This window comes from Giraffa tippelskirchi, chromosome 13 (genome assembly GCF_054371585.1).
Source record: "Giraffa tippelskirchi isolate mGirTip1 chromosome 13, T2T-mGirTip1v1.2.pri, whole genome shotgun sequence".
Taxonomy (NCBI): Eukaryota; Metazoa; Chordata; class Mammalia; order Artiodactyla; family Giraffidae; genus Giraffa; species Giraffa tippelskirchi.
In genome coordinates this window covers 67,224,135-67,676,233 of record NC_137287.1, presented here as the reverse complement: position 1 = coordinate 67,676,233, position 452,099 = coordinate 67,224,135, and the positions used below count along the sequence as shown (strand labels likewise).

The 452,099-nt window shown below is 40.9% G+C and overlaps 4 protein-coding genes, 2 long non-coding RNA genes and 1 other non-coding gene across 39 annotated transcripts; 3 read left to right on the top strand and 4 right to left on the bottom strand.

Moving 5' to 3' along the window:
- Window positions 1-33,927: 33,927 nt before the first annotated feature.
- PIP4K2A (phosphatidylinositol-5-phosphate 4-kinase type 2 alpha) lies at window positions 33,928-212,019 on the top strand. 4 transcript variants are annotated; one of them, XM_081556774.1, is made up of 10 exons: window positions 33,928-34,356; window positions 141,485-141,559; window positions 143,302-143,367; window positions 159,507-159,659; window positions 173,780-173,926; window positions 178,218-178,256; window positions 198,341-198,454; window positions 205,649-205,889; window positions 207,301-207,404; window positions 209,814-212,019. In XM_081556774.1, the coding sequence occupies exons 1-10, from the start codon at window positions 34,213-34,215 to the stop codon at window positions 209,892-209,894; spliced, it is 1,164 nt and encodes a 387-aa protein (XP_081412900.1). In that variant the 5' UTR covers window positions 33,928-34,212; the 3' UTR covers window positions 209,895-212,019. The 4 variants fall into 4 exon arrangements, with proteins under 4 accessions (XP_081412900.1, XP_081412899.1, XP_081412901.1 ...); XM_081556773.1 differs by having other exon boundaries at window positions 141,485-141,582; window positions 143,271-143,367; XM_081556776.1 differs by lacking the exon at window positions 33,928-34,356 and adding an exon at window positions 35,163-35,540 and having other exon boundaries at window positions 141,485-141,582; window positions 143,271-143,367.
- Window positions 212,020-217,842: 5,823 nt separating this feature from the next.
- On the bottom strand, window positions 217,843-369,922 carry SPAG6 (sperm associated antigen 6). 21 transcript variants are annotated; one of them, XM_081556770.1, is made up of 13 exons: window positions 364,090-364,151; window positions 363,293-363,390; window positions 362,695-362,818; window positions 361,019-361,052; window positions 354,008-354,174; window positions 350,598-350,781; window positions 331,378-331,583; window positions 330,318-330,491; window positions 328,583-328,735; window positions 325,885-326,076; window positions 318,943-319,059; window positions 315,796-315,941; window positions 308,391-308,713 (listed from the first exon to the last, which is right to left on the bottom strand). In XM_081556770.1, exons 5-13 carry the CDS (start codon window positions 354,167-354,169, stop codon window positions 308,644-308,646), a joined length of 1,404 nt encoding a protein of 467 aa, XP_081412896.1. In that variant the 5' UTR covers window positions 354,170-354,174; window positions 361,019-361,052; window positions 362,695-362,818; window positions 363,293-363,390; window positions 364,090-364,151; the 3' UTR covers window positions 308,391-308,643. The 21 variants fall into 21 exon arrangements, 20 of the variants coding, with proteins under 20 accessions (XP_081412896.1, XP_081412882.1, XP_081412895.1 ...); XM_081556756.1 differs by having other exon boundaries at window positions 362,577-362,806; XM_081556769.1 differs by having other exon boundaries at window positions 362,695-362,806.
- On the top strand, window positions 255,681-258,926 carry LOC145531671 (uncharacterized). Its single transcript, XR_014072649.1, has 2 exons — window positions 255,681-255,817; window positions 256,918-258,926. It is a non-coding gene; the product is annotated as an uncharacterized LOC145531671 (long non-coding RNA).
- On the top strand, window positions 294,623-321,490 carry LOC145532197 (uncharacterized). The gene is made up of 3 exons (XR_014073081.1): window positions 294,623-295,108; window positions 303,766-303,821; window positions 318,923-321,490. It is a non-coding gene; the product is annotated as an uncharacterized LOC145532197 (long non-coding RNA).
- An 11,846-nt stretch (window positions 369,923-381,768) lies between the features above and the next one.
- Window positions 381,769-394,046, bottom strand: BMI1 (BMI1 proto-oncogene, polycomb ring finger). Of its 10 annotated transcripts, none has more exons than XM_081556722.1 (11): window positions 393,806-394,046; window positions 388,902-389,032; window positions 388,477-388,573; window positions 387,813-387,868; window positions 387,674-387,724; window positions 387,406-387,514; window positions 387,280-387,325; window positions 386,776-386,874; window positions 386,311-386,391; window positions 386,080-386,218; window positions 381,769-381,992 (listed from the first exon to the last, which is right to left on the bottom strand). In XM_081556722.1, exons 2-11 carry the CDS (start codon window positions 389,011-389,013, stop codon window positions 381,952-381,954), a joined length of 831 nt encoding a protein of 276 aa, XP_081412848.1. In that variant the 5' UTR covers window positions 389,014-389,032; window positions 393,806-394,046; the 3' UTR covers window positions 381,769-381,951. The 10 variants fall into 10 exon arrangements, with proteins under 10 accessions (XP_081412848.1, XP_081412849.1, XP_081412850.1 ...); XM_081556723.1 differs by lacking the exon at window positions 381,769-381,992 and adding an exon at window positions 383,955-385,997; XM_081556724.1 differs by lacking the exons at window positions 381,769-381,992; window positions 393,806-394,046 and adding exons at window positions 383,955-385,997; window positions 393,319-393,560.
- Window positions 394,047-395,280: 1,234 nt separating this feature from the next.
- Window positions 395,281-399,122, bottom strand: COMMD3 (COMM domain containing 3). Its single transcript, XM_081556728.1, has 8 exons — window positions 398,975-399,122; window positions 397,571-397,682; window positions 397,404-397,467; window positions 397,279-397,313; window positions 396,855-396,915; window positions 396,711-396,767; window positions 396,559-396,618; window positions 395,281-395,648 (listed from the first exon to the last, which is right to left on the bottom strand). The coding sequence occupies exons 1-8, from the start codon at window positions 399,111-399,113 to the stop codon at window positions 395,589-395,591; spliced, it is 588 nt and encodes a 195-aa protein (XP_081412854.1). The 5' UTR covers window positions 399,114-399,122; the 3' UTR covers window positions 395,281-395,588.
- Window positions 399,123-412,421: 13,299 nt separating this feature from the next.
- On the bottom strand, window positions 412,422-412,494 carry TRNAG-GCC (transfer RNA glycine (anticodon GCC)). Its single transcript has one exon. It is a non-coding gene; the product is annotated as a tRNA-Gly (tRNA).
- Between the last annotated feature and the right edge of the window lie 39,605 nt (window positions 412,495-452,099).

Here is a 452,099-nt window from a genome sequence, read left to right as displayed (position 1 = left end):
CAGTTGCTCAGTCGTGTCTGACTCTTTGCGACCCCATGGACTGCAGCATGCCAGGCCTCCCTGTCCATCACCAACTCCCTGAGTTTACTCAAACTCTTCTCCTTTGAGTCGGTGATGACATCCAATCATCTCATCCTCTGTCATCCCCTTCTCCTCCTGCCTGCAATCTTTCCCAGCATCAGGGTCTTTTCAAATGAGTCAGCTTAAGCATAAGTAAACAGAAAAGATTAAAATTTTTGTAATCTCAAGTACATGATTAACCACTGTTAGCATTTTGCCATACATCTTTTTAGTCTTTATAAATATTTATATTTACATTTATATTCCAGTGTGTATATTGCAAATTTTTACTTCTTTGGTGTATTTATTTTTCTTGTGAATTCATAAAAGTCCTCTTATGAAATACAAGTTACAATTTTTTTCCTGTTTTTTTAATCCTCTAAATTTTGTTCATGGTATATCTTGATGTACATTGAGTTTTTATTTTCATTATCCATGTGTATCCTTTAACCTTTTGTGTTATGCTTGAAAGGCCTTCTATATCTGATAAAAGTTTCTTTTTTGCTATTTCTTTTTTTTTAAGTTAGCTTCTTAATCCACCTGGAATCAATTTGACATCTAGTGTGAGGCTGAGAAACATTAACTGGCAACCCACTCCAGTATTCTGGCCTGGAGAATCCCAAGGACAAAGGAGCCTCTTGGGCTACAGTCCATGGAGTCTCACACAGTCAGACGCAACAGAAGCGACTTAGCACAGTGAGGCTGAAAATCAATTTTTTTTCTTAAATAGCTAGCCAATTGCTGTAATGCATTGCTTTTTTTAATTCAATCATCCTTTTGTGATCAGTGGAAAGGTCTTCCTCTTCCTTGCACTTTTATGCTGTGTTACTCTGTTTAACTGAGCTTTCTGGCTAGTACTGTGCCAGTACCACTGGTTTCATTATTTCAGCTTCATCATAAAATTGTCTACAGGAACATAGCAAATTCTGCCTTATTTCTCCTTGGGAATTTTTCTTAGCTTTGCTAGAATGCTAGTATTACCAATATAATAATTGCCTTTAAAAAATATTTTGACAGCTTGTTTAGAGCCTTATGATGTCACGCTGATAGAGAAAACCTTTTTTTCTAATTAGAAATAAGTCTGTAATGTATGTTCTGTCCTCTGTCCTCCACTGTGCCCTGTGTATGATGCCGAGGGACACCTAGGTCTTTTGTTGTGCAGTTTCTTCATGTCATTGTCTCCCCTCCAGGATGACTCTCTTGTGGGAAAGAGATTTGGCTTTGTTTCTGGTCATAAGTTCCCCACCACCTGGCACTTCTCACACTGTAGGCAATCAAAAAATTTTTAAGCTTGCTGAATAAATAAATATCTAAGTAGAATACACCACTTGAAAATATTTCATTACTCTCTAAGAGAGCTAACTTTGTATCATAAACTCCACTTCTATTTCCTTCCTTTAAAAAAATAGATGCAAACACACACACACACACACACACACACACACACATACATACATACTCCAAGGATTATACAGAAACAGAATTGAGGGTCTCAGGGAGTCACTGCAACTTCCCAAATGGAAAAAAAAAAAAAAAAGGCAGAGGGAAACAGAACTTCCAAAATATGTGGGAAACCAATTACATGTGGAAAACAGCCATTTTTGTATTTTCCCTGATAATGTGCGTCATTTATTTTTATGAAGATAGAAAACAAAGCAAGGAAAATCTGATCTCTTTGTTGTAACTCAACTGCTGATGATGATTCAGTTGCATCAGCTCTGTCCAGACGGCGTTCTGCCAACCCCAAGACACTTATTGACTCACGTTGGTACATGCAGTGTTGGCACTAACTGGTTCATAGCTTCCTTACTCTTCTTCACTGGTTCTTACTGTTTTTTTATCAGTAACTCTAATTTTTGAAAATTGTTTTTAAAGAAATGATTCTACCCATTTTCCACCAAAAAATTCTAAGCATTTCTTCTCAATCTCACCCTCCATCCATCAAGTGGAATTCTAAATAGTAGGAGCATAGAATAATTTAGCATTTCATTTTCTTCAATAACTAATCATTACACAAGATTGCCGGGAGAAATATCAATAATCTCAGATATGCAGATGACACCACCCTTATGGCAGAAACTGAAGAAGAACTAAAGAGCCTCTTGATGAAAGTGAAAGAGGAGAGTGAAAAAGTTGGCTTAAAGCTCAACGTTCAAAAAACTAAGATCATGGCATCTGGTCCCATCACTTCATGGGAAATAGATGGGGAAACAGTGGAAACAGTGTCAGACTTTATTTTTGGGGGCTCCAAAATCACTGCTGATGGTGATTGCAGCCATGAAATTAAAAGACGCTTACTCCTTGGAAGGAAGGTTATGGCCAACCTAGATAGCATATTTAAAAGCAGAGACATTACTTTGCCAACAAAAGTCCATCTAGTCAAGGCTATGGTTTTTCCAGTGGTCATGTATGGATGTGAGAGTTGGACGGTGAAGAAAGCTGAGCGCCGAAGAATTGATGCTTTTGAACTGTGGTATTGTAGAAGACTCTTGAGAGTCCCTTGGACTGCAAGGAGATCCAACCAGTCCATCCTAAAGGAGATCAGTCCTGGGTGTTCATTGGAAGGACTGATGTTGAAGCTGAAACTCCAATACTTTGGCCACCTGATGGAAACAGTTGACTCACTGGAAAAGACCCTAATGCTGGGAAAGATTGGGGGCAGGAGGAGAAGGGGACGACAGAGGATGAGATGGTTGGATGGCATCACCTACTCGATGGACATGGGTTTGGGTAAACTCTGGGAGTTGGTGATAGACAGGGAGGCCTGGCATGCTGCAATTCATGGGGTTGCAAAGAGTCAGACACGACTGAGCGACTGAACTGAACTGAACTGAACACATCTGTGATTAATACATATTAGAGAATTATGCAATTTAAAGCCACGATCCTGTCCATAGTTTGAAATTCACCAAAATAAATGATGGATAATATCAAACAAAATTTACCTACAAAGTACAAAAGGTTTTTTGCAACTCAGAAACTTTTTAAAGCTTTGATACTTAGATTTTTTTTGTTTGAAATACAATATTATACATAAAACCAGCACTTAGATAGTGTTTACCATGTGCCAAAAATTGTTCTAAGTGCTTTTATCATCCTAGTGACTAATGCTAAAAATGAATCCTAAGATGCCTGTACTGTCATTATCCCAATTTTTCAGATGAGAAAATTGAAGTACAGAGAGATTAAATAACCTGCCCAAGGGCACACAACTCATAAGCAGAGGCATGGAGTTCAAATCTAGGTAGCCAGGTTGAGCTTAACCACTACACTGTTTATCAGTTCTGGCTTTAAAATACAGAAATATTCAGAGACCATGAAAGCAGGGACTTTTATGTGAAATTACTGCATTGTTTGCCTGAAGGTGGTAATGAAACATGATCGATAAATTTGGAAATTAGAGTACCTGAAACTCAGAGCTAAAACTTTTTCTATCTTAATCTAATGTTTTACTGAGAATAAAAGTAATAGGTTGGAAAATTGGGAATAATCGAGAAAGTAAAAATAGATACATATTGAAATGTATGAATTTTTGAGGTAAAATATTTGGAATAATAAAGACAGAAATGCCGCAGGGCATCGTCAGTGAACTCAATGTTCTTGAGTTTATTCAAAGAAATGTGATTGGAGATGGATGGCAGAATGCAAGAACAGCTGTCAATGTGTGTAACACACACCCAGAAAATATCCTGGGCCACATTCAATAAAGCTCAGACTTTAAATGCAACATGATGTGACTGCTCTACAAGGCTTGACCTCATCGACAGCAAATCAGACTTGATCTGAATTACGACAGATGGCCAGCCTAATGAAGGCAGTGCCAACAGGAGGGAACATTTTAGAATTAAGTGAGGCGAAGAAGAGCCAAGAATGTTAAATGAACATAGTCAATCGATGGGTCTAATGATCACAAGGATTTGTGAGACTATTTTAAAACTTAAAAATATTTTCAATGTTACTAATTCTATATACAATAGAATTTGCCCATCTGTAAAGAAATTACCAAAATTTTAAAGTACTTATATGTGGAATATAGGTATAAAAATGTTGTATACTTTATAAAAAAATACATTGGACTTGGCACTATATTTTATTAGCTGTGGCTGAGAAGTTTCTGGAGATTATTAGAACACTGGGAATTGTGTCAAAGACTTTTTCACACAGGTGTGTAGTGAATCCAGTGGTTGACTGATAATTGCCTTTCAGATTTGGGTTTATCCTTTGCTTCCAAATTTTTATTATGTGCTAACATTATAGAAATTCTTTCTGAAGAACTTCAAAATGAAACCAAAGATATTTTTCTTTGCCTTCTAAACCTGAAGCAATATTCTGTTGTTTATCATCTGAATGAAATGATGAATATTTTTTAAATCATTTAGAAGAGAACTGATGAATAATGCCAAAATAACCTCAAAGAGTTTCAAAGTGAAATAAACCCTTTCAAAGGAAAAGAAAAATTCTAAGAAAAATAGATAATGGCTATTTGTATCAAATATTTTTTTACTTCCTAAGAAGAATAGAAAAAATTATTAGTCATAACTAAGAACTGAGTTCTCTATTATGGAATTTAAATATTTTTAGAAAGCAATTATAGTGACATGAAATAAATTCTAGTTTCACTACTTAAATGGAGTGAGCCATGAAATATAGCAATAACCAAACATGTGTAACTATTTTACAAGCATGAGGCAAATATGATCCTAGAACTTCAACTTGAATACAGCTACCAAAAGCTCAATTTCAGCTGCCATAGTATCAGCCTAAATGACCCTGGCTGGTTATTTAACATAATCTTTGTTATAGTGCTTTTGTGTCTGCTAGAGTTATTATTTATTGCTTTGATTTGGCCAGTCACCAAAGCAGATGCAGCCCATTTTTAAAGCTTTTCTTTCTTAAGACTTATTTTGAGTATTTACAGTACAGTCGAGGAAATGAAAGTATTTCCATAAGGGCAGGGTGTGGGGATGTCAATGGCAAGACTTAAGATTGGGGAAGTCCATGGCTATGGGCAGAAAGCTTTTGAAAGTTGTCACTAGGAGCTGGTGCTTTATCCTTAGAGTACTTTGGGATAGTGATATTGTCAGATAGGCATTTAAACAAAAGCACTCTGACAGCTGTCTAAAAAATGTATTGGGGGGAAAATAAAACTAGAGGCAAAGAGGTAAATGAGGAGACCAGAAATAGACCAAGAAAGACATGATGAGGGAATGGAAGACATTCAAGAGAAGTGCAAATGTTAGGCAGCTCCTAACAGTTGGAGACATAAGCTGAAGAGGAAATAACTTCTGAGTATTTAAGTGCATCTTTGTAAGGAAGAGTACAAAAGCCATTATTTCCGTGTACCCCCAAATGATTTCAAAATCATTGGTTGCCAGGAGTTGGGAGGGGAGAGAGGATGAAGAGGTAGAGAACAGAGGGTTTGTATGGCAGTGAAAATGCTTCAGATGATACTATGATGGATACACGTCAGTACATATTTGTCTAAGCCCACAGAATGTACAGCACCAAGAATGAACCCTAACGTAAATTATAGACTTTGGGTGATTATGTTGTGTCAGTGTAGTCTTATCAATTGTGGAAAACATGCTACACTGGTTAGGGGAGTGTTGATAATGGGGGAAGCTACGCGTGTGTGGGGGTAGAGGGCATAAAGAATCTTGCTGTAAGCCTAAAATGACTTTTTAAAACATAGATTCTAAGGACTTCCCTGGCAGTCCAGTGGTTAAGACTCTGCGCTTCCAATTGAGGGGGGCACAGTTGGATCCCTGATTGGGGAACTAGGATCCCACATGCCATGTGGCACATTCTAAAACCAAAAATAAATAAGTAAATAAATAATAGATCCTAAAGCAAATTTAAAAAAATTTTTTTAATTAATAATGATGCTCTTTAGACTTTATAGGTATGAAAATACATAATTTGCAAAAAAAAAAAAACAAACCAAAAACCTAGCCATCACCTTTGATAAGCCCTTAGAAACCTCCAATTTGCAATATCATATCAATTAGCAACAGGGACTTCCCTTGTGGTCCAGTGGTTAAGAATCTACCTGGGGCAACACTGAGGTCCAGTTACCATCCACCATCCTGGCACGAACTGGTATGATCGATCTCTGGCCTGATTGCTGCAACACTTTCCCTGTTCTATTCTGGCCCCCTTGAATCTGTTCTCCGTACTTCAGACGAATTCCAAAACCCACATCTAGCTATGCATCCTTCCTGTTTAAAATCCTCGTGTGTCCTCCCGTTGCTTGTAGAATCGAGACTCAAGTCCTTAACACAGTCTCCCAGGCTGTGCACAGCCCCACCCCAACCGACTTAGCCCCAAGCTGTTTCTGATCCATTCCCACCATCTCCTTTCAGTCCCAGGATCTACCATGCCTCCTGCTCACTCAGCTCATCACAGGACTGGTCAATAAATCCTAGAGACGAGGAGTTGAGGCAAGGGATATGGCTTTATTCCAAAAGTCTACTGACCAAGAAGATGGCAGGCTAACTTCCCAAAATAACTATCTTGTTGGAGTCTAGATGCAAGGTTCTTTTATAGAACATAGAGAGAGGGGTTGAGGAACTAAAGTCAAAAGACAGAAAGAATAGAGGGAGAGGCAGTGAACTTTGCAAAACATCTCCGGAAATAGCCAGCCTTTGGAAGAGATGTGTTCATCTCTTCTTTTCACAGGTGGGCAAAGTCCTGTGAGGCAGGCCATTATGTATATTTACAATAACAACAGCAGCAAAAAGCAAGTCAAATATACAGCTCCAACATGGAGTCAAAATTAGTTCATCTCTGCAACACTCCCTCTGCTCCCTGAGATTTGCACATATGGTCCTCCATCTATAATATAAAGCTCTTTGCCTGGTTAATTCCTATCCATCTGTATCAGCCAGCCATTATGGCTGATAAATACTTCAAAACTCAGTCTCTTAAAACCACAAATATTTGATCGTGGCTCAGATCGTTGGGTCAGCTGATGGTTCAGCTGCTCTGGGCCAGGCTGGACTGATCTCAGCTGGCTCACATCTGTGTGTCTGTGCTTGCTTAACAGGTCAGCCAGGGCCTGGCTGGTCTTGGGTGGCCTCATTCACATGTCTGGCAGTTAGCTGGTTGTTAGTTAAAAGGTCAGGGTTGACTGGGCCAGGTGTCTCTTAATATCCAGGAGCCTAGCTCAGCTTGTCAGAGTTTTCAGAGGGTGAACCATGAACCCCCTTAAGGCCTAAGTTCAGAACTGACTCACCATCATTTCTTCCTCTTTTTATCAGCTAAGAAGCATCATAGACTCAGCTCAGATAAAGACAGTTATGGAAAAAATTCTCCTGATGGCAGGAGTTGCAAGTCACCTTGCAAAAGGACAGAAATAATTGGGACAATTTTGCAATCATCTACCACATTATCTTTTAGATATTGGCTCTGGATAAGCTTCCTTGGGGGGAAAGCCCAGATTAAATCACACCATTACAAGCTCGCTCCAGGAACCACTGCTTCATTGCACTTGTCACAGTTGGAATTTCACATGTATTTGTGTGATTTCTTTTTTTTTTTTTTGCTTAAGATCTGTCTCTCCCTGTCTCTACCCTGCTTCTGCCTAGACTTAGAGACCAATGTCCATTTGTGCTCACCATGATGTCCCAGCACCTAGCACACAGAAGGTACTCAATAAATATTTGATTAATGAATTATTTTGTTTCTCATTGTGCTCTTTTTAGAATAGATTCCCTGTCTCCTAATAAAACGCTTTAAAAATGTGACTTTTTGCTTATTTGGGGGAGAAAGCCAGAGGGTATTGAGTCCTGTCCACAGCAGACCCCCCCAAGTGATAATGTGAGAATTATCACCTTTGGGGGGCATGTAGTCCAAAAAGAAAGAACTGCATGGGAAGCCACTGGGGACTAGGAAGTAGTTTTAGAACTTAATATGTTAAGACTCTCAGGTCTTCTCGTTTAGGCAGCACACAGGCATGGACAGGTGTCCGTGCACACACACTGGAAAAGCAGCAGGTTATTGAGAAAAGAAAATGACTTTAACATGCCCAGAGAACATCCAGGAATCTAACACTTGGGAGAGAGCTCAAGATTGAGGAGGAAGTTGGTGGGTTTACAGTGTAGACACTGGTGGTAATTGCAGACGGCAAAATAGATGAACTTAAACAGGGAAAGAGAAGAAGGCTAAGGATGGACCCCAAAAGATGATAATATTTAAGAGGCAAGAGGAACAAGCAAGGAGCATGAGGGACACTCAGAGAAATGAAAGCAGAACTAAGAAACAGCCAGTCTCAGAAGTTAAAGGAGGAAAGAGCCTCAAGAAGGAAGTGGCCTCTAGCTCCAAATGCATTTGAGAGGTCGTGAAGATAAGACGCAAGAAAGACTGGTTTCCAAATAACAAATGCTTTAAGGTTATGAATTCTTCCCCCTCAAAGGATTATTTCCACTGATATTTATATTCTAAAAATCTTAAATGTTGTGTAAGTTGCAAGAAGACAATTTACAATCACTGCAATTCATGTACTGTCATTTTGTGGACAGATTTCTACTTTTGATGATGAGGTAAGCCCTGTTCAAATTCCTTTCTCCTTCCCCCCATGCTGTTTGGCCTCTCATTTATATACATAGGTGAAATAAGTTATTTTGGAAATCTTCACGGCCCCCATGGCGGCAAAAAATACCGGTATAGCTTAAGGATAATTTATTCCCATATTCCACTTCGGTTAAATATCACTGTGGCAAAATATCTCTAAGAACACATTTTTTTTTAAGAAAAGCAAGACTATTTAATAAAACAAATAGGACATGTCCCATTTCTACCACCAAGTGAGAAGTCTCCTGCCAAACCTGATACAAATTCATTCATTTGTTTAATAAATGTTGGCTGTTGCCCTGTCAACTGAAAAATGTATAGACTTTTCCCCTAAGTTCTGTCTTTTCAGAGAATTGCAGTACAATCCATGAAAAGAGAGGAAATAGTAAGCAAGAAATACTGAACATTCCAAGCATTAAGGAAGTCCATGTCTTCCTTTGTGGAAAGGTTTCTAAAGTTGAGCTAATCGGAAGCACAATTGTTCAGCAACTTTTTTTTAAAAAAGGCTTTTTAGAAGTTTTATCAAAAGGTTTTCATATGGGACTTCCCTGGTGGTCCAGTCAGTGGTTAAGACTCTGTGCTCCCAGGGCAGGGGGCCCAGGGTCGATCCCTAGTCAGGGAACTAGATCCCACATGCCACAACTAAGACCCAGCACAGCCAAATAAATACATAAATAAAAAGATTTTCAGATCTATTATTTCACTTTATTATATTTTTAAGTAGTATTGAGCTGTAACAAAATGAGACATGTAGTAAAAGGGAAAGAGCCGGACTTCCATCTATAATCAGGTAGCTACACGAAAATTTTTCCAATAATTGAGCCTCTAACTACAGACTTTGATATTTCTACTCTTAGAGAGACCTGGGTTTTGGTTTTGGCATAAATTGATTCCTGAAAAAACATTTTAATTTCACTGTTGAATTAAACAGTGCTTTTGTTCCCCAGAACATCTATTCTATAAAAAAAACTGAGCCTTCAAAAGATTAAATGATTTGTCTAAAATTGCAAAGAGTAGAGACAAAACCAAGAGTAGCCCCAAGTCTTCTACCTCCTGGTTTCCCCACTCACCATTTATGCATGCATGTGTGCCCAGTCATGTCCGACTCTTTGCAACCCCATGGACTATAGTCTGCCCGGCTCCTCTGTCCATGGGATTTTCCAGGCAAGAAACTGGAGTGGGCTGCCATTTCTTCCTCCAGGGGATCTTCCCGACCCAGGGATCCAATTCAGATCTTCTGCATCTCCTGCATGGCAGGCAGGTTCTTTACTGCTGAGCTGCTCGGGGAGCCCCATAAGTATTTATAGTAATATGTAAATAAATTTAATAAACCAAATGTTATTTTAATCTAGTAGGATAACATTACCTAAGACGAATAACTTTTTAAACAAAGAAGACTTTTACAGTGTTGCTATCTTGTTCTTGAGGTTGTTGTTATTTGTTTTTAACAATGTATATCAGTAAGAGATTACACAATATTTGCATTTCAAAGAATTCATTAGAAAACATTTCAGTATTTACACTCAACCAGAGATTCTGATAATATTATTTCACAATGAAAATGTTAATGAGAACTTAATACTACACTATGGTAAATAATACTTCCTATCAATGTAATGTGAATCTTTAGAGAATGGATAGATTGTGAAAATAGCCATGGATTCTTCCCTCCCTCCATGCATGCCCTTGTGAAGTGACTATAGATTCTCCAGCTGGGACAATGGAGTCTGTTTCTCCACTCTTTGACTCTGGGCTTGGCCATGTGACTTGCTCCGGGCAATGTAACATCAACAAATCTGACGCAAGTGGAGACTTGAAAAGCACTTGCGCCTTAGATTCAGCTCTCTTTCAGTTCCTGGGGGTTCCACAACCATGTGGAAAAGCCTGGAATATTCTACTGGTGACTGAGATACTAGATGGTGTGACTCCCAGCTAAGAGATGAGCCTCCAAGACTACCGAGCTCCCAGCATACCAGGATACTGACCACAGATCCATGAGTGAGTCCAGCCAAGACCAGTAGAACTGAGCTCAGTGCAAACTACTGATCAACAGACCTGTGAGCTAATTGAAGCCACTAAGTTGTGGGGTGGTTTGTTACCCAGCAAAACCTAACTCATACAGGGAAAGAGAACAGAAATCATCAGAGATAAATTAATGCTTGGTAAACAAAGCTAAATTGGAAAGAAAAGCATTTTATCCTTTTTGTCTGAAACAGGAAACTAAAGCACAATGAAGTCCCACAACTTTCTCAAAGGTTTTAGTTATTTATTTTGTCACCCTGCACAGCATGTGGAATCTTAGTTCTCCAACCAGGGATCACACCTGTGACCCCTTTATTGGAAGCATAGAGTACTGACCACTGGACCACCAGAGAAGTCCCCGCATTTTTAATATAAGATTCAGTTCAGTTCAGTTCAATCACTCAGTCCTCTCCGACTCTTTGCAACCCCATGGACTGCAGCAAGCCAGGCTTCCCTGTCCATCACCAACTCCCGGAGCTTGCTCATACTCATGTCCATCAAGTCGGTGATGCCATCCAACCATTTCATCCTCTGTCATCCCCTTCTCCTCCCACCTTCAATCTTTCCCAGCATTAGGGTCTTCTCAAATGAGTCAATTCTTCGCATCAGGTGGCCAAAGTATTGGCGTTTCAGCTTCAGCATCAGTCGTTCCAGTGAATATTCAGGATTCATTTCCTTTAGGATGGACTGGTTGGATCTCCTTGCAGTCCAAGGGACTCTCAAGAGTCTTCTCCAACACTACAGTTCAAAAGTATCAATTCTTTGGTGCTCATCTTTCTTTATAGTCCAACTCTCACATCCATACATGATTATTGGAAAAAATCATAGCTTTGACTAGATGGACCTTTGTTGGCAAAGTAATGTCTCTGCTTTTTAATATGCTATCTAGTTTGGTCATAACTTTTCTTCCAAGGAGCAAGGGTCTTTTACTTCCATGGCTGCAGTCACCATCTGCAGTGATTTTGGAGCCCCCCAAAATAAAGTCTCTCACTGTTTCCATTGTTTCCCCATCTATTTGCTATGAAGTGATGGGACAAGATGCCATGATCTTAGTTTTTTGAATATTGAGTTTTAAGCCAACTTTTTCACTCTCCTCTTTCACTTTCATCAAGAGGCTCTTTAGTTCCTCTTTGCTTTCTGTCATAAGGGTGGTGTCATCTGCATATTTGAGATTATTGATATTTCTCCTGTCAATCTTGATTCCAGCTTGTGCTTCATCCAGCCCGGCGTTTCACATGATGTACTCTGCATATAAGTTAAATAAGCAAGGTGACAATATACAGCCTTGACATACTCCTTTCCCAATTTGGAACCAGTCCATTGTTCCGTGTCCAGTTCTAACTGTTTCTTCTTGACCTGCATACAGATTTCTCAGGAGGCAGGTAAGGTGGTCTGGTATTCCCATCTCTTTAAGAATTTTCCACAGTTTGTTGTGATCCACACAGTCAAAGGCTTTGGCATAGTCAATAAAGCAGAAATAGATGTTTTTCTGGAACTCTCTTGCTGTTTCAATGATCCAACGGATGTTAGAAATTTGATCTCTGGTTCCTCTGCCTTTTCTAAATCCAGCTTGAACATCTGGAAGTTCACAGTTTACATACTGTTGAAGCCTGGCTTGATAAAGTTTATAATAAAGATTATGGAACAAAAAAATCAAAATAGCTTATATACTAGCTGTGTTCCCATTACTATTCTGTAATTGTTTCAGATCACCTCCAGTATCTCTTCTATTAAGTGTATTGATTATGTAAATTTAATTCCCTACATTTTAGCTTATTTTCTAATTTATTTACTTCTAAGATGTTTTGTCAAGTTTCCTTTTATATTAAAGCAGTTCTTACTTATGTTTTTGAGAAATAAAATGCTACAAGTACAGCAACTTTTTCTTATCCTATTTATCTCTGTTCCTGTATGATTCAGGGAACCCAAACAGGGGCTTGGTAACAACCTTTTATCTTAACAATTGTCCTTACTACAATGGTGAATATCCCTCTTTTTATATTTTTATTTACCTATATATATCTCCATAAATAATATATAGGATTATTTTATATATTTTTTTAATATACACACTATAGGAAAGAAAAAAAAAAACTTTTCCTCTGTCTTCCTAGGTTTTGACTGGATCCTAGCAAATTAAACTGACAAAAATAGGTCAAAAAGGGAAAAAACAATTTACTAACACTCATGGTAGAAACTTAGTGATGAGAAATTCAAAGTGCTATTAGAACATGGGGTTTATATAGCATCTTAACAAATAATAATACATTTGTGGAGAAAATTGATAAGACAGAGGAAAAGGAGTTTAGGCTTTTAGGCCTGGAAAACTTTGTGAATGTAAATATAGGGGGAAATAATGGAAGACAGGGCTTCCCTGGTAGCTCAGTTGGTAAAGAATCTGCCTGCAATTCAGGAGACCCTGGTTCGATCCCTGGGTTGAAAAGATCAACTGGAGAAGGGATAGGCTACCCACTCCAGCATTCTGGCCTGGAGAACACCATGGACAGAGGAGCCTGGCCTGGTGGGCTACAGTCCATAGGGTCACAAAGAGTCTGACATGACTGAGGCAACTGAGTACAGCATAGCACAGTGTTTATTTGAAAGTTGCTAAGAGAGTACATCTTAAAAGTTTTTATACCAGAAAAAAATTTTATCTGTGTGGAATGACAGATACTAGTTAAACTTTAGTCATTTCACTATATATACATATCAAATATATATATATCAAATCATTATGTTGTACACTCCTTAAACTAATACAGTGTTATCTGTCAATTGTATCTCAATGAAATAAGAAGTTGCTCAGAATAATAGAAAGTGAAAGTGAAGTCGCTCAGTCGTGTCTGACTATTTGCAATGCCATGGACTGTAGCCTCCTCTGTCCATGGGATTTTCCAGGCAAGAGTACTGGAGTGGGTTGCCATTTCCTAGCAACAAAAGAGTTTTCCTCTTCCTGGTACTGGAAAGAGAGAAAGAGAGACTCGTCTACAAACAGAAGTGTACGTCCTGCTTTTAGCAGACACGGGGAGGGCAGGGAACCTTTTTCTCCCCGTGTATGTTTGCTGTTTCTTTCTTCCTTTTTTTTTTTTTTTTAAGATTTATTGACTTATTTTATTTTTTGGCTGTGCTGAGTCTTCATTGCTGTGAAGGCTTTCTTTAGTTGTGGTGAATGCTGGCTACTCTTGATTGCAATACACGGGCTTTTTGTTGCGGTGGCTTCTCTTGGTGCAGAGCACCGGCTCTAGACACGTGGGCCTCAGTAGCTGCAGTTCGACGGGCTCTAGAGTTCAGGCTCCTAGTTGTGGTGCCCAGGTTTGCTTGCTCTGCGGCATGTGGGATCTTCTCCAACCAGGAATTGAACCCATGTTCCCTGCATTGACAGGCTGATTCTAAACCACTGGACCACCAGGAAAGCCCAACTGTTTCTTAATTTATTTAAATGTGTATCTTTCTGTGATATTTTTCAATTTCAAAAAGCAGTGAAGCTATATCCCTTTATTTTTTTTCCAGCTTTACTGAGCTATATTTGACAAGGGATCTATCCATTTAAATACATAAGACCAAGTTCATTCAGTTTAGCTACTGTGAAGTCTTCAGTTCAGTGATCCATTCTCCTACTGATAAAATTTAGATTGCTTCTAGTTTCTTGCCATTACAGTAATTCTTCAGTGTATACCTTTGTGTGCGCTTCTATGAAAGTGAAAGTTGCTCAGTCGTGTCCATCTGTTTTCGACCCCATGGACTATACAGCCCATGGATTTCTCCAGGCCAGAATACTGGAGTGGGTAGCCTTTCCTTTCTCCGGGGGATCTTCCCAACCCAGGGATCGAACCCAGGTCTCCTGCATTGCAGGTGGATTCTTTACCAGCTGAGCAACCAGGGAAGGAATACGTAATAGCATTTACCAGAGAAGTTCAATAGCTGAGGCACAGGAAATTTAGGTCATCAGCTTCCCTAGATATTGTCAGATTGTGCTAAGAAGTTACCCTAATTTACATTCTACCAATTTACATTGACAGGAATGCAGTGGATAAGATTTCTGATTTCCTCACATTGTGACTAATTCTTTGCATAATTAGATTTTTAAAAATCGGTGCCAATCTGATGGTTGAGATATAGAACAATTTAGTTCAGAATAGATTTCTAGGTTGATAGTTAACTTTTACTCAGTAACCTGTGGTCATATGGCAGCTGATGCTGCAACTGAGAGACAGATATCAGCTTAACTGTCCTCCTTTTTAGGTGACATTTCTCTATCTTTAATCTTTGTCTTTGTCTTTGACATTAGGCAGTTCACTATAACATGCTTAGGTACTAATGTTTTAATTCATTCTAGTCTGGACTAGGTGTCCTTACATTAGAGCCTTTATAACTTATCATGATTGAAAATTCTCAATCATTATCTTTTAAAAGATAGTCTTCTGGTTTCTGTTTCCAGAAATTTGGTAAAATTTGGTGGAATCATCCAGGTACAGAACCCTTTTTAAAAAATAATTAATTAATTTCTTTATTTATTTGCTTGCTTTGGGTCTTAGTTGTAGCACTCAGGATCTTTGTTAAGCAGGTGGGATCTAGTTCCCTGACTAGGAATCGAACCTGGGCCCCCTGCATTGGGAGTGCAGAGTCTTAGCCCCTGGACCGCCATGGAAGTGCCAGAATCCTTTTAAAATGATGGATAAAATATAGGAGAAAACTTATTTCAAAAAGATATATCTCTGCTGTGGACAAAGTAAGGGAAAACAATCAGGCTGTAAAGCACTTGAAAGCACTATTTCAAATCACTCAAACCAGCATTTAACCTGAGGGCATCTGCAGATCCCTGATGGCCCAGAATCTGAAGGCCAAGCAGAGTAAAGGCCAAGCAGGCGGAGTCGAGGATGCCCATAAAAGTCAGAACCTTCACCTAAAAATGATTTTGTAAGTGGATGAACTAGAAAAGATATACCTTGAAAAAAAAGAGTATTTGCTTGTGTTGGTCTTGACTCCAGGTGAGGTAATAAGAGAGGACTGACAAGTCTGTAGCATTTTAGCCACAGTGTGTACTCACCCAGCTTGGGAAGCCAGAGTCCCGTTATTTGTATGGCAAAAATAGGTCCAAGTTGCATCCTCTCTAGAGGAACATACTTTAAATGTAGGTCCGAAGGAATGCCAAAATATTAATACCAAGTTTCAAACACACAGTTCTGTTAACACCTTGAGTTTAGCTCAGTGAAATCCATTTCAGACTTCTGACCGCCATAATCATAAGATAATAAATTTTGTTGTTTTAAGCCACATTTGTTATACACCTTACATGCTAATCCAGGCTCTCTTAGAGGGTTCCCTGGTTTGGGGGTGGGATGAAGTAGCCCCCTGACATGTCACAGTATTCTGTCCAATTTTCTGTAATTTGCACAGCATCAACAGGAAACTAAAAGCCTGGCAAAAAGCCTTAAGTTTTCCCGTGGACACAGTATTGTAGGTGTGCAGAAAATAGCCTGCCCAGTACTTATTGAGATGCATGGATTTTAGTTCCCCAACCAGGGATTGAGCCCACACCCTTGGCAGTGAGAGCGTAGAGTCCCAACCACTGACCCACCAGGGAACTTCCGAAAAAAATTTATGGTCATATAGGTATATATTAGAAAAGAAGAAAGATTATAAATCAATAAGACATATCAATCATTCAGTTTAAGAATCTAGAAAAAAGAAAAGAATCCACAGAAAGTAAGAAATTTAAAAACTAAAAACTATAAGATTAGCTTAATCAATAAAACCAATAATACTTTTTTTGAAAGGAAGAATAAAAGCACCTGGAATTTTGTCAAATAAGGTAAAAAAAAGAAAGCAAAAATATAGCTTGAAATTGTCATAACAGGATATTACTATGTAGAAATTTATAGCAATAAAATATAAAACCTAAGTGGTTAATTTTCTAGAAACATGTATATTATCAAAATTGAGCCCAGAAGATAGAAACCTGAACAGGAAAATAAATAACTACCCCAAAACCCTGAAATAGACACTAGGACAAAAAGGTTTGAGTGGCTTCTGCTATACCATAAATGAACAAATGGCTCATATTTTATTTTTGTTTATATAAATATGATAGGAAAAACAAGTAAAGTTTCAAACATGTCTGTTACCAAAACTATGTAAGATTTATTAATAGAATATTATCATAAACAATTTCACTTATGAACATAGGTATAATAAATTGTTAGTAACTAAACAAGCAGATTGTTACATGCATGCTGCTGCTGCTGCTGCTAAGTCGCTTCAGTTGTGTCCGACTCTGTGCGACCCCATAGATGGAAGCCCACCAGGCTCCCCCGTCCCTGGGATTCTCCAGGCAAGAATACTGGAGTGGGTTGCCATTTCCTTCTCCAATGCATGAAAGTGAAAAGTGAAAGTGAAGTTGCTCAGTCGTGTCTGACTCCTAGCGACCCCATGGACTGCATAGTGTCACTGAAAGAAAAAAAAAATGGATTCCATTGACAAAAGGGAGGGAAATGAGCAAAACACTTAGAAGTAAACCTAACAAGAAATGTATAAGTCCTATATGAAAGAAATTATAAAATTTTACTAAAGGTAATTTTTAAAAATGTTTATTTGGTTGTGCCAGATCTTAGTTGTAGAATGTGGTATCTAGTTCTCTGATCAGGGATCAAACTCGGGCCCCCTGCCTTGGGAGCATGAAGTCTTAGTCACTGGATGACCAGGGAAGTCCCTAAACATAATTGTTTTTAAATCTTAAAAAGAAAGAGAGAGAGAGGTGTTCTTCAGTGTGAAGTCTCAATATTTTAAAGTTGTAATATTTCAGTTTAGTCTATACATTTAATGTAATCAATAAGACAAGTTTATTCTCAAGTTCATGAGAAAGAGAAAATGCTTAAGTACAAATAACAGATTACTGGAATTGCAGAATCAAAAAATATTCCCATTTAAGTGAAAATTTTAATCCTAGGATGTATGTCCATTTACATCAGTCTATAGAGAAGAGTCTACTAAATATTATATATGATGTTGGACATCACCTCTGACCATGAACACAAATCCAGAGGAATTAAAAAGCTGTGGACATTTCTTTAAAAAACATAGAACTATTCAAAGAAAATATAAATATTTCTATAGTCATGTATGGATGTGAAAGTTGGACCATAAAGGAGGCTGAGTGTCAAAGAATTGATGCTTTTAAACTGTGGTGCTGGAGAAGACTCTTGAGAGTCCCTTGGACAACAAGACGATCAAACCAGTCAATCATAAAGAAAATCAATTCTGAATATTCATTGGAAGGACTGATGCTGAAGCTGAAGCTCCAATACTTTGGCCACCTGATAGGAAAACTGACTCACTGGAAAAGACTCTGATGCTGGGAAAGATTGAGGGCAAGTGGAGAAGAAGGCAACTGAGGATAAGATGGCATCCTGACTCAATGGACAGGAGTTTGAGCAAGTTCAGGGAGATAGTGAAGGACAGAGAAGCCTAGAATGCTGCAGTCCATGGGGTCACGAGGAGTCAGGCACGACTTATTAACTGAACAATTCAAAGAAAATATAAATATTTCTATAATCTTGGAGAAGAGAAACGGACAAATTTGATTATCTAAAAATGTAATAGGTCTTCAAAATAAATGACCCCTTAATGTTAAAAACCAGCAGGGGACTGAGATAAAATATTTTTTTTTTTTTTTTTTTTTTTTTTTTTGCAGCTCAATAAATTTTTATTATGTATACATCCCTGTAACCACTCAGTGCACAGTAAGGAGCAGCCCTCCTGCATGTGTTTTTAATTTAATGAACAGGACTAGACATTTGGTCAGAGAAGGCAATGGCACCCCACTCCAGTACTCTTGCCTGGAAAATCCCATGGACGGAGGAGCCTGGTAGGCTACAGTCCATGGGGTCGCTAAGAGTCGGACACGACTGAGCGACTTCACTTCCACTTTTTTTTTTTTTATAAATTTATTTATTTTACTTGGGGGCTAATTACTTTACAATATTGTAATAGTTTTTGCCATACATTGACAAGAATCAGCCATGGGTTTACATGTGTTCCCCTTCCCGAACCCCCCACCCACCTCCCTCCCCCTCCCATCCCTCTGGATCATCCCACTGCCCCGGCCCCGAGCCCTTGTCACATGCATCGAACATGGAATGGTGCTCTGTTTCACATATGACAATACACATGAAAATATTTACAACACGTGTACTGTTTAAAGGATTAACGTCCAGAATAAAGCACCACTACAAATCAATAAAAAAAACCCAGAAAGACTATGAACAGGCAATTCAAAAATTAATAAATATAGTCAGTGTAATAATGTGTGCCGTGCTATGTTCTAGTCCCAAAGGATTTATTTCCCCAGCTTCTGGGAGGGCTGCTGGCTGACTGCCCTCAGCTGTCAGTCTCTCTGGGAAGGAGCCTCAGCGGAAAAGAGTAGTCTCATGAAAGGGCATGTGCCTTCCCAGGGTAGCCTCCATTCAAGGACTGGGGGCACAGGGCTGGCCACCGTGCTCTAACTCAGGACAACTCCAAAGGGCCATCTTGGCGTCAGAGATCACCAAGAGGTCAGTTGAGGTTGTGCAGCCCAACTTGTCCCTCTGCCTCATCCCGCCCTCCTCCCTTCCCCCACATACCAGTGCCAAGTCAGTTGTGTCCAACTCTTTGTGACCCCACGGACTGTAGCCCACCAGGCTCCTCTGTCCATAGCATTCTCCAGGCAAGAATACTGAAGTGGATATTCCCCCAAGGAGAGTAATCAAAAGAGCACTCCCTAATAACTTCCTGCTCCCTGATCTCCATCTCAGCATTGGTTTCCTAGGACTCAACCTGCAACAGTCAATGAACATGGAAAGATGTCTTGCTCCAGTTCTAATTCATTCAAAACATGAAAAAAAAATTAAAAATCCTATTTTCTCATTAGATCAGCAACATTTTTAAAAACACAGTATCCAGGGTCAATGAGGGTGTGGGAGAAAGAGCGTTTCATACACTATCAGAAAGTAAATTATTTTTGTAAAGCAATTTGCTATAACCTGTTAATTCTACCTTGTAGGTACCTATCTTAGAGAAATTCTAGTACATTCATATAAAAAGATATATATGTAAATGTTTCTTTGAAACATTGATAGTTTGAGATGAACACATGCCTTTTAGAAAGAGATGGGAAAAAACCCTTTTGGTGCTGCTGGGAGATTTTCTCAGAGTAGGAGAGCAGCAGAATCAGTCCTGCTGTGGGCCAGAAGTCCCAGATGGTAGAAGATCTAGGCCTTGGTGACTGGGTGTGTCCTGGGAGGCTGAGAGCCTCATGGAGAACAACCATTAAGGGCCCTTGGCATGGAGCAGTGCTGACTGATTGAGGCTCCAGGTGGAAGGACCAGGAAGCCCAAACCCCGGGGATTCTCTTAGGGAGGTTGGGTGGCTTAGGGGAGAAGGGCAGATGCGAAGGGAACTGGAGTACAGCTGGGAAGTTTCCTGAACCCAAAGGCCTGAGTAGAACTGTGGTGTTGTAGAGGTCATCCTGGTGGATCCTAGGAGAAGGGGCCCCCCACAATCCATCAGTGGTCTCTATTGCCAGGCCACAACACATAAGCCCCCTGTCTCCATCCCGGGTCACTCCTAGGCAGAGGGCCATCAACTTTCACTGAGGATTTATCTAACAGAGACTGAGAATAACTCAGAGTTGACCAAGTTTATCTAGGAGGGATTTGACCAAGTTCTCTGCTGTTCAGCTAAGAACTGAGCTAAAAGCTCAATGAAGTACACAATGGACTAAAAAAACAAAAGACAGTTTTGTATCCATGAGATTTGTGATAATGAGACGAACCTGTTACTAAAATAAGGAAAGATCTCCAAGGCATTGTGTCAAGTAGAAAGGAAGCAAGTCATAAAACAGTATGTAAGGAATAGTCTCCTTTACTTACTATCCCCCACCCTTATCCTCAGTTTTGCTTCTTGCTCTTTTAGTTACTTATGGTCAACCTGGGTCCAAAAACGTTAAATGGAAAATTCCAGAAATAAACAATTCATATGTTTGAAATTGTGCACTGTTCTGAGTATCATGATGAAATCTTGTGCCATCCCACTCTGTCCAGCCCAGGACGTGTATCATCCCTTTGTCCAGCATATCTAGCCATCCCGATTATCAGATGGACTGTTGCACATGGCAGTGCTTGGGTTCAAGGACCCATATTTCCCTTAATCATGGCCCAAAGAGCAGGAGAGTGATGCTGACAATTCGGATTATGCCAAGGAGAAGCTGCTAAGTGCTTCCTGTAAGTGAGAAGGTGATCGTTCTCAACTTAATAAGAAAAGAAAAAATATCATATGACCAGGTTGCTACAATCTACAGTAAGAACAAATCTATCCGTGAAATTGTGAAGAAGAAAAAAGAAGTTCAAGCTAGTTTTGCTGTTGCACCTCAGACTTTAAATAAGGACTCAGTGGGTGATAAGTGCTTAGTTAAGGTGATAAAGGCATTATATTTGTACAATAATATTTTTTGAGAGAAAGCACTGCCATATAACTTTTATTACAGTATATGGTTATAATTGTTCTATTTCATTTTTATTTATTTATTTCAAGTTCATATTGCTCCACATCCTCACCAGCATTGGGTCTGTCAGTGGTCCCAAATTTTGACCATTCTAATAGGTGTGCAGTGGTATCTTCTTATTGTTTTAATGTGCATTTCCCTGATGACATTTGTTCTGAGGCATCTTTTTATATGCTTAATTGCCATCTGTATATCTTCTTTGGTAAGGTGTCTGTTAAGGCCTTTGGCCCATTTTTAACTTGGGTGTCTATTTTCCTATTATTGAGTTTTAAGAGTTCTTTATATAATTGGGTAGCAGTCTTTTATCAAATGTGCCATTTGCAAATATTTTATCTCTTAAACTGCTTTTCTCTCCAGGTTTGTTGAGATATAATTAACATACAGCACTGTAAAAGTTTAAGATGTACAGCATTATGATTTGGCTTATATACATCATGAACTGATGACCACAGTAAGTTTAGTGAACATCTATCATCTCATATAGACACGAAATTAAAGAAATAGAAAAAGTTTTTTTCTTTGCGATGAGAACTCTTAGGATTTACTCTCTTAATGGTCCTACAAAATGTTGTTGTTGAGTTGCTAATCATGTCTGACTCTTTGCAACCCCATGGACTGCAGCACACCAGGCTTCCTTGTCCCTTACTATCTCCCAGAGTTTGCCCAAGTTCATACAGCAGCATTAATTATATTTATCATGTTGTACCTTACATCTCCAGTACTTATAACTGGAAGTTTGTACCTTTTAGCCACTTTCATCCAATTCTCCCTCCTCCCACTCCCACACCTCTGGTAACCACAAATCTGATCTTCTTTCTCCATGAGTTTGTTTGTTGAAGTATAGTTGACTTATGAAATTATGTTAGTTCCTGGTACACAATTTGATAATTGTGTTCCAGTGATTTGATAACTTGATAATTATCTATTTGATTTGATAATTCTGTATATTCCAAATTGATCACCATAATAAGTCTAGATTCAATCTGTCACTATACAAAGAAATTACATAGTTACCGCATGCCCTACACTGTACATTCCAAATCTGTGACACATTTATTTTGCAACTGAAATTTCTATTGTACTATTAGTTATTGTTCCTAATCCCTTACTGTGCCTGATTTATAAATCAAACTTCTTCATTGGGATGTATGTGTTTGGAAAAAGCACAGCATGTACAGGGTTCAGTACTCTCTGAGAATTTGAGCATCCTCTGGGGGTTTTGGAACACCCCCCAGCATAAGGGCACATCACTGTGAACAGATGAGAGCAGAAGGAAGTGGGAGGGGGAAGGGCATAAGGGAAGGATGGAGAAGGAGAGAGAAGGGGAGAAGGGGTAGAGGGGTGGGAGGGGGACTTTCTCCTTTTAGTTCATGACTTTCTGTATATCTTAAACTTTTTACAGGGCTGAACTTAACTACTTTTTGTGTAACTACAACAATGAAATGAAAAGATGCAGTGATTATGTTGCATTTTTTTCTCTTTTTTACTCAAGTACCATAATTTCAGGACCACCCTCTCTGGCTCTGACCATCCAGTTTCCTCTCCTTCCTCTACCTGCACAGTCTGATCCAATGCTCTTCCTCTGTGTACCCCTTGGTCTTACTATAGTGCATGTATAGTGTTGGAACGGAGAAGGCAATGGCACCCCACTCCAGTACTCTTGCCTGGAAAATCCCATGGACGGAGGAGCCTGGTAGGCTACAGTCCATGGGGTCGCTAAGAGTCGGACACGACTGAGCGACGTCACTTTCACTTTTCCCTTTCATGCACCGGAGAAGGAAATGGCAACCCACTCCAGTATTCTTGCCTGGAGAATACTAGGGACGGCAGAGCCTGGTGAGCTGCCGTCTATGGGGTCGCACAGAGTCGGACACCACTGAAGCGACTTAGCATAGCATAGTGTTGGAAATGACTGGTTCATGGAATTATCTTCTCTACTAAGCTCTGAGCTCCTCGAGGCAAGGATGCATCTTAGATCTGTTTGTGCCCAGACCTCAACACATATGTGATATATGAATGGGGAAAAAAATTATCATAGACCTATTTCTGACTTCAGATTAAGTCCTTGAGTTTTATTTTATCAAGTTTTAAAATACTACTATTATGATCTACTTAAAATTTGAATGTGAAAGCTAAAGCAGAAAAAGCCTAAATGAAGACTGGAAAAGCAGGATTCTTTATTGAAAGTTAGTTCTCTGCCAGCTCTCTAAGTACAAGCCATGTCATATTTAAGATGAAAGCATGAATAAAGGGCATAGATATTATGGTTGATCAGCACTCTCCTATCTTTAAAATTCAGGTCTAGAGTTTTATGTAATAATGATTTCATCTATAGCCTTATTTTAGTACAATGTTTAAATGTTAACTGGCACAAAAATATTTAGGGGAATTAAAAGGTACTACTCTTCTGCATCTAAGCAACCCAGGAAGTCCAACCCCACCTCTCTCAAATTTAGGAGACATTACTAAGGCCCGCCGGTGGTAACAGAATGGACACTAGATTATGATGACAGAAGTTAACCAGCATTATATAGGCACCCAAAACCGAAACAGTGAGAAAACTCAGGCATAGAATTCTGAATCTTTATACAGGTGACAGAGAAGGTGCAACAGATTTGCAGACTTCTCTATAACTCTCAGGGGCACAATCAGGTGTGAAAATGGAGGCTCCCAGGTTTGGGAGAAGAGGTATGAGAACACAGATGTGTCTAAGGGGTGCCCATACAGTGCACCTCCCATCTCAGTGCTCTGGGCCTGCTTCTGCTTATGCAGGAAGCAGGAACAGCTAAGTTCAGGAACTGAGAGTGGCAAGGAGGAAGTGGAAACAGCCTGGGCAGGACTTGGGAATCTCTTAGGAACCCCTTGTTCCTCTTCCCCACTTCAGTTCTTCCCCACAGGAACTGGAGGACTAGATCTGCCTGGGGTTAACCAGCTCAGACCCAGGGTAGGAAGGCTTTTGTCCTTTGTTGAATCTCAAGGCTACTGTTTTCTATCTTCCGTTCCATCCTCAAGAGCAGCAAAGACCATGGGAAGCATCCCATCTCCAACTATTGGACGCAGCAGCACGAAGGCAGCTGTGATCATTTCCCTTATGCTGATTTCAGGTTGCATTTCTTTGGATGAGTTTCAGACATACACATCAACTCTTTCTCTAGGTTTTCTTTAGTGTAGTATCAATACAGCAAAAACTAGATGTGAGAATTAAAAATACGTTCATTAAAGCAGACTTTAGGGGAGATTTCTCTTTAGGTGCCTTTTCATGAAGAGCAGCAATCACTCAAACCAGGGTGCCCTATGGTTGTAGGAATGTTAAAAAAAAAACAAAACAAAAAGAACAAATAAGACAGTGACTGAGATCTTCCACTAAATTTCCCTTTAAGCAGCGAGGCCAAGTCAGCACTTTCTCCATACTTACCGACACTAAAACACGACTGCCCCTCTTTGATGATTAGCCCAGTTTTCCCTTATCTTTATTGTCAAGACATTAGTCCAGGGACCTCCCTGGTGGTCCAGTGGTTGAGACTCCACACTTCCAATGCAGGGGCATGGGTTCAATCCCTGGTTGGGGAAATGAGATCCCACAGGCCACATGGTACGGCCAAAAATATACATATATATATGAGTAGATTGAAGTATAAAATAAACATTCAATAGAGAGGATCAGCAAGCCAAAAGTTAACTAAATCCAAATCCTAATAAAAGTAGAAACATCAGGGCTGGAAAATGGAACATGCCTAAAGATGCTGCCAACATTAAAAAGATTGTGAAACTCATCAAGTCAGATATATTAAAGTGTACAACAAATCAATCATACCTCAATAAAGTGTTTTGTTTTCTTTTTTGAAAGATGTTAGTCCAAGCCCCCATCATCTGTTCCCTAAGTTTTCCTATAATAGTTATCTCACTTGTCTCTCTACTTAGACATTTATGATCCTTCAATCTATTGGAGCCACGGAAATCTTTTTTATAAACATATCCTCAGCTTCCCAAGGGCTCTCGTTACGCTGGGAATAGAATTCAAATCCTTGCCAGGGTCTCAGTGTTGGGGAGCCCTGCCAGCCTCGCCAGGCCTCCTTTGCATCCTAGAACAGGGGTTCTCAGGCTGATGGCCCCTCTGTCCAGGTTGCTCTTCACCCCACTGTTTCCTCATCTTTCAGGCTTAAGTATCTTTTCCTTGGAGAGGATTCCCCTGACACTCTGCCTATGTTCCATGAAGGTGCTGGATTTATTACCTTCAGACCCCTCACCACAATCTGTAATTGTCAGGTTTTCTGTTTACTTGCTTCTACTCTATGCTCTTGGACTGTAAACTCTGTGAGGGAAGAAGTCATATGTAGTTCCTACAATGGTACCTGGCACTAAGTAGGTACAATCGATAGATAGTAGTTTCATGAATGCATTTTTTCTGAAGTGTCTGTGAAAAAATAAATGAGAATACCAACTGTCTTTAACAACGGTCAGACTTAACTCGTGCTCCAGCCATAAGGGACTGGGGCAAACTCACAGGCAGCCTGCAGGGTTTGCTACCTTCGTAGTAGGGTCCTTGCCGGCCTCCCCACAGCTAGGGTCTCCTTGCTTTCTGCCTCTGGACACCGTGGACTTTTCCCTTAGCCAGGACTGAAAACTCAGGCTAAAATCTGATTCTTCTGGTCTTTTCATTCAGCCTTGACTCCTGAAGGTCACACTGATTGTGTGGCCCAGAGTTAATCAACAAAGAATGGAACCTCCCTGCTTCCCCAAACATAAGTGTCAGGCATTCTTATTTTTGGAGGCTCTACCCGCTCACTGTATCAAGCATACTAAAATGAACTCATATCTCACATTTAATACAATGCTAATACAATACTCTTGCTATAAAATATGTTAGAAAAATATTTATAATTTTGCTCTTAGAATTTTGGGCTATGACTGACATTTAGTTTTTGACTGGCTATTTAGTATCTTTTGAATCAACCATTGTATATACTTATAACATGAAACCAAACTCACAAATAGCTTCTGTCATGTCATTTTTATATAAAATCTAATAAACTTGATAGTATTATGTTATGCATGGTACACAGTTAATAAAATCTTTATTAGAATATTAATTTTGCAGTTTCCTTTTGGAGTCCATTTGTTTTCCTGGTTTCAAACTTCTTTTTTTAATTAATTTTTAAAATTTATTTTATTTTAGGCTGTGCTGGGTCTTCATTACTGTGTGCAGGCTTTCTCTAGTTGCAGAGTCACGGGCTACTCTCCATTGTGGTGAGCAGGTTTCTCATGGCAGTGGTTGCTCTTGTTGCAGGGCATGGGTTCCAGGGCACACAGGCTCAGTACTTGTGGCACACTGGCTTAGTTGACCCATGGCTTGTGGGATCTTTCTAGACCAGGGACCAAACTTGTGTCCCCTGCATTGGCAGGAGGATTCTTAACCACTGGACTACTAGGGAAGTCCAGCTTCTTAAAAAGAATAAAAATTCATTGATCCTACACATTGGGAGTTGGATGTCTAATACATAGAAACAACACTATACTATTTTCCTCATATTTGTAGCCTTCTTTTCTCTTAAGGAGTCTTCATGAACTCAGGGAGGAGCTTCCCTTCCCCCTGCATGTAGAAAGATGGCCTGTTCCACTAAGACTTATTTTAACAGTAACTGTAATAAATAGCAAGGAGTAACTTACAAAGCTGTTCTCTTATAGAATTTAGGCTACTATGTTAAATGCCATTACTGTGTTATTTATTTAATGAGGGAAGATGGTTGCATCTTTTAAAATTATTATAAAGATATGTAAATTTTAGACAATGCAGACATATATTTTAAAAATCATCCAAACTGCACCATGCACACACACACACACACACACACACGTACACACACACCACACACAGTATGATGTATTTTCTTCTAGTATTTTAAAAAAATATTTATTTATTTGGTTGTGCTGGGTCTTATTTGTGGCATGTAAACTCTTAGTTGCTTCTTCTAGTATTTTATGTGTATACATATACAAACTCATTTTATAATCTTAAAACCATACCTGTAAACAATTTCCACTCCACTTTTCCACTTATTTTAATATCATAATTATTTTATGTCATTACATTTTCTGTGAAATTATCAGTTTTATTGGTTGCACTGTAGTCTGCCATATGGATCTGCTCTAATTCATTTCATTGCTCTGTCAATGTTGGAAATTACTATTTCTGTTATAAATGTGTACACAATAAAGATATGATGCTATCAGAGGTTGATTACTCTCCTCCACTCCACTTCCTGTTCCTGACTACAGTCCTCATCTTCTGCTTGAGGAGTGGAGGGGAAGGTGAGGCAGGCTGAGAAGTGGTCACCCTAGTGTTGTCTTCTTTAGATCCTGTCTTCTCCCAGTTCAATCTGCCCAAATTAGGCTAACAGAAGAGCTGCCAACCAAGAGGAAGATTCCTGGAATTGCTGCCCCTGTCCTGGAAGTTCCAGCCAGCTGCAGAAGCCAGAAGAATCACCACTAATATTTAAAATGGGTGGACAACCCCTGCCAGCAGGTGCCAAACCACAGCCAGCCAAGGAGGGGTTTGGATGCCACAGCCAGACTCCCAGAACTCCCAGATGGCAAGCTGTGCTGCATCATGTCAACACCCTCCTCCCGAAAAGTAACTCATATGTCGCAGTTGAATTCTTGGATCTCATTTGCTCGGCTGGCATTTTGGCTGGGTTTGACTGTATATGCACTTTAATAATAGTCTTCCAAAATAACACCATTTTGAATGGCAAGACTCTGGATATCACTACAGAAGATTAAAGAGCATTGTCCCACATTCTGCTCTGATCTCTTCATAGAGCAGTGGAATGCATAACAGCTTCCAAATAGCACTAAGGAAGGTAATGAATTCCTTTTCTCAAGGAAGAATTCTAATTGGAATTATTCAACTGAGGAAGTATATTTTGATGAAAAAGGTAATAAAATAAAATAAATCAGAGCATCTACACTATTTCAGCTTCCATTTCTGCTATTGCATACTTTCAGTCAGTTCAGTCGCTCAGTCGTGTCTGACTCTTTGAGACCCCATGGACTGCAGCACACCAGGATTCCCTGTCCATCACCAACTCCCGGAGCTTGCTCAAACTCATGTCCATGGAGTTGGTGATGCCATCCAGCAATCTCATCCTCTGTCGTCCCCTTCTCCTCCTGCCTTCAATCTCTCCCAGCATCAGTGTCTTTTCCAACGAGTCAGTTCTTCGCATCAGGTGGCCAAAGTATTGGAGCTTCAGCTTCAGCATCAGTCCTTCCAATGAATATTCAGGACTGATTTCCTTTAGGATTGACTGGTTTGATCTCCTTGCAATCCAAGGGATTCTCAAGAGTCTTTTCCAACAGTATAGTTCAAAAGTATCAATTCTTCCACGCAAAGCCTTCTTTATGGTCCAACTCTCATATCCATACATGACTACTGGAAAAACCATAGCTTTGACTAGATGGACCTTTGTTGGAAGAGTAATGTCTCTGCTTTTTAATATGCTGTCTAGGTTTGTCATAGATTTTCTTCCAAGGAGCAAGCATCTTTTAATTTCATGGCTGCAGTCACCATCTGCAGTGATTTTGGAGCTCAAGAAAATAAAGTCTGTCACTGTTTCCATTGCATACTTTAGTTAACCTAACATTTTCACTACACTCTTCTAGGATAGTATATAAACTTGGTTACAGTAAAAGAAAGTTTTTGTTTTTTTAAAAAACAACAATCAGAAGTAAGTCAGTATTGAGAAACTTTCCATCTTCCCAATGTTTCCTTCCTTCTTCTCTGTGAACTTGGCTGCTGGAGCATTTCTGGCACCAACAGCCCAACAGGCCAAATGCAAGGAGATGGGAACAGCCTTCTCCTTGACTGACATGACCACATGCCCATCCAAAACAGAACTTCCTTCTTCTTCTTTAGCCCCACCCCTCGTCAAGACCACTGTGGAATGCTGATGGTTAGGTGCTTCCCTCCTTGACTATAAAAGCAGCCTGAATTAGGTGCTGAACCAAAGACATATTATTGTTTCATTATCACACAAACTCCAAAGGAAAACAGTGATCAAACTGCTAGGTTGTTAAGTCCACGTGACTTTACTGTCATCAGAGATGAGTGCAATTGTCCAATGGTTTGAACATTCTTTAGTTCTGCCCTTCCTGTGAATTGGGATGAGGACTGACCTTTTCCAGTCCTGTGGCCACTGCTGGGTTTTCCAGATTTTGATAGCATCATCTTTTAGGGTTTTGAATAGCTCTACTGGAGTTCCATCACATCCACTAGCTTTATTGACAGCAGTGCTTCCTAAGGCCTACTTGACTTCACATTCCACAATGTCTGGCTCTGGGTGACTGACCACACCATCAAGGTTATCTGTTTCATTAAGATCTTTTTTTGTACAGTTCTTCTGTGTATTCTTTCCATCTCTTCTTGATCTCTTCTACTTCTACTAGGTCTCTACATTTCTGTCCTTTATAGTGCCCATCTTTGGGCAAAATGTTCCCTTGATATTTTCAATTTTCCTGAAGAGATCTCTAGTCTTTCCCCTTTTGTTGCTTTCCTCTATTTTTATGCATTGCTTATTGAAGAAGTCCTTCTTGTCTCTCCTTGCTAATCTTTGGAACTCTGCATTTAGTTGGGTGTACCTTTCCCTCCAGTATTTTTGGTCACCTGGTGCAAACAGCTGACTCATTGGAAAAGTCCCTGATGCTGGAAAGATTGAGGGCAGAAGGAGAAGAGGGCATCAGAAGATGAGATGGTTGGATGGCATCACCAATGCCATGGACAAGAACTTGGGCAAACTTTGGGAGATGGTGAGGGACAAGGAGGTCTGGTGTGCTGCAGTCCATGGGGGTCACAAAGAGTTGGACACAACTGGGCGACTGAACAACAACAACTAAGTCCACATACAGTAGTATCTAACACTCAAGTTTAAATACTATGTCTAACTTAATCTAATTTCCCAATAGGTATTTCTTTCTTTCTTTCTGTAATAAACTGTATTTAGTTTAGATGAGTTTTGTTTTGTTTTTGTTTTGGTTGCACCCTGCAGCCTGCAGGACCCTAGTTGCTCTACCAGGGATGGAAACTGTGCCCCCCGAATTGGGAGCAGAGTCTCAACCGCAGGATCACCAGGGAAGTCCCCAGTAAAGTATTTCTAAGTGGAACACTCCATACACCCTTTGTGAGTATAGACTCTTGTAACTTTGATGTGAGAGATGGAAATTTCTTTTTCATTGCTTCACCAAAACTTGGCCATAGGTGCCATGAAAAAGCAAGTATGTTAGGTTCATTGGGAAGATTACAGGGTGAGTATAACATGGCCCCTGTCTTCAAAGAGTCTGTTCTCTCCCTCACAAGTCAGGAAATCACTTAAACCTCTCTAGATCTCCATTGTCTAACGTAGATAATTTGAGAACTGGGGTAGTTACTTTCTGAGGTCATTTCCGTGACTTGAGAACTGTGACACCACACACATCCTCCACGGAGTAAAAAGGTCATGTGAAAGGTCATTGGCAAAAGTCTTCTCATGACCTATTTACAAATGACATTACCTTAAATGCCATTCAAGGTGAGTTAAGTTACCAAAAACTCCGTTCCTTAATGATACTATATTAAAACTTAGAAGTTTCTAAGACAGTAAATCTTGAAGGTTCTAATAACACATGCACACACCCCCCCACACAAGTGTAATTATGTGTGATGTATGTGTTAACTAAATATATGGTGGTAGTCATTTCACAGTATAGATGTGTATCAAATCATTGAGTTGTTCACCTTAAACTTACCCCATGTTATATGTCAATTATATCTTAATAAAGTTAGGGAAAAAATTCTGTCCTTTAAAAACTACAAGCCTCCTCATTGTGCTATATAGAGTGGCTCAGGAAGTAAAGAATCTGCCTGCAATGCAGGAGACCATGATTCAATCCCTGGATCCGGAAGATCCTTCAGAGAAGGGAATGGCTACCCACTCCAGTATTCTTGCCTGGAGAATTTCATGGACAGAGGAGCCTGGTGGGCTATAGTCCATGGGGTCGCAAAGAGTAGGACTCACTTTCCTCATTATGCTATCTGAAAATGTCACGTGGACCTACATCTCCATACCTATGCCACTGTCTGCCCCTAACAGGGATGACCCCTGCGCACCCATCCAGACCTTGCTGCCCTCCTGAGTGAGACCTCAGCTGACAGTGGTCACAAGTATCCATCTTTCCTTCTTGTAGGTTCATTCAACACTTTGTCATCACTAAATTCAGCTTTTAAGCCTTCACAGCGAGCCTATCATCTTGCATTATTAATATACAGTTAAATCCAATAGACCCATCATAGAACAAAGTGCTGTGGAAGCACTGAGGTCGAATGGATTAATTTCAACTGGGAGAACTGTGAGGCACCAGGGAAGAGATAATATTAGAGCACAGTTGTTTTCATGAATAGGACTTGGTAAAGGGGTTAGTGTGGAGTGGTGATGAGAGGCAATAATCGATGATGATTCTAAGCTTTCACGACTGGGTCGATGATAATCTGTTAAACAAATGAACTTCTAGCTGTAGTAACTCAGTAACATGAATGCCATTTTCAATACAATAGAAAAATGAACCAATATATGAGATGTAGGACAATGTTTGACTTGGTTTTAGACAATTTTTAGGTGTCTGTGGGCAATCGACGTAGAGATATTCAACCAGGTACTTCTCTGAGGCCAGGGGAGAGTTTATGGGTTATTCACAGGAACTCTCTGTTCCCTCTTGGTTGTATACAGTGCTGTATTAACAAAGAGTGCTTTCCAGAGCCACTGTCTCAGCGGCTCAGAGAGGTTAACTGGCGGGAGTACTGGGCAACACTACCTCTCCTCACTGCGAATTTAGGATTTTTTTGTTTGTTTAACCACTAAGAGAGATGAGGGTTGAGGCCGAGGAAGCAGATTACATTTTGGACAGTAGTATGAAACAAGACAGAAAGAATAAAAGGACTTTAGGGCAACCCTTGTGTTTAAGGAACAAAGAAAAAAGGAGCAAATGAAGGTGACCACGTGACCTGTCACTTCCTACCCCATGAGGCTCATCAAGCTCCTTAAGGGATGGAGTCTGTCACGCTTTCTTTCCCTGAAAGCAGGGTACGAGAGTGCATAGTGGAAACCTCTGTACTTGAGAGGAGTAATAATGGCAGTAGACGTATAATGACTCTCCAGGTGGGCTGAGTTGGGTAAGTGCCTAGAACAGTATGATAACTGGGGAAGATGTAGGGACAGTGGGTTTTTAGACATGCTTGGAATGGCAGCTTCCTGATGTCGGTCATTAAGAAGAGTTAAATTTAGGTATATGTGGATGAAGACAATGAAAAGATTTCTTGGAAGGTGGTGTTGTTCAGTTCCTCAGTTGTGTCCAACTCTTTGTGACCCCATGGACTGCAGCAAGCCAGTCTTCCCTGTCCGTCACCATCTCCCTGAGCTTGCTCAAACTCATGTCCATTGAGTCAGTGATGCCATCTCGTCCTCTGTTGCCCTCTTCTCCTCCTGCCTTCCGTCTTTCCCAGCATCAGGGTCTTTTCTAATGGGCTGGCTCTTTGCATCAGGTGGCCAGTGTTGGAGCTTCAGCATCAGTCCTTCTAATGAATATTCAGGATTGATTTCTTTTAGGATTGACTGGTTTGATCTCCTTACAGTCCAAGGGACTCTCAAGGGTCTTCTCCAACATCACAGTTCAAAAGTATCAATTCTTCCACACAAACCCTTCTTTATGGTCCAACTCTCACATCCATACGTGACTACTGGAAAAACCATAGCTTTGACTAGACAGACCTTTGTCGGAAAAGTAATGTCTCCGCTTTTTAATATGCTGTCTAGGTTGGTCCTAGCCTTTCTTCCAAGGAACAAGTGTCTTTTAATTTCATGGCTGCAGTCACCAACTGCAGTGATTTTGGAGCCCACGAAAGTAAAGTCCGTCACTGTTTCCATTGTTTCCCCACCTATTTGCCATGAAGTGATGGGGCCGGATGCCATGATCTTAGTTTTTTGAATGAATGGAATGGATAAAAGGAAGGGGTATAGGAAACACTGCAGAGGATTTGAGGTAGAAGGTGAAATTCAGGGTGTGATTCTCCTGGTCAAGCCCAGGGCTCTGGATGAGGAATGCTGGGTCCTGTCTAAGGGAGGGTGATAGTGGTGGTGGGAATGACAGCGCAGCAGCTTAGACGGGAGTCTCACTTCTGCAGGCTTGTGGGAAGGCCCAAGCTCGGGGTCCAAAAGACCCGATGGGTAAAGGCACAGTTAGGATTAATAAGGTCACTGCTGGGCCACTTTGGGAGGCGGCCAACGCTGTGCTCTTTCCCTCGGTGCTAGGGAAGCCCTGGTCTCCACAGCGTTCCAGGTCTTACTAGCTTTCCCCATTCCTGGCATGGGTAAGCGGCGCTGTTCGGAGCCTCCTTTCTTCGCCTGACCACCGCCTCTGGGGGGCTCCTGTCCTCTGACCTCCCCACTCTCCCCACCCTTCCCTTTTCTCCAGGACGCCGCGCGGGAGTCCTCACGCTCCCCGCGCCGCACGCCCACCCCGCGGCCTCCTCGGCCCGCGGGGAGCTACAGCCGCGAGCTCGCCTGCGCCCCCGGGGCTGCCGGGCCGCTGCCGCCGAGCCGGAGCGCGAGGGCGCAGCTTAACGGTCCCGCGGCCGCGCCCCGCCTGGAGGCGCCGCAGCTGCTGCCCGCCCACCCGCCCCCTGCGTCATGACGCCAGCGCCCAACGCGGAAGCCACTCGCGGTGCGCCTGGTCCAGCCGCGGGCTGAGCGGGGAGCCGCGGGCGGGCGGGCGGTCGCGGGAGCCGAGTCGGGGCGCGAGCCGAGCGCAACCTTCTTCGCCAGCCGGGCCGAGCGGGCACCGCGGGCTGAGCGGGACGAGCGCACCGGCGGGCGGAGCGGGGACACGCCGCGCCGGGGCCGCCGCCGAGGGGGATGCGGCTGCCTCCCCGGGCCGGCGTGTAGAGAGGGCGGGTCCCCGGCCTCGGGAGCGCGGCGGTGGAGGGGACAGAGGCGGCGGCCATGGCGACCCCCAGCAACCTGGGGTCCTCCGTCCTGGCGAGCAAGACCAAGACCAAGAAGAAGCACTTCGTCGCGCAGAAAGTGAAGCTCTTTCGGGCCAGCGATCCGCTGCTCAGCGTCCTGATGTGGGGGGTAAACCACTCGGTAAGGGCTCGGGCTGCGGCGCGCAGTCCCTTTCCTCCTCCTCTTCCTCCTCGCTCCCCTCCTCCTCTCGCTGCAGCTGCTGCGGGGCGGGGAGCCCGAGCCGGGCTCCGGCCCTCCGGCTGCTAGCCCTCCCGGGCTGCCCGTTCGCCGCGGCGCTTGGGTGCCCCCAGCTCCGCGCGCTTCGCGCCCGCGCCTCGGGGCCGCCCGGGCGCGCCTCTGGGATCCCCTTGGGACCCTAGGGGCGGATGCGGGACGGGAGGGTCCAATTTGCATTTGAGCTCTGCGGCGAGTACCGGTATCGCCCCCCAGTCCGTCCGTCCGGTCTCCGGCCGATCTGTCCTCGCAGCCCGGGAACTGGGAAGTTTGTGCGGGGCACGACTCCCCCGGGGCTGTCACCTCCGGCGGCGGGGGCTGTTGGGGCCAGAGTGCCGGCGAGCCCTTCCTCTGCGGGGGCGGCCCGGTCCTCCGCCGTCGGGCAGGTGTACCTGTCCGAGGTTGGGAGTGTCTGGAGCCTCCCCGCACGAGGGACAGGGGCGAGAATACTGGAGATCGCGGAGCTTTGGGCAGCGGCTTAATGCTTAGGTCCTCTCCCCCGCCCCCGCCCTTTAAAGGCGATATTCTTGGACACGAGGAATCTTTCTGGCAAAGAAAAGGGCAGTGTAAATATGACACTGGCGTTTAGCATCTTTCCCTACTCCCCTCCCGCCTCGCCCTGCCGCTGTGCCTGCTGAAGAGATGCTTGGCGGGGCGTCTTGCTCCGCACATCTCCTCCCCCACTTTGGGGAGCCAGGCCGAAGTCGCCGCCTGCGGAAGGGAGGCCTGGGGATGACCGCAGGAGGGGGGTCTCGGCGGGCGCGGTGGAAGGCGGTCTTGAGTTGACCGCACCCGTTTGGAAGGTTTATTTCAAAAGCTGGAGGAGACGGCCTGGGAACGTTGGCTTGGAAAGGTTAGCCTAACACACAAGCCAAGGTGCTGAAGATGCGCGGCTGCGGGCTATGCGGACTGCGGTCTGAGGGTCCGAAATAGTCTCCTGCTGATCTTAACCGCGAGAAACTTGCAGTTTTAATCACCTTAGGATCAGGAAACCCGATAGGAGCTGTTGGCTGAGCCGTGAAAGTTTAAATGAGCCTGTGAATTTTGACCATGACCTACCCACTGCAGTCAATCGGCGTCTGGGGATAAGTGTATGTAAGCTTGTCTTCCGTACTTTTGATTTCGATGGATGTCTATGGACCCTTTTTACAGCATAATAGAAATGACGGAAAACCATGCTGGTCTTTTCAAAGAACATTCTCAATGTAATGAACTTAGTTGAAATGGTTCAAAAACATCGTATTTGTATTTTTCTTTCCCTAGCTAAGCTGGGGAAAGGGTGAAACTATTAGAATTGATTGATTGTGTTTGCAAGGAGTGACTTTTTAAGAAGGTTGAGACATGATTATTTCTATCAAGCCTAATGCTTGATCCACTGAAGTTCATTTTAACTTCCTGACAACTTCTTTTTTTTTTCCTGACAACTTCTTTAGCAGGCTTTTGCAACAGCAGACACTACTACATCATCCTCCACCCCCCCCATTTTATTACAGTAAATAAAATGTTATTTTTCCTATGTAATACGTGTACAGTTCAGAGTTATGTTTTAAATTTGTTAAGCTTTTTAAAATTATGTTGTTGTTAGTTGCTTTCTTTTTTTTATTTAATGTTAGTTCTGTATGTATGGATGCTTTTATCTCCTTTGACGTGCTGGTGTTTTGGTTAGGAGAGTGTTGTGTCTGAGGGTTCAACTTACTAAACTAGTAGCGATAACATGCCATTGAAAGAGCCTGCTCTCTGGGAATTTAGTCCCAACTCCAGTTTACTTTAGAAACCTTGTAGTTGTGTGTGTGTTACTTACTGTAGCCATTTCTGTTGGTACTTTGTATTTTTGCATTGCTACATTTGTTTTAGAATTTTTTGCTAATTGGAAATATTTTGAAACTTTGTAAAGTTTGTAAAAATAATATGTGATTTGTAGATAGTGCATTTTCTTTTGCTTTCAAGAAAGTTTGCAAGTCTAAGTGTAGTCATCCAGAGAAGTCAAGTTTCCATAGTATGAAATATAACCATGTTATTCATTCAACAAATATATATCATCAGGCATATTGTGGTAGCTTCTGTGCAAAAGACTGCTAAAAATGCTCCTCATGTTTTTGTCCAGATTATCTTTTTTTTTTTTTTTGAGGGCTCTGAGTTGACATAAGAAAGGGCTATTTCGCAGCCTTCTTTTTAAAAATGTTTCTTTTCTTAAAGATGAAATCTAAGCACTCAGATGCCATGTGTTTCTGGTTGATTTCATTTTAGGTAACAAAGTCTTAGATAAATGTTTTCATATGACCTTGTGTGCACCAAAGTCTATAGTATAGAATGAGAATATATTTGTCAGTTGTATTGTGTATGAATGGAGACTTTGGGAAAGCCTAGGAGAAGGAAATGGCAATCCACTCCAGTATTCTTGCCTGGAGAATCCCAGGGACGGGGGAGCCTGGTGGGCGGCCGTCTATGGGGTCGCACAAAGTCGGACACGACTGAAGCAACTTAGCAGCAGCAGCAGAGCAGGAAGAGATGATTCAAATCAGTCCTCTATATTTCTTCTTCTTTTTTTTAATATAATTTTATTAATTTATTTAATTTTATTTTTGGCTGTGCTGAGTCTTCATTGCTTTGTGCGGGCTTTCTCTAGTTGTGCTGAGTGGGAGTTACTCTTCATTGGGGTGAGTGGGCTTCTCATTGTAGTGGCTTCTCTTCTCATAGAGCGCAGGCTCTAGGCACTCAGGCTCAGTAGTTCCAGCTTGTATGCCCTAGAGCACTGGCTTAGTAGTTGTGGCGCATGGGTTTAGTTGCTCCTGGCATCGAGAATCTTCCCGGACTAGTGGTCAAACCCATGTTCCCTGCATTGGCAGGTGGTTTCTTTCCGCTGCACCACCAGGGGAGTCCCCTTCTGTACATTTATAATGTGATCGAAATTAATGGGAAAAGATGTGATGAAGATTGCAGTTTCTTGCTTTTACAATTTGTATTTGGAGCACTAAAGGGGAAACTACTACTCTGTAGTCATCTACTATGAGGATCATATAGACATCTTATAATGTTGGGAATCATCTACACACCACAGTAAAATGCTTGTTGGATCTGTGTTCCCATTCTTTTTCTAACTGTTCACCTTGGGCCTATTAACTAGTTTTGCATCGATATTTGTTCTGTGAAGTAAGGTTATTGGACTGGATGATTTCCAACTCTTTTCCCTAACTTCAGGATTCAACTACTTTTACAGTCAATTAGGTTCCTAGCATTGAGTTAGGGTCCCCAGACTAGAAAGAGTAATAATACATGACAAAAGAAAGAATAATGATAGAGTTGGACTATTATAGAAAGAGTAATAATACATAACAATAGTTACATGACTGTTATAACTTTGCAAATGCAGCCACTCTCAGGGAATTTTCAAGGCCATGACTAGAGGCTAGGAAATCTGTGGTGATGGCAAGAGATGTGTGAACTAAGAGTTTGTGGGATTGATTGTAGTTAGACTGCATTGCAGTCTGTTATGTCCAAGTCTATTTGATCGAAATGTAGAAACTTGCAATTAAGGTGGAAAATTTCAAGTCCATTGTGGTGGTAATTCTCAGTGACAAGAATAAGCTTGACTTTATGTGGTTAATTTGATATGTTACTGCTTTCTGACTTAGAATACCCATCAGTGAATGGACCACTGCCAATTTTTATTTTAAGTATTTTAAGTGGAGAATATAATTGAATACATAAAGGAAAAGATGACTTAAGAAGGTAATTTTGTCTTGTTACATTTGGAATTAAACTAAAAATGATCAGGCAGTTAGCTTCTTACAATATTTTTAATAGTGTGTGGAACATGTAGAATGATAGGAGCCAGGGCTTGTTTTAAATAGGTATTCTAAAAGATTTTTATGGGAGTGAAATAGCTTTTTAGAAATGAGTATTTAAAAGCCTGTTTAAATATCTATAGGAAGACCTTTTGGACAGGAAAAGTTTAAAGGACGTAAAACTTGCTTAAAACAAATGTAGTGTTTAGAAGTAATCAACATTAATGTTAATGTTTGGATTTTTTTTTTTTTTCTTTTTTTGGTTGCAAGCCATGGAAATGTGGATGAACACAAGGCAAATTCTGAAATATTAGGAGGGTTTTGGAAGTCACAGTGGAAGGATGACTTGGTAAGCAAACCAGGAGAGCAGGGCTAGGACTGGGCATCGTGAATAATTGGAGCCAGTGCCTGGGTGCTCTTAGGACTTTTCTGTCTGTTTTGGTTTTGTTCTTGCTCATAGCTGTCTGGTTTCCTCCATGAGCAGAGAGCTAGTGCTTCTTGAATTTCACTGTTTGTAATCCTCCCTTCCCCGCAAAGGGGTTTTCTGTCTCTGATTCTGTTAATAAAAATCCCATGGAAGGATTCTGACTGGTCCAGCTTCCATCAGTGGTGGCATTTCTTGGATCGAGCAGTTGTGAAAAGGTGACAGCTCTTGCTCATTGGAGTTGAGGAAGAACAGTTCCCCAAAGAATGGACAGGCAGCATCAGGCAGGTGTCTGTCCTAATACTAGAGCTGAGTGATTGTCTTGGTGCCCAGGCACCATGTTTTGTGTTTTGGCAAATATGCCATTTTCTGAGCTGAGCATTGTAGCCTTTGTTATGTTCTCATCAAGATCTTAGACTTGCAATGATATTGGAGAAAGAGTGATACCTTTTAGGTTCATGGGTTTCTATTTGGGCACTGAAAAAGATAAGGAAACTAGGGTTTAAAAGTGAAATGAATAACTGTGAAATGTTGACTAAATGGAATGGAATGAGGCAATTAAATGAAAACCATAATGAGCTAGACAATAGATGAAACCCAGTGAATGGAACCCAAATAACCATTCATTGAAGAACTAGTCTCAGACAGTTTTTTTTTCTTCCCTTTACTTTATAGAGAAAAGAATAATGCCAGGCACACACATGCAGAATGTATTATTAGGGAAATATTTTTATACCTGCTAAAACTTGGGATTATATCCTGAGAACAGAATACATTTTCTTCTCCAATTGTTGACTACCTTAGAGTGAACTTGAATATTCAGAATGATGCCCTTGGTAAGACAGTGATTTCTCTTTCTATGACAGGATTGTCTGCTACGTTTTTGCTGAAGCAAGAATTATCATACACAAAGAAAACCTACCTTATGTTGATTAGAAAATGTGGTCAACCAGAGTAGTTAATTCTGCCAACATACCTTTGGAAATACAAATTTTGGAATTTAAAGGAATTGGGACAATTTGGCCAAATGTCTTGTGCTCAGACAGATTAGGTTCAAATCCTGCCTCCATCATCGATAGGCTATTTGCCTCAGTTTACTCATTCTTACAATGGAGATGATGATGATGGCTATCTCACAGGATTATTTGGGGTCAAGTAAGATAATGTATTTAAAGCCAAGCCCTATAATTGGCACATGATAAGAATTCAGTAATTGTACCTTAAAAATGAACAAATTCAGATGCCATTAGGCTGGTAGCATATTAATCAGCATTAGACAAGTACTTCTCAAAAATTTGTTGTGTGTTTGAATCATCTGAGGACTTTTAAAAACTACCTCCTAGCTTATTTCCCCATATATACTTTTATTCACATTTCCTTGTGTGTGTGTGTGTGTGTGTGTGTGCGTGTGTGCGCGCGTGCGCGCGTGCCATGGACTGCCCCCCCATCCCCACCCCAGACCTCGGCAGTCCAATGAAGGCTGTGGATCCCTTCTCAGAATAATGCTTTTGAACAAATGAATGAAAATGGATAGGGTACATCCTACCTTCACAGATCTGCTGAATTCTATCCATGGACCACTTCTAGGGTTTGGAGAACCCAGTTAAGAACCATCGCAAGAGTAAGTTGAGGGTGGTGTGGGGTGGGAAGCCAGGAGAGCATGCAGCAGGTGAGAAGAATCGTACATGGTAGGAACAGGCATGTATGAATGAATTCCCTGCTGAGATCATAGTGCTAAGAGGTGGTGGGATTCAGCCCTGTACACTTAACCATGGAGCTGTGCTACTGGGCCGCCAGAACTTACTAATTTCTTGCCCTCTTTAGTGATCATTTCTTTCCTTCTTTAGCCTTAAAGGCTTTGACTAGATATTAGCTATTCATAAGGAGGAAAACAATTTTTCTTTTACAGAAAGAAAGTCTTTACTTATATTTGAAGCATCTAAGAAGAGAGCATATGTAAAATTTATTCATGAAAAATCTTATAGGAAGTTTTAAAACAGATTTCCCTATCAAGTGCTCCAGAGCCACCTATGGGTGGTGGCCACTGTGTTGGAGAAAGACTTTTTTTTTTGCCATCGTTGTCTCACTTTGTATTGGACAGTGCTCCCTACTCTGCGGTGCCGCATCTTGGAGCCATCTTTTTTTTTTTTTTTTCTTGTTTTCCTTCACTCCTTAGGTGCCTCGTGAGACTCTTCCTGTCCCCCTGCAGTCTCTCCATGTTGAGATGCCCCAGGACTTTGTCCAGTGTCTGCTTCTAGAACTTCAGAATGTGTTTCATCTGTGTGACCTTAGTTAGTCCTGTGACTTCCCATACTGATAACTGAGAAATGTGTATCCTCCCTTCTGATCTCCCCGCCAGCTCCATATTCAGTGTCTTATTTGATATCTTCACTTGAATACCTAATGGGCACTTCAGATGCATCCCCACCAGGACTCTTGGTTTCCCCCCCTGCCCTGCCCTACCTGCCCTGATCCAGTTTCTTCCTCGTCTCAGTCAATAGACCACCATCTACCCAGGTGCTCAAGCCCCAAACCCCGGAACCAACCTCGATCCTTCTCTTTACTCCCTCCTTCGTGACTCCTGCCTCCGAGTCCTGACTCTGCATCCGTCTCTCTCCCCAGATGAATTCTCTTCCTCTAGAACACACAGGAGGCTTCAGGTCTGCCTGTGATCACCCTGCCCTGTCTCAATCCAGTTCTCAACAGAGGTGGCAGGTTGCTCATCTTTCTGAAACGTCAACGATGTCCTGTCAGTTCTTCACTGAAAATCTTCCAGAGGCTGCCCTATGCACATTTAACTGGATCACTTTGCTGTACACCTGAAGCTTACAAAACATTATAAAGCAGTTATACTTCAATAAAAAATAAAAACAAACTTGAAAAGAAAACTGAACACTTTTCAAGTGGCTTGGAGGTCTTACCCGCCTTGCCCCAGTTTTCCCCTGTGCCTTCTCCCTTCTAGCCACACTGGTCTTTTTCTGTTCCTTAAATAAACCAAGCTCAGAGCAGCCCACCCCCCAGCTTCCACACTGTGTTTCTTCTTCATCTGTAATGTTCTTCCTTGGGCCTCTGAATGGTGGGCCCCTGCTCCTCATTTTACTTTCTTAGCTAAAGGCTTGCCTTCTCCTAGAGCCTCTGTGACCTCATCTGGAGAAGTCTCTCTGCTCTCACGTGGCTCTTAGTCTCTCCGTGACACTTGACACTGTGGGAAACAGAGTTGTTTACATGTTTATTATTTCTCTCCCCTGACTGGACGGTGAAGCTGTTAACTTCAGTTCTCCTGCAGCCGTTGAGACTTGGTCTTGTCACTGCTGCCTCCCCACATCCGGAATGGTGCTCGTATGTAGTAGGCGCCCAATAAGTACTGTGGAATGAAGAGTGGAGCCACTGGGTGCTCCACAAGGGGTATCAGGAGCCCTTCCGCATTGGATTTTCATCAGCACACAAGCTCTGTTTTTGCTAGGACTGAGCAGAGTGTTTAGAGCAGTTTGCTGAGTGGGTTGAGCAATGCCTGGGGGAGTGGGGGAGGCCTGCCTGCAAGCTGGTGATAAGAGATGTGGGGTAACCACAAGCTGATGACAAATCAAGAAGCCTGTGTCCACAGCCGCCGGGGAGAACTTTGCCTTGTGAACGTGGTGGAGAAGGTTCTGAGTCAACAGCCTCTCCCAGAACATTACCAAGTCAACTGTGTGGAAGACTACAAAAACATTGCTGAACAGTCTGAGACCCTAATGTGTAGAAGAGTGCACTGCAGGGTCATGTCTGGTCCAGCCCATGTGGTGGGAGTCTGTTAATGCAGGAGTCCCCAGCCTCCAGGATGGTTAACAATGCCTGATGATCTGAGGTGGAGCTAATATAATAATAATAGAAATAAAGTGCACGATAAATGTAATATGCTTGAATCACCCTGAAACCACTCCGCTCCCCCGCCCCAGCTCAAGGTAAAAATTGTCTTTGATGAAACCAATCCCTGGTCCCAAAAAGCTTGGGGGCTACTCTGTTAATGTCTTCCGGTACGCCTCCAAAAGGTCTAGCGTTCAGAAGCATGCCATCCATACGTGAAACTGAAGATTCTACAAACGTTGTGGAATCAGTGCCTTGGATCTTCCTGGGTATCTTTCTACAGTATTACGTTTCTGCTGGTTCTTAGTCATGGTGCCTCCTTGCCATGTTTTTTTGGTAATTTTTGCCATGAGCTGCTCATTTCCTATGGACAATATTTGGGGAGGATTTTTGAGTCTTAGGGTGAAAGGGTTTCCCTCTAATGAGGATTGTGTCTTGTTGCCAGGTGGCTAGGAGCACTCCAGACCAAGGCCATTTTAAACTAAACTCAGAGCTCGGGATTTTTTGGACTTGCTGGTGATATATATTTGGGCTGCAGTCCCATGGGGGTAGAATGGGTTTATTTTGGGATCACCTTTCCCCTGAGGCTGTAACCCTTTTGGATCCTGGCCTTATGGAGAGAGGGTTTCCTGTTAGATCCCCACTTTGGGTGGGCTCTAGGCGCTGACTTCTGTTTCTCTTCACCCACGGGACCCTCAAAGCCTTCAGAGTACAGTGGCTTCCATGGGAGCTGACAGCTCTTGCATCCCGTGTTAACTCAGATTTTGGCAAGATAACTCCTACCTCCTCAGCACTTTGATGCCTTTAAGATGTTTTAAAAATACATTTTATTCAGGATGTTTAGTTGTTTTTGGTGGCAGATAGTTCCACCTTATCAGCAGATATGGAAATCAGCATCAAAGTTTCTAAAGAGGACAAGATACAAGCAAGGGTGAAGTCAGAGACCCCAGGGTGCTTGGGTGCTTCTCTGTCCACTCCAGTGATCAGTCAGTGAGGAACCCAGTGCCACCAGAGGAGACCCTGAGAAAGTCATTGCTGTCTTCCAGGTAAGAGGCAACCCGAGTCTGAACCAGGGCAGTTCCCTGGTGGCTGAGAGAGGGTGTCTCCAGAGATGTTTGGGAGGTTGACTTGGCTGTATCTGGTAACTGCATGAGGGAATGGATAGGAAGGCGTTGAGGGTGACCCCAGGTTTTCTAGTTTGGGTACCTAAACTGTTCTCTTCTATTCATGCTCCATTACATTAATGGTTACCTTTTGGGCTATTAGCCCAAAAGAATCCATATTATCTGCACTTAAATTGCTCTTTTGTAGAAATGGTTATATTTGCAATTTTGATGTTTACATAAACCTTTACAGTTTATAGGTAAATCCAGCATTTGACAGATAATTCAGCATTTGACATCTTCAATCTAAATAAATTCTACCTCCACAACTAGGAGATGTGGTTTCATGGTCTAGTTTTAACTATATGTACTTCATTTTGTAAAAAGTGTCATTTTCATATCTAAAGTTCTTCTACCAATAACCTGTAATTGGTCTAGGGTACTTTCTTTCTTCCCTTTTTTTTTTTTTTTTGAGGTGTTTTCTTTAAGGCCTTAGAGGGAGAAGTATGAAAAAGACAGGTTTTTTGCTTGTAAGGAGTTCTTAGTCCTACTGGGAAGATAGACGTGTAATTATGTAAACAAGGTGCTAAATTGGTGAATTAATGAAACTGCCTTCAAGGTTTATTTGGTTGTAAATGACAGTCATGCAAATCAGCTTAGCTAGACGAAAAAACAGGGAGGGGTGATAGGGTAGCTCCTGGAACCTTAGGGCCCTGAGAGCCACACATAGACAAGGATCCAAAGCGTCTGCTTCCTCACTTTCTCTCGAATCTTTGCAAGACTTTTCCTGAATCTTTTCTCTAACAACATTGTCTTTTCTCAGCTGCTTTGTACAAGTCTTCCCCACACAGCAGCTGGGGAAGGGGACCCCCAGGTGCAAGTCCATTCAGGTGGCATTTAGTCACCCTGCACCTAATTTCAGACTTCTTAACAGTGAAAAAAAGAGGGAGTGACAAAGAAGAGAGTCAGTGGCCATCAGAGCAGCCAGCTGGGGCCATGGGGTCTCCCACAGCACAGGTTTGGCTCCTAGGTGGAGGGACAGTGACAGTTCTCAAACATTGGAGTCCTTCTGGGTGAGGGACCCCTCTCCCCTGGTTGTGTGCACAGATCTACAGATGACAAAGGCTTCATAAACTGTCCTGGGAGAGTTAGTGCTATTTGAGTTGGATTTTGAAAAATGTATTGGAATTCACCTGGTAAAGAGGCTGGGGAGGACGGTTATAGGCAGAGTAAGAAGTGTGTGGTTGCTGTTGTTGTTTAGTCTTTAAGTCATGTCCAACTGTTTGCGACCCCATGGACGAGGCTCCTCTGTCCATGGGATTCTCCAGGCAAGAGTACTGGAGTGAGTTGCCACTCCCCTCTCCAGGGGATCTTCCTGACCCAGGAATTGAACCGGGGTCTCCTACATTGCAGGCAGATTCTTTACCATCTAAAAAGCATGTACAAGAGCATAAAGCGCCTGTGTCATTTTAGGGACCTGCTGAACCTTTCTTCAGGTGCTGTTATGCTTCCCATATTCTAGTTTTACAGTTTTGTTTCCATTCTCTTGCATGTATTCCTATTTAAATTCCTTACTGTTTGCATTGATTCTTTTGAGCTTGGTTATATTCAGATCCTGCCTGCAAGTTGCTGGACACCCTAACAATCAGAGCTTAGTGCTGTTTGTAATCGTAAAAACATACTTTGTTTTTGTTTCCACCTGCACGTTGAGGAAAGCATTCCGTATGTACTAATGGACCCAAGGATGAGAGGCCTGGATGGCACTGCCATCACATAACCTGCACAGAGATGCCCGCGTGGGAGGGGCAGTACCACTGCCCACATGTCCCCCCAGCCAAGGGTTGCAGCAGTCAGAGCCAGACTCACTTTTTGTAGTTTGCCTGCACAGAGAAAACTCATCTTCTGATGTTCTCAGAAGTGGCCTGTGTGCCAGCAGCCTCCCTGCTTTTCTCAGGTCTGCTGCTGCTGCTGCTGCTAAGTCGCTTCAGTCGTGTCCGACTCTGTGCGACCCCATAGACGGCAGCCCACCAGGTTCCACCGTCCCTGGGATTCTCCAGGCAAGAATACTGGAGTGGGTTGCCATTTCCTTCTCCAGTGCATGAAAGGGAAAAGTGAAAGTGAAGTCGCTCAGTCATGTCCGACTCTTAGCGACCCCATGGGCTGCAGCCTACCAGGCTCCTCCGTCCATGGGATTTTCCAGGCAAGAGTACTGGAGTGGGGTGCCATTGCCTTCTCCGTTTCTCAGGTCAGGCATCCCAAATTTCTCATGTCGAATTCCTAAGGAATTCCTGGAGGAAGCCTACAGGTGGTGATTAAGCTGGACAGAAGAAAAGAAAGCAGAATTTCCTTTACAGATTTAAATCTACTCCAGAAAATGCATAATTACACAGGCTTTTCTGCTGTGTGCAAGCTTGCAATATGCAAATTAGTTTGCACACGTTCGGCAGATGGGGAGTGATGGCCTTTGAGGCAGAAATTGGTCCATACCCAGTTGTTCTTTGGGCACATTACTGTTTAATGCCTCCAGGTAACAGGATGCAAAAATACCTGACATGACCAACGGCAGCAGGCCAGAGACACTCGATCCCCTGGTGCTTGCTCTTTGCTTGACTCAGGTGGCCAGATCCTTGGTGTTGGAAGAATGAATTTCATGGTTCTGTCCAGTTTTTGTGCATTTGGTTCTAGTCTGTATAGATTCAGTGGTTCCTTACATTCTTTCCATCATGTGATCTTCACAATTGAATTTTTAAAGAAAAAGTCCCTTCTGTATTTCTTTGAAATTAAGCACTTCTGAATACAGGTATGAAAGGCTTTTAGCAGTTTATTTTTTTACACATTCTACAGGTTTTGAGTGGGCTGCCTAAAATCTATATTTAGTGTGTAAATAGAATCTAAAGTTTTTCAGGAACACATCTATCACAAGATAAACAGAAACATTTGTCCTTACAGTTTATCTTGCATACCTGCATGCCCAGATTGGAATCCCCCTACTCCCAAACACAAACACCATCACTGTCATCGTTTCATTTCCAGGGATAACCAGGTGTGGATGGTGTTGAAAGCCTTGCAGACTAAGTTATTCCTAGTCTTAAAAAACTTGAAGACACCAATCCAAATAAGCAGAAACTCAATTTCTTTACTCTTGAATTTTCCTGAGTAATTCTCCTCCAGCCCCACCACATTGCCCCCTCCGTCTGTCATAGTCCTGGGTGTCTGGGGTGTTCATGCATCTTTCACAAATCTGCCCTGACTCCTGAAGTTTCCATGCTCCCAAATAACTGGTTCCACTGTGCTGCTAATCAGCTTTACCTTTTAGAAAATATGCTCTAGCTTTTTTCTGTGCCCAGGAGCCTGAGAAGAAACTTTCTTTCCAACTGACCCCCTCCCTCATAGAACCGGACCGCAAGCTTTTACTCCATTAGGAATTGAAATATCTTTCCCCATCAAAACAAACAACCAGCCAGCCACCTTCCAAATGAATGCTTGGAACATTGAAACTCAACCCATTCGTAAAGTAGATTCTGCTTGCACACAGATGAAAAGTTCAAATGCTCTGGCATAGAAAGAACTGTTCAGAACAATTGTGATAAATCCAGAGGGCACTTTTTTTTTCTTGAGTACCTTGAGCCAAATTAGGAGGACAGGAGAAAATTCAAGAGACATTTTAAATGAAGAATATAGGTTAGGATAAGCTAGTATATGCCTTTGACTTATTCACTTTTCTTTTGTAATTTTAGCATCAGATATTCACAAATTTAAAACATGTCAGTAAAGATTTGATCCAGTAAATAGGCTATAGTGAATATTTTTATTTTGTGTTACATGGAACTTTTTTTTTTCTTATGTCTGTTCAGGTGAACTAGAGTTGTTCATGGTTTCAGTGGAACTTAAATTCTAATAAGAGGAGAGACGTGTGTATGTATGTATGTTTGTGTATGTATGGTATATCTTCTGTTTGAAAAATACTGACAAATATGGTGAAGAATTAACATGATCATTTTATCCAAAAGCAAACATTGTATATCTTTTTGAAAAATCTCTTTGAGATTATACTGTCTATATTTCCTCATATCACTGTGTTCTTCACAGTGACAATTTTTAATGACTGCCTAATGAAGTTTTAATAGTCTATACATTGGTTCCAGTTCTTGACTACCATAAATAATGCTGCAATTAACATCTCTTTATATAAAACTTCTTCCTATATTGAGTGATCTCCTTAGATTCCCCTTTGAGGGAGTTGATCAGAGGATATGAATATATTAAAGCTCTTGGTCCATTTTGCCAGGGTGCTTCCTGCGAAGCCTGCCCCAGTTTATAGTCCCAGCAATGTGGGTGAGAGCCCTTTCCCACATCTCCTACTCTGAGTATTTCTAAGTTGAGCAGAAAAAGGCTGGAGTAAAATGATACAATTTTCTTTGCATATGTCTTTTTAAGAGGATGCTTTAAACTCATTTCAAGCTCTGTTTAGAGGAGTTTTGTTGTTGTGGTTCTGCTGCTAAGTTGTGTCTGACTCTTTGCAACCCATGGACTGCAGCCCACCAGGCATCCCTGTCCTTCACTATCTCCCAGAGTTTGCTCAGACTCATGCCCATTGAGTCGGTGATGCCATTCAATGATCTCACCCTCTGTTGCCCCCTCCTCCTGCCCTCAACCTTTCCCAGCATCAGGGTCTTTTCCAGTGAGTCAGTTCTTCGCATCAGGTGGCCCAAGTATTGGAGCTTTAGCTTCACAGTCAGTCCTTTCAATGAATATTCAGGATTGATTTCCTTTAGGATTTACTAGTTTGATGTCCTTGTTGTCCAAGGGACTCTCAAGAGTCTTCTCCAGCACCACAATTCAGTTCAGTCACTCAGTCATGTCCGACTCTTTGCGACCCCATGGACTGCAGCACGCCACACCCAATCCAATGGCATTTATTGGCACACAAAATGCTTCACCTCCAAGTATCCTAGTCAGGAATTTGTTGTTGTTTAGACTTGCTGCTTCATGTCAGACTTGACCTATGGGTGATTTAAATGCATCTGTTCAGAAGATGTCATGGATGTTCACCGGAGTCCACAATCTGTGTGTGTGTGTGTCTGTATCACCCGTCTGTAGTCCTGTCATTGGCTTGCAGCTTGGGTCTGTGTGCATCCGCTCTGCTCTGCCCCACCTTATCTGATGTAAACACGTCAGTCACCTGTGCTGATCTTCCAGCCAACCTGCCGCCTGGCCAGGCCCCGGAGGGAAGGTTGAAGCTTCACTTGGTTTAAACTGTGAGCGTCCAGCTCCGTTCTGTTTATATAACTGGGATTTAGAAAGGAGAAAGCAAGGTAGTTTTTCCTTTCTGCAGAAGTGAGTGAGTATACTGTGTATTTTCATAACATAATAAAATTCCCTGTTTTAATTAACTCTTTTACACAATAGAAAAACTAACATTTCCCTTTTACTGAAGGAGAATTCCTGAGAACATTGAAGAAAACTGAAGAAACAAAGGCAGAACTCTTAGAAAGAAAGAAAACCTTCGAAGCCAGAGCCACCCAGATCACCGTGATTTCCACTTCATGTGGATGTGTTTTATTGTGACAGTAGCAGCTACAGTTGCCAATTTTCGGGCAGCCTAAATTACTATTTCAGATGGATGCAGGCTTTAAAATTAGCCTCTGGAGAATACATTTGTTTAAAAATTGAACCTTAATTGAATTTTTTTAAAGCTTGAATTAAATAGAAAATTAAGGGCTTTTTATAAGAGGTGGTAATATATATTTAATGTGAGTGATCAGTTACCTAAGAGAGAAATATTTCTATCCTATTACTATTTTAAAATATTAAATGCTTGACACAAAAAGTAGAAAATATTCTATCTTGTTAAAGAAATCTCTTTATTTCATGTGTTAGGGGTCACAGACCATTCTGAATAGGCTTTGGGACGTGTGTTGAATGAGAACCTAGTCAGTGTGACTTCAGTTAAATAAACAATATCAATTTTTCATTAATTAAAAATGAGAACTTTTAGAATTATGAATATAAATCTTTTATACCCCTTCTGTTCTAAAGAAAATACTTTGTTTCCTCATGTGAAAAATTTCTGTAAGAGTTCGAAAAAGTTTTAGTGCGCAGTAATATTTTGAATGGAATTGTTATCTTCCACTTAGCCAGAGTGGCCAAAAATACTATTGCAGAACAAATTCATTCCTATTTCTGAATCTCCAAAACAAAAGACCATTTAAGAATTCATTTCAACTTGGTTATTTATAAGAAGAAAAAACTGTTCTGATGGTATGTAGAATAGTCCTAAATAACAAGTTAACAAGCTAGAAATATTTACTTAAAACTATTGGATACACTAACTGAGAAGAGATCTAGCCTGTGTTTCCTTTAAAAAAAAAAAAAAAACCAAGACAAAGATCTTTCATAGTAAGACACAAATTGGAAATAATATGACTATTCATTAGTGTGAAACTTGGGCGAAATGAAGGAAGATGTATCTGCATATTGAAATATGTTGTAACTGTTAAACATGTTTATGGAGATGAATGATGTGCTCTGGAGAAGTGCATATTGAGTAAGAAAGTAGCCAGTGCATTTTAAAAATATTACATTTCTCTTTTTTAACTTTTTAAGCCTCACTGTGCAGCATGTTTGATCTTAGTTCCCCTACCAGGAGTTGAACTTAGTCTTTTTGTGTCTGTGATTACTTATATCTTTTTATAGCTTGATTTCCCCACCCCCACCATGCATTGCAGTGCTTTCATAGTTAGGAAAACAAGACATGTACTAAGGTGTGATGGGTGGAAAAAAATCTTTTACATCTTGAATTTGATAAGGCAGAAATAACTTGTAAATTTTTGTTTATGAAGTAGATATACTTCCTTGACACAAGAGATTGTTTTCTTTGGAAACAGGAAATCCTTTGATTAAAGGCATTACTAACTGTATTGAAGAAATGATTAAATAAATTATGATTCTAAAAGTTGTTACTTTTTGTGAGCTTAGAATAAACAAAGATAATCTGGCATGGTTACCACATATTTAACAGGTGTCCAAGTTTTTATTCTGGATCACATCAGTGAAAAAAATCTGAGCACATGCCCTCCATATTTGAATTTTTATTTATACATTTCATATGTGTACTACATTATTTTATGTTTTATAATATACAGATATTTTAAAAGGTTGCACTAAAGATAAAATAAATTTTAACAGATAAGAACTTGCTCCAGTTAAAAATAACATGAACATGTTGTGGGTTTTTTTTTTAAATGAAGGTACTATGGATGAATTTATATCATTGTTTTTAAAAATCTTGGTGAATACTTTGCAGTAAAGCAATTTGAAAGTCTATTCCTACATTCAATTTATTTTTCTGTTTGTTTTTAAAACTTAGATTAGCTGAAAAGAGAAAAAAAAGGTTACCTTACAAAGGTTTATTGATCCAAATGGATGAAAAGCATTATTGAAAAATTTTATTATCTAGTGATTCTCATTTTCAAACCATCTACCAGTTATGCGAGAGTTTTGGTTAAAATCTATCTGATAAATTTCTATGTTCATAGGTATTAGAGTTTATATTAATAAAGAAGGGGAGTTGAAAATAAAAAACCTTTTTATATTTATTGAAAATGTCAAAAGAGATTAGAAAGTATTTCTAAGTTTTCTGTAGATACAGAAGCACATCTTTTTTCAAAATGTGTTCTCCATAGCATGTTTGTTTCTTTCCAAAAGGCAGCTATTTTCCTGCACTAGTTAAAACCTCATCTTTACCTTGAAGGGATTGATTTAGTAACCTCACTAATAAAGAAAAATCTGCCAGCCCACTTGTGATCATAGAATAGGTCAATAATTTAGAACAGATTCTTCTATAGATTTTGCCATAAGGTAACTATAACACCTCTATTTTGTACAAAATATTTTTGTGGTCACTCTTCACCTCATTGCTTAAAGATTTTTTGGTTGTTTTTTTTAAATAAAACCACAAAGATGACATCCTACCGTAAATAAACCAAACGCTTAACATAGGGCCCTCTGACATGCAAACCCAAATGAGGGTGCTGATGTTGATTTAAGATGAATTTCTTTCCTTTTAAGGTAAAAAGAACCATAAACTGATGCTCTGGTCATTTTTTTTTTTCTTGCACCAGTAGATTGTCTGCTTACTCCTCCCCCATATACGTATCTTAGGAGAGTCTTAGATCCTGTACATGAATGAAGGAATGGAGGGGACTCCAGATTTACTCCTCTTTCATTAGATTCTTTTCATTTCTTAGATTCCATCTCAAAAATCATAAAATGTTAGAACCAGATAGAACTTGTGAATTTTTTCCCCCTAGTGACAAGGAATTTAGTCTTGACTCCAGTTCTGAAATACTTGCAGCAGCTCTTCCTTTCCAGTAATTATTAGAAATGTGGCAGAAAGCTCACTCATTTCTGAGACATTAGAGATGTGCTGCTTTGAAGTGTGTTCTCAAGTCACTTACAAAAGCCCTGTGGGTCCAGTGTTTGCTGAGAACTGGGTTTCCCTTCTGTCAGGAGCTCACAGCTGAAAACACAGGAAATAACATCCAACAGTCAAAGTCATGGACAAGCCCCCTCATCCTTTGTAGCACTGAGTGGGGCACACATCAATAAGGAACAGTTCTAAGTCGCAGGTGGCACTAGTGGTAACGAACCTGCCTGCCAATGCAGAAGGCAGAAGAGGCGTGGGTTCAATCCCCGGGTCAGGAAGATCCCCTGGAGAAGGAATGGCAACCCACTCTGGTATTCTTGCCTGGAGAATCCCATGGACAGAGGAGCCTGGTGGGCTACCATCCGTAGGGCTGCAAAGAGTGGGACATGACTGAAGCAGCTTAGCATACACTATACTGTATTGGACTACTTGTATTTTGCACAAATGATGGTGTTGCTGCTGCTGCTGCTAAGTCGCTTCAGTCGTGTCCTACTCTGTGCGACCCCAGAGACGGCCGCCCACCAGGCTCCCCCGTCCCTGGGATTCTCCAGGCAAGAGTACAGGAGTGGGTTGCCATTTCCTTCTCCAATGCATGAAAGTGAAAAGTGGAAGTGAAATCGCTCAGTTGTGTCCGACTCCCAGCGACCCCATGGACTGCAGCCTACCAGGCTCCTCCATCCGTGGTATTTTCCAGGCAAGAGGACTGGAGTGGGTTGCCATTGCCTTCTCCAAAATGATGGTGTAGGGACTTACATTTGATGATGAAAAGTAAGGAGTAAAAAAATTTTAAAAACTCAGTATCCAAAAAGTTCTGTAAGTCCTTCTGGAGGAAATAAAGGCCCAGCACCCTCTTTCTCTTGTGACGATGCATCTACACAGAAATACACTGAGGCAGAAATCAGTCATCCTGAGAAGGAGGAGAAAATGTAAGAGAATAAGAAGAAACCTGGGGTGGGGAGGACAGGACTTCCCTGTTGGTGCAGTGGTTAAGAATCTGCCTGCCAACACAGGGGACGTGGGTTCGATCCCTGGTCTAGGAAGATCCCTCATGCCACGAGGCAGCTAAGCCTGTGCACCACAGCTACTGAGCCCATGTGCCTAAACCCTGAACTTAGATTCAGTGAAAGAATCACTTAAGGATTTATCCATATGTCTGTCTACAACCACCCCCACACCCCCTTCTTTCTGGGCAAGGTTTTCCTTTTAGGAAAGTTCACAAGGCTGGGCTTGCTGGAACTCTTCTGGGGGCTGCTAGGGTAGGGACCCCTGAGCTCAGGGTCTGCAATGAAGAGTAGCCCCCCAAGCTCGCCACAACCAGAGAAAGCCCACGTGCAGCAATAAAGACCCAGCATAGCCAAAAATAAATAAAAATATTTTTAAAAATCCTACTAAAAAAGAAGAAAAAGAAACCTGGGGTTCTGTCATATACAGATGTGAAGAAAAAAGTGACGCGTCTAGAAAAGCACTCCCAGTTTTTGACCTCTAAGGTCCCGGGAAACAGTGCAGGAGGGAAGATGACAAGGATGTAGGAGGGCACAAGCTTCATGTCACCGGGCTGAGGGCAGGTTGGCCAGAAGACCTCTGGGATAATAAGCTGAATCCTAGCCACCATCCTGAATGCTGCTAGTGAACAGTATGGTGGGCAGTGTGGACAGCTGCTGTCACCTGGGCACAGACACAAAGCGCCTTTCGTGGTATTCACAGAGAAATGCCTGTGTGTGTCATCTGAGGGATCAGTGACATTGCAGACCAGTTGGCTTGTTGACATTTCTAGGTGTGTGAAAGGGGAAGGGCTCTGGGTGGAGAGGCCTGAAGCAAGTGGGGGAGGGGAGGGGGAAGGAAGGACCCAAAGCTCAGGGGGTCCCCGTCCCGGCAGTCCCCTGAAAGGTTCCTGCAAGCCCAGCTTTGTGAACTCTCCTAGAAGGAAAACCTTGCCCAGAAAGGAGAAGAGGGTGGGCTGTAGACAGATATATACATGAATCCTCAAGTGATTCCTTTATTGAATCTAAGTCTTGATTGTAATTGACTATTTGGAGATGTGTGATAAATTATAACAAGCCCAGATCTTTTGCTCTGGATTTCAGGCATGCACATATGTGAACTGAATGGAAATAGAAATGCCTCAGCCTTTGTGAGTAAAATACTTCATGCTTTTTGAGACTGTGAAGTTTTCCCATCATATGCCAGTCCTACAACAGAAAATATATATATAAGTAAATGCTGTAAGGTGGTTTTTAACTTTGCGCATGATATTTGAGACTGTGTATAGGTCGATTTGGTGCAGTCCTTCGTCTTAAGTATGTACAGAATCCTATTCCCTATTGATAGCACATTTTAACTCTTTTGTGTTATGTGATCAATTTCAAATTTTTCTATTCAAATTGCTTCCTTAATGTAGTCAGAAAATTTTCTTCTTTAAGAATATTTCATATTATTTTAATTTTGGTGGGCCCATTTACTCATCTCTAATAAGATGTGAACTGTATTCATTTTCAAATTTAAAATATTAAAATGGTATAAACCTACTCATTACCACACTGACCTTTATTCATGGATTAAAACAGAAAGAAGAGCTGCTGGCTTCAATTATTGATTGACTCTTTAGGATAACTGCCAGGAAGCAAATGGTCCTTTTTTACACCTGTTAATATCACTTTTCAAGTCTCTGAAAGGAACTCAGGAGTTCAGTGTCCTCTCCCTCCATTCCTTTGTGGGGTTTGATTAAGATATAAAACTATGTATAAAATAGATAACTAATAAGAACATACTGGGAACTCTACTTAACGCTCTGTGACCTGAATGGGAAGGAAGTCCAAAAGGGAGTTACATGCATGTGTGTATGTATATGTGTATGTATATATATATGAAAGTGAAAGTCGCTCAGTCGTATTTGACTCTTTGCAACCCCATGGACTGTAGCCCACCAGGCTCCTCTCTCCTTGTAATTCTCCAGGCAAGAATACTGGAGTGGGTAGCCATTCCCTTTTCCAGGGGATCTTCCTGACTCAAGGATTGAACCCACATCTCCCACATTGCAGGCAGATTCTTTACCATCTGAGCCACCAGGGAGGCCCATGTATACGTGTATGTACATGTATGGCTGATTCATTTTGCTGTACAGTAGAAACTAACACAATATTATAAGGTAACTATACTCCAATAAAAATTAATTTTCAAAAAAGATGTAATACTTGGAGCTGATTAGATTTCCTGCAGTAGATAAGAACAACTGTCTAGGAGTTCAAGTTGTCCAAGGATGCAGTCAGCTGCCTGGGAAATAATAAGTTTCTTATTCCTGAAATTCTCTGACTCTGCTAGGTCAGCACATTTCAAACTTTTATGCATGGTGGTAGACAAGATGCATAAACATTCACACCCAGAGCAACTCCCAAGGGCATACTGGGCTTGGGCAGCCTTCCTGATCCCCTAGCTCTAAGCCTACCCCTCACCCCTCGGTCAAGAATGAGGCAGAGAGATACAATGGTCTTGAGTCTACTTACGTTCATATATAAAAAGTACTTCATTACAAAACCATGTTACAAAATTACTGTTGGTGTCAGATTACCAGGAACACAATTGCTGACTGAGTACTGTCCAGTTACCAACGTTGGAGCTGACAGTGGCTAACCCCCAAGGTCTATCTTTATACAGGAGTGCCAGCACCAGGTGGCTGATAGGATTAGGTAGCTTTTAACTTTCTTTCTTTTCTTTTTCATTAAAGTATAGTTGATTTACATTATTACATTAGTTTCAGGTGTACAACATAGTGACTCATATTTTTCGAGATTATACTCCACTTCAAGTTAATATAAAATATTGGCTCTATTCCCTGTTCTCTAACAATCCGTCCTTGTGTCTAATTTTATATATCGTTGTTTGTACAACTTTTAGCTTTCTTGACCCTGGGGCTTCAATTCTGTTTCATGACCAAAAATTCGCAAGGAAAATTTTATTTTAATGACTCACTTTTCTTCTGAAATTTATTACAGTATACATTATGATTCAGAGAAGTAGACTGATGTCCTCATCCATTCCTCCTGCGTACCTGTGTAGCAGTAAATACTTGACCCAATATTAAGTATAAAATCACTGGGTAAATAAAAGCAAGTCAGTTGAAGAATATGCACAGATACTTTGTGAAACCCCTCTTAAAATTACAGGCATAAAATCTCTTGTGCTGTGTAATTATACATTTTTCGTTTTCATTCTACGTCTTTTAACACTATCAAATGAAAGCAGAACCTTAAGAATCAAAATCCTATGGAAAATGTAAACCTTAGTATTCCAGAAAAAAACATACCCATGGCTGATCTGCCATAGTTGACGTGAAATGACAAGATTGTCACCAGTAATGAGGGCTTTTTTCTTGGCATCTGTCACACAAGCATGAAAGTAATCCATCCTAACTCAGTGCTTTACTAGGCTGGACACTTGCCGAAACAGCCGACAATACGAGCAGTCAAGCAGCTGTACATGCTGGGCTAAAAAGAAACAGCTGCGAGCAAGATGGGTGAAAGAAATGCTCGAAGGACCCACCAGAGCACAACTTGAAATGATTTGGCTGGGCGGTGAAATGCTAGGAAACAGCAGTAATAGACTGGGCTTTTTCCCAGGCGTTTTCCAAGAACTTGAGGGTACTTTACAAGTGGTCCCTCTGCCATCCGCCTGAGACATCATAACAGTTTTCAGCAGGTGTCTCTGCTTCCAAGGATGATGCCCCAGGTGACTCTCATATCTGTGGACCAGGGAGCTCGTTGATAACAGGGAGCTTGAGCTGATAGTATGTATTGGGAGGGGGCTTCCGGTTTTCTGATAGCTATAAATGGTGTTTCACTAATATAGTTTCCTTTTGAGGTAGGAGATACCTTTAAAGGGATAAGGAGAGGTGGTAGATATATATAAACATATATATATATGATTATAATATATATTATTGTAAGCATATGCACACAAAATAGTATAATGACACAAGCAAGTATCGTTCAAAGAATAATCATAAACACACTGGATGTAAGCTGGGGCAGGGTGGGTAGGCACAGAGAGAGAGACTTTAAAAGTCTTTAAAATAGTCTTTGATTCCATTTATACGAGGTACCTAGAGTAGTCAAATTCATAGTCAGAACGTACATCAGTAGATGCCAGGAGCCAGGGGGTAGGCGTGTGGGGGGAGGGAAAATGGGAACATAGTGATTAATTTAAAAGGAAAAAAAAAAGTTTTTCAACAACTTTCTCTGGCAAAAGATGTGAAGGGTCTGGCTGTGAGAGATGGAACAAGAGGCGGGACAAAGGATACTTAGTGTTGACTGTTAAGACAACATATGTTGATGCTGGTTTTTAACAAAAGAAGACCCAGTCTGTGCTAACTTTGAGATTGCCTGAATGTATGTTTTGAGATTAAGCATTTGCAGATAGGAAAACAGCAGACTCATGGGCAAGATGAAGCAAAAGATGATCTGCCCCAGATCTGAAACTGAAGGAGTGGGCAAGCCAGTCTGCTACCACACGCGTGTACAGAAAATTGTAAAGTCATGCATTTAGAACCACCACAAAGAAAGAGTCTACATTATACAAAGCAAGTTACCGGGCTCCACACTTGTAGTTCAGGATGATTCAGATTGTTTTTAGTGGGTGTTTGGCTGATGTGCTGCCTGTTGTAGCTGATGACAGCCAGGAAATATGGGGTGGTTCTAGAACAGTTATAAGTACTTGAAGATTTTACGCTTTGAACCATAAGCACGCTTACGTGTGTGTGTGTGTGTGTGTGTGTGCGCGCGCGCGCGTGCTCACACTGTTTGGTAGAGAGCTACAGAGAACTGGAAAGGGTTAAGAGGAACAACTAAAAGACATTCCAAACCAGGAGAAGAAATTAAAATCAAAAAGTACTCTTCAGTCTGGAAAGACAAAGCTGTGCTTGCAAACCTAAACAAAAACCTAGGCTCAACTGACTTCTTTCCTAGCCCCTGCAGAAATGAACAAAACTTTACTTGTTGATACTTGAGGAAGAGTTTATGATAAAAGAAAATAACTTCTGTTTTAACATTTACAAAGCAGCTGTACCTTTGTCACTGGTTTGAGATTTACACAGCCCTGAGAGGTCAGGGCATGGGTCATCATTCATCTTTGATGGTTGAGAAAACAGCCCAGAGAGCCAGTTGGCTGAGTGGACACTGTTGGGGTGAGTCAGGAGCAAACATGGCTCTGACTCAGGCCCCAGGCACTGGTCCCACCTCTGTGTTTGAAAAACTCAGTGTCAATATGCCCCCTGTGTGAAGTCTGTCTCTTCACTAGCTTAAAATGGGACAGCAAACTCTAGGTAATGAAGTACAAGTGTAAAACATGACTTGTATTAAGATCCTAAAGGAAAGCCTTGACTGTAGTGGTATTAGCATCACTTTGGAAAGTCCAGGGCATAGACAGTAACCTGTCATCTCTTAGCTCCCCTGGTGAGAGGCTGGGGACTGAATAGGATAAGGTTACTGACTTGTTCCAATATAAAGTCTCCTCATTTTTATTTGTACTGTACTATCATGTAAAATAAGCTTCCCCTCTCTCCCCCACCCTCGCCTTGGTATCAGAGATGGCCTTTGCTAGGCAAAAAAACAAAACAAAACTGAACGATCCAAAAGATCAGTCTTGTGTGAAAAAAGGACCACAGGTAACAGGGGAGATGATGAGATGCTGTGTGTTTCCTGGGGCAGGGGTGATGCCAGTGTTTTCAGAGGCAGATCATGCATATTTAAAGATTATCGGACCATCTGTGCCTCTTTAGATGCCTGGTGAGAGGACCAAGTGTTCCGAACAAGGGTTAATGTGGTCCGTTGACCCCAGTGCACATCAAGTTAGAGTCGTCCTTCCCTGAATGAAGACTAAGAGGCAAATTCAAATGTGAGGAGTTTGCAAATTAGGCTCAACATCAGAGCCGATACTCATAGTATCTTAGAGGTTGTCTTTCTCTGTGTCCTAATCAGCTTGGTGCAGCCACCACCACCACCAATAGGGTTGTCTGTTGCTTTTGTATGTTTTTAGCTAAACTGAAAAGTGTCTTTTTGCCTGCACTTTTTTTTAGGTTCCTGGATACTGTTAATGTGATCATCAACATTTTTGTTCCAATTGAATAAAAGACTGCACTAGAAATAAAATGACCAGAATACGTAGCTTTCTAATTTTTAGGTAGCTGGCATTTTCTAGTATGTGGGCTTACTTGAGGTTGGAAGGCTGGCAAAGGAAACAAACAGCACTTTCTGTTGTCAGTAACAAAACAAAATTGAAGTAATAAGAAAAGTCGAACAGAAGGTAAAATGGCTCTTCAGTAGAGCAGTTTGAGGGCAGTGAGAAATTTGGTAGCTGCAGGTTGAATGTTCTACACAGGAAATGCATGTGGCTGTGTGTGTGAGGTACTCAGCAGAGTATTTCCTCTTTGGGCATTTTTATTACATCTTTTGAATTAACTCTAGCCCAGGGATTGGCAAAGTATAGCCTGTGGGCCAAATCTGGCCCCATTCCTGTTTTGTATGGCCCTTGAGCCAAGCATGGTTTCTACATAAAACCTAAGAATGGTTTTAAAAAAAAAAAATTAAAAGAATATTTCATGATGGGTGAAAATGGTATGACATTCAAATTCCAGTTGTCCACAGATGAGTTTTACTGGAACACAGGTACACTCGTTTTGTTTGTGTACCGCCTGTAACTGCTGTTGTGTTAGAATTAGGCCGAGTTGACTAGTCAAAACAGAGACCATATGACCTACACAGCCTAGAATACTATATGTCCCCATTCTAGCCAAATAACATGAAGGTCAGAAAGTAGTTTTTTCTTCTTTTTTTCTGTGATTTTTTTGGAATAGTTAAGTTTCAGCAAGCAATGTGATTTTTATCAGATGAAGGGGCCAACATTTTTTTCAGTAGAGTGCATCTCTTATAAGAACAGCAGAAAACAGGAACCAGATAGCAGCCTTTCACCAAACACAAAGTTTGTCTGTTGTGTTTCTTGCTCAGCAGTCGAGGGCTGACTCTTTTGGAAATGGGTTTCTTCTGGGTGTGTTTCCAAGCTGCCTACCGGCGGGTCCCCCAAGCCTCTCCCATTCTTGTATCACTGCTCCTCTCCTTGCAAGCCAGGGTCTGCTGCTCTTCCCTCTGAATCTGGCCCTTCTGAGTTGCTGTGACCAGTGGAATACGGGGTTTGTGATGCCGGGTGCCTGCAGCCCAGTTTCACCCTCTTGACTATCAGCTGCCAGGAAAAGAGGTCTCAGCTGGACTTCTCCCATTGATGAAGAGGGATGTGGGAAGGAAGGCCTTCCAGCTGACAGCCATCACCAAGACCCGGAAGTCAGAGTGGGTCACCTTGGGGTGCTGAGAGGAGCCCTCCTCAAATTGTGAGCTTTTAGGCCACTGTGCTTTGGAGTGCTTTGTTATGCAGTATTAGCCCATGGCAAAAGTCGGGGCATATTACTTTTTACTATGAAAGATGAAAGGAAAAAAATATTCTCTAATATAAGATGCTAATAAAGGATCTGCAGTTAACTACAATTGCATGCTTGAGTTCCTGGTACATGTGGGTTCACCTGAAAAAGTTAATAACTGTTTTTATGGCTGTAAAAATAATGTATACTTGTTGGAGAAAATTTAGCAAAAGGATAGAAAATCCTAAAGCATGTGATAATTAAATTACTCACCATTCTGCTGTCTAAAGAGAAAATCCTTATTCCAGCTTTTTATTTTTTTTACAAATATATTCTTGTTTTATAAAATTATATGTTGTTTTGTACTCTGATCTATTTCTGTAATATTATACTACCATTAAAGTACTTCAAAAACATGATTTTTAATGACCACAGCAGCCTGTTTAAGTACATTATGAAAAATCTACATAATTCAAAGGCATTTACTATATTATCTTCATTTTCTCGCCTAGGTTTGCTAGTTAGAGAATTTTTTTCTTAAACAGCTATACTGAGCTATAATTCCCATACCATACAAATGTACAACCTAAATACCATTTAAAGTGTACAGTTCAGTGTCTTTTAGGATATTCACAGGATTCTGTAATCATTATCACAAGCTAATTTTAGAACTTTTTATCTCCTCTAAAAGAAACATAACCTCATCACCCTCCCCACCCCCATCCCCAGCCCTTGTTGTTAAGTCGCTAAGTCATGTCCGACTCTTTGCAATCCCATGGCCTGTAGTGCACCAGGTTCTGCTGCCCTGTGCTATCTCCCAGAGTTTGCTCAGATTCATGTCCACTGAGCCAGTGATGCTATCTAACCATCTCATCCTCTGTCGTCCCCTTCTCCTTTTGCCTTCAGTCTTTCGCAGCATCAGAGTTTTTTCTAGTGAGTTGGCTCTTCACATCAGGTGGCCAAAGTATTGGAACTTCAGCTTCAGCAGCAGTCCTTCCAATGAATATTCAGGGTGGATTTCCTTTAGGATTGACTGGTTTGATGACTTTGCAGTCCAAGGGACTCTCAAGAGTTTTCTCTAGCACTACAATTCAAAAGCATCCATTCTTCAGTGCTCAGTCTTCTTCTCCAGCCCTAGGCAACCACAAATCTCCTTCCTGTCTATACATTTATGTAGCCTTTTGTGACTGGCTTCTTTCATTTAGCATAATGTTTTCAAGCTTCATCTATGTTGTAGCATATTCCTTCTTCTGGTCAAATAGTATGACTTTGTGTAGATACATCACATTTTATTTATCCATTTATCAGTTGATGGTATTTGGATTGTTTCCACTTTTGTGCTATTATGAGTAACACTGCTATGAACATTCATATACAAATTGATGTGTGAACATATGTTTCTGTTCTCAGGTATTAATCTAGGAGTGAAATTTTTGAGTCATGATGGTAACTAACTTTCTGAGGAATTGCCAAACTGTTTTCCAAGGCAGTTGTTTCATTTTGCATTATTGCCACCAACGTATGAGGTTTCTAATTTCACTACCTCTTTCCTAACACTTAATACCATATTTTTAATTACAGCCTTCCTAGTGGGTGTGCAGCGGTATCTCATTGTGATTTTGATTCATACTTCCCTAATGGCTAATGATGTTGAGCATCTTTTGATAAGATTATTGGCCATTTTTGTATCTTTTTTTTTTTTTTTTAAGAAATTTCCATTCAGACATTTTGCCCATCTTTCAATTAGGTTGTCTTTTTATTACTAAATTGTAACAATTCTTCTGAGTAAGTCCCTTATCAGAGATGTACTTTGCAAATCTTATCTCAAATTTTGTGGGTTTTCTTTCCTTTTCTTGATAGCATTGTTTGCAGCATTAATGTTTTCAGTTTTGATGTTCATCTGACTTACCTGTTTTTTGTTGTTGTTGCTTCTGCCTTTGGTGTCATATCTAAGAAATGATTGCCTTCTAAGAAATGATTGCCTTAACCAAGGTTACACAGATTTTAGAGAATTTTATTCATTTATTTTCAACTTACAGCTAGTACTGCCAAGACTTGTGTTTTTTGTTTTTAATGTTTACCCCTTTCAGAGCAATACATATGAAGCACATTCTTTTTAATGACTGCATAATATTCTATGGTGGATGAATAGACTATTTTCCATAAAGCAAGAGAGTGAAATTAATGCAGAAAGGTTTGGAAATAGCCACTAAGAAAAGTATCTCAGTGTGCCCCATCTTCCATTTGGATTTCTTTGAGGGGATCACATGAAGATACACCCACACCAGAGTATGTCCATGAATAAACTGATGGGAGTGCCCTGGGAAAGTGGAGCCCATGCAGCTTCTATGCTGAGGTTCCATAACTGGTATTTAAATTCTTCTGTATTGTTGAAAGGAGGGTTGGCAGGGCTAAGAAGGAGGTACCTGATGTTTTTCAGGTACTTGTGACAAAGTAAAGATATTTTAAAAATGAAAGTCAAACAATTAAAGTCAAATGTAATTTTTTGGTATCATTTATTCCTACCAGTTTAAAAGGAATGAAAAGCCTAGAGGAGTCTGAACTGACATTCTAGCCCTGTAAAATCTGTTTTAACATAATTACAGGTCAGCTTTTCATTTTAAAGAACTAGAGTGGCAGGGCATGGTTTAGTGTTTTTAGATTTTTAGATTCTTTCAAGCGTCCTTAGTGGCCTATCATATTTGACTGTGTGATGGAACACACTTGACCTCCTTTTAATAAATCTTCATATCATTGCTCTTACTTAGACTCCCATGAGAGGGCCACTTTGACACCTTAGTGACTGATTGAGAGTTATATTCTGGCTTCATTAAAATTTTTTTCTGATGGTTTTAGGACCTGTTATTCTCTGTTACATACGAGTTAAACTAAGTAAATAATTTGTAGTCAACTGGCGACTAGAGGTGATTTTGAGGGTATTTTTTTAAAAAACTTTCTATTAATGGAAACTTGAAGACTTTTCCAAAGTAGAGAGAACAGTGTACTGAAGCCCCATGAATCTGTTCCTCATCTTTAGCATTTAGTATCTCAGACCCAGTTCTGTCTTATTGTTCTGTGCAGTTCATCCCACGTGGCAGCCCTTAGGGCTGAACACATGAACTGTGGCAAGTCCAAGGTGAAAAGCACTCGCGTGGGTGTAAAACACCACCTACAGCCCCTTTGGACATTCTGCCCTCCCTCCTTGGGGCTCCTCAGGGAATCCTTCCCTGCCCCCATATCTGAATAAACATCCCCCCAACCCCATTCCCTGTAAACCCCTTGTTTGTTTCCTTTATAAGCAAAACTTTACAACTGGTCGTTAGTTAATTATTTGCTTGCCTGGTTAGGTTTCAGTCTGACTTTCCACCACCATGTAACTCCCAGGAGAGGCGGGCCTGGTGACTCGCCAGTGACTACCTGGTGAGTGAGCACACCCACCACAGCAGGAATGTGCAACCCAGGTAGCTCCCACACCTCCTATTTTGCAAAACATAATCGTCATCTCCTTTACTATCTTGATGTGAAATTCACAGATTATAGAAACTGTCAACACACATAATTATTTTTGAAAATGAACAGAATGCCCTAACTAGAATGTCAAAGAGAAATGTGAGTGATTTGTAATAAAATAAGGTGCTTTTCTTTTTCTGTTTCTGGTATTGGCAGTGTGACTTGTATCAGACTAACCCTCTGCCAGATATAGTTCTGAACTCTGGTTAATGTCCTTATAATATGCATATATATGTGCGTGCACACACACAGTAATGACAGTCCTGAATTGCTTGGTCCCTCAGTTACTTGCAGTCTCCCTTAAAGAGTTACCAAAGAGGCCCATCATGTCTGAGTCCCTTATACAAAAGCATAACCCTCATCCCCCCTACCCTGTTACCTCAGCTTTTTTCCCATCACTTAGTACCATCTGACATTCTCTTTTTTAATTTTTAAATTTTATTATCTGTCTCCTCAACTGAGAAGTTCCATGAAGGCAAGAGATTTTTCTCTTTTGTTCACCATATACCCCTAGCACCTAGAACAGTGCCTTGCAATGTAGTAGGTGCTCAGTCCGTTTTCATTGAACAGATGAGTCCTTTCCTTCTTGCTCTATTATTTTTCAGCAAGAAGGGCCTGTGAATAGCTGGACTGTGGGCAACTGTCCAGAAACAATGTGCCCCTTATCAGCCCATTTTTGAGCCCTCTGGCTAGCATCTCATCTTTGTCCTGGACATTGTGAAGTCTTTTTCAAAGTAAAATGATGTATCAGATGGAGACTCACTCACTATTTTTCCTGCCACATTCAGATTTTTATAGAATACCTCTCTTGATCTGGCAGTGTGCGCGTTCAGTGCCTTTTGGTTGAGTAAGTGAGCCAGATGGCTGAGAGGTGATCAGTTTTGATGGCTGACCTGTAGATTCTGATTCAGACTGACTGGTCCTTGACATCTTGGAGCCATGCACATCACCTGTTGGGAACAATGCCTTGTTAGTGGAAAGTTCTGTTGGTGCTAGTTTCTAAAAAAGGGGGATATGTTTTTAATTTAGATGTGATCTTAGCCTTTATTTCCTTTCTTTTTTTTTTTTTTTGGCTGTACTGGGTCTTCATTTCTCTAGTTGCGGAGAGTGGGGCTACTCTCCAGTTGTGGTGTGCAGGCTTCTTAGTGCAGTGGTTTCTCTTGTTACAGAGCATGGGCTCTAGGGCACACAGGCTTCAGTAATTGTGGTGCATGGGCTTAGTTGCCTTGTGGCTTGTGGAGTCTTCCCAGACTAGGGATCGTACCCATGTCCCCTGCATTGGCAGGTGGATTCTTAACCACTGGACCACCAGGGAATTCCCTTTATTTGCTATTGAATGCCACTTAGTCAAGAATTTTATCAAGTGGAAGAAACTTTGGTGAAATGAAAGCACATATTGTCTGGACCATAGTCTCTGAGCCAATACTGTCAGTGAAACAAGACATTGGGAAAGTGCTGTACACTGAAACTCAGGAGGAAAGAGGAAAGGCATGAAGAAGAGAAGGGGCCCAACTGCACACGAGCGTGTCACAGAGCGTGGGGATGGAGTGGTGGCGTGAGGTGCCACACTCCGCCCATCTGCTTGTGAATGGTAGTTGTGAATACTGACCAGCATTCTCAGAGTATTTAAGTAAAAGATCATGTAAAATAAGTTGTGTTACTTTACCAAAATGGAAATCAGTTTCCTTCTTCCAAGTCTTGAGATAAAGAAAGAGCATTCAAAGATGATGACCAAGACTTTAACACTGCTGGCCTTCTCTCCCTTCTCTGGATAGTGTGTAGGATGGGCATGACAGCCCATCCATGAAATTACAGTTCTCGTGTCATAAGAAATGTACTACAGTGACCATTTAAGGGAACCTCCTGCTTGTTACTTATGATGGCTTGCTTATTGGCCTTCCTTCTTTACTGTTTTTCTTCTAAGAGTTAAAGCAAAGGTGTTGGGTAAATAATTCATCATCATGGTGGCTCTTACACAAGACGTCCATTTGCCTGTTACTTTCTCCACTCAAGTATTAGTACTAATGTTCCCAATAACCAGTGTATCAATCAACATTGTATGAATAATAAACAGTGTAAATTGTAAGAATGAAGGACCAGAAAGACATCTCATACCAATGATGACCATCCTGAGCTGTGTTCTCTTGAGGCAATTAAATAAGTTCTCTTTGATTAATGGTTACCTTGGCTATCTTTGAATAGCCCAGGTAAAGCATAAAGCAAAATGTCTTAATAAAACAAAACTGGTTGGTTGTCCCAATAAAATTTTGTCCTTCTACAAGGAATCTATAATTATAAAATTATATTTTCAGATAATATTCACATCCATCCATTGTCAGCTGAGGCTTAGAGTAAGAACTGCATCTAGCTTAGTGACTGGCACAAAGTAGGTGCACAGTAAGTATTTGTTGAATGCATAACTGAATGTTGAGGGAACAGAATTTGAGTCGTAAAAGCAACTAACCTCCCCTTCTTTTGCTCCCAAGTCTGTCTGTCTGTCTGTCTCTCTTTGCCGTAGCATGATTCTTAGGAGTAAAGGTGTGTGAGAAACATGGAAACTGCTTTTAAGTAATTAATTAACTTTTTTGGCTGCACCTAGATGCGGCATCCTGGATCTTAGTTCCCCAACCAGGGATCAAGCCTGCACCCCCTGCAGTGACAGCACAGAGGCTGTAAAAGTACTGGACTGCCAGGAAAATCCCAGAAACTACTTTTAAAGGGACAGTTCACCAAAAGAAAGTGATATGAGATGAAAGGGATTACTAGGGAGACTAGTGTTGATACAGATGTCAAGGCTAGTTAATGTTTTGTAAATACCCACCATGAGCAAGACAGTATCTCAGCTGCTCGAAGATGTTAGGGAAAGTGCAAGCCCACGTCCCTGTGGTTAAATGTTTGGCTGTCAGCATGCACGGAAGAGACATGACACCACATTAGACACAGGAAGAAGCAGAAGTAAAGATTCTCTGTTGAACCAAGAGGGTGGAGTAGAGAAGGCTTGCTTGCACAGCACATTTCTGCAGAAAATAAGCTGGTCTTTTAGTTGGTGAGATGACTTTTCATTTGGCTGTACTATTCCTCTGGGATGGCTCTGTGAATTCAATAAAACAAAGCTAAAGAAAAACCTATTCTGTTTGAGGGAATGTATAATTAACCCATAGAAATTAGTGCCATCCAGTATATTACTGAGGAAAAAGGATTAAATACTGGTATGAATAAAAATAGTGTCTATTATTGTTCTCCCTGGGATAAAATTACAAAGACTGTCAATCATCCTGCATAAGGGTCTAGTTTATTATTGGCTGGGTTGGGAACAGTGCCTTCTGTCTCCCTATTACATAATAGTCCACAATTAGGTGAATAGTGGGATTTCCCCCTGCTCTTTTCTTAAGAGTCTGGTATGAGATGCTACAGGAACAGAAAAGGCAGCTGTGGTTGTTTTGGGATTGTGTTTGGTATATGTTTCTGTGCTGTTAGAATGATTTGTATACCTTTTAAAATTTCTTTGTGGGTATTGCATGCTACTTTTGAGTAGTATGCCCTCGACTTGAAACAAGACCCCCAGACCAGAATTGGGACACCTGGTTCTAGTTCCAGGTCTCCTTTTGACTTTTGTGGGTCATTTTAGTTAATTCATGAACACTGATTGCATTTTCTGGCATTACTTTCTGTGAAAACAAAGGAATGGAACTCAGTTCCTGCCCTTAAAAAATCTGTTTAGTTGAAGGATCATCCACAAAAACATAGTGATGATGTGTATGAACTATTATTTTGTGACATAGGGAAGGAACCCAAACCATCCTTGATGGGGAGCAGTGAAGGAGGTGATGTCTGAGTTCGTTTGAAGTTTCCACCCTGGGGGATCAAGTGATTTGTAGGGCATTTGGGCTAGGATCTTCCAGTCTTGCTCTGCCCTGGTACCTATGCCTAGAACTTCTCAAGTTGAAAACCATCCGTACTGTTGCTGTTCTCTGAGCTGTGACCTCCTTTCCAGCAGGAGCTTTGCCTCTTTCCACCACTAACCTTGTTCTAACTCAGTGGAGATGGATTATCCAGCCAGAGTTGTCCTTTCTCCTTCTTTCATAACAATTTCCACTTTAGAAAGGTTTCTTTTTTTTTTTTATCATTTATGCAAATGTACCTTCCCTTCCCTCTTTTTTTTGATCTTCAGCCTCTCCTCTTTTCCTTTTTATTCTTTCTCTCTGTGTACCAAAAAGATCTCCCCTAATTATAGCTGAAAAACATTTGTTAGCACTTTTGATACCCATCAGAGAATTTCAGAACAATACATTTTGAACTAAAGTGAGACTTAAGCAGAGTCCTCTATCTTCAGAGCTCTTGAAAGCTCCGTGAGTTCATGTCTGCACGCTAAGTTGCTTCACTCGTGGCCAACTCTTTGTGACCCCATGGACTGTAGCCTGCCAGGCACCTCTGTCCATGGGATTCTCCAGGCAAGAATACTGGAGTAAGTTGCCATGCCCTCCTCCAGGAGATCTTCCCAACCCAAGGTTGGAACCCATGTCTCTTATATCTCCGGCATTGGCAGGCAGGTTCTTTACCGCTGAGCCACATGGGAAGCCCTGAAAGCTCCCTAGAAATGTTTAAATCGTCTTTCTCTCCAGTTAAACATGTTTCTCCTAAATAAATGTAAACTGATAATTTTCTATATAATACTAGTGTATTATCAACTAACAAGAAAAGAGTGGGTATTAAAACCAGGAATGCTTCACTAAAAATGAAATACATAGAACAGATAATAGAGTTAACAGAAGCTAGACTTGAAGATACATCCCCAAAGTATGCTATTAAATTTTTGCTATTAAATTACGTCATTTGTTTGTCTTATAAAAACAGCCCAAACTATGTTTTTGCTTCAAACACCAAGAGGGGTAAAAATTTCTTACATAATTTCCATTAGTGTTTTGTTTTTGTTTAATGTCGAGTGTTGATGATAGAACAGGTATTGCAAAGGAAATTATTTTCTGATATTTTTCTGCCCTGAAACTGATATAACAGTATTTCATTTACAGATGAATTTCATTTGCATAGAATTTTGTGGACTAGTTTAGAAAACCAACTTCTGTTTGTGACATTAAATTTTAGAGAAAATGTATTCTGAATTGGGAGCTACCTAACTTGTAAACCAACAAAGGGCTTTCACTTTCTACCATATTGAAATGCAATCTAGAAACATTTAGTTCCTCTAGCAGAAGGAAAGCTTTTTTTTTGCTAATTAGCCAGGAGAGACTAATTTTCATTGAAATTAACCTATTGGCTTTTAATTAGTGATAGTTGCTGATGAAAAACACCTACCGAAAAACTTAAGAGAATTTTGAAAAATTTTAATGCAGAGATTTTAAAAGAACAATTTAAAAATGTTACTAATGTAAGTCCACTGACAACTTGAGGATTTTCCATGGCTAAGAGTCATATCAATCATGAAAGCATGACCTACTTTTAAAATATTTCAGAGGAGTTTTAAAACTGGTGTTCACTAAAATAAATAAATTTATAAAAAAAAAAAAACAAAAAAAAAAACTGGTGTTCAAAGTTTTCTTTCCAGTGTTCTTTTTACAAGTGAGGAGAAGTGTCTGAAAGACACATATACTTTCTAATTAAGAAATACAAGTAAAGGATTCGCTTTTAGAAGAGAGTTTTAATCATATAACCCATCCATATTAATGTTTTGGTGTGAAAATGTGTGTTCAGGGAAACACATGTAACATGAGAATTCATTCCTTTGTTAGGTGTTAATTGCTTTTATGACCGTTAGTTTTATAAATGATCCTTTGTTTGTTGAAGAATGATTAAAACCACATTGATGTGACTGTCTCACTTAAAACTTTTGGGATGAAAGCCAGCACATTCAAAGCCAAAGAGCTTATAGTGAGATCTTAAGGTATTTGCTACCATAATTGTAATTTCATTTTCTGTGAAATAATCACACGGTATTTCAAAAGTAGTATGCTGTATTTGAATACACACATCAAAATTTTCTCTTTCCTGTATGGGAAATTTAATTTAAGGCCATTTAATGGAATGAAATTGAACTCTATAGTTATTTTATTTTCCTTGCTACTTGATGGAGATCTTGCTCTTTCAAGCATTGTATGAAACCATTAGTACCCACATTCTTACTTGGCAAAATAAGGTGTTTTACATGATGTGGAACATATTATTCTGAATCTGATGAAGCATTTCTGTACCAGTCACATGTTATTTTCTTTTTTTTTTATATTAATACAGAGTTACAGTCTGAGGGTTAGAAATATTAGTATTTTTTCTTCTCATTTTATTCAGTATAATTATAATATTGTCAAAGTCTTTGTTTTTTAATTGTAGATAATGTTTAATTTCTTTTATTTTTGTAACTTTTTTTTAATATCAGAGTATAGCCAATTAATGATGTTGTGGTAGTTTCCAGTGAACAACAAAGGGACTCAGCCATACATATACGTGTATCCGTTCTCCCCCATACTCCACTCCCATCCAGGCCGCCACTTAACATTGAGCAGGTTCCCTGTGCTATTCAGTAGACCCTTGTTGGTTATCCATTTTAAATATAGCAGTGTGTACATGTCCATCCCGAACTCCCTAACTATCCCTTGCCCCCATCCTACCTCTTCCCCCCAACCATAAATTCCTTCTCTAAGTCAAAGTCTTATACTTTTTTTAAAAAAATAAGTTTCCTAAAGCAAGTAGTCAATTGTTTCCACCTGCCCTTTTTACAAAAGCTTCCTTGGTGGCTCAGGCAGTAAAGAGTCCACCTGCAATGTGGGCAACCCAGGTTCGATCCCTGGGTCAGGGAAGATCTCCTGGAGAAGGGAATGGCAACCCACTCCAGCCCTTTTTACATATGGCCCACAGAATGGCATCAGCCAATGATAAACTTTCTTGTAGAGAAGTGAACGCTGGTTATTCTGATGCTGTACTGGCATATCACCCATTAGTATAGAACTGTTAAAACTTTTCTGAAAGTTAATGGGAAAACATGTATTTGGGGAGCAAAGGAGTGCAAGCGACCACTTGAAAAGTTGTTTCAGCTGGGGCTTAAACTCCATGTCAGGGCCTGTAGAAAAGTAAGTTCCCAGAAATAGTGCAGTAAGCCTGTAGGTCCTTAACAAGAACCACAGCTGGAGTTCTATGGTGGCTGAAGCAAGCGTTTGATGATAAACCAGCTGCAAGATGTTGGCAGAAGGCTGTGTTGGCCTTTGGGTTTGGAGTTGCCTTCTGAGTAGAATTTTAGAGCTATTCCTTTTCTCTCTCTAAATATTTGATTATATCTTTTTGGACTGATAGAATTTCAAAACAGACTTCCTCAATGAGTGCTTCCCTGCTGCATAGAAAAGCTACCCTTAGGTAAATTGGGGAAAGAGGCTTTGAAAGATCCTGGTTTCCTTTATGACTTTGGTATATACATAGTTTTTTCCTCGCCTATAGCTTAGATGAGGAGAAGGCAATGGCACCCCACTCCAGTACTCTTGCCTGGAAAATCCCATGGACGGAGGAGCCTAGTAGGCTATAGTCCATGGGGTCGCTAAGAGTCGGACACGACTGAGCGACTTCACTTTCACTTTACCCTTTCATGCACTGGAGAAGGAAATGGCAACCCACTCCAGTATTCTTGCCTGAAGAATCCCAGGGACGGCGGAGCCTGGTGGGCTGCCGTCTATGGGGTCGCACAGAGTCGGACACGACTGAAGTGACTTAGCAGCAGCAGCAGCATAGCTTAGATGGCCAGCAAAAAAACTGGTTGATAATCAGTAAGTTAGTCAATGTATTTTAAAGTCTTTATAGCACTCCGAATTTTTCAGATGTTTATTTTGAAATCAATAGTAGAAAATTTTATATTATTTTCTGTGTTCCTTAAGTAGTTTGAATAATTAGGTACAAGTATTAATGGGAAGCAAAGTATTAAAAATAGCACAAACGATACCATTAGGATTTGGGGAGAGTGATTAAAATGTGGTCAGTGGGAATTTAGTTTTTTTCCTCAGGATATAAATGATAAGTCAATCTTCACATGGTCAGGTTTATTAGAAACCTGTCTCAAACATTATAAGAGAATGTTACATGTTTATAGTCCTTCTGGAAAATGATCTAGAGATATCTATCAACATTAAAAGTGTATATTGATCAAAGGCATGCTCCCAGTCCTGATCATCCCTCCCCTAGAAATAAAAGCACTGGGTAGGAAGGTTTTATAAATCAAATACATTTTGGCATCAGTGTATACAGTGTTAAAATATTGGAAACAAAATGTGAATAATCTTCAGTAGTGGAATGGCCAAGTAAATTGTAGTACATTCATACTCTGGAATATTAGGCAGCTATTAAAAATGAGTTCAACCAGTAGGGTGAACTCTGTGATGTGTTTCAGGGAACGGAAGTGTCAGCAAAGTATATGTAATAAGACTTTGTATTTTAAAAACACAAAGTATTTCTCTGCATTGCTTTAAAAAAAAAGTTCTTTTTTTTTCCCCCTCTGCTTTGCTTTGTCATATCTTCCAACCAAGCTGTCAACATTGGCTGTGAGTTTTGGGAGGGGCCAGAAGGTTAGGGGAATAAAGTGAAGTTTTTCTTTTTTTTTCTTTTCTGATAAGACAGGTACAGAGTCAGTTGTTTAAGTAAAAGTAGGCATATGTGTTGTTGTTTATTTGCTAAGTTGTGTCCGACTCTTTACAACCCTGTGACTGTAGCCTACCAGGCTCCTCTGATGGGATTTCCCAGGCAAGAATACTGGAGTGGGTTGCCATTTCCTTCTCCAGGGGATCTTCCTGACCCAGGGATCAAACCCTCATCTCCTGCATTGACAGGCAGATTCTTTATATCACTGAGCCACAAGGAAGCCCCATATATGTGTGTGTATGTATGTATATGTCTCTATATGAATGTGTTGAGTATATGCATAAAGATATATATGTAAAAATGTTTAAAATATTAATGGCGGTTACCTTAGGTATTATTAATATATTATAGTAATGTTTTTCTGTTTTTTTCTAATTTTTCTCTATTTGAATTTTTTCAAGAACCCCATAATATGGAGAAAAAGAAACCTTCTTGTATTAAGGAAAAAAAGAACAATGATGTCTGATATTCAGTTTTATGTTTTTATCATTATAATATAAACCCAAAACCTTTAATGAAATGTACTACCTTTCAAAGAAATGCAGAAATACATTTCTTTACAAGTGAAAATAATCTGTGGCCCTGAGATAGTAATTTGTATATATCATAAAGCTATTTCCTCTTGTGTTAGATCTGTGACATTATTAGTATTAAAAACTAAAAAGGAAAAATTTCAAAATTGTAGAATTTTTGTTTAAAAACACATAGACACCAAGCCAAAAACAGAAGGTGAAAGACTGATGGATGTAGCCACATAAAAATGAAACTGTTTTATAATCAGTGCTTATTATAGTAAAATCAAAAGAAAAAATGGAGCAAGCTTGCCTGCCATAAAGGCATACTATTCTATGTGTCTGTGATCAAGAAAAAAAAATTCAGTAGGAAATAACATAAACATGAATAAGAAAAACCACAGATAAAGAAACATAAATAACCAATAAACATGAAAGTGTTCAACTACAACGCGTATGTGTGTAGTTGCTCAGTTGTGTCCGTCACGACCCTATGGACAGTAGCCCACCAGGCTCCTCTGTCCAGGGGATTCTCCAGGCAAGAATTCTGGAGTGGGTTGCCATGCCCTTCTCCAGTATATAATGTATATATACACACAAATATGCATATCTCTGACCCAGTAATTCCACTCCTAGGAATTTATCATTATCCAGCTAACTAGAAACATCTTTCAAAAAACATCATGTCCAGTAATATTTATTATGCAGCTTTGTTTATAATGGCCAACTATGCAGATTATAAATGCACAATAAGAATGGTTAAATTATGATATGGCTATACAATCGAGTCTTATTAATACTAATGATGTAACTGTATTTATATGGAAAAGTAGTAAAAAATATTGCAAAATAATATATAGTATTATTTCCATTTTTATAATATATATATTTATAGAGCATTGCCTGGGAAAAAAGTCTGGAGGAATATATGTCAAAACATAATGACATTCCTGGGATGATGGAATGTGTGATTTTTATCTTCTTCTCTTTGTATTTTTTTTTTTTTAGCATTCTGAGATAACCTCCAACTTTTGATGAAATGGGGTACCTACATACAAATATATATCTGTTTTCAAATATAATATGTAATATGTTCACTTTCTACAATGAACATGTATTACTTTTATAATTAAAATAAAATGACTTTGTTCATTTGATAGATTAAGAAAACACCAAACAGAAATCCACATGGAAAATAAACAGAGTTCAAAGTTAGAGGGGAAGAGGAAGGTCAAAATAGTAAACATTTATTAGGCACCGTGTACTAGTTCTTTGTATACATTATTTCAGTTAAATATTCTTTTATTTAATAACTTAGCAAATATATATTAAACACGTACTATTGTGTTACAGTCACAACAAACAGACCTCTTGGCAGAAACTGGCTCAGAAATATGTCCTTGGAGATCATGCAGCTCGTTAACTGGAAAGCCAAGGACTTACATCCAACTAGAAGTGCCAGGATCCTCTCAATTTACTGCTGACCCAAATCTAGAGTGGTTAATCTACCAGTGATCCTGTACTTTTGGTAGGACTAACAGAATATGCATCCTAATTACAGGCTGATCCCAGAATATTGGAGTTTACCAGCTCCTCCCCTCCTCTCTTCATCCTGGACAACATCTTCTGGATGTTGGAGAACCGCATGTGGGCCATGCTACTCATGCCAGACCTTCCTCCATGTGTGCCTCCCACCCCATGTCCAAGCATGCAGATTCCTAGCATTGTCAGATGGTCAGATTTGAATGATTGTCGTTAGATGTCCCTGCCACTGGCTTTTAGCCATTTCTCCTCCCCCAACCCCTGACCTGAGTGCAGATAATGTGTTGTGTTGTCGCTCAGTCATGTCCACGCTCTTTGCAGCCCCATGGACTGCAGCCTGCCAGGCTCCTCTGTCCATGGAATTCTCCAGGCAAGAAGACTGGAGTGGGTTGCCATTCCCTTCTCTAGGAGGTCTTCCCAATCCAGGAATCAAACCTGGGTCTCCCACAGTGCAGGCAGATTCTTTCCAGTCTGAGCCACCAGGGAAACCCCTACTCTGTTACTATTATGTCTCTATTTCTTGTGGGGGCGCTGTGCATTTCTAAGCCATTCAAGTGGTCATCAGCTCAACCAAAGATTCCTTATACATCACTTGACTTCACATCTTGTCAAATAAGCTTTTAATCTAGCTCAGGAGTTTATTTTTCCCCTGGATAAATGATGATGTGCCTTACATATTAAAGGGCAAAGCTGAACACTGGAGGCCAGAATCCTTAATTACATGCAAAATGTTTTCAACTGCATCTCCTGGCATGCTCACAAGTATCAAGTTGAGGTTGCCTTTTGGAAACCTTGTAGCATAACATTTCAGAAATCCTCTTCATCCTTCAGCAGAATCTCACTGAGGTGTTGAACCCAAATCGGAGAGAACCCTTCTGATCTTACAAAAGGCTCCTGGTTCTCTGGGTTATATTTAGAGAAGTGGAACAAGGAAGGGTTTGGAGTGTGGGAAGAGAGGAGATAGAACTGATGGAACAATGTAGTCTGATAGAAAACCAGATCAAACAATTTCATCTGTGTATAAAAATGAAAGTGTAAATGAGGAGATAAGAAGTAGTGCAGACCTGATATTGACCCAGTATTGATCTGGTGCCTAGCCTAGATCGATTTTCATTTCTGCTCCCTCCAGTATAATACATGGTTACTTACTGGGGTTTTCTTGTTGTCATGCCTAGTGTCCAACTTTTCAGAGTCAGATGCTGTTGTTTCTGTGAAAGAATTTTTAAAAAATTAATTTTATTTATGTCATTTTTGGCTCTGCTGGGTCTTCTTTGATGTGAGACCTTTCCTCTAGTTGCGGCAAGTTGAGGCTACTCTCTCATTGCGGTACTCGGGCTTCTCCTTGACGTGGCTTCTCTAGTAGCGGAGCACGGGCTCTAGGACACGTGGGCTCGGTAGTTGCTGCTCCCAGGTTCTGGAGCACCGGACTCAGTAGTTGTGGCGCACAGGCTTAGCTGCTCAGCGGCATGTGCCAGCCTCCTGGACCAGGGATCGAACTGTGTCTCCTGCACTGGCAGGTGGACTCTTCACCACTGAGCCACCAGGGGAGCCCAGTTAGTAGGAATTTTTATTCTCATACACCATGAGCTCCATTCTGGCCTCTAACTGAATTGCATAGGAGTCTTTCCACATCCCATCCCCTTTCCTCATCTTCCCCAATGTTCGTCTGTGCTTTTCCCCTCGTGACTAGTTCTGTCATTTCAGCCTCTTCTCTCTGGTCCTCACTCTTGAAGAATCTTGAAGATTCTGCTTCAAGTATCTGCTCAGAAATACCAAATATCTATATCTATATCTATATATCACTTGTTTATTGACTGATTCATTCAGACAGCGCTTGTTGGGTACATACTGCCTATAACCAGATATCGAGGAAGGGGAAAAATAGCACTAAAAAGCAAGTTCTTTGCCCTCAAGGAGCTTATGGTTTAATTTAAAAGCTTATGGTTTAATTTAACTTAAAGGTTTAAATTAGAGGAGGGTGAGGGGAGGGATAGTTATTGAGTTTGGGATGGACACACATACACTGCTGTATTTAACATGGATAACCAACAATGACCTACTGTGTAGCACAGGCAACTCTGCTCAACGTTATGTAGCAACCTAAATGGGAAGCTGAAACTCCAATACTTTGGCCACCTGATGTGAAGAACTGGTTCATTAGAAAAGACCCTGATGCTGGAGAAGATTGAAGGCAGGAGGAGAAGGGGACGACAGAGGATGAGATGGTTGGATGGCATCACTGACTCGATGGACATGAGTTTGAGCAAGCTCTGGGAGTTGGTGATGGACAGGGAAGCCTGGCGTGCTGCAGTCCATGGGGTCCCAAAGAGTTGGACACGACTAAGCAACTGAACTGAACTGAACTGAACTGGGAAGGAATTTGAAAAAGAATAGATACATGTATATGTATAACTGAATCACTTTGCTGTACACTTGAAACTGTCACAACAGTGTTCATCAACTGGACTCCAATATGAAATAAAAAGGTAAAAGAAACATTTTTTTTAATTTAAAATTTTTTTTAAAAAAAGCACACATCGATTTAGGCCACTGATGTAGATGACCAGAATGAGGTGCAAAGAAAAGTGTTCTAGAATACAAAGGGCAGTGGGCTGGCTGCTTGCAAACCAGCAAGGGAGCAGCTGGGGAGAGAGAGAGGGCTGAGTGTCTGAGGGCATTCTGTGAGCCTTGAGCTTGTGTCCAGCTGTGATCTCCTCACCCTGTTGGTGGGATTTTTCCCTTTCTGCAAAGGAATCCCTTTACTGTCCAGGCGCACTGCTTCTCTGTTTCCTCATTTGTATCATCAGCCCTGCTCTTCCAGTATTAGGGCACATCACTGTTATAGTCTGCTCCCTCTTTCCTTCCGATTGAAACTTGGATTAAAATGGCCTCTTCTGAAGGCTTCTTGATTGGTTCTACCTCTGGGATGGGGCATATCTGGAGAGGGGAGGGTATCCTTGATAGTGGGGTTCCATAGCCCACTTCAGAAGAGGTGACATTGCTTGTCTTTGTTCTCGTGTATTAAGAGCATCCATACAGATAGGTATAGCCTAATATACACAAATCGAAGTTAAAAAAAAGATGAATTTGGAGAATAACTAGGTATCTTTCATGGGAAAACTCCACCTGATTGATTTTAGGTGCTTGCACATACCAAATGATTTTGTCATGTTGTGGTTTGCAACTGGAGATACAAATAAAGGGTTGTATAAAACCTAAGTTGTAAAAAACACTCAAGTCATTAACAGTGTAGATTAACTGACATTGGTGTCCAGACTCTATGGCATGTTTTTTGCTTTAAAAAAATCCTGCAAATTTTCTTGCATTATAGAGGCCATCAAGTATATTTAAATGTTTATTGCTGTCAGGAGATTGGAGAATGTCCAGATTATTATAGAAAAATGTAAGGAAATGCTGTCTGAAATTAAGATTAAAATTCTTGGAAATCATTAGCAAGATGAGTTCAAGGTATAAATCTCCTTACTTTCAGGAATAGGTCTTTTGTGCAAAATAAGGCAGGCCTATATTCGGTGTGGGTTGAATAGAATCCTGTGAGTCATAAAGCATATAGATCACTTAGATTCTTTTCTCTCATCTGCCTTCCTGTCTGCCTTAGAAAAGAAAATTAAATATTCAGGTGAACATTTATTGAACACTGATTATGTGCCCAGCATTGTAGCAAGGAGTGGGTGCTGCGAATGTAGGGATAAGTGAAACCGTGTTCATGCCGTCAAGGAGCCCACATCTTGCAGGGCAGACAGTCACGGAAACAGCAAAGCTTGTAAGGTATGATAAGGACGCAGCCTGTGCACTTTGCAGCTGGGATGGGCTGAGCTCTGCTGTGGGTGGGAAGTGTGTGGGCTGGGAGGGTGAGCTTCAGAAGACAAGGGACGATTCAGCTGCATGAGATCACCAGCTCTACCACAGCACATCACATGAAAGCAGCTTCTAGAAAGATCCCTAATCTGTCTGTCATGGTTTTCTGTCCAATTTGTCCGTAACTGAATTATTTTGCGGCTAAAAAGTGTAGAGTGACATGTATTGTATGTGAGTGTATCAGTTATGGGCTTCCCCGGTGGCCAGCACTAAAGAATCTGATTGCAATGCAGGAGCCACAGGAGACATGGGTTTGATCCCAGGGTCAGGAAGATTCCCTGGAGAAGGGCATGGCAACCCACTCCAGTATTTTTGCCTGGAGAATCCCATGGACAGAGGAGCCTAGCCGGCTACAGTCCATGGGGTCACAAAGAGTCAGACACGACTGAAACGACTTAGCACGCATGCATATTGGGTGACATATGCTTAAGAAAAGAAAAAGAAATCATGGACACCCTGGTTGAAGCTAGATTTCTCAAACTGAATTCAACTGTTAGAATGAGAAAGAGCCAGGACTCACCCCGCCCAGCCTCCTTGGGAGCAGAGGCCCGAGGGCTGGTGAGGGCTGGTGACGTGTCTGGCCCTCTCCAGATCTCTGATATTCTGGTTGGTGCACATTCCACAGCATTGAGCTGCCCCAGGCAGCCTCCGGGAGCCTGGGGAGCTGCTCTGGGGCCTTCTGGAGCCCTTATCAAAAGGACCCGAAGAGCTATGGGTTTTGTTGCAGGATTAAATACGACCTTGTGATCTTGGGCAAGTTATTTATCTTTTCTGAACTGTATTTCCTCTTCTTTCAAATGGAGATAAAAATTCATATCTAATGGAATTGTTCCACAGACATTATGAGATAATATATGTAAAATGCCTAAGATATTACTGGGTTTAGGATAGCGGCTTAGAGTTAATTAAAAAGGAAGACATTCTCATTTGCATTCCTTTGAGATCTTTTGCTACATAGCAACTATATAACCCCTGTGGGTTGATGAGATAGAGGAGAGTTGGTAAAAAATCTACTGAAAGAAGCTTCTCTCTCTCTTTTTTTTTTTAAACAGATAGGTATGGAATTTCTTCTAATTGTGGTTCTTGAATTTGAGTTATTTTATCTGTCTCACTGTATTTTGACCTTTCTGTGGTTTGAACCAACTATCCTTGTTTTTCTTCCATTCAACATAAATTTTATAAAGTTCTCAGATTCCTATTTGCATGCAAAACGTGAATGTACCATGGCTGATTTCTCCACCAGAGCATGGACTTAAAGTGTTAATGATGGTATTTTGTTGCAATTCCTTCCAGGAAGAAAGAAAATCTTTCTTTGCACTTTATGTCACATTCAACACTTGGAGTTATTTTTCAGAACTTGTTGCATTTTCTAATCGGCAATATTTTTCTAAAATGATTTATACTGTGGCATGACATTTTGTTGCCACATGTTCAACTTAGACCAAATCTTTGAAAGTCTAGTTCTGAAAAAATCAACAAACGTTGACAGAAAACAGTTTCCCTCTGGGGTGAGTCAAGTATCGATATTTTTGCATTTCACTCATAGCTGATTGCTTAGAAAACAATTACATGTTTCTTTTCTGTCTGTACTTTTGGTGCCACATATTTTTGTAGTACTGATCTCAGGATGGTTTGTAACCCCCAAAATAAGTTGATCTCTTTTGTAAGTCCATTTGAAAATGATTTCCTAGTAGTACCAGCTTATGGGACTTACCAGGTGGCACTAGTGGTAAAGAACCTTGCCCGCCAATGGAGGAGACGTAAGAGATATGGGTTCCAATCCCTGGGTCGGGAAGATTCCCTGGAGGAGGAATCCTCACTCCAGGATTCTTGCCTGGAGAATCCCATGGACAGAGGAGCCTGGCAGGCTATGGTCCATAGGGTTGCAAAGATTCAGACATGACTGAAGCAACTTAGCATGCACATCAGCTTATATCCATCAAAGAAAAGAAAAAGATACTGGTTCTGAAAGTTAGCATAATTGCAGTCATTTAAAAAGTCATAGTGGGCCTTCCCCAGTGGTCCAGTGGTTAGGAGTCCTCCTTGCAATGCAGAGGATGCAGGTTTGATCCCTGGTCAGGGAATTAAGATCCTACATGCTCTGGAGAAAGTAAGCTCACACTTGGGCCAAAATTGCTGAGCCTGAGGGCCGTAACTAGAGAGTCTAAAGATCATGCATGCCTCAACTAAGACTGGACACAGACCAAAAAGAAAAATAAAAACGTAGTAATAGTAATATTTCCATCTACTCTCTCCTATCTCATGCCTAGGCTTTTAGCTCTGCAGGTTGACAGGCCAGCTATGCTATATACCTTTCAAAGAGTCATATGTGGTAAAGAACACATTTCCAATATTCAAGTCTTCTTTTCCTTGGTGGGTATATTCTGTTAGAACACATTTACATAAAGAACAAAGAACAGGATGATTTAGTTCTAGAGATCTGTTGTACACCACTGTGCCTGTAAATTAGTGATACTGTGTTGTACACTTAAAAATTGGGTAGATCTCATGTTATGTGTTCCTTCCACAACAAAAAAAAAAGAAAGGAAGAAGGACACAATGTTTAGCACTGTAGACTCTAAATTAGTTTTAGTTTTTAGCCTTTTTTGGTTTTGTTTCTGTAAAAATAGTCTTTTCAGTGATGTGATGGGCCTTTTTCTTTGCTTTGGAGTGTGGAGATTAAAGTCAATATTTTGAGGGAATTTCCTGGTGGTCCAGTGGTTAGGAGTCCATGCTCTCACTGCCTAGGATGTGGGTTCCTTGCTCTGGGAACTAAGATCCTGAAAGTGGAGTGGCCAATAATAATAATAATAATAATAATAAAGACATCCTTTTGGAATCCTTCCGGTGAAGAGAGAAATTGCTCTTGGAGGAATTGTTATAGCCGCACAAAAGTAAAAAAGAAAATTAAAAAGGATCCTTGAAAAGGCAAATATTAGTCCATTGAAATTTGGAGGTGTTGGTGGAAGACTGGTGCTGTGTTCCTAAAAAATCACTCATTGCCCTAAGTGATTTGGGGTTATTCTCACCTGTTCTTCCTGGATGTCCAGAGGGACGGGCAGAGGATAGGAAGCCCAGCATTACCATCAGCATTGTCTCCACCAGCAGCCTGCGATGGGAATGATACTTAGGAGAGTGTCTCATTCCATTTGGAAGCCTGAGTTCTGAAAAGTAACAAACAGATGTTTGATGCGCCCACTGCGATATTACGTGATAGGACAGAAACAAAGCAAAATAAAACATGATCCTAATGTGTACATTAAACATCGAACACCATTCTTGATATTGTTGGTAACCAAAGGACACTTATTTGGGCTCAGGGAGTTTAAAATCCAATTGGTAAATCATTTAGAACTCAAGATTGATTTTAATAGCTCAAGTTGGCTTGATCAAGAGTGGAACTTACTGACCCACATATACAAAATCCAGGTGTCATTCAACCTCAAGGTTCCCAGGGTTTACCATTCCCTGCCATTTCCTTCTTGTCTCAACGTCACTCACTTGGCGTTTGCTTTATCTTCACCCTCGCGGTGCCAAGATAGCTTGAATTACTCCAGCTCTACATTTTTCATCATTGAATCCAGCAGGAAAGTGTCTCTTACCTTAATACAAATTTGAATCAAAGTCTTGGGCCTGACTGTCACTGGTTCAGACTGAGTCCTGTTTCTGACCCTGATGGAGTTCACATGCTCCACTTCCCGGGCTGGGCTGGGAATCAGAAAGGGGCTGGTTTCCCTAGGTAAGGACACGGGACGTTGTCACCAGGAGCTGAATAGATGCAGAGTGGCGAGAACAGCAGGTGTTCATCATTAGGGGACAGGACTAATCCAAGAGGAAAAGAAAAATAACATGACATTGAACAGTTAGGGGTGGTTCTGTCATTATTTCATTAAATATGCTATAGAAGTTGAGAGTAGCACAAAGGGAGGGCTAGAGTGATGAGGGCAAGAGAGCTTCTTAGAGCAGATGCACGTGAACTTGGTCCTTAGGATGGGCAGGATTCTCGGTGTGACTCTCCCAAGACTCTGATGAGGCCAATGGCAGGGATGTTCATATTGTCAGAACTGGTGGTGTCCCTGCCAGTCCTTTGCAAGTCTCCAGTGGAACCAGGCAACACTCCGTAACAAACCCAGCCCTTAGCCTGATAAAAGGACTGAGAAACCAAACCTTCCACCTGAGCAAAGCATGGGTGTGACAAAACACAAGGATCAACAATATTTTTTTGAGAAAGGAAAAAATAATGAGTTATGGTTCAGATGCATGTTAGAATATTTTCTAGCCATCTAGTCATGCTTACCTTTCTGAGTACCTATGCATCAAAATATTTTGAAGAATTTTTTTTTTTTTTAATTTGGCTACCTCAGGTCTTAGCTGTGGCATGGGGGATCTTTTCCTTGTGGTGCACAGACTCTCTAATTATGGCTCAAGGGCCCAGTAGTTGCTGTACACAGGCTTAGTTGCTCCAAGGTGTGTGGGATCTCGGTTCCCTGGACCCGTATTCCCTGCATTGCAAGGTGGATTCTTAACCACTGGACCACCAGGGAAGTCCCCTATTTTGAAGAATTTTTAAAGAAGAAAAAGTAGGCTGCGGAATGGTTTACTGTAGGGAATCAGCCATCTGCAAACTACTGAAACCAAAAAACCTAGAAGACATCCATCACAATGGTATGTGGTTGCTTCTGTCCTTGAGAGCCCCCTGTATTGTCAAAACAAATAAAACAGACTGCACAGCTGTGAACTGATCAGCTAAATCAAGAGATGGTGGTGGCGTCTGAAAACATGGAGCATCAGGCTTCTGCAGAGGTACAGCAGAACCACCGTGGTTGTCAAATTCAGGGCAGCGGTCACAGGCAGGTCCTCCAGTCCGTGAGGGGCTCCAGCCTGGAGGATACTGTCCAGGTGTGCAGACACAGGTGCAATGTTAGCGGACAGTGCCTGCCCCATTGGTTTAAGAACTCCTCTTCCCCTAGAAACCTAGGAAGCTCTGCTTCCTCAGTGTTGTTGTTCATTTACCAAGTCATGTCCGACTCTTTGCGACCCCATGGACCGCAGCACGCCAGGCTTCCCTGTCCTTCACTATCTCCCGGAGTTTGCCCAAACTCATGTCCATTGACTCAGTGATGCCATCCAACCATCTCATCCTCTGTTGTCCCCTTCTGTTGCCCTCAGTCTTTCTCAGCATCAAGTCTTTTCCTCAGTGTTGGGTCTGATTATTTTTCCACCTGGTAGTTCCCCAAGACCTCCATCACTTACCTTGCATGTGCCCCATCTCCTCCTTCTCAGGAGGTACTTTTTCCTTCATCCACTCATTTCTTTCCCCTGCCTTTTCCTCAGTGAAGCTCCAGACCCACTCCTGCCAGATCCTTCCTCCTTGGCTTTAATTTGAAGTATCACAGGCTTAACCTTTTCTGGTTTTCAAAACAGTCTCACACAGCACATCAGATACTTTGTGAAATAGCTGGATGGAGTTCTAACCCCTATTTCAAAGTGTGAGGAGAGGGTCAAGGGGTTTGCACCCTCCTGGAATTACCTAGGGGCTTCCCTTGTAGCTCAGTCGGTAAAGGATCTGCCTGCAGTGCACGAGACCCGGGTTCGATCCCTGGGTTGGGAAGATCCCTTGGAGAAGGAAATGGCAACCCACTCCAGTATCCTTGCCTGGAAAATCTCATGGACAGAGGAGCCTGGTGGGCTGCAGTCCATGGGGTCGCAAAGAGTCGGACATGACTGAGCGACTATGTGGCTCAAGATCACTTTACTTTCTGTGACACTGGGCTGATTCAGACTGGGGAGTGCCTTCATCTCACCAACAGCAGGACTGGATTCTTTGTGGGAAATTACATGATGCCCACCCTTGCATCTCTTTATAACTTACCTTTCTTTGAAGGCTTTGCTTCTCAGAGACAGCTGAATTAGTTCTGTTCAGTCTAGCTAAACCATCTTCCCTCCCACCATCCTTTTGTTCTTGTTGTTCTCGTTAAATCAAATTTTTTTTTATTAAGGTGAAATTCACAAAACACAAAATTAGTCATTTCAAAGTATACAATTCAGTGGCATTTAGTGTATTCACAATGTTATACAAACAACACTTCTGTTTAGTTCTAAAATTTTTTCATCACCCCCAAATAAGACTATATCCAGTAAGCCATCATTTCCCTCAGCCCCTGACAACTAACCACTCTGTTTTCTGTCTCTATGGATTTGACATTCTGGACATTTCATAGAAATAAAATCATATGTGAGCTGTTGGTACACATGTAATTTTTATAAATTTCATAAATGTTGCTCAATTGCCTCCATAGAGGTTGTGCCAATTTTTTTCATTTTTTCATAAATTTAATTTTTAAAAAAAGTTTTACTGGAGTATAGTTGCTTTACAGTGTTGCATTTCTATTGTACAGCAAAGAGACCGCCACCTTTTAAATTCTAAAATCTTAGTCCATGTCGAGAATGCCTTTCACAGGGGTAGTTGTTACTTGTTGTTTATTCGCTAAGTCGTATCTGACTGTTTGGCAACCCTATGGACTGTAGCCCACCAGGCTCCTCTGTCCATGGGATTTCCCAGGCAAGAATACTGGAGTGGGTTGCCGTTTCCTCCTCCAGGGGATCTTCTCCACCCAGGAATTGAACCCAAATCTCCTGCACTGGCCGGCGGATTCTTTACCACTGAGCCATCAGAGAAGCCCTTTGTAGCTGTTAATAGAATTCTCTAATCTGTAAGTTTTTATACTTTGTGATTGGAATCATTTGGCCACTCTAAGGCTCTGCATTTCTCCATTTTTTCCCCCTCACCTTCACACTGTAAATTCTTGGAAAGCAAGGGCTGTGTTTTCCATTTCCTTAATGGTTGACATTTCTCCTAGGGGAAGTTCAAGAAGTGTTGAGTGACTGACTGGCTGACCTTGAGGAAATAAAATCATTTTCATCCTTCAGAAACGTTTTCATGGCATTTCTGGAAATAATTATGAGATTAAATTTTCCTGAAAAATTTACTGAAACATCTGTTTTCCAAAATTAAATTGGAAGTAGGATGGCCTTGGGCATCTTTGCCCAGCAGAAAGTCATTTACCATTCCAGAACCCCCTAGCTGGGGGATTTCCTTTCTTCCCCATTATTAAAATCTATGGCCCTTGGCAAGAAGGGACACTGATGCGCTTGCCAAAAACCCTCCCTTTACAGAATGTACAGTCACTTTAGAGGCTACAGCTGATTGGTCTTGGCATTAATACTGACCTACATATCATTCTCACCTACAGTTATTCAGATTGCAGACTTTCACCAAAGTCGCCACTAACTTTGGGAGTGTCACATTGATATCTGTTGGAGCAATTGTGGGAATCTCAGAGCACTGCCTCCCAACAGGACTCTTTAAGCTGACCCAGGAGGTGTCCGTGCAGGTTTACCCTAAGCCCATCTCTGACCACTGGATGTTAGCAGCTGCTGATGGGCACACAGTATCTTGCCCTTTTCTCTCTGTCTCAGGGCAGCATGCAGTTTATCTGCTGAACTGAGCCACTGAGAAAAGATGAAGATCAGTGGATGGAACCCAGAGTGTGTCGGTGCTAACAGCTCACCTCCCCAGTGACACTGGCCAGTGCAGAGAAGACAGGAGTTAGAAGTTTGAGAGTCAGTTTTCTCCATCAGCCTGGCTCAGGGTCTCAGGGGGACCCCCTCACTGTGACTGGGTGGGGAGAACAAAGAGGAAGTGGCTTTGCTTTGCAGAATATCATCTGCCTGCCTTCCTCTCCTTCTCTCCCCCATGTCTGAGGCCAGAGGGAGGATGCACCTCCCTTTCCATACCTTCTTATCCGTTTTTGCTCCTCAGATTTATCCTTGGAGTCGCCCTGACTTTCATTCACATCCAGTAAGATTCATACCCCCAGGCATGGCCTTTCTCATCAACATTTTAAAGCAGCATTGAAGTAAGGCACAGAGCAGCATTTTCCACTGAGAATTATTTGTTCATTGTTCATTGAACCAAATATCATTTTCCATTTCCCTGTGTTGCACATAATACATATAACCTGAGTTAAGACTGAACTTAGACACAGTAATTGACTTTTTCTTTTCTAAAACAAAATTTTTATTGGAGTATAGTTGATTTACAATGTTGTGTTAATTTCTGCTCTACAGCAAAGTGGTTCAGTTATAAATATATATATATGTGTGTGTGTGTATACATACATACATACATTCTTTTTCATATTTTTTCTCCTTTATGGATTATCACAGGATATTGAAACAGTTCCCTGTGCTCTGCAGCAGGCCCTTGTTGTTTATCTCTTCTATGTGTAATAATTTGCATCTGCTAACCCCGGACTCCCAGTCCATCCCTCCCTAACCCTGCCTTCCCCTTGGCAACCACAAATCTGTTCTCTCTGTCTGTGAGTCTCTTTCTGTTTCATAGATAAATTTGTTCATCCCATATTTAGATTCCACATATAAGTGATATCATATGGTATTTATCTTTCTCTTTTTCATAGCATACCATAAGTCACATACCTAAACAAGAGACTATACTTTTGAAACCAGAAATCCAGATTATTAACAAAATCCAGCTCAAATATGGCCTCACACTGATAGATCACTGTTAGAGTGTGTCCTGATATATCACGGTGCCTATTTCCATTTTATAGTTGAGAAAACTGAGGCTGAAAAAAAAAAGAGTGACCCGACAGCCAAACATTGACACCCACTAATAAATTCCTCTGCTGGATCATCAGGTCAGATATCTGTCACCTGAGAAGTCCCCAAGGGATAACTTAAAGTACAGATAACTTAAAGTGAGACCGGGGGTGCTCTTTTCGGTTTCCTGCAGCCAATACTGGGAACCTTTTGTGACCAGGTGGGAGGGGAGGGTGGTGTAAATGACCTCAAGGGAAACACAGAAAAGAAGAGACTGGTGGTCCGTTGCTGAAGAAGAGATCTACTTAAGCATCTTGTTCTGGGCCAGCCCTCCCTCCTACACTGCATAAGGGGTCATGTTTGGTTCCTCTGATCAAGTTAATCCTCTGTTCTCTTGTATAGCCACGGGGTCCCTGGCCAGACAAGGTACCAGACGCAACATGGCACTTGCGTAGAAAAAAAATGGCAATTTGGCTCGTATTTGGGCTCAGAATATTTTCTCGCATTCAACAGTGACTCCTGTCACTGGCCTTTTTATGTGGAGCATGAATCATTTGATAGCCAAGTTAATATTTTCAAAATGTGCACCTAACAAAGAAACTTTTCTTGGATCGAAAAATTATAGTCAAAGGAGAAAGAAACTTAGAGACATCTTAGATTCATCTGATAGTAGAATACGGGAAAATGTTAAATTATTCATAAGTTGCTTGATAACTGGTGAATAAATGCATGACGGAACATTTAGAATTTGGCAAAGCCTTCTAGAGAATCCATTAAACAAATGCATGCATGCTCAATCTCGCATTTGCAAGAATTTCTGGAGAAATTTTCTGAAAAAAATGAATGACATATAAGCTAAACTCCAATTAGCGCTATGAATGAAAATATTCCAGTGCCTCTGTTAGTGTTTTTTCTTTTTAAATCGGGGCTTTCTGACGTGTAAAAATGAGACTTTTGAGGGAAGTCAGATCGAGTGCTTCTTGATGGTAAGGTATTAATATCAAAAATGTGCTTGTTGCCCCCAAGCAAATATCTCTGGGCTACATTCTCATGATCAGAAACAACTCTCTGCTTTCTGATTTCAGGAATGCGTATCTCCAGCTTTTATTGGCTACATTCATCTCTCATAGACATTGTGGTCTGGCAGAAGCACTTCTTGCTAGTTAGTCTTGGAGTAGGTTTTAAATCATTACATTCAATTATATTTGTTGCCTTGAAGCATGGGGAGAAAACACGCCTGTTTCAGACCACAAAGAGCAAGAGATTTTTGTAATGTTTGATTGTGGTTAATCAGTTTTCTGTTCTTCCTGGAGATAAACTGCACTGGAAACAAAAAAAAAAAAACAGATACATGTTTCAGGGTCCCCTCCCATAAACCCTGAGAGATGTATGAAAGAAAAGAATCAACCCAAATTAATGAGTGTTTTTCAATCTGCGGGGAAAATACTCAGAAAAGGCAGAGAGTTCATTGTCTGGAACAAGTGGTTAAAGATTTTCAAAGATATTCATAAAAATTTGAATGAGAGGAATAATGAAAAGAAGGTGTTCCATGGAAGAAATTTCTGTGATATTACTTTTCCTCTTCTTTGATACAGTAATAATCTGCATGCTTGCATGCATGCTAAGTTGCTTCAGTCGTGTCTGACTCTGCGACCCAATGGACTGTGTAGCCCACCACACTCCTCTATCCATGGGATTTTCCAGGCAAGAATACTGGAGTGGGTTGCCATTCTCTTCTCCAGGGGATCTTCCTGACCCAGGGATCGAACCCATGTCTCTTATGTCTCCTGCATTGGCATGCAGGTTCTTTACCACTGGTGCCATCTGGGAAGCCCAGAAATAACCTAAGGGCCGTTTAATGTTGGGTAACAGCATACAGACAGCATACAGATGGATTATGTTGATTTACCCCTTAATTAAATGAGTGTTAGTTGTTGTGCCATCTTAGTATTTTCTATACGTAGTATCACTCATTATTTGTTGCCTAATTTTTTTTCTTTTTACTTTACTTAGTCTATTTTAAGATACAGCCTTTGCAGAGAAAGAGAAAGAAAACTATCTATAAACACACAGAAGGGTCTGTTAATATCCTGCAGAGGCTCAGTAACTGGCAGAAAGATGTCAGACTGGGACATCCCAGGATGGCATTTAGGGGGAAGAGATCAAATTTGACTACCCTTGGAAGATGGGTAAATGTAGGAAGGGATTCGGGAGGGCTTTTAGATAAGAATGATTCACCATGAATAAAAGATATGGTTGAAATATTCCCCTTGATATTTTATTTTTACCTCCTAAATGTTTTTCTTGGAACATAAATAATTCTTAATTATTTTTCTCACATTGTTTTTGTTTTGTTGTTCTCAGCCCTCCGTTTCCAGGGCTGACTTTCCCGTACTACTCAGTGGAGGATTTATTGCACAAAATCCCAGAGGGTCACTCCACGTATACTTGTTGTCAGTGGCATATTTTCATACGGTTACTCATTGTGGCTTAATTTGCCAACTTCCTCCAGGGACCCGATGCACAGAAAGTCTTCACAATCCCGTCCTCCGTGACTTCTCAGGGCAGTTCCCTGGTTACTTGGAATGCAGATGCAATGGCTGATTGTGGGAAGAACCATTCTCATACCAGTCACTTCATTTTTTTTCCCCCTATAGTTGAAGACACATTGAATACTTGCCATTTTTTTGTTTCTGTTATCGTCCTTCACATTGTCTAGATCAGGTGGGTCTCAGGTGGGGTTTGAGAGGGGATGTCTCGAATATGAAATCTCAGGAGTGCGTGTTTATCTCTAATGAAAACCTCCTGATGTTCCTTTCGTTTGTCTGTGTCCCTGCCTCTGTCTCCATCCCAAACCCTTGCACGGTATAGTGGCACCTCTACTTTATGACCAAACAGGAAGACACACACAGTGTTTAGACACTGAGTTATCTGGAATAGAATAATTATCTATATTATTTAGAATGTGATTCTCACTCCCTGTGGGTGCTGCTGAGTGGCAGGCATTTGTGGACACACATACACACTCTCAGAGTTTGGGAAACAATGAGAATAATAATGATGTTGGGAGTTATGAAACCTTGTGTTTTGTGTATGTTCTTTTATTTATTTATTTTGCCCAGGCCTGGAGGCTTGTGGAGTATTAGTTCCCTAACCAGGGATTGAACCAGAGCCCTCAGCAGTGAAACCTTAGAGTCCTAACCACTGGACCATCAGGGAGTTCCCAAAATCTTGTATTTTTGTAATTCTACTTTTGCCAGAGAGCCATGGAGCCTCTTTAGAAAGTGGGTTTTGATCCTGGATACAATGTTTTTTCAAACATTGTAGTGTAAGTCAACAATATTACAATATTGCTTATTTATTTTAAGGAGAGAAAACATCTGTGAGGGTCAGCTGAGTTGACAACTTGGTCAACTTTCACCCCCTTTTTTTTCCTGCTGATTCTTTTCTGTAAGGAGACTCAGTCTATATACATTGAAGGCAGTAGTTAAGGAATATATTAGCCAATATATCTTGAGAATGATCTTGATAGATAATCCTCATCTTTCTTTGCTGCGTGCATCTAACCCTGGGGTTGGTCCTCACTCTGCAGGGTGGGTTGTAACGAGTAGCTTCCTGGAGATTCTTCTAGGGAGACTGTTGGCTCCCACCTCTCCCTGGGTTTAAAAGGGGAGGAAAACGTGTCCCTCATAAGTTAGAAACTCAGTGTAGAGACTGTAGCTTTTACTCTGATAAGTAGATGGCATTCTCAACAATTATTCTCAGCAGAAGTAAGGGTGGTCTTGATTTCCTGCCATCCAAACCCCTCTGCTTCCTGTCTCTCAGAGCCCAAGGCTGTTTGTAAGAAAAATGTGTGTACTTAACCCACCACCTATTAAATGAATGAAAGATACCTAGAAGCAAAATGCAAGCAAACTACAGTTCTTAGTTAAGTTCTTTTGTGTGAGGTCGAAGAATAAAAACACAGTGTCAGACCGTCTGAATTATTTTTTTTTAATTTAAAAAAATTGTATTGAAGTAGATTTACAAGGTTGTGTTCATTTCCTCTGTACAGCAAAGTGACTCAGTTACACACACACACACACACACACGTATATATATTCTTTATCTTATCCTTTTCCCTTATGGTTTATCATAGGATATTGAATATAGTTCCCTGTGCCATACAGTAGGACCTTGTTGTTTGTCGAATTATTTTAAAAGTAAGAATAGAATTGGAACTCCAAGAAAATCTTAACCCTCCCTTCTCTTGGCTCTTTCTCCGGCTACACTTGGAGACAGGCCTTCTCTCTGTCTTCACTGAGAGAAATGTCATGACCCCAGAGATGGGGCCTCATGCATGACCCAAGAGCCAGCCTGCAGAAAACAGAGAAGTAGTTTCTTCATATTGCCTATGGACAGCTGGCTTTCAGATGTGTCCTGTTTGTTGATCTGCTGTGCTCTGTCAGGGCTATCTATTTCCGAGGGGAGTTGATCATGAAATTAAAAGCATTTTACCTGGGTTATTGATTTCCCTAAATATTATACCCAGCTTACCCCGTCCTAGCTGAGCAGAAGGAGGGCTTCATCGCCAGGATACTAGGGTGCTTTCTGGGGACCAGCGCTGCCCTCACTGTGAGGAGCTGTTTCATCTTCCACTTCAGCCTCCTCCAGGCCAGACTGTGGAGGACGATGATGGCCTCTATCCATTATATCTTATCATCAGCTGTGGGGAGAGGCCAGGGTGAAGGTACCCAGTCCAACTCAGAAAAGAAGATTCATTGCACCTGCGTGGGGCTGGGGCCAGCCCTGGACGGGGCAGCTTTGGAAGGGAGTAGAGAACTCTGATGACCAGGGAGTAGGGTCCCAGTGTATAGACTCCTGGGCTTCCCAGGTGACTCAGTGGTAAAGAACCTGCCTGCCAATGCAGGGGACACAGGAGATGTGGGTTCAATCCCTGGGTCAGGAAGATCCCCAGGGGGAGGAAATGGCAACCCTCTCCATTATTCATGCCTGGAGAATCCCATGGACAGAGGAGCCTGGTGGGCCACAGTCCATGGGGGTCTCAAAGAGTCGGACACGAGTGAGTGACCGAGTACAGACAGATGTAAAGTCCTTACTCCTGGGATAACTCAAGTGGATGTGGAGAGGGATGTGAGTGGTGAGCAGGGCATTCAAAAGAGAGGGCTGAGTGTGCATTAAATGAGTAAATGTGAGATCTCTGGACGAGAGTATCCATTCTTTTAATGGATGAGAACATCCGCACTTTTAATGCCAATGTCACCACCTTAATGTGATCTTTGAGGATCCATTTCTGAGATAGACTGTGTCGTGATAGAATGGCCTTGGTAATCTCAGGACCACTTCAAAAGGGCTGTAGGCAAAAGCAGAGGCCTCTGGGCAGCAGGAGCCTCTGGAGGAAGGCCTCTTTCTCCCAGCTTTCCCACTGATGCCCTGAGCCTGTTGTTTCATTTATAAAATGAGGTGGAGGGGTGGATAAGGGGGTCTTGCAGGGTACTGGGTACCCTCCGGGTCTAAAACTGCTTTTCTGCCTGCAGCATTATTTGTCATAGAACATAATAAACTTTACCATAAGATTTGATGATAAATTTTAAAAGCACTGCTGTCCTACAAGCATATGTTCCACTTATCTATTAATGAGGTTCGATCATAGAAGAGATTTTAAAATATTTTTTCAAAATGGAATGTGAAACATATTATGTATTTTTTCCCCAAAATCTTTCTCTTGCTTCTTGGAACTGTGTATTGCCGTTTTGCTTGTTCATTTTTCCCGAGATCGCATTGGGCTCCACATCTTCGCTACATGTTTGTATCGAGTATTCAATATCTTTCTCTTTCATCTAAGTACAACTGCTTGTCCTCTATCTCAGCCGCACTTTGTTTCCACTTTGCATTAGGGAATACAAAACCAAGCCGCGTTTAAGCAACTTAGTTTCAATCACTGGGGTCTAGATTCCATTTTCCCACAGGCTGAGAAGAAGGTAAATAAATTGGATCTAGCAAGAAGCCTGAATATTAGGAAGTGCCCATAATTGTCTTTTTCAGCAGAACTCCATGAAGAGGGCTGCAAGTCCCCAAGGGGGAGCCCAGGTCACTGGGAGCGCTGCCTTATTACACAGCATCAGCGTAATCCACTCCTGGGGCCCTTTGTGGGGTAGGGGGTCCCTATCTGCCCGCCACAGCTGCCATCCTGCCAGCCAATTCTGCTGCCCCTTAAACCCTTTCAGTGTAACTTTTTATTCCCAAGAAAAAGACATATTGGCCAACAAGCTGACAGATCTACAGGATGAATCTCATTTTGCCCCACCCCTAGACTGGGATGCTCTTGTGTCTGTAGAAAGAGCTCTTGATTGTTGCCAAGGCTTCTTTTGGTCCTAAAATACCTAGTGCTGCTATCCGGGGAGAGACCGAACTCATGAATTTCCCAGAGGTAACATCGTCATCATTCTTCCATGATTTATGAGTCCCCATTGTGTTAAGCCAAACAAACATTTTCTTTCAGTATTCTAGAACTAATAAAAAAAAAATCCAGTGAGCTTCATGTAAAGGATTGTGTTTTAATAAAAGTGGTAATTCAAAACACCTGTTTAACTTGTGGCTCTCAATTCTAATCAAAGCTCTGTTAATCCTTTGCATGGGAGATCTTGATTTTTCTTTTGATTTTTCTTAAAAAAAAAAGATGACATACCCATTTGATTGAAATTTGATTTCTCCCAGTAAAACTGCCAGTTTTAATTAAGTTAGAAAATTGGAATACGACTGTGAGTTGGATGAAATTCAGCATAATAATTTCCTTCTCGTGTTCTGCTTGGAGAGACTATGGATTTGTACAGATGAAGACATTACATATCTAATTGTTTCCTCTTCTATGAATTAAATACAACTTTTTATGTCTTTTAAAAGATTATGTACTTATTTTTGTCCATACTGGGTCTTCATTGCTGCATGCAGGCTTTCTCTAGTTGTGGTACGCAGGATTCTCACTGCGATGGCTTCTCTTGTTGTGGAGCATGGGTTCTACTGCATGGGCTCAGAGGTTGTGGTGCACGGGCTTCGTTGCTCCTCGGCATGTGGAATCTTCTCAGACCAGAGATCGAACCTGTGTCCCCTGCATTGGCAGGCGAATTCTTAACCACTGGACCACCAGGGAAGTCCCAACTTTTTAGTTCTGTTGATACTCATTAAAGTTCTTTTATGTGTATTGAAGTAACAGATCATTGAAAAACATGTTCAGTTTTAGGCTATGCTGCTGCTGCTGCTGCTAAGTCGCTTCAGTCGTGTCCGACTCTGTGCGACCCCACAGATGGCAGCCCACCAGGCTCCCCCATCCCTTGGATTCTCCAGGCAAGAACACTGGAGTGGGTTGCCATTTCCTTCTCCAATGCATGAGAGTGAAAAGTGAAAGTGAAGTCGCTCAGTCGTGTCCGACCCTTAGCGACCCCATGGACTGCAGCCTACCAGGCTCCTCCATCCATGGGATTTTCCAGGCAAGAGTACTGGAGTGGGGTGCCATTGCCTTCTCCGGTTTTAGGCTATAGGTACCACTTTTTGTAGCTATAGCAAATAAGGATTTTGACTGGGAAAATTAAAGCAGTTTGGGGTTGTGAAAAATGGTGCCCTAATTTGACGTTTTAGACAGGGTTTTCATCTGTGATGGTGCACACTTTGTTTTTACTAATTTGCATTCTTGAATGTATTATCTGCTTTCCCCCCCCGTTCATTTCCCAGTCTGTTTGGACTTGATAAAAGTTGAGGATATACATACTTCTTTTTTAAAAAAAGTTCTTCGTCATGACTCTTGAATGGCACAAGTAAGAGAAATGCATTTATTTCGTGCCTCTCAATTAATTAAAGTCTTAATTCTTTTAAAAATCCTGTTGATTTCTCTTAAATATAAACAGGGGAGCCCAGGAGGGTGTTTTTGGCAAGCTGAGCTGTGATTTCTCTGAATACTTTTTGGTTTGCTTACTTTCATGGTAAAAGCTGACAATGATCTAAATGTGCTTCAGGTGTTTTTTCCTGGTCTCATTGGATTATCTGTATTTGCCTTTTAGTTTACTCGTTTATTTCCTCTGAAATCTTTGATTTGGAGAGTGTCCTTTTACTGAAGCTCCCCCTCCTTCCTGATCACATGTTTGAGTAAATTGTTTTTCCTATCAGTATAATCAGACTATTTATTTATTTATTTTTGAAGAATAGTTGATGTACAATGTTGTGTTAGTTTCTGGTGTACAGCAAAGTGATTCAGATATGTGTATGTTATTACAAGATATTGAATATAGTTCCCTGTGCTATCTAGTCATCACTGTCCTTTATCTGTTTTATGTATAATAGTGTATATCTCTTAATTCCATGCTTCCAGTTTATCCCTCCTGACACACACTCACACCTTTCTCCTTTGGTAAGTGTAAGTTTATTTTTTTCTGTATATTAATCAAACTAATTTGATTTTGCTCCTTCTGGTTGAAGGTATGGGCTAGTACCTCTTGCTCCGGCATCAAAAATATATTAATGCCTTCCAGCTTAACCATCCCATTAGTCACAGCACACCCTCAGAGTGCTGTTAACAAAAATACTTTATTTATTTTAACCAGCTGCCAGAGAGCAGTCAAGATTTAAAAATGTGGATAATGACAAGAACGATTCTTACTTGGGTATACTACTGCTAATCTTTTAGAGAAAAACTGTAATAAATATTCCAAGACACAGTGATTTGTAGATCATCTCCTTCTTTGAACGTCAAGGTCCCCCAAATTCCTTTAAAACGAAAACCAAAAAAGTGTGTCAGAGAATTTCTTGTGATTGAATATAGAATTACATAATAGAAAAGTGTCTTTTCTATTAATAGAACATAATAGAAAAGTGTTCTCCCTTCCCTTAAAAAAAAATCCTGTTGACTTAGGGAAATGGTAGAAGACAATTTCTATTTTAAACGTTTACTTTTTAATACTTATTTACTTACTTGGCTGTGTTGGGTCTTAGTGGCAGCATGCAGAATCTTCTTGTTGTGGAACTTGGGCTCTAGAGCTTGTGGGATGGGTAGTTGCATGGTGGGTTTTGTTGCCCCAAGGCATGTGGGATCTTAGTTCCTTGAGTCCCCTGCGATGGAAGGCCCATTCTTAACCACTGGACCACAAGGGAAGTCCTTAAATGTTTATTTTGAAAAATATTTAGATGGATCAAGAGAAAGGAGGGGAAAAAAGAAGAGGGAAGGAGAGACAGGGGGTGTGGTGGACTCTTCCTGCCCTTCCTTTTGATTTCACACTGAAATATGGGATACTTTCAAGACATTCTTCAAGGATAATTGAAAGCAGGAGATCAGGAAAATTGATTCTTGGAGAAGGGAGGAGAGAAGTTACTGAGAGAGGTTGTAAGTTTAAGTCAAATTAACCAAGGACTGTGGCCTTGGTGCTGTTCAGTCTCTCAGTTGTGTCCTACTCCTTGTGACCCCAGGGACCCCGCCCCAGGCTTCCCTGTCCTTCACTGTCTCCTGGAGTTTACTCAAATTCATGTTCATTGAGTTAGTGATGCCATCCAACCATCTCATCCTCTGTCATCCCCTTCTCCTCCTGCCTTCAATCTTTCCCAGCTTCAGGGTCTTTTCTAGGGAGTCAGCTCTTTGCATCAAGTGGCCAAAGTATTGGAGCTTGAGCTTCAGCTTCAGCATCAGTTCTTCCAATGAATATTCAGGACTGATCTCCTTTAGGATGGACTGGTTGGATCTCCTTGCTGTCCAAGGGACTCTCAAGAGTCTTTTCCAACACCACAGTTCAAAAGCATTAATTCTTCGGTGCTCAGCCTTATGGTTCAACTCTCACAGCCATACATGACTAGTGGGAAAACCGTAGCTTTGACTATAGGGACTTTTGTCAGCAAAGTAATGTCTCTGCTTTTTAATATGCTGTCTAGGTTGGTCATAGCTTTTCTTCCAAGGAGCAAGCGTCTTTTAATTTCCTGGCTGCAGTCACCATCCGCAGTGATTTTAGAGCCCAAGAAAATAAACACATATATAGAAACTATATATAAAACTATATATAGCTATAAAGAAACTATAAAGAAATTATTCAAGAGAAAGAGACAATGTAGTAGAGACAATGGAGTTCATTTAATATGATGTGCTTTTAATATTCCTCCGCTGTAGTTCAGCTGGTAAAGAATCTACCTGCAATGCAGGAGACCCCGGTTCAATTCCTGGGTCGGGAAGATCCCCTGGAGAAGGAATAGGCTACCCACTCCAGTATTCATGGGCTTCCCTGGTGGCTCAGACAGTAAAGAATCTGCCTGCAATGTGGAAGACCTGGGTTCGATCCTTAAGTTGGGAAGATCCCCTGGAGGAGGGCGTGGCAACCCACTCCAGTATTCTTGCCTGGAGAATTCCCATGGACAGAGGAGCCTGGCGGACTACAGTCCATGGGATCGCAAAGAGTCAGACATGACTGAGCAATTAAGCATAGCACACTTTTTTATTATAAAAAATAAACTTTTTTATTATATAGTGTTTTAAAAATCAAGACCTAATGCTTTTTATTTTAATATTAAGTTATTCTTAACAAGTACAGTCAACCAGAAAGATGAAACCTGATTCAAAATTCAGTTATTACTCAAAATGCAACCCTCCTGAAGCCTCATTGGGGATCATTAGTGCAAATTTCACTGTAGGTTTTGGTCCCCGGGGACTGTTCAGGAGAGGGATGAGGAGAGAATAAGGCAGCCAAGTTGCAGAGCACTGGGTCTCCAAAGGGCAGGTTTTCTGGAGGTGATGTTTGTAGATCCATCACCAAACTACCTTCTCGCTTATTTTTAGATTATCCATTCGTGTCATCCTGTGAATGAGGAATGCCTGTTTCAAAGTGTACTGCAAAACCCTCTCAGTAAACAAGCACTGCGCATCCTGGGACTCGGTGCACATCAAGGCTGACTGTTGCAGCAGTGTGGTTTGTGATCACTCTGGTGCTGGTGGTGGCCGGGCTTGTCTCAGCACCATGGTTAATGCCACCCTCTCGCCTGTGCAGTTCATGCTCCTTACCTGGATGATTCCATCCAATCATTGCACCTGACTTGACAGAGAGGAAAAGACCACGCACCCATGTGCACTAGGACATGAGAAAGGCTGACTTTCTTGAGGACAGTGAGTCTGACCTGTGCCAAGAGTGTGGTTTTGACCAGGCTGGTTTGTACGGCCCAGAGCACATCAAGCTGAAGGGTGGCAGTTCTGCGTTCTGGTTTTGACACGAAGAGTAATTAGTTTGCGGTTCTTTAGAAATGAATCACTTCTTTGGTTTTCATTTCCTTGTCTTTTGGTCATCTCTAGGGCCTTTCTGCCCTTAAATTCTGAAATCTGTATTTGTAGATTATTAGGGGTGGAAACAACAGGTGAGAATGTAACAGCTTATAAAGAGCCATCTGGGAATTCCCTGGCAGTCCTTTGGTTAGGACTCGGCGCTTTCACTATCCGGGGCATGGGTTCCATCCCTGGGTGGGGAGCAAAGGTCCTGGAAGCCTTGTGGCACAGCCAAAAAATAAAAATAATAAAAAGTAAAAAGAGCCATCAGGAAAAGGTGCTCAGAGGGACAAACCCCTATCTCAAATCATGGGGCCATTTTCAATTTTCTGTGGGTAGAGAGTCAACTTTTCACTCTGAACCTCAGACTTCTTCCACATTTGCTTTCTTGTTTCCCCACATGTATTTGCTTTGCCCCAATGTTTAAAATGTTCTGCAGCACTTAGTTATTGCTGTGCAGTAAATCACCCCATAACTTATTGGCTTAAAAACAACTCTATATCTGGTCATGATTCTGCAGTTAGGGCCAACCTCTGCTGGGCAATGCTTCTGGTCTCATGTGGCTAGCTCTGGGGGCCCACCTGGGCTGGCTGATCCCTGATGGCTCATCTCAGGGGTCTAGCAGTCAGCTAAGGCTGTCACAGTGCCAGCAGCAGCCCAGAAGGAGAAGCCCAGGACCCAGAAACTTGCAGGCTGGCACCTATGGTCTTGTCTCCTCTGCTGAGGTCCCACTAGCTGACACAAGCCTGGCGCATAGCCAATACCAGAGTCTATGTTAGGGTGTGGATGCGGGAGATGGGATTCACTGGGAATACCAGTATGCAGTCTCCCACACATTTATCCCCTTGTATTTTGGAAGTCTGTACTTCAGATTTGAAGTGCATGTCTGTATTCCTTGTTCTAGATATTAGTAAGCTTCCACAAAGTAACAGTGTAGTTTCTGCTTAACAGATTGTTGACCAGAGATGTAGCAATAGAGAGAGTAATACAACTAACACCACTGTGTGTTGTTAGAGCTTAAAATTGATCTAGGGTCCATTACACAACGCATGATTGTCATTATCATCCACATTTTGCTCCATTAGGTTTTTGTTCCAACCTTGTGTATATTATGAATGTAAAATTTTCAAAAATGATGCACTGCAAAATTTTGAGTGAAGAATTTATCAGTGAATTTTATGTAGATACTTTCTGTCATTGTCTGAGCAATGTATATACTAGTGTCTCAGAGGGTGATAGTTCTTCAGAATATAGTTCTGATTCAGACAATGTAAAGGTTAAACCAACCAAAGGACAAAAAACCTTAGTGATTGATTCTGATACGGAAAGTGAAAATGAATCTCACAGTGCTATAGGATGCTCCTTCGCTTCTACAGAAGAGTGGATGGAAGACAACATTTCATGAAAATTAGAAGACTTTACAGGCGTGTCAGCCGCAACCATTGAATGTAATAACCAGCAAAGTGTCAGTTTAGTAACAGAATTTATTTCTGGCCAGCCAAAATAAAAATTGCTGACCATGGGCATTAGTTTCTGCTGAAGTCCCCCAGTCAATATTAACAATATAAATGCTCTGCAGTGAAATGGGGAGGGGCGTAATGAATGATTTCTGATGGTAGGGGTAGATGTCTGTACCCATGAGTGGGGCCAGGAGGGAACGTGGCCTGCTCCTTCTGGTTCCTCTGTCTCTGTAAATGCTCCTTTTCAGGCTCGTTTGCCAAGTCCTCTTCCTGAAGATTCTTTGCCCATGTTCTTTTTTCCCTCTGATTGAGTCTCTTTGCAACATTATCAGTTTCTATAATGGCAGCTCTTCCTAAGGCTTTAATGACTCTCTCTCTCTGCAGGTTTACTTATAAATATTTTTGGCCTCAGAACCACATTTGTAGCTGCGTGTTAGACTTCTCCACATGAATAATCTGCCCACACCCAAAATAAGACATCTTCTATGTACCCCAAATCTACTTCTCTTTCTGTACTTCCTATTTTCGGTAGTGACTTCACTGTTCTAGTCTCAAAGGCTCAAAACCTCTTAGGCGTTCTGAGCCCTGCACTTTCCCCCTTCTCTTCTGGGTCCCACCACCACATCCTGTGCCCCAGCCCGTCGTCTCAGGCCCACACAGTGGCCTCCGGGCGTCCCACCACCACATCCTGTGCCTCAGCCCGTTGTCTCAGGCCCACACAGTGGCCTCCGGGCTTCGTCCTCCCTCCAAATTCCAGTCCACACAGCAAGGAGCTAAATCCCTAGATGACCCTCGTCTAATAAGCCCCAACTCAAGACCTTCTATAACACCTCACTGCCCTCAGAACAAACACCAGCCCTGTCCACCAAGCACTCAGAGTCTTGTCAGTTGATGCCTTGAAGTCCTCCATGTCCCTGGTAGTCCAGTGGTTAAGATTCCATGCTTACACTGCAAGGGGCGGGGGTTCGGTCCCTGGTCAGGGAACCAACATCCTGCATGCTGCCTAAGCCCAACCAAAATCCATGCCATTTCCCAAGTTAGTAACACATTCTCTTACGCAAACCCAAGTCCTTTCCCTCCTCCAAGGTCTATCTCCAATATCTCTTTAAACTCCGTGGATAACGGTCTCTTCCTGCTAGATGCTGATAGCACTTTAAAAAAAAAAAAATCATAGACTATATATTTTAGAGATTTTTAGATTCAGAACAAAATTGAAGGAAAGGTACAGAGTTCTCAGCCCACCCCCCCACTACCATCAACATCCTGCACCAGGCAGTACATCTGTTCCAATTGATGAACCAACATTGACACCTCATTACCAGCCAGAGTCCATAGTTTACATTAGGGTTCACTGTGTTGTACATTTTATGGGCTTTGACAAATGTATGATGACACTTACCCGCCATTAATTATCATCCAGAGCATTCTTCCTGCCCCCCGAACCTCCTGTGCTCTACTTATTCCTCCCTCTCTCCCCTGAAAGCTGCTGGCAATTTTCACTCATCTTACATAATGTCTGTTTTCATCACTTGGTTTTGAACCCCCCTCATCTTAGTCTTGGGCTTCCCGGATGGCACTAGTGGTAAAGAACCCGCCTGCCAAGGCAGGAATCATAAGAGACACAGGTGTAATACCTAGGTTGGGAAGATCCCCTCAAAGAGGGCATGGCGATACGCTCCAGTATTTGTGCCTGGAGAATCCCGTGGACAGAGGAGCCTTGTGGGCTATGGTTTATAGGGTTGCAAAGAGTCAGACACGACTGAAGCGACTTAACACACACACACACACACGCATACACACACGTTAGTTCTTTATTACATAGGTCTCTAAAAAATATGGATACATAGATTATATATTTAAAATCTCACTTAGGAACTTCCCTGGCAGTCCAGTTGTTAAGACTTTGGCTTCCAATGCAGGAGGTGTGGGTTTGATCCCTGGTCAAGGAGCTAGGATCCCACATGTCTCACAGCCCCCCAAAAAAATGCAAAACAGAAAAAATTTTGTAACAAATTCAATAAAGAATTTTAAAAAATAAAATCTCACTTTAAGCATAAAATCTCAGTAAATATCTCCTATGGAAGGTCTGGATTTGACTCAAGTTAGAATTTTTTGATGGGGTGGGGGCAGGGGGGACATAGCATCGATTTTAAGAGGTTGCTTTTGGAAGAGAACAATGAACCTTAACAGTTAGGGAGACATTCTTCAACTTAGTTCAGGTCAACAAGTATTTGGTGAAATCAAAGATGACTTTTACTTTATGTAGCAGTTATCTGTGCTCCTTCCTAAATGGTTCCTCCATAGACTGAAAAAAATCTATACTTCCTAAAAAACTTTGCACTCTGTTGAATGGAGAGACAGCGAGTTGGGTGGTAGGAAAGAACACTTCAGTGAATCCTTCTTTAGAGCCATCTCCTTTTCTAATGTAGAATAACTACCTCTTGATTAGTTTTCTAAATTCGGACTTTTTAAGGATGCTCTTTCATTTTAATTAAAAAGCAAGTACATACCAAACAGGTTAGCAGTGAGGGACCACAGAGCATGATACTGTTGCAAAGAGCTCAACAAAAATGTATACAGAGCTCTAAAGTTGTATGAACAGCACTATCAGCAAGTGTCTGTATGTTCTGCAAATCTGCAACCACTAAGGAAATGAAGGTGCACAGTGAGTAAGAGGTGCCATAGGGGAGGAAGGGGAGACACCAGAGAAAGACATCATCACGGTTTCTCAGAACAAAAGGTGTGATGAACCGTTATCTTAGGCTTCCTAACCGTCTTGAAGGAAATGGGCAGCGCTACTTCTGAAATACAGTCCTGTTTTGATCACACTTCCTCCCCCCACCCCACCCCCATCCTCTGGGGCTGGCTTCTTTGGTCCAGGCTGTAATTTGTGGCCAGATGTCTTCCAGGCACTCAGGGTTGCCTCAGACTCTCGGCTGCAGTGCATCTGCTCTGTGGAATGTCAGCTGTAGTTTCTCACTTCAGTTGCAGGCTCATCAAGTCTCTAGGCCAAATAAGCATTTCTTTTCCCCCAGTTTTATTGAGCTATAATTGACATATAGCACTGTATAAGTTTAAGGTGACTTGACTTACATCATGAAATGAATATCACAAGTTTCATGACATTCATCATCTCATATAGATACAAAATTAAAGAAATAGAGAAAAGTTTTTTCTTGTGATGAGAACTGTTAAGATTTGCTCTCTTGACAACTTTCGTATATAGCATACAGCAGTGTTAATTATATGTATCATGTTGTACATTACATCCCTAGTATTTATTTATATGAATAATCACATTTTGATGTAATGACATTTGTTTTAAATGAAAGTCAGCAAAGATTTGCTAAGGGTTTTCTCTGGGACAGCACCCCAGGGATATTGACGACAGTGACAGCCAGGCGCACTGACCAAGTGGCAGGCAGTGTTGTGGACTCAGTGCGTGCTCCCAGCGACCCCAAGCACATAGGCCCTGCTCCAAACACTGCATCTGAGATGCCTTGAAAGATACACTGCCTTCCTCTACGAGTGGAACTTTCACTTCCTATGACCAGTCGCCTCCAGGCTGGGGCAAGGGTTTGAGAAAACAAAGCAACCCTCAAGTGCTTAGGACCCACATTTATTGTCTCGCTTCTTCAGTTGTCACTTGTATGAAGTGTTGTTGGAATGTCAAATTATGAATTTCTGGATGTGGCATCATGGAATGACAGCCCAGCACCATCCAGTAGGGGGAAATAGCCCCCCTCCCCTGCTGAGTTCTTGTGGCTGCAGTAAGAATAAAATTGACAGAAGACAGATTCACCAGAGAAACAGAAACATGTTTTAATTTATGGGCACAGAGATCTCATGGAAATGGGACCTTAGACGTGGGAACAAAAAGCAGGCAGTTTTTACATGTTGTAGACAAGTAGATTTTTGAGGAATTGATGGGACAAAGAGACTTAGGTTTGGAGAACCCAATTAGTGAAGAATTTAGACAGAGTTTGGGCTTGTCAATTAAAGAAATAACCAGGCTTGTTTATATAGGCTTCTGGTGTGAATCCCCTGTCTTTGATGATAAGGGTGACTGTCTATCTCTAAATGCGGAGAAGGCACCTTTCACGTGAAATTGATTTCTTGCTTTAAAGGAGAGAAGAGAGTCAGAGTGTCCCTCCTCCTTTTATGTATATATGTATATAATTTTATTTATTTATTTATGGCTGTGCTGGGTCTTCATTGCTGCGTGGGCTCTTCCCTAGTTGCGAGGAGGAGGGGCTACTGTCTAGTCACGGTGCGCGAGCTTCTCATTGTGGTGGCTTCTCTTATTGCGTAGCACGGGCTCTCAGACATATTGACTTCAGTAGTTGCCACATGTGGGCTCAGTAGGTGTGGCACATGGGCTTAGTTGCTCTGTGGGGTTTCCCAGATCAGGGATTGAACCCGTGACTCCTGCATTGACAGGTGGATTCCTTACCACTGAGCCACCAGGGGAGCCTGGAGTGTCCCTCTTTGGCTGGCTGTTTCTTAATTAACTTTAGTTCAGAATAATCACTATGCCACAGAGGCACATTTTGTGGCACCCCACTCCAGTACTCTTGCCTGGAAAATCCCATGGGTGGAGGAGCCTGGTAGGCTGCAGACCCATGGGGTCGCTAGGAGTCGGACACGACTGAGCGACTTCACTTTCACTTTTCCCTTTCATGCACTGGAGAAGGAAATGGCAACCCACTCCAGTATTCTTGCCTGGAGAATCCCAGGGACGGCGGAGCCTGGTGGGCTGCCGGCTATGGGGTCGCACAGAGTCGGACACGACTGAAGCGACTTAGCAGCAGTCGCAGCAGCACCCAACAGCACCCCTTCTCCCTTGAGCTTCTTGCCCCTATGTCCCTCTGCACCCCAGCTCCCCTCTTCTCCCTATATCCTTTCCGGCAGGCTCGGAGCAGCACCCAGAAGCCGCAGCTTATGCTGAATGATGAAGGTGACTTTGTATTTTCCCTCTCAGACCAGGCAAAGCTGGGGTTTCTTCCATGAAGAATTTTTACCATGGGTAACTGGGTAAACCAAAAAGAGCGGAAAGTTGTATAAACTTCAAGTGGACAATTGTACTTTACGTGAGTTGTTTGGTTTGCTTTCTTTAGTAGTCATCTGCCCCTTAAGCAGTTTTCCTCTGGTTACTTTAAGTAACTGGACAGCTTTTGTTTATTTTTTTCTTTTTAAAATTTATGTCCTTTTTATTTATTTATGAGTATAAGACAAACAGCAGTTGACTGCCATGGCTGAGTGCCCGGGTTCTGGAGTTGCTCTGACCAGGTGAACAGAATCAGGCCACACTGTTTAGAGGTCACTATGACCTTGAGCCAGTCACTGAACTGCTTGCAGCCTCCGTTTTCTTATTTGTTTAGGGCTGGAGAGTGAAACAGTCCTCTTCATTTCACAGGGTTGTTAAAACGGTTGCCTAAGAAAGACTGTAAAGCAGTTTTCAGATACCTGACTCATTTATTTATTGTTGTTTTGTCTCTAAGTTGTGTCCAACTCTTTTACAACCCCATGGGCTATAGCCCACCAGGCTCCCCTGTCCATGGGATTCGTCCCAGGCAAGAACACTGGAGTGAGTTGCCATTTCCTTCTCCAGGGAATCTTCTCAGACCAGGGATCGAACCCACATCTCCCGCATTGGCAGGTGGATTCTTTACCACTGAGCCAGCAGGAAAGCCTATAGTAAGTCCTACATAAATGTTAGCCTTGAGGATGTGTTGTTAATTTTTAGAAATGATGAATGCCGAAGACAATAACGTGCTGCATAGATAGAATACCAAATAAATAAAAATAGAAAATAAAACCCAGCTACTTTCTAAAAGTAAGGCATTCCACCCCCTCCTTGACTAGAATTATTCATAAAACTTGATAATGTAACAGAGTCTAGAATACTTCGTGTCCTATTCCCCTTATCTTTTTCCCCATAATTTTAATTTTTAAAAAATAAGCCTTAAGGATTCATTCATTTATTCAGCACTGAGCCTGGTGCCTAGGCTATAGGTATGTATCCTACCCCTGAGGGATATGCTTCTTGCTCATAGAGTAGAACAGATGGTACTCTTATCCCTATGGGGCATGAGAGAAATATTCCAGTTAATACTATATAAGATGCATATGTGGCATCAGTTCACTTCAGTCGCTCAATCGTGTCCAACTCTTTGCCACCCCATGGACTGCAGCACGCCAGGCTTCCCTGTCCATCACCAAGTCCCAGAGCTTACTCAAACTCATGTCCATTGAGTCAGTGATGCCATCCAACCATCTCATCCTCTGTTGTCCCCTTCTCCTCCTGCCCTCAGTCTTTCCCAGCATCAGGGTCTTTTCCAGTGAGTCAGTTCTTCAAATCAGGTGGCCAAAGTATTGGAGCTTCAGCTTTAGCATCAGTCCTTCCAATGAATATTCAGGACTGATTTCCTTTAGGATGGCCTGGTTGGATCTCCTTGCAGTTCAAGTGACTCTCAAGAGTCTTCTCCGACACCACAGTTCAAAAGCATCAATTCTTCGGCGCTCAGCTTTCTTTATAGTCCAACTCTCACATCCATACAAGACTAATGGAAAAACCATACCCTTGACTAGGCAGACCTTCGTTGGCAAAGTGATGTCTCTGCTTTTTAATATGCTGTCTAGTTTGGTCACAGCTTTTCTTCCAAGGAGCAAGTGTCTTTTAATTTCATGGCTGCAGTCACCATCTGAAGTGATTTTGGAACCCCCCAAAATAAAGTCTGTCACTGTTTCCATTGTTTCCCCATCTATTTGCCATGAAGTGATGGAACCAGATGCCATGATCTTAGTTTTCTGAATGTTGAGTTCGAAGCCAACTTTTTCACTCTCCTCTTTCACTTTCATCAAGAGGCTCTTTAGTTCTTCACTTTCTGCCATAAGCGTGGTGTCATCTGCATATCTGAGCTTATTGATATTTCTCCCAGCAATCTTGATTCCAGCTTGTGCTTCATCCAGCCCAGCATTTCGCATGATGTACTCTGCATATAAGTTAAATAAGCAGGGTGACAATATACAGCCTTGACGTACTCCATATCCGATTTGGAACCAGTCTGTTGTTCCATGTCCAGTTATAACTGTTGCTTCTTGACCTGCATACAGATTTCTCAGAAGGCAGATCAGGTGGTCTGGTATTCCCACCTCTTTAAGAATTTTCCACAGTTTGTTGTGATCCACACAGTCAAAGGCTTTGGTGTAGTAAATAAAGCAGAAGTAGATGTTTTTCTGGAACTCTCTTGCTTTTTTGATGATCCAGTGGATGTTGGCAATTTGATCTGTGGTTCCTCTGCCTTTTCTAAATCCAGCTTGAACATCTGGAATTTCATGGTTCATGTACTGTTGATGCCTGGCTTGGAGAATTTTGAGCATTACTTTGCTAGCATGTGAGATGAGTACAATTGTGTGGTAGTTTGAACATTCTTTAGCCATGCCCTTCTTTGGAACTGAAGTGAAAACGGACCTTTTCAAGTCCTGTGGCCTCTGCTGAGTTTTCCAAATTTGCTGGCATATTGAGTGTAGCACTTTCACAGCATCATCTTTTAGGATTTGAAATAGCTCAACTGGAATTCCATCACCTCCACTAGCTTTGTTCGTAGTGATGCTTCCTAACGCCCACTTGACTTTGCATTCTAGGATGTCTGGCTCTAGGTGAGTGATCACACCATTGTGGTTATCTGGGTCATGAAGGTCTTTTTTGTATAGTTCTTCTGTGATTCTTGCCACCTCTTCTTAATATCTTCTGCTTCTGTTAGGTCCATACCATTTCTGTCCTTTATTGTGCCCATCTTTGCATGAAATGTTCCCTTGGCATCTCTAATTTTCTTGAAGAGATCTCTAGTCTTTCCCATTCTATTATTTTCTTCTATTTCTTTGCAATGATCACTGAGGGAGGCTTTCTTATCTCTCCTTGCTATTCTTTGGAACTCTGCATTCAAGTGGGTATATCTTTCCTTTTCTCCTTTGCCTTTAGCTTCTCTTCTTTTCTCACCTATTTGTAAGTCCTCCTCAGACAACCATTTTGCCTTTTTACATTTCTTTTTCTTGGGGATGGTCTTGATCACTGCCTCCTGTACAATGTCATGAACCTCCGTCTGTAGTTCTTCAGGCACTCTATCAGATCTAATCCCCTGAATCTATTTGTCACTTCCACTGTATAATCGTAAGGGATTTGGTCTAGTGGTTTCCCCTCCTTTCTTAAGTCTGAATTTGGCAATAAGAAGTCCAAGATCTGAGCCACAGTCAGCTTCCAGTCTTGTTTTTGCTGACTGTATAGAACTTCTCCATCTCCAATATAATCAATCTGATTTTGGTATTGACCATCTGGTGATGTCCATGTGTAGAGGCTTCTCTTGTGTTGTTGGAAGAGGGTGTTTGCTATGACCAGTGCATTCTCTTGGCAAAACTCTATTAGCCTTTGCCCTGCTTCATTCTGTACTCCAAGGCCAAATTTGCCTGTTACTTCACGTATCTCTTGACTTCCTACTTTTGCATTCCAGTCCCCTATAATGAAAAAGATATCTTTTTTGGGTGTTAGTTCTAGAAGGTCTTGTAGCAGGTCTTCATAGGACTGTTGAACTTCAGCTTCTTCGGCATTAATGGTTGGGGCACAGGCTTGGATTACTGTGTTATTGAATGGTTTGCCTTGGAAACGAACAGCGATCATTCTGTTATTTTTGAGATTACATCCAAGTACTGCATTTCAGAGTCTTCTGTTGACTGTGATGACTATTCCATTTCTTCTAAGAGATTCTTGCCCACAGTATTAGATATAATGATCATCTGAGTTAAAGTCACCCATTCCAGTCCATTTTAGTTAGCTGATTCCTAAAATGTTGATATTCACTCTTGCCATCTCCTGTGTGACCACTTCCAATTTGCCTTGATTCATGGACCTAACATTCCAGGTTACTTTGCAATATTGTTCTTTACAGCATCCATATTTACTTCCATCATCAGTCACATCCACAACCGGGTGTTGTTTTTGCTTTGGCTCTGTCTCTTCATTCTTTCTGAGTAATTTTTCCACTGATCTCCAGTAGCATATCAGACACCTACCAACCTGCAGAGTTTATGTTTCAGTGTCCTATCTTTTTGCCTTTTCATACTGTTCATGGGGTTCTCAAGGCAAGAATGCTGAAGTGGTTTGCCATTCCCTTCTCCAGTGGACCACGTTTTGTCAGAACTCTCCACCATGACCCATCCATCTTGGGTGGCCCTAAACGGCATAGGTCATAGTTTCATTGAATTAGACAAGGCTGTGGTCCATGTGATCAAATTGGTTAGTGTTCTGTGATTGTGGTTTTCATTCTGTCTGCCCTCTGATGGAGAATGATAAGAGGCTTCTGGAAGCTTCCTGATGGGAGAGACTGCCTGAGGGGGAAACTAGGTCTTATTCTGATGGGCAGGGCCATGTAAATCTTTAATCCAATTTTCTGTTGATGGGCGGGGCTGTGTTCCCTCCCTGTTGTTTGACCTGAGGCGAAACTATGGTGGAGGTAATGAAGATAATTGCGACCTCCTTGGAAAGGTCCCATGCAGGCACTGCCCCCAACCCTGCAGCAGGCCACCACCGACCCACACCTCCACCAGAGACTTCTGGACACTCACGGACAGGTCTGGGTCAGTCTCTTGTGGGGTCACTGCTCCTTTCTCCTGGGTCCTGGTGCGCACAAGGTTTTGCTTGTGCCCTCCAAGAGTCTGTTTCCCCAGTCCTGTGTAAGTTCTGGCGGCTCTATGGTGGGGTTAATGGCGACCTCCTCCAAGAGAGCTTATGCTATACCCAGGTCTACTGCACCCGGAGCCCCTGCCCTGGGTGCAGTCCACTGCTGACCCATACCACCGCAGGAGACACTCAAACACAGTTCTGGCTCAGTCTCTGTGGGGTCTCTGGGTCCTGGTGTGCACAAGGTTTGTTTGAGCCCTCCGAGCATCTCTGGCCGATTTGAGGTTTGATTCTAAACGTGATCTCTCCCCTCCTATGGTCTTGCTGGGGCTTTTCCTTTGCCCTGGACATGGGTTATCTTTTTTTGGTGGGATGCAATGTTCTGCTGCTGACAGTTGTCCAGCAGCAAGTTGTAATTTTGGAGTTCTCGCAGGAGAAGATGAGCACACATCCTTCTACTCTGCCATCTTGGATACATCTTGGCTTTGTGGCATAAGGGCTGCAAATTGACATGTAAGACCAAGTTAATTTCAGTGAACAGAGTACAGATGATTGGATAGAGAAACAATGATGGATGCTCTCTACTAAAAACACAATTTTAATTTTGTTTTAAATTTTTATTTTGAAATAATTTTAAACATATAAAAATGTTGCAAAAAATAATATAATGAATTCCCATATACCTTTCGTCTGGATGTTACCATCATACATAGCCAAGAATACATTAATAAAATCAGAACATTAATGCTGATACAATATTATTATGAATTGATAGATCTTATTCACATTCCCCCAGTTGTCCTATTTATTTTGGTTTCCTTTCTGGTTGCAGGATCACATGTTGCATTTGGTTGTCTTATCTCCTTAGCCTCCCTTCATCTGGACCAGTTTCTCTGTCTTTATAAATCTCTCTGGATCTTTGCACTTTTGATGAAGAACACTGACTGGTTGTTTTATGGAATGCATTCAGTTAGGTTTTGTGTCCTAATGATTGGGTTCAGATTGTGTGTTTTTCATCAGAGTGCCGGATTATCAGAGCGGTGTCCATCTCAGTGCATCATATCGGAGGACACATGATGTTGATTTATCTCATTAGTGGTGATGTTGACTTTGATCTCTTGATTATAGTGATTCAGCTTCCTCCACCCTATGGTATTTTCCCCTTTGTTATTAATAAGTATTTTGTGGGGAGATACTTGGAGACTATGTAAATATCCTTTTTCTCACCATATTTTTGCTCATTAATTTTAGCATCCATTGATGATTCTTGCCTGAAATAGTAATTACTGTAAATATTTGCCAATTGGCAATTTAAAAATATTGCCATCCTTCCTTCTACATTTATTAGTTGGAATTCTATTGTAAGGAATCACTTCCTCTCCTCTTCTGTCTGTCTTAGCACGAACTCATAGGTTCTTATTCTATGGATTACAATCTATTATTACCATTATTTATAAAAAGGTTATTAAAATCTATTTGGGAGAGGGATTATCAATACCAAGCGCAAGTGCATGTGTGTAGGACCACACCACACCATGGTCTTACTGTGCTGCTTTCTGGGCAGCAAACACGACTTGGCTCCTGACCTGTGAGAAGTTGGCATCTTAGGTCCTGCCAACATTCCTACATTCACTGGTATTTACTCTTGTAAAAAGAGTGAGAGAGTTGATGTGTTAAACTTGGCCCAAGTCTTCTGGCTTAACTGGGATGGAGGGCAGAGGAAGGTGAGAGGACTCAGAACTCAGGTACGGCACAGTAACTGGCAGGTGATGAGTCAGACCTCAAATTTGCACATCCCGGTTGAGTTTTGGTGGGTGTTGTGGTTTCTGAAACTAAGACTTGTAGAACATGAGTTTTCTGTTAGTCATTTTGAGTTTTTTACTCTCCTCTCTGGCTCATTCTAAAATTTTGCTGATAATCACACACTTGCCAGTGTTTTAAGAAAGAACATCCCAGTCATTGGTGTAAAGTGAACAAATACAGCAGTTCTAGAAGCTGCTGACTCGGTGGACTTACATTTACAAGGTAAAGCAGTTTCGCTCTCAGAGCCCCATTCCATGTTATCAAGATCAACTGTATCCTGTTAGACTTTTAACAGTCATTTAGTAACTCTGTATTTTAATATCCAATATCAATGTGTAACATATTCCAAAATGGCTGCAAGATAGAGCATTTGAAACAATCTTTGTAGCATCACAGTGTATAATACAGTCTGTCAGGACTCTCGGTTTTAGTGTTCTTTGTCATAGGGTTAGAGGAAAGAATATAAGCTGCATAATTAAACCATTATTGCAATCATCAGGGTACTGTAAGTCATTGTTAAAACTGGCAGTTGGTGGAGGAAGTGATATGGTATCGTTAGCAGCTTCCTATCAAACAAGGCAGTCTGTCCTCTAGATTCGATTCATGCTGTGGCCTCTGGTTGGAAACCTACCCTAGTGGGCAAGCAATTAGTCAGGAGGAACCTGCTTATCAAGTACAGAGCATCATGTACATGGTCCAATCAACTGAAAGGTCAGACTTTTGGGGAGGACATCTGTCTCAGTCCGTCTGGGCTTCTAGATCATAACACCATGGACTGCATGGCTTTTAAACAGCAAACATTTATTTCTCATGTTCTGGAGGCTGAAGTCTAAGGTCAAGGCTCAAGCACGGTCACATTTGGGTAAGGGCCCTCTTTCTGGTTCACAGCTGGCTTCTTTTCTCTGTGTCTTCACTTGGCAGAAGGGTGTGGCCATCTCTATGGGTCTCTCATAAGGGCAGCAGTCTCATCCATGAGGGCTTGTACCCCTCCCAAAGGTTCACCTCTACTACCATCATCTTTAGGAATTAAGATGTCAGCATATGAATTTTGAGGGGACACAAATATTCAGAATATAGCAATACCTAACACCTCTGTTTTCCATCATTTAGTGAAAGTAAAATAACTTTTAAAAATCCCACTTTGAAACAAATCTTTCAGAAAGGAAGGTTTCCCCCCCGCCTCTAGAATTGAGCACATCTATCGCCATCAGCAGGCTTCCCAGGTGGTTCCGTGGTCAAGAATCCACCCACCAATGTAGGAGACTCAGGAGATGCAGGTTCCATCCCTAGGTCAGAAAGATCCCCTGGAGGAAATGGAAACCCACTCCAGTATTCTTGCCTAGAGCATCCCTTGGACAGAGGAGCCTGGAGGACTGCAATTCAGGGAGTCAAAAAGAGTTGGACACAACTGAGTGGCTAACACACACATACACACACACTGCTATCAGTAATTACAGGCTCTGTCATCTTTGTTGTGAAGTAATACTTTACATAGGAAATATATATCCTTCTAGAGTGTTTAAAAAAAAGATAAGAGAAAATAGTAAGACTGGGTTAACAAATCAACAATTTGGAAAGTGTCATTTTCTAAAGCTTTGGTGAGGGTAGGCCTATCTTCTCAGTGAAAATTGTAAACCACCTCAAATATCATAGTTGGCTATTTTATTATTTGTATTTATTTTCAGTGCTGTTTACATATTATCCAAAAGTCACCCTTGCTTTTTGAAATAAATCATAGAATGTTTTTCTTCTTTTATTTTTTAAAATGTTTATTTATTTATTTAGCTGTGTTGGTTTCATTTGTGGTATATGAGATCTAATTTCCCTGACCAGGCCCCCTTGTATTGGGAGTGCAGAGTCCTAGCCACTGGGCCGCAAGGGAAGGTGCCTGTTTTTCTTTTAAATGGTCAGCCTATTTTATACTTAATTTGGTTGATATTTTGCTTTCCTTGAAATAAAAAGTCATCCGTTTCTAGCTTACTGCGTCATTTGGAATATCACTGTCTTTGTCTTTGAGTCATTCTGGGTCTCGGTAGCTCTTTATGAATTCACATTTTTAAAGAACACAGTAGGTAACATTTAACCCCGTGTATATAAGTAAGGTCTTACAAAGCATACTTATAGTAGCTGTTTTCTTTTTTCTTTCTTTTTTTCCCCTTAGCTTCCATAGTGTTTATTTAGAGATGGTGAGATTAAAGGTGCTTGTGTATCGAAACAATACATTCTTAAGCTTTATTGAGCTAAGTCTGATTACCGTTCTGTTCTGTTTGATCGGCTGTCAACAAATTATATGGGAGTGGAAGAAAGGCTTTGTTTTGTCAGTATGAGGAGTTATTGTTTCCTTAGTGTAGAGCAACACTTTAAAGCACTCAGGGTATCATTGTTTTTGTGGTTTCTGGGCCTTCGGATGGTGTCAGAGGTTTGATGATTTCAGTAAGGAATATGGACATTCTTTATAAATTTGAAATGCTATGCAGATGTACAAAAACAAACATCATCTTCTCAAGAATAGCTCAGCTGGTAGAATTAAGGGCCACTCCCCAGATGTTTTGGGTGTCCCTGGTGGCTCAAAGGTAAATATAGTGTTGGAGAATATTTAATTTACTTTAATACCAGTCAGTTAATCTTCCCATAAGTCATCTTGCATGCTGTCAGCCCAAACTTTGATAACTTGGTAAATAGGAATTTAGTAATTAGCTCTGTAGCTTTTGGTGTTCTGAGTGATTGATACAAATATCAGGATTTATCTTTGCTAGATAAAATATTCTAGTCCCTTTTAGGTTTATAAGCGAAGGATTTAGCTTTTAATTTGTTTCACAACTGTTTCTTGTTGTTGGTCCCTTTGGGGGGCAGGAATATACAAAGATGAATAAAATCCAGTTCCTACTCTTAACATGCTTATAATCTATTGGGGGAAAAAAAGATAACTATAGGCCAGTTTTTCTTATCATGAGAAATTTTGTTTTATTCTTTTGTTACAGCAAATGCCTAGAGTCTCCTAGTCTCCTTGGTTTGTTTTTAGATAAGAGGTCATTAGTGCTCTGGAATAATTGCTATCAATGAATATCACGGGGATTCTTTTTGAAAAAATATGTATTTACTTTATTATATTTTATTTATTTGGCTGTGCTGGGTATTAGTTTCAGCATGTGATATCTTTCTGTCTTTGTTGCAGGATGTGGAATCTTTAGTTGCAGCACATGGGATCCAGTTCCCTGACCAGGGATTGAACCCAGGCCCCCTGCATTGGGAGCACAGAGTCTTAGCCACTGAACTGCCAGGGAAGTCCCTCACAGGGATTCTTAAATTCAACAATAAAAGGCCTTGCTTATAGTTGAAGGGCAGCTGTGGAAGCACAATTTGTCATGTATCATAGTAGGGCTTTAGATGGCTTTCCTTCTTTTTGTCCATATATTTGACTTTAGTTTAAAAAATGGAAGTTTATTTCAAATATTTTTCAGTTCTCACATCCTTGATGGGCAGAAAAAGGCAGTGGGGTAGCTTTTGACTGCCTTCTTGTTCATGGTCTACCAAAGAGAATCTGATTTTTGTTTTCATTTTTATCTTGAATTGGTAGCAGTGAGCATCAGTAAAAGCTCTCATTCTTCACTTTCAAAGGTGTAACTGGTTCCTGTGTGTCACCACTGAACATTTCCTTCAGGTCAAAATGAGTTATTTGTGGCCAAAAGTGTCCTTTCCTGCTACTGAGTTGTTGTTTTGTGTCCAACTCTTGGCAGCCTCATGGACTGCAGCACACCAGTCTTCTCTGTCCTGCACTATTTCCCAGAGTTGGTTAGATTCATGTCCATTGAGTCAGTGATGCTATCGAACCATCTCATCCTCTGTGGCTCCCTTCTTCTTTTGCCCTCAATCTTCCCCAGCATCAGGGTCTTTCCCAGTGAGTCAGTTCTTCACATCAGGTGGCCAAAGTATTGGAGCTTCAGCTTCAGCATCAGTCCTTCCAATGAAGATTCAGGGTTGATTTCCTTTAGGATTGACTGGTTTGATCTCCATGCTGTCCAAGGGACTCTCAAGAGTCTTCTGCAGTACCATAGTTTGAAAGAATCAATTCTTCATCTCTCAGCCTTCTTTATAGTCCAATTTTCACATCCATACATGCTACTGGAAAGACCATAACTTTGTATACAGACCTTGGTTGGCAAAGTTTGATGTCTCTGCTTTTTAACAGGCTGTCTAGGTTTATCAACGCTTTCCTTCCAAGGAGCTACTGTCTTTTAATATCATGTCAGTAGTCACCATCTGCAGTTATTTTGGAGCCCAAGAAAATAAAATCTATGCTGCTTCCACTTTTTCCCCTTCTATTTGCCATGAAGGGATGGGACCGGATGCCATGATCTTAATTTTTTGAATGTCAAGTTTTAAGCCAACTTTTTGACTCTCCTCTTTCACTCTCATCAAGAGGCTCTTTAGTTCCTCTTCACTTTTTGCTATTGGAGTATTGTCACCTGCATATCTGAGGTTGTTGATATTTTTGCCCACAACCTTGATTCCAGCTTGTACTTCATCTAGCCTGGCATTTTGCATGATATACTCTGCATAGAACTTAAATAAGCAGAGTGACAATATAGCTTTGTTGTACTCCTGTCTCAGTTTTGAACCAACCCATTGTTCCACGTCTGGTTCTAATTGTTGCTTCTTGACCCACATACAGGTTTCTCAGGAGACAGGTAAAGTGGTCTGGTATTCCCATCTCTTTAAGAATTTTCCACAGTTTGTTGTGGTCCACACAATCATAGGCTTTAGCATAATCAATGAAGCAGAAGTCGATGTTTTTCTGGAGTTCTCTTGCTTTCTCTATGATCCAATGAATGTTGGCAATTTGATCTCTGGTTCCTCTGCTTTTTCTAAATCCAGCTTGTGCATCTGAAAGTCCCCGGATCATATACTGCTGAAGCCTAGCTTGAACGATTTAAGCATAACCTTGCTTGCATGTGAAATGAGCTCAGTTGTATGGTAGTTTGAACATTCTTTGGCACTGCCCTTCTTTGGGATTGGAATGAAAACTGCTACTGAGGAACACAGGCAAATTCAAGTCCTTTGGCCTCTCCCGAGATACTGAGATGACATGTGACAAAAGAAGAATAAAAAGAGAGCATGAGAAAAGTTAATAATTACAGCAAAACAATAAAATTTTGATTTTCCTCTACTAGAAATAAAAAATATTCATGATTCTCATCGAATTTCACACAGTATCTCCCTGGTTTTACCTTAAACAGGTTCAGAGGTAGAAAAACACAAATCATCAGAAATGAACTTACTCAGAGCTGACAACACATCAATTTGGAGTTATCTATAAGTCACATTTCTCTCTCATAAGTGTGCCTTCTACCTGAGAGGTGACTGATAAACTTTGTTCAGCTCTTTAAATCATGTTTTGAAAGGCAAGCATGCTTCAGACACTGAACCTTTAGGCTTCATGATCAAAGAGGAAGATATAGCTGAATGCAAAAGTGGACTCCTGAAGTTAAGGTAAAAAAAGACATTCCTGAGAAAATATTAAGATGTTAACACACTATTTAAGACCTGCCTTACCTCACACCTTACCTTTAGCGGGGCCCTGTGTCCTGTGTTGTCCCTGGGAGTGTACTTGTAATGCTGGCACAAGGAGAGAGTTAAATGCTCATCCACAGTCTATTCCTTATCATAGTGAAGACTAGTAGCTTCAAACGATTGAGAAAAAAAAGATGATTGAAATAGAATGAGGGCGAATTCCCCCGCATTCCAGTGGTTAGGACTCCATGATTTCATCTCACTGCCGAGGGCCCAAGTTCAATCCCTGGTCAGGGAACTTAGATCCCACAAGCTCACCTTGTGGCCAGATTTAAAAAATTGAAAAAGAAATATAACAAGGAAAGAAACATTTGGATCTTTTGTAACAGCTGAGAATACAGTTTCCTGTGCAGCCTTTTAGAAGTTTCCAGGTTTAAAATCCAGTGAGAAGTGCCTGGATTAAATCTGGTGTGTTGCAACCTTAATTCATGTTTATAGCATATTAATATTATTTGATCCAATTAGGAATTAAGATTCTCTGTCATCTAATTCTCTGGTGGTTTTTGCTTATCTGTTTTTATAGCTGGTAGAATACATAGACTGTAGTGGGAGAAAGTGGGGAAAGGAGAGACTCATTTATGCAAAACTTCTGTGATGGTGAGTGCTCTTTTTCCTAAAATAATGAAAACAAACAGCATTTTTTGTTCTTTTGATAGCTTATGAATTAGGAATATTTCTGGATAGGAGATCTATACTCATTGGTGTGACATCTTTTTCAAAATTAATGAATCATGAAATGGTGACAGTCTTTTTTTAAAACCAGGTTTTAAAAAGTGCTTGTTATTTGTATTGTTTGTAAAATACTTCAGTATATTTACTTGTGCGTATATATGCATCTAAGTAAAGGATTTAAAAGATCCTACTTTCAGCCATGACAAAGAAATTAGCCTAGCTAAAGACTATTTTTTAAACCACACCCCTGTGCCTTACAGCAAAATAGAAAATAAATTGTGTGTGTACAAAAAAAGTGATTTTCTGCATTTCAGTGTGATGGAAGTGTAGGAATTTTAACTAAAATCTAAGTTGAGCTTATCCTCAAATTTCAGAAACATTTTCTGTGACAAAAGAAATTTATGTAAGAAATGTAGTTTGGTATGTCTCAGAAACAATCTCCTCTTGTTCTGAATAAAATAGCTTTGGACTATTGTTTGCTAAACAATTATTTCTCTTTTGGACAAAACTTGAGTTGCCTGTTGGCTTTCATTTTTTAGAAAGTGCATTTACACATGCTTGAAATAATCTTTTAGGCTAAAGAATGTAACTCACCAGGAAAACATGACTAATTCAGCACATCAGATAAAAAGGCTCAGAAACAAATCATTCTTAAGTTTTGGAACAAAATGTATTTTAGAAGTAGGGGAGAGAAGGAGAAATTAACCTAGAAGATTATATACTAAAAGTGCAGTTAATCCCTCTCAATCATTTGATATAAATTTATATTCCCAACTTTCAATGGGCTTCCCTTGTAGCTCAGTTGGTAAAGAGTCTGCCTGCAATGTAGGAGACCCGGCTTTGATCCTGGCTTCCAGGTCAGGAAGATCCCCTGGACAAGGAAATGGCAACCCACCTCAGTATTCTTGCCTGGAGAATCCCATGGACAGAGGAGCCTGGCAGGCTACAGTCCATGGGGTTGCAAGAGTCGGGCATGACTTAGTGACTAAACAACCACCAACAACAACTTTCAAAAGTTGACTCCTGGCATGCCACCTCCCACCTGTATTAACCTGGCACGTCCTCCTGTAGACCCACAGAATGGAACTCAGCCAGACCCCTGCTTCCTTGTAAAATATGGGGCCACAGGGGGACTGAAGTGTCATCTCTTTCCATAGGGCACCCCCTTCAGGATTGCAGTGTCCAGTGTCAGAACTGTGTGTGTGATGTTGATGCAAACATCGGGCTTATTAGCACAGAGGAGTCAGTAACTCTGCCTTTTCTCATGATCTAAGGGAGGCTGTTTAATGTCTCTGCTGAGTTATTTAACTATTTCTCATCTGCCCAGTGAGAATAATCTTACATCATTGTTATGAGGGAAATAGCAGGTCTATCAGAAAGTACTGGGGATAGGGACGGTTTTTAAAATCAGCTGTTGCCCTGGCTCAATGAACGCCGTATGGTATGCCCACCTCTGGTAGCATGAATACGTGAGGATTACGTTTCTTCCTCAGTAGTGACCACTAAGGGCTTCCCAGGTGGCACTAGTGGTAAAGAACCCACCTGCCACTGCAGGAGTCATAAAAGACACGGGTTTGATCCCGGGGTCAGGAAGATTCCCTGGAGGAGGGCATGGCAACCCACTCCAGTATTCTTGCCTGGAGGATTCCCATGGGCAGAGGAGCCTGGCAGGCTGCGGTTCATGGGGCCTCAAAGAGTTGGACACAACTGAAGCAACTTAGTGTTTGCGTGCACGCACACACACACCACTAAATGCTCTGAGCAGCAGAGGGCGCACTGGCTCCCTGGGGGCACGGTTGGGGGAGCAGATGGGGAGAGGATTCATGTTGAGGTTTGACAGGCAACAACAAAATTTTATAAAGCAATTATCCTTCAATTAAAAAACAAATAAAATTTAAAAAGATACCTGGGGACTTTTTAATTCTCTAGAATGAAGCACACAGCCAAATTCCTGTTCGCCACCACAGTGCTAATAGATAGGGTATAATGCATGCATTTTGAAAAATTCCCCATAGAATAATGGACTCCAATTATTTTTGATCACACATCATGTGGGTGAAATTTAAGCATGCTAACATGTATGAAAAATGGTAAGATTAAATATTTTAAAATAATTTTAATACTATAAAGGTCTTTTGCCCTCATTACAAATGATGATTACAAATATTTTCTTGGGCTCCAAAATCACTGCAGATGGTGACTGCAGCCATGGAATTAAAAGATGCTTGCTCCTTGGAAGAAAAACTGACCAACCTAGACAGCATATTAAAAAGCAGAGACATTACTTTGCCAACAAAGGTCCATCTAGTCAGAAAAAAAAGTGAAGTCGCTCAGTCATGCCCGACTCTTTGCAGGAGATACGGGTTTGATCCCTGAGTCTGAAAGATTGTCTGGAGAAGAAAATGGCAACCCACTCCAGTATTCTTGCCTGCGAAATCCCATGGACAGAGGAGCCTGGCAGGCTAGAGTCCATGGGGTCTCAAAAGAGTCAGACACCACTGAGCAACTAAACAACAACAACATATAGTTGATTAACAATGTTATGTTCCAAGTGTACAGCAAGTGAAGTAGTGATTCAGTTATACGTATACATGTATCTATTCTTTTGCAAATTCTTTTCCCACTTAAATTATTACAGAATATTGAGCAGAATTCCCTGTGCTATATACAGTAGGCCCTTGTTAGTTATCTGTTTTAAACATAGCCATGTGTGTATGTCAGTCCCAAATTCCCAATCTATCCCTCCTCACTGATTCTCGGTTTTAATGGCTTTTGTTTACTGGCTGAAAACTATACTCACAAAGATTTATAAATGTAAGAAGTGTATCAGTGGCCACTTTTACTAAATCCTCATATGCCTTTTCTCAGCCCATGCTGCCAGTTTCACTTTTAGTTCACTTTCAGATGGTAAATTTTGGTGGTGGTTTAGTCGCTAAGTCATGTCCAACTCTTGCAATCCCATGGACTGTAGCCTACCAGGCTCCTCTGTCCACGGGATTCTCCAGGCAAGAATACTGGAGTGGGTAGCCATTTCCTTCTCCAGAAGATCTTTCCGACCCAGGAATCGAACCCACGTCTCCTGCAGTGCAGGCAGATTCCTTACTGACTGAGCTATGAGGGAAGCCCTCATAAATTTTAGTTTTCCTGAAAACTTCTACATTTACTGGAAGTTATTGTTGTTTTTAAAGTTTCCACAACTGGATTCAAAACCCAGTAACAAATGAGCTTTGAAACTCTTTGGCAAGATTTCTAATAGGTGAGAATATTCTATTTCTGAGTGTTTGAGTGTGCTAATATAGGAGTTTCCATATGACACAGTTACATTGTTTTTAGCTAAAGATCACAAAACAGTGGATACATTCCCCAACATCTGTTTTCTTAGAATCCTCTCTTTTCAAAGCTTTGGTTTCTCTTAAAAAGTAGTGATTTTCTTACATGATGTTGAGTCTCACCTTTACTTTGAAAGGAAGCTTAACATGTATTTGTCTTGCTGCTCAGTAGCATGCTACTGACAGTCACCTCCTACCCCTGCAAAGGTCCATGAATTTGGAACACTTGAGTTTTTTGCGAAGCAAAATTACATGCCTCATGTTTTAAATGCCACAACTTTTGAAGTACTTGGGCTCTTCTTCCATCTCAGCCATACACAGTAGTTCTGTGACTATATGGGATAATTTAGCAAATACATAATTCTAGAAACATGATAGAATCCTCTTCATTTTGAGGCAACTATAAAGCCAGTCACCTAGGCTACATAATTTCTTCTCAACCTCAAGTCTTCAAATGTTGACCAGTGTTTTCTATGTATCTGCCGGTAGTATTCACTGACAAAGAAACTCATTTGAATTTGGTGCCATATTGGTTTATAATGTACATTTGGCTATTTTTACTTTAAGTGGGAATAATGAGTGGTATGAGGTTTTTGATAGCTCAGTTGGTAAAGAATCCACCTGCAATGCAGGAGACCTGGGTTTGATTCCTGGGTCAGGAAGATCCTCTAGAGAAGGGATAGGCTACCCACTCCAGTATTCTTGGGCTTCCCTTGTGGCTCAGCTGGTAAAGAATCCGCCTGCAATGCGAAAGACCTGGGTTCGATTCCCGGGTTGGGAAGATCCCCTGGAGAAGGGAAGGGCTACCCACTCGGGTATTCTGGCCTGGAGAATTCCATGGACTCTGTAGTTCATGGGGTTGCAAAGAGTCGAACATGACAAAGCGACTTTCATTCATTCATTCATGTGGTTTTTAGTCCTTGGCTGTTGAAGGACCCTAGAAAGAAGTGTCTGTATGTTAATCATTAAATTAGTAACATTTTGTGGAGTACTAAACTGGTAACTTAGTATTACATGATGTTAAACATCACTGAAAAAGCTAAAGCCGTTTGATTTTGGTTGAGTGCTTAGTTTTTAAATGACGTGCCCATTTTGATAGCTGTCCTCCATCCGTCATCAGCTAATGGCTCAGGGTACAGTGTCCTAAGACTCAGGGAAGTGTGCTCATATCAGTTAACCAAAGTGGATGGGAGTCCATATTTTAAATAGTCTTCTCAGTAATTTCAGTTGTTCTTGAACTATTCTTGTCCTATCTGACTAAATCATCAGTTCTTTGAGAGAATGTATTAATACTAGAAGCACAGCTGTTAGTACTGCTGTATTCTTGTTAACTAATGCTTGTGTTTTTAATAATAGCTTCACTTGGTGATTTCTTTTCAGGTATTCTGTTAAGCACGAGTCTGTTTTTCGACGGTTGATTTATTAATAGCTTAGTCAAATCCAGATGGTACCTTCTGTAAATACAGCTAGGTGGGCACATGTAAAATGCAAGCTATTATAAATCACACCAGGCATAGACAAAGCTGGGGGTGTTTTCTGCTGCCAACCCCTCCAAAACATGGGTTCCTACTATTTCTTCAGGTTATCTCCCCTACAGTATAGAGCTCAGGACTGTTTGACATATGAACTGCTGAGGCCATATGTCAAACTGTATAATAAGTTTTGCAAAGTTTAATTTTCTTAGATATAAGATAAATAGAAATAGAAATGCTCCTACCTCCTTGCAGAGGAACATGTACTTCTTACTGAGAACCATTAACTTGAAGTTATATGATATGCCTCTGAGGTAGATACTTCTTGAGTGCTTTGGTTTTCACCTCCACCATTATTATGACAATAAATGTATGAAGAACTTTACCTCCACCCCAGGCCCCCACACCTGCTCCTCCAGCTTTTAGGTACTTCCTGCAAGTTTCGTATACAAATATATGAATATATAACATTTAAAAAAAAACCTGAAATGGGAATATATTAAAGACATCTTGCTCTTTTCACTTCATACTGTTTCTTAAAGAATTTTTCATAGTAGCACACACAGATACACATAATAATAATTTCTCCTGGTATTTATCCCTGTATTTGTAGGTAATGGGCTTATGCTGTTATGAATTTATAGATATCACCTGTTGAGTTTCTGCCCTGGTCTATGATGCTGTATAGCTTTACTACACCTTTTCATTTCTCCTTTCATCCCTCCTTTTGCCTAAAATAAGATACAGCTTTTGGTTAAAGTAATAAATGTTCCCCTTACTATGCTTACTTACTTGCTATGCTTACTATGCTGCAGGTTTTTTTGTTTGTTTTTTGGCCACACTTTGAGGCTTGTGGGATCCTAGTTCTCTGACCAGGGATCGAACCTGTGCCCCCTGCAACAGAAGCACTGAGTCCTAACCCCTGGACTGCCAGGGAAGTCTCTGCCTCAGTTACTTCGACTACTTCGTGAAGTACTGAACTTGGTGATTTAATATTATGTGATGTTGACTATTACTATAAATCATGGACTTCATTCAGTCCTTTTCTTCCATATTAGAAGCTTTCCTCCCGCATCTGCTGGTTCATTGTCATCCATTCAGATTTCAGAATGAGACGTGGGAAAACAGATCCCGAGCTCTGGGCACATGAAGTGCTCGACCTGGGGCCTCTACATGAAGGTGGGTGGGGAGGGCCAGCCTTTCTCTGGGGCTTTTCCTCCTGAAAGGTGTGCTCCAGTTGTCCCCGCAGGGAGTAGCCACCAGCTGCCAGTGTGCCTAGGGCAGAGAGGAGGGTAAGGGCTGCGGTCCCAGGGCTGAGAGCGGAGACCTCCACTCCTCCAGTGTCCCAGCCCGGCCATGCTCTGGGCCTGCCGTTCCCAGCTCTGAAGCCCCATGGCTTTGGTTCTCTAAAGAATCCATCGGGGGAGGGGGGGGCGGTCGGGGCAGAGCAGTGGTTGGCAATAAGCAATGTGCTTTCTATTACCTGAACCCCAGATACCAGGCCTCTGCAATGGTGAGGGCAAAGTGGCCACAGTGCTGAGTAGCATCTTTCTCTCCTCTTTTATTAGTTAATAATCATCTTTGTGTGTGTGTGTGTGTCTCTTAAAGATTCATTGAAATTTCTCCTCTTCTATTATCTGGGCTACAGTTTTCATTGTCATTCCTTTTTTTTTTCTTCTTCTTCATCTCAAGCTTCCTTGACTGTCATTTTAGCAGAGTTTCTGGAAGGGAAGGAGATAAAAATGCATGGTCAATTCATCATTTGACACAGGAATCTGGGAAAGTTATATAAACTGCATAAGGGTAACCTTCCTCACATTGTTCTTCCTTGTGCACTAAATCTAGCTGCCCCTCTGTTCTGCTGATGGAAAGGAAAACACAGGTTCAACTCTACCTGAATTAGGAATTCAGTGCTTCCCTTCTGGAATCTTAATATAGGTCCCAACTGCTAAAAAAAAAAAAAAATCCTCTTTAAGAAAACAAAAATGCTGAACTATATGTGTTCATCCCGTTCTCCGCCATCTGGTAGGCATGGCGATCTCTTGTTGATTTTTCAGCAGATGTGGTCCCCTGGGTGTGCTGGGGAGATAGCCATCTTCCATACTGGACCCCTCCCTGTCTTCTCCATAGCCAGCCAGGCCCCGCTCCTGGAGGGCTGTGGGATTTAGGGCCTCCTGCCAGAATTGCTGCCAGCATTGAGTCCTCCAGTGCCCTATGGAAGCCTCTCTTTCACAATCCACTTGGGGGACTCTCTGTTTATGGTGACCTCGTTGTAGGATGAGTATACAGAAAGCCATCAGGAAGTATTCAGTTTTTGTGGCATGTTAGATCTCTGACCGGAGAAGGCAATGGCACCCCACTCCAGTACTCTTGCCTGGAAAATCCCATGGACGGAGGAGCCTGGTAGGCTGCAGCCCATGGGGTCGCTAAGAGTCGGACATGACTGAGCGACTTCACTTTCACTTTTCCCTTTCATGCACTGGAGAAGGAACTGGCAACCCACTCCAGTATTCTTGCATGGAGAATCCCAGGGACGGCGGAACCTGGTGGGCTGCCGTCTATGGGGTCGCACAGAGTCGGACACGACTGAAGCGACTTAGCAGCAGCAGCAGCAGCAGCAGCAGCAGATCTCTGACTGTGAAAAGTAAAGTATGTTCATTTGTAACTTAGAAGGTCAGTGTTGTGTCTTTGCTGCTAGCATTCATGCCCCTCAGAGGAAGGAGGTTTGTATTCATTCTCCACTAAGTGTTGGAGTGTTTTGGTTGGGTGTCTTCAGTGGTAAGTATCAGAAACCTAACTCCTGCTGGCTTAGAGGGTGGGCTGGTGTGTGTATATGAGAAGGATGGCAGGGCCAGACTGGTGTTAAGATCCACTGGGTCATCTCCATGTGGCTTTTGCCTCTCTTATCCCAATCTTCCTGTGTGTCCACCTTGACGTCCCTCTGGAGACATAATCACTGGCAGTTCCAGGCGTACGTCTCTGTTTAGCATCCCTTTCACGTCTTTATGTTGATTTCAGGGAGGGCCCAAGATCCTGCCAGGTCCTTGATTATAATATTGGAGCTGTGGCTTCCTTTCGGTGTTGTCTCCGCCCTCCTACACCCATACGAACACCACACTTCACGAGGTCATCTGTTTCTTACAGGAATTAAGAGAATCTCTTCAGACAGTTGTTTCATGATTCATTTCTATATGGGAAACTGTCTTCTGTATGCCAGGCACTGGAGCTCAGGGGTGTCTGAAACACGGGAATGAGCAAAGACATCAGGCCCAAGACTGTAGGTAACGGTGGGGCCTGTTCCCAACTAGAGGGTACATCCCCACCGCTACTCAGCACTGGTGATAGTGCCAGGCAGGATGCCAGGTCTTTCCATTTTTCAAAGGAGCCAGAAATCTAAATCTGTATGTAAATTTTCTCTAGTCTGAAAAAAATTGGTAATTAATTCAGGCATTTTCTAAATCACAGTCTAGGCTAAACAATACATCATTTGCAATCTCTTTATCTTCTCCAATCCCTCCCCCCCTTTTTAAAGTATAAAGTGAAATGAAGACAGCAGGAGCAATGCGCTCAAGGGTGGGCTGTGATGAAGTAGCACAAGCACCAGGGCTCTGTCTCCTGGCTCCAAACACAGTGTCCTTCTGAATGGGCCACTGTCACATTGTTTTCATCACCTAATTTTTCTTGAATTTTCTTTAAAGCCTGTATTACCTCTGTAGCAGCCCATAAATCTTTGGTTTATTTCAATCATTTCTTGTCAGCTTCTTTGGGAGGTAAAATTTTAATGCGACTTCATTCTTCTGGTTGAAGTTGGCCACAGGCCAGCCAGTGAGAAACACCCATCAGAAGTGTCTGATTGAGCTTGAAGATACCAGGTTGACAGATGGTCTACAGTAGAGTATATGTCTGTGTTACAAATTAAAGATTCTAAGCAAGAGTTTAAGTACTCCTGATGATGTTTTAATTTTAGTCAAGTAGCCATTAATCAAAAGATTGATTTAATGATCCTTGTTCAACAGAAAAATCCCCTTAAGGGTATTAACTTGGGCTTTTGAGTGTATCAATGCTGGAACCGCAGATCTTTGTGCTCAGATTCTCATCTCCATCCAGTTTTGCTATCAGAGCACTTTTATTTGGCTCATCAAAATAAAGCATTCATTTTTTAGACATCTGAAGGAAGCTCACATTTCTAAAGAAGGGTTTAATTAAAATATACTTGTTTTGTCTTATCTACACACAGAAAGATACTAACTTTTGAAATATGGTCTTAGAAAATGAGTGTGATGGAGCAGGTGTTGAAAGTTGACCTCTTGCCTCAAGACAGATAAAAATACAATTCACAAACATTTCAACTGCCTGTTTTTTCCTGCCTCTATAGTTGGTTCTAATTTGCCATGTCTGCCCCCTGAAACCTCAGAACTTTCAAACTGCTCTTCAATTTACAATCTAAGTTGTAGTGAGAGCCACACCATTCCAAGAGTAGGCTTTGTGCTAGAATCATCAAGACATCAGCTTTGAAAATTCTGCATTATTTCAGCCTATATTCGTTACAAGATTACAAAATTGTTTCTAAATAAGAACCAATGTTTGTTAATATATGTATTTTAAAATATGGAATAAGAAAATAGATATCAGATAGTAAAAATCAGATACAATTTTTAGGTGATCTTCCCCCACCACCACAAACTTGCTAAGAAAATTAGTAGAAAACAGTAAGAAAAAAGGTATACTGCCTTTATTATATTCTTTGTTATTAGAATGTTAGGTTGCTACCACCATCATAAAATACGAACTTAAGTATATAAATTGGGGCAGTATCCCCATTTTATAAATAAATTGATGTAATACAAACAGTTGTTTTTTTTTAAATAAATTTATTTATTTTAGTTGGGGGCTAATTACTTTACAATATTGTAGTGGTTTTTGCCATACATTGACATGAATCAGCCATGGGTTTACATGTGTTCCCCTTCTTGGACCCCCCTCCCACCTCCCTCCCCATCCCATCCCTCCAGGTCATCCCATTGCCCCAGCCCTGAGCATTTGTCTCATGCATTGAACATGGAATGGTGTTCTGTTTCACATATGATAATATACATGTTTCAATGCTATTCTCCCAGAACGTCCCACCCTCACCTTCTCCCTCAGAGTCCATAAGACTGTTCTATGCATCTGTGTCTCTTATTCTGTCTCACATATAGGGTTATCGTTACCATCTTTCAAATTCCATATATATGCAATAGTATACTGTATTGGTGTTTTTCTTTCTGGCTTACTTCACTCTGTATAATGGGCTCCAGTTTCATCCATCTCAATAGAACCGATTCAAATGTTTTTTTTTTTTTTAATGGCTGAGTAATATTCCATTGTGTATATGTACCACAGCTTCCTTATCCATTCGTCTGCTGATGGACATCTAGGTTGCTTCCATGTCCTGGCTATTGTAAACAGTGCTGCGATGAACATTGGGGTACATGCGTCTCTTTCAATTCTGGTTTCCTCGGTGTATATGCCCAGCAGTGGGATTGCTGAGTTATATGGCAGTTCTAGTCCCAGTTTTTTAAGGAATCTCCACGCTGTTCTCCATAGTGGCTGTACTAGTTTGCATTCCCACCAACAGTGTAAGAGGGTTCCCTTTTCTCCACACCCTCTCCAGCATTTATTGCTTGTAGACTTTTGGATCGCAGCCATTCTGACTGGTGTGAAGTGGTACCTCATTGTGGTTTTGATTTGCATTTCTCTAATAATGAGTGATGTTGAGTATCTTTTCATGTGTTTGTTAGCCATCTGTATGTCTTCTTTGGAGAAATGTCTGTTAAATTACAAACAGTTTTTAGAAAGCTTGTTTAGAAGGTACCTGAACGGGGTGGTTATATAGGTATTGCACCTAATTCGGACAAATCTGTATACTACAGGCAGTCTACCTAATTTCTTTCTTTAAAAAAAAAAAACAACTTTATTTTATAACTGGGTGTTTTTTATTTTTATTTATTTATTATTTATTTGTTTTGGTCATACCAAGAGGCATGCAGGATCTTAGTTCCCTAACCAGGGATCAAACCCATGCCACCCCCAGCCCCCTCTTCCCCCCACCTCAGTGTAATTGTGGAGTCCTAACCATTGGACTACCAGAGAAGTCTCTACCTAATTTCTTAAAATGTATTATTTTAACCCTCAATGTTACTATATCTCTTTGCTTCCTGGCTCCCCCCAAGCTCTCTCGCTCCCCACCCTTTCCAGAAATAGTGAGGTCTGGACAGGAGCATGAAGAGACTTGTACAATCTCAGTGACCTTTTCTGGGTCACATTATGGAAAATATTTTCTTACAAGTGTACCTGAGGTCATCTTGTACACCTTTGGGGGAGAACCAGAGGAAGTTCCAATTCACATTTAAATGGCCCCTGCACTAGACTGTCCAGCTGTGATTTGTCCCAGTCAATCCTGGAACACCCTTAACTCTTATCTCATGGTGGTAGTAATTTTAGTTTTTGACTCATTCACTTTCTAAAGCCAGTGAACTCTAGGGCAGAAATGTACAGAGTAAATTATTGGGTGGGAAGAATCCTATGCTTATCAACCAGAGAGTCACAAAGGAATTTTTTTTAGAGGATGAGTCCAGTAAGTGGAAAGAATCTATTTTCAGACACTGATATGGGGGGGGGGGGGGCTTTTTTGTTTTTTTATCATTAATGGTGAATTTGTATCCCTTTTTTTAAGTTGTAAAGTCAGGATCCTTTTGTAGAAGCTGAAGCAATTGCAAAACTTGTTAAGTCTAGGGGATCTGGAAGTTAATTAAAGTTAAAATAGTATCCAAAATTACATTCATGTCGAGTCATGCACTGCAGTTCTTTTACCCCTTGGGTCTTTACTGATCTTGAATCCTGTGTGCTAATCTGGCCTGTTCTCATTGTTCAGCCTACCCACTTGATTGTTATTATAGTCGAATTGTGTTTTAAAATATGCACTCATATGTAAGTGGTAGGAAATGTTCGGGAGATAAACTAAGCCCTCTTCAATCTGTGTCTTGAGATTTTGAGGAGGAATATATAGGCCTTTTAAGATAATTCCCACTCCTGCCATGTCCAACTTGCCCCAGTCTGGGAGGTGTTCTGCCCACCAGCATGCATACCTCCATACCCAGCACTATGCCCTGTGGCTTCATGGTCTAGGCGCCTCTTATTTCATCTGAATGTGGCATAATTTGTGGTAAATTGTCTATTATAATCAGATTAAATGTCTCAGTGTCTATACTACATGTGTGAGATTTCCTCTTCTGTTTTTTCAGTGCTTTTTGTTTAAGCTTGCCTGAATGAAAACCAATAGAATTCTGTATTCATCTGGGGACACAGACAGTATTTAGAGTGAAATACATCTAAATTAATGAAGGGTCATTAATAATGCCTCACAATTTGTAAACATATTCTTGACTCAAAAAAAAAAGCCTTATAAATTAGTGCAGTTGATGTTTTAAATGTCTCAGTGTGAAAAGGCTGTGTGGGGACATGTCTGTATGCCTTACTTTAGAACCATTACCAGCTGGGTCTCACTTATTTATTTCTTGTCCAGCAGTTGTTTATTCTTCTCATTTTTGCAGCTTACCTGCAACTTGGTTTTCTTGCCAGTATGAATTCAGTGTTAGACCTGCAGGAATGACACCCGTTGCAATCAGCAGACTTAATCCACAAAACAAATAAGAAAACATACTTTACAGTGTTGGAAGTAACTTGAGTGGGATAGAAATTTGAATGTTTTGCTGAAGAGAGTGATCAAGATACCTTTTCTGAGTTGGGTCATATGGTATATTACAAAAGGAAAAGTTACATGACTTTTACTGTACCGTGTGTTAATCATATTTTTCATAAAGGAAAACTCAGCCATTTGCTTTAATACATAATTGCTTGAGAAATTTATTTTGTATCCTTTAAGGATACTCTTTAGGATTCATTAAGGTTTAATGGAACTTTGAGGAATATTTATTTTCCTTTTTTTTAAAATTGAAGTATAGTTGATTTACAATATTTCCCTCTTTTGAAATGATAAGGAATGTCAGAGAAGTGAACTTCTCAGAAATACAGGTCTTTCCAAATTTAGATTGCACTTATTAAAATTACAGCTGAGGTTAATTGTAGATTGTGGTGCATATTCAATTAAACACACATTTAATCATTTATTCTAAACATCTATGTAATTACTCCTTAGAGGAAAAAAAGGAGAAGACTCCTTTAGAAGCTTTTAACACAGTGAAGACTTGAATTGCGGGTGGACAGCTTCATTGCTTGCTCAGAGGCCATCAGAGTCTCCAAAGGATCTTAGGGTCCGCCAGCCTTGCTCTCTGACTTGCATATTTGAGGTAACTCATGTGAGTTGCCTGACTGAAGAGGGTTTAGGCAGGACTAGTTTACCCAATCTCACTAAGACTCAATTTTCTTATCTGGAAAATGGAGATAATACTAACAGCACCTACTCTGTTTGGTTGAAGATTGGGTGAGCTACTGTGTCTAGAGTGCTGAATGTGATGCTCGTCAGATAGCCACAAAGTGTGAGCAGCAAGGTTAATGCCAAATATTAACAGGAGTCAAGGTCAAGGGGAGCCTAGACCTCATCAGCTCCTCCCATCCTCCTCTCTCCACCCCCTCCATGTCAAGGGTATCTTCCCCTCTACACACTCCTCCCCACCCCCCACCCCCGTCCCCCCCTCACCCCTTGCAGAATTGTAATACAATCAGGAACATTTGGACACTTTGAACTGATCCTTTTACTCATTCTCCCATCCCCGCTTTGCCCTTGTGTCTATTGAGGTTCACAACAAAGCCGCTTTATTTAATGTCTGATGCTGGGCCCCGGCACCGTCCATGCTGATGCCCAATGGCTAAGCAGAAAGTCTGGGCTGGTCCACACCAGCCTGTTTACTACACTGTGCCTGGCACAGTGTAAACATGAACAAGAGACCCTTCCCAGGGCACCCGGAGACCCAGCCTACTGCTCCTCTGTGAGGGTATCTGCAATAAACTTTTACGATCACAAGCTTTATAGGACCATGGACATGACTGTCAGTACAAACAGAAAATGAAAAACTATTTGCCTAAGTGGTTTGACAACTATTAAGTACTTCACAAGAATAAAGTGATATAACACCTTTGTTGTGAGAGTTTGTTAAATATTTGTTACCCAAAGGAACCTTAAATGTGGCCTTAATAATAGAACTTCAGTTTATTATTTAAGTAACCTAATAAAAGTTTAATAAGTAAACTCCAAAAGTACTTTTATCTCCATAAATTAAAAACTATTTAGATTTCATGATGTGTGCCTCTTCCTGTGGGGGTCTGTTATTTTTTCCTCCAAAATAGTAATGGTTAAACCAAATATTTTTTATTTCTTTTATAAATAATATATAGCATATGTAAATGAAACTATGTGTTTGTGTCTCCAATATCTGTGGAATAGCTATAAAGCAGAAAGAAAAGTATAACTGCTTTGTTAAAATACTGATGTAAGCTAATGATGATAAACCATTATCTGCCAGTTTCCAGGTAGGCTATATAGAATGGTTAGACCAGGTAGAATGCCAAACTGAAGATTTTGAAACCCAAGAATATTGTTCTAAAATCAAGATCACAGTCCATCACCCTACGTGGAATACAGAAGAAACAGAATCAACCCAACCTTATTCAAGTTTATATAGCTCATTGTCATAATCTGCATCAGCTCATTCATGTGAATCAGTGACAAGAATATATTTTAGTTTGTGTGATGTCACAGTAATAGGTTACAGGAGAGAATTATCCAGGCCTTTCAGTGATCAGGCAGTGCTGTAATGAATATATCTGGTAAAACTGATGAATGACTGGTGAGTCCCGTATATAAAAAAATAAAATGTGCTTGTAGAAAAAAGATAGATAGATACACTATTGAAAAGTATCGTTTATTAATTAAGTGCTTCCTTTAAGCGGTAGGTCCTGTGGTTTGTGAAGTGTTTGTTCACAAGTCATTAAATCGAGCTACTCACCTGACCAAGGGGTGTGGGGAGAGGATTTGGGGGGAAAGAGAAACCCGACGGAAATGTGAAGGCATCGTGAAGCAAAGGCAGTCTGGACAAAATGCCCGTGGAGTAGCTGGTAGCTGTCTAATATTATACAAGTCAGTGTCAAATCCTCCTTGATGATGAAGGCCAGGCTGTACCAGGATATGCTGTCATCTGCACAGTGAGGCTTAGACTGGAGGATCACTAAAGGTCTCTCTTAATTTCATCATCGTATTATTTTTTTCATTTTTATTTATTTGGCTGCACCAGGTCTTGCACATGGGATTTTTGATCTCCATTCAAGTATGTGGGTTCTTTAGTTGTGGCATGCAGGATCTTTAGTGGTGGCACGTGGAATCTAGTTCCCTGACCAGGTTCCCTGGGCGCCCTGCATTGGGAACTCGGAGTCTTAGCCACTAGACCACCAGGGAAGTCCCAGATTTCATCATGTTATGCTTCTCCATAAACCAAGCTATAAGCGCAGTCAGCTTTGATTTCTCGTCTCTTTCTTCCTCCAATAACGAGGGCCAAGCGTTCCTCCTTCCTGGGGAATTCCTGTTCTGTAAAGATGGAACTTGTCGAAATGTATTGAAATGAAACACTAGTCATGCCTCTCCATCCTTCAAGAGCCACATCCGGCTTCACTGCCTCCCAGAAGCCCTTCCGCGCCCCTGTCCCAGCTCCCTGCCCTGAGTCCCCGGGACACTTAGTGTCTGGACTCCAGCTTTCCTTCTCTGCTGCTTCGTCCTTCACTCTGTGTGCCCGCAGCTCCATCGGCTGCAGCAGGAGGCTCTCTGTGGTCAGGGAGGAGGGTTTTGTACTGACTTTCCATTTCCGAGTGATTATCCTAAAATTAACTCCACTGCTCGTTCATTCCAGCTAGCAAAAACCTCAAACCCCAAGAAGCCCGGTCCTCCCAACTCAGCACCAGCTCCCCGCGGCCCAGCTCTGGGGAATGTCACTCCTCAGGTTCCCCTGGTGCCCTGTGCATTGACTATCATTGTGCCCCAGCTCCCAGCGCTGCCCCAAAGCCCAGCCGCGTTTCTCCCTTCAGGCTTGTTCTCCCACGTTCTGCAATCACTTTTTCCAGTTCTCTGTGTTCCCTCTAAGCCACCACATGCCTCCACCCTCAGCAGAGCCTCATGGCTCCTCCTTCTCAGAGAAAAAAGGAGCCAGTGGACGGGAACCCCTCTCCGCTCCGGTCAGCTTCTGCCACTTCTTCACGGCCCCCTTTCCCTCTTCTCCTTTTTTTAGCAAAACAATGGGATGGCCTTCTGGATTGTAAAACACTGTTGGCGACCAGATCAGTAGAAAGTTTGTGAATGTAGGAAAAGGGGGAGAAGGATTGAGGGAAGGAATTGAGAGTTACTGGTTTATTGGCCTTCTCTTTGTTTTATAAAAGGGGGGGGCAACATTTAATTTAACTTTTTTGTGGTGGTGAGGGAAAAGTAAAATGAACGTGGAAGTGCTATCAAAAATCTGTGATTCTAATAGCAGAATTAGTGAGTGTTACTATTTTGACATTGTTGCTTAGATACACTTTGTATGTACCTGTTGGCTGTTTGGAGGGGCTGCCTCCCCAAAGCCCGTTTCCCTCAGGCAGGCTCGGAGCCCAGTGACCCCAACCTCCCCAGGAAGAAACATCCCTTCTTTTGACTCAGCCCCTTTCTCCACCCTCACCATCTCTCTCCTTCCAAGCCTCTGAGAAACTAGCCTGGTCCAGGTCGGCCTCTCCCACCTCCCCTGTTGTCCTCAGTGTCCCGGGCCTGGTGTCCTTTGCTGTTCTCCACCAACCCCCCACCCCGAGGTCCCCCAGCACCTCCAGCTGCCATACTCCAATAATTGTCCTACCCCACTTCTCGGAAGCTGTCACCACCCTTCATCCCGTTTGGTTTTGACTCACTGACTCCTTGCTGCCCATGAGGTGACGCTGCTTTCGTTCCCTCCCTCACTGGCCGGTCTTCTCATTCCCCTTCACAGGCTCCTCTTCCTCTTATTCTGTGAACACTTGAGATTCTTCAAGGCTGCTCCTCAGCCCTCCCGCCCTCTCTTCCCGTCCACTCTCCCAGCCCCTCATCTGCCCCATGGAGAAACTGTGTCTTACACACAGTGTGTCTGCTTGTATCCCCTCCTCTCCTCCCCTGGGAATGTCAGACCCACAAGTTCGCCTGCATGCCTGACACATTTAAGGTGTTTCAAGAGCACATTAGTTTTTATATATATATTTATTTATTTTCATGTATTTCTTTGGCTGCACCAGGTCTTAGTTGTAGCACACAGGACCTTTAGTGGCAGCATGTGGGATCTAGTTCCCTGACCAGGGATCAAACCCAGGCCCCCTCATTAGGAGTGCGGAGTCTTAGCCACTGGACCACCAGGGAAGTCCCAAGAGCACATTCAGTTTAACAGGTTCAAAACTGGACTCTTCCCTTGAAAGGCTCTCTCTCAGTAGATGTTCCGTCTCTTGTCCTGTGACACAAGCCCGTGTTTACACCCCCTCGGTGTCTCTAGAATCTTCTCCCTTGCCCTCTGCCCTCTGCATCCTCCCTTGAAGCGCCCTGTGGTCTCTTACAAGCCTTTCAGGCTGTTCAGCCCCATCCAGTCACATGCCCTCGGGTTTCTGCATTCAAACACAGTAGTCTCCCAGCTCTCCAGTTACCTGCACCCGCTACCCCCAACTCCACCTCAGGGCCTTGCACCCTCGACCCTACTTCCTGGAAACCCCCTCCACCTGCCTCTCCCTGCTCCAGGCTGGCCCCTCCTTCACCTCCACCCCCGCCCTGGTCCTGCCTCTGTCCTGCTTGCTCATGGTCTGATGACCTCCTCCCTCCCGACACCTATCACTGTTGGAACTTGACATTGTGCACTTATTCCATTAATGTGTGGGCCTCTGTAGACACAGTGTGAGAATGAACAAGGGTCTCTGCATGGCACCCAGCAGAGTGGATGCTCACATAAAAAGGATGGATGTGGAATACATATCAGTGAGGGAAGTTCACAGATTACATATTCCACTGGGGCTGGAAGGTTGTCATGCTTTTTTTACCACAAAACATTTTTCAGAGCAGGAACCAGATAGAACAAAAAGGATCCCCAAAGTGTCTCTCTCCCCACTGGCTTTCCAAAGAGATACTGTTACCAACACAGATAGCAGCAGCATGAAGGAGGAATGGATGGATTTCCATGTTCCTACTTCTAGACTGAGTTTTGCTTTCTCAGAAATTGCTGGAAACAGAGATGTGATAGGAATCATTATGTTCTCTCCAACTTCTATTTAATTTGCTGAAAGCAATATGAAGTTGGTTGCTCCTTCACTTTTCCTTGTCACCCTGTAAATTCCCTTTGCTTTTATTTATTCTCTTCTATTTCCACAAGATATTGAGAAATGGATTTAATTGCTATCCAGCTTCATTCTAACTGTGCTTGTCGCAAGACTTAGTTTTCAGTTCTGATTCTTTTTTTCCCCTCTAAACTTTGACACTCCAGTGCTAGCATCAATATGTATAGATGTTAATTTTTCACAAATATACTCTGAGAATTATTTAATATTATAAGATACTTGAGTAAACTGAATGGGAGAGATACGATTTTAAGTTAGTCTAGTGTCTTGATTAAGTGGAAGTTTCATGAGTTTTTATAGGCCATAACACAAAGGAGATTTTAATAATATAGTCTGCTGCTGCTGCTGCTGCTGCTAAGTCGCTTCAGTCGTGTCTGACTCTGTGCGACCCTATAGACAGCAGCCCATCATCAGGCTCCACCGTCCCTAGGATTCTCCAGGCAAGAATACTGGAGTGGGTTGCCCTTTCCTTCTCCAGTCTAGAGTGGGCTAAAAGTGATGCCTGATAAAGTTATTAACATAATTTCATAGGCAGAGAATTATAATTTGGCTTTGCACAAATACAGTTGATACAGCATTATCCCAAGAAAATGATTTACTTGAAAAGGTTATAGAGATCATCAGTTTATATGGGCTAATGATTAAGGTTGTTTGTGGTGAATATAAAGTGGTTATAGGTTATAATCCAGTACAATGCATTTAAGGGATTATTTTGATTATCTTACAACATAAATATTCTCTAATTATATTTTATCATTTGCTGTTTTAAGCATCTGCTGCTCTTTATACCTGTGGTCCCCAAAATGTGCCAAGGTGCCCAGGGTATTGCAGCAAATTCCCCAGGAGTGCCCTGGGATATTTTAAAATTTCAAGGCAACCATGATGATCTCAGCATCTGTGAGACACCATGCAAACGACTAATTTGAGGGAGTTCACAATTTCAACTTCATACTACTTCCTGTAGTACAATGATAATCTTTGGGAAACTGGAATGTCAATGGTTATGTTAAAAAAAAAAAAAAAAACAAGTACCACTCACAAGTCAACGTGGATCCAGAAATGAGGGTTAAGTTCTGAAGTGGTGGATTTATCTTTGAAACTAGTAAAGTTTAACTAAATATATTCAAATTAGTGATGATCTGTCCATCTAAAAAACCTGACGGGCTGCTATGGTATCCAATCCAAAAATTCATGCAGGGCTCAACATAATATAATCTATCCATGAGATTTCCCAGGCAAAAATATGGGAGTGGGTTGTCTTTTCCTTCTGCAGGGAATCTTCCTGACTCAGGGATCAAATCGATGTCCCTTGCATTGGCAGGCCAATTCTTTACCACTGAGCCACCGGGGAACACACATTAAGTATTATGTGGATATAATATATATTTTATAACTATTGCTGATAGCTTGCATATACGTTTTTGTCATAGGGTTTTTTTTAAAGTATTAAATTATTTAATTTTCAGAACAAGCAATTCTTCAACATGATTCAAAAATCAAAAAGCATAAAAAGAGGACTTCCCTGGTGGTACAGGGGAAAAGAATCTGCCTGCCAAGGCAGGGGACATGGGTTTGATCCTTGGTCCAGGAAGATTCCACATGCTGAGGAGCAACGAAACCCATGAGCCACACCTTCTGAGCCTTTGCACTCTAGAGCCCTCGAGCCACAACTACTGAGCCTACTTGCTGTAACTACTGAAACCTATGCACCTCAACGAAACCCGTGAGCCACACCTTCTGAGCCTTTGCACTCTAGAGCCCTCGAGCCACAACTACTGAGCTTACTTGCTGTAACTACTGAAACCTATGCACCTAAAGCCCATGCCCGGCAACAAGAGAAGCCACCGCAATGAGAAACCCATACCCAACAATGAAGAGTAGCCCCACCTCTTGCCAAAACTAGAGAAAACCCAAGCGCAGCAACAAAGACTCAATTCAACCAAAAATAAATCAATAAAATGAATTTTAAAAAAAAGCATAAAAAGGAACACAGTGAGAAGTGTCCCCATCTTGGTTGATGGCAGCTCCATCTTCTGACTATTTAGACCAAAGTGTCTTTCTGACACTCCCCTATCCAGAACTGCAGAAAATCACATTGTCTCTAGTTTCAGTAAATACCCACAATCTGATTCCCCATCTCTAACTACACTATTGTCATCGTGGTCAAAGCAGGCTATTACAGGAATTCTCTGGTGGTCCAGTGGTTAAGACTCTGGACTTCCACTGGTGGGGGCCTGGGTTCCATTCCTGGTCAGGGAACTAAGATCCTGCATGCCATGCCAAAACAACAAGAATGGTAACAACAAAAACCAGGCTGTTACTATACTTCCTTGTAACTGGTCTCCCTATTTCCATGCTTGTGCCCCTGCCCCACCCCCATGATCTTTTTAAACCCTGAGTTAACTGATTTCATTGCTTTATCACCCAGAAGCTGCAAGGGCTCCCGTATCTCTCAGAGTAAAAGCCATAGTCTTTCTAGTGACATGCAAGGCCCTAGAAACCACTTCCCCTTGCTTGTGACCTCAGTTCTTACTGTCTCTCCCCTCATTAATCTGTTCCGGCCACATTGGCCTCCTTGTCCCAAGCATTCCAGGCATGTCCCCACCCCAGGGCCTTTGCACTGCCATGTTAAATCTCATCTGCTCCAAACTTTGGCCTACTGGAATCCACCCTATTTTAAATAGTTCAGTGACCCTCACCCATGTACTGATGAGCATTCCCTAGTTTTTCTGTCCTACTCTTTCTCCTTTTTCTATAGCCTTTTAACCTAGTAGATCATTTGTTTCTAACGTGGTAGTTTACTAAGTTTATTGTTTTGTCTTCTGAATCTTCCCACTAAAACAGAAGCTCCAGAGGGCAGGCATGTTAATCTGTTTTGTTCTACCATGTATCCCAAGCATCTGGAAGAATAATACTTGGCAATAATAGGTGTGCAACAAATACCAAGTGAATGATATTCAATATGTTGTTTAAAACCCTAACTTTCTTCATTTTGTGTCTGTCTGAACTATATCAATAAAAGCGTATGCAAATGTGCCTCTTTAATAACGGATTGCCCATTTTCCCTGAGGTTCTAACAATGTTTGCTCTATACTCTCAGATTAATTAGGTCGTTATACCATACGAATCCTGTCTTCCTGGCTAATTGAACCTTTTATCACTGTGTCCAGACCTTCTTTGTCCTCAGTAATGCTTTTGTCTTATTCATTTATTTGATATTAATAAAACTAGGCTAGCTTTCCAGTAATTTTTAGTACTATTTAATATATTTTTTCTATTCCTTAAGTTTTGATGTATTTGGCAACTTATGTTTTAAATTGTCTCATGCACATCACTTATAGTTTTTAATTCATTTTGACAACCTTTAGTTTTAACTGCTAGTTTATTTATGCCTATTGTGATTATGTATATATCCAGATTTATTTCTATCAGTACCTTTCTATTTGTCCCACTTTTGCTGTGCAAAAATTTTTTTTCTTCCTGCTTGTGTTTCTTTTAATTGAATTTTCTTTTCTTACTCTGTTTTTCTGTTTGGAAGTTATATACTGTGTTTCTTATTCTTTTAATGTTTGCCCTTAAACTTATTGCATAATACTTAAAGTCTACAGTTAATATCTTACCTCTCCTCCTGAACAGAACATGAGCACTATAACCACTATTCTTTATTTTTAAATTTTTGACTTGCCACACAGCATGTGAAATCTTAGTTCCCCGACCAGGGATTGAACCCATGCTCCCGGAATTGGAAGCTTAGACTGGACCACCAGGGAAGTCCCTTCTTCACACATTTTATACATAGTCTTAATTTTCTATTCTGTATCTGATTGTTCTACTAACTGAAGTCTTGAACATAATATCAAGTTTTCTGTTAACTCTCATGATTCTTTGTGACCCCAAATTTGGTTGAACTTCATCTGTGGGAATCCTGGAGAACACCATTTGCATTTATTTCCACTGGGCGCTGGGACCACTTTTGTTTCCTTTGAGAGTTCTAGTTTAGTGCTGAAGTCTTGGGTTGAGCTCCCCAGCTATCCTTTGACCCAAACTGTGAAACTGGCATTTACCTTCACAGAAGCCCCTCTTTTCAGGCTTACTTTATGGTCTCCACATGCCCTATGGATTAAACTCACTTTAGGGGAAGGAGCTGGTCTTAACGATTTCCTATACTTTCTGTGAACCCAGCAATGGATTAACAACTCTGCTGTATCAAGAAACTCATTTTGCTTTTTGTTTTTGTAACTGATGCCATGCATATTCCATTTACTTTGCAAAGATATCACTTTGCTGACAAAGGTCTGTAGAGTCAAAGCTGTGGTTTTTCCAGTAGTCATGTACAGATGTGAGAGTTGGACCATAAAGAAGACCAAGCACCGAATAATTGATACTTTCGAACTGTGGTACTGGCGAAGACTCTTAAGAGTCCCTTGGACTGCAAGGAGATCAAACCAGTCAATCCTAAAGAACATCAACCCTGAATATTCATTGGAAGAACTGATGCTGAAGCTCCAATACTTTGGCCACCTGATGCGAAGAGTTGACTCACCGGGAAAGACCTTGATGCTGGGAAAGATTGAAGGCAATGAGAAGAGGGTGGCAGAGGATGAGATAGTTAGATAGCATCACCGACTCAATGGACATGTATTTGAGCAAACTCCAGGAGATAGTGAGGGACAGGGAAGCCTGCAGTCCATGGGGTTGCAAGCTTAATGACTGAACCCATAAACTTTTAACATGATTTTTATTACTAGTAACCAGGGAATTATCACTTGGGAGCTAAATGCAGAAATAATTAACCAAGAGAAGGTTCAACTTTTTCAATCAGGTGTCAAAAGCTGTCCCAGACATTGATGGGAATGTAAACCGAGATGGATTAACCTCCTGTTCTCTGTAACCACATAAAGATGTGCTTTTGTCTTGACCCCTGTCCAACCCACTTTCCTGTTATCTAACCCCATGGCCGGATGTTTCTTTTCTTTTCTTCCTGAAGGTTCCTCTTCTGGTAAATTCATGTCCCACCCTAATATTTATTTTTAAATTAGGTCCCATAAGAAAGGTAAAGACCGCATGGATGACAATGTTGCCTTTTTGAATACCTCCAAAGTATAAATAAGTAGTCATATCCACTAATTCAACACATTATTTCTTTATATGGCTGCGCTGGGTTTTAGTTGCGGCACCCAGGGTCTTCGATGTTCATTGCGGCAGGTGGGTTCTAGTTCCCTGACCAGGGATCAACCCAGGCCCCCTGCATTGGGAACAGGAAGTCTTAGCCACTGGACAACCAACAAAGGAAGTCCCTCCACAAATATTTATATCAGAAATTAAAAGGCCCTCTTTCTCAGATAGTATTTACAGAGGGAAGTTGCCCTGGACATGTGATCAAAGGAGCTCTGGGTTGAGGTTCTGGAGAGGACGTGGGAGGATGGATAGAGAGGAGCCAGGACAGCTGGCTGTGAGGGTTCACCCTCCAGAACCCCTCTCTTGCCCCTGCCATCCTGGAGGCCGGTGCCAGGCAGGGATGAGCAGGGCAAGTTGGAGCTGGGTGTGAGGTGGGAGACCGTGGTGGTGGCCGAGGAGAGAGTGAGGGAAGCAGCAGGAGAGATGATACAGGATGGGAACAGGGAGGAAAGTGGTCTGGGAAGTGCGAGCATCCACCAGGTTTCCTTGGTAAATGAAGTGTTCAAGATAAGTGCTTCCCACCTAGATATTAACAACCTGTGCCATTTATTTTGTTTTTCTAGATCAATGAACTGAGCCATGTTCAAATTCCTGTTATGTTGATGCCAGATGACTTCAAAGCCTATTCAAAGATAAAGGTGGACAATCACCTTTTTAACAAGTAAGTACAAGCATGACCTTTTGTTGAACTGACGTGGCTGCCAGGAGTATGGTTTTTGTGAATTTCTATAATCACATTATTTTTCAATGGGTGGGAGTAAAGTTTTGCTGATGAAGTTAATCCTGTGATAAACATAACCATCTGTCATTTTCAGAGAAGCAACAGCAGGCCCTCTTGGGTAATATCTTTTTGCCATATGGCATATTGTTCTCTATGAATATCTTATATGTTAAAAGTGATATTCTCATTACAATTTAAATGTTTGAAGCTGTAAATTGCTTGGAATTTTTTTTTAGCAGCTATAGACCTCAGCTATAGACCTTACACAAAACTCTGCTGATGATTCCTTCATGAACAGAAATGACTACTTCCTAGAACAATAAGGAATTAAGGTGCATTTTTATAAAATGTAATTGGAAGGCATGTTGGGCATTGAGACTATTTCTCCCTCTTTTGAATGTCATTGTAGACATCATTAGGGAGCACCTTCTGTGGCACTACACCGAGAGCCGGACATACGGGGATGGATAAGAAATATCCTGCCCTGGGACTTCCTTGGTGGCCCATGGATGGGACTGTGCCTTCCAATGCAAGGGGCACAGGTTCAATCCCTGGTCAGGGAGCTAAGAGTCCTACATGTCTCAAGGCCAAAAAATCAAAACCTAAAAAAAGAAGCAATATTGTAACAAAATTTGCTAAAGACTTTAAAAATGGTCCACATCAAAAAAAAAAAAATAAAATCTAAAAAAAAAATTTTTTTTTAAAGAATACTCTGCCTTCAGGATGTTCACAGTCAAGCAAGTGATTGAAAATAGACACATGTACAAATTACCATCATTTCCTGTTGTATGTACAGAGTACCACGATAAAGGGATGTGTGTATGTGTGCATGTGTGAACAAAAAGGAGGAAGCAATTCTGAATGAGTGGGATGAACCCCAGAGAAATCTCTCCCATGTGAGGATCAACTGTGAAATTTCTTAATAGGGCCATTGTTCTAACGTGAAGCTGCTGTGTTAATTATTGTCATCATGCTCTTTAAAGGTTGACCTTTTGAGGAGGATCTTTCCATGTGAATTTAGAATTCGATATTTACAGAAAAGATAAAACAGGTCGAGCCAGGAGTGAGAGAAGGTCTTGTTTTGTAAGCTTTAGTCAGAAGGTAACCTATTAGAGGGCTTCCCTTGTGGCTCAGCTGATAAAGAATTTGACTGCAATGCGGGAGACGTTGGTTCTTTCTCTGGGTTGGGAAGATCCCCTGGAGAAGGGAAAGGCCACCCACTTCAGTATTCTGGCCTGGAGAATTCCATGGACTGTATAGTCCATGGGGTCGCAAAGAGCCGGACAAGACTGAGGGACTTTCACTTCACTTCAACCTGTTAGAATGTGGGGAGCATCGTTTGTACTGTCTGCTGCCCTCCCTCACTCTCCAAGCCTTTTGCTTCTCTTTCACTGTTTCCCCTGAATGTCTGTCCCTTCTGTCCCCCAGATCTTACTGTGGGTTGTAGCAGCTATAGCCTCAGTTCTCTTACACAAGCGAGTTCAAGCGAGTTCACTTCTCGCTTGAAGCCCATCTGTGCCTTCTGTGGGTAGGGAGCTCCAAGCACGTCGTTGGCTGCAGGTGAGCAGGATGGTGGCAGATTCACTGTTTGTACATCTGAACTTTATTCCACAATCTGACTGTTTCAGAGAAAACATGCCGAGCCACTTCAAGTTTAAGGAATACTGCCCCATGGTTTTCCGTAACCTGCGGGAGAGGTTTGGAATCGATGATCAGGATTTCCAGGTGAGTTGGTTTCATAACATTTATTTCAAATGGGTTTCATTCATGCCTTTTGCTCCGTAAAATAGAATTCATGTTTTTTTCATGTCAAGTTATTAGATAATAGTAACTTTCATTTTGTATAAGAATCTTTAAGTGTGCTTTCTGAAATAAAAGGTTCTTTCGGTTAGGGCCCGTTATACAGTATGATTTCATTGTAATTTCATTGCATTTTTTCTGAGGCCCCCATAGGGCCCTGCGGTGCAGAATGGTTTAGTGACAGAGCACCGCGGGGCTCTGTCACCAGCCGGAGCCCACCAGTCCACGGGGACACTTCTATGCTTGCAACCTCCTTCTGCTCTTGCGACCCACCACGTGAAGAGTGCCCTGTTGCTTTCCTCCCCATGTTTGCCCGGTTGTCCATTTTGACTTCTAAAATCGAGCTCATGGGCTGTCGGATCTGCTGATGCACGGTCATTTCTCCTGAAAGTGCACCTGGCATCAGTTACCTGATTTTCAGAGAGCTGGCCAGATTCGTAAAGGCCAAGGATTTTTTTTAAGAGCAGAAATCTAAGTCAGGAGATACCAGGGCTGCTTCCTGGTCTTTTATGACAGTCCAGTCATTTTATTGTGTGAATACTAACTTATTAAATGTAATTAATTAATTTCTACTTTTTGGCCGCACCACATGGCTTGTGGGATCCTAGTTCCTTGACCAGGGATGGAACCCCACCCTTGGCAATCAAAGTGTGCAGTCCTAAGGACTGGGCTGCTGAGAATTCCTGTACCAATTTATTTTAAATCTAGTAAACACTTTCTCTCATTTGCCCCAAACCAGAAATTCTAACCTATCCTGCATCACGTGTCCTATTCCCTGGGTGACCTTGCAAGGTGAATATTGACACAGCTTATCCTGTACTTATCCTGTACTTTCTCTTAAAGAATAGGTCCCCAAGGCAAATCAAGCTTAGTTAATACACTTTCCTATACATCTGTGGCCTCCCTGTCCTGTCCCACTGTTGAAAGTTTTCAAGAATTTCTCATAGACTCATTCATGCCTGAGACACCTTCAAACCACCATGTTTTGAAAATGGATCACTAGGTTGGGAAGGTCCCCTGGAGGAGGATGTAACAACCCACTCCAGGATTCTTGCCTGGAGAATCCCATGGACAGAGGAGCCTGGCGGGCTATAGTCCATAGAGTTGCACAGATTTGGACGTGACTAAAGCGACTTAGCACACACACACACCATGCTGGCCAGGCTGCAGGTGACATTCACTCCTTTGTGGACCAGGCCCAGGTTTCCCTGGAGGCCCAGGTTCTGAACAGAGGCTCCAGTGCGCCCCAGAGAGGGTGGAGGGGAGGCCTGCAGGGAGGATGTGGTCACGAGGTTTGCTTTTAAAAACTGAGGTGGAGCCAGCATTTACGTGTGGGCTTCGTGTGTAAGAGAGAAAGAACTTCAGTCACACTTGGACTTGACATTTACTGCTACAAAAGCAAGTCACCTTTAAAGAATAAATTTTGGAATAGTAATACATTAGAAGATATATATATAGAGAGAGAATATATTTCATATAAAATAAAAAGGAATAACTTTCCATTATGAAAGAACTGTTAACTACATTTCAAGAGGCCATGTGAAAATAAACTGTATACTTTAAAAAGAATAACAACTGATAACTGATTTCCTAAGAAAATCTCTGATTCTCTGACGCTGCATTCAAGTGTGTTTCTTCCTATGTTCACCTCCTCCCCTTTTTAAAAAAAATTTTAAATAAAATAGCTACACTGGCATTTCACAGAAATTGACTTTCAGGGCCAATGCTACAGGATCTTGTTAGATTCCTCAACTCATTACCACAGTGAAGTCATATTTCTTCTGAGAACCAGCCCTGTTAAATGAGATCTAAAAGGGACCCATTAGATCCTTAGTTGCTGAAATATTAGGACACGAAGCTGGTTTCCGTCTCTCTTCCTCCTAAAAACAAAACCATGTAAGTTGACATTTAAGTAAGGGCAAATAGCTGAGTACAAACTTTGAAGGCAGATTAGGCAACTGGAGGGTGATTCACATGTAACTGATTGGCAAGTCTGTTAAGCTCTTCGCGTGAGAGATCAGTACAAGGGAAAACCAGTGTGAGTGTAATTAATTATTTGAACACCACTCCTTCCCTCAGCCATGTTTGGTGCTTTTGGCATTTAGATTGCTGCTTTCTCTTTGGCAACTGTATTTTTTTTTTTCAAGTGGGTGTTTAAAGTAATTTCCCTAAACCAGACATGCGCAGTTCCTCCACATCCACGGATTCCGCCTACTGCGGGTCTAGTTGCAGTTGGTGAAATCAGCAGGTAAGGAGGGCCGAGAGTTCAGGCCTCCTCCCCGTTTCTGTGTTCGTTTCTCAAGGTCTATGCCTCTTAAAGTACTTCCAGCCGGGGCAGGGCCCCTAAGTTTAAACTGAAGACAAGATCTTATATGTGAGGCTCAACCCACTTTATTGCCTACTTGGTTTGGAAAAAGGGAGGAACTTGCGCCAACTCTGGCTCTGGATCGGTGCCTCCGGGTGCCTGCACACAGCTAGCCGGGCATGCGGAGGTGCTGCGTGCACGTCATCGGGTGGCGGTGCCTCGTGCACGTGTGTCGGTGTGTGGGGCGGTGGCGCCGTGCGGGGCTCAGACCGGAGGGGAGGTCGTGTCGGCTCCTCTGTTGTGGAGTCACTTCTCCCAGGACACTTCGTTCATTGTGGCCAGAACAGGTAACAGTTATCAATTGTCACCTAGTATCAAGTTGAACTCTCTTTTTCCAATCTGATTTGAAAAGTGGGATCAATGATCCGAAGTCTCGTCGTCTTTTGGAGACTCTGGATTGCTCCAGCAGCCCAGGCCCCTCCCTGTTCTCCTTGCCTTGCTGTGTTTATTTTCCTGAAGTGCTTGTTTATTGGACAAAGGACTTTTAAATCTATGTATAGTAAAGGAGCCCACTGTCCAGTTCACATTCAAACCTTCATATTAAATCAAACTCACATTCAAACCTTCATATTAAATCAAACACATAAATGTTCCGCCACCTGCTTTGCGTTTGTAAATGCCGTTTTGCTGCACCTGAAAACACATCAGTATCGATCCATCTGATCAAAGTAGAACATAGTGATTGAACAACTGACCTCCTCAGCCAACTTCTAGAACTGAGAAGCTTCCCTGCTGTCTCCATAAACATTTGTTATCTTTCCTTTGGTTTTGATTCCTTGAATGTCTTTTAAAAAATAGAACTTCCTGCTGTTAAAGTCAAGCAACTGTTCTAGAACACTCATTATTAACAAAGAGTATCACTTAACATACATATGTAAACCTCTGTGTGTGTGTGCGCGTGTGTGTATGTATGCCTAGTGGTTCCAGATTCAGAACTTTCTCCAACTTATTAGTGCTTGTTAAAATTACTTTGGTTTGTGATATGCTCAGGGTTGATATATATTCTTCCGATCATTGTTGGGACAATGTCTCTCCATGATCATTCTTTTAAGATGTCTTTCAAGATGAATGCTCCCCCGGAAGCCTCCACTGTTATTGTTGCTATAGTTTTTGTTTCTTTGCTCTCTGCCACTTTAAGCTCTAGTTTCCATAGGTGGGTGTTTTCATGCACAATTATCAACTCTGTGTGCTTATTTGCACCTACTGTGTGTCGGGCTCTGTGATAGACATAGGGAAAGCAGAAGAAGAGAAAGGATGAACAAATTCCTTTTGAAAAAAACTTATTACATGACAGATTCTGTAATGGATGCTGATGAGATTTACAGAAACCCAGATGTCTTGATTGTTAATGTTCTTCAAGAAAGAACAGCATCCCTCTTTGCAGTCTCTGAGTACCAGAGCCTGTTAATGACAGGCCTGGCAAGTCAGCTGGAGACTTCAGTTAAAATTTCAGAGCTGCAGAAGAGGATAGCCCAGTGGAAACCAAATTTAGGCAGGATTGCAATGGTGCAGTTAATGTTAAATACACCACATAATAGAAACCCAGCCCTCTGGCTCTTTGTGAAGGATAATGCCAGGCTTGCTTTTCCCCTGCTGAGTCTCCTGAATTAGAATCTCTTATTATTCGCATTTGATGCATTTTCTCTTTGTATTGGTAACAGAGGATTCTAATTTTAAAATAATTTTAAAAGCTAACGTTTTATTAAACTTTTCATGTTCTTGTTTCCAGTTCAAAAATAAAATTCTCAAGTGTCAGAAACCTTTAGTATGTACTAAACTTGGGGAAAAAATTCTACCATTATCTCTGAAGTCGATCATGGTGTTTGTAGTTTTCCCAAATACAATTGAAACTGTCTGAAGGCGGAAGCTGAGTGTAGCTTATTTACCAGGGTTGCAGGTCCAGGGGTGAGCACCAGCCTGGCTCTGGACAGTTAAGAAACATTTGAGGAAGAAAGGGAGGAAGGGCTGAGGGGACATTCCTGGGAGCAATGAGCCTCTGGACCAAAATGTGGAGGCCACAGCCAGATGGTGGTGGGCTAGCGGAGAGAAAGAAGGGAACTCCAAGTGGGAACTGGGAAAAAGATCTCCACTGGAATCTTCAGCCCAAGAGCAGCCCTGAGGATTTTTAAGATTTACTTTTTTTTTTTTTTGTCTGTGGTGGGTCTTCATCGCTGCACCCAGGCTTTTCTCTAGTTGGGGTGAGCAGGGGCTACCCTCTAGTTGCGGTGTGAGGGCTTCTCATTGAGGTGGCTTCTCTTGTTTTGGAGCTGGGGCTCAGTAGTTGCAGTGCATGAGGGCTTAGTTGCTCTGTGGCATGTGGGATCTTAGTTCCCCAGTCAGGCATCGAACCCATGTCCCTTTCATTGCCAGGCAGATTCTTAACCACTGGACCACCAGGGAAGCCCCAGCCCTGTGGATTTTGCACAGGGGAGTAATATGATGACATCTTGATTTTCTAAAAGCGAATCGAGGCTGTTATGTGTAGAATGCATCAAAGGGAGGTAGAGAAATTAGGAAGCTATGACATACCCCAACAAGTGAAGAGGCCTGAACCAGGGCACTTGGCACAGACAGGGTTGAGCTGAGAGCAGCTTCACAGGACAGGGAGAAGGGAAAGCTCAGGATCAAAGGACAGGAGCTGAGGTGTCAGACCCTTAGAAAGCAGGAGTCTGGGGGTTCTGGTCACCAGGGGAGGGAAGTGTGGGCATGGGGGAGGGGAGAGAGGAAGTTGAGTTTTTAGCCTGTGAATGTGGAGGTGACCTGGAGATGCCTGTGTAAGGCTAGTCAGCATGTAGTTGGACGACCCGGGATTGGGGTCAGGTGCAGAGGCCCAGATCTGGGGGTGATAGAGCCAGTGGTTCTCGTACTGTCTGCACTCCGAGTTTGCAGATTCGAGTCGGGTAAGCTCTTTTATTCCTGTGTAACTGTCTGTCATCTCTTGGGTTTGCCCTGTCCGCTCTTTCACAGTTTCTCCTCACATGCGTTGGCCTCTCAGCTTAGTTACCGTGAACCTCACGGTAACATCAAACAGAAATTCTGCCTGGGCTGAAAAATCAAAGGGCGCCCCTCAGCCCTCAGATTGGACAGGTCTCTGGATAGACTTTTGGGAAAACTCCCTCCCAGCCCGTCAGCATTCTCAGGTGTTTTTCATGTACTTTTTCTGTTGCTTCTTAAGTGTTGAACCAATTCCTGCCCCATCACAAATTGCCCTACCTGGCAACTCAGGCTGGTGTGAGCCCTCGTTTTCTGTTCCTGAACTCATGTTGGGTGAAGTCTTGCGATTTTCAGCCAAGTGCTGACAGTCACTTCCTCCCAGGGAGCTCCTGTCCAGGTTGGACGCTGCCTTGGACACAGGCCTCTTGTATTTTAGTCTCAGGCAAGTACCAACCCGAGCTTTTTAAAGGCAACCTCACGGTACTCAGACGTTCCTGTAACTCTTTGTCTTTCTCTGCTAGTCATTACCATTCGTTTCTGTGTTCTTCTTTTCTGCTCAGTTGTTTCATTATTAATAAGTGTTCAATTGCACTGTGTCTCACCCGCCTCTGCAATGAAAGCCATTCCACGCCTGGGATCACTGCTCAGACTTTCTTTGAAATTCCCCAGGAGGGTAACCCAAGGATTTAAACCCAGTGGGCTTTTAATCCTTGATGATGATGTTCTTGTTTGAGTGTTGGCCTTGCCCTCCCTGATGGGGTCAGAGAACCACCTGCTCACTCAGACCATCAAATGTAAAGCCAGAAGGCAGCCCGATCCAGGCTCTGGCTCCTGGCCCCTGGCCTGTGTGATTTGAGGCATGTAATTATAATTCTGAGTTGTCAATGGGGCAGCGACGGGCTTCCAGGTGGCAGGTCCATGAAACAGGTAGCCTGGCTTGGGAGAAAGAACATTTTCCTGGGCGTTGGGAGGCTGGTTTGCATCTTGGCTCTTCAGTGACGGTTGCTGTGACTTAATCCATGCACTCGGCCCTGGTAGGTCTCAATTTTCTCATCTGTGAAATGAGGGGGAAGAACGCCATGCTCTCTGAGGCCAGTAGGTGACTGTCACTCGGGTTCTCGTGCATGGTATTGCTGTGTCTTCCCTGTGAGGTGCTGCCTTTACAAGTTTGAGCATGGCAGAATTGATTTTGTACATGGCTTTCCCATTGACTGAACAGAAAAACTTCTACACATGCTTTTTAGCAGAAATTACAAGCTCATGTCAAAATGGGGGAGAAAAAAACCCCAAATGTCTGTAAGACTGTATGAGTAGTTCAAGAGAATTAAATGGTTCAAAATGCTTGGGTATTTAAAAATTGGATAGGGGACCGTATGGTTGGTAAATCACGACATTTTTATGAGAAGTCTAGAAAGATTGGTGGTAAAGATGAGCTAATTGACATTTCCTCCATCCCCCCTGGGGGCCCCAGTGATGCTGGGCCTCCCACTGTGGAAATAAACATCTTCAATGCAGACTTTTAGAGGCTTGGGGAGGAAGGCAAGCACCATTAATCCCTTTCTTTAGGGAAAGGAGAATGAATTTCCAATTATAAATGTAAGAAGGCCATTCAAGAGTGAGTTTTCATCTCTCCTCTTCCTTCATTTCCTGTTGAGTCTGACATAGCACTAGAGCTTCAAACACAGGTCTTGAGGTTTGAGATGGGGTTTTGCAGTGCTACCAACCAGGGTTCTTAGACTCCTTAATCTATTGAAATTGATCAGAGGCCAAATTCAGGCAAGGCTTTATTGGGACTCCTGTTGCTGCTTGAGAAAGTGAAACAAGTAACAGGTGCCTTCGCTTGCTCCCTGAGAGCACGTGAGCTGGTCCTTTAAATGGGGTGAGGGTGTGGGCAGGGCCAGGTCCAGGGGTCAGGCTGGAGGGTTGACAGGGTGGTTTGCCCACCCCCTTGGTGGTGCTTTGTGCAGGGCGCATGGGCAGTACCCTGGTTTTGCTCCAGACACCTCAGAAGTGGCTGTTGGGTTTTGGTCTTTTTGTCTCGTTCATAAATTGTCAGAACTCCTCACAGTTATTTTTAGTCCCTTATAGTTTCTTTGTATCTGTCGCTGGAGGAGATGTTTGTTCAGTGCAGGCACTGCAGCAAAGGGTCCCAGATCCCAGCCCGTCTCCTTAAGATAGTTGATGTATTTGGCTATGGAAAACGGGAGTGGTGGAACGTGAGTTGACTTATCTAGTGGCAGGATCATCCTGACACACAGACTAAGTTATCCTGTTCTTACATGCCCTGCATCTAATAGCTTGACTCTGGAACTTTCATTTTTGTCAGTTTATTTTATCCCTAGCTCCCCAGCAAGCCTGGCAGCATCCTAAGAAACAGCATGGACTTGCTGTCACATGTTCACTGCACTGGACTGAATAGAGAGCACCTACGATGCCACCTTGCTCACCCAGACACAGCCCTGGGTCTACCATCAGGCCCTCGGGGTGACAGGTGTGCTCAGGGGACTTGCAGGGAGAATGTCTGGACCAGTCACAAATGCCTGTGCCATGGATGATTGCATTGTATGAAATGTCCAGAACAGGCAGGTCTTTAAGAAAGTAGATGAGTGGTTTACTAGTTGGGGGGGGGGGGATGGCAGGGCGGAGGGCAGGAATGGGACTGACTGCTAATGGGTACAGAGTTTCTTTTTGAGGTTGATGAAAATGTCCTAAAATTCATTGTGGTCATGGTTTAACTGTGTAATTGTACTAAAAACCAATAATTAGTAGGCTTTAAATACGTGAATCGTCTGGTACATGAATTATATCTCAGCAAAGCCATTAAGAAAGAAGAATGTTTGGAGTTTAAGATTAGTTTATATTTGGTATGAGACCTTTTTCTCCTCCACCATTGATTTTGGCTGCCTTTTTCTTGATGTATGGGGCTTGTATTAAAGTATTTTCATTTAGAACAAGTGAATTTAAGGCATTACATAGTTTATAATATACAGCTATCAAATGTATAGAAGAAAAGGGTAGCCAGTGAATGAAAGCAGTTTCTGTGCATTTATCATTGAAAGTGAAAGTCTTAGTTGCTCAGTCACGTCCAACTCTTTGCGACCCCATGGTCTGTCCATGGACTTCTCAGGCAAGAATACTGGAGTGGGTAGCGGTTCCCTTCTCCAGGGGATCTTCCCTACCCAGGGATCAAACCCAGGTCTCCTGCATTGCAGGTGGATTCTTTACCATCTGAGCTACCAGGGAAATCTTATCATTAGATCACCCCAAACTAAAAGCAAATCATTATCCATTTCCTAGTTTCTGCAAACTGAAAGCAGAAGCACATTAATGAATCCTCTTAGTAGAGCAAGAAGGAAACCTAGAGACAATCAAGTCTGACTGTCTGTCTTAGCAGATAATCAAATAACAGAGTAAGGAGTAGGAGGGGCATTGATCGGAGGGGGCCCTAATGGCCCTTAACTTCTCACTGCTTCTCTGTCTACCACACATGCTGAGACCTGAAAACCTGAAAAGGAAAGAAAGGTAATCAAGAAAGGCTGGGAGCGACTACTTGGGCAGACCTTTGCAGATTTCTATTACATCTGTTATTTTCAACGTTGAATTAAGCCTTTTAAGGCTCTGCATGGAACTGGATTTTGTGGTGGCCCAGCACGTTCCGTAAATGACTTCCCAGATTGGCACCCCAAGATTGCTCTTTCAGACCTCCTCCTCTCCCCTCAAGCTCTCCTCCAGCCTGCCCCTGGTCACCCTTCTTGCCCTGGCTGCCACCTCAAGGTCACCCGAGGCCAGGCTATCTGGCTCCCTGACATTCCCTGTCCTGTACCTTCCAGTTGGTTGGCATCTTCTGCCAGCCTGCTTTGCCCCTCTCCTCCTCCTCAGGAAGGAGTCTCCCCAGCTCCCGCGCTTGCTCCGTCCTGTAGAGGATCAGACCACTCCTCCTCTGTCCTTCCTGCCCTTTGGTTGGAGAGGATGCCAGAAGCAGAGCAGGGGGCCATGTATAACCTTGCAGGGTAGGAATTTTCAACTTGAAACTTCTTTGTGTAAAATGTTTTAAATTCTCTTTTTCAAACTGCAACTGGTTCTTACGGAGGGCTGTAGAAAGTAAGCCATGAAATGGATGGTATGAGAGTGGCAAGAATGTGGTTCTTGATTCTCACTGGGTACACAACCAAAGGCTTGGCCAGGGTAAAATCAAGCATTAACTGGAGGGACTTTCCTGGCGGGCAAGTGGTTAAGGCTCCACTGCTGGGGGCATGGGTTTGATCCCTGGGTGGGGAACTAAGATCCCATAAATGTTGCAGCGAAAAGAAAAAGGGAAAGCCAACTAGAAGAACCCATTCTATAAGCCCTTCATTTTTGACTTACCAAATTACATAGTAATTTGTTATTATTGAGCTGTATCTCTAAATGTCTTCCACATTGAAATTTGCTATTTATAATAATAGCTACCATTAAGGAGTACTACTATTCCAGGCACTGTTATCAAAATTTTTGTCTTACCTCATTTAACCCCCAGGAAAACTTTTAATGGTGATGATTCTGTCATTATTACCTTTCTACAAGTACGGAAATTGAGGCAAGAAGAGCTTAAATAACTTGTCCAAAATCACTCAGTCTTAACTGAAAGCTCCAGCGTCTAATACCATGTTATACTGTCTTCTAGCTTTAGTATCTGGGCTGTTTGGAACTTGAAAGGTCGTCAGACCTCTCCTCATGACAACATGAATCTGAGAAAATAAGGATAAACTAAATCAGAGTGTGAATAAACTAAATGTAACACAGACAGTTTTGATATTTGGAACCTTCTTATGAGTGTGTACGTCAGGGGTTTAGAATGTCTGTTCTTCTGATGGCTTCTAGACTTGTAGAGGATGTTTCAGAAGACCAGTGGAGGGTTTTATTTCCACTTGTGTTGTCTTCGTAGTGTGACTTTGACCTTGAATCCTCACTTTGCTTTGTACTTTACACTTTTGAACTGAGAGGTTCAGAATCTCAATTTTGAGTTTGTAAAATGTCACCTTATTCCAAGAAAATAGAACTCTCTAAGGTTTGTCCATGATGAGGAATTTGTTTTCTAAGGAGAGTGGACCTCTCCAAACCCTAGGTAGATTTCACTGGGTAATTTTCTCATTAAGACAGATAGGGAGGTAAGGGTGAAGGTTTCCAAGAATAAATATTTAAGTTGGAAATGGGAATTATCTAGATGAAGAATAAGCCAACCACAGCCTTGGTGCTTTGGAGGCTTTTGGACGGATGAGATCTTCATCTCAGACTTGGCTTTTTAAACTAGGGGGTTAAATGGTGCTTTCAGCTAGAGCTTCACTCTTCCACATAAATCTTTTTGTTCTGACTTGCAAATTTTTTCCTTTTATTTTTTTCCTATTTGCTTGTTTGAGTATTGTTGAGAGTAACCCAGAGCATCCCCAGTGTGAAAGACTATTCCTGTTCCGTTCAGCCTTGGCATTCTTGGCATTGTGGTTGTAAGCAGGGAAAGGAGGAGAATGGGACAGTTTTAAAGATTAAGCCAGTGACCAAGAGAGAAAGCAGACCTCCAGCAATTCTCAGAACATGTGAATTAATTAAAACAGACATGATGAACTATGCCACATGGTTGGAAATGTGAAGAGTTCATAGGACTGACGTTGTCACCACTGTCTACAGGACCGTAGGACATATTACTGAGCGCCAGCCCTGTCTCTGTGCAATACAGATTGACTCTCAGCCCAGGGCTCAGCGCACATACTTCTCCTGTCCTTAAGCCTTGCTTCCAAACACATCTGTCTCAGCTCTTGCTGAGAGAGAAGACAGCCCCGTTTCCTTTCTGTCTCGGATAAAGCCAAGTAACGATTGTCCTAGGAGAAGTCAGGAGAGGTTTGTACACATGTTAATAAAAGCATAAATTGAGGATTCTGGGCTGCATTAGCATTGAGGCTGTTATTGATGGTATTTTTACACATTTTACGTGGCAAATTTGAAGAACAAAGACAGGTTTGGCCTTGTGCCAGCTGGCTCAGGCATTATATTATGGTTAGGAGGTGTTTGTCACCACGGAAAAAATCTATGGTAACAGTCCCATCCTAATGCCCTCCAGACGCATGTTCAAACAGGAGGCGGAGGCCTCTGCAAGGCCCTCCACGAACACTGACCCACTCAGGTCTCAAGCAAGTGGTTTCTGCTCTCTGGGCCTCTATTTTCTGCTCTATAAATTGGGCGGTTTGGAACAGTCTCCAAGGTTGCCCCCAGCTGTCATGCTCTGTGACGCTGAGGCTTATTTAAGCATAAGGAGACCCTTTGGGGTCTGGAGGTCACTCCCTGGCTGTTTCTCTCAGGTCTTTCTCCTCTTGGCTTCCCAGACTTGTCCAAGTGTATGGACAAGTGTGATGCTGTGGTCCGCTCTTCCTTTGTGACAAAATAGAGGACACTGAGGAATTTCAGCTTCTAGATAGCAGGCTGTTTGGACTGTGTACCATGCCCGTCCTCGACCTCCTTCTCTTAGCCTGCCCTCTCGTTCTCGCGAGAAGTCCAGAGAACAGCTGCCACCTCTGACGCCTTATTTCCGTGCTGCTCTGAGAACTGTTACCGTCTCCCCTCATTCCTGGCCCGGGTGTCCTGAGCCATTATCGTGCCACTGCTGAGAGGGCAGTCAGACTGTCTTCTCACTGGACTTTTGTCAGGAGACATTAAGTCACCTTGAGGCCTGTGCTCCCCTGCACGGCCTAGAGCTGCATGCCCTGTCTTCCTGGAAGTACATTTTAGAGTTGCTGGAGGTCCAAGGAGAGACCACCACCCCAGCTTACCCTCCATCACTTTACAGTCCTGGGAACTGTTGCTCAAAGAGGTTTACTGCCTTTGGGTATCAAGGGTTGATGATGAAGAGAATGTTCTAGGGTCCAGACCAGCACCTGCCTTAGTACTTACTGCTCTTCCCAACACACATACTTCTCCCTTATGTCAGAGGTTACGGAAAGTCAACGATCATGGTATTAATTAATGGCAAAAATTTAGCCTTGTCTTTGTAAATTGCCCCAAAAGGTTGCCTCAGAGGTTTTAGGCAGGAGCCTTAGGTATGTCACTTGGCTCCACTGTATCCCAATTTCATTATGTTCACATGGGAAAAGGCATCTGGCTCTTTCTATCCCATAGTAATGCTGTGGAAATAAATATGAATATGAATTTTTCCAGGCCTTAAGAGTCATTCTAAGGGCCACATATTTTGTGTAAAATTGCATTTACTCTTCTGATTGCTTGTCTAAAGCTTTCAATAAATCCAACTTACACATTTTTATATTCACAGCAATTTTAAAAAGTACATCCCAATTGTTGATAAAGTGTGCTGGTTCCTAATTTCACTGGTTATTAGAAAACAGCCTTCAAAAAAAAATCTTCCACACATTGGAAGCAGATATTGTGGGTTGGGACTACTTATGTGATTACTGAAAGATTAAGACAATCAATTTTAGAATTTGTGAAATTTTATATCCCAGGCCATTATGAGAGGGCCAATATCCTTATACAAAGTCTGTAATAAATAATTATCAGTGTCTTTGAGACTGAAAGGAAAGGCAAAGAACTTGGAAGGAGGTAGCATCTGTGCTAAGGAGTTAATACATTTTTAAAAAATATTTTTAAAATTTTATTGGAATATAGTTGCCTTATAGTGTTGTATTAGTTTCTGCTGTACAATGAAGAGAATCAGCTATATGTATACGTATATCCCTTTCCTCTTGGACCTCCCTCCAACTCTGCCCACCCGTCCCACCCCTCTAGGCCATCACAGAATACCAAGCGGAGTTCCCTGTGGTTGCAGGTTCTCACGAGCTAGCCGTTCTACACTTGGCAGTGTATGTATGTCAGCGCTGCTCTCCCAGTTCACCCCACCCTACCCTTCCCCCACTGTGTCCACGTCTGTTCTCTACGTCTGTGTCTCTACTCCTGCTTTGGAAATAGGTTCATCTCTACCATTTCTCTAGATTCTACATATGTGCATAAATCAGAAAGAGAAAAACAAACATCAGTAATGCATATATGAGGAGTTAGTACATTTTTGATTCTGCCTTTTCTAGCCCTTTACTTTGTAAATCCATACACTGAACATAGTATTATTAGACATTTCATTAGTGAATTAATACACTGAATGCAGTGAATTATTATTCACTGTAACGTTTTGCATTTTAACCAAACCAGAGTTGGACGGACTCTAGTGGGACTGGCATTCAGGCAGGCATGTTTCTAACTATAACACACTACACTGGACTCGTCATGCTCTGCTCCAGACAAATTCCATCGAGCCACGATTCAGGAGACTCTTTGGTTCTCACATGTGGTCTGCAGACCCGCCGTATCAGCATCATCTGTGCTTCAGACGCCCCACTCCACACCTGCTGGGTCAGAATCTGCAGTGTCATGTGATGCCCAGGTGACTCCATTGCCCATTAAAGTTTAAGAAGCACTGACTCGGCAGCTTTCAATTCTGTTCTCTCCCACTAGTCCGTGATAGAATGTTAACGCTTTCATATTCCATACACCTAAGAAAACAGTCCGTGAAACTGATGCTGCTGTTAATTCTTTCCTTTGCTAGCCTCTCTTCCCCCTCAAAAGTTATCCTACATGTATTGTCAGTTTTATAGTTTATAACCTGGTCTGCCTGTCTTTCATTAAGTTGATTATTCCTGCTTTGATTTTTATGCCTGAAAGTAATTTGTAATCTTACAGTTCCTAGTGTTCTTGTGTTATCTGGAATAACCTTTTACAAATGAATGTTCAGGAGGAAAAAGACCACTAGCCAAGAGCAGTGATTGCTTTTTTTGGCCAATGTTTAAAACCCCCAAAGAGGGCATTCACCTTGATTTTCTTCCCTTTTATTCTTAGTAGGAAGTGGTATAAAGGAGGATTTTTATTTTTCAGGGGAAAAAAAAAGAAAAACAATATAAGTAAGAATCAAATTCTTGTTAATATAGCCGTTTTCGTCCCCCAAATCCTTTTCCTACTTCTCAGTCCATCTGATGAATTTCAGCTGTCTTCATAATTTAATACAGCCAGATCCTTCTATTTAAAGGCATTGGGAGTTGCTTTTCTCAAGTTTTCTAATATGCTAAGGAAAGCAATTTTGGTTAATTGGCCAGGGAGGCTCTGCCCTTGCCAGGTGTGCCTGGTGGCATTCAGATCAGGCTGTGCTGTCTCGGGGTCTCGGGATGTAAAGACAGCGACCTCGGGGCCAGGGCAGGTGCTGGGAGTGAGAACGCGCTCACCTCTGTCAGCCCGAGCCTAGGCAGCCCCTCCACAAGCTGCTGCAGCTCCACAGTGTCATTAGACCTCTTAAGGCTCAGTCCTGGTTTTCATCTGGAAAAGGAAAGGTTAAGGAAGCTTATATTCTAGAAAGACGGGGAACTCTCCCTGACAGTCATGATGCAGTGATCCCATCTGCCTCTCTGAAGACATCTGCATGCCCCTAACTAGACAGACTTTGGATCACTGGGGCTTTGGAATGCCCACTTGGGAAGAGGAAGGTGGAGTGATGGTCTTTCTCTGTGAGTCCCTCATACGCCATCCAGTGGGGCCAGGCAGGGAGTGGAAGTCAGTTCTCAAGGGCACAATGAGCAGAGGTGAAGACCAGACTTCCTCAGATGCTGGGGGCTTGCTGATCCCAGTAAGCAGCGTAATATGCTTGGGGCAAAGGAGGAGAGTTCCCAAGGCCCTGAGAAACGAGATTCAGACAGGAGTCACCTGGGAGAGCAGCAGGGACTTAGCTAGTGGGAGTGTGGAGAGCCTGAATCTGCAATGAAATTCTAGATGCTGAAGTGAGATGAAGCCAGGAGAGCCCCCATTCACAGCCCCACCTCATCTCCTCCAGGAGATGAATTGTCCTCAACAATGACTCAAGTGGGGTTGGGGAGTAGACCAGGTCAGAATCTTCTAGAGCTGTGTTAGAGCACACCTGGCCAGGCCAGGCCCTCCCAGGGCAGCTGCAGACCCCAGGGTTTACTAACTGAGTCATTTCCTACTTGAGTAGTTGACTAGTTGAGAACTTGGGTTCGGTGCCAGCCACACTGCAGATGGATATCTGGATCTTTTGCTTGCTAAAGCTCTGTGACCTTGGCTCAGTTATTTTACATCTCTGATCCCCATCTCCTCATCTGTAAAACAACAGTGATGTAAATAGTAATTGTACCATAGGAGTGTTATCAGAGTTGGGAGAAGTGCTCTGTGCATAACTCTTGGCAGAATACCTGTTGTATAAGGAAACACTCAGTAAATGTAAAATATCCTTCCATGGCTGGAACCTAACTTTATTCAGAAGGAAACCTGAGCTCTTGTTCAACTCAAAAGAACAAGGTAAACAGAGCAACTTTGATTATAATTCTAGACGTTAGAGTCACTATTTTCATTTCATTAGAAGAACTAGCCATTTGAGTTACAATGAATAGAAAATGTCCTCCTCGTCAACTTCTTCCAAACACAGATTTTGGTTTTTTTAAACTTTTTATTTTGTAGTGGGGTATAGCCGATTAACAATGTTATGACAGTTTCGGGTGAACAGGGAAGGAGCTCAGCCATACATATACGTGTCCCCAAGTTCCCCTTCCCATCTAGGCTGTCACATAATACTGAGCAGAGTTTCCAGTGCTATACAAGTAGGTCCTTGTTACTGATTTTCAATATAGCAGTGCAAACACATATGTTTTTGAAAACTTGTGGTGACAACAAATGACCTGGAAACTGGTCTCTAACTGGTTCTCTTCCTTCCTCCCCTGTTGTCCATGGGAAGAATTCCCTGACCCGGAGTGCACCTCTCCCCAACGACTCCCAGGCCCGCAGTGGAGCGCGATTCCACACATCCTACGACAAGAGGTATATCATCAAGACCATCACGAGTGAAGATGTGGCCGAAATGCACAACATCCTGAAGAAATACCACCAGGTAGTGTTAGGGCGTGAATATGGCACCGTTGATGGCATTTTCGCAGCAGTCACCTTGAGAACTGATGTTTAAACCACACACTGCAGCACACACCCACACAGGCACACACACACACTGTTGCTGTTAACCAAAGGCTCCTCAAAAGTGTTTATATCATCGCATCAAGTACCAGCCTTGCAAAGTGACTTCTTCAAAGGCGCTGCTTGGTTGGATCTGTGGGCGCTGAGTGTCTGTGAAAGTCAGCTTCCTTCCTCTACGGTCCCGCTTTCTGCTCTAACATCAGAAATTGTTTCTTGCCAGTTGCTTATTCTTCTCAAATGTGATCGACTGCATTTTGCTCCAAGTGAGGTCAGTGAAACTCTTGAAGCTCCCTACCTCCTGTTTCTGGAAACTTGGAGCTCCCCTGATTTGTATTTTTAAAAACATTAGTCAGCCTCTAAATTCATTTAACATCTATTCAACCTTTATAACACTGATTCCTTTTGAAATCCATTCTACAATGCTTGCACTGTTGCCAATTATGAAGGAAATTTTGAAGCGCTGGGTTAGTACCACTCAGGCATTGGCTTCTGAATGGATGGAATTCTAGGATGCAGCTCGTAACCAGCCACCCACCGCTGGAACTTAACTGTCGTGCTGGTGCATCCTTTTCTACTTTCTTTAAATTGTCTCAGAACTTTCAAAGCAGTGTGGTACCTCAGTGACCGATGAAAACATATTATTCTGATAAGTGAGTCTGTTCAAATGCAGTGTGACATGCAATTCAGATACTAACTTCTCGATGACATCTCTGAGTTCAGAATTTTTTGATTTTTACAGAAGTCACAGTTTGAAAGGTTTCCTCTGGGGTGGTTACTGTAATGAACGTGCAGATTTGACATATCAGCAATATTACATAAAATGCATTGGGAACCAAAATATAAGTCTATTAACATGCTCCAGGGGCTGTCACAGCACTAAATATGTCCTTTTACTTCACTGCTACAAAATGGCTATTTTTGTAGTATGTTCTTTATCCAGAAAAAGCTCATTTCTCATTTCTTCATCGTCTATGTTTTTCCTCTTGTAAAAAGTCTTTTATTTTTACCTTTGGCTGCGCTGGGTCTTCATTGCTGCACACAGGCTTTCTCTAGTTGCTGTGCACCAGCTTCTCACTGTTGTGGCTTCTCTTGCTGCGGAGCACGGGCTCTAGGCATGCAGGCTTCAGCAGTTGTGGTACGCAGGCTTATTTGCCCCATGGTATCTTCCCGGGCCAGGGATTGAACTCTTGTCCCCTGCATTAACAGGTGGATTCTTAACCAGTGGCCCACCAGGGAGGCCCAAAAAGTATTTAAGATATAATGAAAGGATCTTAGTGCTAACCTTAAAACAGAGTGTTGTGGGTCAATTATTCTTCAAAAACAAAGACACTCATAGAAAAAGGGATCAGGTATGTGGCTACCAGAGGTGGGGGAATTGGATGAAAGCAGTCAAAAAGTACAGACTTCCTGTTACAAGATAAATACTAGGGCTGTAATGTATATCATTAATATAATTAACACTGCTATATGTTATATATGAAAGTTGTTAGGGAGTGAATCCTAAGAGTTCTCATCACAAGGAAAAAATTTTTCTTTTCTTTTGTAACTGTAAGAATGATGGATGTTCACTAAACTTAACTGTGATAATCATTTCTTGATGTATATGAGTCAAATCATGCTGTACACCTTGAACTTGAACAGTGCCATACGCCAATTACATCTCAGTAAAACTGGAAGAAAACAATCTTCAAATAAATAGAGGTAAAGGGTCTTCATGACTGAGAATCACCATTGCTAATACAATTTGCTTAAAGGACACTAGGTGGAAGGTCAAGAGACCTAGGTCATAGCTGGTCACAAACTGGCTAATTCAGGGATCTCTGAGCCTCAGTTTCTCCATCTGCATTTCATTCATTCATTCCTTTATGCATGCATTCACTCTTTTTCTTATTGAACTATGGTTGACTTACAATACTGGATGAGTTTCAGGTGTGTGGCATAGTGCTGTGATATTTTTATAAATTATGTACCACACAAGTTTTTATATTAGTATTGACTATATTCCCTGTGCTATGTATTTACTCTTGAGATAAAGGAGGTAAGGTGGCCTAGACTACTTTCAGGATTTACCACTAGTCAGAATTCTTTTCTTACTTTGGTGGGGACTGTCATTTCTTCTTTTCTTGCTTTTTATTGCTTTTACCTTCTAATGTGCTTCTGAACCAGCAGTCTGGTCTGGACAAGTCATTAGGCTTGTTCAAATCCTGTTATCAATAGACAGGACAGGGTCTCAGAGAGGGCAGCTCCTATGGAGTACATTGGATGGGCTTTCTGACAGCGTTGGTTGTGGCCTTTCTTTTTTTCTTTTCTTTTATTGTTCTTTTTTGTGTTTAAGTAAAATATATCCGGAGGTGCAGCTGTATTCTGGAAGGTTAAAATTACCCTAAGGCTAACCTCTGAAGGAGTAGTAGCACAGTGCTAGATGTTGAAAGAAATTCCTCCTGATTTTCTGATGAGCCAGCCTCACCAGCAGTGCCCGTGTGGCAGGTGGTTCAGAACATGAACTCTGGAACTGACTGCTTTGCCCCCAACCTGCTGCATGACCTTGGGCAAGTTACCTAACCTCTCTGTACCCACTTCTCTGTCCATACAATTTGGATGGTAGTGTTTCCTTCATCCCGTGTTGTATGGGCTTCCCAGGTGGCGCTAGTGGTGAAGAATCTGCCTGCAGTGCAGGAAGACTTAAAGAGACTCAGGTTCGATCCCTGGGTCAGGAAGATCCCTGGAGAAGGGCGTGGCAACCCACTCCAGTATTCTTGCCTGGAGAATTCCATGGACAGAGGAGCCTGGCGGGCAACAGTCTCCATAGGGCCGCAAAGAGTTGGATACGACTAAAACGACCTAGCAGCAGCAGCACCCTCCCTCATCTGGTGTTGTGCTAATTAGGGGAATTGATATTTATAACCTGCTCAGGACAGTGTCTGGTAAATAACAAGTGCTATGTCAATGACCGAATAAGATCTTTAAACACTTCTCTTGCACATACTCAGTTGCTAGTGTCCCAGTGTTGAAATCATTAGCTCTTTCAATCCACTAGGGGGCCTGGTTTCTGGTAGAGTGTGGCACGGATGCAGAAAAATTTGAAGATTCAAACTGTAAGAAGTTCGATTTCTTCCAGGCTCCAGCATCCTGCCATAGTTTTTATCTGCTGCCCAGATCCCACCCTGATTTTCACTGTGTGCTAAGAAAGCACAGCATCATCTTTCAGACCAGTGGAAAATTTATATTAAGCAGAGCAAACCTTTATGTTCCTTTTCCTTTGTTTTTCTCTCTTTTATACTTAGGAAAATAACTTAGTGTTTTGGTGTAAATACCCTTTTCTTCTCTAGATTTCTGTCAGGTTAGGACAAACTCGGGTCTTATAAATGATGATTATTGACTGATTAGCTAAGCAATGCTGGAGCATTCAAAAAGGAAAAAATTGGCCAAGAACCTTCTTGAATGTCTTATTTCTCCTACGTTGACTGATTTTTCTTTGTTAACTGACCTAAATTCATGGGAAGTTTTGGAATCATGTAGCTTCTTCAGCTTTAATTAAAATGGAGTCAGTGTCAGTAAAATTTTAAAAATTTTAGGGGAGGGAACAAGTTCCAATGTAGATAATCAAGAAATGCCTATGAAAATAGCATTAAGAATATCTTTTATGTTTTTGAAATGTAGGGTTTAAATTTGTTTTTTATTTCAAAGCGACTGAACTGACAAATTGACCAAGTAACCTAAAAATCCTTTCTTAACTTTTGTTATTCGGGAGACTGTTAGTAACTTGAACCAAATCTAGAAGTTATGCCTAAAACTGGAATCATTGTTGAAAAAGTTACCTAGTACGTCAAGTTTCAGTGTAGGATGAGGGGATGACGGCTTGATTTTTTTGGGTCTTCCTTGGAATACATCTTTCTATCCTCCCACGAAGGACAGTGGTGTTGGCCACAGAGAGAAACTGAGAAAACAGGCCCCACGAAAGCCAAAAGTTAAAACTAAAAAAATAAGAGTGCCGAAAGAGAAGTTAGACCCTCCATCAGCACTTCCCAAATTACTGATTGGAGACAGAGCCCCCACACAGCTTGTAAAAATTCACGTTCTGACTCAGTAGATCAGGGTGGACCTGAGATGCTGCATGTCATGGGCTCTCGGGTGATGCTGATGGAGCGCCTGTAAATGGCAATGCGGGACCCACCTCCTGGAGCAGGAGAAACATTCCGAGTCTGCTTGTTGGCTCTTTTTGTTCTCTGTGGAGGAGAGGCCGATGGAAATGTGAAAAGCACAGTAAAGTTTTACGTGTAAGCAGCTGGAACTGTGAGATTCACAGCAAGTAGCAGCAGAGCCCGTGTCTTCAGGAGCTGCACACACTCTCAGGAACACCAGGAGGGCACTGCCACCTCCAGGGTACCTGTGGCTCAGGGAGCACCCCTCCAGCTCCACTCTGCAGACGGGGCATCGCTGTCTGTCCCCAGGTTCTGGCAGCCGCACAGCCCACTTGCTGGCACGCGTTTCCTGCAGCACGTGATCTCCAGTTTCTGGAAATCCCTTTGCTCTTTTGTGTTTGGATACGGCCTGTCTCCCCGCCTCTCTCCAACATCTGTGGACTGGACATTCTCATCCTGGCCGCCACGGCTCTCACTTTTCCCTTCCCCTTTTCTGTCTCCAAACATCTCTGTTCAGTTTGGGGTTAATTCCTCAGCTGTGTTGCCCACTCCTCATTCTCTCATCAGCTGTTTTAATCCATGGTCTCCCCTATCCGGTGATTTTTTTATTTCAAAGATTTTATTTTTTCTTCTAGAAGTTCCATGTTAAAAAAATCCACCTGTGCACTCTTGATCATTTTTCATTCTATACTCATTTCTGAAATTGTATCCTTTTATTTCTTCAACTATTTTTAATACATGACTCTTCCAGTTCTATTCCTAGTAGTCCTAACCTCTGCCATTCCTGGGGTCCTGAATTTGCTGTCTCTTGTGTCTGCTGACTCTCAGGAGTGACTGGCCAGAGCAGAAGGCCCTGCAGAGTATAAGGTCAGGATACTGATGAGAGAGGGACTCTGGTGCAGGGAGAGGAAAGGAGTAGGATTGGGCAGAGTAGGAGGACAGGCTGCCAGGCAGGCCCTACAGGCCACAACCAACTGGTGGGGCCCTTCAGGGTCCTCCGTGTAGCATTGCCATGTCGGGCCCAAGGAACAGGAAGGCGGACCCAGAAGGAGCTGCCAACTGAAGACCGCTGACCACGCTCCACAGCCAGACAGCATGGCCTCCCAGAGCGCCTCACACCATGACACTTGGGCCAGCCCTTCTCCATTTCGGTTGTAGTCACTGAGTAAACACCAACTCCACTTATGGTAAGGTGTTTGGTTTTAGTTGTTTTGGTTTTTTGGACACACCGACCGGCTTGTATCTTAGCTCCCCAACCAGAGCCCTCAGCAGTGAAAGCTCAGAGTTCTAACTATTGGCCCACCAGGGAATTCCCTGATAAGGTGTTTGTTTGTTTGTTTTTCACAAAGTCATTTCATCTCTCATGATGACGTTATGTATGGCTCTTTATGCTGCTGCTAAGTCGCTTCAGTTGTGTCCAACTCTGTGCGACCCCATAGATGGCAGCCCACCAGGCTTCCCCGTCCCTGGGATTCTCCAGGCAAGAACACTGGAGTGGGTTGCCATTTCCTTCTCCAATGCCTGAAAGTGAAAAGTGAAAGTGAAGTTGCTCTGTCGTGTCTGACTCTTCGCGACCCCATGGACTGCAGCCTACCAGGCTTCTCCATCCATGGGATTTTCCAGGCAAGAGTACTGGAGTGGGGTGCCATTGCCTTGTCCATGGGTCTTTATAATAGCATAATAAACTGAGTTCGGAGCACCAGTGTTGGCATGTAGATATATTCTGCAATATATCAGTACTAAGAATGTTTGTAAATACTGCAGAGAAGTATTTATTCCTTTTAAGCCTGATTTTTATTAAGAAAAACAGTAAAATTTTGTGCTTACATTAGATTAAATGGAGTCATTCTTACATTCTTTTATGACTCTTGAAACCAAAATATAGTAACTGACATAGACCATTCTCCCAAAATATCAACTCAAGAAATGTTTGGATTATTTATTTGTTTGGTTCTTCTGAAACAAACCAATCCTTAGTTTCAGGCTGTTTTTTACTTTCTTCCCTCCCTCTCTTTCTTTCTGTCTCTCTCCTTCCCTCCCTCTTTTCCTCCCCCATCTCCTGTCGCGGCCTCATGTAAAGAACATTGTTGAAGTGATCTATAAACACAGGCAGAGGCACAATAAGAATTACAGATAATTTAACCTTTCAAAAACATTAACTGAAGCAAGACTTTACATTGAAGTATTAATTTGATGCTATATTAAATTGTCACTTCAAGCCTCTAAAAATAAAAAAAGAGTGAAACATGATAATAACAGCAATTTTCAAGAGCCAGAGCCCAGGTTCACACTCTCATGCAGAGATATAAATATTTATCCATTCCAGTACATTACTTAGAATCCTCTCTGCTGAAACCTTCAGTCAGCTGTGAATTTTTTAATGGCATTTCATTTTGCATAAGCAGCAGCAACAGACCAGGAGATTCATAAGACTTGTTATTCTTGTTGAGTACCCAAGAGCAAAGGAAACTGAGATCCTGTGGCTGTTGCGTTTTATATGTTTTCAAAATTCCAATTTCAGCATGTCCGTTTATCATTATAGTTCTGACAACCTGCTGTACAGGAAAAAAGTTCTAAGGGAAACTAATGAAGAGGTAAAATTTGCCTCTATTGGTGACACCAAAGAGTCATAAAAAACAAGACTATTTAAAGAGAATACAGAAAAAAGTAAAAACTGTACGGGTTACAGATGAACATTGCCAGCAAATACAAGTGTCTGAGAAGCACTCTTGAAAAAAACCAAAGTCACAGCATGAAAATTACAGCACAAGGTGACACAAGGCATCCAGCTATGAAAATGCTAAAGTGAAAAATACTTAATAAGAACAGTATTTTTAAAATGCAAACATAGGTAATGCAGCCAGTTTAACATTGAGAATATGGACACTGACTCCAAGAATACTTGGTGATGGTTTTAGTTCTGTACAGTAAGCATAAGAAGAATTAATGATGATCAGGGTCAGTTTTTTAAAAATTTGGGGCTGTTCCGTACCTTATTTAGATAGAAGGTCAGTGTCTTGGCTGAACTGCGAACATCTGAAAAGTTACCAGCTCAGGTGCCAGACAAGACCTTCCCTGTTTGATAGGAGAGAATGTGCCCTAGGGACTGAATGGTGGAAATAACCATTGGGCCACAGATAGGAAGGCCTCTGGGAAAGGGCGGGATCTGAGGAGCCACGGAAAGAAGGCTCTGCAGGCTTGTGTGTACACGACTGGTACTCTGCTAAAAGGCGTCATCCCTCTGTCTGTGTATGCCTTCAATTCCTGGTCCGCACGATGATGACCAGTGCTGCTGTGTTTGGCCCATTTGTGTCCTCTTACCTCCCTTGGGACCTCAGAGTGGCAGAGGACAGACGTCCACAGATTCATCTAACCTCTGGAGACGAGTCTCCCGGGCAGCACTAGGGCACAGCACCTGTCAGAAGTGAATTGAGATATTAAAGTGGCAGATAGGAACACTGTCCTCGGCCCGTGAGGAAAGACTGCCTTGTAGCCACATCAGGACACTGATGCAAAGTGAAAGAAATATCTACCCCTTTCTATTATTTTTTGGTTTTGGCTGTGCTGCGAGGCTTGTGGGATCTTAGTTCCCTGACCAAGATCGAAACTGGGCCCCGGCAGTGGGAGCACCAAATCCTAACCACTGGACCATCAGGGAATTCCTCTACCCGTTTTTAAAGAGTGACCCTCGGGATTAAGTCACTATTTCTCCATGCTGGTAGTTGCTATTTCTCCATTCTTCCAACAAGAATTGGAAACTAAGCATGTAAAAGGGAGGAAACAAAGATTCACCGCTAGATTGTCTTGTGATCACATCAACAATGTTAAAAAGAAATTAATAGATGCTGAGGCTGTTTTTAACTGTTAAAATAAGGGGTGCTCATGCCGAAAAAACCAATCATGAGACTGTAGTGCCCCAATACACATTTTTAAAATAATTTTTGAAGCATTTATGTACAGGTTCTTTTGTTAATTTGTCAGTGATTAAGCTTTTGAAGGGGAAGTGCTCAGAGTTTTGATCCTAAAAGCAACATAAGTGAGAAGTATAAATTTTTAGTGTCTTCTGTATTTACACAAGTATTACCATACTTTATATTAGAAAATGCACACACATAAACACACATAAACATTATTCATTTTTGGAAAGTCTGTTCTGTGGAGATGTGCTTTAAATTGGGAGTTCCTAGCCCGCATTTAAATAGAACCCACTTCTCAGGGAGCATTTGAGGAGCACGTCAGGTGAAGCCTGCCTCCCTTACCCTTTCCTTCCTGCCTGCCTCTCCCACCCCTCACCCCAGGGTCTTGATTTCATTTGGCTCCTGCTTGAGTCATCGCTGTCCCCCCAGCGCCATTTCCCTGATCTTCACACCCTTCACAAAGCCCCTGTGCTCTTAGTACTGTTATTGTGCCTCTTCTCCAAATGCAGAGACACAGAGAGGATGAATAATTCCCAAAGGTCAAACAGCTAGTGCTCGTGGTGCTAGCCCAGGAAGGCTGGAGCAGCATGACTGTGGCCCTGTGTTTACAGTCTCCCTTGATGTGGGATAACCTCCAGGACTTTGTGGGGTAGGGGAGCCCTCTGAGACGTGCCCACTGGTGTTAGGGTGTGTGCACAGCACTTAGTGAGTCAGCAGGTGAAGAACCCAAGGGGATTACTATCTGGGCCTCTCTGTGTCAACTCCCACATGCAGTGACCCTCATGCTCCAGTTTGGTGGTCTGCCAGCCCAGGTGCTCACAGACCCAGTGGGACGTTCCTCCACTGAAATGAAACAGGTCTTCTTTTCCCAGTGCTCCCACCCAGAAACTCAATTCATGGGGGAGGTTTTCACTCCTGCAAACTTTGATGCGGGAGTGCTTTATAAACCTTTGCAACCAACTGCTGCTTGTCAATACTGGAATCTAACATGATAGGCTTTCTGGGGTTGTGGTTTTGTACATGATTATAAACTTAGGAGTTTTAAGGTTTTTAAATCTCTGTGTTGCAAGGTGTTCAACAAAGAGCCTCATAGGTGAGCCTTACTTTTGAGTATAAGAGCATGTAGAAACTTGCCGATAAGGTGAATCAAATTTGATCTATGTTTAAAATATGTACTATTTTATTTAATCTTAAAGATAGAGGAGTTGCAGAATATAGTGTGTACGTGTGTTTTTCCCTGGGGTGGGGGTGAGGGGGAAGCGAATCAGTGAGTTCCTGTGTAGTAGTCAGGTGTCTTTCACATATTCATCAGTACGGATAGTGGTGTCTACGCTGATCCGGGCATTCTGTGGCTCTGTACAGAGATTTGGATCAAAGAGACATCTTCTGCCAGCAGCATTTTTAAAAGATAGGCCATGATGAGACTAAACTGAGCAGAACGGCACAAGGGGTGGGGTGTAGGGGGAGGGAGTTGAATGGCCAAACTGAAAACTGTGTGCCCCCCCAGGGCAGGGGGCATGTCGCGTGGGCCCTCAGATCACCTCTGCAGAGGCTCCCTCCGGGTAGACCTCAGATCACATCTGTGACTCAGTTTGGAGCACAGAGCAGACGGGCTGACATTGAGATTCCTTACCGGAGTTCTGAACGTAAAGAGTAACCGTGATCAGCGTCCTCTTCGGGAGGAGAAAGAGCTGCCCAGAACACAGGCACTGTGTGAGGTGTGCTGACACCCCGCTACCTGTACTGCTCACCCTAACCTTCTTGGTAGGAATTACGGTGCTTGTTTTCTGGAAAATGACACTGAAACGTAGGATGGTTTAGTAAGCTGCCCAAGATCCCATAGCTGGCAAATGGAGGCACCGGGACGCCCCTGCATATTCATCTCTCTGGCTCCAGAACCTACATCCTTCCTGCCGAACTTATGCGGCTAGACTCCCTCAGTCTCCATGTGGCCAAGGCCCAGCCAGCCAGCCCTCTTCAGAGGCACCAACCACTCCTTTTATTTCTTTACATCAGACGTGAGAAATCTTTTCAGCCAAGAGCTCTTTACCACCTGTTTTGTATTAGCAAAACTCAAGTTTATTGTTGTTTTGAAAGGTGAGAAATACAAAAGTTTCCTCTGATCTGACTTCAGATTAAGAACAAGTTGGGGGTGAAACTCTACTCAGAAAAAGCCATTGTATTGAAATATGTAGCTCAATTATGGTAAGATTTTTTTTTTAAGGCAGAAGCATCTTTAAAATCTTCCAAACTTTGGATGGCAAAAATCAAACTCCTACACTGATGCTGTACTTCTTTTCTTTAATGATAAAAATTAAAGGCTAAAAAAGAAAGTCTTAAGATGGCTTATTATTATCAGAGTTGATTATTGCAGTCTCTACCACTAAAGTGTGTGATAGGGCATTCTGATTACTTTCTTACTTTTATAAAAAGTGCATTCTACAACTGAAAAATTTGAGGACTGTTTTGTTTTTTTTAATGAAGGAGTTACCTTAAATGTCACCATTACCATGGTGACTATTCTTCCAGCCATTTGTCTGTAAACAGGCACAGTAAGTACAATTTTTACAACAGTAGGTACAAGTCATGCTAAGTTATCCTAGCGATTTCACACATGTCACAGGCATAAAAGAACCTTTTTTAAATCTTCTTTCCCCCTCGTTTTAAAGAAAGGAAAACCAAACGTTGGTAAGTACAGTGGGACCCAGTTTGTAAGGACTGTCTTTTGAGAAGTGTCTCCATCTGGTGGCCGTCATTGAAGACTGATAGACACATGTTGTGTTTTTGCAACTCTCTTGGAAATGGTGTTAGTGCTGGGATTTCTCCAGTGATGAATCCAGTGTGGGGCCAGAGAGTGTCCATCTGTCTGTAGAGCTTCACACGCTGCTCTGGTGGGAAATTTATTATTTCATTGACATGAATTTTTTATTCAGTGTCACTTGTAAATCTACAAAGTATTCATTTTAACATATCCAAAAAAGTATTAATTTTTTCATAAATTATTTTTTAAATTTTATTGAAGTAAAGTTGACTTACAATGTATTAACTTTTTATGTATAGCAAAGTGATTCACTTTTATATATATATATATATATATATATGTAAAATCTTGAAACCCAGCCTCCTGTGTCTCCTGATTGGCAGGTGGATTCTTTACCACTGGGCCACTAGGGATGCCTATATATATATATATTTCACATTCTTTTCCACTGTAGTTTGTCACAGAATATCAAATATAGTTCCCTGTGCTATACAGCAGGACCTTGTTATTTATCTATCTTATATGTAATAGTTTGCATTTAGTAATCCCAAACTACCATTCTTTCCTTCCTCTATTCATCCCCCCAACTCAGCAACCACAGGTTTGCTGTTTTGTAGATGCTTTGTACTGTATTTCACATTCCACATAGAAGCAATATCATATGGAATTTGTCTTTCGCCTTCTGACTTATTTTGCTTAGTATGATAATCTCTAGATCTATCCATGTTGCTGCAGGTGGCATTATTTCATTCTTTTTCATGACTGAGTAAATACTCCATTGTATATCATACCACATCATCTTCACCCATTCATCTGTTGAGAGACATTCAGGTTGTTTCCATGCCTTGGCTATTGTGAATAGTGCTGCTGTGAACACAGGGGTGCACGTATCTCAAAGAATTATATAGTTTTGTCTTTGTCTGGGTGTACACACAATACATTGTGGGACTGCTAGATCATGTGCTAATTCTAGTTTTAGTTTTCTGAGGAACTTCCATAATGTTTTCCACAGTAACTTCACCAACTTACATTCCCACCAACAGTGTAGGCGGGTACCCTTTTCTCCACAGCCTCTCTACCATTTGTTGTTTGTAGATTTTTTAATGTGATGGCCATTCTGACCAGCATGAGGTGGCACCTCAGTGTAGTTTTGATTTGCATTTCTCTAATAATTAATGTTTAGTAGCAAAAATGGCAGTGAATCTAACTAGGCTGATGTCAGATTAGTACTATACTGAAAAACAGTTTTAAGAAACTGTGAGAGTCAGTTATATTCTAGTTGATCTTCACTTATGAAAGACCCGTTTGCAGAGCTGAACCTGGATGTATTATTCCTGAGGTCAGAGTTCTAAATTCATCCTTCGATTTTTCAATATATTTAAAGTACTTAGTAGTGAGTCTTTTAAAAATAATATTGCATCTTTAATGAGAATGACTACAGGTAAAATGTAGTAAGTTACACATAGAAACCAGTGTTGATATTACATAAAAGGTAGAGATCTAAGTAGAAAACTATCTCTACTTCAAGAGAGGTTATTTAAGTAGTAGAAATGATTTGTTGTTGTTCAGTTGCCTAGTCATGTCCGACGCTTTGCAGCGCACCAGGCTTCCCTGTCCTTCACTATCTCCTGAAGCTTGCTCAAACCTCATGTCCATGGAGTCAGTGATGCCATCCAACTGTCTCATCCTCTGTCATCCCCTTCTACTCCTGCCTTCAATCTTTCCCAGCATCAAAGTCTTACTTTAAAATGTTTTCCCAAAATAAGTGCAGTTATGTTAACAATAAAATGTGATCAAGGATTTTCATGATAAGGCCTTGAGAGGTTGAAATAACATGTCTAAGAAAAGAAAAGAAGAAATGTTCAAAAGTTTACATCACATTTATTATGCAGTGTTTGGAGAAGGAAATGGCAACCCACTCCAGTGTTCTTGGCTGGAGAATCCCAGGGACGGCAGAGCCTGCTGGGCTGCCATCTATGGGGTCGCACAGAGTCGGACACGACTGAGGTGACTTAGCAGTAGCAGTTGTGAGTAAAAATTTTAAGTGTGTGCTCTTTACTGTTTTTCATTTTTTAAGGAAACACCCTTATTATGGCAGTTACAATTTACATTTAAACACACCTAGATTGGATGTTATGGGTTGTTTTTTAATGTTCTTTATACTTTAGGATGAAGGGCCTCCAGGGGAGATTCAGTGGTAAAGAATCTGTCTGCCAATCCAGGATACATGGGATCAGTTCCTAGGTTGGGAAGATCCCCTGGAGGAGGAAATGGCAACCTACTCCAGTATTTTTGCCTGAATGAAATCCCATGGACAGAGGAGCCTGGTGGGCTACAATCCATGGGGTTGCAGAGTCAGAAATGACTGGGCACATACATACATTCAATAATTTGTGATTTGAGCATCTTTTCCTGTGCCTGGTGGCCATCTGTGTTTTCTTTGGAGAAATGTCTCCTTATGTGTTCTGTTCATTTTTCAATTGGATTTATTTTGTTAAGTTGTATGTGCTATTTGTATACTTTAGAAATTAAGCCCTTGTCGATCACATCATTTGCAAATATTTTCTCCCATTCCATAGATTGTGTTTTCATTTTGTTTATGGTTTCCTTGGCTGTGCAAAAAGCATGTAAGTTTAATTAGCTCCCATTTGTTTTTATTTCTATTGCCTTGGGAGACTGTCTGGTGGCAATTTAAACATTAGAGTCTCAATAAGAAACAGAAAACCAGGACTAGAGCCTGACTCTCCCAGCTTCTAACACTGAGCTCTCTCCACAATTTCCTCTGTAATCTCAACTTTAACACTATCAAAGGCGTTGATCACAGTGGCCAGGTGATGCTGGCTAAACCTCATAAAGTCGTCATCAAGGCTTCTAGGAAGGAAGATGGAGGCCCCAGGTCATGATTTCACTTTAAAGGGATTATAGAAAGGACTAGTCACTTGTCCTCTCACCTCGTGCCATTATATACAAATTAGTTGGGAATGTTAAGAAAAAAGTATCTCTGGAGATAGAGTTAGATTTTTTTATCTGTCTGCAAGGTGCACTCAGACCTGGTCTTCAAATGTATAAACATGGTCATTTTCTGTAAATAAGACATTAATGGTTGTATAAACCATTATCACTTTGTAAAACACCATAGGCAGAGGAGTTATTTTATATCTGAACAAACAGCTTTTGACTGGATCATTTCCCCCCCATTCTTTCTTTCTTTCCTATGCAGTATATAGTGGAATGTCATGGGATCACCCTTCTTCCCCAGTTCCTGGGCATGTACCGGCTTAATGTCGATGGAGTTGAAATATATGTGATTGTTACAAGAAATGTGTTCAGCCACCGTTTATCTGTATATAGGAAATACGACTTAAAGGTAAGATTTTTGTTGTTGTTCATTAAGCTTGCTCATCCATGTTGTGTATAACTGATCAGGCTGAGCACTTAAGAGGCACCCAGAGCTCAAAGCACTAGGCAGCCAGCAGTGCACTTCACGTTAAGTGAGGATCTGATGGCTCAGATGGTAAAGCATCTACCTGTGATGCGGGAGACCTGGGTTTGATGCCTGGGTCGGGAAGATCCCCTGGAGAAGGAAATGGCAATCCACTCTAGTACTCTTGCCTGGAAAATTCCCTGGACAGAATTTTGGTAGGCTATAGTTGATGGGGTTGCAAAGAACTGGACACAATTGAGCAACTTCATTTTCTTACTTTCTTATTGTACCTATGAGAGATACCACATCTAATTTATTGAGCTAGTATGTACTGAACACCAGCTATGTGCCAGGCCCTGCTTTTAAGTGCTGGGAACAGTGTGATGAACAAAACAAACCAAATCTGCCCTCAACGAGCTGACATTCTGGTGAGCAAAGACAGATAAGTAAGTCACATGGTGTGCTAGGAAATGATCAGTGCCATGGACAGAAGAAAAGACAGGAAGGATGGGGAAAGGATGCAGTTTGGAATAGGGTGTCAGGAGGTGAGGGTCAGGCTGTTTCAAAGACTTGGAGTGGGAGGCAGACCACTGGAAATTCTGATTGTGGAGTGAGGGGCTCTGACTTCTGAGGTCACTGATGTAGACACTGTCCAGGTCAGAGGCTGACATACTGTGACCTGCCCGCATGGCAAGTTCAACTTGGCCATTTTTGTAAATAGCTTTATTGGAGTCCCACTATGTCTGTGGTTTCTGTATCATGTGTGGTTGCACTATAATAGCAGAGTTGAGTAGTTACCATAGAGACCATTTTGGACCACAAAGCCCGAAACACTTACCCTCTGACCCTTTCCAGAAAAAGTCTGCCAACCTCTGGTCTTCATCAGTCAGTCTCAAATTTTTTGATCTCAGACTCCTTCACACTCTTAAAAGAGGACCCCCAAAAGCTGCATATATAGGTTAATACTTACAATGTTAGAAATGAGAAAAATTTTTTAACTTAGTTTTTTTAAAATAGTAAAACTATTAATGTTAGCACATCTTTATGAAAAGTTATCTTTCAAATCAAAACGTTTAGTGGGACAGGTGGCATTGTTTTACATCTTTGCAAATCTCTGTGATGTCTGCCTTGGTGAGACAGCTGAAATGTCCTGTCTGCTTCTGCTGTCCATCTGTTGTCATGTTACTTGAAGTGTATGAAAAAAATCAGACCTTATACAAATATGTAGTTGGAAAAAGGGAGGGGTTTTTAAATAACTTTTTCAGAAATTTGTGGGTGTTTTTCTTTGATGGCACACCTAGACCTGACAAGTGGTAATTTCTCAAAGCTGAGTTACAGTGTGGAATCTGAAATCACATCAGTGAACTTTTTAAACCCATCAGTCTGTTTGCACACATTGATCTGAGTACATCATGCTTTCGTCATTTTGAACAATGGGTTCACCGAGTTATGAGCTCTTCCAAACACTAACATGTTTCATTATACAGTATCAAGAAGCCACATTAATATCACCACCTGCCTCATTAGAAAAGCCTTTATATATTGAGAAGCTGTCAAGCTCAGGGTGGTGGATAAGGTTTTTTAAAGTTTTCATTTTCACTTGAAAGCTTAAATTTTATCCGTGGGTTTCCTGTGAGATGACAGCACAAAGCTGAGCCAGCAGCTTTGTTCCTCTTTGAGCAGTGCCTGTCAGATGCCCAGATTGGAATAAACAGGTTCCAGTTGTTCTTTCATGTAGAAATGATTTCTGGAAAAAAGTGGCTAGTTCAGCTCATAACTCAAAACCATCCCCAAGATAACTGTCCTTAAACGTACCTGCTTTATAAATAAAAGAGCTTTGGGCATACTCCCTACACAGAATATTGAAAAGGTACATCATCCAGGGTCAAGACTTAACAAAACAGATACCATTGCTTCCTCAAGGATATTCACATGTTGTATGGCAAACTCTACTAATACCATTTGGTGCCACTGCTGGATCTGTGCTAAGCTGCCAACAGTTTTCCCCACCGTTGTTTTTGCAGTATCCATGTAAATGTCAAGGCAGAGAGTGTCTCTGCATTATTATAAAGATACTTTTGACTTTGCAGCACCCCTGGGTGCTGAACTATGCTTTGCGAAATGTTGGTCTAAGGGAGGGGAGATGTTCCAGGCTTATCTCTTACCTCCAAGTCATAGCTATTTTGTTCCCTGGAAACCTGAGCAACCCTGCAGGGCTCTTTGGAACCATCTCTCTCACAAGGCCCTTTGAAGTGTTACTAGTTCATCCTGTAGCATATTAGAGGTCCGTCTGTTGGTCTGACTCTCCCATGTCAGGAGCCCCATGTCACAGTCTTACTACGTGTTAGCTGTGTGCGAGATGCTGAACCTGTAGGGACCACAGTTCCTTCATCTGTAGAACAGAGATGGTTTTACCTCCCTTGCTGGGTTGTTGAGAGGATTAATGTGATATGTTTGTGTCACATCCAGCATAATGCATACAAGAAGAGGTGGATGAATTTTCATGCTCATCCATTCTACTAGTAAGTTTCTTAAAGACAATTGTTTTTGGTCCCACTTTATCCCCCTGAAATGCTTCAAATAGTGCCTCATTCAAGCAGACATCTAGTAAGCATATCTAGAGACTAAAAACTTGGTTAAAGATACAAAAATAATTTCCTCCCTTTGCCCATTAGCATAGGAACTCCTCAAGTATTACAAGTGCAGTAGCCAGGTATTATAAGTATTTAATACTCGAGTCTTCACCCCTCCCTTCTTTTAAAATAAGGGAACATTCTTTATTAGCAGTCAGTGTGTAAAGGAAGATATTGTGGCCCAAAATCAAAAACCTATAAAGGAAGGAAAACCAACCATTGCAAGTGACAGCTGCTGGGCTCAGCTGGCCAGAGGGCTTTCCCTTCACGGACAACTCACAGGGTTCATCCTCACTTGCTGGGTCAGCTTTGTGCTTCTCCAACGTGTCCCCAAGAAGCTTCAAGCATCATCCTGGGCTGGCCCAACAGGGTCTTTTAGATCCACCAGACCTGGGAACACTGAGCGTGGGGATGATGACGACCTGGCACCAGGGAGCCCCTGGCTCAGGCCTGGCCCCTCTCCCCAGTATGAGGGTCTCTTCGTCCGTGAACGACAGGTGACACACATCCTAACTAATGCCTGAGCTGCTTGAAGGCAAGATGGTCATAGAGTAAAAATGTTAAGAGTGAGCAATCTAGAAGCTACTTTAACATTGCCCAAGTCACATGCACATTCTTTTAATGACTGGCTAATGCAAGTATTCCAGGCCAATGTGTGTTTAACAGACAAGTAAGCAGCAAGCGCCACTGACCTCTGGTCATAGTTTGGGTGTCCGGTGCTGGGCCGTGATCCTTCCCCAGCCATTTACTCAGCAAACGTGGGCGCCGCTGTGTGAGACACTGTGACGGTCACCAAGGAGCACGGAGAAGGGATGCTCATTGTTGTTTAATATTATCAAAGTTAGGAACTTACTGACCATTCATTTCCTAATCTTTCTTTTGCATTAACAGAGGACAGTCTCTGTTCTTGAACTCTACCCTAAAGCCCTATCAGCATCTAAGACAGACTTAGTCGTGTTGGACAACACAGAACCAAGGGCATTATTTGAAAACCAGTGCAGTAGAGTAGAACTGCTGCAACCAAAGCTGTGTTTTCTTCTACTTATACCTTTGTGCTCACCGTAGAGGCACAAAAGGGGTGCAAGGAGATGTGTGTGTGAAGGGACCTCCAACGTGAAAGGAACCAAAAAGTCCCCACTGGGTCTTAGGAACCCTGAGCCAGGGAGATGGGCTGTCAGGGGCCAGGGTGCCCCACCTACAAGACGCAGTGTGGGAAATAGGCCCTCAGTGCCCAGTGGTCACTGCAGCCAGCTGATGGCCCACTGTACTTTGAAGACCCTCAAACCAACCATTTCTAGTGATGTAAGGAGGAGAGTGTGGTCTGACCCCGAGTTTAGAAAGGCGTCGTTCACGTGCCTGTTGGGTTTTCTGATTTCCACCAGCAGGACAGGAACCAGGGAAAAGACAGCACAGGTGACCCCAAAAAGGAAAGGGCTGGAGACAGAGACAGAAACTCCTATAGGGGGCGCAGCGCACACTCCCTCGGGGAGCGGACAGAGCAGTCAGTGCATGGCCATTTCAGAGCTCTGCCCTGGGACGTTTGCATGTTTCACGTGAAGCCAATGCCTCGCATGTGCTTATTTTGATCATCTCTGTTTCAGGGCTCTACGGTGGCCAGGGAAGCAAGTGACAAAGAAAAGGTGAGTGCCTGGCGTCTCTCTCCCTGGTCCTCGGCGTGGGGCCCAGCACCTCATAGTTCTGTCTCCTCCTCCCCTGTGGGTCTCGTTTCCCCTCAGCTGTGGCGGGAAGCTCTTCGTCCATCTGAGGAACACTCTCCTCCAGTTCTGTCCCTCAGGTTAGATGCCCCGTTGAACAATGAAGTAGCTATTAGTTTGAAGTGTGGGTGAAACATTTCCCACCAGCATGATCTTGAAAACACAGCCATCATCGTGATCCAAACGGACAGGTACAGCCCAGCACCTGGGTCCTAACCCCACTTTATGACTGACAGGCCAGGTGTGACCCTGAGCCAGTTTCCTTGCCTCCCTGAGCCCCAGTTTTCTCACCTATAAAATGATGGTGTTGAGCTTCAAATTCACCTGTAAAATGTTGGCTTAATGAGCTTCAAACTCCTTTCCAACTGTAAAATGTTTGTTAGAATATTTTTTGTGTATGAGGACTTAGGGACAGACGAGGAGACTCCTTACCTTTCTCTGAGTCACTGGACTTTAGGTAATACTTGAACCACATTTTGTCGATTATGCAGGACTCTAGACAGATTCAACAGGAATCAGCTTAAGAATTTGGGAAGCGGCTTTCTGTGTGTAAACCTAAGCAGCCTGAAATCGGGACATGTTTACATGAACGGTGCCTCTCTATTCTTAGCTATTCCTCATCATGCTGAGGTGTCTTTTCTTGACCAAAACTTTTGGAAGCTGGGCTCAAGGTTTGTGTTTCTAAATTAAATTCTTTTAGGCTGGTATTATTCAGTTTGGGTTTGAATTTTATAGATTTGAAAATCTCCTTTTACTTATTCATCGAGAAGTTTGTGAACATCTATGGTTACTGTCCTAGCTTAAGGGGCTAAAATAATGAACCACACAGACATGTCCAACAAAGTGACACACACATTAAATAGGAACTGACCAAATCAAGTGATAAGTGCTTTGATAGGAAACACATAGCAAGGGGACCTAAATCTGGCTTGGTGGTCTTCTGGGAAGAGCTGATTGGAAACCTGAAGGATGGGTAGGAGTTAGCTAGAGGAAGAGGCAAGAAAGAGCAGTGTGAGCAAGGGCACACAGACGGCACCACTTGGTACTTTCGCTGGAGGATGAGGTGAGGCCACCTTGCAGGACCGTCTGGAGAGGCGGCTGAAATAACCCAGAATAGATGGTGGCCTGACCTGGGGTGGTAGAAGATAGAGTAGAGAGAGATTTAGGAAGAAGAATCCACAGACCTCAGAGACTGAAGGAGGGAGGTGAATGGTGCCAGAGAGTGTATGTGGAGGGAGGGCGGGTTTAAGGCGACTCCCAGGTTTCTGGTTTGGACAGTGGGGTGGGTGGGAAAAGGGAGTAGATGGAGTAGTTGGAATTATCATCTCAGCATCAGAACAGACATCCAGTCTGCATGAGAGGCTGCAGAGAGGGCTTCAGCTGGGAAAGGGGGCTTGGGAACCTCCCAGGAAGGATGACCAAAGACAGGGCAGCGTTGATGAGGTCATGCAGGACTAGCCTAACATGAGAAAGGAGACACTCACTCAAGCCCAGGAAGTACAGGGAGTCCTGTACAAGATAAACCCAAGGAGGAACATACTGAGACACACGGTAACCAAACCAACAGAAATTACAAACAAAGAGAAAATATTAAAAGCATCAAGGGAAAAGCAACAATTAACACCTAAGGGAACCCCCATAAGGTTATCAGCTGATTTTTCAGCAGAAACTGCAGACCAGAAGGGATCCAGCAACATTCTCATTCAGATTTGATAGAGAAATCAAAAACTTCACAGACAAGCAAAAACTAAGAGAATTCGGCACCACCAAATGAGCTTTACAGCAAATCTTAAAGGACTCTCTAGCCAGAAAAGAAAAGGCAACTAGAAAAGAAAATTATGAATGGGAAACCTCACTAGTAAAGGCAAACATATGGTAAAGGTAGGAAATCATCCACACACAAATATGATATCAAAACCAGTAACTATAGAAGAGAGGAGTACAATGCAGGATATTGGAAATGCACTAGAAATCAAGGGACAAGCAAGTTAAAACAACCTTGTATTTATATATAGACTGCTATATCAAAACTTCATGGAGACTGCAAACCAAAACTCTACCATACATACACAATAAAAGAAAGCAATCCAAACACAACACTAAAGATAGTCATCAAATCATAAGAGAAGTGAACAAAAGGGGAAGGGAAGAAAGAAGACCTACAAAAACAAATCCAAAACTATTAACAAATTGAAAATAAGAACATACATATTACCTTAGGGACTTCCTCAGCAGTCCAGCGGTTAAGACTCCACCTTCCAATGCAGGGGACATGGGTTTGATCCCCAGTTGGGGAACTAAGGTCCACATGCTTCAGGGTGCAGCCAAAAATTAAAAAGTAATAATTACCTTAAATGTAAATGGATTAAATGCTTCCACCAAAAGACACAGACTGGCTGAATGGATACAAAAACAATATCCATATATATGCTGTCTATAAGAGATGCACTTCAGATCTAGGAACACAGAGACTGGAAGTGAGAATGGACAAAGGTATTTCATGCAAATGGAAATCAAAAAGAAAGGTGTAAAATAGCAATACTCATATCACATAAAATAGACTTTAAAATAAAGGCTGTCATCACAAGAGACAAGGAAAGACGCTACATAATGATCAACGGATCAATCCAAGAAGAAGATATAACAATTGTAAATACATGTATATGCAACATAAGAGCACCTCGATATACATAACAGCCGTGTAAGAGGAAACTGACAGTGACACAATAATACTAGGGGACTTTAACACCGTATTCTCATCAACAGACAGATAGATCATCCAGACAGAAAATCAATAAGGAAACACAGGCCTTAAATAATACATTAGACTAGACAGACTTAATTGATATTTATAGGACATGCCATATGAAAGCAGCAGAACACACTTTCTTTTCAAGTACACGTGGAATATTCTCCAGGATAGATCACATCTTGGGCCACAAGTCAAGCCTTGGTAAAGCTAAAAATTGAAGTCAGGTATCGTCTCTGATCACAATGTTATGAGATTAGAAATCAAACACAAGCAAATAACTTAAAAAAAAAAACATGAACACATGGAAGCTAAATGATATATTACTAAACAACCAATAGATCACTGAAGAAATCAAAGAAGAAATAAAAAAATACCTCTAGATAAATGACAACAAAAACACCACAATCCCAAACCTACAGGATGCAGTGAAAGCAGTTCTAAGAGGGAAGTTTATAGTAATTCAATCTTGCCTCAGGAAACAAGAGAAATCTGAGACAACCTAACCTCTTACCTAAAACAATGAGAGAAAGAGGAACAAATAAAACCCAAAGTTAGTAGAAGGAAAGAAATCATAAAGATCAGAGCAGAAATAAAAACAATAGAAAAGATCAGTGAAACTAAAAGCTGGTTCTTTGAAAAGATAAACAAAATTGATAAACTTTAGGAAGAGAAAGGGAAAGGGCTCAAATCAATAAAACTAAAACTGAAAAAGGAGAAGTTACAACTGATACCACAGAAATACAAAGAATCATGAGAGATTACTATAGACAACTTATATGCCAATAAAATGGACAGCCTAAAGGAAATGGACAGATTCTTAGGAAGGTACAACCTTTTAAGACTGAACCAGGAAGAAATAGAAAATATGAGCAGACCAGTCACAAGTACAGAAATTGAAACAGATTTTAAAACGTCCAACAAACTAAAATCCAGAGCCAAATAGCTTCACATACATTTAGAGAAGAGTTAACACCTATCTTTCTAAAACTCTTCCAGAAAATTGCAGAAGAAGGAACACTCCAAGTCCATTCTCTGAGGCCATCACTCTGATACCAAAACCAAATATGCCACAAAAAAAGAAAATTACAGGCCAGTATCACTGATGAACACAGATGCAAAAATACTCAACAGAATACTAGCAAACCAAATCCAACCATACATTAAAAGGATCATACCATTACCAAGTGGGATTTATCCCAAGGATGCAAGGATTCTTCAATATCTGCAAATCAATCGGTGTGATACACCACATTAAGAGACTGAAGAATAAAACCATATGATCATCTCAATAGATGTAGAAAAGGCTGTTGACAAAATTCAGCAGCCATTTATGATTTAAAAATGGGCATTGAGGGAAATTACCCTAACCTAATAAAGGCCATATATGACAAATTCTAATTTCTTCAAGAAAGTTAGAAACACCAAGGGAACATTTCATGCAAAGATGGGCACAATAAAGGACAGACACTGTCCTAACAGACCTAACAGAATCAGAGGATATTAAGATGAGGTGGCAAGAATACACAGAAGAACTATACAAAAAAGATCTTAATGACCCAGATAACAATGATGGTGTGATCACTCACTTAGAGCCAGATATCCTGAATTGCAAACTCAAGTGGGCCTTAGGAAGCATCACTACAAACAAGCTAGTAGAGGTGATGGAATTCCAGCTGAGCTTTTTCAAATCCTAAAAGATGATGCTGTGAAAGTGCTGCACTCACTATGCCAGAAAATTTGGAAAACTCAGCAGTGGCCACAGGACTGGAAAAGGTCAGTTTTCATTTGAATCCCAAAGAAAGGCAATGCCAAAGAGTGTTCAAACTACTGCACAATTACACTCATCTCACACACTAGCAAAGTAATGCTCAAAATTCTCCAAGCCAGGCTTCAACAGTACATGAACTAAAAAATTCTAGATGTTCAAGCTGGATTCAGGAAAGGCAGAGGAACCAGGGATTAAATTGCCGACATCCATTGGATCATAGAAAAAGCAAGAGAATTCCAGAAAAACATCTGCTTTATTGACTACGCCAAAGCCTTTGACTGTGGATCACAACAAACGGTGGAAAATTATTAAAGAGATGGGAATACCAGACTTACCATCTTACCTGGCTCCTGAGAAATCTGTATGCACATCAAGAAGCAACCGTTAGAACTGGACATGGAACAATGAACTGGTTCCAAATTGGGAAAGGAGTACGTCAAAGCTGTATATTGTCCCCCTGCTTATTTAACTTGTATGTAGAGTATATCATGTAAAATGCCAGACTGGATGATGCACAAGCTGCAATCAGGACTACAGGAAGAAATACTAATAACCTCAGATATGCAGATGACACCATCTTATGGCAGAAAGTGAAGAAGAACTAAAAAGCCTCTTGATGAAAGTGAAAGAGGAGAGTGAAAAAGCTGGCTTAAAACTCAACATTCAAAAAACTAAGATCATGGTATCTGGTCCCATCACTTCATGGCAAATAGATGGGGAAATAATGGAAACATTGACAGACTTTATTTTCTTGGGCTCCAAAATCACTGCAGATGGTGACTGCAGTCATGAAATTAAAAGGTGCTTGCTCCTTGAAAAAAAAGCTATGACCAACCTAGACAGCATATTAAAAAGCAGAGACATTACTTTACTGACAGATGTCTGTAGAATCAAATCTATGGTTTTTCCAGTAGTCATGTATGGATGTGAGAGTTGGACCATAAAGAAAGCTAAGCACCAAAGAAATGATGGTTTTGAACTGTGGTGTTGGAGAAGACTCTTGAGAGTCCCTTGGACAGCAGAGATCCAACCAGTCCATCCTAAAGGAAATCAGTCCTGAATATTCATTGGAAGGACTGATGCTGAAGCTGCAACTCCAATACTGTGGCCACCTGATGTGAAAAACTGACTCATTTGAAAAGACCCTGATGCTGGGGAAGATTGAAGGCAGGAGGAGAAGGGGTTGACTGAGGATGAGATGGTTGGATGGCATCACCGACTCGATGGACATGAGTTTAAGCAAGCTCCGGGAGTTGGTGGTGGACAGCCCAGCATGCTGCAGTCCATGGGGTTGCAAAGAGTCTGACACACCGAGCAACTGAACTGATGACAAACTCACAGATAATACCATTCTCGACAGTGAAAAGCTGAAAGCATTCCCTCTAAGATCAAGAACAAGACAAGGATGTCCACTATTGCCACTTTTATTCAATATAGTTTTGGAAGTCCTAGCCATAGCAATCAGAAGAAAAAAAAAATAAAAGTAATCCAAATTGGAAAAAAAGTAAAACTGTCACTGTTTGCAGATGACATATTACAGAAAATCCTAAGGATGCTGCCAGAAAACTACTAGACCTCATCAACAAATTCAGTCAAGTTGCAGGATACAAAAGTAATAACAGAAATCTTGCGATCCTATATACTGTCAACAAAAGAACAGAATTTAAGGAAACAACCCCATTTACCATAACATCAAAAAGAATTAAATACCCAGGAATAAGCCTACCTAAGGAGGCAAAAGATCTGTAATCTGAAAACAATAAGACTGATGAAAGAAACCTAAGATGATACAAACAGGTATACCATATTCTTGGATTGGAACTCTTACAGGAAAACATAGGTAGAACACTCTGACATAAATTGTAGCAATATCTTTTTTGATCCACCTTCTAGAGTAATGATAATAATAACAAAAATGAAAATGGGACCTAATTAAACTTAAAAGCTTTTGCACAGTAAAGGAAACCATAAACAAAACAAAAAGACAACCCTCAGAATGGGAGGAAATACTTGCAAACAAAGCAACTGACAAGGGATTAATCGCCAATGTATACAAACAGCTCATGCAGCTCTATTAAAAAGAAAAAAAAATCAAAAAATGGGCAGAAGACCTAAATAGACATTTCTCCAAAGAAGATATACACAAATGACCACAGAGAACATGATGAGATGCTCAACATCACTAATTATCAGAGAAATGCAAATCAAAACTACAATGAGGCATCACCTCACACCAGTGAGAATGCCATCATCAAAAAGTCTACAAACAGTAAATGCTGGAGAGGGTGTGTAGAGGGAATCCTCCTGAACTGTTGCTGTGAATGTAAATTGGTTTAACCACTATGAACAAGGAACAGTATGAAGGTTCCTTAAAAAACTAAAACTAGAACTACCATATGATCCAGCAATCCCACTCCTGAGCATATATTCAGAGAAAACCATAATTCGAAAAAATACATGCACCCCAGTGTTCATTGCAGTGCTAGTTACAGTAACTAAGATGGAATCAACCTAAATGTCCATCCACAGATGAATGGATAAAGCAGATGTGGCACATATATACAGTGGAATGTTACTCAGCCATAAAAAAGACCAAAATAATGCCATTTACAGCAATGTAGATGGACCTAGAGATTATGGTAAGTGAAGACAGTCAGAAAGACAAATACCATATGTTATCACTCATGTGGAATCTAATTTTTTTAAGTGATATAAATGAACTTATTTATAAAACAGGACCAGACTTATAGATTTCAGAAGCAAACTTAACAGTTACCAAAGGGGAAATGCGGGGAGGGATATATTAGAAGCTTGGAATTAACATACACACACTGCTGTACGTAAAACAGGTAACTATTAATAACAAGGGCCTACCATAGAGCACAGAGAACTACTCAATATTCTATGTGGGGAAAGAATCTGAAAAAGAATGAATATATTTATAACTGAATCACTGTGCCATAGTCCTGAAACTAACACAACATTGTAAATCAACTATACTCCACTAAAGCTTTTTTTAATAAATAAAAATTAAGAAGTGAGGCAGAGAAAGGAAACGGTGGTTCCTTTGACAGTTTATATTTTTACTGTGCACCAGTGACGGTATTTTCACACTTCCAACCTCTGTGTAAATCACCCTGAAGGCACCAGCTTTGACCTAAAGCAGCAGAAACGACGGACTGGCAGCTTCCGTGTTGCTACGTAAACGCTTCTTCCAGGTGCTGAAGACTCAAGTGGGTGTTTAAGTTTTAGTCCATGAGAAACTCAGAGACTCACTATTACTGGGATCTTCTCCTAGGAGAAAATAATCTGGGCTGTTTAAAGGACCACACACTAGCATTGAAAGAAGGCTTTCTGAGCATCATCAAAAGAAGCCGGCCCCCAAGTAAGCTATGGATGTGATGCCATGCGCTACACCACAGGGATTGCTCTGTTTTTACTTTGTTCCCAAGTCTCTTGTGATTAGAGCTAGTGGTCTCCGCACCACCCCCCCAATTTTGATCTCTTCAGGTTCTAGCTCCAAGGGCTTGCTTGGTCTGCTCTGACAATAACCAGTGCCAAGAAAGACAGTTACGGCCCATGGGGTGATTGCCTCAGAAGCCCAAATCCTAAAACAAGAACTCCTGTGAAGGAAAGCCACAGTATTTGACATGGCCGCGACGGTTCATCATCATCTGTCTGTCCCTCCCCATCTCTGCCTCTAGGACCACACGCTTCCCACTCACCACAGCCCCACTCCCTGCCTCACCAGAAACGTTCAGCCTTTTATTGGTGTAGGTTTCTGTGAAAAGACAGGAAATTACAGAATGTGTTTAACAGAAACCCAGTTTTCTGAGGATGCTTCTTATCATACATTGAATGTATGCAAACTGTTCCTCAAAACATTTCCCCGGAGGTGGACGTCAGAGACAAGAGGGACCTTGAGAGTCAGAGTCCGGTTTCCCCACCTCACGTGTGACAGATCCGAGCCTCGGGAGCCTCTCTCCTCACACTGCATCACACAGCTGGTGGCAGAGGCAAAACCTCACCAGGGTGGGGGGTGAGGGGTGTATTTTTTTTTTAATTAATCTCAATGTACTGGGATTTAGAAAGGTATGTAATAGTAACCAATGTTTGTTGAGCGTATAGTATATGCCAGACCTATTTTCAATTTTACATGAATTTGGTCATGTCATCCTGACCACTACTTTTGAGATGGGGGCTATTGCTACTTCCTTTGTGTAAATGAAGTTACTTGACAGACAAGCTCTAACCTGTCCCACAGGTCTGACATGACAAAGCCAGGTTTCCAATCTACAGTGCACATTTCTAACCTTCTAAATATTTAGGACTTCCTTTTTAAAAAAAAGAAAAAAGGATTTACTATCAAAAATTCATATCAATCCCATGAAGATGAACAAGGAAACATTTCACCACATTTCACTGGTAAAAGCATGTAACTCAAAACAACGTGGTACTAAGACAATTCATTGAGTCTTGATTTAAAAGTTAAAAAAGTAATGAAATGACTTCAAACCATGTTGGCAAAAACAACCAATTCATATTTCCTCCATTTGAGAAGTATACTTATTTCTGTAAATATAGTCTGTATTACTGTATCTTACACTATATAAACATTAAGACTGTTTATACAACAGCCCCAAGGAAGACGGCAATGCTTTCTGCTCCTTTTTGGGCTTGGGGTTCCTGATAGCTCTTCCTCCAGGAGCAGCAGCTCCAAAATGCCATCCACCCTCCCTTCTAGCTTATAGGCGCTCACTGGGAAAGGCTTAAAGACATGGGATGTGAAAGTAATTAAAATTGGTAATTGATAGAGATTGTGCCTGCTTTGACAACAGAATATCATGCCTCTCTGGTAAGGTAGTTTGTTTATAAAAGCTAGCAACAACCAAGATAATATTTACTAAACTGTAAAGATAAATGAAGTGAATCAATGGAGTTGAAGTCTTAAAAACCTTGGATTTTTAAACTCGAAAAAAATTCTTTGCTTTCTTTTTTCTGTCAATTTTCAGGTTTTCTTTCCATGATCAGTTAATATTTTTGACTCTTCTGAACAGCATGCTCTTGTCTTTATAAATAAAACCATAAATTATCAAAATAATCACTTATCTCTGGTTAGAAATAATTGGAAAAGGCTGAAAATATTTTCTACATTCTAGCCTTTTATAAATGAAATCAAATGGTTTGCAAGAATATTTTCATTGCAGTCGTATAATCATTTTCTGCAAAACTGCAAAGAACAATTTTCATGGAGAATCTCCACTGACGTGGTTTAATTAGTAATCTGGATTCCTAATTTTTCTTTCATTTGCATCATTGTAGTTGTTTTAATTTCCCATACTTTTCACTTGTTGATGACAAGTTTTCAAACTGTCATTTCAAATATTTCATGATATAGGTGCAGACAAGTCTCATCCCTACGATTTGAACTTGACACGTAATTAGTGCGATTTGCATTAGCATAATAATGAATATGGAACTGAAGGAAATAAAGAAGCTATTTTCCAACAATAATGGAATCGCTTTCATGGCAACAAGTATCAGAACATGCATGTACAGATGTCTTGAATTTTTTTTTTAAAAAAGAGCAGAATGGTGCTTTAAAAAAAAAAACACCGTTGTCAGATTCTGACAGCTGCTATGACTTGTTTTATTCTTTAATTCTTTCCTTTATTAATGGAAGGGCATCTTCCATTCATGGCTCCAGCAGTTTTGCCCCCTCTAAATGAGACAGAAATGCGAATCTCCCTGGTGGTCCATCTTTTCACAGCTGCGCTACAATTCCAGTGTGACATCAAATTAGTAATTATAGCTGAGCAGACCGCTTTTTACAAATGACAGTCTTAGCATGCTGCCAGCAAGCAAGCTACCCAGCAGGGAATCCGGGCAAGTAAAAGAAAACATAACTGGACTCATTTGATTTCTGGGAGATTTGACCTGACTCTTTAAAACGCCCATGTTCTTGAGAGAGAGTGAGTGAGTCCTGGGGATTTACACAGAAATGCATTTTGTTCATCGTTCTGCACCGTTCTTCTCAAAACTCATGTCTGGTTTTATTAAGTAAAGTAAAGCTTGTGTAATGGAGTCATTGGGTCACAATAAGAAGATTCCTTTTAACATCTAACCTTCTCCCTGGAACCTATTTGAAAGAAAACAGCTGCCGTGCAATTGGCATTTATATAACTATATTGGCAATAATCACTGTTGACACCTTGATAATGGGCTACAAAAAAGCCGCCTGGTCAATTCTTAGGAATTGTGAATTGTGCTAGCAATTAAGTGACTGTCACCATCTCTGACATTGTACCTATTATTGACTGAAGGTACAGGAAAATTCATCATTAATACCCTCACACCAAAAAAAAAAAAGCTTTCCTAAACCAGTTTTCAGCATTTCTTTTGTGATCTTTAACTTGTAACAAATTATAATTAATTACCACCTCCAGCTGGTTCTTTGGGATGAGTGAAAGGCAAGGTAACAAAGACAGTGAGCTCAGAGCAGAAGGAACAGAAACAGCAGTGCATTCTTCTGGGAATCTTCCTTTGCTATCAGTTAAGCAGCACTTCCTTTTCCATGTCAGTGAATGAGCAGTTAAAGGGAGGTTGTCAAGGTTTTCAGGTCCTCAACTCAGCTAATGCTTTAACCTTCTGTAAAATTTCTTCTCTCTCCAGATGCAAGTGACTTATTTCCTTTGCCAGACAGGGCTAGATATGCCTATCCCAGAACCCAAAGTGCAGGGGAGATTTTCCCATCGGGCAGAAACAGGGCCATCTGCCTGTTTCCTGGCCCTGAAATGCTGTATTAACGTAAAAGGGGGGTTGGAAGGGAAAGGCACCAAACCAGAGCCTTAGCCAATCTGAGTCCCAACCTCTGCTATGGCAATAATGGAAGTTTAGGGATAAATCTTTTGACTTTGTCTTCATTCGTAAAATTAAAGGATCTCATTGGGCCTCATGCTTTATTGTTTGTAAGAATCTCTTGATTCAGGTGACTCTTTCCCTCCTGCAAAGGTGCACCGCAGCTGACCTGACAATCACCAAAGTCCTGTCTGCTCTGGCCGTGGGTTATGGTGATTGCTATTACTAATGGAAAAAATGTTCTGAATTGTTACATAAGTCTGCAGATGTCTGAGCAGAGGCTTAGGAACCCTATAATGTAAACCATGGGGGTTATTCTGAGAAGTGGAGTTTTAAAGTTTGATTCCTTTGGAATTTGGTAAGAGTGGCATGTGAAGAGGAAAGATAACATGCAGTATAACTCCTGGGAGCTCCTCCCAGATGACAGCGTCAGAGGGCTCAGGCCAGTCTGGCTTATAGCAGTGTATAAACACAGCTTCAACAAACAATGCACTCAACTCAGATTATCCCAAGCACACAGAACCAATGCTGTTAGATGTGGGAATATCTGACAGTTTATGCAGTTGATTCTAGAAAGAGTTGGAGCAGAGACACAACTTCCAAAATGTAATATGGCTTGAATTTAAGCCAACCTGCTGCAGATGTATATAAAACAATGAAGTTCTGATAGTCACTAGACTGATATTAAACCAAAAACTATACAATTTAGCAAACTTCGTGCATTTTCCGACTTTGACATTTCTTAGATTATCACCATCAACATCCAGGCCACAGAATCTCCCAATCAGATGGAAACACATCTATTCTGTAGGGCTTGCACATGCTTCATCTGTCACATCACAGCTCACAGAGGAAAGCCAAACCATCACCATGCCACTTAACTGGCTCTTCTGAGAAGTCTGACAGTATTAGGAAAGGAGTAAGTTTCACTTTCTTAATATCAGCTTTTAAGGAAAATAAATAACCAACAGCTGGGTCCTGCCAGCCTTAACAATTCTAAATTGTAGAATTATGACAGGGCTTATCTGGTTTTGTGCTTCTTAGTTGCAGTGCTATTTCTACAAGTATGTTGAGGTATATTCTCTTTCTACATTTACACAAAAGAGGTTCAAAACAAAAATTATGTGAGACTTTCATATCCAGATGCTGGTCACAAATATATACATTCTCAGCATGAAAATTACTAGTTATTAATGACATGTTGGATCATTTCCCAAGCTATGAACTTGTGTAGACGTTCCACTTATGTTTTTAAAGGTTATATGTACTTTTTTGTGAGAAAACACCTGTTATCTTTGCTACTTCTGTCTGAACTTTACGCATATTCACTAATTTGCCTTTTCATGTATCAAATTTGTGACTTGGATGTTTTGAGAAGCAGAACTGATTTTATTATAAAATCTTTAACCTCTCTTACTACCCCCAAATTGATACCACATATGTGATGTTATTCAGGCAAATTATCTTTATCCCAGCTCCAATGTAAGGATTATCTAAAAAGCCTCTCCCTTACAGAAATATTTCTGGAGTGTATCTTCAGCCTTACAGACTCTGATTCTTATGAAGTTACTTCGGCAAGCCTGATGAAAGGGGGTTTATTCTTTCTTTGCATGTTTATTTTCATTTAGGTGAGCTTGGACTAACAAGTAAATCAGAAGCATCAGCAGTCCCTAACTTGAGACAATAACTAGTACATATTTTTTATGTTGTGCATTCAGCTCCGAGTGTAATATGGTCCATCAAAGGGACACCGGACAGCAATTTTGGACACCAAGGCTTACAATTAGACTTTTTAAAAACAGGTTGCCAAATGAGCACGTTGAACAAAAATTCGTTTCTTTCTGAAATACAAGTCCTTTAATCACAGGGTGCTATGCTATGCATCATCCTTTTCATTGAAACCTTCTGGTGCCAGAATCCTGTTTGCATTAAACACTTGAGTGTGATAGAAGTACATTCCATCTTCCTGTTACGGTTTCCATCCTTAAATGTGACTGTATTATATAAATTTTGGCTCTGAGCATTTTAAGTACATGTATTTTTTAATTTTACTGTTAGTAGCAATTTAATAGACTCTTTGTAAAACTTAATTGTAGAATGATGTTAAAAGCCAGTATATTTTAATTTGAATTCTGTATTTGAAGTTTTTGTCTGTAAATAGATTTTAAATATTTGATTTTAAAAATGTTCGAGTCATCCAAAAGATACTTTAGTGACATTAAAAAGCTAATGAAAATTTCCATGTAATTTCTGGCTTTACTAATAACTCTTAACACATCCAATATTATTAAACTCCAGCGAATGACAGCAATCATGCACCCAGTTATGGAATCCAATGAAATATAACATATTACTAACAGGTTACTTATATTTCAAACAAATAGAAAATTTAAATCCTTTTAGTAAGCATATTTTTGTTTTTGGAGAATGTGCAAAATTCAGTAATTTAAAATTTTAAAATTTATTAAAAGTGCTAAATACTTTTATATTAGAAGCAAATGCAAAGTGCAAATGCCTTGCACTTTCTAACACTCTTTCTACCATCCTAATGGAAGGAAGCAGAGCCCTGTGCTCCCAGGATCCATCATTCCTCTCTGGCCACCGCCTTCTGCTGAGCTGGCTACAGAGGCACAGTTCTAAAAACAAAAGCTCTGAACTTTGTAGCTCTTAGTTCTGAATATTTTTCCCTTTTTTATCTCAAACTGCTGGCCAAGTCTGTCCTGAGAGATCATTTACATCTTTTATTGGATCCTAGGGAATACTTACATATTCAGAAGTGTTTATACATTTAGAATACTGTCCACACATCGATTCTCTGTAAGCCCTGATGTAATTGTGTGTATACTTCAGCTCTCATGTCCATTTGTGTTTTAGTTGCACATAAAGCATCTTTGACCATGACCAATATTGTTAATAGTGTGTTTCTTACTATTTAAGAATATGGACTTGCTGAGTGACAACCTATAATACTGTGCTTTGAAAGAAACCAAAAACTGGCACTTTCCTTGTGGTCCAGTGGTTAAGACTCAGTGCTTTCACTGCCAAGGGCCTGGATTTAATCCCTGGTCAGAGAACTACAATCCCACAAGCCACCTAGCACGGCCAAAAATAAATAAATAAGAGACTTTTCGCCCAATAGTGTAGTTACAAAAAGCAGAGGAGGACATGTTTATAACAAAACAGTTTTCTTTTTACAACTCACAGCAAAAAAAAAACACTTTAGAAAGTGTTCCCAAGGAGCTTGCTACTCTCTAGTCTTTTGGGGTTGTTTTCTGGCTACTGAGATTTTAATTAGTGAATTTTTGCTTTAAGTCAGCAAAGTCACATTCACTAAATTACCCACTATTACCATTTACTCGCTGAGAAAAATGAAACCCATGAAAAATTAAGACAAAAGTCAACAAACTTTTGTCTTTGGTCATATATACATATAACTATTTTATTTCATATTAATAAATGCCGTAAAATATACTTTATTACTCTAAAATTTTAACTTACCCAGTTACTGTAAAGCAACATTTTATTCTCACTTGGATTTCAGTGAAGCTTTCTGGCTAGGGAGAGCTTCTGCAGTGACCAGAGGTCTTTCTGGCCAAGAGAATTCAGTCAAGGTCTGGAGAGCAGCCAAGGCAGGGGCGTACACAGCCTCTAATGTACCTTGTGTGACACAGTGAAGTGAAATAGCCTTGAGAACGTCATGGGAGGTGTTTGTGCCTAATGAGAAAACCTGAAAACACAGGCAGTTTGAAATGTGGCTTAGATTACTGATATCCCGGATTTAAAGAGCCTATTTTTTCTAGAAAACCAGGAAGGATAGAAGAGATGGATAAGTCTGTACTCTTCATTAGTAGGAAACACTTTTTAACAACATTGGTAATGGTCAAAACTGATGGGCAACCAAGACGCAAACTAATACCTAGTGAGTTCTCACTGCCAAGCACTGTGTGTTTCCTGTCTTTTCACTCAGACGCTAACCCTACTGGATAAGTGCTATTAATATTCCATTATATAGATGAGAAAACTGAAGCTTGGACGGATTGGGCAGCTGGATCTGAACACCCCAGCTGTTATAAAAGTGTTAAATATGCCAACTTTTTATTTTAAATCTTGCTCTGGATTTACCGATGATGAACTTTTCTCTAGATACACACACCATACTTGAGAATATGACCAGCAAATAACAAGAACATTTATATGTAACTCTCCATGTGGCAAGCAGAGCCCTAAGCTTTTTAACTTTACAAATGAGTGCAATACTCACAACAGTGTTGTCTGCTAATCCCCATTTAAAGATGAGGAAGCCAAGCCACAGAGAAGGTTAAGTAACTCGCTCAAGTCACACAGCTAATAACTGGAGGAGCTGAGATACAACCCAGGCGGCGCGGTTCCAGCCTGTGCTCAAAAGTGCATGCTTCAATCTGTATCCCAAGTAAAACCTGGGCCATACTGACTCTAGCTGCAGGAGATCACCTGGCAGAAAAGTACCAGGAATATTCACTGTGCCAATTTCATCCACACAACGAAAGCAGGATAGCTCGCTTACCGGGAGACCAGTGTCGCTCTGCTTATACCTTTAGCTGTGTTTGTACATTTACACATAACGTCAGTAGAGATGAATGCCGTTTTGAGTCCAGCCCACCCCAGTACAGTCACTTCCTGCAACAGGGATGTAGATGTGAGCTGTGCTGGCCTTGGTTTTACACACCTCACTCCCCCGGCCAGGGCAGGCAGACCAGGGAGGGCAGCGCAGGAAGAGCAGGACACCTCATCCTCCTTGGCACTGCCGCTTTTAAGCACCATGTGAGGTACTGGAGGCTCCCAGTCTACACAACACTAGCTGGGAGAACTTTAACGCAGAGCTAATAAATGAAGACTTAACCTACAACCACTTCAAAACAGGTGACTGACCGCTAGCTGGGAGCCAGCCTCCGAGTCCACAGTTCACAAGTGTTTCTGAGCTGATGTCTTTAGCCCAAGTGGTTTCCTCTGCCCTCTAGCTAGTTCTGCATTGAGTTAGAAAGGCTATGAAAGATGCCTATTAAAGAACCAGACCCAGAGACTTCGACGCTTTCAAAGCTCCCGTAAGTGCAAATAATCTGGTGTTGCAAAGCAAGGGGTGGGATCGGTTGCTGCCCACAGTTATTTATGTGCTGCTCTGTGGACATCACCTTTGTGGACAGTGTTAACACCAAGAGTTTATGATATTCATTAATTCACAGCAAAATAGTTTCCCTCATATAAAAAAAAGGTGCATCTTTAATATAAATGCTGCTCATTATTAGAAAGATATATTGAAATTTATAAGAAGTCAAGCACCAGGGTTTTCTTGAGGGTGTCTTGTTGTCAGGTGGCTTCAGTTCTGTCATTCAGCTCTTAGTAGAAAACAGTGAAGCTCTGTTTTTAAAGAAAATATTTTCTCTCAGCCTATAATACAGTTTTAAATCCATACCAGTTACTGAATGCTCCCAGCAATGACAACGACAGTAAGTGCCACTCGGCTCACTATTTAAATGTCACACAAGTTTTGGCCAAGATCTCAGTCATTCTGCTACAGGTAGAGTTGTGCTGAGGAGGACATGGCAATCCACTCCGTTATTCTTGCCTGGAGAATCCCATGGACAGAGGGGCCTGGTAGGTTACAGTCCATAGGGTCACAGAGAGTTGGACACGACTGAAATGACTTAGCATGCACACACAGAATTGTGCTAAGAGTCAGGCAGCCCAGGTTCCCATCTCAGCTCGGGAACTAGCTTACCAGCTCCACTTACCAAGCTGGGAGACCTTAGCTGTCTTATCTCACTCAACCCAGTTTCTCTATCTGTAAAATGAGGACGGTGAGAATTAGGGTGGTTTTGAAGAGTAAATGAGATGATGCACTTTAATAAATGGGTGCACATCAAGGGCTTAGCAGGGTCTCCCCTTCTGCATGTAGCCAGACAGCCTGCAGAGGTCCAGGAACTGGCCCCTGGCTAATAAGGGGAGGATTAAGGCTAGGAACCTCAGAATTCATGTCTCTTAAACCTTGGTGCTCCTAAGCACTCTGCCATTCTGCTGACACCGAGGGGTGGGCATCTGTGGACCAGCGTTGGGTTCCTCTAACCACTGCCCTAAGGATCCACATACACCTCTTGAGCCTTTCAGTAAGCCCTTAAGTCTCTTAACCAATCTGGTTGCCCTCTTTTGAATGTGATCCAATCTAAATACATCCCTAATGCCTGGAAATTTCACAAGTAAGCCTAGTAATATAGTACAGTGTGTCCAGAGTTTTATGAGGTAGGATTATATTCTCTCTGTCACATGAGGTAATTCTGCTGGGGCGACCCTAAAATGGCATTCGTTCGTCTCCATGAATGTGACTGGTACCCCCAACACAGATTGTGTATCATTTACTGCCTTGTCTGTAGCCTGGCAGCCCTGCCTTCAGGTTGCTTGCTCACAAACAAGAATCCCTCTCCTGTTCTTTGCTTACACTCATAAAATGAGTTGTGGAGTTTAGGCAGGTCTGAATCCTTAATGCCCCCCCAACACACACACACAGCCATCCCCTAAATGTAGACAAATGCCCATGTTGTCTACTTAAGGAATCATGATCCTTCTGTATCTCCTATGTTTGTATATAGATCTGGCTTCAGCGCTTTCTGAAGCACTCCAGTTTTTTATCTTTCCTGATGCTTAGCTTCTCACAGGCCTCTGAGTTTGTTAAAACTTCAGATCTTCACATTTCATTCACTGTGAAATTTCATTGTTTCAGTTCTAAGAAAATAACTTAGGGTCTATGTAATTGACTCAAACACTTAATAATCTTCACACTGAGAGTTTTCTTTCACATTTTATGTTTTTAAATGATGAATGACTAACTTAGGCAGTTAACCCATCTGGACCCTGGTAAGTTTTTGTGGTGAAGGATATTTCATTTCTTTAGATTTACTCAGCATAAAAGTATTTGAAAGTAGATCAGTCCTCAAGAACCGTATTATTTATCTGTATGCCTTACACACTACCTTGTTTTCTTGCTTTCAGTGTCTCTCATACAAAATTACAAATTCCTTTAAGGATAGAAATGTTCACCTATTCATTTTTACACTCCTGTACATGACAGTCATTCAGCAACCACTTATTGAATGGAATCTTTAGATTTCTGAGCTTTGCAAACATAATCAATTTGGCAGCAGTTATATCAAAATCAGAACTCACAAAACTGCAGATTTTCTCAAAGTTAAAATGAGTAGCAAAGCTACTGATTTAGAACTGCATAATACACATGCATGTGTGTCTACAGATAGACATGAGTAGTTTACACACATGTGTATACCTTACAAAATAGGAAGAAAAAGTGAGCAGTTCAGAGATTTGGAAGGTGGTTCAGCTTCCCTGGTGGTTCAGACGGTGAAGAATCTGCCTGCAATGCAGGAGACCCTGGTTTGATCCCTGGGTTGGGAAGATCCCCCGGAGAAGGGAAAGGCAACCCATTCCAGTATTCTTGCCTGGAGAATTATTCCATGGACAGAGAAGCCTGGCAGGCATGACTGAGCAACTAACACTTTCACTTTTTTTTTCAGTAGACATATGTACCCAGTGAGTTTTTTATACCTCTGAATGAGGGGAGGCAGTGTGGAAACCAGGATGGAGAGTATTTTCTTTCCTTGGGTTTTTTCCCCCATTTGGTTCACACTTAGGGAAAGGAGGCATTCATTAGTATACTAAGAAAGGCAAGGTATTATGTTGAATTCCTTTCAACTAGAAGAAATAAGAGGAATGGTAGTTTTTTTACAAGGTCAGTCAAAAGGACGGGGGGGGGGGTTGAACTCTCCCAGAATGCAGGTTGCACAAAGGTGAATAATACACACAACTTTAAAGCTACGTTGTTCTTGTTTTTTTGCTTGCGACCCATATTTTGAGAACCACGCATTACTTTGTGTTGGTCAGCATAAGTATAGTTTAGTTGCCAGCTCACTACCATCCTGTTTATTTTTAAAGGGTAGACATCTCATCTTAATATGCTTTATGCCAGAAGACATTTTTCTTCAATATTATCCAAGTGAAAAGAGGATTTCCTTCTTGGAGTGGTGTGCCAGAAGGTTTAGAAGGGCAGATGGCTAACCTCTGGCTGCATATTCTCCCCAACTCAGATTTATATATGATTATGGATGGTGCTTTTCTGAACAAGATAACATTTTATCTGTAACATGAACCCAGCAAAGGCCACCCCCAAAGTGTGTGTGTTGGCAGGGATGGTGTGGGGAGTTGGGTTGTACCCGTAAGAAAATCGAGGGTTCCTGACAAAGAATTTCAAGAATACTAATTCTATACTTAGAAGACTTCTTGTGAATCTAAGAAAGCCGTCAGGTTCATTCTTAGAAAACCATGAAATCTGTTACAAAAGCCTTATAATATGGAGTATGCTTGAACCTCCATTCCTAGTGGGAATGCTTCCAGTGGTCATAGCTCACTGACGCCCCCTTGCGGCACTCAAGCCACCTCACATGTTGCCTTGGGTAAGACCCCTCAGTGAGCAGGGCAACTCAGCCTCCGGGGTGGAAACTTAACCTCCAGGATTGGAGAGCATAGGAGTCCTTTAGGTTTTAGTCAAGCTCCTTCCTTATTCTTTTTCTCACTTTTTTTTTTTTTTAGGCAAAAGAACTGCCAACTCTAAAGGATAATGATTTCATTAATGAGGGTCAAAAGATTTATATTGATGACAACAACAAAAAGGTATTCCTGGAAAAGCTGAAGAAGGATGTAGAGGTAAGGGAAAAAAAAAAGTCAATATAAAGGATGGCCTCTTGTTTGAATGTCAACTCTACTGGGTTTTTAGGAGCTTTTAAAACCATCTATTTATATCTGAAACCAAGGCAAAAATATGTGTTGTACGTTAGCCAAAGCAGATATAAACAGGTGTAGCTCATATGTGATCTGATTTAAAAGAGAAGTGTGCTGATTCAGCAGCTCCCTCCTCCAGAGGACAAACGAAAGCAGGCACATGGTGTTTTCTGCTGGTGTCCCCTCCCCCAGGTTCCCATCTTCTTTGTGGTGGGGGTAGCCTGTGCGAGGTTACAGCCCCTTCAGACCCACTGCCTTTCCCCGTTCCCCAGCAACCAGGGCCAGGGTGGAGGGGACTGACTGCATTCTGTCAAAGACCAGAGCATGTTGACAAGTGTATGGTAACTATTTGAATTTGGGGTTTTCTCCATCTGAACCACATCTGGGTGTTAGAAAACACCAGCCTCTGTGAAGTCAGTACCATTGGGCCCATCAAGTCAGCCTTGCCCAGCATGGGAACAGCACAGAGGCAGTTTAGGACACCAGGGTCAAGGGGAATGTTGTGAGAAATAAAATACTATGTGGAAATGGCCTTTTAGTCTATAAAGGAGTTCTCTTTGTAAATATTGTTTTAAGTATTAAAAATATATCTTTCTCTATCTTTTATTTATTGTAAAGGCAGTGCAGTTCTCCCAATGAACTTCCTTATATAAATCTACTAGAAATAAACTCAGGAAAAAAGTTCTTTTTTTGAAGTTTGTTAGGTTACAAAACAGTGCAGAGAGTTCTAATTTAGACAGTTACTAAGCTATATGGTATTCTTAGCTGTTACTTTTGTTCATGTGTGCATTTTTTGTTTTTGTTTTTTTTTAACTTTGAAATACAGTTCCCCACATACCAGTACAGATCTGCTACTCGGAAAGGCTTTGTGAAAAGATTCTTTCTCGTGTCATTAAAAACAAAATGACTTGGGAATTCCCTGGCCGTCTAGTGGTCCAGCCGTTTCAGCTCCTTCACCACCAGGGCCTGGGTTCAATCACTGGTCAGGGAACTAAGATCTGGCAAGCAGTGCAGCATGGTCAAAAAAATTAAAACAAAAAATGACTTAAGCCAAGAACAAACAAATGTTATGGATTAGATCCATGAGGGCAAAAGCAGTATTATAATTTTCTTTTTAATCTCCTAACATCTTTCATTTAAAGACACATAGACTGACCAGATTAGTTCATGATTATTTTTAGATCATAAGTTACATTAAGAATTTTTTTTGCATTTTAACCTACATCGTATATATGCTTTGATTAGAACCTAGATATTGGTTATTTGTAAAGAGGACCACCAAGTGTCTTTTGTTAAAAAGTAGTTTTTCTCCAGTTTTTCATTATTCAGCATTTATTCTTCCTCAGTTGTCAGCAGTTTTTATTAAAATGCATATTAGTTAAGTATTTCCCTTTTACTTTGGGGTCAACTTGATCTGATAACTAAGTGCCATAGGTAGACATACTATTTGGGAGTTTTATTCATTATCCTGAAAGGCTTTGATCCTGAGAGGTAATACTGTTTTAGCAATTATGGTAAATAGCCCTTAGGGATATCTCATCTGCTTGCAAAAATGTTTTTTATCTTTTTTCCCTCTCAGCTGTATATCACTCTGATTTTTAGACTCCAGAAATAATGTAACTGAAGCCATTCAAATTTACAGTTGAATTACACAACGATTCTCTTTGCCTTTTCATTGTCTCTAATAGTGTCATTGATTAGAAGATTTGGTTAATTTTAATCCCATCCATGGCTCTCTCACTTGGCTGTTTTGTTTAAATGGAGGCAGGGCATAAAGCATTCTTTCATTTTAATAAAATTCTCAATGGTTGGTGTCTAGTTTTGAAAATCATGCAGAAGCATTATTCATTTTTTAAGCAAGTAATTATGGTAAAGTAGCTTGACATCTGATAGAATGTAATCTAGTTTCGTTTTCCATCAGTTCCATGGTTGCTAATTTAGCTGGCTGGCCTGTTTAAGTACAGGACAGGGGCGGGGGGGCGGGGGCGGGTGACTTAATGCTTTAAGTAAAAAATGAATTCATTACAGCTCAAATATTTCTGTAGGAAAGAACCTAGCCAGCTTTTCTCTGCATTTGAAATTCTGTTCTATTTATATGCTAGGCAAAGTAGCAAAGTATGTTAGTTCTGATAGCTTTACACATGAGCATATGTGAGCCCCTTTCCCCAAAGAAAGCACGTGATGGAGAATGGAAGGTCACTTTTGCCCTCTGACTCTCTTCTTGTCAGCTTTGACCATGACCATGGAGGGCTGGTCCTCATCTCTCATTGGCTCACACTGGGATCCAAATTTCCCACAAGAGACTATGCTTTGTGTCCCATGGCATCCACCCCATCACAGGCCATCTCATGCCTCACATTTTTTTTTAGGTGGGGGGAGTAGGGTGGAGGGGAGGGAGCAGCTATCAAATCACCCCTGATATTTCCCACAGAACTAGAACAAATAATCCTCTAAAATCTATATGGAACCTTTAAAGACTCAGAATTGCCAAAGTAATCCTGAGGAAAAAGCACATACTACAAAGCTTGTTGTTCAGTCACCAAGTCGTGTCTGACTTTTCACGACCCCATGGGCAGCAGAACGTCAGGCTTCCCTGTCCCTCACCGTCTCCCGGAGTTTGCCCAAGTTCATGTCCATTGAACCCAAAGCTACAGTAATCCAAACAGTGTGGTACTGGCACAAAAACAGACATACGAATCAATGGAATAGAACAGAGAGCCTAGGGGAAAAAACCAACACACCTACGGTCAAAGGAGACAAGAATATAAAATGGGAAAAAGATCATCTGTTCAGCAAGTGGTGCTGGGAAAGTTGGACAGATGCTCATAAATCACTGAAGTTAGAACACACCATCACACCAAGCATAAAAATAAACTCAAAATGGCTTAACAACTTAAAGATATGACCATAAAACTCCTAGAAGAGATCATAGGCAAAACATTCTCTGACATAAATAGTACCAATGTTTTCTTAGTCAGCCTCCCAAGGCAATAGAAATAAAGAAACAAATGAGACCTAATCAAACTTACAAGCTTTTGCACAGCCAAGGAAACCATAAACAAAATGAAAAGACAGCCTACAGAATGAAAGACAATATTTGCAAAAGATGCAAACAACAAGGGCTGAATTTCCAAAATATATAATCAGTTCATACAACAACAAAAAAACAAACAACCCAATCGAAAAATGGGCAGAAGATCTAAATACACACTTCTCCAAAGAAGACATACAGAAAGAGAGTTTATTAACAGCTCTTTAGCCATACAGTTTTCAATAAGTGTTTGTTTGTAACAGGGCTCGTAAAGGGGACACTAGCTCAGATTTGGCATAATGAGGAATGAATTATGAGGGAAGCAGGTTAGGTGGGATATTCTGAGGGACAAAGAAGCTGATCAAGGTCTGGCAAACGGTTATTAAGAAGCTGGAAAGCAGGGGAACCTAAAGATTATAAAGATTTTAAAATCTTCATGGTTTGAAATTTTATATACTTAAAAATCACTAATTTGAGTTAGAAGTTTAAAGGGATGAGCAGACAACAGCAAATGTGTTTAAGTTCCAAATATAAGCTGGAGACAGACCCTCCAGGCAGCCCTGAATCCCTCGTCTTCTTGGGGCCTGTCATCTTCAGCCCATAGTAGTTTCGAGATGCCCTACAGCAGCGACTTTCTCCAGCAAGAATCTCAGGTGTACTGCATATTGTGTGTACCTCTACTTTAGAAGAGATTTTAAATGACGTTTTGTGTAAGAGCTGGGGCATCAATACAGGCTGTTCAACACGTCTCCCCTCTTGGCACACGTCAACTGAACCTGTATGTTTAAGTTACATACTTGATGGAAAAAAGGCTTTTACCACAGTAACAACAGGGACACTTATAAAAGCCACTTCCACTGTTAATGCAAGGCACTTTCCATTGCCCCCACTACATTCTCTCTAATCCTTTCTCCACCACCGTGAGTTTAGTGGTGCTGTCCCATTTTATAATTAGAGTAACTGAGGTTCAGAGTAGTGAATTCATCATCAAGACACAGAGCGAATAGGTTCATCAGTACCATTTTTCATGGAATAGAGGCGAGGATATAGAGAACAGACTTGTGGACACAGAGGGGAATCGAGAGGGTGGGAGGAATTGAGAGCATAGCATTGACATATATACACTACCATGTGTAAAAGAGACAGCTAGTGGGGAGCAGGCGTATAGCACAGGGAGCTCAGGTTGGTGGGATGGGGGGGTGAGAGGGAGGGAGGCTTAAGAGGGAGGAGATACATGTATACATATGGCTGATTCATGATGTTGTACAGCAGAAACTAACACAACATTGTAAAGCAATGATACTCCTAAAAGAAAAATTCCATAAGAGATGGAGCAAGTAACATAAGATTTAATTGCCCATTTGACTCCAAAACTTAAGTTTTATTTAAGATGATCTGATACTTCGGCAAAGCTATACGTTTAACCCCTGTGCTATCCTTGGTCTTCTCCATTTGTCTCAGACACACAGATTTGAAGACTTACATAATCCCCATTTCTTATATAATCCCCACTTGGGGCTGCAACTCACCTCCTTAGTCTTGGGTAAGTCAGAACAACTTAGCAGATGATGCATTTTTCATCTCACTGATAGTTTAGTGGGTGATGCCAGGAGCTAATTTCACTTTTATTATCGAATACAAATGTTTCCTTTCTGGGTAAGGAATCCAAGCAGTGGTCAGACCACAGATCAGAGACCAAGGAAAGGAGCTCTGGGCCGGGCTGATGTTGTGAGTAGCACAGGTGCCACGGGAAGATGTGGGCCTGCAGACTCACTCTACTTCCTGGCACAGTACAGCCCAGGCTGTTACCCTTTCCCTTCCTGACCTTTGGCACGTTAATTACAGGAAGCCCCTTTTGTATTCTCCAAAATAGTTGAAAGTGGATTTGTACCTCATCCATCTGAAAGTCAAACAGACCTATATGTACAGAGAGACTCTGCTCTGCAGAGCAAGATATGTTGTAAATGACCTTACTTTGCTTCCAATGGGTGCTGCCTCTTGAAGTCTCACAGGAAAGTTTTTTGTTGTTGCTTTATTCTTTTTATTTGGTTTAGGGGGCTGTTTTTCTTAGAGGAAGGGGTCAGGGGAAGTTAGAGGAAAGGGACAGGGGAAGTAGCAGCAGGCAGCCCATTCACTTGTTCAGTAAATATCGAGTAGCTAGCTACGTCACTTACCTGGGAGTCAGGAGGGCAGCGATGGCGTCACCGAACCAGGTTCGTTTATGCCCAACATGGAGCCAGCCAGACGCCGGGATGCCGAGGTCTGCAGCAGAGGGCTTATTCGCAGGGCAGCCAAGCAGGAAGAGCAAATCTCCAGGCCGCCTCCCCAAGCCAGGGGCTCGCTCGAGGAGGTGTTTACTGGCCGAGGGGCAGGGCGGTCTGAGGCGTGGAGCGTGGGGAAAGAAGATTGGGAAAAGGTGCGGGAATCCTCGTTCGGCGCAGGCGTAAACCAGACTACTGACCTCTGCACGATCCAAGGGTGGAGCTGGCCATCCTCGCGCGTCCGAAAGGACCCTCACGCATGCCCAGTTGGAGGGTCGGCGGGTCTATCCTGCCTTAACCCGCTCAGCTCGAGCTCAACAGAGCTGATTCCAAGTTCCTAGAAAAGAACCAAGCAGACAACATTGTTCAGACTACATGCCCCTTGGAGGACCTAAGAGTCTTAAAACGACCTTGATTAGCGAAGGCAGGTGAGATGATCTGACTAATCATAATGCAGTTTCAAGGGCAAAAACTGTCAGAGCCCTTGCCCCCGGGGAGCCTGCAGGGTTTGAGGAAGATAGAGAAGTTTCTCAAATAATTTAATAAAATGAAAAAAAAAAAAATAAGTGAACGTGTTAGTCACTCAGTGTTGTCCAATTCTGGATCCCATGGACTGTAGCCCTCCAGACTCCTCTGTTCATGGAATTCAAGTGTGCAGCTAAGCCAGGTGTCCTTAGGGGAAAGTGTGCAGGGCACACATGCCCAGGCAGGAATTGGGACAGGCTTCCAAGAGCAAGGGCCCTGCAGCTGAGACCTCACGGTCTCGTGGGAGGTAAAGGGGCACAGTGAGCCAGTCAGAGGCCAGAACAGGATGCAAGATGGCCTGAGGGGTGATGAGACCAAACTGTCCAGGTCCCATGGAGGACATGAAAGTTTGTTTCTACCCTTTGAGAAATGAGACCCCATCGAAAGGCATGACAAGATCAAATGCTTCCCTCGCCAGAGGACCAGAAGGGGAAGTTCCAACAACATGCAGTCCTTGCCACTTCTCAGGGACCTTCTAAGGGCCAGAGGAAGCAGGGAGGGGGAGAAGGGGGCTTGTGCCTTGTCACTCTACAAGCTGAGCAGGACCAGGCCTGGCCAAGCCGCACCCACCCTGCACCCACTACATACACACGGGTAGATGTTGCCACCTGGCAACCCACATCTCCAGCTGTGCCCACACCTCTGGAGGGCATCCAAGGTGAGCACTGGGGGTGAGGGGAATAGGCCAGAGAGAGCTCCTGGATAAAAGGGCATGGGAAGGGGTGATGGAGGAGCCTCCCTGGCTCCTGCTCCCATCAGGACACCCCCAAGCAGGACTGAAGGAGGGTGTTCACCAGAGCAGTGACAGAGGCATTTGCTGGTTGATTGGGACATTGGTGCTTTTACTTATTTGTGATGGACAGCATAATACTCAGCTTCACTGAGTGTGCTGCCTTTCAAAGTGCTTTTACAAGCCAGATCTGAGAGGCTCCCCTGGCAGCGACGTGGGAGGTCCCTGGGTTCCCCAACAGCCAGTCGTAATTGTTGGGAGAAAGCTTTTCTTCCCTGTGTGTCCTCCTTGCCAGTCATGCTCTCTGCACTTTGGTGCAGTCCTCGTCGATGTGATGCACGCATCCCTCTCATCTTCCAGCCTTACAGTTCAGGGAAACAGCCTGGCTCTGAGCCAGCCCCAAGTGGGAGGCTGCAGCTTCACCTGAGAAGCTGCCGGGGACGAGACTGCACCATACGAGAGGCTCCTGGCTGCTCTGCAGGATCCTCTATGTGCGCTTCTGTGAGCTTGCTCTCTTTAAATCTGGGGTTGTGTTTAAGGCATAAATGATCGTGTCACTTCCTCCCCTCCAGTTTCTTGCCCAGCTGAAGCTCATGGACTACAGCCTGCTGGTGGGAATCCATGACGTGGAGCGAGCCGAGCAGGAGGAAGTGGAGTGTGAGGAGGACGGGGAGGAGGAGGGGGAGAGCGACGGCGCCCACCCTGTGGGGACCCCTCCCGACAGCCCTGGGAACACGCTCAACAGCTCGCTGCCCTTGGCTCCGGGCGAGTTTGATCCAAACATTGACGTCTATGGAATTAAATGTCATGAAAGTAAGTGGAGACACCACCCACTTTTTTTGTTTTTTACCATTGGTTTGATTTTTTTTTTTGCACTGTTAATCTACTGGTAATCATCAACCCATTAAAACCATGCTGTCCTGTAAGACTCCTTCTCAAGAGTCCTAATCAATTGATTTCAGGACAGAGTATATTAAAGGTAACTGTAATCTCTGGTTTTGAAATGTAATGTGATGAAATCCTTGAATTGTGAGATGTTGAGGGAACAGATAAAGCCACACAACAGTGTGCTGTGTATATACAACACCCATATGCATATGCTTGTGTAAATGTCCGTACCATATATAAGAAATATTTTTTTTCTTAGCCATCTTTCTTTTACGTGGATCTCAAGTCACAAGTCTGTCCTGAGCTAGCCACACACATGGTCCAGGCCAGACCTTCTGTGGACATCGTGTAGGGCAGGTATCCTTCCTTCTTGGGAAAGGAAGCTGAGGCTAGCCCAGGTGTGGGAAGAGCATCTCCAATTTGCTCCTGTGTATCTGTCCTCTGCGGTTCCTCCATTAAGGGGTCTGTGGCTCTCTTTGTGAAAGTGAGATTGATCTTAAGCCTCAAAATCTGGGTGATTGGATATTTATAGGAATATTACATGCTATGTTAGCTACTTATACATAAAAAAATTAATTTAGAGATAAACGCAGGCCTCTGGTTTTTTTAGTAATAAAAATTACTCAGTGGTTCATCATTGTTTTAAAGAAAAAATCTCATGGCATAGCAGCCAGGTTGAGTTTGAGTTCTGCTTTTTATTTTGCTCACCAAAATGGTTTCTTCAACACAGAAAATTAAGAGTCAAGTATACTTAAACAATAGTTCATAATTGAAACAGCAGCTTATTTGTGGAAATATGTAGAAGACAGGTATTGTAGATGATGTATGCCTTTATCCAGTTCTGATACTAGAGCCAATGAGCATTAGGAACAGTTACAGGTAACAGTAGAAAGTGAAAGCATAATTACTTCTATTGGGTTGGCCAAAAAGTTAGTTCAGAATTTTTCCGTAGCATCTCATGGAAAAACCAGAATGAACTTTTTGGCCAACCCAATTCTTGTTTTAAACAGTATTTCTTTAAAAAGCATTTTTCTTTATACCAAAGTAATATACAATCACTAAAGAAAATGCAGATGAATAAAAAACATAACAGTCTCACCTTGGGCCTCCGCTGGGGTAATATCCTGGGATTATATTCTTTTATACTTTTTAAATTGAGAGAGAACTGGCGACAGAAAGTTAAGCTGTTTCCTAGGGATACACAAGACTTTCTAACAGCCTCTCCTGCCTTTGTTTTCAGGCCTTGAATCCCTCACCCCTTCCTCCCTCAGCAGTTCACACTGTTCCAGGTGTTGTCACCATCTGTCCCACAATCATGTCTCTCATCCCTTTACAGATTCGCCTCGGAAGGAGGTGTACTTTATGGCAATTATTGACATTCTGACTCATTATGATGCGAAAAAGAAAGCTGCCCACGCTGCAAAAACTGTTAAACACGGCGTAAGTATCTCCGTTTGGTTTCCCTCTCTGCTCTCTGCTTCCTGTCGTGCAGGGGCCAGCGCAGGTCCACTCCTTTCCGAGGAGCTGCCCGGTCCTTCCATGGCCCGGGTTCCCTGCAGGGGCTGCACCCCAACGCAGAGTCAGAGCTCCCAAGGCCTCTGGCAGGTCACTGAGACCCTGCGCGGCTCTTCTGTTACCCACTGGGGTTGTTAACAGACATATGCATCATGAGAATATTACACAAATTCTTTTTTTGTTTGAAAAATGCTTCAAAGACAAAAGCGCTGAATAACAACAGCTGTTTTAATATGAAGTGCTTAGAACTGAAGAACTTAGTCTCTGCTTAAGATGCTTCCAAGATATACAGTATCTCTTTCCGCACAGTGGACTGTATTTTTTTCTATTACAGAAGGGTTTTGAGTGCAAGATCAAAGTTTAGTGATACGAGTCCCTCGCTTTTATTGTCCTTGCCAGGAATTCTCACTGTTCCTGGCATATGGTAACTTGTGGACTCCCGTGACAAACCTTGATAAGGATAACTAGTGTGCTCCTTATCAGGTGAAGGAGCTGAGGATGAGCATTTACGGAGTCACTTGCCAGGATCAGGTCACTAGGCAGCGTAGAGGGAGGACTGCTCCCCAGCCCCATCCCCCAATAAACCAGTGAGGCCCACTTTGCTGGCTGGACTTCACCAGTTGTGAATCTCCACTGTGCCTGCATTGTAGGACTCCATTTTGGCTTCCCAGGTGTGCTGAAAAGGCCACAAAGCCCACCACATGGGAATGAACTTGTGCTCTGGCTCGTTCACGCTTCCCCAGTGTGGAGTCAACCAAGATCCACCAGAACATCAACATCTATTAAAGGCTCTTTTTCTTTATTTTAAAATCAAACAAGGCTGTCATTCCAACAATGGAACCAGCCCAACGCCATATCCCAATTGCCACAGAAATATTTCAATCACATTGCCAACTAGTCACAGTGTTCCAGCTTTGTGCAGTGCCCAGAAGGATCTCACCCTACCCACTGAATGCATTGGAAATCCTGTCAGAGAGGAGGGTACTTCTCACACGAGGGTGGGCACCGCGGCCTTCTGAAAACGATTTCAAAGTCTGTGCCAGCCAGATGCACCACGCCGTCCCCGAATTCTGAGTCCAGTTCAGGAGGCTGGTGGGGGAGGTTGTCTCTGAAAGGCTCCAGTAACTCCGACACTCATCTCTGGTTGAAAAGCCTGGCTGTACTGCAGGGACGGAACTGGGCCCGAGTCCCTACCTCACCTGTCCAGTCATGTGACTTGGAGGAAACGCCCTGGCGCCCCAGTTCCCCCAGCTGCTGACGGGGCCCTAACGCCTTGCTGATGAGGTTTTGTGGTGAGCGGGCCAAACAGTCAGGAGAGGCTCTGTCTGTTCCCACCCTCCCTCAAACCTGTGTGATATTCTAGACCAGGTGAAACTGGAAATGTGCCCCTCCCCGGTATGTCACCAGCTCAGCTCCGTGATACAGCACCCAGCCTAAAATCAGGTGCAGCTTGCAAGAGCAAGACATTACTCTCTGCAAAGGAACGTTCTGTCAACCTGCTGCTGGGAACTGTTCTCTGCCTTCAAAACCGGGGCTCCTCTGTGGAGATCCCAGCAGCCCGGGCCAGGCATGGAAATTATAGCTTCCCCTGTGAGCTGCGGGTATCAAAATAGCACCTGGTGACTTGGTAAAAACTCTGGTCCTGCCCTTTGCAGCTCTGAAAGCTGGCCAGTAACTACCGAGGGTCTTCTGGTCTGCACTGTGCTCGTCACAGGAAACACCGCTGAGTCTCTTCGAGGGGCCGGCTTCCCAGCTCCAGGCAGGCCTCTGTGAAGGGGGACAGTGGCACTCCTGTGCCTGCGCCACGAGGACCAACCCTGGCCCCTCACGGGAAGTGCAGTCACAGCTGACGCCACCCCTGCCACTGCCACTCCTTACTTCTGAGCACCCAGCAGCTTACTTTGGTCCTGAAAAATGAACACGGTCCTTGTGTCCTTGACAGCGGAGTTTCCCTTTGGCCAAACGTTGCTGTTTGTGTCATTCTCAAGGTGTCTCCCATCTGCTCTCCCGAGAAACAGAAGTGTTGTCCCCGTGGCTTCTGAATGGAGGCCACACAGATGCCACATTTGACGGGAACATCTCAAACGTGGTTGGATTTTTTTTTTTTTTTTGGCGGCAGCAGTCACAGTGACTGAGATTCTGCCTCATTTTCACACCCAGATTCTTAAGAGTCTTGGTTATTCAGACCCGTATCCAAGATATTCTGAGTTACGAGTAGAGGCTGCACAGGTTTGAAAATGGCTGGCTTCACATTCAGCTGCAGTGGAAGCTGCTGTAGGTGTTGACCAAGCAGTTCTAACAGTATCACTGTTCCTCTTCTCTCACACTGCCCAGGCTGGTGCAGAGATCTCCACCGTGAACCCAGAACAGTATTCCAAGCGCTTTTTGGACTTTATTGGCCACATCTTGACGTAACGTCCTGCACAACTGTGGACAGACGTGAGCATGGGAAGGACAGAGGTGGCTTCAGCACAGGAAAAATGAACACCAAACTCAGTGAAGCACACCTCCTCGTTTACATCTTCAGGCCAAGATGACTGACTTGGGGGCTACTCGCTTTAATAGCTACCTGATATTTCCCAGCACCATTCTAGCTATTTCTGACGTGTGTGTGTCTGTGCGTGTGTGCATCTTAAAAATTGATTGATTAATGGAAACTGACCAGCTTTGGTCAGTGTGTGTTTGGGGCAACAAACCTCTGATTCCAGCTATGGACGAATGAATGAATGAGTGAGTGAGCGAGCACAAGAGGGGGGAGGGGGAGAAGGCAATGCATGTCAGACCAACCAGGTTGGCACCACACGATAAACTGTGGATCAGTTTATTTTCTGGAGTTGAAAGATGTGAGACAGTATTCGTAATAATAATGAAGATAATAATAATGATGATGATAATAATAATGATGGTGATTAAGAGGGAAAAAAACCTTACTGCAGATGTTACACTTCTACCACGCACGCTGACACTCCTTAATAGTTGTACCCGGGCGCTGGACAAAGGAGGCTGGCATCTCCCATGCCTCCTGGTTTGGGTGTTGGGACTCCCCGTATCCGGGGACAAATGCCCCTCCTCCAGCAGGAAGCTGATGCCCCTAGTGACTCTCTCTGTACATTTTCACCTCAGTAAATATGTCCAGGAAAACTGCTTACTTCTCTTTTCTTGCCTGGAGCTTCTTCACTGATAACACTCTTTCGTTGCAATACAGGAATTAATGCTACAAAATAAAAATAAAAGCTTATCTGAAAAGTGCATAGTTTTGGGCAATGGTATCTGCATCTCCCATGGTGGGAAGGTGAGCAAAGCATTTAGAATTCTCAATTCTCCTGTTGAACAGTGGTATTTTGTTATAAATTTGCCCTTTAACTGAAATCCTCAATATTACTGTTTACATTATTAGGAAAACAGGGATATTTTTGAATCTAAAAATTTAATGTACAGCACGTGATTTCTGAAGTTTACATGTAAAGTCATTTTACAATGTAGGTGAAATAATGTTTGTCATATTTTGAAATGTATCCTGCAGTCACGTTTTGGGGTGAATGTTTTATTCAAAGTACCAGGTAGGCAGTCTTTTACAGTAAAAAGAAAAGGGTTGTTTTCCTCCAGATGTACATTTATCAGTCTAATGATTTTTTTATTTTTAAAGAAAATGTTTAACCCAGATCTGGTTATGTAAGTTCATTGCCCTAAACTGTGCTGACTGTGTCTAATCAAGTTATAAATTTCCAACATCAATCATGTATTTACCAACTTCCTGGCATTTTCTGAAAGGCGTCAAGCTAAAATATTAGACTTGCTTAGGAATACGTTATCAACTTATACACTGTGCTAAAGCTGTGCCTTTGAAATTCTTTGTTTAAAATGTGAGATGATTTTTGTAGGCAGGTTCAGGAAAGAAGAAAAAAAAAACCCCACCCTTTAATAATTACTTGCAACTCAACAAATAGTCCCGCCATACTGCCTCTTCCAGTAACTTTACTTCAGGGCTTATCAAGTCTGCAACTGTGCCCAAAGTATATAGGTTTACTTCAGAAAACACGAGATCACACAGCCGGAATCTGGGGAGCGAGGCCATTCTACCACATCGACCGACTTCACTCAGAATTTTTATCCTCAGCAGATGACATTGACAGCACTGTGATCTGGTTGTCCAAATCTGTATTTCATGTGTCTAAATTAATTGAAATGGTGATTTAATATGCCCCCACTCCCACCCCGCCATTCATTCTGGCATCGAGTCCCTTTCAGTGCTCTGAAGTTAGGCTGTAGTTTCTTTAATCCAGGATTGCAAATGTGAGACCCTGAAGTAAAGAGAAGGTACCCACACATTTTGAGCAACTGTTTCCTTTGTGGCCCATCTGTGTATGCTTTTGGAAGTTTACAAAATGCTTTATTTTTGTCTGTAACAGTCTCTGTCATCCACCCTGTCGATCCGATCTTCGGACAGAGTGAGGGAGTTTGCCTTGTATCTTCTAGTGCTAACAGTACACTCCAGTTACGAGCCGGGCTTTACAAAATAAAGCACTTTGATGACTCACAAGGTGGAGTCTTTGTGCGTCTCTCTCAATTCTTTGTCTCTTTATTGCAAACAGAATTTAATGACTCAGTACTAAGAGTGTTTTTAGCTGATCCTGAAGAAGTAAAACTAAAATCTTTTCACAGGAGCTTTGCCTTCAACCTGTGAACTGTTATTTCACTAGTAAATAACAGAAACGTGACATGACACACGTGACAAAATTGACTTATTGAAAGATGGAGAAAAGAAGTCTCTTCAATGAATACCCTTTAAAGTGACACAGTTTTATTTTTTAAATCTACCAACCATAGTTCTGTGGGTCATTCAGCATCTTTCAAAACTTTACTGGAATGCCGTTGGTGGCTAGAAGGCTTTCTAGAGCGTCCCACTGTCATTGCGCCAGGTGAGCAAACACAGTTAAGCTACAGTAGCACTTGTTTTGAAAATGTGCAATTGTTCTAATGGGAGAGATGTCAGGGGATCATTTGAGCATCGTGCACTTTTCACATCTGCTGTGTGCACGCTGCTTCTCATGGAACATTAGATGAAAACAGAAGACTGCACCCCGATTAACTGCTCTGGTAGGAACACGCCAGGTGCACCCTCACACGCCGACCTCAGCTCAGCATGCTGGCGGCACCCTGGTCAGGACCTGCTGACCTCACATCACTCTCCTTCCCTTACTTTCAACAACCCAGGAGCTGCAGCCCTTCTGATGCCCACTCCCCATGACCACAGGCATCCTCCATGTATTTTTCAAGAAAATGTGCCACATTTATGGTAGTATTTATGTATTTCCTGACCACTTAGTATGTAAAATTGTGCTACTGTTTGTATTGATAGACTCCTTGTTTACCAGTGTATCAGTAATGACACTTTGGGGTATTGTGCCCCCAATCTCATTATTCCCATGAGCTCTGTGGTTTTTACTGTGTGATTTTGCACAGAGCAGGGATTTTTAGGAACATATATGCTACATTATAGCAAAGCTGACTGTGGTCATCAGGGAGCTTAAATTCCATTTTCTTTGTGGAACAGAGACATTCATTTTCATTTTGGTTATTTAATTTCATGGGCAGAATTCACATTAGTCCCAGAAAATTGGTTATTGCTAATTCACAGAAAGCCCAGAGTTGGTCTGAAGCATTAATCCTTCATGCAGCACTTTTGGAAATAGTGGTTAAAGTTAAATGCAAGAGATTAGGAACTGTATGTAATAATGAAGTGGTAATGCATATAATACAAAAATGTATAAAATGGAGTAGGGGAGTGGGAAGAAGGCAAGGCTGAGAGGTTTAAGTCCTAGAGTTCTTAGCATCTGTGTACTTGAGGCCCCAGGACCACTGCACACGGCCTCTCCAGAAATTCTGTAATCAGCACAAAAACAATGGTTATAGTGTGTGTCGTGCATGTGTACAGCCTTCTTCCAGCTCTCAAAATCACGCCCCGTCTCTTCCTCTCTCCCTATCTTAAACAGCACTTTATTCAGCTCCAGTCATGTGACTGCTATGTTAAAAACAGAAAAGTTACCCTCTGAAGGGCAGAAACCTGCTGCGCCTTTTGGATTCCCACACACAAGCGTTACCCGACTCCCCTGCTCACCCCGGCCCAGTCTCCAGCCCCTCCTCACACACAACTGGCATGGCCCTGTAACCAGCCTGGCACAGTGAAGTGGCCCAGAAGACCGGCAGAGTGTCTGGAAAAGTCGAGTTGACAAGTTCTCCTGAGTGATTATTGAAAGTTCCTTCATAAACGGAAACCCCATCATCTAAACCAAATGTCCTTCAGAAGTTCAGTCCTGTTTTTGTGATTCTATGAAAAATCCTGCCAAAGGGCTGTTAACATGCCATAGTCAGTGATTTTCTCACTCTTAAACACTCGTATTTAGTTTAATTTCATAAGACAGGGACAAAGGTTAGAATTTCTCCAAAGCCACTGTGAGATGTCTGTGTTTTATGGAATCCTACCCGTGCTGCTCGGGGAGGGGTCCCAGAAGAGGAAACCTTGGCCCAGAGAAGCAAAGGGGCTTGTCCAAGGTCACATGAGGGCTCATGGCAAAGCCAGGGCTGGGGCCTGGCTCTGTGGCAACTCCAGGCTGAAAGCTGAAAGCATGAGTGAGGGACCTGGTACCCCTGGGGCTAGACCTCACAGCCCTTCTGCTGCTTCTGGAGAGGCCTGCTGGGTATGCACCCTCCGGCATTTTACAGCAAAGGGTCTACATATTCCATTTTATGAGAGTCAACCTATATTATTCCATTTTCCTATCATTTTCTCCTGGTCCTACAGCATTTTATATTGTCATTTTTTAAATCAAAGGATCTCACTAGAGAATATAAAAATATCCCTAGACCTACTGAATGGCAGTCTCTGGAGGTGGAAAACCTGTAACTTAAATGCTTCCCAGGTGCTTCTGATGAATGGACCCCATTTGGAAAACACTGTCTTAAGTGATTAAACCCTCCCACTAAACTGAGCACCTAATTTTAAATATTTTTTGTAACACGATTCCCTCCCCCTCCTTCCTACCGCTCCTCTTCCCCCTTTTTCTGTTCTTGTAATATAAGAACAAGGCAGCTTCTTACTGATCAGAGCAGCTGTCCACCAACCACAGCCTAAGGGTCAAATCCAGGCCACCACATGAGTTTTGTAAATAAAATTTTATTGAAACACAGCCATGCCCATTCATTCACATATTTTCTATGGCTGCTTTCAAATCACAGTGGCAGTTTGTAGAGTTGTGTCTAAGACTGATGATCTACAAGGCCTAAAATTTTATTCCATAGCCCTTTTCGAGAAAGTTCACCAACCCCTGAAAGAGAGCTTCATTTCAGTATCACAAAGGAGTTTCTGCAATGGACTTCAGCTACAATTGCTGTTTTATCTACAAAGATCTTTCACCTCCCATCTGGAGAAACTGAGATTTCTTTCATTCTTTTACTATAAGCTGTTGTGATCATTGCCCTTGGTTTTTACCAAAGGCACACAAATTAAAGTAGGGAAAACCACTAGACCATTCAGGTATGACCTAAATCAAATCCCTTAAGATTATACAGTGGAAGTGAGAAATAGATTTAAGGGACTAGATCTGATAGAGTGTCTGATGAACTATGGACGGAGGTTCGTGACATTGTACAGGAGACAGGGATCAAGACCATCCCCAAGAAAAAGAAATGCAAAAAGGCAAAATGGCTGTCTGAGAAGGCCTTACAAATAGCTATGAAAAGAAGAGAAGTGAAAGGCAAAGGAGAAAAGGAAAGATATACCCATTTGAATGCAGAGACTAGCAAGGAGAGATAAGAATGCCTTCCTCAATGATCAGTGCAAAGAAATAGAGGAAAACAATAGAATGGGAAAGACTAGAGATCTCTTCAAGAAAATTAGAGATACCAAGGGAACATTTCATACAAAGATGGGCTCAATAAAGGACAGAGATAGTATAGACCTAACCGAAGCAGAAAATATTAAGAAAAGGTGGCAAGAATACACAGAAGAACTGTACAAAAAAGATCTTCATGACCCAGATAATAACGATGGTGTGATCACTCACTTAGAGCCAGACATCCTGGAATGTGAAGTCAAGTGGGCCTTAGGAAGCATCACTACGAACAAAACTAGTGGAGGTGATGGAATTCCAGTTGAGCTCTTTCAAATCCTAAAAGATGATGCTGTGAAAGCGCTACACTCAATATGCCAGCAAATTTGGAAAACTCAGCAGTGGCCACAGGACAGGAAAAGGTCAGTTTTCATTCCAATCCCAAAGAAAGGCAATGCCAAAGAATGCTCAAACTACTGCACAATTGCACTCATCTCACATGCTTGTAAAGTAATGCTCAAAATTCTCCAAGCCAGGCTTCAGCAATATGTGAACCATGAACTTCTAGATGTTCAAGCTGGTTTTGGAAAAGGCAGAGAAACCAGAGATCAAATCGCCAACATCTGCTGGATCATTGAAAAAGCAAGAGAATTCCAGAAAAACATCTATTTCTGCTTTATTGACTATTGCAAAGCCTTTGACTGTGTGGATCACGATAAACTGTGGAAAATTCTGAAAGAGATGGGAATACCAGACCACCTGACCTGCCTCTTGAGAAATCTGTAAGCAGGTCAGGAAGCAACAGTTAGAACTGGACATGGAACAACAAACTGGTTCCAAATAGGGAAAGGAGTATGTCAAGGCTAAATATTGTCACCCTGCTTATTTAACTTATATGCAGAGTATATCATGAGAAATGCTGGGCTGGATGAACCACAAGCTGGAATCAAGATTGCTGGGAGAAATATCAATAACCTCAGATATGCAGATGACACCACCCTTACGGCAGAAAGTAAAGAACTAAACAGCCTCTTGATGAAAGTGAAAGAGGAGAGTGAAAAAGTTGGCTTAAAGCTCAACATAGAGAAAATTAAGATTATGGCATCTGGTCCCATCACTTCATGGCAAATAGATGGGGAAAGTGAAAACAGTGGCTGACTTTATTTTTCTGGGCTCTAAGATCACTGCAGATGCTGACTGCAGCAATGAAATTAAAAGACACTTCTCCTTGGAAGGAAAGTTATGACCAACCTAGACAGCGTATTAAGAAGCAGGGACATTACTTTGCCAACAAAGGTCTGTCTAGTCAAGGCTATGGTTTTTGCAGTAGTCATGTATGGATGTGAGAGTTGGACTATAAAGAAAGTTGGGCACCGAAGAATTGATGCTTTTGAACTGTGGTGTTGGAGAAGACTCTTGAGAGTCCCTTGGACTGCAAGGAGATCCAACCAGTCCATCCTAAAGGAAATCAGTCCTGAATGTTCATTGGAAGGACTGATGTTGAAGCTGAAACTCCAATACTTTGGCCACCTGATGCAAAGAGCTGACCCATTTGAAAAGACCCTGATGCTGGGAAAGATTGAAGGCAGGAGGAGAAAGGGACGACAGAGGATGAGATAGTTGGATGGCATCACCGACTCAATGGACATGAGTGTGGGTAAACTCCAGGAGTTTGTGATGGACAGGGAGGCCTGGTGTGCTGCAGTCCATAGGGTCGCAAAGAATTGGACACGACTGAGCAACTGAACTGACTGACTAACACTGCTTTTTGATTTTGTTTTTTAGTAAATTGCTGTGGTTATTTAAATTAACATCACAGTTACTGGTGGAGCTGTCTGAGAAACCCGTTTATAAAAGGGTCATAACTTTAAGTCATTCGATCAGTTTGTTGAAGTCTTGTGGAAAAAGAGGCGTAAGTTCTTCAACATATGTGATATTTTCTTAAGAAACAACTTTAATATCTTTATATATACTTAAAAATATTTTTTGGTCTCACACAGTATTAGATAAAGGTTCTGTGGCAACAAATATGTGCTATTTTTACTTAATTTTACTAAAGCTGATAGTACTAAATTATAAGAATTTGGTTGGACTCTGTTTACCTAGTTTTTTCCCCTTAAGCTTCTTGGCCTGTGGATTCAGTGCCTTAAATGACCTCAGATAGTTTCCCCCCAAAATTCCAGAAAGGAGCTTCTTCTTGCTTTGGTTGTACTTATACAATCCCCAAACAGGATTTGACCAGACAAAATAAGGGAATTTTCCATTTAAATTCTGATAAATGAACCCATGGGCTTCCCTGGGAGCTCAATGGTAAAGAACCCACCTGCCAATGCAGGATATGCAGATTCAATAACTGGGTTGGGAAGATTCCCTGGAGGAGGAAATGAAAACCCACTCCAGCATTCTTGCCTGGTAAATCCCATGGACAGAGGGTCCTGGCAGGCTCCATTCCATGGGGTGGCAAAGAGTCGGACACAACACATTTAACTTATATGCAGAGCACACCTTGCGAAATACCGGGCAGGATGAATCAGAAGCTGGATTCAAGATTGCTGAGAGAAATATCAACAACCTCTAGATATGCAGATGATATCACTCTGATGGCAGAAAAAGAAGAGGAAATAAAGAACTTCTTGATGAGGGTGAAAGAGGAGCATGAAAGAGCTGGCTTGAAACTCAACATTCAAAAACCTAAGATCATGGCATCTGGTTCCATCACTTCATGGCAAATAGATGCGGAAACAATGGAAAAGTGAGAGACTTTATTTCCTTGGGCTCCAAAATCACTGCAGATGGTGACTGCAGCCATGGAATTAAAAGACACTTTCTCTTTGGAAGAAAAGCTATGACAAACCTAGACAATGTTTTAAAAAGCAGAGACATCACTTTGCTGACAAAGACCTGCCTAGTCAAAGCTATGGTTTTTCCAGTGGTCATATACAGCTGTGAGAGTTGTACCATAAAGAAGGCTGAATGCTGAAGAATTGATGCCTTCGAAATGTGGTGCTGTAGAAGACTCTTGAGAGTTCCTTGGTCAGCAAGGAGATAAAACCAGCCAATCCTAAAGAAAATCAACCCTGAACATTCATTGGCAGGACTGTTGCTGAAGCTCCAATACTATGGCCACCTGATGTGACAAGCTGACTCATTGGAAAAGACCGTGATGCTGGGAAAGATTGAAGGCAAAAGGAGAAGTGGACAGCAGAGGATCAGATGGTTAGATAGCTTGACCAACTCAATGGAAAGGAATTTGAGCAAACTCTGGGAGATAGTGGAGAACAGAGGTACCTGGCATGCTGCAGTCTACAGGGTCACAAAGAGTCAGACATGACTTAGTGACTGAACAACAACAATTCATTCTTCTCCCATACCCTCCTCTCCCCACCCTCGATTGTGGAGTTGATTTCCTGAAAATGAGTAGGTCTTTCTAAGTCTCTGAAATAAATGAATAATCAGAGTGAATAGAAAATGTTTCTGCAGTGAATGCGGATGCAATGCTGGGCATGGAAACCAAAATATCCTCACACTGTCAAACACAAAGTCCCCCAAATCAAACACCAAGTGTTTAACACTGAAATAATTTTTTTTCTTTAATATTTTCCTACACAGACTTTACTTAGTTTTTAACTAAACAACATGCCATAAACTGAGCACTGCCTCTTTCAACCAAAAACAAGAAGCAGCAGACAATGCTAAGAATATACAAATGAATTGTCGAAACTGATCACAGCTCTAAAGACCAACCTCAGGGGCATCTGGGATTCACTGATGGGCCTCACATCCACTGTTTCCATGTGGGTGGAGGATATATATGCCATCAATGTGTAGATGCTATCAGTTTTGACCAGTCTTCCTGACTATGCTAAATAACGTTATGTAAAATGGTATTTACATCATCAGTGTGATGAAACTTAGTAATTCTGATGAAGTCTTTCTATAACTCAGGTGTTTACATTATGCTTTACAGTTCATGAAGCATTTTCCTTCACTTTCTCTCATTTAAAGCTCATACCCATGGTTTTGCTATTATTACTCTTCTCCTTTCACAGCTGAGAACACTGAGGCTCGGACAGGTTGGTAAGCTCTGAGGTAGTGAGTCACAGAGCCAGGTGGTCTTTGCGTTCTCTGCACTGCATCCCATCACCTCTACTTTCAAGTTTCCCAAACTATTAGAAGTCCTGTTCAATTTCCTTCCATTCACTGCATGTGGATTCAAACTGCTTCCTATACCTTTATACTTCATCTGATTTGGGCAGTCATTGTTGGCTTGCCTTGTTTATATTAATAGCTCTTGAAACCTGTGGCCTTCTGAGACTCACTCCCATGGCTTCCCCAGAGATCAGATAAAAACAATCAAACACTAATCCAGGTGTTGCTGTGAAGGTAATTTGTAGATGGGATTTAAGTCTATAATCAATTTACTTCAAGGAAGATTATTATAGACAACCTGGGTGGGCCTGATTCAATTAAGCTAAAAGGCCTTAAGCACAGACCTTAAGTTTCCCAGAAGAAGAAATTATATCTGTGGACAGCAGCTTCAGCTCATGCCTAAGAGCTCTAGCCCGTCCTGCCTGAGACTCTGCCCTGTGGGTTGTGAACTTAGCTAAACAGTTCCCACAATCGCATAAACCAATGCTTGCAATAAATTTAATATATAGCTCCTACTATATATTTTTTCTAATGGAAGATCAGATCTGATACAGATCTTCCAGAGCTTTTTCAACAACAAAGGGAAGAAGCACTTCTGGAATGGTGGGATGAAAACCTCTGAAAATCTACTCCTCCATGAAAGCATCAGGACTAGCAGAAACAGTCATACTCGACTTTTTCTGGACATTAGCCAAAAAGCATGCAGCAATCTGAAGAGTCTTTATTCAAGAAAATAATTGAATTTTGGAAAGAACAGTGAACTTTTTGAGTTTCCTCTTGGTTTATATAAACATTAAACGAGCTCCTCTGAGCTGAAATGAGAGTGAAGTCAACAAGATGGTGGCATAGGAAGCCCTAGAACTTCCTCCCCAACAAACACACCAATTCATCAGCAGTTCACAGACAAAGTTGCTTTATGAAAAATTCAGAAACTAACTGAAAAGCTCCCGCACCTGGGAGAACACAAAACTAGATGCAACAGAAGTCAGCAGGGAGATTCAGAGCTCCCTCTCGCCGGAGTCCCTGTACCTGGCACAGCACCGACAGATCAGGAAGAGACCCCCTCACTCTCTGCTTAATGCAGGGGAAGGAAGGGGTTGGCTTACACATCCAACACCTCAACTCTTACAAGCGACCTCCTCAGAGGACTAGCTGCTGCTTTTTTTTTTTTTTTGGCCATGAGGCTTACAGGATCTTAGTTCCCCCTGCTGCTGCTAAGTCGCTTTAGTCGTGTCCGACTCTGTGCGACCCCATAGATGGCAGCCCAGCAGGCTCCCCCGTTCCTGGGATTCTCCAGGCAAGAATACTGGAGTGGGCTGCCATTTCCTTCTCCAGCACATGAATGGGAAAAGTGAAAGTGAAGTTGCTCAGTCGTGTCCGACTCTTAGCGACCCCATGGACTGTAGCCTACCAGGCTCCTCTGTCCATGGGATTTTCCAGGCAAGAGTACTGGAGTGGGGTGCCATTGCCTTCTCTGTTAGTTCCCCCATCAGGGGCTGAATCAGGCCCACAGCAGTGAAAGCCTCAAGTCCTAACCGCTGAACCGACAGCAAACTCCTGACTAGCTCTGTTTGCCAGTCCTGGAGCTCTGACAGGTCAGGAACAGTTTAGCTGCCTGGGGAAAAACAGAATGGGAGCTTGAGCTGGCAGACGCCACAGACCTGCCCCCTGCCTAGCAGAGAATGAGTAGATGAGAAACCCCAGAGATCAGCACCCTCTAGGGAGGGAAAGAGTTGATCTGTGTGTCCACAGACTCAACTTCTCCAGGACTGCCCAAAGGACTAGCATCAGTCTTGATCTCTGACATGTGCACACAGTCTACCTGCCTGGCAGAGAACAGAGATAATGGTTTGGACTGACAGATGCTGTAGCATCCCCTCTCCCCCAGCCCCTACTCAGCTGACAAAAGCAACAGCAAGCTGCTTCCCCCTGAAGAGGGAAAGAGTTGGTAGAGACCCCCCAGGATCTCTAACTGGACTGACTGATGGGAGTTTTCTCCTGTATAAGACAAGCCCATGAAGACTAGAAGAGGTGCCTGTTTTGTCCAATGTACAGATACCAACACAGAAAGTCAAGGAAAATGAACAACCAGGCAAAAACGTTCAAAACAAAGGAACAAGACTTGTATCAAGACTTCATCAAGAACTCTTACAACTCAACTTATTAATAAAAGAGACAAATTTTTAAACGAGGAAAGAATTAGAACAGGCATTTCTTCAGAGAAGATACACAAATGGTCAACAAGCACTTTGAAAGATGCTCAATATCATTAGTTATGAGGGAAATGCAAATCAAAGCCACAAATCACTTCACCCTTGACTAGGATGGATATAATAAAAAAAACAGACAATAGCAAGCATTGGTGAAGATGAGGAGAACTGGAACACTCAAAACACTGCTGGTGGAAATGTAAAATGGTGCAGCCACCTTGGAAAACAGTTGGGCACAGTTCCTCAAATGGTTAAGCATAGTTACCATGCGACTCAGGAATTAAAGGTAAATACCCAAGAGAAGGGCTGCATTTCTTCTGGAAGCCCCAGGGAAGAATCCATTCCCTGCTTTTGAATTGATATCTGAAATTGATATCTGAATGTCTGAATTGGGATCTAATTCATTTATTTTCATTCAAAATGTTTACTTGATATAGATGTTTAGGGCTATGAATTTTTTTCTGATCACTGCTTGCTTCTTAAAATAGAAGTATATGCTCTCAATTTATAGGCTTTTCATTATCATAATTTTTCAGAAATTCTGTAATGTTTTTCCTATTTCCTCTTTAACCCAAGAGTTGTCTGATAGAAATTTTTTTTAATTTCCAGGTGGAAAAGTTTTTGCTGTTGTTTTTAGTTTCATTTTTAATTTCTAGCTTTCTTGTATTGTGTTCAGAAACTGTTACTAATATTTAACTTTGATGAAGCCTATCTATGCTTTCTTTATGCCCTAATATATGATAAATTTTTCAGGAAGGTTTTAAGAACTTTAAAAGCAGGTGGTCCATCTAGTCAAAGCTATGGTTTTTCCAGTGGTCATGTATGGATATGAGAGTTGGACTATAAAGAAAGCTGAGCACCGAAGAATTGATGCTTTTGAACTGTGGTGCTGGAGAAGACTCTTGAGAGTCCCTTGGACTGCAAGGAGTTCCAACCAATCCATCCTAAAGGAGATCAGTCCTGAGTGTTCATTGGAAGGACTGACGTTAAAGCTGAAACTCCAATACTTTGGCCACCTGATGCGAAGAGCTGACTCATTTGAAAAGACTCTGACGCTGGGAAAGATTGAAGGCGGGAGTAGAAGGGGACGACAGAGAATGAGACGGTTGGATGGCATCACTGACTCGATGCACAGGAGTTTGAGTAAGCTCCGGGAGTTGGTGATGGACGGGGAGGCCTGGCATGCTGCAGTCCATGGGGTCGCAAAGAGTCGGACACGACTGAGCGATTGAACTGAACTGACATTCTACATTAATAGGGAGTAGTGTTTGATATATGCTTGCCTGGTGGCTCAGTGGTAAAGAATCCGCCTGCCAACGCAAGAGATATGTGTTTCATCCCTGGGTCCCAAAGATCCCCTGGAATAGGAAATGGCAACCTGCTCCAGTAGCATTCTTGCCTGGGAAATCCTATGGACAGATAAGCCTGGTGGACTACAGTCCATGGGATCGCAAAAGAGTCGAATAGGGCTTGGCGACTAAACAACAATAAAGTATCTGATATACATCCGAAGGATGCTAAGACTCGGCATGCACAGTCCACTCTTTTCAGTGGTACTGTCCGAACTGTAGTCCACGATAACTGCAGGTCCCAGTTTTTGTTGCTTTGCTCAAGTTTACAAACACTTTCAGATGACCAATGGCCCCCACCGCCATCCCACACTATCACCCTTAGCTTCAGTCAGGTTGGCTCTGCTATTAAATCAGTGGCAAAGATTTCACTCACCTCTTTCTGATGACCTACAATTCGAATTATCCTGTAATCTTTAACGTCACAATCCTGGCCAGTGTGTACAACCCCTAAACAGTTCGTGCCCTGGAGCAGGCTCAGGGCGGCACGGAGCTTCCGGCGCAGCAGCACGCAGTTCCCCGCCGCCATCTCCCTAGACTGACCTTCGACCTGGCGTGCCGTTGCGTCAGTGCCCACGCACGCTCGCTCTATCATTTAATAGGCATCTTTTGACTCCCATTACTTACACAGCAACATACAAGCTTTCTCTGTTTTCCTGTCTTCTCTTCCCATTTTGAGTTGCACTACTTTCTCAGACCATACATATGTTTCTATATTATTCTTATACCCTAACTTTTATTTTAGCCGTGGATTTGCAACTAAATATAGGACATGCTCACCCTCAGTCCTTTTACACACGTTTGCTCAGTCATCTCTAATTAGGTGAATCTCATCCCACTGAGCCTCAGGTGAGACCCAGGGCTGACAACTTAATTGCAGCTTCATGAAAGACCTTTAGGCAGAGGTACCCAGATAAACTGCTGCTGCATTCCTGACCCACAGAATCTGTGAAGTCCCACAGAATTGCTATTTTAAGCTGCTAAATTTGGGGATAATTTGTTATACAACAATAGATTCCAAATACCCCAGGATATCTCAAAGTTGATCATACCAGTTTCATTTTGAGTGTGCCCTGTTGTTTCCTTTTTTAAAATACACATAACATAAAATTTTCCATCTTAATCATTTTTCAGTGTAGAGTTCAGTACTGTTAAGTAAATTCACATGCACATTCACACTGTTGTACACCCTCCAGACTCTTTTCATCTCACAAAACTGAAACTCTCTACCTATGAAGCAACAGCTGCCATATCCCTCCTCTCCCTGGCAACTACCCTTTCACTTTCTATGAATTTGACTACTCTGGATTCTTCATATTAGTGGGATCATAAAGTATTTCTTTTTCTGTTGACTGGCCTATCTCACTTAACATAATGTCCTCGAGTTCACCCATGTTTTAGCATATGTCAGAATTTCCTTCCCTTTTAAATAGAGTATTCCACTGTATGTATATACCACATTTTATTTATTTATTCATTCATTGACAGACTTGGGTTGCTTCCATCTTTTGGCTATTGTAAATAATGCTATGAATTTGGGTGCCAGTAGCTCCTTTTAATAGATTCGGGGTTTGTTGGTTTTTCCCAGGAAGTTTTCTTCCATTTTAATTTTAAATATCAGTTTAGTTCCATTGCTTTGATCTTCTGCAGGGTCTCCAAGTATAAAAATACTGGACCAACTTAGCCCTCCATTTCAACCACTTTTTCTGTAATCCATTTCACATCTTTATTTACCTAGTTTTCTATCTCTTGATTTTTTTTCTCTGTTTTTCTTCAATATCCTTTATTAAAATTTCACTAGAAGCTGTTCTTCCTTGGGTATTTTGTAACTGAATCTTCATTTCTGAGATTTTTTTCTTTTCCTATTGCTTTTCTGAGTTCCATATTCCCTTGTCTTATTTCTTACCTTTGTTCTTTTCATTTTTGCTCTTCATTTTTGTATTTCTGGCTCAAGATGTTTCATCAAATCCCCAAATGCTGTTTGAACATATTTTGAAGTATTACATTATAGTTTTCTTCAGCTTCACAGTCATTGTTCTGGAGAGAATTTTTACAGTCAGACTACTGTATGTTTTGTAATTTTACAATAGTTTTGTATGGATGTGGTCTGGCCTTGTTTATTTTCTTGCATTTCTTTAACAGGATGGAAGGAGGCATTGGCATGGCTTTTGTTTCTGCAGGATCCTTAATTTTCTCCTCTTGTTTCTTTCTTTTCCTCACTACCACATCTGCAATAAGTACCTTCTTTCTGTATGTAGTTGAGTCTCACCCAGAAGCAGTGCTTCTCCAAGAGGCGACTTCCTTTCCTACACACTCTCAAGCTGCTTTCCTGTAGCCAGTGCTATGAATTTCCAAGTCCTGACTTGCATTCAGTATTTTGCATTGGACTTTTTCTTTATAGAGGTAACCTTTCTGTCTTATGTACTCCTCTGCTCTCTCTCTTTTTTTTTAATTGAGTCTCTTAAGCTTCCTTTTCTCCACTGTCCACATCCAAAGGTTTGCAGTGGTGAGTAGATGAGGTGATGATGGGAGCTACTGGAATTTGGAATTTTCTATAGGTCATTTGAGCATGATGATAGTCTCTGTCTCCTCATACTGCTGAAGAGGTGGGTCACGTGTGGTTTTATCTGCTCTCCTTATTGGATTTATAGATATTTTGGGAGGGGAAGTGGGAAGATTCAGAATTAAGCAGCCACCATTGTCCTCCAAACCTGAAAGTTCTAACTGAGCTTTAAATGGTTTCCCTTGGAGGCTGGACCTGGGCCCTCTGTTCACTGTGTAAAACCAATTCTAGTCAACCTCAGCTACTTTCATGACTCCAGTACAATTTTATCAATTGTACATCATTAACTCCCACATATAATCTCCTACCCAAAACTTTAGCCAATTGCCTAATCATCCTCTATATCTGAACTTTTCAAAGGCCCTTTATTTACAGATTCTGAAAGTACCAAACTAAAGTCATGCTATTATCTTCCCCAAACCCAGGCTTCTTTTGGTGTTTCCTATCTTACTCTCTCCATTTAGGTATATAAGCCAAAGTCTTAGGAGTCATTCCTTCCCAACCTCAGTTCCATCACCCCTGCCACATCCAGTAATACCACATCCTCCTCATTCTCCCTCCTTAATGTCCCTCAAATTCACCTACTTCCTCCAAATCCATCCACCCTGTTTAAGCTCCAGGCTTCATCCAGTTGTTCAATCCACAAATCTGGGAACTTCTGTTATTTCTTTCCCTTACTACCATATTCCACTAATTAGCAGATCTTGCTGGCTTTTCCTTCTCAATCTCTCATTCCATTAACTTCTCTGTTTCCACTGCTACCCATCATCCCTCCCTGAGCATCCTTTGCTAAAAGTTATATTCTCTTCTTCCTAAAAGGTAAATTGAAGCGTGTCATTCACATATATAAAAACTTTCAGTGGCTCTCATTGTACTTAGAATAATATGCCCTCCTCACATGACCTGCCATGCCTCAGATCATATTGCCCCTGCCTGGGTTTTTTGCTTTTTTTCCTTAAAACTTATTATTGTCTTATTCCTTCAAAAGAATGACTTCTTATTAAAATATAATTGACATGTAACATTAATTTGATTTCAGGTGTACAAAATAATGATTCAATATTTGTATACACTGTATCAATATTCTATACACTGTATTCAATACGTGTATACACCATGAAATGATCACCACAGTAAATCTAGTTACCATCCATCTCCTTACATAGTTACAAATTCTTTTTTTCTTGTGGTGAGAACTTTTAAGATCTACTCTCTTCCCAACTTTCAAATACACAGTACAGTATGATTAACTTCATCGTTTTTTAGTCACTAAGTCATGTCCGACTCTTTGCAACCCCATTGTCTGTAGCCCTCCAGGCTCCTCTACCCATGGGATTTCCCAAGCAAGAATACTGGAGTGGGTTGCCATTTCCTTCTCCTCGGGATCTTTCTGACCCAGGATTCAAACCCCTGTCTCCTGCTTGGCAGGCACATTCTTTACCACTGAGCCTCCAGGGAAGCCTATGATTAACTTTAGTCACCAGCAATTTGTTCTCAGACTGATTTAAGGTTTGATTTCTCGGAGCCTCCTCTGGAGTGAGGCATGTGGTCAGGTGTCTGTGCTTCAAAGGGCTCTCACAGAAGACGGTGGGACCAGAGCTGTCCACCCAGCAGTCCAAGCACACGGTTAATTCTCCTTTCTCCTGGTGGCTGCGAGCCTAGATATATCTGCTTGTGCACTAAGCAGATAGGGTGATGTATGGCAGCTTTTAAAGCAGTTTTGTTTACAGAAAAAGTTGTGGATTCACCTTGAGCTAAATTCTCACTTCCACATTCTCCACATCCTCAAGTAGACTTTATAAGTCTGGTAATACCAGGTGCTGATTGGCTGGGCCTTCTTGTGGCTGAATTAAATCACACATGTCAGGGATGGTACCAGATGTAGATTCACCTCCTCATTATTCTTTGAATGAATGTCAGTTCAGCATTTATAACTTTTCTTGTGAAAAATATGATGTGAATCCTCATCCTGCCCCTTTCTCCTTTTTTATTTCCTCACTTATTTTCATGTATTTGTTATTCCCCAGTCAGAATTCTCACAGAGGCAAAAACAATTGAGACATGTGAATCAGATGTCAACAATAAGCCCTGAGTTTGTGCAGGGAGCAGCCTTAACAGTCAGCAAAGGAAGGGAGAGGTCTGTGTGGGCAGACAAGTTCCCAGACGCTTATAAAATCAGGCCTGAGACTTAGAAAGTGCTGCCAAGAAACAAGATCTCTGGATGAATAGAAAAGGCCTCCAGGATTTGATGATACAGAATTGGCATCATAAACTCTCATCTAACAAATTGTATGGAGCTCCTGCTATGTGCTAAGCTTCGTGTGAGCCACTGATGATGTAAAATAAATGAACAAAATCAAAAGGCTTTCAGGCTAGCATAAATGACAACTGCAATGTTCTGCCAGCACTGGAGGGCTAGGGCTCCCCAGGAGATCAGACTGTGTCCTGGGTGCCATTGTGCTAAGGGTCTGGACCCCTGTTCTTTGCTCTCTGCCTGTGGGTAGATCTGTGTCTCCCTTGAACACTCTGTGAGTGGACAGCTCAATGTTCTTTTTTCGTATCCCATCGTGAGAAGAGCACCGACTTTAAAATCACTCAGATTTGAGATGAAATCTCAGCTCTACAGCATGACCCCAGGCAGGCTTCTGAGCTTCCATTGCCACATTTACAGAAAGTGGATGATCTGCAGCCCGCATGGCTGCTTTGTGATGAAGGGAGATAACCTACATTATGCACTAGTTTTATGACCTAGCACATAGTAGATGCATGTGTTCCCCACAACACTCAGGACTCTGGGTATTCATGAGATATTCCTAATTTATTAATTGGAAGGAATCAATGGAATCCACTTCCATATAGTCATCTAACACAACAAATGAGTACCATATGGGTGGATGGTTGGAAGAGATCTGTCTGCATCCTGTCCTCATCCATGGTTTTCATTCCTTTTTATTTCTGAATCAAGTTATCAGAAAATGGCTCTTCCCTCTATTTGTTCTTCCTTTCAAACTTCCTTCCTTAGGTATTCTTATGCTGTCTCAGAGCAAGGTCACCCATGTCTAACATGTCAGAGCAAGGATAATATTTGGGAGTTATGATTTGATGTGTAGGTATGGTAAAGTAGGTTTCAAAGTAGTAGGAAAAAATGGGTCACCAAACAGGATCAGATTTTGCCCTAAATGAAGTGATATCTTTTCTGGCAGCTATAGAAAGCAACACGATGAGGGACTTCCCTGGTGACCCAGTGGCTAAGAATCTGCCTTGCAATGCAGGGGATGCAGGTTCGATCCCTGGTTGGGGAACTAAGATCCCACATGCCACTGAGCAACTTAGCCTGCTGCGCACCAGAGCTACTGAGCCCACATACGCCAGAGCCCGTGTGCCACAACTAGAGAGGCCCAGTACTGCCACTAAGACCCAACACAGCCAAGTAAATAAATAAATATATGTATTTTTTAAAAAGGCAGTGCAGTGATGAGAGGGTTATAACTGCGTAGAACTGGGTACCTGCCTCAGAGCCCAGGCTCTGGGGGGAAGGAAGGGGAAATAAAAGTGAGGAAGGAAGCTGACTCTTCACCCCAATTCTATGAGAATTTCCTCCCAAGATGGCATGACAGACTCTCACCTGCAACAACAGAAAAACACCTTTTGCAGGACCTGGTGTCCACACGGCTCTGACGGGTTTTCTCCTGGGATGAGAATTTTATCTGAAGGCGTCGTGATAACATGTTAGACATGTTTTTCTTCACCTTCACTTTGCCTCATCATCACCTAGCTCCTTGCTTAAGTCCTCCTGAAACCTTCCTTTTTGTCTAATGGCTTCCAGTCCGATTTTTCTCTACAGGTAAAACGTGCACAGACCCTCTGTCAGGGTGTTCTTTAGAGGATCTATGATGCAACTCAGAAAAAAATAAAAAAAGCTTTATTGGAGCAGAAATTTGGATAAAGCATGTTGATGGGGATATTTTCATCTTGAGAAGTCAGAGTGATGGTGTTGGTGAGTGAGAATAATTCTTCGCTTCTTGAATGTTGTAACTAAGTGAACCTTAGATGCTTTACTAAATTTAAAAGGCTAAATAATGAAAACTTTCCAAAATGTTTTTTGAAGGGCAATGAAAATGTTTTAAAAGTATAAGGCAAAAAAAGATGCCCAGCTCATTAAACTGTAAGTATAGGCAAAGTCACAAAGAGAAACTCAACGACATAAATCCCCAAATCTAAGTTGTTGTCTATGGCTTGATTCTTCTTGCTTCCAGAGGATCCCATTCTCAGAGCCTCCAGCAGCCACTGAGGAATCCCACTTAGCAAAGGTCAAACCCATCAACCAAGGTCAACACTGTGGTGGCCGCTCCAGCAAAATTCTGTCAAAACTTTAAGCACAGATTGGATAATAGCATGTTTCATAATCTAAAAGCAAGAATAAAAATGTAAGTAAAATAAATTCCTATTTATCAAGAATCAAAGTTATCTCAAAACAAGGGTTGGCAGGATGTCTTTGTTGAACTGTGAGGTGATAAATGATGACCAGACACCGCTCTGTCCTAAAGAGATTTATGGAGAGTCGCATCAATCATGGCTGGATTGGTTTGTGTGGTGTGAGTATTATCAGGGCCTCTGAACACTTTTTTGATATTAAGTGGTTCGTTTAGGGCATATTAATCAACTTAATCAGAAGTCCCCATTTCCCAATGATCCAAGGTGGTGTGGTGGGGAGGGGAGATCTACAAGGATAAGTACTGATTGACCTTCTTTGTGATCACAAAATCTTTCACTCCATCCATCGCATCCAGGAAAACAAATCCCTACAGATACCTGCGTCACTTCCCGGGAGCTCTGGGGTGCCTACAATTCCTCACCTCACCCAGCACCTCCACTGACTCATTTGTCCTTTTCTCCTTCTCCTCTGTTTCCATTCACCTGCTGGTCCAGTCATTTGTGCCAGAAATTGTAAAATAAAGCCAATTTTACAATTTGTTTTCCCCAAACTTCTCATAGGTGCACAAATCGACTGTTAAACGCTCGGGACTGAGACCTGTCCTCAAACGCATGACTTTCTCTGAGACATATAGGCTTTAATGAAACAAAGTATTCATTTATGCCCTGCTTCTCAAAAGTCTTGCTTGTTTTTACGGTGATTTCATGCTCAGAACCAAAGGCAGACATCACCTCATTTGACTGTCACGTGGGTCTCATGCATTCACCTTCTGGCACCCAATCATCACTCTGCTGCTCAGAGCCTACTCCTGAGACAGAGGCTGCCTAGATATTACAACTATTTCAAGTACCTTTTCAAAAATAAATTTACCAGAGAATCTCACTTTCCCTTCATAAATCCTCAAATTAGGGGAAAAAAAGAATTCATTATGGAGGAAATCTGAAATAATAGGATTACCTTCTAAGCAATTAAATACTTAACCGTGTTTTCACCCTGTGGATGCAAAACCCAGCCAGATGTCTCTTTCACACAGAACAATGTTTTAACAAGGTGAGGGCAACTTCTTTTGATGAATAAGCTTTAGTAGAGCTTTAACATGGCTCTTTATTTGCAAATAGTAAGTGTAACTTGTATAAATGTTCATGCAGTTGCAAACCTTGTCTTTACTTATTTTTTTTTAAACTTTGTCAGGAATCGCCTCTTTCTAACAGCAGCTGATGCTTTCTTCTCTAAATGATAACACTATTTTTAATTTGTTTTTAATCAGTAAAAAGCATATGCACATTCATCTGCCCTTGCTTTGCCAGGACTACAGGTGCTTGTCAACACGCACCGGATCTACTTTGTGTCTTTAAGTTAGTCTGTCTCCTCCTGATTCTTAATATATGTTGACTTGGAGAAACCGGTCAAGTCATTTTAAGGCATTTCAAAAATGTAACATGCCATCACAGGGCAAATAAATCACCATGATGAGTATGGAAAGAGTGGTAATGTTTACCGCTGAGTCCATTGCCCTGATGTGAGAGGAAAGATGGGCTGCGGGTGACTGGAGGTGAGGGGCAGGGTGCTTGGTGAGGCCACACTGCTCCTTCAGGGACATCACCTTCTCGATTTTTGTTTTTTGGCCACACCACGTGGCATATGTGATCTTAGTTCTCCAACCAGGGGTAGAATCCACGTTTCTCGCAGTAAAAGAGTCTTAACCACTGAACCACCACAGAAGTCCCACATTCTAGCATTTTTTGCATTTAACTGCAGTGGGACTGCCAATAGTCAATAACTCTTGACTGTTTCATAATGATTTCTACTGACATGCATGTTTCTAAATCTGGCCTGAATCAGCCTGTGGCACTGGGACTGATTTTAGAAATAATCTGAAAAGGGTCCTGATATGTAGGGGAATCTGATATGTCATGATAGTACTTAAGCCAGTTCTTCTGACTTTTACTTGAAACTCTTAATAAAGGCTCCTAAAGCCCCCCGGAAAGGTGGTTCTCCCTGATTTGCAAAGAACAAACAAGGCACAGAAGGTGAAGGACGTCTCCAGCCACTCAAGAATCCTGGGGCTACACTAGAAGGTTAGAATTTGATGGATCTGATTCTGAGTTTTTACATCTTGCTAGTGAACATTCTCCCTCTCTTTAGGCCAATAAGTCACAGTAACCCAGGAATTGATGTTGCTATTCCAATCTAATCATAAAGGTCATTTTCAGTAATGGGAAAAGGACACATTTGCATATATCACTGGCAGTCCATTGTCCTGTGAATACTGCCACGAGCTAAACAAAGGCTTCCTTTCGAAGGGTAATCATGAGGGAACTTCAGAATTCTTATCTGTCTCCACGGTCCTGAATATATGGCCCACGTCACAGTATAAAAATATGACTGTCAGCTCACGGCAAGTTTGTGTTACTCTAAATGCCACAGGAAGCATCTGTGTGTATGTGTGTGTCTCATCAAAGCCATTACTTACTATAGGCCATCATTTTTCCCTTATGACCCTCTCTATAATTCCTGATTTTAAAAGGAGGAGAAACAGAAAGACTGGTGTAGGCAGAAATGTGTGGGGAAAGTGCAAATGTATGTATTGATTATTGCAAACTGCAGGGTTGACCTGGGTTGGGTTTTTTAAGCAACTTCTCCTAGTTGGCAGAAAACAAGGCCTGACAGAGGAGAAGATAAACATCACTGAGAAACACCACAAACAACTTCTGTCTCTTTTCAGCTTTAGCTGTGATGCACTGAAGAGCCCTCCTTCCCTGAGGCTGGGACCACTAGACACTGCATGTATTCATTTTCTCTTCAAGGTTTCCTCACTCAGCATCTTTCCTAACATCTATTTCCTCCCAGTCCCCAGGCCAGTCTTCAGATTTAGGAAAGGACTGGATTGGCTGCTGGCACTGGAAACTTTTCTCCATGAATGACTTTTATATGGTTTTGGCAGACATGTATAATATCAGCAGAGAGAGAGATCCCACTGGCAGGAGAAAATAAAACTTTAACATAACTGTAATGGCCTGAGTGGTGTTTTACATGTTCTGTCTGCTCAAGATTTATGTTAAAATCAACCTTGCAAAAGAGGTTTTTTTAAAGTCTATCAAGCTGCCAAAATTTAAACAGCTCTTTCTTTCCTATCCAATGACAGTTGGTTTAACAACCTAAATGACCTGGTACGAACTGGAGTTTCCCAGCAGTCAGAGACCTTGCAGGCCTGGTCTAATTTCACCAGGCAATTTTTCATTTACTTTGTAAATGTCTGAGTCCTTTTATCCTTTCTCTCTCTCCTGACTTCTCCTCCCTCCTCTCTACTCCTTTCGCTCTTAATCTATCCTCTTTCTGACCCAAGGGAAGTAATAGCAATTAATCGAAAGGCATTGAAATCAATGTTTTAATTTGGAGACCACATTTGGAAATGCTCTTTCTTCACCGTAAACCCCTCAGACATCTCTGCCAGTCCCTTGTGTTGCCATAATCACTCCTACACCACTAATTGCTGATGGTTTTTTCCTGAGTTACTGGCCATCACTATTCATGCACACCTTTCCCCAGCACTGCCAGGGAATGGGGTTGGGAAGAAAGGTACAGGTCTCCGCAATGCAGCTCTTTACATCCAAGAAGAAACGCCTCTGCCTCTGCATAACTAAGCAACATTTACATCTCCCTTAATTGCCTAATTAATCCTGCAATGGACACTTTTTCAATCTCTGTCTCTGACAGTCTTACAAGAAAAATTGTTTTCTGTCTAGGAAGTTCCTTCATATGGTTTAAGAATATACTTACCTCAAATGAGGACTGGGTGTCTAATAAGAAACCAGTCTAACAACAAACCAGGAATGTTTTCTTTCTTTTTTTTTTCTTTTTAATATATTCATCATGGAAATGCCACCTGCTTCCAAGAAGGAGCTGAGCCAGCGGAACCAGGCAGGCAGGTAATGAGTTTTCATGCTGACACGGAACCTCAGATGCCCAGTAAGTGACGAAGGGCTACAGGCTGCTGAGGGAAAATGCGAAAGCACTTCAATAACCACCTTCAAGGCAGAGAAGGAGGTTGGCCAGCTGTTTTCCATTGAGTGAAGCCAGAGGAGAGAGAGAGAGAGAGAGAAGCTGAGCTAGTGACGTTGAGAGAAAGGACAGACTTGCCAAGAAACCCAGGTCTGGGCTTTGAGGCTGGGCTGCCTGGCTCAGGAACTACAAGGACCAGATGAGGCCCCTCTGGATGAAGGGTTCCGTGCAAGGGCTCTGAACCCCTGCCCAGACTAGGACTTCTCTCCAGTTGAATTTACAGCGTTTTCTAATTGCTCCAACAGTTTATAAACAAAAGGCAATGGTGACAGCCATCAGAATGAGAGAATATGCTGCTCTGGCTGACAGCTCTGGTCCCTCAGTTACACCAGCCACGCACTGTTTCCAGATGTCTGAACAAGCAATAAAGCCCACAGTGCTTTATGGGGTGGGAGGGGTCATCATAGAATCTTCCACACATGGGACTTTCAGGTGGGGATTTCTTAGTGTGAGATGTGAAGGTGGTTGTTCCCTGAGAATATGGCAGGTTGGGAGAGGAAGCCTGTGTCCTGTGAGGACAGATCAAAAATGCAATGATGGGGCTTCTCTGGTAGTCCAGTGGTAAAGAATCTGCCTGTCAATGCAGGAGATTCGGGTTTGATCTCTGGTCCAGGAGGATCCCATATGCCTCAGAGCAACTAAGCCTGTGGGTCACAATTTTTCAGCCGGTGCTGTAGAGCCTGGGAGCCGCAACTACTGAGCTCATGTGCCACAGCTACTGAAGCCCATGCACCCTAAAGCCTGTGCTCTGCAAGAAGCCACCACAATGAAAAGCCCATGTACCACAATTGGAGAGTAGCCCCCACTGGCCACAACTAGAGAAAAAGCCTGAGTAGCAGTGAAGACCTAGCATAGCCAAAAATAATAAATAAATAAATAAAATTATCATTTTTTTAAATGCAGTGATGCGGAGGTTACCATTTGTTTTCTCATGGGGATTGACTCCTGCTCCAGCCCCCGGGCCTTCACCCCACTTCTACTGAGGTATCTGTGAGCTGCTGAGCAGAACTTTGCCCAAGTCCTCCTTTCAAGAACCAGCTGACCTAAGCCCTGAGTAACAAGATGAGATTTGTGCTCCAGGAAGATGCTCTGACAGCATAGACTGTAATGTCTAGTGCTGGGGCTGTGTACAGTGCCCTCCATTGGGCAGGAAGTGGTTCCTGTGGCTTCTATGACACATATACAGAAAGGCAAGGCTCCTACCTTGTGGCAGAGTTATATATAATGAGCATGTTTTCCTTTTATACTCAGAAAAATTCTCTTTTTAAAGCAAAAATATTACCAAAAAGATGAGACTGGCATCAAATTTCAAAGGAATGTTAAAGACCAGGACTAGCCCCATCACTCACTCTGCACCTAGACAGTGGAGCTCTGGAGAATAACTCCTGGGGTGTCTGTGATAGCACCATGTGGCAGCATCTACCATGCTGGCAGCCACTTTGTGGACATCGGGCAACCTACTCACGTGGTGGTTCAGCCTGCTGGTCCTCAGCTGGCACACTGGTCCTCATATGCTGGAGGTTTGGCAACTGTGGTCAAGTGGGCAATGGGGAGCAGGAGTAAAATCAGACATAAAACAAAAATCAAGAAACAGAAAGCTGAATCTGTGCAAACTGAGTGCAGAGCAAACCACAGAGACAAGCTGGGCTGGGGGGCTTACAAGAGTCAGAGGTGGGGACTGAGGAGTGAGTCAACACCAGACAACTCTCCCCACCCAGGTCTGGAGAACCCAAAGGTCACTACAGAGCTGAAGGTCAAAGACAAATTAGTAATCAGGGACACAGAAACACTTTGATTTGGGCAAATCCTGATTCAAATATGGGCTTCCCTGGTGGCTCAGACTGTAAAGAAACTGCCTGCAATGCAGGAGACCCGGATTTGATCCCCAGCTTGGGAAGATCCCCTGGAGAAGGGAATGGCAACCCACACTAGTATTCTTGCCTGGAAAATTCCATGGACAGAGGAGCCTGACGGGCTATAGTCCACAGAGTCCCAAAGAGTTGGACCTGACTGAGTGACTAACGCTACACTGACTCGAATATGAAACCTTTTATACTCTTTTTTTTTTGGGCTACACCTTGAGGCATGCGGGATCTTAGTTTTCCAGTCAGGAATAGAACCCATGACCCCTGCATTGGGAGCTCAGAGTCTTAACAATTGGACCACCAAGGAAGTCCCATAAAACCTTTTATAATCTTCCTACTGTTGGGAGAAGGTGAAATACTTGCTACAGTTTAGCAATCTGAGTTACCAAGCAGATCTTGACATCTAACCAATCATTTTGATGGAGTCATTCATTCAACTAATACTGCTGTGGACTGAATGCTGTATCTCAGCTAAAATTCATATGTTGAAACCTAATCCCCATTGTGATGGTATTTGAAGGTGAGGTCTTTAGGAAATGATTAGGTCATGAGGGTGGAGCCCTCATGGATGGGATTAGTGCCTTTAGAGAGCCCAGAAAGCTTCCTCACCCCTTCCTCTGAATTAGGTTACAGTGAGAACCTGTAAGTGGGCTCTCAGCAGACACCAAATCTGGCAACACCTTGATTTTGGACTTGCCAGCTTCCAAAAGTGTAAGAAACAAACTCCTGTTGTTTATAAGTCACCAAGAATATGGTATTTGTGATAGCAGCCTGAGCATATCAGGACACTAACTGAGCACCTATCACGTGGCAGGGACCCTGCCTGGTGCTGCAGATAGAGAATAAGAAAAACAAGCTGCTGACATACATTATGTCAGTACTTGGATGTTACCTTGGAAAAAGTAATTCACCATTTTCAAACAGTTGGAGCATATTTAAATTGTTCATTTAGCAACTGAGGTGCCGCATTTATAGAAAATCTAAGTTGTACCAGGTATTACTGTTGGAAAATGATTCAGTCAATAGGATGTCCTACTGGCAACCTGGATAGAAGGGGGAGCACCACATGAAATTTTCATTCCAGTCCCCTTCTCTGTGACTCAGGGTTCTGTCAGTACATGAACTGGAATTTCCTAAAAAATTAGCTTGTCAAATAACACAACTTAGAGAAATCTCTCCAGATTTTGATATAATTTGGCCTCCCTCATTCTGGTCCACTGTGATGGTTGTGTATCAGTGATGGTGATGGTCTGAGACTCACCTTAGGAGTCAATGAGAATCAATAGCATTACCAGTGCTTCTATGTACATCTGGATATTTTAGAGAAGTGATACTCTAATCACCAAGTTTTCAAGGTTAGGTGAAATCCTCCCTTTGTGACTTTTCAAGAGATCAGATACCCTTTCTTCCAGGGCATTTGCCTCATGCGTGCCCAGTTGTGTCCAACTCTTGGCGACCCCAAGGGCTGTAGCCCACCAGGCCCCTCTGTCCATGGGATTTCCCAGACAAGAACGCTGGAGTGGGTTGCGATTTCCTCCTCCAAGGGATCTTCCAGACCCAGGCATCGAACCCTCATCTCTTATATCTCCTGCATTAGCAGGTGGATTCTTTACCACTGAGCCACCTGGCTTCCTTGGTGCTACCATAGTTGAAAATTTACACTTATGTGCATGGTTATTTAATGTCTCTATCGATGTATGAGTCATGAGGGTAGATACCACGGCTGTTTTCTCTCACGATCTTATCCCCTGAATCTAATGTAGTGCCTGGAACAATGTGAGTCCTCCGCAGAGACCTGTGAAAGTGTGAAGGGTTGGGTGGGGTAGGGGCAGAGTGAGGAGGGACAGGAAACCGGAGAGAGGCGGGGAAGTCTGTTCTGAAGCTGCAGGGCAGTGCATGTTTCCCAGCTGGAGAGGTTTGTTTTGTGTCACTGAATTAAGCTGAAACTGTTCCTCTGAGCTCTCTGCCCAGAAAGGTTCCCAGGGAGATTCGGCCAGGAGAAATTTGCACTGGATTTGGAAGCAGAAGGGAAGTGGCAGGACATGCTGAAGGTCAGGATAGGACAGCAGGGGCCCTGCAACGCCTGCCCACGACCTGCTGGCTCACCAGTCGTTGTGGAGCAGCCCCTGGCTGGCAGGCTCTACAGCTCCCACTGAGCTCCAGCAGCTCCTGCCTCATTCCTGAGACCTCTGGTACCAGCTCCTCTGCAGGCCTCCTGGGACTCAAGGTTTCATTCAGTGAGAGAAAATGCAGATTCCAGAACCCTGTGGATTCCAGTCAGTCCCCACTCTGCTCCATTTGCCTCCAGACTTTCTTCCCTACTGCCATTCCTGCCCACCTCACGGACAGCCATCATCTAATTCCTATCGTAAATCCTTTCTCCCAAATCACTCTCAGTGCTGACTGCTTCCCCGAGAGCCCCAGTCACACCATCAGAGCAGTTTGAGTCTCTTTCTTTTGGGGGCAGTTGCTCCTATAAATTAAGTGCTTTCATGACTGATATTTATAATCATCCATAGCATTAGCTACCAATTACTGTGTGCCCGGCTGAAAAACCCACCCTCTACCACGCAGCTGAGGCAAGGATTGGAGCCTGGATCTGTCAGCCTCTAATGCCTGTATTCTTTCTGTCACGCCTTTTGTATTAGTAAGGCTTTATTTTTAAATTGGACATTTGTCACGCTTGAATTTCATCCATGAGCCATAGTAAGCTGATGTTTTTTTTGAGCAAAAAAACAAAACAAAGTGTAGGGCTGTGCTTAGTAAATAGGGCTGCCCTGAGACACCAGGTGCTGTCTCTTCAGCACTAAGAGGATCAATATGCTATTTGTGTGTGATTTTTAAGTGTGAGATGTCATGAATGGGGGACCTGAGGAAGTTTGACTTTCCAGAAGTGAATTCGGGGAATCCTTCGAGGGCCATGGGGCACTTACATCCATCACAGTGTTTCTCACAGTGCAGGGCACGCTCTGCTCACCACCACTTTCTTGGGAATGGCAGTTCTGTCAACTTCATGTTGCCTCTCCCACACCTACCACTGCACCTGGCAAACGAACAAATAAATGCCTGTTCTTCAACAGATGGGTTGTGAGCAGGTCTCCTTTATTCCACCCAGCATATCATTCCACCAGCGTACTCTTTTCTTTCTCTCATCACTGTTCTATCAGCCTCTTGGAATATTTTGATATATTTTTAGCCTGGCAATTCTTACTTCCCCATTAGGTCGATCAAATGGTGATATGCTTAGCACTTAGGGCCAGATTTGGGAAGTCTGTATGACAAAGAAATGAGCTGCATCTGTCCTAGCTGACTCATAACACGTCTGCCATGAGCCAAACCCCAAATTACATGAAATGATGTAATCGGAGTTAATTTTCAAATATATTTTACTTCCCATAAAAGACTCTCATGACAGACACTCCTTCTTATAGGTGGAAATCTACGTAACTTCAAAATACCCTCAAAATTAAAGGGAAACTTTTGTACAGTCAAATGACAAATGGTATTGCGAGATTTCACTCTTCTTCCAGTCTGCAGGGATGGGCCTGGGAAAGAATGCCGTGTGTCAGTCAGCAATCTGTTTCCAAAGTGACACATGGTTTTTTTGACAGGCTCTGTCATCTGGCTACTGGTGACAGGTTTTTTTTTAAGGAAGTTAAACTGTGACTTTCCATGCTTGCTGGTCGTTTGGAATTTGACAGTGAATTTGCTCATTTATTTTCCATATAAAACATTTATCCAGTCTTTATGAACCATGGACTTTGCTTCTATTGGACCAGCCCCTTTGGGGGATTAACAAACTAACAGTGATTTTTGGTAGATCCTTTCCACCTGCCAGGGTCTTGCTGTTTTCAGGGAGCTTGACATATCATATATCTATTCAGCCCTTTTCACCTTTGTGATTGCTCAAAAACAGTAAGTGGTGTCCCTACATTCAGCAAATATTTTTTAGGAACCAGAAAGAATACAAAAGCAGTGGAGGAGAGAGGGCCTGCCATGGTCATGAAGGGGAAAATAGTTCAGGAGGAGCATGTGGTGAAAGCCTGAGTGATCCAGGAGGGCTCCCTGGAGGAGGTGGGTCAGGTTTCTTTGAGCCCTGGGAAGCTGCAAGGTTTTAGAGACCAGTAGGGACTGATGACCAGAGGCCTAGAGCAATACATTTACTACAATTTTAAATTAAAGACTGATGGCTTAGTAAGGAAACAGGCAACAACAGAGTGGAATAATATGATCTAAAAATAGATCCACAGCCACAGAGACAGGAAAGGCCATCAAGTGACTTTAGTTGACACTTGCCTTGACTTCCCCAATTTCAACCATCTTACCTTTATTTCACTCTCAGTATTCTTTAGAAGGAGAATTTGTCAGAGACCTAAAGGGATTCCAGGTTCAAACCTGGATTTAGGCCAAGTGGGGTCAACCCTGGCTCCACTGCTACCAGCTTGAGACAGATAAGCCATGTAAGGCTCAGCTCTCTGAGCCAGCTCTCTGGTATTTAAAATGAGGGTCATAACACCTACCTGGACAGATTGTTCAGAATACTTAATAAAATTGCATTTTATTTAATAATAAAATTGCAGCCACAATGGCATGGTTTGATTCCTCTAGTACAGGAAGTACAGAGTGCCAAGTGTTTCTTTCAGTGAGGGTGTGCAACAGGCATGTATGTACTAAATGTTTACTGAATGAGTGACTGAACTCCTGAAACAAAGGTCCTTGCATTCCATTAAAAGCTACTAACAGTTAGATCAATGTGCCATTCACTTTCATATTCCAGTGACACTTGAGCTTGTTTTAAAGAACACCTATGACAGAAAATGCTCTTATCTAATACTTGACCTCAGAGAAGTAAATAGTTCTGGTCTTCTACCCAAATTGCCAAGCACGGCTGATGAACATGAGAATCTAGAATGCAACAACCATATTGAAATAAGTATTTGGCTGCCAAATTCAAACCTGAAGAATTATGTTACTCCCTTTCTCCTCCCATTGAGTTTCTTTTATGTATTAAATTTATTACAATGTTGTTTCTGTTTTCTGTTTTGGTTTTTTGGTTGAGAGGCATATGGATCTTACCTCCCTGACCAGGGATCAAACCCACACCCCCTGCATTGGAAAATGGTCTTTCACAGGGAAGCCCCTCTCATAGGGTTTTTCTGGGTCTTTACAATAAATGGCTACCTCTCTCTTCACATAGGAAGAAGATTAGGTGACTTTTTTAAAAAATATATAACCAGTTCATTGGTTTAAAGTAAATTGGCTTTCTTTAAAAGGAAGATGTACCATCCACCAGAGGACACAGTTTCCAACTCTTATGTCTCAAAGAAGGGCTTTGTAAACTGCTTTGACAGGCGAATGTTGAGATTTTTAAAGAGACATTTCAAGCCTCAGGTATACAGTCAGCTCATGGACACATTTCAAGAAGAAAAATACCTGTAGTGGTGTCAAAACTGCAAAAGGAAAGCCAAAGGATAAATAGATAATAGAGTGCAGCATATCAGAATGAGAGGGCGTGGGGTCAGGAACACTGACAGTGAACCCGTCTCAGTACAGATTCCTTGGTATTTGGACACCACCTGGATCAAATTAACTTCATGGTCCAAGGATATCCTGTTTTCTGAAGCTACTGTGCTTTGAACAATTTTGTAGCATCTGTTGGAAGTAAAATATAACCTGTACCAACTCACTTGAAATTTTTTTTTAACTCTGCCTCAGCAAGCCCTTCAGATGTTCTAAGAGTAGGTAACCCATTGTTGGGGTCGGAGCTTTGATGACAGCCGATGGTCTCCAAGAGAAATGAGAGGGCCCTGCTTCTGGCCACTTTTCCGGAAAGGAAGAGTGGCTGTGCAAATGTTAATGGTGGCCATGAAGTCAATGGCCAGCACTGCCTGACCGGCCACCAAGTGCAGGCACCGCTCTAGAAACGTTTTATTTCCTGACTTCTTTTTATACTTAGATTTGTTCCCTGCATATTTGCAGCAAAAAAACAAAAAGCAAACAAACAAAAAACGTTTCACGATGTCCACAGATACAGATTCTCCTACATTAAAAAGAAAGAAGAGAGGGATTATAATTCATTCCTGGTGCTGGCCCTGGCTACAACCCAGTTGTTAGTGTTACTCTTCAGGACTCTGGAGAAGTGAGAATAACCCAGGGGTGAACCTTTACAAAACAGGGGATTTGTGTGCGGTGGGGGCGGGGAGAAAGGGGGAATTTGGCAGGGGAGAGTAACACCTTCTAGTCAGGCCACTTCTCATGGGTGTGCACTTGGGCCCTGGTAACTACCTGTGACCAGATTTGTAAAAAAAAAAAGAAAGAAAGAAAGAAAGAAAACAAAAATAAAAAATCTCTATGAATGAGTCCTAAAAGATTCAGTGTTGGGGGAGGGGAGAGAGGTTGCTTGCTAAAATGCACATATTTAAGGCATATAAGCAGAGATCATATTAAATTAGGGAAAATAACTCTGATATACATGGTATTTCCACCTCAGAAAGCCTTTATGATTAGGGGAGAACAGTCATGTGTAGTCCCCAGAGGCTGTCTGACTACCTAGTAAGATACAAAAAATTTTTCTTTTCCATTTCGGGAAAGTACAGGGAGAGGGAAGTGAGGACTCAATCTGAGTTAACACTATCTACTCTTTCAGATTGCTCATGTTGATCCAATGAAATATTGTTTCTGTTCTTTGCTTTAAAATGTTTTTAGAACTAAAAAACATAAAAATCAGAGACGTCTATGCTGGTTTCTATTAAAATAAATATGTTTATTATTTTTAAAGAAAAATACAGAGGCCGCCACATAAGCTTACTTGTTACATGATTCTGTTTAAGAGCTTCTGATTTCAGGGACAGAAAATGCAGAAGTATGTTTCATTCGCCCCCGAAGCTTGAGCTTAACCTATTAGAGTTGAGGAAGAGCACCCCTAATTAACTGCAAATGATCAACTTCAATTAGTTTTGATAAATAATACTGTGTAATCAAATCACCACTGAGTCATCTGGCAGTGCTTTAAAATTGATCATTTAAATCATGGAATTATTCTCTTTAAATGTAGTCTACAAAAAAAAAAATCACAAAATCAGCCACAGGCTTGGACAATATTTTAATCACCTCTGAAAGACAAGCATTATTATAGATAAAATAAAAAAGATCATTCAAGTTCATTTAAAAAATTGACCCCTGTAAATAAATGGGCAAAGTATATTAGCCACAATTTACATGTAAGAGGAAAGACAAATTAGCAAATGTTTCAAAAATATTTCTGCCTGCATTTTGTAATCAAATAAATACACATTAAAACAACCCCACAGTCTGACTTTACACCTACCCGGGAGCATCTTTTTAAAGTAATTAACAACATCCAAGGTTAACAAGGAGAAGGTGGGGGTGGTTCTCTTCTTTGCTGGAAGGATTATACACTCCCGCAACCCCTTCAGAGAGCAATATGACTGGGCCTAGGAAGAGCCATAAGGATTCTTTTCTTCCCTGGAAACTGATCAATAAAAGACTACAGATAGACGCAGGGCAGCCTGATTGTCACAGAGCGACTGAGCGCCCATTGGAGGAGGGTGTCCTAAGCTGACTCTGAATCCTAGCTCAGCCCCTCCCCGTGTCTGCCACCTCCACTCAGTGCCTCAGATTCCAAGTCTGTGGAAGAAGACTGATAAAACCTATCTTCCGAGGTTTCTGTAAGCCTGAAGCAAAATCATGTAAACTTTTTTTTAAAGGATCATAGATTTTATTTATTTATTTGTTGGCCATGTTGTGAGGGATTCAGGATCTTAGTTTCCAGTCCAGGACTCAAACTCATGCCCCTTGCTGTGGAAGTCCTAACCACTGGACTGCCAGGGAAGTCCCTCATGTTTGTTTTTAAAGTGCATATTTTCTTGGTATGAAGTCTATAGAAATCATGAGATGTTTATAAAATAATATATTAAATAATATATAAAATAATGTTTACTCTTATTGAAATTCTTCACGTGAATGCAGTGTTCAAAAATAAAACAGATGTATAAGGGTAGGGTTATAGTTAACGAAACATGATTTTAATGTTGTCATGTTTCTATTTATAAAATTAAACTGTGTACTACAATCAGGGCACACACGAGAACAATTCTACACTTTGGCATATACTTAGAGCTTCCCTGGTGGCTTAGACAGTAATCTGCCTGCAATGCGGGAGACCCAGGTTAGAACCCCTGGGTCAGGAAGATCCCCTGGAGAAGGGAATGGCAAACCACTTCAGTATTCTTGCCTGGAAAATCCCATGGACAGAGGAGCCTGGTGGGTTACCATCCATGGGGTCGCAGAGTTGGATGTGACTGAATGACTTAACACTTTCACTTCACTTTCATTTTAGCATATTAAACCAACCAATGTACTTTGTAGAGAAGAAAAAATACTAAATCACTTTCCTAACCAGTCATTTACATCTACTTGGATCAAAATAGTTCCACTTTAAGAGAATTCTGTATTTCTATTAAACTAGGACTTCAGAAGTTGATTCACTCTGGCATAGATACAGATAAGATTATTCAGAAGAAGCAAAGAGAAAATCTTAAGAGGTACTCTGACTAAATATAGAGACATAGGAAAAATTTTGGAGTTACAAATTCTTAGGAGTTATTAGTAACTTCTTGGTCTAATTAGTCTTTTTAAAATTTTATTATACTAATAACCAAAAGCACAAGAATATGATATCATATGCTTTTTGGCAAATAAATATTCTGAGAATATTATTAGTTAATTAACCAGTCCCCCTGGATTTCAGCTTATTGATCTGTAAAAAGGAGCTGGTCATATCCATACATCATGATTATCTGGAAAATAAATAAAACAACGTATGTAAAGAATGTAGCACCATGTCTGGCACTCAGAAAACAGCTTTTCCTTATCTTCTCCAATCCTACCTATTCATTTTTTCTGAGAAAAGATATCATGCCCTAACTCTATGTGAGAATAAATGAAATAACATGCCCCCAAAAAGTGCTCTGAAAAATAAAGCACTCTAAAAACACAGAATACTATTACTAAAAAAAAAAAAAAGTCTGTAGGATTAGGGAACATGCACATGTCTAAAAATATTTTGAACTACAGCACAGCATTTAAGAATCACTGAAACAATAGCTTGAGAGTCAAATAATTCTCTCTGAAAATCTTTCATTGGCATTGATAAAAAGCTGTGTGTATATTAATCTAAGCATTCCTTTTCATTCTCTTTTTATTGTTTTCAACACATTATTTTACTTTTGGTTTTATTCTGTTCACATCTTATTTCTCTGCTTTATTACATTGATTTCAGTTAGCTTTATCCCTGCTGCCGCTCTCATTTCCTCTGATTTAAGAGAAAGATAAATAAGAAGGCAGTGCTATGACAAGCCAGACTGAAGCTTGAGGCAAAAGGAAATGTCAGTCATTCTGTTTTTATTGAAAAATTTTATCATTTGTTCATTGTGGATTTTTTTGTGTTGATGTTGATTTTTTTTTTTAAATATTGCATTAAAATGTTTATCTTGACCACTGAGTTATTTCGCATCTCCTGAAATTCTGTGCACAAGGCACATAGCTCATTCATCTTGCCCTCATCCCAGGCCTGCAAAAATGGCAGAGGGAGGTCAGAATCCTAGAAGTTGTCCAAATAGAATAGACGCAGTAGCCAAGTGCATATACACAGGGAACCTCACTTGATTCTTCTACTCAGGAAGAAATCTGCATGTGGACCATTCCACTTTCTGTCTTGCCAAAGACAGGAAGAAAGAGCAAAAGAGAAAAAAGATGTCTGAAATTTTTAAAAAACACACAGCCCTTTCTAGAGAAATCCACTCTGATGTCCTAAATTCAGTCTCTTGGCTGAATTTAGGATTTGGATTTGCTAGGACAGAAGAAGAGGCAAAAAAGCATCTTTGTGCCATGCTGAGGGTTAGCCCATGGGTGGAAGGGTCTCTAAACTCCGATTTGCTAGGAGAGGATGAGAAAATTTAGGGGAAATGCATTGAAATGTGAACAAATAGTACAAGGTGTCATGAAGGGAAAACCCTGGAAAAAAGTGTCTGGGTAAGACTGCCTCCTTTTGATTGTGAAGCTGCCAGGCATGTTTCCATTTTTCTCCTTCTGAGGGCACAAGAGGGCACAGTGAGTCACTGGGTTCTATCTGGGGCAGCTGGCCCAGCCTGGGATCCTTCTAACAAGGGAGCCAGCCTTCCACTCCGTATTTAGAGATAAGGCCCCAAGTGCCAAGAGGAAATACCTAAAATGAGAGACTGTGTGTGAATATGCTTTGTAGACTAAATACACGCAATTGTGTAAAAGGCACTGTCATCACTGACTCAAGGCGCCGTGGATGCTGGATGGCTGGTAACATGTATTTTCTTTGAACACTTTGGCTCAGCTGGATTCAGAGTCATTTGGGGCATAGGTTACAAGAGGAATGAATGGCAACAAATCATCGCATTTAACCACTTGCCACCTTCCTCAGCCTGTGGCTCAGCCACAGGAATCTCAGCTCCAAGGGTGAAGGGGTAGGGAGGAAAGAGAAAGAAAACTTAAAATGCATTCCTGCTAAGAGAGTGAAGAATTATCTTTCCAAATGAAGCCACTTGGCATTACTGACCACAGCTTCGGTGAAACCAGCTAAACCTGTCTGATTGATGACTCGGCAATAATTCACAGATTCACAGATTTAGTCAGATCCCGACTCTGAACTTTTACAAGCACTGTTACAGAACAACTCTGTGCCTCAGTTTTCTCACCTGTAAAGTGGGTAGAGCCATAGTCATGACCGTAGGGTTGTTGTGGAGGTGAAATGAGTCAGTACATGTTAAGTGCTTAACACAGTTGCCAGGTAATTTGACTCACTGCTTTGGTGAACAGCAGCTGAGTTGTAATTTTCATAAGCAGTTTGACAAACATCTTCAAATGCTTGTTAACTTCAGCCCTATCCATCAAAGACTGCCATTTGCTTTCTTCCAATACACCTTCCTACCTCATGCCAGTATTTTTCATGCCATTGGACTGAGGACATGAGGAATCCTAAGTAGCAAATCCGAAAATCCAAGCAAAAAAGAGAAAGACTCAATTTTTTTAGATCCCAGTCTCATTTTCTTGAAACCTAATCAGGTGAGAGGTGTAGATCAGATTGGCTGTTCAGAACTGGGAATGGGGTTGTGCCCAGGTATTTAAAACTCAAGAGACATTAAGGTCTGAGGTTGTCGAATGTCTAATGCTATTAAACATCACACCCTGCAGCTTCTGAGGAGAAAAAAAAGTCCCAGTCCTTGGCCTGCACTGATGAACAAGGCCAGCTGCTGGGTCCAGTGTCCACAGAGTCAGGCAAGTGTGGAGGGGAGGGAAGAGGAGAAAAAGGGGGACCTATCACCACCTGGGCAAAACCCCCTGTCTTTGTAAAAAGAGGCTTCTTCTTACTTGGGGAATGTCCTGTGGAAAGGCCTGGCTCCCCCTTGTCTTTGGCACTGTTGCCTGGACTGCACCCTGGTTCTTGTCAGGAGCCCACTAGTCTCTCTACCTCTAAGATGGTGTGTTTGCCAAACAGAAGTAAAAGTGAAAGTGAAAGTCAGTCATATCCGACTCTTTCCAACCCCATGGACTGTACAGTCCGTGGAATTCTCCAGGCCAGAATACTGGAGTGGGTAGCCATTCCACTCTCCAGAGGATCTTCCCAACCCAGGAATCGAACCCAGATCTCCCGCATTGCAGGCGGATTCTTTATCAGCTGAGCCACCAGGGAAGCCCAAGAATATACTGATATATTGAAGCCAAATTGTGTTTGCCAAACAGAGAGGAGATGCAGTTCCAATTCCAGGATGAAATACTGATTAGAGTTCACAGTGTCTATTGCTGACTTCAAAGTGACAGGTCTGGTATCAAGAGCCCAAGGTCAGACTCACAAGAACCCAATTCTCTCCACGCGGCCATGGCCTAAGTGCTTAACCTCTCTGGGCTTCAGTCTCTTCATCTGTGAATGCAAATAACAAGGAGTTGTTACAAGGAAGTGGTAAGAACAATATTGGCTCTAAAGTCCTACAAAGAGGAAGGTGTTACATTGTGATTCCTGTCAAAGCTCCAGGGGTTGAGAGAGGATCACGCCACAGAGCTCTTGTCTGGTCCAGTCTGGCGCCTCGACGTGGCTCAGCTGGTGGTGACAGACCCAGCAGCGTTCTGGGCCCTACTGTAGCGTTGCATCACCCCAGGAGGAACCGGGTTAGGCTGAGCCAGCACAATTCAAAAACTGCTTCCAGACTTGTACTGCCAGAGAGGACTTAGAGTTGTGGGTAGGGTTTCAGAGAGACAAGTTGGTACATGACTTTGATCTTTAGCAAGCTACAAAGTTTAACACAAAATACAAAAAGGGCAGATGGGGGGGGGGGGCGGGTAGGGGAGCAGGGGTGAGAGAGAAGAGAGATTCCATTAGCAAAGAACAATGTCCCAACAACCAGCTAAGCCTGGTGAAACCCTTCTTGGTGGAGATGAAAGAGTTTTCAAGACAATCAGAGAAATATTGCTACTATCAGATTTCCAGATGCTTCCTGGGCTCTAGGGACAGGAGGCCCTTAACAGCTGCCCACCTGCCACCACTGCCTGTCTCCACCCACCATGACAGAAAGAAGAGTTCAACAGAATGACTGTTACTCCTTGCAACCTCTAGGCCTGATTCTAAACAGGGAACTCAAGCCAAACTTCTCTTTAGAGAAGGCCAACTGCATGCTGTCTTCATAGAGCTCTGTCTTTTTTAACTCGACACTGGCTGGGTGCAGGAATAATAATAAAAATCCATGCCAGTCCAGATGCCCACTGCTGCCCCCTCTCTTTGTCTGGCAGCTCAGTGCCCTCAACATTACCTCCTCCCCCAGGCTCACTCTCCCAAATAGGTGACCTGGGTGCCAGCTGGTGAAAGCAGAGAGGGGAAAATGCAAAACCACAGTGTTAATGGTGGTAGCACTGATGCCTTGCCCTGACCACGGAAACTGGACCCTCCCCAACTCTGAGCCTCAGTTAACTACTTGATGTAGACTCTGGAGCTCATGTTCCTGCTACAGGAAACTGATTGGGTCAGCAAAAAACCCAATCTTGCCTCTGAAGTGACTTGGAGAAACTGCCTACTCTTCAAACAGACTTAGCACGCACAAGCATCCGACCTCTTTCTTACTTTTTTTTTTTTATCATTGCAGTGGACAGGAAACTTGGTGACAACCACAGGTCACCCTAATCTAATCGACACTTCCGGTTGAAAAGTGAGCGTCTTTTAACTGGGCCTCCTGGATGGGTTTGCATTTTTAATTAAAATAAAATGGGTACTAGCTTAACTGTTGAGGTTGTTTTACCTAAATCCTTATTTTGCATTTTGAACTTTCCTCTTGATGCAATTTAAATACGAATGAACCGAGTAAATGACCATTAATTCATAAACTCGCTAGGAAATGGACAGCACCTCTCTGTCATGGGCAGCTCTTTGCTGGCACACAACTATTCGAATAAGCGGCAATGAGAAGACAAGAAATAACGAGGCAGCTCGTCTTGGCCTTCGATGATGCCTTAGAAACCTGAATGAGTGATTAGAACGACGCGCCAATGGCCAGGCCTCCTCGAGCCTCCGACGGACCAGGCCTCCTCGCGACAGGGTGTCGGGCCTCCACCGCTTTTCCAAGAGGAGCGCGGTAGAGCTCCTCTGGCGTCCCGGGCGCTTGGGTTCCGCAGGGCCTTCCCCGGCTGATGGTTCCCGCCTCTGGGGAGTGAAGAGGCCTTCTTTCGGCTCTACCAGCCCTGGGGACACTCGGCGGAGGCACGAGCCTGAGTGTAGGGCTGCCCCGTCGAAGCCCCGCGGGCCGGGAAGCGGGAGCTCTCACCCCGGGCCTTTTTCTGGCGACTCCCAGGGCCCGGTCATCAGCGAGCCCGCCGTCTGTAGGCCTGAGCAATGGGCGCAGCCAGCGAGGGGCTGGACTTCGCGGGCTTCGCGCAGAAACCCCAGTTCTCAGCATCCGGGGTGCTCTGGGAGTGTGCACGGCACAGGGCACCAGTCCACGTACTCACCCCAACCTCCGACCCTGGGGAGCGCTCGCTGAACCACGGAGCAGCAGCTCTCCAGCAGGCCGGTGCCGCTTCACCGCGCGCGCGGCTCCTTAGGGATACAGGGAGGAGCGCAGCGGACTGGCGGGGCACCGGGTGGCCGGGACTACGATCGGGAGCGCCCAGGACGCTGGGACTGCTCTCCCGGGCGCCGCGGGGCCGAGCCCTTCCGCAGCCCGCAGGTCTCCCCCAGGACCGGGGCTGGGGCCTCCACAGGTGCCTTCGGGTCAGACCCGGAGCGGCTGCCCCCAGTTCTTTCAATCCCTCACACTATTGCTTAAGTAGCAGGAGGTCGGGGGGGTGGTGAGGGGGGATAGAGGCCAAGCCCCCTGGTAGCAGGAAAACAAATAGGGCGCACTAGGCGGCCGGGGATGAGGCGAGCGAAGGGCCGTCAGCTCAAATCTCTCCAGGGGTGATTTTAACACGCCGAGAGGCGCAGCATATGGTTTACATGTTGGGCGGAGGATACAAAGAACGACTTTGCGCCGATGGAGTCTCCTGACACCAAAACCTAGCATTGCCGACTTCGTGGGGCCTGAGTGGCAGGAGGCTGGATTTTTGGTTGAGTTGCAATTAAAGGGAGATAATTATGCCCCGGCTGTTCAGCTTATTAATATTTATAGCCTGGAGCCACAAGACCTTCGCTCCCTGGAGGCGGATTTTTCAACCCCAGGCACGGAGCCCGGATGTCTCCGCCGACAGGGGCTTCGCCAGTGACCCCAGGAGGAGAAAGTGCGGTGTGTAAAACAGAGCTCGTCCGCTTTCTGCGTTTCTCCTAATTAAGTAAACCGTGAAAGTTGAGCCTGGGTGTGGATGCGCCCCGCGAGTACCGCTGCCGGTGCTTCCCGAAGCGGCCCGGGCCAGCACCTCGCAACGCCTCCGGTCCAGCCCTAGACCCGGTGCCCGGCGCATAGAGTTTCAGAAGCCCAGTTATTGTTTCTATTAATTAATTACACAAACAATACCTTCCTGCAATAAGCCTTCTAGCCACTGGGACAGCCAGGGAACATGTTCCAATAACTAGGACTCAGGGTAAATGTCTTTTATGCTCCCTCCCTCCTCTTAGAGAGCCTGAGGGGCGAGTAGTAGTAGTCAACGCCGCTTGGCTTTGGGATGGTTCTGAAAAATGCCCACGTCGGGCTTCTGTCTGCATCTGCGGGTCGCCGCGCTGCGTTCCTCCTCCTGGCGTGATCCTAGGGCGTCGGCGAAGCGAAAGGGGCTCTCTGCGCCCTGCGTCGCACCCCGGGCCTGAGCGACGAGACGGAGTGGCGACGAAGCAAGGGCTGTGGGGCTGAACCAGCAGGGGCCTCTACCCCGGGGCGTCCGGCTCGGCCAGCAGGCTGAAGCGTTTGCAAAGAGTCCTTCGCGCAGCGTCTGATTTCTGCTTTCCTCGCAAGGCTGACGGGGACCAGGAGGATGCGCTTCTATCCGCCGGATAGGGGGTTGGGGGGGAGGGGCGGCGTCCGCGTGGCCCATTCTCAGGTAATAAACGCTTGGTTCCGCCGCGGCCCCGCCGCGTTCCCATGGCAACGCAGCGCCTCGCAGCTGCCCCGGAGTCCCGGCTGCAGGAGGCTGCGCTGCAAATGGAGCTCTTCGCTGTGGCCGCCGCGGCAGCCAGCCTCTTCCTGCTCCTGGTATTCCTCGTCTTCGTCTCGGTCTACGTCGGCTCTGGGCCTCTCCACCAGCCTCTGTCCCAGAACTGTTAAATGCAAAAAGAAATCTGTCGTTGCAAGGGGTGCTCCTAATGGAGCTGCCCACCACAAAGGAAGGTACCTGCTACCTTCTACGGGTACCGAAGCGGTCCTCGCGTCTGCACCCCGGCCCAGATGTCGCGACACAAGACACGGCTTCACAGTTCATCGGCCCTGAGGGCTGGTTAGCACCGACATCAATCAATGAGGAAGACTCATTGGGTATTAAAAGGGTGATCAACAGGCTCTTATTATAATGATAATGGATTGTAGCATAAAGACATATTTATCAGAGACGTGGATAGCATTGTAAGCGAGTTTTCTTCACACACCATCTCTCTACACACACACACTGACACCTGAGAAGAAAACGTTTTTGGCAGGCATGAAATGAATTTTTCTATTTACCCACATAAAGACTGTAACTCTTGAGTGGTGGAGTTAAACAGGACGGAACAGTGGCACTACATAATTTACAATGAGGAATCTGCTACTTCAAAAATAAAAGCTATACTGGTTCTTCAGTCCACTGCCGTTTGTATGTGTACAATCTTTTCAATGGGTTTTAGCCCAGTTAAAAAACAATAATGGTAATGATGATAATCTTCAGTTTTATTATGGGAAAGTAAATATGATAGAAGGGTAATCTGTTCAATGCTAATGTCCAGTGAATAAATACACTTGCTGTTTGTGGCTAATTACACTTACTGCTTGAAATAATGTTTACCAATGTTATTTTTGTTTTCTTGACATTCCAGCAGGGTCTTGGGTGACTGCCATATTATCCATTCTCTACCTCTTCTTATCCTGCTTTTTTCTATTTTTAAAATAAGTTAAAAATTTTTTAGAATAGTTTAGGCTTGTAGAAAAGTGGCAGCGTTTTCCTGTTCCCAGTCCCAGTTTCCCCTATTGTTAACATCTTGCATTAATAAGGTACTTTTGTCACAACTAATGAACCAAAACTACTATATTGTTATAAACTAAACTACCTACTTCATTTGGATATCATTCAAATTTTTCTTTTTCTGTTCTTAGATCCCATCCATGATATCACATTACATTTAATTCTCATGTCTCCTTAGGCAGTGGCAGGTTGTCAGACTGTCCTTGTTTTTGATGACCTTGAGAGTTTGAGGATCTGTTTAAATTGTGGTATAATTTACAGATAGTGAAATGCAGAGACTCCAAGTTATAGTGTTATGAATTTTGATAACTGCATATACCTCATATAATCCACATTTGCATAGAAAACATCAGTCTTATATTTGAAATGTCACAAAAAAAATGGTTTCGATGTATTTGTATAGCTTCTCCCACAAAGATACACAATTTACTAAAAATTTCCCCAAATATTTCAATTGCAACTTAATATTTAAAATTTTTCAGTTCCAAAGGATATTAAAGAGCTATTAACCTACTGTTATCTTAATGAGCTGTTGATCTCTTAGTTCAATAATCTTAATTGATGCTACTCATCGTTCTTTATTCTAGAACATTTTCTTCTCTGTGGAGAGTAGTCTAGCCGTGCTCCTTAAGAAACCAGACAGATTGGGGGATGAGTCAATCTGAGGACACTTGCAGGGATGGCTTAGTAATTTTAAAAAGCAGAGTCTTCATTTTTAAGTTCTTAATACTGAAGTGATGGTTAATGCACTCATTCATGCACAGCTCTTGGAACTGTTTTTAAGTACATTTCAGCAATTTTGTCATACCTCACTGATTCTCCTAATTATATAAAAAAAATGCTTCACACTTCCTTAAGTCCTTAAGAATTTGACACATGGTATAACCCTCAAACATATATTTTAAGTGATATGAAGTAACTTAGAACTGGGAAAGGAAAGGAAAGTCTTATACCCTTGTGAACATGGACACTATAACCCAGAATGTGTAACAGGTGAGTTCACAGATGAGTGAAGCACTCAATCACAGGCATACCTCATTTCATTGCACTTTGCTTTATTGCATTCCACAGATTGCAATTTTTTTCTTTTTTAACAAATCGAAGGTTTGTGGCAACCCTGTATTGAACAAGTCTATCTGTGCCATTTTTCCAAAAGCCTTTGCTCACTTCATGTCTCTGTGTCATATTTTGGTAATTCTCACAATATTTCAAACTTTTTCATGATTATATTTGTTATGATGATATGTGAGCCATAATTTTTGATGTTTTACTACTGTGACCTACTAAAGGCTCAGATGATGGTTAGCATTTTTTAGCAATAAAGTACTTTTAACTAGGTGTGTATGTTTTTTAAACATAATGCTATTATACACTTAACAGATTACAGTATAGTATAAACATAACTTTCATATGCACTGGGAAAATGAAAATGTGTATGACTCACTGGATCACATTATTAGCTCTATAACAGTGGTACAGAAACGAACCTGCAATATCTCTGAGGTACACCTGCAATAGAATCTTATTTCCTCTCATTTCTGTGGTATTTCATGCTAGCAGGTTCAGTGGATCATATTTTTTATGGCTAGTAATACAGAGGAATAGACATCAGAGAATACGTAAAATTTAAAGGCCATGTTTCTCCTCATTACTATTCACTAGTCATGCAGGACTATTTTTAAGAACCCCAGTAGGGTTGGAGCCCTGACCACATTTAGTTGAAGGTGGTCATGTCAGACGATGCTTCTGTCAGTAATTCCAGAAGCTGCCTTTCAGAAGAAATTTTTGGATATTATAGCTTTTAGAGTCAGGCCATTTTGTTTCAACACAATTCGGGCCCCATATTATCTTTCCCAGTCTACAAGTAAAAACCAAGCCAACAAGGGCAGAAGACTGTTCAAAAGGTATGGGTAGCGGTAAGCAGATGACAAAAGAAGATGCAAAGATATGTGTAACTAGCATGAGTATATTTTCCACCCATTCTAAAGAAAAAAATCTCAGTTCCTATCCAAACCAAGTAATATCAACAAATAACCTCCAGAAAGATAATTCTAGGGAGGAAGAGAATGAATTTTTTTGGAGAAGTAATGCCCTTTTAATGAAGCCTACCTTTATGTATAGCTAAGAAAAGACAATGTTAAACAAGCTAGCATCTGTGATATTTGATTATTTGTCTGAATTTGGATAAGTTGTGACTATCAGAAAGGATGTCAGAAACAGTCTGTGTTTTTCTACATGCTTACAAATTGTATTTCAGCAGCTGTCACTCATGGCTTAGTGTTTGGCTGAGCAGAACCACGGAATCCTGTGTGCACTGGGTCAGGCAGCAGTGACTAACAAATGTGGCCTCTGAGATTAGACAGCCAGGTCTACATCTAGTGCCACCATTGACCTGCAGGTGACCTTAAGCACGTCACTTAACTGTGCCCTCAACTGTAAAGTGGGATATTAATATCAACTTGATAAAATTGTTGTGAGGGTTAACATGAACATGAGTGTTATGAACATAACACTCAGAATAGGAAGCACATAGGAATCATTTAATAAGTGATAAATATTATCATTAATTTTACTGTTATTAATTTTTGAATAGCTGCCACAGCCAGGTAATATACTGCAATTTTCAGTAGTGTAAAAATCAGATATGTTAGTGCATGAAGCCTGAAGATCGAATCCCTAGGTTTGAGCCTGTTTGAGCTATTGTAATTAACAAGCTCTTATTTCTGGCCTATAATATTGATTGTCCTAAATGCTGTTGATTTTGCTGTGTTCTTTTTCATTATCACAAAAGAGATACAAATGAAAAGGAAATATAACTCCTGGCATGCCTTCCTCAAGCCCCAAGTGGCTAAGCTGTGTGATCACACAGCAATCCTGACATGATTCCCCCAGGAACACTGAAGACAGGGCACCTGCAAAGTCTCCTCCATTTTCTCAACAGTTTAATGAGTAATGACCATGTGTCAGGCTCTGTTCAGAGCTGACTTCATAAACAGATACAGTCCCCACCCTCAAGAAGCTTACAGTTCACTGGGGCAAGATACGAAAGTAAACATGCAATTAGCAGACAGGATGAGTGCTATGATAGAGGGAGCACAAGCAGAGAGTGCGCTTACCTGAGCCCAGACAGAGGGGCACAGGGAGGAAGGCCCAGAGAAGATACCTAATGTGGGTGTTGAGGAAAAACGTCACATTGATCCAGGTAAGTAATAAGGAACGCTGAGCTGAGAAGGATGGAGAGAAGGGTTGAGGCTCCAGAGGAAGAAGAGACAAAGCCTGGCCATCAGTTAGATATGGGGAGTGAGGGAGAGCAGAGGGGAAAGGAAGACCCCAGGTTTCCATCTGGGAGACTGGATGGATGGTAGAGCTGTTGATCGAGGAGAGAGAACAGGTTTAAGGAGGAAGATGTCTTGTCTGATCTCAGGTACAAAAGCTTGAGGTGTCCAGGAGACATGAACTTGGAGATGTCCAGTCTACAGATGGATACCTGGGCAATATCTGAGTTAGAAGCATGATGGAAGCCTGATTTCCAGGTGTTCTAGAGTGTCCTATATGATCATCCCTATAATCTTAACCCTCTTAGGTCAGGGAAATCTCCTGTAAAAAGTAGACTTACGGTTTTTATCTATAGGAAAAGAGCATTCACTCTGTAGAACATCACTTTATAACTAAATTGAACACATGTTCCAATCCTAAAACAAAGTACGTGCAGAATTATAGTCAGTTCCCTCATTTAGCATAGGATGTTTATTATAAAATGTCTCAAGGAGTTTTAAGAATTGTGAAAATGGATTACAGTGAACACATTTCCCTCCTGCCAGTTTCTTTGCTTATTCTAGAACACTAAGAGCCAAAGTACGAAGTTTTAATACCTGTGAACAAAGAAATCACTCCTACTGACTCAGATGGCCTGATTAGGGTGGGTGTTGAGGGAGAGAGGAACCCATAGCCTAGAACAGAGATGATGTGACATGGGAGGTGAGAGCCTGGGCATCAGAGTGGGAGGGGAAAGCTGAGTCCTGGCAGGCTTTACTATTTCCTAGCAGGCAAGGTCATACCTCCAAGCCTCAGTTTCTTCCTCTAAATATTGGATCCATTAGTGCTTTTCTTACTTATTATGAAGATTCAACCAGGTAATCCATGTCATAGCCTTAGCACAAATACCTGCAACATAGAATGTCTCAATAAATTTAGCTATTTATTATGGATGACCCACTTAACTGTCTTGGGGCCACATTTTATTTAGAATAAGTTGGTATCTCTTGGGTTATTTACTTCTCAAATTCTGGTTTCTTCCAACAGGCCATCTTAGGATTTGCTGTTTATTGTTCATAGAATTGTGCCTGCATTTAAAATAAGTGAAACTAGAAGGAATGGCCTTACTGATTTCAGGGACTTTACTTTTACAACAATAAAAACAGATATAAAGTTTTAGGCATCATTTCTTAGGTAAATTGAAATCATGCTCCACATTTCTCCTGAGCTCTCATGGCAACAGCAACAAAAGGCTTTTTCCCTGTCAGATGAAGACCATGCTTTCTGACTTTTGGTTTAGTTGACTTTTCCATCCACTCTCTAACCATCTCTGAAAAAGGCCTGAAGGTTGAACTCTGCAGCCTGGAAAGTGAAGCCAGTGCTTGTGTCAGTGACTTGCTGCGGCACTGGGAGCTTTGGTTAAACACAAGTATAAACGCTGCTTCTCTGAGCTCTGAAACTGACACACTACAACTCTGCTTCAAAAGAAAGCACAATTAACAATTTTGTTAAAGTTGGCATTTGGCAATAAGGATATATGGCCAACGTTCCTGCCAGCTCACGCCTAGGAGGGAAGACGTCTGGGAACAAGGCCAGTGAGAGGCTGGGCCTGGTGGGAGGACTACCACTCTGCATCGGAGGCCAGGACCTTTCCAGTGTGAGAAGAGCTCAGGAGAGCGCCCGGGGTGCAGGGTCCAGGAGGAGTGTGGTTCTCAAGTTCAAGCATTCTGTCCTCAAACTCTTTGGCAGCAATGCATCATGCAGGGTCTGTGGGGGTGCAGCAGACAAGCTTCCCCTCCTTCTCACACGAGACTGACACTGTGTTTTCTGCAGCTCCCAACTTTTCTTGTAAACTCAGTATACAAATCTTGTGTTGCCTAGTTATTGTCCTTCAGTTAAAAAAGAACTCCAGAGTAAACTGAGGGGTGTCAGGTTAGGAAGTAAAGGGTGCCGGAATCTGGTATAACATCCATGACTATTTTTGAGGCAGAAGAGTAAATATATAATAGATAAATATTTGTTGAACACTGAATCACTGCCTAGATACATGTCTGTTATTTCCTAAGCATGATAATGTATGAAGACGCATTTATTATCCCATTTTTGACAGGTCAAAGTGAGTCACATCAAATTAAGCAAAGAAGTCACCCTGGGCTAGAATTTCAGATCCTTTAATAATGAGTTGTGTACACACACACACACACCACTCAGTATCAAGAATACCATTTACATGCCAGTCAAAACTACAGTGAGGTACCACCTCACACCAGTCAGAATACCAATCATGAAAAAGTTTACAAATGACAAATGCTGAAAGCATGTGGAGAAAAGAGAATTCTCCTATGCTGCTGATGGGAATGTAAATTGGTCCAGTCAGTACGGAAAAAACTAAAAATGGAATTGTCATATAATCCTGCAATCCAACTCCTGGGTATATATTCAGAAAACTATCATTCAAAGAGACACATCCACCCACCCCTATGTTCACAGCAGCACTACTCACAATAGCCAAAAAAATGGAAACAGCCTAAATGTCCATCAACAGATGAATGGATAAAGAAGATGTGGTTTATACTCAAAATATACAATGGAATACTATTTAGTCATTGAAAAGAATGAAATTATGCCATTTGCAGCAATACAGATGCAACTAGAGATTATCATACTAAGTGAAGTAAGTCAGAAAGAGACAAATGCCATATGATATCACTTATATGTAGAATCTAGAATACGACACAAATGAACCTATCTATGAAACAAAAATAGACTCACAAACATAGAGACAGACTTGTGGTTGCCAAGGGGGAGAGGGTTGGGGAAGGATGGAGTGGGAAGTTGGGGTTAGCAGATGTAAGCTATTATATATGGAATGGATAAACCACAAAGTCCTACTGTATAGCATAGAGAATTATATCCAGTATCTTATGATAAAACATAATAGAAAAGAACATTAGAAAAAACTACATATGGGTATAACTGAAATCACTTTGTTGTACAGCAGAAATCAACACATTGTAAATCAACTATACTTCAATAAAGTAAATTGAAAAAATAAATGTAAAAAGAATATCATTTGTAGGATCTTTCTTGACAAAAATGCGGAAACTACGTGATGGGTATCATATATACGAAATGTTAAATTGCTTCCTGGTTTTATATTAAGCAAAAAGAGTAGAGCAAATTACCAGACTTCTTATTTTTCACACAATTGCTTGCCTAAGATTATTTCTATTTCTTAGGAAACAGCTTGAACTATATAAGCTACACAACTACATTTTAAAAAAAATCATTTTCAGTGTAATCCCAGGAACATCACATGAGACACTTTCAGTATTTGCTGTCACCAGGAATAAAATACAGACAGAAGCACAAGCTTGTGTGAGAAGGGGAAGTGCCAAGTCAACGCACAACTTCAGTATTGTTATTAGTCCACTGTATACAGTAATTATATTTTTTAAACCAAAGCCTGGCATCTGATCTGGTAGATACACATGAGAGTAATAGGGCAAATATTTAAAACCAGAACAGTCTCAGAAAGTTTGGATGGTCGTCTTACTGAATTATTAAGCGTGAGAAAAGTATTTGGGGATAAACTGGACATGCTTGTACATTCTGTTACTATTGATTTTAATTGTACCTTTTCAGTTCTTGTTCTGTATACTTGCCTGTTTCTTAGAAACCTAAAATAACTATTAGTAGTGGCAATTCAACTTAAGAATCTTAAACCTTAAAATAGTAAATGTTAAACTTCAGATAACATACTGCTAGTTTTTCCCCAAGATAAACTCCAAAGACTATGTCTACAAAGGCACTGGAAAACTGTGTATTGAATAATGTCAATGTGGGCAGATGTAGTGGAAAATCAGATAGGAATATCTTTCCCTTTGGTTTAAAAATCTGTATTTTCTCTGAATTAGGTGGCTAATTTTATTTATTCTGAATTTCAGTTACTGCCAGATATGTCACTATTTGCTTGATTTGAGGGAAATATTAAAAGAACTCAGAGAATCATAATACCTGGAAAAATTTACTTACTGAGTACTTAACTATGTGCAAGCTTTGGTACTCAGATACAGAAAAAGAACAAACAGCCAAATCACCTTATGGCAGATTAGTTACTAGCCTCAAGAAGTCTCTGAGAAAACAGAATAGTAGTAAGGGGATGGTGGCAATGCAAGGTGGGATGGTTTTGACGTGCCAGGAGCTGAGGTCAGCAGCTCGCCCTGGCCTTCTGCAGCACACCCAATGAGTGGCCGAGTGACAACACCCAGCACGGTGCCTGCCTCAGGGCTCCGCTTCTCCGTAATCAAACCTTCCAAGAGTCTCCACTGAAGGATACTGCTCAGGATTCAACAGAATATATGTCACAGTTGAAAATATACTTCGTGGGGATCAAGATAGGTAGTCGTCTTCAGGATAAGTCTAAACTCACAGCAATCTGTTTCTGCTCAGTAAGTTCTTTTCTTTTTTTTTTTTTTAACTGGAGTATAGTTGATTTACATTGTTGTGTCAGCTTCAGGTATACAGCAAAGTGAATCAGTATTGCTGTTGTTCAGTAGCTAAGTTGAGTCCGACCCTTTGCGACCACACTCACTGGAGTACGCCAGGCTCTTCTATCCTCCACTATCTCCCGGCGTGTGTGTGAGTGCGCGCGCACGCGTGCACGCGCACACAGTCGTGTCTGATTCTTTGCGACTGCATGGACTAGAGCCCACCGGAGTATGCTCAAATTCATGTCCAGAATCAGTCACATATATATACACATAATCCACTCTTTTTTAGGTTCTTTTTCCATGTAGGCCATTATAGAATATTGAGTAGAGTTTGTAGGTCCTTACCAGCCATCTACTTCATATACAGTGGTGTGTATATGTTAATCCCAATACTCAATAAGGTTTTAATGTCAAGTCTTAAGAGAAAGTATGGGAGTGCAAAGCACAGGAAAGCAGGCACTGGACAAGCTACAAACTGTAAGCTAAATATGCATTCTTTGAATTAAAAATGATGTATTTGCTCATTTACATATTCCAAGTGTTTGATATTAGCCAAGCTACTAACGTCTCTGTGCCTCTTTTTCCTCATCTTCAAAATGGGATATTATTAATATCTACCTCACAGGGTTACTGTGAGGATTAAATGAGATAATTCATGTAAAGGACTTAGAACATTGCCCGCTACATGCTGCTGCTGCTGCTAAGTCGCTTCAGTCGTGTCTGACTCTGTGCGACCCAATAGACGGCAGCCCACCAGGCTCCACCATCCCTGGGATTCTCCAGGCAAGAATACTGGAGTGGGTTGCCATTTCCTTCTCCAGTGCATGAATGGGAAAACTGAAAGTGAAGTTGCTCAGTCGTGTCCGACTCTTAGCGACCCCATGGACTGTAGCCTACCAGGCTCCTCCGTCCATGGGATTCTCCAGGCAAGAGTACTGGAGTGGGGTGCCATTGCCTTCTCCGTGCCTGCTACATAGTGCTATTACATTTTAAGTCAAAATAAAAATAGTCTCTGAAGTAGAGATGTTAATAAAAGGGAATACATGCAATTTAAACCATTTGATTTGGGAGAAAGGCAGAATTTGTGTTCTAAATTTCCTTTATCTTTTACTTATTATTCATGTGAGAATTATTTACTTCTTATTATTCATGTGAGAATCCTGGCGGCCCCACAGTTAAGAATCCTTGCTTCTACTGCAGGCAGGTCTGGTTCAACTCCTAGTCAAGGAGCTAAGCATGTCTCACGGTGTGGTTCAAAAAAAATAGGGTCCTTACCTCTTAGAGATTCAAACTGGGGTGTTAGTGGATGAAATGATATAATAGCTGGGATTTGTTTAAAAAATAAGACAGTGGGTTAGGGCTGGAAAAGGAAGGAGGATAGAAATGAAACAAGATTGGCCATATGTTAATGGCTATTAAAGATGGCAATAGACATGTAAAGCTTCATTACACTTACCTTTACTTCTGTATGTGTTCAAACCAATATTAAATTTTTTAAAAATAATAAAGTCAGGATTTGTAGCTACTATCTGCTCTCATGTATAAATTCTCTGGTGGAGACTGAATGTTCAATTTTTCTTTTCAAACTAGGCAAGCATGAATTTATGTCAACCTGATGCAGGAATCATGTTGCTATGGCAACTCTTCATCACATTAAATGATCGTAGAGTCAAAATGGCAGCAGGCTTTCTCCAGGGGATGATCTGAGTATTGGAGAGAGAAAGCCATTCCAAAGACCCCTCCCAGCCACCCCCATACCTTCAAAGAGCCTCCATCTCCCAGCTACCATAAGGGATTGAGGAGTATAGATGTCAACTGAGTTGTGAGTCCAGAAAATTAGATGATGAGGAGCCTCTGGTGCAGACTCTTAGAAGAAGTCACCTAAATTCTCAATCTGTCAACTGGCCTTCATGTGAAGTAATTCAGGTGAGGGCTGCCAGTTGACAAGCAATGAGTTCTTCATAAGAAAACAGACTATCAGTTTCTTTCCTTTATGCCCTTTTCCAACGTGTGGAACTGGGTCAATAAGAAACCAAGCCCAATCCCAGCTTCCTGCAGGTGGGACTCTTTCTACAGAGGCCCACCGTGCACCTTTAGAATCACAAGGAAACCATCAGGTGGCCAGGATCTACGGACATCATTAAGTCCATGGCCCTGCCTTCAGAAGACTTTCTCTATGACATTCCATATGTGACCTGAACAGCCACATGAGGACAGAGGGACCCCAGGTAAGCAGCAGGAGGGTTCATTCCATGACACAGAACAGGCCATTTCAGCTTTGCTCCTTGGAGAGATTGGCTATGGTCCCCACCTCTCAATCTGTTTGCAAGAAACCGTGGGCAAGTTGTATTACCTCTGTGTGTACATTTCCTCACTGTGGTCCCCTCAAGGTTGTGATGAGAATGAAATAAGACAAAATATGAAGAAAAGCCCTGAAGAATATATGGATGATTGCTACTCATGAGAATGAGGGGAATTATAAAGCCACTTAAATCATCGCTTTTTCCCCCTTCTCTTCTTCTTTCCCTCTCTCCTTCCTTTCTCCTTTTCTTTCTGTCTTAAAAATTCTACAAACCAGGCTGAGATTTCTAGCATGTTCCTTGGAGACAGTCTCTTCACATTTTTAACAACTAGTTTATTTTTAAGTTCCTGGGTGTTAGTAAGCACCTAATACATGGCACACTAGTCTTCGGATTCAATCATCCATCAAATTCCCTGCTAGGGCCTCTCACACTAACTCACAGTGCTGTCTTTCTCCTTCAATCTCCCTCCAGCCAATCAAATCCAATACTTTGTCATGCACGCTATTATGCTGCATCTCTGAAAATTGCCTACGCTGTACAACCTGGAAAGCTAGTTACCTGGAATTTCATCTATTAACAATCAAGAAATCATCTTTATTATAGAAGTAATAAAATGTTTATTTTGGCTGAGTCAACATGGAGGATTTGTTTTTTGTTTTTTTCATGTTTTCCCAACACTTGGTGCTGGCTGCAAGAAACCTCCCACATCCTGCTTGGCATCAGGGATTCAAAACATTTTTAAAAAGTGATGGAACGTCTGTGCTGGTGTGTATTTTAATATCTCTCCATGGTTTTGAACAGGCTGTTTTTCAAGAGGCTGCTTCTGTTCTCTGTTTTTTAATTATTATTATTATTTCAGGTAGAAATGCTGACAAATGCAAACAGTCTTTAGTCAAAGCTCTTTATTTTTTTTCTTTTCACTCTTGAATATGGTCCTTCCCAATCCTGTCTTTGGTTTTCAGAATGCATGATGCTTGTCAGGCCTTTGAATGGTGTGTTAATTATAAATTGATTGAGCATGTCTTCATTTAGTTACCGCAGCATGGCTGGCTGTGGGGAGGGAGGCACATTCTCCTGAGAGCTCCCCACAGGGCAGTAAGAGGCTGAGCCCTGAAATGCAGCACACACAGCAGGGAGCCTGCAGGAGGGAGAATGTGGACCAGAGTATCCAGTGAATCCAAAGGGCAACAGGGACCCACTTTAAGTCCTAGAGTAGTGACACGAGAGCCTGTTGATAGCCATCATCTTGTGGTCTCCTTGTGACTAGGTTAAGTCTATAACAATCCAATCAGATCATAAAGTAATCTGCTTGATGGCTGGGCAGTCAAATGGCAAATAATGGTCTAGATAGGGCTCACATCTAAATCTAAGATGTGTCAGTATTAGACAAAGGAACTAACACACTGTGAACACACTCAACCCAATTATTTTTTAAAAAAAGCAGTGGAACACCTCCCTCATTTCTAGGAAAAATATATCAAGGATTTGTTGAGGAGAGGGTCATCTGGAATTAAAGAACTTTGTTAAGATCACTGTCTCCTAGTCATATTTGCCATCATCATGGAAAACAGACAAAACTCTGAAATTCATGCAACACTTTGCAAAATCCTGTACAAAGAAGAGGAAGCCTTTGAACAAAAGAAGTTTGAACTCCAACTCACAAAATACCTACAGAGGTATGAAAAAGATATAAGACCTATCATCCAAACAGATTATTCACTCACTGTAAATGTAGGACTTACGTCCCAGACTCACCAGTTTTGGAGTAAAAATGGTGTCCAATCAACGGTCAAAACCTCCTATTTCTCCAGACACAGCATCACTTGCTCAGCAGGGGCCCAGTCTTCCCCTCGGATCCCTAGAATCCCCCCAAACGTTTTCAGGACTTTGGGGTTGGGGAGGGACTGTTGGGCGGAATGGGAGTTGCTTCTCTGGGTTGCCACGTCAGTTGTACAATTTTCCTTCTCTTCTGCCTTCATGGCAGCTGTGGTGAGTGGCTGGTGTGCAGGAAGCTGGGAGCTGCAAGGCCGGCTCAGTCCACAAGTGGCTCCCTGAAGTTCTGTGTTAAGTGTGCCTCCCACTTCATGACTGCTGACATTGCCTTTTTTGCTCTCTGTGTTCCGTGGAAATTTCAGTGAAATAGTTCTTCATTTTATCCCTTCCTATCATCCACTGTAGGGATTCCCAGGTGGCTCCATGGTAAAGAATCTGCTGCCAATGCTGGAGATGCAGGAGACTCAGGTTTGATCATTGGGTCGGGAAGATCTCCTTGGGGAGGAAATGGCAACCCACTCCAGTATTCTTGCCTGGGAAGTCCCACGAACACATGAGCCTGGCAGGCTACAGTCCATGGAGTACCAAAGAGTTTGACATGACTGGCCAAGCATCATCCACTGTAATTTTTATAAGCAAGGGTTCTGATGCCAGACAAACTTGGAATTTGGGCCCCAGACACTCTACTCTCCCTCTTCATGGTCTAGGGCAAGACCACTGTAGACCACAAGAGTCGCCACTGAGCCTCAGTTTTTCCAGCTATAGAATGGGTATGATCATAATAGTGTCTCTGTGACTGGGATGTCCTCAGGGCTAAACTAATCAATCCATGTAAAATGCTAATCCTGTGCCTGATCCTGATCAGGCTCTCAGTAAACATGACCTGTTTCTGTCCATGTTGCTATAGCTGCTATCGCTGTAGCTGTTATTCAGACGACAGTCCTCTTTATGAATACATTTGGCCATCAGTCCAGGGGGACAGGAAGAGAATGATTTGCATGGCCCACACTATGCTATTGGAAAAACCCAGCCCCATAAAGCACCCAGCACAGTGCTTGGCATGTGGCATCTGCTCAGCAAGGCTGATTTCCCCTGTGGAAATGGTCCTTCCGTTCTTTTCACATGTATCTGTCACCAGTGGTCTGAAGGGCACAGTTGATTATATATTCTCTCCTTATATATTTTTTCCTTCTTTCTTTCTTATTCTTTTTTTAAAAAAGCTTTTTGAAAAGCATTCAAAATATCTATGTTGTTGTTGTTGAACTTCTGTGTCCCCAGAGCACCTAACTTGCTCTTAGAGAGCCCTGCCTGACCTGGAAACAGACCTGCTCAGTGTTGTGGGAGCCCCCACCCTCTGGCTCCACCATGGCCACCTTGGCCCCAATAGTGGCTACGTCGGCCTGCTCCAGGCTCTCTGCTCCCCCCATTCTCTTCTGTCCAGTGCAACAGGCCCCAGCTTGTCAAGAGTCTTCATGACACTGAAAGGAGTGCTCAGACTTTTTAAAAATACTCCCCCAAGTTCAACAGTCTTCAACATGGGCCTGCTGTAAGAACCCCATGCCTGATTAAAATGCCATGAGCCATGGCGTTTGGCTGGAACACCATCAGCAATCAAGGAAAATATTTGTTCTGCCTGCTGATCAGGTGCTCTGAACTTCAAAAGTGGAAAACCAATTGATGATTGCTTCTTTCTTCTGTGATTGGGGATACTAAAAAGTACTTGGTGGTAAGAGGCTGGATGCCTCTGCTCTAGTCAATTTTATTTTACTGATTTTCATGAAAATTACACGAGAGGGAGTAAAACAGGTTATACAAGAACATGAGAATATTATGAGTCTTTAAGGACAATGCCTGGTTTGCCTGAATCCCAAAAAGCTGATTTATTTTAGGCTGGAGGCCCTGGGGCACCCGTGCTTAGCTTCCTGGGTGGGGGGAGATGTACTGTTGCCCTCTGAGAGCAGCAAACCCCAAAGTCCTTTTTAGATGTCTGACCAGCGAGGTGGTGGAAGGCAGAGACACCTGGATGAATATTCCCCCACTCTGTTCCACTGCCCACCAAACCCAGGTCACCTCCTGCCTCACTCTTGTCTGCCAGCCAACTTCTCTGTGCCTGGCCAGTTATGGCACATGTGTGGAAATACTCTCCTGCCCCAGAACCCTGTGGGGAGCAGGTAGGGACCAGACTCCTCATCCCTCCCTAAACCATAGAGGAGGGCATAGGATAAGCTATTCTGACCACACTGGAACCTTCGGTTAAAAAAACTCATTCCTTACAGATTCATATTTTTTTCTATGATGACTCTGATCACATTGTTTGATGAGCCTTAGAATTAATACCATGGTCAAACCATGGAAGAGGTGAGTAGTCTGGAGGAACTATTTCACTGTTGGGGCAAGGTGATGGCTATTTTTAATTTTGTGATCTTAGACCTCATTATCACTCATTCTCCTAGTACTTTATTCTTTGGATTGGTCATATTAATAAATAAAGCATGTATAGGGAGGGATCTTTCTTAAAAGATGAGTTCATTCATCTTTGAAAGCATGTAGGATTTTTTTTAAGTGTCTACTTGGGAAAATGCTGAGGTGGCATTAATAGACAACAGTGTTTTAATCATGAATCTGATATATTTGTATCACAAAACCTGGTAATTTCAACAATAAAGCACTGTGATTATATGAAGCATTTTAAGAAACTGCTGAATATACTCATGAACCACATTCTTAATAAGATTCAATTTCAGCTCTCATTAGCAATACCAAATAAAATTGAGTGCACTGGTTATTTTAAGTGTATTTGATGTAAAGTGATTTTGTATTGTCAGAAAGAATATTGAGGAATGTTCTATAGTCGCTATCTCACATCCTGCTCTGGCTCCTGACTTGTATGTGTCTAATCATGAAAGATTTATACAGCATTTTATTTTTATTATGTGTTATCTTGAATTACAGATAGATACTTGCTATATTTTGCTTCCCACCAACCTTGGACTTGTCTGATCAACGTGAACCAGGGGCCATTCGGGATAAACACTGAGTACCAAGCTCAGAGCAGAGCTTGGGAGACCCAGGTGAGGTCCCAAGAGCAGGCTCCAGAGGCAGCTGCATCACTTCCCAGTCCCTTCTCTCCCATGGTTGCTGGTTCTGCAACTATCAAGGTCAATGACCTCGCATCTAAGTCACAAATGTGAATTTATCATGCAGTATGAGTTAAGACTTTTCAAACCTAACTTTTTTCCACTTTTGGCTGGATGACCAAGTACTAACTGCAAGTTTCCCTGGGACCTGAAGCAAGAAATCGGGCCATCTGAAAACAGCTACCACATGATCCTGCAGTCCCACTCCTGGGCACACACCAGAGAAAATAATAATTCAGAAGGATACATGCAGACTTCCCTGGTGGTACAGTGGGTAGGAATCTGCCTGCCAACACAGGGGACATGGGTTCAATCCCTTGTCTGGGAAGATTCCACATGCCACTGTGTGCTGTGTGTTTAGTCGCTCAGTCGTGTCTGACTCTTTGCAACCCCATGGACCATAGCCCACCAGGCTCCTCTGTCCACTGGGATTCTCCAGGCAAGAATACTGGAGCGGGTTGCCGTGTCCTCCTCCAGGCGATCTTCCCAACCCAGGAATCGAACCCAGTCTCCCGCATTGCAGGTGGATTCTTTACCATCTGAGCCACCAAGGAAGCCTGTAAAGCAACCAAACACATGCGCCACAACTACTGAAGGCCATGTGCCTAGAGCCTGAGAGCCACAACTACTGAGTCCATGCTCCAGAACAAGAGAAGCTGGTGCATTGAAACTAGAGTATAACCTCCCCACTCCCGCTACCATTCCTCCACCCCGCTCGCTGCAACCAGAGAAAGCCAGGTGCTGCAACAAAGATCCAGTAAAACCAAAAATAAAATAAATTAATTGTAAAAAAAAAAAAAATATATATATATATATATATATATGTATACATGCACCCCTATGTCCACAGCAGCACTATTCACAATAGCTAAGACATGGAAGTAACCTAAATGTCCCTCGACAGAGGCATAAATAAAGATGTGGTACATACATACAATGGAACATTATTCATCTGTGAGTGTGTATGTGTTAGTCACTCAGTTGTGTCCAACTCTTTGTGACTCCATAGACTGTAGCCCGTCAGGCTCCTCTGTCCGTGGAATTCTCTAGGCAAGAGTACTGGAGTGGGTTGCCATGCCCTTATCCAGGGGATCTGAGCCACCAGGGAAGCCCCATTCAGCCATAAAAAGAATAAAATAATGCCATTTGCAGCAACATGGATGGAACTAGAGATTATCATACTAAGTGAAGTAAGTTAGACAGAGAAAGGAAAGTATCATTTATCATTTATATGTGGAATCTAAAAAAATGATATGAATGAACTTATGTGCAAAACAGAAACAGACTCACGTAGAACACAAACTGAAGATTACCAAAGGGAAAAGGTTGGAGGAGAAGGGATAAATTAGAAGTTGGGATCAACATATACCCATTACTATATATAAAGTAGATAACCAACAAAGACCTACTATATAGCACAAGGAACTCTACTAAATAATCTATAATAACCTATACGGGCAAAGAATCTGAAAAAGAATGGACACATGCATATGTATAACTGAATCACTTTGCTGTACACCTGAAGCTAACACAAAATTGTAAATCAACTATACTCCAATTAAAAAAATATACCTGGCTATCTGTCACGTTTAGGTTTGCTCATGAAATATATTTCAACACATACACATGTTTAGTAAATACAACAGTCACATACTTCCTAAGAGCTTTCCTCTTCTTTTTTTTTTTTTTTATTCATTTATTTGGCTGCACCAGGTCTTAATTGCAGCATGTGAAATCTTCAGTCTTCATTGCAGCATACAGGATTTTTTAGTTGCAGCATGTGGGATCTATTTCCCTGACCAGGGCTCGAACCGGAGTCCCCTGCATTATGAATGCAGAGTCTTAGCCACTGGACCACCAGGGAAGTCCCTCCTCTTCTTAAGTAACTGGATGAACATGCAAAACATGAAAACACAGGAGAAATTAGAACAGAAGGCAAGACCTTAAAAGATGAACATATAGCACAGAAAACACTTACCAAGGAGGACTGGGGGATGCACTGACATGGGGAAGAGAGAATTATTTTCTGGGCAGGAAAACAGCACATGCAAAGGCCTGGAGGCAGGACGCACAAGAGGGCCGACTGGGCTGACAGAAGCAGAGCAGTGTGGGAGCGGAGGCCAGGCTGGGCCCAGTTGGAAACTGCCCTAAATTTCAGGGCTTCTCTGAACGCCCTGAGCAGCCATTGAAAGAAGAAGGTGGAAATTGTTTCCAGAAATACATATTATATATAGTTTGGGGTTTTTAAAAAAAAAAAAAACATAATTGCCATTGTCTATACTCTGTGTTATTGTTTGCTTTTTCACTTACCTGTGTATCATAAATATTTTTTTTGTTAAAAATAATTATTTATATATTTACCTAGGTGCCAACCCTGTGGCTCAGACAGTAAAGAATCTATCTGTAATGTAGAGACCCAGGTTTGATCTCTGGGTTGGGAAGATCTCCTGAAGATGGGAATGGCAACCCACTCCAGTATTCTTGCCTGGAAAATCCCATGGATAGAGGAGCCTGGCGGGCTATAGTCTGTGGGGTTGCAACGAGTTGGACACGACTGAAGGACTAACTACATTTTCATTTATTTACTTACGCAGCTGCTCCAGGTCTTGGTTCCATGTGGGATCTTTTAGCTGTGGCATGTAGGATTTTCAGTTGTGGCATGCAAACTCCTAGCTGCAGTATGTGGAATCCAGTTCCCTGACCAGGGATCGAACACTGCCTTTCCCACCCCCGCCACATTGGGAGCATCGAGTCTTGGCCACTGGACCATCAGGGAAGTCTCCATAAACGTTTTTAATGTTCTTTACTACAGCCACTTTTCATTGCAATTTTGTTGTTGTTCAGTTGCTCAGTCTTGTCCAACTCTTTGCGACCCCATGGACTGCAGCACACCAGGCTTCCTTGTCCTTCACCATCTCCTAGAGTTTGCTCAAACTCATGTCCACTGAGTCGGTGATACCATCCATTACAGCCAGTCATTCCATTATTCCCCTTTAATTCAAATATTTAGATTATTTTTAACCTTTTTTTTTATTATTATAGAGTAGTGCTAAGTTTTGTACCTAAAACTTTTCCCCCTATTTAAAAGCAAATCTGTGTCAGGATACATTCCTAGATGTCACACTGGCAATATGTGGCAATATTAGTTCCTTTGCTACTATGACTCTTGGATGGGGGGAAATCATTATCTTCAAGTTTTAGTTTACATTCCTTTGATGGCTAGGAAAATGTAATAGGTCTCCATATTTATCAGCAACTATTCTTAGGGCAATAGGTAAAGTCATAAAGTAATTTAGTGAACAGATAAAAAGAACATCAATTTACCCCAGTAAATCGATGGAATGTGCAAAGAAGCAAACAATTTTAGACTAAGCTAAAGTTATTTTATAAAACTATATTATTATTTAAAAATCATTGTGTTTTCTAAAAGCTAAATAAATTATTCTTTGGAAGAAAGGCATTAAGACAAGCTAATAAATTACATCTATAGATAGTGAAATCAAGTTATCTATATGGCTTAGATACCAGAGTAACCTGTTTATGTGGTTTAAGCACAAACCTATGCCTAAATCAGTGTCCAAGTATCTGAGAACTTGTCTATTCTACTAACAGAAATAGACTCAACTCATTTTATTGACCTCAGGATTGTCTGAAATGATCTCATTGGAGGGGAGCTTTGTGTCAGGCTCCACTGGTTTTAAAATAGATGCTTCACTGAGCCACCCCACATAGGAAAGCTGTGTTTTCCAGCCCATTAGGACAAGTTCACAAATCAATTTACAACTGTGTTCATGAAAAGCTCAGAGCAAGAGAGCTGGCAGAGTCCACTTCAAAGCCCACATTCTAAGAGGAAATCTGTCCCCTCCAGCTGCCCCCAGGATAGGACCTTACTCTTAAAAGATTTGTTTGAAATCTCTACAAAATCAGACTGGTCCTCAGTGGAACAATCACCACCACTGAGCCTCAGATGGCGCAGATACCTGACTCCATCACACGGAATGCCATCAGCCAGGAAAGGCTCTGGTGCTGAGTTGAACCTCCCTCTTCCCAGGGCTTGTTTCCCAGAGTTAAGGTGACCCATCCAAGGCCAGCCCAAGAGGGCTAGCCCTGGAAAGCCCCCGCAGACCAGCACAGGACTGGCCCATGGCAGGCACACCCTGTAGAAATCAGAATGTGGCCTCTCACTGGTGGGGACTCTGTGCTGAGGCCACTGACTGAGTCATAGTCAGGGAAAGTCTTTGAAATCCACAAATTGCCATGGTACAAAGTACCCATTGGCCCTGATGTTAGCGCCAAGGAGAAACACATGTGGACTCTTCTCTGTTGCCAGGCCATTCCTGCAGGTATTATAGACCAGAAACTACAACTTCCTGCCATCGGTGGCTATTTAGTGCCCTTGGGAAAGTCAGTCATTTAAAACTGGTTTTAGAAAAGACCGTCAGAATTCTAGATGCCACTCCAAACTGAAACACTGAGGATCATCACTCCTTTAAGCCCAGTCAGCATAGAACCACTGGAGATAAGGTTTAGCCTCTTAGCCACGGCAGTTTGTTCTTATCTTGGAACCTCTGTCATACTCGCATGCATCATATTGAAGAACAGGGAGCATTTTGCTGAAAGCTTCCATGTGGAAAGCCAGTATGACTGGACCCAGCCTCCCTGATTTAATGATGGTCTTAGGTAGAGTCCAAAGCAGGGCAGTGAGCAAAGGACCTGAGGAAGGATGAGAAATCTCTCTATAGAACTTTCTGCCTCAGGAAAGAGGGGCTTTTCATTTGGAGAGGGTTACTGTTCTCTTCCAGGCTCCTGAAACTAGATACCACCCTGGTGAGGGAAGAGGATGGAGAACTGGGACAGCACAAATAAAAGGATAATTAATCAGGTCGTTACTTGGCTTCCCGCCATAGCTTCCTTGGCAACACGGATCCTTCAGCTGTCAGCAATCAGTCTACAGGCAACTTTCAATTATCAACGCTCTTGGAGGCGGCAGTGATGTGGATAATCCAAAACAGCAGATAATCCCTCCAAATCATTTAATTTATCTTTTGAATGATTTTCACATGTACACACATGCAAACACACATGATTCTTTCCTTCCTCATTATGTTCTGCTTAGGCCAAAAATCAAATTGATGTGCATTCCTGGGCGTACACCAATTGATAAGGAGGCTGACTGAAGGAAGCTAGTCCTCAGATTAAACATTTTCTGTGGATCATCCACTCATGGATAATCAAGTGTTTAATATATTGATTTCATTCATAGACTCATAGGACTGGAAGGAAGCAGGAAATTATTCAAGTCAAACCCTTTGCTTTGCAGATGAATAAACTAAGTCCTAAGGCACTTGCCTAAAACCTTTTGGCTGGCTGATGCCCATGGACTGTCATTATTTCATTCACAAGACTTGGTCTTCTACCGAATTTAACCAGTTGGTGCCCAGTGGGGAAAACCACAGGACCCAAGATATACTGTCTGTTCAAGAGCTTCTCATGGGCTACATAGGAGGATGCTAAGGGACTGGAGGCCCAACCATGGCCACTCACTAGAATTGCCCAAAGAATATATATATATTTAATTCCCTGACCAATTAAATTAGAATCTGGAATTAGGGGTGGGCATGGCACGGGGGCATTGCAGCTGAGACCCAGGTGTGAGAGTTGAAAAAGGTCTCCAGGCAAATCCACTGTGCAGTCAAGGTTGAGAATCACTGCCCAGAGCCAGAATCCTGACCCCTTTTCCTACTAGCTACATAACCTATGAATCCTCTCCAATGGGATTTCCCTGATGATCCAGTGGCTAAGACTTCACGTTCCCAATTCAGGGGGCCTGGATTTGATCCCTGGTCAGGGAACTAGATCCCACATGCTGCAACTAAAGAACCCACACACCACAACGAAGACTGACGATTCTATGTGCTGCAACTAAGACACGGCACATCAAAATATATAAATATTAAAAAAAAAAAACACTTCCCCTTTCTGTGCCTCGTTTTTTGCCTCCAAAATGGAATGACAAGGATGATAGTTTAATAGTTGCCTTACTGAGTTGTTGGCAGGATTAAATGGTTTACTATATAGAAAACACCTAGAACAGTTCTGTTATGGACTAAACGTTTGCAGCTCCCCTAGAATTCATATGTTGGAGTTCTAACCTCAAATGTAATGGTATTAGAAGGGGGTATTATAAGACAGTTTGCTTTCTCTCTCTCTGCTCCCCTACATACGAGGATACAAGGAGAAGCCAGCCGTCTGCACACCAGGAAGTGGCATCTCCCTAGATCTTGATACTGGACTTCCCAGACTGCAGAACTGTGAGAAATAAATGCTTGTTGCTTAAGCCACCCACTCTATGGTCTTCTGTTACAGCAGCCCTAACTAAAACATGTTCACAGTACACACAAATCACTATATAAATGTTAGCTGTTACTGTTGTTGTTGTTGTTGTCATTACTGCCACGCTACTACTGTTACTATTCTATGAGGCCCTGAACAAGAAGGAACATGCTAGGGTACTTCTGAAAACACTGGACTTTAAAAGATACCCCTTCTGAAATGTTGGCTTGGGATCTTGAGATTAAGGGGGACTTCTTTACTCAACTAAATATCCAAGGAGAGGCATGTAAGTGCAAGATCTGGGAAGAAATAAATCAGCTTCTGAAAACACATTTGGCTTCAACTTGCGAGAAAGGAAGAGTATTTTGATGAGCTGGATTTGAGAACTATCTCTGTTTTTGTTTTGTTTTAAATTACTGCAGCATTTGGTTGTTTTTCACTTAACACTTACTGTGTTGATTTTAATCACATGCAACAGAATATTGTCAGAGTCCGAATTGAAAGGATTACTAAGGGACTTCCCTGGTGGTCCAGTGGCTAAGACTCTGCACCCCTAGTGCAGAAGGCCCAGGTTCAATCCCTGGTTAGGGCACTAGATCGCACATGCTGCAATTAAGAGTTCCCATGCTGCAACTAAAGATCTCAGATGCCACAACTAAGACCCAATGCAGCCAAATGAGTAAATACAGGCATATTTTTACAAATAATAATAAACAAATAAAGCATTACTGAATCTATACCACATTGTAGTCACAGCTTCCTTTGAGCCCATGTGAGGTATCTTACATTGAAATGAATGTCAAAATATGTATTTGCTTCCCTAGGCCCATAGTGTTAGGGAGCACTTTTGATATCAGTGTACTGGGGGTTTTCAGAAGTTTTATATTATAATTTCACTCTATGCAAGGAGTTTTTCGATTTCCTGTTTTATTTTGTTAGCAAACTGATGAGTTAGGAATTATCAGCTACTGGTCTTCGGAAATTGGCTTATCTACTGCTCCATAACAAAGTGGCAGTCAGTTTTGTTCTATGGAAGCAGATGATGTAAAAGCAGTTTCAGGCTAGATGAAACTCACATGCTTCTCATTAAATGATTCCTATAAAAGTGCTAGCAAATGGGCTTCTTTCTAAATAGAAAACTATTATTTTACAGAACATTTTTCTAGTAACACATAAAGCATGTATTTGTACATGATAAATGCTACAAGAGTTCAGAATTTATTTCACTTCTTGTGAAGAAACAATGTCAGAGTAAACCCACAATTTAAAAGACTTCTTTTAGTAGAGAAGTTTCAAAGAATTCACTGCACTTTTTTTTTTTTTTTGGTAAATCATACTGATATATTACCTACATACAGAAAAATGGACCAATCATAAGTGCACAGCCTGATGAATTTTCACCAAGTGTATAAACCTGTGTAACGAGTAACTTTATCAAGAAGCTGAATGTGACCAGCACCTCAAAACCCCACCCCCCCCATTCCCAGTGCCCTCCCCCCAACACCACATAACTATGATCCTGATTTGTAAGGCCACAGACTAGTTCATCTTTAGAAAATGTTTTTGTATTTTAATATAAGCACCTTACTGTTTTAGAAATGGGATCATAGAGTATGGATTCTCTTGCACCTGGCTTTTGTCTAACATGTGAGATTCACACATACAGTGGCATGTAATTGTAGTTTGTTCCTGTCATGGCTCTGTAGTATCCCCTTTTATAAATATGCTAGGACTTACTCAGCCATTCTACTAGAGATTGACACTTTGTTTCTAGTTTGAGGCTACTGTGAGTAGTGCTGCTATGAGGATTCTAGTACTTGTATACACCCTTCTATTGGGCTACACATCTAAGAATGGAATTGTCAGGCCTTAGAGTAGAGAGTATATGTGTGTTTAGCTTTACTAGATACTTTCTGTTTTCCAAAGTGGTTGTGCTAGTTTACATTCCCTCCAGCAGAGTAAGATCATTCCAGTTGTCCCGCATCCTCACCAATCCTTGATATTATGTGTGTGTGTGTGTGTGTGTGTGTGTGTGTGTGCACGCGCGCGCGTGCGCACATGCTCAGTCGTTTAGTCATGTCCAACTCTTTGCAACTCTTTGGACTGTAGTCTGTCAGGCTCCTTTGTCCATGGGATTCTTCAGGCAAGAGCACTGCAGTGGGTGGCCACTTTCTCCTCCAAGGAATCTTCCCAACTCAGAGATCGAACCCACATCTCCTGCTGTCTCCTGCATTGCAGGCAGATTCTTTACTCTCTGAGCCACTGGGGAAGCCCATATACCATTTTCATTTTAGCCATTCTCCCATTGGACATTTTTTTGAAACGTAAAGAACCTTATGAAATACGATATTGAGGAAAGCTAAGTGTGCCTTCATACCAGGCCAGGTCTGTCCATCTGCAGAAGGGGTGAGACAGGGGTTGCAGAGCATGACAGCAGACCCTGTCCCCACACATTCCGTGGTGAACGGAAAAAGAGAAGACAATGAAGGTGGCCCTAATTCTCATTTAGCGTGCTCTGATCCCTGGAACAATCCACAGATATTTGCTGAGCATCTCCCAGATTGGAGTCTCATCAGAACCCCAGAACCTGCCCTCAAAGAGCCCACGGTAACCTTGATGCTTTGGAAGCATGACTCTGGGCACAGGAAACAGGTCAGGGAGGGACTGAGGCAGGAGGTCCAGACACAGAGGAGCAGGTGCTAGAAACAGTGAGGCAGATTTTCTAAGAGCTTCATCTACTCAGTTTGCTCCTTTCTTTGGAAATGAAGACTCCACCTTAGCTTACTTTTGAGCTTTGTACTCTGAATGTTAAATACCGAGTTTCAGCTTAAGAGCTCCTAGGAGTTCTTGGCCCAGGACCCCATTTCTGGGTCTATCAGTCACCTTCATGGTTTTCTCTACATCTTTCTAGGGCACAGCTCCCCAGGAACTTTGAAAGTGAAAGTGAAAGTCACTCAGTTGTGTCCGACTCTTTGCGACCCCGTGGAATTCTCCAGGCCAGAATACTGGAGTGGGTAGCCTTTCCCTTCTCCAGGGGATCTTCTCAACCCAGGGATTGAACCCAGGTTTCCAGGAGCTCTAAATGCTTACAAACTTTTGCCACAAGAGCTCATTAAACACAAATCCACTTTCATGATACTGCTGGCTATCCTGCATCACACCTCTGAGAACAGAGCTTGGTTCTGGAGTTCAAAACTTCTAGCTGCAAAATCACAGCTCCCTGAACCTTAGTTCCTTCATTTGGTTCTGTAAGGATTACATGAGATAGCTTGTATAAAATGTTTAGTACGGCCCCCGCTAGATAATGGCAAGCAACAAATGGTAGATGATATTATTAGCTATTATTTAACATCTCACTTGCTGTATTTATCCAGAGAGAGATAGAGAAAAAGAGACAGAGATTTATTGTAACTAACTGGCTCACACAGTTATAGAGGTTAAAATGTCCAAAGGTGTGCAGTCTGCAAGCTGGACAACCAAGACAGACCATGGTATAGTTTCAGACCGAGTCCAAATCCAAAGACAGAAGACCAATGTCCCCCAACTCAAAGACAAGCAAAGAGAGAGAAAGTTCTCTCCACTCCCTCCACCTTTGTGTTCTATTCAGCCTTCAATGGAGGGTGAAGCCCCCTCATACTGGAAGGGCCATCTGTTTACTCAGTCTACTAATTAAAATGCCAATCCCATCCAGAAACACCCTCACAGACATACCCAGAATAATCTTTAATCAAATATCTGGGCACCGCATGGCCAGTGAAGTTGACACATAAAATTAATCATCACACTTGTCGAAGCACACGGTAGTTTGGGTCAAGTGTCTCAACTCTGATGAGGCTGCGCTGGTACCACAGATAAAGCCACATCAGGGAAATACTCCTTCTTGGCAAAGGCAAGTCAGGCAGATACACCCATGGACTGAGGAAGGGAGTTCAAGGAGTAATCTATTGTATTTTTATCTCTGAAAATTCTGTCTTCCAGAACCATCAGGTGTATTGACTTGATTCCAGTGTTCTAGGAATTTTCTTCCATAGTTTGTTAATTTCTCTACTTCTTCTGAAGTAAGACTATAGAGTGAAGACCAAACAGCATCAACCTTTCTGGTTGATTTGTCATTTTCCAAATTTGAACCTCAATTTTTCTCAACCTTGATCCTATTCTTTGACATCATTACTTTTCCCACTTCTTCTTTATATAGTTTAGGTCTCCAGATGTATTCTCAAACACTTTTCTTAAGTGGTTATTGTATAATCATGAAGTGAAAATGTTAGTTGCTCAGTCATGTCTGACTCTTTGCAACCTCATGGACTGCAGCCCATCCGGCTCCTCTGTCCAAGGGATTCTCTGGGCAAGAATACTGGAGTGGGTAGCCATTCCCTTCTCCAGAGGATCTTCCCAACCCAGGAATCGAACCCAGGTCTCCTGCATCACATGCAGATTCTTTACCATTTAAGCTCTATTGTATAATTCTACATAGTCCCAAAGGTAAGGTTGGAAAATACGGGCCAAGAAGCCAGCTCCTGGCCTAAGGAGGTTACAGCTGGATGTTGACACTTAGATGACTTGGTGAGATTATCTAACAAGTATTTATTAATATGGGGATTCCCTGGTGGCTTTGTCAGTAAAGAATCTATCTGCAATGCAGGAGATCTGGGTTCAATTCCTGGGTTGGGAAGATCCCCTGGAGAAGGGCATGGCTACCCACTCCAGTATTCTTGCTTGGCAAATCCCTTGGATAGAGGAGCCTGATGGACTGCAGTCCATGAGGTCACAAAGAGTCAGACACGACTGAGAAACTTTCACTTTCATTTATTAATATTCACTTGGATTAAGGAACCACGAAGGCCCCAAAGACCTGAAAGACTGCTCTTGAGGGGCTCACAACCATGAGGAGAAAATAATTAAACAGGGCACAAGGGCAGAAGAGTAAAACCAGGGCAACCAACACTTGTCTCCCCCTACTGCTTACAAGCTGTGTGACCCTGGACAAGCCTTTTATCTTCTCTGAGCCTTACTTTCCCCATTTGCAAGGTGGAAACAGTAAAACTCTTCTTTATTGCATACTGGGAGGATTAAATGAAACAACATTGGAAAAGCAACCAAGCACATTAGGTGACATAGCAGACACTCAATAAACTTTGAGTGTTTCAATCATATAGCAATACTTGCACACACTTTAAAAATCTCAAGATATGTTTAAAACTAGGGAATATTTTCGATTAATTTAAAAATCGAACTTTCACACGTATCATTGCCATGTTAACTAAACACACACTTAATGGCAATCATTAGTTCCAAGGACCAACTGACTAAGTGTTGGTAATTTGCAGGGTGAGAGTTACAGAGTGGGCAGGAAAATAGCCTATATTCACAGATTACTTTGAGCAAATCTGACCCCAAAAGCCCAAGTTTTGATATGTAATATTTAAGTGTCATAAGATATTTATCATATAAAAACATTGAAGACAATATTATGCTGAAGATACAGGTAATAAAATTTTCTAAGTAACCAATATTGTGCAAACTAATTCAACGAAGTTTTCTTTCTTTCTTTCAAAAACTGCCCATGTGACTATTACCACACCTTGTTTATTCACACCGATAAGCACTCTTGGAAACTCATAGAACTTTGGACTTTGTGGAAGTGAACAAACTTTAAAATGTACTTATTGCTAATGCTGTTGGTAATTGTGCTTAGAAACTGTTTTTTCCAAATTTGCTTTGCACCTGAGAACTGTCTGCAACTGGCAATAAATACTATCAATAAAATACTAAAGTTTAGTAGTTGTAGATTCAACTATCAGTTAAGTTGCTCAGTCATGTCTGATTCTTTGCAACCCCATGGACTGCAGTACATCAGGCCTCCCTGTCCATCACCAACTCCTGGAGCTTGCTAAAACTCATGTTCATCAAGTTGGTGATGCCATCCAACCATCTCATCCTTTGCCATTCCCTTCTCCTCCTGCCTTCAATCTTTCCCAGCATCAGGGTCCTTTCCAGTGACTCAGTTCTTTTCATCAGGTGGCCAAAGTAGTGGACTTTCAGCTTCAGCATCAGAACTTCCAATGAATATTTAGGACTGATTTCCTTTAGGATGGACTGGTTGGATCTCCTTGCAGTCCAAGGGACTCTCAAGAGTCTTCTCCAACAACACAGTTCAAAAGCATCAATTCTTCGGTGCTCAGCTTTCTTTATACTCCAACTCTCACATCCATACGTGACAGCTAGAAAAACCATAGCTTTGACTAGACAGACCTTTGTTGGCAAAGTGATATCTTTGCTTTCTAATATGCTTTCTAGGTTGGTCATAGCTTCTCTTCCAAGGAACAGGTGTCTTTTAATTTCATGGCTGCAGTCACCATCTGTAGTGATTTTGGAGCCCAAGAAAATAAAGTCTGTCACTGTTTCCATTGTTTCCCCATCTATTTGCCATGAAGTGATGGGACCAGATGCCATGATTTTCATTTTTTGAATGTTGAGTTTTAAGCCAGCTTTTTCACTCTCCTCTTTCACTTTCATCAAGAGGCTCTTTAGTTCCTCTTTGCTTTCTGCCATAAGGGTGGTGTCATCTGCATATCTGAGGTTATTGATATTTCTCCCTGAAATCTTGATTCCAGCTTGTGCGTCATCAAGTCTGGCATTTCACATGATGTACTCTGCATGTAAGTTAAATAAGCAAGGTGACAATATACAGCCTTGATGTACTCCTTTCCCAATTTGGAACCAGTCCAAAGTTCCATGTCCAGTTCTAACTGTTGCTTCTTGACCTGCATACAGATTTCTCTAGGGGCAGGTAAGGTGGTCTGGTATTCTCATCTCTTTAAGAATTTTCCACAGTTTGTTGTGATCCACACAGTCAAAGGTTTTACTGTAGTCAATGAAGCAGACTTGGGAGGCTCGGTGTGTGGCATAAGTCCTCTTGGAGAAGGTCACCATTAGCCCCACCACAGAGCCACCAAGCAGACGACCCACAAACTGGAGAACAGTTATACCAAAGAAGTTCTTGCACTGTTGCTGAAGTTCTAGGGCCCACCACAGATTCTCCAACCTGGGGATCTGGCAGAGGGACTGAGAACCCCCAGGGAATTCAACTTTGAAGACCAGTGGGATTTGATTACAGAACTTCCACAGGACTGGGGAAATAGACTCTTGGAGGGAACAAACAAAACCTTGTGTGCACCAGGACCCAGGAGAAAAGAGCAGTGACCCCACAAGCGACTGAGCCAGAGTTGACTGTGAGCGTTCAGGAGTCTCCGGCAGATGCATGGGTCGACAGTGGCCTGCCACGAAGTCAAGGGCACTGAATATAACAGTCCTGGGAGCTGCAGCATGCTGGCATAAGTCCTTTTGGCCTTAGGCCAAACTACAGGGAGGAAACACTGCCCCACCCATCAACAGAAAATTGGATTAAAGATTACTGAGCATGGCCCCACCCATCAGAGCAAGACTCAGATTCCCCCACAGCCAGTCCCTCCCGACAGGAAGCTTTCACAAGCCTCTTATCCTTATCCATCAGAGGGCAGATAGAATGAAAACCACAATCACAGAAAGCTAAACAAACTGATCACATGGATCACAGCCTTATCTAACTCAATGAAACTATGAACCATGCCATGTAGCGCCACCAAGATAGATGGTCATGGTGGAGAGTTCTGACAAAACATGGTCCACTGGAGAAGGGAATGCAAACCATTTCAGCATTCTTGCCTTGAGAACCCCATGAACAGTATGAAAAGGCAAAAAGATTCAACTATACATATGGAAAAAACAGATGTGTTCCTAAAAATTGACTAAGAAAGTGAATTTTTAAAGGGAATCCTCCTACACAGTTGGTGGGAATGTAAATTGGTACAGCCACTATGGAAAACAGTATGGAGGTTCCTCAGGAAACTAAAAATAGAATTACCAGATGATCTGGCAATCCTACTCCTGGGCATATAGTCAGATAAAACTATAATCCAAAAAGATAATGTACCACTCTGTTCATAGCAGCACTATTCATAATAGCCAAGACAAGGAAACAACCTAAACATCCATCAGCAGGTGCATGGATAAAGAAGATGTGGTACATATATGATGGAATACTACTCAGTCATAAAAAAGAATGAAATAATGCCATTTGCAGCAACACCTAGAGATTATCTAAGTGAAGAAAGTCAGAAAGAGAGAGACAACACCATACAATATCACTTATATGTGGAATCTAAAACACCACACAAATGAACTTATCTACAAAACAGACTCACAGACATTGAGACTTGTGGTTGCTAAGGACAAGGAGATGTGGAAGAGTGATAGACTGGGAGTTTGTGGATTAGTAGATGCAAACCATTATATATAGAATGGATAAACAAGGTCCTGTGTATAGCACAGGGAACTAAATTCATTATTCTGTGATAAACCATAATAAAAAAGAATATGAAAAAGAATGTATATATGTTTGTACATATGTACATACATTTGCTGTACAGCAGAAATTAACATAACATTGTAAATAAACTATACTTGAATAAAATAAATTTTAGGAAAAAGAAAGTGAATTTCTAAATATAAGCCCCCTATTTTCTAATTGGCTTTACTTATATTTCTTAATAAAGATGTTCCTTTGGAAAATATTCTAGCATAAACACATAACAAAACATACATACATACATTAAACAAAATTTTTTTCACATTGAGGTGAGGAGTAATCATTTCAATTCTGTTGTTTTAAATAGTTATTGTATGGACTTCCCTGGTGGTCCATGGCTAAGACTCCATGCCCAATGCAGGGGGCCCACGTTCAATCCCTAGTCAGGGAACTAGATTCCATATGCTGCAACTAAAAGAACCTGCATGCTACAACAAAGATTGAAGATCCTGCATGCTGCAACTATGACCCGTTTGCAGCCAAACAAATATATTTTTTAAATAATTATTATACTGCAAAGTGTAAATGCAAAACATTCAAGCTTTTAAAAGACTTTTTGTTGCTTTTAAACACTGCAATAACAATTTCATATATACATAATAATATGTAGAGGGTGATTCTTTCTGTGCCCACCTATCACTCAGCCTCAACAACCGTCAACCCCATGGCCAAACCTACCTCACTTACACTGTCATCCACTTCCTCCCTCCCATATTATTTTGAAGCAAATTCCAGGCATATACTTTCACTTATAAACATTTCAGAACTCATCTCTTAAAAATAATGACTACTTTCTTTTCAAAGTAAACATAACACAATTATCACATGTAAAATGATTAACAATAAGGCCTTAAAGTCATCAAATGTCCTATGTTCAAATTTCCAAGGTCTCATACGTGTCATATCTAAAATATTTTAAAAATCAAGATCCAAGTCATGTCCACACTTTGCAATTGTTTGATGGGTCTTCTAAGTCTCTCTTAAATTACTGGTCCTCCTCCAACTCTCTTTTTCCCCCTTGCAATTTATTTTCCAAGAAACTAGGATGTTTGTCCTAGTGGGTTTCCTCTCTCAGGATTTTGCTGATATTTCCTGGGGTGGCAGGAAAAGAAATTTTCTTCTCTATTTTCTGTAAATCAGTAGTTGGAAGCTTGACCCACATGTGTGATTTTTAAAAAGTTTTCTTTGGCTTTCCTCCTCTTTTATTCATTTAAGTTTTACCGAATACCTACTATGTGTCTGTTACTGATGGTTGCTATGGAAACAAAGATGCCTCAGGAATTTAGATGAGTGAAGAAAATGTATGCTAACAGAACTATAATCAATGTGTTCAGTGTTTAAAAAAAAAATGTAAAAGAGTTGCTAAGGGAGTGTCAGAAGGAAGCAACTGGCTTGCCCGAGGGACGCTTCTTAAGATGGTGACTTTTGAACTAGGTTTTGAAAGATGAGTAGGAGTTTTCCAGATGAGAACATAGAAATGAAGGGAAGGCAATTTCCAATCCAAGATAGCAGCACATCTGAAAGCAGAAAATTGTAAGGAAATAAACACACCTCAGAGATCTATCTGCTAAGGTAGGAGCTGACAGCAGAGTTTCTGACCTGGATGAAAAATACCTTGAACTACCTCTCCCCTATTTCTGCTCCAGGAAAGTTAGTCTCTAGAGGAGTCTTTTACAGAATTGGTCATCGCAGCCAAGGAGAGCAGGAGCAGAACATGGAAAAGATTCCAAAAGCAGCAGGAGAGAGAGTTCAGGAGATCTGAGCACTCGTGACAAAGCTTGGGCAGCACCCAGCTGGCCTGGCCTGTGCCTGGGACCTTTGACATGCTGAGACTGGCACAATATTTTACACGTGTATTCAGAGGCAGCCTTTGGTGAGATGGTCAGGGAATTACAGGTTATTCTGGTCCCCTCGGCACATTCCTCTCATCTCCTCTCATCTTGCTCCTATCTGCCCTGGCTCCCAATAAGGGCAGAATCTGATTCTGCAATATGAGAAGATGCCTGCAGGAGAAAGAGGACTGTAGGGAACTGTGGGGGAAGGAACATGAGAGAAGCAGAAAGCTCCTAAGGCAGCCTTCTAGGTACAATGTTCCTGGTTTCTCCCAGGCTGCCCCTCTGAGACTGTGTCAATACCACTCCAATCACTAAACTAACAACATCCCCTCCACCCCAGACTGCTGAACTATTTGTCACTTATTTTTAACATGTCATGATTATTTCCTCCTTTGGTCATGCTGGTCCATCTGCTACGATGCTCCCATCTCTCCCTTCTCCAACTGGCAAACTCATACTCATCCTTCAAGGCCAGCTCACTGGCCCTCATCCCTGGATGACTTGCCCTTATCACTGTGCTCTCACAGCACATGCACACATCTTGGCTCCTACTTCTGTCACTCCATTATGACCATCTGTTCATGTCCTCTGTTTCTCCTCCATTTGACTTTTCCAAAATGGGACTGTGTTCCATTCACCTTTAAGCCTCAGGGCCTGGAGTGCTGGCACATAAAGATATTCAGTGAGCATTTACAATGTGACTACCTGAAAGGATTAATTAGAAAAGCTTGGTCTGCATCCTTTCCCCACCCATCACCACCTCCTCCTCCCCCGGGCCCAGTTATAAGAGGGCACTGTAGATGGTGGTCTAGATATAATATCCTATATGGCTATTGTGGCATTGAGCCCTAAAACTAAGGCCCAATATCGGGTACGTCCTGACATCCAGGAAAAAATTGGGAGACCTCTAATGGCTAACCACAAGTTCCCTTCCCCACTCTGCTCCAAAAGACAAGGTCCCCCAGCCCAACAACCCTCATTAACTGGACCAGGTGCTAATCCCTAAACAGTGGATTTCAGTTCCCTGCCTCCCAGCCCTCAGAACTCAAATAAGCTAGTCACATCCTCTCATGGAAATCAGAGGGCACTTTGCCCTCTTGATACTACAAAAAAGCCTACTCCCCACCCTATGCACAGCTCCTGGTTGCTTATTCCATCCCCAGGTGCAACCTTTATGTGGCCCTGTGTGTGGTGTCCTCCTGCCCCTGGCTGTGAGTGTAGATGACCAATAAACTGCTGTCATTCTCATCTGCCCAGAGTCAGGGGTTGTGTGTCTGGCGATCCTTGTAATTGAAGGGTGAGAATCTCTCTCACCAATGGCATTGAATAGGAGGTGATTAAAACAACATTGATTCCAGAGGAATAGCAGTAATGGAGGGAAGTGGGGATGTAGAAAACCCAGCAGTCTTGGTTCATCTTCCTCATGAGTTTTCTATCATGCTGGGTTCCTGAGCTCTTAAGGTAGTACTGATGATCTGTACACCATTCTCAGTGTTATAGAAAAAGTCCTTACCAAAATGTGCATAGTAGTAGTAGTAGTGTTAGTCACTCAATTGTCCAACTCTTTGCAACCTGGACTGTAGCCCACCAGGCTCCTCTGTCCATGGGATTCTCCAGGCAAGGATACTGGAGTTGGTTGCCATGCCCTCCACCAGGGGATCTTTCCAACCCAGGGACTGAACTCACGTCTCTTACGTCTCCTGTGTTGGCAGGCAGGTTCTTTACCACTAGCACTACCTAGGAAAAAATGTGTGTGGACCTGGGTAAAAGTTTATGAATAACACTACATGTTGGGCAACCCAGATATTTCAAAACATGGCAGCCGTGGAGTGAAAGTATAACTTTTAAAAAGGTCTTTAGCTGGGAATATCTGTCTGGCTTAGACCAAGCTAAGTTTTGTGAGATCGCAGGATTAGACTCCAAGAGAGCTCAGGGCTGATTGCCTTATATCCCATACTGCTCTGCCCTCTTTAACCCAAATTAACTCAAGGGGAATCCATTCAGGAGCAGAACACTGCCCAGCTGGGGTAATCCAAACAAGAGTAGATTTCTTTGGCTTGAATTATTTCCATAAATGCATCACTTCCCACCTGGCATTAGTGTTAGGCTAGTGGAGTTATACTGCAACTGGCCTTCAAGTTTGTGACAGAACAGGCTCCTCCCAAACAGCAGCTTTGAGACAGAAACCACAAGTTCAAAATGCAAATCAGCATCCCCTCACTTAATAAGATGCTTACTAGATAATAATTCTTATTATACAAGTAATAGAAAAATGGGTTTCATTTCTGACAACAACCTAAAACTAAAATGAAGAAAACTCCAAGCTTTAGGAATCTAACAGAGTGATGTTCTCTCTTTAAAAAGGTTTCCTTGCTGAATTACTCATGTTTAGTGCTATGGTAACTAATTTCAAAAGTGACTTAGTGTTAGCAAAAAGTTCAGATATCCTCCGCAGTTCAAGTCTGTAATTCTCTGGGTAATTGCTCAAGATCAGCATGGTGTTACTCTCTGATGTATCAGCCACAAATAATTTCAGCCCAAAGTGTTCTGTCGTTTCTTGTAGATAATTTTTTTTTTTTGGCATCCAGAGGAGTTGGATACATCTGATAAATGTCTGAGACAATTTGGACGAGGTTTGAAATCATTTTTTTCTGAGTAAGGATAGTATATTAAAGGTAGAAAATGAGCTGTACTCATTTTTTCAAATTCCCTAAATATGCCCTAATATTTGCATGTTACCATGAGTGGAAATACTATTTTTCACTATTTCAATCTTATCTTACTCTATGGAGCACTTCATGAAAGCTAGCAATAACTCTTATGAGCCTGAAAGGTGGGTTTATTAATTTTGGTAAAACCTAAGTGAATAATGCTGCTTGTCTAGTTCCACAGCCCTCTTTACTCTTTCCCACCAGCACCCTTGTAGGAAACTCAGAGACAGCACTGTAGACAAAAGTGGCTGTGGCATAGCTGCTCTTCTCTTATTTTTTTCCACACAGTGTTGGAATCTATGTATAAATATTGCCCCATTAACCTTTATTACAGGCATTGACTTAACAGAGGAGTTACAGGAACTTGTCTACAGTCCCTCAGAACTAGAAACAGAGCACAGAAATCTGAGCACTGGAGATCCCTGGAAAATTCTAGAAAGCAAAGGGACACTGACAGCTCTCATAGTCCATCCTTCACTCCCACACATGCTTACATCTAAGTGAATCAGTGGGACCCAGGCTTGGGGCATCTTTTCCCCCAGTCTTCTCAGAGGAAGACTGTGGTCAGAAGCCTGGATTGCAATCCTGCTTTTATCACTAACAGAGTATCCTTTGGCAGAAAGGATACATAAAGTTCCTCTTTCTGGGCCTCACTTTCCTTGTCTGTAAAGACACTGGACCAGATGATCTTCAAAAGTTCAGATCTAAGCTTTTATGTACAGCAGATTATTTCTGAAGTTGGTTCCACAGTTTCTCCTACCTCTTACTTTTTTTGGATATACCTCATAGTTGTAATAAAATACATACATTTTGACAAATGTTCCCTGTGTATACTGTTTTTCTAGTCACTAAGTCGTGTCCAACTCTTTTGCGACCCCATGGACTGTAGCCCACCAGGCTCCTCTGTCCATGGAATTCTCCAGGCAAGAATACTGGAGTGGGTTGCCATTTCCTTCTCCAGGGAATCTTCCTGACCCAGGGATCAAACCCATGTCTCTTGCATTGGCAGGTGGATTCTTTAACACTGAGCCACCTGGGAAGCCCATATACCACCACAATCAAGGTACAGAATATTTCTATTATCCCTCAAAGTTTGCTCATACTTTTTGGCAATGATATGCTTTTTTCCGCCCCCTAGATGAGTTTACCTTTTCCAGAAATTCACATAAATAGAATCACACATAATATACTCTTTTGTATCTGGCTCCTTTCAAAATGGAGGAGCCGAGTATGCTACAGTCCATGGGGTCGCTGAGAGTCGGACACGACTGAGCGACTTCACTTTCACTTTTCCCTTTCATGCACTGGAGAAGGAAATGGCAACCCACTCTGGTATTCTTGCCTGGAGAATCCCAGGGATGGCGGAGCCTGGTGGGCTGCCGTCTATGGGGTCGCACAGAGTCGGACACGACTGAAGCGACTTAGCAGCAGCAGCCTTTCAAAAAGCAGAACCATATCCCCTTTGCAATGTGCCTGTACCATTCTCCCACCAAGAGTGAAATCTAGGGCTTACCTGGTGGTTCAGTGGTAAGGAATCCACCTGCCAATGCAGGAGACATGAGCTCAATCCTTGGTCTGGAGGATCCCTCATGCCACAGGACAAGTAAGCCCGAGGGTCACAACTACTGAGCCTGTGCTCTAGAGCCTACAAGCTGTAACTACTGAAGCCCAAATGCCCTAGAGCCTGTGATCTGCAACGAGAGAAGTCACCGCAATGAGAAGCCCGAGCACTGCAATTAGAGAGCACCCCCTGCTTTCCATAACTAGAGAAACACTGGTGCAGTGACGAACACCTAGCACAGCCAAAAATAAATAAAATTATTTTTACAAAAAGAGTGAAATCTATTTTCCAATCCTTTGACTCCATGCTGGCCCTTGGACTTGCTTTGACCAGCAGAATACAGTGAAACTGATGGTACGTAATCCCTTTTACTCCTTGGAAGACAGCCACCATCTGAAAATGCTAGACCAACTGAATGATGTGTGACCACATGGAAAGGGAGCAAGGGAACACTTGGAGTAGGACAAAGGTGCCCCACCCAGCTGACAGCACCAAGGCCCGGAAGTGGATGAGGTCACTTTGGGTCATCCAGCTGAGGCACCCCAGTCAAGACGACACGGAACAGAGCCATCCTCAGTGAGCCCTGCCTGAATTCCTAACCCAAAGAATTGTGAGAAAATAAAACAGTCTTTGTTTAAGCCACAAAATTTGGAGGTGGCTTGTAACACAGCAGTAGTTAACTGAAAAGGTGAGTCTTCTGCCTGTTTTCTTTAAAAGTCCAGCGGGATTTCTTTCAGGCCAAGACTATTAGCTAACTATATAAGTGTTTTACCTTAAATCTCTTCTACTCTCTTATTCCCTTTTCTTTCTTTTTTCTTTTTAACTGTGGTATATTTGGCATGCAACATTATATTAGTTTCAAGTGTTAATTAAAATGATTCTATATTTGTATATATTGTAGAATGATTCTATATATTGTATAGAATCTATATATTGTAGATTCTATATTTATATTCTATATATTGTAGAATGATCACCACAGTAAGTCTAGTTAACATCCATCACCACACAGTTACAGAATTTTTTTCTTTTGTTGAGGATTTCTAAGACTTACTCTTTAGCATCTAATAAATACACAATACATTACTATTAACTATAGTCACCATGCAGTACATTACATCCCCTCACAAATTATTTTATAACTGGAAGTTTGTACCTTTGATCCCCTTAACCCATTTCTCACAAGCCCCATCCTTCACCTCTTGCAACCATCAGTTTGTTCGTTCCATGAGATTGGGTTTTGTTAGTTTCTTTGTTTTTTAAAAATTCCAAATATAAGTGAAATCATATGGTATTTGTCTTTCTAACTTATTTCACTTAATATATTGCCCTCAAGGTCCATCCATGTTGTGGTCTTACTCCCTTTTCAGATTGTTCTTCCCTAAGGTATCATAAATTGCATCTAACCACACATTAACCCTGTTACTTACATAGACTTGAAAAATGTAGGGTGTTTTTCTTAGGTTTCACTTCTACAGGATTTAAAAAAAGTTCAAATTCTTTCCCTCTTCCCTTCAGATCCAGTGGTCTGGCATTTGAATTATAGCATATTCTACAGAAAAGGAGGCAGAGTTTGGGAGCCAACAGCTCTTACTTCAGACCTAATGAGCTGTATGGTTCTGGGCAAGTTTGAAAGCTTCCTACACCTGACTTTCTACATATAAAGTAGAAAATCTCATGTGCTGCTAGGGAAAAGATAAACTGCAAAAACATATGGAAAAGTTATTCAAGAGCAAAAGTACCTTTCATTTCCATAACTCTGACAGGTCTTCTTGCAATCTTATTTGTATGCCCTCCATGGGTCAAGTTCTCTGTCACAGGGTTCAACATGCAAGATACATTCACCCGTCACCTGGAAGACAAGATAAACACTATTTCTGCCTTAGAGCTTTTTGTTGGGAGATGTGAGCAATATGTGTTTATTAATATTTTACTTTGCTACTCTCCATAAATATTCTATGGTGGGCTACTATGACCCATTATGGTCAGGGAAAATCTAGTGAAGGGAACATTCTCACAGAAAGGTGAAAGCTGCAGTTTACATGAAGAGATGCATTGGCTTGTGGGATACTTAACCATAGGGCTTAAGACTTTTAAAAATCACCTTTAGTAGTAAAAGAATTATGGGAGTCCTATCTCCCTAAACACAAGTCTAAATCAAGAATCAAACTAGCCATAAAATAAAGGTTCAGTTCAGTCGCTCAGTCGTGACCGACTCTTTGCGACCCCATGAACCGCAGCACGCCAGGCCTCCCAGTTCATCACCAACTCCCAGAGCCTACCCAAACTCATGTCCACTGAGTCGGTGATGCCATCCAACCATCTCATCCTCCTGCCCTCAATCTTTCTCAGCATCAGGGTCTTTTCAAATGAGTCAGATCTTTGCATCAGGTGGCCAAAGTACTGGAGTTTCAGCTTCAACGTCAGTCCTTCCAATGAACATTCAGGACTGATCTCCTTTAGGATGGACTGGTTGGATCTCCTTGCAGTCCAAGGGACTCTCAAGAGTCTTCTCCAACACCACAGTTCAAAAGCATCAATTCTTCGGTGCTCAGCTTTCTTTATAGTCCAACTCTCATATCCATACTTGACTACTGGAAAAACCATAGCCTTGACTAGACGGACCTTTGTTGGCAAAGGTAAGGAAGCTCAAAAAGTTTCTGATTTGCACCATGAGAGTTACTTAGAAGCTTTGTTTGAAATATGAATCTTTCTGGGTTCCCCCCTGCCCCTCTCATTTTTTTCTTGGTATCCATTTATCCTGGTGTCCTAGGGCAGTGGTTCCCAAAGTGTAATCCTAAACCAGCAGCAGCACCATCCTCTGAGAACTTGTCAGAAGTGCTAATTCTCTGGCCCCACCCTTAATTTACTGAATCAGAACCTCTGATTGCTGGAACCTAGCAATCTGTGTTTTAACAAGCCCTTTCAGGTGATTCTGAAGCACTGAAGTTTGAGAATCGTTGCCCTAAACAGATACTTGAGCTGCCCACTGCACTGTTTCTCAAACTACCTTTCGTTAGAATCTCCTGAGAGCTTTACAAAAATACCAATGCTGGAACTCTAAATCCACAGATTCTAAGGTCATTGGTCAGGGGTAGGCCCATGAAATCAGTATTTTTTTAAAAGTCTCCCGGGTGATTCTAATATGCCAACCAGGGTTGAGAATCACTAGCATGTTGGGTCGGAGAAGGCAATGGCACCCCACTCCAGTACTCTTGTCTGGAAAATCCCATGGATGGAGGAGCCTTGGTAGGCTACAGTACCTGGGGTCGCTAAGAGTCGGACACGACTGAGCGACTTCACTTTCACTTTTCCCTTTCATGCACTGGAGAAGGAAATGGCAACCCACTCCAGTATTCTTGCCTGGAGAATCCCAGGGACGGCGGAGCCTGGTGGGCTGCCGTCTCTGGGGTCGCACAGAGTTGGATACGACTGAAGCGACTTAGCAGCAGCAGCAGCAGCAGCAGCATGTTGGGTAATTCAGCTCTAACCCTTAGGTTTGAGCAACTGGGGGTTGGCAGTAGGGCTGGAGGAGGGGAGGTGAGGGAGGACAGAGAAGCTGTCTGCTTCCTCAGTTCAGGCTGAAGGGAATTAGCAGGAATATAGGGATTGTTCAGAAGAACGTGTAAGCAAGTTTGAAACGTAACATATTTAAATGGGGAAAGGGGAGTACTGTAGTTAAGCCATAATCTTCAGGGAACGTTTGGGCCAGTGAGCAATTTTGGACTGAATGAAAGGGAAAAAATTTAGAGAAAAATGGTGAAAAAGACTAGTTAGTACAACTAAGAAAATTCCTTCTGCTACTATGTTGTGCATTAGAACCTTGTTGTACATTTCTCTTCCGAATCTCTAAGCCAACATTCAGTTTACTCCTTTTTTAAAAATCTGGAAAAGGAACACCTCTACTTTAAAAAATTTAATATTGGTACAGTGGCACAGTGGTAAAGAATATGCCTGCCAATGCAAGAGGCGGGAGATACAGGGATACAGGTTTGATCCCTGGATCAGGAAGATCCCCTAGGACAGCAACTCACTCCAGTATTCTTGCCTGGAGAATCCCATGGACAGAGGAGCCTGGAAGGCTACAGTCCAAAGAGTCAAACACGACTGAGCACACATGCATCCTATTCTCCACATAATATTTTATTGCGTTTTATTGTAAGACTGGTATGGTTAGGCAAAGTCTGGGTGAAGGAAACATTCTCATGGAAGGGTGAAAGCTGACTGAACAGTAATTATCTTCACCTATACAATAGCGAAATGAAGGAAACCGCAAAATCATTTTTAAACTTGAAAAAATTATAGCCATAAAACAAACATTTTAGAAATGGATTTTTTTGGTAAAAAGCTATGTTTTTAAAAGGATTTTATTTTTAAAATGGATTTCATCATGTATTTTTTATGTTCATATTTTGGATGAAGTGAGGGGCAGAACAAAGATATGTTTTGAAAAAAGTGGTAAAGGAGATGGCAGATGAAAGGTGAAAATAAGAAAAAAATAGGTAGTGAAAAGATGGAAGGGGTCTGGAAGTAGAACAATATAAAATAGGAATTTTTTTTTTTTTACTGCTTTATCTGCAACACCTAGAACAAGGAATAATGTCAATAAATATAGTACAGTTGTTGAATGAATGATCTTACATGATACCTCGTTCTGCATACCAGGATGAGAGGATTACTGGTTGGTTGAGAAATTAATATGGGAAATCTTAAATTTATTTTTTGTGAAGGACTTTTCAACCTTTGACAGGTATTATAAACTTTCCTGGCCAAAGTTTGGCCATTTCCTAACCACAAGTTTCAAAGAAATGGAGGTTGAGACAAGGGTAATTCTTTAGAGAAGCTGGCTGTTCACTCTCAAAGCACTCCACTCTCAAAGCACCCCACTTTCACTTCCTTTAAAATTAATCCATCATTTATGAATCAGCATCCCCTGGGGCCATTTATGAAAGGGCTCTCAGGTAGTAGAATTTAGCAAACTAATTTTCATGTGAAACACTCCCTAGATGTGTCTCCAACATGATACATGATACAGAGGGTCCAGCACAGAAAAATATTTGTGTGGCACATTGGTGTCCGTCTTGTGTTCTGAATGTCCCAAAGACCCATGTCTTGCTCATGAGACAGGCCACCTAAACCCCCAGATGGGGTTGAGCATGTGTCTGAGGGGCCCATAGGACTACTGAAAAAGGGTTTCAATTTTCTTCAAAGATTTTTAGTGGGTTCACCTCAGAGAATTAATCCCTAGAGTGAAGTGGAGAGCACCCTAGACGTAAAAGCTCATTCTTTTCACTATTCTCCTTTGCAAAATGTGGGTTTCACTATCTCTTGGCCATTCCTTACCAATCACTACTCTGAAATGAAAAGAGTGGGTTTGAGATCAATTTCCCGGTGTCACATGACTTTCGGTTTTGTGCTTCTCTCACGATTCCTTTAAAGAATTTGCCATGTGTTTTTCATTCACTGAGTCAGTAAATATTTACGAAGCCCCTAGTACTTCACCAGGCACTGTGCTAGGCCCCAGGCAACCACAGTGAACAAACCCCTGCTCACCCAGGGTTAGATCAAGTTGGGGAAGAGAAGTCAAACAATAAATATATAAAATATGCAACATCTAGCAGGTGGTAAGAAATGCTACGAAGGGAAATGAGATCAGCAGTGCTCTCAAAAAACACCCTCCTCCCCTCTTTTGTCACCGAGGCCGTCGTGTAACCCAACAACAGACGCCTTCGCAGCGGACTGGAAGCCCCTTTCTGAGGTATGGCAGCCTCCACCTTCTCTGACCGGGCAGTTTCTCCGGATATCCACTAAGAAGTCATAGAATAATGGGATCCCCAAATAACTTTAAACCCCATCCTCATGCCTACGTCTGAGGCATCAGCGTGTACTCAGCAAAACAAATCTCAGGGCTGAGTCTGTGTGAGCCTCGCCCACCTCCACGGTTTTCCAGTTCAATTCTTTCTGAGGGAGGAAAAGATGTGCTAAGCGTCCGAAGAGAACTCGGCCCCTCAAATATCAGATTCACTAAAGGAGATAGAGGGTAGCCCTCTACGACTCGGACGCCAAGACTCCAATTAGAATGAAAATGTCAGGAGAGGAAAAGCAGATTTTCCCGGGTTTAAATAACACGGAAAACATCGCCAGCGGAGCCTGCGGAGAGCGGCCCGGTGGCCATTCAGGAAGAGCCGCTTCGCCACAGCTCTTCTCCCGCAGACAAAGGCTCCTCGTCAGTCCCTCCGAAGCACCAAATTCGGCAGAAGAAAAATAGAGCCGCTGCTTCCCGTCAGGCAGCCAGACAATAGCTGCGACCAGGCCGCGCGTAGCCGGAGGGCACAGCACCGGCATCTTTGTTTCCACCGGGTCCTTCAAATCAGGCCTCTGCGGACTACGTGGAGAGACGGCCGCGGAGGAGGTGAAAGCGACTTGGCACCACTCCTCTCCCTAGTTCCTCTGCAGCGGCGACGCCGCCACAGCCAATTGCACGCTCCCCTCACCGACGACTGAGGTCCTCGGGCCCCGCGGGAAGTAGCGCCGTCCGCGCGGAGGGAAACGGCGCGCAGTGAAACGCCCGGGACCGTGACGCGTCCGCGGAAACGCGGCTCCTCCGCGCCCTTGCGCGCCGCCCGTCCGCGGCCCCGCCCCTACTCGTGGCCAGACCGGACAGCCCTGGAGGCCCGCTGCCCGGGTACGGTAGGATGGGGTACCCTTCATGGCTCCGGCCTCGCGGGCGGCCCAGCAAGGCCTCCGTCCCGCGGCGTTTGTCTGTCCCGCGGCTGTACACGGCCAGACCCACTGTTCCCCTCTCCAGCCGGACAGCAGGTGCCACAGATTGGGCTCCCGACCCGGGCGAGCGTGATAATCTGACTAGCCGGTGTCGGCCCCGCGTCCCTTCCCCAAGCTCCCCAGCCGGGCGCCCCTAGCCTTGGATCACTCTGCTGTAAAGCAGGGTAGTTGTGAGGGTTCCAAACTGGCGAATGCAGGTAAAGTGCCCGACGTTTAGCACACAGAGGAAGTTCTCCAAAACAGCGAAGCGTAAAAATGCACCCAGTTATCAACACGGGCAGCAACGAGGATGGCTCTAAAAAAAAAATGCTTGGTACAGGTGGGGGTAGGAGGTAAACACAAAAGACCTTAGTCTGTCCGATTGCGTTTATCTGAAATTCTACAAGAAGCAAAACTGGTGAGGAAAGCCGTTGCCTGAGGAAGGATGAAAGAGGCGAGAGGATGGGAGGCAGGGAAGCAGGAGGGAACTTTGGGGGAAATGGCACGATTCCACGCCTTGATAGGACTGGATGTTACAGGATGTGTGTAGTTGCCAAAATCCAAGGCTTTGTGGTCTTCAAATGGGTGGATTTTTTTATATTCTTGGGCTTCCCTAGTAGCTCAGCTGGTAAAGAATCCGCCTCCGATGCAGGAGACCCCGGTTCGATTTGGGGGTCGGGAAGATGCCCTGGAAAAGGGATAGGCTACCCACTCCAGTATTCTTGGGCTGCCCTAGTGGCTCAGACGGTAAAGAATCCGATTCCAATTACACCTCAAAAAATCTTGGGAGAGGAAGGGTTAAAGCAGTGGGTAAGCGTAGTGAGAAATATGAGACAGTTTGATGGAAAATAATTATATGTACACAATCTGAGAGCTAACTGTGCGATCTCTGAATTGAGTGGCTCCTCCTCTCCTAAGAATCAGTGAACACCAGCACTAGGAACAGCTCGGGTCCTAGAAGGATGCGCTGTGCCAGACCCAGCTTGTGCACCTCCCGGGTTTGCTCAGTTGCACCCCCTCTTTCATCTTAGCCTCTAGCTCAGTGCAGAGGGGCCCTGGCTCCTCCCACCAGTCCCAGACTCGGGTGAAAAACATAGAGGTTCGGTCTGTTCTTGTCTCTGGCAATTGCCTGGAGGGTCAGGGACACACCCAGAAAAGTGAGGCGTTGGAGCCCCGTGAGACAAACTTACAACAAAGAGGGCAGAGAGCAAGAAATAAATACCTCTCCTTTTTTCTCCATAGGCAGCAGGTCCCTGTGTGGCTGTCTAGAATCTGTCCTTGGGAAATGACTAAACAATCCACCTACACTTTCTCCTCAAGTTGTTTTCAGCTTTAGTGAAGCACTGCTTTTCATTGCCTTTCCCCTCACCCTTGCTGCCCTGGGGTCGTACCTCCTAATAAAATCTTAGCACTTAAACTTGGCCTGAGGCTCTGCTTTCCAGATAATCCTTTAGCATCCTTTGGGCTTTCAGTCTGTACAGTTACTGAAATTTTCACAGCCATAATAGCAAACAACATTAGGATTATTTTTAGCTCTTACGTACTCTTCTGTTAGCCCTGAACTGCTTCTTTACAAGACAATCGGTTGAAACCAATACTAAATACATAAATTTATGTATACTTGCTTCTGTGTTAGTAGAGATTAAAAAATTTTTTTTTCCACTTACTAGTTCCTAGTGGTGTTTTCTCTCAAGTAAATTCCTAGAGCACAGGCACTTGTATGTTTTAAACATTTGGAAGCTTAAAAAACTTGAGATGCAAATAAGTGCAAAAGGAAAAAACCGCTTTTCAATCATGATCATAAAGCTGTCAGTTGGGAAGGGTGGTTTAATTATATGTTTTTCAGTTCATTCATAAAACTATGTTCTATCTTTCCTAAAACCTAATTATTAGGGAAGGATATGTTAAACCCATTTACAGCAATGTCTTCTGGTTCAGAATGCTGTGCAAGACAATTTTTTTCTTTGCACTACTTTAAATATGGAAGACTTGAGTAAGTTTGTATTTTTAATGGTAACAGCCACTGGCTTTGTGGCCTGTTAACTGTAGGTTTGTCAGCCCTTTCTCTTCCCTCCCACTTGGCTTGCTAACCATCTGTAACTTGACCAACAGTAATTTGAGATGAGACTGGCCAGGGTCATATGTTAAATAGGACATTTCCACTTTCTTGACCACAAAATCCTCCCTTTCCTGGCCACTTAAACACTGTTACATAATTCTACAAACATGTGGATCTGATGATGATCTACATATGTTGGCAAAGGTTACACCTGCAAATCTACCTTTCTATCAGCAATTTTTTTTTTTTTTTACTAATGACATTTTTATTGTGTATAATCCGGTGTTTCATAGCATGTAAAAATTATTTTTAAAAACATGTTCTCTCTTATCTGCATCATTGATTTTTGCAGGGAAAACTTTGTCATCCTATCAAATGAACAATTTTTCATCTTTGCCTTTGAAAAATGTTTTATTTAGGGTTAATTTCAATCACAAGCAATCATGAAGCCAGGCTGTGTTCAAAATGTATTTAAATGGATTTTCACATAAAGGAAAAGCATTTTAAAATATCTTGACTTACAGACATGCGATATTAGAGGACATCCCATTAGGCAAATGTGAGACTTTCTCTTTAACTCCTAGCCCTTGATTCTTTCCAAATATATGAAGGCAGATAACATTCTAGCAAATGTATAGGTTTTATAGATCTTGGCCCTCTCAGAATAAGCTTGCTGCAATTGTCACTAAACATTTTTAAAATTCTTTCAAGTTCTATAAAGACACTGAGTCACATTCTTTTAAATGACATCATCAGGAATAGCAAATCTTTCTCTTTTGAGTGTGTATTTAATTTTTAGAAACACCCCACAGTCATTTGAAACCTGACCAAGTTTAGGAACATTGATTAGCAAGAGAACAATGAATGTGAAAGAATAAAAATAAGTGAAGTAATACTTCTTTAAAAATTAAACTCTGAGAAAAGAATTAAGGAAAGATTGAAGCAGAAATTAATGAATGAGAAAACAAGCCACAATTATTGATCAATTCCAAAAGTAAATCTTTGGAAAAAATAGGAAGAAAGTAGAGAAATATCTGCAAATCTAATTAAAAAAAGAAAATATAAATAAAATTATAAAGGGGAAAGGAGACAATAGATACAGAGAAGTTTGAGGGTTTTTTTTTAAAAAGAATTATCTGAAAATGCTATGTATATAGTTAGCTATATTCCAATATATTTTTTTTTCAGGAAAAATATATGTCACCCAAATTTTATCAATAAGTTAGAAAAACTAGATCAAAACCAGAGAAGAAGTCAAAAAAGGCTCATCTTAGAGATTTTATAAGCAAATTCTTACAAATTTTGAAAGACATATAATTTCCTTTCTGAATATATAAATATATTCATAAAATTTTGCTTCATAAAATTCATTTTATGAAGCAAATATAGCTATTAAACCTATCAAAAGGACAAAAAGAATAGTCAAAAATAAAAACTCACATAAATCAAATGCCAGAATTTCCCCCAGAAATATCAGCAAGTTATTTTCCATGAAACAAGTAATTTTTAATAAGGAAGATTTTATCCTAGAAATGCCAGAATATTTTAATAATAGGAAAATATTTGAAATAACAAATCATACATTTAGGCCATATAAGACAAAACCTTATCTCAATAGATGATAAAAATCTAACACCTACACCTCATTAAAACAACTAAATTTTTAAAAATCTCTTAGTAAATATTAAACCAATAGCCAACATCATATCTTTAATAAGATTTTATAAAAATAATGGGGCTTCTCAGGTGGCTCAGTGGTAAAGAACCCACCTGCCAATGCAGGAGACGCAGGTTCAATCCCTGGGTTGGGAAGATCCCCTGAAGAAGGAAATGGCAACCAACTCCAGTATTCTTGCTTGGAATATTTCATGGACAGAGGAACCTGGCAGGCTAGTCCATGGGGTAGCAAAAGAGTCAGGAGCAACTTAGTGACTAAACAACATAAAAATAATAATGGTAATAGTAGGACAGTCACAGTCAAACTGTAAGGAAGAGGAGAAACTATATAGTAATTCCTCAACCTCCCATCATCACTCCTTGTTCTCCTTCTCAAACATAACCTCCATTAACTGTTTCTTACATATCTTTCCAGAAACTTCCCATGCATGTAAAAGCATATGACTAAGACTTCCCTGCCGGTCCAGTGGTTAAGCCTCCAAGCTTTCAATACAGGGGAAGCAAGTTTGATCCCTGGTTAGGGAACTAAGATCCCACATGCTGCACAGGATAGCCAAAAAAAAATTTTTTTTAAGTATGTGACTACTGCCTTTTGAAAAAAAATATTAATAGAATCATACTATACAGATTATTCAGCACTTGATTTTTTCATTGTATACAGTATCTTGGACATCCTCCCATATCAGCAGATAGATGTACAAAAATTTTTCATAGTTTATTATTTGAATATACATGAATTATAGAACAGTTTGCATATATGAATGTGCCATGATTTTTCATTCACCTATTAGGAAATATTTTCTAGTTTTCTGCAATTCTGTACAGTTACATTAGCATCCTTGCGTATCTTTGCCTATTGGTACTGGTGTAGTAGGATTAATGCCTAGCAATGTAATTGCTGGATCCATTTCTGAATAGATATTTCCAAATTAGCATCTAAAAAGTCTGGATTAATTTACAATCTTAAATGTTTGCCAAAATATTGATAATTGTTGAAGCTAGGTAATGGGCAATGAGAGTTCTTTTTACTATTCAATCTTCTTTTGGGTGTATTTTTAAATTTCCATATCCAGTGATATGACAGGAGAGGCATTCTCATTAAAATCAGGTATAAAGATGCTCACGATCAACTCTATCCTTTAAAATTTATGCTGAAATAATTCTGACAAGAAACAGAAATAACAGGTAAAATATTGAAGACAGAAGAAAATTTACCTTTATTTGCAGATGTTTTGCCTGGAAAACTCAAGAGACATGATTAAAAAGCTGTTTAAAATGACTATTAAACACTAGTAATCTTTCCAGATCCAGTAATAACCTGTTGGGAAATATATATTTTTTCAAGATTCTATTAACATATAAATAATATTGGCAACACCTGGAAGGGATTAATGCAAAGAAAGAAGAAAAAAACATGAAAGCAAAAGATGTAAATAGATTGAGAAATCTGATATGCTTCTAGATAAATGTATCTATTTCTTTATTTGTGACTTTAACCAAATTTCAGTAAGATTATTTTTTAATGAAAAAAAAATTGCTGTTTGGAAGAAAAAACAGAATCATAGCCAGAATACTTTTGAAAACAAAGAATAATAATAGGAGATTCATTGTACCAGATGTTAATGTAAATTATAAAGCCAAAGTAATTACAGTGATTTTGAACAACTGAGAAAAGCTTGACAAATAGATGAATGTTTCAGAAAAAGTCCTGAAAGAAAATTTGATATGTCCATAAATGAAGCATCACCAATGAGGAGGACACAGATTATTCAAAACTGGCCTATAATTTAGTCCATTAGATGCTCACTTCATATAATTTACTGAAATACAAAGTGGATTAAAGAGGCAAACATGAAAGAATTAAAAGAAAATATAAATGAGTCCCTTAAATAAGGAATTTTGAGTGGGAAAAAATGCAAAATGATGGAAGATACATAGATGTATCTGCATAAACATTTAGAACATCCATATGTCAAAAATGAGAGGGACATTTTTGGATGAGATGGTTAGATAGTATCACTGACTAAATGGACATGAATTTGAGCAAACTCCGGGAGACAGTGGAGGACAGAGGAGCCTGGTGTGCTGCAGGTCCGTGGGGTCACAAAGAGTCAGGCATGACTTAGTGACTGAACAACAACATGTCAAAAATAACAATAAATAAAAAGTTGAGGAGTAGAAAGATATCTGTCATAAATATAAAATGATAGAGTTAGTATTTGCCGTTTCAAAGAAGAAATCCCAACACCTCTGGGGCAAACACAGCATTCTTATATTATGGGTTATGTCACTTTGAAGAAGAGAGTTCATTTGGAAGAATCATTTGTCCCATTTTTAGAATGCAAGGTTTTGCTTTTGATATGTTCTGATTTGTTTCCACCTTACTTCATGCGTACAAAGTGATGATATTTGGATTACATGATGATATTTTTTTTCCCAGTTTCTTTTTCAAAAGCAAACCCTAGAATATTGTGCTTCCCTGTCTCCTCCTAAGGGGTTCACTTGACTTCTCTCATTGCAAACCCAGGGGTAGACACTCTTACTATCCCCATTTTCCAGGTTAGGAAAGATGTATCTCTGTGGCTTTAAGTACGTAAAGGCAGCAAACAAAAGTATCAACATAAACATGTCTTTAGAGGAGAAGCTATGCCCAGTGAACACAATTTAGAGAGAGGCCTGTTGATCCACAAAGGTGTGTGCTCAGCCAGGATTCTTCATCCTGCCCCATCTTTAGCTCACAGACCACACCCAAGGGATACAGCCCAGCTTTCAGCAGTGCCTGAACGAGGACAGGTCCCAGAGGCCCCACTGAAGGGGGGAGGCTGGGAGGAAGTTCACAGATGTCTGCCCTTGTGCTAACACCTACTGGGGGCTCAAAACAGGGACTGTTTTGAGCATGTACTGACTTCATAAGCATGAACTGTCTCATGTAACCATCAGCAAACAGCCCCAGGACTTACGTACTCTTATGATTTCCATTTTCCACTTAGGAAACTGAGGCACAGAAAAGGTAAGCAGCTTGCTAAAGCTCACACAGCAAAGGAGTGGTTGAAACTGTATCTCAGTCACGCAGGTGGGGCTGGAGCCCAAGCCCCTTGGCCACAAGTAACCATATATAAAGCCCTTGTATCCACAGGAGCACATCTGACCCTCACAACATGGTAAGAAGGTCAGGAAAGATTCCCCTGATAGACTAAGGCAGTGGGAAGCCAGAAATGGGTTACTGGAGTTAAGTCATCCTTTCCTTTTTTTTTTTTTTTTTTTAATGATCTGTAAAAAGCTGACAGCAGAGCATGGATGGACATGTGATAAGGAATGACTGGAGGGGAAACAAGAGTTACAAAGCTTGGATAAGAGAAAGAAGTGCCCTGAACTTTAAATAGCTGAAACACAAGCTGCATGGAGGGGAAGGGAGCTGGGGAACAGGCAAGGGGAGGTTGCCCTGAGTACTGGAAGAATGAAAATTGTTCTAGCTCAGGAACCATCAGGCCTGTAGTGATGCTGGATGATAAACGGTGAAAGAAATCACGCCCACAAGCATTCTCATCATGTTGAACTCGTTTACCTTCCTGAAATACTAGCTCCTGGTCCATGTCACTATTTGTCTAAGAATCCTGTTATTAATTTATATCTCTGTTTATTTACCTGGCCTTTGTTAGTTTAGACAGCAAGGCTAGGAGTTATGTCCAAACAACCAACAAGAAGCTCCAAGCAAAACAGGATTTTCATGTAGTTTTAAAATACAATCATGGTAATAAAATTTATACCGGTACTTTCAGAATTGGCTCTCATAGAACTAAAATTGTATTAATTAACCTCTGAACCTGTTGCTTGTTTTTCAATCACCTTAAAAATTCCCCAGTGTCATGAATACAAGGGAACTTCATGAGAGAAACACCCATGTTCTGATAAACTTACATCTATAAAAATGATCCATGTTAAATGCACTGGAATTCTATTTAAAAGTAGGAAAATAAAGAATTATTTTGCCGTATGACTGTTGCCCACTCATTTATCTGATTTTGTTCAAGTCTCAAATGATAGGTATCAGAAAATATATATTCTATACTCATTTCAAGGAGAAGGCAATGGCACCCCACTCCAGTACTCTTGCCTGGAAAATCCCACAGACAGAGGAGCCTGGTAGGCGGCAGACCATGGGGTCGCTAAGAGTCGGAAACGACTGAGCGACTTCACTTTTACTTTTCACTTTCATGCATTGGAGAAGGAAATGGCAACCTACTCCAGTGTTCTTGCCTGGAGAATCCCAGGGATGGGGGAGCCTGGTGGGCTGCCGTCTGTGGGGTCGCACAGAGTCGGACACAACTGAAGTGATTTAGCAGCAGCAGCAGCAGCAGCATACTCATTTCAAAATTTTTCTAAAATCAATGTACATCATCAATTGCAAAAAGAATTCCTTTACTTCTGTAAATTACAGCATTGACCTCAAGTTGTATGTAGTGTTATATCAGTATTGTAAGATTTATCATAAGAATATTGCCTAAGTATAAACATTTTCATCAATAAAGTTCTATCTAAATCCTCTCTCAAAAGTGAGTAAATTTCATGTAGTAAGTCCTTCCTAGCTTCCCTTTTCTGCTCCAAACCCACATTCTTTCCCTCTATAATTCTTGGCCATCAAAATCCTTCAGTGACCTGGAGCCACCAAACAGGTTTCCAGGATTTGATCTCAAATAGTTTACAAAAAAATGGGGGGATTGTTCAGACTGAAATATTTGGCTATGCCTCAGGGGAAAAAAACAAAAAGCACTCTTAATCCACAGTTTTGACAACACTGTTCTGATTTTTTTTTTTTTTCTGGTGCTGGCATGAATGAAATATAGGATGATTCATCCAATGAGAATTTGAATGCTGGTAGAAAACTGGACATAAATTCCAGGTGAGTTGAAGGAGAAAGAGATCGGGGACTTGTGGGGAAAACACAAGCTGAGAATGAAAGCAGAGATTCTATGAATACAGGAAAACAAACATAGCCAGGTTTGAACTCTAATATTTAAAGCCTGCTAAAGTCCAGTGACAGGTGACACCAGGATGGGAGAAGAGCCGAGGGTAAGAAGTTTCTAGGATGACTGTTAAATAGATGTAGCTCACTGATGAGTGTGCCCATGTGGGATTTTAATTACTCAGACATCTGTTTAGTGAAGTGTATACTAAATAGTGATCAAATACAGAGATAAAATTATGTGGGGAGGAGAGTGGAGATGACATTCATGACTCATAAAGGAGAGCTATCGGCCAGGAGAAAATCAATCCCGGCTTTACATCTCACCAACAGAGAAGCAATTATTTTAGATGTGGAGCTAGTTAGCATCCTAGGTCATGAATTTAATTAAATAACCTTCAGAAAACAGATCAAACCACTGTATTTAACTGTCAGTAAGACATGCTGCAAATTAATGGTCCAAATTCCTCCTCTTCTCTCCTTACAGTTGTCAGTGACAAAACAAGGTAAAAGAAACTAATAGTTGATGTAACAACATGGATGGACTTGGAGGGAATTATGCTACATGAACTAAGTCAGACAAAGACAAATACTGCATGATCTCACATGTATGTGGAATATAAAAAATACAGAAATGAATATAATAAAACAGAAACAGACACAGATACAGTGGTTACCAGTAGGAAGAGGGAAAGGGGGAAGGGCAAGTTAGGGATAGGGAATTAAGAGGCATAAATTACTATGTATAAAAGGATACATTAAACAGCACAGGGAATACAGCCAATATTTTACAGTAACTTTAAATGGAGTATAATCTATAGAATTATTGAATCACTGTGTTGTACATCTGAAGCTATTATAACATTGCAAATCAACTATACAATTAAAAAAATAATTAAACTAAAAGCCAGTTTTATCCTAAAAAAAAGTCCAAAGTGCCTTAATCAATGGGTAAATGCAATAGTTACAATTAAGACTGTCATTGATGCTTTTAATCTCTGAAATATGCTATGCTATGCTAAGTCGCTTCAGTCGTGTCCGACTCTGTGCGACCCCATAGACGGCAGCTCACCAGGCTCCGCCGTCCCTAGGATTCTCCAGGCAAGAATACTGGAGTGGGTTGCCATTGCCTTCTCCAGTGCATGAAAGGGAAAAGTGAAAGTGAAGTCGCTCAGTCGTGTCCGACTCTTAGCGACCCCATGGACTGTAGCCTAACAGGTTCCTCCATCCATGGGATTTTCCAGGCAAGAGTACTGGAGTGGGGTGCCATTGCCTTCTCCAGTGCATGAAAGGGAAAAGTGAAAGTGAAGTCGCTCAGTCGTGTCCGACTCTTAGCGACCCCATGGACTGTAGCCTAACAGGTTCCTCCATCCATGGGATTTTCCAGGCAAGAGTACTGGAGTGGGGTGCCATTGCCTTCTCCGATCTCTGAAATAGAAGAGCTACAAATCTGTTTTTTCTACACAGTGAATTTTGTTAGCAAAATAAGCCACAGTATACACAAACCTTTGAACTGCAAGGAGATCCAACCAGTCCATTCTAAAGGAGATCAGTCCTGGGTGTTCATTGGAAGCATTGGTGTTGAAGCTGAAACTCCAATACTTTGGCCACCTGATGCAAAGAGTTGACTCACTAGAAAAGACCCTGATGCTGGGGAGGATTGGGGGCAGGAGGAGAAGGGGACGACAGAGGATGAGATGGCTGGATGGCATCATTGACTTGATAGACATGAGTTTGGGTAAACTCCGGGAGTTGGTGATGGACAGGGAGGCCTGGCGTGCTGCGATTCATGGGGTCTCAAAGAGTCAGACACGACTGAGCGACTGAACGACTGAACTGACTGAACTTAATCAAAGTTAGATGACTGGAAAACACAACAAATCTTTCATATTTTCAAGGTCAGTTTCTAAATTTGACATCTTAGACTGGAGTTGGCCTTATCCAGGAATTTAAGGTCAGGGTTTATGAATTTAAGGAAAGGGTTGGAGATCTGAAAACACAACAGAAAAATCCTTCATTCTTTCAAGGTTAGTTTCTAAACTTGACATCTTGAATTGGAGATGGCCTTACCCATGAATTTAAGGTCAGGGTTTATGTTAAGCAGGACCTCAAATCAAGTTTAGAAACAAGCAAATCTTTAATCCTGTATTTAAGAGGATTGTTTGAGAGGAAAGGTTAGAAAAACAGATCAACCTCCTGTTGTAAATATGAGGTTGTCATTTGTTTTTACATATTGCATGAAATATGCCTGTTTGGTGTTCAGTGTCTTCTATCTATTTTACTCACTGTGTCTGGGCAAATGTGTTTATATTAGAAAACTCCACGAGGGCAGGAAATTTAGCTTTTCTTTATCATAAATCATCTGGTATAAACTCCACTTATCTCAAAGTATGGGGCCTGGCGTGCCCAATTGCTGGCCAAAAAGTGTACTCATTGACTGTCAGATTGTCCATAAATCACATATTGGTTTGTACAGAATGGAATAGTTGACAAAATTGTTTTATGCATCAATGCAAGCTATTGTCATAAGCATCTTATGAGTCAGCTGAACAAGTATTATCAGTCTTACTAATTGACAGACATGCTGCTGCTGCTGCTGCTGCTAAGTCGCTTCAGTCATGTCCGACTCTGTGTGACCCCATAGACGGCAGCCCCCCCAGGCTCCTCCATCTCTGGGATTCTCCAGGCAAGAATACTGGAGTGGGTTGCCATTTCCTTCTCCAACGCACGCATGCATGCTAAGTCGCTTCAGTCGTGTCCGACTCTGGGCGACCCTATGGACAGCAGCCCACCAGGCTCCTCTGTCCACAGGATTCTCTAGGCAAGAATACTGGAGTGGGTTGCCATTTCCTTCTCCATGACAGACATGACTAGAACCCAAATGTTAATCTCCTTTCAGGCATCACTGATATGTATGCACCTATTTGTGCAACAGGTGACTGAATGAATAAAGCTCAATCAATAGTAAGATTCAACTACTCTGTTCCTGAAGTCCTAAAAATAAATTGCTGTTCATCTAAGTTAAATGAGATATCCTAATGATAGTCGAATTTCAAATAAACTTCAGGGGCCAAGGAGGGGAAATAGTAAGACAGAGTTTGCTCAGGCCAGAGGGTTGGAATTGACAAAATTCAAACCAGGGGTGAAAATAACAAAGAATAGAGGACAAATGCTATTTTTCCTCTAGTATAAGTAGAAAAAAAATTTTTTAATCTCTTAATAGACTTTTCAAAGAATAAAGAAAGCTTCATTTTGCTTTAAGCCAAGAAATATTTCATAGCATACATTTTCCAAATTGCATATGATTACCTTGAAGCACCCATTCAAACTCAATTAAATGTTTTATTTTCCTTAGTTTAAAACTATTTGGTAAGTATGAAATGATGTAAGAAGTGAAAATTTTCAAACATAAAATATAATTGCAAGAAATACATAATGAGAAATTCACCATCCCCATAACATTTGCTAGACTGATACAAGGCAAAAAGAAATGGGATTATCTTGGGTTTGATGAAATTTTAAAAGATACAACAAAGCTACATATTATTAGAAAATGATGACGGAGATTAATCTAGAAAATATAAAAAAATAAATGGATAGGTTTCTTTTGAGAGGGGAAAAAAAAAAAGAGTCCAATTAGGAAACCTGAAGGCTAACCTAATTGGAAACTATGTCCAAGGGGCTCTCTGGTTATCATTTACTTCCTCTTCAGGCCTCCAGAGTAGATCACTGTCAGGAATGTCCCTTTAAATTAAAAAAAAAAAAAAAAAAAAGACACACAAGACTCCTGAATCCAATCTTATATTCCCCAAGGTTAGAAACACCACATAGGAAAAATAAAAAGGACAATACTAATGCTTTTTTTTTATTTAAAATTTTATCACAACTCCCTCTTATTTTCCTTTCAGCTCCATTTGTGAAAATGCATGTAAAGTCTGAGTTGAATGGTATCTTTTTCAAAATTTTCCTTAAATCCCTGAAAATCTGACTTTTGAAACTTGGGAATGTGAAGCTAGTACAAGGGAACACTGAGGAACCATTTTACTTACTTGCTTCAATAGCAGGCCTAGACTAAGAAGAAACCTTTCAGTGAAAATGAGAGGGATGTCTGCAATAATATAATGCTTAATATTGACTTCTATCCTGTTCAGCCCCAGGAAAGGTAAGGAAAAGTTTAGGGAAGAGTAAGATGAGAGGTAGAAAACTTAGGAGGAAGAGGAAACTTCCTAAATTCTTAGGAAAACCTGCCAGATTACCCACAGAGTTCATGTGTTCAGATAATGCATTTGTGTAACCAGCACCAGCATCTTTCAAATGCCTTGCACTTTGTCATCTGTGTCCTCTTGCAACTACTTCCCTTGGATATCCTTAGACTTCCCAAGGCCAGTCTCCTTGCCTGTGCCCATGAGGAACTGGCAAATTAATTAAGAGTTTCTAAACACTATCTTTCATCTATATCTAGTTAGAAGTGTGTGCATGTGTGGTCTTTAATGGAACAATAACAAATTTGTGAAGACCCTTTATTGTCTTTTTTAAATTTGCTTTTCCATCAGATCCTATGCAAAGGATCATGACCAGTTCCTCATACATTCAAACCACTAGTTTTTTAAAGTGTTACGTAAATTTAGAAAATATTATCCAAAAGTATTTCACATTGACTAAATTAGTATGTATTTAGTTCAAATATTTAGAAAGAGCTTTAACAAATATCATTCACAAATACTCTGCTGTCAATTCGAGCATAAAAATGTAACTTTGCTCAGTTAGTAAGTGGTTGATAGCTGTCCACTCTCTGCAGAAGTGTTTCTGAATATCCAGGGGAATAATACCTGAAAAAGAAAATTTTCTATTAGATTTTTGTGAAAAGATTTGGCACAGTAAGCACAAAAGATTCAATGTAAGATATTTATCTGAAATAATTCTTTGAATGAAATCTCTAATACACCAACCAATTATACCGCAGGAATGCTTTGCGTATGAGATTAGAAACGATCAAGGAAGAGAACACCACCTTACAAGACTGTACCAGAAACACAGCAAAACATTTAAGGAGTATCAATGAAATGGCAAAGAAAGGGTATTTTCAAAGTAGCCAAAGTATTGGAGCTTCAGCATCAGTTCTTCCAATGAATATTCAGATTGATTTCCTTATGGCTGACTGGTTTCATCTCCTTGCAGTCCAAGGGACTCTCAAGAGTCTTCTCCAACACCACAGTTCAAAAGCATCAATTCTTCAGCACTCAGTTTTCTTTATGATCCAACTCTCACATCCATACATGACTACTGGAAAAACCATAGCTTTGACTAGATGGACTTTTGTCAGCAAAGTGATGCTTTTTAATATGCTGTCTAGGTTGGTCATAGCTTTTCTTCCAAGGAGCAAACGCCTTTTAATTTCATGGCTGCAGTCACCATCTGCAGTGATTTTGGAGCCCAAGAAAATAAAGTCTGTCACTGTTTCCATTGTCTCCCCATCTATTTGCGATGAAGTGATGGGACCGGATGCCATGTTCTTCATAGTTTGAATGTTGAGTTTTAAGCCAGCTTTCACTCTCCTCTTTCGCTTTCATCAAGAGGCTCTTTAGTTCCTCTTTGCTTTCTGCCATAAGGGTGGTGTCATCTGCATGTCTGAGGTTATTGATATTTCTCTCAGCAGTCTTGATTACAGCTTGTGCTTCATCTAGCCCAGCATTTCGCATGATGTACTTTGCATATAAGTTAATAAGCAGGGTGACAGTGTACAGCCTTGATGTACTCCTTTCCCAATTTGGAATCAGTCCGTTGTTCTATGTACAGCTCTAACTGTTGCTTCTTGACCTGCATACAGATTTCTCAGGAGGCACATGGATCACAGAATTGTCTAACTCAATGAAACTATGAGCCATGCCATGTAGGGTCACCCAAGACAGACAGGTCATGGTGGAGAGTTCTGACAAAACGTGGCCTACTAGAGAAGGGAATGGCAAAGCACTTCATTATTCTTGTCCTGAGAACCCCATGAACAGTATGAGAAGGCAAAAAGATATGACACTGAAAAAGATGAACTCCCCAGGTCAGTAGGTACCCAATATGCTACTGGAAGAGTCGTGAAATGACTCCAGAAAGAAGAAGAGACGGAGCCAAAGTGAAAACAACGTCCAGTTGTGGATGTGACTGATGGTGGAAGTAAAGTTCAATGCTGTAAGGAACAATACTGCATAGGAACTGGAAAGTTAGGTCCATGAATCAAGGTAAATTGGAAGTGGTCAAACAGGAGATGGCTGTTTTAGGAAACAGTGAACTAAAATGGACCAGAATGGGTGAATTTAATTCAGATGACCCTTATGTCTACTACTGCGGGCAAGAAACCCTTAGATGAAATGGAGTAGCCCTCATAGTCAACAAAAGAGTCCAAAATGCATTACTTGGGTGCAATCTCCAAAATGACAGAATGATCTCTGTTCCTTTCCAAGGCAAACCATTCAATATCACAGTAATCCAAGTGTATGCTCCAACCACTAATGCCAAGAAGCTGAAGTTGAATATTTCCATGATGACCTACAAGAACTTCTAGAACTAACACCAAAAAAGATGTCCTTTTCATCATAGGAAACTGGAATACAAAAGTAGTAGGTCAAGAAATACTTAGAGTAACAGGAAAGTTTGGCCTTGGAGTACAAAATGAAGCAGGGCAAAGGCTAATAGAGTTTTGCCAAGAGAACACACTGATCATACGATACACCCTCTTTCAACAGCACAAGAGATGACTCTACCCATGACTAACACCAGATGGTCAATACCAAAATCAGATTGATTATATTCTTTGCAGCCAAAGATGAAGAAGCTCAATACAGTCAGCAAAAACAAGACCAGGAGCTGACTATGGCTCAGATCATAAACTCCTTATTGCCAAATTCAGACTTAAATTAAAGAAAGTAGGGAAAACCACTAGACCATTCAGTTATGACCTAAATCAAATCCCTTATGACTATACAGAAGAAGTGACAAATAGATTCAAGGGATTAGATCTGATAGACAGAGTGCCTGAAGAACCATGTACAGAGGTTTGTGACACTGTACAGGAGGCGGTGATCAAAAGCATCCCCAAGAAAAAGAAATGCAAAAAGGCAAAATGGTTGTCTGAGGAGGGCTTACAAATAGCTGAGAAAAGAAGAGAAGTGAAAAGCAAAGGAGAAAAGGAAAGATATACCCATTTGAATGCAGAGTTCCAAAGAATAGCAAGGAGAGACATGAGCCTTCTAAGCAATCAATGCAAAGAAATAGAGGGAAACAACAGAATGGGAAAGACTAGAGATCTCTTCAAAAAAAACTAGAGATACCAAGGGAACTTTTCATGCAAAGATGGGCACAATAAAGGACAGAAATGGTATGGACCTAACAGAAGCAGAAGATAATTAAGAAGAGGTGGCAAGAATACACAGAAGAACTGTACAAAAAAGATCTTAATGACCCAGATAACCATAATGGTGTGATCACTCACCTGGAGCCAGACATCCTGGAATGTGAAGTCAAGTGAGGGCCTTAGGAAGCATCACTACGAACAAAGCTAGTGGAGGTGATAGAATTCCAGTTGAGCTATTTCATATCCTAAAAGATGATGCTGTGAAAGTGCTGCACTCAATATGCCAGCAAATTTGGAAAACTCAGCAGTGGCCACAGGACTGGAAAAGGTCAGTTTTCATTCCAATCCCAAAGAAAGGCAATGCCAAAGAATGTTCAAACTACCGCACAATTGCACTCATCTCACAAGCTAGTAAAGTAATGCTCAAAATTCTCCAAGCTAGCCTTCAACGGTACATGAACTGTGAACTTCCAGATGTTCAAGCTGGATTTAGAAAAGGCAAACGGACCAGAGATCAAATTGCCAACATCCATTGGATCATTGAAAAATAGAATTCCAGAAAAACATCTACTTCTGCTTTATTGACTATGCCAAAGTCTTTGACTGTGTGGATCACAACAATAAATATATGATACAATAAATGGATCAAAAAAACTAGCAAGTGTAATTTAAAATTTTCTAAAACACTTGGAATAATTAAACCTCCTAAGGTGTTTTCTCCAGATAAAACCTAACATTCAAGACTTACTTTACTCTTTGTTAATTATCTTTATCTCTCCTCAGGTGCTTGACTTAAAAGTTCATAATTTATGTTACATTAATTTCTTCCACAATTTGTCAAGTTACTGTGGGTAAAAGAGCTATGTTTTCTCAATAGTGTGCTTATAAGCAGTCACAGATAAACATGTACATACATGCATACATAAAGAGCTACATTAAGGAATATTTCTCCACCAAAGTCTTGTGTGAGTGCTCAGTCGTTCAGTTGTGTCCAACTCTTTGCAACCCCATGGACTGTAGCCTGCCAGGCTCCTCTGTCCATGGGATTATCTCAGCAAGAATATGGGAGTGGGTTGCCATTTCCTTCTCTATGGGATCTTCCCAACCCAGGAATTGAACCCACATCTCTTGTGTTTCCTGCATTGGCAGGCAGATTCTTTACCACTGAGCTACTTGGGAAGTCCCAAAAGGCCTCCTACCCTTCAGAAAAATTGCCCCTAAACAGTGAGACTCTTCAAAGTATTCCTATACCAAGGAAGTTACAGCTGTTTCTCTATGAGTTAGTCACAAATTTTAAAGCAAGCCTTACCTTCTTAGGTCTTATAAATGCATTAGACACAAGGTAAATAGTTTTTATAGAAATGGTAAAGAGTGGATTCAGAAAAACCAAAACTTTAAAAATCATGCTGTTTCACATGGTAGCCACTAGCTACAGGTGGCTCTCGAGCCCTAGAAATATGACTGAGGAACTGACTTTTATATTAAATTTTAATTAAAAATATTAATAACTGATATTCAACTCAGTTATTGGAAAAAATTTAAGTGTGTTTGGAACAACTTGCATATCTACTTTTTCAACTGTAAACTTTATATAATCTAAATACAGATCATGTATTTCCAATGAAATTTAATATCTAAATTGAGATGTACTGGAAGTGACAAAATGCCCACCAGATTTCCAGAACTTAGTATAAAAAATGTCAAATAGCTCATTAGTAATTTTTATATTGATTAATAAATGCTGGAGTTTGTGTGGAGAAAATGGAATACTCCTACACTGTTGGTGGGAATGTAATTGGTACAGTCACTATGGAAAACTGTTCCTTAAAAAACTAAAAATAGAACTACCTTACAACCTAGCAATCCCACTCCTGGGCATATACCCCGAGAATACCATAATTCAAAAGACACATGCATCCTAGTGTTCACTGCAGCACTATTTACAATATCCAGGACATGGAAGCAACCTAGATGTCCATCAACAGATGAATGGATGAAGAAGATGTGGTACACATAAGTAATGGAATATTACTCAGCCATAAAAAGGAATGAAATTGGTTCATCTGTCATCATGTGGATGAACCTAGAGTCTGTCATATGGAGTAAAGTAAGTCAGAGAGAGAAAAACAAATATTAACACATATATATGGAATCTAGAAAAATGGTACTGATGAACCTATTTGCAGGGCAAGAATGGAGATGCAGACATAGAGAACAGACTTGTGGACACTGTGGGAGAAGACAAGGGTGGGATGAATCGAGAGAGTAGCACTGACTACCGTATACACACTACTGTATGTAAAACAGATAGCCAGTGGGAAGCTGCTGTACAGATCAGGGAGCTCAACTCGGTGCTTTGTGATGACCTAGGGGGGGTGAGAGGGAGGCTTAAGAGGGAGGGGCTATGTGTATACATATAGCTGATTCACTTTGTTGTATAGCAGAAACTAACACAATATTGTAAAGCAATTATACACCAATTTTAAAAATAAATTAAAAAATTAATCTTGAAAATAGCTTCCTGCTACATTACTATGAAGAATCTGCATTTCATAAATATAATTTTTTTCAGATACAGATAGTAACTTTCTTTTTGCCATTCAACATCTCTTTCTATTCTTTTATTGATGTAGTTGATTTACAATGTTGTGCTATACAGCAAAGTGACTCAGTTATACACATACAGACATTCTTCTTTTTATATTCTTTTCCATTATGGTTTATCAAAGGATATTGAATATACTTCCCTGTGCTATACAGTAGGACCTTGTTGTTTAAACATCCTATATATAATAGTTTATGTCTGCTAATTCCACCTCCCAGTCTTTCCTCACTCTTGGCAACCCAAGTCTGTACTCTATGTATGTGAGTCTATTCCTGTTTTATAGATAGGTTCATTTGTGACATATTTTAGATTCCACATATAAGTGATATCATATAGTATTTGTCTTTCTGATTTATCTCACTTATTATGATAACCTCTAGTTGCATCCATGTTGCTGAAAACAGCAATATTTCATTCTTTTTTATGGCTGAGCAGAAAAACATCTACTTCTGCTTTATTGGCTATGCCAAAGCCTTTGACTGTGTGGATCACAACAAACCATGGAAAATTCTTAAACAGATGGGAATACCAGACCACCTTACTTGCCTCCTGAGAAATCTGTATGCAGGTCAAGAAGCAACAGTTAGAACCAGACATAGAACAACGGACTGGTTCCAAATTGGGAAAGGAGTACGTCAAGGCTGTATATTGTCAACTTGCTTATTTAACTTATATGCAGAGAACATCATGTGAAATGCCAGGTTGGGTGAAGCACAAGCTGGAATCAAGACTGCCAGGAGAAATATCAACAACCTCAGATATGCAGATGACACCACCCTTATGGCAGAAAGCAAAGAGGAACTAAAGAGCCTCTTGATGAAAGTGAAAGAGGAGAGTGAAAAAGCTGGCTTAAAACTCAACATTCAAAAAATGAAGATCATGGCATCTGGTCCCATCACTTCATCGCAAATAGATGGGGAGACAATGGAAACAGTGACAGACTTTATTTTCTTGGGCTTCAAAATCACTGCAGATGGTGACTGCAGCCATGAAATTAAAAGGCGTTTGCTCCTTGGAAGAGAAGCTATGACCAACCTAGACAGCATATTGAAAAGCAGAGACATTCCTTTGCCAGCAAAGGTCCATCTAGTCAAAGCTATGGTTTTTCCACTAGTCATGTATGGATGTGAGAATTGGACCATAAAGAAAACTGAGTGCTGAAGAATTGATGCTTTTCAACTGTGGTGTTGGAGAAGACTCTTGAGAGTCCCTTGGACTGCAAGGAGATAAAACCAGTCAATCCTAAGGAAATCAACCCTGAATATTCATTGGAAGCACTGATGTTGAAGCTGAAACTCAATACTTTGGCCACCTGATGCAAAGAATTGACTCACTGGAAAAGACCCCGATGCTGGGAAAGATTGAAGGAAGGAGGAGAAGGGGATAACAGAGGATGGTTGGATGGCATCACCAACTTGACAGACATGAGTTTGAGCAAGCTCCAGAAATTGGTGATGGACAGGGAAGCCTGGCATCCTGCAGTCCATGGGGTTACAAAGAGTAGGACATGACTGAACGACTGATCTGAACTGAATTGAGTATTCCATCAACATCTCCTTTCTATCTGTAATAGTAGTAATTTATAATTTGTAATAATAGTCTCATTGATATAAATGTGAGCTTAAGGCAGAGAAACAATATATAGGGAACTATGAAAATCAAACACTTTCTATTAACAGTTGATAATTTACTTTGAACTCTGTATTTGGGTACTCTTTAGTAAAGCACATATTAAATTAGTACAGAAATGTCTCAATGACATTTCAGTTTCATTTGGAAAAGTATGTGTCAGTCAGAACATCATTTAATTTGAAGGATAAAAGAGATTGAGGGAGAAGCAGAAGTATATTTTGGATTTCTGTGCTATTTCAAAGTCCACATTTTTGCATAGTGGATATAAAAATCCCAATTTGAGAATAGAAAAACAGAATAACATTGACCTTCCCAAAATCCATTTTTCCTACCTTACTATTTCTTCTGGGTAACAGTTGTTAATGCTGTTGATATATTCTTGAAGGAGAGATCCAGGTTCTGCTTTTATCTCTTGCACCTTTTTAAGTCCACCACTTGTTACAAAAAGTCGTCGAGCTTTGCTATCATGTGGCAGCACCTTGAAAAGTGAAGCACATAAAAGTGTCAGCTTTTCTTTTCCAAGCTGGATTTTTACTCTTGAAAAGCAATAATATATAAGGAAATGAAAAAGAGAATTTATGTCTAATATACCTGGAACATAATGAGCCTAAATTTGTAAATGATTGCAAGAAAAATGCAGCCTTTTTGGAAATGTATCAATTTGGTATGCTGTGGAGATGGAATAAAGGCAATGAACAGAAGCAAAGGTAACAGAGGTCCAATCGTACAGGTATGATATAAAACAGTGGCTGTCCTTCGCTTACAGCCATTCAAGGTCTCTCCAAAGTTAAAGGCAAGCTCCTTAACAAGGCACAGAGGGTCTTCTGTGACTCAGGTCCTAAATACCTCTCCGAAGTCCTTCCATAACAACCTCTATGCTAAATTTTGTTTCAATAACCTCAGAGGGTGCGTCTGAACCATTTTTTGCTTTGCTTATACTGTTTCCTCTTCTTCGAAATCCCTTCTGCCCTCCACACACTTCTCCCATTTCTTGGGGGTAACTTCCTTTAAGAAACTTTCTCTGGGACACCCCTACTCTCTTTCCCAGGCTGAGCTGGGTACATTTCTTCTCTCAAAGCATTCTGTTAGACCCCTTTCAGTGCACTTGCCACATAACAGTTTAACTATTAGGGACTTCCCTGGTGGTCCAGGGGTTATTCAGACTCCGCACTTCACTGCAGAGGGCACAGGTTCCATCCCTGATCAGGAAACTAAGATCCCACAGGCTATTAAAAAATAAAAATTTTTAAAGTTTATCATGAAGTCTAGCACACTGAAGTGTTTTCTGATTGTTTCATCCAGTCCCCCAGCTCAATTATAAGGTTCCTTGAAAAAGAACTTGGTCTTACTATTTTTCATCTATCCCTTAACGCTTAACATGTAGGCATTTAACAAAACTAAAACTACAAAGGGATCTTGCTATTAGAGTGATAATACACATCAACTGGACAATAAAAGATGACACCAAGAGTTCATGTTTCTAAAAAACAGAAATGCCTATAGGCTTTAAATATTTTGTTTGGCCTGGAGAGTTTTTATTACCTCCTATCTTTTAAATTAATATCTTTTTATCTTCTGCCTTGCTTTCCTCTCTCTTTTCTAGTGCTCTGGATCCTTACATTAAGAAAGGGTAAAATTCTACCTGAAGCAAATATTCTTAAAGGCACATTTATAAGAGTATGTGGTATGCGGTATTGTGTTTATCTTAGCTAACTTCCACAAATCCCACTGACTTACTTTAAAAGTGACTTATTTTGAACTCAGTTCAGGCTAGTGTTTGTTTTCACAGCAAGTTCAATAAAACTAGAATATCTCACTCCTGGTAGCCTAAAAGATTAGAGTACAAAATGAAACTTTCAGAAATAATGTAAGCTACTCACAAGAGATGATGATTGTGATCCACTCGTCCCCTTACACCTTCCTCCCTCTTAGCTGATAAGATTAGCTGGTTGCTTTCTTACTTAGCATCCAGAAAACAAAGGTTTATTATTTTCTTTTTATTTCTTTTTTTTTAAATATATTTATTTGACTGTGCTGGGTCTTAGTTGCAACACGTGGGATCTTTGATGCGTCATACAGGATCTAATTCCCCAACCACGGATTAAACCTGGGCCCCCTGCTCTGGGAGCACAGAGTCTTAGCCACTGGACCACCAGGGAAGTCCCCTTATTATTTTCTTAGAAGGAAGAAGACAGAGCACAGGTGTTTGATACACAGAGCTGTATCCTGAGGGGGCTTCAGCAATGTAAAACCTTCTACCATCCAGTGACTATGGTGCTTAAGGAGCAGCAAGATGTTAGAGATCACAGAAATGAGTCAAAGACAGTATGATCTTTCAGAGGAATACCTAAAACTAGACCTATTCAGCTGTAGGGCCTAGCTTAAACATTTTAACAACATACAGTTTTTGTTTATTATTTGTAGAAATATAGTACACAACAGTAGTACCTCCTTTATATAGCCTTATAACTAACGCTTCAAGTGAATTTGGTCCCTATTCATTTTTATTAATTTTTTAAAATCAGCCTTAAGCACTTTTATGTTTTATTTTTCAAAAACAACTTTTTGGGGTTTTGTGGGGTTTTTTTTTGAGTGCCTGGGATTAGGCTAAACTCTATACATATAACAACTCATTAATCTTTAAAATGACCCTATAAAATAGGTTCTCTTATTAGCCCCAGTCTATGGGTAATTATACTAAGGTTTAGAGAGGTCAAGAAGTCGTTAAAGATATTGCTGCTAGTAGAAACCCAGGCAACCCAGCTCCAGAGCCTGAGCTCACAGCCACACTGAGATAATAATTTCAAAGATCCTATTTTCTTAAATCCAACCTGAACACAACCTGACCACTTCTTGATGAATTAGGGTCCCCCTCCTGGCCATCCATGGCTGTGGGAACACACACACTCTCTCTCGGCCTCAGCTGTCAGTAGTCAGTCCCTCTAGCTGAGCCCCTTCCAGCAGCATGACCTTTCCGCCTTACTATCTTGAGTCTGCAGTGAGCTAAGAAACATGACAGCCGTGCTGGTTAAAGAGTGGTTACCAAATAAGCCAATACATTCCAAATGATTGTCTGGAAGCACCTCTGGTAACTGCATGGATTTTGCAAAAAATACTGTGGGGATCTTTGCAGTTGTTCCCAGCTGAGTGAGACTAACAGACACCAGGAAAACTACCAAAGGGTTATGAGGTTTTCACATGTTGACTCTTTTACTCTCCAAGAACATAAAAAAGACAGTACAGAGGCTGTGAAGAAGCATGACAAAGAAGAAAGTGTGACTTATTTATGTGTGAATTTTATTAACTTATGTGAATTTTATTAACCTATATTACCCTCCCTGTCAATATGATCAGTAAAATCAAATAGTAAAACCCTGCCCCATCTTACAGAAGAAAACACTGACCCAACAGAAAAATGCAAATTAATACCTCGTTTTAATTCTCTTTCCCCACTTCCAGGCTAAGAGAGCGTGTCTTACCTTACTGAACTGTCCAACCACGTGCTTCAGAATATTGGGAGGGGCATCATACAAAAATGGTTCAAGAGCTGGTAAATAGGTGCATTTTTGTAAGATATTCTTTATGGCTTTTTTACTCTGTTGAAATACAAAGCAAAATATACCAAAGTAAGTAATCAATGAAAGCTTGACAAAAAGTCACGTCTTGTGTTCTGGAGTTTGAAAATGAAATGAAGAGCTTTATGATGAACTTAACAGCTGTTGGTGACAAAGTCTACTAATGTGCTAGTGAGACCGCATTCACTGTACCAGACAGCCTTACCCCAATCCTAACAGTTCCAAGTTGGTGACAGACTCAAGTTATTAATCAAGAACTTTAATGACAGTAAGAACCCACTGAGCTTTACTATCCTTCATCAAGAAATATACTTGATTTTTGACTATAAACTTCTGTATCAGGATGTACATCATTAATAATAATCAGTTGTATTATCCAGCATGAAACAAATATTAGTATATTAGTTAAGATTTTGTTTACTTGTCAATATCTGGGCTTAAGATTATTTAACAACACTATTGAGATATAATTTACATACCATAAATTCACTCATTTTAAGTGCACGGTTCAATGGATTTTTAGTAAATTTACAGAGTTGTGTAACCATTACAACAATCTAATTTTAGAACATTTTCATCATCCCAAAAAATCCCATGCCCATTTATAGTTATCCCATATTCCCTCCTCCACTTATCCCTACCAACCCCAGACAATTACTAATATACTTCCTGTCTCTATAAATTTTACTTTTCTGGACCATCCATATAAATGAAATCATAATATGTTAACTTTTGGTTCTGGCCTCATTTGCTAACTGTAATGTTTCTGAGGTTCATCCATGTTACAGCACATATCAGTGCTTCACTCCTTTCATTGTCAAATAGTATTCCATTACAGGGATTTATCACATTTTGTTTATCCATTCACCAGTTGATGGACATTTGGGTTAATTCCACTGTGGGATAATATGAGTAATGCTGCTATGAAGATTCACATGCAAATTTTTTCACTTGGGAAAATACTGAAGAGTAGAGTTATTGAGTGATAATGGTAAATTTATGTTTAATATTTTGAGAAACTACCAAACTATTTTTCAACATGACTGCAACATTTTACATTTTCACCAGTAGTGTAGGAAGGTTCAGTTCTCCATAGGATGATCAACACCTGTTATTTTCTGTCTTATTAATTATAGCCATTCTTGTGGGTGTGAAGTAATATCTCACTATGGTTTTGATTTGTGTTTCTCTACTGACTAATGATGTTGAACATCTTTCCATGTGCTGATTGGTCATTTGTCAGTGAAATGTCTATTCATTTTTGCCCATTGTTTAGTGAGGTTATGTATCTTCTTATTATTGAGTTGTAAGAACTCTTTATATATTTTGAATACAAGTCCTTGCTTGAATATATGATTTGCGAGTAATTTTTCAGTCTGTGGCTTGTCTTTTCATTTTTTCAGTAATGTCTTCTGAGGCATACAAGTTTTTCATTTTGATGAAATCCAATTCATCAGTGTTTTCTTTTATTACTTGTGCTTTAAGTGTCATTGCTAAGAAATCCATGCCTATTCCAAGGCTAAAGAGACTTACTCCTATGTTTTCTTCTAAGAGTTTTATAATCTTAATTCTTACATTTAGATCTATCAGTATTATCCATTTTTAGTTAATTCTAGTGTATGGTATGAGATAAGGATCCAAATTAATATTTTTGTCTGAAGATATAATAATTGTCCTAGTACCATTTGCTGAAAAGACTATCTTTTAACATTAAATTGCCTTGACACCTTGGTGAAACATCAGTTGACAATAAAAGGGTCCATTTCAGATTTTTTATTCTATTACTACATTGATATATATATATAGTCTTTCTGTAAGCATCTTGCTTGTGTAGCTTTATAGTAAGTTTTGAAATTGGGCAGTGTAAGTCTTTCTTTTTTGAGATTGTTTTGGCAAGTTCAAGTCCTTTGCATTTCTATATGAATCTCAGGATCAGCTTCTCAAGTCTTTTGAGGAAAAAAGACAACTGGGATTTTGACAGGGATTGTATTAAAAATATAGATCATTTTTAACAATATTGAATTGCCATTTTAACAATATCAAACTTTCTGATCTGTGAACATGGAATGTCTCTTCATTTATTCAGATCTTCTTTAATTTTTTTCAGCAATATTTTATAGTTTTCAGTGTACAAGTCTTATACTTCTTTTGTTAAATTTATTCCTAAGTATTTTATTCTTTTGATGCTATTATAAATGAAACTATTTTCTTAATTTCATATTTGAGTTACTCGCTACTAGAATATGGAATTACATATTCATCTTCTACCCAGTGATTTTGTTGAACTCTTACTAGTTCTAGTATTTGTGAATGTGTTTGTGTGTATTCCTTAGGATTTTCTACATACAAGATCATGTTATATGTTGGGTTTATAATGTATAAGCCTTTAGAAAATATGACTTGTATTTGGTGACTTATGGCTATGAGTGAAATAAAATTGTTCCTATAATTTTATTCTGTGAATTGTACAGAAATTACATGGGGTCAACAAATCCTTTTCTTTACCTAGGTCAGAAAATCAAGTAATGTGTTACTTTGAAATAATGAATAAGAGATTATGAATTTTTCTAAATGTCACACCATTTAGTAGTTAGTGTTTATCTTTAGACATATATAATATTACATGATGATGTTAGGGAAGGAATCATGGACTATCCATGTAGGGCAACTTGGGTTTGAGCCTGGTTTTCCTATAAACTAGCGTATCATCTACAATTCTACGTTCATTATTTTTTCTGTCATTTCTAAAAACTGACTCTAGCCACACTGATCAAAGCTCTTGTAGAAACCACAATAAGTGATTAGCAATACTACCCTTTTTTCCTATTAACAACACACATAAGAATAGTAATTAGCAAAACAAAATTGTCAATTCTAGACAAACACTTGATGCCACTTTGTTTTTCACAGAAAATGAAAGGAATAACAAAAAATTATTCATTGTTGTTTTCACTGTTGAAAATGGATGATCTTTCTTGAAAACTGCTTAAAATGAAAAATGCTTCTTTATTCAAAAGTTAATTTTATTCTGAAAGTATTCTGACCAAAGAGCTATAGTTATTTAAATGAGGGGGTTACACAGGAGTAAATCTTCATGACTCTGTGCTAGGAAAAGTCCTCTCACATATAACTCCAAAAGCACAGGAGTAAAAAAAAAAAAAAAAGATAAACTGAATCTCATTAAAATTTTTTAAAGACTTGTTGTAAACAATACCATCAATAAAGTGATAAGACAACCCAAAGAATAGGAAAAAATATTTGTAAGTCATACATCTGATAAGGACTTGTATCCAGAAGATGTAAAGAATCCTTAAATTCTCAATAATAAAAACATAAATAGCCCAATTTAAAAATGGGCCAAACGTCTGATTAGACATTTCTCCAAAGAAGATATACAAATGGCCAATAAGCACAAGAAAAAAAATTTCAGCATCCTTAGCCATCAGGGAAATGCAAATCAAAACCACAATTAGATATGAATTCATACCCACTAGGATGGCTACAATTAAACACAAAGACAGTAACGAGTGATGGCAATGATGTTGAAAATTAGAACCCTCATACATTGCTGGTGGGAATCAAAATCATACAACTACATTGGAAAACAGTTTGGCAGTTCCTCAAAATGTTAAAAAGAGTTATCATATGACCTCTCAAGTCCATTCCTAGGTATATACCCAAGAGAAATGAAAACATCCACACAAAAACTTGTACAGTAATGTTCATAGATGGCATTGTTCATAATGGTCAAGGAGTAGAAACAACCCAAGGTCCAAGCAGTAAATAGAAAAGCAAAATGTGGTATATCAATACAATGGAATATTATTTGGTAATTAAAAGGAAGAAAATATTGATATATGCTACACCATGGATGAACCCTGGAACTTACACTCAGTGAAAGAAGCCAGGCACAAAAGGCCACATGTATTGTATGGTTCTGTTTGAATGAGATGTCCAGAAGAGGCAAATCCTCAAAGACAGAGAGTAAAATAATGGTTGCCTGGGGCTAGACAGGGAAGACACAGAGTGACTGCTAATGGGAAAATCAAATAGACTGTGGTGATGGTAGCACCTGTGAATCTTCACTAAACCGTTGAATTATATAGTTTAAAATGTGTAAATTATATGGAATACGAGTTATATTTCAATAAAGCTGCTAAAAACAAAGGGAACAACCAAGACAATAGGAATATAATATTTAAATAATTATGTTAGAAATAGTCTTATAAATATTTGGATAGTTTTATAACCATTCAAATGCCAAACGAATTCCATCTAATACCTCTGAATCAAAACAAATGAAAATGCAACTGCCTGAATAGTTTCAAAATATATGTAGGTAAGATGATTATATAAAAGATACATTTTTTTTTTCAGTTTTAATAAGGCATTTGAAATTACATAGGTACAGGCAGATAGTAAGACCATGTGAAAATGTGCAAGAAATTCCAAGGGGCTGCTCTTGGGCTCTCCTGGATCAGAACCAATTAGAGAATGTTTACAGAAGGTTACATGTCTTTGGGACAAAAGTAACTTCAACATGGCCTTGTAATTTGAAAGCTGCTATAGAATAACAAATGAGAAACACCATTAGACAGTTCCTAAAGTTCTTGGATATTCCCTTTTGAGATAGTGTCAAATTAAAGGCTTTGGACTTTTACTATAAAGCTTTTAAAACAACTGATAGAATCCAAGAGACCTTGGAGAAGAAAAAACAAAAGGAATGATTAAGTCCCTCCAATAAGAAAACATTTTAAAGCCTTGGAAAGATTGATGACAGGATAATGATTGATAAATCACTTTTAATTTAATACCCACTGTATTTCCTGAAAGTAAATATTGTATCAAATAAAGGTAGAAGGAACCTTCTATTAGTAAACCTTAATGTTTTAACAAAACCACCTTTGTTAAACTAATACACAATAAAAATTATCTGACTTCAAAAAGTAATAAACTGTTTTTACTCCAATGATATTTATACAATATGGCATCATAACATTCATTAAAAATCAAGTTATATAAACTTGGTAGCATGTAAATAGTATATAGTGCTCCCTAAGAGACTATTTGCAAGGGTTTCTCAAACTATAATTACTATCTACTCTGCTATTAATTATTCATGCTGTAGCTGATGTGTTCTTCTATTTCCCTGGATCACTAGTGGTAAGGGTGGGGAGGATGAGAATTGAGGAGGAGGGAGAAGGAAAGAGGAGGAAGTAGGGAAGAGGGAGGGGGAGGGAGGAAGAAAGACAATGATGATAATGGGTTAAAGAAATTTGAGGTAAAAAGAGAATGACATACATAGGTTAAAATTACACATACGTAAATTATCTGTATTTAGACAACTCAAAACTGGAAATGGAGTTAGGTTTCTCACCAGAAAGTCAAAGAATCACAAAATTATTACACAGGAGAGGACCTTAGCACATTATCAATTTTACCATCTACCATGCTTTGCCAAGGAATAGACTCAACATTGGAGACAAGTAATAGAAATCGATTAAATCATTGCTTTGATATAGAAAGTCTTATAAAAATGGAAAAAGTATTAATCTTAGATATCAACTTCCCTCAATGAGTTTGTAGAGGAAAAAACATGTAAACATAATCAAATCAACATAAATTCACTTTTATAAAATTTATAAATCAAATAAATGACTCACTCGATAGCTTTCAGAGTCCCTCAAACTATGCAGTTCAAACAGATTTCCTGTCCTATTATACTATCTAAAGTTGTTGTAAAATGTGTTTTCCTATTTGTTACTTTATTGTCTTCCTTCAAATTTAAGAGTAATTTAACTTACTGTTCATTTTATTTTGAATTATTGTCTTTTCTGTGTATTTCCCTCAACCCAAGTTAATTCTGAGAGCTACTTTCAAGAAGTTACATGTTTTCCTAATAGGGAGTATGTTGGGAAACATTTTTCTTTCTTTGAAATTCTAAAATTATTTTTAAAACCCATTCTACTTTATATTCATGTTTAAGGAACTGTTTAAGTAGTTAGTAACATTTTTTTCAGAAATCCTCATTTTTTTAATGCAAGATTTTAAAATGTTTAATTTGGGGACTCTTATGGTCATTTCCTTTCAAGGAACAAATATAAGACATAATTAAAAGATCAGACAGACTTGGAGTTAGGAGAGGTCACTCGTCACTCATGCTTCAGGAATGCCTTTGGAGAGGCATTCCTTTTAAATTTTTTTAGGCTCAATTTTTAATTTAAAATGGACTAAAGTTCTCTCTGGCCAATTTCACCTCCAAAGTCCTATTATTCAATTCCTATTCCATAAGAAAAGTCAATAGAAATGTAGATGGCAACAATCAGACATTCATTTTACAAACAACTTTGTACTCACAGAGAACTTCCTTTAAAATTTATCATTGATTTTTAGAGACAAGGGTAATTCATTTCAAAGAGTCACCTCAATTCTTCCGATAAACTTATTTCTTGCCTCAGAAAAATGATATTGTTGGACTTCCTTGCGGGTCCAGTCAGTGGATAAGAAACTGCCCTGCAGTGCAGGAGACACAGGTTCCATCCCCGGTCCAGGAAGATAACATACATCTTGGAACAACTAAGCCCATGCACCACAACTAGTTGCAACTATTGAAGCCCAAGTGCCCTGGAGCCTGCACACTGCAACTAGAGTAGCCTCCACTCGCAGCAACTAAAGAAAGTCTGAGAGCAGCAGCAAAGACCAGCACAGACAAAAATCAATCAATCAACCTTACAAAAAAAAAAAATTGTCCACAATAAAAATTAAAACATTTAAAATTACATATTATAAGAATGAGTTAAAAATCTAACAAATCTTCATTAAAACGATGAAGAATTAAGCACTTACTTTCATTTGAAGATCCTCAGAACTTTCGGTTGACATGTACAAAGAGAGCAGAACAGGCAGAGTGTTTGTGACAGCGACGGCCCGTGCGTGCTCAGGAGTGTGTCTCCCAACGTGTCCCAAGGCCCAGGCGGCAGCAGCCTTAATATGGTCTTCTGATTCTTCTGACAAGCACAGTGACAACTGGGGTACACCCTGCAGTGTGGGATCAAAAGAGCGAGAGTTATGAACCCAGAGCAGGATTAAAGGGTCTTCCATGTCTCTCAGACATTAGAAGAAATCATTTCAGTCTTGATCCTTTTTTTCCTTTAAACGGTTCAATAAATGAGCACTTCACAGGGGCCGTCATTTTTCAAGTCAATAAAATGACTAGAACTAATTTACCTTAATTATCTGTAACAATCCAACTAAACTAAATATCTCTACTAGCGTTTGCTCCCCAAACAGAGGCATTTAACCAAAAAACAGATGCCACAGGCTAGTATTTAGGCAAAGCCAGATACCACTGTGACAAATTAAAAACGCATAGGAGTTTACAACGATTTGCTTTCTTCTAAACTAAAATAAGTTAATTTAGAATCTTTTTAAAAATTGACTTTTATCAAGAGATCCAAAAACAAAATACCTACTATAGACCCAAAATCAAATGAATAATATGAGCAAGAATCCTATTTAAGTAAATTTTAGGTGAAATATATTCACCAAAATCTTTCCTGAAATAGTAAATTTCCATTACTTTTGGTCAACATTTACACAATAATTTTACCCAATTTAATCTGACTGAATGTCAAAGTAGGGATGAGTACTTTTACTACACAGATGGCATGTGCTTGTATTTTGTAGTTCAAACTTCAATTGTAGCTAAATAAAACAGAATTAACTAGAGGGTCTCAAATGCATCGCAGCTTATATACCCAAAGAAGAGTCAAATAACCAAATCAAATTATAATTCATTCTGTATGGGCATAACTTTCTTACTTGAGATTACACTAAATTATCTAATACTGATAGTAAATTATCACCTTAAATTCAGTACCACAAAAGCCACTATCACATGGTCATCCTCCCACAAGCAAAGGCCAAATGATCATCTATAGTTTTTTTCCCTCCACCTTTAAATTTTTTTTTTTTTTAATTTTTTGGCCACACCACTCCCCGACCAAGGATCAAATCCAAGCCCCCATGCCTTGGAAGCAAGGAGTGTTAAACAGTGGACCAGCATGTAAGTCCCTAAATTTGGCATTTAAGATCAATTTCCAGAAGAGATCTGCCATATTACTTCTTTGACTTCTTTCTTACAACTAAAAATGTGTGTCAGCCCATACAAAAATGAAAAAGGTCAGAATCTTTTCTATCTTCAGAATGAGGCAACCTTCCAGAAAGTCCATACATCTGAGACATACCAAGAATGAAGAAGCAGGAGGAAAAGAAGACAGTCCCCAAAATGCTGACTTACTAGCCATGGCTGTTATGAACAGCAAATGAGACAAGAAGCGTGAAAGTGCTTTGAACGTTAGAAAGTATTATTTAGATGGGAGGTATTGTCAGTCCTGACAGTACTACACAGAACCAGACAGAATGACACAGTGCTGTGTGATCAGCCTCAAACTGCTGCTGCCCCCACCTTGATCTTCAATTAAATGAAAGACAACCAGGTGTGAGAGGCCACGGCCCCAGACCAAAGAGGGGGAGCACCTCCTGGATGGTCTGGGGAAGAAACACAGGAAGCAAAAGTAATAGCGGCTTCTTTCCTTGTCCTTCCTATGTGTGGACTTTCTGACAATCCACACAAGAACCAAGAATCAAGAATTCCAATAATATTCCCACCGTGACCCTTCAGAAAGCAGCACTACTGCCCTAGTCACTATCAAAGTCTTTGGTAATAGAAGAACAAAAGGAAAAGCTCAGGATAAAAAGGGAGTGAAGTAAAGTATTATCAAGGAATAGGTAGAAAATAAAGATCTGAGGCTCCTTTTTATTCTGAGGATTAGCAAAGGATAAAAAAAAATCCACACTTCTGTTTAACATACAGCAGTGGGTTTTCCATGCTGATAAGAAAGCTGCACCCTAGAGGGTTTCCAGAGACACTGGGAGCACACAGCCTTTGAAGCGTGCTTCAGGAGATCAATATTTACCCATTCAACAAATATTTTTTGAGCACCTACTACGAGCCAGAGTTACTCAATCTGGTAGGTTAATACCAAGTTGTAAACTGAGATAAGGCCAAATCCCTTGAGCAAGCAAACAGAAACACTGCTATCTGACATGTGCCCATGCACTCTGAATTGCCCATGTCTAAGAAGAGAAATTAGCTCCTGGTAGCTAAAGAAGAGAGACCATCCATACAAGATGATACAAACGACCACTGGGTATGTTAGTTGTCTTTAATCAAAGTATGCTTTACATATTTGTAAAGCTAATCCTTCAAGATACAAAATACATGTTACTTAGATACAGATAATACTAACACTCAGAGGTGCTGACATTTTATTAACATTAAACACTGAGTAAAACTTCAAACTTCCTGCCAAGTCAACCCTTAAGCATTGCTCTGGCAAACTTACTAGTAAGCCTGGAAAAAAGCTGGTAATTCTTTGTCTCTGATCAGTTATATTGTACACTCTGTGGGAGAGTATTAATCTGTGGTCTGTCTTAGAGGATCTCGCTGCAAGAATCAGGGGAAAAGGAAGCAAGGGCAAACCTTGGAAATGATGACTGCCATTGCCAGGTTCTCAGAATGAGCTGCCACGTAGCCGAGCAGCATGATGCCTGGCAGCCTTATGTTCCCTTTGCAGGACCCGATGCAGTCGATCACGGCAGCAATTCCCCCAGTGTTCACTATCAGCTGAGAAAGCTAAGAGAAAAGAGGGAGTGTTACATTATCATGGCCCTAAAGTATGAGACGATCTTTATTATTACTTTTTAAAAATATTTTGTAGAGGATATTTTGGTTTTGTTATTAGCAGTATTAGTTGACTGTGCCGGGTCTTCACTGCAGCATGCAGGCCCCACAGCATGTGGGATCTCGGTTTCCCCACCAGGGCCTGTACCCGTGTCCCCTGTATTGCAAGGTGGATTCTCAATCACTGGACCATGAGGGAAGTCCAGTGTAAGACAATCTTTAAATATTATGTTAGCATTGCCAAATTTTAAAATTTCAGACCTAAAAAATGGTGGTTCAGTGGTAAAGAATGCACCTGCCAAGGCAGGGGACTCAGGTTCGATCCCTGGGTCGGGAAAATCCCCTGGAAAAGGAAATGGCAACCCACTCCAGTATTTTTGCCTGGGAAATCCCATGGAGAGAGGATCCTGGCAGGCTACAGTCCATGGGGTCACAAAAGAGTCAGACACAACTTAGGGACTGAACAACAAAATCTGAAATATCATTCATTTCAAAATATCATTTGAAAGTATTATATTTATCAAAGAAGTATACAAGGGTAACAATCCTGCTATTTCTAATTACAGAATATGCTCACTGTGAGCCTCTCTGCTGTTCAATTTTTCTTACATGACTTTTATCCTTATCGTAATAGATGTCAAAGTTCCTCACATAAACACTAAACCTAGGGCTAGTTCATAACTAGCTAACTACTGAAACCGCCCCCCGCACAATGCGTGAGTATGAAGCAGGTTAATCACTCAATACTGAAAGATGAGGTCAAACTTGAAATATTCTAGCCTCATTATCCGTCCTTTGCTAGTAATGATCACTAGCTGTTGGCACTCCAATCTTGAAAAATCTCAACCAGATAAAGATGTTGGGTGAAATAAAGAATAAATACTGAAGAGTTTGGTGAAATGAAATTGATTCGTGAAAATATGCACAGAAAAAGACACAACTTCAGAATCTACCCAAGTTCGCTTCATCTCTATTCTTTTCCCACCTAAGAACCCAGAGCAGGAACCACGGCGTTTGAGTGGCTGAGCAGGGAGTTGGTGGTCTCTCCCAGCCTGGAGGGGCGCTGTCTCTCACTACACCCAGGTGACTGAGAGTGACAGGACAACCAAGGTCCACGGTCCCTACAACTTAGAAATGGAAAGCAGAAAATGATGAATGATTAAAAACTGAGATTTCAGACTCAAACTCCATTGCTACAACCCAGTGGTCCTCCAGTGGGGGCACTTTTGTCCCCTTGGAGACAGTTGGTAATACATGGGGACATTTTTGATTGTCACAACTTAGGGGAGGGGTGCTACTAGCATCTAGTGGGCAGAGGCCAGAGATGCTGCTGAACATTCACCCTACAGTATACAGACAGCCCCCCACAACAAGGATCATCTCATCCAAAACATGAACTGTGCTAAGGGTGAGAAACCCTCAGAACACATGACGCCACCCGGGGCCCTGTCAACAAACTCATGTTCTGCTTAATAACTAAAACTAACGGCATGTGGTTGTATTTTGAAGCTGATTTCTTTCCCTCTTGTTTTACCTCGGGTGTATGTTTTGCAATCTCTCTAATTAAGGTAGAAGCGTTTTTCTTCACGTATTCATCTTTGTCCTTCAGACAGGTAAGTACAACTGGAAAAATCTCTGCTTCGACCACCATTTCTGCCAGATCCACAGAATGTTTCGCAATCTGACTGAGAGCTGAAAGGACCTGACGCTGTTCAACAAAAACCAAACCCAAACGTTACACAGGGTCCACTGTGGAGTTCAGATTAAACAGCTTTGTATACATTCAAATTCCTTTATAAAGAAGAAGAAATAATCACAAATCCAACATAAGCTAAGAGTCTTAGCTTAGTCTTAGTCTTAGCTTAGGAAGTATTCACCTCCTACTCTTATACCTAAATACTCAATTTCTTAAATTTCCTAATTTCCAAGTTGAACATCTTAGTTCACACTATTGACTACTTAAATATTTACTTATTGAGGCTGGTCAAAGAATATGACCTTTGGGTGAATATTATTCTTAATTACGCACTACTTAAATCATTAGTTTATGTTAAATACAGTAATGTAATACAAACATGATCAAACAGAACTTTGGGCATGTTGCTGTTATCGTTTTAAAGAATTTTACATTGTCTAATTAACATTGACAATCTTAAAATCTTATAGAACATAACTATTATAAAAGTATAATTGGTGACTATTAACTGAAAATTAAATTTTAGAAAGCTTGAAAGAAGACTAATATGGCAATTTTCATAGGAAATGTAAATATAATAGTGGGCTAGAAAACCTTTAGGTCCCTTCTAACCCTGAGGTTTAATCATGACATGATTCCTTACTTTATTTATTAATTCTGATGCTACTTCTAGTTTTCAGCACTGCACATACTTTTCCCCAGTCACATCTTGATTGTCTAATCCTTACAGCATAGTTTCCACATACAAAAGGACCGAAATACATAATATACTCAGACCTGTTTTCAATGATAATTTACTAATTATCTAAAAATGTATACTATCCATCTGCACACGTTTCCATTTTCTTAGATTATCAGAATCCTGGTTCATTTGTTTCTCAACTTTATTTTTAAATACCTTCAGTTTAGCATCAGGGTTCAGGATCATCTGGGCTAAGTGAGCAATCACTCCTGCATCCACCACTGTCTGTGCTAACTCTGGAGAATGCTTGGCGATATCACTGAGGGCTGAAACAGCAATCCTTTTCAAAGCAATTTCTGGCTCCTGGATACAGAGCACTAAAAGAGGAACAGCTCCCGCATCCACCACAGCTTGTGACAGCTCTGTGGGTCCAAGAAAAGTAATTAAGTGAGTATGGGTGACTGACCCTTGTACAAGCCACTTTTCACCCTGACAGATACAGCAAAGGGAAAAGGGGAGGGTGTACTTCACTGTCTCGACATCTGCATTTCAAATCAGCCTTCCTGGTTTCATGAACCATGTGGGCCAATCGCAAGCTGAAAAGAATACAGGTCAATAGATGGACCTCCATTTACATGAACACATTTGAGGTAGATTAGGCTGAAATGGCTTGTTATTCTTTTTTTTTAAGAGAGTAAGCAGATGTCAGCTGTTTAAGCTCTGACAATTCTGCACTTCTCAATAGGCAAGCATTTTATGCATGGTTTACAATAACAGAGAAAATTAAAGTACCAAAAATTTACCAACCACACTAATTAGGCAGTATTTTGTGCTATTTACATGAGTAAACATTAACATGAATCTCATGCCAATAATGTCGATTTTTTAATTCCTTTCATCTTATCGTACTTTTAAAAGATTTTTTAAAACTTTGTACACAAAAGGTGCATTTTTGCTGTTCATACAAAAACACTTTCAAAAATGAGAACTACAACCAAACAACAGGATTTAATATATATAAATGTTAACATTAAAGAAATTAATCATAAGCATTTTATATGTCAGAAATAATATCTTTTGAATATACATGTTGATTTACTTGTGTGTCCAAGAATAATAGCTATAAAAAATAACACAGTTTTTAAATTATAGAGAATCCGAGGCAAACAGGCAAACCCATATATGTGTAAAAAATGTCTTTTCAGAAGCGTAAAATACACTACATAGTTACAGATTCTACTCTCGTGTTCATGGCCTCTCTTACCGAATCACATACACCCATTTCTACAATCTCTTCCTTTCAAATTATGTTCTCATTTTCTCAGATGTGTAGCAGCTTGACAATTTATATCTTTTTTGTTATTTTAAAAAAAAAATTTTATTGGAGTATAGTTGCTTTACAACGTTGCATTAGTTTTTGCTGTACAGCAAAGTGAATCAGTTATACATATATATCCCCTCTTTTTTAGATTTCTTTCCCATTTAGGTCACTACACAGCAGAATGTAAATTGGTACAGCCACCATAGAGAACAGTATGGAGAGGCCTCAAAAAACTAAAAACAGAACGATCATATGACCCAGCAATTCCACTCCTGGACAATTTATGTCAATAGCCAAATTATCAATTCAGCATATCACTTAGTCTTTAAAGAAAAGAGTCTTTAATTTTTCAAACAATTGGTAATATCACATTTTCTAAAAGGAAATAATGTTGGAAAATGAAGGTTAGTGTCCAACACTTGTTTTCCTTCAATTACTGTAATTATCTGAGAAGTCCCATATTGTATAAACGATTCATTCATTCTTTCATTAAACAAGTATTAATGGAAGGTTATTATGTGCCAGACTCATTCAATGCTGGTGCAAATGATACACTTCTACAAATTAACATTATGCTGATTGGCAAATATGTTTCAATTAAAAAATCCAGTGTGAAATATGAAATACAATGGGAACTTAATATGTAATCTTAAGAACCAGAGGCAGATAAGAGGAATATGTTTTTTAAAAAAAGGTGGGGAGGGGACTCTCTTGGTGGTCCAGTGGTTAAGACTCTGCTTTTACTACAGGAAGTATGAGTTCAACCCTGTTCAGGGAAATAAGATCCCACATGCTGCAGAGTATGGCCAAAAAGTAAAAATAAAAAATAATTTTTTAATCAAAAAAAAAAAGACAACAGCAGCAACTGAGTGGAATATCCACCTCAAATCAATAGAAGACATTCCTCAGAAACCTCTGAGATTCTACTGCCATTCCCTGAAGACCAACAATATAGCAGGTAAAGCAGGTGATCACTCTTTCTTCCCAAGGGAAAAGGGAAGAAAACATAAGGGTGTGATATTATGTAATTTCCAGATATAATTTTTATATTCTATTTTAATAATTAGCATGTTAATTTAATTCAATCCAAATTATACAGGTGTGGTATGATTGTTGCTGTTGTTCAGTCACCCCATTGTGTCCGACTCTATGTGACCCCATGGACTGCAGCATGCCATACCTCCCTGTTGTATGGTAACATCAACTTTATATAGTCATATTCGAGGATGCCTGGAATCTGTATATCCAGGTGACCCCTGAACAACGCTGGATTTGATCTATGTGGGTCCACTTGTAGGAGGACTTTTTCAATCATAAACTCTGCGGTACTACACCATCAGTGGTTGAGTGGATTCAGAATCTCAGATATGCAAGAAGTGATAATATGAGGGCTGACTATAAATTATACTCGGTTTTTCCACTCTGGGGAGGGTTAGCACCTCTAACTCCCACATTGTTCAAGGTCAACTCTACTGGGCTAAATATTTTATTTTGAGAAAGCGTAAGAATTACTTCATCTATGTATGTATTTTCACTTTTACACACCGTTTCTAAGAGTAAAGAATATGCAGTGAACAATTAAAAGTATGATTAATAAAAGCAAAGTTCTTTAAAACAAATATTATCGTTGTAACTCCCATACATTTTATTCTTTCCTTGAATGATTGAGTCCCATTATCTTCCTTTCCCTGAACTCTGTTATGAAAGAAGCCCCAGTTTTTCTAGCTTGTTACCCATTCCCATCTAAAGCTGCTTTCCATTCTTCCTGGAACAGTGATGCTAAATGAGGGGAAGGGTGGGGAGAGCACCAAAGAAAGAGGACCTGGATGGGGCCTAGCAATCAATGCTGCACTTGAGTTTCATACACTTTACCTCTCCAGTTTACACGGTCCTTCAAAACCTGGCTCTGCTCTTAGATGGCACACATTGTTATTAATAAACAATATTGTTCAATCACCTTCATACATATACTGGGTACAAGACGTACATACAAGTAAGAGTACATATACACATTACAATATAATAGGCCTAAATAACGCAAGCCATACTACTGGGTTGGCCAAAAGGTTCATTCAGGTTTTTCCATAAGATATTATGGGTGTTATGGAAAAACCCAAATGAACCTTTTGGCCAATCCAATATATTACACAAACCACAGGCTAACTATTTCATCCTGTCTCTACTGCTCTTTTTTCCTGCGGTATATCTTTCTTCTCTTCCATACCATTACTTCCTCTGGTATTTCTGTACCAGTCACAGTTGGCTTCTTGTCAGTCAGGGCATGGGCTTGTGAACCAATCCTGGCAAATGGGATCTGGGTAGAAGTCAGCTGGAAGCATCTGTGAGAGATTTTCCTCTGTAATAAACAGAGATACACAGGAGGAAACACCACCTCATCTGTGCTGTACATGGGCACATCTGCCTGCAACTGACATCTGGTAACTCCTACATCCATCTTGCAACTGCAATAGGAGAAATCGCCAATATGCTGAGGATGGCTGAATACAAAAATAAGAAACATCTGGGTCCCCCATGACACTGTTCAGCTGCATAACCAACCTTGGAATGGCCCTGACTCTGAATTTTGTGTCATGTGAAATGCAAAACATCCTCAGGCTTAAGCCACCTGTGGTTGATAGTCTGACTTACAGCCCCAGCCATACTGATATGATTCTGTCCTCTCTCAGGCTTGGTGTATGCACATATTTTGCTCTCTTTTCTGGTCATTTAGTGTTCGTTACATGTTTACTGCGTGCCAGAAACTGGGTTAGTTAGATCTTGGGGAAGCCAAATAGAGTAAAACACTGTTCTGTTCTGGTGGACTCTGCTAAAGGTGAATGTGTGAACAGACCGCAGTGCAGAGTGGGGCTGGGAGTCAAGTGCGTGGAGTGTTTGGGGAAATGTACACAGGATGCAATTTCAGGCAGTGATTCCCATTTTCCTTCCATCTCCCCTTTTCTTCTTCCCTATACTTTTCTACTCTTAAAAAAAAAAAGCAGGAATAACCAAAACCCTTACAAAAATCTGGTATACTTAAAAGTTAATACCCATAGAGGACTTCCCTGGTGGTCCAGTGGCTAAGACTGTGCTCCCAACGCAGGGGGCCGGGGTTCAATCCCTGATCAGGGAACTCAATCCCACAAGCTGCAACTAAAAGATCCTGCTTGCAGCAACTAAGACTCGACACAACCAAATAAATAAATACATTTTTTAAAGTTACTCCCCATAGGAGAAATCTCACAGAATTCATTTTAATTCTAATTTGGAAATGAGTTTGGGTTGTTTAATTATTACACTTTGGAAATCAAAGATTGATATGTACAGACGTTCATAAAAGTTTTGACCAGGGAAAAAAACAAGCCAAGAAATTTATCTTCAGTGTGGGAAAATATCTTAACCTCCTTGTAAATTTTAAATGAATCTTCAAAAAGTGAATTTTTAACAACTATATCTTCTTTTATGCAAGAACATGTGACATAATCACATACTGTTAGGTAACCAGCAAGATTAGAAGTAGTTATGCCAAAAAAAAAAAAATTAGAGCAAAAAGGTTTTATGTTATACTAACACATTAATAGGATTTAAATGGGGTTTATGGCACTATTGGTGATACATTTTCTTCTCTATTTGCCAAATTTTCTTCAATGTAATTTTTATTTAAAAATAAAAGAAATGTGAACATGTCCTTGACTATACACATAGCTATTGCTGGGTTAGCCAACCCTAACACTAACATTATTATTACTAACATTATAATTATTATAATAACATTATTATTGTTATATTATTATATATTATGTTATATATATATACACATACATATTATATGTTATATTATATTACATATATAAATGCTGGGCTGGAGGAAGCACAAGCTGGAATCAAGATTGCCAGGAGAAATATCAATAACCTCAGGTATGCAGATGACACCACCCTTATGGCAGAAAGTGAAGAAAAACTAAAGAGCCTCTTGATGAAAGTGAAAGAGGAGAGTGAAAAAGTTGGCTTAAAGCTCAACATTTAGAAAACTAAGATCATGGCATCTGGTCCCATCACTTCATGGCAAATAGATGGGGAAACAGTGGAAACAGTGGCTGACTTTATTTTTCTGGGCTCCCAAATCACTGCAGATGGTGACTGCAGCTATGAAATTAAAAGACGCTTACTCCTTGGAAGGAAAGTTATGACCAACCTAGATAGCATATTGAAAAGCAGAGACATTACTTTGTCAACAAAGGTCCATCTAGTCAAGGCTACGGTTTTACCAGTGGTCATGTATGGATGTGAGAGTTGGACTATCAAGAAAGCTGAGTGCCGAAGAATTGATGCTTTTGAGCTGTGGTGTTGGAGAAGACTCTTGAGAGTCCCTTGGACTGCAAGGAGAGCCAACCAGTCCATCCTAAAGAAGATCAGTCCTGGGTGTTCATTGGAAGGACTGATGTTGAAGCTGAAACTCCAATACTTTGGCCACCTGATGCAAAGAGCTGATTCATTGGAAAAGACCCTGATGCTGGGAAAGATTGAGGGCAGGAGGAGAAGGGGATGACAGAGGATGAGATGGTTGGATGGCATCACTGACTCGATGGACATGGGTTTGGGTGGACTCCGGGAGTTGGTGATGGACAGGGAGGCCTGGCGAGCTGCGATTCATGGGGTTGCAAAGAGTCGGACACGACTGAGCGACTGAACTGAACTGAACATTACTATTACAAAGGAAAAATAAATATAAATACTTTAGCTTACTTCTCAATATGGAAGAAAGTTTCTTATTTTTAAAAATGGTAGGAATGTATATCTCCTTTAAACAAATTAGGAAAGAATGCATAATTATTCTTTGAAAAATTACAAATATATTCTAGAAATACTATTCACTTTTTCACACTTTCCTTCTTAATTCATGCCTTTGTTACAGTTAAAATATTACATTTTTAAATGCTAAGTGTTATTCATTTTTAACAATTTTTTAGGCTTCAAATTGTCAGTGGAAATAAAGCTATCCAATAGCATCTTCCTTATTCATAAAAAATAATTAAAGCCATTGATTGCATGCATGTAGACAACTGATATACAGTCCTCAAATCTGATGGTCAGCTATTTTCAGCCGAGGAATAACTAGTTCTCTTCAGTCTCCTGAACACCTCATTGCTGAGTGAAGGAAATGAGGCAGCCATCTCTATGGAACTGTGACAAGCTCAGTATGACTTTAGATTTAATTTTTTAAACAAAAAGAGACACAGATAAAAGGGGGGACATTTAAGATCAACAACATTCATAAAATTACTAGTATCTAAAGCTGGATGAATCAAATATTATAAATGACTTTATGTGGACTAGACAGGAAGAACACAGACAGGAAAGTCCATCAGTGTATAATAGGCACAGCTACAACAGATAAAAACCAGGTGTATCAGGCAAAAGTGATTTTGCTTTAATAGCGCTCATCATGGCCTTAGGGCTTCTCTGGTGGCTCAGTGGTAAAGAATTCACCTGCCAAGGCAGGAGCTGCAGGAGATGCAGGTTCAATCCTTGGGCTGGGAAGATCCCCTGGAGAAGGAAATGGCAACCCACTCCAGTATTCTTGCCTGGGAAAACCCATGGACAGGAGAAGTCTGGTAGGCTACAGTCCATGGGGTCACAAAAGAGTTGGACACAACTAAACAACCACCATGGCCTTAACCCCTCTTAATTGTTACAGCCCATGGTTTGGTTAGATCAGCAGTGGTAAAGACAGGGCCCAAACAAGTAATTAAAATAAGTGAAGCCAGAGGAAAAATAACCAAATGGGGAGGATAGTAAACTGGAAAAACATATGCACCAGATACAAGGAGCACCAACTACTCAGTTTCTTCAGCCCAGCGCTGCCACATGGAAATGCAGGCCTACCGCTGTCAGGTCCTTGGATTTTTCCAGAGAAGCCAGACATCTGACTGCCTTGTTTTTAAGTTTTGGAAACTTTAAAAAACAAAAAAACACTGTGTAAGACAACATGTGTGCGTGCATGCTAAGTCACTTCAGTAGTGTCTGACTCTTGCAACCTCCATGGACTGTAGCCCGCCAGGCTCCTCTATCCATGGGATTCTCCAGGCAAGAATACTGGAGTGGGTTGTCGTGCCATGACCCAGGAGATCTTCCCGACCCAGGGATCGAATCCACTTCTCTTATGTCTCCTGCATTGGCAGATGGGTTCTTTACCACTAGTGCCACCTGGGAAGCCCCTTAAGACAACATAGCATAGGCCAAATAAAATACGTTCATCATTTTACAATCCTAGGCTTAAATCTTAAATCTTCTGAAATGAATTGTGGGGACTTTCTGGATGTGAAAAGGTGTAGTTCTCTCTACTTTTGATTCTTGAAGACATGTTGTGGAGTCATAAAGGAAGAACCACTATTGTGGTTATATAAGAAAATTCAGAGGTGAATTCCAAGAAACTGACGATAACCTAAAAAGTGGCCTGCAAAAAAAGAATTAATCTAAACATATATTATGATATTCAGCTAATTTTCCTGCTCACAATGACAATGTAGGAGTGAAGAATTTGAGCAAAATTAAGTGATCCATCATGAGTACTCACAAAAAGGACTCAAAATGAAGAGGTTCGTCACCTACTGCTATGTAACATCACATCAAACTCAGCTGCTTAAAACAGGAAACATGAATAGTCTTATTGTTTCTATAGGTCAGGAATCTGGGAGTGGCTCAGCTGGAGGTTCCAGCTGTGACCTCTCACGAGGTTGCAATCAAGCCATTAGCTAGAGCTGCAGGTATCGCAGGCTTGACTGGATCTACAGCATCTTTTCCCAGTACAGCCATGGAAATGTTGCAAGAAGGCATCAGTTCCTCCCTGTTTCTGGGTCTTTCCATAGGCTGCTCACGATGAGGCTTCCCCCAGAGTGAGAGATCCACAGGAGAGAACCCAAGACAAAAGCTGTAGTCTTTCATAATCTAACCTCAGAAGGGACATACCATCACTTCTGCTATTTATCATTGGTGCAACGTGGAAGTGGATTACATAGGGACGTGAATAGGAGGAGGCAGACATGGAAGTCAGCTAGCAAGAAACCTTTATTCTACACCAATACATCTGAGAGAGGCAACACTCTCCTGTAGTTAACAGTGTAGTTAACAGTTAACTAGAGCTATAATTCTGAGTTGAGAAGTTGACATCTCCAATTGCAGGTGGGAGTGTGAAAAAGTGGAAGGAATTTGCATAGTATTATGAAAAAAATCTCGGAGAAGGCAATGGCACCCCACTCCAGTACTCTTGCCTGGAAAATCCCATGGACGGAGGAGCCTGGTGGGCTGCAGTCCATGGGGTCGCTAAGAGTTGGACACGACTGAGCGACTTCACTTTCACTTTTCCCTTTCATGCACTGGAGAAGGCAATGGCAACCCACTCCAGTATTCTTGCCTGGAGAATCCTAGGGACGGTGGAGCCTGGTGAGCTGCCGTCTATGGGGTCGCACAGAGTCGGACACGACTGAAGCGACTTAGCATAGCATAGCATAGCATGAAAAAAATCTAATCTATGATTTTTATTTATCCCCCACCCTCACAAATGCCGTTTTTCCTACTCATTTCCATACCATTTCTCTCCACCCAGTCTTCAGAACCATCCATCTAACCCTTATACATGGGTTGAGTGTTTGAGAGATTAAAGATTAACATACATACATACATACATAATACATACATAAGTACATGCATATGCTTTGAGGGTTAAATAATTCTAGCTCCTTTAAAAAGTCAAGTGAGTCAAATAAGCCATTGATCTGGAATTAATGGAGCCTTAGTAAGAAATTACAATCAGCTGGAAAGATGGCACACTTATACAAGGCTCAAGTATTAAAAAAACAGCTTCAAAATATGGAAAGGAAAAGTCAAGAAGTGGAGATGAGAGAAAGAGAAGGTGGGAAAAGACAAAGGCTTTGGTATGGCCTTGGAAGATAATAAGTAGCATAAGATATAAAGCAATTTTTAAAACCCCAATTTTAGTGACTTTCAGTTTCGTACTTATAACTACTCAACAGCTGAGACTAGGCTGAATGGAAGAAGGCAGAACTACAGAGAGGGTCTGGAGGGCCCTTGGGATGAAACAATAAATTACTTGGAATCAGCTTTTTACAAAATATACTTTTTGTATCTAGAAATGTTTCCATTCATTTCCACTTGCTTTAGGGACTTCTCTGGCAATCCAGGTTAAGTTTAAGACTCCATGTTTCCAACACAGGGGATGTGGATTCAATCCCCTGGTCAGGGAACTAAAATCCCACATGCCATGTGGCACAGCCAAAAAAAAAACAAAAAAAACCCAAACAAAAAATACATTTCTACTTGATTTATATAATATTGCAACCATAATTGTAGTTTCACTCTACCTACAATCTGCTAAAACAGAACAATCATAAGTGGATTTTAAGATGTTTAAAAAGATTTTATTAAACTTTGAACCTTCAAATTTCACTGGCACTTGTTACTTGCTTCAGGCCTCTAGGAGCTCGGGCTAACAGAGGAGGCTAAACAGTAAAGGGTCAGCTGTGCCCTAGTGGAATTCTCTATGAGAACACACCAAGGAGAGCAGAAACAGAAACGAAATACTGGATGGTTAGAAAGTGCACAGGACGTTTTCATACAAGGGCTCCCTGGTCAGCAGTTCTTGGTGTGACTCCTGAGTGGTTCCTTGAAGTTACCCTTGGGCCTCCACTGTCCACTTTTATTCCTGAGGATGAGCTGGCCCAACAGTGTTAATAATTGCACAATATCCCACTGAGCGAATATGCTATAGTTTACTTAACCATCCCCCCAACTCAGGACACTTAATTGTTTTGTGGGTTTGGGGTTTTGCATTATTAAGTACAGTGCTTTAAGATTATGTATAAGTTAACCATTGCTACATACCAACTGACCCAAACTTGGCGACTTAAAGCATCATTTTCTCTCTCACGCTTTCTGTGGGTCAGAAATCCCACAGACTGCTAGAGCAGTCTAGCTGGGTGGTTCAGGCTTGGAATTTCTCGTGAAATTGCTGCTACACTGTCTGTGGGGGCCACAGCCATCTCTGAAGGCACAACTGGGGTAGGATCTGCTTCCAAGCTCACTCATGTAGTTCTAGAAAGCTCCATTTCTTGCTGGCTGTCAAAGACCTCACAACACAGGCCTTTCCATGGGCTACCTGAGGGTCCTCATGTCATAGCAGTGGCTTCCCTCCAAGCAAGTGATGAGAGATGCCCAAAACAGAATCCTTGTAAAGGCTTGTAAAGCTGGTCACCCATGCTCAGAAGTGGCAGACCATTGTTTCTGTTGCAGTCTAGTGGTAACACAGGTCAATCCTGGTGTGATATGGGAGGGACTGTACAAGTGTGAGAATGCCAGGATGTGGAACATTTGAGGGGCGTCTTGGAGGCTAGCTACCATGGGTCCTATATTCATACATACATATTACACACATTAAACAAACATACAGCATTCATATGTATGTGCATACATGTGTGTATTTACTTAAGACAGAGGCTCTGAGGAGGTGGTCCTGAGGAGAAGAATGGTGGCTTTTTTTAATTAATTAATTTTAATTGGAGGATAATTACTATAGAATATTGTGATGGTTTTTGCCATACATAACATGAGCAGGCCATAGGCATATATGTGTTCCCCAATCCTGAACGCCCCCTCCCACCTCCCTTCCCACCCTATGCCTCTAGGTTGTCCCAGAGCACAGGCTTTAGCTGCCCTGCTTCAGAGGTTCTTGATATTTTTAGATTAAACCACAAGAAACTGCTGTTTTTGTTAAGTCAAGACCAATCAAATATAGGTAATTTCATATAGGTCAAGGTAATAAGCACTGCAATACTGTTTTCCAAAGGGTATTATCAATATGGGGCCCCATTGACAATGTGCAAGTCTGATAGTTTGGCCACTTATAAAGTATATTTCAGCCCTTAAGTGGCTGCTTGAAGTTGACTCATCATTTATTTCTCCCCAAATAGTACGTTTAGTTCCATATTCCTTAACTTACTACATATTGCCATTCAGCTATACTAAAAACATGAATAATAAGTGACTTTTTGAGGCCACAGCATCACCACTTCATTGCCTTTTAACGAAAAAACACAGAGCACAGCACAGGAATTCTCAGTCAGTACTGGCTGATGGGAACATGAGCCACATATTTAATTTAAAATTTTCTAGTAGCCACACTTAAAAGGAAAAATAAGTAGGTGAGATTAATTTCAATAATGGAATAGAGTCACAGATGTAGAGAATAGATTTGTGGACATGGGCAGGGGTGGGGGGAAGGAGAGGGTGGGACTAATTGAGAGTGTAGCATTGACATGTATACACTATCATGTGTTAAACAGATAGCTAGTGGGAAGCTGCTGTATAGCACAGGAAGCTCAGCTCGGTGTCTGTGATGACCTAGGGGGGTGGGATGGGGAGTGGTGGGAGGGAGACTCAAGAGGTAGGGGATATATGCATTGTTTTTGTTGTATAGTTGCTAAGACCTATTCAACTCTTTGCGACCCCAAGGAGTGTAGCCAACCAGGCTCCTCTGTCCATGGGATTTCCCAGGCAAGGATACTGGAGTGGGTTGATATTTCCTTTTCCAGGGGATCTTCCTGACCCCAGGATCAAATCTGCATCTCCTGCATTGGCAGGCAGATTCTTTACCACTGAGACACCTGGGAAGCCTGGATATACGTATACTTACAGCTGATTCACATTGTTGAACAGCAGAAACTAATGAAACATTGTAAAGCAGTAAAGCAGTTATCCTCTAATTTAAGAATAAATTTAAAATAAAATTTTTAAACAATCACATTAACACAATATATCCAAAATACTATAATTTCAACATGTAATCAATATTTAAAAGTTTTAATGAGATACTTTATACTCTTTTCTTCACATAAGTCTTGGATATCCAGTGTATATTTTGCACTTACAGCATGTCTCAATTTAGCTGCTAAATTTTATTGGCAATGCTCGATCTACAGTATTTAGATTCCAAAAAGTTTACAGTTGAAAAAGTAGATTCACATATGAACGTTGTTCCAGTCATGCCTAAAATTTTCCTAATTATCAGGAACTTGTTGTTTATCCATTCCATATACATTAGCTTACATCTGCTAACCCCAAATTCCCACTCCATCCCTTTCCCAACCCCCTCCCTCTTAGCAACCATAAGTCTGTTCTCCATGGCCCTGAATCTATTTCTATTCCATAGACAGGTGAATTGATCTATTTCATAGATAGGTGTTTTGCCTATGATCTCTTCTAAGAGTTTCATTTGTGTCATATTTTAGATTCCACATATAAGAGATATCCTATGGTATTTGTCTTTTTCTAACTTACTTCACTTAATAATCTCTAGGTCCATCCATGTTATTGCAAATGGCATTATTTCATTCATTTTGATGGCTGAGTAGTATTCCATTATATACATGTACTACATCTTCTTATCAATTCATCTGTCAACGGACCTTTGTTTCCATGTCTTAGCTATTGTGAATAATGTTGCTATGAATGGAGGGGTACATGTATCATTTTGAATTAGAGTTCTGTCTGGATATATGTCCAGGAAGGGAACTGATGGATCATTCAGCAACTCTATTTTTAGCTTACTGAGGAACCTCCATACTGCTTTCCATAGTGCCTGTACCAACTTACATTCATACCAGCAGTATAGGAGGGTTCCCTCTTCTCCATACACTCTCAAGCATTTTGTTATTTGTGACTTTTTGATAATCACCATTCTGACTGGTGTGAGGTAGTACCTCATTGTCATTTTGACTTGCATTTCTCTAAAAATTAGTGATATTGAGCATCTTTTTTGTGTGCCTATTAGACATTTGTATTTCTTCTCTGGAGAAAGAAGACATTGAGGTCTTCTGCCCATGGTTTGATTGGTTGTTTTTGTTGTTGAGTTGTAGTTGTATGAGCTGTTTGTATGTTTTGGAAATTAAGCCCTTGTGAGTCACATTGTTCGCAAATATTTTCTTCCATTCTATAAATTGTCTTTTCGTTTGGTCTGTGGTTTCCTTTGCTGTGCAAAAGCTTGTAAGTTTGATCAGGTCCCATTTGTTTGTTTTTGCTTTTATTTCTATTGCCTCGGGAGACTGAGTGAAGAAAACACTGGTGCAATTTATATCATAGCATGTTTGCCTATGATTTCTTCTAGTTTCATGGTGTCATGTCTTAATGTTTGTCTTTAAGCCATTTTGAGTTTATTTTTGTGTATGGTGAGAGGGCATATTCTAACTTCACTGATTTACATGTGGCTGTCCAACTTTCCTAACACCACTTGCTGAAGAGACTTTTTCCCGTTGTATATTCTTGCCTCCTTTGTCAAAGATTAATTGATTGTAGGTGTGTGTGTTTATCACTATCAATGTCACTTTTTCCTTTTATATCTATGCCCCACAGAGTTCAGAGGTTATCTGGATATAACAAAGTTTTTAAAAACAAAGTAAAGATTCCCCTTTCTACCACAGTACAAAAACATAACTCACAATTTGTCTTTCACTTGATCCAAAGTAAAATCACCCAATATTTTATTCATATTCTTAAGATAATATTGTACCTTTTTGTTCGATATTTGGTCAGCTCTCTGGATGACCTCTATGCTCACTGTATCAATTCTTCCATATTAGATTATAAAGTCTTAGATGTGAGATGTTAGCCAACTTATTTTACCTTGTACAGTAACAAAAGATATGGTAACACAGACATAAGTGCCTCAAATACTTTTTGATAATTACAATGATGATGATGATGGAGATAAAGAAATTGCTTGCTAGCCTTATATATAAAGTTGTAGTTCTCAGTGACTTGGGGATCTGAGATTACAGAGTTATGTTTTATTGTTCCATATTCTGAATTCCAAAAAAAATGCAAAGAAAGCTTAGAAGATGTTATTAATCAAAAGTCTATACTTTAAAAATCACAAGAAATAAAAATACAGAAAAATTCACATGTAACTTTTTACCAGCATACAAACTAACCCTAAAAAAGACTAACAAATTCGGTAACCACTGAGTAAAAGTTACAATTAAAAATGTTATTTTAGGGCTTCCCTGGTGGCTCAATAGTGAAGAATCCACTTGCCAAAGCAGGAGACACGGGTTCAATTCCTGGTACAGGAAGATCCCACATGCTGCCAAGCAACTAAGCTTGTGCATCACAACTATTGAGCTTGTGCATCACAACTATTGAGCCTGTGCTCTGGAGTCTAGGAGCTGCAGCTGCTGAAGCTTGTGCTCCACAACAAGAGAAACCACCACAAGGAGACATCCACACACTGCAGCTAGAGAATAGCTGCTGCTCTCCAAAGCTAGGGAAAAGCCCATGCTACAGTAAAGACCCACCATAGCCAAAAATAAAATAAATAATAAATAAATTTATTTTTTAAAATGTTACTTTAACACATTTGGTGTCCATGTCCAAAGAACATAGAAGAGACATTTATTTTCACTTTTATTTTTTTTACCAACACCTAAATAAGGAGAAAAGTATTGGTAGAAATAAATGTTAGGAGCAAAATTGGTATAACATATAATCTCATATACATCATTTTCCTCTATGCTTATGTGTTCCTCAACCCCTCCAAGATAAAACAAGTTATAAAAGATGGCACAGAAACCAACTTATTATCTACAGGTATCACTAAAGTCTTTCAGGCTTTTAACACAGAATTACCATCCTCTTGTCCCCTTCTCCCCCTCCTTCCTTACTCTAAGACCTACAGTACAGAGTTCTAATTATCTCAGATATCTGTCACTAACATGTAGATTTTTAAAAAATTAAGTACTGCATTCTAAGCCTGTTCCACACGAGGTAGACTACTGGTATTTATATATGGGTGGCATGAGTGGCACAAGAAGAATATATGCAAAAATTCTGCTTTTTAAAATTATTTTCTCTTTTTATCATTTCATCATTCTAAATGACACAGAAAAGAATCAGGCCAGCCAGCTCTGTCTGGATTCCTCCTTTACGTTATCTACTTGGTGAACAAGACAGTCTACTCGCTGTTTCTGTGGAATCCTAATCAGCTGAGCCCGCTAAGCACTGCTCATCTGGGGCTGCAGCCATCCCCTCTCCTGACTACTACCAAGCAGGGAGGGAAGTCTCTCATTTGATTTAGGTCTTAAGGAGATAAAGCAGGTCCCTGGGAGACAGCATAGTCACACATGTGGAACCAGTCATCGGGAATTAAGAACAGAAGTATCTGGCGAGACTTGCAGATACTGCAAGGAGCTTAAGAAGAAGAGTGATGACCTTTCATACACTTGCCTTTCTCACATTATAAAAAGAAAGAATCTCTGAAGGCTTCTGAGTAATGGCCAAACAGCTCTGCCATAAACTGCCGTCTGACCAGAATAAATCCTTTAACCTCTCTATTTCAGTTTCCTCATCTGTAATAGGGTGATTGTGTTAATAATTAAAATGTTTAGGACACTTAATCCAACCTATTCCACTTTGCCAGGACTGAGAACTTGCCAAGGTTTACTCAGAGACAGCAAAGGTTTATAGGAAACAAAGTTTACAAGAGACAGTGTTTTTAGCTAAAGCTCCTAAACAGACACTTAAAATTTATTTCTTTTTAGCCCAAACATGGAAGAGCATTCCTCCAAAACACCTACGTGGCTCCACCTTCCTCAGGCTGCTGCCAGGCCACTGCCCCCACCTCAGTCCCCTAGTGCTGGGACGGCTGCCACACACTCCACCCAGGTCACTGGCAGCACTTCTCCACAGGTGCAAGGCTGGAGCCAGGCTGCCAGGCAGAGCGGGGAGGGAGGGCCTGGGCCCTCCCGATGCGAGCACTAAAGCAGCAGAGCCCACCGTTCCTCTGGCCTCACCCCTTATAGTTACAGAAGCAAGACGAGTCCTTGAAAATAATGAGAGATTTGACACTAGTTAGGTAAACACGCAACCAGGATAATTCTGCTGAGGGGGAGACTGTAGCGGGATAGAGGAAGAGCGCCAATCAGTCTGAGCCTTTCTTAAGGAACCCAAAACAGAAAGAGGTAGTTTACTTATCTTCAAAGAGGTATGTATTATCAAGTGTGTTCAGTAACTGGTGACTCTATCATGGAAATTTACTGAGGCAATTTGCCCAGAGTTAAAAGCAACACTACGACCATCATTTCTGATGGTTAGCCTCCAGTTTCCTTTGGTTATCTGTACAATGCCTTAAAATCTATATGTACAAGTAGCTTTTAAAAATTGTATTTTTCAAATAAGGAAACATCAGATAATGCCCACTGACCTTCCTCTTTTAGCAATTGTGAGTTTACTTTATTTTTGTTTCCTACATGCAAAACGTTTTCCTTCTATTGCCCTTAAAGGTCATTTCTTTTGTATCTCCTTTAAGGTTTATATTTCTTAAACTACCTAATCAAACAATTTATCACTAATTCCCAGAAGAAAACGCTGAATGAATCCCTTCCATCTCAATATATTCCATTCTTAGGAGATCATCAAGAAAGAAATCAGGTCATTTGAAGGTAAATCTTCTCTTTTCACTGGTATTCAGGATGTGAATTATGACTTACTGCTTACTAGATAACAATTCCCTTTCCTTCTGAGAAATCTATTCAGTAATCCCTTCTGGGAGCTTCTGGGTCCCAAGCCCCTAATGACTGTGAAATATTGAAATTACACTGGGAATTCCATGTGGGAGCCAGATTATAGCAAGAAATTGGAATGGAATCCCTTAGACAGAGCCTATTTATAAACTATAATCATTTAGCCTCAGATTCAACAAAAGGGAAATATGGAAAGGTTATCTATGGGCACCCGCCTGACAAGAGTATCTGCACGGTTGTCCTCAAAGTTCTTTTGCATCACCCTTTAAAATACTCATGTTATGATCTGTCAAGTCCTCTGACATTTAAAAAAAAAATGGCTAAATATACTCATGTAGTTTCCCCATGATAACCAGCTTCTAATTTAAAACACTGCCTTAGTTTTCTCAATCAACATGTGTTAAGCAATAGTTCTAAGGTGAACCTACTTGGAAAACCAAAATTTAGATATTAAGGAAATAATTTTATTGTACCAATTCTGAATCATTCTAAGCATGACAATAGTTTTCTTTCTTGATTTATTTTTACATCATTTTATTGTCTTCAAAAGTGTCATCATTTAAAAACCAAATTAAACATAACTATGGGACAGCCACTTCCTGTTTCTGTTTTGAATTTCTCATTCAATACTCTTTCAAGAAGTACGCAGTGAAACTGTATGGTACGGGGTTGACATATGGCTTTGGAGTCAGACAGATTTAGATTCCAGTTTTGGCTCAATCATTAACGTAACTTCAGGCATCCTGTATGTTCCACTCTCTTCCTCTGTTTAACAGGGAGAGTAATACCTGCCCTAAGTGAATCTGCAGCTAAAATGAGATAATATCCTGATGCATACCACACAGAGCCAGGCACATAGTAATTACTCAATAAACAGTAGTCATTATTTTATACATGCACACACATTGAAAAATCTAGAAAATGAATTTAAAATATTCTTCATTCTATAACCCTAGTAACACAAACATGTACTCGCTTGTAATTTATATCCACATAAGATTTTATTTTTATATCATTATGGCTCAGCTGGTAAAGAATCTGTCTGCAATGCAGGAGACCTGGGTTCGATTCCTGGAGTGGGAAGATCCCCTGAAGAAGGGAAAGGCTAGCCACTCCAGTATCCTGGCCTGGAGAATTCCATGGACTATAAAGTCCATGTGGTTGCAAAGAGTTGGACATGACTGAGCGACTTTCACACATACACACAATTGTAATATATAATTTTCTAACTTTTCACATTATAATCACTTTTTCATGTTATCATGCAGGATATTATAACTGTTGAATGAGATTCCATTAAGTAAACTTCTATAATTTAACCCCTAAATTTCTACCAAATATTTGAGGGGTTTTGATGTTACAAATAATACTATAATAACTTTTGCATAAATGCAGCTTCTTCATTCTGTGGGATTCTCACCTTAGGATGAATTCTCAAAGCAGGCTTTCTACAGTAACCATAAACTCTTTTATGGCTTAGATTTGCATGGCTTTCTACAAGTTCATACAATTTCTAGTGACTTTGTCAATAGAAACATCATCATGCCCTCTCAAATCTTCAGTTTTAATAATATTAAATGTATTGAATATTTTCCATGTACTGGCCTATCTCATCAATCTCACAAGTGTGGAAGTAGTACAACCTTTCTTACAGATGAAGAAGTTCAGTTTCAGACAGTTTAAAAGCCATGTCCAAGGTTACACAGCAACTAAAGACTGGAACTTGGACTCAAACTCAGATTCTAGCTAAGGCCACAGTGCTCTTAACCACTTGGTTTTTTCTCTGCTTTACTTTCAATGATGTTTTATTATGCAATTCTTTGATTACTAGTAAAGTTTTCATTTTTACATGTTTAAAACTGTTATTCTCTTATTGTGTTATTTGCATATTATTTAGCAACTTCTGTAAAGTGGTGGGGGCAATTTTGTTCACTGTGTATTTTCTACCAATCAAGTGTATCAGCACAACCTTCACACAAGAGGCCCAGGTCCCTTCTTGATGGCCTCACTGAGCTCAATTGATAAGAAAAGGTGCTCTTTCTCTTTCTTCTTCTTCCTGCCAATTTTGGGCTGAATACAAATATATTCTAGAAAGCTACCATGCCCACACCTTTTCAACATTATTCACTCATACAACACGGCTTTTGGCTACCTTGGAACACCCTGCCATAAGTGAGAGTGAAGACCCATGTCCCCTGGGGAGTAACAAACTCTAATAATTTTGTAACAGAACCAATTTACCAAGGTCTTTGAATCAATCAATATCTCATTCTCCCCATGTCCCCCGGCTTCCCACTCTATCTTCAAATGTCTCTTTTGCTAACTAAGATCAAGACTGACATGTATAGGGGCTTGGTTTTTTTTTTTATGAATTTGTGATCCAAACAATTTAGCCTTCATTCAAAACTTATCTCCCATAATGTATAGACATATCATTAAGACCTCATATCTATAGTTTACTAGTAAGCAAAACCAGGTTTACCTAATTAATGTAAACTTTAATAATCCTATTTTATAATAAGGGCCATTACCTGCATTATGTCTTGCAATATAGCCAAGTGCCCAGGCTGCAGCCTCTTTGACTCCAGGGTCAAAATCTTCCAAGCAAATCACCAGTGTGTCCAGTGCTCCACAATCAACTATTGCCTGGGCTAGTTGGGGAGAATGTTTACCAACTGCTCGTAACACAAAGGCAGCTGCTTTCTTGTAAAAACGCTACAAGGATAAATAGACAAAACTCAATGTGAATCAAGCTAAAACAGACCAAAACAAACATAAGAAATGACACTGATATTTGAAAAAAAAAAAAAAGCTCAGCAGTTTTTAAATACAAAAGATGAAAAACATTCTGCAAAATCATTTTGATTTTTTGAGGCTTCCCCATTGCTTTTGTTCAGTAACTGAACTGAAACAGTGTACATCTTTAATTTCATTTCAAATGTTTTGCTCTGAAACATGCATTTGGAAACTACATAAAATAAAATGTCAGCATTATATTTCCTACAGATTCATAAAATAATGGGAGTTTATGTTTGTGCATTACAATGAAAGGTATTGTTTGTCCTGTGGGAACTCCTAGATTGTTAGCACGTGCACCTAAACAGTCACCTGACAAATTCATTTCCTTTACTTGCCCTCAGTCTCTAAGCATGACCTTAACTAACCTTTCTCATGTCCCGTGTTGTCCTGAAATAACAACTATGCTCTGAGGTGCACTTAGCAATCATCAGATAAAGTTTCTATTTCTTCACAGTGTATACAAAAAAAGCAACTAGGTGACTACAGCAACTGTTTTGAAAGCATTCTATTTACATAGGCTAAAATATTAAAAATCAAAAAAAAAATTATATGAGAGAGAAAATACAAAAGGTATATTTTAACAGATTGTATCTCAAAATTAGGATATGTTGAAAAGATAAGGAATATACTGTTAGTAACAATGTTTTGATTTATTTCTTTAGTTTCTTAAATGTCAACATATATAGATATTAAAATATTTTTTATGAAGTCCAATTTTACAAGTCCATAACCAAATATCTACTAAATCATTACAAAAATTAGAATAGAATTTTAAAGTAGCTTTCCATAGATTATTTTCTCATGATTGTGGAAAAATAATAGTGATACATTTCTTGTCATTACTGTAAGCTGGTTTGAATGTATATTGCAGAATTTTCAAATTCACACTTTATTGAGCACCAATAGTTAGTATTAACTACAGTGCCTAGAATTCACACTCTCCTGTCTCACTCTCCCTTCCTCTTAACTTCTGCTTCTCCAAACCCGTAACTCTCTTCTCTCCTGGAATGCCTCACCAAAAGAACTGCCAGAAAAGAAAAGAGAAGAGAAAGAAGAAAGGATGGAAGGAAGGAACGAAAGAAAACCTGGAAGGAAAAGGGAGGAAAAACCAAACCAGAGGACTTTGTACACATAGAGAAGAGATTAAATCTCATGTGAGAAATGGGTTAAAGGCCTGGAAGGGGAAGGAGACAGAAGCCTGTGAAGATGCTTCCCATTCTCACTTTCTCCTCAAGTGTGCCCTGGTGCTTTAACTAATGGGTACTCATTCACACCTAGAAAACCTGTTGAGAACCTTCTATGTGAGATATCAAACACAGACCTTGCCCTCAGAGAAGGAGCTAAGAGTCCAAGCATTTGATGATAGAAAGAACACCTACGGGAAAAATACAATTTCTGTAACTCCTCCTAGAGATAAAAGTCATTAGCAAATGACTCTCCAATCTTAGGGAAAAAAAAAAAAGGCACATTTTAAAGCAATTAGAATTTTATTTCATTTTGGTAAAAAAAAAAAAATTTGGCCATTTTAAAGAGTACAATTCAGTGACATTTAGTGCATTCACAATGTTGTGCAACCATACCTATCCAGTTCTAGAATATTTTCATCACTCTAACAAGAAATCCCCTACATTAAGTAGCCACTTCTCACTCCCCTCTTCCCCCAGCTCCTGGCAATCATTAATCTGTGTCCATCTCTATGGATTTGCATTTTCTGGATACTTCATATAAATGGAATCATACAATATGTAGCCTTGTCTGGCTTCTTCCTCTTAACATAACTTTTTCAAGGTTCATCCATGTTGTAGGATGAACCAGTACTTCATCCCTTTTTATGACTGAGAATACTCCATTGTATGGATATATAACATTTACTTTATCTAGTCGTTCTTTTGGCTACTGCAAATAATGCTGCTATGAATGTTTGTGTTCAAGTTTTGCTTGAACACCTGTTTTCAATTCCTTTGGAAATATAACCAGGAGTAGAACTACTGGGTCATATAGTAATTATGTTTAACTTACTGAGGAACTGCCAAATTGTTTTCCATAGCAGCTGTGCCACTGTACACAACTTTTCCATATCTTCAATAACACTTGCTATGTTCCTTTTTTTTCTTTCTTTTATTTGTTATGGCCATCCTGGTAGGTACAATGCTGGCTCTTCACAGTTTTGATTTTCATCTCCTAATGACTAATGCCATTGAGTACTTTTTCATCTTGGCTCTTTGTACATTTTCTTTGGATAAATGTCTATGTGAGTCTTTTGCCCTTTTTTTAATTGAATTGTTTGTCCTCTGGTTGTACATGTGTAAGAAAAATAATTTAATCTTAAAGACATGTCAAGAAAGATATATCCCTAGGTTATGATAAAGCAACAGGATGGAACAAACAGGCAAAGACCCTACCTAGAGGAAGATCCTTAACTATTGTTAGGAACATAAAGGAAACCAGACAGGATGGGAAAAAAATGGAAGCACTCTTAGATGACCCTTAAAAGGCTTGACATGCTTGCATACTTGGCAAAAATGCTTTGTCAAACCTTCCCTTACATGCATTCTCCTTGCTTTCAAATGCTTCTCTTCCCCCTTGCTTCAAAGCTCTCTCTTCCATTGCCCATTAACTAGATTCAGATGGTAAAGAATCTGCCTGCAACCCAGGAGACCTGGTTTCGATCCCTGGGTCAGGAAGATCCCCTAGAAGAGGAAATGGCAACCCACTCCAGTATTCTTGCCTGGAGAATCCCACGGACAGAGAAGCCTGGCAGGCTACAGTCCATGAGGTCACAAAGAGTTGGACTGAGTGAATAACACACTACTGTATATAACTTATTTGCCCAGGGTGCCATATATCTTTCGAAGACTGATCCTATAACTTGAATAAGACCATATATAGAAGCACTACTGTGTGTATAATTCCATTAAAAACTTTAATGTGTTTTCTCCTATACTAACAGTAATGCAGAAAAGCTGTCTATTAGCCCCAAAGTAAAACACCCTAAAGGTATTATTATGTAGTTCAAAGAATTGAAGGTTGTATTAATATCCTAATAATTCTATGCCTACACACTTGCAATTGTACCTAAATTATCAATTTTTTTTAAATCCAAAACAAAAATCATATAACTTTGGTTTTAAAAAATTCTTACATTCTGTTCTGCCAGTGAATAAACAAGCTGTGGAAGAATGTCACCCTTCACGACTGCTTCTGCCAGGTCATCATTATAATTAGCCAGTCTCCCCAGAGCCAAAGCAGCAGTCTGTTGAATTGTTGGGACCACATCCAGAAGAAGAGGCCTCAGCAAAGCCATTACGCCTAAGTTACAAGAAATAAGAAATCAGCAAGTTTTAAATTAAAAAGCAAACATACCATTCAGCATATATGCAGATAGGAAAATGCAAAGGGAAATATCATTAAAAACAAACAAACAAAACCAATCCACTAAAAACTAATATGATATTAAGCAGCAGCCAACTGGACAAGGCATAGAATAATATAACCTGCAATTATCAAAGCAGCAGCCTAGCATGGAACTAAGAACGGCTTTGGAGAACCAGAGTTTAAATCCCTGATTTGGCAAACTCTAGCTGTGTGACGTCACGAGGAATGCAGAGAGAGGCTGTAAAGCACACAGTAGAAGGCCTACGTAGCAGGGTTATGGGGGTGGGGGTGGGGGAAAGGTATTGAGGAGCTATGTTCCTCCCCCCTTAACCCCACGTGCCCCGCCCCCCCAACAACAGCCTTTGCAAACCCTATCTCTTTCAGGGCTCAGTTCAGTTCTTTCCTCTCAAGTCTTCTGGTGGTTTTTTCTCTGATTCCAACCGACTTAGAGTCTATTACAGAAATTTTATCAGGATCTATTTCAGGGCCAGGTGAGCTAGAAGGGCCATTCGACTAGGGCTTCCCATTCATAAAGGGCTGTAAATTCAGATTTCTGACATTGTCTCCAAATAAATAAATCCTTTAAGATAAGGAAGTATGTCACATTACTAGCTCTCATTAATATTCATTCTAGGGTTGAATACATAGTAGGAATACCATCATTACAGCACAATAATAAAAGTAGCTTATATATTATTTTGTGTTAAGAACTTATTTTCTATATCAATTCACTGAATTCCCATAACAAACCTATGAAGTAGGTCCTATTATCTTGTCTGTTTTACAGATGTGGAAATGAAGGCTGAGAAAAATTAGGGAAATCACACAGCTAAAATGCAGGAGCAAGGTTAGAAATTCAGACATTCTTTATTCATACTTACTAAATAATACATAAAATTGGATGGAATTAATATGGAAAATTGAGGAGGTGGGGTAAATTATTTCATTTGGATCATTTTATTGAATATTCCAATTCTATATTAACTCTGCTGTGCTGTGAGCTCAGTTGTGTCCATCTCTTTATGACCCTATGGACTGTAGACCTCCAGGTTCCTCGGTCCATGGAATTTTCCAGGCAAGAGTACCAGAGTGGATTGCCATTTCCTACTCCAGGGGATCTTCTTTAGAATGGGCAGGCAGATTCTTTACCACTGTGTCATCTTGGAAGCAACCCCTTAATAAAGGTGTTTTAGTCTAATACTACAAAAACAGGTGACGACAGAGTTCAAACTAGAACAAAGTGCCGCTTGATTTTTAAACTTAATTTACAATGGGCTGTTCAACTTGCATGTTATTACACCTTTTGTTAAAAAATACCCCTGTGACCTATAAAAGCAGGTATCAGTTCAGTTCAGTTCAGTCGCTCAGTCGTGTCCGACTCTTTGCGACCCCATGAATTGCAGCACGTCAGGCCTCTCTGTCCATCACCAACTCCCGGAGTCTACCCAAACCCATGTTCATTGAGTCGGTGATGCCATCCAACCATCTCATCCTCTGTCGTCCCCTACTCCTCCCGCCCCCAATCCTACCCAGCATTAGGGTCTTTTCCAATGAGTCAACCCTTCGCATGAGGTGGTCAAAGTATTGGAGTTTCAGCTTCAACATCAGACCTTCCAATGAACACCCAGGATTGATCTCCTTTAGGATGGATTGATTGGATCTCCTTGCAGTCCAAGGGACTCTCAAGAGTCTTCTCCAACACCACAGCTCAAAAGCATCAATTCTGCGGCGCTCAGCTTTCTTCACCGTCCAACTCTCACATCCATACATGACCACTGCAAAAACCATAGCCTTGACTAGACGGACTTTTGTTGGCAAAGTAATGTCTCTGCTTTTAAATATGCTATCTAGGTTGGCCATAACCTTCCTTCCAAGGAGTAAGCGTCTCTTAATTTCATGGCTGCAGTCACTATCAGCAGTGATTCTGGAGCCCAAAAAAATAAAGTCTGACACTGTTTCCACTGTTTCCCCATCTATTTCCCATGGAGTGATGGGACCAGATGCCATGATCTTAGTTTTCTGAACGTTGAGCTTTAAGCCAACTTTTTCACTCTCCTCCTTCACCTTCATCAAGAGGCTCTTTAGTTCTTCTTCACTCTCTGCCATAAGGGTGGTGTCATCTGCATATCTGAGGTTATTGATATTTCTCCCGGCAATCTTGATTCCAGCTTGTGTTTCTTCCAGCCCAGCGTTTCTCATGATGTACTCTGCATATAAGTTAAATAAGCAGAGTGACAATATACAGTCTTGACGTACTCCTTTTCCTATTTGGAACCAGTCTGTTGTTCCATGTCCAGTTCTAACTGTTGCTTCCTGACCTGCAGATATATATTACCAATATTCTTTTGTAGTGTTATATCCAGAAACACGTGAAATAGAAATAAAAGGAAAACACAACATTTAGAATTAGACCAAAATAAGATAAACAGTACTATCAAATAACATAAGCAGAGAATAAGGATGCTTATCACAGAAACATTTAATGATGTGACCTGTGGCTTTTCTTGTTTCCCAGTTTTCTTCAGTGATCTTTTTTCTGTCTAATTTCACTTGGTTAGATCCTTTTACAGAAGGCCACTGTTGCAAGTTTGCATCCTGCTCGGGCTGGTTAACTTCGCAAGCACACAGCCCCCCTTCTCAGGCATAGGCCACAGCTCATGTTAAAAAATTCAGCACGTTCATGTGCATAAGTGTTGCTTACGTTATTCTCTACACTTTTTATAGAGATAATTTCTGAAGTATTTCACAACAATTCAATCTGCAAAAATAAGGTATTAGAATGACTACCAAATGTTGACATGGTTCCTTCTAGAAAGCTGGATCTAAAACCAACCATTTGTTGAACTCTTCCTTGTGGTTGCTTATTACTTAAGTTTTTTAATAGTTGTAAAATACACATAACATTTTAAGCATTTTCTAGTGTACAATTCAGTGGCATGAAACACATTTACATTTACACATGATTACAATGGTGTGTAATCATCACCACTATCTAGGAACCTTTAAACCACTTTCCACTACACTGCTGCTGCTGCTGCTGCACTACACTGAGGCTGCATCATTTTAAACTCCCACCAGCAAAGTACAAGGGTTTAAATTTCTCCCCATCCTCACCAATGCTTGCATTTTATTTTTTTTAGAATAACACATCCTAGTAGGTATGAAGTGGTATCTCCTTGTGGATTCATTTTTATTTCCTTCTCACTAATGATGGTGAATGTATTTATTGAACATTTGTGCATCTTCTTTGTTGAAATGCCTGTTTAAGCCCTTTGCCCAGTTTTCAATTCAGTTAGGGTTTTTTGTTGTTTTGTTCTTGAGTATAACTTGATTTTTTTATAATGAACATGTACCATTTTAAGTAAAACAGGTCAATACTCTAAAAAAGAAAAGCTAAATTTCTTAACATATATTTAAAGTTTCATAAAAATACATTAATGAGGCAAAAAAATATAAAGTAAAAATATGCTTAGAATAGTTTTAAAAGAATCATAAACTTGTTTTATGTTACTTTTTCCTGATGATTCTGGTATTCCCTTTTTTCCTCCTTTGATAGAACTGTCTCTTGAAATATAAATAGAAACTTAATCCATACTGGGTTATTAACCTAAAATTTTTAATTAAATCTCAAAAACTCTGAAAGTTCTATTATAAAGTTCTATTAGAACTTTCATAAAAAAGTAGTGAGAGAAATTATAGAATAGCCTCAATCAACCTTTCCCTTATTTCCTTTTAATACAACGTACACCTATCACTTGAATTTTGCAGGCCAATTGCATATATAAGCCAGAGGAAAAAAGGTTAAACATTTCTAAAGACAAAATAATTTATTCTCATATGTGTATAATTTATATACCAAACTTTATCAAAATTTTATCAAATTCATGTTATGAATTTGAAGAATGAATTCATCTATCTGAGTTTATACTTCTTATGCTTCCCAGGTAGCTCAGCTGGGAAAGAATCCACCTGCAATGCATGAGACCCCAGTTCAATCCCTGGATTGGGAAGATCCCCTGCAGGAGGGCATGGCAACCCACTCCCATATTCTTTTTTTTTTTTTTTTTTTAAGAGAAGAATGGGAGGAAGTTTTATTTCTTTTTCATAGGTGTGTCACTCAATTCCTTTTTTTTTTTTTATAAATTTATTTATTTTAGTTGGGGGCTAATTACTTTACAATATTGTAATAGTTTTTGCCATACATTGACATGAATCAGCCATGGGTTTACATGTGTTCCCCTTCCTGGACCCCCCACCCACCTCCTTCCCCATCCCATCCCTCTGGGTCTTCCCATTGCCCCGGCCCTGAGCCCTTGTCTCATGCATCGAACATGGAATGGTGTTCTGTTTCACATATGATAATATACATGTTTCAATGCTATTCTCCCAGAACGTCCCACCCTCACCTTCTCCCTCAGAGTCCATAAAATTGTTCTATGCATCTGTGTCTCTTATTCTGTCTCGCATATAGGGTTATCATTGCCATCTTTCAAATTCCATATATATGCATTAGTATACTGTATTGGTGTTTTTCTTTCTGGCTTACTTCACTCTGTATAATGGGCTCCAGTTTCATCCATCTCAGTAGAACCGATTCAAATGTATTTTTTTTAATGGCTGAGTAATATTCCATTGTGTATATGTACCACAGCTTCCTTATCCATTCGTCTGCTGATGGACATCTAGGTTGCTTCCATGTCCTGGCTATTGTAAACAGTGCTGCGATGAACATTGGGTTACATGCGTCTCTTTCAATTCTGGTTTCCTCGGTGTATATGCCCAGCAGTGGGATTGCTGGGTCGTATGGCAGTTCTATTCCCAGTTTTTTAAGGAATCTCCACACTGTTCTCCATAGTGGCTGTACTAGTTTGCATTCCCACCAACAGTGTAATAGGGTTCCCTTTTCTCCACACCCTCTCCAGCATTTATTGCTTGTAGACTTTTGGATAGCAGCCATTCTGACTGGTGTGAAATGATACCTCATTGTGGTTTTGATTTGCATTTCTCTAGTAATGAGTGATGTTGAACATCTTTTCATGTGTTTGTTAGCCATCTGTATTTCTTCTTTGGAGAAATGTCTGTTTAGTTCTTTGGCCCATTTTTTGATTGGGTCGTTTATTTTTCTGGAATTCAGCTGCAGAAGTTGCTTGTATATTTTTGAGATTAATTGTTTGTCTGTTGCTTCATTTGCTATTATTTTCTCCCATTCTGAAGGCTGTCTTTTCACCTTGCTTATAGTTTCCTTTGTTGTGCAAAAGCTTTTAATTTTAATTAGGTCCCATTTGTTTATTTTTGCTTTTATTTCCAATATTCTGGGAGGTGGGTCATGGAGGATCCTGCTGTGATTTATGTCGGAGAGTGTTTTGCCTATGTTTTCCTCTAGGAGTTTTATAGTTTCTGGTCTTATGTTTAGATCTTTAATCCATTTTGAGTTTATTTCTGTGTATGGTGTTAGGAAGTGTTCTAGTTTCATTCTTTTACAAGTGGTTGACCAGTTTTCCCAGCACCACTTGTTAAAGAGATTGTCTTTTCTCCATTGTATATTCTTGCCTCCTTTGTCGAAGATAAGGTGTCCATATGTGCGTGGGTTTATCTCTGGGCTTTCTATTTTGTTCCATTGATCTATATTTCTATCTTTGTGCCAGTACCATACTGTCTTGATGACTGTGGCTTTGTAGTAGAGCCTGAAGTCAGGCAGGTTGATTCCTCCAGTTCCATTCTTCTTCCTCAAGATTGCTTTGGCTATTCGAGGTTTCTTATATTTCCATACAAATTGTGAGATGATTTGTTCTAGTTCTGTGAAAAATACCATTGGTAGCTTGATAGGGATTGCATTGAATCTATAGATTGCTTTGGGTAGTATACTCATTTTCACTATATTAATTCTTCCGATCCATGAACACGGTATATTTCTCCATCTGTTTGTGTCCTCTTTGATTTCTTTCATCAGTGTTTTATAGTTTTCTATATAAAAGTCTTTTGTTTCTTTAGGTAGATATATTCCTAAGTATTTTATTCTTTTTGTTGCAATGGTGAATGGTCACTCCCGTATTCTTGCCTGGAGAATCCCCATGGACAGAGGAGCCTGGCGGGCTACAGTCCATGGGGTCACAAAGAGTTATATATGACTGAGTGACTAAGCACAATAAGCACAATTACATTATTATTTATTATTAGTTACTGTATTTAGCTAGTATACCACAAGTCTCCCAGTGCTGGATATCTTCAGTTTGCCATTTTAGCAGTAAGATATTCTACCCCAAAAAATATATTTCACTTGTCCACATACTCAAAGGAATTTTTCTGCTTTATATATTTTCTCCTCCCTTTTTCTACTTCATTTGGCTGGCCCAGCAAAAATCAGGTCAATAAAATGACACACAATTCCTTTTGTTTCTATTCCTATATTCAATATCAAAGTTAGGTTTTCATGCAGATGCTCTGTCATATGCCCTTGTTCAGACAATGAGAATTTTGAAAAATTTGTAAAAGCTAAAGTTTCCATTTAAAATATCTGAAAAAGGTCATTTTTACCAGAGAAAATATTGCCACGAATTTCTAGTCATTGAATTGCCTCTTAATGCTTCATAGTCTTCAATCCCCAGGAACATGTTTTTATATCCTACACAAGCTAAGCATACTTTGTTATTCTAATTTCAGATTTGTCCTAAAAATACAGATAATGCTGCAAGAGGAACTGAGGAAAGAAGGAAAGGAGGGAGGGAGGGGAGGAGGAAGGAGAAGAGCATATATAACATAAAAAAAAAAGTTTCCTTACCTGTCTGTCCATTAGGAAACCATGGTGATTGATCCTTGGTGAGTGAATGCATGAAAATATAGAGTACATAGGTTACAGCAGTCTGAATAACTGCTATAATATCTAATAAGACAACCTCCTCAGTGAGCAGCTAATGAACTCACTGGGGTCTCCACTGAAGGAACCAACAAGTACTACCTAATATTATATCTAATAGTAAAAGTAATTCATATATTATATCTGATATCTATAAGACAATTTTGTCTACCATATATAAATTCATTAAATGGTGTGAAAATGTTTATGAAATTTAACCTATAGGCTAAATCTTTACTATCTTCCCCACCCCCAACTTTATAGCTTTGAGTTTCTTTTCTGTGTTTCTTGTTCCAGAGCCGTACTGGAGACACTGCTTCTATTAATAATACTTACATTGTTATCTAGTTTTACAAAAATAAAAACCTCACAGATCATGCCCACAATTATTCATTCAAAAAATAGATCAAAGCTTACCAAGTGGCAAGAAATAGGGACCTCACACATGAGTAAAGGCAGCTCATGCTCTCAAAAAAGTATTGGAAGAAATTATAGAATAGCCTCAATCAACCTTTCCCTTAATTCCTTTTAATACAACATAGGCCTATCACTTGAATTTTGCAGGCCAATTGCCAGGGGAAAAAAAGGTCAAACATTTCTAAAGACAAAAGAATAACTCAGTTTCATATTACATGTGTATAATTTCTAAACATATTACTTCAATTTGAGGTGCTTTATAAAGATATTTAATATCTCAGTTTTGTTCTATTGAAAGCAAGTCTCTGCAAACCAGGCCTTTGGGTTCACTGAAGTCACAGTAAAGATTTCTGGCTGCCCTGGTGACTTATCTTCTTTTTTTTTTCTTTTTTAAATTGTAGTAAAATCTACCTAACATTAAATTGACCATTTTAACCACTTTAAGTGCACAATTCAGTGGCATTAAGTACAGTTGTAATGGGCCACCATCACCACTATCATTTCCAGAACCTGTTCATCATTCCTAACAGACACTATACACCAATTAAACAATAACTCCCCATATTCTCCACTCTCAGCCTGTGGTAGTTTCTACTCTATTTTCTGTATCCATGATTTTGCCTATTTTAGATACTTCATATAAATGGAATCATACAATATTGTCCTTTTTTGTCTGGCTTCTTTCACTTAGCAAAATTTTTTTAAGGTTTGTCCATATTGTAGCACATAATCAAAATTTCATTACTTTTTAAGATTGAATAATAGTGGTAAAGAATCTGCCTGCCAAAAAACAAAAAAACAAAACAAAACAAAATCTGCCTGCCTCGTTATCAACACAGGTGCGATCTCTGGATCAGGAAGATCCCCTAGAGAAGGAAATGGCAACCCACTCCAGTATTATTGCCTTGGAAATCCCATGGATAGAAGAAGCCTGGTGGGCTACAGTCCATGGGGTTGTAAAAGAGTCGGAAACAACTTAGTGACTAAACAACAACAATATTCCATTGTATGCATATGCATTTTGTTTGTCTATTCATGTGTTAATGAACATTTGGGTTGTTTCCACCTTCAGGTTTGTGAATAATGCTGCCGTAAACATTGATGTTCAGGTATCCATTTGAGTCCCTGCTTTCAATTCTTCTGAGCAAATGATGAGTCTGTTGTTTTCTCTTTTACATATATACCTACTACACCCATCTGCCTGGAGAAGACTAGAATGTTGGAATGAGGCCAGTACAGAGAAGAGAGGACATTGCTAAAAGGACTGCCTGCTCCAAGATGTTTCATGGGTGATACCTGAAAAGGAAACTTTTGAAAGGCAATCAGTTCAAAAATCTATTTTCACATGTATACCTGTGGCTGATTCTTGTCAATGTATGGCAAAAACCACCACAATATTGTAAAGTAATTAAGATAAATAAATTAATTAAAAAAAATTTATCTTCAGATGAAATTTTTGGTTTTAGTCATACTCTGCCTACATTGTTTTGAGATAGTTCACTCTAAAAGATATGGATACAATGATAATAATTAAGAGTGATGGAGTGGAGAGGGTGGCTGGGTGTTTTGTTTTTTTTTAATCAGAAATATAGTTTAGGTAATAGTTGCTACAACTGAACTCTGAGCATAAAACTTGAGTTTCATGGCAGCAAGAGTAAAAAGAGAACCATTCTGTGAAATAAAAGAAAGCATGAACAATTTTTTTCCCTGAAATCATAGGCCTAGCTTGAAACATAGTATTTAGAAAAATAGTAAAAGATCGACTGAATAAAAGAGTATAACCTGGGGACTTCCCTGGTGGTCTAATGTGTCAAGATATCACCTTCCAATGCAAGTCATGGAGGTTCGATCCCTGGCTTGGAAGCTAAGATCCCACCTGCCTCGGGGCCAAAAAACATAAAACAGAAAAAATATTGTAATAAATTCAATAAAGACTTTAAAAATGGTCCATATCAAAAAAAACTTTTAAAATAATATAATTTTATATTTAAAAAGTAACAGCAAAATGCACAATGTCTTCAATGATAGATTTTTAAAGTCATGGGAAAGTCTAAGTAGCTATTTTTAAACAAGCCCTCAAAAAAAAAGAGGGAATATTATTAGACTAAATCTACAAAGACAGTTCCATGGAAAACTACGTAATCTAGCATTTGTACACAATTAAAATAGTGATTCTAACTCGACAGTGAGATAGAACTTAGACTATACAGAAAAGTGGACAGAGATCATTTCCTTTGGAGACACAGGCACACATACTCAAACATAAATATCACTAGTTTTCACCTAGATTTTTAACAGAACTTGATTAAAAATAAATTCTGAATTGAGCCACCCTTATAAGACCGGGGTGTATGGCAAAACCAATACTTCACTTTGAAAATTAGGTAAGTCTGACTTGTGTTCAGATAGGCCAACTACAAAGCAAGGACAATTTTCTACTCAAGGTACGGCCCTGGATTTCTCCTAGGACCAGTACACCTACTTAACCAAAGTTTTGCTCCCCGTGAATGTGGAAGAAAAGTCCTTCACACAAAGTATGATTAAATAAGAACAAAAGGAAGTGTTAAGTATTCGCTCACATCAATCAACCAACAAATATCAAGGGCCTCCTTCTTCACTGAGCTTTACTTCACGTGTTCTCAAAAAGCCCAGGAGGGCAGGTGGTCAGTCAGAGGGCATCTGGCCTCTCTGGGCGAGGTCTCCCAGGCGCTCTTTGTGATGATGGCGGGTGTCAGTCCAACAAGTCTCTCAAGTACTCTCTCATGGTTCTCAACTTCCAGGGGATTAGACACTTTCTCTGGGTGATTTGGAAGAGCTCCTGGTTTGATAAGGCTTTCCTTAGAAGAGGAGGCCAAAAGGTCTTCTAGAACTCTGAGGCCAGTTTAAGCACTAAATACAACTTCCATTTCCTCAAATCTCCAGGTATTTATCAATTAAAGTTAGTCTTCGGTGTGTGGGCCTCCACTCAAGGTCCCACAGTGGTCCTCGAGGAGACCTCAAAAGCCATTACACATTGAACAGTCCCTAGTACCCAAAGGCCTGAACAGATGACGTATTTTAAAAGTTCACCCTGAGTGGGAATTCCCTGGTGGTCCAGTGGTTAGGCCTCCACACAGTCACTGCCAAGGACCGGGATTCAGTCCCTGGTATGGGAATTAAGATCCCACAAGCCACGTGGCTTGGCCAAAAAAAATAGTTAATACTGAGGTTTATTTGAAACTCCTAGAACATCTATGAATGGTTTTCTGATACCTCATGTAACACTGGAAGAGCACAAAGTCAGCTAGCAGTATGGAAATAGGTCCAAACAGTCCCAGTTTGGCCACTAACAACTCACTTAGAGATGAGGGCAATTATCCAGCCTTTGAGATTTAACCACAGTGAAGATGATACCTACTCTGCTCACCTGAGCTGTTATAAGAATCTAATCTAAGAGATATGAAAACACTTAGAAAAACAATTACTCCTTCCTTCATCCTCTTTAAACATGTTGAACATCTGCTCTATGCTATTATGTTAAGCAAAGAACTTAGTTAGTAGAGAAAGCAGAAATTAAACTATTACAATTGTGATAAGGACTATGAAAGAGAAATGTTAGAATCAGGGAAACATAAGAGACAACTCACTGGAAGGGCTCAAGGAAGGTCTCCCTGAGGAATCAACATCTGAATAGAGCTATAAAGAATGAGTAGGAGTTAATTGGGCAAAAATGTGTAGGAAAACGTTCTAGTCAGAGGAGCAAAGGCCTTGAAAAAACATTCAAATGTAAAGTGTTTTTAGAAAACACTGAAATAACTTTTCAAAGCCATTTAATCAGTGACATTAAACTTTAACCCACACAATTTGCCATTTCAAGAACCTACTCTTTCAGGTTCATGTACCGCTTGGATTTTTTTTTTTTTTTTCCCAGTCATCCAGCTTTTCCTAGGAAAACAGTGAAATCCTAGTCCTGGTTGTATTATTTTCTACTTATGTACAATGCTTAGATATCAAAACAGGAAATGTCCACATAGGAACAATGATTTGGGACACACAGTAAAACTCTGAAAAATCTTGTTTATAGGACATACTAGGTGCATACAAGTTCAGAATTTTTATAGTTCCCTGGAATATTTTCCACTTAAGTATATGTAAAAAGAAAAAATAAAAAACCTCTATCACTATCCTTAAAAAAAGAAAAACACTCCCCCTGACATTAAAAAAAAGTGCTTTAATTATCATACATTCAGAACAGTAAGACTTCTTTTATATTGGAAAAACATCAAATTTAACGAGCATAACTCATTAAGTTTTTTTGAAGTTGCTTCACTAATTAATTTTTGGTTCTAAAATCCTTTAGAAAAGTAGTTTTTGTAGGAGAATCATGCTTCATGTACCTCCCAGGATGTGTTTTCAATACATCATATATGCATGCTATAGGCTTTTCCTTCTCATAGAAATTGAAGTGCTAGATCATTAATCTGAAGATTTTCACCCTGTGCCAGACACATGTAATTTAAAAGCATTTTATGTCAACATGCATTACTTACTTTCTTGAATTATGAACCAAATAAATTGCCTCAATTTGTAAATTCGCTTCATACAGGTGCATATTTAAAGCGTTAGGCAAACTTTTCTATTCCTACTCTTTTGAAAATATGCATAACTTTTGATTTGCCATGTTGACCATTTGGGTATGGTTATAAGCAAAATATTACAAAGTATTATTTTAAACTTTACCCCTACTTTTCTTATATAAATAGCTGCTTCAGAAGAAGTTTATTTAATGTAGCTAAGCAGTTTAAAAATCAAGTTCTTGGGGCTTTTATTAGCTTATTTTAAAAGACCTTCTAAATAACCAAAGAATGGCCTGGCACTCCAGTATACCATAAAACATCTTTCTTATATTTTATAATTAAACAACCACTTCCAAATGCTGAAATTCTACAACTGGTACAAGTTACTATGTATTATCTCTAGCACTGCAGTCAAATGTTACTAAGTATTCAAAGAGGGGAAGTATTCAAATTCATTTTTAAATACCTGCAAGATTTAATGGCTCAGACATATAGGGTTTGAGGGTACATAATGAGCTTTTATAACAAACTCTTTAATGTTTTCATGTACGTTCTTTTGATTTAGAAAGAACAAAATCTAAATGAGGGGAAAAATCCAGGTTATAGACACACTGTACACAGTTTTCTAGTAAGTCAAACCTATTTTTGTCCAAATACTCTGAAGAAGATATCTTGCAACACTGTGTTTTAAAATTACTTTGGACATAATTAATAGAGCAAATTCTCTCATTAACACATCAAAAACACAATGAAAAAGATCACAGATTTTTAAAATGAAATAAAACTTCATGGATAATTTTCACCTCTAAGGTTTCTTTCATAGTCAGTGCATTTAAAAATTCTTAACAAGTGAACTACTAATTTATCATAATGTCTATATGGAAACTTCTTTCACATTATTTTGGACCCATGATACATGTTTATTTAAACAGTTTATTAAGGGAGAAAAGTGAAAAAACAAAACTCTCCCAGGTATAAAGACAGTGTATCAAAGTCAGGAATAAAATGTACTAGTATCTTATGTTACCAAAATGAATTCGCTTGACTGGAAAAACATTTATCAAAATATGTAATTCGTGTACACATATTGTGGCTCATTCAGATTCATCTTAAATCCATAGTGACTTTTGAAAAGGAAACCACTTAAATGTTTAACTGACTAATAAGAGCAGTTTTCATAACAAAGCTTACAGGGTTTTTTTATATTAAAAGGATAAATCTATTGGAATATTCATTATCTGTCTCTATTTAAAGTTATTAAAGGGGTGCTTAAGTTGAATTTAGATAACATGAAGTATGTTAAAATAAGTTCCTCAGGGGAAAGAAAAATCTTACCATTCCATCCTAGACATCCTAGACACTCCTAGAAATACTGTTTAGCCAACTGTCTGAGGATCTCAAGGTCCAGACAAGTTGACATAAAATTAACCATCACAGGCTCTCACCAAGTGGAGATAATTTCAAACTGTTAAGCTATATTACTTTTGTATTCCATTCTTTCCTAAGTCAGACTGTAAGCGAAATAGGTGGCTATTTAAGAATGTCATATCTAAGTCACTTTTACTTTGGTGATGACTTAGCCTGTTTGTATTGATTAAATTCCATAATATATTCTATAGTGTATACTTATGGGAAGAGATAATCTGTCACTCTTACATTAAACATGATATTCTGTATCTTAATAGTTATCTGTACAATCCATATTTCAGCTATCAAATTTCTAAAATAATGTCAATCATTTTCCCTTTTTAAGAAATCACGTTTTTGTTTAGCTGTATACATACTTGTCCAAAAAATCAAATATTTGTAAATAGCATGAGTAGGACTGGAAGGAAAAAAAATCCCACAAAAAAGTGCATTCAAAAAATGTAACATGCTCTAATAAAGTTAACATAGTCAGTGTATATGAAATACTGTATGTCCAGCACTGTGCTGGATACTTTGAGGAATATATGTGCATGTACACAAGCACACACATACACAGGCAGAAGAAGAAATGAATCCACATGAAACAACTGTAGAACAAAAGATTATCAGCTTTGAAAATTTCAAAATGGAGAAGGGATGAGTGGTTGCCCAAAGTTAGGGAAAAGAGGGAGGTAGGTGTGATTATAAAAAGGCATGACAAGAGATCCTGTGGTGATAATCCTGACTATAATGGTGATGGATACACACAGTATAAAATTATATAGACCTAAACACACACATACACACACTAGTACAAGGAAAACTAGGGAAACTAAAAAAAAAAAACACCTGATGGATTGTTATCAATGTCAATATCCTGGTTGTGAGATCACACTACAGTTTTGAGGCACCTGAGTTCTCTGTATTATTTCTTATCACTGCATGTACACTTACCTCAAAATTAATAGCTTTTTAAAGTGATTATAAAATACACTTTCCCTATTCTAACTACACTCCTCCACCACCACCACCCCCCAATAAAAGCATGCAATGAATAAGCACCAGAATCCCTCCCAGTGACAATAGAAATTGCCACCTAGCATAGTACTAATTCCCCTCAAAGAAACCGAGAGTAAACTGTGTGTCTAAAATTCTTGCCCTGGAAATATGTTCTTAATTCTCTAATTCCATGTTAATTTAAATGAGTTTTAAAGATAACCCATAAATTGAAGGTTTCTCGTGACACAGCAGCAATAAAATGCTACCTTCAGGTGGTGGTGGAATCATCCTTAATCAGACACAGAGGATGGAGAGAGAGAGAAGGGACCACCATTAAGAGAAAAGGTAAGGAGAAAATCACACACACATAACACACACATTCTTCCTCTGTTTGTGGAATCTACATAAGTTTGGATCAAGACGTGGAATAAGAGCACCACTAGAGATTTCTCAAAGCTAGGTCTCTGCCCACTTGGAATCTCTTGGAAAAATATTCAAGCATATCTTTGCTCTTTCACCAACACAAGGCGAGAAATAACGTATCAACCGCTCTGTAATTCCTTTGGTGTGAGAAAGTCAAGTCGAAGGTGATCAAATGCAGGGCATGCAGAAAAATGGGGCTGATTAGGGTAGATTCACATTCACATAAAATGACTTCCAGGCAATTCGTACAGTCTTGACTTTCAATCTGACATTTGCCTAGTTGCGATAAAGATGGAAATAGGAATGCCGGGCCCCTCTCATACCCACTGGGAAACTTGACCCGCAAAGATCCGCGAAAGAGACCGAACACTTCTACCGCCTCCGCAGTGGACTGGAGGAACTAACGGACGCCATCCTCCGTCCCCACCCTGCAGCTCCCTGACAGCCCAGCCAGCAGGGGAGCGGGGAGACGGGGACTTGAGGCGAGGCCAGGGGACACTGGGCGACGAAGGGCCTGGGGATATGGGGTGAGGGGCGAGGCTGAAAGGAGGGCCTGGGGCAACTAGGAATGGAGGTTTGGGGAGAGGACGGGGCTACAAGGGAGGCAGGACCCGGGTGACGCGCGACGGGCGAGGCGAGGCCAGGGGTGCGGAGCGACGCGGGTGCAGGCTGAGGGCTCACCCGCGTTCTGCAGCGTCTCGATGTTCTGGGGTCTGGTCGCCAGCTCCGCTACCATCTGGACGAACTGGGTCCGGGCTTTCTGGTACTGCTCGAACACTGAGAGGAGAGACAGCCTGGAGCGCGCCTCGCGGGGCCCGCGGGCTTCGCCGTCCTCCCTCCCCCGTCGGGGCGCCCGGGCCTACCTTGCAGCACCTGCCTCTGACTCATGGCGCCGGCGTCTCTGCTCCCGTCACCGGCTCGACAGTGCCCGACTCGACAGCGCCTGGCCTGCAAGTCTACGGAGCGGGCGACAGCGGCTAGAGCTCGGCCTCCGACGGCAGCGGCTCTCTCTGTGTATCCGCGTCTCCCGGGCAACCGACCGGAACCGGAACGCGGCCGTCTCGCGGCAACCGCAGTCCCCAGCGTGACGTCACGGCGCGGTGCCTGGGCGCCCTGAGCGGTCGGCGGCCGCAGGTGGGGAACTCCGCTTGCGCGGCTGCCCGGACGCGCGGAGCTCGCCCGACCGCCGCGCGCCGTCGAGGGTCACACCTTGTGGGCACAGGCCTCCGCCAGGAGGTCAGAGAACTTCACAAACCGAACCCAGACTTAACTGCAGCGGGGCAGGAGGGAGCCCCACGCGCCAAGGGAACTCGATCCTAGTGCGGCGAGACAAGCAAACTGCCGCGATGGAGTCGCCTGGGCTTCGACAGTCGAGAGAAATTTCACATATGACATTGTGTTATCTGATAAATACGTTACTGTCAGTGCTGCCTTCAAGTCAAATATTATCCCCTTATCCCCTATCCAGCAGGTTTGAGGATTCTTAGATGATCAGAATACCTAGGTTCATACACCTAATTATAATGTATTGAAAGCATTTAATTAGCAGTCCTAAAGATTCAATGAGAAAAGCAGACAAGGAAACAATATCATAAACGTCCTATCTTCCATGACTTTTCCAAATTACTACCAACTTTGCTGCTTCCTCATTTTTATGAGATTTTAAAAAGCATTTTGTCTTTGTCTTTTAAATGTAGACTTCATATGTTGCTGAAGGACGTTTCCAAAAGAAAAGAAGAGAGAATCTTTACCTGGAAAGTCTTGATTCACACTATCATAATCAGACTTCTCTAGCTGACATAACTTTCTTACCCAGTTTCTTTTAACAAAAGTTAGGTAGTCTATCACTGGTTTCTAGCTGGTCTGAAAACTATATACCAAATGTTTCAATGACAGGTGTCAACTTTAAATGTTCCTCCATCAGAAACTACAATTTCGCCAGATGTTGAGGGGATAGTCACAGCTGCTGCTGAGTAGTGCCGAGACAGGAAACCTCTTGATGTCTCTTCTTTAATAGAATGAAACATGCAAATTTAGCTGGTTCTCATATTTGGGATAAGTCCTATATAATAATCTTTGAAATCTCACTCTGACTTGAGCTCTCTGATGAAGTCTTGGTATTTTCTGAAGCCCCAAATAGTTGTCGAATGGACCAGCAATCAGAAAGAAGAATAAGTATGTTCAGTGGGATCCCTGCTACCCCCAGAACAGGTGCATGTCTTTTGCTTCGAAGTTCAGAAGCCAGTAATACCCACAATCCCTTTACTTAACACTGAGACATAAAGTCTAACAGTGATTCCCATATTTCCCTAAGGAAACAGGTCTTCTAAAATTAAAGTTTTGGTGTGTACTAATTTAGAGATGGGAGGGGGACAGATTGGACAAATAATTAAAATGGCAAATAAACCTTCATTGTAATTTTATTTTCAGTTCCTTGTTGCATTATGAAAAAAAAATCCCCTTAAAACTAAAAGGTTCTATGTTTGGTTTCAGTCCTTTAACAATTTGAACTCCTAAGCGACTACAGCTGCCATTTTTAGTAATTGTTTTTACTGTGTATTTTCCACTTTAAAAGCGTTGAGCCAATCGTGAAAAAAAAAAAAAAGTCTAAACCTGTAAACATGACAGTCTACTTATGGAACACTTCAAAGTTTGAAAACTTAAGTTAAATGGAATATAAATTATTTTTAACTATAGACTCTGAGTATTTGTCATTAACAGTGTCTGTGGTTTAAACTGTATTGTTCCTGATAAAACACAATATAGAATTCTTACTTTATGTCTGAAATTGGACAAACTAAAGAAGCTAGATCTTTGCTCTTTATTCTAGCTTTCTTTTTAGAAGTTTTCAAAATTAAATGGAGAAATGTAACATAGATTAATCGTAAAACAGAAAAGAATTGTTAGTAATTCAAATGTAAGATGGCAAAACTGGAAGATTACTTTTACTGACAGAAGTATAATTTCTGACCCACTTTTGAACTTACTAACTTTAAAATAAAATACCATTCTGTTTTACAATGTTAATTGTATGCCCAAGATGACATACACACCTCTAACAGTTAAGTAGTGAGAAAGAAAACTATTCAAAGAGATATTTCGATTTTAAAAAAAGAAAAGGTGCTATTAAGATTACTCTTCTAAAAGTACCAGGTGACTTTAAATACAGATCTACAATGTACTTGACACAGTAAGCTATATATTTGATTGAGAATGAAACATTATCTGAATTAACTTGCAAAAATGTTTCCATGAAAGATTTGTGTGGAAAACTTTGGCCCCTTTTGTATAAAGCTAATCACATGTAATTTCAAAATCATTTTTGCATCTCATTTCTCTTTTTATGAAAATGAGATTCAAAAAAGACAACATTCTAAAGCCAGTTTAAAAATCCTGTTGTTTCTCTTTAAGAATCTGCTTTGGGAATTCAGAAAAACCCATTATCATGGGAATATATTCTACACATGCCTAGAAGAGATTTTACTAATTTTAACAGATACGTTCTTTTTTCAGTTTCTAGATGAATTTTAAAAGTTAAAGCTTTATATGTGCTAATTAGATGTTAATTTGATATCCACATTTTGTAAACTGCTTCTAGATAAATCAAGTATATATATATATTTCTCTCCCAAGCCAAAAACATTAAATATCAGTGTGTGCCACACACTACAAATAACAGAATGTACCTGTTTTCTAGGACATGAAATCTAGTGGGAGATAAAGACATCTGAAGAAAGTTTAATTCATTAAACAGGCATATACTGCAGCCTGCCTTGTTTTAAGGACTACAACTGCACTCAGTGCTGTAAGTGCTTTGGGAACAAAGAAGATGGATTTAGGGTGACACAGGGGAAGAGGTGAAAATATCTAAAATATCACTTTAATAAAAGGTGTCTTGTTTTTAAGAAAAATTAGCTGACTTTTACCTAGATATGAAATCTCCTTTCTTCCTTCCCCACACCCCAGAAATTAAAAACACAATGGCAGTATTTAATATGCATTCATTTGGCAACTGCATGTTATTTTTCAAGTTATAAGAATACAACAATCATTTTGCCATGTAAAATCTAAAATTAATAACTCCATATATACATACTTGAATGAAAAATAAAGGTATTACACACCCCATAACCAAGTTGGTTTTCTCAAAATATTATCTGTAATGATGAAAGCAAAAACATGACATCTTAAATGTTGCTCTGCTCCTCTTTTGAGAAAAAAACCTCAGGAGTTTACATTTGGGTTTCAGCAGACCAACCAGTTGTGCCATCAAGTTGGTCAGCAAAGCAGAAGAGACTCAGACACTTCCATCCAAGATGGGAAGATTAATATTTCTATGCAGGTGCTGTGCTTGTGTCTTGTTTCCTATCATTTGCTTTTCAAGCCTTTTAAAGGAAACTCCTTATATTTTAAACTTTAAAGTTTTCACGTTTCTTTGTATTAAGGCCAGTAAAATGTTTAAATATTTGACAAATTTTGCTGGCTCCAAAGTTCTCAAGATGTGTCTGTAATGGCTTCCTTTTCCACTAATTCAGTGGATGCTGAGATTGAATTCAGCTTTTCCACTACCAAAGTAAACCATCATTAGGGGGAAATTCCACACACGAGTAAGTTCACCTCCAAAATCACCATATAGCACAAAGTGATGAAATTGATGATTCTGATATCTGAAATACAGCGTATAACACTTTCAAAGGCAATGAGACACCGCACAAAAGACAAATTATTGCCGCTCGATGTGCTTGTGTGTTATGTGAATATCTTCTTTTTAATGACTTGTGTGGGTTTTCCTTTAAGACTGTACCCAAGCCGGCACCACCAGATGCCCTCTAGGCGCCTTGCCTTAGATGTCAGTCGGCCACTCCTTCTCAGCACTCCCCAGACCCCCTACCCCTTTAAAATCTTGGTCTTGTTGCTCTCATCTCAAGCAAGGTCGGTACTATTCCTTTTCCATCTTTTTATTAGTACAGGACGCCAGGGACAAAAGATGGACGATGCCACAAAGGAAAAAATAAAAAATAAAAACCCTGGAGCCTCACCAAGCCCGCGTCTGGGCCAAGACCGAGGAGACGCGGCTCACGCATCCCTCAGGTGCGGTCCTGTCAGGCCCGCCGCACGGGGAAGGTTCTGGACCGTTGCCGCAAGGCTGGGGGCTGGCGGGTGTCCGCGAGCAATGGGCGCGGGGTGCCCGGCTCGACGGCGCTGGCCCTGGGAGGCGACTGCATTCAGAGTGAACAGTGGGGTGTCGGGGCCCCAGGGGAAGGGATGACGGCGATGCTCCACAGCTGTCCTCGGCTTTTCCTTTAGGCCAAAGTTTCTCAAACTCACAACGGGCATCTCCGCGGACTCCGCTTGATTCTAAACCGGGGAAGGGGGCGCGTGAATCGCTTGGGGTCAGGCAGTCGTCTGAATCAGAAACCCGCGAGGCCCCTGCTGTGGGTTGCTGGGATGGGCCGAAAAAGGGGTGAAGGGGTGGCAGGGCCGGGAGAATCCTGGCATGGAAAGGGCGGGGGCGCGCGGCCCGAGGGCTTGAGTGCGGAAGCGCCGCGCAGGCTCCGCACCGGCGGCGCCCCCCCCCGCCCCCGCGGGGCCTACGAGGGCGAGCTAGTGGGCAGGTCCCTGTTCCGACTGACTCGTGGCCCCGTGGCCCGCCGCCTGGGGAGGGATCCGGAGGGAGAAGGGCCGTAGATGCCGCCGCCGGCGTCTGCTGGGGGCGGGTTGCAAGATGAAGAAGGCCCGAGTCCTTTCGCTTTGCTTCCCCCGGCCAGGCCTCCAGCAAGCACCGCAGCGTTGCGCGGGCTCTCGCGGAGGAGTCCCGGCCCGAGCCTCCCCACGGCGCGGCTGACCCGTGGGCCCTGGAGTGGTGCGGCCAATTCGCAGGGGCTAGCCCGGTGCGGGCGGAGGCTGGAACCCCGGGACGAGAGGCCCCGCAGCGCTGCGCAGCCAGAAAAGCTCGCGGTGGCCGCTCAGGTCGGCCCTGCTTCCCCTTGACTTTCTCCTGCCGGGACTTAAAAGAGCCCGGTTGGCTGGAGAGGGGGGAATCCGACTCTCTGCCCCGAGTGGAGTGTGGGAATCCTACACCGCCTTAGATCTGCCAGCTTCCTAGACCCCGCGGCGCGGGCCGGAATCCGAAGGCGGGGTGAAGAGCCCAAAGCTTACTTTAAAAAAAAAGGGGGTATCTTACTGCGCATGTGCAAGCCTTAAAAAAAAAATTTTTTTGACGTCATTTCGCTACATCAAATCCCAAGCCAAAATCTCTTGCTCATTGATTACTCAGAAAAATAACTGTATGCTCTGATTCCTGGGAAATAGTGCAAAAGTACAAAGAGAAGGTGTTCAGGGTTTCTGCTTTCACAAAAATAGCACAGGCTGTCTATCCACCCTTTCCTTCGGTCCCCGCCCCCCAATCAGATTATCAGAGCCGAGAGGTAGCTCCGCTAAAATGTAGGCTAGACTTGGAAGTCTCAGTGGCACAGCTTCCCATTCTTTAAGTGGAAATACTTGCGCTATGATTTGTATCCTCCTTAGTCCAAGCAAGCTATGCAAATCCTGCCGTCTTTTTAAAAAATATACATTTCAGAGGAAACACCTGAATATGGCTAAACCTGAATTACTTTACCTCCTATTTCAGTGTTACCTCATGTTTATTTTTAAAGCGAAGAGTAAAGATTCTTATATGGACAACATAAAAAATTAATGACTACCTATATAAAGAAAATGCTAATGCCTTTCCCTTTAGTAAGACAGGAAATGAATTGTAAAGAAACACTTTGTATTCAAGAAGTGATCCCCCCCATGAAATAATAATAATTGCCTATCATTTTGATTTTAAGTGAAGGGTGAAGGTCTTGGAAGTTTACAAAGTTTGTGATGTCGGTGTATTTATGGTCAAATTCCAAAGAATCAAATTTACTAAGAAACTTTTGCCTTAAAGAATGCTTTGCAACATTAAGGACACCAAATGGAGACAAATTAAGATAGAGACTTCTTGTAGCACAACTGGATAAAAAAACACTGATTTTTAAAAATGTGATGCTTATGCATTTGCTTTAACTGTATGGCAAACATTTAACAGTGATACCAATTAAGATATCAGTTTTCTTTCTTGGAAAGGGTATTCTCAGAACCCACTGCAGATCATCATAACATGATAGAATTGGTTGCACTGAGGTTTGTCTTTAAGTTTAGAGAGCCTATGCAAATTGTGTGTATTAAAGTTCATGAAAAAGCATTTCCTTAAGCCTATTTTAAAGGTTGCCTGTATTATTCTGTTGTAAACTTACTTTATTCTAATGAATTTCCTTCGAAGTGTCCTCCAAAGTGATCATTTTAATTGGTGACTAATTTGAGGAGAAAGATTATTTGGCAAAAGGGAGTGGGGTCCCTTGGACCTGGTAGCCTCTTTCTCATTAGAAAATGATGGGATGAAGAGAACCCAAATGAAAATATTTTAAGATAACTGTCATGAGGCATATTTAGAAAGAAACAGCTGGAAAACACATTTTCCCAAGCTTACTCTAACTTCTTCAGTTACACTAGAAAACAAGCTGTAATAAATCATGTTCAAAGGGAAAGCACTCTTCTGAGTTAATTACTGATAACAATAATTTTCTGATTCAGGAACAGCTAGATGTTTTCTAAACATCACTCAATTTCCCCAGTAGCATTTAGGCTGAAGTATTTTGGGTAAGTGTTTATTGAACTTAGGAGTTTTGTTCAGAAGGCTGAAAAGGAGTCAAAAATTGCATGGTAGGATTCTATAGAAATGTAACCAGTTCCAATAAAAAGTCCTCTGTACAGAAGTACATTATGGAAATGACGTGGTTGTCAGACCTAATTGCTTGGCTTTTGAGTCCTCAGAAGAAATTCTACAGCCTTAGGAGGTGTAGACTCAAAAGCAGCAGCATTTCTGGTTTCAGTTTAAATAAAACAATGAAATCCATCATTATTCAAGTCAATAGCGATAATTCACATGAATATGAATGCACTTTGATCTTATCCTTCAATTCTTTGAAAGACACAGTCATAATGAAAAAGGGAGATAATCTCTTTAACTTGGTCCAAAGCAAGTTGTTGGAGCTTTTCTTTCTTGAAAGACTGTAGAAAGGAAATTTTCACTAAAGCCTTGCTTTCCTATTTTTCAGGTGGTGGGGTGGGGGTGGGGGGGTGTTTGGGCAAGCTACAGGTCATTATGTTGCCTCTAGGAATCAAATAGTGTTAACTTTCTTCTTTGAAGTAAACTGTCTGATATCATGAACTTGACATTTTCTGAAGCTTAAAGGTGAACCTCTGATAACATACCTAAGAGGCATTTTAGGAGACATGTTGATTTATTTGAGTTTACCATCAGGTATGATTAAGACATATTAACTATTTTCAGTATGTTTTAAAGATTAAGTTAAATAGGCTATTTCACTGTGCATTGTCTTAGTAGATTTGCAGTATCCAAGACTAGCCCCTTAAGAGTTCCTGATGAACTGTGAAGACAGTTAATGCCATGCCTGTCCTGTATGAAAGTCACTTTAAAACATCCTCTTATGCCTATTTAACCAATTTCCAGACACCTTTGGTGGGAAAATAGCAAAGTTACAAGTTCTTGTCATTCTTAGAATTCTGGAAACATCTGTCAGATATTTTTAAATACAATCACCACATTTGAAATATAATTAGGTAAAAAATATGCATGAGTGAGGATATCTGATTAGTACCACTAGCTTGGAAAATGTCTACCTTTTCACTGGAAAATGTTCACCTTTTCATTGAGTCCATGAAGGATATCCAAGCTTTATTGTAGCTGTTAGTAAGTTTTATTTATCATAAGGGTTGTTGAACTTCGGGAATCCTCTGGAAATTCAGTAAATATTTGTTGAGTTATGTTAAAAGGACCCTGGAGCATACAAAGATAAATAGGATAGGTGCTTGTCCTCAAGGAGCTTTAAACTTAATTTCAGCACATCTGTGACTTAGATTAAATGTCAATCTAGGAAGAACACTCCACTAACTTAATGGCTTTTTAAAACTGGGACATTTGGTAAAAGCAATGAAATTTGGCAACGCACCTATTTCCTGGGTTATCCTACTAGCTTAAGAGATTGTGCTGTATACTCTGAAGATTTTTCTTCAATAAAAACCTCTTTAAAACATTAACAAGAGTTCTTTAAAAAATTAAATCAATGTCCTAGAGCCACAGACATTAGAAAAGGCAGAAAGATTCCTAAGGGTTAATGTCAATTATTTTCTTTAAGCATCAGACCACTCAGTCCTCATTACCAAGGGCTGGTGTGGTTCATCAAATGAAATGAAGGAGAAAAAAAGTGCTCCATCCACTTCTGTAAAAGACAAGTATCTGGAGGTAATATTTGAAAGTTATATTATGAATTTCATGCAAAATATTCGTGGTAGAAAAAGAAGAGGGAAGACGGTAAGGTTTGCCTGTGGGTCTAACCCAGAGGAAAGCCATAGCTACTAAGACTAGACACCACCCTAAGCTCTTTGTGTCGATGTTACTAAAAAGGGAGTGGGCGTCTTGTCTTGACTTCTTTCTTTAGTACTATCCTTACTGCTGATGTCGAGAAAGGCTTCTTAATGGACTGCCACTGACAAAGAATTTCGGCTCAAGTTGGAGACAAGGGCACCTGGGGCTGGGACGAAGCCGGGCGCCAGGATCCCGGGGGCTCAGGTGCCGGCTCAGCACCGCGCTGCAGTGTGCTCCGAGCTTATTTGTCTATTGTCTGCCGGGAGGGCTGGGCCGAGCCTGGGGAGCTTGTTTTCGAGCGGAGCTGAGGGTCCTGGAGGATGAGGACCCCGGGGCGGGGGCGAGAGATGTCAGCGAGGGCAACCCCCAGGGTTCTGAATGCTAGACACCGAGATGTACGAGGCGGCGGAGGCTGTACCGGCGGCTGCAGCCTTGGCTGCAAATCGCCGTCGTGTGGTTGCTACTGGCAACCGAGCCTCTGCCGAGCGCGCAGACCCGCAGCCCCTGGAAGGAAGGTGGCGAGGGGAAGCGGCGGCGCCGCGGCCGTGCCGGCTCAGCAGCCCGCGGGGATCAGGTTCCCGCCTGCGCCCTGCGGTCCCTTCGGGCTGTGACGCTCGTAGGGCTCTCCCAAAGGGCTCTCGGGTCGAGGGTGTCGCTGCCTCGGTAGCGTCAAATCACTGGTGTCCTCCGCGAATGCAACATGGCAGCTCTGGCTCGAAGACTGGGGGCTCTTCCAGTCCGCCGGGGTTGGCGGGGGTCGCTGACTTCCTAGCGCGCCCTCCGCCTCCCTTCCGGGCTCGGAGTCCGCACTGCCGGCGCCCCCCCGCCTCCGAGCTGGGCCCAGCCAAGGGCAACCGCGCGCGGACTCGCCTCCCGCTCGCCCCTCGGCCCTTTGTTCTCCACCCGATAGGCACCTCTCGCTTCGGGGGCTTTTCATGGAGACCCTCGAAGACAGAGTGACCCAGGGTGACGCCCGCCGACGTCCTGAGACTCCCGAGAGGTGTTTACCTCCCCCGGGTCTCCGGAGGGCGCCGGGCCGAGCTGGAATCTCGAGTCCAGGAGGCTAACCCGACACTTAGGGAGGAGCCGGCTCTCGTCGGGTGCGTCCCTTCCCGCCAGGCCTGGCCCGCCTTTCTCTTCCTTGCTTCCGAGAGGTGTGAGGCTGAGAGCCCAGGGATGGGATGCGGTCCCTGCAAAAAAGACAATGTCCATCACCGCCCCACCAAGGAAATGAGATTCTCCTCGGGGGAGAAAGCTTCGGGCTCGCAATCTCGAGGAAAACGGGGAGGAAAACACTCGTTAGTCCTACGCTGGGCGCAACCCCTCATCACAATAGCCCTTGGGCGTTCGTGGAGGCCGGTGGAGCCCCGAGGAAAGGTCCCCGCCCCGGGTCGAGGGGGAGCGGAGAGGCCGAGCCCTCCACCGGGGGTGGGGGAGGGAAGGGGATCGCTGGAGACTAGCGGGGGGCGGGAGGTGGGCAGGGGAAATTTGCATCTTTAAGAACTGCGGTTCCGAAACGACCGTGCCACGTAGACCAGCCAGTTGTGAAGTTCAGCACAACGTGCTACAGAAATACCGAAATCCGCCACCAAATGGCGGCCCCTGCAGTCTGCGCCGATCAAGAGGACTCGCCGGGTGTCGCCCATTTTAGGCCGCTTTCACTTCTCTGCAGTTACCCCTACCCCTCTCCCCAAGCCGTCCCTCTCTCTCCCGGTTTTTGGGTGCATGTGGGAGTCCTGGGCCAGAAAAGCGTTTCTGCCCCGCGGAATCAGGCGGGCGCGGACTCTGCAGGAAACCGCTGCGTCCTGGTGGCTGTCAGAGGCGACGTCCCAACCTCCGACCGCCCGATCCTCTGCCCTGCCGGGGTTTCAAGGTCGCCGGACCTTTCAGTTTTGCCCTGGCGGGAGACCTAGGCTTCGCCTTTGGGTCCCAAAGTGTGGTCCTTCGCCCAGATCTTGAGATTCCTGTCACGCGGCCATTCACTTCCTCGACACTGTCGCCTGGTCAAGTTTCCTTCCCAAGATATTAGAGCCCGTTCCACCTATTAGACAAGTTCAACCCTTAAGAGGGTTAAGGACTCTCTCCCATCGGCCTTTCCAGTCCACGAAGCTCAGCCTTTAGGAACCCCCAGGATGGCAGTTTTATATTGATTAATAATTTGGCTTACAATTTTTTCCAACAAAACCCCAAACTCCAAGGACATCTTGTTATTGAAGGGGCAAGAGGATAGGGATTGAAGCAGCCACAGGGAAGAGGGCAAAACGAGACGATGATCTGGAATGGCCCCCATGAGGATGCGCTTCTGAGGGCTTTGCACGCGAAACCGCCGCCTCCCGGGGACATGGGACAGGGGGCCAGTTGCCGCGCCTCGGTGTCCCGCCCGGTGGAAAAGCTTCGGCCGGACGGGGGCCGCCTTGTGAGGTCGCACGCACCCGGCTGTCGCCGCGGCTCGCCACGGGGTCCGAACTTGGAGAAACGACTTCGTTTCCCCTCCTCCCCAGCCTGCTAGGGCCTGGGAATCTAGCTTTCAAAATTGGCGGGACCGGAGTTCGCCGAGCTGAGGGCGGTGCGAGGCGAGCGGCGCACGCGCAAAATGGCCTCCCGGTGCCCCGCGGCCTGGGCTCGCGAGCCGGGCCGGGCAGAACCCCACGGCGCGATCCCGGGCGGAGGGCTGGGCTGCAGCTCTTTGCAGTCCTCGGAGTGCTGCTAGTTAAAAAATAAAGCGGGGAGAAGGGTCGTTTCCTCTTTAACCCGTCTTTTCGGTGAATGCTCCCTAATTGGGAAGGCAGGTCATTTACCGGGAAAGGAAGGTCATTTTCTCCAGGCGGGCGTCCTGTGCCCTTTCCACCCGATACCCGAACAGAAGAAGCCTTTTTCTTTCCTTTTCTTTCTTTTTAAAAGCAGTTGCTCTTTCCAGCCTAATTACCCTCGCCCCCGCTTTATGTTCCAAGCCGCGCGGTGCGCTCCTGACTTCGGCTTTCTTTGAATATTTCCACTCTTGGGGGCACTTAGACCTGAGACTGGAGCCTCTAGATCGACATCGCTGACTCCAGTCACCTCTTTATCTGTCTCTATAATTTTCTCATTCCGCCCATCCCAATTTTCTACGCGTCTCGGGAGCACCCTGGTCCGCAGCCTTCCGAGGGTCAGTTGGGTTCCAGCTAACTTAGAAGGAGAGGGTCGGAGAGCGCCGAATCCGCACCGAATTTGAAATCAGGTTCCCTTTGAAGTTTGGAGTTCATGACGACCTAACAGAGCAAGAAGTAACTTTTTTAAAACATTGAAATGTAGGTGAGTCTGAGGGAACATCATTTGCTATTTTGGGGAAGTCCCTTCTAATAGCCTCTGGAAAGGGTATTTTAAGACAGGAGTCAGAAGAATGGAAGTAATTCAACTCGTTCATTGGAAGTTTTATTGAGTGCTTACTATTCCTATAGAGGGTTAAATGAGACTTCGCGTGAGTTTTCCACATGCTCTGGAACTTCTTGAGAAAACTCCCAACGATCCTGGAATAGCCTTTCCAGTGATAAATGACTTTTGATGTCGTCGACTTGATGAAGATAAAGTTGGTGGTGAAGTCTTCATGTGAGACCTCTAGAAATTGCACACTCAGAAAAAGAAACTGGTGCAAATAAAGGAAATCCGTTTCATGAACCAAAAGAAGAAAAAAACGTTAAAAAAAATTAACTGCGGAAACAGGAAACACTCGACTGTGTAAACATTTTCGGAGACTTTCATAATCAAAACTGGGCGATCTTTAAGGGAGATTTTTAAGGCGATGGAAAGGCTTCGCGGGGTATTTCCTACGTCTGATCTACTGGGAGGTTCTGCTATGTGATACTTTCTCTTCCTTGTAAAGGATCCATCTATCCGAATTCTGTGGTCCCAGTTTAATTTATTTTGGATGAATCAGGATTTTTTTTAAAAGCAGCCTTAGAAATAATCACCTGTTGTACTGTTCATTTTATACTTGAAGAAACATCCTCCAGAAATGACTTCATCTAACCCAAGAGCGTTACCTTGGAGCTGCGTTCTGTGCTCTTTACACCTTAGAAGTCTTAAAGGTATACACTTTTTTTTTCTCTTAATGGCCCTTTAAAATGTCGTTTCATCAAGACCTTTTGTTTTGGATAACACGCGAGTAAAATTGTATGGAGGAAACAATCATTGTACTTCAAAAGAACATGGAGCCTCCATTTCATGGAGCACTAAACTAAATCAGAATTTCCAACTGTCATTCCAGGGCAATGGAATACCCAGAAGAAAAAGATGTATTTTTAAAACTTTTAAAGTATAAAGAGAAATGGACAAAAATAACACTTCCATCACCTCAGGATTCTAAAGGAGACTAGATTCAATGTGCAGATTGTTTCTAAAATTAAAATCCCATCTCCTCTAAAGGTTAATTAACATAAGCTATTTTTAAAAAACCAAACATTTTCATTTCTCCTTGGCCAGTGCAAGTAGGATTTCACATGGGTTCTTTTTACGTTCCTATTAATTTTTCATACCAAAACTTTTTGATAGGCCTATACAGTGAGTGTACCAAAAGACCACAAGTGAACTGCAACTCTAATATTGGGAAAAGAATAAGAGGAAAGGATGAAGGAAAAGCCCTAATAGCTTACTCTGCCGGTTGTATTGTACCTCCAGAGGTCCTAACATTTGCACATACAAATATGGAAACGAAGCACTAAGGTTGGTAGGTGAAGTCAACTGAAGGGCAACTGTTTTTTTTCAACTCAAGAGCAATTAACGGCCGGCAATTTTAAAAGCAAAAAAGTACTTGTAAAGGGGTATGCATGTGTAAAGCAAGATAGATCACTATTTACACAACAGGAACCAGCCTCATTCTTTTTTTGCATTTAAGCTAAAATCTGTGAAATCAATTTAGGTGTTTTCTGTGGAATATTTTTAGCTCTAACTTTGTGGTATAGAATCCCAGAATACTTTTCAGAAGCAACAGCCAAACTTACAGCCGACTTTTCATGTTTCCTGCATTGACTACTAAGAGTTACAAAGTTAGCAGCTATGGGTTTTTATAAGGTTGAAATTTAAAGTGGTAGTTTAGCAAAAGTTTTAAAGCCTAATTGTCAAGCGTGATGGCTGGTTATCGAGAATAAAAAACATTGTAATCTTTCTTCTTTTTTATTTAAAGACAAATTTTAGCTGAAATATCCTTTAAAGCTTAAGCAATTTTCACATTGACTGGGGAAAAACTCCTCTTTCAAACAAAATAAATGGACATGTTTTCAAGCAGGAGAAAATAGTGTTAGGTAAGCTATAAATGCAGTATCTGATGTTTTACTAAGTAAATTCAAAAATAAATCCATAAATAGTTGAGATGTAAAGTCTTTGAGTTCTGTGTTGGTCCTACGACTTGGTTTTGTGTTAAGTCAAATGACAGTCCACTAGCACTTGAAGTTTTTAGCCTTTGAAAATATTTTTTCATTGTCTATATACATGGTCATATCCAAAGTAAAAACATCACTTGAAACTTTCATTAACTTTTTTTCTTGTCTTAGATAACATCATGAAACACTTGAGAAGAAAAGCCTAGAAAAATAAGTTAAATTCACCAAAATTGGCAAACATGAGTAACTTTTACTTCAAAGATTATAAAGTAAATAAACAGATACATCTTTCCATTGGGCTTTCAAGCAATTATACAACAAAGCATGTACTCTCAGCAACATCACTAAAACAGCAATGGATGTTCTTTAGCCTTTACCTGGTGTAATCCACAACAGGGTTTCCAAAACTTCTGCACATTGTGCTTTTCATATCAAATTTTTATTAAAGTCTTAGCTATTTTCTAAATGAATATCCTTTTTATTGGATTTTTTCCAATTACAAATGAAATTTAAATTTACATCTATAATTAGAAACAACACTTACAATGGGACTGTACAAATTTAGGTCAAAATAAAAATATATGTATTTTGTGGTTTCATAAAACTTTACTGTATCTTTAAAGAAAGCAGAAGTAACAGCAATATATGTAAAAGTAATGATTTAATGACTATAAGCAAGACAGAGCAATAGAATTGTGCTTCTTTTGCAGACAGGGGACAATGAAATGTTTAGCTACAATTTTCCCATACAAACATGAAACAATATTCATAGAGAATAAACACCCTCACAAATAACTGATGGGTGATGAACACACACCAAGTTCGACCAAAGCAAAACACAAACTGAAAATTTGGGGGATATTCATATTTTAAATTCAACATGCTCACTCTATTTAAAAACTAATACCTGTAGAAGCTCACAATAAATTGCTTCTATTTCCAGAAGTTACAGAGAGGGTATATTCCACTGTTTATAATTGTAAAAGCAATTCTTAAATTTGAGATTTCCACTATGCCACATATTAAAATAATTTTAGATAAAAATTTTCTTTCTCCAGCAATCTGGCTTATTTCAAAATCAGTCTTAGAATTACAGTGATCACTATGCATTTTAAAAACACATTAATTACCATTGTAAGCAATAGGAAATGATGACAGCATTTCCAAATTCCTTAGTGAAAAGTTTTCCTTTAATGCAGCAAATAATTTTAAAAGTAAAAGGTATTACTAGAGAAAAATCCATATTACGATAATACCAGTTGCTTCCAATGTAACAGAAGTTAGAATTAGATATCCACGTTAAAAATATTCTATGCTGATAAGGCTCAAACATAGGTATCTGCAAAGGTCGAACCAGTTGGGAGAATTTTAACAACCATCTCTGAATGCATGAAACACAATATTTTCTTTATAGTATTTATAAATATATCATACAATACTGTTTCCTGTTATGTCATATACCAATATGGCATTGTACAACAAGCATAATGCCATCTGATTCTTACAAAAGCGAATCATTTAAACAAGTCAGTAAAATAAACGGTAGTACCCGCTTTTAGGCATACAGATTGTAAAACTGAAGTTACTTTCCTTTGATCGGTTTTTCGTAGCAACAGAGAAGTAAAAAATCGAACAGGAATCAAAATGGCTAAATATGCGAGAAATTGTTATTCACAGTGACATGGCTACATAGAATGCATTATTCTATGCATATTCTTTCCATTTGTTGAGTTTCAAGATAAAAAGCACTTGTTTTCTACAGATTCACAAAACAGCATAATAACAAGAACAATCAAGGAGGATGTAATGGAGGTTTCGTTAGTTGAGATTAACAAACTACGGCCCAATGTTTATATCCACTGCAGAAGATTTTCAAATCCAAACAATGGTGACAGAAACCATTACACATCGGTCCTAACACAGAAAAACATCTTGCCTGCTTTCTCTGAAACTAATTCTTCCGAGAAATGATCTTTCTTTTTCATTAACGTCCATATGAATATCACATCTAGTCCATCTTTTATAGTCAAATTTAACTTCACTACAAAAGAAAGCAAATTGGACGATAGTCACATGTATTAGCATCTATAAAGCTGTAATGGCATGAAGATATCTATATAAATCAAGGGTTTAAAATTTCTTTTTCCCTCAACAGTCTCAGGTATCAACCAGAAGAAGTTGCTGACGACCCATTTACTGATGATTTTCGAGGTCTATTGGCAAAGGAAGATTGGTGGTTACCGCTGGGGCTGCTGCTGGTTCCATTCATAGTACTGGAAATGTGAGGAAACTGAGGATGAGGAGACTGGACTGGAGTGCTGGGACTGGGCAAACAGGAAGAGGTGGAGGGGATACCTCCTGCTGGGCTGTTGGCCTTGTCACTCCCAGAGTCACTTTCCAGTTCTCCAGTGTTTGTCAGTCCATCTCTCTGATGACTGATCTTCATTCTTTTACAAGTAGGTCGAACTCTGTATTTCAAAGGAAGTGGGCCATTCTACAAAGTTAAGAGGGGGGAAAAAAATCAGTCTTAAATCTTTAAGTACAGTTTACCAAAATAATCTATGAGCATCAGGTATGCTTAGTTACCCTTCTCCAGGTATAAATGTAGGCAATATCCATTAGTGTATAGTAATCTTTTAAAGGTTCCTCTTCATACATGACATCAATCTGTTAATAAACAACACTTCAATTATTAAGCATCACAAAGAATTATGGTGAATATAGATTTTCTGATCATCTAAATATAATCCAAAAATGATTAAAAAAAAAAAAACGCTTTTAAAAAACACTTTCTCCAAACATTTGGACAAAGCAAGAATCCCTCTTGGAACTTCAAATGAGGAAAAACTTCTTGAAATCATTAATGGATTTGCTTTCATAGCATAAAACAGGATCCACACCAAACATTTTAAGAGTTATTTTCAAATAAAGTACCAAGTTAAAAAAAAAAAAAATGTTGCTTTTTTGCGTTTAGAATGCAAAAAGAAAAAGGTCACTGAATTTTTTAAAAAAGCATTTACATAAAATGCATGAAAACCATAAAGTAGATACCTGGAAAGTATTAGGTATGTCCATTTTACTTCTGAGAAACTTTCTTAGGTGCATCACAGTCATTGCTGCTGGGCATCGTAAATATCTTTTATCATTCACCTAAAAGCATATTTAAGAAAAGTTAATTTTTTTTAAATTCCTAACTTTAAGATTTTTTTTAAGTCAATTAGATAGATGTTTGAGTATGATAAAAGGTACTAACACCAAAGCTGAGATTTGACTGTTCTCAACTATACTTTGAATGTGCTATTATTATAAATACTAGATGAACAGATTCCTTCAGTATATCAAAGCATTAAATAGTACTGAAAATATTTTGTAAGAATAGTAATTATATATAAATCCCATCTGTTAACTATCAGATATAGGTCAACTCTAAAACATCAAATATGATGATTTTCTTCTATTTGATAGGATCATCCTACCCTAGGATATTCGAAAGGGCAACATACACTCTCATAAAGTCGAGAATCTAAACAATGTGTTTTGGTCCATGGAACCTACCTCCTCCTTAGATTTCTCCTTGTCCTTGTTTATTTTCCGATCCAATCTAAGAAACAAATAATTTATTAAGCAAACAATGTATCTAATAAATATATTAGCATAAAACATATTTCCTAAAGAATTTACCTGTTCTGGTCAAAGAATTCAATGGATAAACTTATTATCTCATCATCAGTAATAATTCTCTTATCTTCGTCAGCAACTTCTCCTCTATCTTCGTTAGAGCCATTGGCAGCTATAAAGACATTTTAAAATTCAATTTTTAATATTTAAACATTTAAATGAAATATTGCATACATAGAAGCATGGAACTGTACTTTAAACTTAGTTTTAATAAATTACTGAATAAGTTCTCCCTCCAAATAAAATGTCTTTCCCATTCCAAAGAGTTTACCATCAGCTGAAGGATGAGCGGCATAAAAATCCCTTCTTCTCTTCATTTCATCTAAAGAGAGTAAAAAGACAAATATTTGGTATAGCAAGAAAAACCGGTAAATACTTTTAAAATGTTTACTTTTAAGCAAGTTACTCACTTTTGAAAAGCCCTGGAACTAATTTGTATACAATATCTTGAAGAGTTTTATCTGACCTGAGAGAATAAATTAGAAAATAAGTTTTCAATATAGCAAAAACTATAAATGTTCATACATTTCAACACATTCTTTGTTTTGTGTTATAGAATTTAACTTGATTGTGACACTGTCTATAACTACATCAACATAATTATGGGGATAAAAGTTCTTTATGTGGTAGAACTGTCTTAAATTAGTAGAAGAATATTTCATTTTACATTCACTAATAAATTCTTCACATTTCGCTAAGAGAAGTGTGCTTTTCAAATGACCAAACTAGCTAATATGAAAGAGAACAAAGAAGAGAGAATGGAAGCAGTTTAAACACATTCACTCTTGCCTGTCACAAGGTCAATAAAGCAATGCAAAAATGGAAAACTAATTCGATTTCTAAAAGATGGTTAAAAAAACTTAGAATCTGTTTAGTCATCATTAAAACGGCCAAGAAATGAAGGGGGCTACCCTCTACAAAACATGCATATCAGATGGGGACTGAAGAGTAAATTTTGTGTGAAGAAATAAACAAATTCAACAATTTTTGAATATTTATGTATAGATTTATAATTTATTACGTACTACAATTCCAATAAAAATTATAAACAATGATTTTTAAACATTTTCTTACCTTATATTCAGTAGTGGTCTGGTTTTGTGAACTTGGACATCACAGATAGGACAATACTTGCTGGTCTCCAGGTAACGCACAATACACGTTTTACAGACTAGAAGTAAAAACACAAATTTTTTACAGTTCAGGAATTAGATGCTAAACAATAAAATCAGTGTCAGAAACAGAGAACAAGTAGTAACAAAATGGTAACTGCCAAAAGGTATTTATAATTAAACAAACTCAGTTGATAGCCTGAGAATACTTACACAATAATATTTTATTGTATGCATTAACAAAAAAGTCATTAAATACAAGAGAAGAAAACAACTTCTTCACTTTGCACCAGCATTCTTAAGGACAGCCAGAATTGTTAGTTTTCAAATTTCAGGACAAGATGTTAAATATGCATGACACAAAAAGGTCTAAAACTTGGTACTCACAGGAATGTAGACATTCTATTATGGTTGTGGCATCAATGAAGTACCCTCCACAAAGCACACACATTAGGTGGGGATTTAGCTCAGTGATCTTGATTCTGGTTGTTCGATGCATTTCTGCTTGATAAAAGATCCTGCAAGACAAAGTAATACTGGCTATAATTCACAGAAAGAGAATCGAGATTATCTCCAACTCCCAGGAACCATACGCTCTCAAATGTTGGAGAAGTTGATAAAATGCATTTTTAACACTGTACAGCAGGATTGTCCCAACGTCTTCTACATAAGGAATTCACCGATCAGACCTCGATCAGTTCTACTGAAAAGATGAAAAAGAATCCAAGAAAAGTAGTATCTGGTCCCTCAGGTCATTCCAGGAGGGAGAAGAAAAGGTCTGAGGTGGGGGCTGGGAGCTGAGAGTTATTCGGGTCTCTTTCTTCCATTTGTCCTCCAGCCCAGCAGCCCCACGGCTGCTGCAGATGCAATACACTCCCCGCAGATATTTACCAACCGCGAGGGGTTGTTCCAGGACTCCAAATTTATCGTAAAACTTCCTTATGGCTCTTCGATCGAAAATCCAGGAGCATGCCCCCGCTTCCCGGGGGTTCCGGTTGTTTTAGGCGGTTCCAGCCACCAGAACCTGGCACGTTTAGACGCGATACAAAGGGAAAGCAAATTCTGCTCTATCTGCATCCCTGGCATTTCCGGAGCTGGGTGCTCGGGCCGCAGGAGAAGCACCTCGAGTCGGCCTCGGGCTGGGGCCTGAGCGCGCGGACGCCCGGGGGCCGGGATGCGAGGGGCGGATCCGGCGGCGCCCGGGGCTCCGTCTCGCTCCGGATTCGGAACTTGCCTCTGTCGGGGTTTCCATAGCAACTTACACTTACACTTGGCATCCGGCCACCGCTGCAACTCCGCGCGCGGAGCCGGGCCGAGCCCGGAGCTTCGGCGGGCGTGCGGGGCTGCCGGGCGGCGGCGGCGGCGGGCACGGGGGAGGGGCCGGCACAGCGCGGGGGCGGGGCCGGCGCGGGGGCGGGGTGGGGTGCAGGCGCGCGGCGCGGGGGTGGGGCGGCCCCACGAGGCCCCCTGACGTTGGGGAGCAGGATCTCGAGCGGGGCGACCCGGTAGGCAGCCCGGGGGACCCTGGAGCGTAAAGTGGTAAAGAAAAATGCAAACCGCACTCTCGGCCATTTCGGACACTCTTGGGGGCCTCTTTCCATGTGGACTCGGCGCGAAGAGATTCTTTCAGATCTTGACACGGTCTCTCCAGTTAGCAATCACTAGGTCAAAATTTTCACGAAGGGATCTTTTGAGAATTGCCAACTGTGCACTTAGCCCGAAACCATCAGGGCTCAAATTGCAGAGATGTTTATTGAAATGAACCTCTTTAATGCTTTCTTCTCTGGTAGGAAGTTCTTCTGCAGATTAGATGAGCGATACAAAGTTTTGGAAAGGCTGAAAACTGAAATCTGTTTTACCGCAGAGAAGGCGAGTACAAAGCCTTGTGTTTTACCTGAACTATGCTGGATGGAGACAAGAAAAACTACTTGAATCGACGATAGTGACAATAAGTTAAAGAACCATGTGACCAGCCCATTCCCAACGCTAAATCAACACCTTGTCAGCCCTGAGCATCCATAGCAGAGAAAAACAAATGTCATTTTCTCAGCCTAACCTCCAGGCAAACCTCCACACAATGAAATGACATCCCCAACAGATATCATATATTATAGAAAAGTCACGGGGGGGGTGGCGGGGGGAACTGTCAGCAACAATACGCCAGTGGACAATAAGGGAAGTCAATTACTTCGTGCAGTATGCTCGAAAAATGCATTTCTTACTCCCACTTCATTCATTTCAGAATCTGGGATAAGACCAAGCTTCCAGATTTCTCTGAAGCACATTCTCAAAGCTGCCTTGAATAGAAATCTAGGAACTGGTGAAACTTGAAGATGCATCTGAGGTTTTAATTCTCAGGGAATTTCAATGCAGAAGAGAGAAATACTAATCAACACAGCTCAATGGCTGAAACTAAAAGCTTTGGAGTACCGGGGGGGGGGGGATGGTAAAAAACAAAACAAAGCCTCTTTTATAAAAAGGGACCACAGTGGCAACCAGTGACTTCAACCAGAAAAACGTCATGTGTGACTCCTTAGTTATCTTTGGAAGACTTGTTTAGAGGAATATTGTCAACATATTGTTACTATGGGGTTACAGAGGAGTTGTGGGTGGAGCAGTGTCCCTAAAGAGTAGCAATATTTAATTCTATTGTACTTGGTGATTAAAGACAAGCCTTCTAGGTTCTGAAAGAAAACGCCCCTTGTGAAACAGCAGGACCTTTCCTATATAGATAGTTAGCAAGGTGATACTTCTGTCTCCATGTGAAAGCATCATACTAATGCCGGGATCCTGAAGTTCAGGAAGGGGCATTAATAAAAACAGCTGCCTGAATTTCTCCTCTATATAAAACCAACACCAAACACAAATATTAAGACAGAAAACAATCAGATTTAAGTCTCATGTACTTGACCAAAACCTTTTCAAATTCATCTTAAGTCTTAATTCACACAACTCCTTTACTTCAATTCAGAAGAATTTGGCCACAACCCTATAACCATTTATAGTGCTAGTAAGTATCACTTTGTTACTTGTGTAAGAATCAGTTCTTTATCTTTTTATACCACTTGAAAGCACTGGCAGCCTAATAAAGACTTTCAAAACATCTGACATGTTTGATAAGAGTTTCAGAAACAATCTCTTGCACCTTAGAAAGGAAAACCTTCTAGGTTCCACCACAGACATTGCCAGTTAAGCAAGCAAAAAGGTACCAAACATACTATGGAAAAATACTCAATAGTTAAAACTTCTCATTATAACATACTTAGTTGGGGCAGTCAGTTTAGTTGGAGGCCTAACACCAGTCATGTCAAAATGAAGGAAAACAGAAGCAAGTTCTTATGTTAACAATCAGCTTGACTATTGCAGTCTAAGAAATGCAAATGAACTCCATAACCCCAGTTGGAGCTCCCAGCCCAATACAAGTATGGGTAAAGTTGGGGTTAACTTGACTCCTACGGAGAATTTCACCTTTTAGGGGCACTGAATGCACATCCAAGAACTTAATGGTAGAGCATTAATGGACTTAAGTACAACTAACTGCTCAATTTTCTTACAGAAGCGTGTGTGTATGCATGTGTGTATACAAACACACACATGCATATACAGTGGCTTAATGGCTTTAAAGATACTGTTACTAGGCATAAATTTATACAGGTAGGTTATTTCAAACACCTTTGCACTTTGGTGCAGATGTATGGAAATGAACTTAATTATTTAAAAATTTATAAATTTACTCATAAAATCAACCTCAAAGGAATTCTACTTAAAACTCAAATGTTAATATAGTCTTAAGCTGGCATATGCTGTTAACAATTGGCATCCTTAAGTTTCTAGACTTTAGTGTGGCTTATGTTTCCAGAACATGGGGGTTAAGGTTCCTATAAAACATAAGTTGAACTACACATAACATTCTAGGCATCACCAACCTACATTTGGATTTGAATAAATATGCCCAGCATTTTGCCTACTTTCTGGGAAGGGGTTAATACATGCTTCTATTTCAGATACTGAACCGTGACCACTAAGCCCACTAAATCCTTTTATTGCAATTGGGAATGATCAAAGGCTCTATACTTGTTTACTTCCAATTATTAACTGTAAATCTCTAGGAAAAAGATCGTGCTACATGGCTGTCAAACCCAAAAGACTGCATAAACATATGCCATCAACTTTTTAGTGCTCCTTTCTCCAAAGCATCTCTTCACCACATGACCTATGCTGACATTTAGCAAAACCTATAAAACGTTGTAGACTTAAGTCATGGTTCTAAGTGCATCCCATACCAGAGGTGGAAAAAAAAACAAAACTGTAGTCTCTGAGACGGGAAAAAAAAGAAAAAGAGGAAAAAAGAGAGGAAACCTCTTGCAAGACTAACGTCCACTCACCATCATCACTCCAAAAAAAGCTCCAAATTTGAAATGCCCACTTTCCATTGAGCACCTCCGAAGTAATATTTGAAGAACTTATCCGAGACTCTCAACAAATAACACCTTGAAAACTTTACCATTTTAAACACAAACGCAGGAGACCTTGGAAACAACTGGGAACCGCCATCTTACAAGCCATCTAAATTCACCCAAGTGTCCCTCCAACTTAAGTTAATAACATTTTTGTTCGGGCTTCTTCCAGCCTAACATCCACCTTGGAGGGATCGCGGCCCCCCAAGCAACCCGTCCCTATAAAATGGGGGCGTTCTCTGGCTGTTTAAACCCCTCCAAAGCCCTTTCTTCGGGAGAGGAGGGAAGCCACTTGACCCAAGCAGCTCCCGATTTCAGGCACCCGTCCCCGTTTCATCAAAATCTACCTCTCAACAAAGGGCGCCGTGGCCGGGAGAGCCGCAGAGGCTGCAAATAGAAGTATTCTTCTCGGGGGCCATGTGCGTCGCGAGGGTGTAGAGGGGCGCTCGGGGGAGAAAGGAACTAAAACGTGGGGCCGCGCGCGGCGCGTCCGGGCTGGAGCGGGCGGCGGCTGGAGCGGCGCCGAGGCCGGCTGGCGGCGGCGGCGCGGCGCGGGCTGCGGGTCGGTCCCGGCGCCGCGGGAGTCGGCGGGCGGCGGCGGGCGCGCGCTCGCGGGCGCGGGCGGCGCGCGGGGCCGGGCGGCGCGCGGGGCCGGCGGGCGGCGGCGGGCGGCGGCGCGGGGCTCGGCGCCCACGCTGTCAGCGCCCTCCCGGCCGGCGCGGGCGAGGCGCGGTGGGGGGGGGCCGTTCCCCGTCCACCCGCGGCCGGCCTGAGTCCCGCGCGGCCCCCGCCGCCCCCAGGCCCCGTCCCGGAGGCGCCTCGCCTCCTACGTACCCGGAAAAAGCAGCCGGCGAGAGGCGATCGAAGCGGGCGGAAAAGACAATGAAAGTTAAAAGTCGTTCAGCAGAAAATGAATGTGAGCCAAGCGGCCATCTTGAAGCGAGCTGCAGACGCCGCTGTCAATGGGCAACGAGCGCAGCCGAGAGGAGCGGCGGCCGCCGCGCTCGGCTCATGCTGCCTCCCGAGCCCGGCCTCCTCCTCCTCCTCCTCCTCCGCCTTGGCCTCCTCCTCCTCTGCGGCCTCCTCCTCCTCCTCCTCGGCCTCCAACGCCTCCTCCTCCTGGGCCTCCTCCTCCTCCTCCTCGGCCGCCGCCGCCGCCTCCTCCCGCTCCGCACTCGGGGGAGGGAGCGCGCGGAGGGGGCGCGATCAGTATTATTCTGCGGGGCTGGGAGGTGTTTCTAATCCGGATCGGGGCTCCCTCGCCAACATCCCCATTGTCTCGCCCTGATCTCTGCCTTTAATACTACGATTATTATTTCATAGTTGCCGTTGGGGGGGAGGAGGGCGGGTGGGGGACGCCGTGTGTGTGCGTGCGGAGAGGCGGGGGGAGGGGAAGAAGGCTGAGGACGGGGGAGGGGAGGGTGGAAAAAAAAATGCACCGCTGAAGGCAGAGTGGAAACTGACACCGGCTCCAAAATGGCTCAGAGTCCGCCCGCCCCCTCCCCCCGCCACCCCCCCACCTGGTCACGTGCTCCCCTCATTCCTTAAGGGCGGCCTGGGAATTAGTGTCGGTGTAGTCGGGCCAGCGGCCGCCCCCTCCCCTCGGAGCAGCGCGACCCGACCCCCTCCTCCTCGCTCGGCGCGGCGGCGGCGCTGGCGCGGCTGCGGAGACATTTCTCCACAGCGCCACACGCGCCACCCTGCTCTCGGCGCGGGCATCGCTCCGGCCCCGCACGCAGCTCAGCCCACCCCAACCCCCGTTATTTCTTTCTTTCCACCGTCCGTCTCCGCCCGCGGCACACATGTTCGCGAGGAGACCGCCGGCCGACACCCCCCGCTCGGCCCCACGGGCTGCGGCCCAGACTCCGGCGCCGCGGCGCGGAACCTGCGCCCGAGTTGGGCTCGCAGAAACAACAGCGCCCGCCCCAGTCTTCCCGCGGCCGCGCCGGCCCCCTTTCCCGCCCGCCAGTGGCCGAGGCGGGGCGCGCGCGGGCAGCCGCTCGGTCCGGGCAGGGGCTCCGCGCGGGGCCGACCCTGCAGGGCCTCGGGAGCCCCGCGGGCGAGGGTCGAGCTGCGGGCGATCCCTCGGGCGCAGTTAACGGAACGGACGGGCTCCCGCCGCTGGGCGACCGCGCCCGCTCCCCCGTCCCGAAGTTGGGGTCTTCAAAGCAACCCCGGAGACCGCATCCTTTCCACTGTGTTTAACTTTAATCCTGAGGAGAGGAGATCGTTAAAAGTTAACGCCAATCGTGTCTATGTCTTCAAAGTAATAATTAACCAACTCAAATCCAGACAAACTCTCACCACTCTTTTTGTGGGAACAACTTATTTATTCAGAATGTAATACTGTCTACTTCCTTTTGGAAGACGTGGAAAAGATCAAATGGGATCAAGTGTACGGATAATACTAAAGATTCAAATACTTAGGCAGAAATTCCCTCTTAACCCTTCCACAGGTGTAAAAAAAATAAAGTGTCAAAACTTATGAGTGACAGAAATCCAAAAGAAAAAAGTCTGTTCTGAAGAGGACATCCAGCTCGCAGAAATAATGGTTCAGCGGACGGCAAGACGTTCCTGGTCTTCCTCTAGATGCGGGCAGATCGTTAACTTTCCCAAGTTACAACTGAGTTGCTCTTTCCAGGCTTTTCGAAGCATCTTTAAGTTTTCCTACTAAGTCCTGAAAAATGTATACCATGGCTCATTTTTAGGATAAAATGCAAGAAAGAAGTATCCAAACTTGAGAAAGATGCAAGAAAAAAGTCGGTAGACACTTTCTAAACAATTTAAAATTCAAGATGTTAAACCTTTGACAAACCACTATCAAAGTAAAGTTTTCCTCTAAAATATCTCATCTTCAAAATGCTTGCCCTCAGATGTGAAATATAGTTTCTAACTGAATCTTCTGAACAGGCAAGTTTTACCAAAATTAAATTTCTCAAGTTATCTAACAAGGATAATGCTGTATTCACATCTTTTGAAAGTTTAAAGTTCAATTAATGGTTACATTACAACGACTCTGCAGGAGATTCCTTTGGAAAAATTCGATTTCATCAAAATTTCAAGTGATGTCCTTCATTTTTTTAAGTGCTAAGAAATAAATTCGTTGTCATGTCCATTAATCAATGTAATTTTGAATTTCCCCAGTGTCTTACACAGGCAATATAAACAATTTCAGAATTTTTGTAACTTGTCCCTTTATAAAAAGTCATTTAAAACCACTGTTTAAAAATCATGTTTTGAAAGTTTAATTAAATTTCTGAAAGCAAAGAAAACATTTTTCAAAGCCAAGCTTTCTTTTCCTTTGTCCTACTGACTCAAACATATCACAAATAGAATTTACACTCAACACTACAAGTTTATTTTAATTGAAGGGAACGGCAAACCAGACCAGTTCTCTATTAGTAACATCTTAATTTCAAAAGCCTATTTTAAAATATTGCTTTTGAAGCCCCCTTCCCATTAATTCCTTAACCAACCTTCATTATCTACTGACAGATGGTTAATTTTCTTTTGAACTTTCCATGGGCATAATTCGCAATTAAAAATCTGTAAGAAGACAGGCATATTCACAGATCCTAATACTGTACCTGTAATTGTTCCATGTTGCAACTAAAACTAATCTCTGGGTGGGATCGGGAGTCAGTGTTCTAGGGAAGAAAAAAATGCTGTTTATTTAAATCAAGGAAATTGAAAATTTCATTATACATTCAATTTTTAGACAGGGCTTCTGAATAAATACCTCTACATTTAAGGTCACCAAATATGCAGGTCTGTACATCTTATCAAGTTGATTGGTCTAAAACAATACAACAGAGATTTCAGTCTTTAGCTTTTTTTTTTTACGTTCCCTAAATTGCCCTAGAGAACATTTGTTAAACTTTACCTTTATCTGATATTCCAAACGCCAAGAAACATCAGTTATATGAGGGAGAGATCTGCCTATACTGAAAAATACAATGATAGTTTTGTACATAATAGCTATAGAAAAACTTTCAGTATTTGTCCTTTACCAACAATGGTGTCTACCACCTCTTGCACCACACACACACAATTTTAATCCATTCTGAAGTTAAACACTGTTAAACTTTATTTCAAGTTCTGAATAGTAAAAGAGCATTTTAAAAATTATCTCAATAAACTTTATCTTTAAAAACATTAGCTTAACTTCAATTGTTTCACTTGCCCTTTGGCACCTTTTCTTTTGGTCTAGATCCCCGTTTTTTGTCCTGTTTTGTTTCACACCAGCACTCTCCATTCATACCTGCAAGTGAAAAGTGGCTCAGCTTGACACCTTATACAGTACCTACCTTTCCAGTAGGATTTCTAGGGAATTCCTATTATTCTGGTATGAAAAAAAAGAAAAAGAAAACATGTCTTTGCAAACAAAATAGAAGAAAAATAGTAATTGTTAAGTTTTAAAAATTTAAGTAACCTGATATTCCGTCCAAAACAATTCTATTCTCTCGCTGTCAAATTTACAGTCTTCTAGATAAGTGCTAAAAAAAAAAAAGCCAAAGTTTAGTCTCCATTTTAAAAGCTGAAATTTGAATCATAAAGGCACTATTTTAAAACAAATGGATATTTAAATAAATCCTGTACCTTAGAGTTGATTTGTCAGCTCTTTGCTTGCCAGCCTCCAGTATGTAAGTTGCAGCTGCTGCATGACAATGTTTTAAAACCACTGGGTCAATATGTTTCAAGTCTGGGTGATCTAAAATAAAAGTAATTGCCAATGATGCCTGTGATAATAAATTCTTTATAGTCCTGTTTCTAAAAAGGTATTTTCATTTGGTGAAGAACTCTCTTTAACAAGATAACAAGAAGAATTCAACTATAAGGACTAGAAATTTTAAGTAAATGAGATGAGCAATATGGTCAGTGGCAAAACAATGAAGAGCACACATCAATAATCATGCTGTTACCTGGTCAAATTATCTTCTTTTTATTTACCTTAATAAAGTCCTATTGTAAAATATACAGTGGTCATTCTAAAGCTGGATGGAGTAAATTCAGAGGAAAATAAGATAAATATTTTACATGGTGTAAATTTAAGAATGAACAAACTTTCCTTCTAAAGATTAATTTTAGGGTAGGTAACTGGCTCCACGGACTTTAATACATCAAAGTGGAGAAGAGGGAAAGAGTTCAAAATATTTTCAAGTTTCGACAATCTTTTTTTTTTTTTTTGGAGATTAACCCAGGTGGTGGTTACTATTTTCGTTTAAAGAACTTCCACTTTCATACTTTTTGTACACATGTTTAGCTCGTGAAACTATAGGGGGAAAAAGACACAAAAATTTGAATTGTTGAGATATTTATAATTAAGAAAATCATTTAAAAGCGATCTATCTTAAAATATGCCTCCATCCATACTGACACCGCACTCCGCAGTGACCGGACCATTTAAAACAGGCTTGCTTCCTGATAACTGATGAGGAACAAAGCATTATATACCACATTTTAAGAGTCTGGGCGTGGAACCTGTGCAAAACATGTTGAACTAGAGTGTTGGAATGATCAGAGGAACTTGCTGCTGCTGCTTCTCTAAGCTGGAAAATGTCAACACTATTTGACCGAGTAATTACTCTGGAAGCAGACCCTTTAAAACCTTCGCCAGCCTAGTACTGAAAGCTTGAATCGCAGGGAGCTGCCCTGAAGTCCAAGTGTCAAACAGTCTTTGCCCCAGACCAGAGTGAACACCTTAGATGTTTAGGCCACAAACAAGACTTGAACACCGGCTTTACAAAAGAACAAAGACCCTGAGAGGGAAAATCAGACCAGAAAAGTGTAGCTGGCGGTGTGCAGGTGCCAAGTGAGGAGAGAACAATGATCTGTGTCCGCTGTGGGTTCTGGCAGAACCACATCCCCACACTCCGTCCGGAGCGAAGGGCAAAGCCCGAAGACTTCCTCTTCCCGGGGCTTTCCCCTTCTCGCTCAGTCTCGCTCCTCTTCTCCGAGCGCCCCTCCACCCAGGCCGATCCAGCTCAGAGCCGAGCGGCTTACCTAGCACGGCCTCGTCCGCCTGGGCGTCCAGCAGACTCTGGAAAGCCGCCCGGAGGAGAAGCGTGAAGGTGTTGGAGTCGAAGGAGCCGGGATCGGCCAGCGTCTGGAAGCCTTTCTGCACATACTCCGAGAGCTCCATTGTGAGCGCGCCGTGACCTTCGACACGCGCACCACGTGACACGCGCCGCGCGCTCAGCTGATGCGGCCGCGCGCGCACGCGGCTGGGGCGGCTGGGGCGGCTGGGGCGGCGGCGGCGGCGGCGGCGGCGCGGGCTGCGGGCCTCCCCGCCCGGGGCCTCCCCTGCGGCCTCCCCGCCCGCGTCCCGACCCGCGTCCCAGGCCGTCCGCCAGCCGCCGCCGCCGCCGCCGCCGCTTCCGTCTCGCCTTTCCTTCTGCGCCCGCCGCCGCCGCGCCTCAGCGCGAGGGGCGGCCCGGGCGCTTTGTGGACGCGCTCAGCGCTCACCTAGGACTGTCACCGGCTCCCGCGGAGCCCGCGGGAGCGCTCCCGAAAGACCCCGCGGGTGGTGGTAACCGTGTCGGGATCCCGGCCCCCACCGGCCCCGAGAACTACTCCTTCCCCGCGTCCCGCTCAGCGCGAAAGCTGCGGGAAGCTCCAATCTAAGGCAACTGGTTGGTTTTTGGTTTTGAGCTTTTTTGTTTTTTAACTCAACTGCTTAACCCCCTAGCACTGCCCTTATGTGAATGAGACTGTAGACGTCTAATTATAATTCTTGCTTATTTCTCCTTTTTCATTGTCATTTCTGGAATACAGCAGTTGATTCCTTTCTGCTTGGGGCGGGGGTGTGTAAACACACGTATACATTCATATAGTGCGCGCGGGTAAGTTCTGTATTTCGACAACTGAGAGAATAATACCTTATTTACGAACACATTGGACAAAATGATAAAACAAAAATTTAGATGCAGCAGCAAATAAACACCTTTCCAAAAGAAACTGGTACAAATTTTGTGCTACTGTGCTCACAACATCTATGGGTCCTGCTTTAATAAGTCAAGCAGTCCTCAAATATATCAGATACTTATCTTAGTACAATACAGTTAAGAATGGCAAAATCTTTATTAGAAGTGAATGCCCACAATTTTGAAGCTTCAAATAGTGTATAAAGTAACTTCCCCCTTTATAGTTATACGAAGTTGAAGAACAAGAATGATTCTTTAAAAAAAAAAAAAAAAGAAAAGCACAACAAAGTAGATTAGGAGTTTTTTTGATCAAAAGAATTTAAAATTCTCTCGGGTGGAGAGGAGGGATAAGGAAGGAGGAAGATGTTTTAGTCTTCAGGAGGCATAATTTGAAATAGACTTAGCATGAAACACTTTTTAAGGCATAATTTAGGTGCTTATTTGAAAAACAAGTTCCTAATGAATACAGTCAACATTTAACCTTGCACCAATGGATAAAAAGCACCTGATTTCACAACAGAACGCAAATAGAATAATTCAGCATCAGTAAAGATTGAGTAACTACTCAGTTCTCCTTTGAAAGCATTGAAAGGCATGTGAACTAGCTTTCCACTTTGGTCAGCCTATAGGAACAGTGAAGAATTTAAAAGTCTCCCTTGAGTCTTTATGAAACAAACACCTATTAATCATGTTCATCTTTCCTTCCCATCTCTCTTTTCTTTCTAAACTCCCTGTTTTTCATCAGTAGTAAAATGTCAGTTGATAAATGTCAAGATATCTGATATGCATAAGGAATATTTTACAGGGCAGAGTTGTGTAAAAGTTAAACAGTATTAACAACACCCAAGCTCATTATGTTTGTTACACATATATTTTATAACCTTGCATAACATTGATTGTTAATACTCTAAAATAATTTGAGTTGATAACTGTAATCATAATTTGGTGTCAAAAAAGAAGGCAGTAATGCTGAGCATAGATTTTTTTTTAAATGCTATTTTAAAAGAGAAAAGTAAATACAATTAAATGTGAATTTCTGAGCATAAATGTTAGGAAATACACAAGAATTGTTTCTGTAATAACTGTCAGGTTACTCTCCTGTATGTATGTAAGTCCTTTCTTTTACAAAGCATTTGTCCTTTCTGCCTATATGTATTTCTGCGTTAGGCCTAAGTGATGGGTCCATTTCCAGCTCACACCAAAACTTTCACCATCGTGTTTTCTGATACTAGAAAAACCGAATTTTTCTCCTATAGCTACATTTATTTCAACTCCCTTTGAAGGAGGCACAGGATTAAGTATTTATTTGTAGATCATACATGTGTATGTTTAACAAGGAAGCCATTGAGATGCATTGAAGTATAATCATTAAAAGGCATGATTACATAGATGTAGGCTCTCTTCATTGCAGCAATAAGATCAGTATATTCTATATTATTAGGAAAACTATATATGAACACGTTCTGAAAGGGGGGGGAGCTATTTAAAATTTTTTCTTTGATCACTGAAAATGGCATTGGAGCTTTCACTAGACTTAAAAAATTCTTCAGCCTTAAAGACAATAGATTAAATTTGCCCTGAAAGAGCCTTTTAAAATAACAATTATATGCAGCTGAAAATTGCAAAAATAGATGTTCAAAGATCGTGTTAATGATGTATTTTTCCTTTTACACAGCAAATATTAAGATAGACAATGCTAATAAAGTTGGGTTTCTTTTTGAGACTCTACAAATTATGCAAAGACTTAGAAAGTATCATTTTAAATAATGTTTTAGAATGTTTTAAAATAATTGTATCCTTTGTGCTGGTTAGTTAATTTTTTTTTTTTTAGAAGCCAATTTAATATTGGCCTCTGTACCATGAGTATAATTTAAATATGCTGGGGCATTTATAGGATCTGTGTGGTCAGCTTTTCCCAGAGGCCTCCTTGGTACATTTGTTAGTTGCAGAAAACAATTTCTAGTATTTAAGTTTTAGATTGTATAAGTACTTTTGCTTTTGTGCAGAGAAAACTGAAGGAAAGTATTCCTTTAGACGAAAGAGTTCCTTGAACATCCACAGGGAGGAAAAAAAAGCCAATATACTTAAATGCTCATGCATCCAAAGGTTTTTATTGGCAAACATACTGTGTTCTAATGGGGTTCTATTTTATCCCTACCCATGGAATATCTGCTCATTTTTCAGACAGAAGGAAATTAAAAATGCTTAAATATTACACAAACACAAGAAACCATCTTCTGTCTCTACCCCCTCATATGGATTATTTGATGGTTAGTGATCTTAAAGCCTTGAGATAAATATTAATAAAACAGAATTTATTATTTTAAAGCTATTTTAGCCACAAATGGACATTTGGGAAGAATGATTAATTGAGATGCAAATGGTATATGAAAGTGTAAGTCAAAATTATTTCAGTCAAATTTATAAAATCTACACACATTCTTTTACTAAATATCTTAACTTGGCAAGGTGTAGATTGGGTCTTAGAATGTAAATGATCAAGTTTTTGCACATTTATGACAGCAGAGTTCAGTGATTTCAAATTTAGTCTTGTGGCACATATCAAAAGACCACATCGAGCATTCAGAGGGCACAAGAAAGCTTTAATTTTCAAATTAAGTGTTTAGTCCAGTGTCTAAGAATTTATAAATGATCATTGCTACAATAATTAATATAGGCAAATACAACCTTTTCCTTCCCTTACATCATATACCCTGTCCTGTATTTGAGGATTGGAGCATAAAACTCTAATTCATTTCAATGGAGTTTGTGCCTTAGTATGTGAAAGCAAGTGAAGTGCTAGTCACATTAAAGAAATTGGAACCATAGGAATGAAAATCAGTGCTACAGCATTCTCTAAAATGCTTATAAAATTCATGCTTATGGTTTTGTACAAATGTTTTGAATTTTCTCCCCAAAACTGTGATTCAAAACGTTTAGACTAGTTAGTACAATTTCTATTTAATAATTTCATCATTTAGTGGTATTTTTAAAACTTCACTTTTCATATAGTTGCCTCAGGAAAATATCAAACTTTAAAATGTGATATAACAGTAATCAAAATTAAATATTTCAAATCTAATTGTAATAGGTTAAATGATCATACTACTAAGAAACTGAGTTTCTTAAATAGATTAGTATTAGAGTATTTCTTTTGAAATTAAGAAATTATGATTTTGTTAAACTTTGCAAATAGGAAAGTCTATAGTCAAGATATTGTTTAAAAAGGAAAATAGTCTTGAATTTCTAAAGTAAAATTTGGGACTTATCATTGAGTGTCCTGCCTTGATTTTGTTAGCTTCTTGAGTCAGAATGAGATAATTCTATAATATTAAAGGAATGTACATAATAATCAAATGATAACTCTTGATGTTAAATCTTTGTATCTTAACAGTCTATAAATTCAAAGGATTTTCTGCATGTTGGAAAAGTCATATCTACTCTTCAGGGCTTCTGTTAGAAAGTTTAATCCCTTATTTTGAAGCCAAGCAACTAAAGTCACATGGGAATATCTGAGTCTCACTGACTAAAATCATGAAATCTTCAGCTAGGAAGAAAGTGGGGAATGGGTTTTTAAAAGGAAATGAAAAATTTTAAATGCTGTTTGGCAAGGGATGCAGACAAAATTTGATAAGGTAAAGAAATAAGAAACAAGGCAGGCAATCATAGTTCACAGTGTATTTCATGAGTAAAGAGCAGGTTGAATTATGTGTCTTAGAATTTCTCTACACAGATTAAAAACTATTTACTTTTAAATTCAGTAAGTGGTTGAAATGATGACAAAGTATCTTTTTGTGGGGGTTATAATAAGCAAGTTTACTCCTTGTCACATAATTTATATTTACTTCACCAGTGAAATAATATGAAAATTAGAAGCTGGCCAATCATCCAATAAGCTCTGTCAAATAGTTTAGATAATAAACAGTTTCCCCCTCAACAGCAGGTTGGTTTTATTCCCAACTTCAATTATAAAGATCACCACTTCTATTTCCCACTTCATTGATCTGGTATCAGCCAGAATGACCCACGCGTCAGCTAGAGTTGAATGAAAGTGAAGCATGGGCATGTTGAAACAAGTTTGATGAATATGTCTGATTAAGTCTTCCATATACATACAGACTGTCCTTCAAATTATTTTAAAGAGAGAGGGAGAGAGACATCGAATATTTCAAGAAGGAAGGGAAGAATAAAGGAAAAAAGGGAAGGAGAAAGGAAATTTTTTCCCTTGAAGAGAAGAAATGTCACAGAAAACTTATTTACTTTTTTTTCCTCTGACACAGTACATTATAGCAAGATTCTCTTAGTTCCACTGAATTCAACTAAGTCTCACAGTCATGTTCAAAATGGAACAAAAGATCTGTCATGTCCAGAACCTAACCAGTTTTAAGTTGGCTTATACTTACTCTAGAACAACAGAAAATATCTAACAGATTCCCTTCCTTTCTGGTCCTGGTTTTGGAATCTCTATTCTAACAGTGTATTTTCTCAGACCTCAGAAACTGAAGTTTTAAGTTTTGACCTGATCCGTGAATTCCAACAACAACAGAAAAGGAACAAATGGGCCTACCCAAAGGAATATTATTGTGTAAAGCTAGTATTTTTTTAAAGTTTGTACTCTGAGATCATACTTTTTATATATTAAAATTTGAAATTTAAGTAATATACAAAAAATTATACTTATTTTGTTTAAAGGAGTATCATTTTAAGAAAGAGGAAACAAAAAATAAATAAAAGAAGTATTTTGTAGACTATACTCAGGTAACAATCATCTGTACTGCTTATAAAATGAAAGATCTGACCAGCTTTTATCAAATGAATTATTTCAGAAGTTATGTGTATAATATAAGAATGTGTGATCTGAATTAAATACATTGCAGACACAAGAACAAAATATGCTTTTAACTCATTTAAAGTAAACACTTAAACCAAAATAATATGTTGAGAGATTACTTTGTAAAAAAAGTCTTGGGCGAAAGGGTTTTAATATTTTGAAAGATATATGATATTTTAAATAATACTGGGTAAGAATTTAACATTTTAATTATGGTTTTTTTGAATGGTATTTTCAAGAGAATACATATTTTTATTTCCCTTGTCAAAATAAAATGTAGACTTGAAACAAGTTTATAAGAAGTTCAGTCTAAAAATACTTTTAAAAATTCTTAGAATGACTGTGTTCAATTCTCTCACTTACATTTTTTGCATATATAGAATATTCTTAAATTTTGCTTTATTAATTTATTTTTAATTAAAGTGTAATTGACTTACACTATTATATCAGTTTCAGGTGTACAGCATAGTGATTTGATATTTTTATACATTATAAAATGATTGTCTTGGTAAGTCATTACCGTCTGTCCCCAAAAAAGTTATTACAATATTTACTGTATTCTCTATAATATATATTACATCCTGATAATTCGTTTATTTTATAACTGGAAGTTGTACTTCTTAGTCTCTCTCATCTATTTCATTCATCACCGTCCAACCTCTTTGCCTCTGGTAAGAAAATACTTTAAAGAGTTGATACATAACTGATTTTTACACCATAGTAAATGCTCAGAAAGTAATTTTATAGACTGTTGTGAAAACAAGTGCCTATGAAATAGATGAAAATTTCCATTTTTTTCTCCCTAAACATTTGATTATTAAGGTTAAAACATAACCACAGTTGTCCTAACTCTTTCAAGTGTTATTTTCAAAATTACATTCCTTTGTGTAAGCATTCTAACCTGTGTTTTATGGAAACTTTCCATAAATGGGGAGCAAGATTTATAAAGTCATTTTAATGTCATGAAATATCAAGAAAATAATGAGTGGCAACAGGGTAAAAGGGAGAATTGTATTAATACAGTCAATTCAGTCCATGTTATTAGAAACTTGGATTTGAGTTACTAGTATCTGGGTAATTACTCAACATTTTATTTTGTGCTAAAGTAAATAAGACTGGATCATTTGGAGCAACGGTGTTCTAAATCAAAATTAATCAGATAATTGGCAAGTTTTATTTGACTTGCAGTGTTCTATAAATTATAGACTGAGAAATGAGGAGAAATTTGCTAAAGAATAATAATGTCGATGGAAATACATGGGCAAATGAGGCCTAAGGAAACTCGGAATTTTCATATGTTTTTCTTAAAATCTGAAGGTGATAGAAGATTTTTAATGAGGCCCGACTACAATATATAGGTGAGTAGTGATGGACAGAGGGTTAAGAAAACTTGTTTTTGTTAAAATAGTAATTGAATTAAAATATTTGTGAATTGAAATAAAGAATTATTTATAAGACCAATGGTATCAATAAGGAGATGCACATTTTGTTTTATAAATTTCTGTATAAAGAATATAGAGTGTTCACTCTACAAAGGACTCTTTCTTTAACAGTGTATATGGAAATATTGATTTTACATATGCCAATTATAATAGAAGGAAAATAATATTTTACTGTGCATGTTATAATTTTGAGGTTTGCCTTAAATTACTTTTATAACAGGGTGGACATTAATAAAAATTTAAAATACCAAGAGTTGCGAGACATTTTAACCAATGATTAATGTATTTTTAGAAACCTAAAAGCATTATCAAACTAATACTTTTAAATTCATTTACATTTCATTTTGATTATTCTGTTTCTAAAAGTTGCTATGATCAATATTCAACTGTTTGTAGAGACTATGACATTCTATGGTGACTAATCTTCAAGGTGAGTCATAATGATAGTCTGTTATATTAAAATCAAGAGTGACTGTAGGAAAATAGTCATTTTGCAAGCAAACATCCTGTCAAGTAATGGCCAAGGTAGCAGGGAGCATATGTCTTAAAGTAACAGACTTAAACCTTTACTTATGCCTTAATTATCTGTCCATTGACATAAATGGTATAAAGACAAGTTAATTGTGTTTGTCTTAAGCTTTTTCTCTTAGCTTCCCTTTATTTTATTACAGTTTTAGAAAACAGTGTAAACAGAAAGACTTGGTTACAATTCCCAAAATGATAAAGGGAAAAAAAAACACAACTTTACATTAAACTGTTAACACAATGTCCTGCACAGCTTTACATTATGCAAAAAATTTAAGTGATCACTTGATCATTCCAGCTAAATACAATACTCAAAGAGCAGATAATGCTGCTCTGTGTAATAATGTTGTACCATTCTTTGAATGAAAAGAAAATTGTTACTCTCTTTTTTTCTTTCCTTCAGGATGTCTGAATAATTAGATGAATAATATTTTGGAAATGTGAGAGTTTAAATGGCAAATTTAGGATTAGAATTTATCCATGATTTCATGTTGAATGTCAATTTTTCAAATAATATACTTGATTAGGATAATAAGATTTATTGAAAAGAAATATAAAAAAAATCTTTTGTGGAATGCTTATCCAGAGATATATTCTGGATAAATAGGGAGATTTTCATAACTCTGCTTTAAAAGTTTATTTTTATCTTAATTGCAAGGATCACTATAAGGTTACATAAATAAGTTACAATGCCTTCTTAAAGTATACTGAAGCTCATGGAATTTAAACCTTTACATTTTTTACTTCTTTATTTTTTTACTTTGCTCTCCTTTTATAAAAAGAGTTCTGTTATTAGACAAGTACCTGGTACATAACAGATAGTAAAGAATATTTATTGAATGAATGAAAGCAGTATAGATCATGGAGTCAGAGGAAATTGGGTTCAGATCCCTCTCCCACCTTCTAGTTCTATGACCTTGGACTTACACTCAGAGTCTCATTTTTCTCAAATGTATAATGGAAGGAATAATGGCATCTCTTTCATATGGCTCTTGAAAAGCGTTCAGAGCCTAAGTATGTGCAAAGCATTCAGAGCCCAGCCTTAGCATGTGTTCCATGCATGCAATTATAACCAAATATTATAATTCTGTAATTCTGAATTTTGTTTTCACTGGCACAGATATTTTTTCCATGCAGATTTACAGCTGTTGTGCACATGATATAACCATTTGAGGACCCCAAGCATGTTAAGCCCCTACTTAGAAAATTAAATAAAAACCTTCTGGTCTGCCTACCACTTCTTTACAGTGAATCTGACAGAGCTCTTTTAATAGCAACAGTCAAAAGATACCCACAAAGACCTTGATGACAATAATTATCTTACCCTTCATTTCTTGGCTTCCCAGGAATCTCAGAATCCAGGCCAGCATCCATTATGGTCAGCCAGCCTCTAAACACCTCCCTCTTAAGAAAGCCTCATGGGGCCTTCCTTCTCTTTCCTCTGGTTCTTACCCTAATTTTTCTTTATCCATTCATTTCCTTTGTTAGCAACTCATTAGAAAATGTTCAGGAGCAAAGTCAAGACATCTTCACGTTTTCCTCTGGAACACCTCTCATTTATTTTTATCTTAACTGTAAGGATCACTGTAAAGTTATATATATTACACTGTCTTCTTAAAGTATATTGAAGTTTATAGGATCTAAACCTTGATTGTTGTTACAGCAACTGTCAGGGGGTTACTGTCTCATCCTCTAGTTAGAGTGATCCATGACTTGTGGTCCTTTGGCTCTGCTTGGATTATCTTTGCATAAGCCACATGCTTCCTAAGGCATTGAGAAGATAAAATACATTTAAAACAATAAGAAAAAAAGAACCCTTGCCTACCATGGAATGGAGGACACACACAGTTTGGAATGTGGAGGTTTGAACTCTACAACTCCAAGGTGTGTGTGTGTGTTAGTCTCTCAGTCATCTCTGACTGTTTGCGACCCCATGGACTGTAGCCCGTTAGGCTCCTCTGACCTTGGGGATTCTCCAGGCAAGAATACTGGAGTAGGTTGCCATGCCCTTCTCTAGGCGATCATCCTGAACCAGGGACTTAATCCAGGTCTCATGCATTGCAGGCAGATTCTTTACCATTTGAGCTACTCAGGACTCCAAGGTATTGAACAATTTAATGAGTTTTAGCAAATGTACACAGTCATGTAATCATACCACACTCAATAAGCAGAGCATTGGCATAATCCCAACAATTTCCTATCTTCCCCTTTGCAGCCATTACACTTGCCTCACCCCTGATCCCAGGCAACCATTGATTTACTTTGTCTCACTATAGTTTTGTCTTCTCTAGAATGTCTTCCAAATAGAATCCTTCAGTATGGAGTTTTTGTGTTTGGCTTTTCTTACTAAGTATATTTTTGGATGCACCTATGTTGATGTATGTATCAATAGTTCTTTCCTTCACCTATGTTGATGTATGTATCAGTGGTTCTTTCCTTCTTATTGTTAAATAGTATTCTGTTGTATGGATATACCACAGTCTGTTTCTTCAGTCACCAACTGGCGGACATTTAGATTGTTTCTAGTTTTCAGAGATTGTAAATAAAGCCTCTATAGAGATTTGTGGGCTAATTTTGTATAGACATATGCTTTATTTCTCTCAGATAAATACCAAGGTGTGGGACTTGATGTGAGTATGTTTAAGTTTACACTGATTGATTTTTACATTTTTGAAACTAACTGGCATTTGTGGTATAAATTCATCAAGACCTATTTGGTCATGATGTATTTATCCCTTTTATATATTGCTGAGTATGATTTGCTAATATTTGTTGAGGATTTTTTGTATATGTTCATGAGACATACTGGTCTTTAGTTTTCTTTTTTTCTAATAGCTAGTCTCCTTTTGGTATTAGGGTAATGCTGACTTCCTTCCTCTTTTATTTTCTGGAAAAGTTTGTATAGAATTAGTATTATTTTTTCCATAAATATTTAGTAGAATTCACCAGGGAAGCCATCTGGGCCTCCAGTTACCTTTGTTTTAAGGTCTTTAGCTATACATTTATTTTTCAAAGGGATATAATACTATTCAGGTTGTCTATTTTTTGTGTGTGAGAAAATTTCCACTTATCTGTTCATTTTCTTAATATTGTTCTTCAAAGATCAAAAGATTTGATATTAATTATAGTACTTAATGGACTTCCTTGGTGGCTCAGATGGTGAAGAGTCTGCCTGCAGTGCAGGAGATCCAGGTTCAATCCCTGGGTTTGAAAGATTCCCTGGAGAAGGGAATGTCTACCCACTCCAGTATTCTTGCCTGGTGAATCCCATGGACAGAGGAGCCTGGCAGGCCATATAGACCATGGGATCACAAAGAGTTGGACATGACTGAGTGACTAACACTTTCACTTTTTCATAGTACTTAGTACAATAGACAAGAGCAAGCAACTGTAAGTTCTTAATCAGCGCAGAACAATGAGACATCAGGAAGCTGAGTAGGATTCAGACAGGATCCAAGAAGGAAACTGGGGTTAAGGAGACCATCTAGCAGATAAGAGTCAGGGAGAGGTAGTGGCAGTGAAAACAAGGAAGAAAGGAGCACTTGGAAGTCACTTTCAAGAAGGAATTGACAGAACTTAGTCATGTCTGGAAGCAGGTAAAGATGGAGAGGGACACTAGAAAATGAACCCAAGATTCTATCTGAAGGGATGAGAAGGTCAAGAGTGCAGACAGACATGACTTGATGGAAAGGGTAGCCCTTTTAGAGGTTAAGATAATGCTTCATCTAGGGGTACACTGAGTGTGAAGTGAGTTGCTGTGGGAATTGACAGCAAAAATAGTATGAGAAGTAGGACAGTAGAAAAGATTTTTGGATTAGTGAGGTCAGGATTCCTCAGAAGGAATGGAGAATCAGAGAGTGTTGCCATATACAATATTAGATGCTCAGTTAAATGAGAATTTTTTCAAAAAAACATTTATATGTATTTGTTTATTTGGCTGTGCCCAGGTCTTAGTTGTGGCACACGGGATCTTTAGTTGTGGCATGCAGACTCTTATTTGTGGTCAGTTGTGCCATGTGGGTGGGCTTCCCTGGTAGCTCAGCTGGTAAAGAATCTGCCTGCAATGCAGGAGATCCCAGTTCAATTCCTGAGTCAGGAAGATCCCCTGGAGGAGGGATAGGCTACCCACTGCAGTATTCTTGGGCTTCCGTAGTGGGTTAGATGGTAAAGAATCTGCAATGCAGGAGACCTGGGTTCGATCCCTGGGCTGTGGAATCTAGTTCCCAGATCATGAATGGAACCTGGGCCCCCTGCATTGGGAACATGGAGTCTTAGCCACTAGACCACTATGGAAGTCCCAAATGAGAATTAATAAGGAATGAGTTGGGTTGGTTTTTTTTTAATATGTTTGCCATACAAAGCCTCACAACAACACTCCCAGGTAAGTACCATTATTTCCTTTCTACAAATAAGGGAACTGAGGCTAAGAGGGTTTTACTTGAGGTAGTATAGTATATTTTCATGCATTGGAGAAGGAAATGGCAACCCACTCCAGTGTTCTTGCCTGGAGAATCCCAGGGACGGCGGAGCCTGGTGGGCTGCCATCTATGGGGTCGCACAGAGTCGGACACTGTGAGGTGACTTAGCAGTAGCAGTAGCAGCAGTATAGTATATTGGTTTGATAATGTTTTAGCTAAACTGGAATTATTTTCTGCAAAATTTCTGTACTTGTATTTGTTGTTTAGTCACTAAGTCATGTCCGACTCTTTCCAGACTGTATGGACTGTAGCCCTCGAGGCTCCTCTGTCCATGGAATTCTCCAGGCAATACTGGAGTGGGTTGCCATTTCCTTCTCCAGAGGATCTTCCTGACCTAGAGATCGAACCCGCACCTCCTGCATTGGCAAATGGATTCTTTACCACTGAGACACCTGGGAAGTTCTGCACTTGTGTGGTTCTTGTCTAAAGTTGGCTCTGGAGAAATCTGTATAAGATTTGAAGTGAAGTGGCAGCCATCACCCTCAAAGCAGGCTGTCGCCAATGTCCTTGTTGACTCATCTTTTCATCTTGAGGCTCAGCAGCTCCCTCAATGCCCACCAGTCTCCTCCTTCAGATGCTCTTGATCCTGGGCAAGATTAGGTGCAGCAAGAGACACGGTGTGAAGGCAATACTCTATGTTACCATAGTCAGGTGTGCTTGCCTCCCGCCACTTGGCATTCAGCTTTCCTTCCTGACTGCCTGCCTTGCCACTCTGTAGGCAGGTGACTTCGGGGCCACCAGCCGAGGAGTCGGGCTTCAAGAATGCCCTTCATCAGCTTCCATTCATGTTCCAAGGTTAGCAATTTTCTCTCATCCTCCAACTATCCCCCTCCTTCACAGACGTTTGCTATCACATCTTCCCCCACATTTGTGTAATATCTACTCCCTGTAATGAACCCCTTAGTCCATATCAGTCCTAAGTGGTCCTGCTTCCCTGACTGAATGATTAACCAGTTAGGTACACATTGAAAGCAAGTTGCTGAGGAGCTTCTCAAGCCCAGGTCTGTCTGACTCCTTCTCACATTGAAAGAGCAATTAAGATTTTTATTTGGATGATACTCATTATGAAGCTTGGTTTATTGTTATAGATGACATAACTGGTTAATTGTTACCATGTTGAAATCAGGTTTCCCAGCAATTTGAACATGTTTTATGTTTCCTAACATTTTTGTTATTGTTGTTGTTGTTTAACATTTTATTTTATTTTTACTTGTCATGTTTGGCCACACCCCTACACGTGTAGGACCTTAGTTCCCTGACCAGGGATCGAACCTGGGCCCCCTGCAGTGGCAGCACAGAGTCCTAACCACTGGACCACTAGGAAAGTCCCCTAACATTTCATTTAAATTACAGCTGTTGTGTATATGTCACCTCTAGTGTTGCATGGTAAAGTTCTTCAAGGACCACATAAAACTTTCTCCTTATTTTTCAGCCATTATTTTGCAAGTAGCGGGTACTCAATAAATGCTTGTGACTTTTAATAGAGTAGCTAAATTCCTCAAAAATAGGCACACTAGTACCATGTCAAAATATAAACATGCATTTAGGGACACTGGGTGTATGCTGTAAGATGTGGAAGAGATATTGCTGCTAAATCAGATGCTTGTTTAAAAAGAGTGGCTAAGACTCCTTGTATAAAAAGATGAACAGTTTTGAACAGGAGTTGAACTACTGTTCAAAGCATTGGAATGTTCTTGTTACAAGCTGAGGCTTAGCTTCAGAACGAAAGACAGAGTCCTGCCCTCCCTTTGACATTGTAGTCTCATTGTAGAGAATTTTGTTACGTGGTGCTGCAAAGATCGGAGAAGGCAATGGCAACCCACTCCAGTACTCTTGCCTGGAAAATCCCATGGACGGAGGAGCCTAGTAAGCTGCAGTCTGTGGGGTCGCTAGGAGTCCGGCACGACTGAGTGACTTCACTTTCACTTTTCACTTTCATGCATTGGAGAAGGAAATGGCAACCCACTCCAGTATTCTTGCCTGGAGAATTCCAGGGACGGAGGAGCCCGGTGGGCTGCCGTCTATGGGGTCGCACAGAGTCGGACACGACTGAAGCGACTTAGCAGCAGCAGCAAAGATACTGTCCTGTTACAGATACAGCTCTCTGGGAAAAAATACGTTTTGTTAAATTTCTCTGATGTTTACAACTAATGGTTATAAACATGACACACTTTTAAGTGTAATTTGTATTAACATTTTTCCATCAGTTAAATTTTATACAATCAAATTCTAGACAACAAAATAATAAATCAAGCCTCAATTTATGGTGTTTGCCAGTTTCCATGATGTAAATACTCCCATGATGGTTGATGTCCGAGCTTCCGGTGTGATGTCACTGAACATGAAATCAGGAAGAAATGTGCTATAGATGTAAGAGAGTATATTACTTTGTTTTATAGATAATTTGTTTGTGAGTTTATATTATATAATTTAATATTCAACATTACATTTAATGACTCCTTACAAAATTCCTGAAACTTTAGCGATTACCTTTTACAAGCAGGGAAACCTGACTCCAGCGCAGTACTGCTTGGTGGCTACTCAGCCAGGAAACAGCACTGCTCCACAGAAGCTAGCACTGCATGCAGAATAGCTAATGGCACACAGCACAGCTGAGCACAGACCCTGTCACTGGGTGGGCACAGGAGGGTCCTGCTGGAACTAGTGCTCATTGTTGGTTCAGGAAACAGCCACCAGCTGGCATCTGTCACCAGAGCACCACACCCCTTGTGTCTTTTGTGTGGCTGATTCCCAGGACTTTGAACTGGTAGATGCATCTGACTGACAGCTCTCACTTAGTTCAGTTCAGGTCAGTCGCTCAGTCGTGTCCAGCTCTATGTGACCTCATGGACTGCAGCACTAAGCTCTCACTTAGGTGGAAAAAAGAAGTGTTTCTCATTTTCATGTCTCACAAAGTGAGGGGTTCTAGAAATATGGAGAAAGAGTCCAGATATTTGGTGACAAAAATGAGTAACAAGCATCTACCCAGTTCTATATTTCACCTGTATGGCTGTGGGAAAGTTGGTTGCTGGTTTGCTGTATCCCATGAGAAAGCACAGCAGTCTATCAAGAACACGTGTCATTATTCCACCATTCCATAAGGCCAGCTACTTCTGAGTGATGCATAAGTGAATTCCATGGGTACCAGCTCAGTGTCTTGGGCTTCCCTGGTGGCTCAGACAATAAAGAATCTGCCTGCAATGCAGGAGACCTGAGTTCGATCACTGGATCAGAAAGATCCTCTGGAGAAGGGAATGGCAACCCATGCCAGTATTCTTGCCTAGAGAATTTCCCATAAGGCCAGCTACTTCTGGGTGATGCATAAGCGAATTCCATGGATATCAGCTCACTGTAATACTTCTCTTAAGTTTTTGTTTGAATTAAATTTTTGATAATATGCTGCCTTTGCAAACATGTATCAGCTTCACTGACTATACAGGTGACTTAAATGGTGATGTGGAAAGAATCCTGTCCTTGCATCCGATAGGTTTGTTATGATGATCTTTATCTCTGTGACCCCTCAGGTATGGGGCTTGCTTTTTGGTGACTTGTTGGTATAGGGGGATACACAGGAAATGCTCCAAGGGGTCTGATTGTGGCCCTTCCTACCATCATAGTTCTTGCTCTTACTATGACAAGGAGTCATTCTTTCAGTCTTTCACTTCATCTATTCCTTATGCTCTTAGCAACAGATGAATGAAATCAGAGTCCTACTGGGCCTACAGAGATGAAAACAGATCAAAACTTTATTTCTCATTTTTATTTATTCAGTAACTACATCGTAGGTGTCTGTCCTATGAAAGACATCGTTCTGGCTTCTTGGGACACAGCAAGAAACAAAACAGACAAAAATCCCTGTCTTCCTGGAGCTTATGTTCTAAAAGAAGGTAACAATAAATTAACTAACTAAATAATATAGAACCTTAGAAGGCAATAAATTCTATGGAGCAAAACATCAGTCAAGGAAAGCAGATAGAGAGTTCTAGATGGGGAGGTGTTTGTACTTTTAAATAGGGTGCTCAGAGAAGGCTGTATTTCTGCTAAGATTAAAGGCAGCAAGGGAATAATCTCTATCCTGTAAACCAGTTTCATTCAGGAATGAATTAGTTCTCAGCCAGTTTCCAATAATCCCCCCAAAACATCTAGGTATTTGCCTCTACAATGTACTCTTCCCCTGAACATGAACAATGACCTTCAGGTACTATTGCGGAAATCCAGAAGGAAGATTCACAGTACTTATATGTATTGTTGTGATAGGATTTTCCTCCACAGGTCCCCACTCCCCCTTCAGTGCAGATGCTCAGGGTCACTGAACCAACTCAGGTTCAGAAATCAGGTAAATGGCAATGAACCCCCAATGCCAAGGCTCAGAGCAAGTGTCATTCACCAAGCTCATTAGTTGTTGGTTATTTCATCAAATAGTCCTTTAAGGGGCTGACCATCAATTTTGGTTCAAGGGACTGAATACTGAAATAGCTGCTAACAAAGATTCTTGTAGGCTTCACTCTTTTTACCACTCCGATTCTACTGTCACACACACCTTGCCCTGGTGACACTACTGTGGGACCTTGGAACACCCATTGCAAGTTCACTGGGGATTGAACCATTTCAACTAACATATGCCCAGGCTACACTGAACAGCCAGTACAATGTCCATGTGCTTGTTCTTCAGTGTTGGTACTCCCTTCACCAAGGAGTGTCTCTGGACCCTCTAAGGGTACACAATTGGGAATTGGGGGAGCAGCCTCTCCCTGATGGATCCACTCCAACATTTTATCTCTCTGCTTTTTGTATTGTTTCTTTGACATTATATCAGGGAATTTCTACTGGCATCTCAACTTTATTCAGCCAGGTTTCAGTCAACCAGCTGGGCAAAGCATTAGACCCAATCCTAGCTGCTGGCATTAGCACATGCAATAAATTCAGTCTGATCTAAAATTCTGCCCCTTAGTCTTAGCCTAACATCCTCAGAATCAGTTTCCAAAGTTTATAAATATAAATTAGCATAATTTTACAATTCTTCTGATACGTAGTCATTATCTCTCTTACTGGATTTTGTTATTATCACATATCTCCTCCAAGGCATGCTAGGGTATATATAATACATATTATTATATACTACATGTATTCTATATACTAATATATGCATTTCATATACTACATATGTAGTTACTTACGTATATATTTAGACTCTTCCCTTGTGGCACAGTGGTAAAGAATCTGCTTGCCAATGTGTATATATATATGTATATAATATGTTTACATAACTACATATAGTTACATAGGTATAAATGTGTGTAGTTATTGATATAAATGTAGCTGTACATAGTTGTATATATATACACACACGCATACACACATAACCACATGTATATGTAACTATATATCTAGATAGAGAGATAGGAGACAGACAATGATGGGTGGTGGAGGTAAGTTATGAGAAAAATATTTCTCACCAGGTCAAGTCTTTACAGAGTTTTCAAGCAAGGCAAGCAGAATCTTATCTGCTGTAATTAGCAAGGGAAACTCCATGGGGTTGGAGTTTCAGTATATACTGAGTCTAATCCTCCCATGTATTCATACTCCAGTCCTCAAGTCCTACACTTGCTTATTCAGAGCCTTAACTTGAACATGAGCAATCTGGTGAGGCTGGTACTTCACCTGGTACTGAAATTAGATAACTCACAAGATCTAAGTGGATGTTTGATTTTCAGTAATCTCAGCATTTATTTTGAGGTCTATCAGCCCTGCTACATAATATATAAGAGGTTCTTTAAGAATAATCATAGAAAGTCCCAGTTTGAGTCCTTGATAAAGTCCATTTTCTTTCTTTAAGCTCTCCCATACCATTGGAAGCACCAGTTCTACCCTACAGTCTTTGAATTCATCATATCTTTGAATTCTTCAACATCCCATGCTGTATTTTGGGGGAAAGCCATGGATTTATCAGTGCCACCTATGAAATATAATAGCATTTCATGCCAGGTGGCCATAGTTAATTGCACTATGTATTATCAAAGTTTCATCCTTCAAAACTGCTTGGTTGTTTCAAGCCCCATTCAGCCCCAACCTGGCCCGGCCACGTTCCCAGTCACTCTAGTTTTACTGTCCCCTACCCCCAGAGCACTGCAGAAACACCAACAAATTCATATATGTCTATCTTTGTGTTAGTCACTCAGTCGTGTCCTACTCTCTGCGACCCCATGGACTGTAGCCTGCCAGGCTCGTCTGTCCATGGAATTCTCCAGGCAAGAATACTCGAGTAGGTACCAATTCCCTTCCCCAGGGGATCTTCCCAACCCAGGGATTCAACCTGGGTCTCCCTCATTGCAGGCATATTCTTTACCATCTGGACCAATAAGACTCTGTTTATGTCACGGCTCTTCTGTTATAACTTTGCACATGCAGACATGTTGTAAGAAATTGAATCACAAGGATAAATAATTTTATATTATATCTATTTTTGATTTATAGTGGTTAAGAGCACTGGCTTTGGCTACTAGATCTGTAGTACACTTGTATGATCTTGGTTAAAGTACTCAGCCTCTTTAAGACTCAGTTTCTCCATCTGTAAAAATAGGGATAATAATATTTTATCTCATTGTTGGGTGATGTTGTCATGAGAATTAAAATCTATGAAGTTCTCAGTGGCACATATTAAACTCCAAGTTTCTGTTTCTTAAGTGAATCTCATGAGGATTTGGAAAGCACTCAGTTTCATCCGGACGACATTTACAAATGATCAGAAAATGCCTCAGTCTAATCTCACCCATTATCAACAACACATGATTAACAAGCAACACACAAACAGCATCAGTGCTATGGAGAATGTCAGTGTGGAATTCAGAGATCCACTAGAATGCTCCTTACGTGGAGGTACTGTGTCTTGGTTACCACTGTGTCTCCACATACCACCACACCTCACAGAGGGCATGGCTGGAATCAGGCACCGAACAAATATTTATTGAATAAGCAATGTTTCTTTTCATCTTGTCCCCAAATTCTAAATTGTCCCCTTTTTATTTTAAGCTTCCAAGCCCTATAAACAGCACACTCCCAATCAAAATCCCAGCAAGTTTTCCCTTTTTGCTTTATAGAAATTGTGAAGCTGATTCTAAAATTAATATGGAAAGGTAAAGGGTGCTGACTACCCAAGGTGATCTTAAAGAACAAGGTTGGAGAACTTTCACTGTCAGATCCTAGGACTTATATTACCAAACTTATAGTAATTAGGAAAATGTATTAGGTATTCCTGCATAGACAGACAAACCACCACACAGAACAGGGTAAAGAATCCAGAAAAAGACCCGTGCATATACGGTTATCTAATTTATGACCAAAGTAGCATTGCAGGCCAGTAGAGAAAGGATTGGTGCTGGATTGGTTGGATATATAAGTGGAAAAAAATCTTAACCCTAGCTTCACATCTTACACAAAAATTAAGTTCCAGGTAGATTGCTTGTTAAAGGGAAATTTACAGAGCATTTAGAAGAAAGTACAGGAGAAATATTCGTGGTATTGGAGTAGGCAAAGATGGCTTAATCACAATACAAATAGGGCTAACCAAAAAATAAGAACTGACAAATAGGGCTATATTAAAATTAAGAATTTTGTTCATCAAAAGAGACCCTTAAGAGAATGAGAAGGCAAACTACAGAGTGGGAGAAGATAAAACAATACACATATTGACAAAGGACTCATCCAGAATATGTAAATACTTCTACAAATCAAGAAAAGGACAGGATACCAATAGGAAAATGGACAAAAAGCTTGAACAGACTTTCACAAAAGATGATGTAAAAATGGCCAATAAGCTTATGAAAAGATGTTCAACTTCTTTAGACAATAGGGAAGTGCAAATTAAAATCAATTGATGCTACCAAACATTTAAAGAAATAATACCAGTTATTTTCAAATTCTTCTGAAAAAGAGGAAACATTTCATAATAAGAAAGTATTACTCTGTGCAAACCAAAACCACAATGAGGTACCATTTCACGCCAGTCAGAATGGCTGCTATTCAAAAGTCTACAAGCAATAAATGCTGGAGAGGGTGTGGATAAAAGGGAACCCTCTTACACTGTTGGTGGGAATGCAAACTAGTACAGCCACTATGGAGAACAGTGTGGAGATTCCTCAAAAAACTGGAAATAGAACTGCCATAAGACCCAGCAATCCCACTGCTGGGCATACACACCGAGGAAACCAGAATTGAAAGAGATACATGTACCCCAATGTTCATCTCAGCACTGTTTACAATAGCCAGGACATGGAAGCAACCTAGATGCCCATCAGCAGATGAATGGATAAGGAAGCTGTGGTATATATATGCAATGGAATATTACTCAGCCATTAAAAAAAATACATTGGAATCAGTTCTAATGAGGTGGATGAAACTGGAGCCTATTATACAGAGTGAAGTAAGCCAGAAAGAGAAACACCAATACAGTATACTAACACATACATATGGTATTTAGTTAATCGGTAAAGATAACCCTATATGCGAGACATCAAAAGAGACACAGATAAATAGAACAGTATTATGGACTCTATGGGAGAAGGTGAGGGTGGTATGATATGGGAGAATGGCATTGAAGCATGTAAATTATCATATGTGAAACGAATCGCCAGTCCAGATTTGATGCATGATACAGGATGCTCAGGGGTGGTGCACAGGGATGAACTGGAGGGATGGGATGGGGAGGGAGGTGGGAGGGGGGTTCTGGAAGGGGAAAACATGTACACCCATGGTGGATTCATGTCAATGTATGGCAAAACAAATACAATATTGTAAAGTTAAAAGAAAAAATAGATAAGCTAATTTAAAAAAAAAAGAAATATTGAGAAAAAATAAAGAAAGTATTACTCCGATACTAAAACCAGACAAAAATATTGTAAAGAAAACTACAGACCAATATTCCTTATAAACATTGATTAAAAAAATCATTAACAAAATATTAGCAAATCAAATCTAGCAGCATATTTAAATGATTTTATATACTATGACAATGTTGGGAATATCCCAGAAATGCAAAGGTGGTTCAACATAAGAAAATGAATCAACAAAACATACCACATTAATAGGATGAAGGTGAAACATTACATGATCATCTCAGTTGATACAGAAAAGGCATTGGACAAAATCTAAAACCCTATTCCCAAGAAAGCTAGGAAGAGAAGAAAACTTTCTCAAATGATAAAGGGCATTTTTGAAGAACCCATTGCTACCATCATATTCAATGGTGAAAGACTGAAAACTTTCCCTGTAAGATCAGTAACACTATGAGGATGCCTGTTTTAATCACTACTATTCAACAATGTGCTGGAAGTTCTAGTCAGAGCAGTTACACAAGAAAAAGAAATAAATGGCATCCAAACTGGAAAGAAGAAGTAAAACTATCTCTGATCACAATGGCATGATCTTATATATAAAAACATTTCAAAAGACTGTACCAAAAAGAAAAAAAAAGAAAAACTAGAGCTAATAAACAAATTTCAGAAAAGTTGTAGAAGTGTGAGATAAACATACACACACACACACATACACGAACAGTTGTGTTTCTGTACATCAGCAATAAATATATGGACAAGGAAATTAAGAAAACAATTTCATTCTCAAGAGTGTCCAAAAGAATGAAGTATTTGGAATAAACATAACAAAGGAGGTGAAAGACTTGTATACTGAAAACTACAGAACATTGCTTAAAGAAGTTGTAAATAAATGGAAAGACATCCTATATTCATTGAACAGAAGACAATATTGTTAAGATAGCAGCAGTACCCAAAGTGGTCTACAGATTCCAATGATAATTTTTACGTAAATGGGAAAGTTGATTCTCAAACTCATATGGAACTATGAGGGGCTATTAAAAGCCAAAAAAAAATTTTTAGAAGAACAAAGTTGAAGAACTCATATATCCCAATTTCAAAACTTACTATAAAGCTACAGTAAACAAAACAGTGTGGTACTGATATAAGACTAGACATGTAGACCAATGTAATAAAATTAAGAAATAAACCTGTACATCTTTGTATGTAATTCTTAAGAAGGGTGTTAAGAACACTCAGTGAAACTCGCTCAGTCATGTCCAACTCTTTGTGACCCCATGGACTGTAGCCTGCCAGGCTCCTCTGTCCATGGAATTCTCCAAGCAAGAATACTGGAGTAGGTAGTCAATCCCTTCTCCAGGGGATCTTCCTGACCCAGGGATTGGACCCAGGTCTTCTGCATTGCAGGCAGACTCTTTACTGTCTGGGCCACCAAACCGTATCCAATCAGTGGGAAAAGGACACTCTCTTCAGCAAATGGTTTTGGCATAACTGATCCACATGCAAAGAAATAAAGCTCAATCCCTACTTAACACCATATATAAAAATTAATTTAAGATAGATTAATAGTATAAATATAGAGCTAAGATAATAAAACTCTTAGAAGATGGTGGTAAATCTTTATGGCCTCAGATTTGCAATGGATTCTTAGATATGACATGAAAATACAAGCAACAAAAGGAAAAGAAATTGGACTTCATCAAAACTAAGAGCTTTTGTGCTAATGTCCAAAGACACTATCAAGAAAGTAAAATGATAACCTGTAGAATTGGAGGAAATATTCACAAATCATATATTTTATAAGGGCCTAGTATCCAGAATATATAAAGAACTCTTACAATTCAACAACAAAAAGACAAAAAATCCAATTAAAATATGGGCAAAGGCCTTAAATCTCTCTGCAAAGAAGGTATATAAATGGCCAAGGAGCACATGAGAAGTTGCTAAACATCATTTGTCTTTAGGAAAACGTAAATCAAGCCTACAATGAGGTGCCACTTTATACCCACTAGGATGGCTATGGCCATCCAGAAAATAACAAACGTTAATTTTTTCTGCTGTGGATGTAGAAAAATTGGAGCCCTAGTACATTGCTGGTAGAAATCTAAAATGGAAACAGTTTGGCAGTTCTCTAATAAGCTAAAAAGAATTACCATGTAACACAGAAATTCCACTCCTAGGAATTATATATTGCTAACTAAAAGAATTGAAAAGAGGCATTTGGAACTTCCCTGAAGTTCCAACTTCCAGCAGTTGTCTCCACACTCCCAAAGCAAGGGGCCTGGGTTCAATCCCTGGTTAGGCAACTAGATCCCACATACTGAAACTAAAAGCCCACATGCCGCAACAAAAATCCCAGGTGCCACAACTAAGACCTGGTTCAGCCAAACAGATAAATTTTAAAAAATAAATATTTTTTTAAAAAAGAAAGAAGACTATGCAACCAAATATATGTACATACATATTCATTGCACTACTATTCACAACTGGGAAACAACCCAAATGCCTATCAATGGATGCATGGATAAACAAATTGTGGTCTATGTATACAATGGAATATTATTCCACTGTAGAAAAATGAACTCCCGATACAACGTGAATGAACACTGAAAATATGCTGAGTGAAAGAAGCCAGAAGCAAAAGGGCATATATGGTATGATTCCATTTCTATGAAGTCCTCAGAATATGTAAATCCAGTGACAGGATGTACGTTGGTGGTGACCATGGACAGGTGGAGAGGAATCAAGGAATAGGGAGTGAATATTTAACGGGTGTAGAATTTTCTTTTTGGAAAATGAAATGTGTTAGAGCTAGACAGAGATGGTGCTTGCAGAACATTGCAAATGTGCTAAATGCTACTGAATTGTTCACTTTTAAAAGGTTAATTTGATCTTATGTGAAATTCACCTCAATTTAAAAGAAATATTAAACACACACACATATTGGTATAACCACTAGAGGAGCAAAACTAAAAAAGACAGAAATGCTCAGTCAGTTCAGTTCAGTTCAGTAGCTCAGTCACGTCCAACTCTTTGTGACCCCATGGACTGCAGTATGCCAGGCCTCCCTGTCCATCACCAACTCCTGGAGTTTACCCAAACTCATGTCCACTGAGTCAGTGATGCCATCCAGCCATCCCATCCTCTGTCGTCCTCTTCTCCTCCTGCCCTCAATCTTTCCCAGCATCCGGGTCTTTTCCAATGAGTCAGTTCTTCGCATCAGGTGGCCAAAGTATTGGAGTTTCAGCTTCAGCATCAGTCCTTCCAATGAACACCCAGGACTGATCTCCTTTAGGATGGACTGGTTGGATCTCCTTGCAGTCCAAGGGACTCTCAAGGGTCTTCTCCAACACCACAGTTCAAAAACATCAATTTTTCGGCACTCAGCTTTCTTTATAGTCCAACTCTCACATCCATACATTACTACTGGAAAAACCATAGCTTTGAGTAGATGGACTTTGTTGGCAAAGTAATGTCTCTGCTTTTAATATGCTGTCTAGGTTGGTCACAAATTTTCTTCCAAGGAGCAAGTGTCTTTTAATTTCATGGCTGCAGTCACAATCTGAAGTGATTTTGGAGCCACTGTTACCACTATTTCCTCATCTACTTGCCATGAAGTGATGGGACCAGATGCCATGATCTTAGTTTTCTGAATGTTGAGCTTTAAGCCAACATTTTCACTCTCCTCTTTACTTTCATCAAGAGGCTCTTTAGTTCCTCTTTGCTTTCTGCCATAAGGGTGGTGTCATCTGCATATCTGAGGTTACTGATATTTCTCCTGGTAATCTTGATTCCAGCTTGTGCTTCATCCAGCCCAGCGTTTCTCATGATGTACTCTGCATATAAGTTAAATAAGCAGGATGACAATATACAGCCTTGATGTACTCTTTTCCCTATGTGGAACCAGTCTGTTGTTCCATGTCCACTGCTAACTGTTGCTTCCTGACCTGCATACAGATTTCTCAAGAGGCAGGTCAGATGGTCCGGCATTCCCATCTCTTTAAGGATTTTCCAGAGTTTGTTGTGATCCACACAGTCAAAGGCTTTGGCATAGTCAATAAAGCAGAAATACATGTTTTTCTGGAACTCTCTTGCTTTTTTGATGATCCAGCGGATGTTGGCAATTTGATCTCTGGTTCCTCTGCCTTTTCTAAAACCAGCTTGAACATCTGGAAGTTCACAGTTCACATACTGATGAAGCCTGGCTTGGAGAATCTTGAGCACTACTTTACTAGCGTGTGAGATGAGTGCAATTGTGCGGTAGTTTGGGCATTCTTTGGCATTGCCTTTCTTTGGGATTGGAATGAAAATTGACCTTTTCCAGTCCTGTGGCCACTGCTGAGTTTTCCAAATTTTCTGGCATATCGAGTGCAACACTTTCACAGCATCACCTTTTAGGATTTGAAATAGCTCAACTGGAATTCCATCACCTCCACTAGCTTTCTTCGTAGTGATGCTTCCTAAGGTCCACTTGACTTTGCATTCCACGATGTCTGGCTCTAGGTTGGTGATCACACCATCGTGATTATCTGGGTCGTGAAGATCTTTTTTGTATAGTTCTTCTGTGTATTTTTGCCACCTCTTCTTAATATCTTCAGGTTCTGTTAGGTCCATACCATTTGTGTCCTTTATCGAGTCCATCTTTGCATGAAATATTCCCTTGGTATCTCTAATTTTCTTGAAGAAATCTCTAGTCTTTCCCATTCTATTGTTTTCCTCTATTTCTTTGCATTGATCACTGAGGAAGGCTTTTTTATCTCTCCTTGCTGTTCTTTGGAACTCTTCATTCAAATTGGTATATAAATTCTAAGTCCCATAATACTAAGGAAAGTGAAGCAATAGGGACTCTCACAAAATGATAGATATGTACATTGGTTGCAATTATTTGAGAAAACACTGCTTTCTGTTACAGTGAACCATCTGCACACCCTATGACCCAGCAAATCTTTTCAGTATACAGCTCAAAGTACTGAGTGGAAGAAGCCAGACACAGAAGAGTGTATGCTATATGATTCCACTTAAAGTTCAAATACAATCAAAGCTACTTTATGTTGATAGAAGTCCTCACAGTGGTTGGGGCTGAGGAGGTAGTGACTAGAAGAGAGTCACTCCTGGGGTGTGATGATGTTCTGTTTCTTGATTTGTTGTTCTTTACACTGGTATTTTCAGTTGATGAAAGTTCATGAACTACACCTTTATGATACATGGCCCTTTCTGTTACACTATTCCTCAGTACAAAATTTTAAAATACTTTTTTACAGATATAGGAGTGTAATTTATTGAGAAATGCCAAGTGCATCTGAATATCTCAAACTTAATTTCTTAAGAATCATTTAAAAAATTTTAAAAGAATGCATAAAGAAAACATTGTTTAGAAAATTATGTTTTGTTGAATTCCTTCTAATTGACCAGTTTGTACACCAGTAATATAGACTTTAAAATTTACAGCTGTTATTATTTAAAATCCTTGTTTACAAACTGTGCCTCACAGAATCAGAGATGTTTTCAGAGATTCGAAAACCATGTAGTATGGTCTCTCAAACAACAACATTTTTTAAAAGCCTTTATTGAATTTGTTACAATATTGCTTTTATGTTTTGGTTTTTTTTTTGGCCATAGGGCATGTGGGATCTTAGCTCCCCAGCCAGGGATGGAACTAGCACCCCCTGCATTAGAAGATGAAGTCTTAACCACTGGACCACCAACCAGAGAATTCCCAACAATATTTATTTTTATGGAGATGTTCTGGATAATCAGGAGAATCTGTTTCTGATGGCCTTTGAAAGAGTGAGGATGAATCTAGACTTCCTTGCCTCTAAAAATCTTAGGACTCCAGGACAACCTGGGTAATATAGGGGGGATCTTTGTGCCCTGTCTCTTTTGGGGGTCATAACAGCCACAAGAGACTTCCACTAGGAATTTTGATACCTATTTTGAAAGAACAGCACCATTTCATTTGTTTCTATTAGAAATAGAGAGTTTGGTAGCTGGAGAAGACCTCAGCGACGGTCTAATCCAATTCCCTAGTTTTATTACTTCGGAAAAAACCTAGAGAGGTAACACGAGCCACGTGATTCTCTGAATCTCCTCTCCTCCCATTTATAATTCAAATTATGTAACTTTAGGATTCAAAGTTTTGAAATAATTTTTAGAAAGAAAAACTCAAAACACCAAGAAAGTACCCCTCTGAATGATTTTTCTTCAAGAAAATTAGAGACACCAAGGGAACATTTCATGCAAAGATGGGCACAAAAAAGGACAGAAATAGTATAGACCTAACAGAACCAGAAGATATTAAGAAGAGGTAGCAAGAATACACAAGAACTATACAAAAAAGATCTTCACGACCCAGATAATCACAATGGTGTGATCACCAGCCTAGAGCCAGACATCCTGGAATGCAAAGTCAAGTGGACCTTAGGAAGCATCACTACGAAGAAAGCTAGTGGAGGTGATGGAATTCCAGTTGAGCTATTTCAAATCCTAAAAGGTGATGCTGTGAAAGTGTTGCACTCGATATGCCAGAAAATTTGGAAAACTCAGCAGTGGCCACAGGACTGGAAAAGGTCAATTTTCATTCCAATCCCAAAGAAAGGCAATGCCAAAGAATGCCCAAACTACCGCACAATTGCACTCATCTCACACGCTAGTAAAGTAGTGCTCAAAATTCTCCAAGCCAGGCTTCATCAGTATGTGAACTGTGAACTTCCAGATGTTCAAGCTGGTTTTAGAAAAGGCAGAGGAACCAGAGATCAAATTGCCAACATCCGCTGGATCATCAAAAAAGCAAGAGAGTTCCAGAAAAACATGTATTTCTGCTTTATTGACTATGCCAAAGCCTTTGACTGTGTGGATCACAACAAACTCTGGAAAATCCTTAAAGAGATGGGAATGCCGGACCATCTGACCTGCCTCTTGAGAAATCTGTATGCAGGTCAGGAAGCAACAGTTAGCAGTGGACATGGAACAACAGACTGGTTCCACATAGGGAAAAGAGTACATCAAGGCTGTATATTGTCACCCTGCTTATTTAACTTATATGCAGAGTACATCATGAGAAACGCTGGGCTGGAAGAAGCACAAGCTGGAATCAAGATTGCCGGGAGAAATATCAATAACCTCAGATATGCAGATGATACCACCCTTATGGCAGAAAGCGAAGAGGAACTAAAGAGCCTCTTGATGAAAGTAAAAGAGGAGAGTGAAAATGTGAGGTGAAAAGACAGCCTTCAGAATGGGAGAAAATAATAGCAAACGAAGCAACAGACAAACAATTAATCTCAAAAATATACAAGCAACTTCTGCAGCTGAATTCCAGAAAAATAAACGATCCAATCAAAAAATGGGCCAAAGAACTAAACAGACATTTCTCCAAAGAAGACATACAGATGGCTAACAAACACATGAAAAGATGCTCAACATCACTCATTATTAGAGAAATGCAAATCAAAACCACAATGAGGTATCATTTCACACCAGTCAGAATGGCTGCTATCCAAAAGTCTACAAGCAATAAATGCTGGAGAGGGTGTGGAGAAAAGGGAACCCTATTACACTGTTGGTGGGAATGCAAACTAGTACAGCCACTATGGAGAACAGTGTGGAGATTCCTTAAAAAACTGGGAATAGAACTGCCATAAGACCCAGCAATCCCACTGCTGGGCATATACACCGAGGAAACCAGAATTGAAAGAGACGCGTGTACCCCAATGTTCATCGCAGCACTGTTTACAATAGCCAGGACATGGAAGCAACCTAGATGTCCATCAGCAGACGAATGGATAAGGAAGCTGTGGTACATATACACAATGGAATTTACTCAGCCATTAAAAAAATACATTTGAATCAGTTCTACTGAGATGGATGAAACTGGAGCCCATTATACAGAGTGAAGTAAGCCAGAAAGAAAAACACCAATACAGTATACTAATGCATATATATGGAATTTGAAAGATGGTAACGATAACCCTATATGCGAGACAGATTAAGAGACACAGATGCATAGAACAATTTTATGGACTCTGAGGGAGAAGGTGAGGGTGGGACGTTCTGGGAGAATAGCATTGAAACATGTATATTATCATAAGTGAAACAGAACACCATTCCATGCTCGATGCATGAGACAAGGGCTCAGGGCCGGGGCAATGGGATGACCCAGAGGGATGGGATGGGGAGGGAGGTGGGTGGGGGATCCAGGAAGGGGAACACATGTAAACCCATGGCTGATTCATGTCAATGTATGGCAAAAACTATTACAATATTGTAAAGTAATTAGCCCCCAACTAAAATAAATAAATTTATAAAAAAATTAAAAAAATAAAAAAATAAAATAAAGAGAAATGTAATGTAATCCAAAAAAAAAAAAAAAAAGAAAATGTTGGCTTAAAGCTCAACATTCAGAAAACTAAGATCATGGCATCTGATCCCATCACTTCATGGCAAATAGATGGGGGAACAGTGGAAACAGTGGAAACAGTGTCAGACTTTATTTTTTGGGTTCCAAAATCACTTCAGATGGTGACTGCAGCCATGAAATTAAAAGTCGCTTACTCCTTGGAAGGAAAGTTATGACCAACCTAGACGGCATATTAAAAAGCAGAGACATTACTTTGCCAACAAAGGTCCATCTACTTAAAGCTATGGTTTTTCCATTAGTCATATATGGATGTGAGAGTTGGACTATGAAGAAAGCTGAGCGCCAAAGAATTGATGCTTTTGAACTGTGGTGTTGGAGAAGACTTTTGACAGTCCCTTGGACTGCAAGGAGATCCAACCAGTCCATCCTAAGGGAAATCAGTCCTGAATATGCATTGGAAGAACTGATGCTGAAGCTGAAACTCCAATACTTTGGCCACCTGATGCGAAGAACTGACTCATTGGAAAAGACCCGGATGCTGGGAAAGATTGAGGGCAGGAGGAGAAGGGGACGACAGAGGATGGGATGGCTGGATGGCATCACTGACTCAATGGACATGAGTTTGCATAAACTCCAGGAGTTAGTGATGGACAGGGAGGCCTGGCGTGCTGCAGTCCATGGAGTTGCAAAGAGTCGGACATGACTAAATGACTGAACTGAACTGAACTGAATGATCTTTCCTATGTCAAAGACAAAGCAGAGTGAATCACAGGAATTTTTGAGATTTAACAGATGATTAAATTAGGAAATTCAATTTCATCAATCTGTTAGGGTAAATTTACTGGAGGATTATATGTGACATTGAAATGACAGAGTTGAATGCATGTAAAGAGTTAAAGAGAAACTGATGAGTTACTTCTATAAAAGGGTCCAATTCTATATTTCTTAAAGAGAAACTTTAATAATCATGGAAACTTCTGGAGAAGGGAAACATTTTCTGCTCACAAAATGCCACCAAACCATTTCCTGCTGATGTCAAGTTATTTTTATTTTTTTTCAGAGAAAAAAATAAAAATAAATGGAAGATTTCATCAAAACCCTGTCAATTCTCTGGAATTCCAATCCATTTATATTAAACAGGGCATGAACTGACAAGCTCTTAAGCATAAACTAGGGACAGGGAGTCATTCTGATCTTCTCAGTTGGAATCCCTGTTCTCAACACCTATACTTGATGCACATACATAGTCCCTTGGCTGTCATCCTTGTGCGCATCTGTTGGCATGGCTCTCTGCCCACTCGCAAGTTTGGACTCCCGCCCTAGTGCGTAGGTGCCAGAGAATAACAGTTTACATGAGCAGCCTGTACCACAATATAAATGTGCTCTCTGGATATGATGTCCACTAAATGTGGACATTGGGTGGACCCCTCCAACCTTATTGGACCAGGCTTTTCATCATATGTTCTTGATAGAGGTCAGGGAGAAGAGGCTGAGGAAAGTGAGTTTCCTGGTTTTTAATGTTTTAAAACCTGCAGGTTAATTTCACTGGGGCAGCTCCCTCGACAAGGCGTGATCTTCACAGAAGTGTCAGCAAGGCTGTAGCCAGTGGGAGGAAACACCTCCAGCCCTTTTACAAGGTCAACCACAGCACACAAGTGACTCACAAAAGACTGTATTTGCTCCCTTAAATTTCCCAAAGGTCCAGAAGGCTAAATTTCTTTTGTTTACTTTTTTCTTCCAGGAAGTTTTTGTTTATGATGCCTCTTCATATCAGGCTTAGAAAAATAGATTCTCTGGGTGTTTCTGAGCTTGGTGTGGTTGAAATAGAAAAGATAAAACTCTATTCTATAGTATCTGCCAAATTCTTAAAAGGCTGTTGTTTATAGCTCGGCTAGAAATGTGATTATTTTCAAACATAAGGTCTTGAATATAAATATCATGCTCTTTCCTATATTTTTTAGTTCATATTTTCTATATGATACCTAGAAAAATGTTAGGAGTAGCAATGGAACATTAAAGCATAAGATTTAAAACTCCAATGCAAGAAAAATTAAAGTCAAATCTCTCGGACACTTCAAATATGGAAGAGAGGCTGGAATCATACATATAGAAGGAAACGCAGATTGTATAAGATCTGATGATTTATTCTTTGGTTCAAAAGAAAATGACTCAGGGGACTTCCCTGATGGACCAGCAGCATGGTACACACACACACACACACACACACACACACACAAAGTAAAGAAAATGACAACTCAGGTCATAAAACCCAGACAATAATCTTGCAGAACTCCTACAAAAAATATCAGGTGTCTTCCTATTAGAAAAACATATAATAAATAGTAATATCGATAGAAATCTAAGGTAGCTTTTGTGCCTTAGAAAAGTCCTGATGTAATTTTTATAAAAAGTTAGCAAGATTTGGGGGTTTGTTAACTTTCTGCTAAATGGTATGAATTTTCTTTTTCTATGACAATTCTGGTAAGCCAGAGCAAAAGGTATATATATATATATATATGTATATACATATATATATATAAAACCTTAAGCTGTTAACAAATATGGGTTAAGCAGTTATCATATGCCTAGCATGTGCTAAACACGAAAAGGGATACAAAACTCACTCATTAAATTCAGCATTTAACAATAGAAGGTTGTGGTGGAAGCAATCTGGAATTCAGTATCAATATGATTGTTTTGATGGTCCTGGTTACATCAATTGCCAGCTATGAAACCTCAAGCAAATCACTTTTTCTCTTTGAAGCTTGCTTTTCTTATCTGCAGAATGAATATAATAATGCCTGTCTTGGTTTCTTTTTTAATGTGGTTATGGTTACAAATTAGCTATGTAAAAGCCCTTTGAAAATCATATGATGCTCTAAAATTAGGAGGCATTATTTATCATCACACATTTCTGGAAAATTCCTTACCTTGTTCTTTGAAAAAAAATTTGTTGACTTTCAAGTTCTATGTAGGATACAAATTATAAAAGGCTGTGAGTGCTGGAAGTATGGATTTTATCACGGAGGTTGTAGTAGTTATTATCAATTTTGTAGTTAGGGAGTAAAATACTATCATTTGCTTATTTAATTAAATTCATGTAACTTTTATACATTTAAAAATCTTAGGTAGTTTTAGCTTATTCAGAATATTCTTATTTCATGACTAGTTTCATAAGCCCAATATCATCATCTTCATCTAACAGTTACTATGCCTTTTTTTTTTTTTTGGCCACACTGCATAGCATGCATATACTAGTTACCTGACTAGGGATCGACCCCGTGCCCTTTTCATTAGAAGCACAGAGTCCAAACCACTGGGCCGCCAGGGAAGTCCCACTGTGCTTTAAATATATTTACTCACTTAATCCTTGCAACAACCCCAAGTATAATTACAGCCATGTCTCATTTTATTGTGCTTCACTTCATTGCACTTAATGATTATTGCATTTTTCACAAAGTGAAGGTTTGTGGCAACTCTGACTCAAGCAAGTCTATTAACAACATTTTTCCAACAGCTTTGGCTCACTCTGTATGTCTGTGTTACATTTTGGTAATTGTTGCAATAGTTCAAACCTTTTCATTATTATTATATTTGTTTTGGTGATCTGTCATCAGTGATCTCTGATGTCACTGCTATGACTTGTTGACAGCTCAGATGATGGTTAGCCTTTTTTAGCCTTAAGGCTTAAATTTTCCAATTAAGATGTGTACATTTTTTAAGACATAATGTTATTGCACACAATAGGCTACAGTATAGTGTAAACATTAAGTTTTCTATGCACTGGGAAACCAAAAAATTCGTGTGACTCACTTTGTATTTGCTTTATTGTAGTGGTTTGGAACTGAACCTGTGTTGTCTCTAAGATATGCCTATACTATTATAGTTATTATTCTTATTTTATGAAGATACTAAGTATAGAGAAATTAAATGCTTTTCCCCAGGTTACAGAGCTGGTAAGTAGAAGAGCTGGGATTTGAATACAGGCAATCTAGCTTCAGTCTGTCTCTCTAATAAATAATCAAGTAGTATTTATTGAATGCCTTTAATATAACAAACACTGTGTTAGACAGATGCTGGGACCACAAAAAGGGAAAAAGCATGGTGGCTTCTCTTGAGTCTAACCTTTATGAAAGTTCTTGTTAATTATATTTTTTTCCTTGTTAGTCATAAATGCCCATTATTATTTATTCATTCAACTTTTACCTATTGAACATTTACTAGGGTCCTAGGCTTTGTTCTAGGTGAACAAAACCAACAAAATTCCATGCCTTCAAGGAACTGACTTGCTAGTGAGGGAGACAGACAATAAAACAATGAGTAAAACATACCTCAGAAGGTGATAAGTGTTATGGAGAAAAGTAGAGACAAGAGGTAGAGAATGTTGGGGAACAAGGTAGGGGAGGCAATTTCAAATAGGCTAATCAGGCAGAGTCTCATTGAGAAGATGACTCTGAATCTAAGACCTGAAGGTATCTATGAGGATATTCTGGAGAAAGACAGTTTTTGATGGAGGATCAACAATGTCACAGATCTTGAGGAGAGAGTATGCCTGGAGTGTCGGAGGAATAGCCAGGAAGCCAGCGTGCCCAGAACAAAGGATAGGGGAAAGATCTCACAAAGCATTTGAGGAGGTAGTGGGAAGTGACCAAAGGTTGGATAAAGAATGAAGGTAGAAATAGTAGGACTTCTTTATAGATTAGCTGTGAGGATGCGGAAAGAAGAGAGGAGTCAAGAATGACACCAACGTTTTTCACTTGAGTAATTTGGAAGGATGGAGTTGCCGTTCATTGAGATGGGGAAGATACTGGGATTAATAGTTTTTATTTAAGGGAAAAATCAGAAGGTCTGTACAGGAAACATTGAATTTGAGATGCCTATTAGACATCCATGTAATATTGAACAGACAGGGGGCTATGTGAGACTGGAGTTGAGGGAAGAAGTCTGGGCTAGAGATATAAAACTGAGAGTTGTCCCCAGAGGTAGTTCTTAAAGCCTAGAGATTGCTTGAGATCAGCTCAGGAAAGAGGCAGATCCAAAGGCTTGGAGGCTTGGGCTACATCAGCATTTAGAGCTCAAGTAGTTAAGAAGGAACCAATTAAGGAGACTGAGAAAAGCATCAGGAGGAAATTCAGCAGAAAATCCCAGCCATTGTTTGGAAGAGACACAAAAAGATCTTGTTTTGCTGTAAGATTCATGAGTTTCTCAAGACCATATTACATTATACTTATTTATCAAAACTTTGACAGCAGTGTATACATTTCTTTTTTTTTTAATGTATTTATTTGGCTGCATCAAGTCTTAGTTGTGGTACATGGCATCTTCGTTGCACGGGCTCAGTAGTTGTGGCACATAGCATGTGGGATTATTAGTTCCCTGACCAGGGATAGAACCCCATGTTCTCTGCATTTGAAGGCAGATTCTTAACCAATGGACCACCAAGGAAGTCCCCTGGCATTGTTTCTTTTTAGCATCCTGTTTGAGTGCTATGAAATATTTAGAAAATCAGTTGTACAACAAAATGACTTTTGGGGAAATCTTTATAGCCACTCTAGAAGTTTGAGTGTTCTTTAATAATAATAAAATGTTGCTTAAGAGTATGCAAATTAAACTTTCAACCCAGTTACTTAGATATTAATGTTTTGTTGGGTAAATGTGCATAAGATGATTGCTCTGTGGTTAGTTTTAGTGAGAAACCACGTAATATTTGCAGACAGGTAAGGTCTTAACTGCAGGATAATGTGAATCAAAGGAAATGTCTATAGTTTATATCATTTCAGTTGTCTGTTCTCTTTGCGCTGAAGTTTTCCAACTAGTTGAATTCGTTACTTGTCACATAAAGGAGATTAAGTATGTCAACACTGCAGCTGAATAATAGAAGTCTTGGAGCAAAAGTATGGCCATGCCTGAAGTTTTAATTTTAATTTCTAGGGAAGAAGATATAAAGACAGCAAAGGAAAAAGGAGATGAGGATTTTTAGCATTCAGGGCTGAATATGAAAAGAGAACAGGTACCCAAAAGGGCAAAGCCAAGAATGGAAAGGTTGAGTGTGTTTACATGTTACATTCTGCACTTCTTCAGAAGATAAATTGTTCTTCTCCTGTCTCCCCATCTTGGTAACCTCATAACTCATTCATCATACTCTCCTACTTAGGCAACTTCTGTATTTCGTTAACTAGAACACTCCTGCTAAGGAGCCATGTACTCCAAACCTGTTTGGGCAGCAGGACACACATATATTCTGGATATTAGCCGGGTAGCATCTTCCTGCTACAGTCTCTATAAAAACCATGTGTGCCAGACATTGCTATTGGCTTCAAGATCCATTCTCCCTTGCTTTTCTACAGGAACTCCTGATTTTTAGCAGACACAAGACCACCCAGAATAAACACTGCCTTTCTGAGGCTGTCTTGCCATTCCTTTTGACAGCATGCTCATTTTGAGATTTACAATAAGCCTGGCCTCTTTCATGAAACCCCCTCTGATTCATGTACCTGACAGGTGACTTCACCCTTCTGTGAATGTTCATGGGATTTGTCAGCAACTCTGTTATGACACTTATTCAAGTGTCTATGTACATTCCTTAACACTTCTACTATCCTATAAACTCTGTGGCCACATAAATTGGATCTTATTTATGTTTGGTTGCTTCATATCAAGTATTTCACAAGTAGAAGGCACTCAGTCATATCTTTTTGTATTAAATTGTGGAAACTGCTTCTGACTCCCTTCCTACCTGTTTTGGGCTCACTCTCTTGATGTTTTCTTTCTAATTTTTATTCTTTCTGGTAAAGACAATATAAGTGAATCTCAACAAATGGAACTTAAGACGTTCTTGCTTTCTTCCTGTCATCTTTTAATGCAAACGAAGAGGCTTATACTTATTTAATTAATTACATTTTGATTTAGGTCATTGGTGAAAGGCTTCCTAATATTAAACTCATCACTATTCTTTTGTTCAGGAACCTGGAATGGACCCCTACTTTTTGTGTGTCAAATCTGAATTCCTCTGATTTGTTTTTCAGTAGATTCCTTCATTTAGATAACCAATGTAGTTTGTGAAAGTCGGTCAGTTGTATCCGACTCTTTGCGACCCCATGGACTACACAGTCCATGGAATTCTCCAGGCCAGAATACTGGAGTGATTAGCCTTTCCCACATTCAGTGGACCACATTCTGTCAGAACTCTCCACCAGGACCGTCTGTCTTGGGTGGCCCCACACGTCATGGCTTAGTTTCACTGAGTTAGACAAGGCTGTGGTCCATGTCATCAGATTGGCTAGCTGTCTGTGATTGTGGTTTCAGTCTATCTGCTCTCTGATGCCCTCTCTCAGTGCCTACCGTCTTACTTGGGTTTCTCTTACCTTGGACATGGGGTATCTCTTCAAGGCTGCTCCCGGAAAGCACAGCCACTGCTCCTTACCTTGGACATGGGGTAGCTCTTCTCGGCTGCTGCTCCTGACCTTGGACTAGAATTTTCTTGAAGAGACTAAAGGTCTCTTCAAGAAAATTGGAGATATCAAGGGAACATTTCATGCAAAGATGGGCACAATAAAGGACAGTAATTGTATGGACCTAAAAGAAACAGAAGATATTAAGAAGAGGTGGCAAGTATACACAGAAGAACTATACAGAAAAGATCTTCATGACCCAGGTAATCACGATGGTGTGATCACTCACCTAGAGCCAGACATCCTGGAATGTGAAGTCAAGTGGGCCTTAGGAAGCATCACTACGAAGAAAGCTAGTGGAGGTGATGGAATTCCAGTTGAGCTATTTCAAATCCTAAAAGATGATGCTGTGAAAGTGCTGCACTCAATATGCCAGAAAATTTGGAAAACTCAGCAGTGGCCACAGGACTGGAAAAGGTCAGTTTCCATTCCAGTCCCAAAGAAAGGCAATGCCAAAGAATGCTCAAACTACCACACAATTGAACTCATCTCACATGCTAGTAAAGTAATGCTCAAAATTCTCCAAGCCAGGCTTCAGCAATATGTGAACCGTGAACTTCCAGATGTTCAAGCTGGTTCTAGAAAAGGCAGAGGAACCAGAGATCAAATTGCTAACATCTGCTGGATAATCAAAAAAGCAAGAGAGTTCCAAAAAAACATCTATTTCTGCTTTATTGACTATGCCAAAGCCTTTGACTGTGTGGATCACAACAAACTCTGGAAAATTCTGAAAGAGATGGGAATACCAGATCACCTGACCTGCCTCTTGAGAAACCTGTATACAGGTCAGGAAGCAACAGTTAGAACTGGACATGGAACAACAGACTGGTTCCAAATAGGAAAAGGAATACATCAAGGCTGTATATTGTCACCCTGCTTATTTAACTTATATGCAGAGTACATCAAGAGAAACGCTGGGCTGGATGAAGCACAAGCTGGAATCAAGATTGCCAGGAGAAATATCAATAACCTCAAATATGCAGATGATACCACCCTTGTGGCAGAAAGTGAAGAAGAACTAAAGAGCCTCTTGATGAAAGTGAAAGAGGAGAGTGAAAAAGTTGGCTTAAAGCTCAACATTCAGAAAACTAAGATCATGGCATCTGGTCCCATCACTTCATGGGAAATAGATGGGGAAACAGTGGAAACAGTGGCTGACTTTATTTTTTGGGCTCCAAAATCACTTCAGATTGTGACTGCAGCCATGAAATTAGAAGTCACTTACTCCTTGGAAGGAAAGTTATGGTCAACCTGCTGCTAAGTCACTTCAGTCGTGTCCTACTGTGCGATCCCATAGACGGCAGCCCACCAGGTTCCTTTGTCCCTGGGATTCTCCAGGCAAGAATACTGGAGTGGGTTGCCATTTCCTTCTCCAATGCATGCATGCATGCTCAGTTGCTTCAGTCGTGTCCGACTCTGTGCGACCCCATGGACAGCAGCCCACCAGGCTCCTCTGTCCACAGTATTCTTTAGGCAAGAATACTGGAGTGGGTTGCCATTTCCTTCTCCATATGACCAACCTATACAGCATATTAAAAAGCAGAGACATTACTTTGTCAACAAAGGTCCGTCTAGTTAAGGCTATGGTTTTTCCAGTGGTCATGTATGGATATGAGAGTTGGACTATAAAGAAAGCTGAGTGCAGAAGAATTGATGCTTTTGAACTGTGGTGTTGGAGAAGACTCTTGAGAGTCCCTTGGACTGCAAGGAGATCCAACCAGTCCATCCTAAAGGAGATCAGTCCTGGGTGTTCTTTGGAAGGACTGACGTTGAAGCTGAAACTCCAGTACTTTGGCCACCTGATGTGAAGAGCTGACTCATTTGAAAAGACCCTGATGTTGGGAAAGATTGAAGACAGGAGGAGAAGGGAACAACAGAGGATGGGATGGCTGGATGGCATCACCGACTCAATGGACATGGGTTTGAGTGGACTCCGGGAGTTGGTGATGGACAGGGAGGCTTGGCGTGCTGTGGTTCATGGGGTCACAAAGAGTTGGACACCACTGAGTGACTGAACTGAACTAGCCTTTCCCTTCTCCAGGGGATCTTCCCAACCCAGGGATTGAACCTAGGTCTCCCGCATTGCGGGCGGATTCTTTACCAGCTGAGCCATACAGATGTAATTCCCACCACTCCCAAAATGAGCCTTCACTCCCACCAGGTTAAACTCCTTAATGCCTGTTAAACGCTATGAATGTCCACCTCTGTTACTTTGCTTATTCTCTTCCTCAACTTGTTACTCTTAAGCCTCTTGCTGAAATCCTACTCACCTCTTAACTGCCTGCCTAAAGTTCATCTTCTCCTTTTAAATTTTACTTGAATACACCAGCACCTATTAATTGCTTTCTTTTTCTCACCTTCTGCTATATTTATAATGTAGAATTTTTCTTTTAATTTAATCCATTTAAAATTATGTTTGTGGTTTAGATCTTATATCCTCAACTATAAGCTCTTTGAATGTAAGAATACATATATTTAATTATGGCTAGTTATATAATCACCACATAGCAACTAGCTCAGGGCTGGGCATATAGAAGATTTTCAGTAAGTATTTATTTCTTGATGATTGATTGAATATAGAATTATATTCTATAACTTTGAATTGAATATAAACTAATTTTTTTATTTAAAAAAATATATTTATATAATGTGTATAATGTGTCCAGCTATACATCTAATTTTATTTTTGTATCACTTTGAAATGAACTGAATGCCTATCTACTTTTATCACTTCATTTTAAAGTGATTTCTGGAGAATGCTCTCTCTGCCATGAAAATAAAAACCTACAATGATAATTCTCTCTTGAAAATTCAATTAACATACAAAATTACATGGAATTAAAGAAACTTTTACAATTTAAGAAGCTTTTAATTTTATTGTATACTGTTTATCAAAGCCTAGTAATTCACTCTTTTCTGAAATGGAGACTTTTCAAATTCCAGATTTTATTGTTGGCATATTACATTGAATAATATCATACCCTCAAATTTTCAAAAAATAAATCCAAATAAGTAGTATTGATTATGAGAAAGACTGTGAATTAGTGAGAAGACAAAATTACAATGTAAAAAAAAAATGCATCTTCACTAAGAAAAGTTTTTTTCAGCACTGTGCTGATAATGTTGGTGATAGCAACCCCTTAGAGATTGCTATAATGATGCAATAATACTGATTAATAAGTACTCCTGAATAAAATACTTCTAAAGCCCTAGAAAGTTTATTATTTTAAGTATGAAAGCACTGTATTGTGGGACCCAATTTACACTTCAGGTGCATTTATAAGCCCTTTTAATAAAGCATGTCATTGTTGTTTAGTCGCTAAGTTGTATCTGACTCCTGTGCAATCCCATGGACTATAGCCCATCAGGCTCCTCTGTCCATGGGATTTCCCGGGCAAGAGTACCAGAGTGGGTTGCAATTTCCGTCTCCAAGGGATCTTCCCAACCCAGGGATTGAACCTGTGTCTGATTCTTTACCACTGAGCCACCAGAAAAGCCTTAATAAAGCATACGAAGGTAGAAATATAATCACAGTAGCAGCTAACTCAGAATTCACAAGATATGAATTAATTAGGCTGCATTCTACTAGCTATTAAAAACAAAGTGTTCAACATATAATTTTTTTGTTTTTTCAAAATTTAATTATAAAACTTTAATAGCTTTTATTCAAGATGAATATTTAATTCCATGACAAGAAGAAAATATTTTTTCCATGATTGAGTAGACTAGTCTAAATTCATGTTATCATCATAAAAGAATATTATTATAAAATGGAAAATTTCTACTATCAGCCTGGAAAAGTCTTAGTTCAACTTTGATGACTGGACGTCAGAGATCAGGTCTGAAAGGCAGTCCACACAGCTATTGTATTCCAGTTGCTATTCCTGAAGTTGCAAAGTGTATGCAGTTAAGAATTTCACTTAAAATTGTATACTAACATAGGACACAAATTTTCAGCAACTTGAAGAAAAGAATTATTCTTTGATTTTTGCATTAATCGGTCAAACTTATATGCTTGATTAATTGGAAAAATTCAGAAGCATGTGTAATTTTCATCTTATAATAGTCAAGTACAAATATCTTATAGTCCTTCATAAGCCCATACGGCCCCATTTATGATTAAGATTCAGGCCATTTTAGATCAGAATTTTAAGGTTTTTGGTCATGGTCATTAACAATCTTACAGAACAAATGATTACTTATTCTGATAATGGCATGTAAGGGATTAACTTAAAACAACGTAGAGGCCAAGTTTCTGAGCATGAAAATATGTAACATTCCAAATGGATTTAAATTTTGGAAATACCATTATTTTACTTTAACCACTAGGTCTAAAGTGCATATTTCTCTTATCTTTAAAACAAATGATTTAAAAGACTCTAAGGGTGATTAATTATGTTGTTGAAGCAGTAACATACCTTTTCTCAAATTGATCTTAAACATGTGTCTGTCAGCTTGTCCCCAAGGACTGTCTGGCATGATACTTGTCACAGTGATTTTAGAAATTAGTCAGCCATAAAGCAGAGGTAATGGAGATGCACCATTGTTTTCAGGAGTCAATACTCTACATTATTCTTAAATGTTCTTTGTGTGGTCTTTTATTCAGGACCCAGTATACCTTGGACCTACATTTGAACTGTGTTAAGAAAGAATGTGATATTTGCAAAGAAATTTATTGGCAACTGGATGCAATTATGAATTAAAGATATTTTAAATTTTATGTCATTTTTCCAATTTTGTCTTCTAGTAAAAGAGCTTTTTTGGTAAGCTGAGATTTGTCATTTGAGTCTAATGATCTAATTTCTTTTCAATGGAATAAGAGAAAAAGCCAACACTCGCACCTGGAAACCTGGCACTTAGGCATGAAATCAAGACGCCCATCTTTGTCACATATTAAAGCAGATATGGAAGACAGTGGACCTTCTCTGGTGGCTCAGTGGTAAAGAATCTGCCTGCCAGTGCAGGAGACGTGGGTTTGATCCCTGGGTTGGGAAGATCCCCTGGAGAAGGAAATGGCAACCCACTCCAGTATTCTTGCCTAGGAAATCCCATGGGCAAAGGAGCCTCTTGGGTTACAGTACATGGGGTTGCAAAGAGTTGGACATGACTTAGCGACTGAACGATGACAACAATGGAAGACAGTTTCCAGGATGGCTCCTAATGACCCCACCTTCTGGTTGTTCTGTCCTTGTGTAGCCCCCTGAGTTGGGCACAACTCTGTGACTCATTTCCAATGCAGAGAATCCAGCAGAAGTGACAGTGTGTCCCTTCCCAGGTTAGATTATAAGAGACTGCAGCTTTCCTCGAGTCACTTGTTTCTAATTCTCTCTTAGATTTTTCCCTCTGAGGAAAGCCAGCTTCCGTGCTGTGAGCTGCCCTATTGAGAGGTCTGTGCGGTAAGGAACTTAGGGAGGAACTGGGGCCTCAGCCCAACATCTTGGGTTCTCCAGTCCCTTTTGAGGCTGGAAATGGCTACAGACTCCTGAAAGACCCTGAACTAGAACCAGAGCTGGGGGCTAAGCAGCCCCAGACTCCTGACCATCTCAGAAACTATGAGATAATAAATGTTTGATGGCAATTTGTAATAAGGCAATACAGAGGTATTACTGAACATAACTTCTGACACTTTAACAACTAAAATCCATTGGACAGAGGCCCAGAAGCACCAGTTTTATGCCACATTCTACTCCATAACTCATAACATTATATAATATATGGAGTAGGCATTTAGCTAAACTCAGAGATAGCATCTCCTATTCCTTAATGTGAGATTTCATTTTCCAGAAGTCAGGAAAGAGCCTCAGCTCTGGTGTCAGACTGCCTGGGCTTCAGTCTTGACTATTGATTATCAAGTGTGTAAATCTGAACAAGTATTCAATGTACCTAAAACACTCTTCTTCACTTTGAATAGAGGCAATGATCATACTGTTCTGAAAACTGAATGAGGGGATTCATTGAAAGAACCTAGCACCCAGTACACACTAACATGGCAAATTACTATTATTATTGTCATCATTATCAGGTTAGAGAAAAGACAGTGGCAGCTTTTATTCCGAACATATTTTCTTCACAGCTTGAAACACAGTCACTTACTCTATAAAATAAGAACATGACTAAGTTCCTTTTCTTCAGAAGACTATTGCTAATATTTGTTTCATGTTATAATTTAATTGCCAGCTCTATTTAGAGAGTATTTCCATTCTTAAAATGACATTGATATCCCTTTTTTTACCCTTGAAATATTTTTGATTTATAAATGTCTTATTTGCTCTGTGATGAAGTTTTCATAAGTTTAACATGGGATGAAAAATGCAAGTAATAGAATTATCAGATTGATGACAAAACTTTTGAGTACTTCTTAGAAAACATCAGTGTTGCTACAACATGCATTATGTCCATAAGATGAGTGATTTTTTTTTTCAAACAGGCAAAACTACCCATTCAAATGAATTGTTTCCTTCAGAATAATAACTTTCATTCAGAATAATACCTTTAATTCATTCCACAAGCATGTGTTAGCACCTCCTGTCCTAGGTATTATTCCAGGTGCTAGGGATTCAGTGATAAACAAATCTCTGTCTGTGCCTTCAAGGAATTTGCAGTTGGAGACAAAAGAATTTCAAGCAACTTAGTGTTAGTTTAAGGGGTTCAGTGGGATAGGCTCTGGATGCTATAAAAAAATGGGTGTGGGAGAAGACTCCTTGGTTGGGGTGAAAGTCGAGATAGCTCCCGAAAGCTTAGCCAGAATCACTGGGCAGGGGGAACAGACAGAGCGGATGTTTGGTGTTCCAGTCTGGGCAGGAGCCTGGGGATAGCAGAGCACGAGGCATGTTTGGGAGGCAACCAGTATTCACTGTGGTTGGATTTTGTCAGGCCACAAGGAGAGGAGTGACCAGAGGTGAAGCTGGGGAAGGAAGCACAGTTCCCATCATGAAGTATCTTGGATGCCATTCCAAGGATTTGGGATTTTATGGGGAATGCCTTGGTGAGCCAAGGAATGACTTTAAGAAGAAAGTGTTCCCACGGGTGACACACTTATTCAATATGGCTCCTTTACTCAAAACTTTATAGAACTCCTTTTAAATTACATTCAGCTTACTCTTTTTAAAAATTATTTTTCTTGATGTGGATCATTTTTGAAGTCTTTATTGAATTTGTTACAATGTTGCTTCTGTTTTATGTTTTGATTTTTTGGTCATGAGGCATGTAGGATCTTAGCTCCCTAACCAGGGATTGAACCCTCATCCCAAGCATCGGAAAGCAAAGTCTTAACCATTGGACAACCAAGGAAGTCCCTAGGTCACTCCTTTGAATATTCTCACTGCTGAGAATGTTTTTGAGGGTTGACTGGATTTAGGGGTGGGATGAAAGGTAAGGAATGGAAAAGAAACCAGTGAGAATTGTGTTCTTTGTGTTCTATAAACAAAGTTGATGATGAAGCAGGTTAATATTAGTGAAGTGGTCAAAAATGTACTCTGATTATAAAGCCATGAGGTTGAATCTTTGCTTCTGATTGCATTTCATGGAACACACATTTGTACACTTTAGAATGTGTTCACTGGATGGCCACTCATGTTTTTAACTGACTTGGCAGCAGCCAATCACCCAGATATTTTGAAGGGATATTATCTCCCAGCCTTGGAAATGATGCCCTGGGAAGCTTCTAGTCTGGGTCAGGGCTCCGTAGTCAGAGCAGGGCTGTGGGGCAAAGTCTCCCCACTGTCCACACTTCAGACCACCATCTGCGCCAGCAGATGCATCTCGGTTTCTCACCTTGCTACACTGTCTACCAGTGTTTAAAGCATTTTTATATGCACTTATCTCCTCTAAAGTGCTGAGGACAAACTCTTCCAGTTCAGTTTTATGATGTGTGAAATCCTTATCATTATAGTAAGATGTTTAAAGCTGATACTGAGCATAAGTGTTATCAGTTCAGTTCAGTCGTTCAGTCGTGTCCGACTCTTTGCGACCCCATGAATTGCAGCACGCCAGGTCTCTCTGTCCATCACCAACTCCCGGAGTCTACCCAAACCCATGTCCATCGAGTCGGTAATGCCATCCAACCATCTCATCCTCTGTCGTTCCCTTCTCCTCCTGCCCCCAATCCTTCCCAGCATTAGGGTCTTTTCAAATGAGTCAACCCTTCGCATGAGGTGGCCAAAGTATTGGAGTTTTAGCTTCAACATCAGTCCTACCAATGAACACCCAGGACTGATGTCTTTTAGGATGGACTGGTTGGATCTCCTTGCAGTCCAAGGGACTCTCAAGAGTCTTCTCCAACACCACAGTTCAAAAGCATCAATTCTTCACCACTCAGCTTTCTTCATCGTCCAACTCTCATATCCATACATGACCACTGCAAAAACCATAGCCTTGACTAGACGGACTTTTGTTGGCAAAATAATGCCTCTGCTTTTAAATATGCTATCTAGGTTGGCCATAACCTTCCTTCCAAGGAGTAAGCGTCTTTTAATTTCATGGCTGCAATCACCATCGGCAGTGATTTTGGAGCCCAAAAAAATAAAGTCTGCCACTGTTTCCACTGTTTCCCCATCTATTTGCCATGAAGTGATGGGACCAGATGCCATGATATTAGTTTTCTGAATGTTGAGCTTTAAGCCAACTTTTTCACTCTCCTCTTTCACTTTCATCAAGAGGCTCTTTAGTTCTTCTTCACTTTCTGCCATAAGGGTGGTATCATCTGCATATCTGAGGTTATTGATATTTCTCCCGGCAATCTTGATTCCAGCTTGTGTCTCTTCCAGCCCAGCATTTCTCGTGATGTACTCTGCATATAAGTTAAATAAGCAGGGTGACAATATACAGCCTTGACGTACTCCATTTACTATTTGCAACCAGTCTTTTGTCCCATGTCCAGTTCTAACTGTTGCTTCCTGACCTGCATACAGGTTTCTCAAGAGACAGGTCAGGTGGTCTGATATTCCCATCTCTTTCAGAATTTTCCACAGTTTATTGTGATCCACACAGTCAAAGGCTTTGGCATAGTCAATAAAGCAGAAATAGATGCTTTTCTGGAGCTCTCTTGCTTTTTCAATGATCCGGCGGATATTGGCAATTTGATCTCTGGTTCCTCTGCCTTTTCTAAAACCAGCTTGAACATCTGGAAGTTCACGGTTCATGTATTCTCCAAGCCAGGCTTCAGTAACACGTGAACCGTGAACTTCCAGATGTTCAAGCTGGTTTTAGAAAAGGCAGAGGAACCAGAGATCAAATTGCCAATATCCGCCGGATCATCGAAAAAGCATCAGTGTTTTACATTCATCCTATTCACAAGTTTATGGCATTTGGAAGAAAGTTAGTATTTTTTTTCCCCAAGGACAACATATAGAGTATTTTTACCAAGGAACAAAACAGAAACTCATACTTGGGACCAATTTAAAGTATTCTACTAAAGTTGTTTTATAGCTGTGAAATGCTTAACCCCAATTTTTACTTTTCATATCTAGTACGTTGGTAGTTTTTCTTGTCGTTGTTGTTTATTTGTTTGTTAGCCGCACCCCATGCAGGATCTTAGTTCTCTGATCAGAGACTGAATCTGGGGCCATGGCAGTGAAAGCGTCGAATCCTAACCACTGGATCTCCAGGAAAGTCCCTGCTGATAGTTTTTCTAAGTTTGGAAATCAAATATCTTAGTAGTTTTTCTTCTTTAGCAGAAATACTCTTATAACCCTATCTATTTTCAAAAAGATTCTGCCGTGAGGAGAAAAGAGGCAATAGAAGGAAAAAACAAAAGTAAAGGAGCCAAGAAAAAGGAGAAAAAAAGAGTAGAAAAGATAGGATCAGGAGTCAGGAGTTTGTATTAGCATACAAAATAGATACAGTGAGGATGATGGTACTTTCAGGGAGAGGGATACCCATTTGCCATAAAGCTTTTTTTTTTTGTAAGATATATTTATTTATTGGCTGTGGTGGGTCTTCATTGCTGTGCATGGGCTTTCTCTAGTTGTGGCAAGTGGGGCCTACTCTTCAGTAACATCTTCTCATTGCAGTGGCTTCTCTTATTGTGGAGCACAGGCTCTAGGCACGTAGGCTTCAGCAGTTGCAGCTCATATGCTCAGTAGTTTCATCTTGCCAGCTCTAGAGTGCTGGCTCAGTAGTTGTGGTATACACACAGACTTAATCGCTCTGCAGTATGTGGGATCTTCCCCTACCAGGTATTGGACCAGTGTCCCTAGCATTGCAAGGCTGTCTTAACCACTGAACCACCAGGGAAGCTCTGCCTTAAAGTTTTTTAATAGTCAAGAGGGAAAAATCAACACCGCTGGTCATCATTCCCAGAATCTCAGTGGTAAAGTATCTGCCTGCAATACAGGAGACTCAGGTTTGATCCCTGAGTTGGGAAGATTTCCTGGAGAAGGGAATGACAACCTACTCCAGTATTCTTGCCTGGAGAATCCCATGGACAGAGGAGCCTGGTGGGCTACAATCCAAGGAGTCGCAAAGAGTTGGACATGACTGAACGATTAAGCATGCACAGCATAGATGATTTAGAAAAATCACATCACCAGAAAAATCACCATCACCAGCAGCAGCCTGCCTTTGGAGAAGCCTAGCAATTTGTGGTTGTGAGACCAAAGAAATTTATCATCCTCTAAGTACAGCTCATCAACTGTGAGGAAACCAAATAGACTATAAAGTACTTTATTGTGTGTTACCTAACTTGGTAATATTTTGTACTGAAATAGCTAGAGACAAAATCCAAAAAGAGACAAACTCAAGTGGAGTTAATAATGATTTAAGTCATTTTATAAAGAAGGGGCAATCAAGAAAGTTCCTATTTAATGACTCCAGCTCCACCCTACCTCTGCTAATGGACACCAGCAAGATGGCCAGCTTGTATCTGCCTCTCCTCACTTCACTCCATTTCCCTAGCTGCCACAGAATCTGGGAGCTGTAGTTTTTAGCCTCCCAGTCTCAGCTGTAGGGGAAGACACAGTGGAAAGAGGTTAGAAGACATACTGTGTAAATAAGTTCACAATATCTACCTCAGCAATTTTAATCCTTTGGATACTGATTAGTCTAAGAATAGGCATGGAATTCTGTTCTCGCTGATGAAATGGTGATGGCTATTTTTCTGGCAAGGGCTTCCCTTTTTCTTTTTAAAAACATTTTATTATTACAATGCTGTGATTTACAACATTCTGTTTCAGGTGTATGGCACAGTGACTCAGTTTTACATTAATATATTCAGTTTATATTACATATATTTACATATATCCATTCTTTTTCAGACTCTTTTCTCATAGAGGTTATAACAGAATATTGAGAAAAGTTCCCTGTGCTATACAGCAGGTTCTTGTTGGTTATCTATCCTATATACAGTAGTATGTGTATTTCAATCCCAAACTCTTCATTTATTCCTCCACCTTATGTTTCCCCTTTGGTACCCATAAGTTTGTTTTTGATGTCTGTTTCTGTATAAGTTCATTTGTATAACTTTTTAAACTTAGATTTCACATACGAGTGATATTATATGTTATTTGTCTTTCTCTTTCTGACTTACTTCACTTAACAGATAATCTCTAGGTCCAAGGGGCTTCCCTTTCTGAACAAAAGACAAAACTTGTGAAGGAAATCATTCTCCACCCATACCTCTCTTCTTATCTGGAACACAGATGCAATGGCTGGCAATGTAGCAGCCATTTGGAGAACATGGGATAACAAGCAAGAGAATGAAAGCTAATATGTTAAGGATGATAGAAAAGAAAGATAGAGCTGGGTCTTCAATGGCATTGTTGCATCAGACCTGGATTGCCTACCCCGGACTACTTTTATGAGAGACAAGTAAAAAGCTCTCTTTGTCAAAGTTATCATAGATGAGTTTTCTGTTGTTTGCTGCTGCTACTGCTGCTAAGTCGCTCCAGTTGTGTCCGACTCTGTGTGACCTCATAGATGGCTGCCCACCAGGCTCCCCTGTCCCTGGGATTCTCTGGGCAAGAACACTGGAGTGGGTTGCCATTTCCTTCTCCAATGCATGAAAGTGAAAAGTGAAAGTGAAGTTGCTCAGTTGTGTCCGACTCTTTGCGACCCGATGGACTGCAGCCCACCAGGCTCCTCCGTCCATGGGATTTTCCAGGCAAGAGTACTGGAGTGGGGTGCCAGTGCCTTCTCTGCTATTATTTGCTACTGAATGCATTCCTAAGACAGAACCTATTGCAGTATTCCAGGCAGACACAGGAGTGATAGGTGTGAAAGCAGAGAGAAGCAGTCAGACTCAGGATATATTTTGAAAGCAGAGCCACCACGACTTGATGATGGGTTGGCTGGAAACAGGAGGTAAGGGATAGAAGAAATCAAGGACGATGTCTAGCTTTTTGTCTAGATATGACAGATGGAAATGTAAAATCTTATTTTCATTCAGAACATGGGAAAATTCTTTCTCCCATCACTGCAGAAATAGCTAAGGAAGATAAAAACACTTTCCTGTTGCTCTCCTGACACCTGTTTTCCCTTGAGCCTAAGGGAAAATTGGGTAAACTCATGTCAAATAATACAGAAAAGGGTTGTAAATTCCTAACATCTATCATGGATCTTGTAGCTGGAACATACACATTCTCTTCAAAGCCTTCTCGTCATCAAAGCTTTTTTCCCCATTGAGGTCCAGGTACTCAAAACTAAATCCTGACATCAACCATTGTGTTCTGGTTTTTATTGCTTGCAGGAATAGACTATCATAATACTAACACTTCTAAAGAATATTATTAATTTCTTGAATCAGCAGGATAATGCTCTACAGCTGGATTAAATAAACATTCCAAACCAGAGCTTTTTTTTTTTAAGAATGTATTTTTTTAAAATGTCTACTATCATTACATACCTATATTTTAACATCAGGTAAAAAAAAAAGAAAGATGACTTTTTATGTTTTCTGCTGATTACTTGCATCGCAAAGGCTTTTCTTTTGCTGATGAGAATATCCTAGGAATGTCAAACACATTGCCTGCTGAAACCAGTTGCTTCTAAGGAAGATGGATCACCCCCCACACCTCCTAAGAGGGCAGATTTGAGGTACATGGATCACATGACCCCCTTCAACTCCTGTCCTGGCCCCAGCTGAAAGGACAGTAAATTCATAGGCGTGACATGGCATGACTAGGCTTGAAAGGGTGAACGGACCACTTAAATTCTCTCCTTGTCAGGAATTTGAAATGAAAAACTTTAAGTGAACAAAGCAATCTGCCTGGGAAGGTTAAACTTAAAAGTTATGAGGTATGGCAATGCCCTGAGAGCAGCTTGGAGGGCCTGAGAGGAAAATGAAGAGTTACACTGCTGTTTCCAGAGACAAAAAAGCCAGGCCCCCGTCCCTGGGGGTGGAAGATTCCCTACCCCTCCTCCCTCCCTTGCCCACCCTTGGGAAGCTGCAGGAGGAAACCGGATTGCAGCCCTGGCAAGACAAGCCTCAGTACCGGCACAGAGACACTCAGGAAGTGAGCAAAGCCCTCTAGGTGACCCCAGAGCAGGGTGTCTTCTGCACAGCCTCCACCCACAGGCCGCCCCCCATCCCTCAGTGAGCTGAAATAACTTGAGTCAGGCTCTTTCTTTTGAAACAGCCCAACTAAACCCCAAACAGTAACAAAAGTCTAATGTCTTTTAGAGTGTAAATAATAATTATTAATAATAATTAATTATAATGCCAGAATTATTGTTGTAAACAAATAATTACACCTTTGTAGTCTATCCAGGCTCATGCTCCCTAACTGCAAGCATTGTAGCAGCATATAAAATGCTTTCATATAAATGCCCCTGGGCAATATTTTATCCAAGGTGAACCCAAACCTTACAGGAGGCATTTCATTCAAACTGGAGCATTCTGTAAAACGGGATGTCCAGAGAAAACATCTGTGCAGCCTTACTCCACAGGCCTGGGCAGGGTGTTGTGTGTGAGGGGAGGAGGCAGACAGGGGCCTGCCTAACAGCCCTCAAAATAGGGTGGGATTGTGGCCCTCCACCTCCACCCCAGTAGGACAATTTTGTATCATTTTCCCCTCCTTGGGCCCACTCCCCATCCCCCTTCTCTCCTCTTCCCTTTCTACCCAGATGTTGGTTTCACCAGCCCAAAGGTAGCCTTTTATAGTGTGAAAGTATTTGCATGGAGAGAGGAGCCAAGAGTCGGACACGACTTAGCAAGTAAACAACAACAAATTTGCAGACAGTTGGAGGAAGCTTGAGGGAATATGGTAAAGTGGAATTGCAAGAAATCCAAATTGAGATATACATACTTAATATAGAATGATAAATGTTTCTGCTGATACAAGACACCGTTTCTGCCAGGAATCTGCCACCTGGGTCCTGGGGAAAATGGCAAATACGCAGGAGTCCTTGCTTCTCTCCCACACACTTCTCTGCCTGCCAGGTACCCAGTTAGTCACAGACTAACGGACTTCATATTTGCATTTTAAAGGAAAAGGCTGTAGTCCTTCCTCTCCCCAACAATTAATCTAAAGCAGGTGATAAGGGAGCTGCTTTATCTAGCTTCCTGGAAGATAGTAACGCAGGTCTTTCAAACTCCACCATCTCGTTTGACACTTTTTTTTTTTTTATTCCTCTCTCTCTTTTAAAGCAAATGTAACCAATTCAAATACCCCCATAAACTGTACTCATACATGGTCGCTAAAGCAAAGATAAAGTTTTCTTATACCTCTTTCATTTGTTAAGCAAGAGATACTGAACCATTCCTGATACACGCCAGCCTTCAGGAACCTCATCCTATAGTGACCGTGGGAAGTTTCTCTCTGGAGAAATGAGAACTTAAGGGTGAGAAAAAAAGAAAAAACCCCAACCATGCTGGAACCAGCAAACTAGCAGAGGAAGCAGCATACACAAAGGTCCCGAGTCAAGGCAAGAGCCTGAGATATACAAGGAATTAAAACAAGAGCCAGTGAGCTGGAGCATATTGAGCAAGTGGGAAATGGCAGGATTTGATCTTGGGGAAATATGTAGAGGGCAGATTGTGTTGGGACTTGCAGGCCACAGTAGTAAGTTCGAATTTTAGTCCAAGTATAAAGGAAGCCTTTGAGGAGTTTAGGCTGTACTGTCATAATATGTTTTATGTTTCAAACATGTTGATACTGGTTATATAATGTTCGGAAATGGGCAAAACTCATCTATGGCGATAGAAGTCAGGAGAGTGGTTACTTCTGGGAGGTAATGAATGGGAGGAATTATACGGAGGGTTTGGGGGATACTAATAACATTCTACTTCTTGAGCTGAGTGTTGGTTATACAGCTCTGTTCAGGGTGTGAAAATTCGTTGAGCTGAATATTTATGATTTATGCATTTTTCTGTAAAAATTTGACCATATACATACACACACACATAAGGGATTACAGTATCTGAGTGGAGAATATATTTCAGGAGCAATGTAGAAGGGAGACCCCTTAGGAAGTTATTACAGTAGCACAGAGAAAAGTACACGCTGGCTTGAGCTGATACGGTGACCATCAAGATAGAGAAGAGAAAGATAGGAGACATTTTGGAGTGAAATTGATAGAACTTGATGATGATGTAGATATAGGAATTTTACAAAAAGAATGACTTCGAGGTTACTGACTTGAGCAATTAGGTAAAGGGTGATGCAGTTCACTGAGAATGGGGAGGAGCAGATTTATAGGTAAAAGGTCAAGGATTTAGCTTTAGATATATTACGTGATTTTAGATGCCTGTGAAGCATTCAAATGGTGATATCAGGTAGGTTGTCTGGTAGATAAATTAGTGTTCAGAGGAGATGTCTCTAGAGAGGTGTAAGTGCTGTCATTGTAGACATATAGATGACAATAGAGTTATAAGGATGTGTGGGATCATCTAGGAAAACAGCATTAGTCTCCAGTCGTGTCCGACTCTTTGTGACCCCATGGATCATAGCCCACAAGACTCCTCTGTCCACAGAATTCTCCAGGCAAGAGTACTGGAGTGGGTAGCCATTCCCTTTTCCAGGGGATCTTCTCAACCCAGGTATCTAACCCATGTCTCCTGCATTGCAGGCAGATTCTTTACCACTGACCCACCAGGGAGCCCTAAGGAAAAGAGTAGAGACAGTAAAGCAGATGGACAGGACCGTGTCTTAAGGAAACTCATCACTGAGAGTTAAGGTAAAGAAGGAAGAACCAGCCAACGGGACTAATAAGGTGGGGAAAGAGCTGGCAATCATGTCTGCCTAAGAGGGCTGGCTGGTGCTGAGACTGAAAAAGATGACAGAAAAGGATCCACTGCATTTGACAGCATGGAAGGCCATTAATAACATTGGTGAGCATCTCTGTCACTTTATTCACTATT

Excerpts from the sequence above, each read along its gene's own strand:
- BMI1 (XM_081556718.1), bottom strand. The coding sequence starts at position 389,013 with ATGCATCGAACAACCAGAATCAAGATCACTGAGCTAAATCCCCACCTA. Across the intron at positions 387,869-388,476 it reads AGACCACTACTGAATATAAG|GTCAGATAAAACTCTTCAAG; the intron begins GTAAGAAAATGT and ends TTATTCTCTCAG. Across the intron at positions 387,326-387,405 it reads GAATTCTTTGACCAGAACAG|ATTGGATCGGAAAATAAACA; the intron begins GTAAATTCTTTA and ends TTTGTTTCTTAG.
- COMMD3 (XM_081556728.1), bottom strand. The coding sequence starts at position 399,113 with ATGGAGCTCTCGGAGTATGTGCAGAAAGGCTTCCAGACGCTGGCCGAT. Across the intron at positions 397,468-397,570 it reads GCTGACAAATCAACTCTAAG|CACTTATCTAGAAGACTGTA; the intron begins GTACAGGATTTA and ends TTTTTTTTTTAG. Across the intron at positions 397,314-397,403 it reads TGTTTTGGACGGAATATCAG|AATAATAGGAATTCCCTAGA; the intron begins GTTACTTAAATT and ends TTTTCATACCAG.
- PIP4K2A (XM_081556773.1), top strand. The coding sequence starts at position 34,213 with ATGGCGACCCCCAGCAACCTGGGGTCCTCCGTCCTGGCGAGCAAGACC. Across the intron at positions 173,927-178,217 it reads ATAGGAAATACGACTTAAAG|GGCTCTACGGTGGCCAGGGA; the intron begins GTAAGATTTTTG and ends TCTCTGTTTCAG. Across the intron at positions 205,890-207,300 it reads TGGAATTAAATGTCATGAAA|ATTCGCCTCGGAAGGAGGTG; the intron begins GTAAGTGGAGAC and ends ATCCCTTTACAG.
- SPAG6 (XM_081556751.1), bottom strand. The coding sequence starts at position 369,783 with ATGAGTCAGAGGCAGGTGCTGCAAG. Across the intron at positions 369,673-369,758 it reads TCAGAGGCAGGTGCTGCAAG|TGTTCGAGCAGTACCAGAAA; the intron begins GTAGGCCCGGGC and ends CTCTCCTCTCAG. Across the intron at positions 315,942-318,942 it reads TGGTTGGACAGTTCAGTAAG|GTGCTGCCACATGATAGCAA; the intron begins GTAAGACACGCT and ends TCACTTTTCAAG.